The sequence below is a fragment of the Trematomus bernacchii genome, unplaced genomic scaffold, assembly GCF_902827165.1.
Source record: "Trematomus bernacchii unplaced genomic scaffold, fTreBer1.1, whole genome shotgun sequence".
Taxonomy (NCBI): domain Eukaryota; kingdom Metazoa; phylum Chordata; class Actinopteri; order Perciformes; family Nototheniidae; genus Trematomus; species Trematomus bernacchii.
In genome coordinates, this window is record NW_022987342.1 from 9,050,108 (window position 1) to 9,626,823 (window position 576,716).

The 576,716-nt window shown below is 42.6% G+C and overlaps 21 protein-coding genes, 1 long non-coding RNA gene and 1 pseudogene across 31 annotated transcripts in view; 11 read left to right on the forward strand and 12 right to left on the reverse strand.

The window, feature by feature from the left end:
* Positions 1 to 11,850: 11,850 nt before the first annotated feature.
* On the reverse strand, positions 11,851 to 15,226 carry LOC117481081 (ladderlectin-like). Its single transcript, XM_034128600.1, has 10 exons — positions 15,085 to 15,226; positions 14,922 to 14,991; positions 14,753 to 14,782; positions 14,625 to 14,669; positions 13,805 to 13,876; positions 13,491 to 13,523; positions 13,032 to 13,123; positions 12,718 to 12,843; positions 12,471 to 12,570; positions 11,851 to 12,032 (listed from the first exon to the last, which is right to left on the reverse strand). The coding sequence occupies exons 2-10, from the start codon at positions 14,968 to 14,970 to the stop codon at positions 11,962 to 11,964; spliced, it is 618 nt and encodes a 205-aa protein (XP_033984491.1). The 5' UTR covers positions 14,971 to 14,991; positions 15,085 to 15,226; the 3' UTR covers positions 11,851 to 11,961.
* Positions 15,227 to 32,223: 16,997 nt separating this feature from the next.
* On the forward strand, positions 32,224 to 35,602 carry LOC117481092 (ladderlectin-like). Its single transcript, XM_034128612.1, has 10 exons — positions 32,224 to 32,365; positions 32,459 to 32,528; positions 32,668 to 32,697; positions 32,781 to 32,825; positions 33,574 to 33,645; positions 33,927 to 33,959; positions 34,327 to 34,418; positions 34,607 to 34,732; positions 34,880 to 34,979; positions 35,418 to 35,602. Exons 2-10 carry the CDS (start codon positions 32,480 to 32,482, stop codon positions 35,486 to 35,488), a joined length of 618 nt encoding a protein of 205 aa, XP_033984503.1. The 5' UTR covers positions 32,224 to 32,365; positions 32,459 to 32,479; the 3' UTR covers positions 35,489 to 35,602.
* A 15,283-nt stretch (positions 35,603 to 50,885) lies between these two features.
* gstt1b (glutathione S-transferase theta 1b) lies at positions 50,886 to 57,450 on the reverse strand. Its single transcript, XM_034128192.1, has 5 exons — positions 57,238 to 57,450; positions 55,863 to 55,950; positions 55,597 to 55,747; positions 53,202 to 53,378; positions 50,886 to 51,243 (listed from the first exon to the last, which is right to left on the reverse strand). The coding sequence occupies exons 1-5, from the start codon at positions 57,347 to 57,349 to the stop codon at positions 51,046 to 51,048; spliced, it is 726 nt and encodes a 241-aa protein (XP_033984083.1). The 5' UTR covers positions 57,350 to 57,450; the 3' UTR covers positions 50,886 to 51,045.
* A 1,948-nt stretch (positions 57,451 to 59,398) lies between these two features.
* Positions 59,399 to 66,921, reverse strand: ddt (D-dopachrome tautomerase). Its single transcript, XM_034128078.1, has 3 exons — positions 66,732 to 66,921; positions 65,114 to 65,289; positions 59,399 to 59,823 (listed from the first exon to the last, which is right to left on the reverse strand). Exons 1-3 carry the CDS (start codon positions 66,837 to 66,839, stop codon positions 59,751 to 59,753), a joined length of 357 nt encoding a protein of 118 aa, XP_033983969.1. The 5' UTR covers positions 66,840 to 66,921; the 3' UTR covers positions 59,399 to 59,750.
* A 3,386-nt stretch (positions 66,922 to 70,307) lies between these two features.
* chchd10 (coiled-coil-helix-coiled-coil-helix domain containing 10) lies at positions 70,308 to 74,663 on the reverse strand. The gene is made up of 4 exons (XM_034130761.1): positions 74,476 to 74,663; positions 73,334 to 73,559; positions 70,835 to 70,976; positions 70,308 to 70,588 (listed from the first exon to the last, which is right to left on the reverse strand). Exons 1-4 carry the CDS (start codon positions 74,511 to 74,513, stop codon positions 70,569 to 70,571), a joined length of 426 nt encoding a protein of 141 aa, XP_033986652.1. The 5' UTR covers positions 74,514 to 74,663; the 3' UTR covers positions 70,308 to 70,568.
* Positions 74,664 to 82,335: 7,672 nt separating this feature from the next.
* LOC117482241 (zinc finger protein 239-like) lies at positions 82,336 to 98,451 on the forward strand. 2 transcript variants are annotated; one of them, XM_034130291.1, is made up of 6 exons: positions 82,336 to 82,792; positions 83,452 to 83,585; positions 84,532 to 84,696; positions 88,703 to 88,769; positions 89,942 to 90,772; positions 98,423 to 98,451. In XM_034130291.1, the coding sequence occupies exons 1-5, from the start codon at positions 82,504 to 82,506 to the stop codon at positions 90,769 to 90,771; spliced, it is 1,485 nt and encodes a 494-aa protein (XP_033986182.1). In that variant the 5' UTR covers positions 82,336 to 82,503; the 3' UTR covers position 90,772; positions 98,423 to 98,451. The 2 variants fall into 2 exon arrangements, with proteins under 2 accessions (XP_033986182.1, XP_033986191.1); XM_034130300.1 differs by lacking the exons at positions 88,703 to 88,769; positions 89,942 to 90,772; positions 98,423 to 98,451 and having other exon boundaries at positions 83,455 to 83,585; positions 84,532 to 85,962.
* LOC117481324 (zinc finger protein 628-like) lies at positions 97,374 to 107,524 on the forward strand. The gene is made up of 5 exons (XM_034128976.1): positions 97,374 to 97,647; positions 98,423 to 98,499; positions 98,929 to 99,028; positions 105,872 to 106,003; positions 106,047 to 107,524. Exons 1-5 carry the CDS (start codon positions 97,374 to 97,376, stop codon positions 106,880 to 106,882), a joined length of 1,419 nt encoding a protein of 472 aa, XP_033984867.1. The 3' UTR covers positions 106,883 to 107,524.
* A 6,506-nt stretch (positions 107,525 to 114,030) lies between these two features.
* On the forward strand, positions 114,031 to 143,675 carry si:ch211-89o9.6 (fez family zinc finger protein erm). Its single transcript, XM_034130278.1, has 8 exons — positions 114,031 to 114,519; positions 121,714 to 121,814; positions 124,183 to 124,297; positions 130,866 to 130,978; positions 136,306 to 136,387; positions 138,041 to 138,153; positions 141,435 to 141,819; positions 142,606 to 143,675. Exons 1-8 carry the CDS (start codon positions 114,231 to 114,233, stop codon positions 143,265 to 143,267), a joined length of 1,860 nt encoding a protein of 619 aa, XP_033986169.1. The 5' UTR covers positions 114,031 to 114,230; the 3' UTR covers positions 143,268 to 143,675.
* Positions 143,676 to 203,878: 60,203 nt separating this feature from the next.
* pold4 (DNA polymerase delta 4, accessory subunit) lies at positions 203,879 to 213,361 on the forward strand. Of its 5 annotated transcripts, none has more exons than XM_034128278.1 (6): positions 203,879 to 204,002; positions 204,731 to 204,785; positions 205,313 to 205,431; positions 206,565 to 206,651; positions 212,271 to 212,379; positions 213,010 to 213,361. In XM_034128278.1, exons 3-6 carry the CDS (start codon positions 205,323 to 205,325, stop codon positions 213,032 to 213,034), a joined length of 330 nt encoding a protein of 109 aa, XP_033984169.1. In that variant the 5' UTR covers positions 203,879 to 204,002; positions 204,731 to 204,785; positions 205,313 to 205,322; the 3' UTR covers positions 213,035 to 213,361. The 5 variants fall into 5 exon arrangements, with proteins under 5 accessions (XP_033984169.1, XP_033984161.1, XP_033984152.1 ...); XM_034128270.1 differs by having other exon boundaries at positions 204,782 to 204,785; XM_034128296.1 differs by having other exon boundaries at positions 203,892 to 204,002; positions 204,782 to 204,785; positions 206,568 to 206,651.
* A 1,248-nt stretch (positions 213,362 to 214,609) lies between these two features.
* si:dkey-28b4.8 (sarcoplasmic/endoplasmic reticulum calcium ATPase 2) lies at positions 214,610 to 245,081 on the forward strand. Its single transcript, XM_034129664.1, has 24 exons — positions 214,610 to 214,976; positions 216,441 to 216,560; positions 216,739 to 216,756; positions 216,958 to 217,040; positions 217,207 to 217,311; positions 219,148 to 219,286; positions 226,992 to 227,158; positions 227,933 to 228,088; positions 228,174 to 228,315; positions 229,235 to 229,401; positions 230,301 to 230,389; positions 230,538 to 230,640; positions 230,739 to 230,870; positions 234,370 to 234,495; positions 234,597 to 234,818; positions 234,956 to 235,067; positions 236,066 to 236,304; positions 237,166 to 237,386; positions 237,490 to 237,692; positions 237,783 to 237,868; positions 238,249 to 238,382; positions 239,603 to 239,720; positions 239,811 to 239,945; positions 241,911 to 245,081. The coding sequence occupies exons 2-24, from the start codon at positions 216,443 to 216,445 to the stop codon at positions 242,079 to 242,081; spliced, it is 3,186 nt and encodes a 1,061-aa protein (XP_033985555.1). The 5' UTR covers positions 214,610 to 214,976; positions 216,441 to 216,442; the 3' UTR covers positions 242,082 to 245,081.
* Positions 245,082 to 246,360: 1,279 nt separating this feature from the next.
* Positions 246,361 to 285,634, forward strand: slc43a1b (solute carrier family 43 member 1b). 3 transcript variants are annotated; one of them, XM_034131481.1, is made up of 15 exons: positions 246,361 to 246,528; positions 266,443 to 266,601; positions 267,643 to 267,826; positions 267,950 to 268,005; positions 268,389 to 268,465; positions 277,716 to 277,808; positions 278,566 to 278,699; positions 279,989 to 280,131; positions 280,433 to 280,579; positions 280,711 to 280,746; positions 281,260 to 281,380; positions 281,504 to 281,633; positions 281,755 to 281,828; positions 281,917 to 282,040; positions 282,252 to 285,634. In XM_034131481.1, exons 2-15 carry the CDS (start codon positions 266,448 to 266,450, stop codon positions 282,474 to 282,476), a joined length of 1,698 nt encoding a protein of 565 aa, XP_033987372.1. In that variant the 5' UTR covers positions 246,361 to 246,528; positions 266,443 to 266,447; the 3' UTR covers positions 282,477 to 285,634. The 3 variants fall into 3 exon arrangements, with proteins under 3 accessions (XP_033987372.1, XP_033987364.1, XP_033987380.1); XM_034131473.1 differs by having other exon boundaries at positions 246,370 to 246,528; positions 266,440 to 266,601; XM_034131489.1 differs by lacking the exon at positions 246,361 to 246,528 and adding an exon at positions 259,672 to 259,707 and having other exon boundaries at positions 266,440 to 266,601.
* Positions 285,635 to 287,672: 2,038 nt separating this feature from the next.
* Positions 287,673 to 304,478, reverse strand: LOC117481015 (annotated as a pseudogene).
* Positions 304,479 to 308,366: 3,888 nt separating this feature from the next.
* Positions 308,367 to 339,453, forward strand: zdhhc5a (zinc finger DHHC-type palmitoyltransferase 5a). The gene is given in 13 exon segments (XM_034128473.1): positions 308,367 to 308,896; positions 311,882 to 313,707; positions 320,389 to 320,510; positions 320,668 to 320,825; positions 323,289 to 323,461; positions 323,614 to 323,716; positions 324,255 to 324,346; positions 324,857 to 324,983; positions 329,985 to 330,093; positions 330,185 to 330,294; positions 334,960 to 335,757; positions 335,759 to 336,009; positions 337,609 to 339,453. Coding segments are annotated over 12 exon segments (2,433 nt in total). The 5' UTR covers positions 308,367 to 308,896; positions 311,882 to 313,543; the 3' UTR covers positions 337,835 to 339,453.
* On the forward strand, positions 327,988 to 329,644 carry LOC117481056. The gene is made up of 2 exons (XM_034128541.1): positions 327,988 to 329,109; positions 329,240 to 329,644. The coding sequence occupies exon 1, from the start codon at positions 328,449 to 328,451 to the stop codon at positions 329,106 to 329,108; it is 660 nt and encodes a 219-aa protein (XP_033984432.1). The 5' UTR covers positions 327,988 to 328,448; the 3' UTR covers position 329,109; positions 329,240 to 329,644.
* An 11,616-nt stretch (positions 339,454 to 351,069) lies between the features above and the next one.
* tmx2b (thioredoxin-related transmembrane protein 2b) lies at positions 351,070 to 358,885 on the reverse strand. The gene is made up of 8 exons (XM_034128526.1): positions 358,594 to 358,885; positions 356,471 to 356,531; positions 356,111 to 356,224; positions 355,852 to 355,928; positions 355,007 to 355,113; positions 354,865 to 354,930; positions 354,650 to 354,779; positions 351,070 to 352,587 (listed from the first exon to the last, which is right to left on the reverse strand). The coding sequence occupies exons 1-8, from the start codon at positions 358,780 to 358,782 to the stop codon at positions 352,408 to 352,410; spliced, it is 924 nt and encodes a 307-aa protein (XP_033984417.1). The 5' UTR covers positions 358,783 to 358,885; the 3' UTR covers positions 351,070 to 352,407.
* A 17,388-nt stretch (positions 358,886 to 376,273) lies between these two features.
* LOC117481343 (excitatory amino acid transporter 3-like) lies at positions 376,274 to 403,388 on the reverse strand. The gene is made up of 13 exons (XM_034128995.1): positions 403,382 to 403,388; positions 402,206 to 402,346; positions 401,660 to 401,752; positions 399,867 to 399,984; positions 396,120 to 396,162; positions 395,978 to 396,040; positions 395,684 to 395,865; positions 379,177 to 379,284; positions 378,929 to 379,051; positions 377,680 to 377,871; positions 377,163 to 377,297; positions 376,945 to 377,052; positions 376,274 to 376,320 (listed from the first exon to the last, which is right to left on the reverse strand). The coding sequence occupies exons 1-13, from the start codon at positions 403,386 to 403,388 to the stop codon at positions 376,308 to 376,310; spliced, it is 1,326 nt and encodes a 441-aa protein (XP_033984886.1). The 3' UTR covers positions 376,274 to 376,307.
* On the reverse strand, positions 388,677 to 389,150 carry LOC117481075. The gene is made up of 3 exons (XR_004555699.1): positions 389,061 to 389,150; positions 388,885 to 388,974; positions 388,677 to 388,793 (listed from the first exon to the last, which is right to left on the reverse strand). It is a non-coding gene; the product is annotated as an uncharacterized LOC117481075 (long non-coding RNA).
* Positions 403,389 to 406,858: 3,470 nt separating the features above from the next.
* LOC117481028 (dual specificity testis-specific protein kinase 2-like) lies at positions 406,859 to 432,702 on the forward strand. Its single transcript, XM_034128485.1, is given in 12 exon segments — positions 406,859 to 407,015; positions 407,430 to 408,189; positions 422,304 to 422,425; positions 425,012 to 425,060; positions 425,664 to 425,810; positions 426,204 to 426,286; positions 426,813 to 426,819; positions 426,821 to 426,904; positions 428,028 to 428,111; positions 428,447 to 428,533; positions 428,838 to 428,931; positions 430,530 to 432,702. Coding segments are annotated over 11 exon segments (2,064 nt in total). The 5' UTR covers positions 406,859 to 407,015; positions 407,430 to 407,982; the 3' UTR covers positions 431,630 to 432,702.
* A 1,056-nt stretch (positions 432,703 to 433,758) lies between these two features.
* On the forward strand, positions 433,759 to 448,611 carry LOC117481073 (UPF0687 protein C20orf27 homolog). The gene is given in 8 exon segments (XM_034128582.1): positions 433,759 to 434,013; positions 441,118 to 441,184; positions 441,413 to 441,566; positions 442,711 to 442,741; positions 442,743 to 442,763; positions 442,765 to 442,852; positions 447,398 to 447,523; positions 447,725 to 448,611. Coding segments are annotated over 7 exon segments (540 nt in total). The 5' UTR covers positions 433,759 to 434,013; positions 441,118 to 441,165; the 3' UTR covers positions 447,826 to 448,611.
* A 1,400-nt stretch (positions 448,612 to 450,011) lies between these two features.
* Positions 450,012 to 459,903, reverse strand: LOC117481037 (E3 ubiquitin-protein ligase TRIM68-like). 3 transcript variants are annotated; one of them, XM_034128504.1, is made up of 11 exons: positions 459,810 to 459,903; positions 457,357 to 457,879; positions 456,871 to 457,051; positions 456,376 to 456,471; positions 455,888 to 455,977; positions 455,640 to 455,783; positions 453,893 to 454,040; positions 453,658 to 453,699; positions 453,541 to 453,567; positions 453,273 to 453,448; positions 450,012 to 452,418 (listed from the first exon to the last, which is right to left on the reverse strand). In XM_034128504.1, exons 2-11 carry the CDS (start codon positions 457,866 to 457,868, stop codon positions 452,050 to 452,052), a joined length of 1,785 nt encoding a protein of 594 aa, XP_033984395.1. In that variant the 5' UTR covers positions 457,869 to 457,879; positions 459,810 to 459,903; the 3' UTR covers positions 450,012 to 452,049. The 3 variants fall into 3 exon arrangements, with proteins under 3 accessions (XP_033984395.1, XP_033984385.1, XP_033984406.1); XM_034128494.1 differs by having other exon boundaries at positions 457,357 to 457,897; XM_034128515.1 differs by lacking the exon at positions 459,810 to 459,903 and adding an exon at positions 458,485 to 459,759.
* Positions 459,904 to 486,738: 26,835 nt separating this feature from the next.
* Positions 486,739 to 517,488, reverse strand: LOC117481346 (zinc finger protein 638-like). The gene is made up of 25 exons (XM_034128996.1): positions 517,363 to 517,488; positions 508,057 to 509,818; positions 506,188 to 506,249; positions 505,361 to 505,394; positions 504,440 to 504,593; positions 503,500 to 503,601; positions 500,542 to 500,723; positions 499,787 to 499,975; positions 499,478 to 499,576; positions 499,256 to 499,290; positions 499,097 to 499,143; positions 497,238 to 497,269; positions 496,913 to 497,032; positions 496,545 to 496,676; positions 496,343 to 496,384; positions 495,894 to 496,031; positions 495,598 to 495,762; positions 492,787 to 493,443; positions 492,188 to 492,643; positions 491,896 to 492,084; positions 491,324 to 491,519; positions 490,346 to 490,672; positions 488,837 to 488,959; positions 488,624 to 488,745; positions 486,739 to 486,991 (listed from the first exon to the last, which is right to left on the reverse strand). Exons 2-25 carry the CDS (start codon positions 509,401 to 509,403, stop codon positions 486,950 to 486,952), a joined length of 4,992 nt encoding a protein of 1,663 aa, XP_033984887.1. The 5' UTR covers positions 509,404 to 509,818; positions 517,363 to 517,488; the 3' UTR covers positions 486,739 to 486,949.
* A 52,488-nt stretch (positions 517,489 to 569,976) lies between these two features.
* LOC117481061 (C-type lectin domain family 4 member E-like) lies at positions 569,977 to 573,620 on the reverse strand. Its single transcript, XM_034128555.1, has 5 exons — positions 573,499 to 573,620; positions 572,773 to 572,874; positions 571,350 to 571,495; positions 570,539 to 570,642; positions 569,977 to 570,199 (listed from the first exon to the last, which is right to left on the reverse strand). Exons 1-5 carry the CDS (start codon positions 573,611 to 573,613, stop codon positions 570,049 to 570,051), a joined length of 618 nt encoding a protein of 205 aa, XP_033984446.1. The 5' UTR covers positions 573,614 to 573,620; the 3' UTR covers positions 569,977 to 570,048.
* Positions 573,621 to 575,281: 1,661 nt separating this feature from the next.
* The window catches only part of naf1 (nuclear assembly factor 1 homolog (S. cerevisiae)), a 17,132-nt gene continuing 15,697 nt past the window's right edge, over positions 575,282 to 576,716 (reverse strand). The window contains 1 exon segment of the mRNA XM_034128570.1: positions 575,282 to 576,716. This exon segment is cut by the window's right edge and continues 296 nt beyond it. Within this exon segment, the coding sequence (XP_033984461.1) occupies positions 576,603 to 576,716 (114 nt within the window). The 3' untranslated portion in view covers positions 575,282 to 576,602.

The window sequence follows — 576,716 nt, forward strand, 5'->3', positions numbered from 1 at the left end:
TATAGAATAGAAAATATCAAGAAGATACTGTAAATGGTATCTAGAATAAAACAGTTTAGTGCCGGATGTACAAAGAGATTAATAGGAGGATGTGCAAAACAGACAAACTAATTAGGCTTTATTTAAACATTAAATAATACTTTAGGTTATGGTCTTCTTTTAAATACATGTAAGCAAAAAGCTTTGGGGGTATCTATATTAAGCCTGACAAAGTACTTAACGTTTAATATATTGCATGGTTTGTTTTGGGACTTGACAATCAACTTTCCTGCAATGTTAACTATGTTGAAGCACTTATTTTAACCGATATTATACATATTTATTATACTCTTATAAGATGTATGTAGATAGAATAAGAAATGTGCAGAATATGACAGTTTAATGGTGGAGGTACACACATATTGATAGATCTCTTGTTGAGGAAACTATGACCCAAGTTTGTCATCATTGCATAACTACACCGTAGTTGTGTATATGATATTTCAATAAACCTTTGAAAATCTTGAAATCTTTAAAGGGATGTGCAAAATAGCCATTATATACAGTTTTTGATGAACGATTAGAGAATAACGAGTAATGAATATGCTTTATAGGAATCTGCAGATACATTTTTTGTCTTCTCAAGCACCAACTATCAAATATCTCGCCTGATTGTTTGCACTTGACACCTTCACTGAATTTTACTCAGGTGTAACTAAAGTCTGATTTAAGGGTTGTTTATATTTCACATCATTAATCCAAATCTGTAAAGTAACTGAAATAAATGTAGTAAAAATACCAGGTTAACCTTAAAGAAAGCCCTCAGGATTATAAAAGACCCCCATCACCCCAGCCACAAACTGTTCTGTCTGCTGCCGTCTGGCAGGCGGTACCGCAGCATCCGGACTAAAACCACCAGACTCAGGGTGTCAGGGTTGAGCGAAGCAGGCAGGACCCAAATGCAGATTTCACAGAAAACACCTTTATTAAAAGGCTACAAGAAAAATACAAAGCTCTTCCCAGTGAACACAGTCAACGACAAACAAGGATCTAACAAAGACAGACAGAAAAAACAGAACTTAAATACACACAGGACTAATCAAAGAAACAAGAGACAGGTGAGGAGGGAGGAGAAAGCACAGAGGCACCAGGTGAACACAATCAGGAAAACAGGTAGGAGGGAACACACAGACAGGAAACCAAAGACAGATCTAGACAAGACAAAACACAACGCAGACAGAAAACCAAAGACAGATCTAGACAAGACAAAACACAACACAGACAGATCGTGACACAGGGACAGCTTCATCCGACAGGCCAGAAGACTATTAAACACCTGAACTTTGAAACAACATCCATAACATTCATACTCGAGAGGGGACTTGAGAAGGAACTTGAGAGAGGGCTTGGGAGGGGACTTGAGAGGGGACTCGAGAGGGAACTCGAGAGGGGACTCGAGAGGGGACTCGAGAGGGGACTCGAGAGAGGACTTGAGAGGGGACTCGAGAAGGGACTTGAGAGAGGACTTGAGAGGGGACTCGAGAAGATACTCGAGAGGGGACTTGAGAAGGAACTTGAGAGAGGGCTTGAGAGGGGACTTGAGACGGCCGGTACACCGACAGGACACGGGGGGTTGGCGTCGGCCGGAGAGCCAACAGGACACGGGGGACTGGCATCGGCCGGTACTCCGACAGGACACGGGGAGCTGGCGTCGGCCGGAGAGCCAGCAGGAGACGAGGTGCTGGAGTCGGCCGGTACACCGACAGGACACGGGGGGCTGGCGTCGGCCGGTACGCCGACAGGACACGGGGAGCTGGCGTCGGCCGGAGAGCCAGTACTGGAGCCGAAACTGGAGTCGGGACCATGGCTGCTGGGGCCGGAACCATGGCTGCTGGGGCCAGGACTGAGGCTGGAACCATGGGTGCTGGGGCCAGAACTGGGGCCGGAACCATGGCTGCCGGGGCCAGAACTGGGGCCGGAACCATGGCTGCTGGGGCCAGAACTGGGGCCGGAACCATGGCTGCCGGGGCCAGAACTGGGGCCGGAACCATGGCTGCCGGGGCCAGAACTGGGGCTGAAATCATGGCTGAGTGGGCCGGTTCTGGAGCCGGAACCATGGCTGCTGGGCACGGAACCGGAACACGGAACCATGGCTGTGTGGGATGGTACTGGAGCACGGTACCATGGCTGTGTGGGCCGGCACTGGAGCACGGAACCATGGCTGCTGGGGCCTGTACCGGAGCCCAATGTATGGCTTCAGGGGCTCGGGCTGCTAGCCTGGACTTGCGACTCCGCCTTTTGGAGGCTCCGTGGACCTCCAAAAGCCAGACGAGTACCCGAGAACTGATCCTGGACAGGAGTAGGAAATGGGGAAGAAGCAGGGGCTGACTCCAGACAGAACAAACCGAGACGTATGGTGTCAGGTAGGGAATTGGGAGGCAGGGGGCTAGCAGGCCGGGAATCACATGTCGAGAGGAAGTCCAAAATCCAGTCAGGTAAGAACTTAACTAAACATGGCTCCTCTGTTGCCACCTGGTGAGCCTCTGCCAGAGCAGCCTCTTTCTGAACACTGGACGCTCCCCTCCACCTACCATAGCAGCAAGCCAATGAAAAGGTAACATTAAGTAACTCCACCTCAAATGGATCATCTGCTGGGTCCATTTCTGGTTAGATCCTTCTGTCAGGGTTGAGCGAAGCAGGCAGGACCCAAATGCAGATTTCACAGAAAACACCTTTATTAAAAGGCTACAAGAAAAATACAAAGCTCTTCCAAGTGAACACAGTCAACGACAAACAAGGATCTAACAAAGACAGACAGAAAAAATAGAACTTAAATACACACAGGACTAATCAAAGAAACAAGAGACAGGTGAGGAGGGAGGAGAAAGCACAGGGGCACCAGGTGAACACAATCAGGAAAACAGGTAGGAGGGAACAGGTAGGAGGGAACACACAGGTTGCGGTCGAATAGTCCATTTAGCTTAGGAACCTTCCTAACGGAGTGAAATTACCCGGAAGTCCCTCAGTGGCAGCCATGATAAGTGCCGTTCGAATTCTCTAAATGAAAGGAAAGGAGGTTTCAAACTTCCTTTATAACCTCCTTTAGTTTAGGAACCACTGGACCTCCCTAACCTAAAGGAGAGGAGAAAATGCTGCCCCACAATGCCTTGCGGCTGCCGCATTTGCCATCACACAACAGTCGGCCGTTCACGGAAACAACCGATTATGAACGAGAAATTATATCATGAAAGTTACGGTGCTTATTAAGCATTTTAAAACGTATGTGGTAAGTTGCCAAAGTGCTTTGTTTTGAACGTTCATCAGTATTATAATCAAAAAGAGAAATATGAACGTTAGTTTTTACTGAAATGATCAAATAAAGTCAACATTTCACAGTCTTTACTGAGCTGTGTGGGGTTTGTTCAACTTTTAAGATGTTTGAATGGTGATATACACAGTGATAGATGTTAAGGACTAACGTTTATAATAAATACATTTGTATTGATTTTAAGATCTTTTCATACAGTCATACGTATTGGGATCATTTGTATTAATGTGGACCGGAGGGAGAGGGTGACGAGCATAAGTTTCACTTTCCTTTTTTATTTCAATTCCAACTTTGGTCATGAAGAATATGTTTCTCTGTTGTCCACGTTCATAACGCATAAAACAACAGCATCAGAGCACGGTGCAGAGTCTCTAGATGAGTTTACAGTAGTCCCTCGTTCTTATTAAACATCCATGTTGTAGTCCGCTGTATAGAAAACTGTAGTTTCCATAGTTTCCCCACAGCAGCAGACGCACATTTATGACCTCCGCTGGCACATCATAAACACGTCGGATAGTGAAAGTGCAGTCGGATTCTCTAAAGTATCGCAGTCTCTTCTCCTAAATCCTTTTGAATTCTCCTATCCACTATCCCTTAACCCCATGACGTTTCACTCCGAGGTCAAGGAATAGACGATAGGGTTAGAACTTAGGAGCTGTTTTTTTGGAGTACTCGACCGCAACCACAGACAGGAAACCAAAGACAGATCTAGACTAGACAAAACACAACGCAGACAGAAAACCAAAGACAGATCTAGACAAGACAAAACACAACACAGACAGATCGTGACACAGGGACAGCTTCATCCGACAGGCCAGAAGACTATTAAACACCTGAACTTTGAAACAACATCCATAACATTCATCTGGCTGCTACTTAGAAATTATTTGTTTAATACAGGGGTGCCCAACCAGTCGATCGCGGGGAGATTACCAGTCGATCGCGAGATCATACTTGCCAACCTTGAGACCTCAGAAATCGGGAGCATTTCCAAAACCACCGCGGGGAGGGGGGGGGGGGGGGGTGGTTAGTTAGTTAGCTAGTGCTAGTGCTAGTGGATCGCCGGAGCTGTATTAGATTAACATTAACATGCTTCTTGTAGTTGTAAGTGCACTGCCTTGCGGCCTGTAGCACCATCCTTGATGGAGCATATGTGTGGGCTGGACCTGTATTTTACAGGAAAGAGGGTAGAATTGTTCTGTTTGCTGTGACTATCTTCCTCACCCTCTCAGACTTTCAGTTGCGCGCGCTACCAAAGAGACGCGCTACCATGGAAACCAAACAATGGTGTAGCTGTATTAAAGTCCGAGTGGAAACAGTCCTGAGTAAATCTGATTTTGTCAGAAATCGGGAGAAATGCGGGAGAAATATGACCCCGGGAGGAAACCGGGAGAGGGCAATGAAATCGGGAGTCTCCTGCGAAAATCGGGAGGGTTGGCAAGTATGCGCGAGATGTGTCTAAAAATAGAACAACAATATTCAGTTTTATCGTTAATGTCCTATAACTAGGGCTGTCAGTCGATTAAAATATTTAATCGCGATTAATCGCATGATTGTCCATAGTTAATCGCGATTAATCGCAAATTAATCGCACATTTTTTATCTGTTCTAAATGTACCTTAGAGGGATATTTTTCAAGTTTTTAATACTCTTATCAACATATGAGTGGACAACTATGCTTTATATGTTTGTTTATTATCATTTGAACAATGACAAATATTCTCATGAATATTAAACACAACAACCTCTGAACATTACAAATATTCGCCTCAATTCAACCTAGAACCTCTCTCATACAATAATGTGTGTGTGTGTGTGTGTGTGTGTGTGTGCGTGTGCGTGTGCGTGTGCGTGTGTGTGTGTGTGTGTGTGTGTGTGTGTGTGTGTGTGTGTGTGGACACTGTGATGGATCGTTGGAGCTATGTGCAGCTCAAGGCATATATGCCTGTGTGTATGAGCTGTGTTGCGCGCACTATCCGTGCTGAGTGTGCTGTCTGGCTACCTGCATAAAGTCAAGTGCTCTGCGCAGTTGTCGGCGAAATCTCGCTCCTCTGTTTTCATTGAAACAGCTCCTTATATCCGTTAGCTCAGCTAGCTAGCACCAGATGCTAACAAACAACACGTAAGGTGTGCTTCGCTCGCGCCACACATACACACACCCTCCCGGTCCTCCCGATGGCCAGTCCGGGCCTGCCGGTGAGCGTGGAAGTGTGGTCTGCCACAAGCGGGCAGCAGGAGCGGGGCTGTCAGCTTCAGCTTGTAGATGGTGTTTTACACTCGATGCGCTCTGAAACTACGGCGGCCGAGGACAAAAAATACACATGCGTTAATCGCGTTAAAATAATTAGTGGCGTTAATTTTTTTTTGCGTTAACGCGTTATTAACGCGTTAACTTGACAGCCCTACCTATAACATAATCTTCCTGTGCCAGAATAATGCACTTGAACGCATCAAAGCTTTGTGATTGGCCGGCGTGACCCCATGTGTCGGGGCGTGGCTGGTGGGCAGTGGGCACTAGTTAGCTGATGTTGTCCGTGTCAACAGGAGTGACAGTCCGCACACACACAAGACCGCAATTATGGCAGATGTAAAAAAGCCCAAAATATATAATTTTCACTCCGAGTGGGAGGATGATTATTTTTGTATCTATTCCAATTCAAAGTCCATCTGTCTCATCTGCAATGTGAGCGTGGCTTTATACTGTAGAAGAAGGGTAATTTAGGAGCGGCATTTCAAAACAGTGCACAAACGCTACGAGACGGGATTCCCTCCCAATTCTGCCCTACGCTCCCAAAAGGTGAGGGACCTGAAAGGACAGCTAAATGCACAGCAGTCCATTTTCAACAGGCCCAACAACAAGAGCAAGGCTGCTACCATAGCATCTTATCGTGTCAGTCACGTTCTTGCGAAACACATGAAGTCTTTCAAAGACGGCGAAGTTGTGAAAGAAGCATTCCTGGAGGCTGCCGACGCGCTTTTTGGGGCAAGCTTATAAAAGTTAACAGCATTTAATTACACAAAGATGCGGTGGTATACAAATGAAATGGGCGCGTTGGTGGTTCCCCCCTGCCAGCTGTTTGGTCCCGTCCGCGCTGGGTCAGCTGGGGGCAAGGAAAGAGACAGATCCTTCTTGTGTCTCCCGGGTAACAACTGTAGTCTTCTCCTATTGGCCGGCGTCGACGGGGGCGTGTCCAATGCAAATCCTGTCGGTTTCTGCTGCTGAATTACATCACTCTGATGTCTGTGGTCATTTAAACATTCCCTAATAAACCTCATTCCAGCGTAAATAAATGAGTGTTAAACCCAGGGTGTTTAGTGTACAACATTACGTTATTTCACCTTCAATTCACGGTTTGAAAACGTAGCATTTCGCCACATGCTAATTCTAACCGGAAATGACGAAATTCACCAGCGGAAAACCGGAAGTCACGTGTGAATCTCCGGTTTTTAGAATAAAACAGATTTAAATTAAATACAGTGTATTTCATTCAAATTACGCCATATAAACATTGATTTTAATTTCTAACAAACTTCAGTTAAATACTTGTATGTGTGTAGATTAGAAAGAGGTAAGATAAAGGATCTGCAGTATTTTATGAAGTATTAATTGTACAAAGGTCAGTTTTATACAAGTAGAAGTGTGTATTTACCTGGTAGTAGGCTGTCAGTAATGGCTACGCCTCTCTATTTGGACTGGTAGATCTCGGCAGACTGGCAACTTTAAAAGTAGCTCTCGGTTCAAAAAAGGTTGGGCACCCCTGGTCTAATATATCATATTCCAATCACTTGTATATAGACTCTTATTGCACTATTTTACTTTTTACTATTTTACTATTTTTCTTTTTGTATTTACTTGCACTATTTTTTCTGTGTATCTGTTGTATTGTGTTGCACTGTTGGAGGAGCCTGTGACCTAAGGGGGGGGGGGGGTAGGACCATACTTGCCAACCTTAGGTGCGTTCACACCGGAGTACTTTGGTGTACTTTTCCCACAATAGTTCATCAGAACTACGATATATTTGCTTTCACACCAAAAAGCCCCAGGAACTAAAGTAGCTCAACTTAGTTCGCGAGACTCGCTTTTCAGTCCCTGCTACAGAGCAGGGTCTGTTGTGGGAGAAAGTAGTTCCTACGTCTGATTGGCTGTGCGGAATGCAAACCACGCCCGTTTGACTCCGAATTTTTTGTTGTAAGCGGCCATTGTATTTCCTCGCTTCGCAGCACACACGAAGAGATTCCTTTTGTGAAAGCAGTTATTATAGCAACACTAAATAAATCAATTGGAGCGGTGGAGTGATGAGGATGAGGATGTGTCTGCGCTTCTGGCGATTGACTCGGAGGACGCGAAGCGCCACATTCAGAAGCTTCGACTGAATGCAGTTTCTGTGGCTCTGCAAAGTTAGCAGACCTGGCAAAGTCATGTTGGGACAACTACCAAGGTAAAATAAAATACATGCACTGCACTGTTTTAATCTGCACAATACTGGTCTTAGATGTACTTTTATTTGCTCAGTATATCGAGCTAGCCATGGTAGAACTTGCTAACGTTAGGTCCAAGCTGGCTAATAACATCTAGCTAGCTAGCTATTCTCATCCATGCCCGCTATGAACACGTTTTGACTTGTGAATAAGTGTGCAATGTTCTGTAATTTGCTTCACTAACTCATGGCACTAATCGTGTGTTTCAGGCGAGGTGTTTCTCTCAGGATTAGAAACTAGTTTTCCCCTCCGGGATAAAACGATAATATAACGTTAGCAATTAGCATGCTAGCTGGACATAATGCTACCTCTGTGGCTAATGCATAGAGGTAAACAATAGATTGTAGTTGCTATAATTTCAAGTAATTTGCAACATTCATTCTACATGTTAATGGTAAAAGCTTAAACAGTTGATTACCTGCATGCCACAAAGACTGATGTTCTAATATTTTTGCACATTGAAGTAGAAATGTAATTGAAATTCTATTTACTGCCTAAACATTGTTCCTTGTATTATCCTAAATAGTTTGACCTTGTTTCCTCAGAAGGCTTCTCAGACTACATGGAGGATCCCTCAGAGAAACACAGTTTCCACGTTCAGTTCCCCCCCGCTGAGAGGAGGCAGCTCTACACCCTGTGCCCGGTCAGCGGACACCATCAGGACTACCATCCTGAGCGCTGCTGCCATACTGCAGCAAACAGGAGGGAACGGAGGTGAAAACACACTTTATACATTTAGATATGTGGAGCACAAAGAAAAGCATTGCTAAAAAACATTTAGCAGCTAAACTGTGGATAACAAGTAAACCACATTGGTTTGTTATTCAATATTCAAAAGCTTTTTGAATCATTACATGTCACTTGTTAGACGCTTTTATCCAAAGCTTACATACTCAATACTGTGGGCAATCCCCACAGGAGCACTTTGGGGTGAAGTGTCTCAGGGACACAACGACATGCTGACTGCAGTGGGGTTTGAACCTGTGCTCCCCTGATCCGAACACCAATGCACTTATCCACTGCGCCAGACGCCTCCCTATCATGTCCTGAGAGCCCTCCATCCCCCAATTGCTAGTGCCTTCACCATTTAAAATGTTAATAGTCAAATCAAAGGTGTTCCCTGTGTTCCTCCTGTTGTGTGCCTGCAGAGACAGATTTGGACAATGTTGTGTCGTTGTTGCGATTAAACTGATCTTGTATCTTGCATATTTCACCTTAGGAAAGTGGGCACGCGATGACAGCTTCCTTGACACCATCATGGCGATGGCCCGCCGTGCCATGGTCAGCAAGGAGAATGAGGACCTGCGTGCCAAGGAGATGCACGACGAACGGCTGCTGCATTCACACAAGGCCCAGGAATCGAGGTGGAGCAACAAAATACCTTTCTGGCTGGGCTTCTGGCAGTGCTAAGCGAGCTGATTAAATCCAACAGGCCTTCAATACAAAAATTAAGAAAAACTTGTCGTTGATAAACTGTACAATGACTTGTTGGGAGGCGTGTGGTGCAGTGGTCTGGTGCGTTGGTGTTCGGATCAGGGGAGCACAGGTTCAAACCCCACTGCAGTCAGGATGTCGTTGTGTCCCTGGGCAAGACACTTCACCCCAAATTGCCTACACCTGTGACAGTTAATTTTGTATTATTGTGATTATATATATATATATATATATGCCACTGTTATTAATACTGACACCTAACTTTGCACAAAGGTGTGTCTGCTGCTGAGCCTACCTATTGTTATTTTATATATATATATATATATATATATATTGCCACTGTTATTATATTGTTTTGATACTACTGACACTTATTGATCTGCTGCTGATAAATAAAAGAGAACCTACATGCACGGCACTAGCATCATGACTGTCTTTGTTTAAACCAGCAGCAGTGCAGCGGTACACAGACTAACCTGTGTGTGTGTAACGTAGTTCTTCAGGTGTGCATGCTTAACATGTATGTATACAAACGTTTTTAAAGAGCTTTCAACCTCATCCCATTGTCTTTAACACACATTTAACATAATATACTCATTAATATACAAATATACAGTATGAGTACTGTTTTGATACTGACATTTAATCTTTGCACTATTGTAATTGTGTCTGTTGACTGGTAAATAAAAGAGAACCAAATGCACTGTACAAAATATCAGCTTTATTGTCAATTTACAATTTCCATGCTGTTCAGATGCCTCTCCACAACGTTGCTTCCAGGCGAATACAGAGGAGTTGAAAAGAGCCCTTGGACAATCGGAAATCTTCGATCCACTGCACACGTTGGCACCACCTCCCACCAAGGCGATGTTCTATTGTTCACCCAGAGTTCCGTAGTATTCGCATATACAGTAGCCCTACATAACTCCATAAATCCTACATTAGATAGTATTAATGTGATTTAATGAACGTACCATTGCTGTTCTTTGGGCGTGATAACGATCATCATCCTCGGCTGTACAACGGCGAAACATGTCCATAGCGTGTGATTTCGTCGTCTAATCCTTTTGTTAAGGCTTCTTAACCGCCTTCGCCTCCGACTCAGCATTTCTATTGCATTTGAATGGTCGATCTGTATTTGTATTTGTGGCTGAGTTATTGGCTTAAATAACTCCGTTACGAAGCTGTATAACACGACCATCAAAACGTCAACTCCGTACCGTGTCTGAGGTCGGAAGGTAAACAGAAGCATACAGCGGAAGTGGAAGTTTTTTTTCTTCTTCTCTCGGTTTTTTGGCGGATTGCAACTTTAAGGTGCATACCGCCACCTACTGTACTCGCCGTGAAGTTGTTTGCAGCCTGCCAGGAAAACCTAAGCAGAAGAAGAATAAGTGACGTCAGCGGCTCATTTGCCTAATCCAGGAACTCATTTTGGTGTGAACGCGATCTGCTTTAGTTCGTCAGAACTAAAAGAACTCTCATGAACTAAAGTGCACTGCCTTGCGGCCTGTAGCACCATCCTTGATGGAGCATATGTGTCGGCTGGACCTGTATTTTACAGGAAAGAGGGTAGAATTGTTCTGTTTGCTGTGACTATCTTCCTCACCCTCTCAGACTTTCAGTTGCGCGCGCTACCAAAGAGACGCGCTACCATGGAAACCAAACAATGGTGTAGCTGTATTAAAGTCCGAGTGGAAACAGTCCTGAGTAAATCTGATTTTGTCAGAAATCGGGAGAAATGCGGGAAAAATATGACCCCGGGAGGAAACCGGGAGAGGGCAATGAAATCGGGAGTCTCCCGCGAAAATCGGGAGGGTTGGCAAGTATGGGTAGGACACGTTCGAGTCTTGATTTGGATAGTGTGCCGTCAATGGGTTTCATTCCATTTCAAAGTGCTGTTTGACGCGGTGTAAACTTCGCGCACTGCCACTCCAACATCCAATCACAGAGCTTGAGAACTAATCACGGGGTTTGTCAAACAAAGCACATGCTGTAGTCCTAAATGATAGCTGAGGATTCTGGGTAGTGTAGTGTCTTCTGCCATCCTAAACTCCGAAAAAATATTTGTTTCTCCGAATCGAAGGGGAAAAATACAAAAGCATTGCACACAATTTAAACCAATCAATTGTAATTAACAAGGATAATCTGGTGTTTTTGAGTTGATGAGTAGTGCAGATATCACTGTAAAATAAATCGACAGTAAGGAGAATAGTTACTTCCGGGTGTACAATTCTCCGTTATCCAATGGGAATGGACGCTCACATTGCCTTTAAGGGCCGCCGATGTGGTGCTTCCATGAGCGTCAAATACCGCCGCCGATGGGAATACATTGCAATCAGTTGAAAGCTCTTTGCGTCCGTTTATGAAGCTGAAGGAGCCTAGGAGCGTCCCAACTGCACGCCACGGGACCCTGACCAAGCGTCGCTCCTGGACGTTTAGGGAGTGAGAGTGTGTTGCATTCTGAGATGGTTCACAGAACATTATTTGAATTGTTTTGTTGAAGTTCTATCTGTGCCCAGGACTGTTGAGTCCATTTACTCTGAGATTAATAACCATTCATCTTCAGACTACAGCTGGACTTCTACAACAACATTTAAACCAAACACTAAAAGAAAGATCACACAATATCCCATTCTTACTAGTTTTTATTAAAGAACAGTGAAGAATACACAATGATATATTCAGTAAGATATGGGTTGGCTTTAAACAGAGAAATAGATCCCAGATGTTCAGCCTGTATGTTAACAGCTGAAAGGATTCTTGGAGCAGATGAAGTGCCGAGCAGCGGTGCACGGGTAGTTAGACCAACCATCTGAAATTTGAACATTTACAATAAATATTTAATTCAACAAGAGATGCACCACAATGTTCACTGTGTTTCCTATCCAGAAAAAGTTAGTTAATCAGCAAAAAGGACGAAAAGAATGTAATGCTCGGTATAGGCATTGTCTCCTATCAGGACACATACATACAGATATCTACTCTCTGAGCACAATACAGGAATCCAGGTATAACATTCACATCTCTCACAACTTTATTGACATGTTTACCATTCCCATTCCCAGCTTGGACAGACAAATATGACAATATCACAGCTGTCATTTTGACATGAATAGATGATGCTGCCCTTTTTAAAGAAAGAGCCAGGCACCACCTACACAGATAGTTAATTAAACTAACTAATACAATAGCAACATTTATAACTACGTTTTATACTATGTAACCTGTCAAATCAAACAGGTGTACTTACTGCCGGTGTTTAAGTACATGCAGGGGTAGCTGCTGGAGGAGGAATGGGAGTACCAGTTGGTGTAGTAGAAGCCCTGACTATCAATCCACATCCAGCGGCCCTGAAACACAAAGAGCATGGCTGTAAGGAAGTGTTGTCGCAGTCTGCTCTGTTCTGCTGGAACAGATAAAGATCAGGTCTTGGGCCTCTAGATCAGGTCCTGGGCCTGATGTGGACTAGCTGCTGGTATTTCGTTCTAAATGCAGACCTGCAGTCTGAAGCCTCCCAGCCATGCGCTGCTCAGACTGGATCTCTTTGTGATCTCCTGCAGGAAAGCGTACTCTCTGGGGTTGGTGGCCGAGGCCAGGTGGGCCCCCAGGATGGTGCAGTGCTCCTGTGGGACAGAGGGGGCACATAGGGTTCTTTGTGGATATGCAAATAAACAGCTGTGTGATTTCATGTCTTCATTTACTTCCTTAAAATATGGAATGGATATGAAAGATGACAGGAACAATACAGCCCCATACAAGCTCAATGTGTCTGCCTGCTCTCAATAACACTGAAGTGTTGCAGTAGTGTTACCTCAGCATTGAACCAGGTGCTGGCAGTATTGACGACGAGGAAGCAGCGAGAGTTGTGGCTGTACCAGCCGTCAGGACAGTAGTTAATGCGAGCTGCACACAGAAAAGAGAGAGCTTTCACTGACTGAAACACACTCTGTTCAGCCTGCTGCACACACAGCTGCTCCACTGACGCCAGCTTCAGTCTGTGTGGACCTCATGTATAGAACAGTTAGCAGGGGAGTAAAAGCTAGCAGGTTATAGTTATTAGCCTAACATGCAAACATACTGCTGTGGTGCTTCGAACAAGTCATGCTTGTACTCCGTAATTTTCCTCAAGAAATTCTATACAGTATGGCAGGATATTACGAGAGAGGTGTTTGACTTTTATTTAATCTTCTTTTTAAATTGTACCATATTTCTTGCCATGACAATCATGAAGGGAAAAAAGAGAAGACTAAAACTATTTTGTGGCTCTTACATTCAGGTGCTGCTGCCTCCTCCAACACAGGTGCTGCACAGAAAGAGAGTCAACACAATGATTAGATGTATTGTGTAAAAAAAATGTATATGTAAGTATTTATATATCGTTATCACATTTTGGTCACATTTTGTTAATATTGTGTATATTGCTGTTTAAAAAGGTCTTTATTAAAATTCATCTTTTTTCTAATAGGCAACAACAATATGTGGAACTGTAGATCAAGTATAACTGCTAAATATGTACATTTAGGCCTTAGTTTACTATGGGCAGACACAGTATATCTTTAGAGGGACGTGAGTCTTTGTGATTACCGTTTCTGGGAACAGGGACAGAATCCTCTGGAACAAACTCTTCCTCAACTTTCTTCATCTCAGCCTCCATCTCTGAAACAATGACAAAGTATTTCACATAAGCTACATTATATCACAACAACAAAAACTCAAGGATGTACGGAAATACATAATATCCTCATCAAACGGACACAAGATAAACTAGACATAGGTTCTATGAGGTGGTATTAACCCACATGCTAACATTAGCATGTTAACATGCTCAGAACGACAATGCTAACATGCTGATGTTCAGCATGCATTTTTACCATGATTACCATTTTAGTTTGCCTGTTAAGGTATTATGCTAACATTATATACAAATGTAACACACAGCTGAGGCTGATGGGAACATTTCTGTACCTCCAATAATGCTGTAAGCGTGAAAGTACATACACGCTACACTTCCAAGTTTCCCGTATGCCACAATTTGACATTCAGTTTTGAATTATGATGATTACTTTTATCTTTCAGTGTCCACAGCTCACTATTTAACTTGACAGAATCTGAAGGAAAGAACCCAAATGCACTCTGATATGTCAGATATATAAAGTCAGTAACAGCTGTATTCTACAGAGGTCCTCTCCAGGAGCCTCAGCCTGTGCTGCTTAGATATCATGAACCAGAGCAGCTGTAGTTGTTCTGCTCTGTCCTGCAAAGGGAACTGCTGTATGTCAACATGTGTCCTTGGATTCAAATCCAACACAACTATCTTGTTCTGTTTTGATCCATTATTTAGTTCATTTCCTCACATTGCAGTCAGAGTGCAGGAGGTAAAACCTGAAATAAAGAGGACACTAACCAGGTACAGGAACCATCTGCTCCTTCAGGGCGGCAACTGCTGCTTCTGTGGATAAATAACATTCATGTTGGTGTGAGATACATTTAGGACTGTGTGTGTGTATTAAAGCAAAGCCCTTCAGTACTGACCTGGAGCTTTCTCTTTGTGTTCAGCTGGAGCTGCAGAATAAAACACAACACTGTCAGTAACATTAGTGCACTAGTTACTCTTCTTCCTCACAGGGTTGCACACTAAGTCATCTGCTGATGACTCATGAGCACATGTGTGATGGTGTGTGTGTTCTGTCTAAAAGCTGACCTGCAAATGCAGCACAGAGGAGAACTGAGAGGACCACGACAGTCTTCATGGTGATGGGCAACTGGTTGTTCTGTGTGGAGAAGAAAAAAGTGCAGATGAATATCCGGAGGGAGAGCAGAACCACGAGCTTCACTGATGAACAGAAACACAGCAGGTGTCTTACCTGTCAGGTAAATGTGAGGAGACGTTTTTCAGGAGTCAGCTGAGTGATGCAGTGATGAGGATCAGGTCTCCCTGCTCTTTATACACACACCTGAAACACACAGTCACGCTCATGTGGGCGTGTGGAGGGCAGAACGTGCCGGTGTTTGTCTGTGACTGCTGGAACATGCAGTGTGCCCATAAAGATATGAACCATAACTCTGATCTGTTTCCTGACAGCAGCAGGTCAGCAGTTTGCCCTGTAGTGTTGTTGTGAGCTCAGGTTAATGGGTTAAAGAAATCAAACCGGGCCCATTACCAACAAACAAAGTGTGTGTGTCAGGAGTGTGTTCTGCTATTATATTTGAAAAATTACTATACTATTCTCAACTATACTGAGGTAAAAGTACAGAAGTACAAGCAGCAACATATACTATAAGTATCCTGTGTATGAAAGTAAAAGTATTCATCATTTGTTCTTAGGAGGAATGGCTTCTGTGTTAATGTATCATACACAGGATATTATTGCATTCATATTTGGTGCTGTAAAGGATACAGCCCCAATGTTTCAGCCCTACTATGGAGCAACCAAGAAACTTACTCAGCAGAATAGTCCAACCTGTTTCTTTTTATTTAGGATTAATTTTGAACAACTAAAATACAATACATTACAATACAAAGGGGCTTTGTTGGCATGACCACATATTAAACATAGTATTGCAAAAGCATTCCGCACAATGCTATTTTTTGATGTACAGTAGATTTAGGCTTTTTAATGGCAGATTTTGAACTTAGTTCTGCAGCAATCAAACTACCTCTTCATAATGCTGAGGTCTACACTAACGGTCACCCCCCCCCATCAAGAGCTATGTCCACTTCTGAAGGAACTCAGTGGAATAAAGGAAGTCTAAAGTCTGTTGATCGTTCCTGTAAGGCTCCAGCGGCTTATCTTTCTTCACATCATTACCTCAATCCTTGATGGAAGAATAACATGTTTTATTTTCTGTTTCTCAAGAGCTCACACACATTTATGAACACACAGAATAATAATTCCTTCTGATAAAAGTAGAGGCAGGGTGTCCTCTAAAGTCTGGCTGCTGGGAATGTTCCTCAGTGGGAAACAGCTGACTGGGTTCAGAGCTTCCTGTCATGCTTTCATTCCCATCATTCTGTTCAAGTGTTCCCACTTTACCAGTCTCCCAAGGCCAGGAGTTCTCTACCCCCTCACTCTTTTCTAAATGGAGCCTCCTGTAGGTACACGTGTGTTGACTGACCGACAAACAGAACCGACTACAGAGATGTTGGGCTCAGCTACAAAGAAACACAACAGGAATCAGGAGGGGAAGAAAAACAGACTTTAGTAGCTAAATGAAAATGTGTTCACGTACGAACTTCGAGAAAAGGTTTCATCTTTCATCTTTCTCTGGGTATGTTTGCCATTCAGCAGCTGTGGAAAGTAACTAAGTACATTTACTCAAGGACTGTACTTAAGTACACATTTAAGTATTTTCTTTCTGTTCCTCTTTATACTTCTACTGCACTACCATCAAAAGTGAAACATTGTACTTTTACTTCACTACATTTATTTTACAGCTTCAGTTATTAGTAACTTTATAGATTAAGATTTTTACACACAAAAGAGAATTTTATAAATATGATGTTTTTTGTAGATTCATCTATCCTCAAGTCTTCCTAAAACAATGAGTATTTTGACAGAAATGTTTTACTATTTTACTTCTACTTCTTTAACTAAATGTTCCTGATCAAACTTAATTTCGTTTTCTTAAGTACCATCCTCGATGTAGCACTTTTACTTGTAATGGAGTATTTTGCAGTGTAGTATTAGTACTTCTACTCATCTGAATAAATGTTCCACCAACGCCATTAAGCACACAGAATTTAAATCATGCTGTTCCAAAAGCTTTCACTCACTGTGAGCTTTAAATGTTTTAAACGCGTTTCAGAGTTTTCTCAGAGAACAGAGGCTGTGCTCAGCTTCAGCTGGGGACAATGTTTCATGCTTACAATTGTAAGATAAAGTAACAACAACTACAGTAATCTGAGAGATGAATTACAATGAAACATACAAAAGGAAGTTGCTGGATTAGATTCAGATTTATGAAGGAGAGTTAAAGGGTGTGGAGTGTCGGGAGAAGCAAGGCGTGCTGACCTCTCTGACTGAAGAAAGAGCAGATAACAGATCAGGGAGAAATGACCTTCAAGGTAACATATTTACTTTTATAAAGAACAGTGAATGACTTCCTGTAAAACATTTGATACTAGATAGGATGGCTGATGACTTTTTATGATTCCCAAAAATAATAAAACAGTATCACTGAGTAATGTTCCCGCATTAGATCTTAATAGCCACAAACTCTCTGAGAAAGTTTCCATCATCAAGTCATTGTGCTGTTTTAGTGATTCTGCTTCTGATTTCCCTCACAGAAAATCCCACAAAATGTCTCACTTGTATTTTATGCACTTTTTAAAGTCAACCTTATTGCTATGGAGGCCGACAGGTGCAAAAACACAACAGCAGCCCAAAACATTTCCATCAGGAGAGACGCACTGCAGTTTAAAAACGATGTAAAGAGAACAAATACAAAATACAAATGTGCCCGAGACACATGCAGATGAAGAAACATCTTCACCAATTGACAAAACATAAATAAACAAAGCGCTGCATACAGTTACAATCTAAATGATTCAACCCCCATTGCACATTAGGTTTATTGGCTACATTTAACATTTTTCAGCCGTTTGCAATAAACAAATAACACAAGAATTGTTTAAGTAGTTCAATGAAACTAATATCACAAGGGTTTTTATCCAAATTCAACAGAAAATACTATTTTTAATGACTACTGCAGTCTCAAAATGATTCAACCCCTTCATGACAAGCATCTTCAGTACTTATAGAGCACCCTTTTGCTGTTTTGACCTGGTGCAAACGTGATGCATATCCAGACACCAGCTTCTGGCAGCGTTCCAGAGGGATCTTAGTCCGTTCCTCATGGGCCGTGGCCTCCAGTTCAGTAATTATACTAAGAGCATCACTGTTGCTATCTTTTTGTATCCTTTTCCTTGTTTGTGCAAGGCAATGATCTCTTCTCTGAACTTGTTGGACAATTCTTTTGACATAGCCATAGTTCTAATATGCAATCAAACGGGCTCCAGACCTGAACTAATGGAGCCCTTGAATATTTTCTCCAGTGCTTGAGACAGGGGGTTCAATCAGTTTGAGACTGCAGTAGTCATGTAAAGTAGCATTTTCTGTTGAAACAGTTCTTCTCAAATGTGTTTATTGCAAACAGCTGACAAATGTTAAAAACATTTTTCAATAAACCTAATGTGCAATGGGGGTTGAATTATTTTGGTTGCAACTGTAGATGAAACGCTACAAATTCTAAATGCTGCAAGTAGCTCACTGTTAAATCTTATTTAATTCTCTTTCTTTCCCTTAACACTATAAGCCTTCCCAACTGGTATAGATGGTTTATTCTTTCCTGCTGTTATCAAGATAAAGTAACTAACTAGAGTTATCAGAGAAATAAAGTGTGATAAAACCTGCAAAATGATGGTCAGATTTGGATTTATGATGTTGTTTAAGGGTGTGGAGTGTTGGGAAACAATGCAGTGCTGACCTCTCTGACTGAAGAAACAGCAGATAACAGATCATAAGAGTATTCCTACACTCTGGTACTTCTACTTTTACTCAAGTACAAAAACTTAGAACTACCACCTCTGTTTATTAGATTAATGCAGAGTAGGGAGTATATGAAGCATCATGAAAGATTGTGAAGCAATTCTAATATGAACTCTTCTTTTAGGGAGTTTTTTGTTTACATTTTTTGCAATGGACTGCTCAAAGACTTGTCCTTCTGAGTATTGAATCATCTTTTGCAAAACAGCTTACAGAAAGCAATGTCTCCACAGCCGGGTGCAACGGCTCAAACTGAACAGTCTGTTTTTATAGTTACAATGAATACATGCTTAGTCATGAGATACTGATCCATGACCCTGTCAAAGGACAATAGACCCATGATCAGATCAATGGTCACCCCCTGTGGTCACATGGCTCCTTGTGACTGGTCATCTACCTTAATGATGTGATCTCTACATTGATCTGCTATCTTTTGTGAGGCTTACAGAACATCTTTATTTATTGCATATCATAGCATTCTGTTCTTTGATTATCCTAATTTCCATTACAGGGTATGGACCTAATTAATGCTTGTTTAAACACATACAACATCTCATTTTAAGGTTAACTCATTGAGCGAACTTCAACTCAAGAAAAAAAAAAAGAACACATATTCTATCAGCTACTGGTTCTGACAGCCAGGTGGAGTTCTGTAGGTCATCTCACCCCCCTCATGTTGGGGGGAGGGAAATAGTTGTAGGTAGCCATTTTTAATAGTATTTTCTTAAAGTCTCTTTCTTCAAAAAGTTTGCTGCCAGTCTTCAGCATGTTTCTGCAGCGTGGCCTCTCACAGCGTGGGGGTGCAGCAGTTGCAGTCTGCCTCTAGCTTTGAAAACCAGAGGAAGGACAGTCAGCAGTCGAGGCAGAAGAAGAGCTGAGGAAGAGGACCAGAAGAAGAGAGTGGGAAGTGAGCGAGCTGTGGCTTTCTCAAAGTATTCATAGACTTCTGACCAGTGGGTCCAGGGTCAATTTGGAGAACATCTTTAATAAAACGTTCTGTTTTGATCCCTTTATCTTTTCCCCAATATAAAATTAAATATTTCTCTGTTATATATTTAATTATTGCCAACTTTAAAGTTAGTCTATTTTAAGTGCAGAACGGTACAAACACTTGATACAAACCTGTTAAACTCACGTTCTGCTAAGCAAGCACTGAAGACGGAAACAGTCGTGAAATTATCAATTTCAGTCAAGGAGTTGGGGAAGGGACAGACGGGAAAATCCAGGGACCGGGGGACACCAGGGGAACAGGCCAGGGTGAGGAGCACAGAGAGGGAAGACAGCGGAGCAGGGCAGACTATATAGAATATAAAAGATAGAATCAGAGGGATGAAACCATCTTTAATGGTCACACATCCCTTATGAAACAAAAATATATTGTAATATATTGGTAAATATAATGCATTATAAAACGGACAAGTCAAATCAAGCAATCTGATTGGTTCTTAGCCGTGGTATACTGAGCGTATACCACGGGTAGAATTGTAGTTACTTTTCACAACAAGTCAGTATCCCTCCGCGTCATTTAAGATTAACTTCGACCTCCGGGGGGGTCTTACTATGGAGGAGTGGATTGAGGAATGCCTATCTCCAGAACAAAAAGCACCTAAACGACGACATGTAGAGCTACGTGAAGAGCAGGTAGACCAACTGGAAAAGGATCACCATTCAAAAGCTTTCTGATGCGGGTCTTGAAACAAAGCAGAGAAATGATGACCGTTAGTGGCCACAGGTGCGAAAGCTCTCTCCAGAGCTACTGGAAGCCGAATCTCGGGGACCGGAGAAAGTGGAGCAATATTCTCGCCACGCCAAGCAACAGCCTAGAACAACCTCAACCTATACAAGTGACCACGTAAGCCATGCTACTGATGCTGGACAGTTTTTCAGTGGGTGCACAATAAACGGCAACATACAAATTAATGTAAATAAATAGCCAAATAATGGATCAACGCTCTCTGTTCGCTAGCTGTTGTTAGTGTTGTTGCATAGCAACCACCTCGCACTATGTTTTGTGCAGAAGGCAACGGAGGGAATATTTTATTTTGAACATCATTATTTAATAATAACAACTATTTAAATTAAAGCTGCAAGCAGCGTTGAGCGGGTCTTCGACGCTCCGCAGGCTGTTGTCCGTACGTCGACGTCAGGCAGATGTCTCGAGGACTCGGCCGTTGGCAAACGTGGGAAGTTTTAGGCCGATCGGACAATGTATTTAGGAGTTACAGCAGTATCATAAACATTGTGTTTGATGGAAAGTGATCAGTCGCCATGGCAACAGAATTTGATGACACCCCATAATACGCCTAGATGTGTTGAGGGCTGCATCGTTATCAAACCTGTGACGTTTTGGGCCGTTTGGAGCATGTTAACTGGAGTTATGAGAAAACCGTGTTTCACGGCGACCATGTTGTTACCATAGCAACGACATTTGACGAAATCTCAAAACTGACACATATATGTGTGTCGAGGGCTTGACGGTTAGCACACATGGGAAATTTGAACACTTTTTACCATTTACACAGGAGTTATAGCAATATCGTGCTTAATGGCGAGGGATGCGTTGCCATGGCAACAGCTTTTGAGGAAAACTCACTATTGTCATATTGATGTGTTGAGGGCTGGACCATTAACTGTCATCTGAAGTCTGGTGCAGTTTGGACCATTTTCCATCGAGTTATGACAACACTGTGTTTCATGGCGAGGGATCTGTCACCATGGCAACGGCATATGATGACATCCCATAATTGGCGTAGAGCTGTTCAGGGCTAGGGTTAAGGACAAAGGAGCCTCATTCACTTTACATTGGGGTTGTTTGCGTGGTGCAGACACGTAAATGTAGCAAAGTTCGTGACTCCACCACGCACTGCGGTGTTAAGGAGTCGTGGTGGAGTCACGCATTCTGGTGAGACCAGGTTGGTCTTGCCACATGGCCTTCCCTTGCATAATCTCAAATATTTTGTATTTGTATTTAAGCTACCAACGTGTAACAGAACCATGTCATGTTTGTTGTTCTCTGACACAAAACATCATGTTGAATCAGTCAAAAACAAGATCATTGCCATTGGCATGATGACTTCTGGTTTGGAACACAAAGTTCTGTAAGTAAGTTTCACTTCTTTCGGCTGCTAAACCTTAACTTGTTTTTCACTTATCATCTTGTGTAATCTTTATCTTGTGTTATTTCAAGCTTTCAATTCAGATTGACATGTATGGTATGGGTGTTAGTGTCCCAACAATTCTGTATCTTGTGTAAGTGTATCTGATTATTGCAACACAGCAGCTGCAAGAGAACTATCGATTTTTAGCCGTGTGATTTCATGGATTGTTTATTTTGTTATAACAAAGGTCAAATGTTTCTCAGCAGAAAGTTAACCATCCAGTTCAGCAGTTGATATGGGAGCACCAAAAACTGAAGTTCAGGAAAGAGCCAACGCAAAATACTTCTCCGCTCATGTCTTCTGCTTTAATTCCCCACAGCTTCCAATAAATAGTTTAAAAAGTTGTTTAGAATGAGTATGATGCTTTAAACCAAAGTGTTAATGACTGAAAACCCTGGTTAACATTCAGTCATGTGATTTATTTTTTAAAACAAACAGTTATCAGAATCAGAATCAGAATATAATTATCATACCAGTATATGCACTTGGCTACCAAAACATGAATAGAGTGTGGTTAAAGTATGTGTGTGATGTCATGTCAATAACAACAGAGTGAAAAGGGTCAGGGTTGGGACAAATGTAATTTCCCCTTGTGGATTTATAAAGTATTTCTTAAATCTTTAGTCTTAATCCTAAACAATTGAAAACTCTTTGCTAAGGAAAGGTAGGGAAAGCTTGTGTTCAAATATTCAAAAAGGTCAAGGAGAAAAATGAGCCATCACAATACTGCAGCTGCATGTCCAAAGAAAGTTGCCATTGAACAAAAAGTAAATAAATAATTAAATTACGATGGTTTGTGTAGTTATAGTACTCAGATCCTTGACTTACTGTGATTAAAAGTATCAAACATCAATGCAAAGATACTTTTTTTAATGAGTAATATGAGCAATTATTTCCTGTGTTCAAAATCCTACTTAAGTAAAAGTACAGGAGTCTTCATAAAGTATCATATCTGATTGGTCTGGTGTCATGCCTCTGTTGCATTCAATGAACACGGGAAATTACAGTGCTGCCGTCCTCTCTTGTGTCATGATGAGGTTCACGTAAAGCACAGTTAATGTATTATATTATTGAGGGAGAATTGTCCGGGGCTAGAGAAAAAACATTCGGGGCTAAAGCCCCGGATGCCCAGGCCAGGCGACGCCACTGGTCTTAAGTCAATGGAAAATGATCCAAACTGCACCAGACTTCAGATGATGGCTACTAGTCCGGCCCTCAACACCTCAATATGACAATAGTGAGTTTTCCTCTAAAGCTGTTGCCATGGCAACGCATCCCTCGCCGTTAAGCATGATATTGCTATAACTCCTGTGTAAATGGTAAAAAAGTGTTCAAACTTTACATGTGTGCTAACGGTACAGCCCTAAAGACATATATGTGTCAGTTTTGAGATTTCGTCAAATGCCGTTGCCATGGTAACAAAATGGTCGCCGTGAAACACGGTTTTCTCATAACTCCAGTTAACATGGTCCAAACGGCCCAGAACTTCACAGGTTTGATAACGATGCAGCCCTCAACACATCTAGGCATATTATGGGGTGTCATCAAATGCCGTTGCCATGGCGACAGATCACTCGCCATCAAACACAATGTTTATGATACTGCTGTAAATCCCATGTACGTTGTCCGATCGGCCTGAAACTTTCCACGTTTGCCAACGTTCGAGTCCTCGAGACACCTAGACACACACCTCGACGTGCGGACAACAGCCTGCGGAGCGTCGAAGACCCGCTCAACGCTGCTTGCAGCTTTAATTGTTATTATTATTATTATTAAATAATATATTTCCACCTTCTTCTCCAGTAGGACTCAGATGAGGGTGTACTCTTATGTGTGGCTGTGAACATTTTTTTTTATTATGAAGGGCAGACCATCTATTTGTATTTATTTTTTAGTTTTTTTTAGAAAGGAGCAGGTCATATAAGATTTTATTCTTCTCCCTGCTCCTTTTCGCTCAATGGTGTGTAGAGACATGTTTTGTTGGCAATTATTGTACATTTGGCTATGCGTACCATGAGCGGGACAAATAAAAATGAAATGAAATATCCCAACCAATCAGCTACTGTGGTGACTTGCACAGTGGAGCTTATCATGTTTGTTAGATAATGGGCCCTGCAGTCCCGCCACTTTGGATCAACAGGGACAGTGAGGGGGCTTAAAGTCTCTTGATACAATCTTGGCCCCCATTCCCTGTTCAATAAAGCACTATAAACAAGACTGGATAACACTGTGGTCATCATCTAGAAGTTAATAATGAAAAATAATCAAACTGAGTTCTTAGAAGTCCATTCAAACACATTCGACAGCTGTAGTAGATACTGTATCAGGTCACCATTGTCTTTAAATGCTTTCACACCTCAGGGGCAGATACGCCATGATTGTATCACAATATCATAGCTAATCACATCTCTGTGGTCTTGTATCTCATAGCATCTCTAGCTCTGATGTTTAGATCTAACTTTGAAAAGGGTGATGTTAGTTTCCCCTTTTTATGTTTGCATACAGCACACAAAAACAAACAGGTTTTGGACCAAACTTCTTCACAAAGACAGAAAAAAACATTTATGTACATAGAAGATTTGGATATAAAAAGAGATTCAAGTAGAAACACAACACATATTCTGTAGTACCACCAAGGTACAAGACAGCATATGATACTTTATGAAGACTCCTGTACTTTTACTTAAGTAGGATTTTGAACACAGGAAATAATTGCTCATATTACTCATTAAAAAAAGTATCTTTGCATTGATGTTTGATACTTTTAATCACAGTAAGTCAAGGATCTGAGTAGTATAACTACACAAACCATCGTAATTTAATTATTTATTTACTTTTTGTTCAATGGCAACTTTCTTTGGACATGCAGCTGCAGTATTGTGATGGCTCATTTTTCTCCTTGACCTTTTTGAATATTTGAACACAAGCTTTCCCTACCTTTCCTTAGCAAAGAGTTTTCAATTGTTTAGGATTAAGACTAAAGATTTAAGAAATACTTTATAAATCCACAAGGGGAAATTACATTTGTCCCAACCCTGACCCTTTTCACTCTGTTGTTATTGACATGACATCACACACATACTTTAACCACACTCTATTCATGTTTTGGTAGCCAAGTGCATATACTGGTATGATAATTATATTCTGATTCTGATTCTGATAACTGTTTGTTTTAAAAAATAAATCACATGACTGAATGTTAACCAGGGTTTTCAGTCATTAACACTTTGGTTTAAAGCATCATACTCATTCTAAACAACTTTTTAAACTATTTATTGGAAGCTGTGGGGAATTAAAGCAGAAGACATGAGCGGAGAAGTATTTTGCGTTGGCTCTTTCCTGAACTTCAGTTTTTGGTGCTCCCATATCAACTGCTGAACTGGATGGTTAACTTTCTGCTGAGAAACATTTGACCTTTGTTATAACAAAATAAACAATCCATGAAATCACACGGCTAAAAATCGATAGTTCTCTTGCAGCTGCTGTGTTGCAATAATCAGATACACTTACACAAGATACAGAATTGTTGGGACACTAACACCCATACCATACATGTCAATCTGAATTGAAAGCTTGAAATAACACAAGATAAAGATTACACAAGATGATAAGTGAAAAACAAGTTAAGGTTTAGCAGCCGAAAGAAGTGAAACTTACTTACAGAACTTTGTGTTCCAAACCAGAAGTCATCATGCCAATGGCAATGATCTTGTTTTTGACTGATTCAACATGATGTTTTGTGTCAGAGAACAACAAACATGACATGGTTCTGTTACACGTTGGTAGCTTAAATACAAATACAAAATATTTGAGATTATGCAAGGGAAGGCCATGTGGCAAGACCAACCTGGTCTCACCAGAATGCGTGACTCCACCACGACTCCTTAACACCGCAGTGCGTGGTGGAGTCACGAACTTTGCTACATTTACGTGTCTGCACCACGCAAACAACCCCAATGTAAAGTGAATGAGGCTCCTTTGTCCTTAACCCTAGCCCTGAACAGCTCTACGCCAATTATGGGATGTCATCATATGCCGTTGCCATGGTGACAGATCCCTCGCCATGAAACACAGTGTTGTCATAACTCGATGGAAAATGGTCCAAACTGCACCAGACTTCAGATGACAGTTAATGGTCCAGCCCTCAACACATCAATATGACAATAGTGAGTTTTCCTCAAAAGCTGTTGCCATGGCAACGCATCCCTCGCCATTAAGCACGATATTGCTATAACTCCTGTGTAAATGGTAAAAAGTGTTCAAATTTCCCATGTGTGCTAACCGTCAAGCCCTCGACACACATATATGTGTCAGTTTTGAGATTTCGTCAAATGTCGTTGCTATGGTAACAACATGGTCGCCGTGAAACACGGTTTTCTCATAACTCCAGTTAACATGCTCCAAACGGCCCAAAACGTCACAGGTTTGATAACGATGCAGCCCTCAACACATCTAGGCGTATTATGGGGTGTCATCAAATTCTGTTGCCATGGCGACTGATCACTTTCCATCAAACACAATGTTTATGATACTGCTGTAACTCCTAAATACATTGTCCGATCGGCCTAAAACTTCCCACGTTTGCCAACGGCCGAGTCCTCGAGACATCTGCCTGACGTCGACGTACGGACAACAGCCTGCGGAGCGTCGAAGACCCGCTCAACGCTGCTTGCAGCTTTAATTTAAATAGTTGTTATTATTAAATAATGATGTTCAAAATAAAATAGTCCCTCCGTTGCCTTCTGCACAAAACATAGTGCGAGGTGGTTGCTATGCAACAACACTAACAACAGCTAGCGAACAGAGAGCGTTGATCCATTATTTGGCTATTTATTTACATTAATTTGTATGTTGCCGTTTATTGTGCACCCACTGAAAAACTGTCCAGCATCAGTAGCATGGCTTACGTGGTCACTTGTATAGGTTGAGGTTGTTCTAGGCTGTTGCTTGGCGTGGCGAGAATATTGCTCCACTTTCTCCGGTCCCCGAGATTCGGCTTCCAGTAGCTCTGGAGAGAGCTTTCGCACCTGTGGCCACTAACGGTCATCATTTCTCTGCTTTGTTTCAAGACCCGCATCAGAAAGCTTTTGAATGGTGATCCTTTTCCAGTTGGTCTACCTGCTCTTCACGTAGCTCTACATGTCGTCGTTTAGGTGCTTTTTGTTCTGGAGATAGGCATTCCTCAATCCACTCCTCCATAGTAAGACCCCCCCGGAGGTCGAAGTTAATCTTAAATGACGCGGAGGGATACTGACTTGTTGTGAAAAGTAACTACAATTCTACCCGTGGTATACGCTCAGTATACCACGGCTAAGAACCAATCAGATTGCTTGATTTGACTTGTCCGTTTTATAATGCATTATATTTACCAATATATTACAATATATTTTTGTTTCATAAGGGATGTGTGACCATTAAAGATGGTTTCATCCCTCTGATTCTATCTTTTATATTCTATATAGTCTGCCCTGCTCCGCTGTCTTCCCTCTCTGTGCTCCTCACCCTGGCCTGTTCCCCTGGTGTCCCCCGGTCCCTGGATTTTCCCGTCTGTCCCTTCCCCAACTCCTTGACTGAAATTGATAATTTCACGACTGTTTCCGTCTTCAGTGCTTGCTTAGCAGAACGTGAGTTTAACAGGTTTGTATCAAGTGTTTGTACCGTTCTGCACTTAAAATAGACTAACTTTAAAGTTGGCAATAATTAAATATATAACAGAGAAATATTTAATTTTATATTGGGGAAAAGATAAAGGGATCAAAACAGAACGTTTTATTAAAGATGTTCTCCAAATTGACCCTGGACCCACTGGTCAGAAGTCTATGAATACTTTGAGAAAGCCACAGCTCGCTCACTTCCCACTCTCTTCTTCTGGTCCTCTTCCTCAGCTCTTCTTCTGCCTCGACTGCTGACTGTCCTTCCTCTGGTTTTCAAAGCTAGAGGCAGACTGCAACTGCTGCACCCCCACGCTGTGAGAGGCCACGCTGCAGAAACATGCTGAAGACTGGCAGCAAACTTTTTGAAGAAAGAGACTTTAAGAAAATACTATTAAAAATGGCTACCTACAACTATTTCCCTCCCCCCAACATGAGGGGGGTGAGATGACCTACAGAACTCCACCTGGCTGTCAGAACCAGTAGCTGATAGAATATGTGTTCTTTTTTTTTTTCTTGAGTTGAAGTTCGCTCAATGAGTTAACCTTAAAATGAGATGTTGTATGTGTTTAAACAAGCATTAATTAGGTCCATACCCTGTAATGGAAATTAGGATAATCAAAGAACAGAATGCTATGATATGCAATAAATAAAGATGTTCTGTAAGCCTCACAAAAGATAGCAGATCAATGTAGAGATCACATCATTAAGGTAGATGACCAGTCACAAGGAGCCATGTGACCACAGGGGGTGACCATTGATCTGATCATGGGTCTATTGTCCTTTGACAGGGTCATGGATCAGTATCTCATGACTAAGCATGTATTCATTGTAACTATAAAAACAGACTGTTCAGTTTGAGCCGTTGCACCCGGCTGTGGAGACATTGCTTTCTGTAAGCTGTTTTGCAAAAGATGATTCAATACTCAGAAGGACAAGTCTTTGAGCAGTCCATTGCAAAAAATGTAAACAAAAAACTCCCTAAAAGAAGAGTTCATATTAGAATTGCTTCACAATCTTTCATGATGCTTCATATACTCCCTACTCTGCATTAATCTAATAAACAGAGGTGGTAGTTCTAAGTTTTTGTACTTGAGTAAAAGTAGAAGTACCAGAGTGTAGGAATACTCTTATGATCTGTTATCTGCTGTTTCTTCAGTCAGAGAGGTCAGCACTGCATTGTTTCCCAACACTCCACACCCTTAAACAACATCATAAATCCAAATCTGACCATCATTTTGCAGGTTTTATCACACTTTATTTCTCTGATAACTCTAGTTAGTTACTTTATCTTGATAACAGCAGGAAAGAATAAACCATCTATACCAGTTGGGAAGGCTTATAGTGTTAAGGGAAAGAAAGAGAATTAAATAAGATTTAACAGTGAGCTACTTGCAGCATTTAGAATTTGTAGCGTTTCATCTACAGTTGCAACCAAAATAATTCAACCCCCATTGCACATTAGGTTTATTGAAAAATGTTTTTAACATTTGTCAGCTGTTTGCAATAAACACATTTGAGAAGAACTGTTTCAACAGAAAATGCTACTTTACATGACTACTGCAGTCTCAAACTGATTGAACCCCCTGTCTCAAGCACTGGAGAAAATATTCAAGGGCTCCATTAGTTCAGGTCTGGAGCCCGTTTGATTGCATATTAGAACTATGGCTATGTCAAAAGAATTGTCCAACAAGTTCAGAGAAGAGATCATTGCCTTGCACAAACAAGGAAAAGGATACAAAAAAGATAGCAACAGTGATGCTCTTAGTATAATTACTGAACTGGAGGCCACGGCCCATGAGGAACGGACTAAGATCCCTCTGGAACGCTGCCAGAAGCTGGTGTCTGGATATGCATCACGTTTGCACCAGGTCAAAACAGCAAAAGGGTGCTCTATAAGTACTGAAGATGCTTGTCATGAAGGGGTTGAATCATTTTGAGACTGCAGTAGTCATTAAAAATAGTATTTTCTGTTGAATTTGGATAAAAACCCTTGTGATATTAGTTTCATTGAACTACTTAAACAATTCTTGTGTTATTTGTTTATTGCAAACGGCTGAAAAATGTTAAATGTAGCCAATAAACCTAATGTGCAATGGGGGTTGAATCATTTAGATTGTAACTGTATGCAGCGCTTTGTTTATTTATGTTTTGTCAATTGGTGAAGATGTTTCTTCATCTGCATGTGTCTCGGGCACATTTGTATTTTGTATTTGTTCTCTTTACATCGTTTTTTAAACTGCAGTGCGTCTCTCCTGATGGAAATGTTTTGGGCTGCTGTTGTGTTTTTGCACCTGTCGGCCTCCATAGCAATAAGGTTGACTTTAAAAAGTGCATAAAATACAAGTGAGACATTTTGTGGGATTTTCTGTGAGGGAAATCAGAAGCAGAATCACTAAAACAGCACAATGACTTGATGATGGAAACTTTCTCAGAGAGTTTGTGGCTATTAAGATCTAATGCGGGGAACATTACTCAGTGATACTGTTTTATTATTTTTGGGAATCATAAAAAGTCATCAGCCATCCTATCTAGTATCAAATGTTTTACAGGAAGTCATTCACTGTTCTTTATAAAAGTAAATATGTTACCTTGAAGGTCATTTCTCCCTGATCTGTTATCTGCTCTTTCTTCAGTCAGAGAGGTCAGCACGCCTTGCTTCTCCCGACACTCCACACCCTTTAACTCTCCTTCATAAATCTGAATCTAATCCAGCAACTTCCTTTTGTATGTTTCATTGTAATTCATCTCTCAGATTACTGTAGTTGTTGTTACTTTATCTTACAATTGTAAGCATGAAACATTGTCCCCAGCTGAAGCTGAGCACAGCCTCTGTTCTCTGAGAAAACTCTGAAACGCGTTTAAAACATTTAAAGCTCACAGTGAGTGAAAGCTTTTGGAACAGCATGATTTAAATTCTGTGTGCTTAATGGCGTTGGTGGAACATTTATTCAGATGAGTAGAAGTACTAATACTACACTGCAAAATACTCCATTACAAGTAAAAGTGCTACATCGAGGATGGTACTTAAGAAAACGAAATTAAGTTTGATCAGGAACATTTAGTTAAAGAAGTAGAAGTAAAATAGTAAAACATTTCTGTCAAAATACTCATTGTTTTAGGAAGACTTGAGGATAGATGAATCTACAAAAAACATCATATTTATAAAATTCTCTTTTGTGTGTAAAAATCTTAATCTATAAAGTTACTAATAACTGAAGCTGTAAAATAAATGTAGTGAAGTAAAAGTACAATGTTTCACTTTTGATGGTAGTGCAGTAGAAGTATAAAGAGGAACAGAAAGAAAATACTTAAATGTGTACTTAAGTACAGTCCTTGAGTAAATGTACTTAGTTACTTTCCACAGCTGCTGAATGGCAAACATACCCAGAGAAAGATGAAAGATGAAACCTTTTCTCGAAGTTCGTACGTGAACACATTTTCATTTAGCTACTAAAGTCTGTTTTTCTTCCCCTCCTGATTCCTGTTGTGTTTCTTTGTAGCTGAGCCCAACATCTCTGTAGTCGGTTCTGTTTGTCGGTCAGTCAACACACGTGTACCTACAGGAGGCTCCATTTAGAAAAGAGTGAGGGGGTAGAGAACTCCTGGCCTTGGGAGACTGGTAAAGTGGGAACACTTGAACAGAATGATGGGAATGAAAGCATGACAGGAAGCTCTGAACCCAGTCAGCTGTTTCCCACTGAGGAACATTCCCAGCAGCCAGACTTTAGAGGACACCCTGCCTCTACTTTTATCAGAAGGAATTATTATTCTGTGTGTTCATAAATGTGTGTGAGCTCTTGAGAAACAGAAAATAAAACATGTTATTCTTCCATCAAGGATTGAGGTAATGATGTGAAGAAAGATAAGCCGCTGGAGCCTTACAGGAACGATCAACAGACTTTAGACTTCCTTTATTCCACTGAGTTCCTTCAGAAGTGGACATAGCTCTTGATGGGGGGGGTGACCGTTAGTGTAGACCTCAGCATTATGAAGAGGTAGTTTGATTGCTGCAGAACTAAGTTCAAAATCTGCCATTAAAAAGCCTAAATCTACTGTACATCAAAAAATAGCATTGTGCGGAATGCTTTTGCAATACTATGTTTAATATGTGGTCATGCCAACAAAGCCCCTTTGTATTGTAATGTATTGTATTTTAGTTGTTCAAAATTAATCCTAAATAAAAAGAAACAGGTTGGACTATTCTGCTGAGTAAGTTTCTTGGTTGCTCCATAGTAGGGCTGAAACATTGGGGCTGTATCCTTTACAGCACCAAATATGAATGCAATAATATCCTGTGTATGATACATTAACACAGAAGCCATTCCTCCTAAGAACAAATGATGAATACTTTTACTTTCATACACAGGATACTTATAGTATATGTTGCTGCTTGTACTTCTGTACTTTTACCTCAGTATAGTTGAGAATAGTATAGTAATTTTTCAAATATAATAGCAGAACACACTCCTGACACACACACTTTGTTTGTTGGTAATGGGCCCGGTTTGATTTCTTTAACCCATTAACCTGAGCTCACAACAACACTACAGGGCAAACTGCTGACCTGCTGCTGTCAGGAAACAGATCAGAGTTATGGTTCATATCTTTATGGGCACACTGCATGTTCCAGCAGTCACAGACAAACACCGGCACGTTCTGCCCTCCACACGCCCACATGAGCGTGACTGTGTGTTTCAGGTGTGTGTATAAAGAGCAGGGAGACCTGATCCTCATCACTGCATCACTCAGCTGACTCCTGAAAAACGTCTCCTCACATTTACCTGACAGGTAAGACACCTGCTGTGTTTCTGTTCATCAGTGAAGCTCGTGGTTCTGCTCTCCCTCCGGATATTCATCTGCACTTTTTTCTTCTCCACACAGAACAACCAGTTGCCCATCACCATGAAGACTGTCGTGGTCCTCTCAGTTCTCCTCTGTGCTGCATTTGCAGGTCAGCTTTTAGACAGAACACACACACCATCACACATGTGCTCATGAGTCATCAGCAGATGACTTAGTGTGCAACCCTGTGAGGAAGAAGAGTAACTAGTGCACTAATGTTACTGACAGTGTTGTGTTTTATTCTGCAGCTCCAGCTGAACACAAAGAGAAAGCTCCAGGTCAGTACTGAAGGGCTTTGCTTTAATACACACACACAGTCCTAAATGTATCTCACACCAACATGAATGTTATTTATCCACAGAAGCAGCAGTTGCCGCCCTGAAGGAGCAGATGGTTCCTGTACCTGGTTAGTGTCCTCTTTATTTCAGGTTTTACCTCCTGCACTCTGACTGCAATGTGAGGAAATGAACTAAATAATGGATCAAAACAGAACAAGATAGTTGTGTTGGATTTGAATCCAAGGACACATGTTGACATACAGCAGTTCCCTTTGCAGGACAGAGCAGAACAACTACAGCTGCTCTGGTTCATGATATCTAAGCAGCACAGGCTGAGGCTCCTGGAGAGGACCTCTGTAGAATACAGCTGTTACTGACTTTATATATCTGACATATCAGAGTGCATTTGGGTTCTTTCCTTCAGATTCTGTCAAGTTAAATAGTGAGCTGTGGACACTGAAAGATAAAAGTAATCATCATAATTCAAAACTGAATGTCAAATTGTGGCATACGGGAAACTTGGAAGTGTAGCGTGTATGTACTTTCACGCTTACAGCATTATTGGAGGTACAGAAATGTTCCCATCAGCCTCAGCTGTGTGTTACATTTGTATATAATGTTAGCATAATACCTTAACAGGCAAACTAAAATGGTAATCATGGTAAAAATGCATGCTGAACATCAGCATGTTAGCATTGTCGTTCTGAGCATGTTAACATGCTAATGTTAGCATGTGGGTTAATACCACCTCATAGAACCTATGTCTAGTTTATCTTGTGTCCGTTTGATGAGGATATTATGTATTTCCGTACATCCTTGAGTTTTTGTTGTTGTGATATAATGTAGCTTATGTGAAATACTTTGTCATTGTTTCAGAGATGGAGGCTGAGATGAAGAAAGTTGAGGAAGAGTTTGTTCCAGAGGATTCTGTCCCTGTTCCCAGAAACGGTAATCACAAAGACTCACGTCCCTCTAAAGATATACTGTGTCTGCCCATAGTAAACTAAGGCCTAAATGTACATATTTAGCAGTTATACTTGATCTACAGTTCCACATATTGTTGTTGCCTATTAGAAAAAAGATGAATTTTAATAAAGACCTTTTTAAACAGCAATATACACAATATTAACAAAATGTGACCAAAATGTGATAACGATATATAAATACTTACATATACATTTTTTTTACACAATACATCTAATCATTGTGTTGACTCTCTTTCTGTGCAGCACCTGTGTTGGAGGAGGCAGCAGCACCTGAATGTAAGAGCCACAAAATAGTTTTAGTCTTCTCTTTTTTCCCTTCATGATTGTCATGGCAAGAAATATGGTACAATTTAAAAAGAAGATTAAATAAAAGTCAAACACCTCTCTCGTAATATCCTGCCATACTGTATAGAATTTCTTGAGGAAAATTACGGAGTACAAGCATGACTTGTTCGAAGCACCACAGCAGTATGTTTGCATGTTAGGCTAATAACTATAACCTGCTAGCTTTTACTCCCCTGCTAACTGTTCTATACATGAGGTCCACACAGACTGAAGCTGGCGTCAGTGGAGCAGCTGTGTGTGCAGCAGGCTGAACAGAGTGTGTTTCAGTCAGTGAAAGCTCTCTCTTTTCTGTGTGCAGCTCGCATTAACTACTGTCCTGACGGCTGGTACAGCCACAACTCTCGCTGCTTCCTCGTCGTCAATACTGCCAGCACCTGGTTCAATGCTGAGGTAACACTACTGCAACACTTCAGTGTTATTGAGAGCAGGCAGACACATTGAGCTTGTATGGGGCTGTATTGTTCCTGTCATCTTTCATATCCATTCCATATTTTAAGGAAGTAAATGAAGACATGAAATCACACAGCTGTTTATTTGCATATCCACAAAGAACCCTATGTGCCCCCTCTGTCCCACAGGAGCACTGCACCATCCTGGGGGCCCACCTGGCCTCGGCCACCAACCCCAGAGAGTACGCTTTCCTGCAGGAGATCACAAAGAGATCCAGTCTGAGCAGCGCATGGCTGGGAGGCTTCAGACTGCAGGTCTGCATTTAGAACGAAATACCAGCAGCTAGTCCACATCAGGCCCAGGACCTGATCTAGAGGCCCAAGACCTGATCTTTATCTGTTCCAGCAGAACAGAGCAGACTGCGACAACACTTCCTTACAGCCATGCTCTTTGTGTTTCAGGGCCGCTGGATGTGGATTGATAGTCAGGGCTTCTACTACACCAACTGGTACTCCCATTCCTCCTCCAGCAGCTACCCCTGCATGTACTTAAACACCGGCAGTAAGTACACCTGTTTGATTTGACGGGTTACATAGTATAAAACGTAGTTATAAATGTTGCTATTGTATTAGTTAGTTTAATTAACTATCTGTGTAGGTGGTGCCTGGCTCTTTCTTTAAAAAGGGCAGCATCATCTATTCATGTCAAAATGACAGCTGTGATATTGTCATATTTGTCTGTCCAAGCTGGGAATGGGAATGGTAAACATGTCAATAAAGTTGTGAGAGATGTGAATGTTATACCTGGATTCCTGTATTGTGCTCAGAGAGTAGATATCTGTATGTATGTGTCCTGATAGGAGACAATGCCTATACCGAGCATTACATTTTTTTCGTCCTTTTTGCTGATTAACTAACTTTTTCTGGATAGGAAACACAGTGAACATTGTGGTGCATCTCTTGTTGAATTAAATATTTATTGTAAATGTTCAAATTTCAGATGGTTGGTCTAACTACCCGTGCACCGCTGCTCGGCACTTCATCTGCTCCAAGAATCCTTTCAGCTGTTAACATACAGGCTGAACATCTGGGATCTATTTCTCTGTTTAAAGCCAACCCATATCTTACTAAATATATCATTGTGTATTCTTCACTGTTCTTTAATAAAAACTAGTAAGAATGGGATATTGTGTGATCTTTCTTTTAGTGTTTGGTTTAAATGTTGTTGTAGAAGTCCAGCTGTAGTCTGAAGATGAATGGTTATTAATCTCAGAGTCACAGATAGAACTTCAACAAAACAATTCAAATAATGTCCTGTGAACCATCTCAGAATGCAACACACTCTCACTCCCTAAACGTCCAGGAGCGACGCTTGGTCAGGGTCCCGTGGCGTGCAGTTGGGACGCTCCTAGGCTCCTTCAGCTTCATAAACGGACGCAAAGAGCTTTCAACTGATTGCAATGTATTCCCATCGGCGGTGATATTTGACGCTCATGGAAGCACCGCATCAGCGGCCCTTAAAGGCAATGTGAGCGTCCATTCCCATTGGATAACGGAGAATTGTACACCCGGAAGTAACTATTCTCCTTACTGTCGATTGATTTTATAGTGATATCTGCACTACTCATCAACTCAAAAACACCAAATTATCCTTGTTAATTACAATTGATTGGTTTAAATTGTGTGCAATGCTTTTGTATTTTTCCCCTTCGATTCGGAGAAACAAATATTTGTTCGGAGTTTAGGATGGCAGAAGACACTACACTACCCAGAATCTTCAGCTATCATTTAGGACTACAGCATGTGCTTTGTTTGACAAACCCTGTGATTAGTTCTCAAGCTCTGTGATTGGATTTGGCAGTGCGCGACGTTTACACCGCGTCAAACAGCACTTTGAAATGGAATGAAACCCATCGACGGCACACTATCCAAATCAAGACTCAAACGTGTCCCCCGTGTCCCCCCCTTAGGTCACAGGCTCCTCCAACAGTGCAACACAATAAAACAGATACACAGAAAAAATAGTGCAAGTAAATACAAAAAGAAAAATAGTAAAAAGTTAAATAGTGCAATAAGAGTCTATATACAAGTGATTGGAATATGATATATTAGAGTAACCTCTTAAGCCCTGAGCCTGTTTTTCAGGTCTCTTGCTCGAAAATGACATTCCCAGAACAAATGACCATATCGTCCCTTCTAAAAGGGTTAAATTAATAATCTTTTTTCTCAAAGTAATGATAAACCTGTGAGTTGGATGTAGAAAAGTCAGAATCAATATAAATGTTTTTTATTTTAAAGAAAATTCAGATTTTACATAGTAAAAAACTGTAAATGATAGTGTCTGTCCAAAAATTATTTTTTACTTATAGTGAAAACTACCCTTGGATGATGGTAAGGTAGACTAAAAGCTTTAGGAATCCAAAGTACAACATATAATAAGTACCCTGTATCAAGATTGATGCAAAACAATTGACATTTGACCTTTTTAGAGAGATTTAGCAAAAAGAAACCACTTCTGGGGTCATTTGTAAATATTATATCCGCCAATACGCTATATTAAAATATCATTAAAAAAGTAATAGTATTTTATGTTGAAATTATCAAGGAAAAAGCCATTCCATGTTATGTTAACAAAAACAAAAGTTCTGTTTTATCTGTTGAATTTTAAAAATAATTTAAAGGGGACCTATCATGCAAAATGCACATTGTAACACGACGCTCGTAACTCGGCCCCCTCCTTTGCAGGGGGGCGTGGTCAGCTGCAGCGCATGCAAAGACAGGGTGGAGGAGAGCAAAATAGAGCGAAATGAGGCATGGCTAAAAAGCATGATCTGTTTGGTATTTTGAAAAAGAAAACGTATACATATACCTTATATAGGTATGGCCCTACAATATATTATTCAAATATAGCATGATAGGTCCACTTTAAAAAACAATTAAGTAGAAAAACATATGAAAAAAGTCATTTTGTAGAGTAGTATGTTGAAAATCTCAACAACGAATGAAAAAAAAAATAAGCATAATACAGTGTGTCAAAAAAGTAGGGCTGCATAATATATTTAAAGGACAGGTGTCATGGCCATTTCTACTGATCATAATTCCATTGTTGAGGTATACTAAAATAGATTTATACTGTGCAATTTTCTAAACTCACATTGGTTTCTCATACAGCATCTCTGTAAAGTATGTGTATTCACCGGTATTCACTCTCTGTCCTAAACGGCTTGTTCGAGCTCCTGCCCCCCCTCCCTGTGAGCCCAGTGTGCTCTGATTGGTCGAGAAGCTGACAGGCTCGTTGCTGCTCGCACACACACAGACACACACACTGCTGCGGGCTGCTGCAGGAGCAGACAGGCTTGCCGATACAGCTAGAACAAGCTAAACTCATCCTGAGCACACACAAACACTCACAGCCGAAGTAAAAACAATAAGTGTGGCTTGATATTGAGTAAGAAAAAGGTTTATAACGCTGTGAGAATGGGTCTGCGGAGAGTATTTCTCCGCGATCCCAACGTAGTAGTCCGAAAAACGTTTACCCATTTAAACAGTCGTGGTAGATACCTTGTTTGTTTTAAACATCATAAATACACAAACAACAATGAATACTTACAGGTTGTGTACCCGAATCTCCCGCTGGTCCAAACAAAGTAGGAACAGCATCGTTCTTCAGTGCCCTACGCTGTACATATCCGGCATGAATCGCTGAAAGGTTTGGGAAGTTTTGTTTCGTGAAAGGCTGGCAGAGGGTGTGGCCTCTGGGTACTGTGACTCACAGTGCCCAGGAAGAAAATGAGAAATCTCCAACGAGGCGTTTTGGGGAGGTATTTTGTTAGAGTTTTACTCCCTACAGGGTGTACTTTCAGGGTTTTTGACTCTGCAGACCGTTTACATGCATAAAAACCTTCATAACACACAAGGGGATGGGTAATAACCGGAAAAGCATGACACCTCTCCTTTAAGACCTATTGTTATCGCAATATCACATCTTAAAGACAGCTTGAACTGGATAAATGGTTAGTCTTTTTCAAACATACCATACATTCAGGAACTGCATGTTAGTATATTTGGCCAATCGGGTTAGGCCCTATTGCCCTAGACGCACCCCCTCAATAGGGAAGTCACGCTTTGGGAAGAGGTGTTTCATTTCACAGATCTGACTTGATTATTGTCGTGATGGCTGAAGGAAGAGAGACGTGCGAGGAAAAATCAGAGGATGAAGGAGCAGAAAAATAACTTGTTTGTATAAAGGACAACAGAAAGATGACACGGGTTTTATGCATGACATGCCAAATATCCTGAAGCCCTACAAAAAAAGTACAAGTATATTGTGTTGAAAATATCACAAAAAGTCGTAATATTGTGTAATGTATTAGTTGCATGTTGTATGTTGATAAAAATCACTGTGTCGTTTTTCAAAAATATAATGGAAAAAGGAGAGAAAAACAAAAACAAATATCACAGTATGTGGAAAAATATGAAAAACAGCACGTTGAAAAAAGTAATGTTATGTTAAAAATAACATGAAAGAAATCAAAGTAAAGCATCTCAAAAAAATATTTGAAAAAAGTCATGTTCGTCAAGTCAAGTTATCAAAACTGCATTGTATCACCGAAACAGTGTTAAAATCACAAACTTTCCATTTAGAGTTTGATTCTTTAAGAAACTCAATTCATTACAAATTCATTCATATTTTACAAAGTTGTAAAGTGTTGCATCCATTAAAGTGTAACTATAAGTATCTTTGCAGGAGAAAAAAAGCAAAAATAATTTAAGTTATTTCCAAATAAGTGCATTGTTTCACCGAAACAGTGTTAAAATCACAAAAAACTTCCCTTTCAGAGTCACATTCTTAAAGAAATTCTGTTCATAAAAAGTACTTAACTTTCTACCAGTTGTAAAGTTGTCATACCTAACAACGAGAGAAAAAAGCTAAATCTGCCTAGTGTCAGTAAAAAAGTGTTAAAATCACAAACTTGCCTTTAAGAGTCACAGTCTTTAAGAAAATACATTTGTTACAAAGTAATTGACATTCTACCAGTTGTAAAATGTTCCTACATAAAAGTGTATCAAAAAAGTATCTTGGTTGCAGAAAATAACTAGAATATGTAAGGTTATCAGAAAAACAAACCTACATTGTTGAACTGAATAAGTGTTAAAGGTCCCATGTCATGCTTTTCCGGTTATTACCCGTCCCCTTGTGTGTTATGAAGGTTTTTATGCATGTAAACGGTCTGCAGAGTCAAAAACCCTCAAAGTACACCCTGTAGGGAGTAAAACTCTAACACAGAAAATACCTCCCCAAAACGCCTCGTTGGAGATTTCTCATTTTCCAATGTTTTCTCCCTGGGTATCGTGACGTAGGGATACCCAGTAGCCACGCCCAGAGCTATGGCTGCACCCTCTGCCAGCCGAACTTACTGTTGGAAGCTCAGGTTCAGTTCAAAACTGTATCCAGTCATGCCAACGAGGGTCTGTTTCCTGTCTTGTGAGGGGAATGTATGCCTTACCGAGGGCAGAACCACGACAAAGTCAGTGGTTGACATTTCTTGTTAACACTGTTCCTTCAGATGTTCGAGTATTGTACTGTGTGCGCGGCATTTCACGGACCAAAAGCTTCGCAAACATTGCAGCGATTCATGCCGGATATGCACAGCGTAGGACACTGAAGGACGATGCTGTTCCTACTTTGTTTGGACCAGCGGGAGATTCGGGTACTATTGATGAACTGTGATCTTCTCGCTCCCAGGAAAGAAACTTAAAATAATGAGACTAATGCAGTCTCTGAAAAGGTTTAGATGAGTAATTTAATTGAGTAACGAGGTTATAGAACAAGCATAAGGTAAGGAAGAGACAAAAGCCGGCGTTGTCCCTTGGGAGGCTGCAGCGTAGGAAAGAGCGTTCTGTCCTCAGCAGTCTGCTTTTATCTTCTCCGAGCTTCCTCCCCCGCTGTGTAGATAGGGGGAACGCCCTCCTCCGTCTTCAATGTTCGACATCGCGTAAAACAGAGGATTTCGACATTTTGTATTCATTGCTTACTTCCATAAGCCTTTTCTCCTCCTTATCTCTTTCATGACTTTTTATTTAATGCTTTATAACGGCTGTAATAGTTAGTTTAGTAATACTAGAAGTACTTTACGGCAAAGTTCTCATTTACGGTAACTCCTTCTGACGTCATGGCTACCTACGTATGTAAACAAAACTTTAAAATCAACTGTACCTTCATTTAATATTCAGCAGTAATGATATCTCGACGTCTATAGATGTAATGTTAAAGTCAGTAGGTTTTGGTGTGCAACACTCCGTGTCATTTTCACTTTTCATTCACATTTTTAGAAATCGTAATATTAGCCACATGCTAAATGCTAACCGGAGATGAAGGACTTTCAGAAGAAAAGCTTGGCATTGAGATTTTACGAGAACTTCCCTTTTTTTCCAGAATAAAACAGCTAAACTGATGGTATGTTTAAACTAAATTATGCCATAAAACATTGATTTTAATTTCTAACAGTACACAACCTGTAAGTATGCATTGTTGTTTGTGTATTTATGATGTTTAAAACAAACAAGGTATCTACCACGACTGTTTAAATGGGTAAACGTTTTTCGGGCTGCTAAGCCATTGACACAGTGCTAACTGGGCTAACTAAGTTGCTAGCGTTTCCATATATCAACTCCAATGTCAGCAGATGGCCTTACATGTATCTCATAGCAGGAGAATGTCTGCATTCACACACGAAATACTCATAGACAGTATACTCCGGGTGATTTACCGTACGGTCAGTCGCGAAACTTAATTACATTATAGTTGGCGTTCCTAGCGTGTGTTGCTACTGAGCTAAACAAGAAGGCTACCAAGAGCTAGACATGCTAGGGAAAACATTGTTTTTATGCCAGCTACAATGAATGACCGAACGTAGCAGACTACCGTATAAGATTGCAATTGTATACATGTTCTTGCTAGCCTAATATGAACCACTAGCTGTTGTTCATAGTAGGTTGGCATATTACACTGAACAACTAGCAAACGTAGGTCAGTATATTAATCTAGCTGGCAAGCTAAGGAACCTAAAACAACTACGTTTCTCTAATATTTTGTGATTTGCATTTGATTTCGTCCAGCCAGATCAGGAAACTCCTGGCGTATCCGGCAGACAACACATGACGGGATGACCACTCTGATGCCTCGTCCTAAAAAGCCCCAGCACCAGCTTTGTGGGTGGATTTCAAGATGGCGCCTGTGTCGGCATGCCGCTCAGCTCTCTGCCCTTAGCTATCCTGTTTTTGTTTTATGTTTGTCAGAATGTCTCTGCTCTGCTCGTCTATGATCGCCAAGCTCTCCTCCACCTCAGACCCTCACTGGAGTTTATACTGCTGCCCAAACCTACATCCGGCAACCGTAAATCGACTCCCCCCCCTCTACTGTCGGATATTCCAACACAGTCTCACGGCATTTCGTGTTATAGTCACGAAATTAATCTATTGATTTGTGTTCACCAACACGATTTCGCCATTTTTTTCGTGTCACACAGAACGATTTTAAAAGCAATGTAAATAATAACAAATTAGAAGGAAAAAGACATTTAAAAAAATACAGATTTAAGTATTCTGACACAGAACGATTTTAGAAGCAATGTATTTATATTGGTAGTATGTTTCGTGCCTGCACCAAATAATAACAAATTAGAAGGAAAAAAAGATGACATAAAATACAGATTTCAGTATTCTGAGGCTCTGAGCCATTTCTTTTCCTCACTGACGGCAAAAAAACTCAGACATTATACAATTTAAAATAAAAGGGATAGGGTTAGGCTTAGGGTAAGATATTGAGTAAGAACATGTTTTTATGAACCACACAGCTTCTGGTCTTCCAAGACCCGACCGGACAAAAAGACGTGTTGCAGGCACGAAACATACTACCAATAGAAATACATTGCATTTAAAATCGTTCTGTGTGACACGAAAAAAAGGTGAAAATCGTGTTGGTGAACACGAATCAATAGATTAAATTAATTTAAAAAATGAAATGCCGTGAGACTGGGTTGGATATTCCCACCTACCTGCGCAGGTTGCCCTGCATCCTGCCTCACCGAAAGCGCTTTAGACGACGGGGAAAGCGTGGTGGTGCGCTTGTCCAACAAAAAGCACACCTGACGGCTTCTTCCGTGACTTATCCACGCATCAGATGTCATGGCCCTCCCGCTGCACGCCACCTGAGGGTTCGGTGGATTCGCCCTGTCTTTCTGGAGCTGCGGCCTCTGCTGGGCCCGCTGGCAGATCCTCCTGCCCGACTGACTGCTCCCGGTCCGCACGGCGTTCAACACGCACATCTTCGTCAGCTGAGACGCACTACTACCTTTGCTAAACGCTAGGTCAATAGCAAACAAGACGTTCCTGTTAAACGACTTCTTCACCTCTCGTGATCTGGATTTGATGTTCCTGACGGAGACCTGGGTCCACGCTGGCGAGTATGTACCGTTTTCTGAACTTCTTCCTCCCGACTGTACTTTCTTCAGCTCCCCCCGTGCCATCGGCCGTGGTGGGGGCATAGCAACAGTGTTTAGAGCTAGTCTCCAAAGCCGATTGCTTCACCCTGTAACTAGCTATGCTAGCTTTGAGTTGCAGCTTTTTGAACTGAACCCGGCCTCGCCTATACTCTGCGCAGTCGTGTATCGTCCGCCAAAGTGCAATAAGGATTTCATTACTGACTTTTCGGACTTTCTGTCCGGGATCATGGTGAAATATGATCGTGTTTTGATTTGCGGAGATTTTAATGTCCATGTGTGTTGCGAGTCCAAACCTCTGGTTAGGGACTTTTTAAATCTCCTCGACTCTTTCGGTCTCATTCAGTCCGTGGCTGGTCCAACACATGATAAAGGTCACACCTTAGATTTAGTATTATCGTTTGGACTGTCTGTCTCTGTGGATGAAATCTGTGCAGCAACGCGTATCTCAGACCATTTACCGGTTCTGTTTACAACCTCAATCCCTTCCGCAGGAGTCGAATCACGTGCCCCTGCGCGTCGTCTGCGTTCAATTAACCCCTTGACTGCCTCACAGTTTTCAGATGCTTTTAATACTTCTCCGATCTGTAAATTAGAGGTGAACTGTGCTTTTAGTGCTGATGAGCTTATCTCCATGTTTGACTCGACATGTACCCTAATACTGGATTCTGTTGCTCCTTTTACGCTTAGACGCACCAAAGTTCTATCAGAGCCGTGGCTTAATGACTGTACTCGCGCTCTTAGACCCGCTTGCAGGCGTGCAGAGAGAAAATGGAAAAAAGATAAACTCCATGTCTCCTTAGAAATCCTTCGTGCTTGCCTTTCTGACTACCAGACGGCAGTCAAAGCAGCCAAAACAGAGTATATTTCTCTGTTAATCTCCAAAAACAGCCATAAACCTCAAGTTCTTTTTAATGTCCTCAACTCGATCATTAATCCTTGTGATGCTTCTCCAATTGTGCCATCGACTACTCTCTGTGATACATTTCTTAACATTTTTATTGAAAAAGTATCTGCTCTGAGGGTAGCCCATACAGTGTTACCCCAGATCCTGCTTCTTTTCTGTGCCCTGCTGTCCTCGACCACTTTGAGCCTGTATCCCTCTCTTCTCTCTCGGATGTAGTCAAGCACCTGCGGCCGACAAACTGCACCTCAGACAGCATTCCCTCTCGCTTTCTTAGAGATGTTTTTGAATCAGTTGGAGCAAGTGTTTTATTGCTTGTAAACACCTCTCTTAGCTCAGGATGTGTCCCAGCTGCCTTCAAACATGCCGTGGTGCAGCCACTACTTAAAAAGAAAAATCTTGATCCCTCCATTCTCGCAAATTTTAGGCCCATCTCACAGCTACCTTTTTTATCTAAAGCCCTGGAGCGAGTAGTCTACGCCCAGCTGCAGTCGTTCTTAACCACGCATGGAATCCACGAAAAGTTTCAGTCTGGCTTTAAACCCATGCATAGCACTGAAACAGCCCTTTTAAGAGTTTTTAATGATCTGCTCCTAGCTGCCGATTCAGGTAGCCCAGCTGTCTTGGTGCTGTTAGACTTGACTGCTGCCTTTGACACTGTGGACCATAGCATCCTGTAGTCACGGCTTGAATTGTCCGCAGGCATTACAGGCTCTGCCCTTGCATGGTTCAGGTCCTACCTGACAGACCGTAGCTTCTCAGTGCAGCTAGGTGCTTTCTCCTCTGCCAAAGCCCCTCTTACCTGTGGGGTTCCCCAAGGCTCGATTCTGGGCCCTGTCCTTTTTCTACTGTACATACTGCCCCTAGGTTAAATTCTCACAAAACATAATATCCCCTTCCATTGTTACGCTGATGATGTACAGATTTATCTGCCTCTCAATCAAAATGCCAACTCACTACAGCAGTTGAGATTAAATCCTGGCTGAGCCAAAACTTCCTCACCCTCAATGAGAGCAAGACCAAGGTCATCTTTTTTGGACCCCAACCTCCAGTCTCCCCGGTTGATATTCTGGGCTCCCTCAACAAAAACATCCTCTCCTCTGTCATGAACCTTGGAGTGACCTTCAATAGCGCTTTTAAATTTGATAAGCAGGTCAGCACCGTAGTCAAGACCTGCTTTTTTAAAATACGACAGTTGGCTAAGACCAAGTCGTTTTTATCTTTTAAAGACCTAGAAAGGGTTATTAACGCCTTTGTAACCACAAGGTTGGATTACTGCAACGCTCTGTACGTGGGTATGGACCAGGCGTCAATTAGACGCCTGCAGCTAGTGCAGAACGCAGCTGCACGTCTACTCACTGGCCACAAAAAGCTTGACCACATCACCCCAATTCTGGCCTCATTGCACTGGCTTCCAGTTTGGTTCCGAATTGATTTTAAACTCCTTTTATTTGTTTTCAAAGCCCTAAATGGGCTGGCTCCGGCCTATATAGCCAAACTCCTCCATCGCTACACCCCAGCCAGAGCCTTAAGGTCGGCTGACCAGCTGCTGCTGATAGTGCCTAAGACCAGACTTAAAACCTGAGGGCACCGAGCATTCGTAGCAGTGGGCCCCAGGCTCTGGAATACTTTGCCCCTCCATGTGAGGTCGGCCCAGACCCTAGGGGTTTTTAAATCGACACTTAAAACAAATTTCTTCTCTCTGGCCTTTTAGCCTTCTCTTATCAAGCTCCACTTTTGTGGAATCAGCTTCCAGTTTGTGTTCGGGCGGCCGATAGCCTATCCGTTTTATTGGTATGCTTATGACCTTCCTTTTTGATAAAGCTTATAGCTGATATAATAATCTAATAAGACTGCATTGACGTAGATACGCTGTGCATCTTCACCTATATTTGGGTCCTTGCTCTTTCACTTAAATCCTAAAAATTTGGATCGTATATTGAAAAATAAGGTTTTTACTACTACTCATTCTTCTAAATCTTGTCTCTCTCTACTTATCATACTCTCTACTCCTGTAATCGATTCTTTCTATCCTCTCTTTATCCAAAACCTTTTCCCTCTCTAACCTCTCGAGGTTTTATTAGAGGGAAACAGGTTTGCAGAGTGGCTTAGGCAGGCCGGGGAGTGTTACGATTCATAGACACAGCGTACCTCCCTATCTATCACCAATTTCCAACTGGCTCCAGTGGGGACCTTGTTCCCTGCGTGTGCCTCTCCACCTCTCTTTCTTACTCTCTTACTTGCTACCCTTTTCCCGTAACCTATCCTAAGGGAGTGCTTGTTCTTCCTTCTGTCTGTCTGTGTCTATGTACTCTCATGTTCCGATTAACCCAGCCACATTTTTCTTCTTTTGTGTCTATATCGACGCCGGGATCCGGAGTCGAGGCTGATCCTCTTGCTGTGGTCCTGTGCCCTGGATCCTCTATCCTAAGTTCTGGATTAAGTCGTGGACTTCGGGTCGTGGCTGGGCCTGTCTCTGCGGTCCTGCCTGGCTCTCGTCATGCTGCTTCCCTGAAGGCTCCCACAGGATTGTTGTTGACATCTTCGTGGATTCATCTTCTTATTACAGACACATGCATTCCTAACATTCGGTCTACCTACGCTGTAAAACGTATTATCTCTTTGATTTACACACGGCATCTATTGCACGTCTGTCCGTCCTGGGAGAGGGATCCCTCCTCTGTTGCTCTCCCCGAGGTTTCTCCCATTTTTTTTCCCTTTAAACTGTGGGTTTTTACTCCGGAAGTTTTTCCTTGTACGATGTGAGGGTCTAAGGACAGAGGGTGTCGTTTTTTCTCATACTGATATTCTGAACAAACTGTGCTGTTGTATTAGCTGTAAAATGTCTTTACTGTAGGGTATTTTTATTATTTGTACAGCACTTTGGCTCGACCAAAAATCGTTTATAAATGTGCTATATAAATAAAACTTTATTTGATTTGATTTGATTTACAAAGCTGCGATAGGCAAGATGCCGAAAACGCCTATAAGGGGAGGAATGGATGATATACAGTGTATATATGTAAATGTACACATGTTCATTTTGTACATTTCTAAAAAATAAAGTTTGATGGAAATACTTAGTAGCCGTTCTTCCCTGAATTATTTGCTCCTATAACATATCATTCATATATAGCAAACCATGATTTGATTTTTCATCAAACACAGTAGTAGTTTATTACAGGTAAAAATAACTTACTCTTCTTCCGTTCTACGCCTCAAAGGTTCTGCAGGGTGTGGGGAATGTATGGTGTATATCTTGGCATATAATGTTGTGTGCTACTGTTGGTGTTTTCAGCTAGCTGGCTACATAATGTTGTAACTGTCAGCTAGGCTACCTTTCTAATTTCTTAAGTATCATGGCCCAGTATCCACAAGTGCAGTGGGCTCATAGGGAGGGGGGGGCAGGAGCTCCAACAAGCCGTTTAGGACAGAGAGTGAATACACATACTATACAGAGATGCTGTATGAGAAACCAATGTGAGTTTGGAAAATTGCACAGTATAAATCTATTTTAGTATACCTCAACAATGGAATTATGATCAGTAGAAATGGCCATGACATGGGACCTTTAAAATAAATAAAACGGCCATTAAAGAAACCCAATTCCTTAAAAAGTACTTCATATTCTAGCAGTTGTTAAGTGTTGCATACATCAAAGTATATGTAAAAGTATCTTAGTAACACAAGAAAAGAGAAAAAAGCATTGATGTTAACAAAACTGGATTGTTCCACTGAAATAGCGTTAAAATCAAATTGCCTTTAAAGAAAATCTATTCAGACAAAGTATTTTATTTTCTAGTTTTTAAGGTTTTGCGTACATAAAAGTGTATCTTACAGTTCCTTTGTGAGAGAATTACACACAAATCTGCGTGTCAGTAAAAAAAAAGTGTTAAAATCACAAAACTTGCCTTTTAGAGAAACCCAATTCCTTACAAAGTACTTAATATTTTACCAGTTGTAAAGTGTTGCACACTTCAAAGTGTATCTAAAAGTATCTTAGTAACACAAACAAAGCAAAAAGCATTAATGTTAACAAAGCCTCAAAGTGCGGACTCATGAGCTCTGTGATGTCCCCCTAAGATGGCACTTGGACTATTTACATCATCCAGGGAAACACACCAGTAAATACACCTCTCTTTGTCCGCTCTTCAAGCCTCAAATGGCGGACTCCTGAGCTCCGTGATGTCCCCCTAACATGGCACTTGGACTATTTACATCATCCAGGGAAACACACCAGTAAATACACCTCTCTTTGTCCGCTCTTCAAGCCTCAAAGGGTGGACTCCTGAGCTCTGTGATGTCCCCCTAACATGGCACTTAGACTATTTTCATCATCCAGGGATCAACACCAGTAAATACACCTCTCTATGTCCGCTCCAAGAGCCTCAAAGGGCGGACTCATGAGCTCCGTAATGTCCCCCTAACATGGCACTTAGACTATTTCCATCATCCAGGGAAACACAACTTCAAAGGGGCTTCCTTAGTTAATAAAGTAATTAAACAATAAAAGATCAATGGGTCATTAAGATCTTTAAATTATTATTACCCTCTTCAATGACACGTTCTTATAGTTAATAAAGTAATTAAACAATAAAAGATCAATAGGTCATCAGACACTCATCAAAGGACGGACATCAAAGGTTTATTATACCATAATAAACAACACCTCATAAACACATGACACCATAAAACAACACCTCATAAACATATGACACCATAAAACAACACCTCATAAACATATGACACCTGTATGACACCTGTCATCACACATCATAAAACATATGACACCTGTATGACATCTGTCATCACACCTCACATCAAAGGTTTATTAGGGTCATAAACATATCACACCTGTATGACGCCTGTCTTCACACCTCACATCAAAGGTTTATTGGGGGTTATACAATAAGTAGTAGCAAGTGTCATCTGTCACACCACCTGTCACTTTTTTGACGAAAGGGGTATGAATATCACTACTCTGATGCTATCCTCTGCCATTTGTGTTTCACCATGAACCTTCGATTTCTTTGGATTTGGTCCTTTAGTTGGTGTGTGATCCCAATTTATTTGTAGTCCCTTAGAGTTGTCCGCATCTATGTCGATGTCCTCAATATCCGACTCGTCACACGCCTCACGGAGAGTTTTTAAGTTGTAATCGTGGTCGGTCATGCTAGCAGGCACTTTATGTCAAAAGTGTTGGTAACTGGAGAATTAAAGTAAAATGTGACTATTTAAGCTTCTATAATAACTTAAAGTGTATCATGAATAAGCTATTGCCTGTCAGTTTTACATTCAAGGACTAAAATCTAAACTTTTTCTATGAGCCTGCAACGTTGTTACTTCTCACTCCGCCATCTTGCCTTTTCCCCCCGTCTCATGCAGTCGAGCCTCCAGAGCAAGTCGGACAAAATTACTAACCATCGTGCAACACTCTAGCAAGACGGCGGTCGCAATTGTGCAGGTCTGCGTCGCTCTTGCTCATCTCAAACGAGCCTAATGGGTGCTATTCCACCAGACGCGCCGCGTTACGGCTCAGAAGCGTCCCAGAAGCGTCCCAGAAGCGTCCCAGAAGCGTCCCAGAACCGTCTCGGCGCTGGGCTCCGCTAAAAATAGGCGGCTGGTCTATTTTTGACGCGAGACGCGAGACGTTGCATAGCACCGGGCAGGAAGTGGACCGGTCAGAGCATCCAGTCAATCCCCAAAATAAACTAATTTTGCAGACCCTATCCCTCAGTAGTCTTTCAGGTAGGAGGAGAAATGCCAGCGTTCTCCTCCGGTTTACAGGCACTGTGTAAATTATATATATATAATAATTATGATGATGAATGCATTTTTTTACCACTAAAATACAGCAACACATCTTTGATTCATGTCGTTTATAACTGGACTATTACAATTATTATTAACTTTGTCTGTACAAAGTAGCCTGACCAGGAAATATGCCCAAATCAACAAAAACTGCGAGCCGGCACGCAAGACGCTCCGCTTCTGAAACGCGCCCAGTGGGGTTTGACGCTGTAGGAGGTCGGAACAAAACCGCACACACACACACACACACACACACACACACACACACACACACACACACACACACACACACACACACACACACACACACACACACACACACACACACACACACACACACACACACACACACACACACACACACACACACACACACACACACACAAACAAAACAATGGTAGCGTTACCATGGATCCTCACAAAACCACTGATTTATTGGATTGGAAATGCATAAAAAAAATAGAACAGCAGAATAGATGCCAACCGGTGTTCTCATAAAAAAAACAAATACATAATGTGAGTATATACGTCTATATATGCAAATGTATGGATAATTATAATAATGAATTATATTTGTAAAACACCTTGCATTGCTAAAAGTAATCCCAAAGTGCTACAAGGGGCATAAGAGAATAAAAGAAACACAAGTTTAATCAAAGGCTTTTTTTAAAAGAAAGGTTTTTAGGCCTTTCTTATAGGCATCGGTGGTCTGTGGAGTCCTCAGGTGGTCTGGGAGGGAATTCCACAGGTGAGGAGCAGCTGCACAGAAAGCCAAATCCCCCATGGGGCGCAGTTTGGTCCTGGGGGGGCGAAGCAGATGGTTGGTTGTAGAACGGAGGTTGCGTGTGGAGGTTTGTGAGGAGAGTATAGTTCTTTGAGGTATTTGAAGAAACAGTCTGTGGATTTGAAGCACATTGCAAATTCTACAATGGCTATATAAGTACAAGCTGAGATAAAATTGTGAATAGGATGATATTAAATGAACCTCTGACATTAAATGAACCTCTGACCCCGCCTATGCAGCTGACTTCAAATACAATGAGTGCTACTTTCTGAACTTTACTTAAAGAGTGCCCTGAAACCTTTACGCTGCATTATCCACATCACTGCACACAGTGAAACACATTGTCACAGTGTGAACAGATAATCACCAGAACGGTGTGACTGCCTTCATGGCCCAGTGATGCACATCACATGCTTCCATACCGACAAACACTGACGTTCTTTTACTTTAAAATAATAGGAATCAGTCTTATAATTCAAATCCAGCTTTATTTATACAGCCAGAAAGCACAAATGACACATTTGCCTCAACAGGCTTAACACAAGATTCTTTATGCATGCATTGTGAATTGTTACTGTGTATCTAGTGTGTATGGAGTCTATCAGTAACTGAAGCAGTGTTGTCCTCTTCACATGAAAAAATTGAGGATCTTGGCCTTGGAGAACTCCAACTTGCTGCCGTCCATCACTTTCACTCTCTCTTGGGATCCCAGGATGTTCTGGTGGACTTCATCGAACAGCTCCTTTCCAATGGCGGCCTGCACTCTGTCCCGCCAGGCGTTCAGCTTGGGTCTCCCTCCAAACACATCCAGGCCGGCGGCCACAGGCTGAGGGAGAGGAGCACAGAGGAGGCCTGTTAGTGTGGAACACCTACAAACCTGTTTCAACCGTTAATGCCTGCCCGTTTACTACAGAGCAGATCTTGTTGTCTGAATTGCCTAACAATTATTAAATGTGATGTAGTGTTTTAGATACTGTATTTCAACTGTTTTCGACCCTTCAGGCAGCCATTGGTTTCTTTATTTGAGGCTAATGGTTTGGAAATGTACACTCGAGTCACCAATACACATTCATTACCATTACCAGTCCTCATCTTACACAACAGAAGATGTTAAAAATCAAGAATATGTTGTAAAAGAAAAAGGAACCAAAAAGTCCTTAATCTAACCTTAGTTTCTTGTCTGAGTAGTTGTATATAGTCATCATTCAACAGGGTTGTGTTAGGGGGAAATAAGACATCTTTCCCTCTTATAATATAACATAATACTTGAGATAATTAGCATAGCCCCGCAATACAAGAACTCCTTTAATTCCAGGTCTTCAACATCAGCTGATTAAAAGGAGGACGTTTTGCCTGAAGCACGTAACTTCACAAAAGCTATCTGTTATCAGCACGTGTAAAAATGTATAATAATAAATATTAGCTATCAGGAGCATATTAAGAGCCATGGGTGTGTGAAGAGAACTGGATACAGAGTTGGAGGCAAGGCTCCGTCATTCCTATGAAAGTTGCTCAGTGGAGCATGAAGTCCAAAATGGCTGTGGACCCTCAGAGCGTACACCCTTAGGTTTTCCTTTAGCCTCGCCTCCATTCGCTTTGTCAGGTCCGGTCTGGGCTCAAGTCAATAATAGAGAGGAAAAATAACTCTAGATTCTGCTTTTACAGCATTTTACAATCGTTAGGTCCTAATGATTTAAAGAAGGGCTATTCAATTCGACTTGTCAGTGGGATAAAGTATTTTTTGTGGGCTTAATTACATTAGAGACTGGCGCGGAAGTTGTAGCACCAACGTTTCACCACTATGAAAATGTGCTTCAATGCCCGGCTCACTTTCTGTGAGTTTTTACACAGAGGTGGTGCATTCAAAATCTTAATTAAGTAAAAGCACAAAAGGTATCAATAATAAAATACACTTCAAGTACCAAAATTAAAAGTACTCCTTATGCGTAATGGCCCATTTCAGAACATTTCCGGATTATGATTATTGATGTTAGTGTGCTGGTAATTATTTGATATACTGCTGCTGGATATCTTAACTTATAATTATATAATAGTTATTTTAATAATGAATGTGTCAGCTTATAACCTAAATCTAAAAAGTAACTAGTAAGTAAAAACTGTTAAATAATTATCTGGAGTACAATATAGAAGTACTGTATAAAGTAGCATACACTGAGATACTCAGGTTAACTACAAGTACATCAAAATTGTACTTAAGTACTGAACTTGAGAAAATGTACTTGATTACTATCCACCACAGCTCGTAAAGGCCGTTCACAGGCTTCTCTCTCACAGTGACAGTGTAAGGCTCAGGGGAACAACAAGGACGATCATGCACACACACAGCTTCCCTCCTCAGGCACTCACACTCATGAGCTGCTCCTTCAAACTCCACACAAATAAATAGTTTTCTGACTTTTTGGTTTTTTTTCTGAAGCAGAACGGAACAATAACTGCATTCAGTTGCACACACCTTTTGGAACAATGACAAAAATGATCCTTATGTCAGTGCAGCATCGCCTAGACTCGAGGCTTAAAATATTTCACATGTATTGAGAGTTGATATTGGAACTGAAAATTCCCTAGGTAACCTTAAAACTCTTCCACTGCTTTCTCAAATCTAGAAAAAAAAATAGAAAGTAGAAATAAAAAAACATAAAAACATTGTGCATCTGTTGAGAAACAGGTTAGCAGTAATGTAAACGGGAGAGGTAAAAAACTCTTGGATGGTTCCGTCTTTATGGATACGGACCTTTTTGACTCCCATAAAAAACCCTTCCTCACCTGCATGACCTCCACAATGGCGACCAGGTCGGCGAGTGAGATGTGACCCCCCGCGATGAAGGGTCTGTCCTGCAGGAACTTCTCCTCCAGCAGCTTCAGCGAGCCGCTCAGCTGCTCCACGGCTGCCTCCATCTTCTCCTTCGGGACCTCCACGTGCAGAACCTCGGGAATCATAAGCTACAACAGGAAGTACAGATGAAGTAAGACATTACTCAACTCGGTCAATGAGTTCGTCATGGTCTTTTTTTGTACTTTTCAGGAGAAGACGAAGCAGATGAAATGACTGAGCAGATCATGTGAATGTTTCTCGACCATGAAACTGTGAGTATACAGCAGGGGAGTCAGACTCATTTTAGGGGCCACAAACAGCCAAGTTTGATCTCAAGGGGGCCGGAAAGTTAATAACGCGTTAACGCAAAAAAAAAATTAACGCCACTAATTATTTTAACGCGATTAACGCATGTGTATTTTTTGTCCTCGGCCGCCGTAGTTTCAGAGCGCATCGAGTGTAAAATACCATCTACAAGCTGATGCTGACAGCCCCGCTCCTGTCGCCCGCTTGTGGCAGACCACACTTCCACGCTCACCGGCAGGCCCGGACTGGCCATTGGGAGAACCGGGAGGGAGTGTGTATGTGTGGCGCGACTCGCGCGAGCGAGGCACACCTTACGTGTTGTTGTTGTTGTTAGCATCTGGTGCTAGCTAGCTGCGCTAACGGATATAAGGAGCTGTTTCAATGACATTTCGCCGACAACTGCGCCGAGCACTTAACTTTATGCAGGTAGCCAGACAGTGGGACATTGTACGAAAAGTCAGCACACTCAGCACGGATAGTGCGCGCAACATGAATGCAGCGTCCAGGCAGCTCCCATTCGAGCATATATGCCTTGAGCTGCACATAGCTCCAATGATCCATCACAGTGGCGCCACACACACACACACACACACACACACACACACACACACACACACACACACACACACACACACACAACACACACACACACACACACACACACACACACACACACACACACACACACACACACACACACACACACACACACACACACACACACACACACACACACACACACACACACACACACACACACACACACACACACACACACACACACACACACACACACACACACACACACACACACACACACACACACACACACACACCACACACACACACACACACACACACACACACACACACACACACACACACACACACAACACAGTATTATTGTATGAGAGAGGTTCTAGGTTGAATTGAGGCGAATATTTGTAATGTTCAGGTTGTTGTGTTTAATATTCATGAGAATATTTGTCATTGTTCAAATGATAATAAACAAACATATAAAGCATAGTTGTCCACTCATATGTTGATAAGAGTATTAAAAACTTGAAAGATATCCCTCTAAGGTACATTTAGAACAGATAAAAAATGTGCGATTAATTTGCGATTAATCGCGATTAACTATGGACAATCATGCGATTAATCGCGATTAAATATTTTAATCGACTGACAGCCCTAGTTCATTTGTATCTGAAGTTGTACCCATGGATGTATAAAGAATAGTTCTACCGCAAAGTTATTCTCCGTGGGGACTTCCGGCAACAATCTTGATTCTGATTGGCCAGAAGACTCGAAAAGTGAAGGGTGAGAAAAACCTGGACATATCAAACTGCACACTCAGAATAATGGAAAGCAGCAGGAAACCTAAATCAGCAGCTCAGATTCACTCTGGACAAGAGCTTTGCTTCCAGCTGACCTCACCCTCAGTCTCCAGCTTTGGAACAAGAAGAGGGGTCAGCGGAGGTGTAAAGGAACAAAGTAGATTTACTCAAGAACTGTACTTAAGTACAATTTGTGCTTTACGTGAGTATTCCATTTTCTGCTAGTTTGTATTTCTACTCCACTACAACTCAGAGGTAAATATTGTTGTTTTTTTCCTTTTACTCCTCTACATTTATGTTATACCTTTAGTTACTTTGCAGATTTGGATTAATGATGTGAAATATAATCAACACTTAAATAAGACTTTAGGTACACCTGGACAAAATTCACAAACTACTCAGCTTTAAATCAAATAATACAAATTTGTTCCACCTTTAGCTTTGATAACACTTTAATGCATCAATAAGAAAATCATAACATATCATATATATATCATTGTGAAATGGACCAATCTGCACAATGACTACTTTTGGTAATTGAACTATATTTTGATGCTAATACTTTTCTACTTTTACTTGAGTAACATTTTGAATGCAGGACTTTTACTTGTAACAGAGTAATTTCCTACACTCTGGTACTTCTACTTTTACTGAAGTACAAGATCTGAGTACTTCTTCCACCTCAGGGTGTCAGTGAACCTACCTTGAGCCAGAACACCTTGGATCCATGCAGACGGATGGCACAGTGCTGCCAGGACAGATACTCATCGATGCGAGCGCGCTGCTGGAGGTCCGCTGGGTACCAGTGCTCTGGGGTCTGAAACTTCTGCGCCAGATACAGCAGGATGGCTGGGCTGCACAGAAACACACAGCTGGTGACTACACACGGGGAACACACGGGGAACACACACAGGGTCGTACTGTGGAATGAATGGGATAATGAGCTCTAGAGAACATTCAAACATGCACCTTTCAGTCAGGCAGAAGTCTCCATCTCGCAGAGCAGGGACTTTTCTTATCAGGCTTATCTTCCCAAAGTGATCTCCATACTGCTCACCTGAAACACACACACACACACACACACACACACACACACACACACACACACACACACACACACACACTACACACACACACACACACACACACACACACACACACACACACACACACACACACACACACACACACACACACACACACACACACACACACACACACACACACACACACCACACACACACACACACACACACACACACACACACACACACACACACACACACACACACACACACACACACACACACACACACACACACACACACACACACACACACACACACACAAATGTTTTCTTTCTCATCCTCTTAATCATCTAATGACCCCCTGGGGATTGAGAGGGATACAAATAAGTATCATTTTGGTACACATACAAAACAAATGTATTGTTTTGGTTATAAAGCCGTGGTGGAATGTGAAGTACTGTACTTCAGGTACTTTTAACTTCATCTGAGGCTCTTTGTTTTCATGCGAGTTGAAACTTCTATTCCACTATATTTCAGAAGGGAGAAGAGTTTGTAAAATGACATGAATCGCAATCATTCACAACAGAAAGGGTTATATCACAAAACCGTAGACATGAACAGTGATACCACTCAAATTAAAATATAGGTATTTTATTTACTTTTAAATATTCCAAGGTGGTTTGCTGTTCTAAGATCCTGTTCCACAGTTTGGGGGGCGTAAAGACAGAAAGCAGCCTCCCCAGATTGAAGTGAAATACTTTAGGTTCTTCTAAGAAAGGTGTTCCAGTCTCTCAACACAGGGGATTGTTCTGCATTTAATTGTTTTATTTTTAATACTTTATTTATTTATTATTAATTTTCCTCAGATAACATTTTCGATGCTGAAATGTTCTTGTAACATGATTTTACAGTGTGGTATTACTTTAACTTCTGATCTGGTTACTATTTAACAATACTGCTCTAAACAAATTCTAACACAAACATATCTTACAGCCTGTTAAACTCATGCCTGTAAAATAAAAGATGGTTTTCTTGAGAAAAAGTGAACTGGAACGCCACCAATGAATACATCACAGATCTCTGTCTTACAAACAAAACTAAAAGAGGGTTTCCAAATGCTGCCACCACCAGTGCTGCTGTGAGAATAAAACCCTGTGAAAAAGAGCAGCTTCTATAAAAAGTTATATGCAATAAGTGTACAGTTTCAGCTGGACTGTGGACCCTTCTTCACTCCACCCTCAGCAGCTGTGCATACTGCAGACCCTCCCGAGTGCAGACAGGCTGGAGGACTGTCAGCAGGGGGGGGCTCCACTCACCGTCCATCAGCGAGATGTTCCTTACTTCATGCGGGATGTTGTTCATCTTCGCGAAGATCAGAACTGAGCGGCAGGGCTGAGAAAGAAGGTCCAAGTAAAGCTCCACCGCCATGGCTGCTGCAGAACAAACTCTCCCTGCTCAGTGCGCTGCCTGTGGAACCAAAGATCCTTTATTTGACCAAGATGGTTCACGTCACTGCAGCGACGGACGGGCTGACGGAGGGCCCTCCTCTCTACCAGCCTCTGACCAGCCCCCACACCCCCGCTACACTGCTTCCTCTTTCAGGCTCTTTCTTCATGTTGCCGGATTCTTTTTTTCATTCAGTACAATACAGACTGTGGGAATCTAGTTCAATTAACCTGCAGAGGTGGGAGAAGTACCTGAGTGTAGGAATACTAGACTGTTACAGTAAAATTCCTGCATTCAAAATGTTGCTCAAGTAAAAGTAGCAAAAGTATTAGCATCAGAATATACTTAGCAAAAGTAAAAGTAGTCATTGTGCAGATTGGTCCATTTCACAATAATATATATGATATGTTTTATAATGATTGATCATGAAAGTGTTCTCAAAGCTGGTAAAGGTGCAGCTAGTTTGAATGACTTTGTATACTGCAGGGTAGCTTGTGAATTTACTCCAGGTGGAACTAAAGTCTGATTTAACACTTGATTATATTTCACATGATTAATCCAAATCGGAAAAGTAACTAAAGGTGTTAAATAAATGTAGTGGAGTAAAAGTACACCATTTACCTCTGAATTGTAGTGGAGTAGAATTATAAAGTATAGCAAAAATATGGGAATATTCAAGTGAAGTACAATTATCTCAAAATTGTACTTGAGTGCTTCCCACTACACTGTAACTGCAAGTGCTAAAATAATAGCAATTTGTTGGGGTTATAGGCATATACAAAATATATTAAGATCAAAAATATCAACGTCGTGCTGGCTTAGAGGGAATGGTCTGCCTGTGCTTTGTTGTCACCAGAGAACAGAATGATGCTAGCACTATCCTAACCTTGTACTCCACTATATTTCAGAAAGAGAAGAAAAAATTATAAAATGACATGAATCATAATAAGTACAATACCAAACAAAGTATATGCCTACTATCACATAAATTATTAGCCAGTCAATTATAACAATTTTTAAATCATAATTAATTCAAAAAATAGTAATTGTTCCAGTTTCTCATCTATGATTTTACATACTTAAGATACATTTTCCTGGTTATACTCCTGATATTATTTTTAGTGAAATAACTTTTTCATTGCAGAACTTTTCTTGGAACCTTATGTGTTTGTAGTGTGGTATTAGTACTTTAACTAAAGGATTGTTTTACGTTCTAATAAACCTTGTATAAAGCGTGAAAACAATGACGTACACAAGCTGAGAGTTTGCATTATCCTTTAACATACTAATGATACTCATTTGTAGGGACCACAGCTTTAAAAACGTTACGTTTATGAGCTCATTTTTGCCTCTAAGAATGTTTGGATGACAAAGATCATATTAATTTAGCGTTTAGTTGGTTTTGACGGAACAAGCAGACAGACCATACAGGTCAGAGTCCTGCTTAGCCCACGGCTGTTTGGAAGCTAATGAGTTAGCTAGGAAGTTTCAGGGTTACACAAACCTTTCAATGTGTTGTTAAACCACAAACACATGTGTAGACGTGTAGATGTCAGAGAAAAGAGAGCTGGGGGGTGTGAAACAGGAATTCAGTGAAAGTAGTATTTAAGAGTGAATCCTCTTGCTACCTCTCTGTACTCTCTGGTCTCCACAAGTGAAAAGTTTAACAAAACGTCCAACAGGAGACTGTGGAGCACTGGGTGGAAGGTGACAACTTACATAACTCAAAATGATCTAGAGGCTGTTTGTCCTTAAAAGATAAGTTAAAGGGTTGAGTAACATTGTATTATACATGTTTTTCACACATAAAATATGATCAAAAATAGGATTTAATTGTACTGATTAATAATTGTATGGCTCTGTGAAAGATTACAGAAAGTCTGCAGACATAAATGAACACATAAAACAGGAATACACCTATTAGAGGTCAGGACCCAAGGGTAAGACACTAATGCATCTCTAAAGATACCCTCCCAAGATAATGTCATTAGTTCAACTAAATAAAAACATATACAAAATAATACTCAGGAATTCAAAGATTAAGAATGTTTGTTTATTGTGTTTCAAATAAAATGCCACTATTCAAACTAACCTGCTCTGGGTAATAGAGGGATACAAACTTTTTATAGGTAATGCATTACTCGTGAAATTGTCAATCCCATCAACAGAGTAAAAAAAAAGGTTAATCCTAAACTAAATTGACTGGATAACAGGTTAGGAAGATCTTAGTGTTGGCAACCATCAAACTGAAAAACAGTTTATAGCATTTTACTTTGTGTTAATGTCTAGATCTTTTACTTGGTGTTTGTTTCGTACTGATTTATGCTGTCTTTACTTCTTTCATGAATCACATTGTGTAACGTCTCCACCACAGCAACGTCTTTTACAAGAAGCTCATGACGGTCCCCTTCTTCCCCACCTGGTGAGGCTGCAGCGCGTGGAACTGAATGGTAATCCTGTGAATTGGAAATGAGCTCAATCATAATGCAGTACATTCATTCAAATATAAAAACAATAAGGTTTAAGTAGTGCTGCTCTCAGTCTTAAAAAAAAAATCGGTTAAATTATTATCCGTGAGAATCTGATAGCAGAGTTTACTTTGGAGAACTGATACCCCCTTTCCCAACAAACTGGTTCCAGTTCTAGCTGTTTTAGTTCGGAACTAGTTCCCAGTTTAGGAACCATTTGTGTTTCCACTGCCTGGTGCCTGACTGGTGCCAGGTCGTGACATCACCGTTTACGTTGCTGATTTTCTCAGCAACGACACTCACAACAACAATGGCAGATTGTGTCGGGTCGATACTCAGATTAAAGAACGACTTCTCCAACGTTGTTGCTTATTAGTTTTTTAAAGGTCACCTGCCATGCTATTTTTAGGCAATAGCATAGGTCTCAGATATATACAAATATATAAAAAACATGTCTATGAAGTGTTTTGCTCGAAATACCAAACAGATCACCCATTCTAGCCATGCCTCATATCCCTCTATTTCACTTCCTGTTTCAAAAGTGCTGATTGTGGGTATAAAGCTTTAAAAAAAAAATGCCTGCTCATGCGGGAGATTCTACTGGCAGATACTGCCGTGATGAAACGCCATATCATGGATTATCAAGGATTATTTCTGAAACAGTATGGAGCTCAAAGGCTTTCTCTCTTGCCGGTTATACCACAAGGTGAGTTCCTTTTTATTTCCTGCTTCTTCACACACATGCTCTCCAGTACAGGTTAGCTCTGAGTGTTAGCGATGCTAATGTAAACACCGACCATATTACGTCCAAAACAGTCGGGCATTGTTTCTGAAAGCAACGTTTCTGATAGTGCTGTGGGTCTGCATTGCCGATATGACGTCATATCGGACGCAAATCTGGATCAGCTCCGTTGTACCCCCGTTTTTAGAGATTTGGGTACTGAGGAAAAGAGAGAGGGTTTTATTTTCTGACGCTGCGTGAGTTCCCTGACACACCGGGGACACATATTTATGTGTAAAAGACATCAAAAAGTGCATTTTGCATGATAGGTCCCCTTTAAATTCCTTGTTTACCAATGTGGTTCAGCGTCATTTACCGACCTACAGTGATCTGCTGCTCATCCAGCGTCGTTTATTCTGCCGTTTACTGACGGGAACGGCTGCTGGAAAGCAGTAACTCACTGTCTGAATGTAACAAAGCAACTGATGCATATCCCCCATCACTATCAGGGAATGTGTTTCAGTCTGAATTGACTCTGTTTGGCATCATAAGGTGATCATTTCCCCTGGTATTAGATGTGTAATTTTATCTTTATCTTGACTACTTATTGCTCAAATATTCCCAATACGAACCGGGCAAGAAACAGGAAGAACTAGTTTAAAATCGGGCACCAGCTCCGAACTGGCCCTGGAACCGGTTTGGTGGGAAAGGGGTAAAAGTGAATCTGTAGTGTCCTAGATGCACATTTGCACATGCACAAGACAGTCCAATCTGCAGGAGTGATTTCTACTGACAAAAAATAGTACAATCAGATTATCAACAATGAATAATAACAGCAGCAAAGACCAGGACAAGGCACATATTCTACCAGGCAGATTTAAATCCATTTGAAACATGAATCACTTGACATAAAAATATCCAGTGTAGAGCAACTGGAAAGCATACTGGCAGTGCTGAGTAGAGTTTCCAAACCAGAAGAAGCTAGTGTAATAATTAGCTTCTGCGCTGGAGTTTAAACTGCCCAACAAAGTGATGTGTCCTAAAATCTGAAAATGATCTAACATGTTTTCATTCCGATTATTCCCTCGTCTCAAAGTCCACGTCCTTTTGAACGTGTCTTAGGTTAGATGCCTGAAATAAGATCTGCGGTTAACAAAAGCTGAAGAGATATTAACGTTTTGTTCTATGGTACTAAATTATATGTCTGCTGAATGTCCCAAGTTTCTATGTGTCATCAAAACAGCAGCTGCTGACAAGTGATTAGTTGAGACTAAAACACTTTATTAGACGTTTTTAGCTTAGCGTTGGTGTTGCACAGCCCTGTGACCAGGGTGTAGTTTGCTTATTTTATTTATTTATTTAATCGTTTATTTGGCAGGGACAATGCACAGTAATGAACACTTAAAACATTCAAATGTGTCAAGCGTAACAGTGCCAGATTTAGCTTTGAGCTAGTTTCCATCCGCAGTCCCTCACATTAAACATTTAAGAAAATTACATTTTACAAACATGGTAAAAACAAAATACATGATATGCAAAAAGTGAAAAAGAGCAAGAGCAGCATACACAAGTATTTACCACATGGCAGTACAATATAGCAGCAACGACATATAAAGTGCAAGAAAAGATACCCCTGTGTTAAAGTGCATTTAGCGGTGATTGCACGTCTGTTTGTCTCTTAACCATTCCCTGAGTTGACCTTTGAAGCTATTGAGAGTGGGACAATCCCGTATCTCAGTTGGGAGGCTATTCCAGAATGAGCTGCCTTTAACGGAGAGGACATTTTGTCCAAAAGTGGTCCGTCTGTGGTGGACTTCACAGTCTCCTCTGGTTTCTGACCTAGTGCAGCGTCCAGTGTGTTTTTTGTGGATGAATTCCCCTAGGGGAGGGGGGGGGGGGGCAGTCCATGTAAACATTTATAAATAAAACACATACTTTTAAAAGACTTAAAATTGTCAAAACTCAATAAATTGTGTTTTTCAAGGATGGCACAGTGGTGGTATGAATTTGTCTTTCTGTCAAACACCTTGATAGCTCTCTTGTACAGCTGTTCTATTTGTTTCAGGTTTGTGGCACAAGCAAACGACCAGTTGGTAAAACAGTATTCAATGTGGGATAGAATCACACAGTGGAGGTATGACTTTGCAGCATTGACAGTTAAGAAAGGTCTGATTTGTTTAAAGTTTTGCAAGTTGAATTTAATAGTATTGGATACTTTCTTAATATGTTTCTTAAAAGTCAAGTTCGAGTCCATTATGACTCCAAGATACTTGAAGTGGGGGACTAGTTCTAATTCTGCTCCGTTTAAAAACACATTGGATCCTTCGATTTTGACTGGTCGTTTACTGAACATCATGCATACTGTTTTTTTTGCATTTAACTGTAAGCAAATGTTGTTCAGCCAGTGTTGAACTTTGTCCAATGCATTTGAGAGACAAGATGTGATAATTTCAGTGTTTTTCCATGTACAAAGATGACCGCATCATCGGCATACATTTGTACATTCAAATCAGGACATACATTAGGCAAGTCATTAATGTACAGTGAAAACAGTAATGGTCCAAGAATGGAACCTTGTGGAACCCCAACAGGGTTGACAAGGTAGGGGGATTTGGTACCGTTGACCAAAACACACTGTTTTCTGTTTGATAAGTAAGACTTAACCCACTGTATTGAATCTGCCGAAAAATTGAAATAAGTCAGCTTTGTAAGGAGCACTTGGTGGTCAACAGTGTCAAATGCCTTCCTGAGATCAAGGAAGACAGCACCTACATATGGGCTCGTGTCCAACATACATTTAACCTTTTCCACAAAGACACAGTTAGCTGTCTCAGTGGAGTGGTGAGCACTAAAACCAAACTGCATTGGGTGAAGTGGAGCGAAACCTTTATCTAAATGTTTGGTGATTAGTTTTGACACCCATTTCTCAGCTATCTTAGAGACACAGGGGAGGATGCTGATTGGTCTGTAATTGGACATCATTGCCTTATCCCCAGATTTAAAAATCGGTGTCACCGTGGCCACCTTCCAGGACGATGGAACTTCCCTTGTGCTGATTGATTTACTAGCATACTTATAGCCCAACGATAGCTTTTTACTTCTGCCGATTACATTAACGCTTAAAGAATCATATAATTGGTGTTGACATTGAGATTATCCTGCTGAACCAGCGATGATGTCGGTATCATAAAAGTGTTTGCCCAAAAATGTATTATCTGCAATATTGCAAAATCTAGAGGTGGGAAAATAACTCAGATCTTGTACTTAAGTAAAAGTAAAGTATCAGAGTGTAATAATACTCTGTTACAAGTAAAAGTCCTGCATTCAAAATGTTACTTAAGTAAAAGTACAAAAGTATTAGCATAACAATATACTTAAAGGACCAAAAGTACAAAAGTACTCATTCTGCAGATTAGTCCATTTCAAGTCAGTCATCAGACAGGAGATGATAAAATATGTTTGTCAGTTAAAAAGCACACTTATTGTAAGAAAATCTTTACAGCAAAGGAGAATGCACGGTAAAGCTTATTGATGGACTTTAATGATTGTCTTGGACACCACTCTCTGCTACTGGCCGAATCAACACACTGGAGGGATCCATTAGTGATGTTACGTATTGCGCCGAGGCTTCAGAGCGTGTGTCGAGTAATCCCCGAAGCTTTTTGTGAAGCTTGTATCGAGGCTTGTATCGTTTTGGGCCAGTGACGCCACCGATGACAAACGAAGCCTCGCTGCCTGTCGATACCACGTGACTGCTTCAGGAAGTGATTCAGATCGGTTGAACCACAACGCTCATAATACCCATGGATGTATAATAAGAACGATATTACCCCTCCTGTACCCGGGCCCGGCGGTTACACGATGGAATTAAGAGAGCTCAGACCCTCACTTATATAGAGGTCGGAACATGTCATAAGTAGGCCTATAAATAAATAAAAGCATAAATAAAAGTAGGAATAAAAACATCAATAAATGAATAAGTACAGGAATAAGTGGTATATAGTGTTTTCAGTCAGAATCAGTGTGTGGGCTGTGGCTCAGCTGGAAAGCAGTTGACTCACAACCGCAGGGTCCCTGGTTCAACGACTGGTCAATATGTCTTTTTTTTGTTTATAAAAGCTACAGCTAAATGAGATAATGTAGTTAATAAATGTATTCTTTGATATGGTTTAGCCTTTCTCAGGCTACAACATGGTTAAGTTTACGAATATTATTAAGGAATACAAATCCCTCTTTGCAATGTTTACCAGCCTCTTTAGGCTTTTCAATCACAATCATTCAACTGGAATAAAAACAATATTGTTAACATGAAAATATGATTTTATGTTTGTTGTTTAGAGTTATTCTAAGGGTTTACTCATTGGGAACTCGGTATGAGATAGAGCACACTGTTGAGATGTCTGCCTGTTTTACACACTTTGACCAACAGGGGGATTTGTGTTCAAATCGGTTCAAATGAAGCCTCATGAGATGAACCCTTTTACGAATCAATTGGCTGGAAAGCTTCAAATCTTCATAAGGCTTCATCTCGCCATCACTAGGATCCATAAAGCTCACCTGTCTGCAGTCAGACTGAGCTCTCTGGTCAGGAACTCGAAGATCTTGGCGCTGTGCTCCTTGTTCTTGTCAGCGGTGTCGGTCACACCGATAGCAGACACTGACAGAATGACACACGGAGAGCAGGAGCCGGCTACCAGCATGGGCAGCCCGGGCTGCACCACCAGGTGCATCCTCTGAAACACAGGACCAGCATCAGTTAGGGTGGAGCACGTAAACATGGATCAGCATGAGGGAAGTGAGTGCAGATACACTGAACTTCAGTTAAAGGCCACACCCACACAGACAAAGTGGGCCTGCTAAAGTGTCCTTGAGTAAGGCATTGAACGATGTGTTAATGAGAAGAAGCATAGCCGCGAGAAGTCATTTTACTTAGGGGGTGCAGTAAATTGTCAAGGGGGGGGGGGGCTAGCCTCGCTGCGGGGACACGGTGGACCTCTGTCGCCTGTCAGCGCAACTTAAATTATGCCGGCCGTCAACGGCCCTTGACGACCGGCCTTTCTGTGATTCTCCAGATTCTAGGGGGTGCTGCAGCCCCAGCGGCTATGAGAAGAAGTGCATTTTTTAAGAAAAGACCAGTTATGTTATGTTAGTAATTTTTATACACATGCAACCATTATATTCTCATAATAGATACAATACCTAATGATGTTTCTATGACAAATATCTTATTTCAGTTGCATACAACTTTAATTAAAGAGACTTGTATCCACATACATGTGTAATTTCATGTTGACACATTTGCTGCATGTGAGGCTGTGTGTTATATGTTACATAAAGTGAGTTTATATACATGTGTACAGTATATGTGTGCATTACATTACGGCTGAAGCGATTAGTCGCATAACAACAGTCACTGCCCTTTCCTACATACTGGCAGAGGTGCCTTTAGAGGTGCCTTTAGTTACTTTACAGATCTGGATGAATGATGTGAAATATAATCAAGTCTTAAATCAGACTTTAGTTCCACCTGGAGTAAATTCACAAGCTACCCTGCAGTATACAAAGTCATTCAAACTAGCTGCACCTTTACCAGCTTTGAGATATAAAACATATCATATATATTATTCTGAAATGGACCAATCTGCACAATGACTACTTTTACTTTTGGTACTTTAAGTATATATTTTGATCCTAATACTTTTGTACTTTTACTTGAGTAACATTTTGAATGCAGGACTTTTACTTGTAACAGAGTATTCCTTCACTCTGGTACTTAAGTACAAGATCTGAGTACTTCTCCCACCGCTGCATACTGGCAAATGTATTTATGACTGCAGACAAAACCTAGGGTCATATGTGTAATGTAACTAGTATGCAATAACTGTTATAGGTAGCCTACTGTGACTTTATGTGAATGGACCCTTCCAGCCATTACAATTAAGAGGAACTGGTGAGAAAGTGTTGATGTGCTGGAAAAGCCTCTATTCCACTAATTAAAACAGCTATATGTGGGTTAGAGTTAGTGGTAAATGCATGTAAAACTGCTAGGAACGTTAATCCTGTTGAAAGCATGAGAGGCGCATGTGCCCATACTGTATGACCACTGCAGGACTCACGCAGCCCAGCGTCACCCCGCGGGGCTCCTGCAGCTGCTCCTGGCCGGGAAGGCACTCACCTCCTCGGGCTTCCCCAGAGCAGCAGCGGTGCAGGAGCACAGCTTCTTCAGGAAGTCCTCCGAGAAAGAGCTGGCCGGCAGGTTACTCTGAATGTCGACGAAAGGCATTCTGATTTTCTGAAGTCTGCTGGAGTCAAGTCTGCCCGAAACTGTATGGAGACCAGAGAGCAGCGACAGGAGAGCAGCCGAGTCTACTGCTTCCGGTTGTAGATTTCAAAATATGTTCAGTGAGTTCAAAACGTTCAAACTAAAGTAATATTTCTTCAGCTGGTATGATGTTCTTATTGTCTCTCTAGTGGAGGGTGACATTTATATTTCTTAATATTGTATCTTGATTTGTGTTTGCTCAAATGGGTTTAATATTTTCTATTTATGGTTCACAGAAACTGCTAACACACAAAAAAGTATATGTGTGTGTGTGTGTGTGTGTGTGTGTGTGTGTGTGTGTGTGTGTGTGTGTGTGTGTGTGTGTGTGTGTGTGTGTGTGTGTGTGTGTGTGTGTGTGTCTATACACCTATACACTCATAACTGAATAAAACAATGCTCTAACAATGTCAAATTGAAATTATTTTAATTTTGAGATTTTCTTTGCAGAAAATGTAAACTCGTCAGAATAACAAAGAATATGCAGTGGATTAAAACCTGATTAAAACCGATGAAAACATGGCCTGATGCTAAGAAAACATGTCGTACGGCTTTATTTTGAAAGCAGAACCGGATGTACCGCAACTGAGGGCAATGTGCCAAGGTCCAGTCAGGCGGACTCATTTTTTTTTTTCAAACTTTATTGGAATTGGAACAACATACCCACATTCATCCACAATACGCACTCTAAGCAATGGATACATATTGTTGAAGTGTTTTTTTTTTTTTTTGGGTGGTAGCCCAAAGCGAATGTTAGATACACAGTTCTTAGTTTATTAATGGATTGATTATCGAATTTATGTAGGATCTCATTTCTGTTTTGTCTACCAGGAAATCATTTTTCAGTGAGACACTTCCTTATGAAGGGATTATTGCATGTTTCGTCCAGGACTAATATCCCTTTAATGAATAATGAGGGCAGTTGTGGCTGTATAGTTTGGGGAGCCATAACATGTCTCGACACAAGCACACATTCTTGAGGAAGCGCTTTATGTAGTTTAATAATATCTAATGTTGTGGGGTTGAAGTTATGTCTAGTGCAATAACACAATTGTTCATAATCTAGGAGATTTCTGTCAGAAACCATTACATCAGTTATGGATTGTAACATTGTAATCCTGCTAGTAATCTGATTGTAATCGAAGCAGTCACTTTTTTTTGTATCCTGATTAGGTAATCATTAGGCGGCATGTGGCGCAGTGGGTTGTGCGTTGGTGTTCGGAACAGGGGATCACAGGTTCAAACCCCACTGCAGTCAGCATGTCGTTGTGTCCCTGGGCAAGACACTTCACCCCAAATTGCTCCTGTGGTGATTGTCCACAGTATTGAGTATGTAAGTCGCTTTGGATAAAAGCGTCTAACAAGTAACATGTAATGTAATCTCGTTACATGTAAACTGTTGCTCCCCAAGCCTGTATATATGCAGTGGCGACTGGTCATTAGGGGCAGGTGGGGCACAGCCCCACCTAGTGTCAGCAGAAAGTATTACAAATAATGATTACAAAAATGCAAAAAAATAAATAAAAAAATATATAAAATATATTTTAAGATCATGTTTAATCATCTGATTCGTCTGTACATTGCTGTTTTAGTCTGTGTTCTTCTAATTAGTGTGTCTACAGTCACAGTGTGTGCCTATTGAGCTGTTTAGAGCCATGTGGGACAAAACCTGATTATGCCCCTTCCTCTCGCTGTGAAGTGAACGTGACTGTAAAAACTTCACTGCGCATGCTCAGAGTATTTTGTAATGAAATGTGTGTGGCAAAAAAATAATGACCAGAGGGGCATGGAGCTACCATCCCCACCATACGTCATCTCAAATCATTCAGAGCTGATTGGCTGTAAGTACGTGTGCCGCGAAAAGTGTGCTGTGTGAAGAGGAGACGAGAGAGCTGCAGTGGCGCGTCCTAAAACCAGGAAGTAAGCACAAAAAAGCAATGAGATTTCTCCAGAGGATTTTAGAAAATAGCTCGAAATAAGATCTGTGGGAAACGTACCTGTTAGATAAATGCACGTTTTGATTAGCCGGATAACATCCACATGTCTACCCTACTTATATAATTTTTTTATCATAAATCTATGGATTAGATTTATGATAGACTTTTGAAACTACAAGAACATAAGGAGGACTTTTACAAAAAAGTAATTGAAATGTTTGTCCAGAAGGATAGGCAAATGGACTTCATCTTCAAGTCAAGGTAAGACCACCATTTTATTGAAAATGGGATCTTACTAAGAGAGAACAATTCAATATTTAAATGATAAAATGACATTTTTTGGGTATCCTTTTGTTGAACTGTCTGTTTAAAATTAATCGAAGCATCAGACAAAAAAAGCTTTTGAAAATAATATTATATTTTGGTTTAGGTCAAAATATAATATTTGTAAACCTGAAGAGTCAGTGCCAGTGCCTCAGCAGCCATGAACCTCACTGCACGTCACTGCAGAAGCTTATATATAGACATCTAAGTTTTTTGTGCCCCACCACTTTTGTACATATAAAAACGCCACTGTATATATGTATATATTAGGGCTGTCAGTTGATTAAAATATTTAATCGCGATTAATCGCATGATTGTCCATAGTTAATCGCGATTAATCGCAAATTAATCGCACATTTTTTATCTTTTCTAAATGTACCTGAGAGGGATATCTTTCAAGTTTTTAATACTCTTATCAACATATGAGTGGACAAATATGCTTTATATGTTTGTTTATTATCATTTGAACAATGACAAATATTCTCATGAATATTAAACACAACAACCTGAACATTACAAATATTCGCCTCAATTCAACCTGGAACCTCTCTCACACACACACACACACACACACACAGTATTATTGTATGTGTGTGTACACTGATGAATCGTTGGAGCTATGTGCAGCTCAAGGCATAATATACTCGAATGGGAGCTGCCTGGATGCTGCAATCATGTTGCGCGTACTATCCGTGCTGAGTGTGCTGACTTTTCGTACAATGTCCCACTGTCTGGCTACCTGCATAAAGTCAAGTGCTCGGCGCAGTTGTCGGCGAAATGTCATTGAAACAGCTCCTTATATCCGTTAGCGCAGCTAGCTAGCACCAGATCCTAACAACAACAACACGTAAGGTGTGCCTCGCTCGCGCGAGTCGCGCCACACATACACACTCCCTCCCGGTCCTCCCGATGGCCAGTCCGGGCCTGCCGGTGAGCGTGGAAGTGTGGTCTGCCACAAGCGGGCGGCAGGAGCGAGGCTGTCAGCATCAGCTTGTCGATGGTATTCACTCGATGCGCTCTGAAACTACGGCGGCCAAGGACAAAAAATACACATGCGTTAATCGCGTTAAAATAATTAGTGGCGTTATTTTTTTTTGCGTTAACGTGTTATTAACGCGTTAACTTGACAGCCCTAGTATATATACATGTATGTATATATACAGGCTAAAAACACGACATGACAGGAATAAGGAAAATACACTGACATTATGTGCAAGGTCATAGCAGCTATTTATTAAAGGTTCTTGCCTGTACATACCAAAAACATTTTGTACATTACAGTAATGTATGTATACATTACACGGTCATCAATCAACAAAACCAACATGCTCTCTGCCTGAGGTACGTTCACATCTATGTGCTAGAATGTGGTCATTTCTACAGTAAGTTTCACTATTGAGATATGTCCGACTTGACAGCTGATCACCATCCTTCACACCAGCGATGTCACACCTGCAGAAAAAAAAGAGATACACATGATTTTTAATCAAATTACGTATTTTTATGTCCAACGAGTTTCTGTAGCTTCTACTGAGAAATCATACTACTGTAAAACTGTATGATCAGGTGCCAGGAGAACCAAAGCAGTAAGTGTTTCACATGAAGCGCACATGAAGAATTTCATATTAAAAAACCAGATGCCTTGGGATGTTTTGAGAAGTGTTTTATGTGGCTCCATCCATCCTTCAGCACACTCACCGTGGGAGAACTTGCACTGTTTGAGAGCCTCGCTGAAGCCCTCACATAGACTCAGGTCATACTGGCCGGTAGCACAGTCCAGGAACTGTCTGACCTCAAAGTTACAGGGGCCGGGCTGGGCCTGAGTGGGCCGGGGGGGCTCCTAGGATGATACGAGCAAGGGAAAACATTTGAATCCGACATTTCACAGTCAAAGTCCTGAATGGGCTTCATGGTTGAGGTCACACTCAGTCGTCAGCTTCGCTTACAGCAACTTCTCAAGCAACAATCTGGGTACTACTTTCAATGAACAAGAAAAAATACATTTAAAATCAATACGCATACTTGGTGGATCTCCTGTTTGACCCAAGTAGCTGTTCATGCTGTACATACATAAAGCAAAAAGGAAATATTTCAACATGGTGATCCTGGCTACTACTTTTATCGTAATTATCATTTAATTTCGAAGCATCTGATAAAAAAACAACTAAAAATGAATCTGTTCCAAACTATTCATGCAAACTAATATACTTTTTGATACTTTTATGATATCCTGCCCAATATATTGTCTCTCCATATAATATGTCAAAATTATCATATTCATAGCATGGTTCAGGGTTCTCTAGGGTTTATCTAAATGAATAAATCCAACTAAAATCGGCCTGCAATGTAATTTGAAATAATGATTTTTCTTCTTACGAGATCATTTAATATTTTTTATAAATATACACGTTTGGCCTATGACATTTTATCCTCCTCATTCATTTTACTTTACTTTGTTGTTGCAGTAAATCATTATTTAAAAAAATACATATTTTTATTGTTTATAATATCCAACACCATATGAAAAAGGAGGTTAACACTCCCGCTGCAGAATGGTATGTATTAGTATTGATGCTCTGGGGCCTCATTTATAAAGGGATATACGCTCAAAAAATGGCGTACGCCAGTTTCTACGCAATGTTTGCGATTTATAAAATACTAACTTGACGGGAAAATGTGCGGTCCTCCACGCAAACTCTAACCCATGCGTACGCACTAAGCACACAAACGGGAGAGACGAGAAACTGCGACACCGTTGGCAGAAGGAAGAATGGAGAGAAATATGTGGAAATAATACCATAAATAAAATGTTACCTCTCATTTATCAAATATGAAGAATTCATTTTCAAACATTGATTAAAGCCAATCTTAAAATGATTAAACAAACGCCTGTTTGAGACTCCTCAGTGCACACAAAAACATAACTTGGAGAAATAAATAAATACGGATATGTTATTTAAAACCACCTCGAATATGTTGTGTTAATGTTATGAAATGTTTTCTCATAAATGATGCGGTAAGCAGGAGGACAGAATAACGTCTAAACTGATGCCGTTTTGCATTTCTATAGGTTGTAGATACGAGCATGGTTTTATATACTATCACGTTTAATCGTGTTTTATGCCGTTTGCCAAGACTTGATAAGTCGCTCGTAAAACACAGGAGGTATGGAAACTAAGAACACCATATGTGGTCAATTGTACAGCTAATATAACACAACACATTGTATTTCCTTTAACTGGTGGATTATGGATATATAGTTGCTGATCGACAGCTGGAACACAAACCACCAAATACAACAAAATAATTCAGATCCAGTCGTCATGACTCCACTCCGGAGGGATTCCCCGATCATTTCTTACAGTTTCTCATCAAGGGGGTGTCTCCTGTCCCCGGTACAAACACACTGCCTGAGGAAGGTTATGTGTATTTTTTTTGTCATTAACTTTTTTCGGACCACTTATTTATTTATTTTGGTGACGATCCGACCTCCATGCTGCTACTCTGGTTCAAACTGCATCCACCAAACAATATGATTTATCGCCACCTCCCCAAAATAACCAAAATCTGACACGGTGTGAGATGTCTTTTTTAGCTGTTCTGTCGTAATTTCCTGCGATCTTCTTCATGCAGTCAGTCAAAATGAATGAATGAATGGGCGTTTCTTTGACTATTTATAGGCAAATATGGGCGTTACGAGTCGATTGTGATTTATAAAGGGAAACAGGCGTAGGAAGTGCCGTACGCACTTCCCTCGCCGGTACGCAATGTTTTGTGAATCGGAAAATGTCGGAACATTTCTGTACCTATTTTTTTGCTTTGTACTACGTAAGCAACCTTCTCACGTCAATCCTACGCAAGGCGTTATAAATGAGGCCCCTGGTCAGTGGGGCTCTCTGTAGTCAAATCTGTATCAGTGTCTTAACTGACCAATCCAAACCTTAAATAAAAAAGCTCAAAGCAGGAACTCCTTTTCTTTGCAATGTTCTAATGATAATCTGCAGGGGCTCTACATTTCAAATTCTTTGGCCAGATGGAGACAATTCTACTTTTGAACCATTACGGAGGAAAACACACCATGACCAGTCAGACTTTCACCAGACAGAAGCACCTCCAGAAGAACCGATGACCTGATTTGAGTCAGCTAAAGCCTGTGCCCTGCCACCCTAATCCTACGAGTGATTATACTTATCTTACCTGGTATGTGGGCTTGGCTGGCTCAGGGCTGCTGCTGCTGCTGCCCCCGCTGAACGCTCCTGTGAGGGCGCTGCCCATTACGTGGCCCACAGCGGAACCCACTGCCACCCCAGCAGCTGTGGTGGCCATCTGGGCCATCAGGCCCGGGCCCTGGGACGGAGCGGGGGCCGGGGCCAGGGCGGCGGGAGGCGCATGAGCTGGAGCCGGAGCATGGGATACAGGATGGCTACAAAGAAAAGCAAAAACATTTGCATTAGACAGGTTTAAATGGACATGACGTATGGTACAAAGCCTGTGTGTCTTTATAAACACGAAACTACTGTAAACCAACATCTTATATTCCAATCAGATGTAGAAGACATTTCAATTATGATATATAATAATTAGGAATTATACCTTCATAAAATGCCATGCAATAACAATGCCTCAGCTGTAGTCTTTTTTTAAATCAATAACATTTTAAAAGTAATCAGATTTCAAGTCAAATGTATTTGACAAGGTACCAAGTGAAGCCTTAAATTGCTGGAACCTGTGTATATTAATAACTGTTACAGGACGTTCACCATCGAGAAGTAGGAAACAGCTAATGGTGATTGTTCAGGTATGAAAATCACCTGCACGCTTTTGTCCTTTTACTTGAGTAACATTTTGAATGCAGGACTTTTACTTGTACCAGAGTATTCCTTCACTCTGGTACTTCTACTTTTACTTAAGTACAAGATCTGAGTAGCTCTTCCATCACTGCCATTGATACAAAATAAAAACATGACAACAAGACAAACCACATCTCTATTTGACTTGCCTAAAAGAAGCATTATGTTTTATATAAAGTAGTGACCTTGCCAAGAACTTCACTCTGACATAACATGGTCTCAGTAACGAATGACGCAACAACAATCAGGATACATATCAAAGCCATCCTGCGTATAATGTAGTTATTAGCCAGACTACTGACACACTAGGCTGTAATGTCAATGTCATATGTTAAAGTCTGAATTCGTACTACCTGCAAACAGGACACATGAGACCATCTGCTATGCCCCCCCCCCCCCCCCCCCCCCCCCCCCCCCCCCCCCCCCCCCCCTCAGACTGTGGGTTTCTGTACATGTGTTATCATAGACTGTATAAAGCCAAGGTGTTACCTGGCTGGAGCTGAGGCGCGGCTGCGGCTTCCTCTCATCTTTGAGACTGCACACAGTCGGATTGTGATAAACTGGATTGAAGAACCGGATAACTCTGTCGGTGCTTCTAGAAAATGCTTCTCTGGTCACTGCATGGATGTCACTGCCGCCGGTCACTGCGCGTATGCTGCTGACCTTGTTCTTCTTCTCTCAGTTTTTGGCGGATTGAAAACAACTTTAAAGGTGCATACCGCCACCTACTGTACATGAGTGTGAATCATCATATCATTCCATCTCTTAACTCATGGACGTACAGTATATATCTATGGGCCTTTCTCATTTCACTAATTTCCCCTCCTCGACTCCTATCCTCGTGTCTTAGTCTCGCCCACAGGAGATGCGAGCGGAGGAGCCGAGGAGGGGAACCGAGGAGAGAGGAGTGGAAGCAGCAGGCGGTTAGAGAAATGAGAAATCCTCTCCTCTGAGCGGTCATTTTAAAGAGACGTCCATTAATGATGACAGGAGGCACAGCCCTCTGTCTGACGGACAGGACTGTGTTCATGATGACTTATATTTACTTTTAATTCATTCACAGTGCTGTATAATGAGACAATAACAGGCTACAGAAGTATATATATATATATAGGTATATATATATTTATATAAATATATAGGCCTACCATTTCAGAATCAAACAAGTATGAGAGCACTCACAGCATAATAACGTAACACTATCAGAGACTGGATATATCCCTGTTCCTATACTGTTTTTCATGTATTCTCTCTGGCTGTCCATCTCATAATGTTCACATAGAAACTAGCTGTCAATAGGAATATCATTCAGAAGAATTATAATTTCATGCAAAAATCTGTCACAAAGAGGTTGCACATTTAAATTCAGGTGTTGTTAACGACGCTGAAGTTGGCTTCCGATTCAGAGCTTCCGATTCGGCAGTTAAGGGGAAAGTTAAGGGAAATTTAATTTACAGCGCTGAGCGAACAATCCTCCGTGTTTGAACCTCTCGCTGCATAGCCGATTTATTTGGACTTGATTATCCCAGAGAGGCTAAACATTCTTTATAACACAGTTTTAGATTTGTGAAACCTTAATTCTATTTGTGAAAATACAAAAAAGGAAGATTTTGCTGCTTTTTCTACATCTAGACCACATAAGACCAGGTCCTGATCTAATGGCGCGTTTCCACTACAGCGCGGAGCACGATTTAAGAGGGCTGTAACGTCAGCGGCCCGTTTTTGGTTGCGTTTCCACTTGGCCTAGTACCGGCCGGCGGGTCCTAATTCACAGTTTTTCTGGCCTCATAAAATCGTGGGTCTAGGGCCAGAGACAACGAGGCTGAGTCGGGCTGAGTATGCTAAACTAGAGAGAGAATCGCTGGCAAGGGGGCTACAACTACGTCACTAAGATGACATCACGGCTCCGCCTACACTGCGTTACTATAGATACTACCCCAGTTCCTAAACTGTAATGGAAATGCGCCATTAAGTGAGCCAGTCCTAACGAGGCCTAGCCATACCGAGCGAGGCCGTGTAGTGGAAATGCGCCATAAAACCACTATACCTAGACTCATCAAATCTGGACTGGATTATCCCAGAGAGTCTAAACATTCTTTATAACACAGTTTTAGATTTGTGAAACCTTTATTCTATTTGTGAAAATACAAAAAAGGGAGATTTCAGTGCTTTTTTCGCATTGTCTTGTCTTCCCCTGTGCTCCATGTCTGTTCGTCGTCGTTTCTCGTCTATGATACCTGTTAGTCTCTTTGCTCTTGTCCATGCTAGCTGTCACGCTCCATGTTTGTTCCTGAGGTTTTTTGTCCTGATCCTTCCTCGTACTCCCCCGGTTTTGGTATGTTAAATTGTTCCTTGTTTTCTTTTGTCATTCAGCTTTGGGAAATAAAGCTCGCTTTTTGTTACCTGACCTTTTAGTCCTTTTACTGCATTTGGGTCCTATTTTTCCCCAACCCTGACACTGAGTCTGCTTCAAATTAACTTATTATCCTCACAGGATCATTTTATTAAAGTTAAAGCAAAACTTACTAAAGCATTCTAACTGTTTATGCTTAAAAAGCAATTAATAAATGATCCAGCTTTGCTTTTGGCTAACTGTTTTTGTTGTTCTGCTTTATTACATTACATGTTACTTGTTAGATGCTTTTATCCAAAGCGACTTACATACTCAATACTGTGGGCAATCCCCACAGGAGCAATTTGGGGTGAAGTGTCTTGCCCAGGGACACAACGACATGCTGACTGCAGTGAGGTTTGAACCTGTGACTCCCTGATCCCAACACCAAGGCTCTATCCACTGCGCCACACGCCTCCCTAGATTTATGATTGTAATGCATGACTGTGCCAACATGTGTCTCCTCCTCCCTGCTCTTGTTTGTAGGCTGCACCTGCTTTTCAGGAGACCAGGGGCCTCATTTATAACGCCTTGCGTAGGATTGACGTGGGAAGGTTGCTTACGTAGTACAAAGCACAAAAATAGGTACATACATTTTCCGCCATTTTCCGATTCACAAAACATTGCGTACCGGCGAGGGAAGTGCGTACGGCACTTCCTACGCCTGTTTCCCTTTATAAATCACAATCGACTCGTAACACCCATATTTGCCAATAGAGTGGCAAAGTCACGCCCATCTACTTCCGCCCCATGGGACCTTATTTCGGAAAAATAATGTATTGAAGTCAATGGAGAGAGAAAACTTATCTTTCGATCCCGTTTGAATTGTGCCATGAATTACACATATGATGTTTGTCAATCTTAAAAAATAATTTCCATGTAAAAAAAGTCACAGTTTGTCATAAAACTGTTGAAATATAAGACTATGAAAAATACGCAACTAGAAAGACTACAAATCCCAGAGTCGCGTAAGTGATGTCACAATTGAGACACTAAGATCAGCACAATTGAGATAGCTAAGATCAGCGCCATATAGATTTAATCTATCTATATGGCGCTGGCTAAGATAAGATAACTTTAACAAGATGCCTGTGTGCTTAGTACCAGGTTGTTATTATACCAGCAATGGGTCTTGCTCGTTCTTTCGCTTCCCGTCTGATGAAAGGACCAGGAGTGTGTGGATCAAGCTAGCTAGCAGCTAGCACGTTAGTTAGCATTACAGCCTTGTCATTTGTATTAGCCTTAACATGAAGTAACATTAAGTAACCCAAAATGTTAAACAGTAAGAGTAGTAGTCATATTTCGTGAACCCTTTGAAGAGTACTGTCACCGGTGTGATCATTCTATAATACACCATTTAAGCCCGGGGGAGAAATGCTAACGCTAACGCTAGCGATCTTCTCTACTTCATGCTATCTGCACAAATGGTTGACATTAAACATTAAAACGACCAGGCAGTTCAGAGAGAATCAAAGGAAGGCAGGCAGGCAGCTTTGCATGACATTCTTCAGGACGTGTTTCATTGTGGTGATAGTGAGGGTAGTCAATCATTTTGTTGACAAGACAGTAGTGACGGCCATCTTGGTGACGTGTGTTGTTGACCAGAGATGTAGTTCATTGAGCGTTTCACACAAACAAATGTGTTACTTCACAGTTTTACGACACATTTTTTATTTTTTGACTTGCAAAATTATCTTTTAAATTGACAAACATCATATGTGTAATTCGTGGCACAATTCAAACGGGATCGAAAGATAATCTTTCTCTCTCCATTGACTTCAATACATAATTTTTCCGAAATAAGGTCCCATGGGGCTCAACCGGAAGGGGAGGGACTTCGCCACTCTATAAATAGTCAAAGAAACGCCCTGTAGTGATCACTGATTCATACACTGGGGTTACATAATTCAATCCGGGAACTACAGGTTGTGGGTATTGTTTCCGCCCGGACATATATGTTGACGGTACCTCCGGGGTACCTACTGTGTGTCCTCCTCTTTCACTTTCTCTTCTCTTCTGCGGCTTCGACCCGACAGCACGTCAGTTTCTGCTCCCCAATAAAGAGAGATTTGCACCTCCGATGCACTGCCTCCGTCTCCCTTCTCTCGGCACTACAGTGGTGACCCTGACATAAGTCTCGCGAAGGATCCGGGACTGTATCGAACACGGCAAAAAGCGCAGCTTTTCTCGGAATGCCGGAGATTCTTGGAGACGTCCGTTGCTGCCTCGTGCGCACGGACTGGGGCTCGGTGCGGCCCAGCGGAATGGCGGTGGACGTCGCTCGCCATTCCCGTTTCGTCTCGGCGCTGGAGGGCAGCAAGCTTTCCTGCTGCGAGGAGACGATGCGCGACCTGCTAGGTATGGAGGGACCCGACTTCTGCCTCGTGGAGCTGGTTCTTCGGGACATGCGGCTGCGTGTCCGGGCTGCGCTAGCTCACTCGGCTAGTGTTGAGCACCGCGCTTTGGCCGAAGATGTTGGCCGGTTCCTCCTGGCCGCCCGGCGGTTTACCCCTGAGGTGCTTGCCACTGCACGCTGCAGCACCTTCCCTGGTGGGGGCACGCCGCCTAGCAGAGGCACCGGGGCCGACGACGACGACAGCGACTACCGGCCGTCGAGACCGGCTAGCCTCGACTGCTAACGTCAGCTAGCCACGACAGCTAGCCATGACAGCTAACGGCTAGCTGCTACCAACGGCTAGCGACGACTACTAGCAACGGCTGACGATGTCTAGCAGACATCCGACTGTTTTTTTTTGTTTTTGTTTTTTGTGGTGCCGGGGAGGAGGTTCGATCACGTCGGGTCGGCCTCGTGTGGATCCTCTCACAATTTCGCCCACCTGTTTTTGATCGTGGACAGGACGACCTTTTGAGTTTTTTTCTGGTGCCTGAGAGGAGGTTCGACCATGTCTGGTCGGCCTCGTGTGGACCCTCTCGCTGTTTCACCACCTCGACGGCGGTTTCGGACGTCACACACGCCTTCATCGGCCCGTGGGTGGCGCGCTTCTGGACCCCGTCTCGCCTCTTCCCTCGCCTCGGCGGTTCCGGACGTCGCCCATGCCTTCATCGGCCCGTGGGTGGCGCGCTTCGGGACCCTGTCTGGCCTCACCTCTAACCGCGGCTCACGGTTCGCCTCGACGGCGCCCCGTCTGGCCTCTCCCCTGTCCACGGCTCCTTCCTCCCGGGGACACGGCTCCTTCCTCCCGAGGACTTCGTGCCCGCCGCCGCTGTGCCTTCGCCTGCGGCCGGGCAGCGCTCCTCCCTGCTGGGGACCACCGGGTTTTTCACGCCCGTCCCCTGGTCTCGACACAGCGACCCTGCTTTCTGCGGCCCCCTGACGACGGCCCGTTCCGGCCCGCCGCCCGCCCTCCGGTGGGGATGCCCTCGCCTTCGTTGGGGCCCCTACCCTCTCCTGCGGCCCCCTTCCGACGGCCCGTTCCATGGCCCGCCCTCCTCGGCCCCTGTGGTGCTTCCTCCCGGACGCGAGGATTGTGTCCATGGTTGAATTCTGGGGGGGCTTGTGTAGTGATCACTGATTCATACACTGGGGTTACATAATTCAATCCGGGAACTACTGGTTGGGGGTATTGTTTCCGCCCGGACATATATGTTGACGGTACCTCTGGGGTACCTACTGTGGGTGTTTCTCAATCGCGAGTAAAGCTGCTTCAGAGCCACTATTTCAAGCATACTACGTCATCGAGTGCCGCCGAAGTACTGTTCCAATCTCCAGTATACTTGGAAATCTACCGAGCCCGGCGTACTCCGTTTGGAGAAATATCGAGTCTGCACATGAGTAGACTTCGCGGTCTTAAAATCCCCCACAATGCTTTGCGCACGGACCAATTTCCCCAAATCTGTGGCGGAAGATGTAAGGCGGGGCCTCTCATATGACGCACACCTGCACACTTGCTAGCGTGTTCCACTCTTCGTTTTCCGAATGCCAGGAAGTATTCTTGACTCGCTTCTGAAGCAAGATGCTCGGCAGACATGTGCTACCAAGCAAGCGTACTCGCGATTGAGAAACACCCTCTGAGTCCGACTGACAGTTTAAACATTGTCACAGCTCACAGGATAGGTAGCCTACCTGTCAGCCAATAAGACAGATGTTTATTTCCATTCAACTCTCTGGTTGGTCTGGTGTCTTGCCTCTGTTGCATTCACTGAACACGGGAAGAAATATATGATCTTTTCCTGAATGATGGAGGAGCTGCTGTAGATGAGTCTACACATGTGCAGCCTCGAAATTTCTCCTAACGAAGTACGCCGGGCTCGGTAGATTTCCAAGTATGCTGGAGATTGGAACAGTACTTCGGCGGCACTCGATGACGTAGTATGCTTGAAATAGTGGCTCTGCAGCAGCTTTACTCGCGATTGAGAAACACCCCCGGAGGGTGGACACCTTCTCTTCTTCTTTTTCGACAGATTAGGCACAGTTAAGCGCATTGCTGCCTCCCATCGGTGTAAGAACCACATTGTTATCATGTATACCATAAATTCTATATCTTCTGATATAGAATCTTAAACAGAGGTGGAAGAAGAAGTATTCATATTATTTACTTAACCCTTAGATGCATAAGTGGGTCTTTTTTGACCCGGTGAGGTGGTTTCTTAGAGTATCTTTGTAATTACATTTTTTTATCATTTCATATTCCAGCTATTCCTCAAAAAACATGTTTTGGATATCATGCCATTCAAATTTTTAATTTACATTTTAAGAAATTGTAGTTTTTGTATTTCTACCCCAAGCTTCCATAAGTGGGTAAAAAATGACCCGCATGCATTTTCTATGGGATCATCTGGGAACCTTTGATTCTTATCACCTGTTGCTGTCAGGAATACATTCACTGTGGACCACACAGACTACATCACAAGTGCACCTCTCAGGAAGATTATTTTACACGGCAAGATCTAATACCTGTCAGTATAATAATAATAATACATTATATTTTTATAGGGCTTTTCAAGGACTCAAAATCGCTTTACAATATAAGGGAAGGTTAGGGTGGGGTATAGGACTATCAAACTTGATCAACCGGCATGGATTGATGGGGGGTGGGCTATGAGTAGACAAGAGATGAGTTTTGAAAAGGGACTGGAATACTGTGAGGGTCTCAGAATAGCGGAGATCTTTGCATCGATATGTTCAAAAAATGTCTAAAATTATAAATAGTGAAAAATTAAATATAAAATATTTCTAGTGTGAACCAAAATATAATACTAAATATTATACAAGTGATTTCTCTTAACCAAAATGACAAAAATGGCATAAAAACAAATATTATTCTAATACGGGTCCTTTTTGACCCACTTATGGAAGAGTGTAGGGTCCAGTCGTGCATCTAAGGGTTAAGTAAAAGTAGCAATACTACAGTGTAAAAATAGTCAGAGACAAGTAAATGTCCTGCATTCAAAATGTTACTTAAGTAGAAGAAAAATAGTATTAGCATTACAAAAATAGTCTAAGTACCAAAAGTAAAAGTACTCATTATGCAAAACAGTCATTTTAAGCGCCATATTTTAAATCATTTAATACAAAAGACTGTTATATTTATGTATTCATCACTTCAATGTTGCCCTTGGTAAAATTGGGGTTTATTTTAATGACTTTACACTTCTGGGTTACTTAACTTATAATATAATGTGAGTTGGTTTTTGTACAACCTAATAACCTAAATCTGCATAATGTAATGAAGTAAAAAGCAGCATGAAATGAAAAATACTAATGTAAAGTACAAGTAACTCTTATTTAAGTACAGTAGTTGTAGTAAATGTACCTTGTTGTTACTCCACTGTTGATACCAGGGTCAGGTACAGTAATATCTTCTAAATGTGTAACGACAGTGTAGTTACTGTGGTGCAGGTCCGCTCCTGAACGGAGGGGACGCTGTGGTGGTGTAGTTATTGGGAAGTAGGCTACTGTGAAATATTGACATTGTGCAACCAACCATCATATCAACAAGACTCCAACAGCAGTCTGTGTACACGTTTTATCCGACTTTAGGATCACTTCAAAACACCTAGCTATGCGTTTCAGATAGCACGTCAACGCTTCAGGACTGTCCGTGTTGTTTTAAGGAAGCAGGTCCTTTATTTAAACAGCCGGGTGTTTCAGACTCGCTGTGACAATGTCGACCTCCGTGGAGTTCCACTCTCAGATCGCCTCCATCATGGAGGTGCTGGCTAATGCGGCCGTGGCGGAAATTTGTAAAGTTGTAGACGACGGATATACGGTGGTACACCTGCAGATGTCCCGGAGCCAGAAGGACAACGAGTTCATGCGACGGAAACTCAAACTGATGGAGCTGCAGGTCGCCAGGTACCGGGCGGAGAGAGTGAGGGGAGCGGAGGGCTTCACCGGCGGCCGCTTCCCCGGGGTCCGCCCCCTCCACCGGCAGAGCAGGGACTCACTGGCCGGTAAGAAGCCCCGACACCTGGAACTTTAAAATGTCTTCATATTGCTGAACAATAGACATAACCTAGCATGTGTGTTCTACAGAAGATAAATAGAATTCTGACTTTTTTCTCAGAATTCTAACGGACTTTTTTCCCTCAGAGTTCTTTCTGACTTTTCTCAGAAATATGGCTTTTTTTCTCAGAATTGTAGCTATTTTCTTAGAATTCTGAGATTAAAGTCAAACTCAAAATGTCTTGTGGCCCTGATTCCCTCCCGTAGTGTTCTGTTATACATAATTATATCATTTTTTTATGAATGATTTATTTATGGTGGAAGGGGATATTGTAAATAAAGTCAAACCATTGTTACAGTTCTGAAGAAAAATATTTTCCCATAGTCCCTCCGTCTTATCTTTTCTAGCTGTGTGAGATTATTTATATTGCTTTCATAAAGGAATTACAACCATCATAAATAATCATTTAAGCTGACGGGAAGCAGTATATTTGAAATATGAAGTCTAGGTGTTCTACTTTAGGGGGTTACAGTTCACAACAGGACATAACCCAACACTCCAGAACGGCCGCACAACACCTGCTCTTTCACAGTGAATGATCTGATCATTAGATCATAAGACTAGTTTAGTCATTTGTAACCAATTAATGTCCTTCTTATTTCCCAGCAGGCCCCATGCTGCAGGCCAGGACCAGGTTTCTGAACCGAGACCCAGCGACTCAGCAGTCTTCAAGGAAGATCCAACCCATCAACCTGGACCAGGACCCTGATCAAGAGGTGGTCACCACCACCAAAGCTGAGGTAGATACCAATTCAAGAAAAAAAAAATTATATTGGCCTGTCTTGTTTTTTTTGTTTTTTTTAGGGGGGACATACATTTAGCCATGACGTTATTTTGGTTTGTTTGCAATTATAAATTATTTTATGCAGACATAGGGGAGAGGTAGAAAATGATTTAAATGTGGAATGTAGTGCAATCATAGTACACAGTTAAAACTACACTCATATGACCCTGCTTCTAGTTCTATCTGAGTTCATCCTGGATCTCATTTACATGAGTCCATAGTCACAAAATATTGATAGTGGATTGATCATCTAAGAAAAAAAAAGGTCAACCACTCAAAGGTTAGCTGGTGTCACTTTCTCCGCTGTGTGTCAGGTGTTCCCCTACACTTATTTCAGCACTCAATTGGCAGAACAATTGGATAAGTAAAAGAAAACTGGAGTGTGTTAGTGCATTTATAGTCTGCACCTGTTATATGTTCAACTGAATACAGTAACCAACCGTATTATGTGTGGAGAAACCCAGAGGTAAACCTATGGCAGTCTGCTGTGTTACACACCTGTCTCCCAAAACAAAGAGTGTGTTGGTTTATTTTGTACAGAAACCCAATATGCTGTATCTCCCCTGTACATTAGTCAAATGATCATAAAATCCCCCGTCACAGAAACACAACTTTATATCTTCTGTATAACAGAGGTGTGCTCATCATTTTCTTAGAAATAGGTAATTCAGCATGAAAAAGCATTTCAAAATGATAAATCGACTATATATATCTTAGCTGAAAAAAACCATAATAAAACAATAAGGCAGCCCTAGCAAAAGCCAAAACATACAGTATGTGACTTGTTTTATCAAAACATCTGGTATCCTTTATCATTTAGTATTAAACTATAGGCAGCAGTTTAATCCTATTAGTATTTTTATAATATCATTTTAGTTATTTTAATCAGTGTGTCCTCTCAGTCAGCAGAGTCTGAGGAGGAGGAGGGACTGCTAATCGTCAAAGTGGAGGAAACAATGGAGACTGGAACCCCCCACCACGAGGCGGCAGACATTAGAGGAGACGCCAACCCCGCCACGTCACCCCCCGGCCCCCCGATGGACGCCAGATGCCATCGCGAAAAGGAGGTCAGTGGATCTGACATCGTCACATTAGTTGTCGGCAGGACAGCTGTAACTGACAGCAGTGACACGACCCACAGTTCCCAGCTGATGCTAACAGGAAGTGATGTCAGAGCAGGGGACAGTGAGCCGCTGGACTCAGGAGCCGGCAGTGTGGTCGCTTCTTGTGCCGACGTAACGGACATCAGGAAAGATAATAAGGCTGCTTTAGACACATCCTCCCTGTCAGAGGTGATAGTCATTGATGGAGAGGCGGCATCAGAGGGGTGTGTGTGGTCAGATGCAAACCAGATAAAGACAGAAGCAGGAAGAGAGAAAAACGGACATGATCAAACCACATCACCCAGGATTCAGTTGGGCGCTGGGCTGGAATCAGTGCAAGTGAAGTCCTCACTGCAGGAAAGGTTCGTTCTACCTCCAGATGCCATTCCAGGAACATCTAGTGGTGGGATTAGCTCTGGTATCAACTCCTCCGTGGATCTACACCGCCCTGCGAGCCAACACCACCCCCCCCACCACAGCCACTACAAGCCCTTCTCCAGCAGCTTCCATCTGGCCTTCCACCACGCTGTCACCATGGAGCGTCTGTACGGCTGCACCATCTGCACCAAACGCTTCTTCCTGGAGTCGGACCTGCGGAAGCACCTGGCCCGGCACACCAGGGAGAAGCCCTACGCCTGCCTGCTCTGCGGCAAGAGGTTTGTGTGCCAGAGCCAGCTGGACATCCACTGCAATGTGCACACCGGAGAGAGACCCTTCAGCTGCTCCGTCTGCAGCCGCCGCTTCTCCCATCCCAGCAACCTGAAGAGGCACCAGAAGATTCAACACTCAGAGAGCAACCCCCCACACCCCCACAGGATACTGCTGCACCAGAGTTACCAAGCAGGGGGAAGTTATCCCTGAAGAGGACGAGACAAGGCTTTTCAAAGCAATACTAACGCTTTTTAACCCTGAGGATTACTATTGAGAGAGGTGATGTAGCACAAACATAAGCAGCTCCTCTGAACTTTGACCTGTCTGAATGGCTCTCCAGTTATTTTAATCATCCACCATTTCAGTTTTATTTTAATTATATGCAATTTGAATCTAGTGCAGGGATGGTAGACACAGCTGAAAACTACAATAAAGAAAATTACAGGATGTTTGGGTGTTGCAGGAAAAAAAACAATGAATTGTTTCAAAAATGTCTGACATAATGACATTTTAACCTGTTAAGCCCATAGTCCCCGTTTTTTTCACGAAACTGTGTCTCAGGGCTTCTTAAAATTTAATAAACTATTAGTGTGTCATACTCACTTAAAGGGAAGAAACTCAGCTAACTGATGATATGAACAATTTTTACCGAAACAAAACACAAGTCTCACAAGAAGCGTCGAAATGAGCCCTGAGCGAAAAAATGCTAACACACTTAGCACAGAACTCTAGGTATAAATACTTTATTACTTATCGGATCTGCACAAACAAGCTTTGCTAGCAAGCTGAGATTCCACAGATTCTAGAGGTATAAGTGTCATCACTGAGCGATCAGAACTCGCGACAGGGGAAGCAAAACCAGACAACACACGACGTAGCTTTAGGTAGCAAAAAACGGAGATATGCTCACCTTTTGCTGTTATTCTGATCAAAAGTTGTTTTCAATGGCATTAAAACGCGGCTGAAGGTTAATCCATAGGTTAATCCAATGTGTCTGTCACTTTGAAAATGTTTTTGATAATCCATAATTCCATTTTTATGTAAAAAACTGACTTTTCATATTAGCTGCTAATGATAGCTTCCAGAGTGTATGACAGCTTCCTGTTTTGGGTATTCTGGCTACGCGTCACTCTCACTCCTTATTTGGTAACGTGTGTGTGTATGTGGAACTTCCCCTCGATTCCATTGGCTCTAACGGTTAAAAAGAGATGTCAATCATCAAAATCGACCAAGGGGGGCCAGAGATAGGTCAAATGCACCCAAATGACCAATTTCTTTTGCTAAATCTCTCTAAAAAGGGTCAATTTTCACTTGTTTTGCATCGATCTTGATACAGGGTACTTATTATATGTTAGTCCACTATCCCATCATTCAAGGGTGGTTTTCACTATCAGTAATGTTTTGTTTTTGGACGGACACAATAATTTACATTTTTCTCCATAATTTTCATCTGAATTTACTGATTTACTGAATTTATTGATTCTGACTCTTCTACATCCAACTCACAGGTTTATCATTGCTTTGAGAAAAAAGATTATTCATTTACCCCTTTTAGAAGTGAAGTTATGGTCATTTGTTCTGGGAATGTCATTTTCGAGCCTGAGTCCTGGAAAACAGGCTCGGGCTTAACAGGTTAAGGAATAAAACCCACACAGTAAGGTGTATCCAGACCTGTATCAAAGAGTATGATACATAGATGTCAGGCAGGTAGTGACACACCTTTAGAATTTCAAAATGTGTCTGAGATAGATTATAATAATATCATCAAGTGGTATAACAACAGAAATCGTCCTGACTCAAAGCCAAACAGTTGAAAAAAAGAGCCATAAAAACTTTCTAGGGCACACACACACACACACACACACACACACACACACACACACACACACACAACACACACACACACACACACACACACACACCACTGAAAAGTGACGTACACAGCTGGGACCGGAGCAGTGGTGGTGTTAGACTTTTCGAGAGAGCACGCTCGTGAACTGTTTCCCGGTGCCTCACTGTGGGGAAACTTTGGCGCTGTTCCGAGTTTGTTCTAAATTGTCAAAACGAAAGACTGCTTTCCGATTTTTCCGTCATTGTTAATACAAATCCATAGACGGAAAATATTCTGTTAACGCGACCACTGGACTGGAGCGCTTGTTGACGTTCCGGGTTTATAAAATGGGCCAACTGTCACTGGATACTTACCTAAAATGTTGATCAAATTTGATCACATTTTAACTAATGATTCCTTCCTATATTATTGCAGATCTGCTGTAAGCTATCAGCTAACCTAGTCATTTCAAATTGACAAAACGCTTACAATTATGAAACAGACTGCCAACAGAGACAGTTGGCCAACACTTTCGTGTTTTTATAATTGCATTGTTTTGGAAAGTGCAGTGCGTTTCTGCTTATGGAAGTGTTTTGGGCCGTTGTAGCACATTTGCACCTGTCGGCCACCGTAATAATCCATACAAAACAAGCAATTAGGAATCCCACAAGGACCCTAAGTAAACATCTTGTCATTAAATGCACTGTCAATCCCTCACAGATCAGGCTTCAGTGACTAACATGTTTTCAGTCTGTCAGCGACGCAGCCTGAGAGACATGAGAACTCTCCTTCTTTGTACAAGGTCTCTGATGTGTGTAAATCTGAATGACTAATGTCAAGTTATTTTTTTATGTAATTTATTGAGTGCCTCAGTTCAATGAGAAGAATCAAATCGAGTCTTGGGATACTTTTTTATTCTATTGTCCATGTTATTAATAAAAATGTGTATAAGACGGATGAGTTTTTTCAACATATCATCACATGAATCTTCTAATAAGAGTTCCTGTTTCTCTCTCATCATATAAACTAGGTTTGTTCCCTGGTTGTGATGTTAAGGTTTATTACAAATTGTAAATAAATACAGCATGTGGCCGCTCACTGTTTGTTTCTTGCAGTAAACTGCCTTAAAACCTCTGAAGAATACCCATTGGCTCTGCATAGAGCACTTTTTTACCTTCTGTTGCTTACATAATCGCATAAATGTAGCATTTTGAGAGCTTTGAGCTCAGCAAAGAAGAGAGGGGAATGTTCAAATGAATGTGTACTCTTGTATACATACAGTTCAGTGTAAACATGCCAATAAATAACATTTGTATTGTATGGTGTCATTTCACATTTGACTTACTGGCCTAACATAAAGTAAATCACTAGAATGCATGAAATATTTGTGTTATATGTAGCACCTACTGCATATGTCAACCCATTGACTGCTTTCAGAAACATTGATATTTATTCTGTCTGTGCTAAATGCCTGCCTCCTCTTTGCAGGGCCAGAGGCATCTGGAAAACTCCAGCAGTGCTCAGTGCAAAGACGAAGAGACGCACGAAGAGCAAGGTATCACTGTTCACGTCATTCAGCCTTCCACCAAGCAGCAAACAGTAGTGATTTATTTTGACTGCAGGTTAGTCCTCACCAAACTAAGTGGTAATATGCTCAGCTGCTCTGTTGCTTAAAATCAAGGCACAAAAGAAGGCAAAACCTATTGCTGATAGATATATTTTACTGAAAAATATATAGTTTCACACAACAAATGAGAGGCTCAGTCATTTCCTAAAACAGCTGGTCACAAGTTTTTATTAAACAGGATGATAACTAGTATATGTTGGGGACTATTTTAAGAGGTAGACTTATCCCTATTAAAGGTAGGGTAGGTAAGAATGGAGAAACCAGCTCGAGTAAGCTAGAACTTAAAAGTACGCAGCCGAAAAAAATCTGCCCCTTCCTTCAGACTTCCTTACAGAGCCCCTCCTCCAACACACACAAGATGGAAGGCTGACAGGCAGGTAGGCCATCCAATTATCTGACCCGGGCCGGGGCAGATAATTGGTCGTGCTTTTTACAGCGCCACGGCTTCCACAGAGGAAATATTTGTATATATTTATTGTCAAAGCACTTTTATTCATTGCTATCGGGATGTTAAGAGCATTCCATGGAATATAACAAAAAGTGTTTCTGAAGTGAATTACCTACCCCACCTTTAAGGGATGTGAGTATTTGTGTGGGTTCATGGAAATAGAGGAACATTTCACCCAATGCAATTCAGTTTTCACTAAACAATTATAATAGAGCTCCAAGAATTTGTACTTTACGTACGTTTTTCTACTTCATCCTCAGTTATACTTCCAATTCATTTCATTCATTTTTACTTTTTCTCAATTTTATATCAGATATGTATTAGCTGTCAATAAACAAAACTGTACTACATAACTTCCTGTTGGAGGGTTAGATAACTTGCACTCCCCACTAATTTGTTTGGAACAGCACTTAATGTGGCGGACCCTCCATGTGAAGGCACAAAAGGAGTAGAAGTGGGCAGGGAGATGGTGAAGGGGCCAGATTGGACCAGCTGTGTCAACTCTCCTGTCCCCAACCCAACACACACTTATCCATCCTACAGCTGAAAGCCAACCAGGCTTACCATCACAACAGTGTGTTTGTGAAACCCTATTTATGTTGGTAAAAAAACAGCAAGTATTTTTTTAATTCTGTTTTCTTTGGCTAATCAGGTTTGACCCCAGAGAAACACAGTCCTTCCCAAACGCTGCTGGGATGGCAAGAGAGCAGTGAGACTGAAGATAGACAGCGGCCATCTTGTTCCACAAACACAGCAGGAACTGTGGCACAAGACTCATCATTTAGCCATGTGAGCACAAACATGGCCTCTAGTTTCTCCACAGCTTCTAAAAGGCCTCGAAGCGACATGGACCAGGCTAACACTGTGATGAAGTCCCCCTTCCCTGGAGCAGAGGACCGCCGCAGTAGTTTGTTGTTGTCTCAATCGATGAACTATGAGCCATCCAGTGAAGACATGTTTGGAGGTAAGGCAGCCTACAGCCTTTCTGATTTGAACACCCCCCTGGCTGCCATGGACTCCCAGCAACAGCACATCCAGCATCCTTGGTCTGGAGTCCGAACAATGGACAACTTCTCCAGTCCGAACCACCTTCATCAAGCATCTGGCAATCAGAACCAGGAGACTGGATCAGCACCGCCAGACCTGCCCTATGCCTGCACCTTCTGCACGCGCCGCTATGCCCACCAGTGCCAGCTCCGCATCCACGAGCGCGTCCACACGGGGGACAAACCGTTTCGCTGCGTCCAGTGTGGGAAGAGCTTCGGCCAGGTGTGCAGCCTCAAGCGTCACCAGATGGTCCACACGGGGGAGAGGCCCTTCCCCTGCCCCCACTGCGGGAAGCAGTTCTCCACCTCCACCAACCTGAAGGTCCACCAGAGCGTCCACACCGGGGAGAAGAGGTTCCACTGCTCCAAGTGTGGCAAGAACTTCTCCTTCCTCAGCAACCTCATCCGGCACCAGGCTCTGCACAGCGCCAAGTAGGGTATGAAGGTCTAGAATAACATGAACAGTATTATTACATTGACATATTATTTTATGACATAGTGGATAGATGAGATATGTGTTTTTCAACAGCCTTTAGTCATAATGTCCTTTAACATTTCATATTAAGTGCCATTTCCTGTTTGATGTCCGTGCTGTTTGGAAGTACTCATTTATGCATCCGCTCATTCAAAAGATCTCTGAAACATGATTTGATGAAGACTGAGTGATGTACGTGATTATTTGATCACATCTGATAATGGTGTGTTGACAACATTTAAAGGGGCCCTATTTTGGGGTTCTCCCTTTCCTGTAGTGTGTTATATACAGTAGGTTTTTGTGCATGCATGGTCTGCAGAGGCTAACATCCCTGTGTTCCCTCCAGAGGGAGTTTCTCTCCCACACACCCCCCCTGCCTAGAACGCATCCATTGTTCTATTTCGTATAGGCTTCGCCCTCTAAGGCTATCGCTATTGGGTAATCCCCTGCGCACCCGCGCAGCACTGAAAACACTTGTAGTCCACGCCCACCTGCGAGGTGGGCCCCACCTTCGGACTCACTTCCGGTATAAATAGGAAGGAGGCCCGACAATCTGCTCCCTCTTTTCTTCAGCACCCCGGTACTGAAGCACTGAAGAGACACTAAAGAGTAAAGGCTCTTTTAAGAGCTACCTCGAAAAAGATCCTTAAACATGAGTACACAGGGTTGTGTTAGAGTTTGCTCCTCATGCCAGACAGGGTTCATAATTAGTTATGACCGGCACTCACGATGCGAATCCTGCCTGGGGTCGGATCACGCAGCTCTCGCCCAGCAGGTGTCATGTGCTCATTGTGCCCGTCTCCCTCTGGCCGACAGACAGCGAAGAGCGGACGCTCTTGCTACTGTGGCCGAGGAGGATGATTGGCCAGTCCAGGAGTCCTACTCCGTGGACAGAGCCCTTGAGTTCCTGGATCCGAGTGCTGGGCAGGAGTCGGAAAACTCCTACCCCCATCCCGTTTCTCCCCCGGACGGAGGACACAGAGATGGAGCCCGGTGCCAGCCTGGCCCGGCTGCGGGACCCGCGGTCCCTCTTTCCGCCATCACGGCTCTGCCGTCGATAGGCAAGATCCTGCAGGAACTGCCGGAGATCATCGAAAAGGCAGCCGCCTGGAGAGGTCTCCTCGTTCCCCCGGCTCAGGAGAGCTCTCTTGCCGGTGGCAGGAGTGTTTCTCCCGGGTACAGACCGTCAGGAGTGACCCGGTCTGGCCGTGCTCCTTCCAGGAGGGAGCGGCGGCGGCGGCGGTCCCTAGGAGCCTGAAGGCTTCGGTGTCCTCATACGTCCCCCTCACTAAGGGGGTTGACGGATGTTGGTTTTCCGACCGCGCCTCCCCTGGAGCCGAACCTGGGAGTGGAATTAAACTCAGCCAGCATGAGAGCGCGGCTCTCGCGGCAGAGAGTGGAGAAACTGACAGCTCTCCTCCGGCGTGTCACAACCCGCACAGCCCTCTCCGTGATGCAGCTGCTCTGCATGGCGTCAGCTGGTCACGTGGTGGTCCCCCTGGGTCTCCTCCACAGGGGGAGACTCCAGAGGTGGTTCATTCGCTGCAGCAGCCTGCTGTTTTTAATCTATCGGTTAATAAACTGCAGAGCTCGCGGCATTCCTCTGTCCCAGATATGCCTCCTACACACGGTCATAAACCCACGAGCGCCGTTATAACGCCTCGTGTGGACAGCACTGCACACACCTCCACCCCTGAGCGTGTACGCGCCTCATGATGAGAGCCGGAGTGAAATGCAGCATGTGGAGGCTGCCTCGCAGCCCTTTCGCCTCACGGGCAGCGGCGGCGAGGGCGATGGCGTGGCTCGTCACCATGACGACCACTACAGCACATCATGGGCAACAGGGCCACGGCAGCCTACCTCAATTGCCAGGGAGGAGTACGATCTGCGCAGCTTCTGAACGCAGCCAGGCGGCTGCTGTTCTGGGCGAGCAGGCACACACTTGCTCTCCATCAGAGCAATATATATTCCCGGCGAATTGAACCGAAGGGCTCGCAGAGCGCAGGATCACCCCCCTCTGGGGGTAGACGCGCTCGCACATTGGCCGTGGCCCAGGGTGCTGTTATACGTTTTCCCACCAGCTCCGCTGACCCCTCGGTTCCCAGACCGAGTGCGGGAGAAGCGGCTATCAGCGGTCCTGATAGCCCCGGAGCGCACGGGAGCGTCCTGGTGTCCATGCCTACAGCGTATGCTTCTCCTCTGCCCCGTGCGCGTGCTAGCTTGCTATGTTACGCGCACGGCTGTTTGCGCCGTTCCCAGCGCCTGTTTGTGCATTACAGAGAGCACTCACTGTCTGCACAACACCTGTCACACTGGCTGTGTGAGGCTGTGTCACAGCACAGGCATATGTCTCCTCGGGGAGGGATCCCCCGGAGAACATCAGAGCGCACTCCACCAGAGGAATTTCATTCTCTACGGCCTTGCACGGAGGAATGTCAGTGGAAAGACATTTGCACTGCGGCATCTTGGTCTTCCCCCTGTTCGTTTATTCATTTTTTATTGAGGGATGTGTCCCATTCCTCTCTGACACACTCTGTAGGCTACTGAGTGTCTTGTCAGAGTGAGTGACGTCAGGGATCCAGCTGTGTGCCTCTCTCCTGCCTATCGCCACGCAGAGTGGCCCTTTTTCCCTCTTATGGGAGGGATGTTCCCTTTTCCCCCTCTGACACATTTTGTACAGAGTGTCTTGTCAGAGTGAGTGACGTCAGGGATCCAGCTGTGCGCTCTCCTGCCTGTCTACACACAGAGAGCTGCTTTTTTCCCCTTCTTTTATCGCTGGACAAAGTGTGACCTTCGTCTCTACTTTTTCACAGCGGCAGGGTTGTATTGTTCCCGGCCTTCGTCCCCTCATGGAGAATATTCATGTTATGCTATATTCCAGGGACTGTGATGCACCATTCGCATGGCGCAATAGGCATGGGTTATTATCTGAGCAGGTGTGTCTGTGCTTCTAGTACCGGGCGGACCCAGTGGGGCGCAGACTACGGCCCAATCCCAAACCGCCCCCTACACCCTACCCCTCCGTTTGCGCATTTGTGCGGAGGGTCCGCCACATTAAGTGCTGTTCCAAACCAACGAGTGTGGGGCGGTGTGGAGGGGGAGTGGGCTATCAAGCCCTCAAACAGCGAGTCTGCATCGGTGCTGACTGGAGACCGGTCTCTACCTGACCGGAGTCACGCTGTGTGTGTCCGTCAGGAAACACGCTGTTTACAAACAGTTCCAGCAAACATCCACTGATAAACTGCGATGTTAATAACCTCATGATAACCTCATATTTTTTTAACTTAGGATCATACCTGTGTTTAGTCTAGAAAAAGGTCGCATTTTATTATAAAGTTGTGTATATTTACAGATTGTTGCAAAAACTAAGAAGCTTATAAAAATCAGGTTTAAAACTAATAGAGCTTTACAGAAAAAGTAACACAATTAAAGATGTTTGGAGTTTTATTTGAGTTCTTAATTTAAATGTTTGGTCTAAGAGATGCTGATTTGAAACCGTTGTTACATACAGTTGCGGCATTTCCTGTTTCTGCCGGAGAGAGGGGAGGTCGTCCCAATGCGGTGCGCTGTATTTATACCCTTAACCCTTAATGGAGGGAACTTCTTTCAGCTGCGAGTGTGGCTACAGACGGAGTTCACTCCGTCACGGAGGGGTAGGGTCGAGGGAGTGGTTTGGGATTGGGCCTACATCTTGCTTCGCCCTTAACCCAATAGCGATAGCCTTAGAGGGCGAAGCCATATACGAAATAGAACTGAAGTTACCTACTGTAACTCCAGCTTCTATGAGTATAGGCGTAGCCCTCTAGGTTCTGGGCCCCACTGGCTCCATGAATAGCTGAAGAAAAGCTGTTTGTGTGGGAGCAGATTGTCGGGCCTCCTTCCTATTTATACCGGAAGGGAGCCCGAGGGTGGGGCCCACCTCGCAGGTGGGCGTGGACTACAAGTGTTTTCAGTGCTGCGCGGGTGCGCAGGGGATTACCCAATAGCGATAGCCTTAGAGGGCTACGCCTATACTCATAGAAGCTGGAGTTACAGTAGGTAACTTCAGTAGTCCTTTGTTTACTTCCGTAAACATTGAACGTGTTAGTCTAAGAGGCGGGACATCTCTAAGCAGTTGACCATCACAACAGAGCCAACCAGCTAACCAATCAGAGCAGACTGGGCTCTGGTTTCAGACAGAGGATGAAAAGAGGTTCTGCAGCACAGGCAGTATGAGAAAAATAAAGAGCTTTTTGAACATTAAAGCATGTAAACATCTCACAGTAGAGACACTACATACTATTATGAACCTGAAAATGAGCATAATAGAGTCCTTTAAATAAACTCAGACACAATGTCGTCTTGATCGGTGCACTTTGTGTTGCAGCTAGTAGGGTTACAAGTAGGGATACAACATTCACTTATATTCCCTTATATCTTTGCTTCCAGGCAAAACAAGCTTCATGAGTTAAACAGATTTCTGAAGCCACTGAAAGATGTTCTTCCTGTATTACCTACGTGCAGGAATTGCTGGAAGTCAACAGCAGCCATAGCAAAGACGTTACAGAGGAGCATTACACGTTTAAAGAGGAGGATGAAATGTACTGCTTTATTAGTTTTTAATTAATGGGGTTTCATGTCCTGCAGTAGAAGGAGTTTAGTGGCCAATGGTCAGGGATTTGAAGGGTTTGTTAAAGCAGTTGCTGAGAAACCATACATGACTGCAGGGGTTCCTGGGTAATTATTTTGTTTCTCTTGCCATGTTGGTCAAGTAGGTCAGAGGTATACTTTCCCAGTCCACTTTACATGATCCCAACAGTTTATGTATTTATTAGCTGTTCCCGTGCCTGATTAGTGCTGTGCATATGCAACTCACAACAGAAATAAAAAAACAGAAATCTTTTTTTATTAAATCAATTTTCGTTAATGACTTTAACTCTTTGGTGTGTGTCTCTCTTTCTGGTCAGAAAGTAGCAGAAAAAACTTTTTGGGAGTGCAGTAACATTTAGTTTTTTAAAAGGCTAAACTCCTTCAGTATGGACTGAAGCACATTCTTTTATTCGATTAAAACATTTATATTTTGGAAATGATTACAATAATCTATTTTCAATACATTTGGATTGCTACGGTAGTTATTGGAAATGTTTGGAACACAGACAAAATGTGTCTGTGTTAAACATTGATCATTTAATGACCAATGTTTAAAAATCATAAGGGTAATACAACAAAGGAAACAAATACACAAAAAGTAAAACTGTATACAAAATATTTTCAAATACTTGGTTATAATGTCTTAAAGGTCCCATGACATGCTTTTCCGGTTATTAACCGTCCCCTTGTGTGTTATGTAGCTTTTTATGCATGTAAACCCTCAAAGTACACCCTGTAGCGAGTACAACTCTAACACAGAAAATACCTGTCTATGCTGCCCCAGAACGCCTCGTTGGAGATTTCTCTTTTTCCATTTCTTTCTTCCTGAGTATGGTGATGTAACCATGCCCAAATGGACCAATCCGTGGAGCTCCTCACACACCAGGATCCCTTGGCGTCACTATAAAACGCAGTGGGGGGACCTTCAGCGTTGATTTTCAACTATCAGGGAGTCCCATTGACTTGCATAGAGCTCCCTGAACGTTGGTAATAGACGAGTTGTGATCGCGGAGAAACACTTGTGACTCAGCCTTATCTTTTCTCAGGCTGTGGGTGTGTGGCGAACTGTGTGGCGAACAGCCTGGCTGTGAGTTTATGTGTGTGCTCAGGCTGAGTTCCGCGGCTGTCTCGCAGACCCCACGCAGCAACCAGGAAACGACACCAGTAACCCAGTTCACACTATCCGCTCCTCGAGCCCCACAGGACGGAGCAGCGAGCCCCGCAACGTCCCGCCACCAACACGGCACCCAGACCCCACGCAGCATGCTCATCTGTTTGTCATTACTGGTGTCATTTTCTGGTTGCTAACAAAAAAACAAAAGAAAAACCTGTGAAAATGTGCTGATAAGATTGGCCACCCCAAAAAACATTGTTGCCAACCAGCCAATAACCAACCAAGGTATCTCTCCCCATGTATTGTTGAAAAAGAGTATAATAGGGGACCTTTCATATTTGAATGTTTCAAAAACTGCATTTAAATAACTTCAAATCTATTTTAGTATAATAAATTAAATGTATCAGTAACAGTAAAAGTTCAAAATGACCGATAATATTGTCCAGGATAACCATAGACAACAGGTATTTTTGCCACAGCATTAATTATCCAGTACACAGGGACCGAAAGTGTCAGTGTGGGATTTATAAAAAAGACTGTATCATTGATAATAATGTAAAATTAGATTTTGTAAACCTTTTATCCACCGAAAAGAATGACACAGCTGTCTGTGAAGTGATGCTGAACAACAAACTGACGTCATCAGGGGGCGACTCTCGCACCTCCAGAGCCATAACATTCAACATAACAGCAGGCAGACAGAAACACTCAGAACTAATATTATATCATACACCAGCGCGACGAGCGCGTGCATCTGTTGACGCCCGTGCACCACAGCAGCTGCCAGCCGCGCGCGACTGTCCGCGCGGAGCTCGCGATGATGGCGGACTGTGTCGGCTTCCAGGCGCAGATCGCCTCCATAATAGAGATCCTGGCCAACTCAGCAGTGGTGGAGATCTGCAAACTGGTGGACGATGGCTACGCGGCGCTGCGCTCACAGATGTACCAGGAGCGCGAGAGGAGCGAGAAGGAGAACGACGCGCTGCGGCGGAAACTGCAGGAGATAGACGTGAAGATGAGGAGCTATGAGAGGAAGATGAGGAGACGGAGTCAGAGGGAGGAGATGCACGCCGTTCATTTTAGGCCACCCGAAGGTAAATAGATGGAGAAGGCTAGCCTCTGCATGTGAAGTCATGAGAGACCTGTCACACAGAAACATGCCTATCATCAGCTGATGCGTTCACACACTCCTGCACTACTGTGGACCTCAGCATCATGCAGACTCATATCATACCACACCTGAATGCACCATGTGCAGGCTGATCTTCATGACAGTTATACTACAGTCATGGATATAGTGTTAGTGTCATTTGGAGAACTCTTTAAGACTGCTCCTTCCTCTCTGTTCAAAGTGTCCAGTTGGTTCTCCTGGAGTACCTATCCTCAGTTTGTCTCGGGTAATATGAGTAAACAGTAATTGGCCGTTTTTGTGAAAAACTGTTTTAGTTTTTCACAAACTAAAACAGTGAATTTCATAACTTAAAGCTGGATTTTAATAAGGTTTAGGACAGAGGTTCAACATCTGGCAACTAAGCAGGACACACCTTCAAGGATAGGTTCACATATTTTTGTAATGCAGCAATCACATGCCCAGATGTTTGTGCATCAACATAAGAAGTAAAAAGCTTTGCAGCAATGAGCAGTTATGGTGCACTCCTGCTTGAAACTGATGCTTGGTTGTATGCTAGTATGACATCTTTATAATATTACTGAATCACTACATCTTCCTAACCACAGATTGCAAATCCGATTGTAATGACTGGAGCATACAATATGTCACATTTATACTAAATGATGACACAGACAACAATTCCAGTAGGCAGGAAACATGCCAACAACACACGCTCCATGTTCTGCTGCTGTTCTCAGGAGCTGAGGACCATCCTCCTGTGGTGCCGCCTCTTCCTGCGTCCTCTGAAGACAAACCCTTCCATCACATTTCAAAGGTAAGGATTCATAAGCAGAAGGTTCCTATTTAGTCTTGTGAGAAATTCAAGGCCAGTTATCCCATCTTGGCAAAACAAACTGCTGTCCCAAGCTAGACCGTATAAAACATGGATGTACCTATAGGTTTCTGAGGAGCAATTGTAAAGCTTAAAGTGGGTGGGGAGTCGGATCATCAGTGGGGTAAAATCAACCAAAATACTGTTGACAGGAACAGCTCTCTGTGCAGAGTTGTTGCTATATTGACACTGTGTAAACCTGGATTGCGTTTTTTTTTACCCAGGAGCAGGCTAGAAAAGCCTCAGACCCTAGCATGGTTAGCTTAGCTTTCATCACAAATGTCCTCCTGTGGCCTAACAAAATGGTAAATTAACCTCATAAAATGCTAACATGTCTATATGATGTTCCAACTACTTTTCATTGTGCACCAGCAGGAGGAGACCAAGGTGTTGCCCCTGGTGAAGCAGGAGGAAGTGGAAGGAGACGACTGCAACCTGGACCTCAAGGTGGAGGTCAACATCAGGGCGGAGGGTGAGTGTGGCTCTGCACATGATTCAATCACCTTCCATTGTTCTGAATGTTTCAATGTTTCTCTGTATTAAACAGCGCAGAACAGTGGTAGAGTCTGTGGGGGCCCTAGGCAAAGATTCACTGGGGGCCCCTCGAACCAGCTTTCATCACCATCAGTGGCGCCCCAACACACTCTTCCCCCCCCGCCAGAGCGGAGCAAGGCAACAAAACTTAAAATAAGAAGCAGCATTTTACGGCGCACTATGCATGGGGCCGCCTTGAGGGGGTTTCCCGACATGTCGTTGCAGTAAATTAAAGGGTGTTTCATGTTGTCGTTGCTGTGGACCTTCTTAATCTACCTTCTTTGGGGGCCCCGGACCCATGACGCAGAATATGAATATTATCTCTAACCTGAACAGTACCTTTAGCACACACACAAGGGACGTTGCCACAACAACTGATGAACTTCCCCCACACAGACTGGAGCAGCATTTTAACACTTCCAGTTCCCTCTTCTCAAAGTGAACATACACTTGAATGTGTTTTTGGTTAGATGCCTGAAATAAAGCTGAAGAGATTTTCACACATCAAATATCACAGTAAACACCGCCCTGGTGAATATCCAATGCTTCTATGTGCCTTAATGTGTTCAATTTGGCCATGGTTTATGAATCGTTGTTTGTGTCTACATGGAGGTTACCCCTACTCTTCCACCAACCAATGCGTTTATGTTTCAATTGTGAAAAGAGCATGAAGTTGGACATACGTATTTCTGCTTCAAAGTGCACCAGGGCATTTAATGTTAAAATAAAATAAAATAAGTTTGGGTCATGCTCTCGATGAAGACCTGTTATTTCTTAGAAGTACCTTAAAAACGCCGGAAGACTTGGCTTCTCTCTTCAAAGTCTCCAACCCAACTCGACAGCTTGGCTAGTTGTCATGTTCACAGAGAGGGAATGTAAAACAGTGCCCTGCTTGTGCCCAGCTGCTGCAAAGCGGGAGCTATGTTTGCGTGTCTATTTTCTATTCAAAGTTTACTAATACTAACTGTGTCACATTGCACCACTTGGGTCCCCAGAAATATTCCCACCAAGTGTGAATAGACCAACTGTTCTCACGAGATTAATCATGTTCTCTTGTTCTCATTGAATACATTTCTTTTAAGTGTTTGGGCATAAATTACGCTTATCAATAAACAGCTTTTATGAATGAACTCCAGGTTTGTCCCCACACAAAATATAGACACACACACACATTGAAAATCCAGTATATCACTACTTCCTGTATCAACAACCTGTCCCTAGTGGTGACGTACACACTGACCCAGCATGACCGCCTTATTCTGAACTTTAATATTCACAAAAATCAACATGAAAATTAATACAATAACCTTAAGACCAGAGGCCTGTACTACGAAGCTGGATTTTCGCTTAGCCGGCTAAATTCAGGGAAATCTCGGGCTTTCCGGTCCTACGACGCTGGTTCTCTTTTTAGCAGGCTAGATTTCCATGGTAACTTATGCTGAGCGGCAAACCTGCTCCGGAGCAGGGGGGTATACTACGAATCTAGTTCAACATATCCTGGATATGTTTTGAGTTATCCGGCTGACTAAATCCAAAAAAAAAAAACGCTCTCGCTAAACGGTCCTACGACGCTGGCTATCACCTCGACCGCAAGCCAGCCGTGTCCTATCTAGTTAGGTGCGCGTTCACATAAAAGGGGTGGTATTTGGAGCATTCGACCAATCACAAACATGGACAAGCCGTGTACTGACAGCGCAGCGCGTCATATATTTCCTGACTGAAAAGTCAACTAATATTAGACAAATATGAAGACGTTAAACTTTAAACATCCATGACTTAAACACTTTATCCAGGATAAAAGCCACATAGCTGCACCTGCAAGGTGAATACTGCTGGTAAAAGAAAAAGTGTTTGAATACGTTCATTAACAGTTTTATGATATCACTGCTGCCCCGTCCAAGACACGAGTGGATCTGACTTTAATTACATTTGACTCGAGTGTTTCGTCAACTTAATGTGTTGCTTAAAATAATACTTCTGCATACAGTATGTGACACTGTGAGTGTTGCACGCCAGATACAGCTGACTCAGATAAGGAAATATATGATACATTATGATGTGATATCATGTGATATGAATGATAATGGGGTACGTCTGCACTCACAGTGCCGCGGACTGTAGGTTACTTATGTTGTGGCAGATATTTAAGTAAGCTTTCTTAACGCTAATGTTATAATAGTCAGATTGCTCTGAAGATGGGAGGTGATATTCTATTCATTTTCACGTTCACACAGTCGGTGATTTTGGCCGACTGTCTTTCCTGCAACGGCAGTTTAAACTGTATTTCCTTTCTCCTCCTGTCATATGAATTGATCGCTTTAAACTCCGCACACTGAGCTCTGATTGGTCAGCAGGCAGTGCTTTTATTCTGGAACCTATCCTGCTCCGGAGGCTTGCCGTTCAGAATAAGTTATCTAGCCTGCTAAAAAGTGAACCAGCTTCGTAGGACCGGAAACCCCTGAAGTTAGCTTGCTAAACGAAAATCTTGATTCGTAGTATAGCCCCCTGGTTAGGTAGCAGGCTAAGAGATCAACTCAGTGAAAGCACCGCCTGCTGACCAATCAGAGCTCCGTGTGCGGAGTTTAAAGCGATCAATTCATATTACAGGATAGAGGAAATACAGAAAAACTGCCGTTGCAGGAAAGACGGCCGGCCAAAATCAACTGACTGTGTGAACGTCAAAATTAATACAATATCACCTCCCATCTTCAGAGCAATCTGACTATTATAATATTAGCGTTAAGAAAGCTTACTTAAATATCTGCCACGACATAAGTAACCGGATCAGAGTAACATTAAGTACAGTCCGCGGCACTGTGAGTGCAGACGTAGATGTGTCCCATTATCATTCATATCATATCACATCATAATGTATCCAGTGGCGTTTTTATATGTACAAAAGTGGTGGGGCACAAAAAACTTAGATGTCTATATATAAGCTTCTGCAGTGACGTGCAGTGAGGTTCATGGCTGGTGAGGCACTGGCACTGACTCTTCAGGTTTACAAATATTATATTTTGACCTAAACCAAAATATAATATTATTTTCAAAAGCTTTTTTTGTCTGATGCTTCGATTAATTTTAAACAGACAGTTCAACAAAAGGATACCCAAAAAATGTCATTTTATCATTTAAATATTGAATTGTTCTCTCTTAGTAAGATCCCATTTTCAATAAAATTGCGGTCTTACCTTGACTTGAAGATGAAGTCCATTTGCCTATCCTTCTGGACAAACATTTCTATTACTTTTTTGTAAAAGTCCTCCTTATGTTCTTGTAGTTTCAAAAGTCTATCATAAATCTAATCCATAGATTTATGATAAAAAAATTATATAAGTAGGGTAGACATGTGGATGTTATCCGGCTAATCAAAACGTGCATTTATCTAACAGGTACGTTTCCCACAGATCTTATTTCGAGCTATTTTCTAAAATCCTCTGGAGAAATCTCATTGCTTTTTTGTGCTTACTTCCTGGTTTTAGGACGCGCCACTGCAGCTCTCTCGTCTCCTCTTCACACAGCACACTTTTCGCGGCACACGTACTTACAGCCAATCAGCTCTGAATGATTTGAGATGACGTATGGTGGGGATGGTAGCTCCATGCCCCTCTGGTCATTATTTTTTTGCCACACACATTTCATTACAAAATACTCTGAGCATGCGCAGTGTAGTTTTTACAGTCACCGTTGACTTCACAGCGAGAGGAAGGGGCATAATCAGGTTTTGTCCCACATGGCTCTAAACAGCTCAATAGGCACACACTGTGACTGTAGACACACTAATTAGAAGAACACAGACTAAAACAGCAATGTACAGACGAATCAGATGATTAAACATGATCTTAAAATATATTTTATATATTTTTTTATTTTTTTTTTTGCATTTTTGTAATCATTATTTGTAATACTTTCTGCTGACACTAGGTGGGGCTGTGCCCCACCTGCCCCTAATGACCAGTCGCCACTGAATGTATCATATATTTCCTTATCTGAGTCAGCTTCTTGAGCCGTATCTGGCCGTGCAACACTCACAGTGACACATACTGTATGCAGAAGTATTATTTTAAGCAACACATTAAATTGACGAAACACTCGAGTCAAATTCTCCTAATTAAAGTCAGATCCACTCGTGTCTTGGACGGGGCAGTGATTTCATAAACCTGTTAATGTACGCATTCAAACACTTTTTCTGTTACCAGCTGTATTCACCTTGCAGGTGCAGCTATGTGGCTTTTATCCTGGATAAAGTGTTTAAGACATGGATGTTTAAAGTTTAACTTCTTCATATTTGACTAATATTAAAGTTCACTTTTCATTCAGGAAGTATGACGCTGCGCTGTCAGTACGGTTGTCCGTGTTTGAGATTGGTCGAATGCTCCAAATACCACCCCTTTCATGTGAACGCGCACCTAACTAGATAGGACACTGCTGGCTTGAGCGATCCACTTGATAACCAGCGTCGTAGTACAGTTTAGCGCCAGCGCGTATGTTTTGGCTTAGGCCAACCGGCTAACTCCAACATATCCAGGTTAAGTTGAACCCGCTTCGTAGTATAGGCCTCAGGGCTACTTAATATATTTTTTCTCATCTGATTCATCAAAATGTCTTCACTACCAAACTTGAACAAATTAATTCAGACTATTTTTACAGTTTTAAAGCCTCTGTGATCTATCCTCATGCACAAACAACATTTTGTGTGTAAAGAGCAACAAGTGATAGACAACTCTGTTCATTTCTCTGTGACAGAGATGTTTTAGTGAAAGTTGAAGAGACAGAGACTGACTGACAAATAAACATGAACACTGTTTGTGTTGTTTCAGGAAAAAACCTCCCTCCGATATATTCTCCTACAAATTTCACAGTTAATTTTTACACATTTCATTTGATCACACATCCCATCAGTAAAGTCCGTTCAATGATTTCATGATCAGATTCACTTCATCCACACAATCAATTTGTTAAACCAGAATCTCAGCTTTGTAAAACCGAATAATAAATGATTTGCTTATTGATAATTATCATAACTACAGTTTTACAAAACATCATAGTGATTAGGCAACAGCAACAGTTAGAGTGCAAAGATAATAAATGCAATAATATAGGTAGTCTTTTTCCCACACAATACATTTTTCAGACCAGACTGTGAGCTATTTAACATCAAATAATGAATTATTTACTTATTGACTATGATCATAATGGTAATTAATATAATTTGAAATTGATATTTTATGATAAAATACATTTAATAAAAATCAGAGTATCTAATTTGTTAGATGATTTAGGCAACAACAATAACATTTAAACAAACAACAAAAATGTAGTGAGAATAATATATCTTTGATAAAAGAAGCTCGGGTGCTTTTTCTCTTAAGACCTATGCATTAAAAGAGAGATAACAAAATATAAATGCATCAATACAAATATTCAACAAATATTTAGAGCAAAGTTTACATTTTCAAGCAGAGAAAATGTCAGTTCAGGTGAACAAGAATCCTCCTGAGCAGTGACAGCCTCCATGGCTAAACAGACACAGGAAGGAGCCGGAAGAAAGTCCAACATCTACAGAACAACTCATGAGAAGATGTTAAAGCACATCCCATCATGTTTGATTGACAGCTGATCTCTGTGCAGTGAAGACATGAACAATCAGCTCTCAGCAACAATGATGGACACACAATGAGTTTAAGAAGTAGAAGAGTTCCTCCAATGACTTCAGGCTATGTGAGTTTACACAACTCAGCAGTGGATCCATAATCAAGCCAAAGTCCAGCACGTAGCGGCTGAGTTTAACGTGGTCTGCACTCTGAGGAGGAGTCATGCTTTCAGAGACGCTGTAGAAGGACAGAATACCTTTCGTCATTGGGTAGGCGTGTGGTGCAGTGGGCTGTGCGTTGGTGTTCGGATCAGGGGGTCACAGGTTCAAACCCCACTGCAGTCAGCATGTCGTTGTGTCCCTGAGACACTTCACCCCAAATTGCTCTTGCGGGGATTGCCTACAGTATTGAGTATGTAAGTCGCTTTGGATAAAAGCGTCTAACAAGTAACATGTAATGTAACGCAATGTAATTTCCTCACATGCACAATATCTACAGCATAGATTTATGTGTTTCCTCATTTACAAAAGGAGCCTGCTCTAAATTTGAGAGTAGTCGTCAGTTGTAAAATATTTCTTGTAAATTCAGGCTTCTGTAGCACACAGCTCCACACTGATGGTAGCAGTGGTGTAAGAAGTACTCAGATATTTCACTAAAGTAATACAGAAATACACCTGCCAAGTGTTAAAGGACAAACTGTTCTCAAGGTGTACATGTTCTCTTGTGCAATATAAACCAGTGTTCTTGTTTATTACATTTCTTTATGCACGCTATTTTTCAGAACATTTATAACAAGTTATACTTTTAAAAAGGGTTGGGGACATGTCCCCATCGTAAATGACACCTATGCCCCAGACCCTGCTCCAAGTTCCACTCTCCACAGTCTGGTCAAACACTGAACCCTGGGTCAGGCTGGCTGTCAGCAGGACAGAAGGGCGAGACCCCTCCCCCCGTAATTGAACTTCCTCATTCCTGATGCCCTATCACACCTTTGCTGAGGTGAATATCTTTGGTGGGATCTAACCTAGACCCTGGTCCCTGAATCTGATTTATTTATCATTTTAGAGTTAATTCATAGTGTTCTGTTCATTTCTCCTCAGTTTTTGTCCATCAGAGTAATGTTTGCTGAATGATTCTCTTTGATTTGTTTAACTCCACTCTCACTGTACCTGTCTTTCCGTCTTCAGCCATGGAGCCCAGTGAGGACCCCGACCCGAGTGAAACTGTTCTTGACACCAACGTCCCCTGCTCTACCTCACAGCCCTCTTCCCCCCCCACTGAGGCCACAATGAACCTGACCTACAGGCCCCGAGCTAAACGTAAAGCCCCCGCTCCTCTGGGCAACAGTTTGACAGTCAGCAGTGGGGGGGGTCACAGTCCCTGAAGCCGCTTGCAGTGACTCAGGAGGAAGCCTAACCGATGGAGCTCTGAAGCCGAAGGTCCAGACCGATGAGGCTGCAGAGGAGGAGCTCCAGGCCCCTGGAGCCTCGGAGGAGCCCAGCCCTGAGCGCCTCAACAGCCTGGGCCTGGACCTGGCCTGGATGCAGGAGAGGGTCAGCCATCTTGGTGCAGCGTATGCAGTTGCACAGCTGGGTTTGGGGAACACGGACACCGGCCACCCCTCTGCCTCCTTCCCCTCTCAGGGAGGGGCAGACAGTCTGGATGGCCCTCCCACCATGCTCTTCACCAGTGGTACTCATGAAATGGCTGCTTTTGCTGCCTCTTTCGACATGGCAGCAGCAGCTGCCGCTGTTGTGACTGCACCACCTCCTCCACCCCCTCCCCCTACAGCACCCTCTGCCCCCTCCACCAGCCCGAGGCGGCCATACAGGAGCGGTGTAGCTGCTGCTGCTAAAGAGCCTGTGGTGTGTGCTGTGTGCGGGCGCCTCTTCCCCAGCACAACGGCCCTGGAGCAGCACCAGCGGGTGCACACTGGAGAGAGGCCCTACACCTGCCCCCACTGTGGGAAGGGCTTTGCACAGCCAAACAACCTGCGGGTCCACCTCCTCATCCACACCGGGGAGAGGCGTTATCGCTGTACGCTGTGCGGGAAGAGTTTCATCTCCTCCAGCCACCTGAAGAGGCACCGCACCGTGCACACGCAGGAGAAACCCTACTGCTGCTCGCGCTGCGGACAGTCCTTCAGCCAGATGTGTAGCGTCCGCAGACACCGGCAGCAGTCGCAGTGCGGCCTGTAGACAGACCACCGGAGGGGGGGGCTGGCATCTGGAACTGATCCTCAGACAGTTTGTGCTCTGAGTTTGTGTTCACATGGGAAATGTAGCATCTTATGTAAGCACAAACAAAGAAGCAAGCTGTATCATGTGATACCATGGCACGTACAGTTGATATTTGTCCTAGATCATAGCAGTGAATTATGTTCTAAAGGCGGAGGGAAGGATTACCCTCGAAGCGATCTCCACCTTTTTCTTACTCTTACTGTGTTTCAAACTGAGAGAGGTCACTGAGTAGACTGTGAAAGAGTGCCTGATACAATGTTGTTAACACTTTATCTATCAATTTGTCATTAAGTTTAGTTTTTGTCTACAAAGCTTACACACATAAACTAACCCAGGAGGATGATGAACATACACAGCAGGCTTTCACACTTTGAGCACCTGACAACTCTATAGAACTAATGAGGATGACTTTTTCAATTGTCTGAGATACATTCAAAACTTATTAGGTGTTAGAAAAAAACATCTATTATTGCCTTATTTTACTGTGATTCTAAATGTTAAAAATTCAATATGAATTGTTTGGAAGACTGCTGTTTTTACTTAAAGGGGACCTATCATGCAAAATGCACTTTTGTACGTCTTTTATACATGAATATGTGTTCCAGGGAACTCACCAAGTGTCAGAAAACACAACCCTCTCTATTTTCCTCCATACCCAAATCTCTAAAAAAGGGGCTGCAACGGATCTGATACAAACTGATCCAGATTTGAACACTGTCCTGACGTCAGGACGGTGGCGCTACGGCTATTGGGCCAACTCCACCAATCAGGAGGAGACAGCCACGGCCATTGCCGTTCGAAAGCGCTGGAGACGCTGTAGTACATATGCCAGGCCTGTAGATGGTGCTGTTCTCACAGAATCAGCCCTTGCAAAAACAGAGCTAGAAATTGTCAAATTGAGTGAAATGAGGCATGGCTAAAATGCATGATCTGTTTGGTATTTTGAAAAAAAAAAAAGTATAAATATGCCTTATATAGGTATGGTCCTATACTATATTATTCAAATATAGCATGATAGGTCCACTTTAATGTAGTGTCACACGGCAAAGTGCAATATGAAAGGATGCTGAGATGACTGGAAGAAAGGGGAGCCTGGTAGTTTAGTTAGCCTAGCTCAGTCAAAAAGGAAACCGTAATACATTTTATCAACTATAAAGCTGTCTTAGTGGCATGTTGGAATTGATGTTGTCAACATATACATACTGTAGGTGAAAAGAAGAAACTTTGATTTAGCTAAACAATAACAGCGGAGGGCATTTCTTAGTTTTTGTTTGGAAAACTGTGTTTTCCTCAAAGAGACAATTTGTGGTGCGCCACACACACAAAAGGCGCGTTCACACCGGAGTACTTTTCCCCGTACTTTTCCCGTTTAGTTCCGATAGTGCCTGGAATGTTGCGTTCACACCAAAAAGAGAACTTAGTTCATGAGAACTTTTACCCCCATTTTTAGTGCCTGCTAGAGAGGTGGCACTTTCCTGGGGAGAAAAAAGTACCAATTTCTATTGGCTGGGCGAATTGCGAACCACGCCCCGTAAAACTCTGAAAAGTTTTGTGAAGCCGACATTGTATTTGCTGGCATTAGCATTATTAGCATTAGCCCCGCGCACCAACGCAGAGAGAATAACTTATGGCAACACAAAAGAAAACATGGGAGCGGTGGAGAGATGAGGAGGTGTCAGCGTTGTGGCGATTTACTCGGAAGGCTTCAGTAGAAGCTGCTGGGAGTCCCAGCAGCTTCTACTGAAGCCAGTCCCCAACTCCGGGGACTTCCGGCCGGGGACTCCGGGTGGCAGTATACACCGTGAAGTTGTTTGCGGCCTGCCAGTAAACCCAAAGCAGAAGAAGAAGAAGTGACGTCAGCGGCTTCATTTGCGTAATCTTCCCTCAGGGAACTTATTCCGGTGTGAACGCGATCTGCACTTAGTTCCATGGGGGTACTAAGTGCTGGGAACTAAGTACGGCAAAGTACTTGGTGTGAAAGCGGCTAAAGACACAACACAAAATAACATTGAACAAACATCCGACTTACTATGATAAGCCCTAGCTTGAGATGTATTGGTGACTTGTTAGTGAATAAGATTCAACATACAAATAAGACAGCTTTGGAGGTGTTGGGAATTGATTTTAAAACGTCTGCTTCATGGAGCTTTTTCATACCTTCATCTTAGAGAGAGTTTTTAATTTCTTGATCAAATTTTCTAATGCTTTCCCCAAAAACCCTCATATAACTCACCCTCATATAACCCCTGCCTGCAGAGGAGGTTTGCTCTGCTGCTCAAACAGCATGCTTGCAGATATATTGTTGCAGATGTCCCACATGGAGCTCCAGCCCTCTCCTCTCACTCAGTCTGAGTGCTGCCAACGTTTGAACTGAGTGCAGTGTTCCAGTTACAAAGTACATTTAGTCAAGTAATATACTGAAGTAGTATTTGTACACATTTGTACTTTACTTGAGTATTTTCATTTATTGCATACATATACTTGTATACATAAAAACACATGATGTGATGCAGTACTGTATTTTTTAATATACACAGTATTTTAAAACGTATCCAAAATTGGCTCCACATGAACAAACCACAACAGTCAAATAATTTGACATGCATTTGCTAATGATCAAAAAGTAATATTCTATAACAGTGTAAAAAATAGCCTACCTAAGTACTTGATACAAAATATATTACTGATGATACTTCTGTATTTCTACTTAATTAGCCTTTTCAATTAAGAATTTTTACATGAAGTGGAGTATTTTATTGGTTTTGGCAGAAAGCAGAAAGCTTTTCAAAATCTGAACAAGGAATCCAAAGTCTCAAATTGATACTCAGAAAAAGCTCCGTATTGCTTCCCTATGCCTCTAGTCTTTGTGCTAAGCTAGGCTAACCCCGCCCTGGACCCATCTGTAACATCCTCATCTTCTTTTTCTGGCTGTTGCTAAGAAACAAGTAGTATAATCTGCAAAATATCTGACTCTTCCAATTAAGCACTTTATATATTCCCAAAACTCTTCATTGAAGCAATCAGAGGCAGTGTTAATACACTTTGTTTTCCATGATGTTTTGATCACATATAGTCCACTGTGTGACTCATATTGCTCCACTGTCCTTTCTGAGTGGCCTTCTTCAGGCAGCGTGTTGTTGAATGGTAAATGCACCTTCTTTTCTATGATTATGCTCATTTTTATGTCACATTGATTGTCAGTATATTTATTTGCTCTGATTTTTGTAAGAATAGAAAGGAAAATGTCATGTACTGTTATCCAGAAGATTATAGAATTGGGCAGTGAAATAAAAACGTTTTCATTTATTAGATACAAAGCCCAAAAGATGCAGGCTCTGCAAAACTTTAATTCTACTCTTTCAACTTTTCACAGGTTGATGCCGAGGTGTAACAGTCTTTTTTAATGTCAATCATCCTTTTTCTTATAAAAAAAAACAAAGAACAAAGGCCTGTACAAAGATGTAAAGTCAAACATATATATATCAGAGAGTCGTGTTTGTATGTGTAGGTGTTTGTATGTAATGGGCACTAGCTGTAGGTTGCACAGCAATCAGATATGTTGCCTTTCAGTACTCTTTCAAGACATGGTCTGGTGTTTTAAAATGTATCGGTATCATTAAACATGTAACATGTTTGCAATGAACTTGGCTTTGCTGTGGTCTGATCTCGTATATAAAGAACAGGATTTCCTTAAGCATCTAAACACCTCTTTGGGAACCTGTTATGTTTTCAGAAAGATAGTTGTTTGTCTTACGACCAGTGGCGTTTTATATTTACAAAACTGGTGGGGCACGAACAACTTAGATGTGTATCAATCGATCCAGCAGAGCAATAGCCTATAGGCAAAACACAGAAGATCAACAAAGATATGACGTAAAATGAACTTACCAAAGCTGAAGTAGATGGTCAACTTCATTCATTTTATTTTCGTTTGACTGATTTTAATCGTTATAAGCTGCTCTCTCTCGTCTCCTCTTCACATCTAAACTTTTCGCGGCACACGTACTTACAGCCAATCCGCTCTCTGAATTATGAGATGACGTTTGGTGGGTATGGCACATGGATGTATAATAACTTAAAGGGGACCTATCATGCAAAATGCACTTTTGTACGTCTTTTATACATGAATATGTGTCCCCGGTGTTCCAGGGAACTCACCAAGTGTCAGAAAACACAACCCTCTCTATTTTCCTCCATACCCAAATCTCTAAAAAAGGGGCTGCAACGGATCTGATAAAAACTGATCCAGATTTGAACACTTTACTGACGTCAGGACGGTGGCGCTACGGCTATTGGGCCAACTCCAATCAGGAGGAGACAGCCACGGCCATTGCCGTTCGAAAGCGCTGGAGACGCTGTAGTACATATGCCAGGCCAGTAGATGGTGCTGTTCTGCCCTTATCTGCCCTTACACAAACAGAGCTAAACATTTTCAAATTGAGCAAAATGAGGCATGGCTAAAATGCATGATCTGTTTGGTATTTTGAAAAAAAAAAAGTATAAATATGCCTTATATAGGTATGGTCCTACACTATATTATTCAAATATAGCATGATAGGTCCACTTTAAGGTATAGAGTGGCGAAGTCACGCCCATCTACTTCCGCCCCATGGGACCTTATTTCGGAAAAATAATGTATTGAAGTCAATGGAGAGAGAAAACTTATCTTTCGATCCCGTTTGAATTGTGCCATGAATTACACATATGATGTTTGTCAATCTTAAAAAATCATTTCCATGTCAAAAAAGTCACAGTTTGTCGTAAAACTGTGACTTCGAAAGATAATCTTTCTCTCTCCATTGACTTCAATACATAATTTTTCCGAAATAAGGTCCCATGTAGGTCCACCGGAAGGGGAGGGACTTCGCCACTCTTTGGCAGCACAGTGCCCCTATGGTGATTATTTTTTTGCCGCACACATTGAATAGAAAAATACTCTTGGCATGCGCAGTGTAGTTTTTACAGTAGTACACGTTCATTTTAACAGCAGAGAGAGGAGCTTGCCCCACATCGCTCAACACGGCTCAATAGGCACACTGTAGACACTAATTAGAAGAACGCAGACTAAAACAGCAATGTACAGACGGACAAATTACTAAACTATAAAAAAATAAAATATATTTTAACATGTATTTTTTTTTGCATATTTTGGGAATTATTATTTGCATTACTTTCTGCTGACACTAGGTGGGGCTGTACCTGCCCCTAATGACGAGTCGCCACTGCTTACGACTGACAAAGAACGGATGTTTGAATTTGAGTGATTTCAACCTTTACTCATACTGAAAGTGTTTCTCACAGCTGAGCAGCTGCACCCACAACAAGAGGGCCAGGAAGAAAAACAATGACATTGGAAATGTTATATGACATCCTATCAGTTGGGTCACTTTTAGATCTAGAAATTATCAAAATAAAGACACAAATAATGGAAACATTTCAAATGTGTTTGTTTTTAGTCGTCAGGTGTCGCCCTCAAAGACAAAAGCCTCGTTCTACAAAACTGTCTCCAGAAACGTGTCAGACCAGTTATCGATGTATACAGCAGGGATACTGACAGCCTTAACTGGATATCTATGTGTTGAAGAGGTAAGACCTGATAGTGTGGAGATATGAACACACTTCATATTCAGGTTAGACATGTACTGTGAAAAACAACAGTGAAAAGTGTGGATAATGTGGAGTAAAAGGTGGGAAATATATTGCATTGCACCATGTATGAAACGGAAATAGAAAGCTCAATGAGAAGCAGGACAGAGGTGGAACCTGAAAGAGATGCAGTAAGAGTAAGAAGGCACTGTTTACTCACTTAGTTGTAACAGGGCTGGTAAGAATAATTGAAAATAGGCCTACATCCTTGAGTTATGGTAATGGTAGTGGTACATTGGCATCTTATTACTTGATTTCCAATAAATCGAGAGATGATGAATAATAACTGTAAATCATTTACCTAAAACATTTTTACATCTTAAAGGTCCCATGTCATGGCCATTTCTACTGATCATAATTCCATTGTTGAGGTATACTAAAATAGATTTATATTGTGCAATTTTCCAAACTCACATTGGTTTCTCATACAGCATCTCTGTATAGTACGTGTATTCACTCTCTGTCCTAAACGGCTTGTTGGAGCTCCTGCAACCACCCCCCCCCCCCCCTCCCCCCCCTTCCTATGAGCCCAGTGGTCGACTGCGAGACACAGCGAAACCCAGCCCGAAACCAGCCCGAAACCAGCCCGAGCGGAGCTGCAGCTGAGAAAAGATTGAGTGTGTGTGTTACTTAACGTAACGGCTCCGCGGACGTAACGTAACGGCTCCACGGATTAGGACCAATCGGTCCATTTGGGTATGGGCACGTCACTGTACCCAGGAAGAAAACAATGGAAAAAGAGAAATCTCCAACGAGGCGTTCTGGGGCAGGATAGACAGGTATTTTCTGTGTTAGAGTTTTACTCGCTACAGGGTGTACTTTCAGGGTTTGTGACTTTGCAGACCGTTTACATGCATAGAAACCTTCATAACACACAAGGGGACGGGTAATAACCGGAAAAGCATGACATGGGACCTTTAAAACATCCTGTTTATCTTATTCTATTTACATGTTTATAGACTCCTGCATTTACAACATTCTCTGCAACATTTGTATTTTTTTATTGACATGTATATAGTTTACTTCATCTGCATTACTTGCACATTGGTCATGCAAGATAATCTTGCACTATTGTATTCTACTCTGTTTCTTCTTGCACTATTTAACAGTTTTTGTTTTAACTTAGTTTTATTGTTTTAGGTCTTGTATATATAATAAGTTGCTTTGTTAGAGGAGCCTGGACTTGCAATATCTACCCTGTAGCTACTGTGCATCTGGAATCCGTACTTAAAACAATGGTTGTGCGCTCAACACAAACTGAGTTAATCAAGACAATTTCTAAATGTCTTCATTATTTATTTCTTATTCATTTATGTTTGATAATGGAATGGAATGGATCATTCTGGTTCACACTCCAGTACAGTAGGGGGCGATAATGCACCTTAACGCTGGTTGCCAGCCGCACAAAACGAAAAAAGAACAACAACAAAAACCCCGAATAAACCGGAAATGACGTCATGTATTTGTGGTCGCAGCTTGCCGCTTGCGTACAGAGGAGGAGAGGCTACCTTCGCTTATTTTACCAGTTCAACATTTAAATACCCTTCCACCGGAGCTGTTATGCTTTGACCAAACCCCCAACCCCTCCTAACACTGCTACAGGAGTTTCCCGGTGAGTGCAGAGCCTCGGAGCAGCCCTCGAGCCCCGGCCCGCAGCAGGATGTCCCGCCTGGCCTTCCAGACTCAGCTGGCCTCCATCATGGAGGTCCTCGCTAACGCAGCAGTGGCGGAGATCTGTAAGCTGGTGGACGATGACTATGCGGTGGTCAGTTTACAGATGTCGCAGTGTCAGAGGGAAAACAAAGGCCTGAAGAGGAAGCTCCACCTGCTGGAGCTGAAGATGGCCCGGGGAAACGCCGAGAGGAGGCTCCGGGAGAGCGCCATTAACAGCAGCCGCTCCAGGGTGCAGATACACGGCGACAGGCTGCGGGAGTTCTCGCCATCCACCGGTAGGACAATTAGTCCGCAATTACAATTAAAACATGCCAGTCTTTGCATTCAAACACACACTTTTATTAAAGGTCCCATGTCATGCTTTTCCGGTAATTACCGGTTATTACCCGTCCCCTTGTGTGTTATGAAGGTTTGTACTTGAGCTGACCAATCAGAGCACAGTGGGCTCACAGGGAGGGGGAGGGGGGGGGGTGGTGGTTGCAGGAGCTCCAACAAGCCGTTTAGGACAGAGTGAATACACGTACTATACAGAGATGCTGTATGAGAAACCAATGTGAGTTTGGAAAATTTCACAATATAAATCTATTCTAGTATACCTCAACAATGGAATTATGATCAGTAGAAATGGCCATGACATGGGACCGGAGGGCAGGAATGTCAAATGGCCGCCGGGTCTGAGTAAATGTATACAATAATAGTTAAGTTAACTTAAACTTAAGTTAACTGTGTAAAAATCCTTATAGTAGATTAAAATATACAGCTCTGTAATAATATATTATCAGACCTCTACTGTTTCTAGGTATGTTTGAGAACAAACTAGAAAATGCATTTCCTGCAGAAAATGCGTGTGAATGCTGTAAACTGAACATTTGTGGCTGAATTTAGCTGAAAATGCAGAAAAAGCTGAATATGTTATTAGCTGAATGGTCTCTGTAGCTGCTTTTAGCTACAAGTAAGTGTGTTGCTGAACTTAGCGGAGAAATGCAGAAAAGTGAAATTATTTGAATCAAATTGTTACAGCTCAAATGCATTGCAATGACTTTGTTGAAAACTTGAAAGTGAAATGTTAAACTGGAAGAGTAGGAAAAATAGTGAAGAAGCTTAATATTTAAAAGAAAAGGTTTAAAAAAGGTATAAACAACATGTATAGCCTCAATGTCCTGAAATAGCTGAATAATGTAATAGTTGAATGGTTTCTGTAGCTGAAAGTAGGCTGAAGGAGTTAGATATTAAATGTAAGTAGTTGTGAATGAATGTTTACAAAGTACAAACACCTGTGTGTGTGTGTGTGTAAGCCCAGAGATCAAAGGTTACCACGGAGAGTGAAAGGAGAGCCTTTCCATTGTTCTGAATGAGAGATAAACCTCTTGCATTTCTAACTTTTGTTGAAAAAAAAATAATACAAACCTCCCGTGTTTGTGTGTGCGTGTACCAGTCTGTCTGTGGGCGTGTCTGCTCTGATTAAATTATGTCACTCAGGTGTGTGGCCCCAATCTGCACAGCAACACCATGGCAACCAACTGCAGCACTGAGTCCCATTAACCTGTTCCACTCTGAGCCTGTTTTTCAGGTCTCAGGCTCGAAAATGACATTCCCAGAACAAATGACCATATCTTCCCTTCTAAAAGGGTTAAATTAATAATCTTTGTTCTCAAAGTAATGATAAACCTGTGAGTTGGATGTAGAAGTGTCAGAATCAATATAAATGTTTTTTATTTTAAAGAAAATTCAGATTTTACATAGTAAAAAACTGTAAATTATAGTGTCCGTCCAAAAATTATTTTTTACAGATAGTGAAAACTACCCTTGGATGATGGGTTAGTAGACTAAAAGCTTTAGGAATCCAAAGTACAACATATAATAAGTGCCCTGTATCAAGATTGATGCAAAACAAGTAACATTTGACCTTTTTAGAGAGGTTTAGCCAAAACCACCCCACCTCTGAGGTGATTTGGGTGAAAATGTTTTTTTTTTCATATCTCTGGCTTCCCTTGGTCGATTTGGTTGGTTGACACACCCTTGTGACCGTTAGAGCCAATAGAATCGAAGGGGGAGGCTCACACCCACACACGTTGTAAAGACAAAAGGTGGGGGCTTCGCGTGTAGAAATCGAAAGCATATTGGATTAATGTCTCCTTCTGGAATTTGGAAACTAAAACGCAGTTGTATTGCTTATGGATTATCAGAAATAATTTCAAAGAAGGCACAGACACATAGGATGAACCTATGGATTAACTGCAGCATCGTTTTTTTATCGTTTTAATGCCATTGAAGACCACTTTTGACCAAGGTAAGCCATATTAGCGTTTTTAGCTACTTTGCTCCACATGTTATGATGTACGCTTTCGTTTATAGCGTCGCGAATGTTTATCACTGAGTGTTGAGGAGGGCACCGTTAGATTCAGTGTCTCCAGGACACCAAAAAAGAGTGGTTGGTTGTGCATCTAGGATAAGTAATAAGGGAGTTCTGAGTGAGTTTAAGTGCCGCATTACGTTCCATGTTTTCGCCTGTGGCTAATTCAGAGGCTGAGTGCTAGCATTGTGGTTTTTTTTTAATTTTTTTTTTAAAAAAGATCAGTTAGCTGAGTTTCTTCCCGTTACATGGATATAACACATTCATAGTTTTATTCAATATTAAGATTCCTTAGACGTTGTTTCCTGCAAATGACGCGTTTATCCGCCCGGTACCGGGCGGAAGGTGCGTAACAGGTTAAGAATGCATTGAGGATTATATCTGACAATTTTGCCACCTGTTCAAAAACTATGGCTCCTATAAAAAAATTACCAGACCGTGAGCATCAGGGAACCCCAATGAACTGATATATGTTGTTTTTTAAGGTTTTGTGTGTAAAATGTGGAGAAATTTAACATGGGAGTCTATTGGGAGCTAGGTGGACTTTTTGTCACTCAGATCACTATTGGGCCAGAACGGTGGGTCCCAGAGTTCCTGTTAGCCGGTAATTACCGGACTATGACCGGTAAAAAAAAAGCTGAAGACTGGCAAATCTAAATCTCTCCGGTCAAAATGTCCGGTCAAAAATAATTTCCCCTTAGCGCAATACCGCATCAGTTGCGCCACTTATGTGACAGACAAGAATATTATGTGACAGACAAAAGAGTATGTGACAGACAAGAATAGTCAATTCTAATGTCTAACACTTAATGTGGAGAAAGAGATGTCCTGTATGGGTTGATTGTGCGTTGATCTGTTGGTAATGCCTCGGGGTTCCGGTGGGCATGTAAACAAATGCATAATGCTGCGCTATACTTTGTGGCCTCACCCGGTTGCATAGCGACGCTTATTGTTTAGGTGTCTTTTTAATAAGCAGGTAGTCATATCATTAGCTAGATCTGATCGATATGGACAATAAACGCGAGTAAAGTCTAATCTGACGGGAGAGATCAGCTGCTGCCGACGAGTCGACACGCATCTCTGCATGATCACCTGCAGCAGTGAGCGGAACAAAACACACACTTCAGGTTAGAATATCACACGTAGCTATTTTAATTACCTCTCAAACTACCTAAACTAGTTATAGATATGTTTAGTTTTACTGTCGGGTCACTCATTACTGGATCCGCGAGCTGCATGATACTGGCGGGCTGTCAGGAGAGGGGGAGAGCGCTCCTTTTATTATTCCCGTGTTATTGTAAATTACTGTACACGTTTGAATAGTTAATTAATCGACTATTATTAGTTTGTTTAATATCGAATCATATCAATTTGTTTCAAAGCTCAATAAATAACAAAGAAGACCTTTGACCGGCACTTTTCTAATTTTGTCCGGAAGATTTAAACTGTAACGGACATGTTGACCGGGAACTCTGGTGGGTCCGTTTGATATGATGATAGCAAGGAAATCTTTTGTAATTATTTGAATAGAGTGTATATTTACACTCTATTCAGTTTTAAAATATTTTTTTCTAAGATTTTTAAGACCCTCTATACTCTAAGTGATGATGTCACGCACTCTAGCCCTGAAGAGTCCCTCCCATAGACAACCATTATGAAATCGAAAACGGCCTGAAAATGTAACAAAACTTAAACGTTGATAAGTCAAAAACTGTAAAAGATATCAAAAATCTGAAGAACAAGTCTTATAGCTGAAGGTCTTGTGATCATTTTAAAGTTGGAATGAAGTCTCTAGCTGAAAGTGGAAGGAGTAGCATTTGGCGCACGGTGTAGTTAAAAGAGGATTTGAAGGTTCCTCCCATTGAGTTCCATGTTAAAAAAAGAGTTTAGAAAGCTGTTTAGAAAAAGTATAAAATATTTTGAAAAACTTGAAAGTTTCCCATCATGTGCTGAAAAGGCTGAATAGTTTGATATTTGAATGGTTTCTGTAGCTGAAAGTATGCTGAAGTTATTGCGAGCCAAAGTATTGGTTGACATAATAATAAGATTAAAGATTTGAAGAACTATAGTGGAATGCTGTAAACAGCATTCGCACTAATGACCATTCTTCTAGAGAACAGAAGCTAAAACTAAAAATGTTACCAAAGTGTGACTTTTTGTAGTCATTGATTAAAATATGTACAAATAATAGCATATTTTCAATTTGCATCCTGGTTTTGATCACCCTCCTATCAAAAATCTATCCTAATTATGTTATGTAATTGACGCACACTTAAACTTGTCAGCTGAATGCAAATACGATACAAAGTTTCCAGTTGAACACCGAGTCCATTTGTTTATCACATCGCAGAAACTCTGTTCAAGCATCAAAACGTTCAGCTCAATTAGGACATGCACGCTATTACTTTTCACATTCATAACTTTCATAATTCTAGAGATATATCCCATAAGTCATCAACATTTTTATTGAAAAATATTCATGCAACTTCAAATGCTGACTGCTTTTTCAACTTCAAAATGTTACACATCTTTCTGACATATTACACAACTTTTAAATCAGATTTATACTTTTTTATTACTTTTATAATATTACACTTAGTTTGGAGCTTGGTAAAGAGGCCTTCTTCAGATTTTAACATAACTGCCAAGTCCCAAACCCTATGCTCCAGGGACATAATCTTTAATGAAACATTTAGGAACATCTCTCTTACCCCTAGATTCCACCGGGTCCGTCTGCGGCGCGTTACGGGCGCGTTACGGCTGCGCCGCGGTGCTCACGGCGATCGCGGCCACTCTAGTCAATGGGTGCTATTTCACCACATGCGGCACGTTACGGCTCAGAAGCGTCCCAGAAGGCGCAGGGCTCCTCTAAAATTAGGATGAATCCTATTTTTTACGCGATGCAGCCGTAACGTAATGTCGGGCAGGCAGGAAGTGGAACGTTCAGAGCATATATAGCATATATAGCATATATATATATACACACACACACAAACTAATTTTGCAGACCCTATCCCTCCGTAGTCTTTCAAGTAGGAGGAGAAATGCCAGCGTTCTTCTCCGGTTTACAGGCACTGTGTAAATGATATATATATATAGAATAATTATGATGATGAATGCATTTTTTTACCGAAAGTACACAAAAAGCACTCATCAGGGCTCCAACATGCATCTACATTTTACTGATAGCAGCTACCCTTTTTCAACAATAGTTAGAAATGTAAGAGGTTTATTTCTCATTCAGAACAATTGAAAGGCTCTCCTTTCACTGATCATCTCCATGGAAACCTTTGATCTCTGGGCACAGGTGTTATGATTAGGAGTTCAGCAGAGACACAAACACACAGACTGGAGTTTAACACACTGTCTCAGCCTATACTGTCTGAAGGAAGCTCCATACACACTGTTATCTTGTACCCTTTAAATGAGCCAGCCCAACCTCAGTTACATTACATTACATGTTACTTGTTAGACACTTTTATCCAAAGCAACTTACATACTCAATACTGTGGGCAATCCCCACAGGAGCAATTTGGGGTGAAGTGTCTTGCCCAGGGACACAACGACATGCTGACTGCAGTGGGGTTTGAACCTGTGACCCCCTGATCCCAACGCCAAGGCTCTATCCACTGCGCAACACGCCTCCCCAGGTTACCACTGTGGCTCTGTTGTAGTGCATTAGTCTTTCAAACTGAAGGTTGAGGGTTCCATTCCAACTATCACATTCAGCTTGTCAATGTTTTTATCCCTTACACTTGTATCAGCTAATAATTTCAGCATAACACTTACTCAGTGGATATTTCCCAACTAACTGCAGCATTGCAGTTCAGCGTCAGCTTTTCAGCATGCAGCATTCCCTCTGCAATTTCTTCAGGAGTTTATCAAAGTGTTGTCCATTATTATTACGTGTGTCGTATTTCCATCACCATACAAAAATCACACTTAACACATTAACTTAGCCAAACTGTACCTCAGCGTGTGTGTTTTATGTGTGTGTATCCGGGCGGGTGGTGAAAAACAAGGTCTTCTAGTGGAACCCTTTTAAGCAAACATTGGTTCCTACTTTACATTGGGAGTGCTAATTATTTTAGCATTTATTTGTATCCCTTGCACAAAAGTTAAATTAACAACAAAAAAAGGAAAACACCAGAATTGGCCAAATTGTTTTTCCAAACATTGGTATCAGCTGAGAAAGATCATCTGTATTTCAACCTACAACTCAATACATCATCAAACCGATTAAACTGATTTGTATTTCCTAGGAAGTTGTAACTACATTTAAGTTCAATATCACCCTGATTACTAAACTAATATTTTGAGGTCAGAACGTGCTGAAATGACGGTTATCAAAAGAAGATAGATGCTCTTCAGTTTTCAGTGAGTACAGAGGGATATGAGCAGGGAGCAGTGTGTGTTGTAGGGCTGTCCCGAATACCATTTTTCGGGCTCCGGATATTCGGTAGTAATCGGCAGCGAATATTCGTTACGCGGGGGGGTGGGGGTGCGTAGTAATCGGCAGCGAACCGCTTCGACACGTGTATTTCGGTTTATTCACGGCATTCTTTTTGTTATTCTACAGTATTGTTGTTTTATAGTTATTTGTTAATGTATATAACCCAATTTGTGTTCTTTGAAATTGAAAAGGATATTGCATTGTGTGTGTTACTTTCGTTGCAGTTGTATATGTCTTAAGTGTAATTTGGCTTGGCTTTCAAGGTCTTACGTTGATATTTGAGATTTCAATAAATTAAAAATAAATACATTTAAAAATGAAAAAAAAACAAACAACCGAATATCCGAATAATGAAATTGAAACCCGAATAGTACTCCAACGAACGAATATTCGGATATTCGGGTACAGCCCTAGTGTGTTGGTGTCTGAAATCTCAACCAAATGCAACACATTTCTTTAAAAAGTCCCACATAAAAAATATCAGCTGTTATAAAGTGTGAACCTTCCTCAGACACAAAATGCTTGGGTCCTAACTGTGTCATGACGGCCGGTACATTTACTGATTTGTGTTTTGCTAGCGTTGCTTCCACTGTAGGTACAACACTGAACATTGAAATGTACTCTCAGTTGTTTTGAATACAACTTGTTCTTGTTTTTGTGTAGGTGTGTTTGAGAGGCGGATAGAGGTGGCGCTGTGGCCGGGTAAAGCTGCAGCAGGGCGGCCGAGCACCAGGCCCGTCCACTCTGACAGCGTCCAGAGGAAGGTAAGCTCACCTTCTTTAGCCCCGCCCCTTTCCCCCTTCCAGTTCAAACACTTTAGTCTTAGTGAATCCGGTTCAGCATTAGCTGCATTATAAACAATGAACTTTAATCGAGATAGGATAAGCCGTACTTAGTGCCAGCACTTAGTACCCCCATGGAACTAAAGTACAGATCGCGTTCACACCGGAATAAGTTCCCTGAGGGAAGATTACGCAAATGAAGCCGCTAACGTCACTTCTTCTGCTTTGGGTTTACTGGCAGGCCGCAAACCACTTCACGGCGTATACTGCCACCCGAAGTTCCCGGCCGGAAGTCCCCGGAGTTGGGGACTTCCGATTTACTCTGAAGCCTTCCGAGTAAATCGCCAGAACACCAACACCTCCTCATCACTCCACCGCTCCCATGTTTTCTTTTGTGTTGCCACAAGTTATTCTCTCTCCGTTGGTGCGCGGGGCTAATGCTAATAATGCTAATGCCAGCAAATACAATGGCGGCTTCACAAAACCTTTCAGAGTTTTACGGGGCGTGGTTTGCAATTCGCCCAGCCAATCGAAATTGGTACTTTTTTCTCCCCAGGATAGTACCACCTCTCTAGCAGGCACTAAAAATGGGGGTAAAAGTTCTCGGAACTAAGTACTCTTTTTGGTGTGAACGCAAAATTCCAGTCACTATCGGAACTAAATGGGAAAAGTACAGGTAAAAGTACTCCGGTGTGAACGTGCCTATAGTCTTACAGTACCACATCCATCCTCTGTTAGAGACTGGCAGAGGATGGCAGTCCTCTGCTAAATGTATGAGGACATTTGTAGCTACTAAAAGTACCGTAACACATCAGGTGGTCGGACTGCACACTAACGCTTATAATGACAGTTTATAAACTCACCCTGTGAGGAGGAGGGACAAAGGTCAACAGTGTTGAACTTCACAAAAAAAAGATCACCTCAATGAACCTGTCATTGTGCTATTTAGCAAGCAAATGTAAGCCATTTAGCTACCGAACGTTAGCTAACTAGTGAACTCTTTCTATCTCTCTATCTGTAAATCAAGCTTTTCGCCTGAAAAAACTATTATAACTTAATAACAGTTCATTCAATAGCTTAAAGGTGGGGTAGGTAAGTTTGAGAAACCGGCTCGAGATCGCTAGAATTTGAAAATACACAACCGGAGAAAATCTGCCACTTCCTTACAGAGCCCCTCCTCCAACACACACGAACGCGCACATGACCAATGAGGGCACGAGATAAGTTTGTGCACAGATGGAAGGCTGACAGGCAGGTAGGCCATCCAGTTATTTTAGCCGGGCCGGCTAAAATGATTGGTCGTGCTTTTTACAATACTACGGCTTCCACAGATGACATTTTTTTTATGGATTTTTTGTCAAAGCATTTAATGTATTCATTGCTATCGGGGTGTTAAGAGCATTCCATGGAATATAACAAAAAGTGTATCTCGAGCCGGTTTCTCAAACTTACCTACCCCACCTTTAATATAGTTTCTTTGTCCAGTAAAGTTTGATAAAGTGGCGACGCTATGTAAAGTAAAGTAAAGTGCCGAGACATTATAAGGCAATGTGGAAGCTCCCTTGAGCCGGCAGAGCACAAGGTGAATAGACCCGACTGAATGTTAAAAATCAGATGCTGAGCACTGCTGCATTAAAATGTAACCTGAAGTTGTATGTAAGCAGCGGGGGAACATGAAGAAGAAAATGAGCAGTGGTGGAATAAGTATTTATCTAGGCAAGACGAGGCAAGTTTACTTATCCAGCACATTCAACACAAAGCTCTTTACAAAAATAAACATTAAAATAATTAAGATATAGTGCAACAGAAACATCTTAATGACATTTAAGAACAGTCTTTAAAAAAAATCAAAGAGAATACAATTAAAAACAAGCTCAAACAGAAATAAAGGGAAATAGTTGCAGCAGACATATTACTTTAGTAAAATACCTGCATTACAAATCTGATTTAAAGTAAAACATTATTGTAATCACAATATACTTTATGTCCTTAAAGTACAAGTACTTGTTATTCATAATGTCCCATTTCAAATCACATATTAAATGACTGTATTATGATGATTAATGTGTTCAGCACAGCTGGTAAAGGTGGAGCTAACTTTAATGACTTTGTATACTGCGGCTGGATATCTTATACTATTATTATATGTACATGTTTATTTATTAGATGATTTATTTTTTGTATTAGCTAATATTTCAATATGTAAAGTAACTAAAGCCTTCAGATTATGTAGCATAAAATGGATATACTCAAGAAAAGTACAAGTACCTCAAAATTGTACTAAAGTACCGTACTTGTATAAATGTACTTAGTTTAGCCTGAACTGAGTGAGCCCTGTGTTGTTGTGCAGTCTCCAGACGTGGAGCTGGTGGAGCCAGAGGTGATGCTGGTGAAGGAGGAGAAGGTGGAGGCCAACTTGAGAGTTGAAGAAGCGGAGGACAACGTGCCGTTCATAGGAGAGGACGGTGAGTACACACAGTGTTTCTGCCTGTGTCTGTGAGACTAACTAAAGCTGTGGATTCATATTCAATATCACCATTAGCATTAACTATTCTTATGGAGTCCACACATTTGCACTATAGCCTCAAACTCAAGAAACACATCTCATGTTATTAATAATCAAGGATGGAAGTGATCAAAATTATCATCCTTCACACCACGATTAACTATGCAGAAAAGTGAAATGATTTGAATCAAAATTGTTACAGCTCAAATGCATTGCAATGACTTTGTTGAAAAAGTGAAAGGTTAAACTGGAAGAGTAGTGAAGAAGCTTAATATTTAAAAGAAAAGGTTTAAAAAAGGTATAAACAACATGTATGCCTCAATGTCCTGAAATAGCTGAATAAGTTAATAGTTGAATGGTTTCTGTAGCTGAAAGTAGGCTGAAGGAGTTAAATATTAAATGTAAGTAGTAGTGAATGAATGTGTATTAAGTAGAGAAAAGAAAGTAAAAACGCTTTGAAAAGCAGCAGAATATTTTAACTGCAAACGTTTGAACTAAAACCATACGTCACCAATAATGTATAAAATATGTGGAAGATGTTGAAGTCAGTATGAAGTCTCTATATAGGCTGAGACAGTCTTCGAAGGCTTCTAATTTCCCCTCCTCGACTCCCCTCCTCGACTCCTATCCTCGTGTCTTAGCCCCGCCCACAGGAGATGCGAGCGGAGGAGTCGAGGAAGGGAACTGAGGAGAGAGGAGTGGAAGCAGCAGGCGGTTAGAGAAATGAGAAATCCTCTCTGAGCAGTCATTTTAAAGAGACGTCCATTAATGATGACAGGAGGCACAGCAGCCCTCTGTCTGATGGACAGATGTGTTCATGACCACTTATATATTTACTTTTAATTCATTCACAGTGCGGTATAATGAGACAATAACAGGCTACAGAAGCGGACATATACACACATATTTATATATACAATTTCAGAATCAAACAAGTATGAGAGCACTCTCATAATAACGTAACACAATCAGAGACTGCCCCCCCCCCCCTTTCTGGTCGCTACATGGGCAATTGAAATTACGGACCAAAAGTTTTATTTACAAGTATTAAAAGTAAGCATAGGACACCAAACCAACTGAGACCTGTCTGTCCGCCGCATCTACACACACGCACGCACACACGCACACACGCACACACACACACACACACACACACACACACACACACACACACACACAGAATTTACAATGGGCTTTAATGGAGACATGTTGAACGTTTTTGTCACTTCATGTCCTCAAAAGGCATTTTCTTAAAAATGTATTCTTGAAATGTTTTTATTTTTCAACCTTTAGAGAGGTTTTCCTACAATTCAAGCATATAATGATGTCCCAGGAGTGTAGGGTTTGGGAATTATGGCAGGTTTAAAATACACACTAATGTTAAAATCTGAAGAAGGCCTCTTTACCAAGCTCCAAACTAAGTTAGATATCTCAAAAAGTGTAAAAGATATAAAAAACAAGTTTTATAGATTAGATTAGACATTTTAAAGTTGGTGTCTAGGTGAAAGTATGTGGAAGGAGTAGCATTTGGCGCAAGGTGTAGGTAAAAGAGGATTTGAAGGTTCCTCCCATTGAGTTCCATGTTAAAAAAAGAGTTAAAAAAGCTGAATATTTCAAAAAGTATAACATATTTTGAAAAAGTTGAAAGTTTCCCATCATGTGCTGAAAAGGCTGAATATTTTGATATTTGAATGGAAACAGCATTCGCACTAAAAAGGATTATATTTGAGACCACCTTTGGCGCTCGGGGTGTCTTACAATTAAAACCTTGCAGGGATGATATCATAGAGCAGTTAAAAGAATTTCAAGTGAAACACCAGCAGGACGTTTTAGAGATGGTCAATTAGGATAAGGATTTTGTAAAATGGAAATAACTAAAAATGAAGTCGGTGAATAAAAACAGTATTTCGGTTCAAAAGAAAAATTGAGTTAAATGAGTGCTTTGGAAATGTATATATAACAAAAATCTACCATAGCTGGCTATGAAAGATTATTTATAAGTAATTGGTTCATAAATAATAACAATTATTTTAAGTTATACACCTAGTAGCATATGTGTAGGAACTAGTGCTAAAACGTCGATTAATCACTAGTCGACTAATTAAGTCTTAATCGAGCCATTTTTCATTAGTCGATAATATAAAAAAAAAAGAAGCTCGCTCCGTGCACTGCATGTGCATTGACGCGTCAGCCGGAAACCCCCTCAGACTTCATTCAGAGCGGGGCCTGGTCATTAAGTTTGGGCAGGAAATCTAAAGTGTGGATCTTTCTGAGCGAGTAAAGGACGAGTCCCACAAGGTGACATGCAAACTACCACGGCAACAAGTCTCCTCCATACCCACGCCATCACAGCGCAGCTTCCTGAATGCCGGCTTCATAACAAAACACGGAGCTTAATTATCCCCAGAACGTGTGTTACTTTCTCAGACTCGGAGGAAATCAGCTGCAGTTAAGTAGTAGCCTATCTTTGTATCAACATATATAGACCTATAATATATAATCATTCTGACCTCAGAAAACGATAAAGCTTCAATTTCATGATGCGTAATGCGGAGGGATTTTGGCCGACGCTTATATTTTCAGTGTTTCTGTTTCCTCTGTAGTATTTATTGGGTTGTTATATTCAGACATGAATAATAGAAACTAGAATTAAATGTTCCGTGTGTGTCCTCGCTGCTTGTTCACACACACACATAAGAATCCTTACGGTACGTCCCCACGGCAGCGTTGCGTTGAAGCTTGCCGGTGGGCATGTCTGGCGTGCGACCAACAACCAATCACATTAATCTCCCGCCCCGGACACACAAGCACGCAGTTTGATTGGCTAAAGCTTGTACTGGCATATGATTTGATCGGCTGGCGCTTCCGTCGACGCTTGAAAAGTTTAACTTTTCTCAACTTTGAAGCGAGCAACGGAGGCAAAGCGACGCGACGGAACCACAATGCAGTTCGGCAAAGCGTGACGTCACCCCATTCAAAGTGAATGGGAGGCGTCTCCGTTGAAGCGCGCGACGCTGCCGTGTGGACGTACCGTTACCGGAGCTTCTGCTGTTTATACCGCTGCGTCCGTGCGCTGTGACTCATGCGCTCTCTACATTTCATTTATTTTTCAAAGGTTCATTATTACAGTTTTATTTTATTTTTGATCTGAACCACAACGTACCATGCTGTTATAATAACGCTCTTTATCAGCCTTTGAAACTGAAACCATTTTGGGAAAAAAGAATATATATATATTAGGGCTGTCAGTCGATTAAAATATTTAATCGCATGATTGTCCATAGTTAATCGCGATTAATCGCACATTTTTTATCTGTTCTAAATGTACCTTAGAGGGATATTTTTCAAGTTTTTAATACTCTTATCAACATATGAGTGGACAAATATGCTTTATATGTTTGTTTATTATCATTTGAACAATGACAAATATACTCATGAATATTAAACACAACAACCTCTGAACATTACAAATATTCGATTCAACCTGGAACCTCTCTCATACAATAATTGTGTGTGTGTGTGTGTGTGTGTGTGTGTGTGTGTGTGTGTGTGTGTGTGTGTGTGTGTGTGTGTGTGTGTGTGTGTGGTGTGTGTGTGTGTGTGTGTGTGTGTGTGTGTGTGTGTGTGTGTGTGTGTGTGTGTGTGTGTGTGTGTGTGTGTGTGTGTGTGTGTGTGTGTGTGTGTGTGTGTGTGTGTGGTGTGTGTGTGTGTGTGTGTGTGTGTGTGTGTGTGTGTGTGTGTGTGTGTGTGTGTGTGTGTGTGTGTGTGTGTGTGTGTGTGTGTGTGTGTGCACTGCAATCATGTTGCTGTGCGTGCGCGTGCGTGCGTGCGCGCGCGCGCGCCTGGACACTGCAATCATGTTGCTGTGTGCGCGCGCGCGCGCCTGGACACTGCAATCATGTTGCTGTGCGCGCGCGCGCGCCTGGACACTGCAATCATGTTGCTGTGCGCGCGCGCGCGCCTGGACACTGCAATCATGTTGCTGTGCGCGCGCGCGTGCGTGCGTGCGTGCGTGCGTGTGTGCGCGCGCGCGCGCGCGCGCCTGGACACTGCAATCATGTTGCTGTGCGTGCGTGCGCGCGCGCGCGCGCGTGCGCCTGGACACTGCAATCATGTTGCTGTGCGTGTGCGCGCGCGCGCCTGGACACTGCAATCATGTTGCTGTGTGCGCGCGCGCGCCTGGACACTGCAATCATGTTGCTGTGTGCGCGCGCGCGCCTGGACACTGCAATCATGTTGCTGTGCGCGCGCGCGCCTGGACACTGCAATCATGTTGCTGTGCGCGCGCGCGCCTGGACACTGCAATCATGTTGCTGTGCGCGCGCGCGCCTGGACACTGCAATCATGTTGCTGTGCGTGCGTGCGTGCGTGCGCGCGCGCGCCTGGACACTGCAATCATGTTGCTGTGTGCGCGCGTGCGTGTGCGTGCACACTGCAATCATGTTGCTGTGTGTGCGCGCGCGCGCCTGGACACTGCAATCATGTTGCTGTGTGTGCGCGCGCGCGCCTGGACACTGCAATCATGTTGCTGTGTGTGTGCGCGCGCGCGCGCCTGGACACTGCAATCATGTTGCTGTGCGCGCGCGCGCGCCTGCACACTGCAATCATGTTGCTGTGCGCGCGCGCGCGCCTGGACACTGCAATCATGTTGCTGTGCGCACGCGCGCGCGCCTGGACACTGCAATCATGTTCTGTGGTGCGCACGCTGCAGCTGCGCTCTGGACCACTGCAATCATGTTGCGGGGTGCGCGGCGCGCCGCGCATGGACACTGCAATCATGGTTGCTGTGTAGCGACGCGCGCGCGCCTGGACACTGCAATCATGTTGCTTGGCGCTGCGCCGCCTGCACACTGCAATCATGTTGCTGTTGCGCGCGACGCGCCGCCTGGACACTCAAGATCATGTTTGCTGTGCGCACGGCTCGCGCGCGCCCTGGACACTGCAATCATGTTGCTGCGCGCGCACGCGCGCGCGCCTGGACACTGCAATCATGTTGCTGTGCGCGCGCCTGGACACTGCAATCATGTTGCTGTGCGCACGCGCGCGCGCCTGGACACTGCAATCATGTTGCTGTGCGCGCGCACGCGCGCGCCTGGACACTGCAATCATGTTGCTGTGCGCGCGCGCGCGCCTGGACACTGCAATCATGTTGCTGTGCGCGCGCGCGCGCGCGCCTGGACACTGCAATCATGTTGCTGTGCGCACGCGCGCGCGCCTGGACACTGCAATCATGTTGCTGTGCGCACGCGCGCGCGCCTGGACACTGCAATCATGTTGCTGTGCGCGCGCGCGCGCCTGGACACTGCAATCATGTTGCTGTGCGCACGCGCGCGCGCCTGGACACTGCAATCATGTTGCTGTGCGCACGCGCGCGCGCCTGGACACTGCAATCATGTTGCTGTGCGCGCGCACGCGCGCGCCTGGACACTGCAATCATGTTGCAGTGTGTGCGCGCGCACGCGCGCGCCTGGACACTGCAATCATGTTGCAGTGTGCGTGCGCGTGCGCGCGCACGCGCGCGCCTGGACACTGCAATCATGTTGCAGTGTGCGCGCGCGTGCGCGCGCGTGCGCGTGCGCGTGCGCACACTGCAATCATGTTGCAGTGTGCGCGTGCGCGTGCGCACACTGCAATCATGTTGCAGTGTGCGCGCGCGCGTGCGCGTGCGCGTGCGCACACTGCAATCATGTTGCAGTGTGCGCGCGCGTGCGTGCGCGCGCGCGTGCGCGTGCGCACACTGCAATCATGTTGCAGTGTGCGCGCGCGTGCGTGCGCGCGCGCGTGCGCGTGCGCGTGCGCACACTGCAATCATGTTGCAGTGTGCGCGCGCCTGGACACTGCAATCATGTTGCGCGTGCGCGCGCGCGCGCGCGTGCGCGCGCGCGCGCGCCTGGACACTGCAATCATGTTGCGCGCACTGAGTGTGCTGACTTTTCGTACACTGTCTGGCTACCTGCATAAAGTCAAGTGCTCTGCGAAGTTGTCGGCGAAATGTCGCTCAAGGCAATTCAAAGTGCTTTAAAACAATGAAAAACATTTAGAGCATTAAGAAATATGGCATTTAAAAACAGACATTAAAAAGCAAAGATAAACATAAATAGTACATGGATAAAAGTTACAGTGCAGTTTAAGATATGAATTGTTCAATTAAAAGCAGCAGCAAAAAGAAAAGTCTTCAGCCTGGATTTAAAAGTAGTCAGAGTTGCAGCGGACCTGCAGGTTTCTGGGAGTTTGTTCCAGATATTTGGAGCATAATAACTGAACTTCTCCATGTTTAGTTCTGACTCTGGGGACAGAAAGCTGACCAGTCCCAGAAGACCTGAGAGATCTGGATGGTTCATAATTTAGCAGGAGGTCAGAAATGTATTCTGGGCCTAAACCATTCAAAGCTTTATAAACCAGCAGCAGTATTTTGAAATCTATTCTTTGACACACAGGAAGCCAGTGTAAGGACTTCAGAACAGGAGTTAAAGAGAGTAAAGCACTAAATGTTTATTTTCCATGTCTTGTTCCCCCGGTCTCTGAAGGCGTGGTGGAGGATGGAGCTGGAGGACAGGAGACTCAGTCCACTTCCAGTCAGACCCGGGCCCAGATCCAGAGCAGCAGGAGACCCCCGGGCGGCAGCAGCCGAGGAGTGGAGGTCAGTGACTCCTCTCCTCCCCTTACATGTGAACTCAGTGTTGAGGGCAGAGACTCCCCACAGCAGTATGTTGATGACGCCAGCAGGGACTCACATTTTGACGTGTTGTGTGACAATGATAATGGTGCGAACCTGTTGGTGGAGGAGTTTTTCGACGAAGTGGAAGGGAGGAAGGCGTCTTGCTCGTACTCGATGGCAGCGGCTGATTACCCATCAACCTCTGCCAGTATGAACGGCTGGATGCGTTACGGCCCCGGTGCCCCCCCCTCCCAGCCCATCAGTGGTGGCGGGTCAGCGCAGCGACGCCCCGCCACCAAGGAGAGACTGTTTGTCTGCAGCTACTGCGGCAAGGCCTTTAACCGTCCCAAGAAGGTGGAGATCCACCAGCGGGTGCACACCGGGGAGAGACCGTTCAGCTGCTCCACCTGCGGGAAGATGTTCTCCGAGGCCGGGAACCTGAGGAAACACCAGAAAGTTCACACCGGAGAGAAACCGTACAGATGCGAGATCTGTGGCAGGGGATTCGCCTGGATAAGGAACCTGAAAACACACCAGAAGAGCCACCCTGAAATCTCTGCTGAAGGAGAGCTGGGAGCAGGCCTAGACTGTGAACCAACCGGAGGATACTGAAAGATGTTATCATCCAGAAAACACTCTTGAGTTGCTCTGATATGTTGATGTGAAACATTTCATGAAACATTTTTTTTAATGTGATATTGTTTTCAAAGAGAGAAACAAGAGGCATTACAGTAAATGCTGAGGTCAAGCTTTTATACTTTAGAATTTAAATTTGGTTATGACGACTTTGTCTTTTTAAAATGTTCTCTTTACAATTGTGAAAGTCTCCGACAGAACATTAAGGACACATTTTTACTAATCTGTAGCCTAAAGTATTATCAGTATAAGTATAGTAAGTAGTATTACCATTCATACATGATGTTGCTGCAAACACTAGCATCCCTTCTGCTGCTGTGGAGACTGCCTAGTCTTTGGTCCAGTTTCACATAAGTATCTTAAAGCAGAAGGCTTTTGGTATAAACACATTTCATATTCAGACACAAAGCAACATTTTGTTAATGGGTTTCTCAATACTCTGATTGATGTAAAAACACCTTACTAATTACTAATAAAGTTTACTAATTTGCTAAGCACTTTATTAAAATACTCTCTGGGAAAAAAATAACAATGTAGTAGTTTAATAACTATTACATTGTTATTTTTTCTGTAATGTAAACACATTACACACACACAGAAAGGTAACACACGTACATGAGTTATGTAGAAATGCTGAATCGACGGGGTTGCCACATAGTCTTCCACAGCTCTCTCAGTAACACGCTCTGTGCTGGACTCCAACCTGCTTCCCACAGTGCATCAGTGTGAAATAGTTTTGGGACAAACATGGAGCTCTTTGGCTCAGATTAATAAGATCAGGCTTTGACATTTGTTGTAAAATGAGTTCTGTTTAGGTTAGGATTAGCATATGGGATATGATTACCTTAAGAATATCACCACATTGCTGTAAAGATACTTTTTCTCATAGACTTACAGAGGTCCAGGAGATGACCTACCTCAGTGTAGGCAGGATTCTCTTGTGTGACAGCATCTAAAAAGCGACACTCGGAATCCTTTCATCTGCAACCAAACGGACAAATGTCGGCTCATAGTCAATTGTACTTTAGAGTGTACATGATTGTTCAAGGTTGCCATTTCTTTAAATCTATGTTGAGTTAAAGGGGCCCTGTTATGCTGATGTTCAGGTGTATATCAGTATGTAGTGTCTCTACTTTAAAGAGTCCTCTCCTGCTGATGTTCAGGTGTATATCAGTATGTAGTGTCTCTACTTTAAAGAGTCCTCTCCTGCTGATGTTCAGGTGTATATCAGTATGTAGTGTCTCTACTTTAAAGAGTCCTCTCCTGCTGATGTTCAGGTGTATATCAGTATGTAGTGTCTCTACTTTAAAGAGTCCTCTCCTGCTGATGTTCAGGTGTATATCAGTATGTAGTGTCTCTACTTTAAAGAGTCCTCTCCTGCTGATGTTCAGGTGTATATCAGTATGTAGTGTCTCTACTTTAAAGAGTCCTCTCCTGCTGATGTTCAGGTGTATATCAGTATGTAGTGTCTCTACTTTAAAGAGTCCTCTCCTGCTGATGTTCAGGTGTATATCAGTATGTAGTGTCTCTACTTTAAAGAGTCCTCTCCTGCTGATGTTCAGGTGTATATCAGTGTGTAGTGTCTCTACTTTAAAGAGTCCTCTCCTGCTGATGTTCAGGTGTATATCAGTGTGTAGTGTCTCTACTTTAAAGAGTCCTCTCCTGCTGATGTTCAGGTGTATATCAGTATGTAGTGTCTCTACTTTAAAGAGTCCTCTCCTGCTGATGTTCAGGTGTATATCAGTATGTAGTGTCTCTACTTTAAAGAGTCCTCTCCTGCTGATGTTCAGGTGTATATCAGTGTGTAGTGTCTCTACTTTAAAGAGTCCTCTCCTGCTGATGTTCAGGTGTATATCAGTGTGTAGTGTCTCTACTTTAAAGAGTCCTCTCCTGCTGATGTTCAGGTGTATATCAGTATGTAGTGTCTCTACTTTAAAGAGTCCTCTCCTGCTGATGTTCAGGTGTATATCAGTGTGTAGTGTCTCTACTTTAAAGAGTCCTCTCCTGCTGATGTTCAGGTGTATATCAGTATGTAGTGTCTCTACTTTAAAGAGTCCTCTCCTGCTGATGTTCAGGTGTATATCAGTATGTAGTGTCTCTACTTTAAAGAGTCCTCTCCTGCTGATGTTCAGGTGTATATCAGTATGTAGTGTCTCTACTTTAAAGAGTCCTCTCCTGCTGATGTTCAGGTGTATATCAGTATGTAGTGTCTCTACTTTAAAGAGTCCTCTCCTGCTGATGTTCAGGTGTATATCAGTATGTAGTGTCTCTACTTTAAAGAGTCCTCTCCTGCTGATGTTCAGGTGTATATCAGTATGTAGTGTCTCTACTTTAAAGAGTCCTCTCCTGCTGATGTTCAGGTGTATATCAGTATGTAGTGTCTCTACTGGGACATGTCTCCATGCTTTAATGTTCAAAAAGCTCTTTATTTTTCTCATACTGCCTGTGCTGCAGCACCTCTTTTCACCCTCTGTCTGAAACCAGAGCCCAATCTGCTCTGATTGGTTAGCTGGCCGGCTCTGTTATTATTGGCTCACTGCTGGAAGATGTCCTGCCCCTTCGCCTATCACGTGTGATGTGTTTGAGCTCCAGCCAATAAAAGCATGAGTGTTCTGAAACAAAAAGTAAACAAAGGAGTCTAACGTAACGTCCACACGGTTCCGTCGAGAGCTTCAACGGAGATGCTTCCCATTCACTTTGAATCAGGTGACGTCAAGCTTTGCCGAACTGCATTGTGGTTCCCTAACCCTATTGGGACTGGGGGGACTGTATATGGAAAGATTGAACCTCAAGGTGCTACCAAAAATGGAAAAAGGTCCTATTCACAATTTGTGCGACCACTAAATAAAAAATAAAAAATAAAATAGGAAAAGCATTACACAGTAGTAGGTGGGGGTGCACTGACTGAACATGGTGGAAAATAATGTTTTCAATTCCATTGTTTACAGGAGATTTTAAAATGAGGCTTTTCCAGTTATCTGTGTGACACGTGTTTCCTTTGGTTATATAGTGGGAATCAAATAAATGGGTACCTGTGTTGGAATTCAGTCTAAGCCAGTATTCACTCACTGCAGAGGAACATGGTTAGGGTTGGGAACCGAAACTCTGTTCCAGATGAGAACCGATAAGAAAATGCCGGGTACCCATACAAAATACACAATTTCGGTTCTGCTTAACGGTTCCTAAACGCGGTAGACCCTGTATTCCACGGGGTCCATCTGCGCTGCTGTGACCCGGTGGAATACAGGGTAAGGGCGGACTGGCCATCTGTGTGTTCTGGAGAATCACAGAACGGCCGGTCGTCAGCGGGCTGTTGACGGCCGGCTCGGTACGCTGACGGCCGGCACCGCCCTTAATTTTTTTAAACGGCATCATGTAAGTTGCGCTGACAGGCAACAGAGGTCCACAGTTGCCCCGCAGCGAGGCTCCCCCCGCCCTCCCGTAGACGGTTCACAAGCTCAGTCACTTCATAACACCAAAGATGGATCGCGGTAAACGCTCTAAAGTGAGGCTCCACTACACTAAAACAGAAAAAGACAAGGCACAGTGTAATGCCTGTTAATAGCTTGCCACAGGCATAGCTCAGTTAAAATAAAGCACAGCTATTGTGCAATACATTTTTATTGCATGTATATTTTTTATTTGTAAAAATGTCAGTTAAAGCTTAAAAGAATAAAGATATTTTTGTTATCTAAACGTTTGACCTCTTTCTTTTACAATTTTGGAATCGAAACGGGGAATTGATAAGCGGAATCGGAATCGATACATTTCAAACGATACCCATCCCTAAACATGGTATCCATATACTCCCAGTAAATGATCAAAGCTTTGTCATTACAAATATAACTGATTTCATGTATTTTAAAGTTGAAATATTTCCCATTTTATAAAACATGTAATTTATGGAATAAAATATGTTTCTTAAACCACTGTTCAGACTTTTTTTTTACATGGTCTTTTTTTTATGACTTTGAATCTCAGATGAGTTTAGATTCCTGTTCCTGATTCCTGAACGCTGGCTTTAAATTGCTCTCAATGGGCGCGCGTGCACACACACACACACACACACACACAAAAAGTTGAAATGACAAATAGTGCAAAGGGAGCAATATTGAATGGATATGCATGAAGTAGGTTGTTATTGTAGGAGGGGGGGGGATATTGATTTGTGTACAGATCAAGATTATCATCAGATTGTGAATACCAAAAGTTCAAAAACTAAATTAAGCAATAATTTGCCACAATGCCCGCATTAGCACTGATTTCGTTTTGAATCAGGAAGTGTTTAAATGAGAAAAAAAATCTATCCATCCATCATAAAATATATTTTAGACTTAATTAGAATACATGTTAATACATTAATTTAAATTAATTCAACTGGAATGTATAAAAGGTTAACACTATAGTACGGTTAATTTGAATAACTGATTGATTTAAATGTAGATTTGAGGACCCCAGTAGTACTGTTTATGTAAATATACATTTGAGAAATTCTAGGTCACTGTTGAAATGGTCTTCAAATACCTGTATTGGGTTTGCAGAATGTTTGCAATTATATTGCTGCTGACAAATCCACTGAGAATTATTACACCGCTCATATTTCTGTATCATGTGCTATGGTGCTGTGTGTCTACGGTGCAGAAACATCTGATAGTTCCTCTCTGTGTGTGCAGGAGGAGGTGGAGCCAGATGTGGTGCTGGTGAAGGTAGAAGAGGGGGAGCCAGGGAGCCAGACGGGCCTCAGCATACAGGAGGGTGAGTGTGCACCCCCACCTTTCAATTGAAGAAGTTACCACACTATGAGGTCACCAACCAACCTTACAATACAAAGTATATACGCCGGTAAAGAGTGGGGCAGCGATGACGTATTTTTGTAGCCCAACGCGGAAGTTAGCATTTCAAGGGCTCCCTTGACAAGAAAGCAATGGGATTTTTACATTGGATTTTGGAATATTATCGAAAATATCTATTGCAAACAAACATTTGTTATACTTACCCGTTTGTTCAGCATGATAATCTCCACATATGAATACCACTGTATGACTTTTGAAGCGTAACTGCAATCACCAAAATGAAATAGCCAACGTAAGGCTAAAATCCAACTACATCACGGTCACATGACTTCACGTCACCACCGCTAAGCTAAAGGCGGCTTAAAAGCCAATTAAACATTGGAAAAGCAACTGGAACTGACATGTGCATATTACTTATAATATTACAATTAGGGCTGTCAAGTTAACGCATTAATAACGCGTTAACGCAAAAAAAAATTAACGCCACTAATTATTTTAACGCGATTAACGCATGTGTATTTTTTGTCCTTGGCCGCCGTAGTTTCAGAGCGCATCGAGTGTAAAATACCATCGACAAGCTGATGCTGACAGCCCCGCTCCTGCCGCCCGCTTGTGCCCACTTCCACGCTCACCGGCAGGCCCGGACTGGCCATCGGGAGGACCGGGAGGGAGTGTGTATGTGTGGCGCGACTCGCGCGAGCGAGGCACACCTTACGTGTTGTTGTTAGCATCTGGTGCTAGCTAGCTGCGCTAACGGATATAAGGAGCTGTTTCAATGACATTTCGCCGACAACTGCGCCGAGCACTTGACTTTATGCAGGTAGCCAGACAGTGGGACATTGTACGAGAAGTCAGCACACTCAGCACGGATAGTACGCGCAACATGATTGCAGCGTCCAGGCAGCACCTGTTCGAGTATATATGCCTTGAGCTGCACATAGCTCCAACGATCCATCACAGTGTCTCCACACACACACACACACACACACACACACACACACACACACACACACACACACACACACACACACACACACACACACACACACACACACACACACACACAGTATTATTGTATGAGAGAGGTTCCAGGTTGAATTGAGGCGAATATTTGTAATGTTCAGAGGTTGTTGTGTTTAATATTCATGAGAATATTTGTCATTGTTCAAATGATAATAAACAAACATATAAAGCATATTTGTCCACTCATATGTTGATAAGAGTATTAAAAACTTGAAAGATATCCCTCTAAGGTACATTTAGAACAGATAAAAAATGTGCGATTAATTTGCGATTAATCGCGATTAACTATGGACAATCATGCGATTAATCGCGATTAAATATTTTAATCGACTGACAGCCCTAATTACAATGAATCATGTTTGTTCATGCCCTCACACTAAAGGATGTACCTGGGCCAAATGCATCTTTCCCATTTCCTGGTAACAGATCAAAACATTAACAAACTGTTTTTCTCTGCACTTTTTTTAATTGTTCTTTAGCAGCAGCTGTCCTTCCAGTTGTATGCAGTTTTATGAAAAGCCTGCATTTCTAAATATAATGGTTTCCAGTACATCCAGTGTGTCTGACAGAGAATTTCTCTGTGTGTCTGCAGGGTTGGTGGAGTCGAGCACCGACGACTACAGAGCTGTTCAGCCGTTTGATGACATCACACAAACCACCAATCAGCTGTCCGACCTGCAGGAGTCAGGGCCGGGCTTCTCAGAGGTCAGCTATGGGCATTCTTCGCTGTGGAATAATGGGGGGGGTAGTTATTGTCATGACGACAGCCTCCCGGGGCCATCTTCTCACTGCGCCCCCCTCTCATTCCCGCCCAGCACAATGGATGCTGAGCATTCAGAAGGAAGGGGGTTGGCTCTTGAAAGCTCTAGCAGCTTCCACACCTCTGGTTCCTTTCACCAGCAGTCCCCTGTTATCGATCTGTCGGAGGATCCCGGCCCCAGTCACGTGTCAGGTCAGATCCAGGAGCCCCAGCACTTCCTGGGTCCAGGGCAAAGCCGGGGTCAGGGCAGTTTAAGTGCTGAGATGCAGCAGAAATCCCAGAGGAAGAGGCTGTGCATCTGTAGGTTCTGCGGTAAAGGGTTCAGCTCCCCGGCAAATTTAGAGTCCCACCTCAGGACTCACACAGGAGAGAGACCGTACGGCTGCACCGTCTGCGGCAAAAAGTTCTCCCAGTTCTGGAACCTGAAGATCCACCGGAACATCCACACTGGGGAGAGACCGTACCAGTGCCCCCTCTGCCCCGAGAGGTTCTCGGACCCCAGCAACCTGAAAAAACACCAAAAGAGACACCACCCACAGACGTAGGCACGCAGTCAGGGACATCTCAGTGATGAAACTAAACACGCTGTGCTTTTGTGTCTCCAAATCCCCTAAATAACAAGTAAAAAACAAACATCGTTTCAACTTCAGAACTATTGACAAATAACACTACATGCAGTATGTATTTGATGTCCCTTTTAGACGGATTCATTGAAAAAACGATGGACGAGTGAAATTGTCGGTAGTCTACTTTAATGGCTCACGTGTAAATGTTAGCATAGTATTTATTTCCGCAGCACCATTCACACCTATCAGGCGGTGCAGCAAACACACTTCATTGACTTCAGTGCTTGGGCAGCTGTAAGAAGGCTTTTAATGTAAAACAGTTACGGTTGTATTGATATGCTCAACAGCAATACAAAAAACCCCGCCAACGTAAAAGCGATTGACAGTAACTAGAGGTTAAAACGGTATTTGAAAGATATCTCAGAGCAGTAAGGTGGGGGAAAATCACCCTGTATATTTTTATGATAGTGAGTTATTTTATAAACATGGGAAATTAGAAATAAAGACACTACTTTTCTGGCGCATTAACAACGTGGTCTATCATTTCAGAATTTACAGACAATAGGTTTGATTTTTTTGGGTGTGTGTGTGTGTGTGTGTGTGTGTGTGTGTGTGTGTGTGTGTGTGTGTGTGTGTGTGTGTGTGTGTGTGTGTGTGTGTGTGTGTGTGTGTGTGTGTGTGTGTGTGTGTGTGTGTGTGTGTGTGTGTGTGTGTGTGTGTGTGTGTGTGTGTTTTTAATTCAGTCAGTTATCCTGTGTGCATTTTCATTGTTATATTATAATTATTAATTTTTATATTTATATTTGATCATGTAATTATTTTTTAAATGCCTTCAGTTTTTCCTAATAATACAGCAGCTCTCTTTATCTACAAAAATGAACATATTTTTTTATGTGTAAAATGTGATTTTGATGTAAACCGAAGCCATCTTAGCATAAACATGTACTGTAACGGTACGTCCACACAGCAGAGTTAAAAAAATCTTCCAACGCTTCTGCCCATTCACTTTGAATGGGGTGACGTCACTTTGCCTCACTTTTCACCGAACTGCATTGTGGGAAGCAGAGCGGAGCTTTGCTGGCGTCAGGCTGCAAAAGTTGAGCAATGTTCAACTTTTGAAGCTTCGGTGGAAGCGTCAGCCAATCAAATCCCGTTCATGCAGCCAATCAAACCGCGTGTATGCTGGGAGAGACACACCGCAGGTCATTTCCTCATATTCCAAAAAATGGTGCAAGCTTCAACGCACGCCGCTGTGTGGACGGGCCGTAAATGTAACACTCACTTTTTATTGTGTCACAATTATGTTCAATGCTGCCTAATGTTGACCATTTGCAATGTAAATCATTAAAACTTAAGAAAAACTCAAGATGCGTATTTTGTTTTTTTTTAATCATACATTACAAAATTGTGACACAATATTATAATATTCTTATTATCCATATGTAAAACTATATTTGCCTCCATGTAAAGTTGGATTAGATCAAATGTCTAAAGCACATGCTACAACAATAACAGAGTTAACAGTTTTCCAAAACAGTATATTATTTATATATAACCCTAAAGTGACCAGTGATGAGCCCAAGAGTTGAAGGGGGGGTTAGACTTAGTTCAGCTAGTCGGATTCTGTCACACACATCTAAAGCAGCATTTTATAATTACAAATTCAATTGATTTGTCATTATGCAATACATAGTGAATACAAAATCATTTCACGCTACACACAAATAAAACGCAATAGAGTATGATCAAATAAATCCAGTTGCTTATCTCTATATTATATACCTCGGAAGACTTAAGTTTAGCATGAAACTGCCAACAACACAACTTGTCATTTTAACACTTCATACTGTGTGTTGCCATTAAACAAAAATACTTGCTCTTTAGTTTAATCTGCAAGTTTTTGTAGGTATATTTGTTGTGGGGGGGGACAGTAGCTCAGTCTGTAGGGACTTGGCTTGGGAACAGAAGGGTCGCCGCGTCAAGTACGATTGGTCCAAATACACACTGTTGGGGCTTGAGCATGGCCCCCCCCCACGCTCTGACACCTCTTTGTAATGCATGGGTACAGGTCCTGTTTGTGCATGTGTTCATGTGGGTTTTTCCAAACTGAAATTGAAATAGTAAGAGGGTGAAGAACTGAATTAATACAAGTATCAGTATTAGTCTTTGTTTTGTAAAAGAGGCTCGATGCTCCCCCCTGCATCCAGCTTTTATGCTAAGCTAATCGCCTCATGTTGTCCAGACCTAGTAACACTACTGCACCTCAACAATATGTCACCCCTCTGAGACTACTCTTTTAATCTAAACAGCTGAATAGCCACGGTAATGCTACATTAAGGCTATGGTCTCTCCACTTGTGTATTTGGGTCCCCTGACAGTTTCTCCCTGGATTACTAGGATATAGAGGAACCTCCAACACCTTATTTTGAGTAGCTCTTCCAGTTTCTTCTTGTAGAAAACCATCCCGGTAGTTATTTGAACCTCCAGCACCATACTTAATGCACAGACAGTGGTTTTTGTATCTGTTTTCTCTTCTAAATTTCAACAGGAAAGTAAAGAAGCATATTTCCTAAAATGTCCAACTAAGTGTTTGGATCTCCATCCAGTCCTGTACCTTAGTACGATGTAAGTCCTAACACACCTCTCTCCCTCCTCCCCAGTCTGCAGCCCCTCAGTCATCGGTGGACCCCTGCAGTGTGGCGGCGGTCCAGCTGAGGGTACCAGACACCATCTCAGCAGCTACCTCCAGAGCACAACAACAGCAGAGGTCCAGCACCAGCACCCCCCTCAGCTCTGAGTACTCTCTGTTTGAGCTGGAGACCTTCTTCACCCGCTGGGCCCCCGACAGTGACTCAGCCAGCAGGGGCCCTTCATTTCCTCTCCCTGCTGATGACTCAGCAGAGTGTGACCAGGATGCAGTTATCATAGTAGAGAGTGAAACACAGCCTCCACCTGTGGCAGCACCAGGCTCCGCCCCCTCAGCAGCGAGTATGGGTGTGTGGCAGAGTTCCTCCTCCAATCACATCCAGCCGTCTGTGTCACATGGTGAGACTGCTTTAATCTTTACAGACAACTTTTCAGGTTTATTTGTTTTTTCAATTTTTAAACTAGAACATGTTTACATGCTGTAATGTGAAAGAGACCCTATCATGCTTTTCAGAATTGTCCCTTTCTTAGAGTTTTTATAGAGGTTTTTGTGCATGTAAATGGTCTGAGGCTATTGGCCTGTTCCCTCCAGAGGGATACTCTCCCACACATCCCGTTTTTCCTTTAGCCCTGCCTCCAATCTGCTTCATCCTGTCTGCTCTCAGTTCAGTCAAATGAATGAAGAGGAAAAATAACTCTGGATACAGCTTTTCATGTACTTCACACATTGTAGGACATAATGATTTAAATAGGGGCTATTCAAGTGTTTGTTCTGGTCAATGGGAAAAGGTATTTTTGGACCCATTGACGTCACATGACCCAGAAATTGTAGTACCATTGTTTGGCCACTACAAAGAATTCCTTCAACCCTGGGTCACTTTGCATGTGGCAAAAAGAAGAAATGGCATTTTCTGCTGTGAATCACATACATCCATTGAAATATTTATGGATGTATACATTTGAGGAAATCATAGTGGACTGTATGTGTTCTGTGAGACGCACTAGGTGAATACTTGGTTGCCATGAGGATTCCTATTTTACACATTTTCACATGGACAAAACCATAACCATATTCTTCACTGAGGAAGTAGATCCTGTGCACAGAGACATCTTTTGTCATGTTTCAGTAATTTAGATGAAAATAGCAAATGAATGTGTCTGACTCCTTGTTGTTTCTGCTCCCAGGCCCGTCAGCAGAGACTTCTTCATCCACACCCCTGAGGATGAAGACTCCGTTGTCCCAGCCTCCGTGGAGCAGGAAAGCGGTCCTGATAAGAGGAACCCAGTGTGAGCTGCAGCAGCATGGTGACAGCAGCAGGGCCCCTCAGCAGCAGCACAGCCTGCCCTCTGCACAGACCTCAGCTGCTGTCAGTAACACTCACTGTGGGGAGAACACAAAGATCTCCTGTATCAGCTCCACCAGTAGGACTATGAGCTCCACAATGGCTCCATACATCAGGACGTTGTTGGGCAGAAGCGAGGTCCCCGGTGCTGCAGAGCATGGAGTCAGCCTCCTGGCTCACCACGATATAAGCCAGGCTCCTGGTATGGTGCCCAGTGACCACCGCAAGAAGGGCTACGTATGCAGAGCCTGCGGGAAGTCGTTCACCGGCCTATCCAATCTGGAGGCCCACGAGAGAGTCCACACAGGGGAGAAACCGTACCGCTGCGACACCTGCGGGAAACTCTTCTCCGAGGCCGGGAACCTGAAGAAGCACCAGAGAGTTCACACCGGGGAGAAACCCTTCAGCTGCCAGCTGTGTGGGAAGAGGTTCGCCTGGATCTGCAACCTGAGGACACACCAGCAGTCTGTCACAGGCTGCGGGCCTGGGATGATCCCTGAGTAATGCTAGTGTTATTTTATTCACACATCCATAGCCGCGGGAAGTCATTTTACTTAGAGGGTGCTCGTGAATTGTCAACGGCGAAACTGTGCCGTGCCTACACTAATTGCGCCGCATTTACGGCTTAGTTGAGGCCCCACGCAGTCTGCGTGATCTGCGTGTAGGGAGGGGCGGCCATGGTGCTAGTGAACTGTTAATGGGGGGGGGGGGGGATAGCCTTGCTGCAGGAACACGGTGGCCCTTGACGACCGGTCAATCTGATTCTCCAGACCCCTACTTCCCGCGGCTATGCACACATACAGAGACATATTGCTATTTCTTCATTCTCAAGAAGTGATGTTGCAACAAAACTTTTCAGATGTTTTGTTTCTTTGCTTATAATAAAATAATTGTTTCACTATTCGCCCTTCATTCAGGTAAAGTGTGGATTGATTTGAAATACATCAATGCAATAACACATAGAAATGTGCCAATGTATACAACATCAAATACATTATATCGTGTTCATTTATTTATGAAATAATCTGTAGCTGCCTGGAGGTTGGTGAAAGAAATTAAAATATCCAGCTGACTATGATATACCATATTACCAGATATTATTTATACTTTAATTGTTAAATGGGTTCAAAAGTTGTGTGCTCGTGTTTTATCTTGTTCTCAGAAATTCCCAGGTTTAATGACACCACCATTTAATATCCCCAGTGGAAACAGACAACATGTCATCCTACTGTGCGTAGAATTAAATGACACATGTACACATGGTAAATGGTAACTGCTCAGCACAGTTGTAAACAGTAGATAAACATACGTGTTCACAGTAAATCTGACAGTGTTGTAGTGACGTGTCCAAGGTGCTACATCAAGACGACTTTTAAAAAAATTTGTTTTGTAAGTATACTTTACCATGAGCCTTAGTCCATACTAGGGCTGCACGATTTGGGGAAATAATCTAATTGCGATCTTTCTGACAGATATTGCGATTCGATTTGCGATATTTGTTTTTAAGCGACCCAACGGAAGTTTATTGTAAAATGCGGCCATATCTCCGGCTAGCAAGGTCGTATCAACGTGCTCCCGTCTCTAGCACCCCCGCAGCCCGAGCTACGAGTGAAAGAACTAAACTTACATGAAACTTCCGTTGGGTTGCTTTAAAGTCAAGCTTCAGTTTAAGATTCACCCTGTAATAGAAACATGTGATGGAGCATTACTAACCTGACTCAGATGCTTTGTTTCACCAAACCATCTAGGAAAGCTCCATTGGAAGCCATTTGGAAAAGTATTTCAAAAATACTTGGCAGGTGATTGGATCAATCTGTCTATCACCTTCTATCATGGGCCACTTCTGATTGGTTAACAATGACTGGTACATGTTTGTTTTTTTAAATCGCAGGCTTTGCGATTTGATAATTGCATCATTTCAAATCGCGATTTCGATATAAAATCGATTAATCGTTCAGCCTTAGTCCATACCTTATTGTACTAGTTGGTACAAGGTAACAACTCATACAAATGACATTTGCTCTGGCTCCCATCAGAAGAGTGTTCTGGCATTTGGAAAAGTGATATGTTTTAGGTTCAGCAAAAGATGGAGGTCGAACTGTTGTAACACTATGTGTGCTTTCTGTAACAACAATCTGATTATGTCTTAGTTATTGTTAGGGAACACAGTTACCTTTTTTTGTATCCTGACTACGTTATCCCATTACATGTAATCCATTGCTACCCAATCCTGGTGATGATTGAACTTCGTTTTGTGTTTGTAGTGACAACTCGTGTTTCACCTGTCGCTTTATGCAATGCTCTTTCTAGTATAATGGCTGTTTGGAGATCCTTTAAAGACACCAGATTCAACAAAGTCTCCCCTGTGACCACATGGTGAAAAGAAAGACATAACCCCACGCGGCTGCTGCTTGAGGCTTTGAGGTCACCATCAATCAAATTTGATCAGAAGGGGTTAAATATAATCTCTCTTAAATGTAATTGAACCCCCCTTTCTTTCAGTGCATTATAGCAGCCTGATGATATATTGGAGTGAAGTCACGCTCACACAGGCTCCATCAGGAACATGAGAAGACATCACGTGGTGTAACTATCTTTATTGAGTTAGCATTCCTTCTCTTCACATTACCACTTCATCTCGTTATGAGGGTCTCCTGTACGTCCTCCATTCACCTATTCCTCCTCATAGTGTACATCTCCTCCTCTACATCGCATCGTTGCACATTTTATTTCCATGTATTATTATTTTCTTCCGAATTATATGAAATGTTATTTATGTAGCCCTCTATGAAAAAAATAACAACATACAACACTCTATCCCTGTTCTACCAGAGTAAAGGTGTTTTAGTCAGGGTCTGAACCAACTCTACTACATCCAGCGCTTCCTCCCCCCCACTACACTCCATCCCACAAACACAACTCAGTGTCTCAGGATCTGTAGAGGGGGACCTCCACTCCACTGGTACCGAGTAGTGCAAGTCTTTTCTCCCATGATGTCATTCTTATCATTCATCCACCCAACACCAACCCGAGCATTAGGTTCAAAACACCTGTTTGGATATGCAAAGCATGCTCACACACACACACACACACACACACACACACACACACAAGCTGTACACATATTATCCAACTTGTGAAAACATGCACAGCCTTTACTGAAAGTGCTGCATAAAAAAAACAATGCAAATACAAAACGCTTTTTCTCAGAGTGTAAGTGCACATGTGCAGGTCGGCCACCGTACACACACATTAAGAATGGCATGCTCTCCATCCCTGCTGTGGCTTCATCCAACTTGTTTACCTCGAAGACATCAATGGTGCTTTCATCAAACCACACTCAAGCTCCTTTACGAAGCAGAGCACATTTATTAGAATATAAACCACAACATATATTTGAAAGAAGGACAAGCAAGTGAAACAACTCGTGCCAGCTGTGTTGTTTATTCCTGTTTTCATGTTACAAAGGCCTTCATGATGCATTCAATGTAAGATGCAACAAAAGCAAAGAGAGCATGAAACATGCAAAGCTTTTTAATTTAATTTATTTGACTGTATAGTTCGAATCTGTTTGAAGAATTGAACATTAAAATAACAACAGTTCAAGGTTCCCCTGAATTTATTTTGACATTTACTCTTTTATGTAAAGAGGAGGAGGTAACATTTTTATAGAAAGCCAAAACGGCTCCTGTCCATCAGCTGTAATGTTCAATAGAAAAGGCCCCTGAGTCGCTGGACCTCATCATGTACTCGGTGTGTCTGAGGGACAGCTGGGAGCGGTACAAGCCGTTGCTCTGGGAATCCAGCGGGTTGTCCGAAACCTGTATGAGAGAGAGGGAGACAGGTTAGATTATGAGTGTCATGGGACCTCCAGTGTTGTGGATGTTTATGTTTATGTAGACTGTACATACAATAGAGTGGTGCAGGAATGAGTCTTAAAACCCAGAAATAAGTTTGCTTTTTATCGCTTTTGTTCCCTGGTCTCGAAGTCAACAATTCGTGTTTGTGGTTAGATGCCTGAAATACGACCTGTGGTTAAGCATAAGAGATTTTCACGCTTTGTTGTACAACATCAAATGTGTCAGTAAATAGTAATACCCAACTGGTAAACGTCCAAAAGTGGCATAAAAGCAGGGGTTTCTAATAAGTGACTGTACCAGACCCGGCGCCAGAACAAATCTACAGAGAGGGCATATGGTTTTCATGGGAGGGCACACAAAACCGTCATGTGCCGCGACCCGAGATTTTCTCTTGGGGGTGCTGTGGGGTAGCTTGACGTTTCATAGAGGGTGCTCAAACATGTAGGGTTTCCCATTAATGTACCGGGCGCTACAGTGGAATGTTCTACTGCAACAACCCCCATGCACATACACAGTGTACCTGCGACTGTTACAATGAAGGCTCGATAATCAGCTCACGGCATATAGGTGTAAGCAGGGGTAAAGTGCTATTTTTACAAGTGGGGAGTGGACCTCTTCTAGGGGGGTCCTCACCTCCTCTAGGGGGGTCAGGGGGCATGCTCCCCCGGGAAGATTTTTATTTTAATATTGAAGTTAAAAGCATCAATCTGGTGCACTTTGAGAGCAACATGAAGAGATCTATGGATACAGATCTCAACCTCCATATGAAACAGAACTGTAAACAGATTTACTTTTTCTTTATGGATATTTTACTAATCACTCCCCTTTTAAACTTTATTCTTGTTTTACTGTCATATAGTATTTCATACCTGTTTTTCATTTATTACTCTTATATTACTACAGTATCTGACATCACATACATCATAGCATTAAAGTTCACAGTTTATTTATAATTAAAAAAATTAAAATATATATTTTTTTAATTGTTATAAATAATAAAAAACGTGTTTATTGGGGGAGGGCAGGAATGTCAAATGGGAGGGCCTGGTCCTCCCTGGCCCTCCCAGGGCGCCGGGCAGTGGCGGCGCCAGGGTATGGCTGGGGTAGGCTACAGCCATACCAAGAAATGGCTTAGCCCCACCTTAGCCCCACCATGAAAAATGATGTTAAAGTAAGCTAAATAAAGTCCGTCATCTCGCGCGGAGTAAATTGCACAGACAGCAGTTAGTAAGATTGATTTCAGTAGCCACTTGTCTGGAAATACCGAAGACTAGAAACGGTTTTGAAAACTTTTGTCACGTAGTGATCTTCTTCCCAATAAAACATCTTTGATAATGTCTTCTGGCCAATCAGAATCACGATAACGGCGTGCAGGAAGTCCCGACGGAGAATACTTTAGCGGTAGTACATCTCTATATACATCGATACAACATTACGTGAAATAAGACCCCACGGTTTGATGATTGATAGGTGTGTGGGCTGTCTTTCATTTTGACACACAGAACAATGGGGGCTATCCACCCTTATCCACAATGTAATTCACACAGCCTCTTCCCCTTTCTCTCTGAGGAGCAGCAGGTTCAGCTTTAAGAACAAAGTAACAAAAAACAAAAATGGCATTCATTTTTTTAAATATGTAGTAACAGATTTATTTATTTTTCTTCTCAAGAGAGTACCAGAATGTGTATTTTATGTTAGTATTTCAAAAAATCTCCTGGGGGATAATCCCCCCAGACCCCCCTGTAGGGGTTGGGTTTTCAGCATGTCAACTCTTTCACCTGTGGGGAAATTGCAGGATTGGCTCCAGCTCGCCCTTTGTATTTACTACAAGACAAATGTGCCTTTTTATTTCATACAGTTCAATTTGGATTGAGACAGGGAAATAATCTAAACCTCACGCGTGGCGTTTCACTGTCAAGGGGGGCGATATAGCGTGTATGTAATTACATTGCAAATACTGACTTGAGCCCCACCACTGTATGGGTTAGCCCTACCATAGATTACCCAACACAAATACTCTGGAGCCGCCACTGGCGCCGGGTCTGGACTGTACGTCATCACGATGAACATTAGCCGCCTTTAGCTTAGCGTTGATTCTACCTCCCTTCACCTTATCCAGAAGCATAACACCACTACTTTAAATAACAATGTTCTAAACTCTTATGAGCTTGTTAGCCTCTTTAGATCTATTACTTTGCTTTTCTGGCACCCAAAACATTGAATTGATGAACATGCCAAACCATCAGCTGTTAAAGCCCCACTGTAAAGGTCCTGCTGATCAATAGCAGGCAGAGTCAGAGACTAGCTGTTGAACACAGTGGTGGAGAACAAACCGGAGTTAAAAGAGAGTGAATATCTTTGTCCATTATAGGGTTCCCAATTAGCACTAGCATGAGCATTGGCTAGTTTTTCTGTACTATTGGACTCACTTAATTGGTCGACCATTATTTATCAATAGAAAAAAGTTGCTCTATAATGGTAATAAAAACTACTGACACTAACAAGATCATCAAAACAACCTTAAATGGTTAATGTTATGTTATGCAACGTAATGGCAAATGTTCATGACATTGGGATGTAATATCTGAAGAACTTAATTTATATTACCTCTTCAAATTTCTTGGCCTTGTACTGCTCCGCTCCTTTCAGGAAGTTCAGCAGAATGATGTCACACAACACCGTGCCCTACATAATAATAGAGATACCATTTTAAATAGATAGTCCAGCAACAAGCCCACTTTCCCTCAAAGAAAATGTTTTCAAATTCAACTAAGTTCACAGTCAAGCTTCAGCGGAATGGGAGGACAGTGTGTGAGAGGTATTTAAGTACAACAAAGCTCACATTGTACTTGAGATAAAACTTAAAATCAGAGATGAAAAGGTAATGTAAGATCTATTTAAAATCTTTCTGAGAATAATAACCGGTGTATGATGAGCTTTGGTTACATGTGGTACAGCAGTAAACTCACCACTCCCACTGACGTGAAGGCGGCCACCATGTTGATGAGTGTCGGGATCATGTTGAACTTGCCTGCCTACGAAGAACAAATAATCCAATAATAATAATAATATGTGAGCAGGTATCAGTATCATGGTACTTTATAGATGTAGTGGTACAAAAAATATTCCTATGTATAATATCTCTTAAGTCTATAAAGTCAGTCTTAATGTAAGTATGAGTTTCCAATTCAAGGACCCCAGATTTGATATGATAACGTTAATGGTGCCTGTTAATTAATCAAGCTTAAATTCAAATCTGCTATCTGTTCATGCCTAACACGACCTTTGTAATAACGAAAATATTTTAAGATTTAAAAGTATTAAAGTATAAGAAATGTATAAAAAGTGGTGCCAACAAATATTTTAGACTTTTCATGTTGAGATTTCAAAACGACTACATATAGTTAAAAGTACACAAGTGTTGACACACAATCAGATATAAACTCACATTTCCATTGACCAGAACATCAAACCTAATAGCATAGGCTTTAACCAGAGTGCGGTATTCCGTTCCATTGTCCATCTTAAAGTATTTGGCAAACCTGTACAGACAGAGCAATCTCAGCATTTTTATATTAAAGAAAACACTGTAAAGTGTATGGATCAGTGTGCAAGTGAGGAGCATTTGATCTGTTGTCATAGAAACAAAATCAGAACTGTAAATGGTTATCTATAAGTCACAATTGAAAGCATATATAAAATCACTTTGCAAAGGGTCCAGAATGCACACGGATTTTATCCGTAATTGCAAGATTCATCAATGATCAACATTTTTTTGTTTTTATGAAAGATCTTTGAAGCCATGCATATCCACAGCAAACGTCATGCATATGCCCCTGTGTTCATATCTTGTGTACACAAATGAGTTGTGTAGTGGAGTTCTCTGGATGGAACATTTCTGCAGAACCATGTATACCTGAAGTTGTAGCCTGGTGAGACTGCATTCTTCTGGGACATGGCGTCCAGCCGTGTGAATGAGTAGGAGGGGTTACACTGGTCATCTGACTTGTCCAGATCACATACCCAGCCGATCTTTATCCCAATCACTCCTCCCTGGAAGGAATTTCAAAATAAGAGACTCACAAGTGTACCTGTGCTCACCTCTGTGTACTAGGAATTACATGTAGCCTTTACCATAATATCAGATCATCTTATCAGACATAATGTAATTATCAGCATTTAGAGACAGAAAATGATCGGCCTTGGCTTCCAAGTTTCAAATCAAAATATGACCTGGATCTTGACTCTACCTTGTTTGCCAGTTTGGTGAAGTTCTGCTGAGCGTAGCGGACCACGTCTCCCACTTTGAAGATGGGGCAGTAGGTGTTGTTGACCATGTCGAAGTTACACGTTTTGATGTAATCGTTAGTGATGGTAGTGAGAAAGTTCCCTCTGCACACACAGACATCGTGATGACAGTCATCATATTAACATGTCATCCTTAGTGTCAGAATCATCATATTTATAATCATAATTGTGGTACTTTGTGTAGTTGAAGGTTGGAAAGCGGATGCTATTCTTAATAAAAATGGTGAAGTTCTCCACTTCCATCATTGGCGTACTGAAAGAGAGGCAAAGGGAAGAGCATAAGGAAGAGAAAAGACAGATGGACATATAAAAAGCAATGTGTTTAAAGGGGCCATATTAGACTATATGGGTTTCTCCCTCTCCTGTAGAGTGTTCTATAGGTTTGTGTGGATGTAAATGGTCTGCAAAGGCTAAAATCCCTGTGTGTCATAGGGTTGGAGGCAGCCAAAAAATAAAAAGGCCAAAAGCTGGACAAATCAAGTCTAAACTCTCCGTAACGATACATTGGACTTAACAAAGTGGATGTCTGAATTGAACTGCTCTTAATGACTTTGCTATCAGGATAACACTGTTCTCTCTAAATGTGTATTAGCGTATAGATAGTAAAGCTCTATCACATGCACAGCATCAGCTTACGTTTTGATGGTGTCGATCTCAGCTGGGCACCATCCTTTTATCTCACACATCTTGATGGTGCCGTTGAAAGGAACACATCTCCCTGTCAGAATTCCTGAGCAGGAAAATAAAAAGATGTTATGCAAACTGCAAAAACTACGTAAATGTGTAAATGCAAACATCAGTTCTAATCACACTCTGATATGTAAGAAGAAGAAAAGGCAGAAGACCTCACCATAACTTCCTGGCTTGTTACGGAGCCTTTTGCAGTTACTGTCCTGGGTACAATTAAACTTCTCACTCTGGGTAACACACACACACACACACACACACACACACACACACACACACACACACACACACACACACACACACACACACACACACACACACACACAGTTAGAGACTAGCTCGTGTGTGTTTAGCAGATAAAGAGAGGGAATTTGGAGAATCACAGTTTTTGGACACTATTTTAAAGTTAATATCTATGTATATATATACAGATATATTCTTTAAAGGGGCAGTTAGACAATATGCAATTCTAAATGTAGAAGTGTTATGATGCTTACAATTTCAAAGGAAAGATGCAATACTTCGAAATGCACTTTAATGCTGATGTACTCAAGATGTAAATGTGTCTGAGGCACAGGGTTGGGAGGGTTACTTTGTAAATGTAATTAGTTACTGAATACTGAATACATGGCTCTGAAAGTAATCCGAATACAGTTACAGTTACGTGTCTTAAAAAAGTAACGTATTCAGATTACTTTTAGAATACTTTTGGAATACTTTCTTTTTCCATAACAGATGGGTATGTTTTGGTGAACAGGAGACACTTATTTTACTGTTTTAATGGCTTATCAAGAGCACAACTCAAACACGACGTCCCTCTCATTTGCACCCCACATAAAAAACATCCCCCGGACTGCATTCTTTGTACTGTCTTAAACCTTTCCTTAGAATATGTTATGAATTGTAAGGTGTCCTTGGGTGCTTTGAAAGGCGCCTCTAAATAGAATGAATTATCATTATTATTTATTATTACTATCTGAAACGATGTAATAACTTTTTTAACTGTTTCCAGTCACTTGCCCCATGCATTCAGCAGCAGCAGGCCATTCACTTTGATTTTATCCCGTTATGAAATGTCATAATTTCGACAATAAAGAAACGCTACATAAACGTTATCTTGCACATTTTATCGAACCATCTCCGTTTCTAACTTTCAATATATTTTAAAAGAGATCTCTCTCTGATCTGCGTGCCTCACAGACGCGCTGCATCTCTCTCTCTCTCTCTCTCTCTCGCTCACAGACACGCTGTGCACACAGATCATCATCTGCCGGTAATGAATATTACATTTTGTGAGGAAACGTTTCCACCAATAATTCCAATAAGTAATCCAAAATGTATTCACTTCAGGTTTACGAAAGTAACTATAATCAGATTACTCGTTTTTCAAATGTAACGCGAGCTGAATACAGTTACTTGATTTTTGTATTCTGATTACGTAACGCTGTTACATGTATTCCGTTACCCCAACCCTGCTGAGGCACTAACACTGATGGAAGAAGTACTTTACTTAAAGGGGACCTATCATGCAAAATGCACTTTTTGATGTCTTTTATACATAAATATGTGTCCCCGGTGTGTCAGGGAACTCACAAAGTGTCAGAAAACAAAACCCTCTCTCTTTTCCCACATCTCTAAAAAAAACTAAAAACGGGGGTGCTAACAAGCAGATCCAGAATTTTCGCTCCTATAACGTAATTGGCGCGACATCCGGCCGACGTGACACGTCCCAACCGGTCCCAACCTATGGTCCCAACCTATCGTCTCCGGCACACGTGACACGTCCCAACCTATATTCTACGGCACACGTGTATGAGGTGTGATATGTGACAAAGGACAGATAACTAGGCTCACTGAGCAGAGAACTAACGTGTCAACGTGTGCCAACGCCTCCCTCAATTTTGATTGGGTTGACGTAGAATAGAGGCGACGTCACGACAATGTCAGACATCACGGCGACGTATCATAGGTGCGCTCAAAGTACGCGCTCACGTGGTGGCGGCGTTCCTTAGAAAGCGATATCTTAAACTTTGCGTGTTGATAACGTACGTGTGGATAAGCGTGTGAATAACGTACGTGTGGATAAGCGCGTGAATAACGTACGTCTCGCCTCCGTCAGCATTGTATAGCATTATCGTAGTATTATATTGGTCGAATGATTCCGCTCACACAGTAGTTTGGAGAGTCCGGTACGGGGATTAATAATGGCCCATTTCCACTACAGCGCGGAGCTCGCTTTAAGCGTGCCGTGCCTGGCCCGTTTTTGGTTGCGTTTCCACTTGGCGTAATTCAGGCTAGCGGGTACTATTTCACAGTTTTTCTGGCTCCATAAAATCGAGGTTCTTTCCGGGCCAACAACCAGGCTGAGTCGGGCTGAGTATGCTAAACTAGAGAGAGAATCGCTGGCAAGGGGGCTACAACTACAACAAGATGGACATATTTTACCGTGATTTAATTGTAATACACGTTTCAAAATGATGCTGAAGTAACAACATACTGATACCGGTTAGTGAAAACCATGAATTAATGCTTTGACAAGTCTGCAGACAGACGGCAGGCGAAAAACCTTTTAAAATGCGCGTTGTCTAAATGGAGATCGGCTAAGCTAACGCAATATATGCTCCGACCGTCCACACTCACAACAACGGCCTACAGACATAAATAAACCAGCGACTGTATTCACCATGACACAGGCAGTCTGTGGTTTGTACTTGTTTAACTTTTGTCTAGTTTCTGAACAGATATGAGGAGCTGTGAGCTCTGAGTGCTAACAGCTAACGGCTGTGTTGTTTTTCTGGGGTTCTCATTGAAGATGACGTCACGGCTCCGCCTACACTGCGTTACTATAGTTACTGCCCCAGCTACTAAACTGTAATGGAAACGCAGCATAAAGTGAGCCAGTCCTAACAAGGCCTAACGAGGCCGAGCGAGGCCCTGTAGTGGAAATGCGCCATAAGAGTTGGGTCTAGCAGGTCTGTCTCTCTCTCTGATCGGGATCAGCTGATCGCTGCACAGTCAGTTGGCATCTGACCCCCTCCCCGGACGTAATGCGCCTTCGCCTTTCCCGGCCCCTCTGAGGGGTCCCGGGATGGGCGAGGTGCCCGAGAGGCAGGAGGGGGGTAGCCCTCCACACTTTAGTCCACACACACTCTGCACGGGGTCAGTGTTTGAGTGTGGGGCATGGGCACTGGCGCTCTCCCTGTGATCCTTAGGGACTCAGGGAGGTAGGTGCACAGTGAGCCCATACAGGGCTGGGGGTTCTCCCCATCTGCCTATGGGCGGAGGGGGGGGGGGGGGGCCCCGGCACTGTTTTTTTGAGCACACTTTCTGCGAGGTAAGCGCAGCAGGGTGTGCTCTGTCAGCCGCAGCCCAGATTTCTCCTCGGTCACAACTGGGTTAAAGGAGAATGTGGGGCAGCAGCTGCTGACCAGGAAAGCCGGTCAGGGGCAGTAGGGTGGAATGATGTTGTTGGACGACAGTGCGCGTATACATCAGGGCTCCACCCACTGTACCCAAAGAGTCCAGTAGAGGGCGGAGCCTGTGAGAGATATAACGCTGGGTTACGTATTGTAACCCTTGTTATATTAACACAGGCGGAGCCCTCTACTCGGGGCGTTGTCTGTCCTATATCGCTCGCTGAAGAGAGGTGTAAGATGATAGTCAGGAGGCGAGGCCTCCTTTTATACGGTGTGATGCGCGCGCATTCAGGTAGGCCCGCCCCAAGGCCGGCTACGTCTATAGAAATCTCAGTAGGTGAATGCTTGCATAGAGGGTAGTACCCATAGAGTCCAGTAGAGGGCTCCGCCTGTGTTAATATAACAAGGGTTACAATACATAACCCAGCGTTATTAAGCATTTTAGCTCCTACTGTATGTTGTTAATATTGACCGTAGGCTATATTGTTATCCTGGCTCCGTGTCCTCACATCCCCGGACTGGGAGACAGTCTCGGAAGAGCAGTGCACTTCACCAAGTGAAATTGGCATGTTACTTTTATTTACCCTCTCGAAGAACTGAAATCAAGCACTAAAAAGCTATGTTTTCAAAATACCTTCCACAACACTTGTTATTATTATTATTATTATTATTATTATTATTATTATTATTATTATTATTATTATTATTATTATTATTATTATTATGATTATTAATATTGTTATATTTCTTAGCTTTTGTTATTTGGTTGTATGTATTCCTCTCTTTTTCCAATAAACAGAACTGACTGATTACTTTACCGACTTACTTATTATACAATCCTGCAGATGTGTCTAATTTATGTTGCGCTGAGTTTCTGCTATACGACGGAAACTCAGTTCACCAAATGTAACCTTCAGACATGATGATGATGTAGTGACAATCATGCTTCCCCTTTCTTTGCATTTCTGCATATTTCATACACTTTCAATGCAAATCAGGCAAGATTTATTAAGATTAAAATTGTGGCATGTTTTGCCAGTTTGTGGTCACTGAGCCTGTTGGCTTTTGGTTCCTATTTCCAATGTTGTAAATAGTTTTTTTTACATTTTGTATAATATATATTATAATATATAAGTTTTGGGAAGAATTGTGAGTAAGTGCTGCTCTGTCTCCACAGCAGCCAAATTAAAATTGGAATTTTAATGTGAATTTGTCTTTTTATTGCATAAAACGCAAGGTGTTCTCTCTCTCTCGCCCTTTCTCTCTCTTTGCTTGATATACTGACACATAACACACCCATACACTACACACATTACTGATTAAACTGATATCACAATTTAGTTACTCTCTTTAAATAACTATACTGTAATTGGAAAATAATCGTGTGTGGTGTCCTTGTTTTGTCCGTCCTTGAGCCAGGGCTCCCTATTTTTGTATGTAGGTTATTCTTGGTTTTAGAATGAATTCAGTAATGGTGTGTGTGTAACACAGAAATAATACATCATTGGACAGTGTTTCTCAAATGAAGCGGGAAAATAATGAAATAAAGTAATGTATCAAGACTCAGTGTGAGTTATTACTTTCTTCCTTTACTTGGCATTCTTCAAAAATACACAGACATTGCAGAACATCGTTTCACGTCTTTGTACAGCCTTTTTCAGCAGTAGAGTGCAATGTGTTGGCGAACCTTTGTTTCCTCCTGACAGAAGCACTCACTTAAAGGTATACTCTCTCTTGTGGCCATAGGGGGAAATAACTCTTGTCTTCATGTGGTATCTTACCTTGTGTTATTATTACATGTTATTGCATTCGTCCAGCAGGGGGCAAACTCACTCTTGGTATTAAAAGAGCCTGTTGTACATGTTCCCACGAGGAAGTCCCGGAAGCATGTTACAAAAGTAAAACCAGTTAAATCTACTCCTATGTTGTGGACATACAATTATTGATCACAAGATACAGCATATTATTGGCGACGAGGATTAAGAAGAGGATTAAGACAAGGATCAATACGGGATCAAAGAGGACATGCCGAACGGACTGGTTAGCACCTTACATGCAGGTTTGGGTCGTTAGCGGCAGCTAGCTCAAATTATTAGCAAAGTCTGCGGGTGGAGGAGAGGATTCATTGACACACAATGGCAATGATTGGCACGCTGGCACCTTTTGATGCAAAAAATCAGAAGTGGGAAGAATACTGTGAGGTATTGGAACAGTTTTTTGAGGCTAATGAAATTGAAAATGGAGACAGACAAAGAGCCATATTAATAAGTGTTGTGGGATCATCAACATACAGCCTTATGAAAAACCTCCTCAGTCCGGATAAGCCCAAGGATAAGACTTACACACAAGTTGTGGAGCTGCTAAAAAATCACTTTGACCCAAAGCCTAGTGAAATTGTGCAAAGGTACAAGTTTGACTCCCGCAACCGTGAGCCCAATGAGTCAGTAATGGAATACGTGGCTGAGCTGCGTCGGTTAGCGCAGGATTGCAACTATGGTAACACTTTGCAGCAGAGGTTGAGAGACAGGATCGTCTGTGGAATAAATGAAGATCGGATTCAGAGACGACTCTTATCAGAAGCGGATTTAACATTTGAAAAAGCATTGTCAATTGCTGTGGCGTCAGAGACTGCAAATAAAAATGCACAGGAGATACAAAGCCAAGGGGCCACAGCTAAATGCTTCAAAATGGATAAAAAGCCACAAGAGGCTTATGCACACAGAGAACCTACCAAAGAGTGTTACAGATGCAAGGGAACCCAGCATGAAGCAGCAGACTGTAAGTTTAAACAAGAGACATGTCATGCATGTGGTAAAATAGGACACATTGCCAGAGCTTGTCGTAGTAGATCTACACAGAATGGAAACAGCAACAAAAATGCAGACCCAAAGAGAGAAAGGAGGCAAACCACATATCACCGTTCTCATAAAGTACAAGAGCAACGGAGCCAAAGTGATAGCTCAGAAGAAGATACATTCTTACTGAATAAGATGAGGTTCAGATTGGGCCGCATGAGTAAAGTGCACCTGAGACGAGTAGACCCATACATGGTTGAAGTGAAGCTGGATAGTAAGTTTGTTAACTTTGAGATAGACACTGGCTGTAGTCTCACAATAATGAATGAACAGACATTTCAAAGACTATGGAAAGACACAAAAAGTCCATGTTTGAGACCAACCAAAATCCACATCGAGTCTTATACAGGTGACCCTGTTAATGTGGTCGGAGCTGCCCTTGTTAAAGTGAAATACAAACGTCAAAGGCGGTACTTGCCCCTCATTGTGGTTAAAGGGGACGGCCCCAGCCTGCTGGGAAGAGGCTGGCTGGAGGAAATACATCTGAGTTGGAAAGAAATCAAGCTCAGACACAAATCCCGAGTCCTGAAACACCTGAAGACAGAGGACAAATCGCTGCAGCAAGTACTGAGCAAACATGAAAATGTCTTCAAAGAGGAGCTTGGCACACTGAAAGGTATGAAAGCTACCATCCATGTAAAGGCTGATGCAGTCCCTCGTTTCTTCCGTCCGAGGTCTGTCCCGTACGCCATGCGCACCAAAGTAGATGAAGAAATAGACAGATTGTTGAAAGAAGGAGTAATCTCACCTGTTAAACATGCAGAATGGGCAGCACCAGTGGTTCCAATACTGAAGCCTGTTGGGACAGTAAGGCTATGTGGAGACTACAAGCTCACTGTAAATACAGTTTCCTCACTTGAACAATACCCCATACCCCGAATGGAAGACCTGTTTGCAGCACTGACAGGAGGAAAACAGTTCACAAAGTTGGACATGAGTCATGCATACCAGCAAATACTCATGGATGATGAATCAAAGAAATACTTAACAGTGAATACGCACAGAGGCTTATTCACATACAACAGACTGCCTTTTGGAGTAGCATCAGCCCCAGCTATATTTCAGAGGACAATGGAAGGTCTCCTGCGAGGCATTCCTTTTGTGGCAGTGTATTTAGATGACATCCTGGTGAGCGGTGTGGATGAGGAAGACCATCTGCAGAACCTCGAGACAGTGTTGGCAAAGCTGGAGGAGGCAGGATTGCGTCTGAGAAGGAGCAAGTGCACTTTCCTGGAAGAGGAAGTGGAATATCTGGGACATCGAGTGGACGCACAGGGACTTCACCCTGTGGAAAAGAAAGTCAAAGCCATCATGGAGGCTCCCAACCCCACAAATGTTACTGAACTCAAGTCGTACTAAGGTTTGCTAAATTACTATAACAAATTTCTGCCAAACTTAGCTACACTATTGGCACCACTGCATGAGCTCCTGCGACAAGATGTGCGATGGACATGGCAAAAGAAACAGGAAGAGGCTTTTAAAAAATCAAAGGCCCTGTTAAACTCAGCAGAAGTGTTGGTGCATTACTCTGCTGACCGAGAGTTAATTATGTCATGTGATGCGTCACCTTACGGGGTGGGCGCTGTTTTATCACACGTAATGGACGATGGAACTGAACGTCCTTTGGGGTTCATGTCGCGTACCCTAGCGCCTGCTGAAAATAATTACTCACAGCTAGACAAAGAAGGCTTAGCAGTTATATTTGGAATCAAGAAATTCCACAAGTACTTGTATGGTCGAACTTTCACCATCTATACAGATCACAAGCCACTGATCTCTCTCTTCAACGAAAAGAAACCCATTCCACAGATGGGTTCCCCTAGAGTTCAGAGATGGGCAGTGCACCTGAGTGCCTATGAGTATCACATTGTGTACAAACCAGGAAAGAACAACGCTAATGCGGACGCATTAAGCAGACTGCCGCTGTCGGAAGATGTGCGAGAGAGTGAGACCGCAGAACAAGTGCTCATGATTGATCTTCTGGATGACACACTCGTGGACACAGCCAAAATAAAACACTGGACAGCTAAGGATGTAATATTGTCTCAAGTTCATGGTTATGTCCTGTCGGGATGGCCTTCAGTGACTGAGGCTCCTCTCAAGCCGTATCATCAGAGGAGAGAAGAACTGAGTGTGAGGGATGGCTGCGTGCTCTGGGGAGCCAGAGTCATCGTACCAAACAAAGGCAGGGAAAAGATATTGAAAGTACTGCACCAAACACATTCCGGCATGTCAAAGATGAAAGGTCTGGCTAGATCGTATGTATGGTGGCCGGGGATGGACCAGGATGTAGAAAAGGAAGTGCAGTCTTGTGAGGAGTGCCAAAAGCACCACAAGTCACCACCATCGGCACCATTACATCCCTGGGAGTGGCCGGAGTCTCCCTGGACGAGAATTCATGTGGACTATGCAGGCCCTTTCCTGGGAGAGATGTTTCTACTGATAGTGGATGCTCACTCAAAATGGATGGATATTTATCCAGTGAAGTCAGCTACATCACAGGTGACCATTGAAAAGCTACGTCAGAGTTTCAGTGTTTTTGGACTGCCAAAAATGTTGGTCTCAGACAACGGAACCTGTTTTACAAGTGCTGAATTTGAGACTTTCATGAAACAAAATGGCATCCGCCATGTGAGGTCAGCACCGTTTCACCCGTCTTCTAATGGGCTGGCAGAGAGGGCGGTCCAAACCTTCAAAGGGGGGATGAAAAAGATGAAAGGTGAAACATTGCAAACTAGACTGTCAAGGTTTCTGTTCAGTTACCGCATCACACCTCACGCGACCACAGGCCTGTCGCCTGCAGAGTTGATGATGTCAAGGAGACTCAGATCTGCATTAGACCTGCTCCTGCCAGATGTGAAAACAAGAGTGCAGCAAAAACAACTAAAACAGAAACAGTCCCATGACACAAACAGGAAACTGAGAAGTTTCTCACCTGGGGATAAAGTGTTCATCAGAAACTACTCTTATGGACCTAAATGGATCGCTGCGGTCATCGAGAGCTCATCAGGTCCAGTGTCATATACAGTGACCATTGGAAGTGGTCAAGTCGTGAAGCGGCATGTGGATCAAGTAAGAGCCAGATTAACAGACACCGTGCCCTTAGAGCCGGTGCTGGACTCCAACAGAGACACTGTGGTTCCAGTGACAATCGAGCAAGAAGGACCTCCTGCAAGTGAGCCAGTGGTTCTGTGTACTCCGGTCCCGCCGGACTTGCCTGCTACACCCGTGGTGAGACGATCAGAGCGTGAGAGACAGCCACCTGTATACCTGAAAGACTTTGTTAAATAGATCAAGAGATGTTCCATTATTAGAGCAGCATAGTTCTCTGATCTCACTTTAAGGAAAGGTTTAGAATGTTAATCTTTGAAAGTGAAATGGTTTATGCCAGTACCTCGAAATGTTGTGTAACGGGAGTATGTTATACCCCCACCTTCGGGAAGTATTGCTAGCTTAAAGGAGGGGAAATGTGGTATCTTACCTTGTGTTATTATTACATGTTATTGCATTCGTCCAGCAGGGGGCAAACTCACTCTTGGTATTAAAAGAGCCTGTTGTACATGTTCCCACGAGGAAGTCCCGGAAGCATGTTACAAAAGTAAAACCAGTTAAATCTACTCCTATGTTGTGGACATACAATTATTGATCACAAGATACAACACTTCAGATGTACTATGCTTGAGTGCAGGAAAATGTAGCACAGTGACTATTTTGTCAACCAAACATCATAAAACAATACATATTTTAGTAAACAGGACATTATAATCTCCGCACATTAACTCTATATTTCCCTCTGCCATACTGCATCCCTCCATATCAAATAAACCATAAACAAATACATAAAGTCGTGTTCACTGCAGCGATCTATTTTACATACAATACTATATGAAAACTTGGTGATATACAGTGGCGTTTTCTCCTGGAGACCAATGGAAGACAGGCTTCCCCTGTTTTTTCAGCCTTTGTTATCATTTTGATAATTAAAAATAAATATTCTTGTCTGTGGTTGTTTTGGCGTTCAGGTCATACAAGAGGTGTAACATTATTTTAATACCAAAACTATATTGAAATAGAGTCTAGCTTGAACAGCAACTACGTAGCTGTAACATTACTGGGTTATTTGGTGATAACTACCAAAGTAAAGTAACTTCAGACGCAGACGTCACGTAGCTTCTCAGACGAGAGGGGTGGCGACGAGAGTGTCACGTTACTTCTCTCGCGGCATAGTTCACGGCATGGTAGGCGACGAGAGGGGTGGCGACGAGAGTGTCACGTTACTTCTCTCGCGGCATAGTTCACGGCATGGTAGGCGACGAGAGGGGTGGCGACGAGAGTGTCACGTTACTTCTCTCGCGGCATAGTTCACGGCATGGTAGGCGACGAGAGGGGAGGCGACGAGAGTGTCACGTTACTTCTCTCGATTGGCTGCTCAGTTAGTTCAGTCTTTGTCACATATCACACCTCAAAGTTGGTTCAGTCTTAGTCACATATCACACCTCATACACGTGACACTTCCCAACCTATCGTCTCCGTATACAGTCGCAGCTGTGTGTCTGTGTATTCAGCAGGATGTCTGCTGGAGGCTTATGGCGCATTTCCACTGCAGGGCCTCACACGGCTTAGTACGGTATAGTTAGGCCTTGGTAGGCCAGGCTCACTTTATGCTGCGTTTCCATTACAGTTTAGGAACTGGGGTACTAACTATGGTAACGCAGTGTAGGCGGAGCCGGGACGTCAGCTTCAATGTGAAACACAAAACCAACATCAGCCGTTAGCTGTTAGCTAGAGATGGCAAATCCGGATCCTTTTATGGACTCAGGGTCTTCTGAGTCAGTCATTGAAGAGATCCGGATCATACGAGCCATTTGAGTCATATGAGTCAGCATCACCAAGACCGTAGAAATCCTATCGGTGAAACCGAAAAGTTGTTGCATTTCACGAGCATATTAAACTGACGTTATATTAACCTCCGCTACACAGTGTATTTTGCTTTAATAAAAAATGTTGATCACCAAAAAAAAGGGTTATTTTGCGATTTGGCAAATCTGAGTCTGCTGTTGACTCGTGCATGAGGACGAGTCTGCTGGATCTCTGGATCTGCTGCTATATACGGCTCTGAGTCCGCACGAGTCTGCTGTGTTTTGCACAGTGAGTCAGGATTTGCGAATCTGAGTCTGTGAAGTTCCGCTGACTAACTCGTAGGCTACTGGTCTCTCTCGATCATTGACCTGGATTCACGGATCCCGCGATTTTGATTAAGTCCATTATGTTTCCGGCTCTAAATGAAGTTTCAGTGTAGACTTCTAACAAAATTGTCAAGTTGTGCAACAGTCTCCTGCGTGTAATAGCTGCATTTCCAATAAGGATCTTACTTGGCAAAACGTTTATTTTGAACATAGCACACAAAAAGAAACAAACAATGACAAATGATAGAAAATTGCAAAACAGTTAGAATATATAAAATGTCTTAATTATACAATTATTATTATTAAACATATAATTATATCTAATCATATGCCCCCCATATTTTCTCATGGACTGCGTAATCATTGCAATACTGGTGTTTGTATGTGTTAAATGTGTGTAAAGTGATGTCTTTTGCTTTTTTTGCAAAAAAAAGGTCATTTTGCGATTTAGCGAATCTGAGTCTGGTGTTGAATCGTGCATGATGACGAGTCTGCTGGATCTCTGGATCTGCTGCTATACGGTTACGGCTCTGAGTCCGCACGAGTCTGCTATGTTTTGCACAGTGAGTCAGGATTTGCGAATCTCTGAGTCTGCTGTTGACTCGTGCATAATATAGCCGCGGGAGCCGGGTGCTGGAGGAGGGGCTATGCTCGTGCACATGACGAGTATGGATCTCTGGATCTGCTATGCTATTACGGTTAGGAGCCGTCGGCTCCTCTGAGTCCCCACGAGTCTGCAGGAAGTTTCACTGATCCGCGTCCCCTCCCCTGAGCCAAACGATCACTTCTGGCAGCTATCCTACTTGCTAAAGGGTAGGCAGATGGACTGGGGTACGTTGTAATGTGATTTGACATGTTATAAAGAGAGTAGCGAGTGATGCAATTTATAGTTTTAATTTGTACGTCAGACCAAGTGTGGGACTCAAAGGACTCGGGTTAATGGAGAGGGGAGACTCGTCACGACCAGCTCATTTCTAGGATCCGGGTTAATGATCCGGATGAATCAGGACTCGCCCATCTCTACTGTTAGCCCTCAGAGCTCACACCTCCTCATACAGGGCTGCCAACACTCACGCATTGAGCGTGAGAGTCACGCAATTAACCCATATCTCACGCACTCACGCCACACTTGCCTTTCCTCACGCTAAGTTTTCGTCCAAAATAAATGTATATAAAAATAAAGTGAAGGAACAGCAAACCGAGCGGTCTACGAAATGAGACGGTCTTCTGGCTTAGTTCAGTAAAGTTGGAACGATATTGGGAGATTCGGATTTCACGGATCAATAACTCATGAACAAAACGTTATTCAGACACAAATGACGTCTCCTAAGTACCGTGGTAAGGACAACGAACTACAATCACATTTTGATCAAAAAAAGCCAATACGCGCCGTCCTCCGAGCTGGGCACATTACATTGGTCTCTGTCCGCAGCCGGATAAGAAACGAGTGTTCAGGGACCGTCTGCAAAGTGCAACTCCGAAAAAAGAGAATAGGCCTACAATAATATTCGCTATTATACAGTATACTACTACCAAACTCACTACACACATCAATAGTCTCCTGTGTGTCATACTACAGCAAGGAGTTTGGAAGAATATGCTTTTGAATAATTTGGGGGAATATTTATAATGTCAAATCTTCAATAAATATGGCATTATCTTGAATAACTTTACTATTATACAGTATATTTCTACCAAATTCACTATTTGCATTGTTGTTGTTAGCATCTGGTTAGCTAGCTGCGCTAACGGATATTAGAAGCTGTTTCTAAAACAAGGAGAGGGAGAGCTCTCTCCTGTCAGACTGAGAGAGATAACTACAGCTCAGTGAGGTAAGGGACTCTCTAAGTGTTTAGATAGTTAACTTTAGTCTAGTTATCTCAGTGGGTCTCAAACGTTTTGGTCACCATTTATGAGAATAAATGAAAAACAAGAATACAGTTTAAAAGGTGAGTGATTTGTAAAATATCCATAAAGAAAAAGAAAATCTGTTTACAGTTCTGTTTCATATGGGTGTTGAGAGATGTATCCATAAATTCATTTTGCTCTCAAAGTGCACCAGGTTGATGAATTTAACTTCAATATTTAAAAAAAAATCTTCCAGGGGGAGCATGCCCCCAGACCCCCCTAGAGGAAGTGAGGACCCTGCCTCATATCTGTTCAGAAACTAGACAAAAGTTAAACAAGTACAAACCACAGACTGTCTGTGTCATGGCGAATACAGTCGCTGGTTTATTTATGTCTGTAGGCCGTTGTTGTGAGTTTGGACGGTCGTTAGCTTAGCCGATCTCCATTCAGAAAACACGCATTTTAAAAGGTTTTCGCCTGCCGTCTGTCTGCAGACTTGTCAAAGCATTAATTCATGGTTTTACTAACCGGTATCAGTATGTTGTTACTTCGGCATCATTTTCAAACGTGTATTACAATTAAATCACGGTCAAATATGTTCATTTTGTTATAGTTGCCAGCGATTCTCTCACTAGTTTAGAATACTCAGCCCGGTTGTTGGCCCGGAAAGAACCTCGATTTTGGAGAGTACAAGTACTTCAAGATTAAACTTAAGTGCAGTACTTATATTCAAAAACTGGGCACAAACAATGGGTGTAGTATTGATTAAATGACAGAACAGACCTCTGGACAGTATCCCTGGACTTGGTTCTCCGTCGTGATCATTTTGGTGATGATGCAGAAGACTGAAGCTCCCTGTGGATAGAGCACATCTCCATCACTGTGTCCTACTGTCAATCATCTTTCCATCCACCCGCCCATCCTTACCTGTGTGGGAGTGACGTAGTCTGCAACATCCATCAGCTTGTCGTTGTAGACTCCAAAGCCCTTCACCTTGGTCATCACTGAGGACTCTATAGCTGTGTCCCTCACCTGGTAGGCCTTCTCATTGACAAACACCCACCTGAAGCACACACACACACACACACACACACACACACACACACACACACACACACACACACACACACACACACACACACACACACACACACACATACACACACACACACACACACTAAAAAATTGACCAACAATATGTTCATCCTCTCATACCTTATGATATATATGGATCATGGCAGGTAATACAAAAAAAAGCTAGGCAAATGCCGGCCGATAACTTCGAACTTTACCCAAAACTCTTTGAGATCAAACGTGTCGACAGTAATGGAAATTAAAATGAACAATGTAACAAGTCACTGACAATTCTCATGAAATTACTTATAAGGCAAACAATGAAGGGCAGTCAAATCTCTGTCAATGAGGACTTCACTGAATGTGTGAGACAGAAACATACTCAACTGTGGTCAAAGCTCAAAGAAGGACGTGACATGGCATATTTGCAGAATTATCAATCTTGGGCCCTTCCAAACAAGTTTATGAGTTTGCTTTTGCTATATTTTCCAATTTCTTAAACCTGTCACCTTCTAACATGCTGGTTCTGAGAACGTCGTGTTTTATATACTTGCAAATATTACCCTAAAGTCAATTTAAATTGATTTTCCCAGAAAAAACTTTGGACAAATCTAAATTCCCAAATGTTAAGAGTATGCCAACAGCACTTTGATTGGTTAATCAACCCGTTTTGCTTGATTAAGTCCAAAGTGGCAAAAATCATCTTTTCAACCATAGAAAAGATAGACTGGGTGATGGGGTATCCATCTTTGTTTATTAGATTAACTCTGCAACATGATTTTGTAATTGGTTTCCCTGTTTCCCAGGCCTGGCTGTGCATAAAGACAACAGAGCTGTAATGTAAACTCTTTTTTTGATAACCTTGATCAACTTCCAAACACTATTGCCAGGAAATGCAAACCCTGTTTTGTAATTGATGATTAGAATATAATTGTACTGCAACCCAACTCAGAAAAGTTTCGTGCAAATGCCTTATATCTACTTATGTGACTAGTTATGAAACAACAAGTCAGTGATAGACAATACATTTACAATAAACATGGAGTGGCTGGTGTAACGCTTGCGCTTCTATTGGCTAGCGCTCCAACACATTGTACGTGATAGGCTAAGGGTGGGGACATTTCTAAGTGGTTGACCAATCACAACAGAGCCGGCCAGCTAACCAATCAGAGCAGACTGGGCTGTGGTTTCAGACAGAGGGTGAAAAGAGGTCCAGGCAGTATGAGAAAAAGAGCTTTTTGAACATTAAAGCATGGAGACATGTCCCAGTAGAGACACTTCATACTGATATGAACTTGAAAAGGATCATAATAGGGTCCTTTTAAAAATGTTTTATCCATTCAGAGGGTTAGTTTAGACATTGTGAAGGAGTCATTTACCTGGGAGTGCTTATTGACATAGAAGTCAACGGATTAAAAGCACTTTTCTGAGGAGGTTCAGGTCCTTTAGGAGATGCTGGACAGTGCTGAGGATGTTCTCTGAGTCAGTATTTGCCAGTGCTCTCCTGTTTGCTGTTGTGTGCTGGGGAGCAGGCTGAGGGTAGTGGACACCGACACACTCAACAAACTGATTCACTGTGTCAGAGAGGAGGATGCTGTCCAGGGTCTGGGGATCCAACCACTGGGTCTCATAGACACCAATTTCCCCCATGAGCCATTGCCACCATATACATGTTTGTATATATTTGTATTCCGAAATTAGAGCAACTGTAATGTAACCCAATTTGCCCCCAGGCATTAATAAAATACTTCCTGTTTTTTAGTTACTGTTGCTCCTTAACTAATGGTAGCAGTTAGTTCTTTATTCTTTCCTCATCCGTTCCCTGGTTAACGCTCTCATTTGTGAGTCCCTTATTGTAGAGTGTTACTCTCTCTCTGCGTAGAGATATTCTGGCCCTTGGACAAGTGTCGTTCATGAGTATTACTTGCTCATTAGTAGATATTATTATCAACCAGTCAGAGTTTGTGCAATATGAAAATCAATTCCATTGACATTAATGTCTGACATAATACACCTTTCTGTAGCTGGCAGCTGCTGCTGTTTAATTCAATCAGATCAAAAGTATTCAGTTTAATCATAAAATACACTACAATGAAGCAAAAATACTTACCCGATGAAATAAGTGATGATGAGGAGTTGGACGACGCGGTTGATGATGCCGATGGTCCAGCTCTTCACTACCACTGACTTGGTGGTTTCATAGGTGAAAAAGTCTTTAATACAAGACCACATTCTAGCAGTTTGTGTGTGAGTGTCTGGTATGAAGCAATGGAAGTATAATAAAGGTCCACTATGTATGAATAATGGATGTAAGGCTGAACGTGAAGTCCCAATGACGCAGTAATCACAGATCGCGGTCCCCAAATTTAGCTGAAATCTTCCTTAATATATTTTGTTGGAAAAAGAAAGAAAACAAATATTTCAGGTCCAACAGCAGTACCAGATAACCAAGAGCTGGATCCCCTTGTCTTCATGGAAAACAAATCCCTGCAGATCAGACAGCAGTCTTCAGTTCATGCTCTCTTGCTGTATCTTCATGTATGATGGTGACTCATGATAAACAGCTCTCTCTAACCGCATCTCCGTCTCCTCACTCTTTCTCTCTTTTTTTATCTCTGATTCTCTGCTTCCCCCCTCCAATATCTAAACCACTCCCCACAGACCCCTCCTTCTTCTGCTCAGTGCACCGAGGACAATCACAATCAAGTTTTTTGAACAAAGGAATGGAAGAAATCATGCCAAATGTCATGAGAAATTGAGAGTAGGAAAAGTTCCATCTTTGTTCAGGGAGCCGTTGAAAATGGTTGGAAGTTGTGTTTTACATTTGTGATGTAGTTATGCCTAAAACCCAGCAAAGAAGTCGGGAAATATGGTAGAATACGGTGTCTATATAAAGCTGTGGTGGCCGTTCCAAGCTCTGTGGCGGAAGGCAGACAAACTAAAGATTAGGGGTAGATTAACTTTAGCCGGAAAATAACTGCACGGTCAATTTAGGATTATTTGGCTTTCTGCGAACACACACACTTTCTGTACAATCATATTACAGAACAGCAAATCAACTCTACATCATTCTGCATTTCTTAATCGCCTGGCTCATCTACAACTGACAGATTGCAGGACAAGAGAATATTGGTACCTAGGTCTTTTAATAACCGGCGCAAAACATATGGATAATGAAATTAACAGTCCACCTAGATGGAAACTCTTAGCATTGCTAACATACTAATGAAAATAATTAAATATCCCATTGGTACCATCTAAGGACGTTGGACGTTGCACAATCAGTTTATGTAGCAGATCAATTCTGTATCAAAAATGTATGATTTGATGGGAATTAAATCCATCGTGTTGAAGGTCGACCACAGTGAGTGGAGCAGACCTCACTGAGTATAAATGGCTGCTATCAGGCCTGTGGATCAGTCTCTACATCCCAACACACACCACAAACCATATCCAGGATATAACATTTCACTATAATGAAATCAGATCTGTCTTCAGACCAAGCCTCGACTCTCTGAATAGCTCCATTAAACAGCAGCCGATAATGGACTGCCATTGGATGACATGAGAACCAGAAGAATGGTAGACAAACACTATTTCTGTATTTATTTTTCACAGTGTTTCTCAAATAAGAAAGAAGAGATCATAGAGTTGGACAGAAAGCAGGTTTACTATTCCATGATGGCTGTTTAGTTTGAGGAATTTAACGTGCAACCAGGAATTTCTAACTGTAATGCTTTTTGTAAGGGGGTAGCATGTTTGTTGGAGATGTAGGGTGGTCTTCGGCATAACAGTGGAAATGGAGGCCATTGTGGCGTATGGTGTGACTGAGGGGCTGCATGTCGAGAAGGAAGAGGAGGGGACCATGGGACCATGGCTTGAGATGGGATACAGTGGAGCTCACCAGGGCGTTATGCTTGGACCCATATTCATGAACCCTTTGTTAATGAAGATAGCACATCATAACAAAGGTTTATTCTATCTTTGATTTTTGTTGTAGTTGCACTTAAAGATCGAGAGCTCATATTAAAACAAACTGCCATGTAAAGAACACCAGAAAGAATCATAATAATGTTATCTTGTATTTTTTGTTACAAAAAGAAAGAGGTATTTAGCTCCAGCAGTTAACACTCAGGCACACACAGAAATACACACACACACACACACACACACACACACACACACACACACACACACACACACACACACACACCTTAAATTAGATCATACAGTAAGTGATCTATCTGGATGGAGGGATAAGGAAGACATGGAGGGAAGAACCAAGAAAGACGGATGCAGAACTGGTCAAAAGGGTTTGTATTGATTAGGATATTCATGAGTAGAGAGAGAAAAAGGAAAGAGAAAGAAAGAAGCCGTAGTCCTCAGTTTCCTGTCACCCATCATCACAGTCATCATCATTAGGTTAACTTCCATCACCATCACCTTAATTCTATCCTAAAGAGTACATCCATCCATAAGTTTGAAGCATTAGAAAGATTATGGCATTACAGTTATCATGTCCCCGAACCACTTTGTGGTAATGGGAAACCAAATGAAAGTAAAGTAAATGTCTTCTTCTCCCTGTCTGATGGGTGGAAGTGGTGAAGAGTGGGGCCTTCACTCTCGATGGATTATCACAGAGAAAAAACAATCATTATACAAGTATTCATAACTGCTATTATTGTCCTCAAACTGCTTATGTTATAAAAATAAATCAGAGACAACACAGTGCTGGTGCTCGTGTCTGGACTATTTACAGCCACTTAAAGGTGGGGTAGGTAATTCACTTCAGAAACACTTTTTGTTATATTCTATGGAATGCTCTTAACATCCCGATAGCAATGAATATATTAAGTGCTTTAACAATAAATACATAACAAAATTTCATCTGTGGAAGCTGTGGCGCTGTAAAAAGCACGACCAATCATTTTAGCCGGCCCGGCTAAAATAACTGGATGGCCTACCTGCCTGTCAGCCTTCCATCTGTGCACAAACTTATCTCGTGCCCTCATTGGTCATGTGCGCGTTCGTGTGTGTTGGGGGAGGGGCTCTGTAAGGAAGTCTTTTTTTTTTTCGGCTGCGTCCTTTCAAATTCTAGCGCACTCAAGCTGGTTTCTCCATTCTTACCTTTAAATTCCACTGCAAATCTGTAATATTATGAATGTACCATGATGTCACCTAGATTGGAATTATATATGAAAACAGAACACACTGAACAAATGTAAACGTTGACTTTAATTAAATGTATTATGTCAACAGATTACCCATGATTGTATTAGCTTAGTTGAACGCACTAATATAAGTTGAAATAATAAAATATTAGGGTCAACTTGATTCAGTGCATGTTTCTCTACTGCTACTTGAAAGAGTGTTGTACAATCTATGATTCTGTATAGGCTTTATTTGGGTAATATTTGATTATATGCAGTCTTCTTCCTCCATTTTTAAAGAACAGTGACTCACACGGTGATACATTTCTCACTCACCATTGCATCTTATTAAAGAAGTGGTATGGCCCTTGTTAACAAACAGAAGGAAGCATCATTGAAAGTTGTTCTGCTGTCTGGTGTCATTTTAATACAGCACGTACAATATCAGGTTCAGGACATTAACATTAGTATACATAGTTAGTATGTGTATACTAACCTATAGTTCACACTGGATTTAGAAAAAGTGGCTTCCATGTCTTTACTGTATCTACAGTAAATGAATGAGTTATGAAAAAAATGCATTCATCTTCATAATTATTCTATATATATATAATTTACGCCTATGCCTGTAAACCGGAGGAGAACGCTGGCATTTCTCCTCCTACTTGAAAGACTACGGAGGGATAGGGTCTGCAAAATTAGTTTATTTTGGGGATGGGCCGGATGCTTTGACCGTTCCACTTCCTGCCCGGTGCCTCTGCAACGCCTCGCGTCGCATCGAAAATAGACTTGCATCCTATTTTGAGCAGAGCCCAGCGCCGAGACCAAGCGGCAAACTCTGGGGAAGAGCCGGGACGCCAATACGGAAGTGCCACAAACTGCAGTTCATATATTGGCCGATAGGCGCTGACTGCAGAAAGGAGCAATTTCCATAGACCCCCATGTTAAAATGCCCAATTTTACAGCCTAAAAAAACATGTTTCTACCCATGGATCCAATAAATATTATTATAGATATAGTTAGATTCCACCTTCATGATTATGAATCTGTGAGTGAATTGTTTTCTAACGCGACCCTTTTATTTATATTAGGTCTTAAAGTTTTTGCATAAATTAGGGCGTGGTCACATTGAGTGACAGCTCTGTCAAGTGACTGCTGCTGTTAGCTTCTTGTCTCTCTGCTAGCTGCTCCGTCTCCGTGAAGCTACAGGGACTCTGCCTGCTCAGTTCATCCAGGGAACACAACTTGACCCCGGCCGTGTTTGTTTGTTCTTCATGCTTATATATCGGACTATTGTGACTCGCTCTGCGGTTAAAACAGACGGTGCATGAATGCCGTTTTGCGGTAAGTGAAATTCGAGTACTTTATTTATGTGTTCATGATTTTAATCAGCTACGTAATGAATGTGTTAGCTGTAAGCGAGTGGTAGCTACATCGGTGCTAACGATGCTAATCGTAGCTTCCAAGTTAAAACCATAGACCGTATATATAATGGTTAAAACAAAATAGACAAGTGTTAAGCGTTAAGTGGGATAATACTGTAGAACAAACGGCTTCTGTTTGAGGTTGATAAAATAAGGTCATCCTTGTAACTTAGAGAGATATTTTATTATGTAGGTAGGAACTTTATGCATCGCTAAGGTTAATTTAAATTGGCTATGCTCGAGTATGTAGACAAGCTAATGTCGAAGTAGTGTATGTGAAATCAACCTCACAATAAGATGTGTGTATATTACAATTATTAATGTCATATTTCAAGATGATTACTTAGATATTACAATATGGTTGGTTGAGCTGGAGTTCATTATTGAGCTTACACGTTAACGTCACAGTCATCTGAAGAACGAACCCAAACCTTGTTGTTTTTATTAATTGCATTACCAAATTGGTATCAAATAAACAGTAAGCATTGGTAACACAACTTCCAAAGTTACAGTAAGATAAAAAGGACCCTGACTCGGACAATACACAATCCAACATGTTCAACAGAAGAGAATAAGTTATATTGTTTGTACACATGGTTCTTTACATATATATCTGTTTGTTTAAAGTGTCCAGGTGATGCAGACAGGCTGGACCAGAGAGTGAGAGACAGAACTGGACTCCTCACAGCAGTGAACTTCAGCACAGGTACAAATACTCTTTTTTCATACTGTACAAAGAATCAAGAAAGATATTGGTTTAAATAAATGAAGTATTGACTTTAATACACTAATATATATTCCATTAAACAATACTAAATACTAGATCACCTACACATCAGTGAAGTTGAGGGTTTTTTCCATGCAAAAGGTTACATTTAGATGTTAACAAGCAATATGACTTGTCAGCTTTCTAATTTAAGGTATTGAAAGCAAAGCTATTTAACACATAGTGAGAACTGCTATTTATCTCTCAATATTGTCTGTAAAAAACGTGGTAAAAGTTATTCTTTCAGTGAGACAACAGAGCAAGCTTCTACAGTTGCACTACGTTTTGATAACAGTTCAATATTATTTTGATAATAAAATATATTTCAATGTTGATGCATTTCATACTGTTCATTCATAATCTGATTGTCTTTGTAGCTCACTGTTGAAATAAAAAAAAAACATACAAAACATATAAAATAATTATATCTACAGCCCCTAAACACACAAACACACCTCTTTCATAAATAACACAATAATAATATGTTTTATGTTTCCTGTATTTTTTGTTAGGAAAGGACATGCCTGAAAGACACGACTCAACATGTTCTCCTTCTCTGAGGGTCAAGAAGAACATCCAAGACGAAAATTAAAAGCTGATGTTATGAGATTTTAAGACCAGTACAGGACATTCACTAAGAAACTACTTTTATTGTGAAGTCAGCTGATCGAATGCACCTATTTCCACATCTACACTCCATCAGCTGATTATTTCTATTTGCCTCACTTTATGAGCTTCACAACACCTGTGCCTTGTACCACAGAGTTTGCAACGTCACAAATAAATGGGGCCAATCTTCAGTCAGATGTGAATGTGTAATCTAACATTTTCAGTAAGAATAATGGACAAAAGGAGTGCAAATACAAATTCAATTTATTGAAATGTGAACCAAAAGTTAATCAAACATGTTTTAAATAAAAAAGCACCTATGGACAGAAGGTGTAAACCTATTAAATGTATAAGTAAACACATTTAGTCAAATAAAGTGACAGACAAGGCCTGTGCAGGTGGTATCAGCTATGCCCAGCATGGGCTCCTCCATCAGGCCTGGTCCTCCTCACAGAGGAAAGACCCTCAGTCCTCTCCAAACCAACAGACTGGACGTCCATCACACGGAGGTTTCTCCCTGAAGTCTCTGCAGCTCTCTGGACACCACGCTGTCTCAATCCGTCCACACTCCACACTGAATATGAGAGGGGAAAAATGAGAATAATAAATGCTTTAGACAATAAGAAATATAAAGTTGACTGTTGAGTTGCTCAGCTTTTTTAGATTGTCAATACTATTACTATATAACTAATATCTCAGGTTAAGAGGCACATTCAAATAAAGATTGGTCTTTAAATACATTTTGTCTTTTGAATTGTTTGTCTAAAGTCAAGGATCTAGAACTGGTACTTGTAGTTTTAATGATACAGTCTGGTTATAATGCTGTTTGGAGGAGGCCTCACAGGTGAGCACTAACTAGCTACCATCACATGTACCTTAGCTTGACTTAAATGTATTAAACGTATAATTAAGTGATTGCAAAATATAAATAACTAATGTCATGCAAACATATTAATATTTGCTTGATTCCAGTGTTGCATTTAGCACATTGCATACAAACGTTAAGGGATTTTAAGATTCTGAAGTATTATCCTAAAAACTCAATAACTTAGATTATTATTTATAGTTTTGCTGAATAGTTTCATGTCCGCTTACCTTAGAAACGTAAAATGCGACGGCAGTGTGCAGATGGGGAGCATGTTAGCTTAGCTTCTTAGCTTGAGCTAGCTCTGTTACTTCCAGCTCGGGGGCAGCAGGTCCCGCTTCGGCTCCGCCTCTTTGCCCTTATTTGGAGCAGGCGGGAGTTAGACTCTGACGTCACTGTCGAGCCGTTAGTGGCCGACTCCGCCTACTAAGGGCTTCTCGGCAACTCTGCAGAATCCTATGGGTGACGTCACGGACCCTACGTCCATTTATATATACAGTCTATGGCCGAGACGCTTCTGGGACGCTTCTGAGCCGTAACGCGGCGTGTCTGGTGGAATAGCACCCATTGACTAGAGTGGCCGCGATCGTTGCGAACGCCGCGGCGCAGCCGTAACGCGGCTGTAACGCGTCGCAGACGGACCCGGTGGAATCTAGGGGTGAGGGTGATAAGCGGTTGTCCGGTGGAGCTTAACCCCCAAACCTACTACTACTGAGCGCCAGCCCTCTTGTTTCACGGAGGTTTGTAGCTACTTTTTCGCCTTGACACCGAACCGCGCGTGGTAAAAACACTCCCCCGTGTTCACCGCCGGACTGGAGCCGCAGCGGTCTGCTCCCCCCAAGCCCTCCTAACCGGTGAGGGGGCACTGAGCGTTGGAGCCAACATATCTGCACCGGGCTGGTGGGTCGCCAGGAAGAAGCGGCCCGCTTCCTCAGCCAGGGCGCGGGGTTCAGTAATGGTCGTGTTGGCCAACGCCGTCTGAACCCGGGGCGGCAAGTGGCGCAGGAACGTCTCCTCAAACAAAATCCGGGGATCTTCCCCCCGCCAGCAGATTCAGCATCTTCTCCATGAGCTGGGACGGCTTGCTGTCCCCCAGACCCTGAATCTCAAAAAGCCCACTCCTTAGCAGATAAGCTAAATGTCTTAAGGAGAAGGGCTTTAATCGCCTCATATTTGCCCTGGTGTGGGGGGAACTGTGATAAATCCGACCAACCTGGACGACGTGGAGCTCACCACGTGAAAATACTTCAGGTCCTTGTCACGGACCTGATGGCAGGCAAAGTGTGCCACCACATGTGCGAAACCACATGTGCGAACCACGCCGTAGCGGCATGCTCCCAAAACTCCGGCAGTGTAAAATAAACATCGCGATCAGCGATGTTCACTAAATGTTCACTTCGGAATCTATCTCGAAAACGTCAGTGTCACCAGTGTAGAGCCGATGAATGGGAGTCGGAGGCGGTGTATTAAGTATGGAACTCCACTCTTTATTTTCCATTAGGTTACAGAGAAAATAATAATTTGCTACATGCTACCGTCAAGCTGGAATGCCAACAACAAAAACCAGGTACCACCCACTAAGTGGTCCGTGGTGCAACACACGAAATACCACGGTGAATTATGTCCCGTAATGTTCCACCACAGTGTTTACATTAGCAAGCATCGCTAACACTCAGAGCTAACGCTGTACTGGAGAGAATATGTGTAACGTAATGTCCTTGCGGTAAACCCTGCAAGAGAGAAACGTTTGAGCTCCATACTGTTTCAGAAATAATGCTTGAAGTGGTTTGGAACATAGTAGGAGACATGAATATGAACGACAACGCACGGAGTGTGAGTAATGTGAAGTGCTTTTAAAGTTTTATTTGTTCAACATTAATAACAATTCCGGTGTCTTGAAATGAAGTGTGACTAGCTAACGTTAACTATGATAATCTTAAGGCAATACAATCAATCACCTGTTAGCTTATGATAGCTTCTAACTGTATTAAAGGCACTAAAAACAATTATTCGTTAGCTATAGCTTTCGGCAAAATAAACTGTTAGCATATTTGATAATTTGTTTAATGAAACTGTAGCGTGATTTTGGCAAGCCCAACTAGGTGTCCTACATGAATTGTTGATTTAATCACTAATTACAGTAAGAGTGAGTAATGTGAATCGTGTTGTTTGTTTAAAGTTAACAACTATTCTGGTGTATTGAATTGGACAGCAATACAAGCAACACGTGTTAAATGTGAGTCTTACAGGGAAACAGTCACCTGTTAGCCTATGATGACTCGCTGCAAAACCAACTGTTAGCCTTTTTGTTTATTTGTTTAATGAAACCAGGTGCTTTCAATGCGACCGTCTTTATAAGGACGTTGGCACAGGCTACCGGGGAAGTGGACGGCGAGGAATCTTGGAGGGTTTTTACTCCGAAGAGGGCTTCCCGGGGTACTGCAGCAGGAGCTGTTTTCTGGTGGCTGAGGGAACAACAGACCCCGCCTCACCCCAGTGAAGAATCCTCAGTGTCCTCTCCACTTTCAGAGGAAGGGTCAGAGGAACTCAAAGACATGCTGGACTCCAGAGGTCATTCCGTGTCCGTGTTAAGGAAATTGTGCCCATCTTCTAAATAAATACAAATTGATTCTTCACTGAAATGCCTCTCGGTCAAACTGCATGTTTATCTTTGGCAGCCAGGTGCATTAACACACTATATAATAATAGTTATATAATATAATAATAATATAATAATATAATAGTTGTTTTTGTTTTTGAGTAATCAAGCACCTCTTCAAAGACACACTTGATTTGATTTATTTCGAACGTGTAATACAAAAAAAAAAAATTATAATAATGAAATGAAACAAGAGAATTATGATACTGTAGAAACGTAAGCAGTATCAAACTAAAATATTATTGACTTACAAATTATATATAAACAAATGATCTACCTAATTACACATCCGAAAAGGCGTGGGAAGGAGTTTACACATATTTAATCCCACCCCTTCTCCCAAAAACGAAATTAACATTTTTGTTTTCTTTTAACTAAATATACATCTAAATGTATGTCTACATACAATATACATTTACAATTATAAATAAATTATGTCATTCTTACTACAATATATATATATATATATTTACGTTGTATGTCAAATTTGATAAGACAAATATAAAAGACTATCTTTTTACATCTGACATACAAAATACATTTGTTATTAAAAACAACAAATTGTTGTTAATAATAATAATTTAATTTCTTTAACCTGTTCCACCCTGAGCCTGTTTTTCAGGTCTCAGGCTCGAAAATGACATTCCCAGAACAAATGACCATATCTTCCCTTCTAAAAGGGTTAAATTAATAATCTTTGTTCTCAAAGTAATGATAAACCTGTGAGTTGGATGTAGAAAAGTCAGAATCAATATAGATGTTTTTTATTTAAAAATAAATTCAGATTGAACATAGTAAAAAACTGTAAATTATAGTGTTCGTCCAAAGATTCTTTTTTACTTATAGTGAAAACTACCCTTGGATGATGGGTTAGTAGACTAAAAGCTTTAGGAATCCAAAGTACAACATATAATAAGTACCCTGTATGCAGATTGATGCAAAACAAGTGAAATTTGACCTTTTTAGAGAGATTTAGCAAAAAAAAAACACTTCTGGGGTCATTTGGGTGGATTTTCCATATCTCTGGCCCCCCTTGGTCGATTTTGATGAATGAAATCTCTTTATAACCGCTAGAGCCAATGGAATCGAGGGAAAGTTCTACAACACATTAACAAATAAGGAGTGAGAGTGACGCGTGGCCAAAACCGGAAGCTGCATACACTCTGTTGGCTACCATTAGCAGCTAACTTTTTCTCTCCGATTTTTACATACAAATTGAATTATGGATTATAAATAATTTTTTCAAAGCTACAGATACATTATTAACCTATGGATCAACCGATTCAGCCGCGTTTTTTTCTCGTTTTAATGCCATTGAACACGTCTTTTGATCAGATTGACAGCTACGGTGAGACGATCTCCCGTAAAAGCTCCGTAAAGGTACGTGTTGTGATGTCTGTGTTTGCTTCCCCTGTCGCGAGTTCGGATCGCTCAGTGATGATACTATACCTATATAATCTGTGGAGTCTCAGCATTAATCGGATATATTGTATGTGCAGCTACGATAAGTAATAAGGGTATCTTTATCTTGAGTTCTGTGCTAAAGTGTGTTAGCATTTTTTCGCTTAGTGCTAATTCAGAGGCTTGGTATTACATTGAGATTCTTCCCGTTAATCTGGTGCTACACATTAATAGTTTCATAAATGTTAAGAAGCCCTGAGACACAGTCTCGAAAAAAAACGGTGGGGGGATGGTCCACTGGGGGGACCGTCATCCTTAAGAGGTTAAGAAAAACATATTTTCATGCATTTTAGATGTTAATAACAAGCATTACAATGTCTAAAGAGACTCGCTGTGTATGAGACTCAATACTCGCTGGTTCTACTTTTGCCGGCATCCAATTCGCTAGGTGGCGATGTTGCAAAACAACTAGGGTCCTAGGAGTGCGGTCCTAGGAGTGCAGTCTCCAACGCTGCAGCTTCATACTATTGACAATGGAAACTGAACTAAAGAGAACATTTCAAACTTTAGCAGTCTGCGTGATCTGCCTGTAGGGAGGGGCGGGCCGGCCCTGCGAGTAAAGTAACGAGTAAAGTAACGAGTTACTTTATGTAGAGAGTAACGAAGTAGTGTAATATATTACTTTTTTTAAAGTAATATGTAATATGTAATATATTACTTTTTTTTAGTAACGACCCCATCTCTGGTACGTCAGGAAAGTGTTCAAATCTGGATCAGTTTTTATCAGATCCGTTGCAGCCCCTTTTTTAGAGATTTGGGTATGGAGGAAAATAGAGAGGGTTGTGTTTTCTGACACTTGGTGAGTTCCCTGGAACACCGGGGACACATATTCATGTATAAAAGACGTACAAAAGTGCATTTTGCATGATATGTCCCCTTTAAGTTAACCAAAGTGTTAAACAGTAGAGTAGTAGTCATATTTCGTGAACCCTTTGAAGAGTACTGTCACACCGGTGTGATCATTCTATAATACACCTTTAAGCCCGGATGCCCCCGAGGGAGACATGCTAACGCTACATTAGCATCGGCGATCTTTTATTACTTCATGCTATCTGCACAAATGGTTAACATTGAACATTAAAAAGATCAGGCAGTTCAGGGAGAATCGAAGGAAGGCAGGCAGGCAGCTTTGCATGACATTCTTCTGGATGTGTTTCATTGTGGTGATAGTGAGGGTAGTCAATCCCTTGTTTGGCAAGACAGTAGTGACGGCCATCTTGGTGACGTGTGTTGTTGTGCGAGACCAGAGATGTAGTTCATTGAGCGGTTTCACACAAAAAAAGTCTTACTTCACAGTTTTACGGCAAAACATTTATTTTTTTACTTGCAAAATTAAAAAAAATATATATGTCTTAAAACTGTGAAGTAACACATTTGTTTGTGTGAAACGCTCAATGAACTACATCTCCGGTCTCGCACAATAACACACGTCACCAAGATGGCCGTCACTGGCTGTCTTGTCAAAAAAAGGATTGACTAGCCTCACTATGAATGTCATGCAAAGCTGCCTGCCTGCCTGCCTGCCTTCCTTTGATTCTCTCTGAACTGCCTGGTCTTTTCAATGTTTAATGTCAACCATTTGTGCAAAAGATCGCCGATGCTAATGTAGCGTTAGCGTAATTCATGGCACAATTCAAACGGGATCGAAAGATAAGTTTTCTCTACCCATTGACTTCAATGCATAATTTTTCCGAAATAAGGTCCCATGGACCGGAAGTAGATGGGCGTGACTTCGCCACTCTATATGGTCCAGCTGCAGCCGCAGCAAGTACACGACACGCCCCCTACACGACACACCCACCTGACACGACACTACGGTGGCTGAGAGACATTGATACCGTACATGGCAGATTAAAAACGAATTGCAAATGTTATTGTAGCATTTTAAGCAACTATTAGGCAAATTAATTAATAACCTAGTCTATCCGTTTGAGACACAACAGTATATGACTTTAAGCACAAATCATTTTGTCTAATTAATAAATTAAAGGGCCCATGTCATGGCCATTTCCACTGATCATAATTACATTGTTGAGGTATACTAAAATAGATTTATACTGTGCAATTTTCCAAACTCACATTGGTTTCGCATACAGCATCTCTGTCAAGCATGTGTATTCAGCAGTATTCACTTTCTCCACTAAACGACTCGTTGGAGCTCTTGCCCCCCCCTCCCTGTGAGCCTAGTGTGCTCCGATTGGTCAGCTCGGCCACTCGTTCTGATTAGTCAACCACCAGAGAGGCTGCGCCCATGTCAGTGCTTTTCCCGGCTGCTCTCAGCGTAACATCAGTCTTATCATGGCGTCGGTACAGCGGTATATTTTATATACATATATATTTTTAACTGTTGTTATAGAAGAGTGTGACGGCCTCAGGGCCTTTGTCTTACGATGGGGTGGAGCTGAAGAGGCTAATCAGCACGATCACGGACACCTCCGGACACAGTCTCTCTCCAAAGCGGCTGCAGGAAGACTAACTCTGCGATCCTCTCAACCACCTGTCTCTGCATTTACCACAATAAATGTGCCGTGGTTTTGTAAACTCGTGTATGTCTCCTTGTCTTTCCGTTGTGGCCTACGAGCTACTCTCATAACAAAGAGTAAGTTATTTTTACCCGTTATAAACTACTACTGTTTGATGAGAAATCAAATCATGGTTTGCTATATATGAATTCAGGGAAGAAAGGATAGGCCTACTAAGTATTTCCATTAAACTTTATTTTTAGAAATGTACAAAATGAACATAAATATACATATGTACACGGTATATCATCCATTCCTCCTCCTCGCATCTTGCCTGCGCACAGTCGGTGCGGTGCCTTTTAGCACCCTCAGTAGTAGTAGAATCCCTTCCCCGTCATGGATTGTCCGCCAGGATCTGGCTGGACGAAATCAAATGCAAATCACAAAATATTAGAGAAACTTAGTTGTTTTAGATTCGTTAGTAGTGTAATGAACAGCTTGCCTGCTAATATGCTAACCTAGCTTTGTTTACCTTGGTAGCTAACACGATATGAACGTTAGCTTGGAGGAAAGGCAACTATAATGCAGTGTAATAAAACTACTATGAACAAAAGCTAGTGGTTCATATTAGGCTAGCAATAACGTGTTTATAATTGCAATCGTATACGGGTATTCTGCTACGTTCGGTCATACAATGTAACTTGCATGAATACATTGTTTTGCGCTAGCATACAGCTAGCCTCGTTAGCTACATGCAGTATATGTACGGTCACAATGTACGGTAAATCACAGTACAGTATACTGTATGAGTATTCCGTGTGTGTGACTGCAGACATTCTCCTGCCATGACAAACATGTAAGGCCATCTGCTGACATTGTAGTTGATATATTTAAACGCTAGCAACGTAGCATCACAAAAATGTTTTTCTGACCAAAACTAGCTCTAGCTCCGTGTGTTAGATCGCTACGCCAGCTATAATGTAATTACGTTTCGCGACTGACCGGCAAATCACCCGGAGTATACTGTCAATAGGTATTTTGTGTGTGAATGCAGACATTCTCCTGCTATGAGATACATGTATGCAAGGCCATCTGCTGATATTAGAGTTGATATATGGAAACTCTAGCAACTTAGTTAGCACAGTTAGCACTGTGTCAATGGCTTAGCAGTCCAACACAGTTTACACATTTAAACAGTCTTGTTTGATAAATACACAAATAACAATGCAAACTTACAGGTTGTATACCCAGATCTTCCCCTGCTCCAAACGGTCCAAACAAGCTGTGCATATCCGGCCTCAAACTGGGCAATGTTTTGGAAGCTTTCGTCTGTGAAATGCCGGTTCTTCGAACCTCTGGAGGAGGAACACGCCGCTGCTGGTGTGGCCATAGCTCTTCGGGATTGGTCCATTTCGTTCCGGGTACCGCATGACATCAGGCGGTACCCGGAACTAAATGGAAGACTCAAATGGGCAGTGACGTATCTCCAACGAGGCGTTTTGGGGAGGTATTTTCTGTGTTAGAGTTTTACTCGCTACAGGGTGTACTTTGAGGGTTTTGACTCTGCACACCGTTTACATGCATAAAAACCTTCATAACACACAAGGGGACGGGTAATAACCGGAAAAGCATGACATGGGAGCTTTAAAACAAAAAGGGGGCTTAGTAAACTTTATTTTTTAGTACATATAAAATAGGTAATAATGAGATCATCTATTAATTATGTTTGTCTAACTGCTACACATGTATTATACATAAATGTAGATATTTATGAACATCTAAATATAGTTGTTAAAGGTTTTAAGATATAAATAATCACATCATGGGGTCATTAAAGGTGGGGTATGTAATTTATTTCAGAAACACTTTTTGTTATATTCCATGGAATGCTCTTAACATCCCGATAGCAATGAATATATTAAATGCTTTGACAATAAATACATACAAAAATGTCATCTGTGGAAGCCGTAGCGCTGTAAAAAGCACGACCAATCATTTTAGCCGGCCCGGCTAAAATAACTGGATGGCCTACCTGCCTGTCAGCCTTCCATCTGTGCACAAACTTATCTCGTGCCCTCATTGGTCATGTGCGCGTTTGTGTGTTGGAGGAGGGGCTCTGTAAGGAAGTGGCAGATTTTTTCCAGTTGTGTATTTTCAAATTCTAGCGCACTCGAGCCGGTTTCTCCAAAATTACCTACCCCACCTTTAAGGTTTCAAACAGGTTCATGTAAAGTAGCCCTACTATAACATGAAAACATGATTTTTAAAACTAATTTCTGAATCTCACATTAGCCTGTAATTTGGTATATTATTGATATGGGCTGGACACCCCTTCACAATGATCATCATTGACTTTTTTTAGACCAAATTAGGAGGGCCAGTCAGGCCACTAATGAGCTCAATAATTCACATGTATTATTATTACTTTATAAATTAAGAGTACTAGGGTCCGTTACAAAACCTTTGAAGGAATCGTCATGCATTCTGAATGTTTCTGTACTTTAAAAACAGGCATCATGGCTCAAGATCCTGTTCTTGTTTAAGATTATTCATACTAATTTGTGAATTTAACATCCATATTCACTCTTCAAAACTGAAACAACTAAAACATTTTTTTTTAAAGCATTGCAGGCCTAAAGCTCCACGTCAGTGACCTATATTTTAATTTCTTCCATCAAACTTTAAAAATGGCAAACAGGATGTTTTTAAAGATTTAATCTTTTAAGAAACAAAATATCAACTTTGAACAGAAGGGTTTAAAAACACGTTTTTAATGCAAATAAACTTGAAACATAAACCTATTTGTCATTTCAGAATTCACTTTTATTGTCTGCGTGAAAGGCACAGTAGGCTATGAGCAAATACATATCAACATTCAAAAATTACAAAGTCGTACAATATATACCATGTGCTACTGTCTAGGATTAAGTATGATGAGACTTTTCAGCCCGCGACCCACAAAATAACAGTGCCAGAGACTGGCGACCCGCGACGGGATAGTGATCTCCAGTGTGCTGGGCAGTGTCTGTGGCGGCGGAGGGAGCCGAGGGCACCACCGGAGGGGAGGCGAGCGATGACAGCAGCATCACCGTGGTGCAGATAGGGCAGAACGGGGAGTACCTGGGCACGGCGCGGCTCCCCGCACTGAGGGGACTTGTTACACGGAGCCCATCACCGGACCGAGAGTTTGATCCTGCCTGCGGCGGGAGAAGGCGGTCTGCTCGGCCTGCCCTTGGCTCTGGGGTCCCTCCTTAAACAAATAAATAAAAACATTTTAAATGAAACATTCATCTTAACAGATAAGATTTGATCATTTATTTTAAACGTCAGGACTACAGCATGGCCACAAACCCCATATAAAACTAGAGAATGCAATTCCTGAAGAAATTGCAAGTGGGAATGCTTTACTGTATGCTGAAAAGCTGACGCTGAATTGCTATGCTGAAATGTAATGTGTAAGAAGAAAGTAAAGAATTTAGATTGAAATTATACATGAACACTGGGGGCTTGAATGTGTGATGAGAGAAGAAAAGAAAGTAAAAAGGCTTGGAAAAGCAGCAGAATATTTGAACTGCAAACTTTTTAACTAACTTGATGGCGAATGATCTGTCGCCATGCCAACGGCATTTGATGACATCCCATAATACGCTTAGATGCGTTGATGGCTGCATCGTTACCAAACATGTTATGGACATGTGAAGTTTGAGCACTTTTTGAACATTTTCATAGGAGTTATAGCGACATCGTCTTTTATGACGAGGGATGCGTTTCCATGGAAACGGCATATGGTGAGATCTCAGATTTGGCGTAGAGCTGTTGAGGCATGGAGCGGTGATATACAAGTGAAGATTGGGGGGCGATCGGACCGTGTCCATTGGACTTACAGTTATGAGAAAACCGTGTTTCATGGCGAGCATTGTGTTGCCATGGCAACGGCATTTGAAATCTCAAAACTGTCCCGTAGATGTCTTCACGGCTGAACTGTTAGCACACATGTGAAGTTTGAGCACTTTTTGAACATTTTCATAGGAGTTAATGTAAAGCGACATCGTCTTTTATGGCGAGGGATACGCATGGAAACGGCATATGAATACACCCCATAATTGACGTAGAGCTGTTGAGGGCAGGACCATTAACCATTATCTGAAGTCTGCTGCTCTGAGCATGTCAGTTGGAGTTATGACATCATTGTGTTCCATGACACAGGTGTTTATATTTGAGCTAACGAGGTGTCCAGAGATCAAAGGTTTCCATTGTTCTGAATAAGAGATAAACCTTACGGCCCGTCCACACGGCGGCGTGCGTTGACTCTTCAATGCTTCTGTCCATTCACTTTGAATGGGGTGACGTCACGCTTCGCCGAACTACATTGTGGGAGCGTCGCTACGCGTTGCTCGCGGTGCTCGCTGCAAAAGTTGAGCAATGTTCAACTTTTGAAGCTTAGACGGAGGCGCTAGCCAATCAAACCGCGTGTATGCTGGGAGAGCCATACCGCAGGTAATTTCCTCATGTTCCAAAAAATGGAGGATGAAATAATAATAGCAGTAGGGAATCACCCGGTCCTATACGACCAGTCCCTCTTTATCTACCGGGATACAAACCGGAGGAGCCAGGCATGGAGGGAGGTGGCAGAGACAGTGGTAGGTTTTCGCCTGTTTGGGGAGTTTATATCCAGTTTACTTCCGGCTTTTTTGCTTTGTATGTCGGGGGCGGGAGATTCATGTGATTGGTTGTTGGTCGTGTTGCTCGCGAGAAATCCCCAAGCTTCACACACGCCCACCGCCAAGCTTCAACGCACGCCGCCGTGTGGACGGGCCGTTACATGCGAACGTTTTGTTGAAGAACCGTAACAGATATCGGTGAAATTTCAAAGCGTGAAGCATCTCAAGGACCTTGAGTATCTGAAGTGTGCTTTTTGTGTACTTTCGGGTCAATAATGTGGCCTTTTTGGCAGATTAACTAAAGGTGTGCGGCTGCTGCTGTGAGGAAATATCAGCCTGAAATTACAATGGGCTTTAATGGAGACATGTTGAACGTTTTTGTCACTTCATGCCCTCAAGAGGCATTTTGTTTAATTATTTATGCTTAATTATTTGTCATTTTTCAAGCTACGAGATGATTTCCTACGTTTGTCATGAAAAATTATGTCTCAGGAATGTAGGGTTTGGGAATTATGGCTGTTTTAAAAATATATATGAAGGCAAATTTCAAACTGTCCTCCACTCTAACTCTGACATCACACACTCTGCCTTAACGAGCTGCGCAATGTTAAAGTTAAAATGTTAAACATTTGATGAATGATGGGCTATATCTCGGGAATTATGAAAGTTATGAATGAGAAAAGTAATTGCCATCGATTCCCGACCAAGTTGAACGTTTTGATGTTTGAACGGAGTTTCTGCGATGTGGAATGTGGGAGAAGAAGAGGGCCAAAATAACAGGCGGAATAATAAAGAATTGTGTGCGTAGAAGAACAGAAGATAGAAGATAGTTGGAATGCTGTTAACAGCATTCCCACTAAAAAAGAGGCTCTGTCCTAATTACCTGATTGCATCCTCCTGGGTTACTTGGCTCAGCCCAATAACTTTATATAAGTTTACTTTAAACCACACTTAAAATTATAATATAATAATTATACATATTTAGCCCTACATGTCTACAGTATAGCAACTAATACATGTTTTAAATAAATAAACATTCAAATGTGAAAGACACCTTCAATGAATATTTAAAACTTACACAAAATCAGATTCTTGTAAAAAATTAGAGTACATGCATTGTTCCATCTGTCAAGCTAAGATATATACATATATCTTAGCTTGACATGCTCGTCCAGTTAGCATGTATGCTAACTGGACATGCTCGCTCAGTTAGCATACACATATATATATATATTATTTATGTATTCCATTCCTTTAAATTGAATATTTAAAATACAAATTAGCAAAATAAACACAATTACACTGCGCTAAACAGCCAAATCGACAAACAACCGAGAACCTAAATAGTATGTAATTATATCTAAAACCACAAGACGTTAATTACCTGTACTCGGTGCGCCATATTGTCTGTTCTCTGTAACGGCCCGTCCACACAGCGGCGTGCGTTGAAGCTTCAACGCTTCTGCCCATTCACTTTGAATGGGGTGACGTCACACTTTGCCGAACTGCATTGTGGGAGCATCGCTTCGCTTTGCTCAAGTTGCTCGCTTCAAAAGTTGAGCAATGTTCAACTTTTGAAGCTTCGACGGAAGCGTCAGCCAATCAAATCATATGCCAGTACAAGCTCTAGCCAATCAAACCGCGTGCTTGTGTGTCCGGGGCGGGAGATTCATGTGATTGGTTGTTGGTCGAGCTTCAGACACGCCCACCGGCAAGCTTCAACGCACGCCGCCGTGTGGACGCTGCGTGAACCTCCATGTCTCATTAAATATCCTTGCGTTAGCGTCTCACGTGTTGGGCGCGCTCTCTTCTGACCATATTTGGAAGTACAACTTCCTACAACTTCCTACAGGTTCAACCTCCACCGGCTGCGGCTGCAGCTGGAGCCTTCTCGGTGAGGGGGGGGGGGGCTCATGGATGTATAATAAGAACTGGATACAGCGTGGGAGGCGGGGCCTCATTCATTCCTATGAGAGTTGCTCATTGGCGCATGAAGATAAAATGGCCCAACTTTTGAGAGAGCGAAACATCACAGATTACCCGTCATGCCTGAGAAGTACCCGTATGTGCACTCATAGAGCATGCGCAACTTTAACCACGCCCCCCAAAAGGCTAGTTCACATCAAGCACGTCAATTTGTACACGTAACAGCACCGCGCGTTCATGACAGCATGGTACTGGATTGTTATATGATGGATTTTGATATTAACTAGGCGGCCGCGGCAGTTAGCAGTGCTAGTAATTATGATAATTTACACATCAATCGTTATGTACTTTTATATTACACTGATGTAACAGGATCTAGTGATATCCAACTCAAGCAACAGAGCTTAATTTAGCATGATACTTGTGTGGGTTGTACATGAAACCACTTGGTAATATATAACAATATATGTATTTTGAGTTAGATCAATTGTGAGTTAAATCTTTATCTAAAAAGTAAAGCTGATGATGGATTACTGTGGTGGAGTTAAAATAACAATAGCCTATTTCTCTTTGAAATGTGAGTAAAAGGATAGTAACTGTGATTATTCATGTTAAAGTGGACCTATCATGCTATATTTGAATAATATAGTATAGGACCATACCTATATAAGGCATATTTATACTTTTTTTTTTCAAAATACCAAACAGATCATGCATTTTAGCCATGCCTCATTTTGCTCAATTTGACATTTTTTAGCTCTGTTTTTGCAAGGGCAGATTCTGTGAGAACAGCACCATCTATAGGCCTGGCATATGTACTACAGCGTCTCCAGCGCTTTCGAACAGCAATGGCCGTGGCTGTCTCCTCCTGATTGGTGGAGTTGGCCCAATAGCTGTAGCGCCACTGTCCTGACGTCAGGACAGTGTTCAAAATCTGGATCAGTTTTTATCAGATCCGTTGCAGCCCCCTTTTTTAGAGATTTGGGTATGGAGGAAAATAGAGAGGGTTGTGTTTTCTGACACTTGGTGAGTTCCCTGGAACACCGGGGACACATATTCATGTATAAAAGACGTACAAAAGTGCATTTTGCATGATAGGTCCCCTTTAAGTACCCCACAAGTAACTAAAACGTATAGTACTTGAAGGAAAGGTGTAAAATGTTTCCATAAATACCAATATCACACACTACAACACAGACTATAACACCCCTTGTTGTTAAATACCAACCATGTGCAATATATTTTTCATTACATTTTCGTAGAGCTTTGACTTTTTCAGCTGAATAAATATTATAACTAGATGGTTTTGTTCAGCATTGCCAGCTTCACTGTTGAGCTTTATGTTGTGCTCAGCATTCTCCTGTCCTGTGCTCTGAAATCAAAATGTGGATAAGCATAAAACACTAAAATAAACACTACAATACAACTTGTTATTTGTTTTTTGACAACAAAGGTTGTTCATTTGTGTGTATAAATATACAACACACAGGCTTTATACATATATATATATATATATGTATACATATACAATTATAATTAATACAACTGTTAATTTGATTAGAGCTTTGAAACATATATCTTTATTTATATATGTATAAGTATGACGACTTCCCCGGGCGATATCATATGGTATAGCGAATGAATCAAACTGGGTCAAAACGTGTTGTGCCCACATGCAAAGGTTGTACGCTCTGGCTTATCCCTGTGTGGTATTATATAGTAATAGCAAACAGCTACGTTCAACTCCTTTAATGGTAAGTGCAATAAGAAGCTACAGGGACGTTAATCTACGTCAGTAATATTAACTTTATTTAATACATCATTTACGGTACAAGATTTACATCATACAGCCCATGTAGTATAATATTTTACAAATGATGAATTACAGCAAACATGTGCAATATATCCATTATTACAGCTCCGTGGGCTGGCAGTAAAGCGATATGGGTCCGTTCTTATATCCATGGGTAAAGGTAAAACTCATGGTAGTACTGAATACGTCACATGAACGTGCCGGGTGGCGCAGTCTCGTGGGTTAGATCCATGGATGCACTCTCAGATGCGCGATCATAATGCCGAGGGAAATAACTCTCAGAATAACGTTATTAGCACATTTTACAACTTGAGGACCGAATGTTTTTAATAAGGGCTATACAAATGTTCATACTGGGTAGTTTATTTAGTTTAAAATTATCCAACGATTTACAGACCACTCTTTCCCAATGTAAGTCAATGGGAAAAAGCAGCGCCATATAGAGTGGCGAAGTCACGCCCATCTTCCGCCCCATGGGACCTTATTTCGGAAAAATAATGTATTGAAGTCAATGGAGAGAGAAAACGTATCTTTCGATCCCGTTTGAATTGTGCCATGAATTACACATATGATGTTTGTCAATCTTAAAAAATCATTTCCATGTCAAAAAAATCACAGTTTGTCGTAAAACTGTTGAAATATAAGACTATGAAAAATACGTAACTAGAAAGACTGTTAGGATTATGTTTTAAACAGGACCCAGGCGCAGGCAATGACTGAAGATGTTATAATGGTTTATTGTTCGGAGACTCAGGCAGGTTTGGAGACTATGGAGGTCCGGAGTGGAGGTAGGCAGTTCAGGCTGGACTGAGAACAGGGCAGGCAGGTATGGTGAAGGAAGAAGCAGGCAGGTTGGCTGGAAGCTCTGGTGGCCGATGGCTGAGGGATCGCACTAGAAGCACAAGGAGAAACTAATTACAAAAAAGTACAGAATAACACGCAGACAGGATAACTGAATTGAGCAGCCAGGAGGATGCAATACCACTGGTGTAGAAAACAATCTGGCGGTGAGTTGCTGGGAGACTGGAGTAGATATGCCGTGTCTTGATTGGATTGATGAGGGACAGCTGAGCCGGTCGGCCAGGTGAGTGCAATCAGGCTGCTGCCTGCAAGGGAAACCACACCCCCTCCACACACACAGGGGAACAAACAGGGACACACAGGGACACAGTTTGGGCCGTGACAGTACCCCCCCCCTCAACGGGAGCCTCCAGGCGAACCACCAGGCTTGTCTGGGTGGTCTCTGTGAAAGTCCCGAATGAGAGAGGGACCTAGAATGAGCTTGCGGGACACCCAGCTCCTCTCCTCAGGACCATAACCCTCCCAATCGACCAGATACTGGTACCCACGGCCCCGGCAGCGAATGTCCAACAGCCGTCGGACCGTGTAGGCCGGGTGGTCATCAATAACAAGGGTGGGTGGAGGGGAGATGGCTGGAGGGCACAAAGGGCTGGAAAACACTGGTTTCAACTGGGACACATGAAAGGTAGGGTGAATTCTCATGGAGGGAGGCAGCTTGAGTCTAACAGCAGATGGATTGATTATGCGCTCGATCACATAGGGACCAATGAAGCGTGGTTTCAACTTCTTAGACTCAGCTTGTAAAGAAATATTTTTAGATGAAAGCCAAACTTTCTGACCTGGTTGGAACTGGGGAGCTGCGGTCCGGTAGCGGTTTGCAATATGCCGATTGCGTTCAGCGGAGCGGAGAAGGGCAGAGCGGGCATCCTTCCAGATCCTCCGACAACGACGGAGATGGGCTTGGACAGAGGGAACTGCGATCTCGTCCTCTTGGGCTGGGAACAAAGGGGGTTGATATCCAAGAGAACATTCAAATGGGGACATACCGGTGGCAGCACTAGACAGTGAGTTTATGAGCGTATTCAATCCAGGGCAGATGTAAGCTCCAGGAGGTGGGATTCCGGGAGGTGACACAGCGAAGTGCAGCTCCAAGGTCCTGATTGGCTCTTTCGGGCCTGCCCGTTAGTCTGCGGATGATAGCCTGAGGAGAGACTGACAGATGCTCCAAGTGCTCGACAGAATGCTTTCCATACCTGAGATATGAACTGTGGCCCTCGGTCGGAACCAATGTCTGTTGGAATGCCATGACGCCGGACCACATGATTGACTAGGAGGTCAGCAGTTCCAGAGGCTGTGGGGAGTTTAGGAAGAGGCACAAAATGAACCGCTTTGGAAAAGCGATCGACAATAGTGAGAATGGTTGAGTTACCCTGTGAAACCGGGAGGCCGGTAACAAAGTCTAGGCCGATGTGACTCCAGGGACGACTAGGGACTGGGAGAGGCTGGAGTAGACCGATAGGAGCCTGGTGTGAAGACTTGCTACGGGCGCAGACAGTGCAGGCCAGCACAAAGGCTCGAGAGTCCGCTTCCATGGAAGGCCACCAGAAGTGTCGTCTCAGGAGGGATAGGGTCCGATTCACACCCGGGTGGCAGGCAAAGCGGGAAGCATGGGCCCATAGGAGAACCTGTGAGCGGACAGAGTCAGGTACAAACAAATGGTTATCTGGACCATTTCCTGGATCTGGCTGGTCTCTCTGTGCATTCCTCACTGAGTTCTCAATCTCCCATGTCACAGCGCCCACCACTCTGGTAGCGGGGATTATGGTGTCAGGAACTATGGGGTCCTGATCCCCTGCAAACTGCCGGGACAATGCGTCAGGTTTAAGGTTTCTAGAACCAGGTCGGTAGGTAAGGGTGAAGTTGAACCTGCCAAAAAACAATGCCCAGCGTGCCTGACGGGAGTTTAGTCGTTTGGCAGTTTGTATGTAGACCAGGTTCCTGTGGTCTGTCCACACAATGAATGGATGTTCAGAGCCTTCCAGCCAGTGCCTCCATTCTTCCAGCGCAAGCTTTACAGCAAGCAGCTCCCTGTTGCCAACATCATAGTTGCGCTCAGAGGTTGTCAGTCATCGGGAAAAAAAAGCACAAGGGTGAAGCTTTTGATCGGAGACTGAGCGTTGTGATAGAACAGCCCCCCACACCGGTGTTGGATGCATCAACCTCAACAATAAACTGAAGAGATGGGTCAGGATTCATAAGAATAGGAGCCGAGGTGAAACGTCTCTTCAGCTCAGAGAAGGCAGCCTCAGCCTGAGTAGTCCACGAGAAGGGGATTGCTGGGGAGGTGAGTTGGTTGAGAGGACCGGCAACACGACTGTAGTCTCTGATGAACCGGCGATAGAAATTTGCAAAGCCCAAAAAACGTTGGAGCTGCTTCCTGGTGGAAAGGTTTGGGCCATTGTGCCACTGCTTGTACCTTCTCTGGGTCTGTTCTCACCTGACCTTGCTCAATGATGTAGCCCAGGGAAGTCCACTGAATCCACGTGAAATTTGCATTTCTCTACTTTGACAAACAGCTTGTTCTCGAGGAGCCTTTGTAGAACCTGCTGCACATGTTGGGTGTGTTCCTCCATGGTCTGTGAGAATATCAGAATATCATCCAGATACACAAATACTGAACGGTTCAGGAAGTCACGGAGGACATCGTTCACAAGAGCCTGGAAGACAGCTGGGGCATTGGTGAGTCCAAAGGGCATCACTAGATACTCGAAATGGCCTAGTGGGGTGTTGAACGCGGTCTTCCACTCGTCTCCTTGACGTATGCGGACCAGGTGGTAAGCATTCCTGAGGTTGAGTTTCGAGAAAATGGTGGCCTTCTGTAGGGGTTCGAAGGCTGAATTGATGAGGGGCAGTGGATACTTGTTCTTGATGGTGATGTTGTTAAGGCCCCGGTAGTCAATGCAGGGGCGCAGGGAGCGGTCTTTCTTGGATACAAAGAAGAAGCCTGCTCCGACGGGGGAAGAGAGGGTCTTATGATGCCAGCAGCGAGTGAGTCTTTGATGTATGTCTCCATGGCCTCACGCTCAGTTCGGGACAAGTTAAACAGGCGACTGGATGGGAGAGATGCCCAGGAAGAAGATCTATTGTGCAGTCGTAAGGGCGATGAGGGGGCAGAAAAAAGGGCCTCGCTGCTTGCTGAAAAACCTCTCCCAGGCTATGATAAACCGGAGGGACAGCGGACAAGTTGAGTGGCTCCTGCTGAACTGGGGGAATACCGACCTCTGCTGGGGGAATTGCAGACCGCAGGCATGAAGAGTGACAAAAGGTACTCCAACTCCTTACTTGATTCTCCGACCAGTCTATGTGGGGGTTATGCAGTCTTAACCATGGCTGGCCCAGAACTAGGGGCGTGTGAGGGGAGGACATGACGTGGAACTGAATCATTTCATGGTGATTACCGGACAGGACGAGATGTAGGGGTTCGGTGACATGGGTAACGTGTGGCAGGAGCTTCCCATTCAGACCTCGAGCATTGAGAGGAGCTGTCAGAGGTTGAGTTGAGATGCCGGCTGAGGCAACCAGTTGGGCATCCAAAAAGCTCTCATCAGCCCCAGAGTCCAGTAGGACAGGCAGAGAGAGAGACTGTTGGTTTAACAACAGTGTGGCTTCAAGTGGCTTGCGGGTCTGGGGGGTTGAGGAAGAAACAGCCTTGCTCACCAGTATCCCCACCTTTACTGGCGAGCACCCTCTTTTGGGCGCTGGGGGCATGTGTCCACGAAATGACCGGAGTGAGCACAGTAGACACAAAGTCCTTCTCTTATTCTCCGGAGACGTTCTTGGGGAGTGAGTCGGGCTCTGCCTAGCTGCATCGGTTCCTCTGAAGACAGGAGAGGAGAAAAGACTTCAGATGGGGCACTGGGACTTGGGAAAGTTTCCGACCTGAATCTTGCGAGAGGAGACGAGACAGGGCGAGAGGGGAGTGACCCAGGAGATCGGCTGGCTCTTTCCCTACGGCGCTCCCTAAGGCGGTTATCCAGTCTTATGGCTAGAGAGACCAACTCATCCAAGTTAGCTGATTCGTCCCTCACTGCTAACTCATCCTTAACCGAATCAGTTAGCCCTGTTTGAAAAACCCCTTGAAGCATTGTGTCATTTCAACCCGCCTCTGCAGCTAAGGTCCTAAATTCCACTGAGTATTCGGCTACACTACGGGAGCCCTGTCGCAGTGAGAGGAGGCGTTTAGTAGCGTCCCTACTGCTGACGGGGTGGTGGAATACTTTCTTCATTTCCTCTGCAAACTCTGGACAAGAATTACAAAGGTTGGACTGACTCTCCCATACAGCTGATGCCCAGGCTAGGGCGCTACCTGTAAGTAAACCTATCATATAACAAATCTTAGCTCTGTCGTTAGCATAAGTAGACGGCTGCTGCTCAAACACAAGAGAACACTGCATTATGAAGGACTTACATGTCCCTAAGGCACCTGCGTACCGCTCTGGAGTGGGAATATTAGGCTCACGTGAAGGGAGAGCGGGCTGGGCTGGAACCGGTGCTAACTCTTATGGGGGAGCTGGATCCTCAGGAGCAGGCGGAGCAAGATGAGTTGAAACCAGGTTGAGGTGATGTCCCATCTGTGCTACGTTGGCGGCTAGTGATGCAAGGTTATCCATAACCTCTCTGAGCATCTGGTAATGCCGACCCTGCTGGGTCCATGGTGGCCAGATTGTTCTGTTAGGATTATGTTTTAAACAGGACCCAGGCGCAGGCAATGACTGAAGATGTTATAATGGTTTATTGTTCGGAGACTCAGGCAGGTTTGGAGACTATGGAGGTCCGGAGTGGAGGTAGGCAGTTCAGGCTGGACTGAGAACAGGGCAGGCAGGTATGGTGAAGGAAGAAGCAGGCAGGTTGGCTGGAAGCTCTGGTGGCCGATGGCTGAGGGATCGCACTAGAAGCACAAGGAGAAACTAATTACAAAAAAGTACAGAATAACACGCAGACAGGATAACTGAATTGAGCAGCCAGGAGGATGCAATACCACTGTTGTAGAAAACAATCTGGCGGTGAGTTCTTCTTCTTCTTCTTCTCTTCGTTTTTTGGCGGATTGCAAACAACTTAAAAGGTGCATACCGCCACCTACTGTACATGAGTATGAATCATCATATCATACCAACTCTTTAACCTATGATCTAATCAAAATAAATAAACAAATCAACAAAAAACAAAAAACAAAACATGAAATAAATAAAACAAAAATAAAAATCTATGTTCTTTCTTGACCTAATGTTAAATTCTTTTTCCTACCCCAGTTTCACTCAAGAATGTAAACAGTGCCTTTCTGGTAGCTCTTACTCACTCTCCTTTTGTTCCCAAAATACCAACCACACTCCATTCCCTCTCTGCCTCTAAAACTTTAGCCTTTAGTTTTTCTCTTTCCGCTTTATATATGTCACAATGTATCAAGATATGTTCTACATCTTCTTTTACTCCACAGTTCCCACACTTGTCACTGTCACTTTTCCCCATGACATACAGTGTACCATTCAATGCTGTGTGATTTATTCTGAGTCTAGCGATCGTGATTTCCTCCTTCTGTTTCTTTCTTTATAAATATGAAATTGTAATTGTCTTTTGTACTTTGTGATATTCTTTGCCTTTCTGGTCTTTCTCCCACCTTTTCTGCCAGATCTCCATCCCTTTCTCTTAATTACTACTGCTTTTCCTTCTCCTTTTCCAAGTTGAACTGGTAATGTTTTTCCTTTTGTAGTGCACTTTTTGCTAATTTATCAGCACACTCGTTCCCTTTCACCCCTCATGTGCAGGCACCCAGCAGAACTGCAGATCTATGCCGCCTCTGTGCAATCTTAACAGGCTATGATTCAGTTCTATGAGAATGTCTTCTCTGGCAGTTGTTGTTGATTGTATGCTTTGTAATATGGACAATGAATCTGTGCACATCACCACCCTATCTGGTCTGACCTCTTCAACCCACTGTAATCCTATTATTACTGCCAGCATTTCTGCTGTGTACACTGATAATTGATCAGACGCTCTTTTTGAAATAGATATTTTAAATTCTGGGATGTATATACCAATTCCAACACACTCTTCCTTGTTCTTAGAACCATCTGTGTACATTTGTAGGCAATTGTAATACTTTTCATTCAGATACATACTTGTTTTAATTCCCACTTCATTTACTTGCCACTCTTTTTTCCTTTCTACAATACTCATATCTATTTTAGCTTCTGGGAAAAGCCATGGGGGAACGCTACTAAATGGGGTTGCTTTGGCAAACGTGATATTGTCCACTCCATATGCCCTCGTTCTCTCCTTACTCGTCCAGCCAAACCCACGTCCCTGGAATTTTGCATATTCCCAGCAATCCTGTAATATTCTGTTTGAAATATTTTCTTCTCCACTTCCTTGTAGCCTGACCCAGTATGACAGAGCAAGTTTCTCTCTTCTGATCTCCAGAGGTGTCTCTCCTGCTTCTATCAGAACTGCATTGATAGGGGATGACTTTATCGCTCCAATACACAACCGCAATGCTTTATATTGTATTCTATCAATTTTTAAAAGCGATGTTTTTGCTGCTGCTCCATACACTATACAACCATAATCTATTGTGGACCTCATAATTGATCTGTAAATGTATATTAATGCTTGTTTGTCTGCGCCCCAGTTGCATCCAGCTACAGCTCGCAATAAATGTAATACTTTTTTGCATTTTGTTTCCACTTGTTTAATAGTGCATTTTCCATGTAATATTTTGCTATCAAAACCACAGTCCTAGGTATTGAACTCATTCACTTTGTCATTGGACGATCATAATGTGTTGAGCTGTTGGCCAGCCAATCTTGGCGTTTGGTTTGTGGAATACCATGTAGCATGACTTGCTTTCTGACATTTTGATCCCCAGTTATAGTACCACCTCTCCACTTTTTTAATCGCTCTAGCTATAATCTCCATTACGTATGGGGCAATGTTCTTCCCCTCATCCAAATAGTCCCCATCATCTGCGATAGGAGCCGATTGGAAATGCATGTGTCTAAACATGTAAAATATATCATTGGATCCATGATGTTAAAATAATATTGGAACTGTGACTGCACTCCCTTGGGGGATAACCATTTTCTATGTCAAAATAGTTGGAAATATCTGCTCCAATAACCCTTACTCTAAATGTCCTGTCTGTTAAAAGAAAAAGGCCCTTAACCCCAATTGTACATTCTCCTACCAATAACCCATTCTACTCAATTTGATCAGTAACCCATCCTCCACATACAGTCAATACGCCTTTTCAATGTCAAAGTAACACTATTGCCATTATCTCTTTCATTTTCAATGTTTTTTCCACATCATTACTCACAGCTTACTAAAGCATCTATTGTGGACCGCCCTTTACGAAATCCGCTCTGAAACTACTCAGCAGCCCTTTCTGCTCCAGTACATTGAGAGCCTACGGACAGGATCTTTTCCATCCATTTACATAGGTGTGATGCAAGAGCTATTGGTCTGTAGTTACTAGGGTTAGCTGTATACATTTTCCCTGCTTATTGAATGGTAGCACGACTGCTGTTTTCCACAAACTTGGCATATCTCCTTCTCTCCAGATTTTATTGAAAAGACTCAGCACCATTGTCATAGTTTCCATAGGCAACTGTCTAAACATAGCATAACATAGCTGGTCTTGTCCTGGGGCTGTATAACCTGTACCTTGTAAGGCTATTTTGAGTTCTGACATTGTAAATTCCACATCAAGAGCTGACCTATTATCCTGTCTCTTCTCCTTCACGTTTTCATTCTCTGCTAGTAACTGCTGTTTTTTGCTGCCTATGAATATCACTGAGATGTTCCCCGCTATGTACTGCTGCAAGTGTCCCTTCCTAACATGTCTGCCTTCTCTTATCTGTCACTGCCAGCCTCTCCCCATCAACCAAAGCTGGAATTTTAATGGATTTCCTTTTCCCACTCATCCGCTTAAACATGGACCAGACATCACCTAATTTTACTCCTCTGCCAATGGTAGAACAAAATTCTCTCCATGTTCTTTTTTTTGTGTATTTGATTGTCCTTCGAGCAGCTGCCCTTTTCCTTTGAAACTCTATAACATTATTTTGTGTCATGTTTTTCTTTAATTCTCTAAATGCATTATTCGCTCTTTAATAACCCTGCTGCATTCCTCATTCCACCATGGCACCACTTTCTTCCTACCCTTGGTTGTTGTTTTTGGTAATACTGTTCTCTGCCTGCATTTAGAATATGTTGCGTTATTTGCGTATGTTAATGACCTCTATGCTTCCCTCTTGATGTTAGCAGGTGTACCGACTCCTCACACCCATACTCCTAAATTTCCGTCCAATCATCTTTAGCAAAGCACCACCTGGTTATTGCCCTCCTTCCTGTATATATACACATTAGTATTCATTTTAGTAAGCACTGGATAATGGTCACTTCCTACTGTGGATTTATTCAAAAACAAACCATTCGCATGTAATGAACCAAACAGTTTGACACTAATGTCAGATCCAGGCATGATACTTTCCCCCTGTGTACATCTACTCTTGTGCCATGTCCATCATAAGGCATACTAGTGTTCTTTCCTCCAGCATTTCTTCCACTATATTTCCAATTACTGTCTGTATGGTTTGCTGCCCCCATAGACTTGTGATGCATTTGAAATCAGGCCACACCAAACATTCGCTTCCTATCGTTTTATTGCCCTGCTATTTCTTTAAATATATCAGTGGTTAGATTTTTACATGGGTTGTAATAAATTGATTATCCTAATGTTATCTTGTTTCCTAGGGTTGCAGAATTTCCACTATAATACACTCTATATCATCAGGAGATTGCACCTCCCTATATGCCACACCATCTTTGGAGAAACGTGGCACACCCTCCACCATTTGTTGATTATATCTCTATCATGCCTTATACCGCTAAATCCTGGAATGACAAGTCTATTGAGGTCGTAACCAGGTTTCTTGCACACATATTACCTCAGGACTACCTCTAGATCATATATATATTTCTTGAATTCTTGACCATTAGCTATGAGGCTTCTTGCGTTCCACTGTAGTATGTGCAGCACCATGATTAAGGATCTAACCCTCATCCTGATTTTCATTTTCCCCAGCTCCATTTATAGTCTAGCATTGCATGTATCTGATCTGCTTTAATATCTTTCATGTCAAGGAATTTTCAGCTGCCTCAAAATGGTCTTTGATTCTATCACTTTTCTTTTTAACTGCAATGCAAACATTTTAACAGTATGGCATATAAATACCACAAAATTCACCTTTTTCACTCCTAAAACATCATCATCCTCTTTACTCTTGGTGGCGCTGTGGGGTTGGATTTGAAGATTACTTTTTGGTGTGTTCCTGACATTTTGTATTGTAATGCTCTGCTCCATTCCACTAGGGTTCTTATTGATTGTTACTGTTCCCCTTACTTTCTTTATGCTTCTGCGTATGAAACTTTGTTTGTAATCTTAATCTCTCTGCAACCTCTCTGGCCTCTCTCTGCACTTGCACAAACCTCCAAACGCCAGCACTGTGATCTCCTCCGCAGTTACAACATTTAACCTTTGCATCCTTTTCACATTTTCCATACTCATGTTTTTCCTCCGCATCTCGCAACACCTTAGCTGTCCTTTACACTGCTGCGCTGTGTGCCCCATTCGTTGACATTGCGTAGCACCTGAGAGGTTTGGGATGTACTCCCTAACCATGAAGTTCAAATATCCCATTTGTACTGCCTTAGGTAAGATTCTCTCAAACTGAATGAGAACTGATAATGTTTCTTTGAGTGTACCATCCCGTTTGCTTTTAAGCCTTGTGACTTCCACTATTTTGCCTCCTTTTAATTCACTTTTCACATCTTCCATGACATGTCCAATGGTACTCCTGAGATTACTCCTCTCAGTTCGCCATTGCTCCTGGAACATGCGCACTTCATTTTCTCCCCATTTCAGTGAGTTCATTCCCAGAATCTTTTCCTGCTGCTGTTTGTATTGGCATGTATCAATACCCGCTTATTGTTCATGAATTTAGCAAATTTAATTTTTCCAATCTCTTTTTCAATTGCTTTGGGTAAGTTTAATATCGGGTGGTAATGCCCACCATCCTGATGAATTCTATTACCACTTTCCACTCGTGTTCTATTTCTTTATTCAACATTGCTTGACTGTCATTTTGACTGACTCTTGATTTTTTGTTTGCTTAGCCTCGTCTGCGTCCACGCGACCAATCCGACCAACTTCGAGCTCTTACTGAACTATCTCTGTCTCTCAAGATCTTTTCTTCTTCGCAGCTTTGGCTATCATCCATTCCATATTGTTTCTTTGGCTACCATCTGAGCTGGTTGACATGATGAAAACACTCAATGTACAGTTTATGCAAATCGCCAAAATAACAGTCCAATGCTACCGTTTCTGTATGTATCCGAATTTCCGATTCTCTGTGAACTTCTGCCACGCGTCTCCAACTTCACTTCCTTCTTCCGGCCGATCCCGGAACAGTCCAACTCATGTGCTGTGACTCCTGCGCGGTGAGTTGCTGGGGACTGGAGTAGATATGCTGTGTCTTGATTGGATTGATTGAGGGACAGCTGAGCCGGTCGGCAGGTGAGTGCAATCAGGCTGCTGCCTGCAAGGGAAACCACACCCCCTCCACACACACAGGGGAACAAACAGGGACACACAGGGACACAGTTTGGGCCGTGACAAAGACTACAAATCCCAGAGTCGCGTAAGTGATGTCACAATTGTTTTCCTCCACTAAGAGATAGCTAAGATCAGCGCCATATAGATATACTCTATCTATATGGCGCTGGCTAAGATAAGATAACTTTAACAAGATGCCTGTGTGCTTAGTACCAGGTTGTTATCATACCAGCAATGGGTCTTGCTCGTTCTTTCGCTTCCCGTCTGATGAAAGGACCAGGAGTGTCTGGATCAAGTTAGCTACCTAGCTAGTAGTTAGCACGTTAGTTAGCATTACAGCCTTGTCATTTGTATTAGCCTTAACATGAAGTAACATTAAGTAACCCAAAATGTTAAACAGTAAGAGTAGTAGTCATATTTCGTGAACCCTTTGAAGAGTACTGTCACCGGTGTGATCATTCTATAATACACACTTTAAGACCGGGGGAGAAATGCTAACGCTAACGCTAGCATCGGCGATCTTTTGCACTTCATGCTATCTGCACAAATGGTTGACATTAAACATTAAAAAGACCAGGCAGTTCAGAGAGAATCAAAGCAGGCAGGCAGGCAGCTTTGCATGACATTCTTCTGGACGTGTTTCATTGTGTTGATAGTGAGGGTAGTCAATCGTTTTGTTGACAAGACAGTAGTGACGGCCATCTTGGTGACGTGTGTTGTTGTGCGAGTCTGCGAGACCAGAGATGTAGTTCATTGAGCGTTTCACACAAACAAATGTGTTACTTCACAGTTTTACGACACTTTTTTTTTTTTTTAACTTGCAAAATTATCTTTTAAATTGACAAACATCATATGTGTAATTCGTGGCACAATTCAACGGAATCGAAAGATAATCTTTCTCTCCCATTGACTTCAATACATAATTTTTCCGAAATAAGGTCCCATGTAGGTCCACCGGAAGGGGAGGGACTTCGCCACTCTATAGATAGAAGAGTTACAACAACGGAAGTCCAAAATGCTTGATCGTCACGTGGTTCAGGGAGAGTCAATAGTTCCCCGGAAGTTCGTAGCGGGACATTTGAATGCATGATTACCGGAGATAGAACTACGATTGTTGGTAATAAGTAGTGAATAAAGGTTTTGATTTGCAATATTTATACAACATACCGATATGTGTATGTATTTACATCAATATGTTTTAAAAATAAAATAGAATCTGCTAATATTTATGGATAATATTAGGAATAGTGTGAACAGCTAGTTTACTTGTTAACATATTCATGTTAGGCTAACGTTGCCTTGTTTAAAGAGCCTGTTGCTGTTGTGTATTGCTTTGAATTATTTAAAACAATATTATCTTCTTAAACAGGTATGGTAGTCAGGTGCATCACTTCCTAATGTTTATTGATATATTTAGAGGGAGGGGATGGCAAGGAATGCTTCAAAATTTAGATTAGATTAATTTCTACCTTTTTTAATTCATGGTGGTTTCAGTAATCCCATGGTACTTGAGGACATAAGTAATCTAAATGACTAATGTAATTTTTATGACTTTCAGAAAGGACAGGAGACCAACAGTGTGACTATCATGTACTAGCAGTAACATGATTATGACGTTTAAAAGTGTTGTTTTAGGACATCCATTGTAAATACATGGAATTCAATAAACATTGACATAGCATGTCATTGCAGTTGTCTGTGCCTTTTCCTCCGTGTTGTCCTGGCATATAGTCTCCACCATGGTTTGCTGTGCTGCCTGGGGATGCTCCAATCGTTTCGAAAAAGGAGTTAGAATCAGAATGTACGGCTTCCTCACTGACACAGGAGAGGAGGAAAAATGGCTAGCTCAAGTCAGCAGGAGCAATTTAACAATCAAAAACAGACAGCCGCAACAAAATATGTGAGGTAATCATATTCAAACACTGCATTTGCACTTTTTCACAAAACGAAGACCACACCATTGGGAAAGCTTAATGTTTGGTTTAATACAAATAACAGGGAAAGGCTTGAAAAACTCTGAGAGTTTGAGACTCAGGGTGCAGGGTGAGGGTCTCAGTGCAGGTATTCAGGCTCTATTGAATCCCCCTCTGGTTCTTGTGCTGAAAGAGGGGAGAAACAGACAGGAGAAAGGGTTATACACACCTATATAGCACACCTATTGGATGGAAATTGCCTTGGGGAGATAAGGGTGTGGTCTTTGTTTCCAACTGAAGTTATGGAACTTTATTATTTGTGAGTTTAACAAAGTATGACAAATGGCCATCAGTAATGGGATGTGATATGAATTTGTATAAAGTTGTCTCACATTCTTGGTCGTATTTCTATGATATGGCTCTGGCTCTGGGAAAAGTATTTTCCGGGCCCAGCAACCTATACGGAAGTGTAGTACCGCCGTTGACCACAACGAATATTTTCCTCAGAGTCCGGCGCACTTCCTGGGGGCTTGGGGGGCCTTCCTCCATAGATATATATATGTTTATATATATCTATGGCTTCCTCTACATACATACATCCATGGGGGCTTCACGTCTTATTATACATCCATGCTTCACGTTGGTAACCTACTGCTTCCCTGTAGTAGCGGGCAGATACCGGCAGGCGGCAGTGCAGGGCCCGGTACCGCACCCTGGAAGAGACAGAAGAAGAACATGTCATCATTGTTTTGGTCTGTCTTTTGTGCAGATTGGATGGTAGAACACATGTAATCTTTTAAGCTTTTATTGTCCAAATACTAAGGTGAGTTCAGCAGACTGATAACAGAAACCTGCTGAAACAGGACGGTTATTACAACGTTATTATAGCGTAATATGACACGTAAGATCTTTTACTGCAGCTTTCACTGTCCATAGGTAACATTAGCATAGCCTACTGGGACGCTTATCTGTCTGGAATAGGATAACTCGATTAAAATGTAATGGAATAACATTTTTTGAAGAGTAGTGTAAAGTTGTTATAACTGCATTTGACCGTCCTTTCAAAATAACGACATGATTCAGGTGAAGAAGCAAGGAGTGTCAGCATCGACCTGTTCACAAAGCAGCAGTTATTACTATTACTATTATACTTGCATTTAAGTACACTTTTGAGGTTCTTTACTTTTTGTTGTTGTAACTTTAGTTACTTTACAGATGTGGATGAATGATGTGAAATGTAATCAAGTGTTAAATCAGACTTTAGTTCCACCTGGAGTAAATTCACAAGCTACCCTGCAGTATACAAAGTCATTCAAACTAGCTGCACCTTTACCAGCTTTGAGAACACTTTAATGATCAATCATTATAAAACATATCATATATATTATTCTGAAATGGACCAATCTGCACAATGACTACTTTTACTTTTGGTACTTTAACTATATTTTGATGCTAATACTTTTGTACTTTAGTAGAAAACATTTTTCAGAGTAATAACTTTTACTTGTAACAGAGTATTTCTACACTGTGGTACTTCTACTTTTACTCAAGTACAAGATCTGAGTACTTCTCCACCTCCGCGTGTAACCTGTACGTTTGCAGAGACGTAAGTGTGAAGATGTGTGTCAAATGCTATTTATAAGCAATAACAAACATAATGGAAGCTGTATATTAGATTAGTGATAGTGTGTTTCCTGCTAAACATCATGTAGGTTCATGGTAATGAGGAAAGGCCAAAAATAATAGCTAAACCCTGCAGGAATAAAATAACATGACTTATTTAATCATTAATAATCATTTTGATTTTAACGTAAGACTTGACAACCAAAGGCTGCTTTGTACATTCAAATAAAAAGGTTTACCATGTGTGACCAGCTCAGACGTGTAATATGTTTGTTTATATTAAGTGTGAAATATACAGGGTAGTGTCCATGCACGAAGAGTTGATACTAGAGGTCAATTCATTTGCATTAAAGTTAATTTAAAATGTGGTTAAATGACTTTTTGGCAGAAGTACTCTGTGGAGCTAAAAACTGGTACTAACTAAAATTTGGAAGAAAACTTTCCTAAGTATAAGAGAAGAACTGATGCAATAATAATCTGCTCAAAAACATCCAAACACCTGTGTTTCAGATCAGTCACCATGACAACCAAGCCTCGGCTGATAACCGATTCATTCAAGGTGGTGAAGAAAGCAAAGAGAGGGGCGAGAAAAGCTAAGAGACCCCTTTCACCTCCTCCGACACACCAAGGTAAAGAGTGTGTGTGTGTGGTGTGTGTGTGTGTGTGTGTGTGTGTGTGTGTGTGTGTGTGTGTGTGTGTGTGTGTGTGTGTGTGTGTGTGTGTGTGTGTGTGTGTGTGTGTGTGTGTGTGGTGTGTGTGTGTGTGGTGTGTGTGTGTGTGTGTGTGTTCATATTCTCCCCTCAGTGAAACAGAAAGACTGTGAAAAACATATTCACATTTTCATATACATTTATATTTGAGTTTGATGTCACCTTTAGTTTTTAGGTGTCTATCGACTGATACCTGCATACTGTTGGTGTGTCCTATAAAATTCACAATGTGACAGTAGCCTTTATGGAAATGAAAACCTGATGTCCAGTTTATATTAAATATAGCAGTGTTTTTGGAAAAATATATTAGATATTTATAAAACGGACAAGTCAAATCAAGCAATCTGATTGGTTCTTAGCCGTGATATACTGAGCGTATACCACGGGTAGAATTGTAAGTTACTTTTCACAACAAGTCAGTATCCCTCCGCGTCTGAGAAAAACAGTATACAGTTGGGCTGAAAAGCAAAACTGCTTGCTTCGCGTCGGGCCGAACCACACCCCTTAGCTGTGATATAATGAGCATATACCACGGCCTGTCGTGAGCTATTGCTTAATTATATTGATTAAAGGTGGGGTAGGTAAGTTTGAGAAACCGGCACGAGATACACTTTTTGTTATATTCCATGGAATGCTCTTAACATCCCGATAGCAATGAATATCATAAGTGCTTTGACAAAAAATCCATAACAATTTTGTATCTGTGGAAGCCGTAGTGCTGTAAAAAGCACGACCAATCATTTTAGCCGGCCCGGCTAAAATAACTGGATGGCCTACCTGCCTGTCAGCCTTCCATCTGTGCACAAACTTATCTCGTGCCCTCATTGGTCATGTACGCGTTCGTGTGTGTTGGAGGAGGGGCTCTGTAAGGAAGTGGCAGATTTTTTCCGGCTGTGTATTTTCAAATTCCAGCGCACTCGAGCTGGTTTCTCCAAAATGACCTACCCCACCTTTAATATCTACCTATTTCATTGCTGTGTTAGATGAATCTGGTACTTGGATGTGAGATCAAATATATTTCACATAATCTCTCTCTGACTCTGTCCTTGGAGCAGAGGCTGGAGCTGTGACGCTGCAGGAGGAGGAGCTGCGGACCCTCAGACACTTCGACCTGGACTGGAGGTTTGGGCCCTGCACAGGTAACACACTGCCCAAACAGATAAAGTGCTGTCAACTCAAATATCTGTCACTGGTTTACATTTGTGTACAGGGTGACAATCTCTGAGTAGTCAAATCCATTTCAAATAAAGTGCTTCATCAGGTTTTCATGAAAAAGGTAATAGAATCAGGCCCAGTTCTATTATAACAAGTGCCTCATGCTTAATCAAATAAAGACTGACCGTATCCTACGTTCAGATTGATTGTCATGTTTCAGAAATGCCCTAAAGAATAATCTGACTTTTTAAAAAACATATCTGTGTTTGTTGTTTTAATCAGAGTCAAATGAGTTTGATCAGATATTTGGTATTTCTTTGTGCATCAAGTAGAGACAGGTCCAGGATGATGTTAGCCTAGGTGGAGGCAGAGGGAAACTGCTAGCTCCAACAAAAGAAGCACATATACAGCCTTGTAGAAGTCCAATAAAACATATAGATGATTTGAACATTGTATAATAGAAATGTAACACCACAACATAAATCACCACCAGATGCATATCATGAATTATTCTTTAAAATAACATTGATATCCCCCTGAAGAAACTATCATGTGTTGGTGTTGTGGTTCATGGAACATCCCTTGTGGTGTGAACATTTAAACACTGGATCCAGCAGGCCGTTTTATTCTCAAATGATGGTTGACAAAGGTTTCGCTGCTGTGGATGATTTTACATCATTTCATGCATCCACAGGATTCAACTATTTTCTTTAGCTTTAAAGACTTTGGTGGGGGAGTGGTCTACACTTGATTGACAGAGGTGGTGATGCAGGCAGAGAGTAGTGATGTGTCGGTCGCGAACGAGCCGATTCTTTTGAACGGCTCTTTGGTACGAACGAGGGGAACCAAGTCGTACTTGGTGAGAGCCGTTCTTTTTATCGTTCAATCGTTGGTCCGCACTCACTGCCTGCCAAAATCCACTCGCCTTTTAAAAAGCTTGATTTTGTTCCCCAAACGTATTCTGTGAAGACCCGCCCCTACTCTGATTGGTAGGTTTCAGCACGAGGAGTGAGATGGGGTGGGTCTTAACGGAATACGCGAGAGAGAGAAGTCATAACAAGTGGTACAGGACAGGTAGACGACGTGTTTTTCGGATGGAAAATGAGCCAAACGCAAAAACGCAGCAGCATTTGGATGCACTTCAACCAAAACCCAGGCAGTGATAAAGCGCACCATTTGTAAAGGCAAAATATCCTTTAAAGCAGGGTCAACAAATAATCTCCATCGCCACTTAAAAGCACAGTATCTAATATTAAGAGTTGCGTGAATTTCATTCAAGGCAAGGCAACTTTATTTACTTAACACGTACAGAGGGTAAATTCAAAGTAGTACATTCAGTGACATGAATGACATGGATATGGCGCCACCTTGTGTCATGTTTACAATGCAGATTATTGACATTAAATACAGTCAATCATTATCCTGGTGATTATTTCACAGATAAACCTAGTAACCCCGCCCCCTTTAAAAAAACGGCTCTTTGAAAGGAACGGAGCCATAAGATCCGGCTCCCTTCAAAGAGCCATAATTCCCATCACTAATAGAGAGGGGAGAGACTTGGGATTTTTAACACCCCCCCTGTGGAACTTCTCATCATCTTTTGAAAAGTGAGGATGAGGCTGGTAATATATATGTGGTAATATGATATGTGCCACATGAACATTTTTAAAATCCAAGTTATTAAAAGTGTAATATTGAGGGTTTATAATATCATATTGTATGGGTCCCACTGTTCTGAGGTGAAACTGAGCATATCTTCAACAGAACATCAGAACTGTCAGGTTTTAGGCAGGAAGGCGGAACCAAGAGCAGTAAAAACAAGATAAAGTGGTCTTTACCAAAAGCGAGATTTAATTTACAAAAAAGCTGATGGGTTAGGGTTAGGGTTAACAGAGAAAAAAGACACAGCTGGGGGGAGGTGAAACACAGGGGCAGCAGGTGAACACAATGAGACAATCAGGCACAGGAGGGGAAACATAGGAAGTAAGGAGAAGATAAATGTCAAAAATAAAACAGGAAACTAAAAACACAAAAACTCAAATCATGGCAAGAACAAGCCTCAATTTTCAATTCTTCCTTGTCCTGCTCTAACCTCCGTCATTTCTTTGGGGGAAATCAATTTGTTCCTATATGTTTAACTGATTTAGACACTAATCCCTCGACAACTGTCTGCGTTTTTCATGAAAATATTAAAAGGACAGCTCTACAGATTCACATAAACACTCATTCCTCTTTTAGCAAGACAAAATAAAGTGTTATATTGGAAGTAGGCCAATGGGTGTGGGATGTTTTATATCAGTCTTTCCCCTAATTTACAAATTATGTAAACACATATTTCCAAGGCACTCCTTTATTAGGATAAATAAAAACAGGTTTGAAATCATTCCAATGTATACTATAGGACAGTAAACCAAACATATCGTTTAAAGTTGGAGAGATACAAAAATATGCATAAATAAATAAATGTTAACTGGTAAAATAAGATATAAATGAACAACAAAAATAAAATAAGTTACATTTATTTGTTATTGGCTATGGTAGGTTATTGGTTATGTTCATATACTTATTTGATTATTAAAATGTAAACCGATCTTTTTCAGATGGGTGTTTTAGAGTTGTACCCCCTAGATCAGTCTCTAGTAATTGTGTGCTCAAAGTGCACCAGATTGAAGCATTTTACTTTAAAATGTTCCAAAAAATCTTCCCGGGGGGACATACCCCCGGACCCCCCTAGAGGATGTGACGTCCACCCCCCAATTAAAACATGTTCATACAATACTGAATACATTTGAAGCCATTTTGACGTATATTACCTATGTCAATAAGTTTCTGTTTTTGTAGTGTATTTTTCTTTTGTAGAGATTTTTCATTTATTCTATATATATGAAATCTCGCCTAGGGCAGCAAATTGGCTAGAACCGGCCCTGGTACTAGGCCTCAAGAGCCTTTCTTGTGCTGGCAGACACATAGAAACAAATTGGCGGGGCGCACTTCGCACGCGCACACACTAAAAACATTCACGCGCTCCGCGCTCACATTATGCTTGGCCCACGTGCCTTAGCACCACTGCTATGACTCCATCCTAGGGGAAACACTGTATATAATCTTAAATTAGAAGAAAAATGTAAATGCCACTGGATATAAGCCTGTACTGTTGTACCGAAACTTACTATATAAAACTTATTTATGTAATCTTATGAGAAAAAATACACACATTTATTAAAATAAATACTAATTATTATAGTTTTAACATGTAGCAATCATGAAACAGTTATATATCTAAGCTGTACTAATCAATATTTATCAAATCATAATGTGTGATGAAAGGTGATGCTCATAGTGACATATCAATAGAAAAGCATGCCCAACAAAGTGGCTGTTCAATGATCTGCAGATTTTGTGTGTAGCCTTTACTGTTCTGATAAAGTCCTCCACTGTCATATTTAAGGCTTTCACACCAACGCGGTTCCAGGGCCGGTTCGGAGCTAGAGCCTGAAAAGCACCGTTTTCCTGTTCACACCGTAGCGGAGCCGCCTCTAAGCTCCGGAAACCGGTTCGTTTCAAGCACCAAAAAATTGTCGGTCTAGAAGCAAGAACCGCATACATCACGCTTACGTCGGAGGGGGGCGAGATTAACCTGAGCTAACAGTTAAAGGCGAGTACGGCAAATGAAAGTTGCAGTAGCGCTGAGCAAAGTGACTAGAACGCAACACACTTATAAAAAAAAAACACGTTATAAAGTCAGGCAACACTAACCAGGCTTCGTGTGATTCTGTTTATTTGTACCATCCGTTCGCTGTCATTGATCATTGTGGAGAGCAGGCAGACGTTTTGTTTTGTATTATAGCAGCTATCGGATGGAATCAATACATGGGCTGCACAGGTTGTCATGTCCGACTATCACAAGTAGAATCATAATGAAAAATACGCCGGTAAAATGTGCCTGTAGAAAACGGCTTATGCCACAATAGGATAGCAACAACAAGTAGTCAAGATAGTCAGTTTAGCTTCGGTTGCTATGCTAACATCACCCATTTTATACCAGAGAAACTTTCATAACAGCGTTGTGATGCCAAACAGCGTCAATTCAGACTGAAACACATTCACTTATGGGGAATTGGGGATATGTATCAGCTGCTTGTGTGACAGTCAGACAGTGAATACTTTACAGCGGCCGCTGCCGTGTGAGCTAACCCGGAGCTAACGGGAGAATAAACTCCCGTGGAAGAGCAGCACTGCAGCGGTCAGTAAATGCCGCTGAAACACATTAATAAACATTATAAAACGGACAAGTCAAATCAAGCAAACTGATTGGTTCTTAGCCGTGATATACTGAGCGTATACCACGGGTAGAATTGTAGTTACTTTTCACAACAAGTCAGTATCCCTCCGCGTCTGAGAAAAACTGTATACAGTTGGGCTGAAAAGCAAACTGCCTACAGTTGTCGACCCTCCGCTTCGCGTCGGGCCGAACCACGCCCCTTAGCTGTGATATAATGAGCATATACCACGGCCTGTCGTGAGCTATTGCTTAAATGAACCACGGCACTCTGGAGAAAAGTATAAGGTTGGAGAAGTCGTTATTTAATTTAATCTGACTTCGTATGAGCAACGCGATCATCGACCCGATGCAGTCCCCCATTGTTTGTTTGTTTGTAGCCTTTATTTAACCAGGTAAAATCCCATTGAGATCAACGATCTCTTTTTCAAGGGAGACCTGCAGCACATTGGTTACACATAAAAACAACAGAAAACAAAAAGGACATCATACAACATAATTACAGGGGTACAAATTACAACCTATTCACAATGACAGGTATCAAATAACATTTAATCTATCCGAGCTTTAAAATGATGCAGGGGAACCAAAATGCTCAATTTCCCAAAAAATTGCATAGTGTTCCAAGCTAGAGGAGCAGCGCACATAAAAGCTTTTGTACCTAAAGCAGTCCTAGCACTTGGTACATGTAATAAAAACACATCCTGGGATCTCAGGCAATAGCTACTTGCCACTCTCTGTGAGATCAAAGAGCATATATAAGTTGGTAGTTTACCCAACATGGCTTTATAGATAAACATGTACCAATGACTGAGCCTCCGAACAGTGAGTGAAGGCAAACCTGCTCTGGCATACAGGGTACAGTGATGAGTAAGTACTTTACAGTTAGTAACAAATCTCAGCGCACTGTGATAGGCGGCATCTAACTTGATCAGGTAATGGGCAGGTGCATTCATATAGATCAGATCACCATAGTCCAGCACTGGTAAAAAGGTCACAGAGACTAGCTTGTTGTTGTTGTTGTGAGCGCCGTTGGGGAGAAAATCAGCGACGTAAACGGTGACGTCATGACGCAGCAGCGGCAGCACCAGTCGGGCTCTGGGCGGTGTGAACAAAACGGGGGCTGAAAAGAAAAACCGGTTCCGAACCAGAAAAGCTCCAGCACGGAGCTAGAACGGGAACTGCGTTGGTGTGAAAGCCCTAATTGATGCACAAATCAGTATTGCTGATTTAATCTGCTTTCCTTCAAGTTTCATTCGTGCTAAAACAACTTTTCATCACACAAAACACTGAATCATTGATCAAACCTGTCTTTGTTCTCCAGGGATCAGCCGGCTGCACAGATGGGAGCGAGCAGAGCTTCATGGTCTGGACCCTCCTGAGGAGATCAGAGAGCTGCTGCAGACACACACAGACCCCGAGTACAGCCTGAGGTAACACACACAGTGTATTTGAAAACACAATGCTTACTTTGTATTTACTCCTATACTCACCATGTTAACATCCACAAAAAAGCAGGCTACTGGTCTCTTTTCCATAACAATTCAACTGATTAGGAAAACCAGATTTTCTATCTTCCAGCCATTTAATAAATCACATTGTGGGATGGCTAGGGTTGTCATGATAACAACATAATTGAATCTGGTTTTTTAGGCTCTCCCTAAAATGCCGCTCTGATGTGATTTGGATAGTGCAACTTGTTCTACATGATTTATTAACGCACACTAATGAATTTGGTTTAAAGCCCATGTGTTCTTTTTGTAATGTATATGAATGACCCTATTCATGAGCTAAGATACATGGCTGACATGGTGCATACACTCAAGTTGCAACACAGGCTGTCAGTAATATTACTTGTTATGATGTGTTTATCATGCTATGATACTTTTACTAAGGTTGAGTATTTGCACTCTATCCATATTTGATTCATATAGTTCTTCATTATTCATAACTCGTAATTATGGATAATTTGAGTGTGCATTTGAACTAGGCAAGTTTCATGCATGTTCATATTAATAGGAACTGTGTTCATTCGTTAGTAATGATTGTGTTTTATCTTTCAGCTTATGGAGGGACTATCCTTTGTGAGGAAGACATCGTCAGAACGAGAAAATAATTCCGATTAAAACAAAAGCCAAGTTAATATATATCAACCCAAATTGTAAAAATGTGTCTCAGAGGGATTTACCTTTCGCCCTAAGCCCCTAGAAACCTACATAGAAGAAAACAAATTAAAAGGAGGACATTTAAAGGGAGTAACCTGAGGAAGAGGAGCGGAGGAAAGGTCCATCTTACAGGATGGACACAGAAGATGACACAGCCTCCAGTTTGGGTTTTTTCTTGCATTTGTTCTTCGTAGTTTTCTACACACCACATGTATACTAACATTTTTTATTAAAAAAAAAGTATACCAAACTACTGATTTCTTCTTTGTTGTGTTTTAAGATGGAAGGAAAGACACTGTGGAAATAAGCTGGTGAAGTGAAAGTTACACATTCACACAGTTTGCCTCAGTAACTGTCCCAGCTAAACACTTTGTTCATGTGACAGTGTTCTACAGCGCTGCCAAGAGATGGAAACATTGAAAGGGCCAAGTCTGTGCTAGCCTATGTTAATGGTCAGTGAGATAGTAAAGATGTGAATATGAGGATTAAAACATAAAATAATGTTGATTATAAACACATGTCTATGGTTTCTGATATTGAGGTTTCTCTTCATAAACAGGGACACAACCATTATTAATTATCATTGTACTATTGTGTGTTACAAAATGCAGTTATAGTTCTATTTTTCTGTGAAAGTAGTAGACTGTAATGATACATTTTATTGTGGAAAATATAGATTGTGGATAGTATTAAAACGAACTTTGCAGGTACTGTTTTAGAAATACACGAGGATGAAAAGGAGGGCTACCTTCTTAAACCGTAAACCTCCTATCCCATCCATCCCTTTTTGATTGGACAGCAATGTCGTCAATCACCCAGAGCTCAAACCTGATAGGAGCCCGTATCCATCAGTTAACCGACAGCAGACGCACCGCCCGCTGATTGCCCGAGATCGCTGAGACTGAGGACAGGGGAGAGGGCGTGGGCTGGATTTGAGAGGAATCGACAGCGTGATTCGTTAATGTGTAACATCATTCTACATTGCGGCTCTCCCATTTGGTTTATTCGTATTTTATACGACGCGTATACAGTTAATCACGTTCATTACGCCGCAGAATTAAGTGTCAAGGTAGATAAAATTAGCCGCGATAACCCATGGTGATAACACTACTCAGCCATGTGAAAGGCTGTAGTTTGTTTATAGCCTAACAATAGCTGAAATCCAATGGAAACATCTCATTTATAGGTTTGCCTTTAAAAATACATAATCACTGCACCACTCTATTAATTAAGTTTCTCAATGTTCAGTCTGTCGACTTTAACTTTTAACAAAATCCCCTAATTTGACGGCGACGGAAGAAATACAGCTGTCAGTTTTCCTGTGGTCGTTGAATACTAAATACAAAAATATATACATTTACGGTCATGAAATGTGCATTTAAATCACATCATGGCATATGGCACAAATGTTTATTTTGAAGGTTTGGACCGGATGTGGTTTTATGTGACTGTTAGCTTGACTTGATTGGCTACTGTAACGCTAGCCTGTAGGAGTAGCAAGGATGCTCGGTCTCTGGTATTAGTGACCCATAGACAGAGAGTGCAGCCTGGACGAATATTGATAATACAACGCTGTCTTCTGTATGACATAGTCTTGGACCATAATTACACAATTATTCGCCTTATATAAGCCTTACTTTCTTTTTAAAACAACATTTTTACCACTCGGGAATCGTAGGCTGTTTATATGGAAATATGATTAGCTGTCACAGTATAACGGACGTAAAGCTAGACAGTTTGTGGTAAAAACAAATTTTACATTTTATTTTCTTCCGTTGCTGTTGGGAATTTAGTTCAATGCGTATGGTGCTGAGATATATCGTGCCATTCTGAAAGTGCAGGGACGGTGGACAGACGTCACTCCGGTAAGCAACCTGTTCATCTCCGAGGATTAACGGCGGAGCAGCGCTAAAGTAGCTGCGTACGTTAGCTAGCTTCACCTGCAAACACCAGCTATCTGCTAGCGTGTGGCTCAGAGGCTTTAGCCTGTTATGGTTTTTCTCCTGTCATTTAAAAAATGGCCTGCGGTATCAGCGTATAGCCTGCTTCTTATGCAGCAATATCAAACTGCTGGCACACTCAACATGTCTCTCCGTATCAGCCGTTATGTCGTCCATAATACCTAGCATTAAGGCGAGGCTTCTCTTAATAACAGCTTAAAGTGTGTAACGTGACATTTACATTTCATGTTTAACGTCTAGCGGTAAGCAAATGACTTAAGTGTTCTCATTATTACTGTTAACATATTAGCATCATGTTGGCTCCTGTCTATAATGCAGGGCGGTCGCTCAGGAATGAACAGCGTTACTCCGGAGGTATTATCTTAGACACAGGCCCACCTCTAACAACCTGTCTAAGGGCCTTTATCACTATTGAAAATATGGTTTTATGATGAATTCGACATTGACAATCCATTATGAAGCTTGTACAGGTATATTACAAGTGTGCAAACACACAGCCAGGGTGGTAGGGAATAGGGAGGGACCATGGGAATAACAGGCACTTCTCACTGTTAATAATTACAGTGGGTAAAACTAGCATATTAGATTATTTTACATGGACCCTACCTGTTTACAAGGGCCTCGAGGATTGTTCCAGCTGCTACTTTGGATGTGTCAATAGGCAATATTGTATAACAAAAAAACCGAGAATACTATTAATTGTGTTTGGAGCTACGTTAAAAAGTCTGAGGCCATTTGGTATCCGTTTACAGAAGCACATCCTACAAACAGACGCAGCTCCATGTCTCCTGGGCCTGTGTGTCTCTGCAGGCTCCAGTGTGTGTGTTGCCTGGCTAACAGAACATCTGATTCCCCAGCCAGCTGATGCTGTAACACTGTGTGCTCTTTACACAATCAAGAAGAGGGCTATTACAGTGTGGACATACACTGAAATACTGCATTTGTATTGAAAATCAGGTTACATGACTAAGACAAAGAACTGATAAGAACATTAGTCTGAGGAAAACATTGAATTTTCACAACATCCTAAACAGCAAAACCTTAAAAAATGTTGAACACAGCAAAAACACATCGGACAGCCTTTTTTGTCAGCCTTATTAAAGCCATATTACCTAACTATATTCTTTGTTATAAATAAGGATGTTTACATCAAAGCGTCTTTGAGCATTAGGAAAAGGGCTATACAAATCCAATGTATTATTATTATTATTACATATATGCTACAAACTTTTTCGATCAGTTTTATAATCGTCTCCACGTTAGTAAAAAAAGAGATTTGAAGACAGAATATGATACTTTATTTAAATGTGATGTATTTAAGATTATTGCTTATTTCTATTACGCATGTGTTCTTTTTCCTCTCCTCAGTGATGGATAATGCCCATACTAAGACGGTGGAGGAGGTTTTGGGCTTCTTCACTGTCAATGAGTCTACAGGTCTGAGCTGTGAGCAGCTGAAGAAGAACAGGGAGAAATGGGGAACAAATGGTACGAATGGAAATGTCAATGTAATACTGCTGCAAATTAAACACAGAGCTTGGGGAAGTAAAAATAATTGATCACTGCTCTGCTATGTCATTTAATAATTAAAGTACCGGTGGTGTTAATGACGTCATTTTTCTTATTCTCCATCTTCTCTCTTTTTTCCATCTACCTTTACTCACAGAATTGCCAGCCGAAGAGGGTAAGATATCTATCTATCTATCTATCTATCTATCTATCTATCTATCTATCTATCTATCTATCTATCTATCTATCTATCTATCTATCTATCTATGCAACTGTCATCCCTCCATCCATTCCACCAACATCCATCCATCACACCTTTCTTTTTTTCTTCTTTATTCTTCTGCTGCTCATTGTGTTCCTTGGTGTCTTCATGCAGGGAAGTCACTGTGGGAGCTGGTCCTGGAACAGTTTGAGGATCTGTTGGTTCGAATCCTGCTGCTTGCTGCGTTCATCTCCTTCGTAAGGAAAAAGAACTGTGTGCAAAACCACACTTATTCACAAATATATGGATTTTGAATGGACTGTGCACTTAAAACCTGCTATAACACACACATAGTATGAGTGTTAATAACACAATGCCACATCAAACACAAACCTTTTCTCTGTCTTGTTTTCTGTGCCGCAGACCCTGGCTTGGTTCGAAGAAGGGGAAGGGACGATCACAGCCTTTGTTGAACCCTTTGTCATCCTCCTCATCCTCATCGCCAATGCTATTGTGGGAGTGTGGCAGGTAAACAGTGTGCAGGTTTAGTGGATTGTCAATCATGGCACCCTATTTGGCCCATTTAATTATATTAAAGGCTCATCAAAATGTCATTATGAATGGATATTATATATATATATATATATATCTTAAATATGTGTTTCCTGTTTGACACCGTTCATTTAATACAAAATAGCCTATGGCTGCATGAATCAAGGCTCTACAATAAAGCAAGAGAGTAGCAACTGGTGCACCCAATGGCTTACAATATATATACCACAGACTCTTAATTGGAATGAACCCTGTATGTGCGTTAGGTGTAAATACAAGTCCTATGATAAGTGAGAAGAGTGTAGCAGTCTGTCATCAACACAAGGATCCACTCCAAGGTCAACAGAGTGCTACACTCATGCCAGCCTGTTTCACATGTTGCTGAGGTCAGGTATGATTCAGGTCAGTGAATCAGTGGGGCTTGTAGAATTATTGGCAATAGCAAAATTAAAGTGAGTTGCCATTCAATGTCTATGGAAAGCTGTGGCAGCCTCTCTTAGCTCAGCGACTTAAGTTAAATGCTAGTTTAACTTTCTGTGGGGAATAGTGGCGAAATAATACCCAAAGCCAATCAGTAACCAATCCTGTAACTCCTCAGACATGTATTCTTATGTTCTATATACATTCTTCCCTTCATATCTCTGTTTCCCTCCAGGGGACAGAAAAGTGTAACTGTTGCAGAGGGACACATTTAGCTATTTCCTGGTATGTTATCAGCAGTAGACTGAAAAAGCGCTACATTAGTGCAGTTCATTTCCTTTATCTGTGGTGCACTATTCAGATGACAGTTTATAAAATACACAAACCTAACACAAATACAACAATCATGCAATGAATCCTCTTTTGAACTTGGAAATTAGTTAGCAATTTGACCACTTTCGGTTCCCTCGTCTCAATGTCAATGTTTCCTTTTACGTTTCACTGATTGGAAGCCTAAACTAAGGTCTGAGGTTAACACAAGTTAATGAGATTTTCAATTTGTGTGACAAGTGACTAAATAAGACTACTAAACGTAATCACCCCAAACATTAGCCGCCTTTAGCTTAGTGGTTGTGATACTCAGCCATGTGAAAGGCTGTAGTTTGTTTATAGCCTAACAATAGCTGAAATCCAATGGAAACATCTCATTTATAGGTTTGCCTTTAAAAATACATAATCACTGCACCACTCTATTCATTAAGTTTCTCAATGTTCAGCGTTGGTTTAAACTTTTCTTACCCCTTTTATTTTTTCAACATGTTTATATCAATGGGAGTAGGCAGATTATAGAAACACGTCTCTGATAGTCGTTTAGGGGCTTAGTATTCTGTTTCTTTTCAGAGACTCAGGCTAGATGTGGTACAACACAATGTTTTTTTTGTTTATATTTGGTCTGTTGTTTCCTGTTGACCTCGTTTGGGTTTTATCAAAAACAAGCCAGGGCAACCACAAGTTCTTTTAGACTGGTTGGATGTGCTTCTGTTGCTTGGTTTAGCTTCCGTGTGTAATTTCTCTGCTCGTGGTGTCATGTTTGGATTCTAACATTTAATCGTTCACATAGATGCTGAAAATCAAACAAAGGTTACTTGTTGGTGTATATTATTTTTCTGTACTGCTTGTGGATTCTTGACCATTTCCTGCTTTTAAATCACTACTGAAAATACGTGTATCTCAAACTGAGAAATGCCTGTCCCAGCAAGACCTGATATACTTTAAAAGCCTCCCTGCTGTCTCCGTCTTCACATGAGGGCAACCTTGCTGGAAGGAATTTGTCCATTAACGGTCCTAGGTTCAACCATTGAAAGAACCTTTCTATGTTCCTGTGTCCGCCAGGAGCGTAATGCAGAGAATGCCATTGAGGCTCTGAAGGAGTACGAGCCAGAGATGGGCAAGGTGTACCGACAGGACAAGAAGAGCGTCCAGAGAATCAGAGCCCGAGACATCGTTCCTGGAGACATCGTGGAAGTCGCTGGTAAGTAGACTATCACTACAGGAAGGGACACTTCTCAACATCTTTTGAGTGTCAAATACTCTTTGGTTAAGTTAAGTTTGTATTTTATGAAGGATTCTGTAGGCTTTCATTTAACTTAGAATATTTGATTTCCTCCTTCAATGATTAAAACGATTAATGTTTCATAGTAATTCCATAAACCATATCCATATGGATATTCCATCATTTTACAGTAGAAAAACAAACCATAGTAGCCTAATCTAACAGCTATATTCGCGTCAGCTTCAGCGTCAAACAGACGAAGACTGACAAAGACAATAGAGTCCTGCGGGAGTCACGAGGGAGGCAAAGAGGAGGCAAAGAGGAGGCAAATCCTACTTTGATTGAGCTAAGTATCGCTGGTGTTTTTTAGCCCCTCATGCTAAAACATGTGTATATTCTCCATTCCTGTTCATGTGTACTCTTGCAATTATTACTGGACCCGTGCTTCTTGTTATAACCGGCCTGCTCTCGTCTATCCCACATGCTCCACTGAGATCCAACATCTAGTTACAGGTGGCTTGTGGAATTGCCAGTCAGCTGTTCCTAAGGCTGACTTCATCTCTGGCTACGCTTCCCTGCAGTCTCTGAATTTCCTTGCTCTCACTGAGACCTGGATTACTCCATCCAACACATCCACCCCAGCAGCTCTCTCCACAGCATATTCCTTCACCCATATACCCAGACCCACAGGCAGAGGAGATGGCACTGGTCTCCTGCTCTCTCCCAAATGGAGCTTTTCCCTCTACCAACTACCTAACTTCACTCCTTCCATCTTTGAATTCCACGCCGTTACTGTAACCCATCCTATACAATTAACCATTGTTGTTCTATACCGTCCACCAGGCGCCTTGGGAGACTTCTTGGAGGAGTTAGATAATCTCCTCTCACACATCCCTGAAACTGGCCCTCCCACTGTACTTCTCGGAGACTTCAACCTCCAGACAGGGAAGATATCGGAACTAACATCTCTTTTAACCGCCTTTGCTTTCTCACTGTCTCCATCCCCACAAACTCATAAAGCTGGCAATGTCCTTGATCTCATATTCTCAAGGAACTGCACTACTTCTAACCTCTCTGTAAACCCGCTTCACACATCTGATCACTTCTTCATTTCATTCTCTCTACCCCTTTCCAAACATAACAAACTAATCTCTTCTAATTCTGCACCTGTCCGCCGTAACCTTCGTTCCCTCTCCCCCTCTACTCTTACCTCATTGGTGCTCTCAGCCCTCCCTTCCTCTGACTCGTTCCAACTCCTGCCTCCAAACTCTGCTGCAGAAACTCTCCTCTCCACTCTTTCATCCTCTCTGGACTCTCTCTGTCCTCTCACATCTCGGCAGGCTCGTCAGTCCCCTCCTGCTCCCTGGCTAAATGACGCACTGCGTGCTAATAGAACCATCCTTCGGGCAGCTGAGCGGAAAGGGTGGAAATCCAAACACCCTGACAACCTCCTAACCTATCAGGCTCTCCTCTCCTCTTTCTCTTCTTCGATCTCTCAGGCAAAAAGCACTTTCTTTCAAGATAAGATCCATTCTTCCTATTCCAATCCCCAAAAACTATTTTCTATCTTCTCCACCCTCCTCGAACCCCCCAAAGCCCCTTCCCCCTCCCTTCTGCCAAGCGACTTTGTTAACTACTTTGAAAAAAAGGTTGATGATATTCGCTCTTCTTTTTCCGACTCACCTTTACTCACCGCTGGGTCACCTGACCCTCCTTTCACCCACACACTAACCTCCTTTTCCCCTCTCTCTCCAAGTGAGGTTCTTACCCTCATTACCTCTGCCCGTCCTACCACTTGTCCTCTGGACCCTATCCCCTCAAACCTCCTTCAGACTATTGCTCCTGATATTCTACAGTTTCTCTCCCATTTCATCAACACTTCTCTAACTTCTGGTCACTTTCCAAACACTCTCAAGGAGGCAAGAGTAAACCCTCTCCTAAAGAAACCCACTCTCAACCCGTCTGATGTTATAAACATGAACCATCAGATCCTCCTTCGCACTCTCCAAGAACTTGGAGTTTCAGGCTCTTTCCCTCCTCACCTCATACCTCAAAGACCGCACCTACAGGGTAACTTGGAGAGGGTCCGAGTCCAACCCTTGTCAATTAACTACAGGGGTCCCTCAGGGCTCTGTCCTTGGTCCCCTCCTCTTCTCTCTGTACACAAACTCGCTCGGATCGGTCATTAGCCCGCATGGTTTTTCATACCACTGCTACGCTGACGACACCCAATTAATTCTGTCTTTTCCCCGCTCAGAGACCCAGGTCGTCGCACGCATCTCTGCTTGTCAAGCAGACATCTCTCAGTGGATGTCTGCTCACCACCTCAAGCTCAACCTTGGCAAGACTGAACTGCTTTTCCTTCCTGGAAAAGATTGTCCCACTCTTGACCTAACAATCAACATTCTGTTGTTTCCCCGACTCAGACTGCAAGGAATCTGGGTGTGACCCTAGATAACAACCTGTCCTTCACTGCAAACATCGCTGCTACAACCCGCTGCTGCAGATACACTCTTTACAACATCAGGAGGATACGTCCCCTCCTGACCCAGAAAGCGACGCAACTTCTGGTCCAGGCTCTCGTCATCTCACGCCTAGACTACTGCAACTCCCTCCTGGCTGGTCTACCTGCATGTGCCATCCCACCTCTGCAGCTCATCCAGAATGCAGCGGCTCGTCTGGTCTTCAACCTTCCAACATTTTCTCACACCACGCCGCTCCTCCGCTCCCTTCACTGGCTTCCAGTAACTGCTAGAATCCACTTCAAGACACTGGTACTTGCGTACCATGCTGTGAATGGATCTGGCCCTTCCTACATCCAGGACATGGTTAAACCATACACCCAGCACGTGCACTCCGCTCTGCATCAGCCAAACGGCTCGCTGCACCAGCACTTTGAGGGGGACCCAAGTTCCCATCAGCAACAACAAGTCGGTTTGCTATCCCGGCTCCAAAATGGTGGAATGAGCTCCCCATTGACATCAGGACAGCAGAAAGCAGGGTTCCCGCGGGTCTTAAAAAGTCTTAAATTTGATCATCTGAATTTAAGGCCTTAAAAACATACTTTTTGGCTAACACAGTTCTGTACTGTTATGCTGTTATGTTCAGTGTTCTTATGTTGAACAATACATTTACTTTGTAAGTAATTATGGGACGTATTTCTTCTTTCATAGCAATTTTCCTTCATACTTTCTTGCCGTGAAATAGGTCTTAAATTCTATTCAAAGTGGTCTTAAAAAGGTCTTAAAAAGTCTTAAATTTGAGTTGGCGAAACCTGCAGGAACCCTGAGAAAGCCTACACATCTTTCAACAAAGCACTTATATACTAACAAAGGACTGGCTTATCTAAAGCCAGTTGAGTAGCACTTGAAATGTTTTGGCTCTATGAAACCTGATGTACTTATATGATTCTGTTTTCTTCAAGTTTGTATCTTCTTGGTCGAATGCACTTATTGTAAGTCGCTTTGGATAAAAGCGTCAGCTGAATGCAATGTAATATTCTGTTCTAGCTGTATTGATTTTCATTGTCAATGTGAAAATGTTTGCATGGAACATTTCTCTCAGAACCCGTTGCTGTGTCTGAATTTGGACACATTACAGTATGTCACCCTCAATACACTGCATACTGTGCAATCACTGGGCATTCACTGTGTGAATGTCCACTGTGTAGTGTGTCTCAAATCGCACACAGCTGCTGTGCCCTGGCCGGAAGTGTTGATCGCGACTGTTAGCTAGCTAGATAGCAACATTATTGTTCTGTATCAAATCATTACAGACTGCTCAATTAACCAAATCGAATTGACACAGGCCTCTTTCAACAACTATATCAATAAAATATATACATGTTTCACTATTTAATAAAGAAAAACTATTTCACTATTTAATAAAGAAAAACACAATACTGATATATAGTGCTGTGTTCAACAGTTTTGTAACTTTCATGATGTAGCCAAGATGGTGGTTGTCGAGTGCAGGAAGTGTCCTGCGTCTTACATCAAACATTTTGACCTTTAGGAGTGCAACAGGGTACTCGTAGTGCACTGAGTTTTGCCATACTTCACATTGGGACACACAATTAGCATGACTAGTGAAGGTGCTATTCCAAGACACCTTTCGTAAAGCATACAGCTGATACAAAATTGACCACAATGTCCATGTTCTTACTGTAACCACATATTCTGAACGCATGTTATTCTAAGATGAGGTCCATGTGAACAAAACTTTAGAAACCCCTTTCAATATAAGGCAAGGTAATACCACACCTGCACAACATAATGAGCTACACAGACGTTAGTGCAGGGCTGTCATTGTTGGACTGTATTAGTGGCATCGTACAGGTGCAGAATATTAGAAGACATTTCAGCTTCAGTTATGTATTTCTTAGTCAGTAGTACGAGCAGAAGAAATCTTAAACATGGTGACTCACAATACAAATATGTTTTTGCCTTATTTAGTTGTTATAGCATACAATAGCCTATTTACACTGCATGCGGTGTAAATAATGAGGTTTCATTAGTACTAGGCTTGTGAAAAATATTAAGTGCATATTTTTCAATGAGCCAATGTCTGCCAACCAACAGGCAATTCCCAATATATGCATGCAGGTGTGTGTGATTGTATGTGTCAAAGACTATATATTAGGAGTTTGGTTGATCTACTCTAATTTGGTCAACATAAACTCCTACATTACAGAGTTAAATATAAAAGTGCCGGTGTAAATCATTTGCGATGTACTCGATCGCCAAAGCCCATATATTCGTCCAATACTCCAACCTTGAATAGCACTCATTTGGAGCTGTCTTAATATTTTGTTCTACATCAGCTATTGAAAATCTGTCTCTTTAGCTTGCAAGACAGGAAGTGACCAGTGGGTTTATCAATGTTTTTTGTATTGAAAACAGTCGCATGCTGTGGCTGAAATTGATTAGAATAAATGTGCCATAACTCAAATAAAATGTGCCAAATTAGCTAGGAAATGCAAATAAATAACTTTTCATTGGTTAATCCATCTTTTAATTGTATGCTGCCCCTCTGGGTCATTACTTTAATTAAATTAATTATATTATTACAAATTATTTTACATACTGCGGTGAAGTACTAAATAAATTGTTATTTATTGATGTGAAATTCTAGGACACGTCCCTTTCGATTTTCATCATTCTTTCATACTTTGGATGGTATGATTGTGAAATGTATTAAATTAGATCCCATGTGCTATTATTAAAAAGTTGTAATATTACCTTGAATCTTGCAGAAACCTGCAGTTAAGAGGAAAATAACAAGTATATTTAAAAAAGCCCCTTCATGTTTTTACACACTACCAATGCGCTTGCACTGCATGCTGTTTACACAATGCGTCTTTGTTTAGTCATTCCTGGCTCACATCTCTGCCCTCTCCTCTGGCTGTTATCGTCATGGAAACCCAGTGAGAGGTGCACAAGGCCCTCACGGAAAATATTTGATCTCAGAAGCCTTTGTAATATGGATTCACGAATGCTCAAATGAATGACAAGAAATTATAATTTCTTCCTTATTTCAATAGTATGTTAATGATATGTTGACATCTAATTTAATGGTATTCTGTGTAAACCTGTTTCATCCACTCGGAGTGCTTCTGGAGTGCCGAAATGTTTTCCTCGAGTGTTAGAGTGCATGTAGACGTTTAAGGTCCTTGTTACTGCCAGGGTAAATAGGAAGTGCTCAGGCTTTTTTGGATGTTAAGAATGTGATATTCCATATTACAGTAGAGGAACACAGCTGTATCCACAGATCCACAAATCAATTCAGCTGGGTTGTATGAACATTTGTATGATCACACACACCATTTTATCTTGACCCAGTAAGAAAAGAATCCTCCAGATACTCACTGCTATTTCAGGCTGCTCAGAGAGAGGACACGGGGTTGTGTGTGTGTGTGTGTGGTGTGTGTGTGTGTGTGTGTGTGTGTGTGTGTGTGTGTGTGTGTGTGTGTGTGTGTGTGTGTGTGTGTGTGTGTGTGTGTGTGTGTGTGTGTGTGTGTGTGTGTGTGTGTGTGTGTGTGTGTGTGTGTGTGTGTGTGTGTGTGTGTGTGTGTGTGTGTGTAGTGAAAGTATTGGACTTCAAGGGCATGGGAACTCGGTGACATTAATCAGAGCTGTGGCTGTGTTTAATGTGACTCACGGTTCTATTCTCTTACTGCTGTTTTTAGCCCAACACAATAATATAGAGGGTTAAATAGGACTTTTTGACTACGCTGCCAGTACTTATTATTTAATTAGGGTTATCTTAAATACCTGTATTCATCATTATTATGAAAAAGATAGTCAGAGGATTTTCACTCAAGCATTGATAAAATAGTGAAAGCGCTTTTCAATTATTAAATAACAACTGAGTGTCTTTTTTTAGCAATCTGTCTGCATTACAAATTAATACATTTGACTTACGAAGGTACGAATATTTCTGCTCTAGTAAATGTTTCAGTGCTCTCTAACCTGGCACATGTTTCCTTGTAGTGCTTTGATTATGTCTCAGGAAAACTAGTCAAAGTGGAAAGGAAGCAAAGGCTAACGTGTCAGTGCAGCCTCTCCTTCTTCTTTTCTCTCTCTGAGTTTCTCTGACTCACATATAAACACTTATTATAAACAGTTTATGAAAGGCTGTGCTCTTAGGACAAAGAATTCTAAACTTCCATGTGAAGCCATCTGTCATTATTGCATAAAGCAGACATCTTACCAAAATGGTAGTCGGTTCAATTTCTCCACAACCATTCATTGAACTGCACACCTAACGTGTGTATTGCCAAACACATAAGGAAGCCCAGTGTCGAGTTCATTAGTTTGGATGAGCAGTATCAGGAAAGCTGCATCGAGCAAACCTGGAGACCAAGCAATCTACGTTTCCCTGTTTATATGCAAGACGCTCACATGTACTCATGAGAACATTTCTACAAGTCCTTTGACTTATGGATACATTGTAAGATGTGTTAACCTCATTAAATAATTGATTTTAACTTTGTCAAGTGTTACCAAGCCCACAGGAAGTGAGCTGGCCACGTTTTTGAAGTGACCAAACAGTTGAACTACAACTTCTGTGTCAGTCATGTGATGTAATATGGGCCCAAAAAGAATGTTCAATGCTGTATCCAGTTCTCTTTGTACACCCAAGCATGTTACCCTTGTGACCCCTAACATTAAGCTGAAGGATGAAGGAAAGACACTTGAAATGTGAATGTCTCAGAGATTGCTCCTTCACTGTAAAACAAGCGCAACAAATAAGAATCCTGGGTTGCACATGCTGTACTTACCCACATGAAGCAGTCAGATTACTGCTGACAGTGAGTGTGAGAAAAACAAACAATTAGCTATTTCTATTTTGTTTTGTACAATTAATATATGATATATAAACATTTGAGGTCACCTTGGTGTCTTGGCCTGTAGAGCTCTTTTATTATGTTATTATGTGGAGATAGTAGAGTGGGAAGGAAAGACAAGCAGTATTGCAATATTTTCCACTTTCAAGTTTTTTTAAATGATTATATAAAGAGTAACTGTACAGTTTCTCCCGCTTGGATTTTTAAGAGGCACCCTTCTTCACCACTCATCGTTTAGGAAGCGAAGTTAATATACAGTGTTGAATTAAAACCCACAATAGTCCTAATCTAAATGTAATGAAAAAATGAAATGATTATCTGTTTATTTCCTTGCAGTTGGGGATAAGGTCCCGGCTGACATCCGGCTGACCTCCATCTGCTCCACGACTCTGAGGGTGGACCAGTCCATCCTGACGGGGGAGTCTGTGTCTGTTCTCAAACACACAGACCCTGTCCCAGACCCCCGAGCCGTCAACCAGGACAAGAAGAACATGCTCTTCTCTGTGAGTCCCCACAACAACATACATACACATAACAGTAAAGGGGAGATCAGTCAAAACTCAATTCAGCCAGATCTCTTAAGTTGAAAAGTCCACGGAGCCCTGTGAATAAGGCCATGCTAGTTTTTCCTTTTCCTAATTTGAGCCTTACTACTAAGGTACCAGAGGATGTGCTAGGTTTCCTAGTTTCATATCGTATATGCTGCCCGCTACAGCTGGAGCACTCAACATTGCTTATTATATATATAACTGTCCGCTTAGAGGTCACTGTTGACCCTAGTTACCAGCATTTAGAATAAGTATCTTAATAGCTTGTAGCATATTTGTAATAATGAATAACCAATTGCTCCAAATAATGAATCAGAAATACATACCTTTGGTGTAGAGTGTAGGTTTTGATGGCACTTAACGCCAACTATCAGAAACACTTTTACAGTTTTATATTGGGTAACAGAATGAAATACTTTGGGGCACCACCCATGTTTTTATTGTAAATTGGGGTAAATCTTAGTTTAGTTTGAAAGCAAAACAATGCCAGTTGAATAACTAATTAGTAATGTCATTAAGCTTCTTATCATTACATTATTAAGCTAAAATGAACTTGTTCTTAATTCCGTTCCTCTGATATCACAGAAATCAGTGTATTCTGTAATAATGTAGATATGCAGTCATTTTTAAATGTAGCTACATGAGAATGAATAAAATCTATGAAACTGCTCAATGCTGAAAACTCTTTTGAGAACAAGTTTCACAGTAAAGATCATGATCTTTGCCCAGGGAACCAACATTGCAGCGGGCCGTGCCATTGGGGTTGCCGTGGCAACAGGGGTGCAGACAGAGATTGGGAAAATCCGAGATGAGATGGCTGCCACTGAGCCTGAGAGGACCCCCCTGCAACAGAAACTAGACCAGTTTGGAGAACAGCTGTCTAAGGCAAGGACCCAAGGCAAACGTTATCATTTATTGTGATACATTGTCAACTAGAGAAAATGATATATCTTTCTCTGTTCCCCTGCAGGTCATCAGTGTGATCTGTGTGGCGGTGTGGGCCATCAATGTGGGACACTTCAACGACCCGGTCCATGGAGGCAGCTGGCTGAGAGGAGCTGTGTACTATTTCAAGATCGCTGTGGCTCTGGCTGTGGCTGCCATACCAGAAGGTCAAACATTAATATCTATCAATGCAGAAACATCACTTCTTACTCATGTTTTTACACTGTCAGTGCAAGGACAAATAGGCATGGTGCATCTTTCTCCTCTCACTCTAAATAACCTTACATGTGCCATTGAGTAAGTCACCTACAACCCAACAATGAAGCCTGGCAATGCCTGACACGAAAAAGAAGGGCTGTCAACGATAATGCATTAACGCTCACTGTTTATCTGAAAAAGGAAACGTGTTAAATCAAAGTGTCTGAATCAGTCACATTACCAAGTTTGACCCCAACTTCCTCCCTTCATTCCAGCACTGATTTTCACTCCTGTGATACATGGCAACCAGATAACAGGATGAGTGAGGTGATATCCCTATCTGTTCCGAACAGAAAATTCACTTTTAAATTGCAAATGAGATGGTTCGCTTTAGTTGAGGAGTGGGAGATAGAGGACAGGGTCCTCACTGTATGAAAAGATATGGACTGGCATTATGATAGCAGCAGAGAGAACAGGCCCTGTGTGGCAGCGGCTTTGTCCATGCTTTAGTTAAGTGTCGGAAAATTGGTAACAAGCTGGAAAAAGGACCGTTCGCTTTCTTAAATACGCTTACTCCCTGTCAAACTAATCTGGGTGAGATGTTACTTTACAGGAAAGCTTTCAGTGTGTAGCTTTGCAGCTGTTGTCTGCTAATTAGGTGAAATTCATGCACATTTTTCAGTCAACAAAAAATGATTTATCTTACCGCAAAACAGAAAATAAATGTTAATACTAGTATTGTACTAGATTATTATTACAATTCACAAAATTACGTTTTTTAACCAAACGACAACACTAGAAAAAAGACAATGAAGCTGTTTAGACTCTTTTCCTCTCTTAAAGAAAGCCTTCTCATGGCCATGGTCTGCTTCTCGTTCTCTCCATCAGGCCTCCCAGCCGTCATCACTACCTGCCTGGCTCTGGGCACCAGGAGGATGGCCAGGAAGAACGCCATTGTGCGCAGCCTGCCGTCAGTGGAGACGCTGGGCTGCACCTCTGTCATCTGCTCTGACAAGACAGGAACACTGACCACCAACCAGATGTCCGTGTGCAGGGTAAGAACACACACACACACACACACACACACACACAGACACACACACACACACACACACACACACACACACACACACACACACACACACACACACACACACACACACACAGACACACACACACACACACACACACACACACACACACACACACACACACACACACACACACATCATCACATCATGGCATGGTGGCATTGATCAGTTAAACATGAAGGAGTATCCAAAGAAGGCCACAGAGTTTTAATGATTTTATATACAAAAAGTAGTGTACTATATAAAACTAATGACTATAATACTACATTTAGGTTAACACATTTTTAATCTTACATAAGTAAAGCATATACCCTAAATGATCTTGTAAAAGCCAATATTTAAGTTACAGAAGCAGTCAAATAAAGGCTGGTTGCTAATAAGCTGGGGGGGGGCACTAAAAGGAGGCAAAAGCCTACTGCAACACTACATTTGACAGATATTTTACATTAAAGCCCACTACAACAGAACATTTTGTGAAACAGTTGCATCAACAGTATCTTAAAACCAAATGGAAAATCAGCAAAGTAAAAGCAATTGGAAATAATGAATGATTGTTGAACTGATGGAATCGGGCCTGTTAACATTGACTTTATCCTAAATCCCCAATCCCCTTCAATGTTTCCCACCCTCTCTGTATTTGGTGGCCACAGATATTTGAAAGCTTTTATCTTTTATCTGAGAATTTCTGCTATTAGAAAAGAGATGAAAATAAGTATCGCTATATAATATATATTTCAGAAGTTGCCCGAGTGTAAAATGTCCTGTTGGAATGTGGACCTAACCTTCATTTGTCTTCTAATACTATGGAACTAATCAACTACTGCATTGTTTTTCTGCATGTGTTTGCAAATGTGTGTGTTTAGATGTTTGTAGTAGACAGTGTGTCAGGGGAGCGCTGCAGCCTGAACGAGTTCACAGTGACTGGATCTACTTACGCCCCTGAAGGGGAAGTGTGAGTGTCTTTAACCTTTAATACTTAGCCATTAACCCCTGGCAGTCTGTGAATTATTCATATGGATTAAAAGAGCCTTCAATTTATCTCCCCTTCCTTATCCTTACCATTTGTGTTCATCCCCTCCCTCTTTCTGCTGTCTCTGCAGGTATAAGGATGGCTCAGTTGTGAAGTGCAGTCAGTATGAAGGCCTGGTGGAGCTAGCCTCCATCTGTGCTCTGTGCAATGACTCGTCACTGGACTTCAACGAGGTAAGACATGACTGCAGAGATTTACCTTAAACTGGTTATGTGTTACCACTTACAAAGTAAAAACGGCATACTAAAACCACTGTGTGTGTGTGTGTCAGTCTAAGGGTGTGTTTGAGAAGGTTGGGGAGGCCACAGAGACGGCGCTCATCTGTCTGGTGGAGAAGATGAACGTGTTCGACACTGAGCTGAGAGGACTCTGCCCTACAGAGAGAGCTACAGCCTGCTGCTCAGTAAGTGTGTCTGTACATTTCAAGTGATGCTGGTGAAAATGACATATTGATCCTTCCTTCTGACCTCAGAAATATCAATGCATCTCCTCTCACATATTCCTTGTTTCCTCAGAGACATGAAGCGAATGTTCTGCGTGTTGACCCGTGAACTCTAGTTTCACATTCTGTAGGCCACACACAGACCTGCAGCAAACATTCAGTGTTTTCATTTCTAGATTTTCCAAAGTTGCAAATAATCTCCAGCACATTGTCTTTGGTAACTTCTTCCGGAAAATGGTTTGTTACATAAGCCATCCTAAATAGTCTGCAAAATTGCTTAAAAGAACACTTTATAAATGTATACATATGTGACCCGCTCTATCGAAATCAGTCGGAAGTCGCAACGGCTCATTTCAAAATAAACGTGGATTTGCGTAAAAAACTATTTTTTCGGGGTTCAGGTGTTTTGTTTGATTTTAAATAAACAAAGTCTTGGCTTTCAGAATATGAAACTTTTATTTCCAAAATCACACGATAAATACATTTGTGAAGCTTGTGAAGGGAAGATGACAGCTCTCACTTCCTCAGCGCTGCTTCCCCTCCCTCCGGCTGAAATTATGAATGTAAGGCATATAGTAATCATAGATAACACGGCAGGGTCCGTTACAGTTTGTTTTCATCTGATTTCAATTAAACAAAGTCTTGGCTTTCAGAATATTAAACTTGTTTCGGCAAATTTAGATGATAAATACAACTTTGAAGCTTGTAACGGCATAATTACAAGCGGAGAACGGAGTCATTTAACGTCACAGCAGGCATAACAACAGCCGGTGTTTCTCGTGAGTGTTTTCCCCGGGAAACAAACACAATACACACAAACGCAAAAATACACAAACACACACACACATGCACACACACACACTCGCGAGCTTCCCCCAGACCAGTAATCCAAACGGAAATATTTTCCCTCCGGACTATTTTGATCATTTGCTCCGCTAATAATCAATCAGATCGATGGATTCCAGAGAAGAGGAAACTTTGAGGGCCTTTTTCTCAAAATCATGACTCGGTGACAGTCATTATATAATGTGACATATTTTGCTTAATATTTGGAGTACAACAACAATCCTGATATCATTAGAAAGCTAGGAATCTCCTCTTTCCAACAGTGTATACAACTCAAAATGTGTCTTCGGGTCAATGCCACTGATTTCGATAGAGCAGGTCACATATGGTTAGTAACAGAAATATTCTAACCTCTATCTTATCATTACTTTATTAGTTAGGTAGGATCCTTTAAATGCATACTTTAGTCTGTGTGATATATTCTGAACTGCTAACTTGTTTCATATATTTCAGTATTATTTACACATTTATTATATCTTGCTTTTTATTACTTTGTGTTGTTGTTGCACATCCTAACCCTTCGCTGGTGTAACACATCAACTTTCCCTGTTGTTGGACTAATAAAGATTATTTATCTTATTTGATCTCATCTTAAAGGTGCCAAGAAGCAATAGCAGTCATAAAATGTTCATATATAGCAGATTTGAGCTTTGGATAAACAAAACAAATAGAAAAAGTACACCCCATTAACCCTCCTGTTGTCTTCGGGTCAAATCTGACCGATTTACTACTTTCATCAATCATAACTTTTTTGTTTTACATTCGATTGCATTAAGGCTTTATGATATCCTTCACAGCAGACATTTGAACATATACAATGGCTGATCACCACTTTCATTGAATTTTGGATGATTTAGTCAACTTTGTAACACCCATGGTGTTCCCGGCAGGGTAAGAACACACACACACACACACACACACACACACACACACACACACACACACACACACACACACACACACACACACACACACACACACACACACATACACACACACACACACACACACACAAATACACACACACACACACATACTTTAGGCCTAGGCTCCACGGGAACGAAAACTGGTTGTATCCGCATATTTCTCATGCGTATAGCCCTTTAAGCTCGACCACGCCGTAACGGAACGGTAGAAACAGACCCTGCAAACGACAACGGGTCCAAAGGTGGATAGATCTGGGAACGGAGCGCTCTGGGGGGTCCAACGGGGCCGTGTGGTAGCCTCTATACGGTCATCCGTTTCTGATAATGACGACGCAATAGCCCCGCCTCTCCCCACCTCTGTTGCTCACCCCCGCAAAAGTACACTGCACACTGAATTCAGATTATTTATCTTTATCTCGATATGGACATAAACGCGAGTGAAGTCTAATCTGACAGGACGGAGACACGCAGCTCCTCCCGCTGTGATGCAGCGGGAGCAAAACACACACTTCAAGTCAGATCATCACCCTTAGCTATTTTAATTACCTCTCAAACTAAACTAGTTATAAATATGTTTATTTTTACTGTCGGGTCACTCATTACTGGATCAGCTGCTGCATGAGACAGACACTGACGCTGTCAGAAGAGAGGAAAAAGAGAGGCTCCGTATATTTTATTATTATATATCATTATATAGAGTCGTTATTCATTTGTTTTAAAGCTCAATAAATAACAAAGAAGACCTTTGACCGGCACTTTTATAATTTTGTCCGGAAGATTTAAACTTTAACACACGCTGACCGGCAAAAAACTCTGCCCGGATCCCTCGGCCCCCACCGTGGAGAATAAACAGAAGTGCAGCCATGACAACCATTCTTCTTCGCTGCTTTTGTGGAGGAAGTTACAGCGCCACGTACAGGCTCGGCATATGTACTGCAGCTTTTCCAGCGGTTGGATGTAAATGGAGCTGTCTCGTGTAGCTTGACACAATTCGGTGTATATTGCGTGGGGACGGAAGCTTTTTGGCGTTTGCGTTTGCGTTACTCCTATGCGTTTTGCCGTATGCGTTCCCGTGGAGCCGGGGCCTTAGATGTGTCCCCCCCCTTATGTGCCCATCCCCCCATGTGAATCACACCTTGCACACACAAATACACACACACACACATACTTTAGATGTGTCCCCCCCCCCCGTTATGTGCCCATCCCCCCCATGTGAATCACACCTGGCACACAAACACACACACACACACACACACAGAACAATTTGACACATTTCCCGCTCTTATGTGCCCCTCCCCCCACATGGATCACACCTGGCACACGCAATACATGTTCAATGTCTATTCTTTGTATATGTACTGCAGTTTTTCATGTATACCAGTAGTCTGATACAATATGTACAGTTTGAAAGGGTGTTAAATGAAATGTGGTGATGATTAATGGTTTTTGTGTTAATGTAATAGCAGTTAAAACAGGACCGGTCAAATTTGACCACGAACACCAAAGTAAGGGGGGGGGAACGAAGACAATAGAAGGGTTAATAACTTTAGAAGTCTACACATTAATAATTACAATATTTATACACCTTTCTCACGGGAAAGATTAGCTGATATGTGTATGTTCTTCCAGGAAAGCTCACTGTACTGTACCAAGTGTACATGTTAAAGTTGTGTTGTTGTTGTTTTCAGGTCATAAAGCAGCTGATGAAGAAGGAGCTGACGCTGGAGTTCTCCAGAGACAGGAAGTCCATGTCTGTCTTCTGTTCATCCAATAAACACATCAGGTCCGCCTCTGGAGCCAAGATGTTCGTCAAGGTGTGTTTCAAGAACTCCTATAAAACGTCTCTCACGTCATATTCCCTGCAGTGTCTAATCGCCCCCCCCCCCCCCCCCCCCCCCCCCCCCCCTGTCTGCAGGGAGCTCCAGAGAGCGTTCTGGAGCGCTGTAACTTTATCCGGGTCGGCGCTTCCTGTCGTGTGCCTTTGAGCGCCGCGGTCCGAGAGCAGATCCTGTCCACTGTGCGGGAGTGGGGAGCAGGCAGAGACACGCTGCGTTGCCTCGCCATGGCAACCAGGGACACACCCCCTGACATCAAAGGCCTCAACGTGGAGAACTCCGCTACCTTTGCTGACTACGAGGTGATGTTGGTCATTTTTGTATAAATATATCAAACACTTAATGTACTGACATGTATGTGCCGAATGGGAATTGTAAACTGGATAGTATTTTCAAGTTACTCTATCTAAACTAGCCCCCCCTCTCTTCTCTCTCCCAGTCGGACCTGACCTTTGTGGGCTGTGTGGGCATGTTGGACCCCCCCAGGAAAGAGGTGCTCTCTGCGGTCCGAATGTGTCGGCAGGCTGGCATCAGGGTCATCATGATCACAGGTAACACACACACCCACACACACATCTAAATGTACTCTATATGTGCACAACAACTAGTAAACGTAACATTTTATAAACAGATAGACAGATACTTTATTCATCCCAAATTGGGAAATGATTTAGTCACAGCAGCAGTGTCAAGCATTACACGTGAGTTAAAAACATTTAAAAGATAGAATAAGATACAAATATATAATACAATTGCAATAGAAAATACATATATCACTAGAGTATCCATATAATACACAATATTAAGAGAATACTGAATACATTTGAATACTCTACAATGTACATTTTCACTTGGTATTTGAACATTGGACAATATACCATTTCACTAGGATTAAGCTTCATATTTACAATAATGAAAATGTATAGGCTCTAGCCAGCTATGGCGAATTGACAGCAGGGACCTGAAGAGCTAACAGAAAAGCCAAACATGTAAGCAGTGACCTTAGAACTTAAACAAAAGGGATCTGACATGACTCCATATGCTGTGATTATGATGTAACTTATGAGAATACAATAAGTATGTGCAATTGACAGAATATGTATCAATGGTAATGAATATGAGAGTATAACCCAAATGAGAAGATATGAAAGCGCTTTGACAGAATGATGACATTGTTCCTTGTACTTCATTCAAAATGAACCCAAACAAAGGTGAAGTTGCTTAACTAGCATCTTGTTAGAAAGCACCAGATAATCTGTTTATAGAAAACTAAAACATCTGTATTTTGAATCTTAAAAAAGATAGACAATGAACTTGCTGAGATGTGCAGTTTGGCACTGTATGGTGAATATGAGCACTGGAAAGCAATGAGTATTTAGTAATTGGCAGAAAACAATGAATACATAATGTATATAATACAATTGCAGAGTACACTGCTGCTTAGTCTTTGTCAGCTTGGGGTTTCACTTCCTTTAGTTTAGGTAGAAGGCTTCTTGCATCAAACGGATGAAGTGTTAACACGATTAGCTGATGATTCATTTCTTTCCAGGCGACAACAAAGGCACAGCCCTGTCTATCTGTCGGAGGGTGGGCATCATCACAGAACAGGAGGAGGAGCAGGAGGGCTTGGGGATCAATGGGGGCCTCACAGGGAGGGAGTTTGACGAGCTGCCCCCCCACCTGCAGCGCCAGGCCTGCAGGACGGTGCGCTGCTTCGCCCGGGTGGAGCCGGCACACAAGAGCCGGATAGTGGAGTACCTCCAGAGCCTCAATGAAATCACTGCCATGGTAAGAGCACAGCCTCATACTTGAGCTGGTGTTATAGAGTGGTGCAGGAATGAGTCGTGTAACATGTGTTTGGTTAGATGCCTAAAATAAGGTCTGTGATTATCGGCTTTAGAGATTTTCATGTTTCTTAACATAAAATACGTCAGTAAATACATTGCATTTGTATTGCCTACATTTAATTGGATTAGATTAGATCTAGTATTCTTTATTCTTTATTATTACAATTTGTGAATTTGATTGACACTGCATCATGTTCATATAGCTGACGCTGTTATCCAAAGCCAAGACAATGTTTAATTCACTTCCATTTCGCCTTCCACTTGACTTTTATATCTTGTCCGTCTCCGCTTGATGCTGAAGCTGAGGCTTGAAGTAAATGCTGGTTTATAAAGACGACTTGATTACTCAGTTGGCTACAGCTGTGGGGCCACACCCTTCTAATCCGTGAGCACTGACACTGCTGTTAAGGGCCAGAAATCAAACAAACTGGCACACTTGATACTTTAATCAGGGACATTTGAGTGGTCTTTCAGAAGTCCCACCAAAAGCTAGCACTCAATTCCACCCTGGTCTGAAGCTTCTATGTGTCATAAAAACAGCAGTTGCTAACAAGTGACTGAATGATTGTAACAAAACGTCATCACACAAACATAAGCTGCCTTTAGCTTTTCTTTGGTGAAGTGAAGACATGTGACCATGACGTAGTTCGTTAATAGCCTAACAGCATTTGACTTCTGGATTGCATTTTCACTTCAAATATCACAACATTTGTGTTAATATATGTCGGTTATCCTGCTGAACAAAACGTGTAAGTACCATAAATGTGTGTTTGCCAAAGATCTTATTTGCTGCAATATTCAGACAGGTGACGGTGTGAACGACGCCCCTGCTCTGAAGAAGGCGGAGATCGGCATCGCTATGGGCAGCGGCACAGCGGTGGCTAAATCCGCCTCTGAGATGATTCTGGCTGATGACAACTTCTCCACCATCGTGGCTGCAGTGGAGGAGGGCAGAGCCATTTACAATAACATGAAGCAGTTCATCAGATACCTGATATCATCCAACATAGGAGAGGTGGTTTGGTGAGTAACAGAGCTGATGGAAGAGGAAGGTGTACTAACTTTGGAAATAACAGAGAGTTTTGTCATTGTAACTTCTTCTTATCTGTCTTTCCTCTCTCCTCAGTATTTTCCTGACAGCAGCACTGGGCATGCCTGAAGCGCTGATCCCAGTCCAGCTGCTATGGGTCAACCTTGTCACTGACGGTTTCCCAGCAACGGCTCTGGGCTTCAACCCTCCAGACCTGGACATCATGTCCCGTCCCCCCAGAACCTCCAAAGAGCCTCTGATCTCCAGCTGGTTGTTCTGTCGCTACCTCATCATCGGATGTGAGTCATGAGCCGAGGACAGAAAATAAGATCCTCAGTTTCTACTACATACAAAATAAATGTCCTGTTACCCACCCCCTCTCCGTGCAGGTTATGTGGGAGCTGCTACTGTGGGGGCTGCTGCCTGGTGGTTCATGGCAGCCCACGACGGACCAAAAGTGTCCTTCTATCAACTGGTAAACACGTCACTATATCCCCATCACTCATTTTCTGTCATGCTTCTGTAGTTGAATGTATTTCCTGTAGAGCTAACACAAAAGGGTGAGCAATTGAAATCTTAAAGTGTGATCATTAACATGGTATTACATGTTATTAAAATGTTAACATGTTGCCTAAAATAGTAGTTAGAAAATCACTGCATCACATGAGACAGACAAAATGATTATATGTGACCTTAAAAACTTTAGGGCAACTTATTGATAAACTGTAAGATATATAATGCAATAGATATAAACAATTGAAAAATATTGGTACATGGTCAAATGTGTTGCAAATAATAATAATTTAAAAAAGGCATAGTATGGTATGTCATAAACAATAACTGTTTCCTCATCAGTCCCACTACCTGCAGTGCAGTGAAGGCCACGCTGAGTTTGCTGGTGTGCAGTGTTCAGTCTTTGAGTCTCCTTATCCCATGACGATGGCTCTGTCTGTCCTGGTTACCATAGAGATGTGCAACGCCTTGAACAGGTAAAAGAAAACAAATACATCTGCACACACAAGCACATTTCCTACAGTGTTGTTCTGTTTAAATATTAGGTTCAACTTAATTATGCAAAATGCACTTTTTTTGATACATAAATATGTGTCCCCGGTGTGTAAGGACACTCACAAAGTGTCAGAAAATACAACCCTCTCTCTTGTCCTCCTTACCCACATCTCTAAAAACTGGGGTACAACGGAGCTGATCCAGATTTGCTGCGGTCATGAAGACATTACTTACAGTAACTGTGGGCTGGCTTTACATTGAACTCCTGGCAATGTCCCGCCTCAACCTATCGTCCCCATATACAGTCGCTCAATCCCCCCCCTCAGCTGTGTGTCTGTGTATTCAGCAGGATGTCTACGAGAGGGACTTAGAGTAAAGTTGTTATATATATAATACATATAATGGCACTGTTCTAGCGGTAAACACTGAATAAAGAACATGTCAAGCTATGTGCTGTATCAGAAACAATGCACGACGTGTTTTGGAAGTATTATTGTCTGTGTTTACATTAGCAAGCATCGCTAACACTCAGAGCTAACGCTGTACTGGAGAGAGTATGTTTAAAGAAGCAGGATATAAAAGGTACTGTCCTTGTGGTAAACCCGCGAGAGAGAAAGCGTTTGAGCTCCACACTGTTTCAGAAATAATCCTTGATGTGGTTTGGAACATAATATGGCGTTTAATCACGGCAGCGTTTAGCTGAGTTTCTGCTGGTAGACAGCCTTCTCTCCACAGAGCTCACTGCTTGCATGCGGACGCTCCAAAGGGGCGTGGCCAGCAGCAGCTCCAACGGGGCGTTGCCAGCAGCAGCTCCAAAGGGGCGTGGCCAGCAGCAGCTCAGTTACATTTAAAGGGCCAGACTGAGAATCAGCACTTTAATAACAGGGCTGAAATAGAGGGGTATGAGGCATGCTAGAGTGGGTGATCTGTTTGGTATTTTGAGCAAAACACTTCAGAGACATGTTTTGTATAGATATGGCCCTATGAAATATTGTTCAAATATAGCATAATAGGTGAGCTTTAATATTATTGCCTTTAACTAACCTAATACAGTTATGTGACATTTGTTGACATAATAAATTAAGCCAATGTTTCAGTTTTTTCAGTTTGTGTCACTGTGATAAATTCCATGTGAATGTAATGGTTTCTTAAGGCTGTAGATCCAGGAAAGAGATGTTCTAAACTGTATGGTGCTGTCCAGTCTTTCAGAGAACCAGTCCCTGCTGAAAATGCCTCCCTGGTCAAACCCCTGGCTGGTGGGAGCCATCTGTCTGTCCATGGCTCTACACTTCCTCATTCTATATGTAGACCCACTGCCGGTGAGCATGCACTCATCAATATATTTTGGCCTACACTTAATATCCATCCTTGACTTAAACTTCCTCCCACCCCTCTGTCTGTGGCTTCAGATGATCTTCCAGATACGCCCTCTGTCCTGGCCTCAGTGGGTGGTGGTGTTGAAGATGTCTCTTCCTGTCATCTTGATGGATGAAGCTCTAAAGCTCCTGGCCCGCAACTACATTGAGCCAGGAAGCCAGATGCAGGTGAGAAGATCATGAGAGCTTCTGTTAATGCTATAGAGTGGTGCAGGAATGAGTCCTAAACCCAAAAATCCAGTTTTTTATTAATTTACTACTTTACGTCTGGGTCTCTGTGTTTCATTCAAGCTCGGCTCTGTGTGTGTGTGGAACCATTTTGTGTGCGTGCGCGAGCGAGAGAGAGAGAGAGAGCGCGCACCGGTACCGGAGATCGTTGTTGTTAGCTTCTGGTGCTAGCGAGCTAGTGGCCGGGTCTCAAACGTTTTGGTCACGATTAATGTAAACAATTATTTCCGAGGCACGCGTTTATATGATCATTATAGTTATAAAAAAACAAGAGAATAAATGAAAAACAGGTATGAAATACTATATGACAGTAAAACAAGAATACAGTTTGAAAGGGGAGTGATTTGTAAAATATCCATAAAGAAAAAGTAAATCTGTTTACAGTTCTGTTTCATATGGGTGTTAAGAGATGTATCCATAGATCTCTTCATTTTGCTCTCAAAGTGCACCAGATTGATGCTTTTAACTTCAACATTTAAAAATAAATCTGGACCCTCCTATGTTCGGTCCACCCCCCACTTGTAAAAATAGCACTTTACCCCTGCTTACACCTATATGCCGTGAGCTGATTATCGAGCCTTCATTGTAACAGTCGCAGGTACACTGTGTATGTGCGTGGGGATTGTTGCAGTAGAACATTCCACTGTAGTGCCCGGTACATTAATGGGAAACCCTACATGTTTGAGCACCCTCTATGAAACGTCAAGCTACCCCACAGCACCCCCAAGAGAAATCTCTGGCGCCGCCACTGAGCCTGCAACCCCGTTTTGAAGAAATGTGCAGTGCAACACAGGCTCATTGCAGCCACCTGTGATAAGACACACTTTTTTGCCAAATATCAGCATTTTATTTCTTTTCATTTTTTTGCACAGATTGCAAAGTGGCAAAGTATTATAACTTATTGTTCTAGCAAAGGACAATTGTATTATGTATTTATTTTTTTGAGCACACAGACTTATGGAGCATTGTTTTATTATCACTGTTCTAGCAAAGGAATGCTCACGTTCATATTGATGTATTTTAATAAATGTTAACTTGGCCCATTACGTGACTATTTGTGTTGGGGGGGACCGACTTTTTTTTTTCTCCAAAGGGGGGGCCTGACAGAAAAAGTTTGAGAACCACTGACTTAATCACTGATTGAGATATAATGAAGCTAACTTAATCTCCTACAATCATGGGATTTATGTAACAGTAAGACAGAGAATGTAAGTGCACCCACGTGCAGTATTTTTGTTTTCTGCTATTGTAAATACTCCTGTTGTCTGCTGTGTTCAGACTCAAGTCCTGTGTGTGATGCCACATCCAGGACCTTCAGTGTCCTCTCTTTAACAGAAGACCGTTGCTAGAAGCTGCAGCTAGACTGCAGAAGCATTAGTTTTTTGTTTTTGAGGATGGAACAACTTCACACACAGACACTGTATAGGGATGCTAGAGCTATACAATTGATTTATTTTGGTTTATAAATTAATGTCAAGACATTTATGTTATTGATTTCTGAAGCACTTTCTAAATAATAAAAAGAGAGTTCATATGTATTTACTGCATGTATTCATTGATGAAAAAGAAGCCATGTGCAGTAATATAGAATATTGAGGATGCAACGCATTGGTATGAATCGTGATGCATCGGGATATTGAATCGAATCGGTAACAGGATAATCGTAATCGAATCGAATCGTGAGGCCAGTGAAGATGCACAGCCCTATTGCATATACACTTCAAAATTCATAACATGCGGAGATTTTCCTGCTGAACAAAATGTGTTAGCTTCATTATCCAATTGAAAAATCCTTATCAAGAACCTGTGATGCTAACTTCTGTGTTGGCCTACAAAAATACATCATCCCTGCACCACTCTATAAGGTCTGTTTTTACCCTTTGTTGCAATCCTTCTCTCAAACAGACCGTGGAAGAGGAAGAGGAGCAGCGGAGGACGGGGGTGAGCCCGGGCTTGATGGCGAGGATGCGGCAGTCACTGAACGGCGTGTCCTGGTCGTTTGTCCTGATCTCAGCTCCGCTACTGATCTGGATCTTCAGCCTGGACTCTGACATCACCAACATCTTCTGGGAGTGATGGGAGGAAGAGAGGATGGCTGGACTGTGGGGGGAAGAAGAAAGAACATCTGAAAGACTGTTGGAATAGCATGCAGAAGGGCTGAGTGTGTGAGGGATAAAGAGTAAAATATTTGGCCAACAGACAATCGGAAAACAACAGGTAACGGATAGCATTTCTTCCTTTACCCTCAAATGTGCTGTGTGTAGCATTTCAATCATTGGCTCCAGGAATCCTAATGTATGTCAAACACACCCAGAGTGAAATATGATAGCTCTCAAGCTGTACACTAATGATAGCGTAGCATGCTCACCTGCTAACCTGCTAACATCTGCATTCTAAGAAGGTTAATGATAAACATTAGCATGTTAGCATGCTATAATCTGTTTCTGTGTTGTAAAGTTTGAAGACAGCCAGTGTAGAGAATAATGTAGATCATTATGGTTCCCAGCTTATCACATTGATTCTTTCCAGAGTATTTCACTCAGGTTGCACCAGCTGGCCTAAAACCTAGTCTGTGTCACGCTCTGTGACGGCTAGCTAGCTTACAACTAGTCATTTACCAATGCCAATCAAACTAAAGAAATGTCTAAGTTAAATAAAGTCATGTGTAAATCTATTGATAAGAACATCTGTCCCGTCAGATAAAGTCTACAAGAAGTTATTAGTTAGTCGTATTATCGTGTTTTACAGTAGGCCAACCTTTCACCATATTTTTTGTGAGATTATTGGGATATATTGTGTTTTTGTAAAATATAATTTGATGTATTTTCAGTTACGTAGTAACTGCTTTGTTTGGTGCAACCCGATTTATTTAATGATCCACTTCTGTTAACAAGGCAAACATCAAAGTATGGAAGTGGTGAAAGTTATCACTACTTCAATTTAAAAAGGCAACGATAGGAAAATTAGAACAATGTGTGCAACAGGAATATGTTTGTGTATCATTCTAACAGCTTGTTGATGCTGTTTCGGTGGTTAAATGCTACACATAGCACCTTTTTGGATACAAATGTCTGGTTAGTGGATCCGACAGAACACACACACACACCAGCTTTACCTCTACATTGTACTTCACCAGTAATAATCTGTGGTCAGTAACAAGTAATAAGGCCAGCTCTATTATCAAACTCCTCAACAACAGTCTTAAAGTATTATTGTTCCACCTTCCTTGTAGATACTGTACATTAGACTAAAACAAGCATTTAACCTGTGAAGACAGACCTGCATGTCAGCGCACGTCACACATTTCTAACCACATCAGAAGTTCAGCCTGAGTCCAGACTGTCAATAACAGTGTGGACTAAAAGTGGACGTACAGTATGTACAGCGGGGGGGTTCTGCAGGTGGTAATAGCTTCCGAATAGGTGACCACAGCATTTCAAGGGCCAGTCCTTCATCCTCCTTTGTCTTTTCTCTGATTGTTACTGACCTAAGCTGAGAAAGTCTTAAAGTAACTTGACATCCTGAGGCTTCACACGCTGAAGCCGAGCCTTCACACATGTTGACTTTATTAGTTATGTTGAAACACACGCTTAAAAACTGAAACTTTGACTTTAATTATATCTATAAAATCAACAGATTACACATAACTGTATTAGGTTAGTTGAAAGCAATAAAATCAAGTTGAATTAAAACATATTAGGTTCTACTTAATATTATTGATTTCAACTAACCTATCCTTTTGACAGAATACATTTAAATAAAGTCAACCTTTCAGTTTTCTCAGTGCAGCAGGTTGTGTACTTGCAGGTACGGTCAGCGTCATCTGCTACGTGAATGTAAGCTTAACGGATGAATACACTTATTTTTGTTATACACTGTCTGTGTGTATTACTTTCACTACTGCTTGAGTTGTACCTCAGAGTGTACTGCGAATGATTTGAATGCTTTAAGCACCGCTGTGATACATTCCTCATGAGTCATGGAGAGGCCTGCTTTGAGTCAGCGTTTAATTAAAAGCTTTGTGCGATTCAGCCATTTCCTGCTGTGATGCCCCCATCTCATTCTGTTTGCCATTGAAGGGATTTTTTTATTTGTGCAACTGTTTGGATTCATGTAGTTCGAAATGACTTATTTGTCTATGACATCTGGCCACAATGAGTATAATTACGGAAGATACATGTACAACTAATATTACATTTTTCTGCTGACACAGACTAGAAGAGCATTAACTTACATAAAGTTGTGTCTATATTCTTGTAATATGTATCAATATTGTTGCATAACATAGTATAATTGCACATTTGTTCCAGTGATGTTGTGATTTTTTCCTGTAAAGTTGCCACTTAATTCTTGCAATTGAATGTTTCAAAGTGATTACACATCATATTGCTGCTTTCTATTATAAATCTTCAAATTTCCCGTTGATTCTTATATTATAAATTATCACATCATTTCATGACTTTCCTCCAAAAAGTGCCACTTCATTCAAAACGGAGACTTCATTCTCATAGCAGCATGATTTTCTTTCTCACAACATTGCGCCTTTATGCCCAAATGTCAGATTTCAAACATTGTTTTCCCTCAAATTGGCCCATATAGTTATTCATAGGCTCTTTGACACCATTAATGACAAAAACATTAAGCTGGTTCTTTAGAATAGAAAATCATTTGACTGTTTGGCAGTTTGTGGCTTTTGTGTTTTATTTTATTTAAATTGTTGTTTTAATTACTACTGCCAGATCATTATTTAAACATATAGACATACTGTACCTTTAGCTACCCGTAGTTTTGCTTTATTTTTTATTGTTGCTCAATGAATCACACAATAGCTTGAAAACTGCAAAACGACTGAGAGAGATGTTTGTTGCAATATATATATATTTTTTTGTTTTAACAGAAGAAACACATACCAACTTTGTTTACAGCGTTCTTTATTGTTATTGTTGTAGTTGTTAGCTCACACATCTTCAGGATGAACATGAGTGAAAGGGTTTTTGGTTCCAGACTGTCACATTAAATGAAAGTTGTACCTGGCTGACTCACCTGTTTGAATAAAGGTTGAATTGAAGAAGTTAATAATGATGACGTCATATCTGTCTCCCTCTCACCAACAACTATCATTTTACTGAAGCTCAATGAAGGAGCACCATTTTGTATATTTTATTTTGTAACTATTTTCTAGTTCATTCTGCTGTTAAAGAGTTTGGTGTCTTTGAAAATGATGTTACAGGACTAAAAGAAGAATAAATAATATGGGCCAGAATCTTATTGTGCTGTAATTGTTTGACAAGATAAAAAAGCTCCAATATAGATACTAGATCAAATAAAAACCTCAGCAGTGGTTAGTGTTGAAGTTCAGAATTTCCCGCTTGTATGTGAAAAATGGCAGCACGAGTGCAAGCGTGTGATGAGTTCATATTAGATAACATCAACTTTATTCATTCATTCATCTTCAGCAGAAGGTTAACAGGTATTACACGAGTTAAAATATAATAAAAAATAACCATGAACAGTAAATATATACAAATCAACAGTACAAAAGATATATATCAAAATAGTATCTTAAGAATACACTATAAAATTCAACATACATTTTTATACTCTTATAGACCAGTAGAACAAGTACAAAATATATACATGTGATACTATATACATTACAGAAGTATGCCGTTTTTTAAAAATTAAAATATAATTTTAATCCAATGAGCTGGCTTGAGTACAACATTTACAACATGTAAAACGTCCAGACTATTATCCAAAGCGATTTACTTTCACTTCCATACAGTTAACGTGCCTATAGGGAGCAATTTGGGGTCAGGTGTTATGCCTTTGAACACTACATACTACAGTCCCTCTGATTGGCTGAGGCCCATTTACTGTGTTGGTGGGACAAAGACTGTATATACAATATAAGCTCATTTATTTACAGTTAAATTGTATAATTAGGTGTTCAACAATGTTAGAAATAAATGTTTCAAAGCTGATCATACTGCAGCTAACCACATGGTGGGACTAGTGAGTAAGCCCCCCCCCCATATGTCAGTGTCACTGGTGACAGGTGCTATTCAGGAAGGACACACTTAGAGTGACAAGTGAATAAGAAAAGTACATCCTTATAATACACACATTCAAGTTCTACAACCACTGGAGATATGAGGTTCTATCAAACCTTCAGACTGTGTGTGTGTGTGTGTGTGTGTGTGTGTGTGTGTGTGTGTGTGTGTGTGTGTGTGTGTGTGTGTGTGTGTGTGTGTGTGTGTGTGTGTGTGTGTGTGTGTGTGTGTGTGTGTGTGGGGTGGGCAGGCAGGCAGGATATGAGCTCCATTTATAGACATGCGGTGCTCAGTGTCAAAGTGAGTGCACATGTGCCAGTGAGTACAGCTGCCACACTTTAAATCAACAAAAGAAAGAAAGATTAAACTCTGAGACAGAATCCAACTTTGTCCGGTTGGGAAACAGAAACTCCACTGGTTGAACGGTCATCTTAAACTACAGATCATCTACTGGAGAACTCACCTTTAAAGTAAGTGACTTTAAACCTGTTGCATGATTGTGTCCTCCTGCGCTGACTTTGAATGACCAGGGACATCAGTCTGGGGGTTCTTCTGAGCCAGAAGGTCCCCCTCCGTTATCTTATCATCATGTATAACTGGGAAAAGTGTCCAACATTAATAATAATAATACTAAATTGAATTTATATAGCGCTTTTCAAGTCTCAAAGTCGCTTTACAGTTTGGAAGGGGGGGGGGGGAGACAGGCGAAGACAAACGACAGACAGGGCTCCGGAGTTTGGCCTTGGGGGTGGAAAGCAAACCGGCTGAGGTGGATCTGAGGGACCGGGGGGGTTGGTAGAGGATGAGGAGGTCAGTGCAGGTAGGGGGGGGGGCAGATGGTGGAGGGCTTTGTATGTGAGGACCAGGAGTTTGTAGTGGATGCGGTGAGAGACGGGAAGCCAGTGGAGTTCTTTGAGGACCGGGGTGATGTGATGCCATGATTTGGTGTGGGTGAGGAGTCTGGCGGCTGCGTTCTGGACACGCTGGAGTCTACTGAGGGAGGTGGAGCTGATGCCGTAGAACATTAGAAAGTCGCTTTGTATATAAAAACTAGGGCTGTCAAGTTAACGCGTTAATAACGCGTTAATAACGCGTTAATAACGCGTTAATAACGCGTTAATAACGCGTTAACGCAAAAAAAAATTAACGCCACTAATTATTTTAACGCGATTAACGCATGTGTATTTTTTGTCCTCGGCCGCCGTAGTTTGAGAGCGCATCGAGTGTAAAATACCATCTACAAGCTGATGCTGACAGCCCGGCTCCTGCCGCCCGCTTGTGGCAGACCACACTTCCACGCTCACTGGCAGGCCCGGACAGGCCATCGGGAGGACCGGGAGGGAGTGTGTATGTGTGGCGCGACTCGCGCGAGCGAGGCACACCTTACGTGTTGTTGTTGTTAGCATCTGGTGCTAGCTAGCTGCGCTAACGGATATAAGGAGCTGTTTCAATGACATTTCGCCGACAACTGCGCCGAGCACTTGACTTTATGCAGGTAGCCAGACAGTGAGACACTTCCTGATGGGAAGTCAGCACACTCAGCACGGATAGTGCGCGCAACATGACTGCAGCGTCCAGGCAGCTCCCGTTCGAGCATAGATGCCTTGAGCTGCACATAGCTCCAACGATCCATCACAGTGTCTCCACATTCATTCATTCACTCACTCACACACACACACACACACACACACACACACACACACACACACACACACACACACACACACACACACACACACACACACACACACACACACACACACACACACACACACACACAGTATTATTGTATGAGAGAGGTTCTAGGTTGAATTGAGGCGAATATTTGTAATGTTCAGAGGTTGTTGTGTTTAATATTCAGGAGAATATTTGTCATTGTTCAAATGATAATAAACAAACATATACAGCATATTTGTCCACTCGTATGTTGATAAGAGTATTAAAAACTTGAAAAATATCCCTCTAAGGTACATTTAGAACAGATACAAAATGTGCGATTAATTTGCGATTAATCGCGATTAACTATGGACAATCATGCGATTAATCGCGATTAAATATTTTAATCGACTGACAGCCCTAATAAAAACACATGTGATGATGAAATGGAGTGATGGAGTTGGCCAATAGCGTTTGTAGGAGACCAGGGACAGTTGCCAACCCTCCCGATTTTCGCGGGAGACTCCCGATTTCATTGCCCTCTCCCGGTTTCCTCCCGGGGTTATATTTCTCCCGATTTCTGACAAAATCCGATTTACTCACGACTGTTTCCACTCGGACTTTAATACAGCTACACCATTGTTTGGTTTCCATCAGAGATGACAAATCCGGATCCTTTTACGGACTCAGGGTCTTCTGAGTCAGTCATTGAAGAGATCCGGATCATACGAGTCATTTGAGTCATATGAGTCAGCATCACCAAGACCGTAGAAATCCTATCGGTGAAACCGAAAAGTTGTTGCATTTCACGAGCATATTATTATTCCATATATTTTGAATATATATATATATATATATATATATATATATATATATATATATATATATATATATATGTAATATCTGTATGTATATTTTCTATTTCGACATGTATATTTTATATTTTATATTTTATTTTATTTTTCTTTCTATTCTTGTATATTTTGTAGTTTTGTTTTATTGTAAAATGCCTTATGCTGCTGTAACAACAACAATTTCCCAATTTGGGATCAATAAAGTACTATCTATCTATCTATCTATTAAACTGACGTTATATTAACCTCCGCTACACAGTGTATTTTGCTTTAATAAAAAATGTTGATCACAAAAAAAAGGGTTATTTTGCGATTTGGCAAATCTGAGTCTGCTGTTGACTCGTGCATGAGGACGAGTCTGCTGGATCTCTGGATCTGCTGCTATATACGGCTCCGAGTCCGCTCTGCTGTGTGTTGCAGAACAGTGAGTCAGGATTTGCGAATCTGAGTCTGCTGTTGACTCGTGCATGAGGACGAGTCTGCTGGATCTCTGGATCTGCTGCTATATACGGCTCCGAGTCTGCTCTGCTGTGTGTTGAACAGTGAGTCAGGATTTGCGAATCTGAGTCTGCTGTTGACTCGTACATGAGGACGAGTCTGCTGGATCTCTGGATCTGCTGCTATATGGTTACGGCTCCGAGTCCGCACGAGTCTGCTCTGCTGTGTGTTGCACAGCGAGTCAGGATTTGCGAATCTGCGAATCTGCGAGTCTGCGAGTCTGCTGTTGATAGCGCGGGAGCCGGGTGCTGGAGGAGGGGCTATGCTCGTGCACATGACGAGTATGGATCTCTGGATCTGCTATGCTATTACGGTTAGGAGCCGTCGGCTCCTCTGAGTCCCCACGAGTCTGCAGGAAGTTTCACTGATCCGTGTCCCCTCCCCTGAGCCAAACGATAACTTCTGGCAGGCAGCTATCCTGTATACTTGCTAAAGGGTAGGTAGATGGACTGGGGTACGTTGTAATGTGATTTTACATGTTATAAAGAGAGTAGCGAGTGACGCAATTTATAGTTTTAATTTGTACGTCACACCAAGTGTGGGACTCAAGGACTCGGGTTAATGGAGAGGGGAGACTCGTCACGACCAGCTCATTTCTAGGATCCGGGTTAATGATCCGGATGAATCAGGACTCGCCCATCTCTAGTTTCCATGGTAGCGTGTCTCTTTAGTTAGTAGCGCGCGCAACTGAAAGTCTGAGAGGGTGAGGAAGATAATCACAGAAAACAGAACAAGAAGCGACAACTAGAACCTCTGCTCACTCCTTTCCTGCCCACACGTATGCTCCATCGAGGATGGTGATACAGGCCGCAAGGCATTGCACTTACAACTACAATAAGCATGTTAATGTTAATGTTAATCTGACAGCTCCCCCCCCCCCCCGCGGTGGTTTTGAAATGCTCCCGATTTCTGAGGTCTCAAGGTTGGCAAGTAGCCTATGGTTGTAACTTGTAACACGGGACAGTTGTAACGCCTTCAATATCTCCAATCACAAACCAGCTAGAGCAGGGGTCGGCAACCCCTGGCACGCGTGCCACCAATGGCACGCGGCACCGTAACCAGTGGCACACTAGGAATAAGTGGAATAAGTGTACAAAATATTTATTTTATTTTCAGATCCTGAACGAGACCGCCGCCAGAGCGCGTCTCCCCGTTACCTGCAGAAGGAAGCCATGCACGCAACGCAGCCCCACTCTCTTTAACTCCAGGCGACTTTCTGCCGTTTTCCTCCGTGGTGCAGGGCTGATAGTTTCACCACAGAGGAAAGCACTTCACAAATTACATTACCCATAAGGAGCTGTAAAAATGCCACAGTTTTTGCGTGGCGATCGATATCGGCCGATACTCACTCTCTGCCGATCGATCGGTGCTCTCTAAAAAGGCCGATCGCGAGGCGTAACATACATGACACTTTTCTCTGTGTGCGGCAAAACAAGCTCGCAAAAAAATCGCTTCACCAGTCTGGCAGTATTTTAAGGTGTCCGAAAATGACAATAAAATAGCGGTTTGCAACGTGTGTGAAGCATAAATCCTGCAGCTCCACCCGCTGTGACGGACCGGTGAGCGGAGCAGAACACACAAGAGTTAGACCTAACACACTTAGCTATTTTATCTACCTTTGGAACTAGTTATACATATATTTATTCTTCACTCACTCATTACTGGATCAGTGAGCTGCATGAGATACTGACAGGCTGTCAGGAGAGAGAGAGGGGGAGAGAGGAAAAGAGAGCGCTTCAGCTCATTTCTCCCGTGTTATTATCCAAAGTTAATGTAAACTTGAATAATGTAGGCTACTTCATTTGAATGTAACAATTATGTTGGTTGTTGTTTGTGGAAGCGCCAGTGAATGAGCCCCATTAACTGAGTTTTAAACATCACTTTTCACGAGTGTTTTCGTCGAGCTCTTCAAACCCACCCCCCCCGTTGATAATTCACGATCGTCGGCACGCTGATAAAACATTTTTTTTAGAATGGCACTTCATATCAAAAAGGTTGCCGACCCCTGAGCTAGAGTGATGAAACTCACTCTGCACATGCTCAGTTAGATGGAAAGATTGCTGTGAAAAAAGGAGCCACGTCTAAATCTGTCGCGAAAGATATCAGCAAAAGGGTGTTTCTGAGGTAAAACATTAACAAAAATTATATGATGTATTTTTTGGATACTGTCTTGAGTTCAAATGTCTAGGAATCCAAACTAATATTATTAGAATCACTGTTTTGTAAGGTAAACATATAACTAGCTAAATATGGGTCAAGCTAGCAATCAGGCAGGTTCACAGGGGGTGAAAACATGACTGGTGGTCCTGGGACGGTTGTAACACGGACCACCTGGGACGGTTGTAACATGGCACATTTACAATGATGGCTTTGCTCGAATGATCAATATTGTTGATTGGTGTGCATTGTCCCTGTAAAAATAAACAGAATAAAATACTGTACGTAAAGTGTGTGCGTGTGTTTACAGTATGCCAAATATCAGAAAGAGGAAGACAGACAGGGGAGCAGGGACATGCACAGACATTTTGTGGGGCGGGTGCTCAAGTGAGAAAAAGGGCACTTCCCATAATCATTTATAAAAAAATGTTTTACATGTAAAACAAAAATAAATATAGTTGCATATAAGGAGCTGTTTCAATGACATTTCGCCGACAACTGCGCCGAGCACTTGACTTTATGCAGGTAGCCAGACAGTGGGACACTTCCTGATGGGAAGTCAGCACACTCAGCACGGATAGTGCGCGCAACATGACTGCAGCGTCCAGGCAGCTCCCGTTCGAGCATAGATGCCTTGAGCTGCACATAGCTCCAACGATCCATCACAGTGTCTCCACATTCATTCATTCACTCACACACACACACACACACACACACACACACACACACACACACACACACACACACACACACACACACACACACACAGACACACACACAGTATTATTGTATGAGAGAGGTTCTAGGTTGAATTGAGGCGAATATTTGTAATGTTCAGGTTGTTGTGTTTAATATTCATGAGAATATTTGTCATTGTTCAAATGATAATAAACAAACATATACAGCATATTTGTCCACTCGTATGTTGATAAGAGTATTAAAAACTTGAAAAATATCCCTCTAAGGTACATTTAGAACAGATACAAAATGTGCGATTAATTTGCGATTAATCGCGATTAACTATGGACAATCATGCGATTAATCGCGATTACATATTTTAATCGACTGACAGCCCTAATAAAAACACATGTGATGATGAAATGGAGTGATGGAGTTGGCCAATAGCGTTTGTAGGAGACCAGGGACAGTTGCCAACCCTCCCGATTTTCGCGGGAGACTCCCGATTTCATTGCCCTCTCCCGGTTTCCTCCCGGGGTTATATTTCTCCAGCATTTCTCCCGATTTCTGACAAAATCCGATTTACTCACGACTGTTTCCACTCGGACTTTAATACAGCTACACCATTGTTTGGTTTCCATCAGAGATGACAAATCCGGATCCTTTTACGGACTCAGGGTCTTCTGAGTCAGTCATTGAAGAGATCCGGATCATACGAGTCATTTGAGTCATATGAGTCAGCATCACCAAGACCGTAGAAATCCTATCGGTGAAACCGAAAAGTTGTTGCATTTCACGAGCATATTATTATTCCATATATTTTGAATATATATATATATATATATATATATATATATATGTAATATCTGTATGTATATTTTCTATTTCGACATGTATATTTTATATTTTATATTTTATTTTATTTTTCTTTCTATTCTTGTATATTTTGTAGTTTTGTTTTATTGTAAAATGCCTTATGCTGCTGTAACAACAACAATTTCCCAATTTGGGATCAATAAAGTACTATCTATCTATCTATCTATTAAACTGACGTTATATTAACCTCCGCTACACAGTGTATTTTGCTTTAATAAAAAATGTTGATCACAAAAAAAAGGGTTATTTTGCGATTTGGCAAATCTGAGTCTGCTGTTGACTCGTGCATGAGGACGAGTCTGCTGGATCTCTGGATCTGCTGCTATATACGGCTCCGAGTCCGCACGAGTCTGCTCTGCTGTGTGTTGCACAGTGAGTCAGGATTTGCGAATCTGCGAATCTGCGAGTCTGCGAGTCTGCTGTTGATAGCGCGGGAGCCGGGTGCTGGAGGAGGGGCTATGCTCGTGCACATGACGAGTATGGATCTCTGGATCTGCTATGCTATTACGGTTAGGAGCCGTCGGCTCCTCTGAGTCCCCACGAGTCTGCAGGAAGTTTCACTGATCCGTGTCCCCTCCCCTGAGCCAAACGATAACTTCTGGCAGGCAGCTATCCTGTATACTTGCTAAAGGGTAGGTAGATGGACTTGGGGTACGTTGTAATGTGATTTTACATGTTATAAAGAGAGTAGCGAGTGACGCAATTTATAGTTTTAATTTGTACGTCACACCAAGTGTGGGACTCAAGGACTCGGGTTAATGGAGAGGGGAGACTCGTCACGACCAGCTCATTTCTAGGATCCGGGTTAATGATCCGGATGAATCAGGACTCGCCCATCTCTAGTTTCCATGGTAGCGTGTCTCTTTAGTTAGTAGCGCGCGCAACTGAAAGTCTGAGAGGGTGAGGAAGATAATCACAGAAAACAGAACAAGAAGCGACAACTAGAACCTCTGCTCACTCCTTTCCTGCCCACACGTATGCTCCATCGAGGATGGTGATACAGGCCGCAAGGCATTGCACTTACAACTACAATAAGCATGTTAATGTTAATGTTAATCTGACAGCTCCCCCCCCCCCCCGCGGTGGTTTTGAAATGCTCCCGATTTCTGAGGTCTCAAGGTTGGCAAGTAGCCTATGGTTGTAACTTGTAACACGGGACAGTTGTAACGCCTTCAATATCTCCAATCACAAACCAGCTAGAGCAGGGGTCGGCAACCCCTGGCACGCGTGCCACCAATGGCACGCGGCACCGTAACCAGTGGCACACTAGGAATAAGTGGAATAAGTGTACAAAATATTTATTTTATTTTCAGATCCTGAACGAGACCGCCGCCAGAGCGCGTCTCCCCGTTACCTGCAGAAGGAAGCCATGCACGCAACGCAGCCCCACTCTCTTTAACTCCAGGCGACTTTCTGCCGTTTTCCTCCGTGGTGCAGGGCTGATAGTTTCACCACAGAGGAAAGCACTTCACAAATTACATTACCCATAAGGAGCTGTAAAAATGCCACAGTTTTTGCGTGGCGATCGATATCGGCCGATACTCACTCTCTGCCGATCGATCGGTGCTCTCTAAAAAGGCCGATCGCGAGGCGTAACATACATGACACTTTTCTCTGTGTGCGGCAAAACAAGCTCGCAAAAAAATCGCTTCACCAGTCTGGCAGTATTTTAAGGTGTCCGAAAATGACAATAAAATAGCGGTTTGCAACGTGTGTGAAGCATAAATCCTGCAGCTCCACCCGCTGTGACGGACCGGTGAGCGGAGCAAAACACACAAGAGTTAGACCTAACACACTTAGCTATTTTATCTACCTTTGGAACTAGTTATACATATATTTATTCTTCACTCACTCATTACTGGATCAGTGAGCTGCATGAGATACTGACAGGCTGTCAGGAGAGAGAGAGGGGGAGAGAGGAAAAGAGAGCGCTTCAGCTCATTTCTCCCGTGTTATTATCCAAAGTTAATGTAAACTTGAATAATGTAGGCTACTTCATTTGAATGTAACAATTATGTTGGTTGTTGTTTGTGGAAGCGCCAGTGAATGAGCCCCATTAACTGAGTTTTAAACATCACTTTTCACGAGTGTTTTCGTCGAGCTCTTCAAACCCACCCCCCCCGTTGATAATTCACGATCGTCGGCACGCTGATAAAACATTTTTTTTAGAATGGCACTTCATATCAAAAAGGTTGCCGACCCCTGAGCTAGAGTGATGAAACTCACTCTGCACATGCTCAGTTAGATGGAAAGATTGCTGTGAAAAAAGGAGCCACGTCTAAATCTGTCGCGAAAGATATCAGCAAAAGGGTGTTTCTGAGGTAAAACATTAACAAAAATTATATGATGTATTTTTTGGATACTGTCTTGAGTTCAAATGTCTAGGAATCCAAACTAATATTATTAGAATCACTGTTTTGTAAGGTAAACATATAACTAGCTAAATATGGGTCAAGCTAGCAATCAGGCAGGTTCACAGGGGGTGAAAACATGACTGGTGGTCCTGGGACGGTTGTAACACGGACCACCTGGGACGGTTGTAACATGGCACATTTACAATGATGGCTTTGCTCGAATGATCAATATTGTTGATTGGTGTGCATTGTCCCTGTAAAAATAAACAGAATAAAATACTGTACGTAAAGTGTGTGCGTGTGTTTACAGTATGCCAAATATCAGAAAGAGGAAGACAGACAGGGGAGCAGGGACATGCACAGACATTTTGTGGGGCGGGTGCTCAAGTGAGAAAAAGGGCACTTCCCATAATCATTTATAAAAAAATGTTTTAAAACAAAAATAAATATAGTTGCACATCTCTGACTTACTGACCAATTTATTGTAATACCCTCACTCACGTAATTGTTTAATACTCAGCAGAATTCTACAAAATAATCAGCTAACACAGAGACAATGGTCTTCTTTAGTATTCACTACGCACAAGAGCAGACAACAAACTAGTCAAATTAATAGTTATTAAATGAGCAGCCAACAATCAAAATTATGAAGTTACTGTTTAAGGACATTGCAGGCAAAAATATCGTTTTTTCATGTAGGCTACTATTTTGGTCTATTTTGCTTCCATGTTTTCTTTCACTCTAATGGAAATAAAACTTCCAAGAAACACATATAAATGGTGTTTGTTTTACTACCATGTCTGAATTCATCTATAGATTTAAAGCTAATCTGCATTAAAGGGCCCATGTCATGGCCATTTCCACTGATCATAATTACATTGTTGAGGTATACTAAAATAGATTTATACTGTGCAATTTTCCAAACTCACATTGGTTTCGCATACAGCATCTCTGTCAAGCATGTGTATTCAGCAGTATTCACTCTCTCCACTAAACGACTCGTTGGAGCTCTTGCCCCCCCCTCCCTGTGAGCCTAGTGTGCTCCGATTGGTCAGCTCGGCCACTCTGTTCTGATTAGTCAACCACCAGAGAGGCTGCGCCCATGTCTAAACGGCTGCTCTCAGCCGAACATCAGTCTTATCATGGCGTCGGTACAGCCGTATATTTTATACGCCAACTAACCGAACTGTACCTACAACTGTTGTTATAGAAGAGTGTGACGGCCCCAGGGCCTTTGTCTTACGATGGGGTGGAGCTGAAGAGGCTAATCAGCGCGATCACGGACACCTGGCCGGAGCCGAGGTGCTAGCCAGCTGCCCGGAGTCACACGGGCCCCTCTCTCCCTCCAAGCAGCTCAGCAATCCTCTCCCCCTCTCTCTGCATTTACCACAATAAATGTGCCGTGGTTTTGTAAACTCGTGTATGTCTCCTTGTCTTTCCGTTGTGGCCTACGAGCCGGTCATAACAAAGAGTAAGTTATTTTTACCCGTTATAAACTACTACTGTTTGATGAGAAATCAAATCATGGTTTGCTATATATGAATGATATGTTATAGGAGCAAATAATTCAGGGAAGAAAGGATAGGCCTACTAAGTATTTCCATTAAACTTTATTTTTAGAAATGTACAAAATGAACGTAAATATACATATATACACGGTATATCGTCAATTACTCCCCGTTGTCGGCATCTTGCTTATAGCAGCCGGGGCTTTTTGAGACGATGCCTCAGTCAGTGTGGTAGTCCAGTCATGTATTGTCCGGCAGGATCTGGCTGGACGAAATAAAATGCAAATCACAAAATATTAGAGAAACTTAGTTGTTTTAGATTCGTTAGTAGTAGTTGTGGTAGGAGTGTGGATCTATCTAATGAACAGCTTGCCTGCTAATATGCTAACCTAGCTTTGTTTACCTTGGTAGCTAACACGATATGAACGTTAGCTTGGAGGAACGGCAACTATAATGGAGTGTAATAAAACTACTATGAACAAAAGTTAGTGGTTCATATTAGGCTAGCAATAACGTGTTTATAATTGCATTATTCTACGGGTAGTCTCCTACGTTCGGTCATACAATGTTTCCCGCTAGCATGTATAACTAGCCTCGTTAGCTATACATGCTATCAGCGTCGGAGGAAAGCCAACTGTAATGTACCGTCCTTTGGGGGTCTGTGAGCGGGCAAAGAGAGGGGATTTCCCCGTTGTCTCTGCTGGAAGTGTGAAATAAACAGAGTCCCCATTTCAGGGACACCTCTTGGAGGTCTCTAGGCCGTCCTTTGGGGGTCTGTGAGCGGGCAAAGAGAGCTAACCTAGCTTTGTTTACCTTGGTAGCTAACACGATATGAACGTTAGCTTGGAGGAACGGCAACTATAATGGAGTGTAATAAAACTACTATGAACAAAAGCTAGTGGTTCATATTAGGCTAGCAATAACGTGTTTATAATTGCAATATTATACGGGTATTCTGCTACGGGTATTCTGCTACGTCATACATTGTAACTTATACATGCAGTATGTACATGTACTGTCACAATGTACGGTAAATCACCCGGAGTATACTGTATGAGTATTCCGTGTGTGTGACTGCAGACATTCTCCTGCCATGACAAACATGTAAGGCCATCTGCTGACATTGTAGTTGATATATTTAAACACTAGCAACGTGGCATAACAAAAATGTTTTTCCGACCAAACTAAGGTCTAGCTCCGTCGGTTAGATCGGTAGCATACACGCTACGCCAGCTATAATGTAATTACGTTTCGCGACTGACCGTACGGTAAATCACCAGTATACGGTCTATGACTATTTTGTGTGTGAATGCAGACATTATCCAGCTATGAGGAACATGTATGTAAGGCGATCTGCTAATATTGGAGTTGATATATGGAAACGCTAGCAACTTAGTTAGCACAGTTAGCACTGGCTTAGCAGTCCGAAACATGTTTACACATTTAAACAGTCGTGGTAGATACCTTGTTTGATAAATACACAAATAACAATGCAAACTTACAGGTTGTGTACCCGAATCTTCCCCTGCTCCAAACGGTCCAAACAAGCTGTGCATATCCGGCCTCAAACTGGGCAATGTTTTGGAAGCTTTCGTCTGTGAAATGCCGGTTCTTTGAACCTCTGGAGGAACAGTGTTAAAAAGAAATTTCAACCACTGACTTCGTCGTGGTTCTTCCGTCGGTAGGACAAACAGCTCAGATTTCTCCTCACATTTCAGGAAACAGGTCCTTGGCAGTGGCATGACTGGATCGATTGTGAACTGAACCAGAGCTTCCAACAGTAAATGTTAGGCTGGCAGAGGGTGCGGCCATAGCTCTTCGGGATTGGTCCATTTCGTTCCGGGTACCGCATGACATCAGGCCGTACCCGGAACTAAATGGAAGACTCAAATGGGCAGTGACGTATCTCCAACGAGGCGTTTTGGGGAGTTTTACTCGCTACAGGGTGTACTTTGAGGGTTTTGACTCGGCACACCGTTTACATGCATAAAAACCTTCATAACACACAAGGGGACGGGTAATAACCGGAAAAGCATGACATGGGAACTTTAAACATAACATTTCAGGGGAAAATACTGACTTGACGTAAGTAAATATCTGGGGAAGTTGTGAGGTGATATGTTTTTTTGTTTTATCCTTTTCACCTGCAATGCCTTGGTAACTTCATGCAAATTAGCGCATTTGAATTAGGCCTAGTTAACGCCTAATTTGCATATCAATGTGGCGATTGTGATGACGTTATTAGATACACATTTTACTGTATTCACTTTAAGTGTCTCCCCTTAAGTACAGTACATTAGCCTGTATGCCCATGATAAATTGCCTTAGCTAAACCTTGAGCTAACTTATCCATTAGCTAGTAGCCTACCTTAGTTAACTATATTTGTTATTGTCTTTTAGCTAATTAGCTGTAAACTCGAGGCACTGGCAGCAATCATGTCATCACCACTCACCTTCAAACAAGCCAAGAAAAGCCGGCATAACATGGGACAGTAAAGTGGGAGGTGCTGCTTACCTGTCTGTCTGAAGTGACTGCCGATGTCCGCACCGCTGTGCGGGAGACGTGGAGGGAGGGAGGGAGGGAGAGCTACGGAACTTCACAGTCTAATCTCCCGACCTGATACTTTGTATTCAATCAATATATTTTTGGAAAGGGAAACTGTGCGCAAACAGCAGTAGATATATATTCATTTATAAAAATACAAATAAAAGGGGGGAAAATGGCACTTTCTCTGGAGGAAGAAAAAGGGCAGGGGCTCAAGCCCACTTTGATGTCAATGTGTGCACGTGCCTGCAGGGGAGTGCCACTTCCTCTGCTGCAGAGGGCCTCAAATGAAGTTCAGGAGGGCAAATCAGTCAGGGCAGAGGCAAAGTCCCATGATATATGCCATGTCACCCTGTACCGGTTCCATAAAAAGAGGCTGAGGTTGGAGAGTCAGGGATCCAAATCACCCCAAAGAGTAGGATACTGGACACCCAACAAGGTGTTCTCAACAGAGCAAGAGATGCTTTTGAGAGACTACCTGATGGAGGCAGCTGATTTATACTATGGTCTCAGCTCAAAGGAGGTAGGTCTACATAATTAAGGTAGAATAATAGGCTATCTATACTGATGGAAGTTACTTTTACACCTGCCACAACTGTGAATCAGATTAATTCCATCTGGTGTTCTGTTTGAAGTTCTGTTCATTGTTCATTGTTTGTTGGAGGATGTGTGAAACCCCATTCAAATCTTGTTGCCTTAGAATTTGACAGCTTTCCCTCTTTTTTGTCATGTAGTGTGAAAAAAGGTAACCGTTATTAACATGTTACAACCGTCCCTGGCATGTGTTACAACTGTCCCTGTACACAGGGACGGTTGTAACAGTTGATTTTTTTTTTTAAATACATTTTCCAACCTGTACTTATTTAATAGAAACATCTTAAATACATTGTTTCAGTAGTTGACACATTGAGAATGTATAATATAGCAAAATGGCTATCCTATTGTAAATGCTTTTTTACTTATTGGGGAAAACACAAAAGGTGTTACAACTGTCCCTGGTCTCCCCTATACTTCAACTTGTGGTAAATATTTGTCCAACGGTGGGTGTCACTTCGACATGGAAGTGGTCATTTATTAGGACCACAGAGAAAAAATAATGAGTGTAACAGGGTATTTAGAGAGAGATGTAGATATATTTAAGGATATAATGTCTACTGTGTTCATTACAAGATTCCATTCTAACAAGGAGGTTGTAGGAGCCATGAAACGTGTGTAGTAATGCGTTTTGTTTTAATATAAGATATTTGTTTGATCACTATTGATTGGTTGGCTTGGGTCACAAGGATATGGGCGGCACTCATTATAATCCTGTTCACCTGCGTGAGGTGTGTGTGTGGAAGAGAGGGTGACACAGGGTCGTTGTACTTTTTGTTGACCGCAAGTTTAATGATTGCTTTGATTATCATAACAATGTATATGTCTAAGGAAAAGAAGTTGATCATCCCAGTTTTCATTAAACTACATTATTTTTCAACAGAGTTTTGATCTCAGCAATTATTTTTTGTAGCGTGTCACACAATAGCAAACAGGCACGGCCTCAGCCTCTCAGTTACTTTTTTTGTTTCCTGCTGTCGCTATATTTTGTCAACAAAAAACATCAAGCACACAATGCGTAAGAAGAATCATCATCACACAGCGCATACAGCGGTAATTAAAGTTTAAAAGTCTCAAAAATTACTTTAATTAAATGTAGTATGTCAACAGATTTCACTGTATTAGGTCAGTTGAAAGTATAATATTAGGTTCAACTTATTATTATCGTTTTCAACTAACCTAATACTGTTATGTGAAATATTTTGACTTGACAGGTAGCCTGTGTGAAGCATGGGGTCATTGAAGAGTTTATTCCTAGTTTCTCTCTCCCAAGAAAAATTAGATGAAGACATACGGCATAGAAAGAGTTCAGGGCCTGGCAGGCCCTGAACTCTTTCTATTCTTTCTATTCCCTCCCTCCTACTATTTCTGGGCTTTCAGCAGGTCAACCTCATTTTAGCCTAATTTCTCCCCCCACCTCAATGCTGGAGAGGGAGAAATATTCAGATGTGATGTAGACACTGGGTTCTCCTTGGAGAAAATGAGGTGCCCTGTGACATGCTATTACATGTCCCCCCCTTTATGGGTATCGATGTGTCCTGACAACAGGGAGGTCGTTTCCCCACAAGTTCTATATTTAAGGAAGTCAGAAAGGCCACTCAGAGAACCAAGGTTATATTGAAAACGTACAACTGCATCAACTTAAAGGCACAAAAAATGGCATCTTATCCCACCCACTTTCTTCCCTTTTGCCACCGTTGACTGTGGGGTTTCTTTGGAAGTTTTTCCTTGTCTAATGTGAGGGTCAAGGACAGAAGGAAAGAGGGTGTCATATTCATATCCTGTGTGTAAACTGTAAAGGTCCCTGAGACAACTGTAAAATGTGTGATATTGGGCTGTATAAATAAACTTTGATTGATTTATTGATCCACATCCTCCACCAAAAGCTCCATCTATTACCTTCTGGTAGGAGATTAATGGCGCATTTCCACTACAGCGCGGTTTAAGCGGCCCGTTTTTGGTCCACTAGGCGTGGGTACTATTTCACAGTTTTTCTGGTCCCATAAAATCGAGGTTCTTATGGCGCGTTTCCACTACAGCGCGGAGCACGGTTTAAGAGGGCTGTGACGTCAGCGGCCCGTCTTTCGTTGAGTTTCCACTTGGCCTAGTACCGGCCGGCGGGTCCTAATTCACAGTTTTTCTGGCCTCATAAAATCGCGGGTCTAGGGCCAGAGACAACGAGGCTGAGTCGGGCTGAGTATGCTAAACTAGAGAGAGCATCGCTGGCAAGGGGGCTACAACTACAACAAGATGGACATATTTGACCGTGATTTAATTGTAATACACGTTTCAAAATGATGCCGAAGTAACAACATACTGATACCGGTTAGTAAAAACCATGAATTAATGCTTTGTCAAGTCTGCAGACAGACGGCAGGCGAAAAACCTTTTAAAATGCGTGTTTTATAAATGAAGATTGGCTAAGCTAACGCAGTATATGCTCCGACCGTCCACACTCACAACAACGGCCTATACAGACATAAATAAAGCAGCGACTGTATTCACCATGACATAGACAGTCTGTGGTTTGTACTTGTTTAACTTTTGTCTAGTTTCTGAACATATATGAGGAGCTGTGAGCTCTGAGTGCTAACAGCTAACGGCTGTGTTGTTTTTCTGGGGTTTGCATTGAAGATGACGTCACGGCTCCGCCTACAGTGCGTTACTATAGTTACTGCCCCAGCTGCAGTTTGCAGTTTGCTGCATGCAGTTTGCTTTTCAAACTGGGACAAGAAAACAGCGGGGAAGTAACGGGGCAGAAACCCTCCTTTTTACGCAACGGTCCAGACATAGACATCAAACGGCAAAACATATTCAGTTGCCAGTTACTTTTGCATTAGGGCAGGGATATCTAGATACTTTCCAAGGTTTGACATAATGAATTGTGCTACTTTTAAAGGTAGGGTAGGTACAGTAAGTTTGAGAAACCGGCTCGAGATCGCAAGAATTTGAAAATACACAACCAGAGAAAATCTGCCACTTCCTTACAGAGCCCCTCCTCCAACACACACGAACGCGCACATGACCAATGAGTAGAGATGGGCGAGTCCTGATTCATCCGGATCATTAACCCGGATCCTAGAAATGAGCTGGTCGTGACGAGTCTCCCCTCTCCATTAACCCGAGTCCTTGAGTCCCACACTTGGTGTGACGTACAAATTAAAACTATAAGTTGCGTCACTCGCTACTCTCTTTATAACATGTAAAATCACATTACAACGTACCCCAGTCCATCTGCCTACCCTTTAGCAAGTATACAGGATAGCTGCCTGCCAGAAGTTATCGTTTGGCTCAGGGGAGGGGACACGGATCAGTGAAACTTACTGCAGACTCGTGGGGACTCAGAGGAGCCGACGGCTCCTAACCGTAATAGCATAGCAGATCCAGAGATCCATACTCGTCATGTGCACGAGCATAGCCCCTCCTCCAGCACCCGGCTCCCGCGCTATCAACAGCAGACTCGCAGACTCGCAGATTCGCAGATTCGCAAATCCTGACTCGCTGCAACACACAGCGGATCAGACTCGTGCGGACTCGGAGCCGTAACCATATAGCAGCAGATCCAGAGATCCAGCAGACTCGTCGTCATGCACGAGTCAACAGCAGACTCAGATTCGCAAATCCTGACTCACTGTTCAACACACAGCAGAGCAGACTCGTGCGGACTCGGAGCCGTATATAGCAGCAGATCCAGAGATCCAGCAGACTCGTCGTTATGCACGAGTCAACAGCAGACTCAGATTCGCAAATCCTGACTCGCTGTGCAACACACAGCAGAGCAGACTCGTGCGGACTCGGAGCCGTAACCATATAGCAGCAGATCCAGAGATCCAGCAGACTCGTCGTTATGCACGAGTCCACAGCAGACTCAGATTCGCAAATCCAGACTCGTGCGGACTCGGAGCCGTATATAGCAGCAGATCCAGAGATCCAGCAGACTCGTCCTCATGCACGAGTCAACAGCAGACTCAGATTCGCCAAATCGCAAAATAAGCCTTTTTTTTGTGATCAACATTTTTTATTTTATTTTTTTAGCAGCATAAAAGGCATTTTACAATAAAACAAAACTACAAAATATACAAGAATAGAAAGAAAAATAAAATAAAATATAAAATATAAAATATACATGTCGAAATAGAAAATATACATGCAGATATTATATATATATATTCAAAATATATGGAATAATAATATGCTCGTGAAATGCAACAACTTTTCGGTTTCACCAATAGGATTTCTACGGTCTTGGTCATGCTGACTCATATGACTCAAATGACTCGTATGATCCGGATCTCTTCAATGACTGACTCAGAAGACCCTGAGTCCGTAAAAGGATCCGGATTTGCCATCTCTACCAATGAGGGCACGAGATAAGTTTGTGCCCCGATGGAAGGCTGACAGGCAGGTAGGCCATCCAGTTATTTTAGCCGGGCCGGCTAAAATGATTGGTCGTGCTTTTTACAGTACTACGGCTTCCACAGATGAAATTCTTTTATGGATTTTTTGTCAAAGCACTTAAGATATTCATTGCTATCGGGATGTTAAGAGCATTCCATGGAATATAACAAAAAGTGTATCTCGAGCCGGTTTCTCAAACTTACCTACCCTACCTTTAAAGCAAGCAAAGATGTTTTCAAATCTGTAATCAAAAAGGTCCGCAAAAACGTTATCGAAGCAGTTCCTGCCGTTGCTAAGTAAGGAGGATCAAAAAAGAGAAAGTAAAAGAGGGTAAAAGACGGAGCGCTGGACATCAGATAAATCACCAGAAGAAGGCAGAGAGGAAGTAAATACTAACAGGAACACGGTATGAGCTCTGCAGAGTTTAAGGACTTGTTAGTGGATCAGAAACTGTGAACAGAGTTGGACAGTGCTGAGTGCTGCCATAAAGTTGTTGTTGTCGCAGTTCCAGCCGTTGGTGCGGAGTTTTTTTTCTCTTAGCGGAACGATCATTTTTAAGTCAATAAAATTATTTCAATTCATATTGGGAGTCGAGTTGTTAGTTTGTTTAGTATATGGCCGTTTAGTTGAATACTCGATTCTGATTGGTCAATTCAGAACATGTGACACGTTGTTAATACAGTAGTACAGACCGCTGTCAGGGACTATAATGACCGTTGCTAAGGAGGATCAAGAAAGAGAAAGGGAAAAAAAGAGGTTAAAAGATGGAGCGCTGGACGTCAGATAAATCACCAGAAGAAGGCAGACAGGAAGGAAACACTAACGGGAACACGGTATGTCATGTCTGTAGTGTTTAAGGACTTGTTAGTGGATCAGAAGCTGTAAACAGAGTTGGACAATGCTGCCGTAAAGTTGGTGTAGTCGCAGTTTCCGCCGTTGGTGCGCCGTGAAACAGAGTTTTTTTTTCTTAGAAGAAGAAATACGATCATTTTTAAGTCAATAAAATCATTTCAATTAATATTGTGAGTCGAGTCGTTAGTTTGTTATGTATCTGGCCGTGTCATAAGCGGGATAATGTGCAGCGAGGCGGTCATTATGTGGAAAAGAACACCCTTCAGGATGAATAGGGAACCCGACGCGAAGCGGAGGGATCTTGGATCAAAATGACTACATAACCACTTATCGTGTACTACTGTATACGTAGTAGCCTTTTTATGATTTTTTGTAATCTTTTGTGGAACTGCAGGACGGAGTCCAAAACTGATTTCCTTAAGGGGACAATAAAGTATAGTGCCAAAAAGTTAGAATAAATGGAGATGTCATTTTGGGATATACAAAGTTAGATATTTTATTAGCTAACTGCTTAAGAATTAATATAGACAATGAATTGGTTTTGAAATGAAAAAAACTCCACTGTGTGTTTTGAATAAACTTGGATTAAGACTGACAGGCAATGATTGGTGAGGGAATACAGTATAATTACAACCCAGTTTATTTTAAAACATGTTGTCATGCTATTATTCTATGTTGGGAAAGGTTTTCCTGAATTATTATAGTATTTACTAATCAGAACATTATCAGACGTTATTACCCAAATATGCATCATAGTTTACAGACCAAGTTCAGTTACATTTTCACTCACCGTTGATATCACAATGTAATCATAATCTCAGTTTAACAGCCCCTACTTTTTCTTATTCATTATTCAAAAATAAAATAAAAGTGCTTTACATGTTTTACACAGGAAGACAAACTATTTAAGGACTGCAATTAAGTCAAATTAGACAATTACAACAATAATAGTTACAATTGAAAAGTAATTCAAGAAGGGACGAAACATTAAAAAGATGTTGATGATGACAAAGTGTAAAGCAATGGTCTTGCATTCGAAGTATCTTAAGTTACATATCCAATAACCCTGACCACTCAAATGAAATAAAGATATAACACCTTCTACATATTTGAATTACTCCACTACTGTATTTGCAGAAACTTGTTTTGGGTCACCCTTGTATTGTTTTTCTAGGCTTGTCAAACACAAGATAGAGAGGAAACAAATTGCAAAAGCCTCCACAGATGAGATGAGAAATGCATAAGGACATCTTGAAACAGAAACAGTATGATCTCTGTTCAGGGGTTTAACGTTGTGGGGGAAAACTACAAGGTAGTAAAGCATGTTGGCACAGAGTTAAGATTTGTTGGACTGTCCAGATTCCCAGCTGTTCAGTGGACTAATGTTTTCCTCTTCATGCTTCCTGTCCAGCAGCTGTGATGGCTCCCAGCTTGGCCCAGGCCTTCAGGAGGAGGTGGTGGATGGCGGTCACAGCCATCATAGAGAACCTGCTCTTCTCTGCGGTGCTGCTGGGCTGGGGCTCACTGCTCATCATGCTGAAGAGCGAAGGCTTCTACTCACACCTTTGTGTTGGTGAGAGCACCATCAGAACTGCCCTCTGGTCCTTTCTAGTCCCGTTAACATCCCCAGTAGGCACATAACATTCTCCCATCATTTCAAAGCTACAATGTTATTGTGTTACAGGGTTTTTTACATGGACATTTCTAATAGTGGTACAGTACATCTGGCACAGACAGATGCTTAAATGTTTTAGGTGTGTGACTTAGTGCCGACATGCTCGAGGTTCAGGGAGGTTTCTATTTCTTTGAGGAGAACATGATTGTTTTTGGAGTCTATTCCAGGACTGATTTTACTGATGGATATGACAACCATTACATTTTGCAATATTTCTTGTTTTAAAAATAACTACTATAAAAGATGATCCTTGAGTCTCTTTGGATACTATTAACTATTTAGTTTCTTAGGTAATTTTTTTGTTGAAACTTAATCCAAGACATGCGAGATTACTTTGCCAGCTGGTAACATTAAGGGTCAAACAAGATATAGGATGCTTCTGTTAATGTACTCTTAGAAGTTAGAAAGAAAAAACACTGACCCTCAGTGTATGCAGATGGTCATTGGCCAGGATCAAGAAGAGCCTCTTTTATATTCTACACAAGCCACATGAAAGAACAGAATATTGCTACTAAAGCCTCCTCTACCAGCTTTGAACTTTTACATAGAATCAGAACTAATAGAACATATTGTTTAATAATGTCATCTTAACATGAGTCATTGGCAAAGCTTTTGGCAGTGTTTGCAACAGCAGCAGTGCGTTTATTTAGTTAAGGTTTGAGCCTCTATAAAACAAGACCATATATCAAAGCTGCAACTACCATGTGATTAATAACAAGCGGACAAAATGAACTTCCCAAAAATCAGCCCAGACCGAGACAAACCAGCCTCTTGCATTGACCTGTGACCACCAACACAAAGACTAACTACTCTGGGCCTATCCTGTTGGCAGCGGTATATTGTGTTATTTTTACCCAGACAGTGTCATGTCGCGGTTCTCAGTGCAGTGAGGATCTTTTCTGTTCTCTACATTCTCCTTTTTTCTATGAAACCATCCAGAAAATGTGACTGTGGACCCCAACGTGACCGTGGTGGAGAGCGGGGCCTGGCCGAGCTGTACGGAGCAGGAGGAGGTGTTGAACCTGGGCTTCACCATTGGCTCCTTCCTCCTGAGTGCAGCCACTCTGCCTCTGGGCATCCTGATGGACAGATTTGGGCCACGCCCACTGAGGCTCGTTGGCAGGTGTGACAGACAGTCCTTTGTTATTTGCCTTTTATCAGAACATAAGCGCAGATTTCAACCTATTAAATAAAAGTAACACTGGAACCACAGTCAACGTGCTCTGACATCCTGTGTCTTTTTCAGCGCATGTTTCGCAGCTTCCTGTGCCATCATGGCTGCCGCTGCTTATGATCCTGAAGGTACCTTAACAGTACAATACTCCACCAGAGATATAGAAAAAACATGCAGCCTTTTTAACTTCATGTCCTATTTTGTAAATGTTTTCAATTATCTGTCAAGCTATAGAAATGCATTTACAAGTCCTTGACGAAACCGGCTACAAACAGTTAGAGTGACTTGGAACAGAATTAATTAATTAATTCCCCAACTGTGTGTTGTAAAAGGAAATTACATTTTCTTCACATCGTTTTTCAGAAATCATTTTGAACATGTTGGGTGCTCACTGTCAGTTTTGAATGATGGATGAAAGTACACATTTGAACTCCCACATTGAAAGAAACTCTGAATGCACCTTTAAAGTGTCAATAAAGCTTATTTTCTTTATTTCCGTGTGTTCCATCAGCGCTGTCTTTCCTCATCTTCCTCGCTGTCTCCTTCAACGGCTTCGGAGGAATCTGCCTGACCTTCACCTCACTCACAGTATGACACACACACACACACACACACACACACACACACACACACACACACACACACACACACACACACACACACACACACACACACATATATTATTCATTTTCCTGACATGTATATAGGTTACTTCATCTGCGTTACTTGCACTATTCTATTCTACTCTGTTTTTTCTTGCACTATTTCTTTTATTTTATTATTGTTTTATGTCTTTTATAACTATGTTGCCTTGTTGGAGGAGCTAGGGACTTAAGGTTTTGCTTAATTTAGCTGTCCTATCTTAATTGATGATGTAAAGTACATTCAGTCCTCTTAGACATTTAAAAAAACAGTTGAAACGCAATACAAAAGCACAAGATATTAGCGTGTCAATGTGGAGCTAAAATAAGCCATCTGGTCTCATCAATGTGGAAGTTATGACGTACAGGCAGCATTAGAAAGAGGACAGGGACACAGGACAAAGGACCTGACCATGGGACAGCAAGACTCCTAGGTCACCAGGACGCCTCGTGTCCCAATTTTCCATCCCTCTATATCAAAGTCAAAACACCTGCCATGACATCACAGACTGGGGAGTGGGCGTAGGCCTTCAGAGTCCAACAACCTCTGTGTAGTTCAGCATTCAGCTTCCAAACACTGCTTTGTGTCCACCTGAGAATATGAACATATGATGTGTGTGTGTGTGTGTGTGTGTGTGTGTGTGTGTGTGTGTGTGTGTGTGTGTGTGTGTGTGTGTGTGTGTGTGTGTGTGTGTGTGTGTGTGTGTGTGTGTGTGTGTGTGTGTGTGTGTGTGTGTGTGTGTGTTGCAAAGCAGCACATGCTGTACCACTTGTTCTAAATTCCGCTGCGGCCTCTAAGCCAATCCAAAGCCTGGGCGGACAACACACCCTCCATGGCCCTGTCCTCCTGTCAACCTTCCTGTGTTCCTCCCCCTGTCTCTTCCTGGACTTGACATGGTCATTCTGGCCTCACTGCTGTCATTCCTGTGTGTTTGTGTCTGGTGTGTATTATCTAGTTGATAAGCTTTTACATAACTACTTAATGTAAACAGTGCACATTCCCCGCTAACCTAACTAGCTTTTAAACACGCCCTGATAATGCTGGTAGGGCAGGTTGTTCTATAATAAACTGAGTGTTATTTTAAATATTCTGTTTCCTTGGTCTAAGCAGGGCCACTATTAGCCTTAATACATATTGATAAAGACTAAGAGTATACAGAAACTCTCGGACGCAACTGGCCTAGAAACAGTAGAGGTTAACTGAGGACCTGGGGGCGGACAGCGTTGGAGGTGGATGCTTTAGGGGCGGGGCAGAGGCAGAGCAGGGGAAGTGTTGAGGAAGAACTTGTTCCTCGAGAGGCAATAGTGAGTCACTGTAGCGCCAGTCTGGCCTCCGTCCAAAGAAGGAGAGGTGAATACCTGTGATCCCTTCGTGTTTTGATATTTTCTTTGGATTAAATAAAGAGTCACAGACACGGGAAAAACGAAACGCACCCTGGCGGCTATAGTTTAAAGAGGCCAGATTAGGCTTTGTAGGGTTTCTCCCTTTCCTGTAGTGTGTTCTATAGGATTTTGCCTGAAACGCCTCCATTGGACTCCTTTGTTAACTTCCGTAACATAAGCCGCTTTCACACCAAGTACTTTGCCATACTTAGTGCCCCGGCACTTATTACCCCCAGGGCACTAAGTACAGATCGCGTTCACACCGGAATAAATTCCCTGAGGGAAGATTACGCAAATGAGCCGCTGACGTCACTTCGTCTTCTTCTGCTTTGGGTTTACTGGCAGGCCGCAAACCACTTCACGGCGTATACTGCCACCCGAAGTCTCCGGCCGGAAGTCCCCGGAGTTGGGGACTGGCTTCAGTAGAAGCTGCTGGGACTCCCAGCTGCTTCTACTGAAGCTTCCGAGTAAATCGCCAGAACGCCGACACCTCCTCATCACTCCACCGCTCCCATGTTTTTTTTTCTGTTGCCATAAGTTATTCTCTCTCCGTTGGTGCGCGGGGCTAATGCTAATGCTAATGCCAGCAAATACAATGGCGGCTTCACAAAACCTTTCAGAGTTTTACGGGGCGTGGTTTGCAATTCGCCCAGCCAATAGAAATTGGTACTTTTTTCTCCCCAGGATGGTACCACCTCTCTAGCAGGCACTAAAAATGGGGGTAAAAGTTCCCGGCACTAAGTACTCTTTTTGGTGTGAACGCAAAATAAGGGGTACTAACGGAACTAAACGGGAAAAATACGGGGAAAAGTACTCCGGTGTGAACGCGCCTATAATGAAATCACTATGTAACACTCAAGCTTCTATTGGCTAGCGCTCCAACACATTGTCTGTGATAGGCTAAGGGGTGGGACATCTCTAAGCGGTTGACCAATCACAACAGAGCCAGCCAGCTAACCAATCAGAGCAGACTGGGCTCTGGTTTCAGACGGAGGGTGAAAAGAGGTGCTGCAGCACAGGCAGTATGAGAAAAATAAAGAGCTTTTTGAACATTAAAGCATGGAGACATGTCCCAGTAGAGACACTACATACTAATATGAACCCAAAAATGAGCATACTATGTCCTTTTTAAATGTTGCCAGAACAAACTCAGGCTCTTCTCCCAGTGCCCAATGAGCAAACTGTTACTTTCGGCACTGTGGTATGATCTGTTTTATTTTCGCCTTAAAGGTCATGGCTTTTTTATAAATAAATATAAATAAATGTACATAACAATGATAGCAACCAACCTGTTTCCATTTAGAGTAGGAGTGCTTTCAATGTAGATGTAGATAAAGTCGCAAGTAGCTATTGCCTAAGATCCCAGGATGTGTTTTTATTACATGTACCAAGTGCTAGGACTGTTTTAGGCACTAAAGCTTTTATGTGCGCAGCTCCTCTAGCATGGAACACTCTGCAAAAAATATGAAAAATGAGCATTTTGGTTCCCCTGCATCATTTTAAAGCACAGCTTGAGGAATTGATATTTGATACTCCTGGTACCTGTCTTTGTGAATAAGTTTGTAAATTGTACCCCTGTCATTATGTTGTATGTGTCCTTTTTTGTTTTCTGTTACATGTGTAACCAATGTGCGGCAGGTCTCCCTTGTAAAAGAGATCGTTGATCTCAATGGGATTTTTTAACCTGGATAAATAAAGGCTACAAACAAACAAGAGTGTAGATTTGTCAGATAAGAGCCTTTGGCGAATAACATACCAGCAGAGAACACGTTGTGCCCACAGCGGCCACACTGTGTGATTATGAAAGAGCCCAGCCTGACCGATTTTCTTATCAGTCTGCAGTCTTTACAGAGGGAGAACAGTGTCAATAGAAAAAGGAAAGTGTGCCACATTTCAATAAACCACTAAACTAGTGCCCATATGACTGGGGAATATGACTTTATAGATGTATATATTAATTTCTAACAATCACATTACTATATTTTTATTTTAACTTCTGCAATAATTTGTGTATTATTTCTATCTTGGATTCTCCCTTTTACTGCATTCTTTTTTATAATACATTATAATAGCCCTGTTCGAGGGAGGGAGAAACTTATATTTCATTGGCAACGACTCAACTGTAGTTGTTGTTGCAAATGTCAAATACCATCATGTTTCATCGGTAAACTGGCGAAGCTTTATTTATTGTGGCTTTCAAAAAGATAATTTCATTGTATTTCAAAATGGCGTCCAACACAAGCACTATTTATTTATAGAAAGAGAAATGGTTAAGTTTGTTATTACCAGTGTTGTGAGTTCAATATTTTTAATTAATTATAGTAAGGGAACATCTTAGGAGTTAGTGTAGTGAGTTTCAGAGCAGTGTAATCATTACTTGACCTAAAACTAAATGTTTTTATGAACATGACATGGGGATTTGCTAACTTTTGATTTCCCCCATTTTACACGACACAAATGGAGGCCACTATGGGCCACAACTAACACGTAGGTTTCTGTAGGGTTCATGGCAGACGGATGCAGATGTTCTCAGGAGGATATATAATAAAGGTGTGTTAGCTGCTGAGCCTATTTAGTCAGAGTTGCCAACTCTCACGCATCTGGCGTGTGACACACGCTTTCACTCTCAATCTCACGCTCTCACGCTGCCCAAACAATTCTCACGCCAAAAACAAGAATACGAAGACTAGAAACGGTTTTGAAAACTTTTGTCACGTAGTGATCGTCTTCTCAATAGAACATCTTTGATAATGTCTTCTGGCCAATCAGAATCACGATAACGGCGTGGTGTTGTTGCAGGAAGTCCCGACGGAGAATACTTTTGCGGTAGTACATCTCTATACATCGATACAACATTACGTGTTGATAGAAATCAACACGTAATGAAATAAGACCCCACGGTTTGATGATTGATAGGTGTGTGGGCTGTCTTTCATTTTGACACACAGAACAATGGGGGCTATCCACCCTTATCCACAATGTAAAGTAATTCACACAGCCTCTTCCCTCTTCTCTCTGTGAGGAGCAGCACTGCTGCAGCAGGTTCAGCTTTCAGAACAAAGTAACAAAAAAACTAATATGGCATTCATTTTTTTAAATGTGTAGTAATAGATTTATTTATTTTTCTTCTCAAGAGAGTACCAGAATGTGTATTTTATGTTAGTATTTAAAAAAATCTCTGTTTGCAGCGGGGTAAAAAGGCTTTAAAAAGGCTCCCGTGTATGAATCTCACCATAGACATTAAAGCTCCCATGTCATGCTTTTCCGGTTATTACCCGCCCCCTTGTGTGTTATGAAGGTTTTTATGCATGTAAACGGTGTGCAGAGTCAAAACCCTCAAAGTACACCCTGTAGCGAGTAAAACTCTAACACAGAAAATACCTCCCCAAAACGCCTCGTTGGAGATACGTCACTGCCCATTTGAGTCTTCCATTTAGTTCCGGGTACGGCCTGATGTCATGCGGTACCCGGAACGAAATGGACCAATCCCGAAGAGCTATGGCCACACCCAGCGGCGCTGGCCGCACCCTCTGCCAGCCATTTACTGTTGGAAGCTCTGGTTCAGTTCACAATCGATCCAGTCATGCCACTGCCAAGGACCTGTTTCCTGAAATGTGAGGAGAAATCTGAGCTGTTTGTCCTACCGACGGAAGAACCACGACGAAGTCAGTGGTTGAAATGTCTTTTTCTGTTCCTCCAGAGGTTCGAAGAACCGGCATTTCACAGACGAAAGCTTCCAAAACATTGCCCAGTTTGAGGCCGGATATGCACAGCTTGTTTGGACCGTTTGGAGCAGGGGAAGATTCGGGTACACAACCTGTAAGTTTGCATTGTTATTTGTGTATTTATCAAACAAGGTAGCTACCACGACTGTTTAAATGTGTAAACATGTTTCGGACTGCTAAGCCAGTGCTAACTGTGCTAACTAAGTTGCTAGCGTTTCCATATATCAACTCCAATATTAGCAGATCGCCTTACATACATGTTCCTCATAGCTGGATAATGTCTGCATTCACACACGAAATAGTCATAGACCGTATACTCCTGGTGATTTACCGTTCGGTCAGTCGCGAAACGTAATTACATTATAGCTGGCGTAGCGTGTATGCTACCGATCTACCGACGGAGCTAGACCTTAGTTTGGTCGGAAAAACATTTTTGTTATGCTACGTTGCTAGCGTTTAAATATATCAACTACAATATCAGCAGATGGCCTTACATGTTTGTCATGGCAGGAGAATGTCTGCAGTCACACACACGAAATACTCATACAGTATACTCCGGGTGATTTACCGTACATTGTGACAGTACATGTATAGCTAACGAGGCTAGCTATGCATGTATAGCTAACGAGGCTAGCTATACATGCTAGCGGGAAACATTGTATGACCGAACGTAGCAGACTACCCGTAGAATAATGCAATTATAAACACGTTATTGCTAGCCTAATATGAACCACTAACTTTTGTTCATAGTAGTTTTATTACACTCCGTTACTCCAAGCTAACGTTCATATCGTGTTAGCTACCAAGGTAAACAAAGCTAGGTTAGCATATTAGCAGGCAAGCTGTTCATTAGATATATCCACACTCCTACCACAACTACTACTAACGAATCTAAAACAACTAAGTTTCTCTAATATTTTGTGATTTGCATTTGATTTCGTCCAGCCAGATCCTGCCGGACAATACATGACTGGACGACCACACTGAGGCATCGTCTCAAAAAGCCCCGGCTGCTATAAGCAAGATGCCGACAACGAGGAGTAATTGACGATATACCGTGTATATATGTATATTTACGTTCATTTTGTACATTTCTAAAAATAAAGTTTAATGGAAATACTTAGTAGGCCTATCCTTTCTTCCCTGAATTATTTGCTCCTATAACGTATCATTCATATATAGCAAACCATGATTTGATTTCTCATCAAACAGTAGTAGTTTATAACGGGTAAAAATAACTTACTCTTTGTTATGACCGGCTCGTAGGCCACAACGGAAAGACAAGGAGACATACACGAGTTTACAAAACCACGGCACATTTATTGTGGTAAATGCAGAGAGAGGGGGAGAGGATTGCTGAGCTGCTTGGAGGGAGAGAGGGGCCCGTGTGACTCCGGGCAGCTGGCTAGCACCTCGGCTCCGGCCAGGTGTCCGTGATCGCGCTGATTAGCCTCTTCAGCTCCACCCCATCGTAAGACAAAGGCCCTGGGGCCGTCACACTCTTCTATAACAACAGTTGTAGGTACAGTTCGGTTAGTTGGCGTATAAAATATACGGCTGTACCGACGCCATGATAAGACTGATGTTCGGCTGAGAGCAGCCGTTTAGACATGGGCGCAGCCTATCTGGTGGTTGACTAATCAGAACAGAGTGGCCGAGCTGACCAATCGGAGCACACTAGGCTCACAGGGAGGGGGGGGCAAGAGCTCCAACGAGTCGTTTAGTGGAGAGAGTGAATACTGCTGAATACACATGCTTGACAGAGATGCTGTATGCGAAACCAATGTGAGTTTGGAAAATTGCACAGTATAAATCTATTTTAGTATACCTCAACAATGTAATTATGATCAGTGGAAATGGCCATGACATGGGCCCTTTAATGTCTAAAAAGCGATTTTTAATTAATGTCTATGGTGCTATTTTATGCAACATTGCATGGTGGCTAAATATACTGTCTATGCCTGCTGTCCATTCAAACGAAGTACACTGGATATAAACTCCCCAAACAGGCGAAAACCTACCAGTTTCACCCACTGTCTCTGCCACCTCCCTCCATGCCTGGCTCCTCCGGTTTGTATCCCGGTAGGTGAACAGAGACTGATCATAAAGCACCGGGTGATTCCCTACCGCCACGATTATTTTCTCCTCCATTTTTTGGCATATGAGGAAATGAACTGCGGTCTGGCTCTCTCAGCATACACGCGGTTTGATTGGCTAGCGCTTGTACTGGCAGATTTGCATACGCGGGATTTGATTGGCTGGCGCCTCCGCCTCAGCTTCAAAAGTAGAACATTGCTCTACTTTTGCAGCGAGCACCGCGAGAAAAGCTACGCTTTGCTCCCAGAATGCAGTTCGGCGAATCGTGACGTCACCCCATTCAAAGTGAATGGGCAGAAGCGTTGAAGCGTCAACGCACGCCGCCGTGTGTAGGGGCCGTAAGTCTGTAGATTTGTGTGTGTGTGTGTTTCATGTATAGGCCTCTCACGATAATTAATTTTGTTGGATACATTTTCCCGGAAATTATTGCGATGAACGATAATATTGTCGGCACCGTTGTATGACCATTTTAGACCACTGACATAATGATAATATATTATAATAATTCAAGTACATCCTTTCAAACTGCTAGTCACATCCTCATGTAAATGGCAATTTATCGAGGTCAGAAAAGTTATCGAGTTCATTTTTATTTATCGTACGATAAGTCAATTAAATTGCTTATCGCGACAGGCACACAATAAAACAGTTACCGTGAAATATACAGAAAGTATTTAAAATGATAACCAAATGTTTATTTTTACAATATAAAGTGATGTAATAGCGTGTGTTGTGGCTATATGGTTTGTGTCCTTTTGTGACTTTGGCTACAACTTCGTGAAGGGAATATTCAAATGACCTACTTTTATGATTAAGTAGCAGCATTTGGGAGATAGAAGTTACAGTTTTTGGTGACTTGTCCCCTAACACTAATAATGAAAGACAAACATATGTAAACATACCTTTTTGTGATTTTAAATATCTTATTCCATTTCCGCGTATAATTCATGTGTGTTGTATTGCAATTCAGATCATACAGAGATACATGTGATCAGGTGAGTGCTGTTCCTTTTAGAGAAGATACATTGTCACTACTTTTGGGTTTTGGGGAGGATCAAAACATCAACTCAACGAAAGCCAGTATAGAGTCTCCTAATGTTTTTCTTTTTTTTTGCAGTAAGTTGAAGGAGCAGGTATTTGATGTCAGGGGAATTTTCCTTAAGATTACATGTGATAAATGAACTAGTCGATTGATTAAATAGGACATACGGGAATAGAAATGAACATCCATTCATTAATGTTATAAAAGCAGTGAGTTGAACATGGAGGCCTATAGTGTGAGCGGAGCTGCTTCTAGAGAAAGTCTGCAAACACACATACACACCAGAATGTACCACCTACACGGCCTCAGAATGTTCACAAACTCTCACGCCAAGTTGTTGTGTGGCCTAGCATTACCATCCTTGTGGGGACCTACATCTGTTTACACAGTCACGTGTGGGGACTCGCCCCCCTTATGGGGACATAATGGAGGTCCCCATGAGGGGAATCATTAATTTTAGGGTGAAGACTTGGTTAGGGTAAGGGTAAGGGTTAGGCATGTGTTAGTTATGGTTAAGGTTAGGATAAGTCTCCAAGAAATGCATGTAAGTCAATGTAATGTCCCCTGAAGTAAGTGTGTGTGTTGTGTGTGTGTGTGTGTGTGTGTGTGTGTGTGTGTGTGTGTGTGTGTGTGTGTGTGTGTGTGTGTGTGTGTGTGTGTGTGTGTGTGTGTGTGTGTGTGTGTGTGTGTGTGTGTGTGTGTCAGAGTGTGGTGTAAAGGGATTCACTAGCACCACCTATTGGTTATGTTTTCAAGGTGCGATTCAATCACTGAGAATTCACATTCGTTTTCTCTGGACAGAAAATGAATAGATTTATTCTTCTAACATTGTACACTGGGTCGTGCCTGGAAAAAGGTCAAAGGTCATAGCTGATCAATAGATTTAGCAGCATATTGAATATTGTTGATTCACTGGTTTAATATTAGAACTCATTTATCTCTCTCTTTAGCTGCCTAACATGTTCGGGAACGTACGATCAACCATCCTCTCCCTGATGATCGGATCCTACGCTTCCTCTGCGGTCACCTTCCCTGGAGTCAAGGTCCACAACCACACACTCACACACACATCCTTGCCTTTGAGGTATTGTAGGGGTACCAGATCAGAACATACATTTTGGGGACCCCCATCTCTGAGGGTTACATAGCGTTGTAAGAGAATCAGGCAAGAACAGAGATATAACGCCAAATTGGTCACACATGCACACACACACAGACACACACACACCAACACAAAACACACACACACACACACACACACACACACACACACACATTTAATTTTACACTGTACTTTTAGATCATCTTATTCTGTTTTACTTATATATAGAGTTCACTTCTCCTGCATTACTTGCAACATTCTCTTGCACTATTTTATTTCTACTCTGTTTCTTCTTGAAATATTTGTGTTGTTTTTTATTTTAGTTGTATTGTTTTATGTCATATATATTTATGTTGCATTGTTGGAGGACTTATTGGAACATGTACATTGTATAACTACACAAGCTGTAGATATGACAAAAAAGCCTTTGAACCTTGAATACACACAAAGAAAGAAAGAAAGAACGATGGGGAAGAATGGTTATAAAGGAGGATGATAAAAAAGATGGATGACATGGAAGAGAAGGAAGGAAATACAACTCAGCTGTGATCTTAAGAGCTGTTATCAAAGTGATATGTATATCACATACAAAGAAGCAATAAGACTTTTTTAAAACATATTTTCTTCTCCCCCTCTCTTCCACTCATCCTTTTCCTCTATCCTCTTCTCTGTTGTCACCCCCCCCCCCCCCGCTGCAGGTTATCTATGACCTGGGCGTGTCGTTCCGCATCATCATGTGGGTATGGTCGGCCATGGCCTGCGGAGTCTTCCTCAACTGCTTCCTGAACTGGCCTGCTGAGTCCTTCCCTGCACCTGAAGACGTCAGATACACGTCAGTGCTCATGAAGACACACTAACTATTTTTTTGGCTTCTATATTGGATCGCAGTCTTTAACCAGTCTTTAAACTCTGCCAGAGCCCATACTGTTTTCCCTTTAGTGTTGACTTCCTGTCTGCCTTCTTCTGCTGTTCCCTTTAGTGTTTACTTCCTGTCTGCCTTCTTCTGCTGTTCCCTTTAGTGTTTACTTCCTGTCTGCCTTCTTCTGCTGTTCCCTTTAGTGTTTACTTCCTGTCTGCCTTCTTCTGCTGTTCCCTTTAGTGTTTACTTCCTGTCTGTCTTCTTCTGCTGTTCCCTTTAGTGTTTACTTCCTGTCTGCCTTCTTCTGCTGTTCCCTTTAGTGTTTACTTCCTGTCGGTCTTCTTCTGCTGTTCCCTTTAGTGTTTACCTCCTGTCTGATTTTCTTCTGCTGTTCCCTTTAGTGTTTACTTCCTGTCTGCCTTCTTCTGCTGTTCCCTTTAGTGTTTACCTCCTGTCTGATTTTCTTCTGATGTTCCCTTTAGTGTTTACTTCCTGTCTGCCTTCTTCTGCTGTTCCCTTTAGTGTTTACTTCCTGTCTGCCTTCTTCTGCTGTTCCCTTTAGTGTTTACTTCCTGTCGGTCTTCTTCTGCTTTTCCCTTTAGTGTTTACCTCCTGTCTGATTTTCTTCTGCTGTTCCCTTTAGTGTTTACTTCCTGTCTGCCTTCTTCTGCTGTTCCCTTTAGTGTTTACTTCCTGTCTGCCTTCTTCTGCTGTTCCCTTTAGTGTTTACTTCCTGTCTGTCTTCTTCTGCTGTTCCCTTTAGTGTTTACTTCCTGTCTGCCTTCTTCTGCTGTTCCCTTTAGTGTTTACTTCCTGTCTGATTTTCTTCTGCTGTTCCCTTTAGTGTTTACTTCCTGTCTGATTTTCTTCTGCTGTTCCCTTTAGTGTTTACTTCCTGTCTGTCTTCTGCTGATTTCCCTGTCCTCCATCTTTCTGTATTTTAACCTCTTTCCTTCTCTTGCTCTTTAAAAAAAAATATTATTCTCTTTTTACATTTTCTTTACTATAGACAATACTTAGCAAACAAAAAAAGAATATAAAAAAAACCCTGCTGAGGTTTTAAAATAAACGGGCTTCCTTCTGCGGATTATTATGACTGGACGTGTACTTAACTTAGCAACGATGTGCTTTTGGACTGCAGATTGTCCAAACAGACCAATCAGAATATAGTATTTAACTACGTTGTTTAAAATGTGTAGATTTCAGTGGATCTTTATTAGCTAAGGACTGTAGTTATTTGATGTCTTCCTCTTCGTCTGCAGTAAAAAGGTGAAGCTGTGTGGAGTTGTGACTGAGGACAAGGTGACTGGGGACAGGTACGTGACCCACGTGGCTGTCATGGAAGACATGATGGGACCCAAGCAGCCAGAACCCGAGCATGCAGACTCACAAAGCCGACCCCAAGGTAATAACATTATTCATTCTTGTTGTACTTGTAGTCTTGTTTTTGAGCTTTAAACAGAGCCAGGTGAGCTGTGCCTACAGTATTTATGCTAAGCTCATCCTAGCTCCATTACAAATGATTAACGATTCAATCTTCAACTTAATACACAGATTTGTTTTAATTGTCAAGCTTTTCCTTAAATTAGAAGTTATGTCGCCTAGGTACGATTGTTCAGACACGTTTTTTTCATGGTAATATGATAAACTAAGGATCCAGTCTTCAGCAAAACTACCCCCCCCCCCCCCCCCCCCTCTCTCTTCAGGCGGGCTGCCACTCTGTCACTCTGTGTGCTCGCCCATCTTACTGTGGAGTGTCATCACCATGGCAATGACCCAGCTGAGGCTGATCTTCTTCATGGGTGCCATGAACAAGATGCTGGAGTTCCTGGTCACCCACGGCCAGCCAAACCGTAACAATTCTACCCTACACCAACACTCGTTCATATAGTAGACGTACAAAACAGATCCTCAGCGAGGTCTTATTGACCAAAGCTGGGTCATGACATTGTGTTAACGCGTCTGACGCTGTTGTCTGTTTCAGCTTCAAAAGAGCTGCTGCAGGAGGTGGAGGAACAAGGTAATGTCACAGTGGACATCACCACTACAAACCATGTCTCTGAAAATGCTTTTAGATCATTCAGATATTTAATATATATATATAATAACACTGTGTGGATAATCCTATTTTAATCGGCATACAGCACCGCACACAGTGAAATGTAGTTTCTGCATTTAACACATCCTAGTATAAGAAGCAATTGGAATCTACTATACAGTGCCTGGGGAGAAGTGTGAGGGTAAGGTGCCTTGCTCATGGGTACCTTAACAGGGCCTAAGAGCTGAACTGGCACCTCTCAAGTACCAGTACTGGTGACCGTCTGGTGCCCAAGCCAAGTCCCTACAGACTGAGCTATGGCCGTCCCATTATTTACAGTTACCATGTTACTGGCATGTGTCACAGGATCCCTTATTTCTCTGTCTCAATTGTTTTCCTCACAGTGTGGAGAAGGCTTTGACCTTTATTATTTAAGTACTGTACATAGAAGCGTGTATCTGTGGACCTCACTCTGCTTCTGCCTGTCCTCCCTAGTTGGTTTCTACTCCTCTATCTTCGGAACGATGCAGCTGTTGTGTCTTGCCACCTGTCCTTTGATTGGCTACATTATGGACTGGAGGTTGAAGGAGTGTGAAGAGGAAAATGCAAAGAACAGGTATGAGGAGGCGATTTATACATGCAGTATGGTGATGTTTGTATAGCGTAGGTTCAGAAAGTTTCTCTCACATGTACATTAAACTGAGATGTTGGCGGCTGTCCTGGCATGTGTCCCCTTTAGCGAATATGATCCCACAAAGAGAGACAGAAAGATCCAGAAACTGACCAATGCCATGAGAGCTTTCATCTTCACCAACCTCCTATTGGTCGCCTTCGGAATCATTTCCATGATTGACAACCTGCCCATCCAGGTTAAAAAAAACCTGTACTGGATTACAACCTATGATTAAACATATTAAACTCATACAGACTCCCACACAGAACAAATCAAAAGAACATGTTTATCAGTCGGTTCTCTTTCCTCTCTTGTAGTTGGCGTCCTTTGTCCTGCACACCATAGTGAGAGGATTTATCCACTCCTGCTGTGGAGGTCTCTATGCAGCTGTGTAAGTAACCCCACATACAGGGGGGTCAGAGGGTCAGGATCCAGGGCTTCAGGGTTGTGATTCATTTCTCTCTCATGTTCCACTCCAGGTATCCAGCCAACCACTTTGGAACACTGACAGGCATGCAGTCCATGATCAGTGCTGCCTTCGCCCTGCTGCAACAGCCACTGTTCATCCTGATGCTGGGACACCTCAATGGAGATCCTTACTGGGTATAGAACATGGACTCATACACGCACACACACACACACACACACACACAGACACACACACACACACACACACACACACACACACACACACACACACACACACACACACACACACACACACACACACACACACACACACACACACACACACACACACACAAAGAATATAAAACATGTTGTTCTCAACACTGACATGTCTCTCCTCCTACAGATTAATCTGGGCCTTCTCATCATGTCCGTGGCTGGCTTCCTGTTGCCAGGCTATCTATTCTATCACCGTAGAAACCTGACCCGGGCAAAGGCAGAACGTGATAGGTTGGCTGCCAGCCAATCAGACAAGGAGAATGCTCCTCTAACCCAATCAGATGGTAGAACTGCTAATAGCCAAGCCAATGGGCTTGCAGCTAATGGCTACACAACAAATAACGTTCAATAGTTTATTTATTGTGAGGATGCAAATGCCACTCACCAAATTTGTATTTGAAACATTTAAGAAACACATAATAGCACAGTTTAAAATGGACCAGGAAGCTACATTTGTAACCCTAATGTCAGACATCTCTGTGCCTTTTCTCTAGATTTGATCACTAATCATTTCAAAATGACTAGTGAAGATGGCTCAGTAGTTAGCTCTGTGGCTTTCTGGCTAAGCCTCAGTCCTGGAGATACATGCTGTTCTCCTATGTGTGGGGGCTGCTTTCTCCACAAACACTCTAAATGCCCAGATGTTAGAATATGTGTATGTACGAGTTAGGTGAACTGCATGCTGGGAATGTTTCCAGTCTCCAAATGCTTGACCCAAACATTATTTAAAAGAAAAATATCAGCATTTAAGGACCATTGCGTATGTATGCAACTTTAATCCTGTTTACTGTTACTGTTACTAGCTCTCCAAACACTGAATGTGCTTGAAACTTGCTTGCTTTAAGTAATCCATCAAATCAAGCAGCAAAGCTGCAAGCCAATAACGCACGACTACATATTAGGGCTTTGAGCGTTATTTGTCATCTTGACATAACAATACAGAAAGGACATTTTATTTTATTTAGCCTTTATTTATATAGGTGTAAAATCTCATTGAGACACAAGGTCTCATTTTCAAGAGAGACCTGTCAGTGGTAACACTACCACACAAAGTTACAGACAGACAGGACACTAAACACAGAGGCAACACTAAAATACAACACCGTAAAAAAAGTAGTCATTGAAATCCATATACAGTAGACAGACATGTTTTAAATGTCTACTCTAAAGAAAAGTTAGACTCATTAATATTGAAACAAACTCTTGATCAATTCAATAAATTGCTCCTGTTGCTACTAATACTTTGGCTTGACTTCTTCAGTAGATACTTGCTGAATGCAGCAGGTAGTATCATTAATACCTGCAGGAGTAATGCTAAAGAAATAGTTGAATAGAAGATTGATACTACTGCCTGCATGTTCAATTGTATGTAACAGATTAGCTTAGCTTAGCATAAAGACCAGTGTAAAAGCTAGCCTGGCCCTTTCCAAAACGTTAAACATACACCTAGCAATACCTTGTCATTTTATATACAGTTTGAATGAATGTGTGAGATAATATAGAGTGGTGCAGTGACAAGGGCTCCATCGACAAAAAGAAGACATTGGATTTTAGGATTATTTGAAAATAAGCATTGTGGCACACACATCTATGATACTTACACGTTTGTTCAGCGGGATCATTTTCACATACTAAAACTTAGTTTTATAACAATTGAAGCGTAAATGCAATCATCAGAGGTTTAGTAGTCCCATTTAGACATTTGTTAGCATTCGCTGTTTTCATGCCATTTTATGCCATTAAGACATTCATCAGTGTGGTGTTTGCCGACATTTTTTATGTTGCAGAAAAAACGTAAATCTTTTAAGGTTGTGTTAACCACGGTGCTTTTTTGGGAATCCAACCAAAAACTCTTTGAGACGTGGGAGCCCTAATGTGCTAAAATGCTAACTCATTTCCAGGTTTAGGACTCATTCCTGCACCACTCTATTAATCTGCCACTAACCAGGACGACCGGGCTTTGTAGATCAACCTGAATGTCCCATTTGGAAAGCAATGAAGTGAGGATGGATGAGGTAGTCAGTGTTTACATGCTAAACATGTCACTTCAGGTCAGAGTTGGACTTTTCCTCTATAATGGTGACAAATGGATCTAACATAACTATGATTGTTGCAACTATGGTAACATCATTTAAAGGTTATATTTAAGTAGTTTCTGTTTATGGCTTTAAATATTAACACATTTCTCAACAACATCATACAAAAAAGGCGAAAGGGGTGGAGGAGGGTTGCGTTTTGTCACCTGAAATGACAGCTGACAGAGGGAAGAGCAGATATAAAGGGATTAGCGGGAGCTATGATAGGCTTGTGAGAATGGAGAGAGGAGAGATTGGTTAGCTGGGGAGAGACGCCCCCGATCACTTAATGAGGGAGAGTGTAATGAGGTGACGTGTAATCTGAATGAAGAGCTTGGTCTTCCTGATTGAACTTACGCTGAGCTTCATAAGTATCCCTGGGATATTTGAGTGTGATTTTATTAAGTTAACTGTATTTAAAGGAAAAACTAATTTAAAGGTTTTCAAAGTTTGAAAGCTCCGTATTTAATCCCCCCCCTGTCCTTGACTGTGCAGGCACAGAAAAGGAGATCATAAGAACAATGAAATGTGTAGTACAGTATAACAATTAATTTTGTCGTAGCTAGTCACTAAAGCTGCTTTATTTGACTGTTGCATTTTAAGAAGCACTTGAATGTCACAAAGGCTGAACGCCATGCTGAGTGCAGATCTGTGATTTGGTGAAGAGGCTGACAGCGCAACATGGCTTTCAGATCATCTGTGAACAGAGAGATTGTACAGTGTTAATAGATATGTGAAAATAGTTTAATGATAGGCTTTATTTTGTGATTACATAATGAAATGTAAAACAATGTTTATTACAGAATGTGCATGCTTACCAAGTGCCTCGGGTTGACATCTGAGTGCCATCTGCTGATGTTTAAGTGTCCTGATCTAAGGCAGCATACGCACAAACAAAGAAACCATTTTGTTTGAAGTCAGCAACATGCTGCTTATCTGATAGTTTGACATAAAAACCAAAAGCAGGTGCACCTTAAACATAATACAACCAGTCCAGGAACACTGGCCACAGAAATGATTGTGACAGGAATCTGATGCTATAGACTTATTTATTGTATGTCCATTGTATGGGACGCGTCATGATGTATAGATGCTGCTTGTATTGTGTCCATCTTTTGTGTGTCTTTATTTGATTGTTCATCAGGGGTAATTCAGATGAAAATGGTCACAGCATTTGTCATCACTTTTGTTGATGAAAAGGGAGCTAAAGTGTTATCGAAAATGTCATCAAAATGAAAAGTAAGTTAACAGATGTTTATCATCGTTGAAAACCAATTGACCACTGAGAATATAGTTTAAAAATAATTGTTCAGTGTCAATAACTTTCCTCATAAGAGGAACATTTATTTTGTGTATCATTTATTTGGTTTCTGACTTGATTGATTGTGGAACAGTTTTAAATATTAAAAAACTATAAAATATGTAAAAAATGAAATTGTGTTTGTGTTCTTGTTCCCGCATTAACAGAGGACTCATTTTTAGGTCCATATTAGAATGTAGTTCCTCTACTGTGACATGTCTCCATGCTTTCATGTTCAAAAAGCTCTTTATTGTTCTCATACTGCCTGTGCTGCAGCCATAGACTGAATATATGATTGATTGGTTAGCTGGCTGGCTCTATTGTGAATCTTAGAATCCACTCAGCATGACTCAGCAGCTGTTAACAAATTATATTAGTATTATGAATCACCAAATATGTATTGGTAAAAAATGACTTTATGGGAATGTCTGTATGTTAAAGGGATCTTCAAAAGTCACCTTCAGCCATCTGTGTACAGAAGACATGGTGGCTGTTTGCTGCTTCGCCCCCTGCCATGCATTGAAGACAGGAAGACTTCTCACCTGCTGCCCCTGTGTTTTACCCCCGGGTTTGCCCATCCCTGATGTATCAACCAATGTGTGTAATGTGAGTGATAAAAGTAATTTATAAAGTATATCTTCTTCTTCTTCTTCTTCGCTTCCGTTACACCTTCCTCAGATGACTTGCTTTGAGAGATGCTTTTGGCTAAATGTTGTGTTAATGGAACATCTGTCATGGCCATTTCTACTGATCATAATTCCATTGTTGAGGTCTACTAAAATAGATTTACATTGTTCAATGTTCCAAACTCACATTGGTTTCTCATACAGCATCTCTGTAAAGTATGTGTATTCACTCTCTGTCCTAAACGCCTTGAGGCTCGTTGCGAGGCTCGTTGCTGCGAGGAGCGGACAGGTTTCCGGGTCGGCGATACATCGAGAACAAGCGAAACTCATCCTGAGCACACACAAACACTCACAGCCGAAAGTAAAAACAATAAGTGTGGCTTGAAACCCCAATGAACTGATATATATTGTTTTTTTTGGTTTTGTGTGTAAAATGTGGAGATGGGAGCAGTTTGTCTAAAGTGTACTTCTCTCTGTTCTGAAGAAAGTTCCGGAAAGATTTAACATGGGAATCAATTGGGAGCTAGGTGGACTTTTTGTCTCTTCATGCCCTCAAGAGGCATTTTGTTTAATATTTCTTCTTAATTTGTTTCATTTTCCAACCTAGGAGAGATTTTCCTACGTTTTTCATGAAAAAATATGTTACTTACAGGTTGTGTACCCGAATCTCCCGCTGGTCCAAACAAAGTAGGAACAGCATCGTTTTTCAGTGCCCTACGCTGTACATATCCGGCATGAATCGCTGAAAGGTTTGTGAAGCTTTGTTTCGTGAAAGGCTGGCAGAGGGTGCGGCCTCTGGGTATCCCCACGTCACAGTACCCAGGAAGTAAACAATGGAAAATGAGAAATCTCCAATGAGGCGTTTTGGGGCAGCATAGACTGTGTTAGAGTTTTACTCTCTACAGGGTGTACTTTGAGGGTTTTTGACTCTGCACACCGTTTACATGCAGAAAAACCTTCATAACACACAAGGGGACGGGTAATAACCGGAAAAGCATGACATGGGACCTTTAAAGAGGCCAGTGACCTACATTAGTTTAGGGGTGGTTTACTAAATGCATAAACTTTGAGCTCCAGTCATTTCATGCCCTAGTTGCCAGTTCTTTATTCCCACAAAGTTTCAGTTGAGGTTAACTCTCCGATTGCTGAAAACAACATGTAACATATCAAATTTAAAAAAAGATGATGATCGTAGCTTTACAGCAACCTCATTAGGTTTGTTTTCCATTGGCCCTTTATTTTAAAGTCAATTAAAATGTGTTGATGAATGGCAAGGTAAACACATTCAATAAATATTTGTTTAAGTATAATAATTAAGTTGGGTAAAACACATTTCGTAAGGAGGTCAATTATTCTCAAATTTAAATAAAAAACACCCAAATATTTCTCTTAGTTAGCCTGTTGGATTCAATTCCTTATATCACACATGCTCAGGTTGATAAACAGCGCTGAGACTCACTGCATGTTATTCTCTCTTTTGAGTTTTGACTCACTGGCCAAACCTCTGACTGTGAAATAAACACACCAGTCTGAATAAGAACACAAACTAAATCTCAGTATCATTTATTTCCACAAGGTTTACAACAATAGAATAGGGGAGAGTGGGGTAAGATGAGCCGGTGGGTAAGTGGACCCAAGCCCTTTATCTAAGGAACTGTGCACATAAATGTGACCATAAATCCAGGAAGCCCCCATCACTTCTATGTGGCTGTGATGGAGAGAAGCACATGGTAAAGTGGTAAATGTGTTTCTTTCACAATAAACCATGTTTGGCTTGTCAAAGTAAATGTTCAACATGTCAGGTATAATAACTGTTACGTCAAAGCAAATCCAGGTCTGAAAATATGTTTCATACATGTTGGTTATTTAGCAAGGAGTAAAACCATGTGAATCATTTAGCTAAAGATTAGCATGAAGGACTAAGATAGAAAGTTCTTTCCAAAAAGGGGCTGTGGGGTAAAGTGAGCCAGTGGTTCAACTTAACCCCCCATGAGGCACTGAAGTTAAGTTAAGTCTTTGTCATAACATGGTATTTCGATGTAGTTTTACACAACTGATTTTTATGTTTTAAACATTGAAGAAAAGCCATCATGCTAAAAAAGTCCAAGAGAAAGACTGAGGAGATGGAGAGAGCCACTGATGGAGAGGCTGGAGAATCCATCAGAGCAGTGGCAAAAGACAGAAATGTTGACAGGTCAACCCTGCGTAGAGACATAAAGAGAAAGGAAGAGGAAACAGGAGGTAGAGAGGAACAGCAGAGGAAAGAGGGTCTTCACAGGAGAGAGAAGGGGCTTCAGACCAGATCCAAAAACTGCTGAGCAGTTCCGTGGCCTTACTCCAAAGAAATGCTGAGAACTGGCTTTGAATTACAGACAGAAACAACATTCCTGTACCAAACAACTCGGGTTTAAACATCTGAAGAGTCAGTTGGTTCATTTAACCCCAGATGGCTCAATTTCCCCTTTGCCGCAGATCGACTTAGCCCTGAGATAAGCCACAATAAAAAGAGAAGTCATATTTTCATGGCCCTTTGTGATACAGTAGATGCATTATTATCATTTTGATTGACAGAAGAGTTCCTGAAGTAAAGCTCGTTGTTGTGGTAAGACTATCTAATTGTTCCTTGCCTAAAGGACAGCATACGTACAAATGGGCTCCCCTTACCCCACTCACCCCTACGTTTATTTGCAGTAGAAAGGAAGGTAGTAGTATTTAAACTGTACATTATTTGATTGGATATTGATTACAGAAGTCAAAGTTTGTGTATACAGACAGAGAGATCGAAATAACGTTTCCAACAATCCCGAATACAAAAATACAATAATACAAATATGTATACAAATACAGTACATTACATTACCAAGCTTAAAAAGACAACTAATTGAATAGAAGAAAACCAAGTCCCAACAATGTTTTATTCTCTGAGAGATTATAACAGAGTAAATGTAGGAACACAGTTATTGATGTGTGAGGTTGAGTTTGGGACAGTTGGGGGTTTATCGTGGGACGGCACAGAGGCTGTAGGGTTTGGGGCAGTGCGTGGCTCCTAACTTGTACTCCAGAGTTGGCTGCACCCCTGGGGGGGCCGCAAAGGAAAACCTCTGAAGGAGGGTGGTGAAGAAGAGAAATAACTCGGCCCTGGCCAGCTGCTCCCCCAGACACACACGCTTACCTGAGAACACACAAAACATCAGATGTATTCACACAATCTTTATTCACTTTTCAGACTTTGTGCCTGCTCCTTTGTCTGTGGGGAGTTACACACTGACTGGATGGGCACATCATTAAACCCCAAAACACTACAAACCGTCCCATTTGAAAGATATAACTATCAACTAACCTGCTGAAAAAGGAAGGAAGGCTTCTCTCTTCCTGAATGTTCCATCCTGGTCCAGAAAGTGCTGAGGGTTGAAGGTGTGAGGAGTTTCCCAAATGGACTCGTCTCGTAGAACGGAGATCAGTGTGGGCAGGACCATGGTGCCCTGAGGAGAATCCAGTCAGGGAAATGTCTCTTTGTTTGCATTCTTCAAGTTAGTTTGTTTTAATAAACAAAAAAGAAACATGATTAAAAAAAGATGACAAGGTCAGCTTCTACTGTAGGTTCATTCTCAACCTTGGAAACACAAGTTGTCAAATGAATTAAAACATTAAAAAAAGCACGACACCTGGGCTGATCAAAATCATGTGGTACATGAAAAGCTACCAAACAGAATAGAAATCAGGGTACTTTATCAAATGTTGTTTTTTGTTTGTTTGTTTTTGATTCACATGATCTTTACATAGTTGAGTGACTGGTTATGCTAATAGCAAATCCAATGAACAGAACAAATAATAAGCACCGCGTACCTTTGGGAAAGTGTACTTGTCCAGTGTGGTCTCCTTGTTTGTCATGCGGACCAAATTGAGGGGAAGAATGTTGGCCATTCTCTGGATTTCATGGATGACTGCGTCAGTGTACGGCATGTGTTCTCTGTCAGTCACAGACGGCTGCTTGGATGAACCAACCACAGAATCTATCTCTGCCTGGACTTCCTCTGCACAGTGGAAACAGGAAACAGTGTGAGTCCGGGCACTGCATACATGACGGAGAAATGTTGTGCATCACACTAAGTAAGGTCAAGTAACGATGCTAACAAAACATGCAGGAATGGGTGTGTACAGGTACTAATCAAACAAACACACACCTTGAATATGAGGGTAGTTGATCATGAACAGCAGTCCCCAGTGTAAAGTGGTAGTGGTCGTTTCAGTTCCAGCACCAAACAGATCCAGAGTGCAAAAACATAAATTATTCAAATCAAAACCTGATTCTTTGTCCTCGTTCTATCAAAAAAACAAAAGTTCCATGTATTAGTTGACATATATATATTAATTAAAAATAGAACAGAGAAATCAACAAACACAATCAGTTGGTGCAGGTCCTTAAACCCGGAAATTAGTTAGCATTTTTGCACTTTCGGTTCCGCTTATGGTTAGATCCCTGATATAGATCTGTGGTTAACACAAGCTTAAGAGTTGTTTACGTTTTGTTCTACAACAAAAACTACGAGAAAATACGTCAGTGTACCACAGCCAGGAAGCTGACAAACAACTGATTCTGTCTTTTCCTCAGTCTGAAACCCAGGTGGTCGCACGCATCTCTGCCTGTCTGGCTGACATACATTACATTACATTACATGTCACTTGTTAGACGCTTTTATCCAAAGCGACTTACATACTCAATACTATGGACAATCCCCACAGGAGCAATTTGGGGTGAAGTGTCTCAGGGACACAACGACATGCTGACTGCAGTGGGGTTTGAATCTGTGCTCCCCCTGATCCGAACACCAACGCACTATTCCACTGCGCCACACATCTCTCAGTGGAGGTCTGCTCACCACCTGAAGCTCAACCTAAACAAGACTGAACGGATCTTCATCCCAGGTCTCTCCCATCCATGACCTGTCCATCAACACCGACCCCTCTGTTGTTTCCCCGAATCAGACTGCAAGGAGCCTGGGCGTTACCCTGGACGACCAGCTGAACTGCTAACATCGCTACTACAACCTGATCCTGCAAATACACTCTGAACAACATCAGGAGGATACGTCCCCTACTGTCCCCTACTGTACCTTTCTGTCCCCTACTGTCCCCTTCTGTCCCTTTCTGTCCCCTTCTGACCCCTATTGTCCCCTACTGTCCCTTTCTGTCCCCTTCTGACCCCTACTGTCCCCTTCTGTCCCCTATTGTCCCCTACTGTACCTTTCTGTCCCCTACTGTCCCCTTCTGTCCCTTTCTGTCCCCTTCTGACCCCTACTGTCCCCTTCTGTCCCCTATTGTCCCCTACTGTACCTTTCTGTCCCCTACTGTCCCCTTCTGTCCCCTTCTGACCCCTACTGTCCCCTTCTGTCCCCTATTGTCCCCTTCTGACCCCTTCTGTCCCAGGAGGACACTCAGGTCTTGGTCCAGGCTCTGGTCATCTGACGCCTGGACTACTGAACTCCCTCCTCGCTGGTCTACCTGCAAATGCCATCTACAGCTAATTCAGAATGCTGCAGCCAGACTGGTCTTCAACCTCCCCAGTTCTCCCACACTACACCTCTCCTCCACTGGCTGCCAGAGTACGCTTCAAGACCCTGGTACTGGCCCCCCGAGCTGTGAATGGATCAGCTCCTTCCTACAACCAGGCCTTGGTTAAACCATATACTCCAGCACGAGCACTACGCTCGAGTCAGCCAATCGGCTTGCTGCTCCATCACTGCGAGTGGGACCCAGGAACCCCTCAAACATGCCTGTTAGCTACCCTGGCTCCTAAATGGTGGAATGAGCTTCCCATTGACATCAGGACAGCAGAAACTCTGCATATCTTCCGTTGCAAACTGAAAACATTGTACCTTGGCAATTAAGTTATTGTAAAAAAAAAAGAAAGAAAAAGAAGCCCTTTAAAGAGTTAGCTTAGGCCTTGTAACTGATTCAACAGCACTTATTATGGTATGACTTGCTTGAAGTGAATATATCTGCACTCCTTGCTTTTCCGTTTTTTAAGTCGCTTTGGATAAAAGCGTAGGCCAAATGAAATGTAAGTAAGTAAATACCCGACTGGTGAATGTCTGAAACTTGTGTGACGTAAAAACAGCGGTTGCTAAATGAGACAACTAAACGTCATCGGGCCAAACATTAGCTGCCTTTAGCTTAGCGGCGTTGTCAGTAAGTCATGCAACTTCTGGCTGTAGTTCCTCTCTAGCCTTACGTTAGCTTTTTACTTCTGGTGATTGCATTTACGCTTAAAATAATCAGAAATTGGTGTTAATATGTGGAGATTATCTTACTGAACAAAAATAGCAAATGTGTGATTACCACAGATCTTATTTTCTGCAACATTCTGTAACCCAAGGGAACATGTATTTTGCTTTCTGTTGAGGGACCCTTGTGATGATAACTTTCAGGTCGGGCTACACTAATACATCATCCGTGCAGCACTCTATACAGAGCATATATCATCCATCACCTCTCCCATCTCTGTGAGGAAGCAGTCGATGTAGTCCCTGGGGGAGGACGGGTCAAAGCTCTCTCTGTGTTCCTTGATCTTCGTCTGTATGTAGTCAAGTAAATCTTGTGTCAGAGTGAAAATCCTCTGGTGGGGTCCAGGCAGTCGCTTCATCAGGCCGGGCAGGGTGTTGTACAGCTACAGAGCACGGACACAAGAGGAAATTCAGTGTATACTCTATATACAGTATACAGTGCAAACAAGGCCTGTACACATTAGGCACAAAACACACACATGCACAAACACATGCATTTTTGTTGTTGTAAGAGCGTAGGGGCTGCCATGTTCAGTACCCAGGAGTAGTTGTTGGTTCAGTGCATTGCTCAAGGACACCTCGGCAGTGACCAGGAGGTGAACTGGTACCTCTCCAGCTTACAGTCCAAAGTCCTACAGACTGAGGTCATTTTTTTTACTATTGCCCACTCCTAAACAAAACTATGTCAGTTTTACATCTGCACATTTATTCCAGATCTCCTTTCACAGGAGACATTTTGATGTCACGGTAGAAAAGCAAAGCTGTCAATATTAATTTGAATGATAACACCACTTATATAAACACAGTGGTAGAGAGTACCTCAGTACATTTACTCATGTAGTGTCATTTTTGAGGTACTAGCACATTCTTTAAATATTTATATTATTCCTTTTATTTCATTTCAGAGTGAAATATTGAACTTTTGAATACACTATATTCATCTGAAAGCTCTAGTGTCCTTTCAGAACAACATTTCAAATCAATAAAATATAAATATTATCACATAAAAAGGTGTTCAAAATTGTTCAAAATACTAATAATCAGTTAATGCAGTCAGACACAAATAATGTAATATAAATGATATATCAGTCATGGGGGATATTAGCATCTTTTGGAAAATGTTGCTGTACATTTGAAATCATACTTTTGTATCTTAATGCATGATTTGTTTGTGTTATGGAGTATTTTTACACGGTTGTATTGACACTTTTACTTCAGTAAAGGATCTGAGTACATCTTCCATCAACATTTTTGAGTCGGAGTTCATTATAAAAATGCAATGCCATGTTAATTCAGTAGTTCTGGAACCCTCTTCCAAATCAGTTTTAAAAACGTACAATTGATTTATGGGGTTTGGCTGGGTAATTCCTGACAATACAAAAGATGAATGTGTATGAATGAGTCTCACATGAGCCCATATTCCTCCCTCTAAGTACACCAGCTCGTTGAAGGTCTCCAGTATATACTGGTGCTGCTTGTCATCGTACTCAAAGCGGTCCCCGAACACCAGGCAGCAGATGATGTTGGACACAGCGTTGTTTATCAAGGACTGTGCGTTAAAAGGCTTGCCTGATAAATAAAGGGAAAATATGTATAAGACAGGACGAAAAGTCAAAACATAACAGTGTGATGAGAAGAAGTTATGACTTTGATCACTAAGATCCATGCTCCAAATGTGAAGAGAAATCACATGTCAAATATTGCATCATGGGCCGCCTTATAGCTAGGATGGTCGAGCTTGTGAAGGACCCAGGTACGAATCCGGCTCAGGACCATTTAATGCACGTCATCCCCTCTTTCTCCCCATTTCAAGTCTTTCTCTTCAATAAAGGCACTAGTTGCTCAAATAATTATTTAAAAAAATATATATATATATTGCATCATGATGAGAAAAAAGCATTGATTGATGGTTTCTTTTTAAACAAGATCCGTGCCTTTGTGAAGGGTGAACGCCTCAGAGAGATAGTGGCTCTCCTGCTGGATGGACGGCTCCAGGGACATCTTCCCCACACCAAAGTTTCTGAGGGTCCGGATAGCAAATCTCCGCTGCTGCTTCCAAGGATGTCCGTTTGATAACAACAGACCTTTTGGAAACAGAATAAAGCATTAGATCTGAACATAATTGGAATTGGACAGAACTAGCAGCTAATGCTAAACTAAATTCACTATGCTCATGTGTCTGATACAGTGTCAGACTGTCAGATAGGGCTGGGCTAGGAATGAAATCAAATATTCTGATTAGGGCTGTCACCGTTAATGTGTTAACGCTTGCGACTAATCCAGAAACCACAACGCGTTAAAAAATTAATTGATGTTTGTTTATGTTTACTGTGGCCACTTCCGGTGTTAAAGGGGCACGGTCCGGGGGAAACTAGCCTTGCTACGAACCATTCATTTTGTGTTCCATTTCTGGTTTGTGCGGTTAACTTTAGATTGGCTACAAACTACACTAGACTGTTTACTCTACATGTCAGACCAATTGTAGAGATAGGAGCCCTGTCTGCTCAGGAACATTAGTTAGATTATAGGTCAATGTCATACGGAAGTGACATCTTTTTTGGAGTCCTGCTGCTAGTTCTCGTTTTAGGAACAAGCTTAGGAAAGGGAATATGTGTTTGGCTCTCCTTTTTGAGAGCATTTTTTTGGGGGAAAATGTGGGTGTTAGGTCCTACTATATGTTTATTTTTGTTTTTTGTATTTTAGTTGTTCGTTTCTCCTGTTTTCCATTAAATAGGCCCCATGCGACCTCTTCATATACTTCTGGGTCAAATTTTGATGATGGTTAATGTAACAGGAAATGGTGGAGCATGTCTAAGACTTGTCTCTTGGAATGTTAAGGACATGAATGCCCCGGTTAAAAGAGGCAGAATATGTTCCCACTTAAAACATCTTAAAACTGAAATGGCCTTTTTACAAGAAACTCATCTGACCACCAAGGACCACCATAGGTTAAAGGCATCATGGGTTGGCCAAACCTTTCATTCCAATTTTAGTAGTAGAACAAGAGGCGCAGCTATTGTGATGCATACAAAAATACAGTTCAGCCCGACTAAGGTTATAGCGGATCCTCAAGGTCGCTTTGTGATAGTCTCTGGTTCCCTCAATAATGTCAATGTTGTTCTCGCCAATCTATATGCGCCCAACTGGGATGATGAAGCATTCATGGGAAAGGTGACATCATTATTACCCAACCTAAACATTTGATTTTGAGCGGTGATCTCAACTGTACAATGGACCTGCTTCTATAGTTATTACGATGTCCAAAATGTAGGAAGTTATCTAGGCTCATATTACTTTATCAATATAATAGCGATATATTACCCAGCCCTAGTGTCAGTCTTATGCTAATACCCATTAAAATGCAACATACAGTACCATTATTCCCAGCTAATGCATTAAACAACGGTATCGCCGGGCGGTCCTCGTAGTCCTCTCCTTTCTGGATAAGGACCTCTCTCACCAGCTCGTAGTCATAGACGAACACAATTCTCCCACCAAAGAGCCGCAGGCTGAAAATCTTTCCATATTTTTCTGCAAACTGAACACAGAGCACACACTGGTGTTCAGGATCACTGAGCAGACAACACACAAATCATTCTAGCTTTGGAGGTTTATATATGTAGAAGGATTCAATATACAATAAACGGTATATCAATAATACAATAATAATACAAAATGTAATCAACAAGTAACCTATGATGTACTATAATCAGTTAAGATATATGACATAATCCAGGGGGGGATTCACAAAGTACCCAGTGGTATTAAAAGTAGTTCAAATAAAGTACTAAGTCCTTACTTAGAAGCCTGAAATTGATTGAATTTACACTTAAAAAATCATAAAGTGGCGTAGATATGTGGAGATCATCCTGCTGAACAAACGTATTAAGTATCATAAACGTTTTTTGCCACAGAGCTTTTTTTCTGCAGTATTCCCAAATCCAATGGAAGAATACCATTGCTCGTAGTAACATTTGCGATGCTAATTTATGGGTCGGCCTAGAAATATACATCATCACTGCACTGATCTATTAGCTCCACCTTTGGCAGCGGACTGTACGTAATGCAACTTTAAAGTGATGAACACATCACATCACATCACATCACACACACACACACACACATCGATAATTATAATCAATAATGTAATATAGAAATGGGACATTCTGCAAATTGAGTTCTATTGCGTTTGGTGCTTTCAGTATATTTTAATATGAATACTGTTTTCATTTGACTATGAACACAGGACTTTAAGATTCTGTTTGGAATACCAACATCATGTCAAAGCAGAGAGATACAGCCATCACATCCACATATTCCCAACTTTTAATTGTATATAATATATACAGTACTTACACCTGTTACAATTTGTCATGAACAATTTGTTATTCCCTTTCTCACCTCCTGACCATTATATCTGATTAAATACTTGTCTTCAATTTCAATTAAAAACTAGAGCAAATCAGGGTTAACTTCGTTGTAGTAGACGTAACCAGTGTTGGGCAAGTTACTTCCAAAATGTAATATATATTACTTATTACTGTATTTTTTAAGTAATAAGTTACATTACAATATTACTGTCTCTGAAATGTAATAAGTTACACTACTTTTATATCACTTTTGAGCAGTGGCGAGCCGTCAGGGCCCTCTAGGCCCTCTCTGAGGGCCTAAGATATTCTACAAAATAATATTTAAAAACATTAAAAAAAGAAATGTTTTTTTTTAAATATATTTTTAAAATATATTTTGTTAGTTCTATTTTTCATTAGTTTTACCAAAAATAACTTGATTTAATTGTATTTAAAATAACATTTCCAAAGAAATAAATCCTTCGAATCTGCCTATTCAGTTTCTGTTTGAATGTGAAGGGTTAAATGAAAGAAGCTCCTTTAGCGAGAAGGGTCCAGCTGCAGCCGCAGCCAGACGGTGGAGGTTGAACCTGTAGGAAGTTGTAGGAAGTTGTACTTCCAAATATGGTCAGAAGAGAGCGCGCCCAACACGTGAGACGCTGACGCAAGGATATTTAATGAGACATGAAAGGCTTCTCAATTCTCTAATTTCCCCTCCTCGACTCCTCGGTCCTCCGGTAGTGACCCGGAAATGGATTTCAGCGCGCCATGTTGAAGGACATCTCATTTCTCTAAATGCACATCGAGGACCGAGCATCGAGCATCGAGGAGGCTCTCTGGAGGAGCTATAATCGAGGATACACTGATGGTTCCTCCACGGCCCCTCCGCGGATGTATTTCCGGCAACAGAGATGTTTCAAAGAGTCGTGACACACGGCCGGACTTATCTCAGCCAATGACAGCTCTGCATGCATCCCCTGGATATTATTTTAGTAACTGCTTTCATCGTGACGCGATGTTTACAGAGAGAACAGCTGTGAGGTCCGTGCAGAAAGCAGAGCAGTGTGTATAATATATATCACTCAGTATAACAGGCCTACATTACTCTCTGTATTTGTTTGCTGTAGTTTAGTAGATATCTACAAACAAAGAGTCCATATTTTTCTAAAACCATTTAGTGCTTCACATAATAAAATACACAACGGCTGTAGCCTGATTATATTATATGCTTTAGGAGCTTGTAGGTGCGTGTTGTACAGTGCGCAGATGCGGCGGACAGACTGAAATTGTATATATTTATATAAATATATGTGTGTGTATATGTCCGCATCTGTAGCCTGTTATTGTCTCATTATACAGCACTGTGAATGAATTCAAAGTAAATATATAAGTCATCATGAACACAGTCCTGTCCATCAGACAGAGGGCTGTGCCTCCTGTCATCATTAACGGACGTCTCTTTAAAATGACCGCTCAGAGGAGAGGATTTCTCATTTCTCTAAACGCATGCCACTTCCCCTCCTCTCTCCTCGGTTCCCCTCCTCGGCTCCTCCGCTCGCATATCCTGCGGGCGGGGCTAAGACACGAGGATAGGAGTCGAGGAGGGGAAATTCGAGAATTGAGAAGCCTTCAGAGAGCAGACAACAGACAATATGGCGCACCGAGTACAGGTAATTAACGTCTTGTGGTTTTAGATATAATGACATACTATTTAGGTTCTCGGTTGTTTGTCGATTTGGCTGTTTAGCGCAGTGTAATTGTGTTTATTTTTGCTAATTTGTATTTTAAATATTCAATTTAAAGGAATGGAATACATAAATAATATATATATATATATATATATATATATATGTGTATGCTAAGTGAGCTAGCATGTCCAGTTAGCATACATGCAAACTGAACGAGCATGTCAAGCTAAGAGCTAAGATATATGTATATATCTTAGCTTGACAGATGGAACAATGCATGTACTCTAATTTTTACAAGAATCTGATTTTGTGTAAGTTTTAAATATTCATTGAAGGTGTCTTTCACATTTGAATGTTTATTTATTTAAAACATGTATTAGTTGCTATACTGTAGACATGTAGGCCTACATATGTATAATTATATTATTATTTTAAGTGTGGTTTAAAGTAAACTTATATAAAGTTATTGGGTTGAGCCAAGTAACCCAGGTGGATGCAATCAGGTAATTAGGACAGAGCCTCTGTTTTTAGATGGGGTAGTCTTATTGTAAAGTGCTACCTTTTCGGTACTACTTTACAATAAGACTACCCTTATAAAGGGTTTACGAATAGTTTGAAATTCATTTATTAATTAGGTTGTGAACACTTTATAAATCATTAATAAATGATTTTATAAGACATGAGATAAACAGGGCAACTGTGACCGGTTGCTTGCCAAATAGTGAGCCCACATTTATCCGTACTGCCAAGTCTTATCTTGGCTACCTAGCTTACTTCGTCTTCTTCATCAGCCAGCATCCTTGGTATCTGTTGTTCACTAAGGTGATTCTCGCTAAGTAAGGCTTAGTCATCTTGCCAAATAGTGAGCCTGTGTTGATGTATGAAAACTATGTTAGAACTGCTTTATAAATGGTTCTTAATGATTAATAAAATGTTTACAACCTAATTCATAACCTAATTATAAACCCTTTATGGATCCTTTATAAGGGTAGTCTTATTGTAAAGTGGTGACCAATTTTCTTTCCTTTTTTCTCTTCTCTTAACTGAATAGTCCTGTCTTTAAGTATAATACAATGTAAAGTCCTTTTCCTGCACCATTTGAAGGCTTCAAAAACAGGCATTTTAACTGTATGTGTTTGGAGAAATAACACAATAAATGGCCCAGAATTGTACTGTTCTTTCTGTTGCCGTCTGGCAGACGTTACCGCAGCATCCTGGCAAGGACAAGAAGATTTGGAGACAGTTGCTTCAGTGAGACTGTTAAACAATTGAACTGTTGAAACAACTTCAAAACATTCTTCTGCTACTCAGTAATATGTATCTAATACCTAATATATATATATCATTCCAATAACTTGTATATAGACTTGTACTGCACTATTCCACATCATCACTTTATTTTATAACTATTTTTCTTTTTGTATTGCTCTTGCTCTTATTGTTATTATGTTATTATGTTGCATTGTTGGAGAAGCCTGTGACATAAGATTTTCAACTACATAATTACTCTGTAGCTATGTCAGATTGACAATAAAGAACCTTGAACCTTGAACCTTGAACCCTTATAAACTCTGAATCTTGTAGTGCTTGAAAAAATACACACTGGCTAACCCGGCCAGGTTATGCCTTTTTTGGAGCCCTTTTTTGCAATATTTATTAAAATATTAGTTTACGTTCTATTTCAACTATTTTAGGCAGGAAACCTTTATTGACAAAACCTTTTTTAATAATTTACTATAATTTAGAAAGGTTTTTGTGACAAATAATTTCCAAAGTAACCTTTTTTCTCATTTTATATATCAATTTCAAATGTTTACACACAACATTATTAATTTATACATTTTTATCTAATGTTCAGTTTTTTAAAATTATGAATCAATTAATTTTATTGTATTTCCTTGAGGCTGGGGAAGATATCCAGCAGTTCAACATGCAAATGTTTAATACAAGTAAGTATATTATTATAACAGGGAAAAGTAAATAAAATAAGTTTAGTAGGAGGATGTAGATTTATTTTTTCTCTCACCTTGTAATTACACAATCAAACAATCTATAATTTAGCTCTGGCCTTCACTCACAAAAAAACATTTTGTTGAATTGGACACATTTTTCGAAGCCCAATTGACTGACATGCAATGACTGGGACTGATGGAAGAATCTGCGAGGAATGAACTAGGAGCAGAGAAATAATCATATATTAAAAGACAGCAGCTTCATAAGAGGCCAACAAGAGTGACAGAGTGTGTCACTTTGCTGAAGGATAGTTGTGACCAGCTATCCAGGCCAGACTCTAAAGACTTTCCAAGGTGTAAAACGCTGCTGGCGGAGTACTGACTGGAAGTATTGCTGATATTAAGTCTACCATCCTCTTAAAATACTCTGTCCAACAATATCAGTCTCAGGAAGAAAGGTTTTTTTAACGCTTATTCAAAATAGCAGAAAAACATGCATTCTTGTTCTCAGGAGGGGACATTGACAGAGGAGTACTGGAAAAGTACACAGTAAAAGTACTTCATAGTACTTGTGGGGGTAGATTCACAAGTACTGAGTCCAACAGGATCGATCTCACGAAGAACTAATGGCAACAAAAAAGAATACCCTCATCAAACTTAGCAGAAGTGGCTTGATCACTTCCGTGAGTTTCGCCCCGCCCCTCACTCCACTGACCATAGAGAGGCGAAGTCCCTCCCTTTCCGGTGGACCTCCATGGGACCTTATTTCGGAAAAGTTATGCATTGAAGTCAATGGAGAGAGAAAGATTATCTTTCGATCCCGTTTGAATTGTGCCACGAATTACACATATGATGTTTGTCAATTTAAAAGATAATTTTACAAGTCAAAAAAATAAAAATGTGTCGTAAAACTGTGAAGTAACACATTTTTTTGTGTGAAACCGCTCAATGACCTACATCTCCCGTCTCGCACCACACACCAAGACGGCCGTCACGTTGGCACATTTCACCTCTTTCTTTCAGAATGAGGCGAAAAGTATTAAAAGAGGTGAAAATCACTACAAGTCTGGGCATGTTGAGAGCTGTACATACACACAAGGGGAGTTAGTCGGTTCCGTAAGAGCCAGCATGTGGGACCGGCTTTACAAGGTTTCGGTGAGTAACACGAGTGTAATGTGTAATGTTAATGACATCACTTATGCGATTCTGGGATTTGTAGTCTTTCTAGTTGCGTATTTTTCATAGTCTTATATTTCAACAGTTTTATGACAAACTGTGACTTTTTTGACATGGAAATGATTTTTTAAGATTGGCAAACATCATATGTGTAATTCGTGGCACAATTCAAATGGGATCGAAAGATAATCTTTCTCTCCCCATTGACTTCAATACATCATTTTTCCCAAATAAGGTCCCATGGGGCGGAAGTAGAAGGGCGGGACTTCGCCTCTCTATAGAGTGGCGAAGTCCCTCCCACTTACTTCCGGGGTATGGGACCTTATTTCGGAAAAATTATGCATTGAAGTCAATGGGGAGAGAAAACTTATCTTTCGATCCCGTTTGAATTGTGCCATGAATTACACATATGATGTTTGTCAATCTTAAAAAATAATTTCCATGTCAAAAAAGTCACAGTTTGTCGTAAAACTGTTGAAATATAAGACTATGAAAAATACGTAACTAGAAAGACTACAAATCCCAGAGTCGCGTAAGTGATGTCACAATTGTTTACCTCCACCATTCAGATACCTAAGATCAGCGCAATATAGATATAATCTATCTATATGGCGCTGGCTAAGATAAGATAACTTTAACAAGATGCCTGTGTGCTTAGTACCAGGTTGTTATTATACCAGCAATGGGTCTTGCTCGTTCTTTTGCTTCCCGTCTGATGAAACGACCAGGAGTGGCTTGATCAAGTTAGCTACCTAGCTAGTAGCTAGCACGTTAGTTAGCATTACAGCCTTGTCATTTTTATTAGCCTTAACATGAAGTAACATTAAGTAACCCAAAATGTTAAACAGTAAGAGTAGTAGTCATATTTCGTGAACCCTTTGAATAGTACTGTCACCGGTGTGATCATTCTATAATACACCATTTAATTCCGGGGGAGAAATGCTAACGCTAACGTTAGCATCGGTGATCTTTTCTACTTCATGCTATCTGCACAAATGGTTGACATTAAACATTAAAACGACCAGGCAGTTCAGAGAGAATCAAAGGAAGGCAGGCAGGCAGCTTTGCATGACATTCTTCAGGACGTGTTTCATTGTGGTGATAGTCAATCGTTTGTTGACAAGACAGTAGTGACGGCCATCTTGGTGACGTGTGTGGTTGACCAGAGATGTAGTTCATTTAGCGTTTCACACAAACAAATGTGTTACTTCACAGTTTTACGACACATTTTTTTTTTTTTGACTTGCAAAATTATCTTTTAAATTGACAAACATCATATGTGTAATTTGTGGCACAATTCAAACGGGATCGAAAGATAATCTTTCTCTCTCCATTGACTTCAATGCATAACTTTTCCGAAATAAGGTCCCATGGGGCTCAACCGGAAGGGGAGGGACTTCGCCACTCTATTAGACCATTTAGTAAGGTAAAAAGCAAAAAGGCCTCTCAGACGCTGTTCCGTTTACTTGTTTAATAAAGAAAAACAAATGGACGGTAGATACACGGATTACTAATCTACCCGCACAATTTTTCTCTGGTGTCGGAATGTCTCGCGATGTTAGTGAATTCTTAAAAAACAAAACACCATTTAATTCCGGGTTAAAATGTGTTGTAACTGCGTTACTGAGAATTGTAACGGGTAGTACATTACCCAAATTTCATTAGTAATGCGTTACATTACTTCGTTAGAGCAAAAAGTAATACTTACTGTAACTCCGTTACTTTTGTAACGCGTTACACCCAACACTGGAGTCTGGACGTAACATCATGATGTGGAGGTAAAATGTCACTCCTATCTCTTTTACTGATAATAACTGGACCATTTCTTTGCCACACCCTCTGACACTAGTTCAGATGTAACTGTATTTATCACAGTAAAAGAGCTGCTCAATACATCTTTACATACATTTGCAAAACTTGTGTCAAGATTATGACCCTTCTATTGATGTACTTCTATGTCTGTGTTTCTATCTCTGATCATTCTTTATAACGAGTTTTGTTCCATAATAACTAGTAGGCTAACTAATGACTAAAGTTTTGCACTGTAGTGCTTTTACTTAAAGGTGGGGTATGTAATTTATTTCAGAAACACTTTTTGTTATATTCCATGGAATGCTGGAAAGGGGCGGATTTTTTCCGGTTGTGTAATTTCAAATTCTAGCGCACTCGAGCTGGTTTCTCCAAAATTACATACCTCACCTTTAAAGATAGGGTGGAAAAGCCAGTAGGAGTAAGCGAGACCAGTCGTTTATCTCATGTTTTTGAAGGAGCTAAAACTGAGCATATTCTGTCAGCTCAGATTTTATTTCTGCTTTTTTTCTGCTTGTGCTCGTGTTTTTCATTGATTGTGTATAGGCTACTGCCTGAATATGCTGAATGAAAGGCAGGTTTTCCTATCAATAACATCTCTGAGCAGAGGACCGGTGGTTAATAACACAAAGCCCCGGTGACGCGCAGTGCACGAGCAGTAGACGTCACTTCAGTTATGTTAAACAGATGTTTGTGTGAAGCATTCGATGTATTGTTTGTTGTCCGGATTTAAAGAGCATTGTAACGCATAGCCCATTTAACAAAAATGTGGACTATGCTGATTATATATGGTACTATGCAAACACATACATTTATAAACACATAAAGATATGCATACCTCCGGGATCTGCAGGTGGAATCTGGTGGGACTAACGCGAAGCAGGTCGCCGAGGAACGGGAGAGCCCATGGTCCGGGGGGGGAAGTTCGCCGGGGCTCTGTTCTTCAGAACGTCCGCCATCAACAGGAAGACAAAGAGGAATATCAACACACTCTGACAGTCCACACACTCCCAGCCGAGCACACTGCGAACAGCCTCCATCCTTCAGCTCTGTTCGGAGGGCTGAGAGCTGCTCTGTTTTACTCTGTCAAACAACTTGTTGTACAACTTATCGACTAATCAAAGCTCAGAGGGAAGTGGGCGGGGTGACTCACCTTCAAAATAAAAGTCTGAGTTCACTTCAGTACACTACTCAGATTACCGAAGATATATGTAATACTAATAATAACGTGTTATGATGGTACCTGTCTCCAAAAAGTCGATACAGTTAAATACTTGGGTCTATGGCTTGACTCTGAGCTCACATATAGACCCCGTATTGAATACATGCTGCAAAAAGATGATCTAGTTTGTTACTACGTCCAAAAAACTGCTTCATCACACCCACTGTCACCCACTGTGACTGTACTTCTACTCCACTACATGTATTTAGTTACTTTACAGACATGGGTTAATGATGTGAAATATAACCAAGTCTTAAATCAGACTTTAGTTCCACCTGGAGTAAATTCACAAGCTACCCTGCAGTATACAAAGTCATTCAAACTAGCTGCACCTTTACCAGCTTTGAGAACACTTTAATGATCAATCATTATAAAACATATCATATATATTATTCTGAAATGGGCCAATGTGCACAATGACTACTTTTACTTTTGGTACTTTAAGTATAGGCTATATGTTGATGCTAATACTTTATTACTTTTACTTGAGACACATTTGAATTGCAGGACTTTTACTTACAACACAGTATTCACTCTGGTACTTCTACCTTTACTTAAGTACAAGATCTGAGTACTTCTTCCCCCTCTGCTCTTAAAGTACTCCTTATGCATTAGTAATGTCTAAGAATTTACTTAAATGTTACGGCAAGAAAAAAGGTAGGGCAAGTTGTGTAAATGTATACAACTAAAGAAATATTTTATAATATATATTTAAAAAGTATTAATTGCGTTATTATGATGCAAAGTGATGGTAAGGGGCTTGGAAAAGCATTATGTTGCTAAGGCTCCCCACACTGTAAGTAAAATCATGATGTGGAGTTGACATGTCACTCCTATCTTTATTACTGATAATAACTGACCCATTGTATTGCCCCACCCTCTGATACTAGGTCAGATGTAACTGTATTTTAATACTGTAAATAGAGTTCTGCTTAATACAACTTTTACATACAGTACACTTGCATTACTGTATCGGTAAATAATGTGCCTTAAAAAAAAATGTTCAACCATACTTTGTCCATGCACATGCCTTCAGACGACCAGCTGACAAGTTCAAGCTCCAGCTTGTTTTTCACCTCAGAGGCAAACAGTGTTACATAAGATTACTGCCATGCCTTTGTTCCCATAGCCTAATATGACCTGCAGCCAAATAACCTGAGACCACCTCAGATGTTGCAGACGGTCTGTTAAAATATATTTACCATTACTTTGTAAGCACTTTTTGAGACGTTTGGTCCGTTTTATATTAATCCTGACAATATCAGAGACTGGAGTCCACATATTCTTCCACCTGGAAACTGTGAAGCAGCTCACTCAGGAGTACGGTCCAGTTTTCAGCTTGGGGGGAGGCAGCGAGAGGATGGTGTGTATTTCAGGAGAGAATATGGTCACAGAGGCTCTTGTTAAAAGTAACAGCTTTGTTGTCCCTAAAATGTCTTTCCTAAATGAAGCAACTTCTTCAGGGCAAAACTAAATCCCTGCATAATGTGTTCAAGATCGATACAGTGCTAATATTATGGCGTCCAGTGATAAACCCATTTGTTAATAATTTGCTAACACATTCCCACAGGCATAGCAAAGGTGTCCTGTGGAAAATAGTAGTAGTTTGTCATCACTAATTTTGCCGAAGGGCAGATATATGTCAACAAATCCGGCCAAAAGTTTAGATTCTTTGACAAATAAAGTTAATCTGAAAGTTCAAGTTTTGATCCTGAATTTTGTCAAATAAAATGATGTATTCAAACAAAAAACAAGTGTATGAAAAGTTGTTTTCAGATTGAATATAATATTGATTCAGTTTTGTAATTCAACATGACTGAGTAAGGGCCTCGGTCTACATATTTTGCCGTCAATGATGATTCCAAGCCCCTCTCAGTTAAGGCCCCCCCACTCAACATTAGGGCCAAAAGTCTGAAAACAAAAACATATGATTTGAAAGTGAGAAAAAAAAAGTTCTGAATCTGAAAGCATAAAATCTGAAACTGAAATATCAAAATACTAATGAAAGTGAAATGTGAAAATAATTAATTTATTCAAAAGAATAACTCAATTATATCAAAAATAATATTCAACCTGAAGAAACTTTTTATACATATATCTTTAGTTTGAATACATCATTGTTTAAAAAAAAAAGTGGAATAAAAAACCGTTGGATTAAATGACATAATAATCAGCCATTGTTTTTTATTTCAATGCTACGAAGGCCCCTTTAGTTTAAGAGCTTTATGGCCAACATGCCAACTGCCAAAGGGCTTCATCTCGTGCACACACACACACACACACACACACACACACACACACACACACACACACACACACACACACACACACACACACACACACACCACACACACACACACACACACACGCACACACACACGCACACACACACACACATATTCCAGGCAGGCCCAATCCAATCTCCTATATGACTTCCTGGTAGGATTCCAGATTTGTTATTACTTATCCAGCCGGGACATTATGTATGATGTTGTGTGTGTGTGTGTGTGTGTGTGTTTGCGTGCGTGTGTGTGTGTGTGTGTGTGTGTGTGTGTGTGTGTGTGTGTTTGCGTGCGTGCATGCGTGTTTGTGTGTGTGTGTGTGTGTGTGTGTGTATGTGTGTGTGTGTGCGAGGTCTCAGTCCATATAATCTTGCACACTGCACAACCCATCAGCCTTATATTTTTTGTGTTTATCCCTTTGTGTTCATTCATGCAGGGGATTCACAAGTTTTAATACCACTTTATACCATCATTGACTGCTGACTCCTCATTACTCTTAACCGGCCAGTACAGTGGGCTTGTTTAGTTTTGAGTGTTTGTAGCTCTGTAGTTTGGCTATCAGAGCTAAAATCTATTGGTGAGCTATAACTGAGTATGCCGGTTGTAGGCCTATTGGTAAATGGACTGTACAGCTCTTTATCAGGTCTGTACGACCCCTCGAAGCGCTTTACATACGAGTCATTCACGCGTTCACACCTCATTCATACAGAGCAGTTCCACTTGCTCTGGGAAGCTAACATTAATACACATTCACCATTCACCATGTTAAGTATCTGGACCAAGGATACATCGACATGTTGACAGCACGGGCTGGGATGGAACCCACAACAGTTGCCTTTTCTTACCAAATAAGTTGTAATTACTCAACATTTTGATGCTGTTTTTTTTAATGCCACTAACAACTATAGATGATAATAAAAAGTAAAGAAAAAACAGGAGGTAGTTACAATCAGTGTGGTACTAAAATATGTTTTCAGTATGGTTACAGGTCAGGTCAGTGACCCGGATTCAGACTTTGCACTACTGTAGTTGTTTTGGAAATTGTGTGTGTGTGTATGTGTGTGTGTTAATAAGAAGCTTGGTAGCCCCTGCTGTCAGTTTAATCTCCCCTTTGTGTTGCTGTGGCCAGACCCATATGGACTCACGCACGCACGCACGCACGCACCCACACACACACACACACACACGCACACACACACACAAGCATACGTTAGTGTGTCAGTGTGCCACCACAGGAGAGGATTAAAACCTCATGTCAGAGACAGTTTATGAGGCAACCATGCTTAGAAACAATAACATATTACCATGGCATTATTATCTATTGCATTCAGTCAACAAGCCTTTGCCGGGTGTTGCTGTGCTGGTGAATTAATTTAATCACGATTAAGTGCAATCATGACGTTTACTGTAAAGGAGGGGCGGGCGTGGCTGGAGAAGCAATAGAAAACAATTTCAGCTTGATTGACACCACATTCGTCCAATCAGTGATGTTTTTATTGGGACAATTCTGTCGTTGGACCCTGGCATTAGAGTTTTGTAGTAACCTTTCTGACAAATATGTCGGCCTCTGGGAATCTCTTGGCCACCAATATTATGGATATATGAGAAGAACACAATTGTTTAGGAACAACTTCCGTGTTGGTGGAGTGGCCTGCAGACAGATGCTAGCTATTTTAAAGAAGTTAAGGAACCAGGCAGCTTGCAGCCCTAACGCTAGCTCACAGTTGTTACCGCAGAGCTAGCTGTGTATTAAATAACATTAGGCATAGTGCGAGGTAGCCACACATTTAAGGTATTAGCTTGACGCTGGGAAAGCTTATTTAGCGCGCACAGCTAGACTCGTTGCGGTACAGCTGGCTGGCACCGCTGAAGGAGTCGTACCGATGTTATGGATGTAACGTTAAGAAGCTGTCTCAATTTATTTTAATCCCAGGAGGAACTAACACCGCCATGACTGACACATCCCATTCACCGTGCCTGGACCCAGAACAGCTGTGAAGCCCTCACAGGTGAGTTGAAGTGTTAGCCTGCTGCTAGCCAGGGCTAACCAGTGTTAGCTGAAGGATAGCTAATGTTCCATGTACAGGTAGCGAATACAGTATACTTAGCCTTACCTTTCACACTTACGGCCTAAACCACGAATCGTATTTAATGTGTTGTAGCTAATATATAGGTATTATGTTATACATCTCGTCTGTATCCTGGTGTTTCATTCCCATCCCCGTGCTTGTTACCGTTAACCCCAGTTATCTCCACCCTCTTTTAATCACAATGGCCTCGCTAACGTTACAGTTATCTTTCTAATATAAACTAGCTCACGTTACAGTTAACATTTAGCTGCATAATTGCAACTTAAATGTGCTTCTCATGCCAGGACTGTAACGTTATTATCATCCGCAATATGTGTCCCCACCCCGGCTTCGAGATCACCCACTCTCCAGTGTGGGTTGGATGTCTTTCTAAGAACACAACGCTATGCCAAATTATTGATGTGAGATTTGCCTGGGTGTTTTGAAGATCGGCAATCAAACCGAGGGGCCGCTGCAAGATTATATACATCCACGCCAATTTCTAGATTTTATCCCACAATATCGAAGAAATGCTTTATAAAATGTCTCGTTAAATTATCACTTGCTAATCCTCATTATCACACTACACATCTGTCAATTACAATTGTCAATGTAGTTTGGCGTGCTGTTTCGTTTTAAAAGTGAATGGCACGTCTTGGCCGGGCTCTATGGTGTCCACTGAGCTGTCAAACCGTGTGAAGCAGTCAGTGCGTGTCACCGCTCAGCTGTGTCGATGGAGCCTCCTCTGCATGCATCTGAGAGGTTAGCAAGCTGAGCGATTCCACTCAAACCAGCTCTGCAAAATGTCCCTTATACGTCAATCTAAAATTGGAGACTTATTGTCTCGAGATAAGGATGTTGGCATCATTTGTCCGATTGGGTTAATCTACCAATGCTCCAACCTCCAACCTCCTGTGCTGCCGAGCCTGCTGCGGGGAGCGCGCACACACACACACACACACACACACACACACACACACACACACACACACACACACACACACACACACACACACACACACACACACACACACACACACACACACACACCCTGGATTTCTGTGTGCATGTGCTGTCAAGCTGGAGGATGCTTTTAGATGTAAGAGGGTGTCTGGGGATGTAATAGCATTAACAGCATTGTAGAATAGTGGTTCTGCCTGATGGTCAGCTTTGAACAGATCACATGTAAATGATTCATAGGTGATTAAAGGCATAACTAACTCAATGCTTAATGAGCTTGATGAAATGCAGCTGTGCATGTTAAGAATTCCTCTACAAAATACATTTTAGAAAATTGAGAGCACTCAATAAGGTTAGTGTGTGAAAAGCAATTGTGCTCTAAATGTCACCATAGGTTCAATACATTATAACTGTATAATAACATTGGAACTCTGCAGTGTGCAACTTACCTTTTTAATTTATTGAAGATACAATGATAGGTTTCTGTAACGCTATAAAGCAGATGTAGCATATCCTTTTTGCACAGTCCAGGATTTGGCATCATGCCACTTGGACGTACCTGGTTCATTTGACAGAGTTAGAAACGTTGATTTCTGCCATGAAATGTCTACATGTCTATATGCATGAACATGTGGCAGCCTGCCAAGTGCATAGATATATTGGGTAACATACAAGAAGCGCTATGCTATCTTGTATTCCTGCTTGTTTGCATGGCAGTGTGCATGTGTGCAATCAGCCCATGTCATCTCAGAATGTGTGGATGCATTGTGCACAAACCTGTCTGTGGCATAATGGTGTTGTTAACTTGTGCTTATGTGCTACCGACTCATTCATCGGAAACATTCCATTTTATAGAACCCTCACTGAAAAGTGGATCATAACATCCACAACGTGATTTTTCTGCAGATGGTCCACAGGTACCGCCCGAATGCAGCCCAACATTAGTGATGCATACCGTAGCATCGGGTATGACTTTATGCTCGTTCCACATGCCCCGTAGCTTATGCACATCTAGCTTTTTTGTTGACAAGAAGAAGACAAAGAAAACAATTGAATGATTGTTTTGGACCGTGGTTGTGTGAAAAGAGTCACAGTCACCATTGCTCACCAACATAATTCCTCTTTAACGGAATACAAAAACAGCAACCTTGCATTAAACTCCTTTAAAACAACGAAACTTCAAGTAGAAGATCAGTATGTGGATAATAGTAATAACATCAAGGAGGTCAGTTAATGCACTGTTATAAAGCAGGTTTTTGATCACATTGTAGGTTAAACTACCTAATGTATAACATATTTGATGTTTAGACTGACAGGCTGAGGTACATGTTGTCTTTTATGACCAACTTCCTGTAATTTGGACTATATAAAAAGGCCAGAATGATGAGATGAGATAATGGGGAGCATCGCTCTTGTTATCTCCGCTCTTCAAACATCCTTAATGCTGATGAATGGGGCCGCAGTAATGGATAAGGAGAAGTAGGACGGGTCCATCTGTCACGCCTGGCCTGAGAAGATGCACTACTTCGCTTATTGATTTAAGGGTGAAAGTCTGGAGTCCATAAAGGGAACAACTGTGTGACTTTCTCTCTCTGCTTGTCTCTGTACCTGCTAACAGCCTTTACTGTTGAAGCTGCTGAGCTGTGCGTGCCCTGTGATGAACCAATGACAGGGAGGCAGGCAGGTAGTAGCTCTGCTGAGCTGTGCGTGCCATGAGGCCGTTTTTAAATGCCAGAGCAGTGATCCTTACTAGTGTTTATTCCTCCGGGTCGTCTTAATCAACCTCTGATAGCTACTGGCTATGAATGATTGTTTTGGAGAGTGGTTGTGTGAAAAGAATCACAGTCACTCTGTCCAAGTAAAACGGAAAAAACCTATAAATGTACCTTTTAAAATATTATACAAAATAAACACAATGATTATTTGAGCTTTACCCAATTTGTGTTCCTCTCATTGCTTCTGTAGGTGCAGCCTCCTGACCAACCACCAGACTGGATTATCTTCACTGGCAGAGACGTGTGGTTGGAGTTGATACTCAATACTGCCACCTCTGTGTTTTATCCACATATAAAGGAATACAAATCGAGGAGGTCACTGATCAGCACTGGATCCTGTGGTTGATGTTGGAAAATTATACATAAAACCTCAAGATACAAAAAGGATTCTCCCTCTTCCATACATAAAAGCCACAGCGTTTTTGTGTGATTGAGTTCATCATCAGGACGTTGTTCCGGTGAGAGTGTATCCTCCAGGGGATTGTTGTGCAAGGGTGTTATCAGAGCCTCAGTGCTCTCCGCTGGGAAAGGAAGCAGAGGGAAGGCCCTGCACGTCCCTGGAGAAGAAGGGAACAGAGCCCGTAGCTGGAAGGCTGACTGTTAGATAACTAACAGGCACGGTCACACTCTAACACAGTGGAGCCAAGAGACCAGTGGGGGGTTTGCGTTTGCTGGCTGATACACTAGATACAACTATTATCTATTCGCAAATAACTCCCAGCGCTCCAAATCCACACTGTATATTAAGTTCATTTCCATGGATACTGATGGATGTTCCTACAGATGTTTTGGAAAGACCACCAATGTCTTCTTATTGTCTTCCGATCCCATCCCCGGAGCTGCTGGCAGGTGAGGTGGTTTGAATCAGCCACCGGCGGGGTTTAGGGATGCCCCGACACAGGAAAACCAGGCTACTCCACTGGCCCCTTTACAGACTGCTGGTTCTAATACGAGTCCTAGACTGAAGGCAAATTATCTCCTTCCCGAAACAGCTTTTTTTTAACAACATTTTCTGGCTTTTAATTTAAGTGAAGGGGAATCTCCAGACATTTTGCTAGCACAGACTTGGCTACAACATTGCCATACACACTCACAACTTATTTAGTTTTGAGCTTTCCTCTCCATTATTTCCTTCTTTCAGCCTTATTTGCTCCATCTTTTCTCCTACTCAGACATGCCTACCTCTGCCATCTCTTGCACCTCACCAGACTCCATTCACAGAACAATCACATGAAGCTGGAGGAGTTCACATCAGGTGCAAGTTCATCCGTTTAGCTGTAACGTTTCTCTGTCAAGTTTTTACTGGCACCAATTGAGTTTTAATATCTTGTTAACAAACCTCTTTTTTTTATTGCACCATCATCATGTTTTTAATCGAGCCTTTATTCACATTGCAAAACCTCAAGCAATGTCCTCTCTTAAAATGATACTACTCTATTGGAAACAGACCCAGAGGAATGATCACATACAATTCGCTTGTGTTTGTAATTGAATGACATGTTTGGAAGAACAGAGCTGTGAGGACCCCTCCTCCTCTACAATTAGTGGCTTCTTTTTTCATCCTGCTTTTTCACCGGTTTCCTGGCTTTCAGGAAAACAAGGCTCATAGTGACTTGTAAGCTTCTTTTAATCTCACACACACAGTAGATCACGATTGACCACGTTAAAGAGGAAGCCCTCTTTAATTATCCCTCCTTTTCTTTTCTATTGTCCTATTAAGTTTTATTTTTTTGCCAATCCATCATCTCTACCCCCTACAAATCTACTCGTTACAGAGACATTTATCTCTGAGTGAAAAATTCTTAACCATAGCGGTTGCTGGAAAGATAAAACCTGCTACATAAAGGACGGGATGCCAGGTATCGGCAGTAAGAGTGGAGGGCGGGGTCCGTCCTCGTCCCCCCTCCCTCACACCGTGATCCCGGCCAGCAGACCCCTGAGACCCTCCCGCTATGTCCCGGTGTCTGCAGCCACTTTCTTCCTGGTTGGCTCCACCACGCTCTTCTTCTGCTTCACGTAAGTGCCAACAGTGCATGGTCTCACACACAAGCCGTTTAAAGGTGAACTGACTCTTTCATCAAATAATGCATGAGAAAAGTAATGATAGAGAGCAGGGCCTCGTTGTTTGTACATGTCCCGGCAGCGTCTGTCGTTTTTTCAACCCAGTTGAGATATAACCAAACCCACTTGAGGAAAGCATCGATGCAGCGTCAGAGCGCCACACACAGCGTTTTCCTCCCACTAAATATGAATTTGACAGCTACAGACGATTCATAGAGCATCATTTTCAAAGTCAATTGTTGAAAATAGCGCTTTTTGAATATGCATCGCTGAGTAAATGTTAATTAATATTTTAATATTAATTCAACATAGTTTTAAGAATAATAAACGTTCAAACAAACTAGTCTTTGTGTTCTGATAAACAGCCTATATCGTTTTTATTTGTTTTATGTTCTATTACTTCAGCATTGTTAACATAGGGACGTTCTCTTCGTACATCCATGAGAAAGTCGACAAAAGCTATGTGAATGTGGAAGTGGGCATGATTAAATCTCCACTGGGTTGGAAAAACAATACACCTACACGTTTGGTGTTTTGATGCTCTGGCGGTGCCCCCCCCCCCGGAGGCTTCTGCTCAGCTGTTAGGTTTGAACCCCCCAGTGGTTTTATCAGAGCACACGAGCAACGTCGGCTCTGGCTACGGCTTGGTTTGTCACCATGCCCAGGTTGAGATGTAGCGCTTGGTGCCTCAGGTGATCTGTGTCAGCATGTTTAGGTTACTTTACCCCCAGGAAGTGCACCAGACGTGGAAGCACATTTTCGTTGAGGCCAAACAGCCGTACTACAACTTCCGTGTCAGTCCGTGGCGTTACTGGGCCCAAAAATAATTGTTCCCATTGACTTACATTGAGAAAGAGATGTCAATTGCAATTGTATAATGCAGGAATTCCGTACAGCGAGTGAAATAGGTCATGTGACTTAATTGCAATATCCTCTTGAATTGTAATACCATTTGCAACATTTGTGTCGTTATCTTTTTTTATTGATCAAATCAATTTGTCTATGTTTTTTAAGGTATCTCTATTATTATTGTATAAACAACATTTTCAAAAAGGTTTGACATAAATGCAGTGTCGCAATACCAAACTTGAAAAATCAAATACCTTCCCAAAGAACAGAGGATTGAATGCCCTGATGGTACAGAGTGATGTGAGAGTCGCCCTGAACTAAAGGTTCCTCCCAATGTCCCTCCTCGACTCCTCTCTCCTCTGTGACTTGAACCGGAAATCGATCAAAGACGACGCCAATGTTGAAAGGACGTCGCAATCGGCTGAGAGAGAGCGCAGAGAGAAAGAGAGCGAGAGAGAGAAGAGCGAGAGAGAGAGAGCGAGAGAAGAGAGAGCGTAGAGAGAGAGCGGAAGAGAGAGAGCGAGAGAGTAGAGAGAGTCGAGAGAGAGAGCGAGGAGAGGATAGAGAGGAGCCGAGAGGCGAGAGGCGGAGAGAGAGAGAGCGAGAGAGAGAGAGCGAGAGCGAGAGAGCTGGAGCTGAGGAGAGCGAGAGAGCGAGAGAGAAGAGTAGAGAGATAAGAGAGGAGAGAGAGAGAGAGAGAGAGAGAGGAGAAGAGAGAGAGAGAGAGACACAGAGAGAGAGAGAGAGATCTGTAGAGATAGAGAGAGAGGATAGAGAGAGAGAAGAGAAGAGAGATAGAGATAGAGAGTCATCGTCCTAGCGACGTCGTCCGCTCTCTGCGAGCTCATCTCTCTCGATAGATAGATCGCTCTCGATCTTCTCTCTCTCTGCTCTGCTCTCTGCGCTCTCTCTCTTCTGCTCTCTCGTCTTCTCTCTCTCGCTCTCTATCTCTCTTCTCTCGTCTTCTCTTGCATCTACGTCTCTCTCTCTATCGTCTCTCGTCTCCTCTCGCTCTCTCTCCTCTCTCTCTCTCTCTCTCCTCCTCTCTCTCTCTCGTCTCTCTCTACTCTCTGCTCATCTCTCTCTCTCGTCCGTCTCCTGCTCTGCTCTTCTAGGCATGTCTCTTCTCTAGATCTGACTCTGGGAATCGTGCATCAAAGCTCCGCCCCCAGCCGCCTGCTCGCTGTTCTGACTGTTTAAGGAGGATCAGTCATTAAATGTTTTAAGTGCTTCAATAATAGTAAAATATATAAATCTCTTAAACGAATGAGGAGATCCTACTCTATAAAAACATTAAAGTGTGTGAAATATACTTACAAATTCCATAATAATGTTTTGATTATAAAATAATAACTTGCAGTTCTTACTTTTGGTTTTTGATGCATGTGTGGATAAAACCCACAGAACGTCAAACATTAAGGATATATAAAAAATACGGGTAGCATACCTAACTAATCTTTTAGTGATTTGTGTCTCTCTATGTAGGAGAAATTAAATAACATCCAATACAAAAGTTCATCTGAAACAAGCTCAAATATCATAATGATATTAATTAATCCATCAATTATTGTTATGATTATAATTATAACTTAAAGGGGACCTATCATGCAAAATGCACTTTTTGATGTCTTTTATACATAAATATGTGTCCTCTGTGTGTCGGGGAACTCACGCAGCGTCAGAAAACATACCACTGTCTCTGCCACCTCCCTCCATGCCTGGCTCCTCCGGTTTATATCCCGGTAGGTCTGGTCATAAAGCACCGGGTGATTGATTCGCTACCGCTAATTTCTCCTCCATTTTTTGGAATATGAGGAAATGACCTGCGGTCTGGCTCTCCCAGCATACACGCAGTTTGATTGGCTAGAGCTTGAACTGCCAGATTTGCGTACACGGGATTTGATTGGCTGCCGCTTCCTCCTCAGCTTCAAAAGTTGAACATTGTTCAACTTTGGATCTTGAAAATCCTGAGAATCTCCGCTCGCCTGCCCACAATGCATTTCGGCGAAAGCGAAAAAAAGTGACGTCACCCCATTCAAAGTGAATGGGCAGAAGCGTTTCAAGATTTTTTTAACGCTGCCGTGGAGACGGCCCGTAACAGGGCTGCAAAAGAGGGGTATGAGCAGTATGAGGCATGGCTACAATGGGTGATCTGTTTGGTATTTTAAGCAAAAAACTTCACAGACATGTTTTGTAATATATGTTTCCAATATAGCATAATAGGTCCACTTTAAATTACATTTTATACCTGGAAAAACAAATACAGGACCGAAAATAATATATTGAAATCTATAATAAAAGAGGGATGGAAGAGATGGACGAAATTATTTAAATGTGAAATTAAATCCCAGGTTTGAAGGGATTTATGTGGAGTGAAGTCCAGTGACGGGTGATCAAACTGCGCGCACCAGAAGTAAAGGGCGTTGTTTATGGTGACGCTGTAGTGAACGAGGACATCCCAACTCATACCTGAGGACTCCTCTGTCCTCGCGTCTTACACTCTCGTCTTACAGGGGCGGAGCTAAGACGCAAGGAAGAGACGTGAGGGAAAGGAGGAGGCGAGATAATCAATTGGGATGAACCTTAAGTCTCTGTGTGTTGTGATCTGTTTACGTAGCCTGCTAGTGAATAGAAGTGAGAACCTTGTAAAGCGAACTCCGGCACGGATTCTCTACCTGAAATTGGCTCTGAATCATGTTTTTGGAACCTTAAATTGAAAAAGCCATAAATACATACGATAAAACCCACTGTAACATTTATCAGCATTGGTAGAATATATTGGATTTATGTTGATCCTGTAGACAAAAACAAACACCCACACAAAGTGCTTATTTTGCTCCATGTCTGGTGGATATGCAGCGGAACAAGTTGTAAAACCCAAACGACATATTATATTGTATTATACTAAATTGACATTAAATAGTGACCCATCGGGCTTGTTCAGCTGGATCACTTTTGAAGTTTAACTTCAATTGTGATATAGGTCATTGAGAAATCTTGAATATGTGTTAATATATTAATCTCTTTTCAATGTGTTCATTAAAGATTAAACCTCAATACATGAATAGGTTGGTTTAATTTGTCCAGTGTTGGATACTAAAAGAAGAACAACTGTACTTAACTATCAGACTAATGGCACCAGGAAACATAGTATTTTAAACCAAGACAGGTTGATGTATTTGCCACTAAAACACTATAATGTATGCAATGTTGCATTTCTATACCCTTGGATTGAAACCTGTACTCCTTTCATAAAATACACCTTTAGTAGAAAAAAATCAAACCAACCAAACAATCATGCTGATCATGGTTTGACCTTTGATACAATATAATATTGTCATCCAAGATCAAATCCAGCTGTGTTGGAAGAACAAACGGATAGTTAGATAACATTAATAGTTTTTTAAGAGGAGCATGTTTTACCTGCATCAATACATTGGCTACAGGGAATGAGGAGAAATGGAGAAGTGAAACGTCCCCAAGTGTTCCTGGCCAGATTTGAACCAGGGAAAGTGCACTTCATGGCTACTCCTGAACCTCTAGGACAGGGGTGTCAAACTCAATTTCATCGCGGGCCACATCAGCATTATGGTTGCCCTCAAAGGGCCGGTTGTAATTTTAACACTATATAAATATACATATATAAATATCAAAATAATGTTTTATACTGTATAACAATATTGCCTCTGCATTGGAGTATTATTGGTTTTGGCAATAACTACGTCTGAAAGCACATGGTTGTGCATTAATGTATTGTGCACGTAGACACAAAAATACTGTATGTGGGCTCAGACTAACATTTCACTCTCTTACTGTTACATAAATCCCATGAATTTATGAAATTTAGTTAGCCTCATCATATCTTATCAAAAAGAGATACAATGTTTGTGAAATCTATTTTTTGTGAATAATAAAGTATTTTTCTTTTGTATATCAAGCATTATTTAAGTAGGCTATATTTCATTTGAATTCAGCAATAATATTTGAATAGTCTGAAAGCCAAGACTTTGAGAACCCCCTGTCCCAGATCCTGCTGTGTTACTATCACCTGTCACTCACTATTTCAGTAAGCAGTGAGTGGGGGGGGGGGGGGGCGGCGGCGTGTTGAGGAGGAACAGAGTGAGAGGGGACAGGGATCGCGGAAGTTTTCCTCCTTCCTTTACAAACTTTACACAAGTATTTATCGTCTGAATATAGCAAAAAGACGTTCATACTCTGCAAGCCAAGACCTCATATATTGTAATCAACCAGAAACCGGAAATAACCGTAACGCGAGTTTTTCTAAAACATAATAAATCCATGTGTGTCTCTGAGCCGCAGCAACACCGACTGATTCTTAAAGAGCGGGTCATTCTGTCTGTTTGTTCTGGGACTGGAGTTGCTTGTCTCGGTTGCTGAAGCAGACTTTGCTCCGTGTTTGGTGTCTCTGTGCCGCTGTAAATTATGTTCCTTCAACTCTGTGTCACTCACAGTCACACACTGGTCACTCACCGCCTCAAGAGTGCCGCTGCTGATAGGAAGTCGCTTCAGTGCGCACGTCACAAAACGAAATGCATTTTGGGACATGCAGTTTATGGGCAACGTGCTTAAACGGCATGTAACCGTATAATAAACTGTTTATATTCTTTGCGAGCTCTCGCGGGCCACATAAAATGACGTGGCGGGCCACATTTGGCCCGCGGGCCTTGAGTTTGACACGTCTGCTCTAGGATATCTTTTTAACTAGCCAACAGAAGAGATTTATAACTAGCTGAGCAGCAGAACATTATATTATAACCAGGGTGAGAGTTAAAGTCTCCTGAGTGGGTCAGATACAGCCTGTCAACAAAGAGTAGGAGGTAGGGGATATAGCTGTAGTTTAGGAGTTTGGGGATTGAATGAGAATAACAAAAAAACACAAAAAAGTGTGCATGGTTGCGTGTGTTTCAGTGTGCATGTGGTTCAAATGTGAGAAAGTCAGATTGTGAGTAAGTGTGCTTTTGTGCCCGTCTGTCTGTGTGTGTTTGAGTGCATATTTGAGAAAATCTAATCTGTGTGTGTGTGGCCCTTCAGCTTTAGATTAGCGAGGAGAAAATAGGCCAACATCTGTCACTCTGACAAAAGCCCGTGATCCAGTCCCTCTCTGCAGTCTCACTAGTAAATTAATAGTAATCTGAAAAGTGAGGGAATAACAAAAAACCCTAGGGACCCTCCGGCGTGGGATCACTCTGTCAATGAACCCTTCCCCACTTGAAACGTGCTCGGACCACGTCTATTTTAGACCGTGACCATTTATCTTGATCTAAACTTCACACCAATGACCCAGAAAGTACGCCGGGCATTGACCACATTTTTATAGTACCAAACATTGGTACTTCAACTTTTTTGTCAGACACGTGACTGACAAAAGTACTTTTTCCCATTGACTTACATTGGGAGAAATATGTCTGTAAATCAGCGTATCATTTATTTTGAGGTAAATGAACAATACAGTCTGAAAAACACTTGTAAAGTTGTGTATCTGTATCTTGCACATCAGTTGAGCAATCGCTTTGACAAACTCTCCCGACACAGAATGGCAGAATTATAAACACCTGACAAAGTTCTGAAACCTCCGCTGAGGTACTTCCTGCTATAGTAGGAGTCTCCAAGAGCACATTTTGCTATGATGACACACACTGTCAAGCTGAAAAGGACACTAGCATTGCAGCCGTTAATAACTATTAGTCCGTAAAACAAGTGTCAGCGCAGCTTGTCATTCTGGAAACACAGCCTCACTTTCAAATGTAACCTTATTATGTGTTTCAGGTGTCCGTGGCTCTCAGAGCGGTTCTCTGTGGCTGTGCCAATCTACAATGGAGTCGTCTTCCTGTTTGTTTTGGCTAACTTCTGTATGGCCACATTCATGGACCCTGGCATCTTCCCGAGAGGTGAGAGCACGGACAGTTTAATGTACTGTATGTGTGTGGTGTTGATCCTGGCTTCATTTGCAGAGTGTTTATCTTTCTTGCTCATCTACGCATCCCTGTTAAAGCCTTTTTAATCGTAGGGTTGTGTTAGTGACGTGTTCTTTTCCCGTCCCTGCAGCCGAGGAGGACGAGGACAAGGAGGACGATTTCCGTGCCCCCCTCTACAAGACTGTGGAGATCAGAGGGATCCAGGTCAGGATGAAGTGGTGTTCAACCTGCCGCTTCTACAGGCCGCCACGCTGCTCCCACTGCTCCGTCTGTGACAACTGTGTGGAGGTGATCTTACACTCACGCATTCATTTCACAAATACATCAAATGCATACATTCACGGCACCTGTCGTCTGTTTACCCTGTAAAAACATTTTTATTAAAACTTAACCTGTTTTTATTTGTTAAGTTCATTAAAGTATGCCATCATCCGTAGTAGGAGCTCAACTCTATCAAGTGCTTAACCCTTAAATGGTTTCTGTATCCTAGGGACAGGCTGTGCCAATGTCTAAAATGGGTGTTATATGGGTGTCATATTGGCAAACGCTCCCACCAGTCTCCTGGAAACACTTGCAACAAGCATGCCTAAACACATTTTTGAAGTTATCAGCAACAACGGTGGGGCTACTCACTACTGAGTTCTTTTATGACACTTTAAGTTCTGTTTTTTTTGGGCGATCGTCTTAAACTTTTGATCGGCTGATGAACAGCTTGTTTGAGTTTAAATGCTGTTTACAAAAATTGGCCTACTCTCTGTTTTTGGTCTCTTGCTCTCGTTTCTTCTTTTTGCATGTTGAAGCTCTACGAACAACCTCGTTACGAAACCAGTGCGAAATGGGAATTCTTGTAATTCTTTCCCTGGTCTTCAGATTTTGTTCAGGATTGTTTTCTACTGCCCCCCCAGGGTCAGCTGTAATCAGCTACAGCTCCCCCTCAGCCCTCTAAAGCAGTGGTTCTCAACTGGTCAGGCCTCGGGACCCACTTTTTCTTTTGTCAATAAATCGCAACCCGAAATTTTGAACCACTCAAATCTATTCAACAAAAAATCGTGCTGTAATATATATATACGCTTTTCAGCATATAATATTAATTAAAGTGAAGTACAGTGCATATATCCCTTATATCCCTTCACAGAACTAAAGTATGCTTTTAAATAAGGTTTAATGAGATGATGGAATCAAAGCTGAACTAACATAAAAAGGCACACATGCTGAAAACCCAACCCCAGAAGGGGGTCTGTGGGGATTCTCCCCCAGGAGATTTTTAGAAATACTAACATATAAACTACTCATTCTGGTACACTCTAAGAAGAAAATAAATAAATCTATGACTACCCGACATATCAATAATATTTGATGCCATTGTTTGTTTTTCACTTAGTTCTGACAGCTGAACTTGCTGCTCCTCACAGAGAGAAGAGCAAAGAGGAGAGAGTCTGTGTGACTTACTTTAAATTGTGGGTAAGGGTAGATAGCTCCCATTGTTCTGTGACCTGTCAATCATCAAACCGGGGGTCATATTTAATTATGTGTTCATTTTTATCTGAAGTTGTACCCATGGATGTATAAAGAGTAGTTCTACCGCAAAGTGGGGACTTCTGGCAACCATCTTGATTCTGATTGGCCAGAAGACTCGAAAAAACATCAGCAAAGATGTTTTATTGAGAAGATGATCACTACGTGACAGAAGTTTTCAAAACCGTTTATGGTCTCCGGTACTTCCAGTCCAATGCTTACTGCATGCACAGCGTTAGAAAATCGGGCCTTCAAAATAAAAGTTTTCCCCCCAAAACTCACATCTGCGACCCACTCGAAACGGGTCCGCGACCCAAAAGTGGGTCGCGACCCACCAGTTGAGAACCACTGTCTTAATGTATGCTATTAAACTTGCGAATACATAATACGATTTGCCTTATCTTGTCCTGGTGATATCTGGTGGATTAGGGCTGGGTAACGTTCACATTTCATACTGGTCCCCAGAATTTGGTACGGTACCTTACTCTCTCTGTATTATCAAAAAGTAATAGCCAGTTGTAAAAAAAAACAACCACTTAATTTAAAAGTTATTAAGAACATTTTGTTATTTTATTTAGAATGTTTTACACACCACATGGAAATAAAACCCCTCCCTTACCCCTGAGCCTGTCACTCTGTCAGACGGGCATAACATCGTCAGAGAATGAAGCCGTGTTCTGGAGAAAGCAGATATGAGAAGAGCCGCCCCGAACAGCTTTCCATTTTGCTTCACAAATATTGCAGGGAGAATTTTCCAAATCCAGATTTGGAAAGTGTAAGTTCTCTCTTTGTGGTGCGGCTAGACTGCAGCTCATATTTTCTCATCCAGATGCGCTCTCAGGTACCAACATTTAGCACAGATTGATTCAACGTGACGTGGTACTTGGCAGTGCCGACTGCATTTGGTGTTTACCGTTAAAAGTACTGTCTTTGGTACCAAAGCCTATGAGTGTTGCCGGAAATTATTTGTATTGCTGTGAAAATATCTCCTTCACTGTATTTATGCGCCATAGACTTGAACACATAGGGTTATTATATTCTCCCAACACTCGTTTTTACTGAGTCGAGCATGAACACATCAATATATTTTATATATATATATAATAATAATATATAATATATTTTTTTATATATTATATATATTTTGAATAGTATTTCAATGCAATCTTAACGTAATTCAGTGCACAGAGATACAGTACAATATTCTTCTTCTTTCTTTTAACCCTTCTTTTGTAGGACTTCGACCACCACTGTCCGTGGGTGAACAACTGCATCGGCAGGAGGAACTACCGCTACTTCTTCCTCTTCCTCCTCTCTCTGACGGTGCACATCATGGCCGTGTTTGGCTTCGGCATGCTCTTCATCCTCTACCATCGGCAGAATATTGACCGCCTGCACGCCATCGTCACGTATCCTTTTAGGATCTGTTTTTTGTCGTTTTTCCTTTTTAGGGATGGCAAACCAGTTTAAACATATTCTGGACAACCAGTTTCGATAGCACCATGAAATCAAAACATTTATCTTGTCTCTTAAGGTTTTTCCTTAACCCCCGTGCTCTCAGGCTGGCTGTAATGTGTGTTGCAGGCCTGTTCTTCATCCCTGTGGCTGGTCTCACTGGCTTCCACATAGTGCTTGTGGCCAGAGGCAGGACTACTAATGAACAGGTGGGAACTTCAGTAACAATTCGTAGTCCCAGAAATCCTGTAGTTAATATTTGTTAGCCACAGATAGCTGGGTACATTTTTGCTCTCTGTAAATAATAACAAGAGTACAATCTAGACCAGCACTAAATGAAAAGTGTCCGTTTGTGATATATGACTACAATAGAATAGGAAAATGCAGAGAATGGCATGTCTGTTTAAGGTGTAGAAACAAAGTGGCTACAGCTGCTTTGGAAAGATGTGAAACCAGGGAAAAAAACAATATTACAGTTTGACATTATGAGCTATTTTCCCTTTTCCACACAGTTTTAGTTCAGGTGATAATCCTACTTGGTACATAGATGTTCTCTAGGTATATATATTTAAGCCCCACATGCTTTGTTATCAGAATATGTGACATTATTCAGAACATATTGAATATAAGTGGTCATGCCCATACTGTATTCATTTATTTGAGTGGGGACATGTTCAATAACCTTTCATACTTTATCCATCCTCCCTCTCATCTTTTGATATCTCTGGTGTCCCTCCCTTTCTTCAGGTGACGGGGAAGTTCAGAGGAGGTGTTAACCCTTTCACCAATGGCTGTTGGAAGAATGTCTCTCATGTCCTCTGCAGCTCACAGGCACCCAGGTGCATATTCTTCCTTTTTCTTTTTTTGTAGCCTACATGCTCATATAGTTTAGGTATACAACAGTAAATGCACTACAGTAGATATGACGGGCGTTTGCTAACTTTCCTGTTGTGCCGATTCTGTCTGGAGAGACTTTACTACCAGCAGGTGGATATCCCTTAAAAAGAGCCATAACCGTGCTCGTCATAGGTGCGCTTCGGCGAAAATACTACATCCCTGACAGCGCTTGCCGCTCCACGGTTATGCAGGCTTGAATTTCTAAAGAACAAAATGCAATAAAATATGTATACATTCCTTGATGATGTCATTCTTTATCAATTGTTTTCAAGCTTAATAATAACCACAGTTAATATGTAACCAGATAACTTCCAATTTGTCACGTTGACCGGTAAGATTCTTTTTCTAACAGAAACTCTGGTGAGTATATCACTGCATTTAGAAGAAATCTTGTGACAGAAGTGCATGTGTGCAGTGGTTGGTCTTCATGGTGTGGTCTGTGCTCTCTGCAGGTATCTGGGCAGGAAGAAGTGTGTGCAGAGTGTGTGTGTGCAGCCTCCCTTCCTGCGGCCGCAGCTGACAGAGGCCCAGCTGGCTGCAAAGATCCTGGACAACGGCATCCAGGGGGATCTGCACCGGGTAAGATCAGCAGGACGGAGCGGCGGTACAAAAACAAATAGAGTTGCTTTGGCCTTTTGGTAAGCACACGTTCGGTAACTCAGATTGCACTTGGTTAGTCTACTTATAGGCAGGTCCAGGTGGCAGCAGGAGGTTTAGAAGCTGTTTGAAATTAAAAAAATATATTGATGGGCTTGATTGCCAAATGAAATATTCCCACAGGGATAGATATGTATTATAATATATGTAGTACAGGTAAAAAAATGATTTCAGAGTGAAGCAGAAAGAAGCGGTTATTTCCAGGTGGTCAAGCATACTCTGGCAGTAGCCACAGTTTAAAAAGACAGATCAAAGTAAGGCTGGGTCTGATGGTAAATCACCAATCTACCTGGCTAGTTTTTGTCATTTTTAGTAGTTAAGTAATAGCAATACACTTTTCAAGTGTGTTGTAAGAGACTGATTATTCAGTGGAAGCCTCAAGTTGCGTGGACATTTTGATAAATGCATTTTGAAAACTGCAACCGTTAAAATTGAAGTTTTTATAATGTCAATATGAATGTGAAGCCGCATTACCTGGTCAGGGAGATCAAAGATTCAGATTCACTTTCAATGTTATTCATACAGAGAATGTTCTGTGGAAAGTTGATTAAAAATTGCAGATAGATGCATAGATGGAAAAAAATGAAAGGAGATTTAGTTTTCCCCAGTATAATATTGTTTTGATAATCAACCCCTTTAACATTTGTATTCATAGTACAATGTAGTTTTCATAACCCTCCCCCCTTTAATGCTGGAGACAGGTTGAACATTGACATTGAGCTAGTAGTGAACAAAACATTCAGTCACTTTTCCTCATCTGCAAAACGTACAGAAGAATTGAAAGCAGTGTTCACCTTTGTGCAGTGCTTGAATTGGCAATATCCTAATGCTGGTGGTTTTGTCTCTTTACTGTATATTTTAGAAAGGCTCATTGTACTTAAACAAAATGACTCAGGGTGCATCTGAGATTAGAGGGGGTGCAATGGTAAAGTATGGGCTCAGAACAGTCTCATAATACACACATGCACACAGAAGGATTCACACTTGTATTTCCGGATCCACACTTGTGTTTTTCAATGCACACACAAATGTGTTCCGTTTCATATACATGTAAATAAAATCCAAATACAGAAAAAAGTTTTACATATGTATTTTTGATCCTCACATATTTGTTTTCCGTTTAAATCCGCTGAACCTGCAAACACAACCCGCTTTCTGTGCATGGATCGCTCTGCATTCGTGTGTGGGTTTTTTGAGACTCCCCTGACGGTCACCCGATTCGTACTTGTAATTTGTTCTATCTATTGCCAATCAGATGTCTCCTTCGTTCTAAGCCAATCACATGAGCGCGTCCCCACGAGGGTATGATTTATTGTGTTCATGACACTTCATATACGCATTTTGCGCTGTCCGGAGCAGGGTTTCCGCGGACAGATTTAATTTTACCGGACACATTTGAAACTTACCGGTCATGTTTCAATAATAATAATAAGAAGAAGAAGAATTGTGTAGCAGAGTTTCCGTTAGCAGGTAATTACCGGACTATGACCGGATATGGCTAATAACACGGGAGTAAGGATCCTCTCTTTTCCTCTCTCCCTCCCTCTCTCCTGACAGCCCGTCAGTTTCTCATGCAGCTCGCTAAAACTTCACTCGCGTTTATGTCCATATCGATCAGATCCAGCTCTCCTGATCGGCCTTTATAGAGAGCACCGATCAAACTATTAAGAGTGAATATCGGGCTCCCCCCGTTGACAGTTCACTGTCTAGCACTGGCTTCGTAGTGCACTGATCGATTAGGCTAAGCTAACCTGTAGCTGCTCCCTCCACACTCACAACAACTTCATACAGACATAAATAAAGCAGCTGTATTCGCCATACAGGAAACACACGTTTTTATGTACACAAGCATTCATTAATGGTTCGGAAAGTGGCACTGTACCTTAATAATATAAAGGCTTGTATTTGCGTGCATTTCCTGCTCGGAAAGTGGCAATGTACTGAGACTGGAAGTGTCCTGAGATTAGCGCCTGCAGGCAGGCTCCATGGACCTGTCAGCTCCGGACAGCGCAAAATGCGTACATGAAGCGCTACGTCATGAACGCAATAAATCTACCCTCGTGGGGGACGCGCTCATGTGATTGGCTTAGAATTGAGGAGACATCTGATTGGCTATAGATAGAACAAATTACAAGTACGAATCGGGTGACCGTCAGGGGAGTCTCAAAAAACCCACACACGAATGCAGAGCGATCCATGCACAGAAAGCGGGTTGTGTTTGCAGGTTATGGGGATTTAAACGGAAACAAATATGTGAGGATCAAAAATACATATGTAAAACTTGTTTCTGCATTTGGATTTTATTTACATGTATATGAAACGGAACACATTTGTGTGTGCATTGAAAAACACAAGTGTGGATCCGGAAATACAAATGTGAATCCTTCTGTGTGCATGTGTGTATTATGAGACTGTTCTGAGCCCATAGTAAAGTACTACATTTATAAGTGGGGAGCGGACCTGACCTCCTCTAGGGGGGTCCGGGGGCATGCTCCCCCGGGAAGATTTTTTTTAAATATTGAAGTTAAATGCATCAATCTGGTGCACTTTGAGAGCAAAATGAAGAGATATATGGATACCTCTCAACATCCATATGAAACAGAACTGTAAACAAATTTACTTTTTCTTTATGGATATAAAAGAAAGTAAAGCCTGACTCCTACTGGCGGCTGGTTAAATGACTCCTCGTCCCTGAGTACACTCACCATCTTTCAGCAGGAAAGGAGAGAGGGAATCAATGAGAGATGGGAGAGAAGGCTCTGTGGGAGCTAGTGCTACAGAACTTGGAGAAGGAGGCTCGACCAGAGAAGGCTCCCCGTCAGACAACATTTCTAACACAGGCACAGCATTTCTGTATTAGCAGTCGGCTCCTTGTCCGGCGACAACCGGCGGCATCTCATGACGCATGACGCATCTAGGTGCATCTTCGCTGGGCATATTTGTTGTCATGCGTCATGCCGGCGGCTGAGTACCGGCATCTTACTGAGTACCTTGCCGGTACTCAGTAAGATGCCGGTACCACATGGGTAAAAATCAGAAGTGCCGGTACTGCGTACCGGTGAGTACCGGCCCAATTCAAGCACTGCCTTTGTGGAAGAAGAATATCAGGTTGTGCGGAGACACGTACCCACAAGATGGTTGAGTCTGTGGCCTGCTGTCAAGAGGCTACATGACAGCTGGAGAGCTATCAAGAGCTACTTCTTGTCACTGGGAGAGGATAAGTGCCCAAATTCACTGTGGCAGCTGTTCAAAAATGATGAGGATGGTGATGGGAAACCCCTAGAGCTACAGTTGTACCTGTCCTTCCTCAATAATGTTCTGAAAATCTTCCACGATGTTGTGCTGCTATTGGAGAGAGAGGACGGGACCGTATGTGAGCTATATGACATGATGCTCACTCTCAAGACAAAGCTCCAACAACGACAGATTGATTCCTTCTTTGGAATGGAGAACAGTGCTATCCTCCAACAGTTTCCAGACCAAAAGGCAGCAGCAATCAAACATGATCTTTCCAAGTTCTACCAGGCTGCTCTCAACTACCTTGAGAAGTGGTATGACTTCACAGACAACAACTACCAGAAGAATGTTGCAAGCTTGGCACTGAAGTGCAAGTTCACATTCTCCCATCTCTGTGATGCAGTGGAGGTCCTACAGATAAGGGGGAAACTAGACATGGATGAACTGTATGATGAATACTGTGTGACTTTGCCACGCCAGCAGGACGTTGAGGAGAGAAGAGCTCCTGTTGTGGAGAAGTGGTCCACCTTGCTTCAAGGCACAAACACACCAAATCTGACTGCTGTGGCATCCTTTCTCTTAAGCATCCCCATCACTAATGCTTCGGTAGAGAGAGTGTTTTCCCTCATGACGGCAGCGTGGACTGACCAGCGGAACCGGTGCTCTGTGGAGCTTATCAAGTCTGAAATTCAAGTCAAGACCAACTTTGAATACAGTTGTAAGGAATTCTACACCAATGCACTCAAGGAGAAGGCCTTATTGGAAGCTGCACGCTCAAGCAAAAAGTACAAAGTCAAGAAGAGCATCTAAGGTAAGATAACCTTTGTTTAGAATATAGACTAAGAGTAGGATATTTTAGAATATAGTAGGATATTGTGGGCCAATGTGGTGTTAGATTTTAATACAGTGCTGCTATTCTTGTGTTTCTGTTTCACTGCCAGGTGCTTTCCATGGTGCTGGAAGTGCATAGCCATAGCCTGTGTGGGGGGGCCCACCTGCTGTTGCTGTGACAAAACTGAAAGCTATTTTATGTATTATAATGTTTTTGTTCCCTCCTGGCCAGTTTTGATTTGTATTTATGGTTTTATTTTATCTATTAATTTATGTTGTGCCTACTTTTACAGGTAATACACTAGTTGAATTAGGAAGATGCATTTCTAAACACTTGAAGTGAATAATGCCTGCTGACTTGGTTAGCCTTAGTTTACTTTTCTTTATTAAGAGACTAAATTGTTACTGCATTTTGACTTCACTGTCTGCTCTGTTGTTATATATTTGTTAAGTTTTTATCTGCATTGTTTATTGGATGCTGTTGAATAAACCAAATGAAACAGAATAGAAATTCATTTTCTTTCCTGTTGCTTTGCTGTTGAGAGGGTGTCACACCTGGTTGCACCTGATATCAAATGTGATATCGCACTTGATTGTTATTGATGCATTTAATTGGGATATCATTTTTTTATCTTTATAATATATGTATTACAATGTTATTATTTTAGGACAGATGGAGATCTCACATACTCCCTGCAGTACTCCAAAGAACCCCTAGGAGGACACTCACTGCCATTTGAAAAACACTTTTCTGAATGATACTAATTTGGTATTTGTAATAAAGGAGGGGAAGTAATACCATGACTTACATTTCAGTCATGTGATTCTTTGACTTTGTATTTCTCTTCTATCCAGTCCAAGTCCAGTCTGGAGATGATGGAGAGCCAGTCATGTGACGCCGAGCCTCCACCTCCTCCCAAACCGGAGCTCCGCTACCCTGGGATCACCCGAGGAAACACAGAGGGTAACGCTTTCTGACTCTTAACCATACAATGCTCTGGTTCACTACTTCACAGTGAGTTTATTCAATTCTTTGTCTTCCCACCCTCCTGCAGAGTGCAGTCTACTGAACAAAGCCCCTCCCACCCCCACCATGTACAAATACAGGCCCACCTACAGCCCTGGGAAGAACCACACAGCGCTCACACATGCTTACGCCAACCAGGTAATGCACACATGTACAGCAGGCTGCATCTGAACAAGCAGGGGTGCATAAATGAAAGGGACATGGAGGGTGTAAGGGGGCATTGAAACAGATATAGTACTATATTACACACAATTACAGAACACTTTATTAGTCAGAGCACTCGCAAATTTAGAGCACTACATATTTTTCTATCTTTTAAACAATAAAAGGAAGCAGGCAGAGATACTGAACTAAGGAACTGGTGACTGTCTGCAACTTGAGGTTCAGTATCCTGCCCAAGGACACTTACTGCTTCACCTCTCGAGACACAGCCGCCCTGATGATTTAGGCTGAATCTCCTAGAGCACATCTGGCAGGCATACATAGTAGGGCTGCTCAATTAATCGTATTTTAATCGCAATTACGATTTTGGCTTGCAACGAATATGAAAACAACATAATCGAAATAAAACGATTTTTCTTTCTTTTCTTTTATATATTTTATTTTTTATTTTTTATTGGTTTTTCAGTTGAATTATACTTAAAAAAAACATACTGTTCACATTTTTTTTTTCAATAAATGGATGTTTTCAAAGTAAATGGATAATCGTTTTTAATAATCGTGATATCAATTATTGACTAATAATCGAGATTATGATTTTTGCCATAATCGAGCAGCCCTAAAACATAGTTAAAGTTACAGTTACAGTCTTGACACTGATTTATTAATGTGGAACTGATCGGCTGTCAAGATATGCATTATCAGTGTAGATTAAGATTTTATTTTTTCTAGAATTACTATAATTTGTCCAAAGGGTGTCGTATAAATACATCAAAAAAAGAGGGCCAAGGATTGAGCCTTGAGGTACTCCATATTTGACATCGGAAATAATCATTTTGTATTTTTACATTATGAACACATCTCGTTCTTTCTGATAGCTAGAAATGTAAATCATGTGAGAGCCAGGCCAGTTGTTCATTCATACAGAGTGGTCAAAAGTTTCAAAGCTGCACTGAGAAATACCGTGCTGAAATCTGAATCCAGGAGACTAGAAAAAGGGAAGTCCCTGGTAAATGTTTCTATTTCATATTCATTTCTTCAACATGATACAGCTCTGAAAAAAATGAAGAGACCACTCCACATGTTTCTTAAATCTCAATCTCTACATGTATGGCAGCCATTCCATTCCAGTGTCTGTTGAATTCCAACACAGAGAAATGTTGTCAGTAGTTTATAGAATAAAAAAAACGAAAACGTTAATTTTACTCAAACACATACCTATATAGTAAAACCAGAGAAACTGATAATGCTGCAGTGATCTCTTAATGTTTTCCAGAGCTGTAGTATCCAATCAGGAGTGTTGCCTGATGCACTGTGGATCTATGAATAGGTCTTGTGTTAATTGGAGCAGGATAGCTTATATTAGTAGTAAATATTGGTGGCAGTGCAATGATCTAGGGATACAATTTAGATTACTTCAGATGCTCTGAATGGGACATCATGTGACAGTTCGCCACTGCCAGAAGTAGGGATAATAATCAGATTTCTATGATTCACATATTTGGTAAGGCAAGGTATGAGTAATACAGTGAAGGAGACAGTCTCAATTTAAAAAAAATCAGCTATCAGTATGTAACTATAACTAAAAGTATATCAGATGCACTAAGGTGTGTGTGTTTTCTGTTTTGTATTTTTCATTTGTCCCTGCCTTTCAATCTAATGCATCTCCATTTTTGTTTGTTTTTTGATTTCCTGTCGCTCATCTGGGTTTGGTTTCTCAGTGGCTTTCTGTCGATCAATATCAGTAAGTGGTTGTGCTGAAAGCAATTTTCCTCTTATTTTCTTTGTTTCCTGCCCCTTTCTGTTTGCCTGGACATGGGTGAACTACTGTGTTAATACATCTAGAGACTGGATTCATCTCTCTGGGTAATGTATAGGGCTGAGGAATAGAGAGTCCTTTGTGTTTGAATCAAAGGATTGTATCCGAGTACATCTAGACATGGTACGGATGGTTCTACTCAGTATTTTTACCCATGTCCGGTTCATTTCCTCCTACTTGTCAATCCACAACTTTGTTTTGACTTTCCTTAATTTCTCCCGAATGAGAAGTCTCCTGTAGATTCACCAAGAGCTTGTCAAAAAGAAGTAGTCAAACACAGTATCAAAAGCTTAAATGTAACTCTATTAGGCAAGTTCCCACAAGTGCCCTTCGTATTTAATTTGATGTTTCAGCTGGGTTCTTCTCATACAGAGATAAGCCTACTGACGACTCAGAAAGAGGAATCATGTTCCCTCTTCTCCTTGGTTGCAGTTTGAGGTGTAAGAAGTAAAAGAAGCAACAAAATAAGTTGTTACTTTGAAGTGATAATGACAAAAGTTTATTTGAAAATTCACGAGGATATTATGACTTGTGTAATGAAACATTTGTGACCTCGATACACAACATGTATACATTATGCATACATACAACCATTTCTCATACTATATTTCCGTTTACAGTCTTTTGTTGTGTTGCATTTTTTTATTTGACTTTTTACCCTCACAACACCACAGTACCAGAAACATTGGTATCGAAATAAACATATTCAACTTGTGTTACAGTTAGTGTGCTGTATCCAACTAAAGCTTTTCTCCTCAAGCTCAGCCTCTGCATACCATACAAAATGTGTTCATCAGTCTGAAATGTTACTACATGTATGCAGTTGGTAAAAAGTAGAAGTACCAGAGTGAAGTAAAAGTCCTGCATTCCATATGTTACTCGAGTAAAAGTACAAAAGTATTAGCATCAAAATATACTTAAAGTACCAATGGGGAATTGAAGTGAAAACCACACCAAAGAGGCAAAGAGTGGGGGTGCAGCTCCATAGATCAAATGAGAAACAAACTCAGAATAAATGTCTCCAGACCGGGACCAGTGACCGGCGCTCGGCCTTATTGTAAGGTGTGCAGAGTCTTCCTCTGTCCAAGCCTCCTCCATCTCAGCACTGTGATATTCTGAAGACCCTCGGCATCAGAGCTGACCTGAGTGGAGCTGTTGTGTCAGGAAGTGTACACTAGAGGGAGTGAGAGTGCAGCAGGAATCAAATCAACCTTTATTTATATAGCCCAATATCACAAACACTTTGCCCCTTTCACACCGGCGCTTTTCCAGCTCCTGCTCGGAGCTGGAGCTGGAAAAGCGCCGTTTTTTCCTGTTCACACCGCAGCGGCGGCGCGTCATAGCTCCGGAATGCGGTTCACTTCCAGCTCCAAAAAATTGTCGGTCCAGAGGCAAGAGCTTCGGAGCTATGACGCGGCGTCGCTTACGTCTCTTACGTCGAGGCGTGCAGGAAACCTTACTTTGACCATCCGTTCGCTGTTATTGATCATTGTGGAGATACATGGGCTGCACAGGTTGTCATGTCCGACTATCACAAGTAGAATCATAATGAAAAATACGCCGGTAAAATGTGCCTGTAAAAAACGGCTTAGCAAGTAGTCAGTTTAGCTTCGGTTGCTATGCTAACATCACCCATGTTATACCAGAGAAACTTTCATAACAGCGTTGTGATGCCAAACAGCGTCAATTCAGACTGACACACATTCACTTAAGGGGAACTGGGGATATGTATCAGCTGCTTGTGTGACAGTCAGACAGTGAATACTTTAGAGCCGTGTGAGCTAACCCGGAGCTAACGGGAGAATAAACTCCCGTGGAAGAGCAGCCAGCACTGCAGCGGTCGGTAAATGCCGCTGAAACACATTAATAAACAATGAACCACGGCACTCTGGAGAAAAGTATAAGGTTGGAGAAGTCGTTATTTAATTTAATCTGGCTTCGTATGATTACAAGCAACACGATCATCGACCCGACGCAGTCCACCATTGTTGTTGTTGTGGGAGAAAATCAGCGACGTAAACTGTGACGTCATGACGCAGCAGCGGCAGCTCTGGGCAGTGTGAACAGAGCGGGAGCTGAAAAGGGAAACGGGAGCTGAACCAGAAAAGCTCTCGCTAGGAGCTAGAAAGGGAAAAGCGCTGGTGTGAAAGCGGCAGTCTCAGAGGGCTTTACAAATTAACAAACATAAATGACAGTGCTAAAAGATCAAATGAATTTACAATAATATAATAAAAAGACACGATAGCATGGCAAATACAAATCAAATCTGATCAAATACAACAAAAATACATTCAAAACAAAAAGATAAAATGGATGACAAACATTGGGTACTCTTAAAGCAGCTTTAACTTTATGCTTTTGAAGGTCTTCAGCACACTCTTAATATTTTGTACACGGTCTGCCTCCCCAATAAAAACGGTTGGTTCCAGAGAGAGGGAGCTTAGCTGAACGCTCTCATCTGGTTTTGAGGGAACCACTAACAGACCTGCACTCTGGACGTAATGCCCGAGAGGGGCAATAGTGGATTCAAATATCTTTTAGGTAGGATGGTGCCTGACCATTAAGCGCTTTGTAAGTAAGAAGTATTTTCAATTAGATTCTGTAATTTACTGGGAGCCAGGGTAGAGCTGCTAAAATTGGAGTGATGTGGTCCTTTTTCCGTGCTTTGGTTAATAGACAGGCTGCAGCAAGTTGTACCAGGAAGTACCAGCAGGAAGTAGTTCAACTCCAGGTTGCTCCTTTGCTCAGCTGCTTGTTGTTTCTTTTCCCTCTCCTCCTCCTCCTCCTCTTCCTCCTCCTCCTTTTCCTCCTCCTCCCTCCTCCAGCTGAGTCGAGGAGAGAGTGTTGGCAGTGCAAAGGACTCCTCCACCTCCTCCCTCCTCCAGGCCAGCCAGCAGCCCGGTTTCCGCTCCCAGCCCAGCCTGGACCGCAGGGACGCTGTAGGGGGGGCGGGGGGTGGAGCTGGGGAGGAGAGGAGGGAGGGGAGAAGAGAGGTGGGGGGCATCCCTGGCTACACCCTCGGTGGACGTTCGTACCCCTCCTTCTCATCCAGCTCCACCCACACCTCGGCCGGCACCACCCACCTCTCCGAGGCAACCACCACCTCCGCCAGCTTCAAGAGCTTAGCCAATCAGACGCCCCCGCCTCACCACCCGTCCCGCAACGGGAGCCTGTCGTATGACAGCTTGGTGGCAGGTGGAGAGGACTTCGACAAAGGGGTGGTGGTAGCCCCTGAGGCTCCGTCTGGGAGACCCTGTATGCCGGCAGCAGGCGGCTACACCTCCCCCTTCCTGTCTCACCCGAGAGACGCTGAGATGCAGTCGCCCCACCACTACCACCGCTCCTCCCACCTCCACCACCACCAGCCCTTCCTCCATCGCTCCTCCTCCACCACATCCTCCTCCCCCCCACCTCCCCTAGACAGGGAGCGCCTGCTGGGGGATCCTCACCCCCCGCCAGCCAATCACACCTCTGCTCCGCCGTCCTCTGCCGCCCCACCTCCCCCACACCATCGCCACCACCACGCCCATCACCACCACCACCATCACCACCACTCCTCTTCCTCTTCATCCACCAGCCGCCCTCCCCGCTTTGCCGCCCCTTACGCGCCCCCCCCACCACCATGCCTATCCCTACCGCACCCGATCCACCGACACCCCCCTGGGACCCTCCTCCACCTCCACCACCCACCCTCCCCGCTCGCCCCACCCCCCGCCCCTGGGCAAGTCTCTCTCCTACTCCAGCGCCGCCGCAGCAGAGATGCAGTACCGGCTCGTCCGGAAGGCCTCAGCGTCAGCCGGGGCCAACGCGGCGGGGGTGGGAGGAGGAGGGGGAGGAGCTGGGGGAGGAGGAGGAGGAGTAATGCTGCCGCCAAAGTGAGTATGACCTTCGCCTTTTGTCGGGACCATTGGTTTGCACCTGCCCGCCTCAACAGCTGACTACCTGATTGACTGCTCTTCCTGCTTCTCCTCCTCCTCCTCCTTCTCTCCTCCTCCTCCTCCTGCCAGGTTTCCTGTGAGTTGTCTCTCTTTCCCTCTGCCTGTCTTCCATGTGTCTGAGCTTTCATGTGTGATGCTGCGTTCTCATAGGAATCATCAGTGCATCATGTGATCTGTTCTGTACTTTGATATCACGTTCTCACAAGTCACCCCCAGGCACAGACAACATTTAGCATGAAGACGCCTGGTCTGTCTGTCGCTGTGTGTTCCTGTCCTCCCTGCTCACTGTCCCCCCCCTCCCCCCATGCACAGGGTCATTGAATTGTGTCTCCACTGTGAATAGTTGTTGAGTTGGAATGCTGCATGAATTCCACTTTTCAGATGATCTGTGTTGAATCAGTGAAATAAAAATATGGTTTTAACTTTCATACTGAGATACAAAAAATGTTCCGCATCACACTTTTATTTACTTACTAAATGTTTCTTAATGAAGGAATGCCCTGATCACATTCACAGCAGGAGGCTCCACAGTCTGACTGCTCAGAGTTTCGTGCTCCTCAGTGGTTATGAGGGGGGGGGGCTGTGCCCTGAAACAAAGACTGTGATAGTTTTACTTTATATGAAACTATTATAGCATTCTATATGCATATCACACAACCTAACCCTGCTAATACTGCTCATAGTCAGTTCCGTCAGTCCTTCAAAACATATATATATACATATATATGCAGATATATATTCTACTTAAAGTATCAAAAGTACTCGTAGAATGACCATAGAAATACTCAAGTAGAACAAAGAAAATATGTATAAAGTACAGTACTTGAGTAAATGATGATGCTGTTAGGGTCTCTCTCCTCAGGGTGCAGTGATGACGGTGTTAGGGTCTCTCTCCTCAGGGTGCAGTGATGACGGTGTTAGGGTCTCTCTCCTCAGGGTGCAGTGATGACGGTGTTAGGGTCTCTCTCCTCAGGGTGCAGTGATGACGGTGTTAGGGTCTCCTCAGGGTGCAGTGATGACGCTGTTAGGGTCTCCTCAGGGTGCAGTGATGATGCTGTTAGGGTCTCTCTCCTCAGGGTGCAGTGATGACGGTGTTAGGGTCTCCTCAGGGTGCAGTGATGACGCTGTTAGGGTCTCCTCAGGGTGCAGTGATGATGCTGTTAGGGTCTCCTCAGGGTGCAGTGATGATGCTGTTAGGGTCTCCTCAGGGTGCAGTGATGATGCTGTTAGGGTCTCCTCAGGGTGCAGTGATGATGCTGTTAAGGTCTCCTCAGGGTGCAGTGTGAGGATGGTGTTAGGGTCTCCTCAGGGTGCAGTGATGATGCTGTTAGGGTCTCCTCAGGGTGCAGTGATGATGCTGTTAGGGTCTCCTCAGGGTGCAGTGATGATGCTGTTAGGGTCTCCTCAGGGTGCAGTGTGAGGATGGTGTTAGGGTCTCCTCAGGGTGCAGCAGAGACCGTGTTCTCTGTGTGGGAGGACAGAGCTCTCTCTGGACTTCCTGCCCCTCACACTGTCTCTGTGTCCTTCCTCCTTCAGGGATGAGCTGATCCAGAGGAAGCCTCTGAGTCGGTCCAATGGTGGCCAGCCCTTCTCCTCCTGCTCCGCCCCTTCCTCTCCCTCTCACCCAATCAGCGTGTGTGCCCGACCCGGAGTGGCCTATCCCAGCTCGACCCTGACCCACAGTCCTGCTCACAAGCCTCAGGGGGGCGGGGTGAAGAAGGTGACGGGCGTCGGGGGCACCACCTACGAGATCTCTGTGTGAGCGGCCACCAGACCCCCCCTGGAGGAGCGAAGAGGAGGTTCTGCGGACTCCTCCCCCTCTGAGGGAGAGGACCGCTTTTGAGGGTCTGAGGAGGAACCAGATCTCCCTGCTGGTTGGCTGTGGAGCTAGACTGGATCCACCGCACTTCCTGTGCAGGTCGCGTGATGCTGGAGCACGCAGGAACCTTCTCAGTCTGCTCGCTGTGGTCAGGTGTTACATTATGCATTCCCACTGCCAGGAGGAGGGCTCTGACCCCCACCAACTGTAACGTTACAGTCTGCTTGCCAGCACTGTGAACCCAGAAATGTTGAGTACCCCAAAGTTTTATGTTAGAAATGAAGTAGTGGCCCTCCAGTAATTACAAACTGCCGGATGGATAATATGTTGGGCAATTTGCACAATTAGCATTATTGCCTATGTGGCCATAGTTTAAAATTCTCCAAATCGGCCAAGCCTTTTTTTAGAGTGGATTTGGGTGTTATTGAGGACGCTGAATCTGTTTCTGACATTTTCAGGATCAAAAATGGCAGTTTAACCAGAAAGTGGCTATATTTGTACTCTGGGTGGGCTGATTTTGACTACCATGAGAAGTGTTGCAGACAATTGGATATAGAGGGCACAAGTTGAAACTCTACCTATGACTTCTACTGTGGAGAATTATTGTTCCAATAAATAAGCAATGTTTCCAATACAAATGATCCAGAGTCCACTAAAACTTAAAAATGGACCCAAATGTGTCAAAATCAGCCCACATAGTAGTAGAAGTATGGCCAATCTATGCTTAAAAATGCCAATTTGGATCCTGAAAATGTCAGAAATGGATTAAGCATCCTCCATAACCTCCAAAGCCACTCCAAAATCGCGCAAGCCATTTTTTAACTATTGTCCACATAAGCTTTAATGCTACATTTCTAACACAAAACGTTGGGGTACTCAACATTTCCGGGTTCACAACAGGACTCTATGAGCTGACACCTAGACTGTTACCCAACAGCACTTTTACACTGAAGCTGCATTGGGTCACATTGGTGTTATTTTCCATCATTTCCACACTCAGTTTTTGAACATCATTGAACACTATGATGATGAGGATGATGATGCAGCACAGTGTGTGGAACCTGATTGAACTCAAAGTGGAGACTGTAAACTAAAGTGATGTGTACTTTGAATAAGCCTCCAGCAGACGGAGTGATCTGATTGGACCTTGAGCAAAGGTGTTTTCGTGATGTGTGATGATCTGCGGCCACAGCCTGCAGTCAGTAACGTGGTGTTGTATTATGGGCTGGAAGGAACAGCACATGAACCTCTCCATTGATGTCGTGAATGGACTCGCCTTTAGATAGAGCCATGACAACTGTGACTGAAAAAAAAAAAATTGCTCTTAGATGTGAATATGATTCCATGTTTGTACAGGGTGATGTGATTTTAAATGTGGATTTCTCTTTTTAAGTGGCGTTCATAGCAGACCGCAGCATGCACTACTATTATACTGGCCACTGAGTGTGGTCTGTGAACAAACGGGAGACAAAGTGAACAAGGAAGTCATGCTTCGGCCCAACACACACAACTCATTCCTTGAGCAACTGCCTTGAAAATTAAAGTGTTTTTTATGTCACCTATTTAATTTGAAATGGTTTTATATGAATTGATATAGAAATATACAGCTCTTGATAAATGAAGAGTTTTAATATTGACTTAAAAGAATCGTTGAGTTTTAGAATCCTGATCAAAAAGAAAGTGACCTCAGACCGGATGCCTTATTTCTAGCATGTTCAGTAGTTATCTATACGAAGTTTACTCTGTTCTACCATAGAGGAATATGGCTTCTCCTTTAAAAAAGAAAGAAAGAAAGAAATGAAGCCAGTGGCCCCAACACTAACTATTCAAAAAGGAAACAACATCAGCGGAATTCACGTTTGGTGTGGCTTGGGAAATGATTTTATGATGAAGTTAAAAGATAAGAGAGACTCCTGGTCTGAGAACATGTGTTAAATGGTTGTGAGGACCAACAATAACTGTCCTGATAAAGCTTTCTGGGACAGGGTGATCCAGGATCAGCTGCACAGTAAGTCTACAGTGGACACTAAATCTAACCTTTAAATAATATTATTTTGTTGCCTCTTTTAGATACATCACACCTTAGGAAACAATGGAACCAACTGATGTTAAGAGTGTTGTTTACACACAGCTTATTGCTAGAGTGGAGTAGGAATTAGTCCCAATATCCAGAAATGAGTTAGCATTTGATCACAATGTGTTTTTGGCTAGATGGCTGAAGTAAGGTCTACTATGGTTAACACAAGCCTACAGGATTTTCACGTTTTGTTCTACAACACTAAATACCCCATGTGTGAATATCCGAAGGCTATGTATCATAAAAACATCAGTTGCTAACAGGCCACTAAATAAAGTAGGAAATGTCATCACGCCGGATGTTAGCCATCTTTAGCTTAGCGGTGGTGACGTCAAGTCGTGACATTAGCATTAGCTTTTTGCATTTATGCTACGAAAAGCACAAAGGGGTGTTGATATGCGTTGCTGAATCATGCTGAACCAAAAGTGTAAGTATCATACACTTTTTCGTTTGGAATTGGGCCTTCCTTTGACGTCATGGATGGTTTTGCTCTGATGTGAGCCGTCATACAGACAGGTGAGTGCCTTTAACATCCAAACACCTGGCTTCCCACGGGTGGACTCAGATCAGCTGTATTAGCACGAGTAAAGTAAAAGTCTGGGATTCAAAATCTTAAAAGTACAAAAACTAAAAGTACTCATTATGCAGAAAGGGACACAATACTTTATCATTAGGTTGATCTTTAATGTGAACATTTAAATGTAGTAGCTGGTAAAGAAGGATTTCACCTTGATGACATTTGATAGCCTGGTATCCTTATTCATGATAGTACATCTTAATCTATCAGTGGCTCTATCTGGTATTACAAGATTGATGCAACACAAGTGACATTTGACCTCTTTAGAGAGATTTATAAAAATAAAAATAATATGAAATCTCCGGTTTTTACAGAAAAATGCAATGATGGATTATCAGTAATCCTTTCAAAGTGACACAGACACATTGGATTAACCTATGGATTAACCTTCAGTGGCGTTTTTATCATTTGAATGCCATTGAACACGACTATTGATCAGAATAACAGCTAATTTGAGACGATTTCCCGTGAATGTTCCATAATTCACGTGTTGTGACGTATGTGTTTGCTTCCCCTGTCACGGGTTCTGATCGCTCAGTGATGATACTTATACCTATAGAATCTGTGGAATCTCAGCTTTAATTTGATATCTTGTTTTTGCAGTTACGATAAGTAATAAGGGTATTTTTACCTTGAGTTCTGTGGTAAGTGTGTTAGCATTTTTTCGCTCAGGGCTCATTTAGACGCTTCTTGTGAGACTTGTGTTTTGTTTCGGTAAAAATGGTTCGTATTGTCAGTTAGCTGAGTTTCTTCCCGTTAAATGGGTATGACACATTAATAGGTTTTTAAATATTAAGAAGCCCTGAGACACAGTTTCGTGAAAAAACACCCCACTGCCCCCTGTACAGGGGGCTCTAGGGCTAAGCTGTTTCTACAACTAAGTGAAAGGAAAGTCCTCTCCTGTCAGATAACGTCAGCTCAGTGAGATAAAGGACTCTCTCAGTGTTTAGATTAACTAGTTAACTTTAGTCTAAGTTATCTCAGTGGGTCTCAAAACAGTTTGATCACCATTTATGTAAGTATTTCCGAGGCACACCTTCATATGATCATTATAGTTAGGCTATAAAACAATAAAAGAATAAATGAAAAACAGGTATGAAATACTATATGGCAGTAAAACAAGAATACAGTTTAAAAGGGGAGTGATTAGTAAAATATCCATAAAGAAAAAGAAAATCTGTTTACAGTTCTGTTTCATATGGGTGTTGAGAGAGGTATCCATAGATCTCTTCATGTTGCTCTCAAAGTGCACCAGATTGATGCTTTTAAAGGTAGGGTAGGTAAGTTTGAGAAACCGGCTTGAGATACACTTTTTGTTATATTCCATGGAATGCTCTTAACATCCCGATAGCAATGAATATCTTAAATGCTTTGACAAAAAGCATTTCAAATTCTAGCGCACTCGAGCTGGTTTCTCCAAAATTACCTACCCCACCTTTAACTTCAATAATTAAAAAAAAAAAACTTCCCGGGGGAGCATGCCCCCGGACCCCCCTAGGAGGCTGGTCCGCCCCCCACTTATAAAAAAATAGCACTTTACCCTTCCTATATGCCGTGAGCTGATTATCGAGCCTTCAAATTGTGAAATGTGTGGAAACAAGTATAAACATAATAACATTAAATACAAATGAAAGCAATAGACAGGAATGTATGCATATACAGTAGAAAGGACACGATGAATATTATAACATTTAATGTAGCCTTACTATGAAGGCTGACCTAAATACGGTGCTTTTCTACAGATTACCTTATCTGCACTGGTAAGGTAAAACTAGGCCGATTAATAAGATGTGAAGTGCTTTGTAACTTTAACCCGCTTGACTGAATACACAAAAAACAATGAAGAAAGTTGAACCAATAAACTAACAGAAACTAACTGTATCACTATAACATGATGATTATGGTGATAAAGAATGCATCTAACGTTCCGCTGTTCATTAAAAAAACAGCGCATTAAACAAACCATCATGCTCTTACTTTGAAAATCATGCGGAAATGTCGTCATCAGCAGGCCATCACGTGGTTTCCGAAAATAACCAAGTGACACGAGTAGATTTTAGCCGAGACCGGCGGAAAGTTTGTCTCAAAACTCTGTGTGTGTAAAAAGACGATCCACAAGCAGAGATTTGAGATCCACGAGCAGAGATTTGCGATCCATCCACGAGCAGAGATTTGAGATCCACGAACAGAGATTTGAGATCCATCCACGAGCAGAGATTTGAGATCCACAAGCGCATTTCTGGTCTACGCTCTCGCTGCTGCTGCGGTCGAGGATGATTGGGCAGTCCAGGAGGGTTACTCCGTGGACGAGGCCCTGGATTTCCTGGGTCCGAGTGGAGGGCACGAGTCGGATGACTACGTCCCCTCCATTCATGGATCACCAGGTGGTTCCCCCATCCTCTCTCTCCTCCGGACGGAGGAGACAGAGCGGGGTCCCGGTGTAGGTCCGGCACACGGACCAGTGGTCTCTCTCTCCGCCGTCATGGCTCTGCCGTCGATTGGCGGAATTCTCCAGGAACTCCCGGAGATCATCTCTAAGGCAGCAGCCTGGCGAGATCTCCCCGTTCCCCCAGCTCAGGAGAGCGCGTTTTCGGATGACATGTCCGGGGTGTTCTCCCAGGTACAGAGGGTCAAGAGTGACCCGATCTGGCCACGCTTCCCGCCCATTAGGAAGTACCAGGAGGGGGCGGCGGCGAACCCCAGGACACTGAGGGCTCCGATATCCACATACGCTCCCCTCACGAGGGTGGAGGGATTTACGGATAGGGGTTTTCCGACCGTGCATCCTCTGGAGCCGAGCCTCACGACGTTCTTTGGAGTTAAGCAGGCCAGCACGGTTGCCGGACGGCGACCCATGTTGACTGCCTCCAGAGATCAGTTTGTCGCCCGACAGACCGACTGGATGCACCAGTGTGCTTACCAGGCGTCAGCGGCGGCAAACAATATTGCGTTGCTGGTAAATTCCATGGTTCGTATAGCTGAGCAGTCCGACACCATGTCCTCAGTGGAGGCTGAGGAGATCGGTAAGGCGGCCAGCACTGCACTTACCCTGAGCGCGGCAGTCGCAGTTTCGCAGGCGCGGATTGCGACGTGGGCGACTCAGGTCCACCGGTACCTCTGGCGGACTGTTCGGACCTCAGTTCCACACCATGGTGGAGTCAATGAAGTCTGCATCTGAACAAGCAGACGACATACGACGTCACGTCGGCTGGCTTCAGCCGGACAAATGTCCCCAGCAACAGCAGCAACAGCAGCAACAGCAGCAACAGCAGCAACAGCAGCGACAGCAGCACCCGCAGCACCTGCAACAGTCTCAACAGGGGCAGCGCGGGCAACGGCGAGATCAGCAGCGGCGCCAGAATCGCCCTTCGGCGGCTACGGGGGCACCGTCCCATATCTCTGCTCCTCCGCCACAGAGACAGAGGCCGTTTCTCAATCGCGAGGATATTGGCTTCCAAGCCAATATTTCAAGGATGCTACGTCATCAAGTGGCGCAGCAGGACCGTTCCAATGTCCAGCATACTTGGAATTCCACCGAGGCCGCGTCCTTGGTTTGGGGGAAATTTCGAGGCTGCACATGGGTAGACTTCGCGTCCTTAAAATTCCCACAATGCTTTGCGCACGGACCAATTTCCCCAAATCTGTGGCGGAAAATGTAAGGCGGGGCCTCTCATATGACGCACACCTGCACACTTGCTAGCCTGTTCCACTCTTCATTTTCCGAATGCCAGGAAGGATTCTTGCCTAGCTTCTGAAGGAAGTGACTCGGAAGACATGTGCTACCAAGCAAGCGTACTCGCGATTGAGAAACGGCCAGAGTCTCCAGGCGGCGAGTCGGAGAGGAACGAAGAACCCCCGCTCCTGGTCTGCTCCTCCGAGAGAGCCTCCGAGGAAGCAGAGCCGAAAGTGACTTTTTGGGGGGGATGTGCGAGAGTACATTTTGAATAAAAATGTTGAAAATTCCAACAGTGTGTCTGTAGCAGCTGTTTCTCACATTTCCCCCACACTAGTCAGGCCGGCTGTTGTTAATCTGTCGGTTAACAGACAGCAAGGTTCGCTGCATAAGCCAGCTGTTTGTAACCTGTCGGTTAACAGACAGCTGGGCTCGCCGTTTGAGCAGGCTGCCTCTGACCTGTCGGTTAGCAGGCGGCAGGGCTCGCTGCACAAGCCAGCTGTATATAACCAGGCGGTTATTAGACAGCGGGGCTTGACGTGTAAACCTGTTGCCTCTGGCCTATCGGTTAGCAGGCAGCACGGTTTTTCCTCTGTCGTAATGAGCCTAGGGCTGTTATTACGCGCTGTGTGAATAGCACTGCACACACCTCCGCTCATTCCTCAGGCCGGGGTGAGATGCAGTGTGTGGAGACCCCGTCGCAGCCCTTTCGGGCGGGGCCCCCCTTGGGTTGCTTCACGAGCAACAGCGGCAAGGGCTCTGGCATGGCTCGTCACCATGACTACCACAGCACAGCAAGAACAGGTTTGCCCGCTCTCGGAGCATTGCTCAGAGTGGCGGCGGATATGTTTGATGGACAGATGGATGAGCAGGCTGATCAGCAGAGGGTACTCTCTGCAATTCGCCTTCAATGGGATTCAGGAAACACTCCTGTCATCCCAAGAACAGTGTCTTGCGCTCCAGGCGGAGCTGCAGGAACTCCTGGTAAAAAGTGCGATTTCCAGGGTTCCTCAAGGGGAAGAAAATCGGGGGTTTTACTCCCGTTATTTTCTTATCCCGAAAAAGACCGGGGGAATGAGACCCATCCTCGATCTGTCAGCATTCAACAGGGTGATAATGAAAAGACCTTTTCATATGCTGACAATCAAACAGGTGCTGGAGTATGTTCACCAGGGGGACTGGTTTACTTCAATAGACCTGAAGGATGCATACTTCCACATAACCATAATCCCGAAACACAGGAAGTTCCTGCGTTTTTCATTCCAGGGAATTTCGTACCAGTTCAATCGACTGCCGTTCGGATATTCCCTGGCTCCTCGCACTTTTTCAAAGTGTGTGGAGACGGCTCTGGAGCCGCTACACAGAGGAGGGATGAGGGTGTTATTTTATCTGGACGACCTGCTGTTGCTGGCTCGCTCCAAGGAGGAGGCTGCTTTACAGACGGTACAGCTCGTATCTCATCTGTCAAGCCTGGGTTTCATTGTCAACTGGAAGAAGAGCTGTCCTCTTCCCTCCCAGGCAGAGTTGGGTGTGTAATAATATTACTTTTGTCGGTAACGGAGTACTGTAACGCGTTACTTTTATAATTCAGTAATCACACTACAGTTACTAACATTGCCCCGACACGCGTTACTTCGTTACTTTTATAAAATCAGTCATAATCACACTGACAGACAAGAGGGGTTTCCGCCGCAGGTTTATATGTACGTAATCTGCGCAACTTGCGCGTCCACATCTCCACGTGCAGTGCTGCATAAACATGGCTGAGTCAGCGATAACTTTCGAGGGGTGGAGGTATGCCCATTATTTTGAGTTTGTCCGAAGAATAGACAGGAATGTGACGGTGAGGTGCAAACTGTGTCCAGGCCAGAAGCTGTTATCCACTGCTGTAAACACCACGTCAAACCTCAACAAACACCTGCAAAGAACACATGCTAAGGTGAAGCTAATAGCTAAGGACCCCCGAACCCAGAGTGAGGCTGTTGTGAGTGCGCCGCCGCCGACTCCGAAGCAGCACAAATTAGAATTTGGAGGACCGGTAACCAAAGCAGAGATGGACAGGCTTGTAGCATCCTTCATAGTAGAGGTAATGTTGCCCATTTGCACAGTGGAATCACCATCGCATCGTTCAGAGATATACTGCGCAAAATACAGATAGCAGGAGACAGAGGACAGCCATGGTCAGAGCTATCTGGATCAGTCTTATGCGACAATGGAAACTGAACTAAAGAGAACATTTGAAACTTTAGCAGTCTGCGTGATCTGCCTGTAGGGAGGGGCGGGCCGGCCCTGCGAGTAAAGTAACGAGTAAAGTAACGAGTTACTTTATGTAGAGAGTAACGAAGTAGTGTAATATATTACTTTTTTTTAGTAACGACCCCATCTCTGCTCCCAGGTTATCGTTTATCTGGGAGTGGAACTGAACTCAGCCCGCATGAGAGCGCAACTCTCACAGCAGAGAGTGGAGAAAGTGACAGCTCTCCTCCGGCGCGTCACACCTCGCAGGGCGGTGAGAGCCCTCTCCGTGATGCAGCTGTTAGGCATGATGTCAGCTGGTCACGTGGTGATCCCTCTGGGACTCCTTCACATGAGGAGACTCCAGAGGTGGTTTATTCGCCTGCACATCGACCCCGTGCGGCAGAAGAGACGCATGGTGTACATTCCTCCTTCCGTGGGTTCGGATTTAGCCTATTGGAAAAATCTCCACGTCCTGTCAGTGGGGGTTCCCCTGGGCAGAGTGACGTCACACACCGCGGTGTTCACAGACGCATCTCTCGCAGGCTGGGGAGGAACGTGCATGTCCCAGGCAGTGGGGGGACAGTGGCCGGCTCGCATGTCTCTCCACATAAACGTGCTGGAGTTAATCTCCGTATGGAGAGTAATCCAGCACTTCGCCCCTTTGCTGTTCAATCAACATGTGTTGATTCGGACAGACAACAAAGCGGCATACATAAATCACCAGGGAGGCGTATGATCAGCGCAGCTGCTGAACACAGCCAGGCGGCTGCTGTGCTGGGCGCAAACACACGTACTCTCTATCAGAGCGGTGTATATTCCCGGCGTGTTGAACAGAGGGGCGGACCTCATGTCCAGAGGAGGTCCTCGCCAAGGGGACTGGAGCCTCCACCCCGAACTGGTCTCCCAGGTATGGAGCAGGTTCGGGAGAGCGGAGCTGGATCTGTTCGCTGCACGCGAGAACGCGCAGTGTGCACTCTGGTTCTCCCTGAGAACGCAGGACCACCCCCCCCTGGGCGTGGACGCGTTCGCACACAGGCCGTGACCCAAGGTGTTGTTATACGCTTTCCCACCAGTCCCTCTGATCCCTCGGTTCCTGGACCGAGTGCAGGAGGAGAGACTGACAGCGATCTTAATAGCACCGGAACGCACGGGAGCGTCCTGGTTTCCATGCCTACAGCGGATGCTGTCAGGGAGACCGTGGGAAATTCCGTGGCGCAAGGACGCTCTCTCCCAGGTGGAGGGAGCGATCAGCGGTCACCCAGTATTGGGCCAACGTTTGTGGGCATGGCCCCTGAACGGGAACATTTAGAGGGGCTGGGCCTCTCTAAAAATGTTATCAGTACCATTCAGGGTTCAAGGGCGGCGTCAACCAGAGCATCCTACACAGCCAAATGGACAGCGTTCCAGCGCTGGTGTGTAGGGAAAAGCCTGGACCCCGTTACGTGCCCCCTGCCTCACGTGCTGTCGTTCCTCCAGACGTTACTGGACAGGAATTTGGCTTATAGCACGGTCAAAACGTACGCTGCTGCCATTTCATCTTGCCACGTAGGGTTTGGTGTCAGCATGGAGTTTAGTCACCCTCTGACAACACGTTTTCTACGGGGAGTACAGACACTCAGACCGGTGTCACGCGCTTTGGCGCCTCAATGGGATTTGGTGTTGGTGTTACGCGCACTGAGTAAAGCTCCATTCGAACCTTTGGATCAGGTTCCCCTGAAGTTCTTGTCAGCCAAAGTAGCTCTGCTCTTGGCCCTAACATCAGCTAAAAGGGTGAGTGATTTGTCTGCTCTCTCTGTGGCTCCGTCATGTCTCCAGATCCAAGGAGATGGCAGCTCAGCTGTTTTGCGCCCTACCCCGGCTTTTATGCCAAAGGTTATCACAGGCTCTTTTAGATCGAGAGTGATAACTTTGGATGGTTTCTTCCCTCCTTCACATCGGAGGAAGAAGCCACATCTCATCTCCTCTGTCCTGTACGTGCGCTGTCATGCTATACGGCACGCACAGCCACGTTGTGCAGGTCCCAGCGCCTGTTTGTGCATTACAGAGAGCACTCAATAGGGCAGCCTCTGTCTGCACAGCGCCTGTCACACTGGTTGTGTGAGGCTGTGTCACAGGCGTATGTCTCCTCTGGGGTGGATCCCACGGAAAACATCAAAGCTCACAGCATCAGAGGAATTTCAACCTCTACGGCTTTGCACGGAGGAATGACAGTGGAAGACATTTGCACTGCGGCATCTTGGTCTTCCCCGTTCTTTTATTCGTTTTTATTTGAGGGATGTGTCCCATTCCTCTTACACATTCAGTACTGAGTGTCCTGTCAGATTGAGTAATGTCGGGGACTCAACGGTGTGCCCTCTCTCCTGCCTGTCGGCACTCAGAGAGCTGCCCCTTTTTCCCTCTTTTATCGTTTTAACAAGTGGGATTTTTTTATCTCTACTTTTTTTAAACGACGGGTATTCACCTTCATTCTCTCAAAGAGAATATTATTATTATTTTTTTTTTAAATGCTATATTTCCAGGGACTGTGATGCTCCTTTACGCATGGGTTATTAATTGAGTAGATGTGTGTTTGTACTTCTGGTAACGGACGGACCAGTGGGGCGTGGACTACATCCTGCTTCGCCCTTAACCCAATAGCGATAGCCTTAGAGGGCGAAGCCTATACGAAATAGAACTGGGGTTACGTACTGTAACCCAGCTTCTATGAGTATAGGCGTAGCCCTCTAAGGTTCGGGCCCCACTGGCTCCGCGAATAGCTGAAGAAAAGCTGTTTGTGTGGGAGCAGATGGTCGGGCCTACTTCCTATTTATACGGAAGTGAGGCCGTAGGTGGGGCCCACGTCATAGGTGGGCGTGGATTAAGTCTGTCAGTGCTGCGCATGCGCAGTGGGATTACCCAATAGCGATAGCCTTAGAGGGCTGCGCCTATACTCATAGAAGCTGGGTTACAGTACGTAACCCCAGTTTTGTTTAGTTGCTGATTCTACTGTGGACTCTGTTTTCCGACCTTTGTGAATGTGTGTGGTGGGAGGTGGAGGAGTTAGGTAAGTTTGGGGTACCCTGTCATTTCATCACAGGTAACAAATGTTAGACACACTAGGTTAGTGGATTGTTGTCACCCCTGTATTTTGCTTTGTCCAGTTGTTAGTAGTTCAGATAGTGAGGTGTAGAGATTGGCCTGGTTTTGTTATTATTTATTTTGTTTGGCACAATCTCCTCCTCCTCCTCGCATTTATGGCCAGTTCCTTGTTGTCAAAGGAATAAACATTTTGTTAACGTTTACGCTGACTCCCTCATTTGATTGGTTGTTGTGTGTTACTGCCTGTACTACGAAGCTGGTTCAACCTAACCTGGATATGTTGGAGTTAGCCGGTTGGCCCAATCCAAAACATACGCGCTCTGGCTAAACTGTACTACGACGCTGGTTATCAAGTGGATCGCTCAAGCCAGCCGTGTCCTATCTAGTTAGGTGCGCGTTCACATGAAAGGGGTGGTATTTGGAGCATTCGACCAATCTCAAACACGGACAAGCGTACTGACAGCGCAGCGTCATACTTCCTGAATGAAAAGTGAACTTTAATATTAGTCAAATATGAAGAAGTTAAACTTTAAACATCCATGACTTAAACACTTTATCCAGGATAAAAGCCACATAGCTGCACCTGCAAGGTGAATACAGCTGGTAACAGAAAAAGTGTTTGAATGCGTACATTAACAGGTTTATGATATCACTGCCCCGTCTAAGACACGAGTGGATCTGACTTTAATTACATTTGACTCGAGTGTTTCGTCAACTTAATGTGTTGCTTAAAATAATACTTCTGCATACAGTATGTGACACTGTGAGTGTTGCACGGCCAGATACGGCTCAAGAAGCTGACTCAGATAAGGAAATATATGATACATTATGATGTGATATGATATGAATGATAATGGGACACATCTACGTCTGCACTCACAGTGCTGCGGACTGTACTTAATGTTACTCTGATCCGGTTACTTATGTCGTGGCAGATATTTAAGTAAGCTTTCTTAACGCTAATATTATAATAGTCAGATTGCTCTGAAGATGGGAGGTGATATTCTATTCATTTTCACGTTCACACAGTCAGTTGATTTTTGCCGGCCGTCTTTCCTGCAACGGCAGTTTTTCTGTATTTCCTCTATCCTGTAATATGAATTGATCGCTTTAAACTCCGCATACGGAGCTCTGATTGGTCAGCAGGCAGTGCTTTCACTGAGTTGATTAGCCTGCCACCTAACCTGCTCCGGAGCAGGTTTGCCGCTCAGCATAAGTTACCATGGAAATCTAGCCTGCTAAAAAGAGAACCAGCGTCGTAGGACCGGAAAGCCCGAGATTTCCCTGAAGTTAGCCGGCTAAGCGAAAATCCAGCTTCGTAGTACAGGCCTCAGGTCCCCCTAGACGTAACAATGTCAAATAAATGTAGTGGAGTCAAAACTGTACTTGAGTAAATGTAACTTGTACAGTACATTATAACTACATCAGTGCAATGAAACACTCTTCGTTAAACTGTCTGCTGTATTGGACTCCTGTGGACAGGAGTGTGTCTCCCCGAGTGTAATGACACACACATAGGAATAATGGAGGCTGAGTTCATGTACACATTGTTTTATTGCATGAAAAACAAACAGGCTCCTGCCTTCATGTACAGCAGCAGATTCACACAGCCTTGGAATGCAGCTCAAATGAAATGCAACATGACAAAAGGTCAAATCAAAATCACAATAAGCGTACAATACAAAATTATTATTAAAAAACGATTAAGGAATAAAGTCAGTGTCTCAAAAAGCTCATTCAAACACTTCCTGTGTGCGTCTGTTAACAGTTTACTACAAGAGGAAAAAAGCTCAAAATCATGATGAGGAATGTTAGCGGGAAATGATGTGAAATAAATCTAGAGTAAAGAGGGAGTGTGTTATTAGGAACAGACTGCAAAAATACATCATGAAGCTAACCTGACAACAGTATCAGGATTCAGCCAATCAGTGTGCAGGACAGGCTCTGTGCACACAGCAGCATGACGGTGCCGGAGAGACAGACCATAATAGCATCTCCCAGAGAGGAAAACTGTTCAGTTAAGCTGCTCTTCATCCTGAGGATGTTGTCAACAAAAAAAGTCATTTAGAACAGTTATTGTAACCAAAGCGATCAACTGTAGAACACGGAGTACCACTGAGCGCGTATAACTAAAAACAGAAAAATAAAGGTGAGCTTGTTGACAAAAGAAAAGTAAAAAACATCAGTATAAAAGAGAACGCTCGTACACCGAATACAAAGCAACAGCTGGTTCTGAGTTCTGTCACCACCGACTCATGCTAACGTGTAACCAGCGCTCCAATCACTGGAAATGTATTATTTGTGTTTACATTAATGTAGTTATTCAGAAAATCATTTGAAAAATCTACTCTAATTAAATTAGTTGAATAAAAATGTAGAACAACAAAGTAGCATCACATTCTGTGCTCCCTTACTGCCAGTTAGTAAGAAGTTCCGCCTCACTCAGATTCACAGCTATAAAGGGACAGGGGGCTCTCCTGGGGGGGGGGGGGTGGATAAAGCGGGGGCTCTGTCTGCTGCAGCTCACACACCTTAGAGAGGGGCCGCTCACACACACTGCTAGAGAGCCAGAGCATCCCTTCAACCCTCACACGGGGGGGGGGGGGGGGGGGGGGGGGGGGGGCTTACAATGAAATATACTGGAGCAGGTTTTAGCACCCCCCCAGAAACTAGTCTCCTCTGCAGCTCTGTATCTTTATAGAGCAGCTGTATCGGGGGTTATATGGGGGTCTAGTGTTAAAGAGGCGGGGGCTACTGTGGCTGTTTTCATGCACACCATGATCCACACCTGAACACTGAGGAAGGGGGGGGGGAGCAGCTGGCTGGACCCACATGTTCCATCCAGAAGTGAAAGCTGAGTGGTACAATCCGTCTTATTTGTCCTTCTTGGACTCGACCACGTCCTCCTCGGCGGGGGTCCCAGGCTGCTCGGGCTCGTCCTCTTCGGGGACGGGGGGGAACTGGGACTGCATGAGCTTGTCTCCTTTGCTCTTGTTGAGCTTCTTGGATTTCTGGTAGAGCTCGTTCAGGTTGAACTCTCGGATGATGTTCTCCTGGGGAGACAGAGAGGGGGGGGGGGGGGGGGGGGTCAAACTCAACTTCATAGTTTGCTTTTGATGAATGTATTAAGCTTAAGCAGCATTTGTAAACCTTTACTGATACTACATTTTTTATATGAAATATCTTTGTGTCTTCTTTTCTACGGTAACATTGTTTCATGCACTTAGGTAAAACACATCTTATTTTTTACTGCTCTGTTTTATATATTGGCTTATTATATTTATTTACATTTGAAATATAAACGGTAATGTTTATTATCACTTTTTTTAAAGAAAGCAGTTGTTTATTTGTTTGTTGGTGTTACAACTTAATTACACATCCACAAGTTGTGTGTGATGATAGATAGAATAAATCAACTAAATGCTCGGTGTGTGTGTGTGTGTGTGTGTGTGTGTGTGTGTGTGTGTGTGTGTGTGTGTGTGTGTGTGTGTGTGTGTGTGTGATATATCAAAGGCTGTCTATTACAGTTGCACATTCTATTTGATGAATTGATGACCATTTGTGGACTACAACACTCTTCAGTAGAGGGCAGCCCTCCTCACTACACAAAGCAACAAGGTCTGATTGCAGATGAGGTCATTGTTGATCCATTTGCGGCGTGCACACAGACACACAGTGACCAGAGGTTTGAAAATCTGAACGACAGTGGGCTGAAGTGACTTTAAACAGTTACTGTGGCCCAATCCCAAACCACGCCCTACACCCTACCCCTACACACTACCCCTCCGTTTGCGCGTTCGCACGGAGGGTCCGCCACATTAAGTGCTGTTCCAAACCAACAAGTGTGGAGCGGTGTGGAGGGGGAGTGGGTTATCAAGCCCTCAAACAGCGAGTCTGCATCGGTGCTGACTGGAGACCGGTCACTACCTGACGTGAAAATGAATAGAATATCACCTCCCATCTTCAGAGCAATCTGACTAATATAACATTAGCGTTAAGAAAGCTTACTTAAATATCTGCCACAAGTTAACATAAGTAACCGGATCAGAGTAACATTAAGTACAGTCCGCGGCACTGTGAGTGCAGACGTCGATGTGTCCCATTATCATTCATATCATATCACATCATAATGTATCATATATTTCCTTATCTGAGTCAGCTTCTTGAGCCGTATCTGGCCGTGCAACACTCACAGTGTCACATACTGTATGCAGAAGTATTATTTTAAGCAACACATTAAGTTGACGAAACACTCGAGTCAAATGTAATTAAAGTCAGATCGTGTCTTAGACGGGGCAGTGATATCATAAACCTGTTAATGTACGCATTCAAACACTTTTTCTTTTACCAGCTGTATTCACCTTGCAGGTGCAGCTATGTGGCTTTGATCCTGGATAAAGTGTTTAAGTCATGGATGTTTAAAGTTTAACTTCTTCATATGTCTAATATTATAGTTTTCTTTTCATTCAGGAAGTATGACGCTGCGCTGTCAGTACGCTTCTCCATGTTTGTGATTGGTCAAATGTGGCTAGCCCCGCCCCTTTCATGTGAACGCGCACTCAGCCGGACAGAGAAACCCTGGCTTGAGTTACCGAGTTGATAACCAGCGTCATAGGACCGCTTAGCGAGAGCGCGTTTGTTTTGGGTTAGGTAAGCCGGTTAACTCAAACATATCCAGGGTCTGTTGAACTGGATTCATAGTACAGGCCTCTGGTAACAGCGGCTTTGCCACTCTGTGCAGACAGGTCAGCAGGCTGGGCAGTAAGCAGCTGCGCTCATTTGTCCAGACACAGATCGCACAGAAATGAAATATTTACGGACGATAGTTTGTCGGAAAATATTTCCATTCAAACTAAGTATATTTAATTCCTTCACTTGCATAGTTTGTGCAAACAATTAACCCATAATAAAGCTTTGTTGTCAATATTTATAAGCTAATAGTTTCAATAGAAATGTTTATTTTAAGGGTTGGATGGACATTATATTTAAATATAAACCAGCTCTTATCATTGCAGTAGCATGCTCTTTGTCCCACATGTGGCTGGTTGGCAGCTTTAACTGAGAACACCACAGAGTTATTTATATACATTGTATTGACAACATGATGAGCCTGACCTCAGTGAAGCTCCAGGACACGGCTCTTCCCTTCTTGTCCACCTGGGGGCGGCGCATCACCTCCTTCCCGCCCTGGAACAACACCAGGGAGGGCAGCTGCTTGGACAGCGGGGACGCGGACACCTTGTACCTACACAACACAACATCATCATCAGTCCTCACTACAGAAGTCAACGTAGGACAAGACTTGTTGAAGACCGAATGAAATGTCGTACTTTTTGGAAACCTCTCCATAACGTCCGATGTCCACTTTACCGAACTTGAGACCGGCGCAGTTATACCTGGAACACAGACAGAGGAAGTTACTCAGAGAGCTCGTGTTGATGTGAGGGACTTCAGCCTGGGACCGAGTCTTACTTCAGGGACAGATCAGCGTAGACGGAGGCAAAGGACTGGCACTCTGGAGACCAGTTGGCGAAGAATTCAACGATCCAGGTCACACGAGGGTCTCTGTCCAACTCATCCTGGACACAGACAATTTGGATTTTCTTATCAAATACATGAACAAAAAGGGAGGGGGGAGGGGGGGGGGGGACAGTTTTCCCCACAGGCTATAAGACTGCATCACTTCCCCTTAATATGTTCATAACATATATCTGTGAACAGCTCATTATTACAATAAGCAGTATTTTATTCCACTGTACGTTTTTATTTTGATCTTATTCTATTTGACATATAAATAGTTGACCTTGTTGACTTGCACATTGTGTCACTGGCACTAAACTCTTGCAGACTTTATTTCTATTTCTTCGTGTTTTATTGTTTTACGTATAAGGCTTATTCTATGTCACAGTGTTGGAGGAGCCTGGGACTTCAGATTTGTAATGCCAAAACTAATGTTCATATCACAGCAAGATTAATGTTGAAAACAAACAGGTTTTTTGAAAGATGGTCACCATTGACACAGCTCATACCAGAACTCTCGTCAAACCTTTTTGGCCCTCCTTTCATTTCATTTGATTCACTGTATTTGTGGTTATTGTTTGGGTAATATTACAGTTATTGTATGGTTCATTCACTGTTGTTAAGAGAGGTGCAGTATGCGTACTGCTCATCTTTATTCGATTGGATGTATGTCCTAATAACGTACGGAGGAGACCATGAAAGTATTTATATAATTTGTATTATACGTATGTTTAAAAAAAATAAAAGGATAAGTAAAAATGGACACACTTCTACCACTACGGATGTTTTTTACTCACATCGATGGTTTTGTCGCTGAAGTACTTGATGTACTCTGGTCCCATGTAGAGAGGAGGCTTACAGGTCATCAGAAACACTGAGACAACAGAGAGGGAAACATGAGGTCCCGAGTTAGAACACAGAATATATCGTTATATCCTTGCAGACAAAGCGGCATAGGAACTTGAAGTAATGGATAAACATCCACTATATTTGCGTTGCATTTTGAATTGGATTTGTTGACGACAGGACGGGAAGCAGTGTGTGAGGTGGACTGACCGATGCAGAGCGTCAGGTACAGCAGGCCTATCCTGATGTCCAGTCTGAAGAACAGGATGACGTTGGCCACTTTGCTGAACAGGATGATGTTGCCCAAATGCTGCTCCACCGTAACTGACATGAAAACATACAGAAACGTTCATTCTTTGTCCAAAAAACATCCACATCAGCAGGGTTCATGATGCTCATTTGAAATCCTGAGCAGCACAGGTATATGACTGTTAAAGAATCATGTATTAATTTACTCTGACTTCCGGAAGCTGCTTCTTTATCAGCCAGGTATCAGACTAAGAAATGCCATATATTCATAATGCTGCTCAGGAGGAACTCTGAGAATAAAACAGGATGTTGTTTACTCACTCGCTCGTCTGTTCTTCATCATGACAATGGCACTGAGGAACATGAGGATCTCCACCTCCCTCTGAGAACACAAACATAAACTCTGTTATCCACCCAGAGAGAGCTTAGGACATGTTGGGACACTGTGATGTCATGTTTCGTGTAAATACTGCACTGAAGTCAGTATGAGGGACAAGTGACAAAGAGAACTGCTGACAGAATGTGTACCGTCTGAAAATGACACATTCACAAGAAGGAAAAGACTGACTCTAAATCTAATGTTGCATATTTGTACTTACAATATGGCACCACTATTAAAAAAATAAGGCAATCAAAATCAAATTTGATAAATATTTACTTGAAATATTGTCTTTTGTGTTTAATCATTATTTTGTACCCCTGAAATCAATGTTTTGTGTGCATATATAATATATATTCTTGAATAAAGGAGAAAAAAAAGTTCTTGATTTGGATTCTTTGAAGAGGTCCAAACAGGTCACAAAAAATAGTTAGTTATTCATTCTTTGTATGCAGGTGTATGTTAACGGTAAATTAATTTCATAATTAGATTTCTGGCATTACATAACATGATTCATTCACTAACTAGTTAGTACTAATGGTTCAGTTTGGATCCTTGTCCTCTAACGTTATCTAGCTCAAACTCAAACATTACTGAATGGATCAACGTTACTGTTATTCATGTACTGAATTCTGACAGCTGTAACTAACCTACTGCAATGATCACATTTCATTTGGTCACAAACAAAGAAACTGAAACAAGTTGAGTATTTTTTTGAAATCCCTCTATGTGTTTGGGAACCACAGAGAAGACATTTACAGACTTTACTGTTATTAACATATATGAAACACAAAACAGTCTAAAAGAACATGCACATTGTTTAATGAATGTATTTATAGAGACATTATGGTTAGTGGTGCTCTTTCTAGCCGAACAGCTACCTTGGTGCTGACGTAGCATCTCGGTGGCTGCTGCTAAGAAGCTGTGGCAGTGCTAAGCTTGTGATTGGCTCAGGCAGGTGTGTAGGCGGGACCTTCATACTGTTGATTTGCTATCAATTATAGCATTATTTCTGCCAAATCAATACTTAAATAGTTTATAGGAAATGATGAATACCACATTATGAAGCCTTTATTGTAAATTCCTGTAAGAATTAAATATGTGACAAATAAACACTTTTTAAATTCATGATAAAAACGATTTCATAAATGAAGAATATTTTTCTCAAAAGTGTCTTAGTAATCAGACACTGGTTGGGTTGTAATGTAAAATGTGTCGTGATTAAAACCTTGAAATACATTTGAGTTAAAATGTGCTTATTACTAAATAAAACGACGTGGTTGGAAATCACAAGATTACAATGAAAACAGATCAAGTATATTATATATTTCCCGGCCCTAAACGTTTTTTTTTACAATGATTTTGTGAAATCTTAGGAGCTTTCTTGAATATTGGGGAAACACTGGGCAGATGGTCAGTGACAGACAGTGGCTGCTTTGGGGATTGTTGGATAGATTGCAATGAACCAGTTCTTTTTTTTTTTTTTTTTTGGATCCTATGAAGAGGTCAAAACAGGTCACATGGTTATTCCACAGAAAAATACTAATTTATTCATCGATATTCTTTGTTTAAGGTGTATGTTAACAGTACATTAATTGCATTACGTTTCATTTGATTTCTGGCATTAAATAATATGATTCATTACTCATCATAAATGATCATTTTTCATTCATTCGTTCGTACTGATGGTGCAGTTTGGATCAGTGATGTCCTCTAACGTTAGCTTGCTAACTCAAACCAACACTGAAGGGATCCACGTTACTGTTATTCGTGTACTAGAATAAACGCTGATTTACAATGAGCCGTATTTAGTATACATCTCTTAATTAATTAAAAGAGTGATGCATTACGTTGAGTTTTTGAATATCTCTGGCAAAAAGCAAAAGACTATGAATTTGCAGGTTTGTGACCATAGTTCGGCCTGTCATTCTCCCTGTAGCTAACAGCTAAGGACACCTGCCAGCTAACGCTAGCTCTTGCCGTAAGCCTGCCCGATTACCAGCTCGCTAGTAACTTCATACGGTACCTATTATTACAATATATACAATTATAAATGTCTACGGACCCAGTCGAAGTCGCAGGGGTTGCCGTCCTCTCGCTGTGTGTTCAGTTGGTCGCAGATGCCAGGCGTCTTTCGGACAGCTAGAAAGGCTATGGACATAAATAGAGAGGCTACATAGTAAGGCTTCAGAAGCCACTTGTACACCTGCGGCAGGTGGTACAGGAACGCAAATAACGTCGTTAGCAGAGCCATTTTCTGTAAAACTGTCGTCGGCCTATAACTAACACTGTAAATGCAGCCCGAGAACACCGAAGCTGGCAGCCAGTGATGAAGCAGCTAGCTTAATATGAATGTCTAGTTGCTAGCTTTCTCCGTGGGAAAGTCGCCGGAAATCCAACTTCCTGTTTACGATGTTCAAAATAAAAAGAAGCATGCACTGTGTGATATTTAAATGAAATGTAATCTAATTGTAATGTAATCAAAGAATAAAGAAGTTAAATATTTGTATTTTACACATTTTATGTATGTATTTATTTCATTTACTCCAACTTTGCACCCATCTGAAAATAGAATCGCTTTTAATGTGAAGGTGGGAAACCTCTCTTCCTGTTTAACTGTTGTTACTTCTTGGTAGCTTCTTTTGGCTATTCAGTTTGCAGTGTGCGGACTGCGGAGGTCAATCAGGACGAATGTGTTACTAGACGCTGATTGGTCAGGAAAAAGTACAGGTCACAGCTGATTGGTTCAAAATGATACAATGCAATATTACATTTAGCTTACTGCAGGATTTCAATCTTTGATTTTCTACTTAGTGCGAATGCTGTGCCACAGCATTCCACTATAGTACTTCAATTCTTTATTAGTGCGAATGCTGTGCCACAGCATTCCACTATAGTACTTCAATTCTTTATTCTTCCCCTTATTAGTGCGAATGCTGTGCCACAGCATTCCACTATAGTACTTCAAATCTTTATTCTTTCCACTTATTTCAGCCAATACTTTGGCTCTCCATAACTTCAGCTTATTTTCAGCTACAGAAACCATTCAAATATTAAACTATTCAGCCTGTTCAGGAATCGATATTTTAAAAATATTTTATACTTTTTTAAATATTCAGCTTTTTAAACTCTTTTTTTGAACATTGAAGTCAATGGGAGATGCCTTCAAATCCTCTTTTCCTACACTTTGCGCCAAATGCTTCTCCTTCAACATACTTTCAGCTAGACACTTCATTCCAACTTTCAAATGATCACAACACCTTCAGCTATAAAACTTGTTATTCAGATTCTTCATATCTTTTACACTTCTTGAGATATTTAACTTAGTTTGGAGCTTGGTAGAGAGGCTTTCTTCAGATTTTAACATTAGTATGGATGGAGCAGCTCGTTAAGTCTAGAGTGCTTTGATCACAAAACAGAGTGGAAGAGTGCTTGAAATTCTCCCAATTTTTTTTTTTTAAACCTGCCATAATTCCCAAACCCTACACTCCTCAGACATCATTTTTCATGAAAAACGTAGGAAAACCTCTCCTAGTTTGGAAAATAAAAAAAAATTAAGAAAAAAAATTAAACAAAATGCCTCTTGAGGGCATGAAGTGACAACAAGTCCAGCTAGCTCCCAATTGATTCCCATGTTAAATCTTTCCGGAACTTTCTTCAGAACAGAGAGAAGTACACTTTAGACAAACTGCTCCCATCTCCACATTTTACACACAAAACCAAAAAAAACAACATATATCAGTTCATTGGGGTTCCCTGATGCTCACGTCTGGTAATTTTTTGATAGGAGCCATAGTTTTTGAACAGGTGGCAAAATTGTCAGATATAATCCTCAATGCATTCTTAATGGGACTGCTGCAGTTGGTAAATCGTCATAAATCGTCACCATGGTAACCTTTCATCTCTGGGTTTACACACACAGGTGTTTGTAAACATTCATTCACTACTACTTACATTTAGGCGTTGTGCACACGGGAACGTTTGCGTTTATGCACAGTATGCGTATTCAAAAAAGTCTTCCATTCACATGCATTCGTTTCATTTAACGTGTCTGTTCAAACAGCAATGTTGCCATGGCTACCCTTCTGTTTATGCCCCGCGGTGGATTTAGCAACATGTAGTAGTTCATGTAATTCTCCATGTCCACTTGTTGCTGATGGTTGTGGTAGAGGAGCTGTAGATTTTGCACTAATATCTGTAACATGGTCAGTAGCAGTAGCACTAGCAGTAGCTACTGACAGGAGGAAGTGTGTGTGGCGATTTGCTGGTATTCAGCGGGATATAGTAATTTCCTCAGCATGTAAATATATGGATAAATGCAACGGGGAAGTTAACTGAAAGAAACCGAATCTGTGGATATTGCATTGACCGACCAAGAAGCACGTCTCCGTGGAGAGGACGCGCTCAGAAAGAGAGATATTCTCTACAAACACCGGGTGAGATCGCTCCTCTGGGACACGCCGGTCCTCGTGTTTCCTTTTTTTGTGTGGATTATAGCCTGCAATGAACAATAATGGCCTGGATTAGGCAGTAAAGACAATTTTGGTGTATCGCAGAGTGGACTGTTTAATTTTGTTTGTGTTGTTTGGCTGGAAAATTGTCAATATAATGGATCAATACATGAAATCTGACTCTGTTTATTTTGTTTAAGGAGTATATTGGGCGTTAACAATTCTGGTTTGCCTTTTATAATATTATTTCATTCAAGAACCCCTTGTGCGTTTAATTAACACAGCTATTTTTGATAGTTGATCGTTACAGATGGCTACTGGCCATGCTACAGCAGTGAGCAGGAGAGGTGGGGAGAGGTGAGGAGAGGTGGGGCTATCGTTATTTTTTCAGGAAATATTCGTATAGAGGTGATTACACGGACTCGGTTGACCCCCCAGAGTGTTTCGTTTGCAAATCTATCCACCTTGGGACCCGTTATCGTTTGTGGGGTCCGTTTCTATCGGCCTCGTGTAAATAATAGGGCTATACGCACGCGAAACTATGCAGATACAAGCAGTTTTGTCCTCGTGTAAACGGCGCCTTAATATCTTTATTTAACTCCTTCAGCCTAATTTCAGCTGCAGGAACCATTCAAATATCAAACTATTCAGCCTTTTCAGCACATGATGGGGAAACTTTCAACTTTTTCAAAATATGTTATACTTTTTAAAACATTCAGCTTTTTTAAAGTCTTTTTTTAACATGGAAGTCATTGCAATGCATTTGAGCTGTAACAATTCACACACACACACACACACACACACACACACACACACACACACACACACACACACAACACACACACACACACACACACACACACACACACACACACACACACACACACACACTCTCTCTCTCTCACACAGACAGACAGACACATACTCTCTCACACACACACACACACACACACAGCACACACCACACACCACACACACACACACACACACACACACACACACACACACACAAACCACACACACTCTCCCTCTCTCTCACAGACACATCAAGAGAAGAGACGAGAGGGTGATCAAGAGAAGAGGAGAGAGGGTGATAGAAGAGTGATAGGGTGATCAAGAGAAGAGAGAGGGCGAATCAAGAGAAGAGAGAGAGAGAGAGGGCGATCAAGAGAAGAGAGAGAGGGTGATCAAGAGGAGAGAGAGGGCGATCAAGAGGAGAGAGAGGGCGATCAAGAGGAGAGAGAGAGGGCGATCAAGAGGAGAGAGAGAGGGCGATCAAGAGAAGAGAGACAGGGTGATAGAAGAGTGAGAGGGCGATCAAGAGAAGAGAGAGAGGGCGATCAAGAGAAGATAGAGGGTAATGTAACCTCCTAATGTAATGTATAACTCCTATGAACATTTTCAAAAAGTGCTCAAACTTCACATGTATGCTAATGTAACAGATGTAAATATGCAGTGGGGTTTATTTAATTTAATTTTGTATAATCACACAAATTCTGTGTTTTATATTATTTTATTCTGTGTTCTTCATTTTATTGAATGTTAAATACCTGGCAAGGACGGAGATCAGTGGGCGGAACCTCTGAAGTGTGGTCGCTGTGCTCAGGAGTTCATTGTTGTGAGGACTTTCCCCCCTATATATTGTGTCCCTCCCGTTTCCTCTGCCTTTTTGTAAACGTTGCACGTGACAGGAGTCACTGAGGGAAACTGATGTAAAACTGATCGTTTTTATCTGTCAGTCATTAAACAGATCGTCTCAACTTTACGCTGGCTCGGGTCTCGTCCATTATCAACACAACGCAGAGACCGCTTAACCACACCGGTTACACTTGGTGCCGTTTGACCCGTTGCATCCCCGATCGGCGCTCGTCTGATCTGCCGGGAGAGAGCTGCGGACTCCCGTCTTCTCCCTCCCTTCTCCCCGCTCGGTGGACTCCTTGAACAGCGCTCGTACCCGAGCGCGGGAGGTGTGTCTATTGTGACGAGGGATGGAGTGTGTTTTTATTTAATTTTGTTCTCTCTATCCCTCAGTCCATTTTGTTTTCTTATGCTTGCGAGGCTATGGTGGCCTGAGAGTGCATTTAGGGGTTATTTTTGGCATGGAAAAAAGGGTACATTTTTGAAAACGTGTATGTAGAGTGTTATATTCTGTGTAGAATTAGCTCTTTTTATATTTGTTTAATTTATATATTTTTTGTATTCATCTTGTGGTGATGTTTGATGTCTATATCTGTTTTATACCTGTACTGAGAGTGATAACCTGTTTTTTTATTTTTCTCTTCATTGGTATTTATTTTACAAGTTTTCTGGGCATATTGTGATATCAGAGGGTGGTACATTTGATCTTTGAGCTATGGCTGGTCATGGGCATGACTTTACTTTTGGGGTGGGGAGGGGTCAGCAGGCTGCTTCTCCTAGTTTTGGTAGGGGTAGGTCTATGTTGCCCAATATTCTCAACTACGCAGTTGATCAGTCGGCTGTTGATCCACGTTTGGCCCCCGCTGCCAGTTCCACACCATTCATCAAGTCATCTCTGTCGATACATTTGGGGAGTTGATTACAGACTTGGCTAGACAGATTGGGGAAAACATCTCAGCCAGCCTTAGTGCTATTCACCAACCCAGTGTCATCCAGCCTAATTCTGCTACGAGTCAGTCATCCAGTCATGATGGTTTGTCACATTTGAAGGTTGTTGTGCAGTCTGAATCAAAGGCTCCACCTTACTTCAGGGGTAACCATAGTGACACATTCTCAGTTCATGAATGGGAGGACATGATGAAATGTTACATGAATAGGATTAAATGTGACACTCATGAGGAAATGTTCGACCTGATAATGTCAAGGCTAACAGGCAGAGCTAGGGATGTGGTGAAAGTGTCGCTCCGCAGCCACCCTGAACTGGATGTCACTGCCCTGCCTGCAGCAGTGTTCGACATATTAAAAGGTAACTTTAGCGAGCTCTCGTACTCCAATTTGCCAATGAAAGATTCTATAGTACCATTCCCCGTGCAAATGAAAGTGCCATGGATTACTGGATTCGCCTCAACAAATCGATAGTTACGGCTGTAACTATGGTTCTATGAGTCCCGGATGACCGCCAGAGGCGGTGCTTTTAGCACTGGATATGTCCATCGTGCGCATGCGCAGCTCGAGTACCAATAACAACAAAGTCACCTGTGACCCACGTGACACCGGCTATATCACCGTAGTTACAGCCGTAACTATCGTTCTATTTCGTCCCTACTGACCGCCAGAGGCGGTGCTTTTAGCACTGGATGACTTATACCAACAATGTCATGAAGAATCCAAGCCCTGGCTCACTACTGGAAGCAGCGGAGCTCGGCAAAAGGACCACGCCCAAAGAATGGGGAGTGGCGACATTAACCCGATAACTGGAGAATGTGCCAGAAGACGCCCGCGACGCCGCGGCGCAGATGGTCTCCAGGGGCGCCCCTCTCAGGGCAGCCCAAGATGTTGAGATGCTCCTTGCAGAGTGGTATCTCAGCCCAGATGGCAAGGGGCGGCCACTGGCCCCGTAGGCATGTGAGATGGTATCGACAACCCAGTGGGGCAGCCACTGGTAGAGGGCACACCTCCTTTAGTGCCGCTATGGCAAAAACAAGAGTTGCTCCGACTGCCGTATACAGGCAGTAGCCTCGATATTCGCCCTTTGGGCACCCACAGGGCACAGCCACTTCGACGTGCCGTTCTCCCGAATGTCAAAGCGTGCCAGCTGGGCAGGCTGATTGAAGTGGGTTTGTGGAAGCACCCTGGGCAGGAATGCCAAGGGCAACACCTGAGAGTCCCACCTCGGGCATGTATCGTTTATGGAGAGGACATGTAACTCCCCAACTTGCCTCCCTGAGGCCATGGCAAGCAGAAATGCTGCCTTCGTGGGCAGCCACCAAAGCCCCACCTGGGCCAGGGGCTCGAAGGGAGGAGATGATAGGGCATCCGGCAGCAGGGGCAGGTCCCAAGCCGGAGCCCTCGGGGTGCTAGGGGGACGCTGCCGTAAAGCCCCTCTTCAGGAAGAGAGAGTCTCCTGGCGGGATGGGATGGCGCCCATGGGCACGCCCATCAGGAGATAGACCCTGCCCCTCCGGCGTGACAGAGAGTGGAGACAATGCTGCAACGCTCTGACTTTCCTGTGCCTGTGCCACTTGGCATCCAAGAGAAGGCTGATCAGCCACATCTGCATGGGGCACAACGACAGCGGGCCTAAGGGCGAACCACTCCCACTGTGCATGTGCTGCGGTCAGCATATGGAATGGCAGCACCTCCAGGAATCTGTCGATTCCTCTGAGGTCCAAGAGCAGGTGAAATCCGCCGACTTTCTTGGCCACGAGAAAGTACGCAAAGTAGAACCCCCTGGGCTAAGCAGAGGGTCTACTGGCTCGATTGCCTCCTTGGGCAGAAGGACGGACAACTCTTGGCTAGAGCTAGGGCATCTGCCGGATCGCTGACGACTGTCATTTTGGCCTGGCCGAAGGCTAGGGGCCGGAACTGCGGTTCGTACCCCTGGGTTAAGGTGAAAACCACCCAAGGGCCGGAAGTACAGACAGCCCAGTAGCTGAGCTGCTGCTGGGGGGAGGCCGGTAAGGCTCTGAGGCACGAGGCCGCCTTGAAGGCCGGCAGCCGGGGGCACAACGGATGAGTGGGCCGCTGGGACCTGCGCAGACCACCACTGTAAGCTGGTGGCTGAGTGCGGCTGCTAGAGGGGCCCCTGGGCCTGCTAGGAGTGGGCACAGGCCTATAAAGACCCGAGAGCTGCTGCCTGGTCTGCCTAGCTTGGGCAGCACACTCCAGTGCCTACAGGGCAGCTGCCCCAAACAGCTCCCCTGACTCGACTGGCACACTCCGGAGGACATGTCTCCGACAGTGGTGACTAAGCAGGCCAAACCTGGCGACGAGTCTGCACCATAAGGACATGACTCGTCCCAATTCCCTAGCATTAGGGCAAAGGCTTGCAGTGATGCATCACTGAGGCCCAGCAAAGAAGGCTCAGCCGGAGCCTGCTGCAGAGAGGTAGAGACAGCCAGTATCAGATGGGAGAGGGAGTTCCCGTGCCGCTGTGTCGTAGGCCTTACAGAGCAGCTCGTTTGTGACCCTGCACTGAGGCCGAGGGCGCCTGGCAACCGGGGCCAGAATCGGGGAGGCGATGGCAGGCTCAATGGATGGCAAGCGACCCAGCCCCACCCTCGCCGGATCCTGCATGGCAGCAGAGTGGGAGAGGGCCCTGGTGTGTCTCTCGCATGCATGGAGCTCCCTCAGGTACTCCTCTGAAGGAGGAACAGTGGGAATGAAAGGGGGCAGGGTTATGCCTGAAGAAGGCGCTAGCCTGGGTCGGCCTGCGGAACCTGAAGCTGCAAGCGTACCAGGGCCGCACGAATAATGGCCGCCATGGAGCCGTCCTCCGTGCCCTGCAAAGAGCTCTGAGCAGAGGAGTGGGGAGCCTCTTCGGGGGCCCCGCCCCCCCCCCTTTCAAGAAGAGGTTCAGCCGGAGCCGCTAGCGACATAGCATCCTCAAGCAGAGGTGTGGCAACCGAAGGCGGGCCAGGCGGCAAGCTAGTAGCCCCCACACCGGCCCCTGGCTGAAGGGCCAACAGGAGCGGCTTTGTCTGCTCCATGATGGCAGCTAACCGATCCACCTTAGGGGACAGCCCACATGAATGAGCCATTCTGTGGGTAGCCAGAAGCAGCGTAGCCGGGAGCGGGTGCGGGAACACAGCCTGCACCAGCTACCTGTTTAACGGAAAGAGTAGAGCGGTGCTGCTACTCGCCAAACAGAAAGAGGGATGTAATTACACTACTAGCCAGCCCATGTAATGAGAGGGATAACATGGGCAGTGCTGGTGACACTCTCAGCAGGGAGGAAGATTCGCAGTCTGTCTATGCGAATTGTTCTAGTAGTCTTCCTGACGATAAGACAGTGATTTTTGTGGGATCACATAAGGTGGAGGGGGCTAGCGACTTGTTTTATGCTCCAGTGGTCATCAGTAGCCAGTCTACATTGAGAGGGATGCTTGATTCTGGGAGCATGTCATGCACGCTCAGTGAGGCGGCGGAGTCCAGGCTTAAGGCGAGACACGGCAGGCAAAAACATCGTTTTTCCTGCACTGGTCAATTTTGAGATTTTGTGCTATTTTGATTCCATAACATGTTTTCTTTCAGGCTTTTGGAAGGAAAACGTACAAAATACACATTTAAGTGTTTATTTTACTATAGTTTTGTTTATTTGCATCTGTAGATTTCTCCTAAATTCACCAAAAGTTAGCATTCTAACGTAACATAAAGTACCGCGACCGCTGTTTGCACCATGTCATCAGAGGTATCGTTGGAAAGCTCCGTGTCTCCTGCACAATCTCATCGGATCCAAATATGGTCATTTCCTTTGTATCAGCAACCAATCGTGAAAGTGCAAAGGGGTCTTAAACCAAGAAACAAATCTCATTGGCTGGTGTCAATTTCCGACAACGTGATTCGTTCAGATGCGTCACGTGGTGTGCTAAAGCACTTCCTGGTTAGCTTTCCGCTCGAAATTTAAATCTGAAAATGGCAAAATAACGGCGAAAAAAACGTTCACAGAGAAGACGACAACAATTGTCACTTGCACAAAGCAAGGTTATACAAAAAACAAATGACCCCGAACATGAAATACCTTCACGGAGTGCGTCGATGCGCAAGCTATCATCCAGATAACAGGAGGGTTTAGCTAGCGTCACACTGCAATCTTTAAAGGTCGTTTTCTCAAAATGAGTTTTTTCTCCTACTCTGAGTTCGAAATTTCCACTTCAGTAGCAGTTACATACACCAAACCTTCCAGTTATATTCCTATCAATATTATGAAGGCTTTTACAGAAGGGTTTGTTCATATATCCTTTATAGCCTGAATTATATAACATTTTATACCTAAAAACATGGTGAAAATTGATATTTTAGGGCTGTTGACAGTATTTTCTGATTTATGGAGTGATACAAAGAGATATCCAAAATCCCTTCTGTAAAAGCCTTAGATACTAATATGACTACAAAATGAAACAATAATTTTGATCCTGGCTTTATCCAAAGTTCAGATTTCGGTTCCTGAAATATGCGCATATTTCATGAGATAATGGATCATTTGCATATTTAAACATGCTATTTCAGAAAACTTGTAATACAAAAAACAATTGTCTTATTGTAAGTAATTAACTGGAGAAATTTCTAGCTGATATCTTTAAGTTAAAAAATTACCCTATTCACCTGGGGTGTCTCGCCTTAAGGCCACTGGCGTCATTCTGAATCCTCAGCCTGTTCCTGGAAATGTGATCCTAGTTGGCTGTGGTGGCCTCACGACACGACCCACATGTATCTATGACCTTGACATTGAGATTTTTGGATCTAAGTTCATTGTGCCAACCTTCCTTGTTCCTGGCCAGAGGGACGAGTTAATCATTGGGAGCAACGTTATCAGACCCATGATACAGAGGATGAAGTCTAATGAAAAGTACTGGGAGATCATATCTTCAAGCACCTCAGACCCAGAGTGTGAACAGTTTCTTCAGATGCTCAGTGGCATCACACGCTGGTCTGGTCCTGAGTTGCCTGACAAGATTGGTACTGTCAGACTGCAGCAGGCTGTTACACTTGCCCCTCAGCAAGAGTATTTGGTCTGGGGGAAATTACCCAGTAGCGCACCTGTGTCACCAGGGAGCACTGTCATTGTGGAACCAACATCCTCCCGTTCAGCCCCAAAGAACATCATTGTTGGGCGGGTCGTAGCACCAATGTGGGGAGATCGCTGGGTCCCAATGAAGATCATGAACTCGACGAAGAAACCTGTGACGTTACGTCGCAATGCCAAAGTGGCTGACGTCTTTCCTTGTGTTGCTGTAGAGGACCTCCACATCTCCCAGGGTGTGAACAGGTCACAGGCAGATCAGCCTGCTGAACCGGTCTTCAACCCAGAAACCACCTGTAGCCCCCTTCAACAACTCAAGGAATGTGGTTTGGCGGACATAGACATTGATGGCTGCGAGGTGTCAGGCGAATGGAAGCAGCGTCTGGCTGACCTTGTTCTTACTTACCAGGATGTATTTTCCAAGGACAAGCTAGACTGCGGGGAAGCAAAAGGGTTTGTCCATCGAATACACCTCACTGATGATCATCCCTTCCGGCTCCCTTACCGTCGCGTCCCTCCAGCACACTACCACAAACTGAGAGAAGTCTTGTCTGAGATGGAGTTGAAGGGCATTATCAGCAAGTCAGTCAGCGAGTATGCCTCGCTGCTGGTTCTGGTCTGGAAGAAGACAGGTGAATTGAGGATCTGCACTGACTTTCGTTGGCTGAATGCCAAGACAGTCAAAGACGCCCACCCATTGCCCCACCAGGGAGACTGCCTTGCCGCCCTTGGAGGGAATGCCTTTTTCAGCACCATGGATCTCACATCAGGCTTCTACAATGTCCCCCTCCATGAGTCTGACAGACGGTACACAGCCTTCACAACAACATTGGGCTTATACAACAGACTTCCCCAGGGGCTATGCAACAGTCCTGCATCCTTTATGCGGATGATGATGAGTGTTTTTGGTGACTTGAACTTCTCCAGCCTCTTCTGTTATATGGATGACCTGCTGGTTTTCGCTCCATCTGAAGTGGAAGCCCTGAGTCGACTCGAGACGGTTTTCTCACGTCTCAGAGCTAACAATCTGAAGCTGTCTCAGAAGAAGTGCCACTTCCTTCGCAGGTCTGTGCGGTTTCTTGGCCATGTGGTGAGCAGTGATGGTGTCTCAGTCGATCAGGGGAAGGTGGAGGTCATATCTGCTTTCAGGAAAGAGGACCTTATGGACGGTGACGGCTGTACTCCATCTCAGCAGAAGGTCAAATCTTTCCTTGGGATGGCACTGTACTACCAGCATTTCATTCCTGGCTGCTCTTCCATCGCCAAACCGCTGTACGCTTTGACCGCAGGGACGAAGAGGAGTGTGAAAAATTCCCCTGGTCGGCGGAGAGTCGGTACCTTCCGGAAATTGACTCCTCGGGATTGGACTCCTGTCTGTGAGAAAGCGTTTGAAGATCTGAAGAGTGCGCTCCTCAATAGTGTAGTGCTGGCTCACCCAGACTTTGATAGGCCTTTCATCCTCTCCACCGATGCCTCCCTTGATGGTTTGGGTGCTGTTTTGTCCCAGGTGCATGCTGGTGAGGAGATGGCAAGGGCCATTGCCTTCGCCAGTAAGTCTCTCAGTCGCAGCCAACTCAACTATCCTGCTCACAGGCTTGAGTTCTTGGCGCTCAAATGGGCAGTATGTGATAAATTCAGTCATTGGCTGATGGGTCACAGGTTCACTGTCTGGTCAGACAACAATCCTCTCACATACATCTTGACCAAACCCAAACTTGATGCGTGTGAGCAGCGTTTGGTCTCCAAATTGGCGCCGTACTCCTTTGAGATCAAACACATTCCTGGTAGGCTAAATGTGGTTGCAGATGCTCTCAGTAGGGAACCGTTTGTGAAGCCTTTGAGAGAACAGTTGTTGCTCGAGCCTTACTCTGAGTTGCTGGACCGGGCCTGTGATGTCAGTGACGAATTCATACAGGACTCCTTCCGTCTCACCTGCCAGCCACAATCACTGACACACCCATTGACCTCGTCGGCCCTTGACGTCTCAATGTCCAGTGAGGATGTCTCCTCTATCCTCTCCTCGTTCGATGAGTGGGATTCTGCCCCCGGGTAACGTTCGTCCTCTCTAGCCGGTCATCTTACCTCATTGGAGCCTCCTGGCCAGGATGTGTTGCCATCTTTGTCTCTTGCTGACCTCCGGTCAGCCCAACAACAGGACCCAGTCATCTCACGGGTTGTTCTCTATGTTGACAGGACACGCAGGCCTTATAGACGTGAACGCTGCAATGAGAGCCTGGAAACTCTGAGAATTCTTAAGCAGTGCGAAAGACTGACACTCACGAACGGCATCCTTTATAGGGTCACAAAGAACCCTCTGACAAAACACAAAAAGTTCCAGTTTGTTGTACCTGAGACTCTGAAAGCAGATGCATTGGCTGGTGTTCATGACCATGCTGGTCATCAAGGTCAGCCCCGCACACTTTCTCTGGCCCGCCAGCGGTTCTTCTGGTATGACATGGAAAAGGATCTCCGCAATCATGTAAGGAGCTGTCACAGATGCATACTCAGCAAGGCCCCTGAGCCCTCCGCAAGAGCCCCATTGGAGAGTATTAAGACCTCTGCCCCTCTGGAACTTGTGTGTATTGACTTTTGGTCGGCTGAGGATAATAACAACAAGTCTGTGGATGTTCTTGTGATCACCGATCACTTCACCAAGTTGGCTCATGTCTTTCCCTGTCAGGATCAGACCGCTAAAAGGGTGGCGAAGAAGCTGTGGGACAGCTTTTTCTGTATTTATGGCTTCCCTCAGCGCCTCCATTCTGACCAGGGGGCCAACTTTGAAAGTGAGCTGATCGCAGAGCTACTCGAGTTGTCAGGCGTCAACAAGTCTCGTACTTCACCTTACCACCCCATGGGTAATGGCGGTACTGAAAGGTTTAATCGCACCCTGGGCAACATGCTGAGATCTCTACCCCTCCGTTCCAAACAGAAATGGCCACAAATGGTCCAGACCATGACTTTTGTGTACAACTGTACCATTCATGAGACCACTGGGTTTGCACCTTTCTATTTGATGTTCGGGAGGGTCCCCAGACTGCCGGTTGACCTTCTTTTCAAGAATGTATTGCATGATGACACAGTGTGTGACTACGACGCTTATGTCAAATCTCTTTTGGATGACCTTCACTGCGCCATGGTGCTGGCTCAAAAGAACAGCACTGCTGAGCAACGACATCAATGTGACCAGTACAATAAACGGGTCAGAGGTCATCCCCTGTCTCTTGGTGACAGGGTGCTGCTGGCGAACAAAGGAGCCAGGGGGAAACATAAGCTTTCTGACAAGTGGATGCCCATCATTTACACCGTGGTGGCCTCAAAACCTGCCTTGCATATATACCGGATCAAGGATCGAGAAGGGAATGAACGTGTTGTCCATCGGAACCTGCTGCTCCAGGTTGACTTCCTGCCCCTGGAAGAGGTCTCAAATGGCAGTCCTGCTTCTTTGTCCATGCCTACTGTTAGCTTGGCCGATGTTCCCCCTGCAACTGATTTGCACAAGACTGCGATCTCTGAGTTGGATACTACAGCTGCTGCTGCCGGATCGTCTCTTGCTGGTTCCCTTTCGAGTGCTGTTGGCTGGGCAGATAGCCGCACTGCCTCATGGGTCCACGAACAGTCCTCCATTGATGGCTCAGTTAGTTCAGAGTGTCCATTGTCTCCCTCTCTGGCAATTTCCCCTGCTTTGGATGTTCCTGCCCCGATCCCTGTTCCCCTGTCACAGTCACTGTCTGCCCATCCTGGTCCACAGCAGTGTCCGACTGCCAATGGGGGGCTTGCCTCTCGGTTTGGCAGAATCTTTAGGCCAGTGTGTCGTCTGATTGAGTCCATGACACAACTTGAGTCTGTTCTAGGGGTTGATTCAGGCCCCGGTGCTGTTATCCATGTGTGAGAAATTGGGGTGGCATAGGATTGACGTTTTGTTTTATTTTTATTATATGTATAATGTTTTTTTTCTTGTGACAAAGGAATGTTTTTGGTTAACTCTGCTGCTGTATGTCACACTTTCTTTTGTGTATCCACATGGTTTGGCCGTATGTGTGATGTATAAGGCATCTCACTTTGTCTAGAGCAGGGGTAGCCAACACGGTGCCCGCGGGCACTTAGTCGCCCGCAGGGGCAACGTGAGTCACCCGCGGGGCATGTTCTAAAAATAGCTCGAAGCAAATCCAAAATGTATAAAATACACAAAACAAAAAAGGAAATGTAAATAAAAGAATCTACCCTATGCATAAACGAAACCTAAATCATAGCGAACTCTATCTACTTACTACAACTCTATATCTATCTAACACCCCTCCTCCCCCCACCCCCCACAATGAGTATCGACCAATCACGTTCTTGCTTGATTTGCGGGACCAGCGTTGCAGTCTGGAAGAAATGCAATGTGGAGTGGCAGCTCACCGCTGATTTTCCTTCTGGCAGAATCTACACAACACATCAGCCCCATTGAACAGCCTATCATGCCAGCCTATACAACACATGAGGGGCAGAGTTTTACTCTGTGTGTTGCAACTTGCATATATATTTATTGCACTTGACGCACACACACGCATGACGTAATTTCCACCTGGGAGAGGGGGGAAATGTCCCCCGCTCTTTTCGAAATCCCGTATTTTTTAACGCAAGCCGTCATCGCCACGGAGGAGCACACAGCCTCTGTGAGCGAGCGAGACAGAGGGAGAGAGAGAGAGAGAGAGAGAGAGGGGGGGGAGAGAGAGAGAGCGAGCGAGAGAGGGAGAGAGAGAGAGCGAGAGCGAGCGAGAGAGCTAGGGAGAGCACACCTTTATCTATTTAATATAGATAAAATAAGAAATCATTCCAATGTGTATAGGACAGTAAAACAAAAAAAAAACAGTTTGAAAGGGGAGTGATTAGTAAAATAAGCATAAATAAAATAAGCTAACATAAGATAAGAATAAACCAGTTGAAATGATTTGTTATTGGTTGTGATCATATTCTAAAGATGTTTGGATTATTGAAAAGTATACAGCTCCCTTTCATCTGAGTGTTGAGAGCTGTATCCATACATTCATGTTGTGCTCAAAGTGCTCCAGATTGATGCATTTCACTTCAACATTTAAAAATAATCTTCACGGGGGTGCATGCCCCCCGAACCCCCTAGAGGAGGTGAGGACCCCCCTAGAGGAGGTGAGGACCCCCCTAGAGGAGGTGAGGCCCGTCCACCCCAAAATAAAGCAGGTTAAAATAAATAAATTGCATACATGTTCTTTTAGTAAACACTGAAAACGGGTTCCACAGACCCAAACAGCACACAAAGGTTCAAGGTAAGCATATCATAATGTTAAAATGTGCTAAATATATACACTGCAATTTTGTGTAATTTTAGGGGGGAGAGTGTAACAGATATAAATATGCAGTGGGGTTTATTTAATTTAATTTTGTATAATCACACAAATTCTGTGTTTTATATTATTTTATTCTGTGTTCTTCATTTTATTGAATGTTAAATACCTGGCAAGGACGGAGATCAGTGGGCGGAACCTCTGAAGTGTGGTCGCTGTGCTCAGGAGTTCATTGTTGTGAGGACTTTCCCCCCTATATATTGTGTCCCTCCCGTTTCCGCTGCCTTTTTGTAAACGTTGCACGTGAGAGGAGTCACTGAGGGAAACTGATCGTTTTTATCTGTCAGGTACGTGCCTTTTTGTAAACGTTGCACATGAGAGGAGTCACTGAGGGAAACTGATGTAAAACTGATCGTTTTTATCTGTCAGTCAACAGATCGTCTCAACTTTACGCTGGCTCGGGTCTCGTCCATTATCAACACAACGCAGAGACCGCTTAACCACACCGGTTACACTAACAGTCCAGCCGTGAAGACATCTACTGGACAGTTTTGAGATTTCTTCAAATGCCGTTGCCATGGCAACACAATGCTCACCATGAAACACGGTTTTCTCATAACTTCAGTGAAAATGCTCGAAATGGCCCAAAACTTCACAGGTTTGGTAACGATGCAGCCATCAACACATCTAAGCGTATTATGGGGTGTCATCAAATGCCGTTGCCATGGCGACAGATAATTCACCATCAAGTTAGTTCAAAAGTTTGCAGTTAAAGTATTCTGCTGCTTTCCCAAGCCTTTTTACTTTCTTTTCTCATCTTAATACAAATTCATTCACTACTACTTACATCTGATATTTAACTCCTTCAGCCTATTTTCAGCTGCAGAAACCATTCAACTATTACATTATTCAGCTATTTCAGGACATCAAGGCTATACATGTTGTTGTTTACAGTATACCTTTTTTTAAACCTTTTCTTTTAAATATTAAGCTTTTTCTGCATTTTTGTAGCTAAAAGCAGCTACCATTCAGCTAATAACATATTCAGCTTTTTCTGCATTTTCAGCTAAATTCAGCCACAAATGTTCACAGTTTACAGCATTCGCACGCATTTTCTGCAGGAAATGCATTTTCTAGTTGTGGGTGCTATTTCACCTAAAGTTGCATTACATTAATGCACATCATGTGAACACAATGTTATTTTCTAATACTGTGAGTCATGATCATCTCACTGGATATATTTTGCACATATCTGCACAGCCCTCCACTTTAAAATATAATATACTGCAGTTCTTCATATATTGTCATATATTCATTGTTCAAAGTTTTTTTTACATTTTTTAGTTTCTTTAAAATATTTAAATTAGGTGTCTTTGTCTTTATTATTTTTTAACGTTAAATAGTTTTAAAAATATTCTTTCTTTTTATAATCGTTATATTTTTTTACCTTCTCTCACAACTTATTTTATTATGTTGTTTATGTTTGCACCAACATACACCAAAGCATATTCCTTGTGTGTGTGAATGTTACCTCCTGGCAATACATGCATTACATAAGTATATACATACACATTTTATAACAGAATAATAATAATTCTGAAAAATCGGTTTAATGAATTGGACTTATACGTTGCTCAAATAAGAGCTTTAGAAAATCAGCTACTTAGTATTAATTGCGTTCTTATTCAGACTGTTTGGCTTCTTATGGGGAGTCATATTGATGCAGTTCTTGGATTATAAAAAAAAAAATAAAATATGGTTTGGAGTCAGCACATCTTTTCTTGTGAATGTGGAACCAAATATACTGTATATACTATAAGAAGAACATATTATAATACAATGAAAAACATCACTCCAAATGTTTGTTGTGTTCATATTGTGAATGCACTGAATAAAATCCACCTGAGACAAAATGATATACAAAACATTTATATCATTGTATATATAAATATACATATGCATAGAGGTGACAGCAAAGAACTAATAAGGATTCTAAGAGATACTCTGCATTGCACTATCAACCCATTGGTAGTGTGAATAAACTAAATACAATATTCAAAAAAAGACAAAATCATGCAATAAAGGTGACAGAAATAAATAAATAAATAGTTCAAAGAGAAACACTGCATTGCACTCAAAGAATTATTTTAAAATCAACCTTGCCTGCTGCAAATTCACTTAATACAATACTTACATTCTTTGCAACAATCTTATATCAAATTACATGTTTCTTAAATCAAAATGCAAAACATGTAACAACAAATATGTGACATTTTAAGAAAAACATTTAAGAAAAACTCATCCTTGGCACTTAATAACTCCTCATGGTGTCCGGGTCCTCCTCTTTATTGTATGAACCTGGACCTCAAGCTCTCCTCCTGTCGAACATTAAAAGAGAGTATTTGTCACATGTTTTCGATACATATCAAATATCTGATTAAAAGGGGTACATCAGAGTACTATGTGTTTTCAATTCAAATTCACCTTTTCCTGCCCAGAGGTGGGAAGTAACTAAGTACATCTACTGTACTTAATTACAATTTTGAGGGTTCTTGTACTTTACTTGAGTATTCCCATCCTTTGCTACTTTGTACTTCTACTCCACTACAAGTCAGAGATAAATGGTGTACGTTTACGTTTACATCTATTGAATACCTTTAGTTACTTTACAGATATGGATGAATGATGTGAAATATAATCAAGTGTTAAATCAGACTTTAGTTCCACCTGGAGTAAATTCACAAGCTACCCTGCAGTATACAAAGTCATTCAAACTAGCAGCACCTTTACCAGCTTTGAGAACACTTTCATGATCAATCATTATAAAACATATCATATATATTATTCTGAAATGGACCAATCTGCACAATGACTACTTTTACTGTCGCTACTTTAACTATATTTTGATGATAATACTTGTCTATTCTTACTTGTAACAGAGTATTCCTACACTCTGGTACTTCTACTTTTACTCAAGTACAAGATCTGAGTACTTCTCCTACCTCTGCTGCTGTATGTCCATTAATGCCAGTTCAGCTCTTGACAAATGGTGGACAATGGCCACGCCGATGCAGTCTCCCAGAACGTTAACAGCAGTGTTGAGACGATCTCTGAAAGACAAACACCAGAGGGGGGGGGGGGGGGGTATGAGCCTCTTCACACCATGCTGTTTGAGGTCAGGGGAAGCATCCTTTCCAAAACACGCTATGGGTTAACTTACAGCAGCCATTCTAACACCAGCAGAAGGGAAGCATCCCTCGCAGGGATCCCAATGACGGTCAGAATAAAGAGAGTGGTGACCATTCCTGTAGCTGGGATGCCTGCTTCTCCCACGCTGGACACTGATACGATCAGACTGCAGAGGGAACACAACATGAGTAAGAGGAGTGGAAAAAGTGGAAAAGATTGACGTCTATGAGTCCTTATGGAAAAATGTAGAATAACGAGCAATCCTTATGCAAAAATGTGGATTTCTATGTAGGCGTATAATTAAAGAAAGATATTCACAGATAAACTTTTTAAAAGGTGCTGAAGTTTAGCTTTAAAAAAAAAATACATTTAACGATTGTGAATTAATTATTTAAAAAATGTTTCTGGGTCCCAAAATGAACGTTTTGTTTAAATATGTTACAATCTGAAATCTTGAAAGATAGTATGCACTATGCACCCTTTTAACATCACTGCTTTAACTTCAGTCTGTGTGCTGGGGGAGAAGATAAGAATGAATTGAGACTTACCAGAGGGTTATTAACTGGCTCCAGTTCAGATTGATGAAGTTCAGTTGGGCGATGAACACTGCCGCTGATATTTCGTAAAGGGCTGTCCCGTCCATGTTCATATTGATCCCGATGGGCAGCATGAAGCGCGTGATCCTCTTGTCCACTTTGTTGACTTCTTCACAGCAGTGAAAGGTCAGCCTGAACGCAGAGCTGAGGACAGAACACCTTGTTAGTTCTTCTTCAATATCCATATATTCCCTTTCAATCTTAAAACTCTATGTGATACTATCGTGTTGAAGGCTTTAAATCAGGAGCGTCAGACTCATTTTCGGTCAGGGGCCACATACAGCCCAATTTGATCTCAAGGGGTCCGGAAGAGTACAGTCATAGCTTAATAACCTATAAATAACAACAACTCCAGATTGTTCCCTTTGTTTTAGTGCAAATGAGTACATTCTGAAAATGTTCACATTTAATGAACTATCTTTTTCTCAAAACATTATGAACAACCTAACATTTCCTAAGAAAAATAAGTGCAATATCAACAATTGTTATGCTTCAGCTGATCATTTACACATGTGCATACAAAAGTAGAAGTACCAGAGTGTAGGAAATGTTACTCAAGTAAAAGTACGAAAGTATTAGCATCAAAATATAGTTAAAGTAGCAAAAGTAAAAGTAGTCATTGTGCAGATTGGTCCATTTCAGAATAATATATCTGATATGTTTTATAATGATTGATCATGAAAGTGTTCTCAAAGCTGGTAAAGGTGCAGCTAGTTTGAATGACTTTGTATACTGCAGGGTAGCTTGTGAATTTACTCCAGGTGGAACTAAAGTCTGATTTAACACTTGATTACATTTCACATCATTAAGCCACATCTGTAAAGTAACTAAAGGAGTTTTTAATAAATGTAGTGGAGTAAAAGTAAACTATTTAACTCTGAAATGTAGTTGAGTAGAAGCAAAAAGCAGCAAAAAAATAAATAAATCATGTACAGTTCAAGTATCTCAAAATTGTACTAAAGTCCAGAACTATAGTAAATGTTATTAGCTACTTTACAGCACTGTCATTTTCACAGATGTATATTTTTCAAGGAGTGTCTGAAGCATCATTTTATATTTACTCACTGTTTAATTTGCTCCTGAAAGGTGGCCTCTTTTAGCCTTCACAAGTGCACCAATATCAATATCAGCAGTCAATGTCTTATTTTTTAATACTTTGCAAAGTCATCCCGCGGGCCGGATTGAAATCAAATGTTCCTACCTGCGCGAGATGAGCATGGCTCTCATTATGGGAGGCATGACCCCCTTGATGAAAGGAAAGGGGTTCTGTTTGGTACACAGGACATAGATGACAGGCAGGACCAATGCTCCGTGGATGAGGAGCCTGAAAAAGGGCAGAAAGTTCCCAGTGAATACAAACCACATCGAAAACAATGACTGACAGCAGTGAAAACGGTTTGCATACTCAACTGCAATATCTGCTAAAAGTGCAAAAGAAAGATAACATACCCAAAAACGACAACAGCCGTGAACTTTAAGAGTTTGAAGACTGTCTCCCAGTCCCCAACCTCAACCACATAGCTGGTGGTCATGGACAGCACTCCTAGTGGCATGAAGCTGGAAAAGGAAATATTAGAATGAAAAGTCACAGGAACAGAGGTGGGAAGTAATTAAGTGTGGGGGAAACTTCTGTAGCAATGAAGAGTCAGGACTCAGAGAGGCACGACGAGAGCTGGAGCTTTGATGGCAAACACTGGTGGTTTATTTGGAGTTACGGCCGGAGAATTGACAAGACAGGTGGTGTGTCACGAGTTGACACAACGGTTGCCAAACCAACTCTGAAGAACTCTTCTGCAGCTCGAGGTTTTAACTAGTTCGGAGTGTAATAATCAACATTCTTTATCAGTGAGACTAAAGCAATATGGACCCTGAATCTAACTAGAGCTCTCATAGGAAAGAATGTGCGCCAGGGAACCTACGTCCCTGAACAGTAAACTACCTCATGGCGGCTTGTGCTCTGTCATAGACTGGCAACAACAATGCGCCCAAGCTGCCCCTCCTTAAGAGAGATAGCAGCAATACCCAAGGCCGTAGAACTATGCCATGGGAAAGGAGACAGTAAAGAGAGAAAACAATGAACTGGGTCAAAGGTTGAATACCTAAGCTAATTATTCCCTAACACACATTTACTCAAGTACCTTACTTAAGTACAATTCTGAGGTACTTCTCCTCCAGTACATTTAAAAGGAAAATTAATTAAAATTCCACCACATCTATTTAACAGCTTTAACTACTTTTAACAAAATGCATCTATAAACATTTTTGGAAGTGGACGAACTCTTTAAGTCACAAAATAGTCCCATTATTTGAATATTATACGAAAAGTAACAGTAAAATGCTACTTGATGCAACAATACTATCACATATATAAATATAACTACTGTATATACATACATAAAGGCATTTTTTATGCAGCATGAGTACTTTCCTTTTTATGCTTTAATTACATTTAGCTGATAATACTTTTACTTAAGTAAGATTTGGAATGCAGGATTTTGACTCGAAACGGAGTATTTTTCAATTGCAGCAGTGTGCGAAATACGGGGGGGTCCGGGGGAGCTCGACCCCCCTGATTAACACCTGAGCACCCCTGAAAGCCTCAACAGCTACATTTGAGGGGGGTCTCAAATTATAATATTTATTTGTCACTTGCAATGGTCAATAAACAGTTTTTAAGCTTACTATGTCCAGTATTCATCATTCAAAACATGTATTCACAAATATCTTCTATTTTGGCTGGCAAAAGCATTTCCTCACATAGAATCGCAAACAGACGGCTCTTTAACGGTCGCGTATTCATTCATTCATATGAACGTCAGAATATATAATAATTTGACGGCACCCCTGAAGACACCAGACGGCGCCCCGGTTGAGAAATGCTGCTATATAGACTACTGATTGTCTTGGCTTGCATCCATGAAATATTGTATAGGCCTACTGCATATTGAGAAATCTTCGACCGGTATATTGCGCAATAAACGGGAGATAGGGAACCCCCGATTATTGACGGGTATTTCGCACACTGAATTTTAAGTAAAGGATCTGAGTACTTCTTTCAACACTGCACAGAAAATACTCTAGGGACTTGTAAATGGAAGGAACAAGTTTGTTTAATATTAATTTAGATTGGTACTAGTGTGGCAGTAGCCGCAGAGGGGAGGGTAGGTGAATGTATTTGTTCAAGTTGGTTTGATTACACCATTCACAATTCCGACAACGCCACCTTGGGAGTTTCACCCAAGGAAATGTTAACACTTTTTCAGAGGACACATAGGTTCGAATACTAATGGAGCCGGAGACGTGGTTTCAATTTATCAAAAATATACAATTTTATTTAGCACAAGTCAATAGTTTAAAATGCAGTTTAAAACAGTCACACAGGGCTGTAGCACAAAGGGAAACAAAATGAATTAGGGGCTGAGGCTTACCAGTGGGGGGATAGGGTCGACGAGTGAGTGGAAGGATCCCCAAACGAACCAAACTTAAATCACCCCAGTCATACGTGCAGGAAATCAAATCCCGGGGGAGCACATCACACACAAAAGAAGAGAGGAAAACCACCACCTTGGACACCAGCACCACCACCTTCAGCTCTCAGTAACTAAGTAGGGGAATAAAGAGGGAAATGCAGTTAATGGGGGCTAAATAAGTAAATCAAAGTAATAAACAAACACAATAGCAAATATGTTCTCATAAACAGATAACTTGTGTAAACATTTAAGAATAAAACAAATCACAAGATACAAGGTTCAGTTAAACAAAATAAACAATTAACTAGAATAAAATAAACAAACTAATTTAAATCAAGTTGGCCAAAGTAAGGACAAGTTATAGGGGGGAGTTAGCCCCAGAGTTCAATTACTTCCACACTTCGAGTGTCGGCCCAAGCAAGGCAGCAGGAAGGCGTGCAGTTAAAGCAGCACTTTAACTGGTGAGCGAGCCTCCGCAGTAGGCGACGCAAAGCTGGCCAGAAGCAGCAATCAGAAGCAACAACACAGTAGCAGCAGCCCAAACATTTAGGCAGGATCAACAGCAGTTGTGCCGATAAATACACTTTATCCGGTGAAGCAAAACAGCAGATGTCCCTTAATCATTGGATTGGCCCTAGGTTTATGAATAAATACAAAGACAGCGTTAATATCAATAAAAGTAATGAGGTGGATTGACTAAATAGATCGCCGTACAGCGCACATACCGATCAGGCTTTCCTATCGATGACGCAGAGAGGAGAGAGCTTCATGCTTTCTATGGCTGCGTTGACAGGCTGCATCTGGAGGATCCACCACTAGGTGAGGCAAAGCAGGGCTAAGTATCAATACGCTGGCAAATTGCAGAACCTTTCCTGAAGCGAGCAATGCAACTGCAACATACCTGCACCGGTGGCGGAAGCAAACGCGGCAAACACGCAAGTGGGGCGGGTCTGTGTACCAACAAACAAGAGACAGCCAACTAGAAACCTCTGCCCTTTTATAGGGTGCCCCCTGGTGGTGACATGCTCACAAGAGCCAAAAGAGGAGAATATGCTTTCTAAGGGATTAGGACTATCATCCTGCTACAATCTACCCCCCCTATTTGTATCGTCGGCCCGACGATGAACGAATCCAAGCCAATGTTAGCCAACCTAGTTCCAAGGTCTAAAGATAACCGACACAGAGTTAGACACGGGACCAGGAGAGTTTTCGGCCACAGGCACCAATTCTCCCAACACTCTCGGGAGATGATGGACATTAGGATGCTGCCCAGCGGTTGACCGTGCTGTCCGTCGCAATGTCACTGCGCTAGAATCAGGGCAAGTGGCTGGAGGAATAGCCAAGCGGGAGGAAGGCAATTCTGGCATGGCCGCGAGAGCTACCGAAGGGCCGGCCTCAATGGAGGCTTCGTCAGATGGTGGAAACAGCAACCAAGGGGTTTCTTGGGTCACCACAGCTGATCTGGTAGAACGAGGGTTCGGAGCTTCATTTCTTGAAACCCATAGGTCACCATCAGAGGAAAGCTCACCATCTGACTGTGGTGAGTCAGGAGGAATTGAGAGAGGGACAGGGACATCATCTGGAGAGTGGGTTCCAACCACAGCTTTCAACAGAGTGCGGTGGACCCGTTTGGTTTTGGTCAGGTCGTTTGCCGGTGCAATCATGTACACCGAACCGCCTTTTGGTGCTTTCACCACTATATACCTGACAGAACTCCAAATATCCCTGATCTTATGGCGCCCTCTTGCACCACAATCTCGCAACCAAACTAACTGGCCCTCGTTCAATGGGACATCTTTGACATACTGGTCATGGCACCTCTTTCTGCGCTCTGCTGCAGTTTTTAACCTCTCTTGAGCTCCTTCAAAGGCAATTTGCAATTTTGCCTGATGCTCCTGAATCCACTCATGGATTCAGCGACTGGATCAGGGACTCTACCCAACAGAAAATCAACTGGGAGCCTTGGCTCTTGTCCAAACATCAACAAGAATGGAGATTCACCAGTTGACTGATGGGGAGTAGTGTTGTAAGAATACAGTAGTTGTGGCAAGCAGGAGTTCCAATCCTGTTTCCGAGACACAGGCAGAGTACGCAGCAAGTTGTGAAGGGTTCGGTTGAACCGTTCACATTGACCATTGCCCGCCGGATGGTAGGGAGTAGTGCGAGATTTTTCAATGTTATAGAGGCTGCAAAGTTGTTGGATAAGAATGCTCTCAAAGTTTCGACCCTGGTCCGAATGTATACGGGCTGGGACACCAAACTTTGAAAACCATTCTGTGACCAGAACTTGAGCCACAGTAGAGGCTCGTTGGTCACGGGTGGCAAAGGTCAAAGTGTACTTGCTAAAAATGTCTGTAATTACAAGGACATTTTCCAACCTACTATAGGTGGGTTCCAAGACAGTGAAGTCAATCGCCAGAATTTCATTGGGTCGAGAAGCCAACAAGTGTCCCATGGGAGCACGAGCCGCTGGTCGAGTGTCCTTGGCAATTTGACACCTCTCACAACTGCTGCACCAATGTACCACCTCGGAGGACATACCTGGCCAGTAACACCGCTGCCTAAGTAGCTCCAAGGTTCTTTCAATACCTTGGTGGCCATGCCTCTGGTGGACTTCGGTGAGCACCTGCTCTCTCAAAGCAGCTGGCAAAAGCAGCTGCAGAACTGCTTCAGCCCCATCAGAGCGAAAGATCTGGCGATAGAGGACCCCACTCCTCTCAACTAACCGGTCCCATTGGCGGAGCAGTGCCAATGCTTGCCGGGACAACTGCTTCCTCTCATCATTGCTAGGACGCTGCCTCCTTCTCCAGAACACCAAGAGTTCCTGAAGGAGAGGGTCCGCTTGCTGAAGTGCCTCCATATCAGACTGTGTATGATGAGGCAGGGCTATGACAGCCGTTTGTGTTGCCTTTGCCACTGGCAAGGCTTGCCGTAAAGGCAAGGGGAGCAACGTGCTAGGGAGCATAGCTTCAAGATCTTGCACTCCTGGTGGGTGCTGACGGGACAGGGCATCAGCATTTCCATTACTTCTACCAGAGCGATACTTAATCTCAAAGTCGAAAGACGCAAGTTGGGCTGCCCAACGTTGTTCAGTGGCTCCAAGCTTTGCCGTGGACAGGTGGCTAAGGGGATTGTTGTCAGTGAAAACAACACATTTATGACCAAGCAGATATTCCCTGAATTTCTTGGTCATGGCCCACTTGAGCCCCAAGAACTCCAGCCTCATGGAGCTGTAGTTGGCAGAGTTGCGTTCAGTGGGCCTCAGACCTCTGCTGGCATAAGCTATGGGCCTGACCTTACCACCTTGCTCCTGTGATAACACAGCTCCGAGGCCACCAAAGCTTGCGTCGACCTCCAGAATAAATGGGAGGGAGAAGTCAGCATAGGCAAGCACAGGTGCCGTGGTGAGCTTTGTCTTGAGAGCCTCAAAGCTCCTATGACACTCCTCAGTCCAGTTCCCAGCGATTTCACGCTCTGATCTCCTTTTGGACTTGGTGCCTCCCAACTCAGCCACCAACGTATGTAGAGGGGCAGCCAATTTGGCAAAGCCCTCCACAAACCTACGGTAGTAACTGGCAAAACCAAGGAACGACCGCAGTCCAGAGATGGTAGTGGGGGGCTGCCAACTGGCTACCACCTCCTGTTTGCTGGGATCAGTAGAGACACCCTGGTCAGAAATCACATGGCCCAGGTAACGCACCTCTCGCTGGAAGAAAGCACACTTTGAGAGCTTAGCCTTTAAGCCTTCATGCTGTAGCCTTCTCAGCACGACCTCCAACCTCTCAAGATGTTGATCCATGGTGGAAGAGAATACCACGATGTCATCAAGGTATAAAAGCAAAGATTGGCATTGTTGGTCCCCGAAGATCCGCTGCATCAATCTTTGGAAAGTGCCAGGAGCATTGCAGAGTCCAAAGGGCATCCGATTCCACTCAAAGAGGCCAAACGGGGTGCAAAACGCCGTTTTTGGCCGGTCTGCTTCTGCAACTGGTACCTGGTTATACCCACTGGCTAAATCCATGGTGGAAAACCAGCGAGCACCGGCCAGCGCATCAAGGGACTCTTCGATTCGGGGGAGAGGAAAAGCATCTTTCCTGGTTTTGCTGTTCAGCTGCCTGTAGTCTACGCACATGCGCAGGCTACCATCCTTCTTTTTCACGAGCACGATGGGGGATGCGTAGGGGCTGCAACTCTCTCTTATGATCTGTGACTCAAGAAGTTGGTTGATGTGCTCCTTCACTACCTCGTACTCAGACGGGGGAATGCGCCTATAGCGTTGCTTCACGGGGACGTCATCAAGAAGAGGGATGTCATGAGAGATCAAGGTGGTGCAACCCAAGTCCCCCTCGTGAGCAGAAAAGACAGATGTGTGCTTCGTCAAAAGAGACCGTACCTTAACCTGTTCTTCAGCAGGCAAGGAAGACAGGTCTAGAGCATCCAGCTGGTCAGGCACAGAGGGAAAGGCAGCCTGGGATGCCACTCTGGCCACACAGGATGGTACTTCGGTGACACCAACAGGCAAGTTGACTAGCCTAACTTCATCGAGTGTGCGGGGATACAGCAACACGTCTGCGGAGCCTACGTTCACAATAGGGATGTAGGCGGTGCCCCTTTCCACCCGAACCAGAGCTGGAGAGGCAAGCAATCCAGCCGGAAGACCCGAATCCAAGGGCTCAAATAACACAGTGCCACTTGAGTACTGCTCTGAGCATGTGGCTGCAACAATCTTCATCATGCCACCAGGGATACGACAAGCCTTCCTTCCATGCACTTTTACCCCTCCTGAAATGTCAGGATGGGCATGCACACTGGCCTGATGGCATTTTTGCAAAGCCTGAATGAATGATTCGGGGGCCTCCGATACAGGAGGCAAAGAAAACAAGGCCAAACCATGCTGGCCAAAGAGCTCCTTGTAACATCTGCGAATTATATTCATCCCCAGAATACCAGGGACTGCAGAAGAGACACCACCGGGGGGGTCCTTCACCACCAACACACCACAGCTTGCCATTACCTTTCCACAAAGCTCAACTTCTAGCTCCAAGTAGCCAATGTAAGGGATGGCCAACCCATTGGCTGCTCTGAGCTGCAGCCAGTGACAAGATTGGAGCCTCTCCTGGCCCCAGGGTTCAAAATGCTGATGGAAAAAGCTCTCTGTGATTGTAGACACCATGGACCCAGTATCTACCAAACAAGGAACCTTAACTCCACCCATCCTTACATCTAAATGTGGACAAGAAGACATGAGCTTAGAAGCTTCTCCTGTGCCTGTGACTCCACCCCCCGAACTGTGGCTCCGCAATTCGGCGGGCGCTAGTTTTCCGATGGCTGAGTGAAACGACGCTGCCCGCTAGACTGTTGAGCAGGTGAGGACGGCCGAGCACGAGGAGCAGCACGTACCCCATCGCACTCTCTGGCCAAATGACCGGATAGCTGGCAACGTCTACAAATGATGGGGCCACTATAGGGGGGGCGACTGCGCAGCTGAGAGCCCTGGAAACGAGAAATGCTTTGAGTAAGCGTGTTAAGCTGCTCTTGCTGGAGTTTTAGCATCTCTCTCATCTCACTCAGTTCAGACACCTGTGAGGCAGTCACCACCTGAGGACCACCCTGAACTCCATACTGTAGACCAAGAACTGAAGGGACAGAGTGACTTCGGCCCCTATTGCCACCAGGCAAACCCTCACGTTCCCACCTGATTGCTTCCGCCCTAGCATCAAGTAATGCCGCAGTAGGTTGTCGACGCACAAACTGTTTTAACTCTCGTCGCAATGCACAATCAATGACATGCTCTACAAATTGGTCGCGTAGCAAAACCTCTGCATTTTGCATGTCATCAGGCGCCCGCTGCTTTACAGATGACATAAGACTAAGCAACGCAAGGGAGAATTCCTGCAAAGTCTCCCCTTCTTGCTGCCGTCGGGAGAAGAAAGCCTCTTGTAAAGCTACGTAAGAATCAGAACAACCATACAGCTCTGTCAACACAGCAATTATTTTGACAGGGTCTTCCCGCTCTGCACTTGCTCTGTATTTTATCTCATCACGGGCCTCTCCTTCAAGATGGTCAAACAAGAAAAATGCCTGATCGGATACAGCCAAACGGCGCGCTCTCATACAAGCCTGTACTTCCTCGATCCACTCACTCAACCCTATTCCTGATCTCCCCCTAAACATAGGACATTTCCTATCTCGGGGCACAAAAACCAGTCTATCCGCTGAAGGGGCACTAGCATTGAAAGGATTAGAAGGGGGAACAGTAGCAGTTAAAGGGGCAGCACTAGGACCAGGCACCTCCACAGCTCGTTCCTGCAACAGCCTCTCATTGGCTGTTTTTAACTGGGCAACTAAATCCCTCAACTCTTGTAACTCTCCCTCCATAGCTACACCGTTGCTAATTCAGTGGAGATAGGGCACCAAAATAGCCAGGCAATACACAATAATAAACACTGACTTGCCAAAGGTCCACAAGAAACCAACTGCTGTTTTGCTTCGGAACACAATATAAAACACTTAATACAGGGTAAACTAGCTTCTAGCAATGGCCACAATACAACACTAATAATAATAATAATAATTGAAACACACGTCTCTGCTCTCAAAAAGTAAATCCTGCCGACGACGCCAGTTTGTGGCAGTAGCCGCAGAGGGGAGGGTAGGTGAATGTATTTGTTCAAGTTGGTTTGATTACACCATTCACAATTCCGACAACGCCACCTTGGGAGTTTCACCCAAGGAAATGTTAACACTTTTTCAGAGGACACATAGGTTCGAATACTAATGGAGCCGGAGACGTGGTTTCAATTTATCAAAAATATACAATTTTATTTAGCACAAGTCAATAGTTTAAAATGCAGTTTAAAACAGTCACACAGGGCTGTAGCACAAAGGGAAACAAAATGAATTAGGGGCTGAGGCTTACCAGTGGGGGGATAGGGTCGACGAGTGAGTGGAAGGATCCCCAAACGAACCAAACTTAAATCACCCCAGTCATACGTGCAGGAAATCAAATCCCGGGGGAGCACATCACACACAAAAGAAGAGAGGAAAACCACCACCTTGGACACCAGCACCACCACCTTCAGCTCTCAGTAACTAAGTAGGGGAATAAAGAGGGAAATGCAGTTAATGGGGGCTAAATAAGTAAATCAAAGTAATAAACAAACACAATAGCAAATATGTTCTCATAAACAGATAACTTGTGTAAACATTTAAGAATAAAACAAATCACAAGATACAAGGTTCAGTTAAACAAAATAAACAATTAACTAGAATAAAATAAACAAACTAATTTAAATCAAGTTGGCCAAAGTAAGGACAAGTTATAGGGGGGAGTTAGCCCCAGAGTTCAATTACTTCCACACTTCGAGTGTCGGCCCAAGCAAGGCAGCAGGAAGGACGTGCAGTTAAAGCAGCACTTTAACTGGTGAGCGAGCCTCCGCAGTAGGCGACGCAAAGCTGGCCAGAAGCAGCAATCAGAAGCAACAACACAGTAGCAGCAGCCCAAACATTTAGGCAGGATCAACAGCAGTTGTGCCGATAAATACACTTTATCCGGTGAAGCAAAACAGCAGATGTCCCTTAATCATTGGATTGGCCCTAGGTTTATGAATAAATACAAAGACAGCGTTAATATCAATAAAAGTAATGAGGTGGATTGACTAAATAGATCGCCGTACAGCGCACATACCGATCAGGCTTTCCTATCGATGACGCAGAGAGGAGAGAGCTTCATGCTTTCTATGGCTGCGTTGACAGGCTGCATCTGGAGGATCCACCACTAGGTGAGGCAAAGCAGGGCTAAGTATCAATACGCTGGCAAATTGCAGAACCTTTCCTGAAGCGAGCAATGCAACTGCAACATACCTGCACCGGTGGCGGAAGCAAACACGGCAAACACGCAAGTGGGGCGGGTCTGTGTACCAACAAACAAGAGACAGCCAGCTAGAAACCTCTGCCCTTTTATAGGGTGCCCCCTGGTGGTGACATGCTCACAAGAGCCAAAAGAGGAGAATATGCTTTCTAAGGGATTAGGACTCTCATCCTGCTACACTAGGATGGGTTAAAAGCAGAGACCACATCTCACTGTGTGTGCTGTTTGCATGTGTGTGTGACCAATAAAGAGGGTTATATCTCTCACAGGCTCCGCCCTCTACTGGACTCTATGGGTACCCCCCTCAATCCTATCTATGCACGCATTCTTTCACTGAGACTCATACCCATAGCCGGCCCCCTGGGCGGGCCTACCTGAATGCGTGCACATCCACTGCATAAGAGGCGGCCCCGCCCACTCACTGCTATCCCTTTCTCTTTCAGCTAAGCAGCTATTGAGTAACTGAGCGAGAGATTAAACAGGATAAAAAGAACAGTTGTTTTTTTTCGGACAAAATTAAATATGGACTCACCTGACGAGCGCCCGTGTCCTTCGTGTCCGGGTTCTATCGGGGGTGATGATCCCCATACTCGATGCATCGAGTGTCTGGGGTCTGACCACGCGGCAGCTAACCTGCCTCCATCGGCAACTTGCAGCGCATGTCAGATGTTGACCCGGTCCAGCCGCCTGTACAGAGTGGCGGTGTTCGAGGGGTGTTACGTCTCGCCGGTGGAAGACCCAGAGCTCGACGTGCTGGAGATGGAAGACCTCGTGCAGGGAGTGCCATTCGTCTTCGCCGTCCCAGCAGCCCGGACGGGTCCAGGCATCGGAGAGGCGGACGACGATGATGACACCTCGTCGTCCGGGATTTCCGCTGACCGCCAGGAAGGCCATCAGCAGAGGCCGGCTCGTCAGGACTTCTCGGCGGTGATGGCTATGGCGGCGGAGCGTGCAGGCTTGCCGCTTTCCCCACCAATACCTCCGAGGCCGGTGAGCCGCCTGCGTCAGGGCTTCTACGGCACGGGCCGTCCAGCACAGCCGGCCTTCGTTTCACCCCCTCTGCCGGACATCTGGCGGTGTGTGGAAGCCACGTGGCGGCAGCCACTAAAAACGAAGGCTACGGTGGCTACTTGGGCAGGAATCCTCAAGGTGGAGGGCCACCCAGACACGGAGTGTTTTCGGTGTGCCCCCGCTGGAGGATAGCCTGGCGGCGCATCTGCTTCCGCAGGCAGCTGGGTGGGCAGAGGGGAGAAGGCCCCTGCCCCCGCTGCCGCGTGACCGAGAGATGCTTGAGTATCTCGATAAAATATTCAAGCTTGGGGTGCAGATGGCGGCGGCGGCCAATAATCTGGGTGTGTTAGGAGTGTCGCTGATTTCTCCTCAGCAGGACACTCCCGCCCCTCCCGTCTGAGGACGGGAGTGATTATTCGGACCGCTGCGTGGGCCAGATGAATAATCTGGTCCACGGCATGGCTACCGCAGCCGGTCGGGTGATGGCCCTGACCACCGTGGCGTCGCGTCACGTGTGGTTAGGTTTGACTGCCCTGGCTAAGAAAGACCGGGATGATCTCCTTGGGGCCCCCGTTGCCACGGAAGGGCTTTTCGGATCGATAGCCTCGGTCATTCAGCGCTTCAACCGCCTGGAAGTGGAGAAGGCTCAGCTCAGCCGCATGTTGCCACTGACTCACCCTCAGGCCCCCCCGCAAGGGGGAGTGCGTCCGGCAGTGGTAAGACGGAGAGAGAGAGGCGTCGGTTGAGAGTCCCGAGAGCGCCCTCTGCCTCCGCGGTCCGTCCCGAGGTGTTGGGTCGGAGCCAACAGAATCCGTCGGGCTCCTCCTCCGGTCCGCACTCCGGTGCCACCGCAGCGCAGGGGTACCGGGTGGGGAGCTCCATCCTCCAGGAGTTGACTGGCGGCGGGAGAGGGGAATTCTCCGGCCAGGACGCGAGGGCAAATCCTGCCTTCTCCCTCTATGATCCTTTTGTGGTTAAATCGTCCTTTACAGTGATAAAATGTATTCCAGTTTGAGTGTCTCTGCTTTCCACACAGCCACATAATGTTTTCAGTACAGTTTCCCCACTCGCTGCCCAGGTTGTTTCTCCAGAAAAGGAGGCAGCTAGTGCGCATGCGCGGGTGAGAGTGAAAACCGCACTATGCGGTTACAGGGGCATTATGGCAGGCGTAACAGGGTTAGGAAACAATTAAAGCCAAGTGTGAGGACTCCACATGATGTTTTTCACCGTTTTGGTGGAAACATCATGGCGGAGCGCACACTCCCGAGGGAGTGCGCCATGCTGCGTTCAAAGACCTCAGTAAAGCAGGCTCCACTTGTTGTTTTTCACTGTTCGGGTGAAAACATCTTGGCGGAGCGCACGCTCCCGAGGGAATGTGCCATGCTGTGTTCAAAGACCTCAGTAGAGAGTCGGCCCTTTCCGTGTCGACCCCCCATGGGCAAATGCTCCCTTCACGGGAGATTTTGCGGCGGGACGGGTCATCAGGGAATATCACAGCTTTATTGCTGGGGCCCCACAATTAATGGCACATCCCCTGACACAGTGCTACGGGAAGTGGAAACACAGATGCATGCTAACGGAGTGGATGGACAGGACGCTGAAACAGGGTTACTCACTCCAGTTTTCCAGCACCCCTCCCCCGTTTACAGGCATAAAAGAGGCAAAGCTATCATCCCAAAGGGAGATAGGTTTTCTCTCAACAGAGGTTCAGACTTTAGTGCGAAAACAGGTGGTGTCTGTTGTGCGCACACGGGAGAGAGAGAGGGGGCATTATTCTCTGTATTTTCTGGTGCCCAAGAAAACAGGCGAATTCAGGCCCATCCTGGATCTCTGTGGTTTGAATCTTCACATTGTACGCAAAACGTTCCAGATGTTGACTGTGAAACAGTTAATGGAACTGGTGCAGCCAGGCGATTGGTTTACAACCATCGACCTGAAGGACGCCTACTTTCTTGTCGGAATTGCTCCGAAACACAGAAAGTATTTACGTTTTTGCCTTCCAGGGGGTGGCCTATGAGTACAACAGGCTGCCGTTCGGCTACTCCCTGTCCCCGCGCACGTTCAGCAAGTGCGTGGAGGTGGCATGAGAGTATTCTTTTACCTAGACGACCTCATAGTTATGGCCAGCTCCAGGGAATGGGCAATGTGTCATACGGCTCAATTGATGCTACATCTAACCGAGTTAGGATTTGCGGTCAATTGGAAGAAGAGCGCCCCCATGCCTCAACAACAGGTATTGTATTTGGGAGTGGTGCTCGATGCAGGCAGGCTAGACGCCACCCTGTCAGAGAGCAGACAGGCATCCTTGCTACAGGCAGTTCGCAGGCTGCGACAGGGGGCAACAGTGACGGCTTTAACTGTTATGCAGACCCTGGGTCTCATGGCAGCGGCTCACGTTGTGGTCCCGCTGGGGTTACTGCATATGCGCCGCCTGCAGAGGTGGTTCTCCAGCCTGTGTTTAGATCTCAAGAAACACAAACGGCGGCTGTTGACCATTCCCCCCTCGGTGAGGGGCAACCTCCGGTTTTGGGGGTCCCCGGATCATCTCCGGAGGGGGTCCCCGCTGGGACTGGGATCTCCCACATCTCAGTGTTCACGGGTGCATCCGGAACGGGATGGGGAGGAACCTGCCTAGGGGAAGCTGTAGGAGGTTGCTGGTCTCTGGCAGAGACGCGGCACATCAACCTCCTAGAGCTGCAGGCAGTGATATTAGTCCTCCAACATTTCAAACCCTTAATTCAGGGGAAACATGTAATGATCAGGAGCGACAACAGCACCACAGTGGCATATATCAACAGGCAGGGCGCTCCGCTCCGCCGCTCTGTTGACCATGGAGGAGAAATTGTGGTTATGGGCTGCGGAGGTAATGTTATCTCTGAGAGCCCTCCACATTTCGGGTCTGGAGAACAGGGGGGCCGACCTCATGTCGAGGGGCGGACCCCTGCCAGACGAGTGGACGCTTCACCCAGAGGTGGTGAAGCAGATCTGAGCCCGGTTCGGGACAGCAGAGGTGGATCTGTTCGCCAGCCGGCGCAACACCCACTGCGCACTGTGGTTCTCCATGGCTCGGAGCGACGACCCTCCTTTGGGGGTGGACGCATTTGCACACGAGCCATGGCCAAAGAAGCTGCTTCATGCCTGGGTAAACTCCCGTATTATATCTGCTCTCTGATAACACAGAGAGTTGCAAGCAGCTATTGTCTGAGATCGCATGATGTAGTATTGTTAGATGTGCCAAGAGCAAGGACTGTCTTAGGTAAGACAGCTTTTATGTGCGCAGCTCCACTTGCTTGGAACAATCTTCAGCAATAATTGAAACTGAGCAATCTCATTCCTCTGCATGTTGTTAAAGCTAGGCTAAATGAAATGCTCGTTGATACTATGGGTACTTGTAAATGTCTATAACTATGTAAATGTATCCTGTAAATATAATGTATGATGTCCTTTATTGTTTTATGTTTCATGTGGAACCTATATGCTGCAGGTCTCCCTTGAAAAAGAGATCCATGATCTCAATGGGACCAATCTGGTTAAATAAAGGTTTGAAATGAAATGAAATGAATGCCTTTCCACCGTTACGTCTCATCCTCCCTCTCTTGGGGAGAGTGAGGCGGGAGCGTCTGTCAATCATCCTAGTAGCACCGAATCGCGTAGGGGCGCTGTGGTACACGGAGATGACACAGATGAAGGTGGGCCAGCCTTGGGCGCTTCCCCAAGTTTGGGGGGTAATCTCCCAGGAGGCAGGTGCAATCGGGGCGTTACCCACGCTAGGCCACCCCCTCCAGGCTTGGCTCCTGAGGGGTAGAGGCTGAGACGGGAGGAATTGTCTGATAGTGTGATTCAGTCTATCCAGGCAGCTAGAGCGGGATCCACCACAGCCTGTTACAGGCCGAAGTGGCTGGGATTCCTGCGATGGTGTGAGGAGCGAAAAATAGAGCACCTATCTTGTAAATTGGGGTCTATTTTGTCGTACTTACAGTTGTTGGTGGACAGCTGGCTTGCTCATTCCACAGGTGTATGCAGCAGCCATCTCGTCCTGCCATGAGGGATTTGGCGACAAGTCAGTTTTTGCCCAGCCGCTGATGTCGCGGTTTTTGCGAGGGGTCAGCAGGCTGCGCCCAGTGGTGCGCGCCTCTGCCCCGCAGTGGGACTTGCCGCTAGTGCTCGAGGCTCTGGTCACAGGACCATTTGAGCCTCTGGAGCTCTGTTCCCTGAAAGCACTGTCATGGAAGACAGCATTGCTACTTGCCTTAACGTCAGCCAAAAGAGTGTCTGAGTTAACTGCTTTATCAGTGCACCCGAGTTGTTTAAACATCCGGGGTGACCGAAGCGGTGCGACACTCAGACCGAACCCCTCCTTTGTGCCTAAGAGCCTAAGGAGTACGTTCAGGTCGAGGGCTATTCAGTTGGGGGTTTTTAATCTCCCCCCCATAGTGGGGCGAGGGAGGCTTAATTGCACCTCCTCTGCCCGGTGCGTGTGCTGGCATGTTATGTGGAGCACACGGCTGCCCTTAGACTAACAGAACAGCTGTTTGTGTGTTTCGGCGGTGGGGTAACTGGAAAAGCTTTGTCCAAGAAACGCCTGGCAGGCTGGTTTTGTGAATGCATTTCACATGCCTACGGACAGGCGGGGAAGACCTTCCCCACGGGAGTCCGTGCACACTCTACACGAGCCGTGGCTGTATCAACAGCCTTATTTAATGGCGTAAGTGTGGAGGACATATTCACGGCGGCGTCTTGGTCAACACCAGGTCCCTTCATTAAGTTTTATCTCTTGGACATGTCTGGCTCCTTTTCATCGTCTGTGCTTGCTGGAGCAACGCAGGACTGGTGAGGAGAGAGAGGGGGGCTGTGGGTCAGTGGGCATCTGACCCCCTCCCCGGACGTAATGTGCTTGTGTTTCCCGGGCCCCCGGCTCCGGGGGACGTAACGCGCAGATGGGCCCAGAGGGGCTGGAGGTTTTCCTTTTCCCTGCATTAAGACAGGAGGAGGAGATTCTCTACTTTATGGCACACCTCCGCGGGGTAAGTGCGTCAGGGTGTGCCCGGCCCGTCGCAGCCTCTTTTTCTTCTCTCCTTGGCGTTGGCCGAGGGAGAGGTGAGGGAGGCGCAGCGGCTGCTAAACAGAAAGCCGGTCTGAAACAGGGGGATGGAGCAGTACTCTCGCGGGACAGCAGAGCGGGTATACGTCGGGCTCCGCCCCCTGTACCCATAGAGTCCAGTAGAGGGCGGAGCCTGTGAGAGATATAACGTAGGGTTACGTATGGTAACCCATGTTATATAAGCACAGCGGAGCCCTCTACTTATGGAGCCCTGCTGCCTATGCTGCTCAGCTAAAAGAGAAAGTAAAGGGATAGCAGTGAGCGGGCGGGGCCGCCTCTTATGCAGTGGATGCGCGCGCATTCAGGTAGGCCCGCCCAGGGGGCCGGCTACGGGTATGAGTCTCAGTGAAAGAATGCGTGCATAGATAGGATTGAGGGGAGTACCCATAGAGTCCAGTAGAGGGCTCCGCTGTGCTTATATAACATGGGTTACCATACGTAACCCTACGTTTCATCCTCCGATTCTATTCTATTATGCAGAGGTTTTCTTCCTATATGTTGTACCTTATTGCCAATACAACCAGATGTTTGAGGGACTTCTTGACGGCAATGAACAAGTCCACAGCATGTTTGGCACTTTCTCCCTGGCTCCGGAGGGCCACTCCAAAAATACCAGACAAGACGATCAGGCCCAAAGTGTTGAGTCCCTCGATATTTTCACCAATCAGACGCACTTCTGTCCTTATCTGAAAGAAGATCAGAAACTCAGTAAGAAAAGGCATCCAACTTCATGTGTTAGCAATTATCCATGTGAATGGAAACTTCTAAATAAAATTAGACAATGTGAAAAGTGTTTACCGTTTCCAGGCCAGTTTCTTCGTCAATTTCAGCAACTTCAAACCTCACCTTCCGAGTCTTGTACTAAAGATAATAACACATTGGAATATTATTCTGTCTCCTTCATGGGCCGTACATCCAAAGTCTGAGTTATAAGCCATACCTGAAGAAAGGTGGCCTGAACCAGATTTATGGGCACCATGTTCCTATAAAGAAAAGAACACACACAAATGCACCTTAGCAAACTGGTGAGTAATCAGAATACCTTTGGTCCCACAGAGGGAAACATTTATATTGTTACAGCTAAAGTAAAGAGCCAAAAATAGCAAATATTAATTAAGAGGCATGCATAAAATATTATAAATATATAGTCATATATAGTAATTGTAAATATATATAATATATATTTAACAACATAGAATATAAAACCAATTTTGTAGTCATAAGTAATTTTGCACAACATTTTAGTTTTATATTATTTGTTGTTAAAGGGCCCATGTCATGCTTTTCCGGTTATTACCCGTCCCCTTGTGTGTTATGAAGGTTTTTCTGCATGTAAACGGTGTGCAGAGTCAAAACCCTCAAAGTACACCCTGTAGCGAGTAAAACTCTAACACAGAAAATACCTCCCCAAAACGCCTCGTTGGAGATACGTCACTGCCCACTTGAGTCTTCCATTTAGTTCCGGGTACGGCATGATGTCATGCGGTACCCGGAACAAAATGGATCAATCCGGAAGAGCTATGGCCACACCCAGCGGCGCTGGCCGCACCCTCTGCCAGCCTAACATTTACTGTTGGAAGCTCTGGTTCAGTTCACAATCGATCCAGTCATGCCAATGCCAAGGACCTGTTTCCTGAAATGTGAGGAGAAATCTGAGCTGTTTGTCCTACCGACGGAAGAACCACGACGAAGTCAGTGGTTGAAATTTCTGTTTAACACTGTTCCTTCAGAGGTTCGAAGAACGTTACTGTGTGCGCGGCATTTCACAGAGGAAAGCTTCTAAAACATTGCCCAGTTTGAGGCCGGATATGCACAGCATTTGAAACTGAAGGACGATGCTATTCCTTGTTTGTTTGGACCGTTTGGAGCAGGGGAAGATTCGGGTACACAACGTGTAAGTTTGCATTGTTATTTGTGTATTTATCAAACAAGGTATCTACCACGACTGTTTAAATGTGTAAACGTGTTTCGGACTGCTAAGCCATTGACACAGTGCTAACTGGGCTAACTAAGTTGCTAGCGTTTCCATATCAACTCTAATATCAGCAGATGGCCTTACATACATGTATCTCATAGCAGGAGAATGTCTGCATTCACACACGAAATACTCATAGACAGTATACTCCGGGTGATTTACCGTACGGTCAGTCGCGAAACGTAATTACATTATAACTGCCGTTCCTAGCGTGTATGCTACCGAGCTAAACAACAAGGCTACTAAGAGCTAGACATGAGTTTGCTCGGGAAAACATTGTTTTTATGCCAGCTACAATGAATGTAGCAGAATGCCCATATAAGATTGCAATTGTAAACATGTTCTTGATAGCCTAATATGAACCACTATCTGCTGTTCATAGTATAGTATAGCATATTACACTGAACAACTAGCAAACGTAGATTAGCATTGTAATCCAGGTGGCAAGCTGACGAACATCAAACAACTAAGTTTCAATAATATTTTGTGATTGGCACTTCATTTCGTTAGGAATGTCTCCCAAACAAGGTATCTACCACGACTGTTTAAATGTGTAAACGTGTGTCGGACTGCTAAGCCATTGACACAGTGCTAACTGGGCTAACTAAGTTGCTAGCGTTTCCATATATCAACTCTAATATCAGCAGATGGCCTTACATACATGTATCTCATAGCAGGAGAATGTCTGCATTCACACACGAAATACTCATAGACAGTATACTCCGGGTGATTTACCGTACGGTCAGTCGCGAAACGTAATTACATTATAGCTGGCGTTCCTAGCGTGTATGCTACCGAGCTAAAAAACGGAGCTAGACATTAGTTTGCTCGGGAAAACAAACTGTGTTGATTAGATAGACAGATTCAGAGACACACTCCTACCACAACTACTACTAACAAATCTAAAACAACTAAGTTTCTCTAATATTTTGTGATTTGCATTTGATTTCGTCCAGCCAGATCAGGAAACTCCTGGCGTATCTGGCGGACAACACACACACGGGATGACCCACTCTGATGCCTCGTCCTAAAAAGCCCCGGCAGCCGCTTACAAAGCTGCGATAGGCAAGATGCCAAAAACACCTATAAGGGGAGGAATGGATGATATACAGTGTATATATGTATATTTACGCATGTTCATTTTGTACATTTCTAAAAATAAAGTTTGATGGAAATACTTAGTAGGCCTATCCTTTCTTCCCTGAATTATTTGCTCCTATAACATATCATTCATATATAGCAAACCATGATTTGATTTCTCATCAAACAGTAGTAGTTTATTACAGGTAAAAATAACTTACTCTTCTATAACAACAGTTGTAGGTACAGTTCGGTTAGTTAGCGTATAAAATATACGGCTGTACCGAGGCCATTATAAGACTGTTGTTCCGCTGAGAGCGAGCCGAAAAAAGCAGTTAGACATGGGCGGAGCCTCTCTGGTGGTTGACTAATCAGAACAGAGTGGCCGAGCTGACCAATCGGAGCACACTAGGCTCACAGGGAGGGGGGGGCAAGAGCTCCAACGAGCCGTTTAGTGGAGAGAGTGAATACTGCTGAATACACATACTTTACAGAGATGCTGTATGAGAAACCAATGTGAGTTTGGAAAATTACACAGTATAAATCTATTTGAGTATACCTCAACAATGGAATTATGATCAGTGGAAATGGCCATGACATGGGCCCTTTAAATGTGTGGTGGTCTATCAGGGGCCATGATGGTTATAAATAAAATAAAATAATGGTCTGCTTTTAAATGATTATAAATGTGAAAATATTAGGGCTGTCAAGTTAACGCGTTAATAACGCGTTAACGCAAAAAAAAATTAACGCCACTAATTATTTTAACGCGATTAACGCATGTGTATTTTTTGTCCTCGGCCGCCGTAGTTTCAGAGCGCATGGCGTTTAAAATACCATCGACAAGCTGATGCTGACAGCCCCGCTCCTACCGCCCGCTTGTGGCAGACCACACTTCCACGCTCACTGGCAGGCCCGGACTGGCCATCGGGAGGACCGGGAGGGAGTGTGTATGTGTGGTGCGACTCGCGCAAGCGAGGCACACCTTACGTGTTGTTGTTGTTAGCATCTGGTGCTAGCTAGCTGCGCTAACGGATATAAGGAGCTGTTTCAATGACATTTCGCCGACAACTGCGCCGAGCACTTGACTTTATGCAGGTAGCCAGACAGTGGGACATTGTACGAAAAGTCAGCACACTCAGCACGGATAGTGCGCGCAACATGATTGCAGCATCCAGGCAGCTCCCGTTGGAGCATATATGCCTTGAGCTGCACATAGCTCCAACGATCCATCACAGTGTCTACACACACACACACACACACACACACACACACACACACACACACACACACACACACACACACACACACACACACACACACACACACACACAATTATTGTATGAGAGAGGTTCCAGGTTGAATTGAAGCGAATATTTGTAATGTTCAGAGGTTGTTGTGTTTAATATTCATGAGAATATTTGTCATTGTTCAAATGATAATAAACAAACATATAAAGCATATTTGTCCACTCATATGTTGATAAGAGTATTAAAAACTTGAAAGATATCCCTCTAAGGTACATTTAGAACAGATAAAAAATGTGCGATTAATTTGCGATTAATCGCGATTAAATATTTTAATCGACTGACAGCCCTAGAAAATATATGTAAAGAAAACATTTCTTGGCACCTGACAAGATCCATCAAGGCCTCGAGTGTGGATAAGGCTCCATCATCATCTTCATCCAGCCCACGCATCGGGTCATTCTGACCGACCCCAGGCTTCACCAACAGCACCAGAATTAATCCTGCAACACACCATCCAGGACTGAACACGTCTACCTTTGATTGGTCCATACAGACTGAATACAGCACTATACAATATCAAGATTACAGTATTTACCAAACTGACTTGCGATGTCCCCCCGACAGAGAGTGCTGATAAACACTTTGAACTGTTTCAATCGTACAGTGAAAATAACCTAACTACAATTTGTTTGCTAAAGCCATTGCAGTGTCATTTCACAGCGTTGCAGTAAATCCTGCATACCTTCAATAACTTCGGACTTCTGTTTCGGCTGAATCTGTCTCAGAAAGCAGTTGCTGTTTCAATTTGTCAATTTGGCCTGCAAATAATGATGGTTTTAATTTTTGATTAAATGACCCAGAAAATTGTGTAAAATGACTGCCCTAGATTCTCAAACATGATGCCTTTGATGACTTGTTTTTTCAATCCCAAACACAAAGATATGAGTCGACCAATCATAGCATCTCTAATTTCTTTCAGTTTGTCCATCCAGCAACCAAAAATAATACCCAAAATAATATTATTTCACAATATAAATGAGTTTTAACACAAACTGAACATCATAACATTTATCAGGGTAGGATTTACTTTTACCTTCACTGAGAAAACTGAAACGTTGACTTTAATTAATGTCAAAAGATTATTATTGTATTAGATTAGTTTGCAAAAATATTAGATTGACATATTTTTATTTAAACTTAATGTTATTGCTTTTAACTTACCTAATACCATTTTGTGTAATTTGTTGACATAATACATTTGATTAAAGGTCCCATGTCATGCTTTTCCGGTTATTACCTGTCCCCTTGTGTGTTATGTAGCTTTTTATGCATGTAAACGGTCTGCAAAGTCACAAACCCTCAAAGTACACCCTGTAGCGAGTAAAACTCTAACACAGAAAATACCTGTCTATGCTGCCCCAGAACGCCTCGTTGGGGATTTCTCTTTTTCCATTTTTTTCTTCCTGAGTATGGTGACGTAACCATAGGTCCAAATGGACCAATCCGTGGAACTCCTCACACACACACACTCACTCAGCCTTATCTTTTCTCAGCCGCGGCTCCGCGGATTTCTGTGAGTGTGTGTGTGTGCTCAGGCTGAGTTTCGCGGTGTCTCGCTGTCTCGCAGACCCCACGCAGCAACCAGGAAACGACACCAGTAATCCAGCTCACACTGTCCGCTCCTCGAGCCCCACAGGGCGGAGCAGCGAGCCCCGCAACGTCCCGCCAACACGGCACCCAGACCCCACGCAGCATTCTCATCTGTTTGTCATTGCTGGTGTCATTTTCTGGTTGCTAACGCCATTGTAACACACAATCACTGATGTTCCGCTGTAACGGTGGTGAACTCATCAGAACAGAGTGGGCGAGCTGACCAATCAGAGCACACTGGGCTCACAGGGAGGGGGGGCAGGAGCTCCAACAAGCCGTGTAGGACAGAGAGTGAATACACATACTATACAGAGATGCTGTATGAGAAACCAATGTGAGTTTGGAACATTGAACAATGTAAATCTATTCTAGTAGACCTCAACAATGGAATTATGATCAGTAGAAATGGCCATGACATGGGACCTTTAAAGTCAATGTTTCAGTTTTTTCATTGTTGGCTGCTCTGATGTGTGAGGTGTGCCGAAACTAAATGAGTTTATATTCTAAGTTTTGTATTTCCCTTACCTATCGTCACAGCCGCCAGCGTAGTTGAGATGAAGTATACTGCTGCTCGGATGGAGATTTTTCTGGAGGAGCCAGCAGTCATACTACAGACTCCTTTTAAAAATTAAAACATCAGCATTAGTACAATTATTTCTGACTGTTCACATCACTCATCATCCTCAGATATTTTACTTGAGTAAAAGTAGAAATACAACAGTGTTAAAGCACTCTGTTACAAGTAAAACTCCTGCATTTAAAGTCTTAAGTATAAAAGTATTGGCATTCAAATATACTAAAATACCAAAAGTAAAAATACTTATGTGTATCCTATATAATAAATGAGTGGAATATAATTATTGCTGCATTAATGTGTTCATCACATGGTAAAAGTAGAGTTACTTTTAATTACTTTATATTTTACCATCTTAACCTATACTCATATATAATATTTGTTTTATTAGTTGATGTATGCACTGCTGAAGTGTCATGAAAAGTAGAGCAACAGTCAAATAGTTAGTCTGGCTATATATATTGTTATTATTACATGACAGATCCAGAATGACGCACCTGTTATGACACTTGTCACCATTAGAGGAATGGTGACCATCTCAAGAACCCGCATGAAAATGTCTCCAGGGAATCCGATGTAGTCGATGGTGATGTTTGACATGGGGACAAATATCTTCAGAACCACGCCCAAAATGATGCCTGTGAGACAGTATATTGAGATATTAGAACTCCAACACAGAGAAAGGGTTTTAAAAGAGCTCTCAGAGTTCTGCGTCTGGTTTAATTCCCTTGTATTTGCACAAATTCTGTCAAACACAACACAGAATGAATCATTAAGTCATTCTTTGTTGTCATGGTCACAGATACTGTATATGAAAAATGCTAATGAACATAATAATACATGATGATCAGATAACAGTGGTTGACTCAAAATGAAATGTAAATATATTGTTAGTAAATACAATGATGGAAACTCTCCAAGGGATAGTGCTGTTTAATCATGTTTACTTGTACAGTGTCCACAGACAGCCATATTCAAATTAGAGAATGAGTAAGAGGCACATTACATCATTCTGCTTATTCCAAAGGAAAATTGAAAAATAGACCGTCCCTATGGAGGCGGTTCTCGTGTATCTTCACAATACCTTTTTTAAGTGCAAAGTGACTTTAAAATGAATATTTTGTTGTTTGTTGTATTTTTGTAACTAATAGTTTAGCTAAAGATAGAATGTAAAATGAAATGCTGTCACTGGAAAAAATGCTGCGAAAAAACTGGTAAAAAAAGAATGAAAACAAGGTGTGTAAAGAAATCTGCCAATAGAACAGCTGAACATTTGCTTGCTAAGATTTATTGAAATAAAATGGTATATTTAGCTGGGGAAACCTATTTTGAGCTATATTTGACCAAGATCAGGAATGAAAAATTCTCCAAAGTTTTTGGTTTTCTGATGTCAGTTGGTGAATTTCCAATAAAATGTAAAAAAAACGTTTCATCTGAGGTAGGGCCTACAACTGAAAATAAGATGTTTTCAAGAGTCTTTGACTTAACAAGATACTGAAGATACATTTTCTAAAAACAAGACCCTAAATCTTACTGCATTCTTACTTCTTAACCCTCCTGTTATATTCGTTTTGTAACAGCAATAATATTCCTGGGTCAGAAACCCTTTTTATTTTTTTTTATTTCTATCAATGAAATCAATATTTAGTGCAATTGTGTTATTCACCTCTCACAGATCATGGTTCCATTAGAATACGTCACTTGTTTTTCACAAAACATATACATTCAAACACGTTTTTCTATTTTTTTTTTACATTGGAAAAACCTTGATATAAAATACATTAGTTTTGCATAACATAACATTTTAAAATTACTTTTAAATGTCCAATCGGTTGATGTTGATAAATAGAGACGAGACACCTCTTCTGTTCAGGGTCAAATTGACCCGTTCACTTAGAATCAAGCCAAATGAGTCATAAGGATTTGTATTGAAAGTGTTTTATTGTAACAGCAATTGTGTGTGTGTTTGTATGTCTGTCTGTTTGTGTGTGTGTGTGTGTGTCTGTCTGTCTTTGTGTGTAACTTGTCTATGTGTGTGTGTCTATCTGTGAGTGTGTGTGTGTGTCTGTCTGTCTGTCTTTGTGTGTGTGTGTGTGTGTGTGTGTGTGTGTGTGTGTGTGTCTCTGTCTGTGTGTGTAACTTGTCTATGTGTGTGTGTAACTTGTCTATGTGTGTGTGTCTATCTGTCTCTGTGTGTGTGTGTGTTTGTCTGTGTGTGTGTGTGTGTGTGTGTGTGTGTGTGTGTGTGTCTGTCTGTCTGTCTGTCTGTCTCTTTCTGTGTGTGTGTGTGTGTGTGTGTGTGTGTGTGTGTGTGTGTGTGTGTGTGTGTGTGTGTGTGTCTCTCTCTCTCTCTGTCTGTGTGTATTACAATATATATATATAGTAGCCTATATCCCATTTGCACTTCTGATCCCTTTTAGCCTTCACTTACACTGCATGGTCAAATTGACCTGAATACAATCTCTGTAATATAAACATACATACATGCCATGAACTATTTTCATTTTACTTGTTTATAGCACTAATTAAGACAAGTAGAAGAAGTTTCATACAAAAAAATACTTCAAATATAAAATGGGTCAATTGACCCTGAATGTAACAGGAGGGTTGTTAGTATGTCTTATATCAAGTGTAAAGACATATTCTGACTAGATATACAAATATATTGTCAAGATTTAGCGTTAAGTAATATACTGCTCAGCAACAATGTCAAGATTTATTTCTGTATACTTTTAGTATACAGAAATAAATATAGTTAAAGCTGTTTAGCCAGCAAAATAAAACTAGCTTTTTTTCAAGCAGACAATCGATGGGAAAGGACGACACCTTCTGGTTTCAAGAGGTACAACTAACAGTCCGACTGAAGGAAAACACACACGGAGTTATGTTGCTATGGTGATGAATGCTTTCAAAGAGTAGAAGCCTACACATTTTTTAAAAGAACAATATAAAAAATAAAAATCTATTCTAGAAACTAAATCATGTTCAACATAATTTGTGAGAACGTTACCAAACAACTTCTTATTGCTATGGCTTCTTATTGATGCAGTTCTTTATTTAGAAAGGGAAAAAAGGGAATAAAAAATACATATTTCCTTGTTAATGTGGAACCAGGGCCGTATCCACCATTGAGGTCACCGAGGTCCGGACCTCGGTAATAATTTCCGAGCTGTGTATATAACAAAACGTGTGAAATAACTGCACTAAACGGGGTTCTTTGTAGTAGTACTTCCATTTACTGCCGATGGGGGCGCTGCATAACTACGTAGCCTCGATTAAAGCAAACAGAAGAAGACGACATGTATCAACAAACCACCGCAGCCCGAACTTGTATCGGAGCAGCAGAGGAGTGATGAGGTATCTCGAGATCAGAGTCCAGCGGGCTGCTTGTGTTTCTGTTCCTCACAGGACATCATATGACTAGCAGATCCTGTGTGAACGCTCTACGTTAGTCAGTGGACGTCCGACAACATGCACACTAACTTATATTGCAGCTATAGGCTATACTTTGGTTTAAATTGCGTGAATAAACTAGCTAGAGAGCTAAAGTTAATTTCATTCATCCAATGTCAGAAGGATTACCTTTTAACAAACGTTGTAATGCTTTTCTTTCATTTCAATTTGAGTAAAACATTGAAGATATAACATTGTATTGTTTTCTTTTTACACTGACTCAGATATAATGAAAAGACTACGTCAGTCGAAGCTCAGCTTTGGTAAGGAAGAGACAGGACAGGCAGAGAGAGAGAGAAAGTGATGGAAGTCAGGGAGGAACTGCAGGTACAGTCACACAAAAGAATGTAGGCTTAATAACCCCATCTATCTATATATCTATCTATAACAATAGTCTTCATTTACACTATAGACAATAGGCATACTTTTAAAACAACATATATCTATTGCAGTTATGATGTCATAATAACATACAATTGTATGAAACCACACAATTTGCTTACATCTTTGTTCTCTTTTGAGAATCAAACAAAACAGATTTAAATAAAAAAAAATAATGCAAACAAACAAGTGAAATGAACTAAATTGCTGAATTGCTTTTAATTCACTGGCAGGAGCGACAAGTGAGGAGGAGCAACAAGTGAACAACGAGGGAGAGATTGAACAAAGAGAAAGAGTAGAGGACAGAGAGAGTAATGAACAGGAAGAAGACAGAGAGACTAAAGAAGATGGAAGAGAGGCTGCAGGTTATGGAAAGGAGAGAGACATGAAAAATGAATGTTGACAATGTTTTGGGATCATTTTAGCCTCTTCTGCATGTCCAGATCATTCATAGTAACAATCAACTGATTCTTATGCATTACACTTTCAAAAATAATTGATGCTGCAGCCCACTGACATGGTTTGAAATCAATATATTATCCAATTTGTGACCCCCCACAGGACTTAAAAAGCACCTAACTAGATCATGAAAATCCCAAAAATCTCAGGGGGCGTATACCCCCGAACTCCCTTATCATGTTTGGACCTCGGTATTTATGAAATCCTGGATACGGCCCTGTGTGGAACTATCCAAATAATACAATTGGTGCAAAACAATTATATATTTTTCCTTGTCTTTACCTTCAAATCATATAGGCCTAATTGTTTTGTAATTCTGAAATTAAAGTAGAAGAATAAAATATTATGAGTGGATGTTCAACATTGTTTACGGAAAGAAGAACATATTACCATCCAATCCACCCAAAATGTTTCTCCTGGTTCACCGAAAGTACATGGATACTCAATATTAATAAAAAGTGTTATTGAAAATGCATGATCTCCTGAACTTTAACCAAAGAAAATGCTCATTAGCCAAAAACAATCTTGATGGGGCAGAGTTACAGCTCATCATTCCTGGTGTATTTATTTGAGCATCCCTCTGTTCAATCATTTGAAACTTACTGGAGAAGCTCCAGTTATTTAAAAACTCCAACTTCTTCAAACTCAACAGAGTAATGTTGTAATGTTGTCGGCGTTGTTTATATAACAACACAATGTAATGCTCCTATATGTTTTTGTAATGTGCATTCATATTTTATCGGAAGTCAAGTTTGTGCTTGGTAGATGATAAAGTGTACTGCATGATGTCCATAAAAGCTTTTATTGTGAAGTCGCAGGAAGTCCCCTGAATCTCGCTAGCTTGACCATGTCGGCGCTGTCTCATGATGGTTGTCGTCCCCCCTCAAGTGGCTGTGAAGTAGGACTCCAGACCGGATTATAGCAGCTGCCGACTGGCATTTCTGCCCTTAATTCGCCTTCAACAAACGGCCGGACGACATCGACATTGTCTTCCAGCGGGAAGTGTGCAGAGAGGTAAGCCGTGGATCGGGCTCTGCAGCCCGGCTGTCATTGACAGCTCTCGTTATCAACAGTAACGTTAGCTAGGATTCCTCATTGGCCAGGCAGGAGCAATATGGGTTATTAAGCCTAGAAAAAAATAGAATTTAGGCAGTTGTGAAGAAAAGAAAAATAGATAAAAACAGATTTAAATCAGGTATGCAATTCTAAAGTCTAACAGTTGTGTTGTTGTTGTTGTTGTTATCCAGTGGAGGTTTTTGCTCATCGCCCTGTTAGCGTTAGTGGGACTCTCTGCTAGCCTGATGGCTGCCGCTCTGAGAGGACCAGCCCCGACACTCTCAGTCTGTGCTATATGTCCAGTCCTGTGTTATAACGGCAGGTTGGCTACAGTTTATTGTGTCATCTTATATTCTCACAATTCTTCCACAGGGACCTGTGCATTATTGCAGCTTGGCCCTACTAGCCCTCCCTCTCCTGGTACCGTGCCGCTTCCGTCATCTCTCCTCCATGTAAGGGGATGCTGGAGGGACCCAGCCCCCCACGCACCGGCACGCTGAGGCCAGGTTCAAGGGCTGCAGGAGTTTCTAAAACCTCGGTGACGAGGAGTAATGAAGAGACTTCATCGGTGAGACTTTCTCTGTCGTTCCTGGGCGGGCACAGTGAGCCACACAGAAGCCCTGGAGGGGGGGCTTTGAATCCTGATGACTGAACTCTTTACCTCACATGAGTTGAATGAGAATGGAATCTGTGGATCTCAAAAGAACAAATATAGATAATATGTGTTCTATATTTGTGTAATAAGGCGCAGTATTGTGTGAAATATATCTTATCAGGTTATCACATCACAGCCTTGATCATTGTGACATCATGATGGTGGGACCCCCCTTCCCCTCGTGTCTCAGGACTACTGCTATCTAAAAAAAACGTTGGTTCATCTGTGGGAACAGAGCACCTGTAGAGAGGGTGGTGGTCCTCCAGCATCATGGACTACCATGCTGAGTGCTGCTTCTGTGACCCCGAGGAGGGCTATGGCAGCCCGGATGAGCCCCCCCTCCACAGTATCCACGCTCAAAACCGCATCAGGCCGTCATCGTACCGAGCCCTGCGGAGCGCCGTGTCCAGTCTGGCCCGCATCGACGACTTCTTCTGTGAGAAGATCGGATCAGGCTTCTTCTCTGAGGTCTTTAAGGTATGTGTTGTAACACCCAGCTGTCAGGGGGGAAATTGTGGTTTATCATCACTGCGCTAAATGTCAATCAATCACTGAAGTCAAGAGTGTTCCACTTCCTGCAGCTGACAGTGTGAACTTTACCTGTGATAATCCAGCCTGTCCTGAGCTCATAGAGCTCTTTAAATAGTTTGTCTGAACAACTAAAAGCCATGATATTGGCCTTAAAATGCCCAGGGCAGTTTTTTTGTTAAAAGGGAGCACAGGTATGATTGTTCCTCTGTGACAGCAGAAGAGTGGAGGTGCCCCTCCCTACCTCTGACTAACACAGTCCAAAAGGTGTCCATCTTTGTCATTTTGACAGTCTGGGTCCTACAATTTAGTCATAATCTTTTAAAACCTGTTTGATAATGCACATTTTATAGCACTTTAGTTACACTTTTCACATAAATAATATACAGTAAATGGTATGCATTCATTCAGAAGGGCATGGAGAGAAAACTTTCATTTTATTTATTTTTTGACTGATATTGCAATTGTGCTATAATTCACAATATAAAAGGAACGATTATTCTTACATTTTTTAAGCGATGATGGTGTGTGAGGGTCTTTAGAACACCGTTTGTAGGCTCGGAACATTCACTAAATGTGAATTATGAGAGATCGCCCTCAGTCAGTGTTTAAACCTTCAGATTTTAGTACATTGATTAAAAGAAAATCAGTCAGTGACAGCAAATATCTGCATCTGGACAGCCTGGAACATTTCATGGATTTTATGTTAGACTTGAAAGAGAAAATAAAACAACATGAATTTAAAAACTGGTAAGCAAAACATTTATAAATAAAAAAATAATCCAATAATTATTTAAAAGGCCTATATTATTATAAAAGAATATAATTGATTGATGGTGCTGTGCGAGTACTGTACTGTACTGTCCTGTACAGTAGTATTTGGAATGTTGCTCAGGTGAGGGATTCTACAAAATGTTTTCCAGCTGTTCTTCCGCTCTTATCTGAAAATAAATCTTTACACACTCCCACCCAGGAACAGAGAAAGCAGCTACAGAGGACATTGCTGTTTAAGGGTTTAATTTGATTCTCTATACCTCATTTTCTACAAATAAATAAATCCCATTTACATCAACTTACACTCCTTTATTTTGGTTTTCCTACTGTTTTTGTTAGAAAGTGAAATAGGTCATAATTTCCTTTTTAATATCTGTTTTGCTCTTTGAGCCCACCTTGAAATCCCACTAAGTCAAACATGAAGCCTGAGAGATGTATCTGCTTCATGTGATCATCACTGTGCTGACTGCTCATTTCTGATCAGCAGCACAGCTGAGTTTGATACAGAAGAGCTGCACAGAGAAAGCCTTTATTTAAAATGTTACAAATGGAACATGTCCATCTTTTTATCATCTTGACTACCTGACCTCTGTAATGTTATGATTAAAAGTCCTGATTTAAGTCCTGATTTCAACACTTAAGTGAAGGTACCAAAGTATTAGCATCACAATATACTTAAAGTTCAACAAGTAAAAGCACTGATTCAGTACAATGACCCTTTTCAGAATAAAATAAGTGCAGAAGTATTATCAGATAAATGTACTTCAGTATCAAAAGTGAAAGTACTCATTATGCAGAATGGATTTTTTCACAATATTATATTATTATGGTTATTGTGCTATCCTGTTTTTATACATATAAGAGCATTTTAGATACGTAAAATACTTTGTAGATCAGTACTACAGTACTGCAGTATCAGCCTGTGTGTTTTCATGTACTGAGTAACCAGTAACTGTGAGTGTTAAAATAAATGTAGTGGAGTCAAAAGTACAATATTTGCCTCTGAAGGTAGTAGAGTAGTAGTATGTAGTAGCATTTCATGGAAATTTGGTCAAAATCTTAGGGTAGGAGCAGACTGTTTTCAGGCCAGGTGACTGTAGGACTGTAGGACAGGACACAAGGTTGTTTTCTGGTTATCCAAACATATGGAAATATTTACAGAATTGAGTGGTGAATGAATGAATGAATCTTCAAACCCAGAAATTAGTTAGCATTTATTACTTCTAGGTCCCTCTTCTCTAAGTCAATGGTTTTTCCATGTGATTTGGTGAAATGCCTGAAATAAGGTCTGTGGTTAACACAAGCTGAAGAGATTTTCACATTTTGTTTTATGACATAAAATACATAAGTAAATAACGCACTGCTGAATGTCTGAAGTGTCGGCTGCTCACGAGTGACTGAATGAAACAAATAACCACAACATGCAGAACATTAGCCGCCTTTAGCTTAGCGATGGTGACGTAAAGTCATGTGACTGTGATGTAGTTTGTTTATTGCCTATCGTTAGCTTTATACTTCTGTTGTTTGCGTTCAAACATAATCATAAGTCGGAATTCATTTTATATAAGATATAATATAAGGATGTGCTGACCACAGATAATATTTTCAGCAATATTTTAAAGGTCCCATGTCATGCTTTTCGGGTTACTACCCGTCCCCTTGTGTGTTATGTAGGTTTTTATGCATGTAAACGGTCTGCAGAGTCACAAACCCTCAAAGTACACCCTGTAGCGAGTAAAACTCTAACACAGAAAAGACCTGTCTATGCTGCACCAGAACGCCTCATTGGAGATTTCTCATTTTCAACATGTTGAATCGGCCAAAATACGGACACAAGCTATCGGGCCAAGAAACCACTCTGATCAGCTGTTCAGCTAGCAAATGAGAAGCGAAACGGAAGTGAGGGACGTAAACAAACGATTTAAGAAGGCACAGGACAGCAGCTAAACACCAGCAGGTGATACTTAAAGACATCAAACATAGCCCTTAAATGTCCTCTCTTACCTCCCACACATAGCAGGGACATCTCTGATATCGGCGGGAGCGTCCCCGGCTGTCCTCTGCTGAGAGCTCCGTGATTTTTTTGGTCAAGTCCGGTTTATTTGTCAGTATAAAGTTGCAGGATAGTCTCAAGTACCTCAACATTGTCCTTAAGTACAGTGTCTAAGTAAATGAGATACTGTCTACTGCTGTTCTGCTTATTGTGAGTCGCCTCGGATAAAAGCATCACATAGAAATGTAAATTTAGCAAGAAGTGGCCATTATTACATTACATACATTATTACATTGCTGACTCAATAAACTACACACCCGCCAGAACACTGCGATCATCAGATGCAGGTCTATTAACTGTGATTTTATAGTATGTCTGCACTTTATGTGCTCATTTCATCATTCATGTATTTTTATATTCTAAAACATGTTTTCGATGGACGAGAGTGAAAATGGAACGGCAGCCGCTATTTGTTTGTTTATATCAGTCTGTTCTTCTTCTCTGTCTTCCGGTTGTTGCCTATTTGGAATGGTGAATACACACTACCGCCGCCTGCTGGTAAGGAGAGTTATTGCCACTCACGCATGCGCAGTTCGTACGTGGTCGGCTGAAGTCTTTGCCGTGTGTTCCAGTGCGACACATGGCCAAGACGCAGGAGAACTCGTCGATGGAACTGTCGGTGTCGGTGTCGGCGAGTTCTCTGGTGACTGCCTGGTGTGTCAGGGCCTTAACAGGGAGTCCCCATTGACTTGCATAGAGCTCCCTGAACGCTGGTAATAGACGAGTTGGGATCGCGGAGAAATGCTCTCCGCAGACCCATTCTCACAGCGTTATCAACCTTTTTCTTACTCAATATCAAGCCACACTTATTGTTTTTACTTCGGCTGTGAGTGTTTGTGTGTGCTCAGGATGAGTTTCGCTTGTTCTCGCTGTATCGCCGACCCGGAAACCTGTCTGCTCCTCACAGCAGCTCGCAGCAGCGGCTCGCAGCAACGAGCAGCAACGAGCCTCGCAACGAGCCTCGCAACGAGCCTCGCAACGAGCCTCGCAACGTCCCGACCAATCAGAGCACACTGGGCTCACAGGGAGGGGGGGGGGCAGGAGCTCCAACAAGCCGTTTAGGACAGAGAGTGAATACACATACTATACAGAGATGCTGTATGAGAAACCAATGTGAGTTTGGAAAATTGCACAGTATAAATCTATTCTAGTAGACCTCAACAATGGACATATGATCAGTAGAAATGGCCATGACATGGGACCTTTAAACTTTCAAAGGAGCCCTTGCGATGCTAACTTCCGAATGCCCAACAAAAATACGTTATTACTTCACCAGTATATGGCAGAAAAAAGTAATAACCCCACCGATAAAAAGACATGAGTTGATACCTTTATTGACTTACTGATAACACCCTCACGTTTAAATTACTACCAACAAATATCATTGAATCTTCTGGCATCCTACACATTTTTCTGTCTAGATCTTTAATAAAGCCAATCATTTATTGTACAGCTGGAACCAATTTATACAAATGCTGAAAAACCTCAATTTGGGGGTTTGTGTCTGTGTAAGAGAGAGGAAGGTCACTTCACATTGCACTTATTGCTTTTTTAAACTTATGACCAGAACCAGTACTGACTGATGGAGCACGGATCAATGCTCATGTTATACACTTCAGTTTAAAATGCAAACAGTTTATTGAGCCAGCTGCTGGGCCTCGCCCCAGGACAGCCCAGTGGATTTGTGCAGCAGATCAGGAGGAGTGATGGGAAATCCAGAAAGCCTATTAGTGCTACGCTATTAATACACACACACACACACACACACACACACACACACACACACACACACACACACACACACACACACACACACACACACACACACACACACACACACACACACACACACACACACACACACATGAGCTTGCAGGTCCAGACTCTAGCTGGACTTCGAGGCACATTACCAGTCTCTGAGCCTTCCAGTGACACACATAGAGAGAGCACAGCGTTAGGCAGATTCTACTGGGAACCAATAATGTGTTAGTGTTTTTGTGATGCTTCTAATAATAATAATAAATGTTTTATTTTATATCTTCATCAACACTTATTGTTGAGGTGTTTACAGCGGCCATTACTCCACATATTGTGCAGTCAGCTTCACGAGTCAGAGCTCTAGCACGTTGTGAGAGGGAAACAGTCTTCTGGACTCCATCGTGTTTTTCACACAGATGCTTGTGTGGGGAGAGAAAAGCAGATGTAATAGGTGGGGAATGGATAGGCCGATGCATCTTCTTGACATTAGCATCAGCCCAGAGAGTGTTTTCAACTTCTGATCACTTCTCTTGGAGAAATGTTTCACAACTTCGGGACTTTTTCTGAAGTGTTGCTGCTGATTCAGTCTGCCGTGTCAACGCAGCGCCGCACTCTAAGCCATTATATTTGACTGTTCAGGCACAATTCTGCAGTGTTCTTAATGTGCGCTGGCCGGGCAAATAAAAACAAATATATATATATATAATTGAAGATTGAAGATTCAACTTATTGTCATTACGTAGTACAGGTACTATGTAACGAAACGGTTTCTCTGCATTTGACCCATCCTAGTGTTAGGAGCAGTGGGCTGCCATTATGTACGGTGCCCGGGGAGCAGTGTAGGGAACGATGCCTTGCTCAGGGACACCTCTGTAGCACTTGGTCTTTCCGGGACTGGTGACCTTCCAGTTGCCAAGCCAAGTCCCTATGGACTTCGCCACCACCGCCCTAAAAAGGCATGAAGAACATAAAAATAATCCATCCTCGGCTCCGTTTGTGTTGACAGGAAATGCCAAGACTCTGTTCACCTTTATTTTTTTATGTTCTTCATGCCTTTTTAAATGCATAAACTAAAACTAACTTGGTCAGTGTGTTCATTATCAAAAATGTAAATGCTTGGACATTGTATGCTATTATTTATGTATTTTATTTACATAAAAAACGCAACCACTGACCGAACTTAAAATATTCTTAATGAGTTGGTAATTAAACAGCAGGCTACAAAGACTTTGAATTTGTGCTTATCCAGAATTGTTTATTTTTATTTTTTGTAATAAATATTTTAAATAAAAATATTATGTGTTTCCCTTGCACATTAGAATAAACTAGAGAATGCATTTCCTGAAGAAATTGCTAGTGGGAATGCTTTATGCTGAAAAGCTGACGCTGAATTGCTATGCTGAAATGTAATGTGTAAGAAGAAAGTTGAGAATTTAGATTGAAATGATACATGAACACTGGGGGCTTGAATGTGTGATGAGAGAAGAAAAGAAAGTAAAATGGCTTGGAAAAGCAGCAGAATATTTGAACTGCAAACTATTAATTAATTAACGAGTTAATGTATAGCGACATCGTCTTTTATGGCGAGGGATGTGTTTCCATGGAAACGGCATATGATGACACCCCATAATTGACGTAGAGCTGTTGAGGGCAGGACCATTAACTACTAGAAAATGCATTTCCTGCAGAAAATGCGTGCGAATGCTGTAAACTGTGAACATTTGTGGCTGAATTTAGCTGAAAATGCAGAAAAAGCTGAATATGTTATTAGCTGAATGGTAGCTGCTTTTAGCTACACAAATGCAGAAAAAGCTTAATATTTAAAAGAAAAGGTTTTAAAAAAGGTATAAACAACAACATGTATAGCCTTGATGTCCTGAAATAGCTGAATAATGTAATAGTTGAATGGTTTCTGCAGCTGAAAATAGGCTGAAGGAGTTAAATATCAGATGTAAGTAGTAGTGAATGAATTTGTATTAAGATGAGTAAAGAAAGTAAAAAGGCTTGGGAAAGCAGCAGAATATTTGAACTCCAAACTTTTGAACTAACTTGATGGTGAATTATCTGTCGCCATGGCAACGGCATTTGATGACACCCCATAATACGCTTAGATGTGTTGATGGCTGCATCGTTACCAAACCTGTGAAGTTTTGGGCCATTTCGAGCATTTTCACTGAAGTTATGAGAAAACCGTGTTTCATGGTGAGCATTGTGTTGCCATGGCAACGGCATTTGAAGAAATCTCAAAACTGTCCCGTAGATGTCTTCACGGCTGGACTGTTAGCACACATGTGAAGTTTGAGCACTTTTTGAACATTTTCATAGGAGTTATACATTACATTAGGAGGTTACATTACTCTCTCTCTCTTCTCTTGATCGCCCTCTCTCTTCTCTTGATCACCCTCTCACTCTTCTATTGCCCTCTCTCTCTTCTCTTGATCGCCCTCTCTCTCTTCTCTTGATCGCCCTCTCTCTCTTCTCTCTCTCTTCTCTTGCTCGCCCTCTCTCTCTTCTCTTGATCGCCCCTCTCTCTTCTCTTGATCGCCCTCTCTCTCTCCTCTTGATCGCCCTCTCTCTCTTCTCTTCATCGCCCTCTCTCTCTTCTCTTGATCACCCTCTCACTCTTCTATCACCCTCTCTCTCTTCTCTTGTTCGCCCTCTCTCTCTTCTCTTGATCGCCCTCTCTCTCTTCTCTTGATCGCCCTCTCTCCTCTTGATCGCCCTCTCTCTCTTCTCTTGATCACCCTCTCACTCTTCTATCACTCTCTCTCTCTTCTCTTGATCACCCTCTCACTCTTCTATCACCCTCTCTCTCTTCTCTTGTTCGCCCTCTCTCTCTTCTCTTGATCGCCCTCTCTCTCTTCTCTTGATCGCCCTCTCTCCTCTTGATCGCCCTCTCTCTCTTCTCTTGATCACCCTCTCACTCTTCTATCACTCTCTCTCTCTTCTCTTGATCGCCCTCTCTCTCTTCTCTTGATCACCCTCTCTCTCTTCTCTTGATCACCCTCTCACTCTTCTATCAGCCTCTCTCTCTTCTCTTGATCGCCTTCTCTCTCTTCTCTTGATCGCCCTCTCTCTCTTCTCTTGATCGCCCTCTCTCTCTTCTCTTGATCGCCCTCTATCTCTCCTCTTGATCGACCTCTCTCCTCTTTGATCGCCCCTCTCTCTCTCCTCTTGATCACCCTCTCTCTCTTCTCTTGATCGCCCTCTCTCTCTTCTCTTGATCACCCTATCACTCTTCTATCACCCTCTCTCTCTTCTCTTGATCGCCCTCTCTCTCTTCTCTTGAGTGTTCTGTGATGAGAGAGAGAGTGTGGTTGTGTGTTTGTGTGTTGTGTGTGTGTGTGTGTGTGTGTGTGTTGTGTGGTGTGTGTGTGTGTGGTGTGTGTGTGTGTGTGTGTGTGTGGTTGAGTGTGTGTGTGGTGTGTGTGGTTGTGTCTGGTGTGTGTGTGTGTGTGAATTGTTACAGCTTCAAATGCATTGCAAAGACTTCCATGTTAAAAAAGACTTTAAAAGCTGAATGTTTTAAAAAGTATAACATATTTTGAAAAAGTTGAAAGTTTCCCATCATGTGCTGAAAAGGCTGAATAGTTTGATATTTGAATGGTTTCTGCAGCTGAAATTAGGCTGAAGGAGTTAACCTCTTAACCTGTTACGCACGGCCCCCCCGGTACCGGGCGGATAAACGCGTCATTTGCAGGAAACAACGTCTAAGGAATCTTAATATTTAATAAACTATGAATGTTATATATCCATGTAACGGGAAGAAACTCAGCTAACTGATCTTTTTAATTTTTGTTCTCCAAAAAAACCCCACAATGCTAACACTCAGCCTCTGAATTAGCCACGAGCGAAAAAATGTAACCTAAAACGGCACTTAAACTCACATTAACTCCCTTATTACTTATCCTAGATGCACAGCCAACCACTCGTTTTTGGTCTCCTGGAGACACAGAATCTGTGTAAAAAACCTCAATACTCAGTGATAAACATTTGCGACGCTATAAACGAAAGCGTACATCATAACATGTGGAGCTAGGTAGCTAGAAACGCTAACATGGCTTACCTTGGTCAAAACTGGTCTTCAATGGCATTTAAAACGATAAAAAAACGATGCTGCAGTTAATCCATAGGTTCATCCAATGTATCTGTGCCCTCTTTGAAATTATTTCTGATAATCCATAAGCAATAAAACTGCTTTTTCGTTTCCAAATGCCAGAGCTAGAGATCGCTTCACTCTGCTGCACATTTACATGCGCGCAGCCCCCACCTTTTCTCTTCACAACGTGTGTGTGTGGGGGACTCCCCCTTCGATTCTATTGGCTCTAACGGTCAGAAAGAGGTGTCAACCATCCAAATCGACCAAGGGGGGCCAGAGATATGGAAAAAAAAACATTTTCACCCAAATCACCTCAGAGGTGGGGTGGTTTTGGCTAAACCTCTCTAAAAAGGTCAAATGTCACTTGTTTTGCATCAATCTTGATACATGGTACTTATTATATGTTGTACTTTGGATTCCTAAAGCTTTTAGTCTACTAACCCATCATCCAAGGGTAGTTTTCACTATCTGTAAAAAAGAATCTTTGGACGGACACTATAATTTACAGTTTTTTACTATGTCAAATCTGAATTTTCTTTAAAATAAAAAACATTTATATTGATTCTGACACTTCTACATCCAACTCACAGATGTAACCTTGCTTTGATAAAATAAATTATTCATATAACCCTTTTAGAAGTTAAGTTGTAGTCATTTGTTTTGGGCATGTCATTTTCGAGCCTGAAACATGAAAAACAGGCTTGGTGCTTAACAGGTTAAGCACGGCAGTCCCCCCATTGGACCCCTCCCACCGTTTTCTTTTCGAGAAAATGTCTCAGGGCTTCTTAACATTTATGAAACTATTAATGTGTAGCACCAGATTAACGGGAAGAATCTCAGCTAACTGAAGATATGAACCATTTTTACCAAAACAAAACACAAGTCTCATAAGAAGCGTCTAAATGACCGCTGAGCGAAAATATTCTAATGCACCGCGGCACACAATTCAAGATAAAGATACCCTTATTACTTATCGTAGCTGCACATACAATATAGCCGATTAAAGCTGAGACTCCACAGATTATTTAGGTATAGTATCATCACTGAGCGATCCGAACTTGCGACAGGGGAAGCAAACACAGACATTTACGGCAGATCGTCTCACCGTAGCTGTCAATTAGGTCAAAAGACGTGTTCAATGGCATTAAAACGAAAGAAAGAAATGCTACAACTGTTGATCCATAGGTTGATAATGTACCTGTGCCTTTGAAAAAATTATTTATAATCCATAATTCCATTTTTATGTAAAAATCGGAGCGGAAAAGTTAGCTGCTAATGGTAGCCACCAGAGTGTATGCAGCTTCCGGTTTTGGTAACGCGTCACTCTCACTCCTTATTTCTTAACGTTTTGGTGTGTATATAACTTTCCCTCGATTCCATTGGCTCTAGCGGTTATAAAGAGATTTCATTCATCAAAATCGACCAAGGGGGGCCAGAGATAGGTCAAATCCACCCAAATGACCCCAGAAGTGGGGATTTTTGGCTAAAAAGGTCAAATTTCACTTGTTTTGCATCAATCTTGATACAGGGTACTTATTATATGTTGTACTTTGGATTCCTAAAGCTTTTAGTCTACTAACCCATCATCCAAGGGTAGTTTTCACTATAAGTAAAAAAGAATTTTTGGACGGACACTATAATTTACAGTTTTTTACTATGTAAAATCTGAATTTTCTTTAAAATAAAAAACATCTATATTGATTCTGACTTTTCTACATCCAACTCACAGGTTTATCATTACTTTGAGAATAAAGATTATTAATTTAACCCTTTTAGAAGGGAAGATACGGTCATTTGTTCTGGGAATGTCATTTTCGAGCCTGAGACCTGAAAAACAGGCTCAGGGCTTAAAGGCCCCTACACACCAGGCCGATATCGGCCGTCTTGCGTTGTTGGGCGAAAACGGGTTCCTTGTCGCCCAAAGTCAATTTGGTGTGTCCCGAACCCTCGGCCGTGACACGCCTTATTTGGCCTTTCACGATCGACACAAGCTATCGGGCCAAGAAACCACTCTGATCAGCTGTTCAGCTAGCAAATGAGAAGCGAAACGGAAGTGAGGGACGTAAACAAACGATTTAAATGTCCTCTCTTACCTCCCACACATAGCAGGGACATCTCTGATATCGGCGGGAGCGTCCCCGGCTGTCCTCTGCTGAGAGCTCCGTGATTTGTTTGGTCAAGTCCGGTTTTTCATCTCATCGTAAATTTAGCAAGAAGTGGCCATTATTACATTGCTGACTCAATAAACTACACACCCGCCAGAACACTGCGATCATCAGATGCAGGTCTATTAACTGTGATTTTATAGTATGTCTGCACTTTATGTGCTCATTTCATCATGCATGTATTTTTATATTCTAAAACATGTTTTCGATGGACGAGAGTGAAAATGGAATGGAGTGAAAGGCTATTTGTTTGTATATCAGTCTGTTCTTCTTCTCTGTCTTCCGGTTGTTGCCTATTTTGAATGACGAATACACACTACCGCCGCCTGCTGGTAAGGAGAGTTATTGCCACTCACGCATGCGCAGTTCGTACGTGCTCGGCTGTAGTAAAGCGGTGTATTTCAGTGCGACACACGGCCAATACGCAGGAGAACTCGTCGATGGATCTGTCGGTGTCGGATGTCGGCGACTTCTCTGTTGACTGCCTGGTGTGTCAGGGCCTTAAGAGGTTAAATAAAGATATTAAATGTAAGTAGTAGTGAATGAATGTTTACAAACACCTGTGTGTGTAAACCCAGAGATGAAAGGTTACCATGGTGACGACTTATGACGATTTACCAACTGCAGCACTGAGTCCCATTAAGAATGCATTGAGGATTATATTTGACAATTTTGCCACCTGTTCAAAAACTATGGCTCCTATCAAAAAATTACCAGACCGTGAGCATCAGGGAACCCCAATGAACTGATATATGTTTGTTTTTTTGGTTTTGTGTGTAAAATGTGGAGATGGGAGCAGTTTGTCTAAAGTGTACTTCTCTCTGTTCTGAAGAAAGATCCGGAAAGATTTAACATGGGAATCAATTGGGAGCTAGGTGGACTTTTTGTCTCTTCATGCCCTCAAGAGGCATTTTGTTTAACATTTCTTCTTAATATTTTTTAATTTTCCAACCTAGGAGAGGTTTCCCTACGTTTTTCATGAAAAATGATGTTTGAGGAGTGTAGGGTTTGGGAATTATGGCAAGTTTAAAACATTTTTTTGGGGAGAATTTGAAGCACTGCTGCACTCTGTTTTGAGATCAAAGCACTCTAGACTTAACGAGCTGCTCCATCCACACTAATGTTAAAATCTGAAAAAGGCCTCTCTACCAAGCTCCAAACTAAGTTAAATATCTCAAAAAGTTTAAAAGATATGAAGAATCTGAATAACCAGTTCTATAGCTGAAGGTCTTGTGATCATTTGAAAGTTGGAATGAAGTGTCTAGCTGAAATTATGTGGAAGAAGAAGCATTTGGCGCAAAGTGTAGGAAAAGAGGATTTGAAGGCATCTCCCATTGACTTCAATGTTAAAAAAAAGAGTTTAAAAAGCTGAATATTTCAAAAAGTATAAAATATTTTTAAAAAGTTGAAGGTTTCCCATCGATTCCTGAACAGGCTGAATAGTTTGATATTTGAATGGATTCTGTAGCTGAAAGTAAGCTGAAGTTATGGAGAGCCAAAGTATTGGTGAAATAAGGGGAAGAATAAAGAATTGAAGTACTATAGTGGAATGCTGTAAACAGCATTCGCACTAATAAGGGGAAGAATAAAGATTTGAAGTACTATAGTGGAATGCTGTGGCACAGCATTCGCACTAATAAGGGGAAGACTAAAGATTTGAAGTACTATAGTGGAATGCTGTGGCACAGCATTCGCACTAATAAAGATTTGAAGAACTATAGTGGAATGCTGTGGCACAGCATTCGCACTAATAAAGAATCGAAGTACTATAGTGGAATGCTGTGGCACAGCATTCGCACTAATTATCTGAAGTCTGCTGCTCTGAGCATGTCAATTGGAGTTATGACATCATCGTGTTCCATGACACAGGTGTTTATATTTGAGCTAACGAGGTGTCCAGAGATCAAAGGTTTCCATTGTTCTGAATGAGAGATAAACCTCTTACATGTGAACGTTTTGTTGAAGAACCGTAACAGATATTGGTGAAATTTCAAAGCTTGAAGCATCTCAAGGACCTTGAGTATCTGAAGTGTGCTTTTTGTGTACTTTCGGGTCAATAATGTGGCCTTTTTGGCAGATTAACTAAAGGTGTGTGTGCGGCTGCTGCTGTGAGGAAATATTAGCCTGAAATTACAATGGGCTTTAATGGAGACATGTTGAAAGTTTTTGTCACTTCATGCCCTCAAGAGGCATTTTGTTTAATTATTTTTGCTTAATTATTTGTCATTTTTCAAGCTACGAGATGTTTTCCTACGTTTGTCATGAAAAATTATGTCTCAGGAATGTAGGGTTTGGGAATTATGGCAGTTTAAAAAAAAGATATGAAGGCAAATTTCAAGATTTCCTACACTCTAGCTGTGACATCACGCACTCTAGTTAATGTTAAAATCTGAAGAAGGCCTCTGTACCAAGGTCTGAACAATGTTTAATATCTCTAAAAGTAAGAATCAGATTTAAAAGTTGTGTTACACGAATAATGTCAGAAAGATGTGTAACATTTTAAAGTTGGAATGAGGTTTCTGAGTGAAAGTATGAAGGAACAGTTAGCAGTTGAAGTCGCATGAAGATTGTTCAAGTCTGAAGATTTTCTCCATTGACTTCAATGGTTAAAAATGTGATGAATTATGGGATATATTTCGGGAATTATGAAAGTTATGAATGAGAAAAGTAATAGCAATCGATTCCCGACCGAGCTGAATGTTTTGATGTTTGAACTGAGTTTCTGCGATGTGGAATGTGGTAGAAGAAGACCGGCAAAATAACGGGCGGAATAAAGATTTTGAAGAACAGATAGTTGGAATGCTGTATCAGCATTCCAACTATCTTACTAACTAAATTACCACAATAAGTAAAAAAAGAAAAAAGTCAGCATCGGTAACAGTTTAGGCCAAATTGTTACACTAAACATCAGCTTATAAATTATAAAGAAAAATGCATCTGCAAATAGGAGAGAACTGCTAACCTACTTAAATAGCTTATTGTGTATATACACCTTGGATATTAATCCTCACATACACAACAAAAACTGTAGTTCTAATAAATCTAGCTTATTTGAAAACGAATGCACCCTTACTTACAGTTGTTTGGTTTATTTGAAGCAAATGGACTTGGCTGTTCTGAGTTTGTGTCTGCATGTTTTACTGCACTTATTGTAAGTCGTTAGGGGTAACAGTGTCAGCTAAATGAAATATAATGTAATATGGCTGTTTTCCAGGTGCAGCACCGGATCACAGGCCAGGTGATGGCGCTGAAGATGAACACGCTGGCTAGCAACAAAGCTAACATGCTAAGAGAAGTGCAGCTCATGAACAGGCTCTGCCACCCAAACATACTCAGGTAGGTCACAAAGTGTTTATGCTGTCATTTAAAGTGGACCTATCATGCTATATTTAAATGATATATTGTAGGGCCATACCTATATAAGGTATATTTATACGTTTCTGTTTTCAAAATACCAAACAGATCATGCATTTTAGCCATGCCTCATTTCGCTCTATTTGCTGTTCTCCAGCCCTGTTTTTGCAGGGGGCTGATTCTGTGAGCTGCAGCTGACCACGCCCCCCTGCAGGAGAGGGGAGCGTGCTCTGATCAAGTCAGAAGAGGGGGAGAAAAATAGATCTCCGTCCTCCGTGTTTTATTATATTATTATATAGAGTCGTTATCCATTTGTTTTAAAGCTCAATAAATAACAAAGAAGACCTTTGACCGGCACTTTTCTAATTTTGTCCGGAAGATTTAAACTTTTAACGGACATCTTGACCAGGCGAACGAAAACCTAACTGAAACTCTGCCGCACGGTCCCCTCGTTCCTTGGAAGAGGCGGAGAGGTGGGTGTTTGTTATCTGCTGGTGGACTAACCGGAGAGAATTACAGTGCTTGCCTCGAAGGAGAGGGATTGCATTGAATTAAAGCAGCAGGAGCAAACGCTTGCCTCGGGGAGGGAGAAAAAAAGCCACAGCGGAGAATAAACAGAAGGGTAACCATGGCAACCATGCGCGGGAAGTCTTCTTCGCTGCTTTTGTGGCAGACTACAGCGCCACTTACAGGCCTGGCATATGTACTACAGCGTCTCCAGCGCTTTCGAGCGGCAATGGCCGGCCGTGGCCCAACCCCACATTCCCCTGATAGGTGGAGAGTTGGCCCAATAGCCATAGCGCCACCGTCCTGACGTCAGGACAGTGTTCAAATCTGGATCAGTTTTTATCAGATCCGTTGCAGCCCCTTTTTTAGAGATTTGGGTATGGAGGAAAATAGAGAGGGTTGTGTTTTCTGACACTTGGTGAGTTCCCTGGAACACCGGGGACACATATTCATGTATAAAAGACGAACAAAAGTGCATTTTGCATGATAGGTCCCCTTTAAGTAAATCAGTGAGTAAAGTCATTTTCCGTTATAGCTGCCATGTGCCTACTCATTAATGTGTGTAGCTTGTCTTTTTACTCAAAACAGTGATCAGGTTCAGTCTCTTTATCACACAGTGTTACCATGAAGGGTGAATGAGTCCAGGTGCACTCTGACGCACATTAACACGGATTATTAATAATAAATAAATAATACATTTAATTTATATAGCGCTTCTCATCTGCCAAGACAAATCTTGAAGCGCTTCACAACAAAGGACACTGATACAATTAGAAAGATAAAAAAAGCAGAAGGCTCGGTCTCCCATTGTTCGGAGACGTGTGCGGGGGAGGTAAAGAAGAGGAGCGTGGCTGGAGCGGAGAGAGCGGGTAGATGTCTGGGTACGGATGAGGTCACAGAGGTATTTTGGGCTTTGGCCATTCAGGGCTTTGTAAGTGAGGAGCAGAACCTTAAACTGGATCCTGTAGTGGACTGGGAGCCAGTGTAGTTGTGCAAGTATGGGGGTTATGTGTGCAGACCTTTTTGCACCGGTGAGAACTCTGGCTGTACTGTTCTGGACAAGTTGCAGGCGGTTGATGGATTTGGCTGGGAGACCGGAGAGGAGTGCATTGCAATAATCTAGTCTTGAGAAGACGAGTGCATGAACCAGTTTTTCAGTGTCATCAGTTGAGAGTGAGGGCTTCAGTCGGGAAATGTTTTTCAGGTGAAAGAAGGAGGTCTTGGTGATGTGTTTGATATGGGCTTGGAAAGACAGAGTGGGGTCAAACCTTACACCAAGGTTGGTGACAACAGAGGAGAGAGAAATGAGCTGACCATCGAGGGAGGGGCTGATGAGGGCGGCCTTGGCAAGCTGGTCGGTGGTGCCTATCAGGATTGCCCCTGTCTTGCTGCTGTTGAGCTGGAGGTAGTTGGTGGTCATCCAGGAGCGGATGTCTTCCAGGCAGGTGTTTGTATAGTATTGGTGGTATTGGGTTGTGTTTTGATATAGACCTGGGTGTCGTCAGCATAGCAGTGGAAGTTGATGTTATGTTGTCTGATGATATTATTGATCTGTTCACACAATTCATATTGAGACAAATCTACCTCCATAGATGTATTTCCAGTTAGTCACACTTTGTGAATTGTCTTTGGAATTCAGTGTTGCCTGTAATCACAGTTTGACTTTAAACAATGAACAAGAAGAATATAATAATAACTGTTATAATAAGTGGTCCTACACTGTCATCACAGCACCACTCTGTCCCAAACCAGAGCGGAAAGACAATGCAGGTTACCAGGGCAACCAGCAGTATATTTGGACTAGGAACATTTATAGTAGAGCTCCTCAGCCCATGACAGCCATCAGAAGTAGCCCAACGATGAGTGATGGATGTATACACATGCTATCATAGGTGCTGAACGAGATGATGCAGTGCTAAATGATCAGACCCAGAGGCTCCAGGAGGCTACGTCCAAGCACTCAACGCCTTGAGCATCATTTTTACTTTCCAGCTCTGTTTAACCCTGATACTAGAGTGTGGTCTACAGTGTTTTAAATCCTCTGCCTGCCTCTGTCCTCAGGTTTCTCGGGGTGTGTGTGCATGAAGGTCAGCTCCACGCTCTGACGGAGGTAAAAACATCACTCTCTACTTTAATAATATCACATTTCTTGAGCTTTTAAAAATGGTTGCTGTATCCTTTTGAGTCTCTTTCTTTCATTCTTAGATTCACTCACACACAAACACACACACAATCACACATGCAGCTGCTAGAATGGCTGATGCATGATGCTGTACCAAACTGCTGATGTGTACATGGTGTGCAGATGTTACCGTGGTTACTACACAGTACCCGTCCTCTCCCCCTGTTTACTGTATCAACAATTAGCCTATGAAAACTACCTGTGTAGTAGTATAATAAACCATCTATTCTATAGTAGCTCTTCTCATGTCGCAGTATATATATATATATTATATTACAGTAGAATATTTAATATTATTGTAGAATGTATCACACAACGGCCGAATGTACCATGTTACAGTATAATATATCATATTACTGTAGAATACTTCTTGTTACAATAGAATGTTTTATGTCACAGAATAATATTTCTCACCCAAAGAATAACCGTGGTTCATGAACATAAAGGGAATTGTTTTAAATCAGTGAGTTCCTAAGAGATGTCAGCAGTCACCCAGCAGGTGTCTGATCTGTGTCTGATGTGTCCCTGCAGTACATCAATGGAGGCAGCCTGGAGCAGCTGCTGGACAGCGACCTGCACCTGTCCTGGGCCGTCAGGATGGGGCTGTCCCTGGACATCGCCCGGGGGCTGCACTACCTGCACAGCAAGGGCATCTTCCACAGAGACCTCACCTCCAAGGTAACCAGGAGGAGAGGCAGAGTGTGGAGCGGGAGGGCTGGGGGGGGGGGGGCTGCCATGACGCTGTACTGAAGCCACTAACTGTTGCTAGGAGATGTTTAAACACAACATTAAACGCACCATGAGTTAAATCTTACAGTAGCTCGCTGATTTAGAGCGGTGAGGGGGCTCTGAGAAATATCTGAAGTATTGGCCAGTCAAATGAATGCACGCCTTCCTGCTGGATGACTCACAATCCTCAGGGGGGGGGGCCGATGTCCCGGTTCTAGTGAGTTTACGACCCGTTCACAGTTCAGAACACATTATTTATCTCTTTATCTGGACAAATACAGCTATCGGCATTGCGAGACAAGAGTTTAGTGAGTGTTTTGTGACTGTTTTGTTTGTGTGCAGAACTGTTTGGTGCGCTGTGACGGCGGTGTGTTCACGGCGGTGGTGGGAGACTTCGGCCTGGCAGAGAAGATCCCTGATTACAGGTCAGACAACACCTTTATCAAAAAGCTCACTCTTTCTGATGCAAAACTTTACTCGTCTCTGACTTCATAACCGACCATTAATTAGTGAATCATTAAAAATGTATTCAACATTTTTCATTAGATAAGCCTTTTAACTTCCTGAAAAGCCATCAGCCTAGACAGACTGAAGTGTCTGTTAAAGGCTGTAGCAGGCTCAGATTTAAAGCAATAGTTCTTTGAATCTAGCTTAGCTTGTTAGGAAATGCCTAAATAACGCTCCGGAGTTAGTCTGATTTTGGCGAGGGAAAAACGTTGTCATAATAAGTTCAAATATCTTATATAATATAACCCACTACAACAATAAAGAATTGAAGAGGACCACAGTGTGGATACGTGACCTCTCAGCTCAGACATATTGCTTTAGATTCAATGTGTTGCACACTGGTATATCAAATAGTGCATCTAGAACATGGAAAGTGTTCTGAATGGGTCACAGCCCTACATGCAGCTATTGAGCAGAGGTTGAGGAAACATGCTGTCTCTGCAGTGATGGAGGGGGGGAAGCAGCCTCTGGCCATCGTGGGCTCCCCCTACTGGATGGCACCTGAAGTTCTGAGAGGAGAGCTGTACGATGAGAAGGTAAACCCAAAACACACACACAACGCACGCACACACACACACACACACACACACACACACACACACACACACACACACACACACACACACACACCACACACACACACACACACACACCCCCCGCTGGAGTACATTGCAGATTCAGAGCAATTTTAAGTTATAAACACACCCTTGGTCATATTAGTCCTTTAGGGGCTTAAAGTGGACCTATCATGCTATATTTGAATAATATAGTGTAGGACCATACCTATATAAGGCATATTTATACTTTCTTTTTTTCAAAATACCAAACAGATCATGCATTTTAGCCATGCCTCATTTCGCTCAATTTGCACTTTTTTACCCCTGTATTTGCAAGGGCAGATTCAGTGAGAACAGCACCATCTAGAGGCCTGGCATATGTACTACAGCATCTCCAGCGCTTTCGAACGGCAATGGCCGTGGCTGTCTCCTCTTGATTGGTGGAGTTGGCCCAATAGACGTAGCGCCACTGTCCTGACGTCAGGACAGTGTTCAAATCTGGATCAGTTTTGATCGGATCCGTTGCAGCCCCTTTTTTAGAGATTTGGGTATGGAGGAAAATAGAGAGGGTTGTGTTTTCTGACACTTGGTGAGTTCCCTGGAACACCGGGGACACATATTCATGTATAAAAGACGTACAAAAGTGCATTTTGCATGATAGGTCCCCTTTAAGTTAGCTAATTAAGATATTACTGACTACCACAAATGTGCTACTTTTATAATACGTTCAGAGTGTCCAGGATGTTAGGCCCTTTGTAAGTATCTGTAGATGGGGGCCGACACAGATTTTTAAAATGACTAATGTCCGGCGGGGTTGCAATACACAGGGGTCAAGATAGTGGGATACGTATACTGTATGTTTCAGAAATGTTTAATGCCTTGACCTTTATCTCAACAATAGTTGGGCCTTAACTGGGCATAACTAAAACAAAACTAGGCTGAAAGTAAAAATAATTCAACTTCTCTCATCAACTTTTCAGAGTATTAGCACTACCAGAAGCTCTAAGCACCGAACTGTTCATATTGGTATCAATCCTCCACTCCCCCAGCACTGTGTGAAATGTAGTTTGAGCCCTGACCTAACTTCCTGTCCTGTGCTCAGGTGGATGTGTTTGCGTACGGCATCATCCTGTGTGAGATCATCGCCCGCATTGAAGCTGATCCAGACTTCTTACCCAGGACAGAGGTACCTGTCATGTATCTTCCTCACACACAAACATGGTGCTCCTTTTATGTGGTATAGATAATCGTTCTGATGTAAATACTATTGAAACTGTGTTTATCCAGATAAAGGATACTTCAGTGTGCAGTGAGAGGAGCTGAATAGGCAGTTTTCCTGTATTTCTAATGCCAGTTTAATGCTACTGCATTAAAGCAATAGCAACAACATGCATGCTAGGATGATACTGTCATACATAACCCGTGTTTGGTGGTGCATACTCCATACAGTTTTCAGTGATATCATTTCATATTGGCAACAAGTTGTTGAGGAATCAGTGTATGACACTGTCTGTGTTTCAGGACTTTGGTCTGGACGTGGATGCATTTGAGAACCTGGTTGGGGATTGTCCAGCTGCGTTCTTCAGCCTGGCTGTCACCTGCTGTAATGTAAGTACACACACACACACACACACACACACACACACACACACACACACACACACACACACACACACACACACACACACACACACACACACACACACACACACACACACACACACACACCACACACACACACACACACACACACACACACACACACACACACACACACACACACACACACACACACACACACACACACACACACACACACACACACACACACACACACACACACACACACACTGCAAGGTAATGGAGGCTGTGTGTGTGTAATCTAAGTGTGTCTTTGTGTGGTTGTTTTCAGATGAGTGCACAGCAGCGTCCCTCGTTCTCTCACATTGTGTTCACACTGGAGGGCATGGAGAGGGAGGAGGAGAAGGAGAAGCCCCTTGCACTTGGTAAAACCCCCAAACTGTTTTTTCTTTTAAATGTCTCCTTTCAATGTGTGTTACGTATTTTTACACAACTGTTCATATGGTTAAAACAGCTTTCTAATGCCTCTTACACACCAAACTGACACCAAAGAACACGTCCCGACGGAAAGTCGCCTCACGTCGCCTCACGTCGCCTCACGTCGCCTCACGTCGCCTCACCTCGCCTCACGTCGCCTCACGTCTCCTGCGTCTTGGCCATGTGTCACACTGGAACACACCGCAAAGACTTCAGCCGATGGCCAAGTTGCACGTACGGCACTGCACATGCGTGAGTGGCAAAAACTCTCCTTACCAGCAGGCAGCGGTAGTGTGTATTCGTCATTCAAAAGAGGCAACAACCGGAAGACAGACTGCGTGATAACCGAGAAGAAGAACAGACTGCGTGATATAAACAAACAACAAATAGCGTGTGCGTTCCATTTTCACTCTACAACAAGAAGCTCATGGGGCTTTCCCCAACCTGTGTCGAGAGCTGGAGTTAAATTAAATCGTTTGTTTGGGTCCCTCACTTCTGTTTCGCTTCTCATGCACTGATTCGCTAAGCTGAACAGCCAATCAGAGTGATTTCTTTGGCCGACGGCCTCCCGATTCAACATGTCGAATGTTGAATGGCGGCGGAAGGTGGCGGAAGGTGTCGGCACGGCCGAAAAGACACGACGGTGCAGTACACACCAATCTGAGTAGGGCGACACTACACTCATCGACGACCCGACATCTATCAACGCCGATAATCAGCTCGGTGTGTAAGGGGCTTAAGAGTGATCTGGATTGTAATTTATTCTTATTTTATTCTTTATTTATTATTATTATCCTTCTTTTATTTTATTTAGTCGTGCGTTGGTATTTAGTGTTCTCTTAAATCACAAAGCTACAGTATGTGTTACCTGGGAAGAAAGTATTGTTTACATTTTTTGTAAATTGTCTATATGTTTGGTTTGTGAAACACTTTGTTTAAGAAAAGTGCTATATAAATAAAGTTTGATTTGATATTTGTTACAAAGACTCTCAAAATCAGATTATCAAGCAGGAGCCCTAATGATATGAGCTACAATTGTGAAGTGGAGCTTGTTTTACAAACATTGTTTTGTTCTGTTCTGTAAACTGTAGGATTTTTAGATCTGCAATGTTTACATATCGTGAAGTAGTAACCTGCCTGCATGGAGATCATCACGCAGTCATTGATGTGCTCTGAACTCAGTATAGAGAGGCTTTAACTCACAAGAGTGAGCTTATAAAGGCTGAATATCATCAGACGTTTGTTGAATCCTGGGAGTCCTCCCCTAAATCTGCTTTCTGTTACCGGTAAAAATTACTCCTAGAACCGAGAATCTTAAACATTTACCAAGACAGCTTCTCTGGACCTCATTAACAGCTAATTCAAAGCATTCCGTGTATGAATACAAGTGGTATGAGAATATAAAAGCAAACAGCATGACAGTATTGTTGATATTTTGGTTCATTTCAGTTTTTGCTCTTTTCTATTGTTGTAGTTGTTGTTTTAAAAGTAGTACCACCTGTTCTTAATTTCTCACTCTGTCACCCCCCCCCCCCCCTCCCCTCAGAGTCACTGTCAGCAAACGCCAGCCCTTACCGGCGCCACAGCTCCCCTTGTCACCCAGGCAACCGCAGCCAGCGACGACAGGGCTTGGCGAGGAGCCAGTCGGACGTGTTACCCCCGGCGACTCTGAGCTCTCCTCTCCTCGGGACCCCTGCACGGGTCAACCCCTTCTCCCTCAGGCAGGACCTGAATGGGGGGCGCTGTAAACTCTTGGATACTCCCAGCAAGTCGGTCATCTCGCTGACCTTCACCCTACCTGCCCTGCGGGACCCCTGCTCCTCCCCCCACCTCCTCAGAGCGCTGCCCCGGAGATGCCGGTCCCTGCCCTGCACTCCTGAGCTCAGCCGGACTGTAGCCTCACTGAGACATACTGGGGGGAGGGAGGAGGAAGAGGAACAGGACGTCAGGGTGGAGGTTGACAGGAGGGAGACTGGTGTGAGGTTTCAGGTGGAGCAGACAGAGATACGTGAGAGGAGAGAGCTGCTTCAGGAGGATGTAGGTCTGTCTGTGGAGCTGGAGATGATGTCTCTGGAGCGGCTGGAGGAGGAGGAGGAGGAAGAGGAGAAGAGGCGATGTCTGACCGAACCCATGGACTGTACCAAGTCTCCTGAGTCCGCAGACTCCACACAGACCAACGGCTGGCCGCGTCCCATCTCCTACGGCCAACCCCCCCTGCCTGCTCTGCTACAAGTGGACAACAACAACGGCTCCGCCCTCGTGATAGGTCAGCAGGTGCAGTGGGGGAGAGGGGGGCGGGCTAACAGTTACAGCACAGCGCCCAATCAGTCCTCGGACGCCGGCGGCCCCTCTGAGCCGGATGAGGTAATTTCCTGTCCAGGATGCTGTCTGGTGGGTCTGACTTTTCCCTCAGTGTGCCTCCGTGGAACAGCCGCGATGCCCATCCCCCGCCAAAGGGCTTCGTTACCACGGCAGCAACCCTACCGGAACCTCAATGGTACCATAACCGGGGTCAGTGTGTCCTCGTCGACAACAGCCGCCACGGCAACCAAAGCTCTGCTGTGTCGCAGCACCAATGGACTGACAAGGGGAGGGGCGCCAGTCCCATGTGAGCCCAGCCGCTCCCTGCCCGAGGCCCAGACATAACTCTGAGTGCATTGGCAGTACATGTTAGCGACACACACTAGATGCTGCTACGCTCACACTGAGCCTCTGACCTGTTGTTAGTGCTGTGCTAACAACAGGGCCTGCTGAGGGGGGGGGCACATCACTCTGCTCCTCCACACACAGGGACCCACCAGATCAAAGTGTGTGGCTCATTTGACCTGCACTATGGTTTATTGAAACTTGCTCTTATTTTGGTAGTTGTGGTTATCATCTGTATTCAGAGTGATCCCAGAGATCTGTGAACATGTGACATTAAGAAAGAATAGTCCTACTTATTTGAAGGACAGTTAAATGACTAATGGACGCTGGCTTCGTTTCATTGTACTATAGTGATGTCACCCTGTTCACACTTCTCCACAATTACTTAAATAAGTATAGATATATGGCCAAAACTACAACATCATGTTAACCCTAACCCCTTTTGGTAAATCATTGTCCGTCCATTTATGGAGGAAGTTTAAGAGAAATAAAAAATAATGTTGTTCTGCATGGCAGCCTCTGTGCTGATCACACTGCAGTGTGGAGCCCAGCTCAGTGTGGCTGCACACACACCGTGCTGCTCTGCTCTTCATTCTGACTCTATAGCAGCTATAGCTCTAGGATTTACTTCCTACATTTTTATAGAAGGTGTGTGTGTGTGTTTACCTGTTTTTGGGGACCTAAGTGATAATAATGTCAAGTAAATTGTGTATTTTTGCACTTGAGTTTGGTACACTTTGCAGTGAGACACCAGACTTTTCACTAAATGGTGCTTTCCTATGTGCTACTGATGTTTTATAAATGTGTGTGTACTTCCGAGCCAACAAACTACACAAACCTTTCATACTTTGACTGGAACACTACTCCCCCATTCCCCCCAATGTATCTGTGTGTACATGTTTTTTTTATTACATGTGAAGCAGGTATGCATAATTATTGTACAGATCATTTCTCACACTGTGTGTGTGTGTGTGTGTCAAAATATGTTAATAATTTAAGAAATTATAAACCTAAGTTCCTAACTGATGAAAGTATGTTAATGCAAGTCTAATAACACTCTTTTATTATTCATCACTGTATTATCAGTTGTCTTTTTTAGATTAAATGGACCTGCTCACTCATTACGTATATATTAACCTATACTGAAATTCCGTTTCCACACTTTTTTATACACAGATGGTACAAATACACAAATATATGGCCAACAAAACCATGAATTTTGCTTTTAAAATGACAAAAAACGTCCTTAAAATTATGTTACATAAACAGCACAACACATGCAGTGAAATCTGCATTAGTCTCTGCATTTTAATGGCAATCCCAGTATTAGGAGTAGCCTAGTGGGCAAAGCTCTCAACGCTCCAGTCCACACCACTTTGTCCAATTGGGGAATTGAACCAGCGACCATCCTGTTCCAAAGTAAAGTCCTTACAGACTGTCGCCTGTACATGTCATCGAACAAAATAAAATGTTTGCCACTGCTATAACATTAATCCATATGAAAGCAATTGCCAGCATACCCCTCTGGATATTTTTACCATGTCAACAAATAATATTTTTACACAGCTCTGTATTGTAAGATAAAAAAAATGTAGTTTTAACTGAAAGGAGATAATACAGAGGTTTCTGTTTGGTGTGTACAGTGGAATGGAGTAGAGGCTTTTATTCCTAAACAATATCAATCTACATTAAAAAGTATTAATCTTCCTATCATAATTCTTTATTGGCCAGAAATGCAATATTAAATCACATAAGACCACATGTAAAGGCAGGAGCTCTAAGTTTGGGCAGCTTTCAAACGAAGTGCAAGAGTCCAGTGATATACAGTTTATGGTGCAGTGCCTTGCTTAAGAGCACTTCTCAATGTTCTAGTCCACACCACTTGGTCCAATCGGGGACTTGAACCAGCGACCTTGCTGTTACCAAGCCAAGTGCCGACAGCCTGCTCTGAGCAGTCTGAGTCACATAGGGTGTCGGCTCTGTTTTGGCGCCACCCTCTGGCCTCTGTCTGCTTTAGAATGTAATTGAATAATAAATAGCCCGTGTAGTTAGGGTGTAGCTTTGATGTAGCGTTTGTGTAGCTAGTATTACTACAGACTTTAGCTGCTAGCATTACTACAGACTTTAGCTGCTAGCTGCTGGCCACACGACGCAAACGCCAGGCGCGTGTCCGCTGAGGAGGACACGCTCTCGCGCATCAAGCATCACGGGCCACGGCAGAGCCATTTTAGCTGCTCATCGCTCGCGGGACACCTGGGACGGGCGGGACAGAGACTCACAGGGAGAACCAGGAAAACGCATGACTGTGTCACACTGTGAGAAGAGAAGCGACATGTCCTCGCTGCTGTCCCTGGTGTAGAGAGGCTCCACCGGCGGCACTAACGGTACGTACCGCCACTCTCACCGGCCTGTGGTCGGGATGCTGAGGGGATGGGAGGGTCTCTGTGTTTGGACCATTGGAGCAGGGAGGTGCCTTCTGTCTTTTACTGCAGTAACAACAAATCCTCTGCGCTTTACTGTCCACCCTGTTTGGACTTTAGAATGAACAAATGCTCATTTTCATTACAGTGTCCAAAAGAATCCGTGTATCTACCGTCCAATTGTTTTTCTTTATTAAACACGTAAACGGAAGAGCGTCTGAGAGGCGTTTTTGCTTTTTGCTCTTTACCTTACTAAATGGTCAAATGGTCCTTGGAGCGAGGGGCGGGGCTTGTTTTGAAGTGATTTCAAAACAAAAGCACTCGTTTGCTAAAATCACACTTTGAATCACTACAGTATCCTGCTGAAGGAACGGTGATTATTATAAACAAGGGGAATTTAGCGATCACAACGAAAACCGCCAAGACACATATTGAGCCCAGAAAATTGATGTTATTAAGGGCTGTAAATATAATAAGCCTATGTCTAAAATGGACAACATTGTTAGGAGATTTAAACTATACAGCGGTTCTGCAATGCGGTCAACTCAGCCGCCTCTCGAGTTTGTTTTTTCAAATCAGCTGCTCTTCATTATTCCTGCTATATTTGACGAGTGATACAAATATTTGTTACCACAAGTTCTTAAGGAAACTGACACTGTTGGACTCGGTTCTAGTTTGACTTCTACCAGAAATAAAATGAAGTATTTTTACTGTGTACTTTGTGAGTAATCCTCTGTCAAAGTCCCCTCCATAATGCATGTTTTTCTGCTATCTTTGATGAATGATAAAAATATAATTTTACCATTACTTCTTAATGAAATTGATACTGTTTGACTTTGTATTAACCTATACTTACAATACATTGAAGTACTTACTGTGTATTTTTTGAGAAATACTCTGTCAATGTCCCCTGCTGAGAACAAAATCAAGCCACTTCTGCTAAGTTTGATGAGGGAATTCTTTTTTGTTGCCATTAGTTCGTGAGACTGATCCTGTTGGACTCAGTACTAGTGAAACTACCCCCACAAGTACTATGAAGTACTTACTGTGTACTTTTCCAATAATCCTCTGTCAATGTCCCCTCCTGAGAACAAGAATGCATGTTTCTCTGCTATTTTGAATAAGCGTTAAAAAACCTTTCTTCATGAGACTTATATTGTTGGACAGAGTATTTTAAGAGGATATGGTAGACATGATATTAGCAATACTTCCAGTCAGTACTCCGGCAGCAGTTTTTTTCACTTTGGAAAGTCTTTAGAGTCTGGCCTGGATAGCTGGTCTATCCTTCAGCACACTGACACGCTCTGTCACTCTTGTTGGCCTCTTATGATGCTGCCGTCTTTTAATATATGATTATTTCTCAGCCGCTAGTTCGTTCCTCACAGATTCTTCAGTCTCATCAGCCTCATCCTTCCATCAGTCCCCTGCAGTCAACGCATCAGCCTCCAGCACACTTCCAGTGTCTGACTCCATATGATATTGTCCTGATGCTGTAAGGGTGATGCCCCATGATCACAAAATGACCCCTCTAGAGTCTGAGTGCCAAGGACCTCATATTATATATGTCATTAATGTTACATCACCCATTATAACACTTTGCTTTCCTTTTTTCTCTTCTCTTAACTGAATAGCCCTGTCTTTAAGTATAATACAATGTAAAGTCCTTTTCCTGCACCATTTTAAGGCTTCAAAACAGGCATTTTTACTGTATGTGTTTGGAGAAATGACAATAAATGGCCCAGAATTGTACTTTATAAACTCTGAATATTGTGGTGCTTGAAGAAATACAGACTGGCTAAGCCAGCCAGGTTATATGCCTTTTTTGGAGCCCTTTTTTGCTATATGTATTAAAATGTCACTAGTTATTTAAACAAACCACTATCTGAGGATAATACAAGCAACCATAAAACACCCTTTATCTAGAGAGCCATTGAAGCCCATGAAGAATTTATCCTTCCACAAATCTTTTCACTGCCGATACAGCATTCCAACTATATGTTATTCTACGGACCAAATTTGTATTATTCCGCCGGAATTTTGCACCTCTTCTCCTCCTGCATTCAACATCGCAGAAACTCCGTTCAAACATCAAAACGTTCAGCTCGGTCGGGAATCGATGGCTATCATTTGGATTATTCATAACTTTCATAATTCCAGAGATACATCCCATAATTCATCACATTTTTAACCATTGAAGTCAATGGAGAAAATCTTCAGACTTGAACAATCTTCATGCGACTTCAACTGCTAATTCATACTTTCACTCAGAAACCTCATTCCAACTTTAAAATGTTACACATCTTTCTGACATTATTCGTGTAACACAACTTTTAAATCTGATTCTTACTTTTAGAGATATTAAACATTGTTCAGACCTTGGTAAAGAGGCTTTCTTCAGATTTTAACATTAACTAGAGTGCGTGATGTCACAGCTAGAGGGTAGGAAATCTTGAAATTTGCCTTCATATCTTTTTTTTAAACTGCCATAATTCCTAAACCCTACATTCCTGAGACATCATTTTTCATGACAAACGTAGGAAAACATCTCGTAGCTTGAAAAATGACAAATAATTAAGCAAAGATAATTAAACAAAATGCTTCTTGAGGGCATGAAGTGACAACAACGTTCAACATGTCTCCATTAAAACCCATTGTAATTTCAGGCTGATATTTCCTCACAGCAGCAGCCGCACACCTTTAGTTAAACTGCCAAAAGGCCACATTATTAACCCGAAAGTACACAAAAATTACACTTCAGATACTCAACTTCCTTGACATGCTTCACGTTTTGAAATTTCACAGATATCTGTTATGGTTCTTCCACAAAACGTTCACATGTAAGAGGTTTATCTCTCAATCAGAACAATGCAAACCTTTGATCTCTACGAGCTCGTTAGCTCAATTATAAACACAGCTGTGGAAGGAACACGCGTGAGGGCGTTCGTTCATCACGAGGGGAGGTGCGAGTATGGAGAACGAGAGAGAGAAGGAGAGGAGGAGTAGAGGAGGAGGAGAGAGAGAGAGTCGAGAGAGAGAGAGAGAGAGAGCGAGAGGAGGAGAGCCCGAGAGAGAGAGGAGAGAAAGGGAGAGAGAGGGAGAGAGAGAGAGGCGCAGAGAGATAGAGACGAGAGAGAGAGAGAGAGACGATGAGAGAGGAGAGAGCGCGACGAGAGAGAGAGAGAGAGTCGAGCGAATGAGAGAGAGAGAGAAGGAGATATTAGGAGCCGCCGAGAGATATAGCAGATTGAGCGAGAGATCTCTAGAGTCTAGCTCTCTCCTCTCTATCTCTTATCTCTCTCTCTGCAATCTCTCTCTCTCTCTCTCTCTATCTCTCTATCTCTCTCTCCTCTCTCTCGCTCTCTCTCTCGCTCTCTATATCTCCTCTCCTCTCTCTTCTCTCTCTTCTCTCTCTCTCTCTCTCTCAAAAGTGCTCAAAATTCACATTGTGTGCTAACAGTCCAGACGTAAAAGACATATACGAGGCCAGTTTTTGAGATTTCTTCAAATGCCGTTGCCATGGCAACACAATGCTCTCTGATGTCGCTGTAAGTCCAATGGAAACGGTCCCGATCGTCCCCCAAACTTCGCTTGTATTATCCACCGGTCCAGCCCTCAACAGCTCTACGTCAATTATGGGGTTTCTTCAAATGCCGTTGCCATGGCAACACAATGCTCGCCATGACACACGGTTTTCTCATAACTTCAGTGAAAAGTTCCAAACGGCCCAAAACTTCACAGGTTTGGTAACGATGCAGCCATCAACGCATCTAAGCGTATTATGGGGTGTCATCAAATGCCGTTGCCATGGCGACAGATCATTCACCATCAAGTTAGTTCAAAAGTTTGCAGTTCAAATATTCTGCTGCTTTTCCAAGCCTTTTTACTTTCTTTTCTTCTCTCATCACACATTCAAGCCCCCAGTGTTCATGTATCATTTCAATCTAAATTCTTCACTTTCTTCTTACACATTACATTTCAGCATAGCAGTTTAGTGTCAGCTTTTCAGCATAAAGCATTCCCACTAGCAATTTCTTCAGGAATTGCATTCTCTAGTTTTTAATATATTTCCTTGAGGCTGGGGAAGATATATCAGCATGTAGTTCAACATGCAAATGTTCTAATGCAAGTAAGTATAAGTACATGGAAAAGGAAATAAAATACATTTCATAGGAGGATGTGGATCTATTTTCTCTCACTAATTTAGCTCTGGCCTTCACTCACAAAAAAACATTTTGTTGAATTGGACACATTTTTCGAAGCTCTATTGACTGACATGCAATGACTGGGACTGATGGAAGAATCTGCGAGGAATGAACTAGGAGCAGAGAAATAATCATATTTAAAAGACAGCAGCTTCATAAGAGGCCAACAAGAGTGACAGAGTGTGTCAGTGTGCTGAAGGATAGTTGTGACCAGCTATCCAGGCCAGACTCTAAAGACGTTCCAAGGGGTAAAATGCTGCTGCCGGAATAGCTACTGACTGGGAGTATTGCTGATATCAAGTCTACCATCCTCTTAAAATACTCTGTCCAACAATATCAGTCTCATGAAGAAAGGTTTTTTTAACGCTTATTCAAAATAGCAGAGAAACATGCATTCTTGTTCTCAGGAGGGGACATTGACAGAGGATTATTGGAAAAGTACACAGTAAGTACTTCATAGTACTTGTGGGGGTAGTTTCACTAGTACTGAGTCCAACAGGATCAGTCTCACGAAGAACTAATGGCAACAAAAAAGAATTCCCTCATCAAACTTAGCAGAAGTGGCTTGATTTCGTTCTCAGCAGGGGACTTTGACAGAGTATTACTCAAAGAATACACAGTAAAAGTACTTCAATGTATTGTAAGTAGTAGGCTAATACAAAGTGAAACAGTATCAATTTCATTAAGAACTAATGGTAAAATTATATTTTTATCATTCATCAAAGATAGATAGCAGAAAAACATGCATTATGGAGGGGACTTTGACAGAGGATTACTCTAATGATTATTACTAATATGTGTCTTGGCCGTTTTCGTTGTGATCGCCAAATTCCCCTTTGATTATAATAATCACCGTTCCTTCAGCAGGATACTGTTGTGATTCAAAGTGTAATTTTAGCAAACGAGTGCTTTTGTTTTGAAATCACTTCCGTGAGTTTCGCCCCGCCCCTCGCTCCAAGGACCATAGAGTGGCGAAGTCCCTCCCCTTCCGGTTGAGCCCCATGGGACCTTATTTCGGAAAAGTTATGCATTGAAGTCAATGGAGAGAGAAAGATTATCTTTCGATCCCGTTTGAATTGTGCCACGAATTACACATATGATGTTGTCAATTTAAAAGATAATTTTGCAAGTCAAAAAAATTAAAATGTGTCGTAAAACTGTGAAGTAACACATTTGTTTGTGTGAAAGGCTCAATGAACTACATCTCTGGTCAACCACACACGTCACCAAGATGGCCGTTACTACTGTCTTGTCAACAAACGATTGACTATCACCACAATGAAACACGTCCTGAAGAATGTCATGCAAAGCCTGCCTTCCTTTGATTCTCTCTGAACTGCCTGGTCGTTTTAATGTTTAATGTCAACCATTGTGCAGATAGCATGAAGTAGAAAAGATCGCCGATGCTAACGTTAGCGTTAGCATTTCTCCCCCCGGAATTAAATGGTGTATTATAGAATGATCACACCGGTGACAGTACTATTCAAAGGGTTCACGAAATATGACTACTACTCTTACTGTTTAACATTTTGGGTTACTTAATGTTACTTCATGTTAAGGCTAATAAAAATGACAAGGCTGTAATGCTAACTAACGTGCTAGCTACTAGCTAGGTAGCTAACTTGATCAAGCCACTCCTGGTCGTTTCATCAGACGGGAAGCAAAAGAACGAGCAAGACCCATTGCTGGTATAATAACAACCTGGTACTAAGCACACAGGCATCTTGTTAAAGTTATCTTATCTTAGCCAGCGCCATATAGATAGATTATATCTATATTGCGCTGATCTTAGGTATCTGAATGGGGGAGGTAAACAATTGTGACATCACTTACGCGACTCTGGGATTTGTAGTCTTTCTAGTTACGTATTTTTCAGTCTTATATTTCAACAGTTTTACGACAAACTGTGACTTTTTTTGACATGGAAATGATTTTTTTAAGATTGACAAACATCATATGTGTAATTCATGGCACAATTCAACGGGATCGAAGATAAGTTTTCTCTCCCCATTGACTTCAATGCATAACTTTTCCGGAATAAGGTCCCATAACCCCGGAAGTAAGTGGGAGGGACTTCGCCACTCTATTTGACCATTTAGTAAGGTAAAAAGCAAAAAGCAAAAACGCCTCTCAGACGCTCTTCCGTTTACTTGTTTAATAAAGAAAAACAAATGGACAGTAGATACACGGATTCAAAAGCCACTGTTTTCATGTGAGGATGTTTGGCTCTGTTTGGCTGTCAACACTGGAGGAGAATACATGCACATGGGTCATTCCACAGTTGGAAGACAATTTAACATAAGAACTTTTGAAAAATGAACCCTTTACCCATATTTGTATTATGTATTTGAGAAAAAAAAAGAACTATTTAATCTAACTATAAATATAAAACACAGTTGTGTTCATTTTGAGTTATTGTTAAGAAAATCAAATGCTAACATTAGTGTTACCTCTTAATGCTAGCTGCAGAATACAATGCTAGTTTTGATATATTCAATAATTTGAAACCACTTTTCCTACAAATGTATTTACATTTTATCAAAGGCCAATTATATTTATTGAACACAACAAATGCATGTTTTAGCTTTTTGGACATGGGTTATTGGAAAATTCTGGAAGGACCCACATGCCATTACTTTTGCATAGATATGAAAAATAAATCTGGATAAAGAATGTAGGCTTTGATTACATTTCATCGCATATGCTGACTGAAGGTCCTCAACATCTAAGATAATCTATTAATAATAGTTACTTGAAATATTTCAACTTTTTAGGAAATCAATAGGAATAATAACTGTATTGGTGTCACTCTGCTGTCATTTCCACACTTCCTGAAAGCATGACCCTGTCTCTGTGTGTCTGTCAGTGGGGAGGACAGTGATGACAACACTTCCCATTTCCTAACCAGATTACCATGGCATCAGGAAGAAAAGGTAAGTTTGACCCGTGCCTTCATACCTAGCTGACAGTCATGAAAAACAAACATTTACATGAGACATAATTATTCCTGTTTCTATTTGCCATTCCTCGAGAATTTGTGTTGAGTTTATTTCACTTCCTGCTCTACAGGAATGTATAAAACCTTCATGATTTTACTTTTTTGAACACCTTGTTGTATTTTTCTATTCATTATAATCATATATCCACCTCTCCGTCACCAGGATCCACCTCGAAGGCCGGTGGGGTGCGTTTCCCTGACGACGACGACGAGCCCCCCGGCTCTCCGTCACGGAGAGACGACGAGTCCAACCTCAGTACCCTCATCGCTGTGCTGGAGAAGGATGGAGGCTACCTGGTCAAGGTGTGTGTGTGTGTGTGTGTGTTTATGTTTTCACATGAAGCAGCTTTACAATTTGATAAGGGCAGTGGTGTAAAGTAACTAAGTACATTTACTCAAGTACTGTACTTAAGTACAATTTTAAGGGGCTTGTACTTTACTTGAGTATTTAAATGTTCTGCTAGTTTGTACTTCTACACCACTACAATTCAGAGCTACATTTGACTCCACTACATGTATTTAATACCTTTAGTTACTTTACAGATATGGATGAATGATGTGAAATATGATCAAGTGTTAAATCAGACTTTAGTTCCACCTGGAGTAAATTCACAAGCTACCCTGCAGTATACAAAGTCATTCAAACTAGCTGCACCTTTACCAGCTTTGAGAACACTTTCATGATCAATCATTATAAAACATATCATATATATTATTCTGAAATTGACCAATCTGCACAGTGACTACTTTTACCTTTGGTACTTTAAGTATGTTTAGATGCTAATACTTTTCTACTTTTACTTAAGTGTTCCTATACTCTTGTACTTCTACTTTTACTTAAGTACACAATCTTAGTATTTCCTCCACCTCTGGATAAGGGTTATTCCACGATGAATGTATCATCTTATTTCAGTCTATCATAGTCTTTAAGAAATGATTGGGGTTTACGCCCAAGCAATATATTGTCCTAATGCCTAATCAAAGACAACGAACGTATATCTATACCACTTATATCGGCAGATAGGTAGAAAATATAAGTCAGCACTGAAGTTGTTTGTTGTAGCCTTTATTTAACCAGGTAAAATCCCATTGAGATCAACGATCTCTTTTTCAAGGGAGACCTGCAGAGTTCCAAAAACTCTTTAATTTTCAACGAGTCCTGTTAGCATAGCACAATTATATCCAATTCTTAGGGAGGGAAAAGCTCACTCAGCTGGACCTTATCAAAATGATTTCCATGTTATGTGTTAATGTAAAAACAAAAGACCAATAGGGCTATGGCATGGCTCACTTGGTGTTTAAATCTGGTCTGTGGGAACCTCTATGCGTATGAAATGAGCCGTATCTGTGGAGAAGTGTAGTGCCACTTGGGTCCCGACTATAACGATATAAAGCCTCAATAATGTCTGTCTCCCCCTCCCTCCCACTCCAAACCTCCTCTCCAGGCTGGTTTTCCTGAAGAGGCCACCACTTGTATGAGATCGTCTTCACCGGTCCCAGACGTCCCCACTCTGGGGCAAAGAGCTCTCCTGCCTCCCTTCCTCCTCTCCCAGCCGGAAGTTCCCCAGCCTCCGAGTGCAGCGCATCACCTCCACACTGGAGGGTGAGTGAGGCACCATCACACTTTCATCAGGAGTTAGGAGGGGGACACAGTGACCAATGAGCTGGATTTATTTCAAATAACCAATGACCAATGAACAAAATGTAAAAAGGACCATGGGATTACATTCTAGTCTTTTAAACTAACAGGGAAACGTGGTAAACGTAGCAAACCTCAGCAAGAGACACTCAATGTGTTGGATGTCAGCCATCTGCTGAACTACAGTAACACAAACCACTACACTGGGAATATGATATAAAACAGGAAATACATGCTGTATAAGTACATATACTGGGATATTAATTATGCATGATAAGCATTTGTTAGCAGTCAGTTAGCATAGCATTGGCTGTCTGTACGGATGACTCTTTAGTTGTCATTAAACCTGTAGATGTGAAAGTCTGTACCCCCTCATTTGTAAAGATGACATGGGCCTCCAAATATTAAATATTTAAAATGACCGACAGGTGTAGACACTAACTCTAAACCCCAGAGAAGACAGTCAGTAACAGTGATCGGCCCGTACTTCTCTTAACTCATATGTACAGATGTCATTAATTAACTTTTCTTTTAATAACACTCCTCTCTTTCTGCCCAGAGCTTCTATTTATAAGGGCATTTATATTTCACATGTACTTTATTCATTTTGGATACAAAACTGCTGACAGATGACCAGAAACGCTGATACTGTATTAATGGATACTGCTGATGCTATAGACGCTCCAAAGATGGCCGCGACGCCCCAGAATACACTGCGGTTCCCATTCCCTTTTGCAGTGACACAAATCAGTCACAGATCACTAAATCTTAGTGAAAACAATCTTAGCTAGACGCTGTATCATCACTCTCTCTGACTTTCTATCTCCTAACCTCACATACTAGGCCAGCTTTACACATTTATGTTATTTTACTTTTGTCCACATAAATCCAGTATGGGCTATACTTTGGTTTTGAAAAAACATCTTTCCTATCAGCCTAATCTCTGTGTACAGTACTTCCACCATCAGCATTGTAGCATTAGCAAGTTCATCTGAGAGTGTGCTCCAGGTGCATTGTGGGTATATACAACCCTGAGGTACTGTACATCCTCAACCTCACCTAGCTGCTGACTGCCCCTCTAACAACTCTAACTCTGGGATCTTTCATCAATATTCCATCAGCAGCCCCTGGCACACTGCCAACAGGGACTGGGGTTGTTTGAGGTGTTCTGAACACAGAATGTTTAATCATCTAATGCAATACTAGCTATTTGTTTTAGCAAAGTCTGTGAGAAAATCTCAGAGTTTCATACTGTATAAGCCAGTAAAAAAGCAGCTCAGGAGATGTTAGGTTAGCCTGTCGCTCTCTCAAAGAGACTGAATGTGTGTGTGCATTGCAACACACACTCACACTATAAAGTACAGGTAGAAGACTGTTACGAACCCACTAGGGATGAGTAAGGTAACACACACCAGACGGTTTTGGTAGATAATTATAATAGGGTTTTAATGAAATAACAACAAAGGTGTACAACAAAAAGGGAGCAAAGGTAACCTAAGCGAAACAAAGAAGCCAAAGGGCGCAGGTCCAACTAATAACAGAAAGAGGACTCTAAAAGTGAGCCTACTTACACATCTGAGATCACTTCCAATCAGCACTAATGGAAGGAGCTGCAGGAAAACACAGCTAACAAAAGAAACTAAACACACCACTTTAAACACATATATCAACATTCGACACTAAGCACATATATTGTCACACCAAACACAGTCTGTAGTGTCCACGACACAAGAGCATAAATGAGTGAGGCGTCTGATCGCAGCAGAGCCTCCCGAGTGATAATTGTCCCCAGGCTTTGTAGTCATCTCCGGAAGGTGTGCGCTGGGATGGCACGGGGATTGGAGAACGTCGGGCCCGGCGTGCTCCAATCAGTGTCTTCGGAGGAGGACCAGCAGGGTGACAGCCAATGACGTTGGGGCAACCACACAGCTCATTTACATAATCACACACACGCACACAGCTGCAAACAATCCCAGACAGGTTAACGAGCAGACAGAAACAGCAGCCGTAACAAAGACACACCACTGCACTGCAGCACTTTGCAGAGTGAATCAGGAATATGACTGGCCCTCACCTTGCTCTTTCTACGTCAGTCCAGTGTCTAACGCCCTCACCTTGCTCTTTCTACGTCAGTCCAGTGTCTAACGCCCTCACCTTGCTCTTTCTACGTCAGTCCAGTGTCTAACGCCCTCACCTTGCTCTTTCTACGTCAGTCCAGTGTCTAACGCCCTCACCTTGCTCTTTCTACGTCAGTCCAGTGTCTAACACTGAACAGAAGTAAACACACAATCATGAGTAGAAATCAGAGGTGGAAGAAAGAGCTAGAGCTTGTACTTAAATAAAAGTAGAAATATCAAAGTGTAGGAATAAAAGTTCTGCTTTCAAAATTACTTACTTAAGTAAAAGTACAAAGTATTTGCATCTAAATATACTTAAAGTGGACCTATCATGCTATATTTGAATAATATAGTATAGGACCATACCTATATAAGGCATATTTATACTTTTTTTTTTTCAAAATACCAAACAGATCATGCATTTTAGACATGCCTCATTTCGCTCTATTTGACATTTTTTAGATCTGTTTTAGCAAAGGTTGATTCTGTGAGCAACAGCACCATCTAGAGGCCTGGCATTGATTGATTTAATTGATTGATTGATTGATTGAAAAGTTTATTAACAGCTTGTATATTGGGTACAGTACAGTACAGCTCAAAACATACAATTGTTAAGGGGATGCAGACCAGAGAAAGACTTTCGTCTTGTTTACATCAGGGTACCCCATTTCCAATTCATCATATCATTTAAGACATATAAGACATATTAGACATACAGATGGCTTATTTACAATTTACATACAGGTGGTTTTTTACATACAGATGGCTTATTTACAATTTTCATTTTAGATTTCGTTCTAATACATCCTAACCGGACATTTAAGACATACCAAGTCTACAGATATACAGTTAGTAACAGAGTCTAAAATGCGAGTATATACATAGATGGGGGGGGGAAGCTGTCCATTGTACGACAGGTTGAGATTTGTACCATTACCGGGGCCAGTTTTGCAATGCTCTCCCCCGAAGGTGCTCTTTAAGAGAGGTTTTGAAGGTAAGTATAGTTTTACTTTCCTTTACAGTTGTGGGAAGAGCGTTCCACCTTGATGTGGCATAATTGCAAAACGTGTATTCCCCCTTTTTTGTGCCAAATCTGGGTTTTACATGATTTGTGGAGCTCCCTCTGGTGTTATGATCATGGTATTCCTTGACCTTTGGGAAGAATTTTGACATGTACATGGGTACCATAGAGGTGTAGTGGATCTTGTAGACCAGGCCCATTGCAAGTAGCTGTACTCTGTCGTCTACTCTAAGCCATCCTAGGTTGTCAAAGTGGGCAGAGGTGAGGTGGGTTCTAGATGAAAGGTCAAGCAGTAGTCTGACCAGTTTATTTTGCGATGTTTGAAGTTTTATTTTTAGCGCCTTGGAGGTGCTATGGTACCATGACGTGCAAGCATAGTCATAGTACCCTTGAATGAGTGCTCCTGCCAGAGTTTTCAGGGTGTTTTTGTTTACCAGAGAGGAGATCCGGTATAGGAATCTAGTTCTTTGATTGACTTTTTTTATTACATTGGATGCCATTTTGTCACAGGAGAGGTTTGCCTCAAGAATAGATCCTAGGTATTTAATTTCCTTCTTACTAGTGACAATAATGTCACCCACTGCAACTGAGAAGTCGTCGGATTTTCTGAGATTATGTTTCGAACCGAAGAGAATGGACTCTGTTTTACCCAGGTGTAATGATAATTTATTATCGGCATATGTACTACAACGTCTCCAGCGCTTTCGAACGGCAATGCCGTGGTTGTCTCCTCCTGATTGGTGGAGTTGGCCCAATAGCCGTAGCGCCACCGTCCTGACGTCAGGACATCAGTTTGTATCAGATCCGTTGCAGCCCCTTTTTTAGAGATTTGGGTATGGAGGAAAATAGAGAGGGTTGTGTTTTCTGACACTTGGTGAGTTCCCTGGAACACCGGGGACACATATTCATGTATAAAAGACGTACAAAAGTGCATTTTGCATGATAGGTCCCCTTTAAAGTAGTCATTGTGTAGATTGGCTCATTTCAGAATAATATCTGTTTTGATTATAATTATTGATCATTCAAATGTTATCACAGCTGGTGAGGTGGAACTCATTTTAATGACTTTATTTACTGCAGGTTAGAATGTGAATTTAATCCAGGTGGAACCAAAGAGTGATTTAAGTGTTGATTATATTGTTTATCATTAATCTATATCTGCAAAGTAACTAAAGTTACTACATAAATGTAGTGGAGTAAACAATATTTACCTCTGAATTGTAGTGGAGTAGAAGTACAAAGTAGCAAAAAATGGAAATACTCAAGTAAGTACCTCACAATTGTACTTAAGTACAGTACTTGAGTAAATGTACTTAGTTACCTACATCTAGGGTGCAAATGTAAATGTGATGAAGCCTCTCCCTCTCACAGGGGGGGTGAAGGTAACCTGTGAGTACAGGACTCACCAGGAGGGGGTGCTGCAGGAGGAGCTCACTCTGGCGACCAGAGGGCGGAAAGGAAGCCAACTGAAGGTCACCTTCCAGGCCAAGGTCATCGGTAGGTGCCCACACACACAGACACACGCACACGCACACGCACACGCACACGCACACGCACACACACACACACACACACACACACACACACACACACACACACACACACACAAGCCCCATAATGAATGCAGCAGTGTCCTGATCAAATGTTCTGTACAAAGTGTAATACTTAAAGCTCTCTTTACTTACTCCCTCTGTACAGACCAACAACATGGGACCCCCATGCTGATGGAAGGGGTGAGGTGTCTCGGTGCTCGGAAAGACAGCAACTCAAGACGCAGCAGCGATCATGAGAAGAAGTGATGGAACGATATACTCACATATCCTAAATATGTCTGTACCACAGTGTCAGAGGAGGAAGCGTGGGAACACCAACATGTGGTCTGCAAATAAGAAACAGCTTAATTTGACTGGGAAATAATGTCTGTCACGCTTTGTTCTGTTAGTGTGGTATTCCACATTTTTTGTTGGAAAATAACAGCTCAAACAAATACTGTAGTCAAGATAAATATACAAAATATATGCTGATCATGAAGCAAAAAGCTAAAGTACAAATGACAATCGCAAGTACAGTACACCAGCAGTCATCACTAGCAGCTTACACACACGCACACCACACACACACACACACACACACACACACACACACACACACACACACACACACACACACACACACACACACACACACACACACACACACACACACAATAAGCCACTGCCTGGAAAATAAATTCATGATCAGCACCACTCAATTATTTGTCTATATTATCTTTTAACCAAGTAAAGACAGTAGGCTTGCACAATGATGCTGGTGCAAATATCAATGTTATTAGAGTTGTAATGGGGGTCTGTGGCTGATCACAGCCAGTCATTACCGGTTAAAGTCTCAGAGGCTTCAGAAATGATCTTATGTTTTATTTTTTATTATGTGTTTATCAGGCAATACACTTAACTTAAAGGGCCCGTGTCATGCTTTTCCGGTTATTACCCGTCCCCTTGTGTGTTATGAAGGTTTCTATGCATGGAAACGGTCTGCAGAGTCAAAAACCCTCAAAGTACACCCTGTAGCGAGTAAAACTCTAACACAGAAAATACCTGTCTATGCTGCCCCAGAAGGCCTCGTTGGAGATTTCTCATTTTCCATTGTTTGCTTCCTGGGTTCTGTGACGTGTGAATACCCAAATCAACAACAAATGACCGGATTGGCCCAAATGGACCAATCCGCGGAGCACCTCACACACCAGGATCCCTTGGCTAACTAACAGGGAGTCCCCATTGACTTGCATAGAGCTCCCTGGTTGGTAATAGACGAGTTGGGATGGCGGAGAAATGCTCTCCGCAGACCCATTCTCACAGCGTTATAAACCTTTTTCTTACTCAATATCAAGCCACACTTATTGTTTTTACTTCGGCTGTGAGTGTTTGTGTGTGCTCAGGATGAGTTTGGCTTGTTCTCGCTGTATCGCCGACCCGGCAACCTGTCCGCTCCTCGCAGCAGCGAGCCTCGCAACGTCCCGACCAATCAGAACACACTGGACTCACAGGGGGGGCAGGAGCTCCAACAAGCCGTTTAGGACAGAGAGTGAATACACATACTATACAGAGATGCTGTATGAGAAACCAATGTGATTTTGGAAAATTGCACAATATAAATCTATTCTAGTAGACCTCAACAATGGACATATGATCAGTAGAAATGGCCATGACATGGGACCTTTAATAAACAAGTCTAATCGCAATATAGAATTTGCTCAAAATGATGACATGTAGTTATCACAGTTTGTGCAAGATGACACAAGTTCACTGCTATATTTGACTGATAACGTCTTATTGTTGCACTAACAGTTCTAAATGTAACATTGATATATCGTATAGTAGATAGAACATTGATTCCACACCATAGCGACAGTAGTTGAGGCCACTTAGGGTTCAGCTTTGGCAACAGTGACTCAGCAGCTATCAGCACACGTTATCAGGAGGCTGTTACTCCTTTGCTTCAAAGTAGCCTTTAACTAGGAGAGGGGAGCATGAGGATTACCCAAATAACCACAGTCTGTTCTACATGTAAATTACAAAGTATATAACAGCACAATAATATTGGAATATTTTTAAATGTAATCTTAAAAAGCAGAAAGTTTCTTTAAAAACCAGGAAATATTATTTGTATGACTTGACCGGTGCAACAGAAACTGAAAAGATAAAAACATGTTTTATTTTTATTTTCTTGTTTTGTAAAACATGTATATGCCTATAGCATCTCTTCTGTTCAAATCAGCAGCCTTATTTATGTGTTTCATGACAGTAGGATCAGGGAATGATACATAATATATCATGTATAAGTTATACTGTTAATGCTGTAAAGCAGAGACAAAGATTGTTAATTATCTGCATGATTTACACTTCATGTCAAGCAGTGTAACCAAATGAACAGGTCAGCTAAATGATCAACCTTATAGCAACACAAAAAGGATTTTTCCTAAGCTGTAGGCTATTTATCGCATTTTAACTGCACTTTATTACATGGCAAATAGTATTTGGTTTATTTATTTATAATAAGTAATAAGACATGGACAAATACAATGTATAAATGACTTAGCATGCAAGAATGTTAACCGTAGAAAAAGTAGCTGGTGTCTCAGACAAACAGTTAGCAGCTAGCTCATTAGCTTCATTTTCAATGCTAACCCTCATGTCCGTGAGCAGTTTGAGCCATCAGTCACAAATCTGACATTAACATTATCATAACAGGACCCTAGTCACATTAAGCAAATTATTTTAAAAGTGGATAACCAGCTTTTATCAATATACCTTTGAACATCCATGATTTTATCCAAACAAAATTGTCAACAGTGTCACATAAACAGTGTACTTCTGCATGAGTGGTATAGCCTATTGACTATGTAACAGGATCAGTTTCTTTTTGGACATCACTAGTCAAATGTATTTGGCTCTAGAATTTGGATTTTTTTTTTGTGACAATAGTACGTGTTGTTGGAGCTTCATAGTGAAACTGTGTCTTAGCAGTGTCCTGGTACTCAGCAGAGAGAGTGTGTGTTGGAGATCTACCAAGACACATTCAGGACCAAATGTTCTGATTACATTTCCTGTTTGTTTCAACAGTGTTGGTTGTGCGGCCTGCAGTGTATGTGTTCACAGTGTGTGTCCTTGTTCCCATCATAACATCACTATTTGTCTGTTCACTTGATGTCAATAAAGTATCCTCACATACTGTACGAGGTCAAGTCAACTTTATTTCTAAAGCACATTTAAAAAAAAAAAAACTGTGAACGGGCTTCTGTGATAATAAAAGCAAAGAACAGAAAAAAACTATAAACGTCATAATATGAAAATCATTGCAGCACAGCATAAGAGGAGGTGTTTATATTACCTTACATAAGTTCACATCACATATGATTGGGTTTAAAGGATTTTTTTTGCTTTCAATTTTTTTGGGAATGTATTGTTAAATATGTGCACAATATGTGATCTAAAAGTGTTAAAAATATATTTTTAATTTAATCTTGACTTAGAGTTTCCGTTCCCGTATTGACTCAATAAGCAGAAAGGACCACGGGACATTCCAAAGACTGATACATGAGATCGCTGTTTAGAAGAATAACTACGTAATAACTTCTATGATCCATTTAAGCTTCCCTGTTTGCTCTTTACAACAGAACAAACGTCATGCCCCAACTGGCCTGACAACATTCTGTAAATTGTGGTCATGTCAACTTTGAATGACAACTCAAAATTGTATTGTTGTGTTTGTACCACTTAATTGCTGCTTGGACACCCAGCTGTAAACATTTTCAATTTGCAGTACAGTGCAGTGATCGTGAACAAAATGAATGAAGGTATCTTAAAAATGCTGATCAGTATATTCAAATGTAGTCTCATGTAAACCATTGCATGATATACAAGTAAACAATATAATACAATCTTATTATATAATAATATGTAATAATAATCATTTTAACACGTTTTTAAAGTAGTGTTAAAGTTAAAGCGACTACTGAATTGACAGAATTCTAAACAGACACAATCGTCATAAAAAATATATTTGGACCTAGATGTAAGCCTTTAGGTCCGATATGATTGGACTTTTGCAAAGAGCCACACATTTAGCCAGGCTCTCATACTGTACATCATTTCTATTCTAGTGTGTGATAGCAATTACAGCCTTACACTGATTTTAGTGTAGTCTTTCTTTTTTAATGTTTTCCCTCAGACTAAAAACATTTTGTTTCCCTTGGTTTCAGCTAGGTCTCTTTGCTGCAGTGTGTCTGAATAGATATTTCATCACTAAATAGTGCCAAACATGGAAATTACCAATGTGAGAACAGTCTTAAAGTATTGACATATGGACCACCACATGAGTGACACCTCAGGCATAAATAACTTAAGTAAACTTTTAGCCTCATGACTTACTCTACTCTGCGTTAAATTGCAGATGATCAAATCTATTGCAGAGGTATCTTCCTTCATACATGAAGCGAGTGGAAGTGAAGAAGTCCTTTTCACATTTCATTCTGGCATTGCAACAGGGCAGATGATGAGTGGAGCCTCATTCCTCCCTGATTTGTTAGTACAGGGGCTGAAGAAGGCATGGATGGTGTCAGGAAAGACATCTGTGAATGTAAAGATGAGCAATCTGGCCTCCATATTGTAGAAGGACACCACCCCCTTATCACAGTCCACAAAGACGCCCACCCGCGTGGGTCTGGGGTTCACGGTCAGGTTGGTGGAGGGTTCTGTTCGGAAGGCGTAGTCCGTCCGATCTCGCAAGCTCAGGAACCAGTAGCCGTGGGCGGGGCTTACAGTGATTTTGCCCTTCCGATTGACGGAGTGACTTGCCACTCCCAGGTCCCAGTCAGTCTTTCCTCCAACCTCCACCTGTAGGAGCAGAGCGCTGCAGTTACTGCCAAGAGTTAAAGGGCCCTATTCTGCTTTTTGGGGTTTTCCTTCTCCTGTAGTGTATTTTATAGGTTTTTTTGCTTGGAAATGATTGCAAAGGCCAAAATCCCTGTGTTCAAGAGAGTTTCCCATACATTACATATCAATATCAGCTAAGTTATCTATGCCTCCCTTAGATGTAAGCTACAGTAGCAGTATTTCACAATCTCTCTCAAATTGTAATCTGTTTATTTTGTCGTTCAACATTGGGGCAGTTTTCCAAGAAAAATGTAATCATTGACTCAAAATAAATTAAACAGCCTTCTGTGTCTCTGTAGATTGATACAAAAAAATTACATAATCCTCAAAAACATAACTTATTCATGTTGGGTGTACTGCATGTTTGCGTGCACTCTGTCATAACTACACACAGGTATTTTCTCAGCCTGACATCACATGGTGCATGCTTCTTGAGACAGTCAGGGGTCAGTACTGTCAATGTAGAGAGCTGCAGGAATGTGTCTTACAACCTGGAAATTAGTTACTATTTCTTCCAGTTTCCTTGAGATTTTCATGTGTGGATCTACAACGAAAAACATGTCAGTAAATAGTTTGTTTATAGCCAAACGTTAACTATTTCCGTCTGGCAAATGCATTTACACAGAAAAAATATAAAAGTGTTATTAATACTGCAGGTGGAGATAATCATGCTGATAGTATTATAATGGTTTGTTTCTGCAGTATTCCCAAATCCAATGGAAATATCCTACTAGTCGAGGGGTCAACCTAAAAAAATACGTTATCACTGCACCGTTCTAGAATAAACAGTATCTGTACACAGTTGCATACTGTACCTCCCAGTAGTGGCGCCCTGAGCTGAGGCCCTGGCGGCCCAGCACACACACCACCCGGTCGAAGCGCTCGGGGTAGTCGGGCAGAGACTGGTGGCGCTCCCCACACTGAACCTGCCTCCCGTCAGCTGAGATGATGAGCCGTGGGTGGGCTGTGTTGGCATCTAAAATGACGTTTGCTGACAGATTGAGAGATGTTTATGATTAAACCACCAATGAAAACATAACTGACCATTGTTTACATGGACAACAAACTCCTTTAAATCCTTACTTGCATATTCTTGAACCTTTCTTGTCACTGCAAAGAAAAGAGAATATATTTACTTTTGAAATGATTCTGCCACTGATTTAAAGAACATGTTGTGCTGTTAGTTAATCAGGATCTTACTTGGGTTGGTCTTTGGTACAGCATGCTCCGACGATTGCTGGACTGTGAAATATGGGAATGAACATGATTTGTATACCACTATACTAATACACACATATTAGAGCTCGTAGAACACAAGTGTAGATACTGCTATGGTACAGGTGATCCTTTTATTTCTAAAGACTTTGCACATATCAAGATAATTCCATCTGTGTCATGATCTTCCCCTTGAAATCAACATCTCTCTTAGACTTACAGACTTTGGGCAGTTGCTGTATCTCTTCCTGGACGCGCTCCATCATTTGATAGACAGTCCTGAGAACCGCCCCCGAGGTCAGCTCAGACACCACAGAGACAGAGGACCAGTCCTTCGCTGGGGGAGGGCTGGACAGGGCAGGGAAGCTCTGCACACAGAGGGAATGTCATAAACACATGTGATATCAACAGGCTTAAAGAAACACATTTAGAGAGGGTGCCATTGGTTAGTTGAATCCCCGTTAAACTTAAATATAGCTTGTAGGAAGCAGGGACCAAACCAAACATGTTTGGAATCAGCACTCAGGACAATATAACAGGAAAGTTAAGCTGAGTTCCAATAATCACTGCAGCCAAAATGCACTGGATTTAAATAGTGGTGGAAAGTAACTAAGTAAGTACATATACTGTACTTATACACTTTTGACAGATTGTACTTGAGTAATGGTATTTTACTCTAAATATACTTCTGCTCCACTACATTTCGGAGGCCAATATTGTACTTTTTATTCCACTTATTTAACACATATAGTTACTAGTTACTTTGTACATATAAAAACACATGATATATGATAAGATGCAGTGCTGTACTGCTAATATATAATTGTATTAGGTAAGTTGAGAAGCACTAATATTAAGTTTAAATAAAAAAAAATAAAAATGTAACTTAAAATGATTGCTTGAAAGGGCCCATGTCATGCTTTTCCGGTTATTACCCGTCCCCTTGTGTGTTATGAAGGTTTTTATGAATGTAAACGGTGTGCAGAGTCAGAAACCCTCAAAGTACACCCTGTAGCGAGTAAAACTCTAACACAGAAAAGACCTCCCCAAAACGCCTCGTTGGAGATACGTCATTGTCCATTTGATTCTTCCGGGTACGGCATGATGTCAAGCCGTACCCGGAACGAAATGGACCAATCCGTGGAGCCGTTACATTACGTCCGCGGAGCCGTTACGTTAAGCCCCCGCTGATTGTTCCAAATTGACCAATCCACGGACTTCCTCACACACAGGCAGCTCTGCTGAGTTCTCCTCCCTGGCTGCAGGCTGATAACAGATAGTTGGGATCGCGGCGAAATTCTCTCTGCAGACCCATTCTCTCTGCAGACCCATTCTCACAGCGTTTATCAACCTTTTTCTTACTCAATATCAAGCCACACTTATTGTTTTTACTTCGGCTGTGACTTTGTGTGTGCTCAGGATGAGTTTGGCTGTGTTTCGCTGTGTATCCTAAACAAGGAAACAACACCTCCACGGAGCTCAGCGCGATTCACAACGTCCCGACCAATCAGAGCACACTGTGCTCACAGGGAGGGTGGGGGCTGGAGCTATTGGAGCTACAACGAGCCGTTAAAGGCAGAGAGTGAAATTCAGTGAATACACGTAGTTTACAGAGATGCTGTATGAGAAACCAATGTGAGTTTGGAAAAATGCACATGGTTACCTTGGTTGGTGATTGGCTGATGGTCACACAAGCCAAAAAATCGTTATGACTTCATAAAGTGGCCACAATCTGATCAGCTCATTTTCAGACAGATTTTTATATAAATGAAAGAGAAAAAAAAAAGAGAGAGAATCTTTTTACACAGAGGGGACACATGTTGATGATAAAATAAAAGTGGATTTTGCATAATAGGTGACCTTTAACTAAACTTCAGACTTTTCAGTGTCCTGTAGACCTGCATATGTATCACTACTGTATTTGTTGTGGTATCTCATATCTCTGTATTGACTCCTGCATTGAGTACCCTGAGGAAGAGTACGTAGTCTTCAGTCAGAGCCAGCTGACTCACGGCCTCCCTCCTCTTCCTCAGCTCAGAGACCTCCTCCTGCAGCTCCGTCAGCAGGACCTCCGCTCTGTGCTCAGCCGCCCGCCGGCTCCTCTCCAACACCTGGGGGGGGGACACACCTTACATAATAATCACAAGTCTTATGTCAACACTAACAGAAAAAGCCTAGAGATTCTCTACATACTTCCTATGTTGGTTTTATTTACCTCCAAGACTTCAGCTTGGCAGCGCTCCAAACTGGAGATCAGCTTGGAAAACACACAAACAGTTCCATGAGTCTGTGTCTCCACAGCAGCCTGGGGACAGATGGACATGACCACTGATGAAGAGAGAGCTCAGGGGGGGATCAAACTGTGATCAGGAGACTTCCAGGCTGTACCAAACTATTACTTTGTGCATACTGGCAAAGGCGTGGCAACTGAAAGCATTTATTTTTAATGTAAAATCTCTGTATGAGAAATGAGTTATACCTTAAATCCCTGGGACTGTTCTCAGCTAGACAGCTCTCAGAAAATCACGGTTTTCGTTATACAACACATACATCAAAAGTACATGTTTTAATAGGATTTTTAAGAATGAATATATATACTGGAGGTGCTACTATCTGTAATATTGTAAGAGTGATAGTTCGTTCAGATTTAACTTTTGCCCATATTCTAAAAAAGGATTCACCTTTGTAAAGAGTGAAGCTCACCTGTATCTCTCGTAGGGAGTTGTGTATTTCCTCCACTTTCCTCTCTCTCTCAGAGATGAGACCCTTCAGCTCCACATCTGCAACACCCAACTGGGACTGGAGAACAGAAAAACACACGTTGCCTTAGGATTAACTTAAACTAACTCTATAACGTTTAAGAATGTTCCTATTATTTATTTAAATAAATGTTTTATGTCCAAAACAAGCCTCGTAAAAAGTGTTTTCAGACAATTTGTTTCCACACACACACACACACACACACACACACACACACACACACACACACACACACACACACACACACACACACACACACACACACACACACACACACACACACACACACACACACACACACACACACACACACACACACACACACACACACACACACACACACACACACACACACACACACACCACACACACACACACACACACACACACACACACACACACACACACACACACACACACACACACACACACACACACCTTCCTGCTGTGCCACTCCCTCTGGGCGGGGGTGACGCTGTGCCCCCTGTGCTCCGCTGTCTCCACACAGCTGGAGCAGATGCAGATGTTGTCGGTGCGGCAGAAGAGCTCCAGAGCTCTCAGGTGGAGGGGACACTTGGGAAGATTCTGGAAGGAGTCGCTGGGGACACTCACGGTATGCCTGTCATAAAATTATATTTAACAACATGGAAAATTGATAATTCTGTCGTTCAAATCAAGTGATTCTCAAAAGGCAATTTTTGAAAAAAAACCGGAAACATTTACTTTGATTACATTTATTATGTCAACAAATGTCTTGTAACTGTATTAGATTAGTTGTATTAAATAATAATTTGTATTTAAACGTAATATTAATGCTTTCAACTAACCTAATACAGTTATGCCAAACTTGTTGACATAATGCATTTAATCCAAATCAACATTCCAGTGTTTTCGGTGCAGTGTCTAAGGAACGTAGGGTGGCACCTGCGGGGGGGCGAGTAGGGGGGAGGCGGGTCTTGGTGCTCATCACTGAATGGAGCTGGGCTCTGAGGGAGAGGGTCATCGGGTGAGGAGGGGTGGGTGTTAGGCGTCCCCGGAGTCTGCAGCTGCTGGAAACGATTCATCATCTCAGCGAAGACGGTCCCCGGCAGCTCCCCCGCCCTCTGCGGGAGAGAGAGAGAGGGATGGCGATGGCGGGGGTGAGAGTTTGGATGGTCCACACCCTGCCCTCCAGAGCTGACGATCTGCTTGAACTGCTCCGTGATCTCCTTCAGGGTGCGGTTGATGTGGAGCTCCGGTCGCCTGCGGAAAGGCTCCTTGCAGAGGGGACACTCATAGGACTTGGCCCCCACTTTCGTGTCCCAGTAGGAGGAGATGCAGGCCTGGCAGAAGCTGTGGCCACATGAGGTGGAGACGGGGTTGTTGAACACATCCAGACAGATGGAGCAGGTGAACTGGTCTTCAGACAGGGAGGCTGCAGAAAGCTCCATCGCCATCCAACGATCAGCTGGAGAGAGACAGTGTGCTGTTAGGAAGGGATAACTCAGGATGAAGAAAACATAGACAGACCTTCTACACTGAAACTGAAACATTGACTTTAATTCAATGTATCATGTCAAAGGGCTCCACATAACTGTATTAGGTTAGTTGAAAGCAATAATATTACATTTGAACTAAATTGTTTTTGCTTTCAACTAACCTTATACAGTTATGTGAAATCTGTTGACACAATACATTTAATTAAAGTCAACATTTCAGGTTTTTGTATTCCGTTACAATTAGGTACCTGTCATCAGTAACGCAATCTATCACAATATAAAAGTAATGTAACCTGATTACTTTATGTTACTTTTGGATGTCCTCAATATCAAATGCAATGAAATATGTATTTTTAGTATTATGTAAGATAACAGAACAATGACCTTAGGAAAGAAGAAACCAAGATATTTAGGATCAAGTTCACATAATGCATTCGAAAAAAAGATATTTAAAATAAAGAAGATTCAAAGTAACCTTAATGAAAACAATGTATTTATTTTATTTATTTATAAGTATATGTCTGCCTATAATGTATACAACTTTTTTAATCTAACTGTGAGGGAACACATTTACCTTTTTTTTCTATTCGGATGACATAATCCCGTCCTTTAAGGGTTCATTCTAGATCTGCTGGTTGTTGTAGTGTGTTTTGGTCGTAAAGAAAGGAATCTACACCAAGGCTGATGTATACATGTGAATGCTCCTAGGCTTGTAAGGAGCAGTCGAACTGGTTCCAAGGATATTGTGAAATACCATGGAATCACGTTTACACACCAGAAAGATGGCAAACAATGCAAACAGCTCAATCAGATCAGAGTCCCACAGGTTAATAAGGTAAGACTGAAGCATTCTTTTGTGCACCAGGTCACACTGAAATGAAATACAGAGTCCCAGATCGATTGTACATGTATGTTAAAGGCCCAGGAACACATTGTCGCCATTGATTGTAATGTAATGCTTAATGTCTCTTTCCTTGTTTTTGTTTCATACATTTGCCTTGTTGATGTTGAAAATGGAGCTTCTGTGATGCAAGAAAAAGGTCAGATTCAAAGTATTATCGTATCGTATTTCGTGTCTGTGCGTCCTCTCTGTCTGCATGCAGAGTCCTTTCCTCATGAATGACCTCGTAAATAGAGTTCACATTAATATATCAGGTAAGATTTGTACAAAAAAGAAAGATTAGCCTAGCTTAGCATAAATACTGAAAGCAGAACTATTGTTATGATTGTTCTGATCAGAAATGTCCCAGGCATGTTTCTTTGTGTTTCCCTATCTCTACATCCCGTCAACAGCAGCATTCAGTGCATTGTTGCTAAACCAGTCATGAGTGGAGTTCTGCATGGGGAAACAAAGCTAATGCAGCAGGCTCCACCAGTCTGCACCTGTACTATCGGACACTCTTTCAACACATTGGCATTACATTCCTTTAGCTTTTGTCCAAAGCAACGTCGAGAGGAACAAGAGATTTATCTTATCCACCGTTAGCCATTACATGGGTTTTCACACCCTCCCTATTATATATTTCTAAAAAACAAACAATGATACAAAAGTAGAAATGGCCCTCAGCTGGTAACATAGCACAAACTCTGTACATATTGTATACTTACTGTTGAATGTTATCTCACATTCTTACTGTTAGATAAGAGACAACAGTGTAGCTTTCTGCGTTTCTTTAATGTACGACAGACTGCTGAGTCCATTAGCACAATTTGATCCTTAAACAGTATATAAATAACTATGTTAAGAGACTATATGTGAGAGTTGGTTCAGCTAATATGTGAAGTCTAGAGTATTAGTTCACTTTATATGTTAAGAGACTGTTAGTGGTAGGTAAGTGTATAATAAAGAGTGGGGGTTAACTGTACCATCTATAAAAGTGTGTGTTGAATGTGCCTTACCTGTTGAGAGACGGTTTCTGTGGTGCTGTATTCCTCAGAGTCCTCTGTGTCTCTCCCTCTCTACAGTCAGTCGTGGTGGTGGTGTTGTTGTCTCTCTCCCCACCCACCTCCACACACTGCATGCAGTCCAACCTGCTCTACAGGTGCAGCCTCTCTCTGCTCTGTGAATCCTGACACCAGGCCTGTCAGAACTGTTACAATCACACTATGTGAAAGTGTGAATAGTAGGGATCAAGTGAGCCAAATAAGTCTTTATATATGAAATGGGATTTAAAAAAGAGCTGTTTGATTTGAGTCTTTAAATAAAGTAATGTGTCTTTTTCATGAATTCCATCACGTTGCATTTCTCTCCACACTGAAGCTGCAGGGTGTTCACACTGTTGCTTTTCTGTAACATGCATTACAAAATCTAATTCTGGCTTCATGAAAGCCTTACTAAAGAAAGTACATTATGATATTAGGCATATCAACCTTAAGAAAAGGATAAATCAAGTGGAAGAAGGAAATCTCCCTTAAATTGCATTAATAGAGTAACGGTATGTCTCCCTAATGTAGAAGTGTGCACAAGTTTAAAATGAATACAAAATGGTTTTAATTTGACTAAAATGTACCTTTTGTTTTTCCTTTTGAAAACGGTACTTTGTATTGTTATTTTCTCAGAACATCAAGAAAAATGCAGATGTATTCTCTTTAAATTAGCCAAACCACTGGGCTGGTTCATTAGTACAAAGTTAGTGTTACCATTTCTTTGTGTAACACGCTATCGGCAAAAAACAATTTTTTACCATGAATTGCAAAGAAAACAACTGGAGACCACTGGACATCAGTAAGCAAATAGAACTACCTCCATGTACACTGAAAGGAAACTGAAACGTTGACTTTAATTAAATGTATTATGTCAACAGATTCCACATAACTGTAATATTACTGTGAGCCTCTCCGCTCACACAGGGTTCAAAGAGGGACGGAAAGAGCAGGGTTTGGGTTGAACACAGGCATTTATTAGCACCAAAACAAAGTGTACAACACGGGTTGCAAAACGTTGCCCGTGTGGGATCCTTCACAGGTCCTTCGGCGACCTCCCAGGATCCTGCCTACTGCAAGACAGCCCAGAACCAGGTTACCACATGTTTTTATTCAGTGACTGATTACCTGATTCCGATCAGCTGTCTGGCCTCCGGCCGAGCCACTCCCTTCACACCAGCAGCCGGCGCCCTAACCACACCCCTAACCACATACCCCCACCGCCCGACTCAGGCCGGGATCCCGCCGGCCGCAAGCTGACTCTTCTTCTTCCCCCCCCCTCCGCCGAGCGAGAGAGGAAATCAGCCACGACAATCCGGTTACCCGGCCTGTGGATCACCTTGAAGTTGAAAGGCTGTAGCGCCAGATACCACCGAGTGATCCGGGCGTTGGCATCCTTCATGCGGTGGAGCCACTGGAGCGGGGCATGGTCCGACCAGAGGGTGAAAGGGCGCCCCAGGAGGTAGTACCGCAGGGCGCCGACCGCCCACCGTATGGCGAGGCACTCCTTTTCCACCGTACTGTAGTTCACCTCCCTCTGGGCGAGCTTACGGCTAATGTACAGTACGGGGCGGTCGACCCCCTCCACCTGCTGGGACAAAACGGCCCCCACCCCACTGTTCGAGGCGTCGGTCTGCAACACAAAAGGGAGAGAGAAGTCAGGAGAATACAGAAGCGGCTTACCACAGAGGTTTTTTTTAACCCTCTCAAACGCCAGCTGACACCGCTCCGTCCACTGGACCGGATCTGAAGCACCCTTTCGGGTCAGGTCGGTCAGGGGACTGGTCAGCTCCGAAAAGGACGGGATGAACCGCCTGTAGTAGCCGGCCAGCCCCATGAACCTCCTGACCTCTTTTTTCGTCTTGGGCGCCAGACAGGCTGAAATGGCGGTTGTTTTCTCTATCTGTGGCCGCACCTGCCCGCCGCCCAAGTGGTACCCCAGATACCGTACCTCCCTCCGTCCAACCGCACACTTCTTCGGGTTGGCCGTGAGCCCCGCCTGCCTCAGGGACTCGAGCACTGCCCCCACCTGCTGCATATGCTGCTCCCATGTCTCACTGTGAATGATGACATCATCCAAGTAAGCAGCAGCATATGCAGAGTGGGGACGCAGCACCCGGTCCATGAGCCGCTGGAAAGTGGCTGGAGCTCCGAACAACCCGAAAGGAAGTGTGACAAATTGGTATAAGCCATACGGAGTGGAGAAGGCCGTTTTTTCCTTAGACTCTGGAGAAAGGGGAATCTGCCAATAGCCCTTGGTTAAATCCAGCGTCGTGTAAAAGCGAGCAGTGCCTAGCCGATCCAGGAGTTCGTCGACCCGGGGCATTGGATAAGCATCGAATTTGGACACCTCGTTCACCCTGCGGTAGTCCACACAGAACCGGATTGACCCGTCGGACTTACGTACCAGCACGACGGGGCAACACCAGTCACTGGTGGACTCTTCTATCACTCCCATCTCTAGCATAGCCTGAAGCTCCACCTGAACAATTTTCCTCTTGTGTTCAGGCAGCCGATAGGGCCGTGAACGAATGGCCACGCCCGGGGGCGTTTCTATGCGGTGGTGTATGAGAGAGGTGCGCCCTGGCAGCGGGGAGAACACATCGGCAAACTGCCTTTGCAACGAAGCAACGTCTGCTCTCTGGCCCGGTGCGAGATTGTCGCCACAACAGACCGGGGCTAATTTGTTGCTTTTAATGACCTCCGGTCCCAACTCATCTCTCTCAATCACCGTGGTGACCAGAGAAACAGACGCCACCTCCCTCCATGCTTTCAGGAGGTTAAGGTGGTAAATCTGTGTTGCTCCCCCCCTGTCAGAACGCACCACCTCATAATCTACGTCCCCCACTCGTCGTGTGACCACGAAGGGTCCTTGCCACTTGGCGAGTAGTTTAGAGCTAGAGGATGGGAGTAATACAAGCACTTTATCTCCCGGTGAAAATTGTCTCAGTTTCGACCCTCTGTTGTACAGGCGCTGCTGACGTTCCTGAGCCTGGAGCAAATTCTCCCGTGATATCTGCCCCAGTGAGTGGAGTTTTGCTCGCAGGTCCATAACGTACTGTATTTCGTTTTTACTGGTGCTTGGACCCTCCTCCCAGTTTTCCTTAACTAGGTCCAAAACACCCCGGGGCTTCCTGCCAAATAAGAGCTCAAAGGGAGAAAATCCCGTGGAGGACTGGGGCACCTCCCGCACTGCAAACAACAGAGGATCTAGCCATTTATCCCAATTACGACTATCTTCGTGAACGAACTTACGAACCATGTTCTTTAGTGTTTTATTAAACCGCTCCACCAGGCCGTCGGTCTGAGGATGGTAAACACTAGTCCGTATTGAATGGACGCCCAATAGTTCATACAGCTCGCGTAGTGTGCGTGACATAAACTGTGTGCCCTGGTCAGTCAGGATCTCTTTCGGGATCCCGACTCGGGAGATAATGTGAAACAGTGCCTGCGCGACGCTCTTTGCAGAGATATTATGCAGCGGCACTGCCTCGGGATATCGCGTTGCATAATCCACTAGGACCAGTACAAAGCGATATCCCCGTGCTCTCCGGTCTAATGGCCCGATGAGGTCCATACCAACTCTCTCAAAAGGCACCTCAATCAATGGTAACGGGCGCAAAGGCGCCCTGGGGGTGGCCGGCGGGTTAACCAACTGACATTCACGGCAAGATGCACACCACTGCTTCACATCTGCGCGAAGGCCCGGCCAATAAAATCGGGCCATTATCCGGTGTAGTGATTTGTCGTACCCTAGGTGACCTGACATGGGGTTATAATAAGCCGCCTGGAAAACCATTTCCCGACGGCTTTTTGGCACCAACAACTGGGTATTTATATCTCCTGTCTGTGTGTCACGGCTCACACGATACAGCCTGTCCCTAACCACCGTAAAGTGTGGGTGAGTGAGTGCTGCGTTTGGGTGTAGCTGGGAGCCATCAATACTCACCACCTGGTCGAAGGCGTGCTGAAGGGTCTCGTCCCTCGACTGTTCGAGGGGGAAATCCTCCAAGGGAAACACGAGCGGGGCCAGAGGGACCTCCGCGGCCCCCTCCGTGTCCGTTTCCCCCTCGACGTCGTCAGCCGCCTCCGACTCTCCACAGCACACAGCACACAACTCACATTTCCCTGCCGTCCGTGAACGCACCCCCATAGCCCCCGCTAGCTGAGCAAACCCCGGCCAATTCGTTCCCAAAATCAGAGGGTGCGTAAGGCGAGTGCTAACTCCAGCCCTGACTCTATGCTTTTTTCCCTTATAAGACATTTCCAGCGTCACCTCCGGGTACTGGTGAATATCCCCATGCACACACCTCACCTTCACCCACGATGCTTCAATCAATGCCCCAGGCCGAACCAAGCGCTGATGGATCATCGTCTGATTACAGCCCGTGTCCATCAGAGCCTGGTGTGTACCCCCCTGTATACATACCTGTATACGGTACGTCCCTTCCAAATCGGGGGAGGCAACTGGCGGTCCCGCAACCCGGACCAGCTGTCCGACCTCCATGAGAGGACACTCCCGTCGGAAGTGGCCGGGCTGCCCGCACCGCCAGCAATCCAGCCCTGGCGTCTGAGGAGCCCCCCGTGGTGCCGGACGACCAGAAGCGTAGGCCGGACCCTGGGGAGAGATAAAAACAGGAGGGTAAGGTAGGGCTTGGGGGTGAAGTGTCAGGGCTGCGGGGTTGGGCCCGTGTGGTGGTGGTGGAGGAAGGGCAGCTGCTCCAGGAAACCTCCTCCTCGGGGCTGGGACGGGTCTGCCCGCTGAGACAGCCGGTGGTCGGGGCTCCTCTTTCACACTCCGCCGGGGAAGCGAGAGGTGGTCCTCCGCGAGGACGACGGCTGCTTCCAGGTTGGCGGGGCGATGGCACTGGACCCAATTCGCCGTTGAAGATGTCAGGCCGGCGATTAACTGCTCCAGCGCCACCTGCCCGACGACTTCCTCCGCCGAGCGCACCCCCGGCTGGAGCCAGCGGCTCGCTGCATCCAGAAGCTGTTGCGCATATGAGAAGGGCCGGTCAGCGTCCTCGAAGGGGAGTGCCCGGAACCGGCGGCGATGTCCCTCTGGCGTGCTGCCAAGCCGGTCCAGGATGGCCTTCCTCAGATATCGGTACACATGCCGAGAGGCTGCGGGCAGGCTGTGGGCGGCTAACTGCGCACCCCCAGATAGCAGGGGCAATAGCCGCGCTGCCCACATCCTCCTCCGGCCACCCGCACGCCGCCGCTGTTGCCCTCAAAGATGTCCAGGTATGCCTCCGGATCGTCGTCTGCCGTCAATTTCTGGAGGGCAATCGAAGGCGGTCGGGCCGGGTTGGTCGCGGGATCGGCCTCCCGGGCGGCCGGACGCTGCAGCAGCTCCCGTAGGAGGGCCCGGTCCTCGCGCTGGCTCGAGGCGATCCCGAGCAGAGCCTCGCTCTGCTGTCGCTGCAATGCTGTGGTGGTCTCCTGCATGTGGGCTAGACGTTGGAGGGCCTGACCCAGCGGGGTTTCTCCTTCCGACATGAGTCCCTGTTCAGGTGCCACTGTGAGCCTCTCTGCTCACACAGGGTTCAACGAGGGACAGAAAGAGCAGGGTTTGGGTTTAACACAGGCGTTTATTAGCACCAAAACAAAGTGTACAACACCGGTTGCAAAACGTTGCCCGTGTGGGATCCTTCACAGGTCCTTCGGCGACCTCCCAGGATCCTGCCTACTGCAAGACAGCCCAGAACCAGGTTACCACATGCTTTTATTCAGTGATTGATTACCTGATTCCGATCAGCTGTCTGGCCTCCGGCCGAGCCACTCCCTTCACACCAGCAGCCGGCGCCCTAACCACACCCCGCTGCCACACTGCCAAATAAGAGCTCAAAGGGAGAAAATCCCGTGGAGGACTGGGGCACCTCCCGCACTGCAAACAACAGAGGATCTAGCCATTTATCCCAATTACGACTATCTTCGTGAACGAACTTACGAACCATGTTCTTTAGTGTTTTATTAAACCGCTCCACCAGGCCGTCGGTCTGAGGATGGTAAACACTAGTCCGTATTGAATGGACGCCCAATAGTTCATACAGCTCGCGTAGTGTGCGTGACATAAACTGTGTGCCCTGGTCAGTCAGGATCTCTTTCGGGATCCCGACTCGGGAGATAATGTGAAACAGTGCCTGCGCGACGCTCTTTGCAGAGATATTATGCAGCGGCACTGCCTCGGGATATCGCGTTGCATAATCCACTAGGACCAGTACAAAGCGATATCCCCGTGCTCTCCGGTCTAATGGCCCGATGAGGTCCATACCAACTCTCTCAAAAGGCACCTCAATCAATGGTAACGGGCGCAAAGGCGCCCTGGGGGTGGCCGGCGGGTTAACCAACTGACATTCACGGCAAGATGCACACCACTGCTTCACATCTGCGCGAATGCCCGGCCAATAAAATCGGGCCATTATCCGGTGTAGTGATTTGTCGTACCCTAGGTGACCTGACATGGGGTTATAATAAGCCGCCTGGAAAACCATTTCCCGACGGCTTTTTGGCACCAACAACTGGGTATTTATATCTCCTGTCTGTGTGTCACGGCTCACACGATACAGCCTGTCCCTAACCACCGTAAAGTGTGGGTGAGTGAGTGCTGCGTTTGGGTGTAGCTGGGAGCCATCAATACTCACCACCTGGTCGAAGGCGTGCTGAAGGGTCTCGTCCCTCGACTGTTCGAGGGGGAAATCCTCCAAGGGAAACACGAGCGGGGCCAGAGGGACCTCCGCGGCCCCCTCCGTGTCCGTTTCCCCCTCGACGTCGTCAGCCGCCTCCGACTCTCCACTAAACACAGCACACAACTCACATTTCCCTGCCGTCCGTGAACGCACCCCCATAGCCCCCGCTAGCTGAGCAAACCCCGGCCAATTCGTTCCCAAAATCAGAGGGTGCGTAAGGCGAGTGCTAACTCCAGCCCTGACTCTATGCTTTTTTCCCTTATAAGACATTTCCAGCGTCACCTCCGGGTACTGGTGAATATCCCCATGCACACACCTCACCTTCACCCACGATGCTTCAATCAATGCCCCAGGCCGAACCAAGCGCTGATGGATCATCGTCTGATTACAGCCCGTGTCCATCAGAGCCTGGTGTGTACCCCCCTGTATACATACCTGTATACGGTACGTCCCTTCCAAATCGGGGGAGGCAACTGGCGGTCCCGCAACCCGGACCAGCTGTCCGACCTCCATGAGAGGACACTCCCGTCGGAAGTGGCCGGGCTGCCCGCACCGCCAGCAATCCAGCCCTGGCGTCTGAGGAGCCCCCCGTGGTGCCGGACGACCAGAAGCGTAGGCCGGACCCTGGGGAGAGATAAAAACAGGAGGGTAAGGTAGGGCTTGGGGGTGAAGTGTCAGGGCTGCGGGGTTGGGCCCGTGTGGTGGTGGTGGAGGAAGGGCAGCTGCTCCAGGAAACCTCCTCCTCGGGGCTGGGACGGGTCTGCCCGCTGAGACAGCCGGTGGTCGGGGCTCCTCTTTCACACTCCGCCGGGGAAGCGAGAGGTGGTCCTCCGCGAGGACGACGGCTGCTTCCAGGTTGGCGGGGCGATGGCACTGGACCCAATTCGCCGTTGAAGATGTCAGGCCGGCGATTAACTGCTCCAGCGCCACCTGCCCGACGACTTCCTCCGCCGAGCGCACCCCCGGCTGGAGCCAGCGGCTCGCTGCATCCAGAAGCTGTTGCGCATATGAGAAGGGCCGGTCAGCGTCCTCGAAGGGGAGTGCCCGGAACCGGCGGCGATGTCCCTCTGGCGTGCTGCCAAGCCGGTCCAGGATGGCCTTCCTCAGATATCGGTACACATGCCGAGAGGCTGCGGGCAGGCTGTGGGCGGCTAACTGCGCACCCCCAGATAGCAGGGGCAATAGCCGCGCTGCCCACTCCTCCTCCGGCCACCCGCACGCCGCCGCTGTGCCCTCAAAGATGTCCAGGTATGCCTCCGGATCGTCGTCTGCCGTCAATTTCTGGAGGGCAATCGAAGGCGGTCGGGCCGGGTTGGTCGCGGGATCGGCCTCCCGGGCGGCCGGACGCTGCAGCAGCTCCCGTAGGAGGGCCCGGTCCTCGCGCTGGCTCGAGGCGATCCCGAGCAGAGCCTCGCTCTGCTGTCGCTGCAATGCTGTGGTGGTCTCCTGCATGTGGGCTAGACGTTGGAGGGCCTGACCCAGCGGGGTTTCTCCTTCCGACATGAGTCCCTGTTCAGGTGCCACTGTGAGCCTCTCTGCTCACACAGGGTTCAACGAGGGACAGAAAGAGCAGGGTTTGGGTTTAACACAGGCGTTTATTAGCACCAAAACAAAGTGTACAACACCGGTTGCAAAACGTTGCCCGTGTGGGATCCTTCACAGGTCCTTCGGCGACCTCCCAGGATCCTGCCTACTGCAAGACAGCCCAGAACCAGGTTACCACATGCTTTTATTCAGTGATTGATTACCTGATTCCGATCAGCTGTCTGGCCTCCGGCCGAGCCACTCCCTTCACACCAGCAGCCGGCGCCCTAACCACACCCCGCTGCCACACTGCCAAATAAGAGCTCAAAGGGAGAAAATCCCGTGGAGGACTGGGGCACCTCCCGCACTGCAAACAACAGAGGATCTAGCCATTTATCCCAATTACGACTATCTTCGTGAACGAACTTACGAACCATGTTCTTTAGTGTTTTATTAAACCGCTCCACCAGGCTGTCGGTCTGAGGATGGTAAACACTAGTCCGTATTGAATGGACGCCCAATAGTTCATACAGCTCGCGTAGTGTGCGTGACATAAACTGTGTGCCCTGGTCAGTCAGGATCTCTTTCGGGATCCCGACTCGGGAGATAATGTGAAACAGTGCCTGCGCGACGCTCTTTGCAGAGATATTACGCAGCGGCACTGCCTCGGGATATCGCGTTGCATAATCCACTAGGACCAGTACAAAGCGATATCCCCGTGCTCTCCGGTCTAATGGCCCGATGAGGTCCATACCAACTCTCTCAAAAGGCACCTCAATCAATGGTAACGGGCGCAAAGGCGCCCTGGGGGTGGCCGGCGGGTTAACCAACTGACATTCACGGCAAGATGCACACCACTGCTTCACATCTGCGCGAATGCCCGGCCAATAAAATCGGGCCATTATCCGGTGTAGTGATTTGTCGTACCCTAGGTGACCTGACATGGGGTTATAATAAGCCGCCTGGAAAACCATTTCCCGACGGCTTTTTGGCACCAACAACTGGGTATTTATATCTCCTGTCTGTGTGTCACGGCTCACAAGATACAGCCTGTCCCTAACCACCGTAAAGTGTGGGTGAGTGAGTGCTGCGTTTGGGTGTAGCTGGGAGCCATCAATACTCACCACCTGGTCGAAGGCGTGCTGAAGGGTCTCGTCCCTCGACTGTTCGAGGGGGAAATCCTCCAAGGGAAACACCAGCGGGGCCAGAGGGACCTCCGCGGCCCCCTCCGTGTCCGTTTCCCCCTCGACGTCGTCAGCCGCCTCCGACTCTCCACTAAACACAGCACACAACTCACATTTCCCTGCCGTCCGTGAACGCACCCCCATAGCCCCCGCTAGCTGAGCAAACCCCGGCCAATTCGTTCCCAAAATCAGAGGGTGCGTAAGGCGAGTGCTAACTCCAGCCCTGACTCTATGCTTTTTTCCCTTATAAGACATTTCCAGCGTCACCTCCGGGTACTGGTGAATATCCCCATGCACACACCTCACCTTCACCCACGATGCTTCAATCAATGCCCCAGGCCGAACCAAGCGCTGATGGATCATCGTCTGATTACAGCCCGTGTCCATCAGAGCCTGGTGTGTACCCCCCTGTATACATACCTGTATACGGTACGTCCCTTCCAAATCGGGGGAGGCAACTGGCGGTCCCGCAACCCGGATCAGCTGTCCGACCTCCATGAGAGGAAATTCCCGTCGGAAGTGGCCGGGCTGCCCGCACCGCCAGCAATCCAGCCCTGGCGTCTGAGGAGCCCCCCGTGGTGCCGGACGACCAGAAGCTTAGGCCGGACCCTGGGGAGAGATAAAAACAGGAGGGTAAGGTAGGGCTTGGGGGGGAAGTGTCGGGGCTGCGGGGTTCGGGCCGTGTGGTGGTGGTGGGGGAAGGGCAGCTGCTCCAGGAAACCTCCTCCTCGGGGCTGGGACGGGTCTGCCCGCTGAGACGGCCGGTGGTCGGGGCTCCTCTTTCATGCTCCGCCGGGGAAGCGAGAGGTGGTCCTCCGCGAGGACGACGGCTGCTTCCAGGTTGGCGGGGCGATGGCACTGGACCCAATTCGCCGTTGAAGATGGCAGGCCGGCGATTAACTGCTCCAGCGCCACCTGCCCGACAACTTCCTCTGCAGAGCGCACCCCCGGCTGGAGCCAGCGGCTCGCTGCATCCAGGAGCTGTTGCGCGTATGAGAAGGGCCGGTCAGCGTCCTGGAAGGGGAGGGCCCGGAACCGGCGGCGATGTCCCTCTGGCGTGCTGCCAAGCCGGTCCAGGATGGCCTTCCTCAGGATGGCCTTCCTCAGATGTCGGTACACATGCCGAGAGGCCGCGGGCAGGCTGTGGGCGGCTAACTGCGTACCCCCAGATAGCAGGGGCAATAGCCGCGCTGCCCACTCCTCCTCCGGCCACCCGCACGCCGCCGCTGTGCCCTCAAAGATGTCCAGGTATGCCTCCGGATCGTCCTCTGCCGTCAATTTCTGGAGGGCAATCGAAGGCGGTCGGGCCGGGTTGGTCGCGGGATCGGCCTCCCGGGCGGCCGGACGCTGCAGCAGCTCCCGTAGGAGGGCCCGGTCCTCGCGCTGGCTCGAGGCGATCCCGAGCAGAGCCTTGCTCTGCTGTCGCTGCAATGCTGTGGTGGTCTCCTGCATGTGGGCGAGACGTTGGAGGGCCTGACCCAGCGGGGTTTCTCCTTCCGACATGATTGTCCCTGTTCAGGCGTCACTGTGAGCCTCTCCGCTCACACAGGATTCAAAGAGGGACGGAAAGAGCAGGGTTTGGGTTGAACACAGGCGTTTATTAGCACCAAAACAAAGTGTACAACACGGGTTGCAAAACGTTGCCCGTGTGGGATCCTTCACAGGTCCTTCGGCGACCTCCCAGGATCCTGCCTACTGCAAGACAGCCCAGAACCAGGTTACCACATGCTTTTATTCAGTGACTGATTACCTGATTCCGATCAGCTGTCTGGCCTCCGGCCGAGCCACTCCCTTCACACCAGCAGCCGGCGCCCTAACCACACCCCGCTGCCACAATTAGGTTGAACACAATATTTTTGATTTAAACGTATATTATTATTAAAGAGGTGGAGAAGGGACAGATAGAGCAGTATGATAGAAGCAGAGAGAACAGGGCCTGTGTAGCACACGTTATACAGAGGGGGGTCCCAGCTCTCTGTCCATGCTTTAGTTAAGTGTCGGTCAATTGTCAGATTTCATTCTAATAATCCAGAATCATGTTATAATAAAAATAATAAATAAAGTAAAACCCCTCTGATTTCTCTGACCAGTTTGTCATGCATTTCTTTATTCCAACACCACACGTGTACTTGTTTCATCTGCCCCCCCAAAACACAGCTAGAATTTTAAATCTTGTAAAAAATCATGATTAGTCATTTTTCATCCCTATTGTTTATTCATTGTCTTACCCAGAGGTGGAAGAAGTACTTAGATCTTAGAGAAGTACCGGAGTGTATGAGTACACAAGTAAAAGTATAAAAGTATTATCATCAAAATATAGTGAAAGTAGCGACAGTAAAAGTAGTCATTGTGCAGATTGGTCCATTTCAGAATAATATATATGATATGTTTTATAATGATTGATCATGAAAGTGTTCTCAAAGCTGGTAAAGGTGCAGCTAGTTTGAATGACTTTGTATACTGCAGGGTAGCTTGTGAATTTACTCCAGGTGGAACTAAAGTCTGATTTAACACTTGATTACATTTCACATCATTCATCCACATCTGTAAAGTAACTAGTTAAGTTAAGTTCAAGTTAAAGCCTTTTATTGTCATTGTACACAGAGTATAACGAGATTCAGAGTGCAACTCTGTCCCGGTGTGCAAAAAATACAAACACATACAGAACACTAAAAAACACGGCAATAGGACAGACAACATAAACAATCATACGGGGGAATAAATAGTTACAAATATTGATATAAAAATAGTATATAAAGTGCATTAAAAGTGTGTGTATATGTGAGACTGGTTACGGTTATTGCATTATGTGTGGTGGTTAAGCAGCCTGACGGCCCAGGGGTAGAAACTGTTTTTGAGTCTGTTTGTCCGTGACTTGAAGCTCCTGTATCTTCTCCCAGAAGGCAGGAGAGAGAACAGTCTGTGACCTGGGTGAGAGCTGTCCTTTATTCTTTTGTTAGCTCTGTTGCGGCAGCGGGAGGTGGAGATGTGTTCCAGAGAGGGCAGGGGGCAGCCGATGGTTTTCTCTGCCATCCTGATCACTCTCTGCAGGGCTTTCTTGTCCGCAGCTGAGCATCCTGCATACCACCCAGAGATGGAGTAAGACAGCACGCTCTCGATGGTCGCCCGGTAGAAGGACACCAGCAGCTTCTTGTTCAGTCGGTTTCTCTGAAGCACCCTCAGGAAGTGTAGTCGCTGCTGGGCCTTCTTAACTGCTGCAGTGGTGTGTGCTGTCCAGCTGAGGCTCTCCGATATCTGTACCCCCAGGAACTTAAAGGTGGAGACCCTCTCCACTCTCTCTCCATTGAGGTGAAGGGGGGCGTGTTCTGGACGGTGCTTTCTGAAGTCTATGATGATTTCTTTAGTTTAGCTTGTGTTCAGATGTAGGTTGTTAGCTGAACACCACGCAGACAGCTTCAGGATCTCGTCTCCCTTATATATTTGGCCGACCACAGTGGTGTCATCTGCAAATGTTATAATGGAGTTGGAGGGGTGGGTGGGAGAGCAGTCGTGTGTGTAGAGTGTGTAGAGTAGCGGGCTCAGCACGCAGCCCTGCGGGGAGCCAGTGCTGAGGGTGCGGGTGGAGGAGCAATAAGGGCCTATTTTCACTGTCTGAGGACGGTCTGTTTGGAAATTATTAATCCAGGCGCATAAGATGGAGGGGAAACCTAGGCTTGACAGTTTTTCCACTAGTATGTCAGGTATGATGGTGTTAAAAGCTGAGCTAAAATCGACAAACAGCATCCTGATATAGTTGCCTGGGCCTTCTAGGTGGCTCACAGCTGTGTGAAGGACCGTGGCGATGGCATCATCCGTGGATCTGTTGGCTCTATAGGCAAACTGATGAGGGTCGAGGGAGGGTGGGAGGCTGGCTTTGATGTAGTCGGCTATCAGTCTTTCGAAACATTTCATCGCCGCCGATGTTAGGGCTATGGGCCTGTAGTCGTTGAGCTCTGTGACTGGTGTCTTTTTGGGGACAGGAATGATGGTAGCCGTTTTCAGACCGGATGGAATGCAAGCTTGTGACAGGGACAGGTTGAATATCCTGGTCAGGACCCCTGAGAGCTGGTCAGCACAAGCTTTGAGTACTTTGCAGAGTACTCCATCGGGTCCTGTGGCTTTTCCAGGATTCACAGACCTCAGCTTCACCTGATGTTCTTTGAGAGTGGGAGGTGGTATGGAGCTGGTAGTTTGCAGGGACAGAGGCAGAGTAGAAAAGTGGGGGGGTCTGCTAGCCTCAAAACGGGCAAAGAAGTGGTTTAGCTCCTCTGCAAGGTGGGCGTCAGCTCTAGTAGTGCCAGATGTTTTGCCCTTATAGTTGGTTAGCTAACTAAAGCTATTAAATACATGTAGTGGAGGAAAAGTACACCATTTACCTCTGAACTGTAGTGGGGTAGAAGTACAAAGTAGCCTTAAATGTAAATACTCAAGTAAAGTCAAATAACCTACTTAGTTACTTTAAACTGCTGGTCTTACCAAATATATATCATTTCCTAAACTCTACGACACAGCTTTTGATTTGAGCTCTCACTCTAACATGGCAGCTTCCCAGCCCTGCTGAGGAATAAGAGAGCCTGCACTGAGCTCCCTACAGTGGACAGTGTGAACGCTATAGTTGTCAAGTCAACTTTTATAACGCTCTTGAGGAAAGGCATCAGAATGAATGGAACCACATTAAACACTAGCATAACCAGCACCATGCAGATGATGTTCACCGCTCTCTTCTTCTGCCGGTTCCCCTCCTTCTCTTTTTGCCCCGGGCCGGGTCTCCTGAGGACCCTGACGATGGACACACTGCAGAAGAGCTCCGTCAGGAGGAAAGGGACCAGGAACAGGAGGGCAACAATGTAAAACAGAGCTGTTCCTTCCAGGAGGAAGACATGCATGAGCCCACAACCTAGAAACCAGCAGAGAGAATGACAATGAATATCTTAATTATACTGAACAAAAATATAAACACAACACTTTTGCTTCTGCACCCATTTTTCATGAGCTGAAATCTAAGATCTAAGACTTTTTCTATGAACACAAAAGGCCTATTTCTCTCAAATATTGTTCACACATTTGTCTAAATCTGTGTAAGTGAGCACTCACACAGGTATGTTCAGAAAAACAGCCGGTATCTGGTGTGACCACCATTTGCCTCAAGCAGTGCAACACGTCTCCTTCGCATTGAGTTGATCAGCTCCCAGGAATTGTGAACAGATCCTGGTGGATAAGTGGCAACAACGGCCTCAGGATCTCCTCACGGTATCTCTGTGCATTCAGAATGCCATCAATGAAATGCACCTGTGTTCGTTGTCCATAACATACGCCTGCCCATACCCTAATCCCCCCGCCACCATGGAACACTCGATTCATAACGTTGACATCAGCGAACCGCTCACCCACATGACGCCATACGCGCTGTCTGCCATCTGCCCTACAGTGAAAACCGTGATTCCTCCGTGAAGAGGACACCTCTCCAAAGTGTCAGACGCCCAGAGGTCCTGGGACGGCTTATAGCAGAGAAATAAACATTCAATTACACAGGAAAGAGTCCTGGTGGACATTCCTGCAGTCAGCATGCCTCAAAACCAGCAGCATCTGTGGCGCTGTGCCGTGTGAGAACAGTGCACATCTTAGAGAGGCCTTACTGTGACCAGCCTAACCTGTGCAATGATCATGCTGTCGAAATCAGCATCTGGATATGCCACACCTGTGAGGCGGATTGAGACACATTTGTGATCAATACCTGAGAGAAATAGGCCTTTTGTGTTGATAGGAAAAAGTCTTAGATCTTTGATTTCAGCTCATGAAAAATGGGAGCAAAAACCAAAGTGTTGCGTTTTTATATTCTGCTCAGTGTAACTTCTGGAATAACTTTCATTTATCTTTGCTTACATATAATGAGCAGCCAACCAGCAGCCAGACAGGCACCCCGATACTTGATCTGTTTGTACCTGAAGAACAGGGAGGAGGAGGAGGAGGAGGAGGAGGAGGAGGAGGAGGAGGAGGACATGTTAACGAAAAGGAGAAGAAGAAAAAGAAGAAGAAGAAAACAGGAACGGATAAAGAAGGAGAGAAGAAGAAGGAGTAGAAAGAGGAAAAGGAGAAGGAAGAGAAAAAGGGAGGATGAGAAGAAACAGAAAGAGGAGCAGATAGAGAAGGAGAAGAAGTGGAATAATAAATAGGAAAATAAAAAGAAGAGAATAATTCATTCATCTGTCTACATTGAAAAACTGAAACGTTTACTTTAATTAAATGTATTTTGTTAACAGATTAGGTTAGTTGAAAGCAATAATATTAAGTTCAAACTAAAATATTAACTTCACTTAATATTATTGCTTTCAACTACTTATGTGAAATGTTTTGACATCATTTGAATTCAAATCAACTATTCCGTTTTTACAGTCAGTCTTCTTTCTATCTGTGCGTGTGTGTGTGTGTGTGTGTGTGTGGTGTGTGTGTGTGTGTGTGGTGTGTGTGTGTGTGTGTGTGTGTGTGTGTGAGTGAGTGAGTGCGTGCGTGCGTGTGCGTGTGTGTGTGTGTGTGTGTGCGTGTGTGTGCGTGTGTGCATGTGTGTGTGTGTGTGTGTGTGCGTGTGTGTGCGTGTGCGTGTGCGTGTGCGTGTGTGTGTGTGTGCGTGTGTGTGTGCGTGTGTGGACCTGAGGAAGACAGTTGGGTGCAGCACAGCCAGGTACCGGTCCACACACACGTGGCACTGGAACAGAGCCCTCCCCACCACAGACATGGCGTGGTAGAACTTCAGCATCAGCTGGAGAGAATGCAAACGGCAAAATATAGTGACGAATGAAAAGAAATACCACATGGAACACATGTTTTCCATGACCAGCAGGTTCAGAGTGAGGAGCTCTGATTGGACGAGGCTGCTCTTCCCCGACACGATGAGCATCAGAGCCCAGCTGTTCAGAGGCAGACCCAGCAGGTTGTCAGCCGAGCCCACCAACATGTAGAAATACAAATCAGGGGGGAGGTGCCTCGCAGATATGTTGGCCATTTCCTCTCTCTGAAGATCAGTCACCTACAATTAAAAGCAGAGGTCACTAAAGGGAAGAACAGTGGTGTAAAGTATAACTAAGTACATTTACTCAAATACTGTACTTAAGAACACTTTTGAGATACTTTCCATGTTATGTTACTTTGTACTTCTACCCCACTACAGTTCAGAGGTAGATGGTGTACTTTGTACTCCACTACATGTATTTAATCCCTTTAGTTACTTCACAGATATGGATGAATGATGTGAAATATAATCAACTCTTAAATCAGACTTTAGTTCCACCTGGAGTAAATTCACAAGCTACCCTGCAGTATACAAAGTCATTCAAACTAGCTGCACCTTTACCAGCTTTGAGAACACTTTAATGATCAATCATTATAAAACATATCATATATATATAATATGTTCCCTCTGGAACTCACTCCCACAACCCATCAGAGACTGCACTGACCTCACCACCTTCACAAAACGTACAAAAACTCACCTCTTCAATCTGGCTTTTAATGTGTGATTGTTTTTGTATTGCTTGATTTTAATTTGACTTTAACTCTATTTATTTGTTGTTCTTTTCTTTTCACTATCTTTGTAAAGCGACTTTGAGCACCTGTAAAAGCGCTAACAAAATAAATCGATTATTATTATTATATATATATATATATTATTCTGAAATGGACCAATCTGCACAATCACTACTTTTACTTTTGGTACTTTAACTATATTTTGATGATAATGCTTTTCTAATTTGACTTGAGGAACATTTTGAATGCAGGACTTTTACTGGAACAGAGTATTCCTACACTCTGGTACTTCTACTTTTACTCAAGATCAAGATCCAATAAATAATTAAAGTGTTCACAAAAAAGAACAAGATCTAACTACTTCTCCCACCTCTGGGTAAGAACACAGTTGCAGAGGTTGAAAAAGTACTCAGGTCATGTACTTAAGTTAAAGTAGAAGTACCAGAGTGTAGGAATACTTTGTAGCATGCGTTCTATGCTGACTATTTACATCTTTTTCTATTTTAGGCTGTTCCCTCTAAATGCGTCATTTCTTACCGTTCCAGCTCTCAGACCCACATTTCTCTTTTGAGTATGATACTGTATTATAGGATTATTCAATACTTTTAACACTTTTGGTCATAATTTAAATAAATACAAACATAGCTTATATTACATTTGTTGACATTTGAACTATTACTTGTATGCTTGTTAACAGTTAAAATACTGAAGTCGAATATAATATTTAATGGTTATTATTAAGTAATAATATACATTATTATGTTTATAGTGTTTTACTCACCGTTCAAACAGTCTGCAATCTGGATAATAAAACAGTAGTAATAATAATAGTGTACATCCAATATCTATCATTGCGTATAGCTACATGCTGTGTGTGAGTGTGTGTGCAGCTGGTTCTATTCAATCACAGATTTAATTTGATCCAGAACACTTTGCATGTCTGGTTATTTGACTAAAGGCTCACTTATCCTAACGACACATTATGAAACCTCTTGGGAAGCATTAAACAAAACACGATAAATAACTCATTCAAATCAGATCACGGACACACTGTTCCTGCCATGTTCACGCTGCTGTCAGATTCTGGGCTTCAACTCATCAACATGATGGTGCCATTAGTTATTTGTGGTCTTCTCTCAGGTTCAAACTTGCAAACAAAGATAATGTGCAGGTGATTGTGATGCATCTACAAAGTATATGGAGTACTTTTTCCATCCGACATTTGAGTAAAACGTTAAGCTTCATCATCTAGTATGCACCATATATACCAAAGCAAATTCCGCGTATGTAAATATACTTGGGAATAAAAATAATTCTGATTCTGATCTGTGCATTAGGTAATGATAATCTCATACAATGTACGAACATCTGCTGTTAAGTGAATAACACATTTGATAAGATTTACACTTTATTTCCCCCCTCTTTAGCATTATTTAAAAAACAGCTAAATGTTATGAATAATACTTGATCAGTAATGTTAAAGTGTTTAGGATCGGGTCTTCCGGTTACGGCGGCCACGTAAGAAGACGAGACACACACAGCTCTGCTTAAAGTAAAGGTAGACGAGCAGCTTAAGTTCAGTAAACATAAGCAAATGCAGTCAACAAACTTCTAGGATGTTAGGACTACTGAAGGCAACCTTCACCTGCATAGACGAAACAACGCTGCCTAGACTATACACCACTCTAATTCACCCCCATTTGGAATATGGAAACGCTGTATGGCACCCCAGATATAGGAAAGATCAAATCGAGAGATAGAGAAGGTCCAGTGAAGGTCTAGTGAAGAGTTGATACCCAACTTAAGAAACCTGCCATATTAGCATCGCCTGAAGATACTAAGACTGCCATCGCTCGAGTACAGAAAAGGAGAGTATTCAAGATAATGAAAGGATTTGATGAAGAAGGAAAGCAAACGAGGGGGCATGAACTGAAATAGTTCAAACAGAGAGGCAGAACAGAGCTGCGACGGAATGTAATAAGCCAGCGTGTAACACAGGACTGCAGCAATTTCCTGCAAATCTATAAATAGCGCTACAGATTACCATGACTGAATATTAACTAGATTATAATTCATTTCAGAGATAGGAACAACTCACAGGCTATGCCTATATACTTGTATTTCAAGAAACTCATCTATTTGAAGAGGATGGTACAAAATGAGAAGAGGAGTTATGATTCTTATTCATAAATCAGTCCCATTTCAAGTGCAAATGTAATCAAAGATAAACGAGGAAGATATTTGATTGTTCAGGGCTCTCTACTGTTACAACATCTAGTTAATGTGTATGGCCCCAACATAGATGACCCTACATTTTTTGAAGATTTGTTCCTTACTCTCTCATCACTTACAGGACAACACTTTATAGCGGGGGATTTTACCTGCACATTAAACCCTAGTGTACATACACTATATAGACAAAAGTATCAGGCCACCTACACATTACACCTACAGGAGCTTTTATGACATCCCATGCCAAATTCTTAGGCATTTTGCCCCTTTGTAGCTATAACAGCGTCCACTCTTCTGGGAAGGCTCTCTACAAGATTTTGGAGTGTGTCTGTGGGAATGTTTGCCCATTCATCCAGAAGAGCATTTGTGAGGTCAGAGACTGATGTTGGACGAGAGGCTGGCTCTCTCCGTTCTAGTTCATCCCAAAGGTGTTCATTGGGTTGAGGTCAAGTTATATCTCTCACAGGCTCCGCCCTCTACTGGACTCTATGGGTACTCCCCTTGATCATATCATGTAAGCATTCTTCCACTGAGACTTCTATAGACGTAGCCGGCCCCGGGGCGGGCCTACCTGAATGCGCGCATAAAAAGGCCTCGCCTCCTGACTGTCAGCCCTTTCTCTTCAGCAAGCAAGAGAACAACTGAGTGAAGAGAGTCGGAAAGAGAAAGTGAAAAAAAATGTACTCACCATTGTTGGAGCAGCGACCCTGCCCTTCGTGCCTGGGCGTAATTGTAGGTACCGACCTCCACCGTCGGTGTATGGAGTGCCTGGGGTCTGACCATGCGGCGGCCAATGTGGGCCCGCTGCCGGCCTGCAACGCCTGCCGCCTAATTCCTCGGCTCAGCCGCCGCCAGCGGCTGGAATATTTCGAGGAGTGCCATGTCTCGCCGGAGGACCCAGAACTCGGGGTGGTGGATATGGAGGAGCACAATGAGGGAGTGCCCTTCGTGTTCGCCATGCCACCGGACGGGCCCGCTCGTCGGGGAGAGGGACGATGACGACACCTCGTTGTCTGATACTTCCGGCGGCCGCCAGGAAGGCCCGCAGCACAGGTCTGCGCGGCAGGACTTCCCGGCGGTGATGACTATGGCGGCGGAGCGTGTAGGCTTACCGCTTCCCCCACCGCTGCCAGCGAGGCCGGTGAGCCACCTACGTCAGGGCTTCTACGGCCCGGCCCGTCCGGCGCAGCCTGCCTTCGTTTCGCCCCCCTGCCAGACATCTGGCGGTGTGTGGAGGCGACGTGGCGACAGCCACTGAGGACGAAGGCTCCAGTGGCAGCATGGGCTGGAATCCTCAGGGTGCAGGGCCACTCGGACACGGAGTGTCCCGGTGTGCCCCCCCTGGATGAAAGCCTGGCGGCCCATCTGCTTCCGCAGGCAGCCGGGTGGGCAGAGAGGAGAAGGCCCCTGCCCCTGCTGCCGCGTGACCATGAAATCCTCGAATATCTGGATAAGATGTTCAGGCTCGGAGCGCAGATGGCGGCGGCGGCGGCCAGTAATCTTGGCGTGTTGGGAGTCATCGCTGATCACCCCTCAGCAGGACATCCCTGCCTCCCCGCCTACGGACGGGAGTGATTACTCGGACCGCTGCGTGGGCCAGATGAATAATCTGGTCCACGGTATGGCTACCGCAGCCGGTCGTGTGATGTCCCTGGCCACCGTGGCGTCGCGTCACGTGTGGCTAGGTTTGACCGCACTGACCAAGAAGGACCGAGATGATCTCCTTGGGGATCTATGGGGGTCAGGAGGCTGCGCCCAGGAGTGCACGCCTCCGCCCCGCAGTGGGACCTGCCGCTGGTGCTCGAGGCTCTGGTCTCAGAACCATTTGAGCCTCTGGAGCTCTCCTCCCTGAAAGCACTGTCGTGGAAGACAGCGTTGCTACTTGCCTTAACGTCAGCCAAGAGAGTGTCCGAGTTAACCGCTCTATCGGTGCACCCGAGTTGCTTGTTGATCCGGGGTGACCGGAGCGGGGCGACACTCAGACCGAACCCCTCCTTTGTGCCCAAGAGCCTAAGGAGTGCGTTCAGGTCGAGGGCTATTCAGTTGGGGGGCTTTAATCTTCCACCCCATAGTGGGGCTAGCGCTAGCATGTTATGTGGAGCTCACGGCTGCCCTTAGATGCACTGAACAGCTATTTGTGTTCTTCGGGGGCGGGGTGACCGGGAAAGCCCTGTCCAAGAAACGCCTGGCAGGCTGGCTCTGCGAGTGCATTGCACATGCCTACGGACAGGCGGGGAGAGCCTTCCCCACGGGGGTCCGTGCACACTCTACACGGGCTGTGGCTGTGTCAACAGCCTTATTTAACGGCGTGAGTGTGGAGGACATATGCACGGCCACTTGGTCAACGCCAGGCCCCTTCATAAAGTTGTATCTCTTGGACATGTCTGGCTCCTTTTCATCGTCTGTGCTTGCTGGGGCAACACAGGACTGGTGAGGAGGGAGAGGGGCTGTGGGTCAGTGGGCATCTGACCCCCTCCCCGTGGCGCGCACTGGGCCCAGGGGCTGGAGGACTCTTTCCCCCTGCTTTAGGGCAGGAGGGGAGAGCCCTCCACGTCATAGTCCATACACGTTCTTCATGAGGTAAGCGTGTCTGAGTGTGGGGGATATGGGGCACTTGCGCTCTCCCCGTGGTCCTTAGGGACTCGGGGGAGGTGGTGCATAGTGAGCCCATACAGGGCTGAGGACTCTCTCCGTCCACCTATGGGCGGGAAGGGGGGGTGAGAGCCCTGAGCGCTGTTTTCCGAGCACACTTTCGCGAGGTAAGCGCGTCAGAGTGTGCTCTGTCAGCCGCAGCCCTGACTTCTCCACGGTTACAACCGAGGGAGAGGTGAGTGAGGCGCAGCGGCTGCTAACCAGAAAGCCAGTCAGGGACAGTGAGATGGAACAGTGTTGTTGTTGGACGACAGCGCGTGTATACATCGGAGCTCCGCCCACTGTACCCATAGAGTGCAGTAGAGGGCGGAGCCTGTGAGAGATATAACGAGGGGTTACGTATGGTAACCCTTGTTATATAAGCACAGGCGGAGCCCTCTACTCAGGGCCCTGTCTGTCCTATGCTGCTTGCTGAAGAGAAGTGTAGGATGACAGTCAGGAGGCGAGGCCTCCTTTTATGCGGTGAGATGCGCGCGCATTCAGGTAGGCCCGCCCCGGGGCCGGCTACGTCTATAGAAGTCTCAGTGGATAAATGCTTGCATGATATGATCAAGGGGAGTACCCATAGAGTCCAGTAGAGAGCTTCGCCTGTGCTTATATAACAAGGGTTATATAGCAAAATAATGCCATACGTAACCCCTCGTTCTTTCACACCAAACTCATCCAACCATGCCTTTATGGACCTTGCTTTGTGGGGCACTGTCATGCTGGAACAGAAAAGGGCCTTCCCCAAACTGTTTCCACAATGTTGGAAGCATAGAATGGTCCAAAATGACTTGGTAAGATGAAGCATTAAGAATCTCCTTCACTGGAACTAAGGGGCCGAGGCCAACCCCAGAAAAACAACCCATAGCATTATCCCTCCTCCACCAAACTTTACAGTCGGCACAATGCAGTCAGGCAGGTAACGTTCTCCTGGCATTCGCCAAACCCAGACTCGTCCATCAGACTGCGAGATAGAGAAGCGTGATTGGTCACTCCCCAGAACACGTTTCCTCTGCTCCAGAGTACAGTGCTTTACACCCCTCCATCTGACGCTTGGCATTGTGCTTGGTGATGCAAGGCTTGATGCAGCTGCTCGGCCATGAAAACCCATGAAGCTCCACAGTTTGGTGCTGATATTAATGCCAGAGCTGGAACTCTGCAGCTATTGAGTCAGCAGAGCTTTGGCCACTTTTACGCACTCTGCTCCTCAGCACAACTGTGGCAATGGGCAGTGGCGACTGGTCATTAGGGGCAGTTGGGGCACAGCCCCACCTAGTGTCAGCAGAAAGTATTACAAATAATGATTACAAAAAAATAGAAATATATTTTAAGATCATGTTTAATCATCTGATTCGTCTGTATATTGCTGTTTTAGTCTGTGTTCTTCTAATTAGTGTCTACAGTGCCGTTTTGAGCCATGTGGGACAAAATCCGATCATGCCCCTCCCTCTCACTGTCTAAGTGAACGGTGACTGTAAAAACTACACTGCGCATGCTCAGAGTATTTTTCAATTTAATGTGTGTGGCAAAAAAATAATGACCATAGGGGCACTGAGCTGCCATCCCCACCATACGTCATCTCACATAATTCAGAGCTGATTGGCTGTAAGTACGTGTGCCGCGAAAAGTGTGGTGTGTGAAGAGGAGACGAGAGAGGTGCAGTGACAAGTCCTAAAACCCGGAAGTAAGCTGCGCATGGCTTCCCTCGACAAAAAAGCAAGGAGATTTTTCCATAGGATTTTAGAAAATAGCTCGAAATAAGATCTGTGGGAAACGTACCTGTTAAGGCCCAGACACACCAGGCCGATATCGGCCGTCTTCGGTTGTCTGGCGACAAAGCGTGCCCTGTCGCCCAAAGTCAATTTGGTGTGTCCCGAACCCTCGGCCGTGACACGCCTTATTTGGCCTTTCACGGTCGACACATGGCCGATGTTGAATCGGCCATTTGTCGGACACAAGCTATCGGGCCAAGAAACCACTCTGATCAGCTGTTCAGCTAGCAAATGAGAAGCGAAACGGAAGTGAGGGACGTAAACAAACGATTTAAGAAGGCACAGGACAGCAGCTAAACCCCAGCAGGTGATACTTAAAGACATCAAACATAGCCCTTAAATGTCCTCTCTTACCTCCCACACATAGCAGGGACATCTCTGATATCGGCGGGAGTGTCCCCGGCTGTCCTCTGCTGAGAGCTCCGTGATTTGTTTGGTCAAGTCCGGTTTTTCATCTCATCGGTTTATTTGTCAGTATAAAGTTGCAGGATTAGTCTCAAGTACCTCAACATTGTCCTTAAGTACAGTGTCTAAGTAAATGAGATACTGTCTACTGCTGTTCATTTACCTATTGTGAGTCGCCTCGGATAAAAGCATCACATGGAAATGTAAATTTAGCAAGAAGTGGCCATTATTACATTACATACAGTACATTACTACATTGCTGACTCAATGAACTACACACCCGCCAGAACACTGCGATCATCAGATGCAGGTCTATTAACTGTGATTTTATAGTATGTCTGCACTTTATGTGCTCATTTCATCATTCATGTATTTTTATATTCTAAAACATGTTTTCGATGGACGAGAGTGAAAATGGAACGCACACGCTATTTGTTGTTTGTTTATATCAGTCTGTTCTTCTTCTCTGTCTTCCGGTTGTTGCCTCTTTTGAATGACGAATACACACTACCGCCGCCTGCTGGTAAGGAGAGTTATTGCCACTCACGCATGCGCAGTTCGTACGTGGTCGGCTGAAGTCTTTGTGGTGTGTTCCAGTGCGACACATGGCCAAGACGCAGGAGAACTCGTCGATGGAACTGTCGGTGTCTGTGTCGGCGAGTTCTCTGGTGACTGCCTGGTGTGTCTGGGCCTTTAGATAAATGCACGTTTTGTTCAGCCGGATAATATCCACATGTCTACCCTACTTTTATAATTTTCTAATCATAAATCTATCGATTAGATTTATGATAGACTTTTGAAACTACAAGAAGATAAGGAGGACTTTTACAAAAAAGTAATAGATTTTTGTCCAGGAGGATAGGCAAATTGACTTCATCTTCAAGTCAAGGGAAGACCACAATCTTATTGAAAATGGGATCTTACTAAGAGAGAACAATTCAATATTTACATGATAAAATTACATTTTTTGGGTATCTTTTTGTTGAACGGTCTGTTTAAAATTAATCGAAGCATCAGACAAAAAAAGCTTTTGAAAATATTATATTTTGATTTTGGTCAAAATATATTTGTAAACCTGAAGAGTCAGTACCAGTGCCTCAGCAGCCATGAACCTCACTGCACGTCACTGCAGAAGCTTATATATAGACATCTACGTTTTTTGTGCCCCACCACTTTTGTACATATAAAAACGCCACTGGCAATGGGACTGAATGAAACCTGAATTCAATGATGAAGAGGAGTGTCCTACTTTTGTCTGGTGTATTGTAATTGATATATGTACTGTATGGCACTACCATTATCTATAATTGGGAGAATCAATGTTTTAAAAATTCACTTTATTTCAAAATATTCCCCTGCCAACTCCATTAAATGTTTTCTCAAAAATTCAAAAGAAAATGGTTAAATTAATATGGAATACTATGAGGTCAGGACTTCCTTTGTCTTTACTGTATTGACCATATGATGGAGGAGGTTTAGTGTCCACATGTCATTTGGTATTACTGGGCTGTGCAACTGAGAACTATGTTCTATTTTTCTAAAAGGAGTCTCCTCATTGGACTGAAATTGAATCTCATTGTTTGAAACGACCTCTTCCATTATACATGTATTCAGATATCGAAAGAAAACTTAAAGGTAGGGTAGGTAAGTTTGAGAAACCGGCTCGAGATACACTTTTTGTTATATTCCATGGAATGCTCTTAAGATCCCGATAGCAATGAATATCTGAAGTGCTTTGACAAAAAAATCCATACAAAAATATCATCTGTGGAAGCCGTAGTACTGTAAAAAGCACGACCAATCATTTTAGCCGGCCCGGCTAAAATAACTGGATAGCCTACCTGCCTGTCAGCCTTCTGTGTGTTGGAGGAGGGGCTCTGTAAGGAAGTGGCAGATTTTTTCCAGCTGTGTATTTTCAAATTTTAGCGCACTCGAGCCGGTTTCTCCAAAATTACCTACCCCACCTTTAAGCAAACAAACAAAAATCTAATTTTAAAACCCATGATAAAGATCTGGTATGATGTGAAAACATATTTAAAATTCTAATTGAAGAGGAACAAAGGTACTACTATTGTTTTGTGTATGCAATGACTGGCTGGCACCATGCAGTTCACATTTAGAGACATTCTGATCACTATATACAGAGATATGATGCAGTAAACATAAAGCTGTGTGCAATTAAGAGTCATGTACAATATGCCCTCGTGCAATTTACACCTTATTTTCTTACAATTTATTTACAATCTGTCAACAGTACCAGCTACTCCTATATTTTTAAATGGTCACTAAATTTTTTTTTTTACAATGCTCTACTTAGTTTGTTTTTCGTTATTAAAAACGTCGGCCTACTTTTTCAATATAATATGCAAGTCAACTTTTTTCCTTAATCTGCACTATACCTTTGCTAATGTAATACCGGACCACTTTTTTTAGAGGCCTACATATTTACTACTTTTGTTTATGAACAATATCCAAACTCATTTTGCAGTAAAATCTTTCTACAGTATATTCCAGGAACTAGACAATTTATGCAATGTTTAAAGTTGTACAAAAATGTGTGTAACCTCAGGTTGGGCAATCTTACAAACAGTTCCTCTACTAATGTAGCATTCTGCAATGAAAAAACTGAAATGTTGACTTAAATGTCAACATTATTAAATGTATTACTCATAACTGTATTAGGTTAGTTGAAAGCAATAATATTAAGTTGAACCTAACCTTTTTATTTAAGCTTAAAAGTATTGCTTTTAACTAACCTAATACAATTATGTTAAATCTGTTGACATAAATTTATTAAAGTCAAAGTTTATTTTTGTGTGTGTTTGGTCACAACCGCGAACAAGTATGCAGTTAGTGATCTGAGAAGAGCGAACTCCCAGTGACGTTCACTTTGTGTCAGAGCTCTAACCGTGTGAACAGACGCAGTGAAGGAGTGATAACGCACAGTTTACTCAAACAGTTTATTGATTGTGCACAGTTCTTACTGCCAGCCATCTTCAACATGTTTCTCTTAAAATCGTAAATGAAAAATCTATAATACATATTCAAACTGACACTAATCTAGATCAACATGAGAATCTGGAACCTTGAAATGAAGAGACAATACAAGAGGAGGGGAATGATACATTCAGTGAAGATTTCCAAAGCCACATTCAGGTATTCAGGTTGGCTGTGTCCATGGTCTGCAGGTGTTTCTAGAAGAGAGAGAACAGGGAAGCAGGATTAGACCTTCAACGTTTGGCTGTTGGAGCTATTAACACTGCGAGTGTCCATTTGTTCTTCTTTACAGCCAACCAGAGTCATTGTACACCTCCAGGCTAGGTTGTTTTCTCTTTTGTGCCATTAAATCTGAACAACTGCTTTGGTGCCTCTACATCGAAGTACTTCTTCCACCTCTGACCGTGAGGAACAAGGTTTTTACAGAGTGAGGACATTTGGTCCTCTTGAAAGGTTTATCATGGAGTGGTAAAGAGTCTAAAACCTGGAAAATACTTATCATTTTAGCACTTCACGTTCCATCGTCTTGAAGTTTTTAGGAAAGTGTGTGGTTAACACGAGCTTAAGAAAATGGGCACGTTTTGTTCTATGACATAAAGCACGCCAATAGATGCTTCACTCCTGCATGTCCGAAGCTTATTAAAAACAAACAATTAGCTAAATGAGCTTCCTAAACGTCATCACAGCAACACAATCCGCCTTTACCTGATATGCAGCCATGTGACCGTTTGTTTTTAGCCTAGCGTTAGCTTTTTAATTCAGGTAAATTGTATTTGAGATTATCCTGCTGAACAAAACGTGTTGCGCATCATAAACGTGTGTTAACCACAGAGCATATTTTCTGCAATATACCGGAATCCAGAGGGGAACTCTCATAGCTTTTTGTTGAAGGAGCCCTGCGATGCTAACTGTCAGGTCTGGTCTTCAAACAGACGTCATCACTGCACTCTATTATGGCGCACTTCCACTACAGCGCGGAGCGCGGTTTAAGCGTGCCGAGCCGTGCGGGGCCCGTTTTTGGTTGCGTTTCCACTTGGCGTAGTTCCGGCTAGTGGGTACTATTTCACAGTTTTTCTGGCCCCATAAAATCGAGGTTCTTTCCGGGCCAACAACCAGGCTGAGTCGGGCTGAGTATGCTAAACTAGAGAGAGAATCGCTGGCAAGCGGGCTACAACTACAACAAAATGAACATATTTGACCGTGATTTAATTGTAATACACGTTTCAAAATGATGCCGAAGTAACAACATACTGATACCGGTTAGTAAAAACCATGAATTAATGCTTTGACAAGTCTGCAGACAGACGGCAGGCGAAAAACCTTTTAAAATGCGTGTTTTCTAAATGGAGATCGGCTAAGCTAGCGCAGTATATGCTCCGACCGTCCACAGTCACAACAACGGCCTATACAGACATAAATAAAGCAGCGACTGTATTCACCATGACACAGGCAGTCTGTGGTTTGTACTTGTTTAACTTTTGTCTAGTTTCTGAACATATATGAGGAGCTGTGAGCTCTGAGTGCTAACAGCTAACGGCTGATGTTGGTTTTGTGTTTCTCATTGAAGATGACGTCACGGCTCCGCCTACACTGCGTTACTATAGATACTGCCCCAGCTACTGAACTGTAATGGAAATGCGCCACAAAGTGAGCCAGTCCTAACAAGGCCTAGCCATACCGAGCGAGGCCGTGTAGTGGAAATGCGCCATTAGACTGAGTTTAGAGAAAGGCTAAGGGTTGGGATTAATTGTGATTAGTATGGATGCAATATGTCCTGAGGGTCCTCACCACGAAACCACCACAGGTATGTGTGTGTGCATGTTGCCTACCTGCAGGCTCTCGTAGTGTTTGAGGGTCTTGCAGTGGTTTATCTCTGCCTCTTTGGTTCCGTTGAAGAACCTGTTACACACCTTACAGAAGAAACCCGTCTTTGGGGTCAAGAACTCCATACCTGTGGGAGCACACACAGGCAAAAAGCTGATGAACACTTTTGTAGAAATATAATGGCAGGCATGGTAAATAAATACAGACATGGGTCTTACCAACTGGGCTCGTGGGGTCAAAGGGAGGGAGGGAGTAGCCTGTGCTCATGGCAGTGTCCATCTTTGTTTTCTTATTCACACTCTCCTCTGCTGTGTTTTCAACTTCAGACATCTCGTGCTTTCCTGAAGAAAGAAAGAGAGAGAGAGATCTTATTCATCTGGTTCCAGGACCTCGTGCTGCTTTACTCTGCATCCATCCTAGCAGCTACATAGCACACAGATTAAGCACCATCCCAGATGAGGACAATTAGGACCGTAAGCATTACAATAATAAATATAGGCGCTTCCAATACAACCCTCTGCTTGTTAAATACATCTACATGTTGTCCACACGTTCAAGATGTCCCGGTAACAAGCCTGAGTCTCTACCCACTAAGGCCCTGCTGCCACTCACATGTTCTAATACACCGCTGCTTCTCAAACGGTTGGCTACAATACGTCAGCTCCCTCTAGTGGGACTTTGCGGAATCCCTGAAATATTTTTAAAGGAAACGATTATTTAAAAAAAGATATATTATATAAAAGACTAAATATTGAGATCATAGAATTTAAAATAGAGTATTAAAATACATTTGTTTTAACTTTCCCACGATATTTCTATTTCAGCATGCTTAGAAACCTTGTTCATAAATGTAGCTTGCCTCATTTTCAGTCAGAGATTGGTTTACGAGCTTAAATAGTAGACAGAGGTCAAATGAATTTGAATTTAATGGCAAACAAGTCATCTGAAAAGGTGCAGATCCAGAGGAGAATATTTTGACGGCCCTTTTAACTCCACTGCTAGAGTCTATTTAACAGTGGTGTGACGATTTCAATACTGAATAGAAAATCATTTAAAATCAGATTTTGATCTTCAGAATCAAAAGCGGGATCGGCAAGTCTCTCATTATTTGTTTAACACCCCCTTATTTGAACGTTTCTGAAAATAACTATACAATAACTATCACATCGACTGTGTTTTACCAAAGCCTTCAGCGGCGCTTTCCTAGACACCATGGCCACATCTACTGTGTCTTTAACAGAACAACTACACTTGGTGGCTTTTGCAGGTGTCAATGTGCTGTGTTTAAGTATTCATTATAAAAAAAAGAATTGGAAACTTATATGGCTTGCTACATTTCCAAAAACATATATGGGATGTATTAGTTTGAGAACATGTACCTTATATTTTTTGAATGGTAATGACAGTTGTCCTCTTTCAAATCACCTGTAGTTATTTAAAAAGCAGCACTCGAACATTGACATAACCGCCAGGTGTGAATTTGATTTTGATTCCAACAGATTTTCCAATTTGTCACTAAGCGATTTATAATTGAAAGTGGAATCATGCCATCTCTACTATTAAAGCAGCACCAGTGAACCCTCCACAACACTGCAAATGTTTCAAAACCGTAGGGAGAGTTACCTCATGTTTGGATTTAGCTCAACAGGGTAGTCATGTATTTCACGTTTGTCCTGAGGTGGTAAATCTAATCTTTTTGGAGATGACACAACTGAAGGAAACCCTACCTGTCTCAACAGCAGGAGCCCCCGTCTCTTCGTCCTTTATCTTCTCCTGCTCCTCTGTTGTTTCTTGTTCATCATTCATCTTCTCCTGATTCTCTGCGTTGCCCTCTTCATCCTTCAGCTTGTCATGTTCCTTTATCTTTTCAGTTTTATCCTTTATCTTCTCCTCTTCATCCTTAACCGTCTCCTCTTCCTCAGTTTTTGCCGACACCTTGTCCTCTTTCTCCTCTCTTTCACTCTCTGAAGTCATTGTTCCTGTTGCTGGTTCATGTGTTGAGGACTGGGCTGCAGGAAGCACTTCACCCTCAGTGTTGGAGTCCAGAGTGGCTTCTAAACAATAACAACACATTTCAGCCAAAATGATCAACAATGTTAAACAATCAAAGATCTGAAGGTGCGTTGACACCGGACGCGAAGCACATTTTTGCATTAATTCACTTGCGCGAGTTTGGCTGGGGTGTTCATTTGTGTTTACTCGCGTCAATCAAGCTAGACACACTGGCGAGGAGGCGGGGCTTATCTCCATGTAGATACCATGGTAGATACCAACAAAAAAAGGCACATTGTAATACATGTTTCAAAATGATGCCGAAATAACTACATACTTATACTGGATAGTTAAAAACATGAATTAATGCTTTGGTGAGTGTGTCTGCAAAACTGCAGACACAAAACTTTGAAAATAAGTGATTTCTGAATGGAGATAAGATCGATCAGGCTAGGCTAAGCTAGTCTAGTTTCGGAACAGATATGAGGAACTGTGAGCTCGGTGTACCGTCGCCCAGAGCAAACAGCTACTGTTTTGGTTTGGTTTTCTGATTCAATAAAGTCAGTAACGAGAGGCTGAGATTTTCCCCGCTAATTGGCTTTCACAAGACAGCGTTACGCAAATCTATCGCTCCTTTGCGCCCGGTGTGAACGCACCTTAAGAGGCTGTTTCCTTCTCTTCATTAAAAAGGTGAAATCAGTGTGAGGCTGTACCTGTGTCAGGAGTGATGTCAGCCTGTTGACATGTCGGCACGTGTGTTTGTGAATCTGCTGATTCTGAAGACACTAAACCATCTGAAGTCTCAGCTGTCACCATGGTCACAGCTTCACACTCTGATGCGTGCTCTTCAGGCCGGGGCCCCGGGGTCTCAGACATCATTGTTTCTGCTGTGACCTCCATGGGCGTGTCCTACAAACAGAAAACATGGAGAGGACCATGTTGTCATTGCATTGTGGAAATGGAAGTGAGATGTTTGATGTATTCATAAAATATATCCTGTAAACAAGACACTAAAAAGATGTCAAACTGACTATTCTTGTAATTTCTGTAATTAACATGAAGAAGCAATTTGTAATTTATTTTATCACTCTTTTACTCTGAAATGTTCATGTCTGATTTTTTCTTTTATTTGTATCACTATTAATCTTTATATCTCTTCCTACGTATTATTTTACTCCTCATGTCAATATTTTGTGTGAAAATAATGTTTGATGTACATCAAACATTATATGTATTTTCTTGAATAAAGGGGGGGGGAGGGAAGTTTGATGTATTAATACTTTACCTCTGGAGTGTCCTGCAGGACAGATGTGGGAGCAGCCTGCAGGACAGATGTGGGAGCAGCCTGTCCCCCCCCTGCTGTTTCAGTGGGACCAGAGGGAGGAGAGGAAGGAAGGTCTGCCACATCTCCAACTTCATCCAGCGTCACAAAGTCACTCATGTTGAAGGGGAAGTCGTCACGCTCCTCCTCCTCCTGAGTTTATGACGGGACAATAAATAAAATAAGCAGTAGAAGTGAGGAAGAGGATGAAGAGGAAAGAGTTCCAACACGTCTTCAGCTCACAGCCGCATCTTACCGTTCTGTTCTTCTGTTCCTCCCTCCAGGAGCTCTGCTTGTACCCCCCTGATCTTCCATAGGACCTTGACCCCTCCCCGTGCGCTCTCTTCCTGTCCCTTCTGTCTCTCTCCTTCCTCTCCCACCTGGCTCTGTCCTCCCTCTCCCTCCTGGCCCTCTCCTCCTTCTCCCGCCTGGCCCTCTCCTCCTTTTCCAAGGCCCTTCTCTCCCTGTCCTTCCTCTCTCTCTCCCTCACCTCTTTCTCCTTCCTGGCCTCCCTCTCTTTTCTCTCCCTCTCCTGCATCTTCCCCCCCTCCTCTGTGTTGTTGTTGGCGGGCTCTGTTGTCTCCTCAGCTGTTTTCTCCCCCTGCTCTGTCTCCGTCTGGGTTTCCCTTGGTTCTCCGTTAGCGGCTGCTCTGTTGTTGGGATGGTGAGTTCTGCACTCCACAAGCAGTGCGTTAACCATCGCTTGAGTAACCTGATAACAAAAAAAAAGGTGGATTATTATTATTATTATATATATTATTTTTTTTGTACAATGGAACTGAAACTGAAATATAAACTAAGTTATAAAATAAGATGTTGGAGGATTGAGACCTGAGCTACAGAAATAGATCTGACCTTAGGGAGCTCGGGCAGGGCCGTCTCCTGGGAAGCTGCTTTCCCCTCAGAGATGGATGGCTTTCTTCCTTCATCAGCAGGAGTCACATCATCTCCTGCTGGGGATGCAGTGACGTCCATGTTCTCTTCCGAGGCCTCCAGGACAGTTTCAGCTGAATCATCCCTGGCGTCTGTCGCCTGGCCTGCTTCCGGTTGGGCCTCCGGTTGGGCTTCCGGTTGGGCTTCCGGTTGGGCCTCCGGTTGGGCTTCCGGTTGGGCTTCCGGTTGGGCTTCCGGTTGGGCTTCCGGTTGGGCTTCCGGTTGGGCTTCCGGTTGGGCCTCCGGTTGGGCTTCCGGTTGGGCTTCCGGTTGGGCTTCCGGTTGGGCTTCCGGTTGGGCTTCCGGTTGGGCTTCCGGTTGGTGGGCCTCCGGTTGGGCCTCCAGTTGGGCCTCCGGTGCAGCCAGAGAGTCAGAAGCAGGAGCAGGAGGCTCGTCCTTTTGGATCTCATCGTCTTTACTCGACTCTTGTCCCACGACTTCACCTTCAACAGCTGTGTTTGTCTCCTCTTCCTGCCCGTGAGCGTCTCTTTCAATCACCTCCAATGGAGATTCAGAGCTCTCTTTATGGACCGACTCTTCTTCAGCTGTTTCCGCCTGGCTGCCTTTCACAGGTGTATTCTACAATCAAGGGGGAAAGAATAACGACACGTCAAACATCATGTCTTAGAAACTGTAAGTGTGTGAGGAGTACGGAACTTAGGCGCAGTGGTGGATCATAAATCAATTATTAGATAAACTTTCACATATCATTTTAGGTGAAGATATATTAAATTAGCTCTACAATCAACAGCAGTGATTAAAACAATGAATAATCATAATAGTGACCCAGTATCTCTATATATTTACGATTCTGAAATGGGCCATTACGCATATGGACTACTTTTACTTAAAGGGGACCTATCATGCAAAATGCACTTTTGTACGTCTTTTAAACATGAATATGTGTCCCCGGTGTTCCAGAGAACTCACCAAGTGTCAGAAAACACAACCCTCTCTATTTTCCTCCATACCCAAATCTCTAAAAACGGGGCTGCAACGGATCTGATAAAAACTGATGCAGATTTGAACACTTTCCTGACGTCAGGACGGTGGCGCTACGGCTATTGGGCCAACTCCACCAATCAGGAGGAGACAGCCACGGCCATTGCCGTTCGAAAGCGCTGGAGACGCTGTATTACATATGCCAGGTCTGTAGATGGTGCTGTTCTCACAGAATCAGCCCTTGCAAAAACAGAGCTAACATTTTTCAAATTGAGCGAAATGAGGCATGGCTAAAATGCATGATCTGTTTGGTATTTTGAAAAAAAAAAAGTATAAATATGCCTTATATAGGTATGGTCCTACACTATATTATTCAAATATAGCATGATAGGTCCACTTTAAGTAAGATTTTGAATGCAGGACTTTTACTTGTAACAAAGTGCTTTTAAAGTGTAGTATTGCTACTTTTACTAGCGTGGAAAATAGGAATAGAATAGAATAGGGAGGGATGAAACCCTCTTTAATGGTCACACATGCAGAGCACACAGCACACACAGTGAAATTTGGCCTCTGCATTTAACCCATCCTAGTACAAGGAGTCTAGTACTAGGAGCAGTGGGCAGCTATTGTACAGCGCCCGGGGAGCAATGGGAGTGGGGGGGAAGGGGGGTGTCCGGTGCCTTGCTCAAGGGCACCACGGCAGGGCAGGAGGTGAACTGGGACCTCTCCAAGTAGAAGTCCACACTCCATATTTAGGTCTGGTCGGGGACTTGAACCAGCGACCCTACGGCTCCCAGTCCAAGCCCCTACTGACTGAGCCACTGCCGGACTCTGACTGAGCCACTGCGGAGTACTTCCTCCGCCTCTGCTTTGGCGCGGCTCCAACCTAAGCAGCACGGTCTAACCTCTACCCGTTCCCAGTGAACCAGGCACAACCAAGCACCACTACTTGATCATTTGAACCTTATATTAAACATGAGAAGGCTACAAATATGATTTAAATGTATCCCAACACCAGTGGTGGAAAGTAACCAAGAACATTTACTCAAGCACTGTACTGAGGTACTTGGAATAGAATTGTGCCACTTTATACTTCTACTCCTCTACCATCAAAAGGGAAATATTCTCCTTTTACTTCACTACATTTATTTTACAACTTCACTTACTAGTGACTTTATGATTCAACTATCTGACATTATATTTTTGTACACCTAAAATATTGAGTGGGTTGACAGAAAATAAATTCAATACAATCAATTTAGCTAACTGTTGGTATCTTTGGACAGTTCTAGTTCTTTTTACATTTTATTTTATAATTTAGAGACTTTTTCTGCAATGAGTATTTTAACTTCAAATACTTTAATTTGCCGCTCTGTTGAAAAGAGTACAACAAAGTTTAAGTTACAAATATCTGTTACTAGCAGCATCACATACCCTCTCTCATGGATATGACAATATTAATGTTAAGCCTGGAAACTTTACAAATAATGAAACACTTAATCCTAAGTACTGCAGACTTTAAACTTGAACCAGCAATATCTACTTATCTTTGGTTACATATTAGCAGCTATATTTGATTACATAGACACATGTTCTAACAAAAAGCAGAAGCAAATAATATAAGGTATATAAAGTGTATTTGATAACTTTCACTCCTCTTCCTGTTACGTGTATCCACAACAATACATACAAAAGCTGCAGATACGTATGATAGCAGTCAAATGAAAACGTATCTAAATGAATTTCCCACAACTCTTTACAACCATTTAAAATGAAATATCAGTAACCCACCTCAGATGGATCATGGGATGCAGTGATGACTTTGGTCTGTGTGCGGGCTCTGGGGTCCGGCTTGCGGGAGAAGAACAGAGGGTTGTTCTGGATGATGCACGGAAAATTCCTGAAGCGTTTCAGAACAGACAACGCCATGGCTGCTGTTGCCATCTCGCAAATGACCTGAGCAGGGAGAGACAGATCGCTATGTCAACAACATCTGAGATGTGTTTGCCTGAATAAAGAATTGAGACAGAAAGATTGACCATAGCTGTAAGTGTTGGGGGGTACATGGTAATGGTGAGCACCCTCACCAGTTTGTTGAGCACTAGGGTCTTGATGACGGTCCCAAAGCGTCGCACCAGCTTCTGGACCTCGGAGCAGCCGGACGGCGTGTTGGGAACGTTTCTGATCACCAGCAGGCAGTTCCAGCCGACTGGAGCAAAACTCTCCTGCAGGACGCAGTCCAGTTAAAAACATACAGAACTCAAGGCCTCAGCTACTCCACTGCTTTTAAAGGTTTAAATGCCCAATTCATCACAGCCTTTACGGTGACATAACGCAGCCACAACTTGATCAAATTTGTTCCTAAACATTTTTCATCATCAATGTTGTCTTTTTTTGCCCTACATAATTCTGAATAATCAATAACATGAATATTGTAAAGGTACTACATATAAAAACAAATGTCATTTAGATGACTTATTATTTAAACGGATAATAAAAATGAATTGGACAGATCTATACTGGATGAAATACTCACTAATGGGTCCACTGATCCCATCAGAAGATTGTAGAGAGCCACCTGTGTAAAGAGATGAAGAGTATTCATCTCTGTTAGTGCCGAATGTTTCCTGTTCCACACAGTATCATACCAAAGGAGGTGAGATAACGGACAAAGAACAGAAGAGATAAGATGGTCATGTTATTGTAGAAGAAGATGGGATAAGTGATGGGAGCCCTACCGGTGTTCCGACACTGATCCGATGGTTGAGAGGGATCATCTTCAGCTCAGAGTCATTCATCCTGGCAGGAGTGAAGGAGTGGACTTTTACCATCTCTTGAGCAATCTCCATGTCTGGCACTGACACAATAACCTAACATGCACAAAGAATGTTTCATATTAGTTGTACGCACATCAACGTTTGTTACAAAAATAAAACAAATCATTTATTTGGACATTTCTATTACACAGCTTTGCAGCCAAAACAGAAAGTGAACTATTTTGCAAAAACAAGGTACTTAGAATGTGTTTTAGCTTCTTTTACTGCTATCCTGTTGTGTTTCTCCCCTCCGGGAAACAGCAAAAGCTTCAGATGAAACTGTGTCCAACCTTTCCGATGTGTGCTGCCTGGATGATGTCAGAGGGAGTTCCAAAGGGCTGCACCAGCTCAATGATGCTATTCTCTGACCAGCCGCTCTCAGGAAGTCCTGTGATCAACACCATGGCCTTCTGTAGCAGAGATGTATTGGAAGTTAAATGGGATGCTAAATGATTTAATACCATGATTTTATTATTACACAAAAAACCTGGATTGCCCATCCAGGTACAATAAGATACAATAAGGTAGAATGCGTCAGCTTGAGAATTTGTTTGACACTCAGCAGGAGATGAGCACACAATAATTATGTTATACAGGGTATGTGTGATCATGTACCTCATCAGACGTCTTCTTGTCAGACTCAGCTCCTGCAATAGAAAATGAGGGAGGAGATCGGGGGCCAAGAGCAGAGAGAGCTACATTAGAACAATTTCAAAAACCACAACCCCACTAATATGTGAACATGTGCATAGCCCTGTGGGACCACAATTCACAGGGGTCAGTTGCATTGTGAGCCAGGCAGCAGGTTGAGGGCGCGGACAGACAGATAGTGAGGGAGGTGGATTGCTACCACCTAGATATAGTTGGGCTAACCTCTATAAATAGGGTTAGGAACTACACTTCTGGAGATGGGCAGGGTTATTCATAAATGCCCTGGTAGCAGATTGTTCATTTACTTGGTGGTCGTATTATCAGAATTACGGCTGTATGTCAGTGACACTTGGCTGAGGGTGAACTTGGGAAGTGTGGCTGAGGCCATGTTTGTGAGGTTTCCAGGTCCAAAAACTGAGGAGGAGAACCAAAGGGGAACTCATGCTGCAGACATAACCTGCTCCAGATCAGGTTATGTTCAGAGTTTAGGCTTGAAATCAGCCAACTTCGCTGTTTACCAACTAGTTCCTTTTAGATAGCGTGCCTTTGTATTCAATCTATGAGGGGTAAATATTCTTAGCAGAATATATTATTATTATATTGCAGCTAATACAAAGCCGATTAGAAAATTGATATGTCTATTGTATCACAGATATAATTTAATCAATACATTTCATTAAAAAAAAAAGAGGACACTGTCCAACCACATATATGCAATTTTAAATATCTGTGGTTTGAATCTGCTGAATCAAGCTTATAGAATAAACCAGAGGCACAGATTGCATCGAGTGGTAAATTAAATACATTTCTCATGTATTTACAGATTAGTACATTTCTTCCAATAGTCATCTCCTTTTTGAAGTAACAGGTTGGCTTATGCTGTGTTTTAATTTGTTGTATTCTTATAAGGCAGCAATAGGCGGCTATCAACTCCTGTTCTGAAGTCTTTACACTGGTTCCTCACTAACACTAAGAAAGTGGATCACATCACTCCTGTTCTGAAGTCTTTACACTGGCTTCCTGTGTGTCAAAGAATAGATTTCAAAATACTGCTGCTGGTTTATAAAGCTTTGAATGGTTTAGGCCCAAAATACATTTCTGACCTCCTGCTAAATTATGAACCATCCAGAACTCTCAGGTCTTCAGGGACTGGTCAGCTTTCTGTCCCCAGAGTCAGAACTAAACATGGAGAAGTTCAGTTATTATGCTCCAAATATCTGGAACAAACTCCCAGAAACCTGAAGGTCCGCTGCAACTCTGACTACTTTTAAATCCAGGCTGAAGACTTTTCTTTTTGCCGCTGCTTTTAATTGAACTATTCATATCTTAAACTGCACTGTAACTTTTAACCATGTATTTTTTTTCTTTTAATGTTTATTTTATTATCTTTTCTTTTTAATGACTGATTTTAAATGTCTTTCATTTTTTGTAAAGCACTTTGAATTGCCTTGTGTTGAAAAGTGCTATATAAATAAACTTGCCTTGCCTTGCCTTGCATGCGGTTCATGACTCAAATGACGCACAAAACGCAGCTTTTTATGTGAACAAGCACAGAGCCTGAGGAGGAAAGCCTGGGTTCACAAAAACAGTTGATAACCACCTTCGTAGTACCACTTATCTATGAACAGGGGTTTTGGTTTTTAGCCAGCAGAGTGTAAGAAACCCTGGCTCTGTTGAACTCACTTCATAGTGTTAGAAGGATGTTTGTGCCTGACTTGGCTGCAAGTCAAGTACATGGTTTAGTACCTGCAGAATAAGCTACGGGATATATCAGCCATGACTTATTTTATTGGTGGATATTGAGTCTCTGCTTCTTGTCCTACCATAGTCTGGCCCAGCAGCACCACTGTCCGGTCCTGGAGCAGGTATGCTGTGAAGTCACAAATATAAATAGTTGAGTGAAACCAGAACACTTAGAAAATTGGTATGGTAACCATCTGGGGTTAATACGGGAAATGCTAAAGAAGATAGCTGTAACAAACCTGTTAGCTTCAGAAGGCCATACTATTTCAGGTTTCTAAAACATAGAAATAGAATGTGTTAACTGAAAGTGTGCATGAGATGACATACATGTGTCCAAAACAAAGGCTTCTTGGTGGAAGCTCTATGTTTTCCATGTATCACAAGGTTTAATGATAGATATGCCATTCATGTTTTATTATAAATATAATAATGTTTAATTATAATATTGTTATTGAAGGTACCTTTGCTGTTAAAGAAGTGATCTGTTGGTCTCTAATGGAGAGATGTGTGGAGTTGGCCAGAGCCAGGGCATCTTCAGCCCTCATCATGCAAACAGACGCCTGCAACAGGGGAATGTGACCATGTTATAAAGTGTGCACAACCTGAACAAATGGCCAAAATGGAAATATATATTTTTTGCTGGTATGTTATAGCCTTTTCTGTAATATTCACATAATTAATGAATGAACAAAAAACGTCTCTGTATAATTCCCTTAATAGCTCATTTCTTTCCAAATTACCAATAACCATTAAATACACATAAATATCACCTTCTGCCCTTCGTCCTTCTCGCTCTCTTCCTCAGAGCTTGGCATGAGGATCACGTTGTTGATCTTGCCGAAGGACCCCACCAGGTCAGTCACTTCCTGTTCAGATGCATCCTTTGGGATGCCAGTCAGATAAACCAGACACCCAAAACCCATTTTCTTCTTTTTCTTGGCTGGTGGAAGCTTGGCACACTGGAAACCAGCAAGAAAACACATTACATTTTAGAGACAAATGCATTAGACAAACCGGACAATATCAAGTACTGCACCCTGAATTTTTTTGTCACAAGAGCATTTTTGTTGTCTTTAGAAATGTTGATATTAATATACTGTATTAACTCATTAGAAGTGAATTATTTCTAGAAATCATCTGCAAGCTTCACTTAAAAACAAATGCTTGAGGTCCTATTGGCAACACCTAAAACGATGTTAAAGTTAGTATCTACTGGACTGATTTCAAATATGAATAGTTCAAAATGTTTCCTGTTACTGTTTGTTTACTGATATCACATTGACTGTGTCAATCGATATTTCACTTTACCAATGAGTCACTAAACTCGGACAAAAAGCCACTAAATGAACACAGTTGATTTCAGACACACTAGCAGGTGTTTTTGTGTTGTGTTCATTTTTGCACTCAAAAACATCTGTACGATGTACCCTTCCTTTTAATCCACACAATTAGCTGTGAAAATGCGGCAGACAAAAGAGCAGACTTCTTTGTGAAGCGTTGCACAACTCGTGTGAAAAACACCTACAGCTCCAGGAGGCTTGGCACTTGTTGTCTTGGTCGTCTTTGTTCCAGGCCTGGCTCCGCTCTTGAAAGTTTTGCTGAAAGAATGTGGCGGCCCATGCTTGAAGCCCTGACCCGCCCTAAAGGAGGACGGATGTCGGCTGATGTCATCATGTGGACGCTTCACACCACAGCGAGCGTAACCCCCTGATCATGAATTAGAGGGAGAAGGACAGGGTTCAAATAATTCATTTTACAATGAAATGAAAAACGATTAAAGGTGGGGTAGGTAATTTTGGAGAAACCGGCTCGAGATCGCTAGAATTTGAAAATACACAACCGGAGAAAATCTGCCACTTCCTTATAGAGCCCCTCCTCCAACACACACGAACGCGCACATGACCAATGAGGGCACGAGATAAGTTTGTGCACAGATGGAAGGCTGACAGGCAGGTAGGCCATCCAGTTATTTTAGCCGGGCCGGCTAAAATGATTGGTCGTGCTTTTTACAGTAGTACTGCTTCCACAGATGACATTTATGGATGTATTTTTTGTCAAAGCACTTAAAATATTCATTGCTATCGGGATGTTAAGAGCATTCCATGGAATATAACAAAAAGTGTATCTCGAGCCGGTTTCTCAAACTTACCTACCCTACCTTTAATTTCCTGCATATGAAAAGATAAAGAAAGCAAATGGTTGATCGTTTAAAGCTTTTGTGAACAGTTTCTCTGGGGTTTTCTAATCTGGGATGTAAGCCTGTGTTGTTCTACATTTATTTATAGAAAACGGCAACTACTTTGCCCAATATTATAATGTATATAGTGTTGTATATATTCTACCTCATTATTCTATATTTTTAGAAGTATACTCTATAAGAGACCAGTTGGTCTCTTATAGAGTATTTACTGGCATTGATCCGGACCAGTGACCTTGTATAAAATTCACAAGTGGACCTTTAATAAAAAAGTTTGAGTACCCCTGCTATACCCTTGGGGTATATGAGGGGATTGCAGGGGGTACGAGGGCGCCTGGTCGCCCACAGGGTGCGTTCTAAAAATAGCACTAGTCATCTCTAAATAAATAAATAATTAAATAACTTTTGTCTTACATGAATACAGAAAATGACAATGTTTGTTTTTAAATGTGACGGACAAAAGTGACACTGCAGCGGGAAAATACTCTCTCATCTGCTCCGGTTCGGAACCGTTTCCAACATTTCGATTCCATCGGCATCGTTTAGAAATGTTAGTTTCGGTTCTGCTTATCGATTCCTAAGGAAATGCATCTCGCCGCTTTCTGTACTGTTAGACGGGGGCGGGGCGTGTAGCGAGCACAGTGGCAGGTTTGGGAAGCAAAACTCGGTTCAGAGTAAGAACAAATAACAATTGTCCGGTACCCGGATTTATAAGAGTTGTGAGGACAGGAGGACCGCAGCTCTCTCTGCTCCGGATCAGCTGATTGCTGCACGGTGCAGCTCTCTCTCTCTGCTCCGGATCAGCTGATTGCTGCACGGTGCAGCTCTGCCTCTCTCTCAGCCCGCCATTTCCTCTATGAAGTAAAGCAGCCTCCCTGTCTGTGTCCTCGCGCTGTCCTCACATCCCCGGACTGTGAGACAGACTCAGCGGAGCACAGGGATGTCAGTATTGTTTATGAAGCAGGGTATAGAAAATACATTATTGAAATGAAAATACAATGTATGTACTTTTACAAACTGTGAGTAGCTGGGCAGCTGCAGCATGTGTATTGCAGGACATGTGTTGGACACACAGACTGTGTGGTTGGACTCTGTCTCATAGGCAGGTTGCAGTGTAACATCAGAGGAGACTGGGCTAATTGAACATTCTCAAACTGCACCACTTAGAACTAACTAAACAATTCAGAGATTATTATAAATATAATTGTATTCAATAACCGCAACAAAATGAAACAGTATTAAGTGATATGTAAATAGGAATACAGATATGACTTAATGTTTTCATAAATATATTTTTCTGCCAGTGAAAATGGCATGGGACTTATTTTTACCCTCTCAAAGAACCGGAATCGAGAACCGAAAAGAACTGGAATCGAAAAGCAGAACCGGAAGGAAAGGAGGAGAACAACAAAGTGTAAAAAAGTCAAACAAATCTGCATTATTGCCCCAAGCTCTGCTGTCTGCCCGTTTGTGTCCCCCCCCAGTTTCAAATTTGTTTATTATTATTTTTTAACCTCAAGCTGTTATCGTCACGGAGGAGAAGGACACACACAGCCTGCCCAGGTGGACGTGCGCGTACGCGACAACGAACGTAGCGTGCACATTCTAAAAATAGCTCACAGATGGTGAGCAGGTACCACGGTTTTGAACTACAGTATTGAATTTGACAGAAAACACTAATGAGTTGGGTGAAAAAAAAGACAGGAGATGTGAGTTGGTTTATTCAGTAAATTAGCTCAGGATAATTGGATGTTCTTGCACCTGTTGATGTGAGGCTAATGCAGGATTTGCTAGCTTGATGCTACCGGCATTTAGCGGCAGTGACTCAACAAATTGCCTCTTAAAATGCATCGTCAGCAATGTATGACAAGCAGACTGCTTGTTTAATGTTAGACTCACACCAATAGCTCAATATGATCAGAACACGATTGCTTTCATATCAGAGATCAGATGAGGTGGAGCTGCCTCCAGCAATAGAGGATGAGGCAGAGAGAAGCAGCAGCAGCCGTTGGGGGGGTACCCAAGCAGCACCCTGCCAAGGCAGTAAACCTAGGGGAAACACTGTCTTTCTACTGTTGATATGTGTATATTTATTGTTTGTTTATTTTGTATTTTTTTATATTGTTATATTTTAACTCATTTTTGTTAACATGCTGCTGTGACAAAACGCTTTTTCAATTTTGGAAAAATAAAGTTGATCTAATTTAAACAGGTTGAATGAAGCCAGGATATGTTTATACATTTTCAAACAAATAAATAGTTGTCTCCAAATCTTGCAGTCATTACCTGATGCCTCCCTGTCTCTCCTTTCAGGCCGGTTCTCTCTGAAGAAAGGGGGGACTTGGTTTGATCGAGTGGGGCTGCGAGAGCCGGGTCGATAGCTGTGCTCTAAGGAGAGCAAAAGAACATGGTTGAGTCCCTCATCCCAGTCATATGTTACCGAGTCTAAAGCAATCCATATGTCCAATAATGATTGTGCTAACCTAAACAATTAAATCAGTATTTTTATTCAAACACAGCTATGTATGAATGTACCTTTAGTAGTAAGGTTTAAAGGGGACCTATCATGCAAAATGCACTTTTGTACGTCTTTTATACATGAATACGTGTCGGTGTTCCAGGGAACTCACCAAGTGTCAGAAAACACAACCCTCTCTATTTTCCTCCATACCCAAATCTCTAAAAAAGGGGCTGCAACGGATCTGATCAAAACTGATCCAGATTTGAACACTGTCCTGACGTCAGGACAGTGGCGCTACGGCTATTGGGCCAACTCCACCAATCAGGAGGAGACAACCACGGCATTGCCGTTCGAAAGCGCTGTAGACGCTGTAGTACATATGCCAGGCCTCTAGATGGTGCTGTTGCTCACAGAATCAACCCTTGCTAAAAACAGATCTAAAAAATGTCAAATTGAGCAAAATGAGGCATGGCTAAAATGCATGATCTGTTTGGTATTTTGAAGAAAAAAAAAGTATAAATATGCCTTATATAGGTATGGTCCTACACTATATTATTCAAATATAGCATGATAGGTCCACTTTAAAGTAAACAAAGGATACTAAATTAGAGAGAAAAGCCAATTTCAATACATTTCTAAATCCTAAAATCCTAAATTGATATTTAATATAAAATCTTCATGACATGTTATTAACATTATTGGAATTCTTGCAGTAAGTTTGACATGTCCCCAATTTGTTGAGTCACTCTCTTGCAGACAGTCTACCTGTGTAGGGTTGGTGTCGAGGCTGGTGAGGCGAGTACGGCCTGGTGTGCGGCCTATGGGGCCCGGGCCTGCGTCTGCCAGCAGGAGGAGAACCAGAGAGGGACCGAGGCACAGAGTGGGATGGAGAGCTGCCCTGTTGTCCGCCCCTAATGGATCAAAGAAAACATTCATCAAGTGGAGGAACTGGTGAAGGCATCTAAACTGTTGTTAATACAATTTGCATATTAAAGTGCACACATGTAGAACTATGAGTTAGCGAGCAAAATAATGATGGGAAAGAAAAATGTAGGAAGCATGATATTTTAGGTTCTAAAACATGAAAATAACTATACTTCACTTACAGCCCATTTATTCACAAGAAATGTAAAACAATTACTACTTTTTGGAAATGGATAACGAAATGATGTGTGTCAATTTGCCATTTTGTTAAATGTGTGGGACTGACTCACAGCTAAAAACGGATTAGGGGAAAACAGTAAGAACAAGAGGCGAACGCACCGGGGGTGGAGGTGGGGGGCAGGCAGGGGACCGACGCACACACACACACCACACACACACACACAATACCACACACTACACAACCACACACACACACACACACACACACACAACAAACACACACACACACACACACACACCACATCACACACCACACACACACACACTAACACACACAACACACACACACACACCCACAACACACACACACACACTACACATACACACACACACACACACACACACACACACACACCACACACACCACACAACACACACACACACACACACACACACACACACCACACAACACACACACACACACACACCACACACACACACACACACACACACACACACACACACACACACACACACACACACACACACACACACACACACACACACACACACACACACACACACACACACACACACACACACACACACACACACACTTTAATCCTTTTCTTTTCTGTTTTGATTGTACAGCCTGCACATCAGTTGTATTTTTGACACTCACTCCCCTTAAAAAAATCCCCAGCCAGAGAGCTGGGGGAAATGTAGACCTTAGAAAGCTTAAGACCGAGGAATTTTCTATCAGGGTACAGTGGACTAAACCAGCAAAAGGTACACCTTATAAACACAACTTCACACAAAAATGAATACTGAATACTACAGAGGATTATAAATGTATGCCAGCTGCACATTTATAGGAAGTACATTTTAAAGACAGTTTTGGCCAATGGCTAGGTTGCAGCGGAGAAGGAAAGGTAGTGCGATGCATACAGTATGTGCTACTGTAATTGCGAGGCTTTACTTAGTGGCATTAATGTGAACTTATGGCTCAACATGATAACATTTAAAAATGATTCCCTCAGCTGAGTATAGGTACCACTTATAGATTGACTATAAAGCCAGGTTATTTTCAAAGGATCTAGTTAGTGCTAATTTCAAGCCTAAACTCTGAACCTGGTCCAGGGCCATCTTGGTAAAACAGAAAACGCTTGGTGTTGGGTCAACATGCCTCCTAACCGACTAATTCGTAGTACACCCTTCTGGATGTGAAAGAAGACCATTTAACCAAAAGCATTAATAGCATCTCTGGGTTGTGTTTCCCATATTTTGTTTCATTCTCTTTAGAAATAAATGTTTAATGTTGACACGTTTTTTTCTGAGTAGCTACAGCATAATAGTGAATATATACTGATGAATTTAAGACTTTAGCAGAACATTAGTAGTGCCCTCACTTGTTGAGCAGGTCTCTGCAGGCAGCAGTGTGGTTGACGGTGTTTATATGGTAAAACCAGTCCTGCAGAAAAACGACAAATGGGAGAAGAATATATCACAATCTGACACCAACATAAATATTCAGCAACAAAACCATTATCACAATTCACAGGTATAAAGTTAAACAAAATGAGTAAGCAACCGTTTAACCAGGCCATCTACATTGAAATAATTAGTAGTATAAATAGTAAGTACAGAGACAGAAGCATGATTGGATCTTTGTCTTCCTTTAGTTTCAATAACTAATTATTGTTTTGCATTTCTGTTTCGCATAAATATAGTCCTGTAAGACATATTCTGCATTCTACTTTCCATTATCTTCACTGTGACCATAAGTTTACCCCATTAACACACTACACTAGCAGAAACAAACTAATTGTTTTTAATCTTCTTGGACCAAATGCTGTTCGGTTAACTTATTATGTCCCAAGTAATGACCACAAATCAAACAAATTATTCAACAAATGATTACCTTATGATCTGTTCATCCACCAATCTGTTACCTATGCTATATGGAATTCAAGACAGCCAAGTACAAAAAAAAGAAAGAAATCCCTATCTTTAACCAGTTTACTTCTTTACTTTCTCCAGAGGCGCATTATATAGAATTGATCAATCAATTTTAGGGCATGTGTCCACATAGCGCCTCTACTGGCAGGAAATAGCTGGCAGGGTGCTCAGTCTGTCAGCCTAGAACGGGGAGCGTGCATCCTTGCACGCTGGTAAAAGTTCAACACCCACAGATGGGCTTTTCTGTCTTTGTTTGAGGGTTTCTGTCTGAAAGACACACCGAAAACAAGCCTCTCCTCCTATTTCTACAGTGACGTCACTGCACTTATCTGAGAGTGAAAATATTTCCAACTCAAAGCTCCTGAAGTGGCCACACAAAAATAGCGGAGTGCTCCGAAAAAAGTTTCTGGGTTGAGTGCTTCTTCACAAGGCGGCTGCATGCGAGGGCATGTGCTCTGTTCTGATTTGAATCAATTCGAAAAAGCTCAGAAAAGGCGCTATGATGGCACAGGCCTTAAGCGACCAACTATTCATTAGGGTAGAATGCTTATTATTTTTGATAATGACATTTTTGTAGATGCGAGGGAAACTGTTAGACCAATAGATTCAGGAAATGAGGCTGACATAAATGGCAGTTAAATTGGTTCCACATGTACTGGACGGTTTTAAATGTCACCCTTGGCATTATATAATAAGATAGTCCCACTCACCTACAAGTAATTACTGAAGGAACGTAAAGGAAAAAAAAAAAAAAAGTTATTTCTCCTTATTGTCAAACCAACACCATTTGAGAACATGATAAACCAGAGCACTGGACTTTCTCAGAGAAAAACTGAAATCTCTGTTGAATAAAGGAAATATATTAGTCTTATATAAAGTTTAAACCAACTTTTGTGAGTTTAGTGTTAACAAATGTTCTTAATGGAACAATTCAATAATTGTTCCACCAAAAACAAGAGACATGAGAAGATTGTATTTAGTGTTTTTATCAGCAAATAGCAGTGCTGCATCGGAACTCACTTCAGCCCTCACTATATCTACCAGGCATGATGGTGGTCAAATGCAGTCACCACAATGTAGGGTATAAATAGTTTGTATTGATTATTCAAAACAAAAGGTTTGCTTCTACAAGCTAGGTGGGTCATTATAGCAACAGTTCCCAACTATTTCAGTGGAAAAAAAACATGTAAAACACAACTTAAATGATAACATAATCACGGTCATCTCTAACGGCCTGGTGAAATATAGGATAAAAGCTAACATACAAATCTGAGGGTTTTCCTTTCAGAAATCATTACGAGGGCATTTTTGGCACTCACCTTTTCCTGATCACACTGAGTGCGGCACAGGGAGCAGGTATGGGGATACACCTTTGGAGACACAGCTGAGAAATCACTTATCATGCTGGGAGTAGGTAACTTCTTGCTGCTGCTGTGAGGTTGGGAGCCAGATGAAGAGGAGAGAGACCGCCTCGAGGAAGCTTCGTTCTTGGTTTCAGGTGAGGGCCTAGGTTTGGGTCCTTCACGCCTGTAGTCTTGGTTTAGATTACGAGATTTGGATGATGGTGTAAATCCTCCCCCTGATGCTCGATTGCTCTTGCGATGGTCGCTATCTGCCCTGCGATAGTCCCGGTCTCCGTGCTTGCTTGATTCACTGTGTTCCAAACGAACCTGTCGCTTTTCAGTTTTTTCTAATTTTGGAGCCGATGAGGCTGATGAAGATGGGAACATTTTAACTGTCCTTTCGCTGGAGAGCGGCTCTCTTTTAAAAGTTTCTCTGGTATTATTCTCCTCCTTTGCCCGACTTGCATGACCATAGTCGATGACTTTACCTGCTGTCTGTGTAACAGTCAACAGACTGGGCACTTCCGGTGAGCGTGAACGCGCTAATTTTGAAGAGTTGGAAGCAGACGGATCATGGATCCCACGTGAGAACGCAGAGGAGGTTGTGGGAGCCACAGTCTTCTGGGTGCCTGACTTGTTGATCTGGATGTCACGGAGTATGAATGGTAAAGTATCTGGGGTAAGCTGATCATCTGGGTAGTGACTCAGCACTTCCAAGTCCTCATTAGAAAGTCCAAAGCTAGCCAAGATGCTTCCTGCACTCTCAGGCGTGTACAAAGCCTGACCATCTCCACCGCCACCACTCCTGCCACCATGGGGATGTCGCGCTGTGGATGAAGCAGAGTCAGTGGTAGTCCAGTTTGGCATGCTTGTTCCAGCATGGCTGCTCTGTGGCTGCTGTTGAGGCCCCTGGTGTCGCTGGGACTGGTGGCTATTACTAGGTGGAGGACTGGCAAACAGTTTAGATGGAGGTTGGTAGTTTGACCAGTCTACTCCTTGCTGATGGTCAGGCTGATTATCAGGGGTAGGTGTTATTTGGTTGGAGCCGTAGCTTCCATGTTGGCCGATACCAGAACCTGAGCCTTGGTTCTGTCGGTTTGTGTGGTCAATGAGGCGGTGGTCCATGTCCCTAGCACCCCGGATAGCCAGGGCAGACTCTAGCTCCGCAGGGAGCTGGGTGGGACGAGGAAACTGGAAACCCATGGACAACATATTGGAGGGAGAACGATTTGCATGTGGATTTTGAGCTGGCTGATGATGGGGAGGCCTTGACCCATTAGAGAAGGGCGGTGGCCCTTGTTGCTGGTTGTGGTGGTGGTACATGGCAGAAGACGGATTCCGTTGATTTTTTCTGTAGATTTTGTTGTCAATGTCTATGTTTGCCCCAACAGCATATACCTGATGTTTATTGAGAAAGTTCAGGAGAGCCAGATGAGGAAGCAATGCTACTGACAATCCGTTGTTGTGACACTGGTTGCCAATAGTTATGGTTGCAAGAGTGGCAACCTGCTGGAGAGCAATTTGCGCCCTAGTCTCAATCTGAGCCAATCTAAGAGCAGTCACTGCAGCAGCAGCAGCAGCAGCAGCAGCAGCAGCAGCAGCAGCAGGAGCAGACGACGACGCAGGTCCAAATATGAAATGGGTCCCTCTGGTGCTGTTGGCAACGGACAATGTTGCACTGGGCTCCAAACCAAGGGCAGGAACGCGTCGGAAATTACTGTTGGTGTGCACAGCGAGGCTGTGAGGTGGAAAGCAGAGATATACTATTACAGATGAACACGATTTAATTTCTCATTTTAGAAGTAGCTTTCAGTTGAAATCCTTTTTGGCGCACTCCTTATGTTGTTTGTTGTTTTTTTGTTAAACATTTCTAAGAAATTGCACCTCGTTACTGTAGTCCTGCTGTGCTTTTCTTTCAGGACGGTAGAGCAAAGCAACATTATGCAACACTGAATTACTGAAAACCATGAAAACAAAAACACCGTTTACAGATTTAACCTTCTGGGACACAACAAGGAAACTTGTATAATACCGCTTTCGAATAAACACTTGCTAGCCTACAACACATGTTCAACACCACAACACATTTGCCTTTTTCTAATATGGTGCAGGACTCTGGAATGTTCACAGCAGAACAAACACTTTTAACAGCACATAACGCAGTTTTCCCTGCCTATTCCTGCAGCTCACATGAAATCATTGCAATGTCTACAAATTGTTATCACACTTACCATCTTCTCCAATGCATTAAAGTAAAAACGCAGATAACTATAGTGGTTTTTATTGCATTACACTAATGATAAATAATATACAAATGTTAAGCACTAACTTAACATATTGAACAGCATGTTAATAGGCTCACAATGTATTTGCAAAAAGTTTTGGTCAAAGACTATCATCAGAAATGACGGTCCATGTGGAGTAAACAATTATATTGTTCTTTTTATTACTATCCACTGTATCATATTTTCTATATACTGTACCTGAGTCCAACGTGGGCTGAGTTGTTGCTTGTTTTCATTAAACTAAGATCTACAAACTCATTTTTCACTGATTTTACTCAAAACACAGTAGGCGCGTTCACACCGCAGTACTTTTCCCACTTTAGTTCCGATATAGTTCCGAAATGTCGCGTTCACACCAAAAAGAGCCGGAACTAAAATGAGTTCATGAGAACCTTTTTACCCCCTTTTCCGTCAGTTTTCCGTCCCTGCTAGAGAGCAGGTACTTTCGTGGGAGAAAAAGGTTCCTATGTCTGATTGGCTGGGCGGAATGCAAACCACGCCCCGTAAAACTCCCAAAAGGTTTTGTGAAGCCGCCATTTTATTATCCTCGCATTAGCATTATTAGCATTAGCCCAGCGCAGAAACGCAGAGACTAACTTATGGCAACACAAAAGAAAACATGGGAGCGGTGGAGATGAGGAGGTGTCGGCGTGCTGGCAATTTACTCGGAAGGCTTCAGTAGAAGCTGCTGGGAGTCCCAGCAGCTTCTACTGAAGCCAGTCCCCAACTCCGGGGACTTCCGGACGACAGTATACGCCGTGAAGTTGTTTGCGGCCTGCCAGTAAACCCAAAGCAGAAGAAGAAGTGACGTCAGCGGCTTCATTTGCCTAATCCTCCCCCAGGGACTTATTCCGGTGTGAACGCGATGAACTAAGTTCTGATGAACCTTTGTGGGAAAAGTACTGCGGTGTGAAAGCGCCTAGTGTCACTCAATTTATACTCTCATGAGAAAACAGTCAACCCTGGCATCTTGTTTAAATTCATGTTATAAGTATACTATAAGCTGGTGTGCACAATCAGTTTGGTGAAGTTCTCTGGTCAAGTCTACTCTAAGAGACCAAGCCGAGCAACCTATCATCATCTATTCGTTTTATGCTGGGCAAACTAGAGAAGCTTTTGTTGCCAATCATCTTAGAAAATATTAGGGAAGGAGGTTAAAAGGTTAAGCCAAGTACCATTTACAAACACCAATTCAAGTTGGAACGTTGTGTAAAACGTAAATAAAAACATAAAACAATGATTTGCAAATCCTTTTTTCGACTTGTATTCAATTGAATACACTACAAAGACAACATGTATAATGTTCAAACTGATAAACTTGTTTTTTTTGCAAATATTCACTCATTTTGAATTTGATGCCTGCAACACGTTCCAAAAATGCTGGGACAGGGGTCACAAAAGACTGGGAAAGTTAAGGAATGCTAAAAAAACACCTGTTTGGAATATTCCACAGGGGAATAGGTGTGTCATGCTTGGCTATAATAGAAGCATCCCCGAAAGGCTCAGTCGTTCACAAGCAAGGAACAGTTTAAGAACAACGTTTCTCAATGTAAAATTGCAAAGAATATCATCATCTACAGTCCAGAATATCATCAAAAGAGTCAGAGAATCCGAGCAAATTCTTTCTTTTAACTTCCCACAGGACTTTTAACATTAAATACAAAATATAGAAACCATTCGTGCTTTGTCAACAGAAAGATATGTGCATTAATCATGTGAATATAGGACATGTTAACTCAGTGCATTGTCTGCAACTTTCAGTTATTGCCACACAATATTTGATTATTTTTACTGCAATTTCCAAATCGCAGTAAGCACATTATTTGGTAAGGGCAAATTATGTGAAAATATCATTAAATTACAAATCCTTGTTTGGTAGAGATCATAATGAAAAATAATAATTGTGCAGCCCTACTGTCAGTAACTGGCTTCATCTCAGGTCGACTTGTTTTATTTGTAAAGTTCAGAGGTACGGTGGCCGGCAGGTGCAAACGCGGAACAGCTGCAAATAATGAAATGAAAAACAAACAAATCCTGAAAACAAATCCAACAGAAAAACGCTGCAAATACAAAAACGATATGCAAAGTCAAAAACACATACAAACCCAAAAACACACAGTGTTCCAGGCCTCTAGGGGGCGCGCTACGTGCAACAGATTGATGTCTGACTAGACATAGAGAGAACGAACGAGAGTGATGGAAATTGAAGCCGTAGGAAACAAAGTTGATTGAAGTGGGCAAAGTCGATATATAAGAAGGTACGTTTTGTTTTGTTTTTATACAAAGAGCGTCATATTTACGCAGCTAGCGTTAGCGTCCCTACAGTAACTACTACACCAGCTGAGGAGAGGAGAGCTTCACGTGAAGAGAAGATAAAGTGAGGGAAGAACATTGTTAAAAGAGATGACAAATCGAGTGCAGGTAAATAGGCGCGTTCACACCGGAGTACTTTTCCCCGTACTTTTCCCGTTTAGTTCCGTTTGTACCCCTTTTGTCGCGTTCACACCAAAAAGAGTACTTAGTGCCGGGAACCTTTACCCCCATGTTTAGTGCCTGCTAGAGAGGTGGTACTATCCTGGGGAGAAAAAAGTACCAATTTCTATTGGCTGGGCGAATTGCAAACCACGCCCCGTAAAACTCTGAAAAGTTTTGTGAAGCTGCCATTGTATTTGCTGGCATTAGCATTAGCATTATTAGCATTAGCATTAGCCCCGCGCACCAACGGAGAGAGAATAACTTATGGCAACACAAAAAAAACATGGGAGCGGTGGAGTGATGAGGAGGTGTCGGCGTTGTGGCGATTTACTCGGAAGGCTTCAGTAGAAGCTGCTGGGAGTCCCAGCAGCTTCTACTGAAGCCAGTCCCCAACTCCGGGGACTTCCGGCCGGGGACTTCGGGTGGCAGTATACGCCGTGAAGTGGTTTGCGGCCTGCCAGTAAACCCAAAGCAGAAGAAGACGAAGTGACGTCAGCGGCTCATTTGCGTAATCTTGCCTCAGGGAACTTATTCCGGTGTGAACGCGATCTGTACTTAGTGCCCTGGGGTACTAAGTGCCGGGCCACTAATGGCGCATTACCACCATGGCGCGGAGCGCGGTTTAAGCGTGCCGGCCCGTTTTTGGTTGCGTTTCCACTATGCCTAGTTCCGGCCCGGGGCTACTTTTTCTCCTTTTTTCTGGCCCGACAAAATCGTGGTTCTATCGGGGCCAACAAACAGGGCTGAGTCGGGCTGAGTTTGCTAAACTAGAGAGAGAATCGCTGGCAAGGGGGCTACAACTACAACAACATGAACATATTTGACCGTGATTGAATTGTAATACACGTTTCAAAATGATGCCGAAGTAACAACATACTGATACCAGTTAGTAAAAACCATGAATTAATGCTTTGACAAGTCTGCAGACAGACGGCAGGCGAAAAATCTTTTAAAATGCGCGTTGTCTAAATGGAGATCGGCTAAGCTAACGCAATATATGCTCCGACCGTCCACACTCACAACGGCCTATACAGACATAAATAAACCAGCGACTGTACTCGCCATGACACAGGCAGTCTGTGGTTTGTACTTGTTTAACTTTTGTCTAGTTTCTGAACAGATATGAGGAGCTGTGAGCTTGAGTGCTAACAGCTAACGGCTGTTTTTCTGGGGTGCTCATTGAAGATGACGTCACGGCTCCGCCTACACTGCGTTACTATAGATACTACCCCAGTTCCCAAACTGTAATGGAAGCGCAGCATTAAAGTGAGCTGGGCCTAACAAGGCCTAACAAAACCGTACTAAGTCGAGCGAGGCCTGCGGTGGAAATGCGCCATAAGTCCCGGCACTAAGTACGGCAAAGTACTTGGTGTGAAAGCGGCTATTAACACGGGCCATAGTGAGTACCGCGGAAACATTTGAAGAGAGAGAGAGAGAGACATTCTTAGCAGTTTGTTTATATGTATGTATTTGTATATAGATGTTGCAACTATACAGAGCTTTAGCAATACTATTATATGTAACTATGGTCGGCGGAGAAGTGATAAAATGTGAAGAGGGACAAAGTAATGACAGGAGAGTAGTTTGCATTAGACATGCTCAAGAACAAAGAAGACATTCAAAGAGAGAGAGACAAAACACAGATTCAACGGTAAACATGATGTATCTTTCTATTTATTCAGCTAACCACTATTTAGACTATGTGTTTTTGATTGACTTGATTCAATGGATTTACTACATCAATGTATGTCTTTTCAGGCCGCCATGTTTTGTCCTTTCTGTGGCCAACATCTGGGGACAGTTCAAGTGTTCTGTGGCTCCTGTGGCAAAAATGTACAGTTTTTGGCAGAAGTTGAACACAACAGTAAGTTCACTTTTTGTATTGTATCTGTTTCAAATGCAAGAAATAAGGATTCAACACACTACTCTGTTTAGAATACTAATTGCAGATGCATACACTAGTTCTCAGAATGAAGGACAAATGTTTTCATTGTCTGTTTATGTGAAATATGTAGAAGCCATCATTAAATTGTAGACCAATGCATTAAATACACAAAACAGCTTATATTATACATTAATAATTGTGTATTAGTTCTATCTTTATAGAGAAAATTATACATTTAGAATCAGATTTTGAGACAGTAAGCGGCTGGGAAAGTCACACCGCCATGGGGCATAAACAGTTGCTATGACATGATGTTTTCTTCGCATTCTCAGGCATTCCATAAGGAGGGTCAGGAACTCACGCTTGGGACCACCAGTGTCCACTCCATCCTCAGTTTGTCCCTCATCATCAGTGAACTTAACTGACATCTCATGAGAGGGGTCGAATGAGGCACGTTTGAAGCCGCGGATTGAGCTTGGCTCTATTAATATTGAACCTGCTGCAAGATGTATTTGTGAGAGAGTTCTGCAACAATTCGATCAACTTTCTTTCCTCCGGCTTCAATTTCCATCCCTCTCGTTCGTTCTCTCTATGTCTGGTCAGACATCAATCTGTTCCACGTAACGCGCTCCCTAGAGGCCTGGAGCATTGTGTGTTTTTGGGTTTGTAGCCTATGTGTTTTTGGGTTTGTATGTGTTTTTGACTTTGCATATCGTTAACCTGTTAAGCCCTGAGCCTGTTTTTCAGGTCTCAGGCTCGAAAATGACATTCCCAGAACAAATGACCATATCTTCCCTTCTAAAAGGGTTAAATTAATAATCTTTTCTCTCAAAGTAATGATAAACCTGTGAGTTGGATGTAGAAAAGTCAGAATCAATATAGATGTTTTTTATTTTAAAGAAAATTCAGATTTTACATTGTAAAAAACTGTAAATTATAGTGTCCGTCCAAAAATTCTTTTTTACTTATAGTGAAAACTACCCTTGGATGATGGTAAGGTAGACTAAAAGCTTTAGGAATCCAAAGTACAACATATAATAAGTACCCTGTATCAAGATTGATGCAAAACAAGTGACATTTGACCTTTTTAGAGAGATTTAGCAAAAAGAAACCACTTCTGGGGTCATTTGGGTGGATTTTCCATATCTCTGGCTTCCCTTGCTCGATTTCGATGGTTGACACCTATTTCTGACCGTTAGAGCCAATAGAATCGAAGGGGGAGTCCCCCACACACACTCATTGTGAAGAGAAAAGGTGGGGGCTTCGCGCATGTCATTTAGCATCAGAGTGAACCTATCTCTAGCTTTGACATCTGGAAACGGAAAAGCAGTTTTAATGCTTATGGATTCTCAGAAATCATTTCAAAGGGACACAGACACATTGGATTAACCTATGGATTAACTTCAGCAGCGTTTTTATTGTTTTAATGCCATTGAAGACTACTTTGGAGAGACTACAGAGCCAAGGTAAAAATGTTAGCATTTTTAGCTACCTAGCGTCACCTGTTTTGATGTCCGTTTTTGCTTATAACGTCGCCATTTCGTATAATGTGGGTGTCCATCGATTCTGTGTCACCTCACGATGTGAAACGATGTCATGGATGTAGAGAAGAGATAAATAATAAGGTTTTGTGAGTGATTTTCGGTGCAGTAAGGTGTTAGCATTTGTCGCTCGTTGCTAATTCAGAGGCTCAGTGTTAGCATTGTGGGTTTTCTTTTGAAAAATAAATAAAAATGATCAATTAGATGAGTTTCTTCTCGTTACATGGATATAAAACATTCATAGTTTTATTAAATGAACATGCCCTCAGACACTGTTTCCTGCAAGATGTTGCGGCAGTGCCCCGGTACCGGGGTCTCTCGGGCTTAACAGGTTAATGTATTTGCAGCGTTTTTCAATTGCGTTTGTTTTCGGGGTTTGTGTGTTGTATTTAGTTTGCATCATTTCTGTAAATGCAGCGTTTTTTTGTTGTATTTGTTTTCAGGATTTGTTTGTTTTTCATTTAATTATTTGCAGCTGTTTCCTGCTTATGTATGCATTTTTGGCCGTTGTTCCGCGTTTGCACCTGCCGGCCACCGTACCGAGGTGATATAGATGCCACAGATGGCACGAGTAGTGATTATGTTACGCACGGAAGTACATGCAAACTATAACATGGTCAACATATACATGCATGTGAATTATTTGGAGATTTCAGATATTAGTTAAAAATAAAGTTTCCGCTGCATCATATTTTCACTGTGTATTTCTCCTCCCTCTCGTCATATTAACCAGCTCAATATTCAGATAGCGCTCGTGAAGTAACGTTACATCCCGCGGGATAGATGGTTCTCAATCACGAGTACCTGGGTAACATTTGCATTATAACTATCTGTAAAAACGAACATGTAAAATGCGCACGTCTGTTTAACCTATACACACACGTTTGTTTACTGTAATGTACATGCGGTATTGTTTAGAGAAATAATAACGTAAACAGGGAAATACAGAGCCACCCGTCATAGACCACGCCAGCCATTTTGGGTGTTTTCACTAGCCGGCTAGCTAGCGTTAGCTACCAAGAGGAAAGCGTTTCAGCTCCGTGACATTTATGTCCACTCGCACCATTTCTGACCTTATCACACGTTCTATAAATACCTGTCAATGAGTCGATGTATGTGGGTCTTTGTTGGTACCGGACGGTACCGGATAGTCCAGTTCAGCGGCTTATTCGGTTTATTCACATAACTGTCTGTGTTCCACCATCGGAAACAACGAAATACACTTCCGCCCTAGTTTTTCAGAATAAAACCGTCTTCGTGACGGTGAGCCATGTTCATTGTATAATTTCCTATGTCGAAAATCATACGTAGTTATTTTTTTAAACATTAAGGTATTTTCCAAACTCCACGTCTGGAAATGGAAATGAGCAAAGGCTATGTGCACTTTAAGATCCTAGCTAATCATTGTCTTTTATGTTAGGCATTACTTAAAGAGCGTTTCCTCCAAACATTTTATGATTATGAGGAGGGGACAGAAACACCATATCAACTATATTAACAGCTCTCTTCTCCCAGATGCTGTCCTTTTATTATTATCAATTTTATGTTTTCTTTGTTATGTTCTCTGTATTTTATATGTTTGTGTTATGTGTTATGTGTAACGTTGCTGCCTTCTTGGCCAGGTCAGCATTGAAAATGAGATTTTATCTCAATGTTTTTATCTGGTTAAATAAAGGTTAAATAAAAATAAAAAATCAATTTTATGTGGAAAAAAATGATTTGAAGAGAAAATATTTCAATTGGAAATAATGCGCTTTTTAACATTTCCTACACAGCTTAACTCACGTGATTATCGACCTGTTCTCCTGAACATGGAATATTATAATCTGCTCAGAAGATGTTTAAAAAAAGACCTTTTCAAAACTATTGTATTAGCCACTGACCCCTAAAATATTGAGGAAATATAAATAACAGCGAAACCGAGGGATTTGTATGTCATGTTTGTATACAGAATAGTATTCATTTCTAAATTACTCAATACTATTTAACTGCCAGCAGTTGGGTCTATCTCAGAATCACAATAGCCTACCTTTATTCTTCCCACAGAGGGGACATTTACATTGTTACAGTACTTTAATCTTTATATTGTAAGTAAAGAGCCAAAAGTAACAAGATATTAATCAAGAGGCATGCATACCATTTTAAGGATAAAATATATAAATTACAAAAATTACAACTTTTTAAAACATACATCCAGGTGGACAACAAAAAGTACCAGTACAGTATTTAAAAAAAAGGTGTAGCATGTATAAAGAAGTGTGATAGCAGCCAGGTAACAGCAGTATTAGTGGAACTATATCATTTACAGATGTATAACTCTACCTTGTCCTCTTTTCTTATTCTGGCTGTTGATTTTTAAGCCAAGAGAGGGTATATCACTTTGGAGGGCTGTCCCAGCAGGGGCGGTTCTAGAGGGGGGGCCAGTGCCCCCCTAACACTGACTTTGGACCCCCCTGTGGCCCCCCTGAAGAAAAAAAAAAGTTTATGATTAAACTATTTCTTGGCTGACGGAATAGGCGGAACTAACGATATTTGTCATTCTAGTCGGACCCATTAGAGCAGGGGTCTCCGCATAATTCCACTGGGGACAGGGGGGACATGTCGAAATCCTGTTTCCCCCACATTACAAATATGTTTAACGCAAGCCGTCATCGCCACGGAGGAGCACACAGCCACTGTGAGCGAGTGAGACAGAGAGAGAGAGAGAGAGAGAGCGAGAGAGCTAGAGAGAGCACACAATCTATTTAATATAGTTGTAAAAAATAAAGTAAGAAATCATTCCAATGTGTAGCCTACTATAAGACAGTAAAAAAAAAAAACAGTTTAAAAGGGGAGTGATTAGTCAAATATGCATAAATAAAATGAAAGAATGCTATAGGTAACATAAGATAAGAATAAACAAGTTTAAATGATTTGTTATTGATTGTGATCATATTCTAAAGATGTTTGGATTTGAAAAGTATACAGCTCCCTTTCATATGAGTGTTGAGAGCTGTATCCATAAATTCATTTTGTGCTCAAAGTGCACCAGATTGATGCATTTAACTTCGACATTTAAAAAAAAATCTTCCCGGGGGTGCAGGCCCCCAGACCCCCCCAGAGGATGTGAGGTCCACCCCCAAATAAAGCAGGTTAAAATAATTAAATTGCATACATTTTCTTTCAGTAAATACTGAAAGCGGGTCCCACAGACCCAAACAGCACACAAAGGTTAAAGGTAAGCATATAATAATGTTAAAATGTGCTAAATATATACACTGCAAAAAACAAAAAAAAAGAGGAGTAAAAGTAGCTCACAACTTGTTTTATTTTTTGAAAGTAGCTCTCATCCTAAAAAAGGTTGGAGACCCCTGCATTAGAGTGTAAAAACTGTAACTATAAGTATCTGAAATAAATATGTGTACTGAAACAAATAACAATAACTGTATTGCATTGTTTTCTTATGCGCACTTACTTCATACTGTCTTTGTCTTTTTTGTCCTGCATTTATTGTGCCCCCCCCCAGCCTGGCCCCCCCAGTCAAATTGGTCTAGAACCGCCACTGTGTCCCGGAATAAACAGAGAAACCTTGCTGAGTGACTGGAATGGAGAATAGAGAGAGGGAAGATATAAGAGAGCATGTGATGAGCAAGCAACAGTCTAGGCATGTGACAAAGATGATACATGCACTGTGGTAAGTAATATACTCCTCAGTGCGTTCAAATTGAAAAAGCAGCTGTAGCCGGTAGAGATTATGAATCTGAACAGATGACATGCAGCCTACACCAGGGTTTAAATCTTAAATGGTTTCTGACATTTGTGGTAAATCACTAAGATCGTGACTATTATAGCACCTGAATGGAACCTCTCTTTCACTAATTGGCTGTTTGTATGGACAAAACTTGATGAAATGTCCTTAAATTAAATGCAAGAAAGAGATGGTTATATTATAGATAGTTTTTATAACCCAGTGTTATACATACTAGAGTTCAATTTAGAAGTATTGGTGTTTGAAGGAATTCAGCACATACATCAAGACAACTTTTTTAATTTAACGTTTATGTCCATACCAAATTTGAGGGACACTAGTTTCAAGAGGTTTTTATTTTATGTCAAATTAAACTTTTTAAAGGGACCTTTGGTTGTCAGGCTGACATATGATAAAGTACTTGTCAAACTTCACCACTCCACTCCCAAAACAGTTGAAATTAATGGGGCAAATTGTTGTAGAGATATAATAAACTGGTTTAGAGGTGTGTTTTCTTACACCATCATGCACACTCATCCCTAAATGTGCTGTCAATAACTTGTTAGTGCATGCAACATAAATAACAGTCCTTAAGGACTTATTAAATCATTAGCCGCGTTCACACCGGAGTACTTTTCACCGTACTTTTCGCGTTTAGTTCCGTTAGTACCCCTTATGTCGCGTTCACACCAAAAATCGTACTTAATCTCGGGAACTTTTACCCCCATTTTTAGAGCCTGCTGAGAGATCGTACTTTCCTGTGGGTGAAAAGTGCCCCAAAAGTGCCCCAGTGCTGATTGGCTGGGCGAATTGCAAACCACGCCCGTACAACTGTGAAAATGTTGTGTGGAGCAGCCATTGTTTTTCCTCGCTACAAAAACAGTTATGGCAAGCATCAAGAAATGATGAGGAGGTGTCGGCGCTTCTGGAGATCTACGCCGAGGACGCGACCCAGGGAATGCTACTGAAGCCAGTTCAGTAGCTTTCACTCGACCTGGGAATGTGCACAGCCCCACCGGCTCAAAATAAAGAAACTCAGGCAGGACTACAAACGGCGGATTCAGTGGCCAACGATGACTACCACGACGAAGGTAAAATCAGCTACATGCACTGGGGTTTTAATCTGCACAATAATGGTCTCAGATGTACTTTTATTTGCTCAGTAGATCAAGCTAGCCATGCTAGGCTGAATAGGCTAACACCGGCCCCGAGCTAGCTACATCTAGCTAGCTAGATATTCTCGGCCGCTATGAAAACGTTTTGACTTGTGAATAACTGTGCAGTGTTTCTGTAATTTGCTTCACTAACTCATGGCACTAATCGTCTGTTTCAGGCGAGGATGGACAACTCTCGGGATTGGAAACAAGCGAGCTTTGCATTCTAGATCACAGCGCTTGGTCGTCCTCCTTACCAGCAACCAAACGCAAAGGTACACACACTGTAACTTTGTCTTGAAAGAACGTTACGCATCGAACTGATGTTCACAATCATGTTTATTTCCTTCTTGGTACAATTATGAAACAGCGTGAAAACGTATTCGCCTAGACCGGCATTTACGTTCGCGCCTTTTTACTCTCTCACAAACATTGTAAACATCCGGGCTAGAGGTCACATGACTTCCGGTAAGAAAACTTGCCTCAACAACATTAAACAAAGTTCAAGCATACATGAAGCACTCTTCAAAAAGGAACAATCCTCCGTGTTTGAACCTCTTAAATCGCTGCATAGCCGATTTATTTGGACTGGATTATCCCAGAGAGGCCAAACATTCTTTATAACACAGTTTCAGATTTGTGAAACCTTAATTCTATTTGTGAAAATACAAAAAAGGGAGATTTCAGTGCTTTTTTTACATGTAGACCACATTAGACCAGGTCCTGATCTAAAACCACTATACCTAGACTCATCAAATCTGGACTGGATTATCCCAGAGAGTCAAAAGATTCTTTATAACACAGTTTCAGATTTGTGAAACCTTAATTCTATTTGTGAAAATACAAAAAACACATTCCTAGTATGTTGTAAAACTACATGGCGACTAAACAGATCTTGTATCTTGCTTATTTTCCCCTCTTAGGAAAGCGGACACGGGATGCGAATTTCTTTGACACCGCCCAGGCGTTGGAGGACCGGCGTGCCGTGGTGAATGAGTCGCTGCGTGGAGATCAGATGGTGCTGTTCACCAAGGCCCAGGAAACGGAGGACAAGATGCTCACCTCGATGGAGCGCCAGGCAGAAGTGTTCAAGCAGCAGATGGAGCGCCAGCAGCACCAGGATGAAGTGTGGGCGCTGCGCCATGAGGAAGCGTCGGCGCAGCGCCAGGAGCGGCAGGATGAGCGACAAACTGCATTTAATAACAGTTTATTTGGTATAGTTTTTGTAAATACTGACACACGACATACAACTTTGCACTAAGGTGTGTATGCTGCTGAGAATATCCCTACACCTGGGACAGTTTATTTTATATTGTTATTACTGTTATGACTTTATTTTATATATAATGTTTACTGACATGTACAACTGACACTTTATTTACATTTAAAATTGTTCTATTTAATGTTATGTCTTGAGAGTGCAATAAAGAAAACCGACATGGCGATTAAGCTTATTTCTCCTGACACTTTATCTTTTGTGACCTGTGTAGCATCCTATACATCACATGTAAGTGATTATTCTGATACCATCATGTTTCATCGGTTATAAACTGGCAAAGCTTTATTTGTCATTTATTTATCATCAATGTTGCAACCTTGTGGGGGAATGGCAGCGGCACATACACAAATATGATAATTTATATCATTTTAAATATTATTTGACCTAAACTTTTAATTCCCCCCCATTTCACACAACACAACATGGAGTCCACTATGGGCCAAAACTAACATGTATGTTTGCATAGTGTTTATGGCAGACGGATGCAGTGGGTCTCAGGAAGATATATATATATATATATATATATCATTAAGGTGGGTTTGCTGCTGAGACTCCCTACACCTGGGACAGTTTATTTTATATTGTTATTACTGTTATTATATAGTACAACTGACACTTTATTTTATATTGACAATGTTTACTGACATGTACAACTGACACTTTAGTTACATTTAAAATATTTCTATTTAATGTTATGTCTTGAGAGTGCAATAAAGAAAACCGACATGGCGATTAAACAGATCCTGTATCAGCCATCCTACGGTGAAACATGGCAATCATGTGTGCTTTCCGTCGGCCAATCCTTTTCCTAAAGCTTTTGAACTGCCTTTGATGCTGAAGAAACTTTGCGATTATAGCATTCGACGTGTGGCGGCTCCGGATTTTTGTCGGACGCCTAATAGGCTCAGGCTCTGGCCGCATTAACGAAGTTACAAAGCTGTATAACATGAGCACAAACAGCACAACTTCAGTCGACTCCATCTCCATCATGTCTGAGGTCGGAAGGTAAACAACAGACAGTATACGCGGGAAGTTTTTCTTCTTCTTCTTCTCTTGTTTTGTAGCGGATTGCAAACAACTTTAAGGTGCTTACCGCCACCTACTGTACTCGCCGTGAAGTGGTTTGTGGCCTGCCAGTAAAGCCAAAGCAGAAGAAGAAGAAGTGACGTCAGCGGCTCATTTGCGTAATCTTCCCTCAGGGAAAAGTACTCCGGTGTGAACGCGATCTGTACTAAGTGCCCTGGGGTTAAAAGCGCCGGGGCTCTTAGTGCCGGAACTAAGTACAGGAAAGTACTTGGTGTGAACGCGGCTATTAGCTGCTGATTCTAAATCCCTGTGATGATTTCACAGTACTGTGTATGCACACACACATACATACTTACACGAGCTAGAAGCCTGTCGTTACTATGTAAGCCAGCAAGGAGAGATTGATTAAGTGAGAGTGGGGCTGAAGAGAAAACAAGGTGACAAAATTAGGTGGTGGTGTGCAAAATTGTTGTTTGTGTCGGTTTATATTAGGCCTAGAGGAATGCAAAGCAGGGGGAGGTTGAGTGAGACACGCTTAAGGATGAACAGTATCCGAAATGGAAGTAGTTTAAAAAATGGAAAATGTTCACTAAGCATTTCTCAGTCTCTCCAATCCTGAAGAAGCCTGGCTTGGACCTCAACAACCACCGGCCGATCTCAAACCTCCCATTCCTGAGCAAGATCTTGGAAATAGCAGTTGCCTCACAACTGCAACACCACATGTCATTTCATGAGCTCTACGAACCCCTCCAGTCTGGCTTCATACCCCATCACAGTACTGAGACTGCCCTCATTAAAATCACTAACGACCTCCTCATCACATCTGATTCTGGCCTCATCAGTATTCTCATCCTCCTGGACCTCTCCACAGCCTTTAACACAATATCCCATAGCATCCTCCTCAGCCGCCTGTCAGACTACCTTGGCCTCAGTCGCACAGCTCTTGCCTGGTTCGAGTCCTACCTCTCTAACAGGACTCACTTCGTTACCATCAGTGACTGCAGCTCCCCTCCAGACCCAGTTAATCAAGGTGTACCTCAAGGCTCTGTGCTTGGTCCCCTCCTATTCACCATCTACATGCTCCCACTTGGTCAAATCATCCGCCAACATGGTCTCAGCTTTCACTCTTATGCCGATGACACACAGCTCTATTTCTGCACCAAACCGTCCACACAGCTCCCACCTCTTTCCCTTGTCAACTGCCTCCAGGACATCAAAAACTGGATGTCATCAAACCTGCTAAAAATAAACAGCAACAAAACTGAGCTCATCATTGTGGCTCCCAAGGCGCAGCTCCAGAAGGTTGGTGACCTGCTTCTCACCATTGACGGCTGCTCCATCTCCCCGTCCACTGAAGTCCGCAACCTGGGAGTCATCCTGGACTCCACCCTCTCTTTCCAGGCGCATATCAAATCCATGACCAAATCCGCCTTCTACCATCACAAAAACATTGCCAGACTCCGCCCCTCACTCTCTGACTCTGTTGCAGAAACACTCATACACGCTTTCATCACATCCCGTCTGGACTACTGCAATGGAGTCCTGTCCGGGGTTCCCAGCAAAATCCTGGCCAGGCTCCAATATGTCCAGAACTCTGCCGCCAGGCTTCTCACCCGCACTAAGCCATGGCAACATATCACCCCCACCCTCATCCACCTCCACTGGCTGCCGGTCAAGTCCCGGATTCACTATAAAACACTCCTCCTCACGTACAAGTCCCTCCATACCCTCGCCCCCCAGTACTTAACAGACTTGATTACGTTGTTGGCTGCAGGATAACTTGTGAATGTTGTTAGTAAAGTATTATTTAAGAGTTGATTATATTTCACATCATTAATCCAAATCTGGAAAGTAACTGACGGTATTAAATACATTTATGGCGCTTTTCCACTGCAGCACGGTTCACCCCGCTTTTTTTTTGCTTTTCCACTAGGGGTAGTTCCGGCTCAGGGCTACTTTTTCACCTTTTTTCTGGCCCTCCAAAATCGAGGTTCTTACCGGGCAACAACTGGGCTGAATATGCTAAACGAGTCAGAAAGAATCGCTTGCAAGGGGGCTACAACTACAACAAAATGAACATATTTTACCGTGATTTAATTGCAATACACGTTTCAAAGACGGCAGGCTTTTAAAATGCGTATTTTTCTGAATGGAGATCGGATCGATCAGGCTAAGCTAACGTTGTATATGCTCCGTCCACACTCACAACAACGGCCTACAGACATAAATAAACCAGCGACTGTATTCGCCATGACACCTAACCCAGTCTCACGGCATTTCGTGTTATAGTCACGACATTTAATCTATTGATTCGTGTTCACCAACACAATTTTCCCCTTTTTTTCGTGTCACACAGAACGATTTTAAAAGCAATGTATTTCTATTGGTAGTATGTTTCGTGCCTGCACCACATCTTTTTGTCCTGTCGGGTCTTGGAAGACCGGAAGCTGTGTGGTTCATAAAAACATTTTATTACTCAATATCAAGCCACGATTATTGTTTTTATTTTAAATCGTATAATGTCGGACTTTTTTTGCCGTCCGTGAGGAAAATAAATGGGGCTCAGAATACTGAAATATGTATTTTTTAAATCTTTTCTTCCTTCTAATTTGTTATTCTTTTCTAAATAACACACTGTTATTTACTCAACAATAACACACAATTATCCTTGTTTTTATTTATTTGTTTGATTCTATAATATCGGGCTTTTTTGCCGTCCGTCAGGAAATTAATTTCAAAATGAAGTCACCGGAAACAGACGTAGGCGATACACACCCACTGAACTGATTACCCAAGATCCTCAGCTATGGTTGAAGCTCGGTGATTGGATGTTTTAGCCGCAATGCACGTTGGGATATGGTGTTTATGCGATATGAAATAACTATCAACAGAATTGCGTTGCCAGGCAACAGCTTGGGGTGAAGACAGTATTTCCGGTCTCGAAGTCTGCATAGTAATCTGCAGTACTCATCAACTAAAAACATCAGTTTATCCTTGTTAATTACACAACATTGATTGGTTTAAATTGTGTACAATGCTTTTGTGTTTTCCCCCTTCGATTCGGAGAAACAAATAGTTTTTTGGGAGTTTAGGATGGCCGAAGACACTACACTACCCATAATCCTCAGCTATCGTTTGGGACTACAGTCCCTTTGCTTGACAAACCCCGTGATTAATCTTCAAGCTCTGTGATTGGATGTTGAACTACACATGTTGGCTATTGTGTTTCGCAACATGTTCTATGGCACGTCTCTACTGGGAATTGTAGTTTTAAAAGACGTTTTCGTTTTTCCCACAATTAGAAGTTGCCAGTATTAAACTGTGTACACCCCTAGAGGTTTAGGGGATACGAAACACATTAGTGTTATCACATTTAAAACATGTAATTAATAAATGGGTGAAAATTGCTTGTGTCCATATGGGCAGCATTAATACCACATGACAGCTCAATGTTACTTTGTAATTCTACTCCACTACAATTCAGAGGTTAACCTGGTATTTGTACTGCATTACATTTATTTTAGTTACTTTGCAGATTCTGATTAATGATGTGAAATATAAATAACCCTTAAATCAGACTTTAGTTACACCTGAGTAAAATTCAGGGAAGGTGATTGTCAAGTGCCAACAATCAGGCGAGATATTTGATAGTTGGTGCTTGAGAAGACTAAACATTTATCTGCAGATCCCTATAAAGCATATTCATTACTCGTTATTCTCTACTAATAGTTAATAATAACTGTATATAATAGCTATTTTGCACATCCCTTTCAAGATTTCATGATTTTCTAAGGTTTATTGACATATCATATACACAACTACGGTGTAGTTATGCAATGATGAAAAACTTGGGTCAGGTTCGTCAAAAGTGCATTACAAGACATCTATCAATATGTGTGTATACCTCCACCATTAAACTGTCATATTCTGCACATTTCTTAAACTATCTACATATATCTTATAAGAGTATAATTAATATGTATAATATCAGTTAAAATAAGTGCTTCAACATAGTTAACATTGCAGGAAAGCAATATATTAGACGTTAAGTACTTTGTCAGTCTTAATATTTATCTGTAGATACCCCCAAAGCTTTTTTCTTATTTAAAAGAATGTTTAAATAAAGGTTAATTCGTTTTTCTGTTTTGCACATCCTCATATTAATATCTTTGTACATCCGGCACTAAACTGTTTTATTGTAGAGATCACTTACAATAACATGTTGATATTTTATATTCTATATTTCTATCATTGACCTTCTACTTTCCCCCTATTTTGTATGTACTCTTAATATTTTTTTCATCAAATATAACATATTCAACAAAAAAGTTCAATAACGTGTCAAGTTTAAAGTGTTAACACAACAAATTATACTTTTTATTATTAGTGTAGGATACTTATGTATGTATAACATCTGAAGATGTTTAGTTTTATTCATGTTTTCACATAATTTTACAGGATATTGCTATATTATTTGACATGTTTTACTTCTACACATTAATATCTGATTTGTGAAACATCACAGACAGAAAGGTATATCCGTCATTTAATGGTAAGCTATTGAAATTCTGAATCCATAGATGTATCTCCCATCACCCAAAACCCCTGACTATTCTCTCAACTCAGTATTTACATTCTTTAATTCAAAGAAAATCAATAATATCTTTAAAAACGACAAGTCCCTGTCTATCAGCTGTGCACCGCTACCTATCTACCAATTGGATCAAATATAAAAGTTAGCCAAAGTACTATTGATACTGCAAGGAGACGTATTGTGTGAAGAGAAATTGAAGATGTTGTTTAATTGCTGATATATTTATGATCCACGTCACGTATTCAGTTTCGGTGGCAGTTCTTCCAGTTTGTCCAAAGGTCTTCTAATCAGGGCTCTATAAATAACGAACTACGGCAGATGTGTAATATTTAATGCAGCCGAACCGTGTATTACAATGCATTTATGTGATGACTTTCAAAGAGAAAAGCAAGAACACTCGGAATAAAAGTATTATTATTATTATTTTTTTTTTTTTTTTAATGTTTTCGGATTTCATATCGCATAAACACCATATCCTAACGTGCATTGCGGCTAAAACATCAAATCACCGAGCTTCAACCATAGCTGAGGATCTTGGGTAATCAGTTCAGTGGGTGTGTATCGCCTACGTCTGTTTCCGGTCACTTTATTTTGAAATTCAGTTCCTGACGGACGGCAAAAAAGCCCGATATTATAGAATCAAATAAATAAAAACAAGGATAATTGTGTGTTATTGTTGAGTAAATAACAGTGTGTTATTTAGAAAAGAATAACAAACTAGAAAATGCATTTCCTGCAGAAAATGCGTGCGAATGCTTTAAACTGTGAACATTTGTGGCTGAATTTAGCTGAAAATGCAGAAAAAGCTGAATATTTTATTAGCTGAATGGTAGCTGCTTTGAGCTACAAAAAACAAGTAAGTGTGTTGCTGAACTTAGCGGAGAAATGCAGAAAAGTGAAATGATTTGAATCAAATTGTTACAGCTCAAATGCATTGTAATGACTTTGTTGAAAACTTAAAAGTGAAATGTTAAACTGGAAGAGTAGGAAAAATAGTGAAGAAGCTTAATATTTCAAAGAAAAGGTTTAAAAAATGTATAAACAATCAAATGTATAGCCTCAATGTCCTGAAATAGCTGAATAATTTAATAGTTGAATGGTTTATAGCTGAAAGTAGGCTTAAGGACTTAGATATGAAATGTAAGTAGTAGTGAATTAATGTATATTAAGAAGAGAAAAGAAAGTAAAAAGGCTTTGAAAAGCAGCAGAATATTTTAACTGCAAACTTTTGAACATAATATGTGTTGATGGCTGCATCGTTACCAAACCTGTGAAGTTTTGGGCCATTTTGAGCATCTTCACTGAAGTTATGAGAAAACCGTGTTTCATGGTGAACATTGTGTTGCCATGGCAACGGCATTTGAAGAAATCTCAAACCTGTCCCGTAGATGTCTTCACGGCTGGACTGTTAGCACACATGTGAAGTTTGAGCGCTTTTTGAACATTTTCATAGGAGTTATACATTACATTAGGAGGTTACATTACTCTCTCTCTTCTCTTGATCGCCCTCTCTTCTCTTGATCACCCTCTCAATCTTCTATCGCCCTCTCTCTCTTCTCTCTCTCTTCTCTCTCTCTTCTCTCTCTCTTCTCTTGATCGCCCTCTCTCTCTTCTCTTGATCGCCCTCTCTCTCTTCTCTCGATCGCCCTCTCTCTTCTCTTGATCGCCCTCTCTCTCTCCTCTTGATCGCCCTCTCTCTCTTCTCTTGATCACCCTCTCTCTCTTCTCTTGATCGCCCTCTCTCTCTCCTCTTGATCGCCCTCTCTCTCTTCTCTTGATCGCCCTCTCTCTCTTCTCTTGATCCCCTCTCTCCTCTTAATCGCCCTCTCTCTCTCCTCTTGATCGCCCTCTCTCTCTCCTCTTGATCGCCCACCTCTCTCCTCTTGATCGCCCTCTCTCTCTCCTCTTGATCGCCCTCTCTCTCCTCTTGATCACCCTCTCTCTCTTCTCTTGATCGCCCTCTCTCTCTCTTCTCTTGATCGCCCTCTCTCTCTCCTCTTGATCGCCCTCTCTCTTCTCTTGGTCACCCTATCACTCTTTTATCACCCTCTCTCACTTCTCTTGATCGCCCCTCTCTTCTCTTGATGTGTCTGTGAGAGAGAGGGAGAGTGTGTGTGTGTGTGTGTGTGTGTGTGTGTGTGTGTGTGTGTGTGTGTGTGTGTGTGTGTGTGGTGTGTGTGTGTGTGTGTGTGAGAGAGAGAGAGAGAGAGAGTGTGTGTCTGTCTGTCTGTGAGAGAGAGAGAGAGAGAGAGAGGAGAGAGAGAGTGTGTGAGTGTGAGTGTGAGTGTGAGTGTGAGTGTGAGTGTGAGTGTGTGTGTGTGTGTGTGTGTGTGTGTGTGTGTGTGTGTGAATTGTTACAGCTCAAATGCATTGCAATGACTTCCATGTTAAAAAAAGACTTTAAAAACCTGAATGTTTTAAAAAGTATAACATATTTTGAAAAAGTTGAAATGTTCCCCATCATGTGCTAAAAAGGCTGAATAGTTTGATATTTGAATGGTTCCTGCAGCTGAAATTAGGCTCAAGGAGTTAAATAAAGATATTAAATGTAAGTAGTAGTGAATGAATGTTTACAAACACCTGTGTGTGTAAACCCAGAGATGAAAGGTTACCATGGTGACGACTTATGACGATTTACCAACTGCAGCACTGAGTCCCATTAAGAATGCATTGAGGATTATATCTGACAATTTTGCCACCTGTTCAAAAACTATGGCTCCTATCAAAAAATTACCAGACCGTGAGCATCAGGGAACCCAAATGAACTGATATATGTTGTTTTTTTTGGTTTTGTGTGTAAAATGTGGAGATGCGAGCAGTTTGTCTAAAGTGTACTTCTCTCTGTTCTGAAGAAAGTTATGGAAAGATTTAACATGGGAATCAATTGGGAGCTAGGTGGACTTTTTGTCTCTTCATGCCCTCAAGAGGCATTTTGATTAATATTTCGTCTTCATTTTTTTTTATTTTCCAACCTAGGAGAGGTTTTCCTACGTTTTTCATGAAAAAATATGTCTTAGGAGTGTAGGGTTTGGGAATTATGGCAAGTTTAAAACATTTTTTGGGGAGCACTGCTGCACTCTGTTTTGAGATCAAAGCACTCTAGACTTAACGAGCTGCTCCATCCACACTAATGTTAAAATCTGAAGAAAGCCTCTTTACCAAGCTCCAAACTAAGTTAAATATCTCAAGAAGTGTAAAAGATATGAAGAATCTGAATAAGTTTTATAGCTGAAGGTGTTGTGATCATTTGAAAGTTGGAATGAAGTGTCTAGCTGAAATTATGTGGAAGGAGTAGCATTTGGCGCAAAGTGTAGGAAAAGAGGATTTGAAGGCATCTCCCATTGACTTCAATGTTAAAAAAAAGAGTTTAAAAAGCTGAATATTTCAAAAAGTATAAAATATTTTTAAAAATGTGAAGGTTTCCCATCGATTCCTGAACAGGCTGAATAGTTTAATATTTGAATGGTTTCTGTAGCTGAAAATAAGCTGAAGCTATGGAGAGCCAAAGTATTGGCTGAAATAATAATAAGCGGAAAGAATAAAGATTTGAAGTACTATAGTGGAATGCTGTGGCACAGCATTCGCACTAATTAGAAGGAAAAAAATATTTAAAAACTACAGATTTCAGTATTCTGAGGCTCTGAGCCCCATTTATTTTCCTCACGGACGGCAAAAAAAGCTAGTGAGTTATCCGAGCGGCCCACCTCGATGCCGCAAGTAAATACCGCGAGGTCCCGATGGCCAGTCCGCCCCTGGCTCCGCCCGCCGAACACAGCCGATCGCCCCACCTACACTGCGTTACTATAGTTACTACCCCAGTAACTAAACTATAATGGAAACGTAGCATAAAGTGAGCCTGGCCTACCAAGGCCTAACCATACCGTACTAAGCCGTGCTAGGTCCTGCATTGGAAAAGCGCCATTACATTACATTACATGTAATTTCTTAGACGCTTTTATCCAAAGCGACTTACATACATTCGGTACTGTGGACAATCCCCACAGGAGCAATTTGGGTTGAAGTGTCTTGCCCAGGGACACAACGACATGCTGACTGCAGTGGGTCTCAAACTTGCTATCCCCTGATTCGAAGTCCAGCACACTATCCACTGAGCCACAGCCTCCCTCCCCATTAGTGTAGTAAAAGTACACCATTTACCTCTGAATTGTAGTGGGGTAGTAGTACAAAGTAGCAAAACATTTAAATGCTCATGAAAAATAAAAAAGTCCCTCAATATTGTATTTAATTACAGTACTTTGTACTTAGTTACTTGTTTACACCAATGGCCATTTCCACATGGTGGCAGGCCTTGCGTGCATTAAAGGTCTCCTATCATGCAAAATGCACTTTTTTATGTCTTTTATACATAAACATGTGTCCCCGGTGTGTAAGGAGACTCACAAAGTGTCAGAAAATAAAACCCTCTCTCTCTTCCTCCGTACCCGCATCTCTAAAATGCACGCACACACACACACACACACACACACACACACACACACACACACACAGACACACAAACACACACACACACACACACACACACACACACACACACACACACACACACACACACACACACACACACACACACACACACACACATACACACACACACACACATGCAATACACAGAGAAGGTTGACCATTGCAATGTGTTGCTGTAATCTTATACAGCGAGCTCACAATTAATGTGTTTGATTTCATTTCTATCTGAATCAATCCCAGTTTGTCAGTATTTTCCTTGTGGTTAGACAGTCTTTAGTTACAAAACAGTCCTTGATATAACGATTAAGTTTGAGACTCCAAAATATTTGGCCCCAGACTTGAACCACAGACATTTGAAATACTTGGACACATCTATAGTGATGTTCAGGATGGACCACATGCTGTTGATCGTGTTCCCACTTGATACCAGTTTCTACACGGCAGATTCCTGTGTTGAGTCGTATGAATGACTTAATTAGATCGTGTAGTGCTGCCTGGACAGAGGAGCAACCAACTGCCAGGAATGAACCAAGAAGGAGAAGCACGCACATAGAGAGAAGAAGAGAGTAGAACAGTTGTAAACCGTTTTAACCAAAACAATATAATATATAAAATCATGTACAATGTGATAATGTGTGAAAACAATAAAAATATGTTGCAAGTTACTAATTGAAAATAATCTTTTATACATTTTTAGGTAGCACAATTTCACTTTAAACAGTTTTCTCTTTGGATTCCCAAAGCTTACAATTCTTCCATAATGTGACTTTAAATGTATAAATGTTGATGTCCTAACTGTGTCTGACATAGTTATAATGTTGACTTTTTACTTTATTATTATGTCATTATTTGTCTCATAGTTGTGTTGCAAATTGTAATAGTTTTAACCATCAATACTGGGCCAAGATGTTTTCTTGTTGACTAGATCTGACTTCCAAAAAACAAGCATAGTAAAAACCAAGTGATAGCTTAATATTTAAACCATTCTTTATGTTTTTTTGATCATATGAAGGGCATTTGGATCGGTGACATACAGACACACACGGAATAATCTGGTGAGGGCCCTACATTTCTATGGCAAATCGTTTCCCTCCAAGTGAGAGATTGAGGGAAATATATCTTTCAAACATATCAAATATATCTTTCAAGAATATTTTCAGCAGGTGGAAAGTAAGTAAATACATATACCCAACTGTACTTAAGTACTTTCTGACATTGGTATTTGACTGGAGTATTTCCATTTAAAGCAACTTTATACTTCTACTCTAGTATTTAAGAGGCAGATATTGCACTTTTCACTCCACTACATTTATTTAAACACTCACAGTTACTATGCTTTGTGCATGTACAACACATGATATGCTGATATGGTATAATGCAGTACTGTACTACTAATCTACACAGTATTTGGTACACATTAACAAACTACAACACTAAAATGCTCTTACATGTATAAAAACAGTATAGTATAATAACAATAATAATAGTATACTGTGAAAACGTTTACTCTTGATACTTGAAATACATTTAGTTGATAATACTTCTTTACTTCATATGATTCTGAAACGGGTCATTGTACGGAATTAGTTATTTTACTTTTTGTACTTTAAGTACATTTTAATGCGAATACTTTTGTACTTTTACTTAAGTAAAATGTTGAAGTCAGGATTTTTACTTCTAATGGAGTATATTAAGACCATACTATTTGTACTTTTACTTAAGTAAAGGATCAGAGTACTCCCTCCAACACTGGTTGTATACCATACATGTCTATACAAAGTTCAAAATGCAAGGAATAGTGAACTTGCTTTCGAAAAGAGTATGTTGCTGTTTACTAATACTAATCTCACAATATCCTAAAAATATAATGAAACACTTCACTCCTCATTTATGTGTGAGTCTGTCTAATATCCTAAACGTCATGTTTACAAGAAGCATGCTTTCTGTATTTGATATGGTTAGAATTTCTTGTACACAGGATTTGAAATGATCTGTGTTCAAGTTCAAAGTGTATGATCACAGCATGCCTTGTGTGGAAGCATTTTGGATTGAACATTCTAAATTGTATTTAGGCATGAGGCTGCATGGGATGCTTGTTAAATCAAGCTAAACTAAACTAAATGTCATACCCTTTACAATTCTTTTTTTTGTATTGTTTACTTCAGCCACTCTGTAAGAGCTACATCATCAGAATCAGAATCAGAATACCTTTATTAGTCCCACAGAGGGGACATTTGCATTGTTACAGCAGGAAAGAGCCACAGACAGCTTAATGTTACATTTGTTAAAAAAAGTACTAAAGTTATGATATAATACAAATATAATAAAAAAAATAAAACTAAAGAAAAGAATACTTAATCTTTACTTTACAAGGACAGCTGGGGTTCTGTTTCAGTCTAGAACAACTAGTTTAAGTGTATTGCAAATAGAACACACTTTAAACACATGCGCACCAGCTGCAAAAACAATAACCATCAAAATACTTAACTTCTGAACTCTGAAAGGCAAATCATGTCAGAGACCGTGCATGAGCAGTCAAATTGTGTCTTTGAGATTTATAGACCATTTTACTGCCGGCACTTCTCAGAAGGGCCAAGCACACGGGGTGGTCTAAGGGCACGTTAGTGTTCTCATTGGTCCTCGCAGTGAGGGACAGTTTTACTTAAATTACATTATTAACATTTTAAACTGTATACCCCGGTTATCTAGGCCCTTTGTTTTGTTTAATGTATACCATGTTTATCTAAGCCCTTTTTTTTTGTTTGATGTATATATGTCACACTGTAGGACTGCGGGAAATGATATTTCGATATTTCTGGATGTACAACATGTAGAATTCTTGACAATAAAGCTGACTTTGACTTTGACTTTGACTTTGACTTAAGGCTGTGTCCTTTTCCAGTCCTCATGGCTTCAGGTTAGTTTAGTAGTTACATGGGGGAAGGGTTAAGTATGGTTCAATGTAGAGGGAAGAATGAGGTTACATTTTTTATTGGAATGTTAAATAAATTCTTGTGGTTTGATTCAGGACTAGATTTAGGCTGAGATTTAGGCTGAGAGTTAGGCGATCGAAGGTCCTGACAAGAAGTCCAGAGAACTTTATTGTGCCAAGTGGTTTACATAAGATTCAAACTCTAGAAAGTCAATCCGTACCTTTCCCTGCATTTTGAATCAAAGCTGTCACCATTCACTGAGTGTTTTAGACTTCTCTTTGGTAGCTGTGAAGACCAGAGTCTGTTATATTGATAATGCTACCTCTTTTCCACTGAACATCAGTTTTAGCTTTGTGCTTCTTTGGTTCTCAGTTAGTTCTAGGTGAGAACATGTTTCGCTTTCCCCTGCCTTTGGTCCCGTTCTAGTCACTTTGCAATCTGAGTGCTACTGCTAGTAACACATTTTATTCTCTTCACCGTACCGTTATTGCTCAAATTAATCTCAGACGTAACCCTCATACATATCTGGTCCTTGTTTCTTGCCCATCAGTTTTTTTGTTCCAAATGCAAACCAGTTTTCAGGGCCAAGAGCGGACTTGTGTCATAAAGAGGGTCGAAATGTGGACAGTCTCTCTGCAAAAACGCTATTGATGTTGCACTCAGTTGTACATAAAAGGGGGCAGAAAAAGTTGAGTATAAACTTTAAAAAGTTTTAAAGGTCACCTATCATGCTATTTTTAGGCAATAGCATAGGTCTCAGATATATAAAAAGATATAAAAAACATGTCTATGAAGTGCTTTGCTCAAAATACCAAACAGATCACCCATTCTAGCCATGCCTTATATCCCTCTATTTCACTTCCTGTTTCAAAAGTGCTGATTTTATGTATAAAGCTTTAAAAAAAAAGTGTAAAAAGGAGGGACGGAGCTTGTGCCTGCTCATGCGGGAGATTCTACCGGCAGATACTGCAGTGATTAAACGCCATATCATGGATTATCAAGGATTATTTCTGAAACAGTATGGAGCTCAAAGGCTTTCTCTCTTGCCAGTTATACCAGATCTACCTAATTACACATCCGAAAAGGCGTGGGAAGGAGTTTACACATTATTTAATCCCACCCCTTCTCCCAAAAACTAAATTAACATTTGTCTTTTCTTTTAACAAAATATACATCTAAATGTATGTCTACATACAATATACATTTACAATTATAAATAGATTATATAATTCTTACTACAATATATATATATATATATATTTACGTTGTATGTCAAATTTGATAAGACAAATATAAAAGACTATCTTTTTACATCTGACATACAAAATAAATGTGTTATTAAAAAACAAAAACATAATAACAACAAATTGTTGTTAATAATAATAATTTAATTTCTGTAAGAAACACATATTTTCATGCATTTTTAGATCGTTAATAACAAGCATTACAATGTCGAAAGAGACTCGCTGTGTATGAGACTCAATACTCGCTGGTTGTACTTTTTCGGGCATCCAATTCGCTAGGTGGCAATGTTGAAAAACAACTAGGGTCCTAGGAGTGCGGTCCCATGACTGCGGTCCTGAAACTGCAGTCTCCGGTTGCGGTCGGATAATCCAAAAATCAGCTCCTAACGTCTAACCCTATCGTCTATTCCTTGACCTCTGAGTGAAACGTCATGGGGTTAAGGGATAGTAGATAGGAGAATTCAAAAGGATTTAGGAGAAGAGACTGCGGTACTTTAGAGAATCCGACTGCACTTTCACTATCCGACGTGTTTATGATGCGCCAGCGGACGTCATAAATGTGCGTCTGCTGTTGTGGGAAAACTACAGTTTTCTATACAGTGGACTACAACATGGATGTTTAATAAGAACGAGGGACTACTGTAAACTCATCTAGAGACTCTGCACCGTGCTCTGATGCTGTTGTTTTATGCGTTATGAACGTGGACAACAGAGAAACATATTCTTCATGACCAAAGTTGGAATTGAAATAAAAAAGGAAAGTGAAACTTATGCTCGTCACCCTCTCCCTCCGGTCCACATTAATACAAATGATCCCAATACGTATGATTGTATGAAAAGATCTTAAAATCAATACAAATGTATTTATTATAAAAGTTAGTCCTTAACATCTATCACTGTGTTTATCACCATTCAAACATCTTTTAAAAGTTGAACAAACCCCACACAGCTCAGTAAAGACTGTGAAATGTTGACTTTATTTGATCATTTCAGTAAAAACTAACGTTCATATTTCTCTTTTTGATTATAATACTGATGAACGTTCAAAACAAAGCACTATGGCAAGTTACCACATACGTTTTAAAAAGCTTAATAAGCACCTAACTTTCATGATATAATTTCTCGGTCATAATCGGTTGTTTCCGTGAACGGCCGACTGTTGTCTGACGGCAAATGCTGCGGCTGCAAGGCATTGTGGGGCAGCATTTTCTCCTCTCCTCTCGGTGAGGGAGGTCCAGTGGTTCCTAAGCTAAAGGAGGTTATAAAGGAAGTTTGAAACCTCCTTTCCTTTCATCTAGAGAATTCGAACGGCACTTATCATGGCGGCCACTGAGGGACTTCCGGGTCATTTCACTCCGTTAGGAAGGTTCCTAAGCTAAATGGACTATTCGACTTCAGCCTTCGACTTCAGCCTTCGACTTCAGCCTCCGACGCTGCAGCTTCATACTATTGAGGACAAGCCCTCTGGCCAATTCGACTTCTTCGTCCTCTCATGTTGGGGCAGACTGGCGCTACAGTGACTCGCTATCGCCTCTCGAGTAACAAGTGGTACTACAAAGCAGGACATGCCAGGGCTAGTCAGTTAGCATGCTAATTTTAGTAGCTAATATATCTATACAACACACTAGATTGGCGTCTTTGACATAATGCAAGCACTGTAACCTCTTCGGTTTGTGTACATATGTTTTTGAATGTTTAAAAAAATTCTGGCCATGTCTTTTCCTTATCCATTGTAACCATGACCTGACAGGAGGACAAAGCTAATTTTGGAAAACTGCGGCTAACGCTAACTCAGGTAACATTACTTTTCCTCTCCTCTGCTTTTGACAATGCTATTCCAACTGTTATGCCCTTAGTTTTATAGACGTGAAATAAAACGTGGAACCTTCTTTAGATGCGTTTTTTTTAATTATCTGGTCAATTACAGTTAAGGTTAGCTAGCTAACAGCACGTAACATATCTAAAACATAATCTCTCAACTTTGTGAACTAATGCACAGAAACGTTAACATGGTTCAAGCAAACAAGAATCAGGCTATTATGCACAAAGACACATAATATTATCATAAGTCTTCGACAGCCTTCAAAGTGCAAACCTGAACCGTCGTCCAAAATCGCGGGTATCTTGTCTTGTCAAGACGCATGCACGGATTCAAACAGCTACTATGGTTTTAGATTAACATTTACTTAGTATTTTAAGGTTTATGAGCAGTGACTATAAATCATTTAAATAGTATGAGTAAATATATAATAAAACGTACTCCTCCCACACAGTAAATGTATTACATGAATAAAAGGTGTATACATTTAAAATGTTACTTAAGAAATTCTAGTTCTTTGTGAATCTTGATATTACCATATAAAAAGTATGAGAGTTAATTACATATATTTTATTACACCAAAAAGTCAGTTTTTTTAGTGTGGGTAGTTTATGTAGTTTAAAAAAAATTATCCGCTGATTTAAAGACGTCTCTTTCCCCATGTTAGTCAATGGGAAAAAGTTGTTTTGGGCCGGGTGACGTCACGGACTGATACGGAAGTTGCAGTACCGCCATTTGGACACAAGGAATGTTGGGCACAGAGTCCGGCGCACTTCCTGGGGGCTTGATACTGCCACCCGAAGTCCCAGGCCGGAAGTCCCCGGAGTTGGGGACTGGCTTCCGAGTAAATCGCCAGAACGCCGACACCTCCTCATCACTCCACCGCTCCCATGTTTTTTTTTGTGTTGCCATAAGTTAGTCTCTCTCCGTTGGTGCGCTGGGCTAATGCTAATAATGCTAATGCCAGCAAATACAATGGCGGCTTCACAAAACTTTTCAGAGTTTCACGGGGCGTGGTTTGCAATTTGCCCAGCCAATCAGAAATGGGAACCTTTTTCTCCCAGGAAAGTGCCTGCTCTCTGCCAAGTGTACGGCAAGAAAATATGTCCATGGAGAAAGGCCATGACCGTGAGAAAAGTTTTTAAAAAAAGAGTGTTGAAAAGCTGAACGTAGGTGGCGAAGAACACATCTCCAGGTTCATTTTTAAATCTATACAGAGAGACTTGGCTTTTATAATTTGGAATTGAAAAATGCCCAGATCTTTCTTCTCTGACATCATTGCCAAAAACAAAAACAACGCACGTGCATTGTTTGCTACCGTTGACAGACTAACAAACCCCCCAGTGTCAGTAGCCTCTGAACTTCTATCCACCAGGGCCTGCAATGAATTGGCCAAAATTCAGAAAATCAAACAAGCAGATTTAAAAAACAAAAAAAAAAAACGTTTATCTTCAGTAGACTGGAATACTGTAATGGTGTCTTCACAGGTCTCACTAAAAAGTATATTATGGCGCATTTCCACCATGGCGCGGAGCGAGGTTTAAGCATGCCGTGTCGTGCCGGGCCCATTTTTGGTTGCGTTTCCACTATGCCTAGTTCCGGCCCGGGGCTACTTTTTCATCTTTTTTCTGGCCCGACAAAATCGTGGTTCTATCGGGGCCAACAACCAGGCTGAGTCGGGCTGAGTTTGCTAAACTAGAGAGAGAATCGCTGGCAAGGGGGCTACAACTACAACAAGATGAACATATTTGACCGTGATTTAATTGTAATACACGTTTCAAAATGATGCCGAAGTAACAACATACTGATACCGGTTAGTAAAAACCATGAATTAATGCTTTGACAAGTCTGCAGACAGACGGCAGGCGAAAAACCTTTTAAAATGCGCGTTGTCTAAATGGAGATCGGCTAAGCTAACGCAATATATGCTCCGACCGTCCACACTCACAACAACGGCCTATACCAGGGTTGCCAACTTTGGGTACCTGGCTGGAGTGAGATTTTGATATCATGGGTTTAATTACACATATGCGCACTAAATGACTGCTATCGTGTCAGTAGCGGGGCCTTAGCATATATATAGGATATATATACAATATATACAAATACACAATATTGGACACAGACTATAAAGGGCACAAAGTTTCATTCACTAATGAAAGTCAAACACATGTTTGTTTCCACTGTTTTATTGTGTGCCTGTCGCGATAAGCAAATAATTGACTTATCGTACGATAAATAAAAATGAACTCGATAAATTGCCATTTACATGAGGATGTGACTAGCAGTTTGAAAGGATGTACTTGAATTATTATTATATATTATCATTATGTCAGTGGTCTAAAATGGTCATACAACGGTGCCGACAATATTATCGTTTATCGCAATAATTTCCGGGAAAATGTATCCAACAAAATTAATTATCGTGAGAGGCCTATACATGAAACACACACAAATCTACAGACTTACTCCAAACTGCCAAATATATTAATTAACACACTCTCACTCTCATATACTCTTTGACTCTATTTTGGCCTAGTAGAACAATAAGCAGCAGACTTTTACTTTTTATCATTTCTACTGGATCTTAGATCTGCGCATGCGCAATACGGGTCCGGGATTGACCAACCGGCTCCCACTGCTCTGCTGTCTGTTAACGTTGTTAAGAGTGGTGGGGGCGGGGAGGGAGCGGATCGACAGCTTGAGCAGCTGTCAACTCAACATTGTAAATAAGCAACCAAAAACGATCGCCGGTTCATCTTGTTTTTGACGTGAGAATAGTTTGGGCAGCGTGAGAGCGTGAGATTGAGAGTGAAAGCGTATGTCACACGCCAGATGCGTGAGAGTTGGCAACCCTGGCCTATACAGACATAAATAAACCAGTGACTGTATTCGCCATGACACAGACACAGTGGCGACTGGTCATTAGGGGCAGGTGGGGCACAGCCCCACCTAGTGTCAGCAGAAAGTATTACAAATAATGATTACAAAAATGCAAAAAAATAAATAAAAAAAAATATAAAATATATTTTAAGATCATGTTTAATCATCTGATTCGTCTGTACATTGCTGTTTTAGTCTGTGTTCTTCTAATTAGTGTGTCTACAGTCACAGTGTGTGCCTATTGAGCTGTTTAGAGCCATGTGGGACAAAACCTGATTATGCCCCTTCCTCTCGCTGTGAAGTGAACGGTGACTGTAAAAACTACACTGCGCATGCTCAGAGTATTTTGTAATGTAATGTGTGTGGCAAAAAAATAATGACCAGAGGGGCATGGAGCTACCATCCCCACCATACGTCATCTCAAATCATTCAGAGCTGATTGGCTGTAAGTACGTGTGCCGCGAAAAGTGTGCTGTGTGAAGAGGAGACGAGAGAGCTGCAGTGACGCGTCCTAAAACCAGGAAGTAAGCACAAAAAAGCAATGAGATTTCTCCAGAGGATTTTAGAAAATAGCTGGAAATAAGATCTGTGGGAAACGTACCTGTTAGATAAATGCACGTTTTGATTAGCCGGATAACATCCACATGTCTACCCTACTTTTATAATTTTTTTATCATAAATCTATGGATTAGATTTATGATAGACTTTTGAAACTACAAGAAGATAAGGAGGACTTTTACAAAAAAGTTATAGAAATTTTTGTCCAGAAGGATAGGCAAATGGACTTCATCTTCAAGTCAAGGTAAGACCGCAATTTTATTGAAAATGGGATCTTACTAAGAGAGAACAATTCAATATTTAAATGATAAAATTACATTTTTTGGGTATCCTTTTGTTGAACTGTCTGTTTAAAATTAATCGAAGCATCAGACAAAAAAAGCTTTTGAAAATAATATTATATTTTGGTTTAGGTCAAAATATAATATTTGTAAACCTGAAGAGTCAGTGCCAGTGCCTCAGCAGCCATGAACCTCACTGCACGTCACTGCAGAAGCTTATATATAGACATCTAATTTTTTTGTGCCCCACCACTTTTGTACATATAAAAACGCCACTGCACAGACAGTCTGTGGTTTGTACTTGTTTAACTTTTGTCTAGTTTCTGAACAGATATGAGGAGCTGTGAGCTTGAGTGCTAACAGCTAACAGCTGATGTTGTTTTTCTGGGGTGCTCATTGAAGATTACGTCATGGCTCCGCCTACAGTGCGTTACTATAGATACTACTCCAGTTCCTAAACTGTAATGGAAGCGCAGCATTAAAGTGAGCTGGGCCTAACAAGGCCTAACAAAACCGTACTAAGTCGAGCGAGGCCTGCGGTGGAAATGCGCCATTAAAAACGTTCCCATTTCAGAACGCTGCTGCTCGAGTCCTCATAACACTAAAGCCTCGTCTCAATACCCCTCCTCGACTCCTCCTTTCCCTGACTCGCGTCTTAGCTCCGCCTCCGTAAGATGCGAGCGAGAGACACGAGGAGGTGACGCAAGGACAGAGGAGTCCTCAGGTATTAATTGGGATGTCCTCGTTCACTCAAACGTCACTCTTAAACGACGTCTGTTAATGATGACATGTGCACAGCTGTGTCCCCTCTCATCGGGCTTAACTGAATAACCTTTAGAACCGGCCCATTTATTGTTAAATTAAATATGTATTTAAATGATGAATCTTTCTCTTGTTAGTCAAGGAATTCAATGTATGATGGTTGGTCCTGCTTTTGTGTTCCGTTTTGGTGTAAAATGTACATTTCAATAAAATTATAATTATAATAATGTGAAAGCCTTTACTCTGAACATGTGTGTCCTGTAGATCCCCACATTCACCACAAACCCACATTCAGGACTGTGCATTTTAAATAATTTAACTACTGAATATTTTAACAGAAAACAAAACAAATAATTTGTATTTATCAAGATCTAGACATTTATGAAATAGCTTTCTTAATAGCTATGTTTTAGTGACGTTCAACATCTTTAAACATGACTTAAATTGTTAGTATAACCTTAAGAAATGAATTGCACATAATAATTCCCACGGAGCTGTGAGCACTTATATTTATGTGATGCTTTTCCACTCATTCTTCCAGGGTTGCATTCGAATAGTCCATTTAGCTTAGGAACCTTCCTAACGGAGTGAAATGACCCGGAAGTCCCTCAGTGGCAGCCATGATAAGTGCCGTTCGAATTCTCTAAATTAAAAGGAAAGGAGGTTTCAAACTTCCTTTATAACCTCCTTTAGCCTAGGAACCACTGGACCTCCCTAACCGAAAGGAGAGGAGAAAATGCTGCCCCACAATGCCTTGCGGCCGCAGCATTTGCCGTCACACAACAGTCGGCCGTTCACGGAAACAACCGATTATGAACGAGAAATGATATCATGAAAGTTACGGTGCTTATTAAGCATTTTAAAACGTATGTGGTAAGTTGCCAAAGTGCTTTGTTTTGAACGTTCATCAGTATTATAATCAAAAAGAGAAATATGAACGTTAGTTTTTACTGAAATGATCAAATAAAGTCAACATTTCACAGTCTTTACTGAGCTGTGTGGGGTTTGTTCAACTTTTAAAAGATGTTTGAATGGTGATATACACAGTGATAGATGTTAAGGACTAACGTTTATAATAAATACATTTGTATTGATTTTAAGATCTTTTCATACAATCATATGTATTGGGATCATTTGTATTAATGTGGACCGGAGGGAGAGGGTGACGAGCATAAGTTTCACTTTCCTTTTTTATTTCAATTCCAACTTTGGTCATGAAGAATATGTTTCTCTGTTGTCCCCGTTCATAAAGCATAAAACAACAGCATCAGAGCACGGTGCAGAGTCTCTAGATGAGTTTACAGTAGTCCCTCGTTCTTATTAAACATCCATGTTGTAGTCATCATGGATGTATAATAAGAACTGGATACAGCGTGGGAGGCGGGGCCTCATTCATTCCTATGAGAGTTGCTCAATCGCGCATGATGACAAAATGGCCCAACTTTTGAGAGAGCGAAACGTCACAGATTACCCGGCATGCCTGAGAAGTACCCGTATGTGCGCTCATAGCGCATGCGCAACTTTAAACATGCCCCCCAAAATGCTCGTTCACATCAAGCACGTCAATTTGCGTACACGTAACAGCACCGCGCGTTCATGACAGCATGGTAATGGGTTGTTATGATGGATTTGATATTAACGACGAGGCGGCAGTTAGCAGCTAGCGGCTAGCTAGTAATTATGCTAATTTACACATCAGTCGTTATGTACTTTTATATTACGCTGATGTAACAGGATCTAGTGATATCCAAGCAACAGAGCTTAATTTAGCATGATACTTGTGTGGGTTGTAGCCTACATGAAACCACTTGGTAATATATAAAAATATATGTATTTTGAGTTATGATCAATTGTGATTTAAATCTTTATCATTGTTCATTGTATATGTAAGTTATTTATATGTATGTAAGTTTTGTCTCGTGTGTATGTACTGTTTGTGATCGTTGTTGTGTCCTCACTCGTGGCCTGCACCTTGACGTGGTGAGTGGGCTTTAAACTAAGACAGGCCATTTATGTTTGAAATATCATGCTAACAAACCTGCAATTACAGAATTGAATGATAGTGGTTATATATGTTCATGTCTTGCTGACATTATTTGTTATCCTTTTCCGCATAGCCTCTCAGATGGATTCCTGTTTCATCTGTTGGTGTGCCACTGTCCAGTGTCTGCCGGCTGGCTCCCTCTCAGAAAAGTGCCATCTTCTGTCAACAGGAAGAACTGAGCCTCCCAACCAGCATTCTGACCATGAGTCTGACTCACTAAATGAAGCTCAGCGCAAGTTCTTTCAGGAAGACTGGGTATGTATACATTCACTCCGCAGCTGCTTATAATCAGCTCATCACAGGCGTTCTCTTTAACCTATTACATTCACCTCATTCTCCAGCAGCCAATCACCGAGCTGCAGCCAAACTTTAAAATGGTTCTCCTCTCTCCTGCAGTCAGCTGTGATTTCAGGTGTTCATGCTGCCGCCCGCCTCCTCCCCATCCACCTCCTCCCCATCCACCTCTTCTCCACCCACCTCCGTTCATCATATCCAGAGCCAGGAGAGCTAATCCAAAGACCTCATCACACCTCCTCTTCATCCCATCTCCTCATCAAATCCAGATCTTCATCATCATCACCAGTGTCTAGACCCCGGGGAGGTTCCCTATATGCTCACGGCTGCATTTCCCCCTTTAGATATAAGATTTCAGGATCGGGGTCTAATCGCCAAAGACTTAACATTTATCATATGACATGTGTCAATAAATGTTCTTTAAACAAAATGAAGTCTCTCCTGATTTAACTGTCTGGACCCCATCCTCAACTTTTTTTCAAACCACAACATGCCTTCAGAGGGCTTTCCTGTTGATCATAATTGGTGGATCTTTTAATCTAATAATTGCAATCAATATTATATATATTACCTTTTGATCTATATAAATTGTATTTACATTTGTTGTCACTATTTTTTCCACCTAGTTCTACAATGCCAGCCATAAGAGGTATACATTTCTTATTTTTGTGAATTTCTATATAAAATGCTGATTTTCTACCTGAAAATGCTTATGTATTTTTAATTACATTTTCGTAGAGCTTTGACTTTTTCAGCTGAATAAATATTATAACTAGATGGTTTTGTTCAGCATTGCCAGCTTCACTTTTGAGCTTTATGTTGTGCCCAGCATTCTCCTGTGCTCTGAAATCAAAATGTGGATAAGCATAACACAACACTAAAATAAACACTACAATACAACTTGTTATTTGACACACACAAGGTTGTTCATTTGTGTGTATAAATATAAAACACAGGCTATATATATATATATATATATATATATATATATATATACATATACAAGTATAATTAATACAACTGTTAATTTGATTAGAGCTTTGACACATATATCTTTATTTATATATGTATAAGTATGACGACTTCCTCGGGCGATATCATGGTATAGCTAATTAATCTGGGTCAAAACGTGTTGTGCCCACATGCAAAGGTTGTAAACTCTGGTTTATCCCTGCGTGGTATTATAGTAATAGCAAACAGCAACGTTCAACTCCTTTAATGGTATATTGCAAGTGCAATAAGAAGCTACAGGGACGTTAATCTACGTCGGTAATATTAACTTTATTTAATACAAGATTTACATCATACAGCCCATGTAGTATAATATTTTACAAATGATGAATTACAGCAAACATGTGCAATATATCCATTATTACAGCTCCGTGGGCTGGCAGTAAGGCGATATGGGTCCGTTCTTATCCATGGGTAAAGATAAACTCATGTGGTGCTGAACACGTCACATCACATGAACGTGCCGGGCGGCGCGGTCCCGTGGGTTAGATGCGCGTTCATAATACAGAGGGAAATAACTCTCAGAATAACGTTATTAGCACATTTTTACAACTTGAGGAACGAATGTTTTTAATAAGGGCTATACAAGTGTTCATACTGGGTAGTTTATTTAGTTTAAAAAAAATTATCCAACGAGTTACAGACCACTCTTTCCCCATGTAAGTCAATGGGAAAAAGTGTTTCCGGGCCTGGCAACCAAAAGGAAGTGTAGTACCGCCGTTTGGCCAGCACGAATATTTTCATCAGAGTCCGGCGCACTTCCTGGGGGCTTGGTTGTAGTCCGCTGTATAGAAAACTGTAGTTTCCATAGTTTCCCCACAGCAGCAGGCGCACATTTATGACCTCTGCTGGCGCATCATAAACACGTCGGATAGTGAAAGTGCAGTCGGATTCTCTAAAGTGCCGCAGTCTCTTCTCCTAAATCCTTTTGAATTCTCCTATCCACTATCCCTTAACCCCATGACGTTTCACTCCGAGGTCAAGGAATAGACGATAGGGTTAGAACTTAGGAGCTGTTTTTTTGGAGTATTCGAACGCAACCCAGTTCTCCGTTTTCCTCTCTTGAAATGGACCAGCTGTGAAGGTGGGGGCGGGGCTTTTATACGCGAGTAGTGAAAACACTTCCGCGTAGTCTGCTCTCGTGTATCCTCCCTTTAATCTCCTCCTGCACCCCTCCTCCCTCACCCCTCCTCGACTCCTCCGTGTGCATTTCAGCTATTGGGACGTCCTTCAACATGGCGTGTCTTGATCGATTTCCGGGTCAAGTCCCGGAGGAGGGGAAGAGAGGAGTCGAGGAGGGGTATTGAGACGAGGCTTCAGAAAGTGGATCAGTACAGTTCTGAACTCTTTACACTGGTTTAATGTTTATTGTATTGTCTTTTTAATGATTGACACTGCACTGTTTCTTAATGCTCTTAATGTTCTTTATTTTTGTAAAGCATTCTGAATTGCCTTGTGTTGATAAGTGCTATATAAATAAACGTGCCTTGCCTTGCCTTGCCTGTCTGTGTGTCTATCATCTAGTTGGATATCAAGTCCTCCTGTACACCTGCTGCGTTAGAGCCTTAACTAAAGGTGACAGGATTGAGAGGCCATTCAGCACCATTAACAGCTTCCTGTTTGAAAAAATAGATGTCATTTCTGAGAGCCAACTCTACAGTCTGCTTTTGCAACCAACAACAGCAAACAGTTAAATCCAGATGCATACATGAGATGGTGGCTGTTAAAGGGAAGGATAAATATAGATAGTGCCTGTTCAGGTCCAGCTTGTGACACTGCTGATCACAAGCCTCTGGAGACTTTTTAAAGACTGTAAGAAATCTATATAATAATATTAATAAATATAATAAATACATTCATAATGTAATAAAAAATGTTTGAAAGCAAACATCTGAAAAAATCACATCTGAATCTCACGTTCACATTACTTGTTGATCCATCCTCACCATCATATTATTTATTTGAGTGCATTTCTTTATATTCTATCTATCTTGCTTGAAAAGGAAAATATAGAGATTCAAACATTAATTCTACAGAATGAGGTAATGTACCGACATTCAGGACTGTGGTGGGCAGTTGTTAAAGGTAGAACTTCAACATTAATGTTTGCAAGTTCAAAAAGTACTTTACAGCTCCTATGTTACTCAAAGAGTATAAACGATTTATAGACCTTTGTGTGCACATTCTTCAACAGGTCTTACAGTATATGGCATCTGCTTTATCCAGCAGTGAAGCCCTCATGATTTCATCATTCATGATATAAATAAGTACTTTTCCCATGCTTTCCATTTCTGATGATTTTTTCAGTCACGCTTCTTATAGCATTATTGCAAAAATGTTGATCTACAAGATAAAGGAAGTCATTAAAAAGTCTGCAGTTTACTCTGTGTATGATGTGACACATTGTTCTTCAATTTGTGACACTTGATACATAGATGCAATGTTGCTCATATATTATGGACTTGCCTTTTGTATTCTGACTCATTGTCCAATTGAATCTGTAGGCCAACATATATCTTTTTTTTAATAGCATATACAGTATGCAATATTATATTTGTTTACAAATAATTCACATCCATAAATAAAGAAATACCACTAACAAATGTATTTACATTTATTTTGTCCATGGGATGTTTAGAGGGAAATCAAAAGTCTTCAGTAAATGTCACACAGAAGTGGACATCTGAAGATTAAGTGTCAACATTTTATAGTCATGAATTAGATTAAAGATGTATTCATTAAAATAATATGTGAAAGTTAATAAGGGCCTTTAACACTATGATAGAATATCAGAAGACAGCAGGAAATATGGCTAACGTTAGAGAAGAAGAAGGGCAAGTGAAGTTAGCAATATTGACCCGACTGAGAGACAATCTACGGACAATCTTGCACTAATGTACATTCCCAAGATATTGAAGTGACTGTTATTTTGTATATATTGATTGTTTTTTATCTTAATGTGCGCACATGTATACATGTGTCTGTTGATTGTGTATATATAGGATATACATATTTTATACATATTTTTATACATATTTGTATTTTTATATTCGCGATTGTGGGAAACCGTATTCCGATCTCTCTGTCCGTACACACAAACTGAAAGATTGACAATAAAGTTGACTTTTGACTTGACTTTTGAGACCATCCTAACCACCCAAGGTTGTATGTGAGGGAGATGTTCTATAAAACAGCTGGTAGTTATGGCTACTTTTTAGTTGAGTACATTTCAAAGCCCATACTTCTTTACCTCAACTTTTACCAGAGTATTTTTAAACACAAGTATCTGTGCTTTGACTTGAGTGAAGGATGTGTGTACTTTTCCCATCTCTGGATACCAGAACGTTCAGCCAGCCTCTGAGAGACAGAATGTCAGTCGGGCCTACCGCCGGGATGTCCCTTATCAAGAGTTTAAGGAACTGGAACACACGGTGCAGGGACAGGAGAATTTAGATTATGCTGCAGAAGTTTCTCAGGACATTTGTCTCTGCAGTGACAGGGGAATCTGATGGAACGTTGGGGAATCCAAACTGACTACCACAGACTTCCTCTACGAAGGAGAAAAGCTATAGATTACCTTTAAAAACCCTTTTAAACTTCATTTAAAGCATTGAGGTAATCTTGATATTGATGCAATTCATCCTCAACAATTGTTGTCCACACCACCATGAGGAAAATACTATATGAGAGTTGACAGATCATAGTAATCAATCCAACTGAGAGTCTTTAAATTGTGATTTTCAAAACGTTACTTATCACTCACATTCTATAGACAGGGGTTAGGTATCATGCTTAAAGAATGACATGCAGAAGTGGAAGCGGTTAGCAGATGAACAGGATGAGTGTTTTTATCGCTTATAATTACATTTACATTTATAGACTGATCAATGGGAAATCAGTGAAATATCAAACTAGTCAAAAAGCGGATTTTGCCAAATGCAAACCAAAAAAGTACATCCTTCCTATCTGTGTTGTGGAATGGCTTTCTCTTTCGTCAAATGAAAGAAACTCACTACCGAACTGCTTTGGAGAGGTTAGTGCTGGTCCTCTGAGCTCGCTTCTTCTTCGTGGCCTCCTGCATCTCTAGACCAATATGGAGACCTGGGTCCCTTCCCTCAAAGATCCAGGGGATATAGATTGAAATTAAGAATGAAAATATCCAAGACAAAGGAGAGAAGTAATCCAAACGGTGAGGCCTCTTTGAACCATCTACAAAGTCACATCAGAGGAACTAAAGTTAGACTTGATCTGCTCTGAATACTGCTCCATGTGCAGCAGAGGTTTGAAGTGTTCTGACCTTCCTCCCTCTGGTTTCCCTCCTCCGTCTCTGGTATTTCACAGACACACAGGCAGCTCTTCTCCCTGGATCCCACAGACACACTGAACCAGTGTAAGGCATTTGTATTATTCCCCCTTAACTGTAACTCACACCTAATAAATAGTTTACAGCCAAATGTAAACTATTTACATTTGGCTGTAAATAGCCAAATGCATTTGAAGTGCTACATTAACAGCACTTCAAATCTATCATGTGGTGTCGCAGTAGATGGAACAAACAAGCTAAATCTGCATCACACGCTCTGAAAAATCTCAGAAATTGACTTTAATTAAATGTATTATGTCAACAAATGTCACACAACTGTTTTAAGTAAGTCGAAACCAATTATATTAAGTTGAACTTATTATATAATTTAAACTTAATATTATTGCTTTTAACTTACCTAATACAGTTATGTGAAATCTGTTGACAATAATACATTGAATTAAAGTCAACGGTTCATTTTTTTCAATGTGGATCAGCTTTTGTAATACAGTTTTACATGTACAGTACAACACTACACCATTTAGATTCCTATATTGTTTAAACTGTATGCAAGATATTTTTTCTCTCATTCGGTTTGTGTGGCGTCCAGGGTTAGCCCTCTTTTACAGGATGGGAGGAATGACTGGGTCACAGTCTCCAGTTACAGCACATTGCTGATTCAGAGGTGGGATGGTGAGGCGTTGGGAGGGACAGCGAGAGGGAAGACGGGTCAGAATGATGCCAGAAGATAGAGTGACACGTGAGAGGAAAGAGTAGTAATGTGAATTCCTGGGGGGTGAGAGGAGAACATTCCAATGTGATCAGTATGAGCAGTGGTAATGTCAAATAAATTGCGTTACAGGGTAGGAAACACTCTGACAAAGGTTTGGATGGATGCGACAACAGAAACACTAGCGCTCAACTGTTAATTGTGCATCACTCAGAAAGTCTCAAATATCATTGGGACACATGGATCAAAGAGGATCAGTCACAAGTTGACCTTTACCAAATACAGAAAGACACTTGAAAATCTGAGAAAAAAAGTCTCCAATGTATTTGTAAATGCAGATAACATGATTAAAAAACATTTGACGATTTGAAGTGCCTGGGCTGAGTGATAATAATGCTTTTGAAATTAACACAAAGGAAACAGAGGAAATCGTTTTTGGCTCACCATCTGATTCCCATACAGTCCCCATTATTGTCATCCATACTGAACAAATCTAGCAGGCATTTTTATTTACATACTTGGGTGTAATGATAGACCATCTACTCTCATGGAAAGACCACATAGAATATATCTGCAAAAGGACAAAACAAATAATTTGTTTTCTCTGTTGCTTTCAGGGCGAGTAAACCAATTATTATTCTATTTTTTACATCTGTGATCTTTACTGTTCTACAGTATTGCAATACTACATGGTACAAGTGTCTGTGTACTACTGCTTTAAAATAAAAACTGCTCCAGCAGTTGAAAATCTGCTCAAAGATCTCTGAATTAGCTATAATAATAACATATTGAGGCTTTCCAACCACATTATCTCTGACCCCAGCCATGTCCTGAACAGTGAGTATGAATTTGTCCCATCAAATCAGAGGTACGAAGTCCCTCGATTTAATAAAGTCAGACTGAAGCACTCCTTGGTGCACAAGTCAATCCTCAAAATAAATACAGAGCTAAATCCCAGGTCAAATGTACGTGAGAGGGTCTTGAGCATGTTTCACTTCAGTGATCGTGATGGTATGTTAAATGTTTGTTGTCCTTGTATCTTGTCTTAATATGTGTCCTTGTTTGATGTTGCAAATGGAGCTGCTGTGATGCAAGAATGTCAGACTTGATCTGACAACAAAAACATAAAGTTTCACTTGTAACTTGTTTATTGGATCCAGTTTCTGGCTGTTCTGCAACTTTAGAGTAAATTAATAGTCTACTGAAAAAGTCAGGAAGAACTGTGTGAGAATGGAACAGTAGAAAAGAGATAAATCATCAGCTGCAGCAATACAGTAGTTTATGTTACTGGTGACAGTCACTGGTGACTGGTTATAGTGAGACACTGACTGATGGACTGGTTATAGTGAGACACTGACTGATGGACTGGTTATAGTGAAACACTGACTGATGGACTGGTTATAGTGAAACACTGACTGATGGACTGGTTATAGTGAAACACTGACTGATGGACTGGTTATAGTGAGACACTGACTGCTTGCTTAGCAGCGGTGTGTTATTGAGTATTAACAAATCTGTGAAATGTCCAATTCGACCAATCACAATCGAGTATTCAACTAAGCGGTGTAATATCAACTATACTGTAACTGCTAGTTGGTGCTGTTGGCAGCAGACATGACTCAGCGGTTGTGTGAATCAGGGTTTGGCTGTCGTGCTGTCAGCTGGCCTGTGAGTGTCCTAAGCTAACACAGAGTGACAGGTGCTGATTGATATGACTGATGATGTTTCCATTTCTGCACAGGCAAAAAATGCAAAACCCTGAGCAGCATGAAATTCCATCTGTGTCCACGAGTGTGTGTCAGCACATGTGAATGTGTGGGAGGTACAGTAAAACGTGGGACTGAGCCTTGTTTTAAGGTCAACTGTCTATCTGTCTACCTGTCTATCTATCTGTCTACCTGTCTATCTGTCTGTCTGTCTGTCTGTCTGTCTGTCTGTCTGTCTGTCTGTCTGTCTGTCTGTCTGTCTGTCTGTCTGTCTGTCTGTCTGTCTGTCTGTCTGTCTGTCTGTCTGTCTGTCTGTCTATGCACAGAGGGGGGAGAGCTAGTAAAAGTCTTGATGGTCATGTACTTGAAGAATTCTAGCTGTTCTGACCATACCATTTATACATAAACACCACTCTCACAGCGCGGTGGAAAGCACCTAAAACTATCTTCCTGTGCCCTGACATCCATCTACCATAACCCCATGTTTACAATAAATATGAACCCATATATATCCAGGGTTGGGAGGGTTACTTTGTAAATGTAATCAGTTACTGATTACTGAATACATGGCTCTGAAAGTAATCTGAATACAGTTACAGTTACGTGTCTTAAAAAAGTAACGTAATCAGATTACTTTTAGATTACTTTTGGATTACATTCTTTTTCCATCACAGATGGGTATGTTTTGGTGTACAGGAGACACAAAAAGCAAAAGGAAACTGAACGTGTTTTTACTGTTTTAATGGCTTATCAAGAGCACAACTGAAACATAACATCTGAAACGATGTAACAACATAATACACTTTTTGGGGATGCAGCTTGGGATGTGAGGAGTGAGGGACACGGCTTAGAACGGGCGTATCACCTTCTGTCCTGCCAGTGTTGGCACACGCCAACACTGGCGTTAGCGAGGTTGGCGAGGCTGAGTTAACCCTCCCGCTGCCTCCTGGTGCTGCAGAGATTTCATGAAGTGAAGGAGGTTTTCCTGTGGTGTCGATATCGCCACGATTTAAACGCAGACTTTTGTTCCTCCATGTTTCGTTGTTATTGTTTCACTGAGCGGACCCGCACATTTTTTTCAAACGCTCCCTTTTTTGGTCCATCTGCGGCGGTAATAGGTTTTGTGCGCTGTGATGATTCGGCTGTACCTTTAGTAATGAATATTAAATGTTGTGAGGAAATCTTTCCACCAATAATTCCAATAAGTAATCCAAAATGTATTCACTTCAGGTTTACGAAAGTAACTGTAATCAGATTACTCGTTTTTCAAATGTAACACGAGCTGAATACAGTTACTTGATTTTTGTATTCTGATTACGTAACGCCGTTACATGTATTCCGTTACAACCCAACCCTGTACATATCCTACATGGAAGCAGAAACTGAGATTACAGATACTCCATTCCCAGAAATCTGGTTCCAGGACCAGCTCGGAGCTAGTGCCGGATTGCAAACCAGTTCTTCCTGTTGCCACCACACACTGTAGGTTTCTTCCATTGTTCCATGTTAAGTCTGGACTCTGGAACAGTTGACCTCATAAAGGAGGAGGCCAGGCAAAAAGTCAGAGATGTATTTTGGTCCTTAACTATTGAGACATTTATAGACAAGCAGCAGTGATTACACTTTATTGGAGGTGGTGCAGAGAGCTGAAAAAGGGCTCAGATGGACGAGGAAGTAACAAACCCCCTTATTCTAATAGGATGGCCCTCAAACTGACGTGTTATTCCAACACACTCTCACTCCATAAACGTCCAGGAGCGACGCTTGGTCAGGGTCCCGAGGCGTGCAGTTGGGACGCTCCTAGGCTCCTTCAGCTTCATAAAGGGACGCAAATAGCTTTCAACTGATTGCAATGTATTCCCATCTGCGGCGAAATTTGACGCTCATGGAAGCACAGCATTCGTTTGTGTCGGCGGCTGTTAAAGGCAATGTGAGCGTCCATACCCATTGGATAACGGAGAATTGTACACCCGGAAGTAACTATTCTCCTTACTGTCGATTGATTTTACAGTGATATCTGCACTACTCATCAACTAAAAAACACCAGATTATCCTTGTTAATTACACAACATTGATAGGTTTAAATTGTGTCCAATGCTTTTGTGTTTTTCCCCTTCGATTCGGAGAAACAAATACTTTTTCGGAGTTTAGGATGGCAGAAGACACTACACTACCCAGAATCCCCAGCTATCGTTTAGGACTACACCATGTGCTCTGTTTGACAAACAGACCCACCTCACCTCTGCCCACTTTGACAACCTAGGATGGCTTAGAGTAGACGACAGAGTACAGCTACTTGCAATGGGCCTGGTCTACAAGATCCACTACACCTCTATGGTACCCATGTACATGTCAAAATTCTTCCCAAAGGTCAAGGAATACCATGATCATAACACCAGAGGGAGCTCCACAAATCATGTAAAACCCAGATTTGGCACAAAAAAAGGGGAATACACGTTTCGCAATTATGCCACATCAAGGTGGAACGCTCTTCCCACAACTGTAAAGGAAAGTAAAACTATACTTACCTTCAAAACCTCTCTTAAAGAGCACCTTCGGGGGAAAGCATTGCAAAACTGGCCCCGGTAATGGTACAAATCTCAACCTGTCGTACAATGGACAGCTTCCCCCCCCCATCTATGTATATACTCGCATTTTAGACTCTGTTACTAACTGTATATCTGTAGACTTGGTATGTCTTAAATGTCCGGTTAGGATGTATTAGAACGAAATCTAAAATGAAAATTGTAAATAATCCATCTGTATGTAAAAAACCACCTGTATGTAAATTGTAAATAAGCCATCTGTATGTCATATATGTCTTATATGTCTTAAATGATATGATGAATTGGAAATGGGGGACCCTGATGTAAACAAGACGAAAGTCTTTCTCTGGTCTGCATCCCCTTAACAATTGTATGTTTTGAGCTGTACTGTACTGTACCCAATATACAAGCTGTTAATAAACTTTTCAATCAATCAATCAATCAAACCCCGTGATTAGTTCTCAAGCTCTGTGATTGGTTGACCTCCAACTGCATTCCATATAAAAAAAAAAACGTTTCGTAAAAGATAAAATCATACTTTATTCAGCAGTGCTTGCTTTACTCTTTGAAAGTCATCACATGAATGCATTGTAATAAATGGTTCGGCTGCATTAGATATTACACATCTGTCGTAGTTCTTTATTTATCTACAGAGATCGGGCCTCAGAATAGACCGGAAACTATTCTTTTACCGTTCTGTTTTAATTTCACAATAAAGTTAGTAGTAATATTTTGTTTTGATATTATTGTTTTTTATTAACTACTAGACCGCTGGGTCATGTTAAGACCATCTTTTCTGTGTTGCTGTGGGTTTTTTACATCGCTTTTGTGTTACAAATATCAAAACAATAACAGAATATATCCGTCGTAAACTAAACCAGAAACAGCAGTATATTTTATTTTGTTAACACTGTAAACTTGACAGCTTTTTAACCCGCACCTCCTACTGGTTAAAGCACGTTATTACACGTTTAGAGTAATGCAATGCAGGTAGATTGTGTTGCTTTTTAATGACTGTTTAAAATGCCTTTTTCTTAATGTCTTTCATTTTTGTAAAGCACTTTTGAATGTCTTATATTTTATGAAAACATTTAAATATTAAGAGTATATACAAAATAGGAGGAAAGTAGAAGGTCAATGATATAAATATAGAATAGAAAATATCAAGAAGATACTGTAAATAGGGGCGTTCACACCAAGTACTTTTCCCACAGTAGTTCATGAGAACTTTAGTTCATGAGAGCTCCTTTAGTTCTGATGAACTAAAGCAGATCGCGTTCACACCAAAATGAGTTCCTGGGGGTGGATTAGGCAAATGAGCCGCTAACGTCACTTCTTCTTCTTCTGCTTTGGGTTTACTGGCAGGCCGCAAACAACTTCACGGCGAGTACAGTAGGTGGCGGTATGCACCTTAAAGTTGCAATTCGCCAAAAAACCGAGAGAAGAAGAAGCAAAACTTCCGCTTCCGCTGTATGCTTCTGTTTACCTTCCGACCTCAGACACGGTATGGAGTTGACGTTTTGGTGGTCGTGTTATACAGCTTCGTAACGGAGTTATTTAAGCCAATAACTCAGCCACAAATACAAATACAGATCGACCATTCAAATGCAATAGAAATGCTGAGTCGGAGGCGAAGGCGGTTAAGAAGCCTTAACAAAAGGATTGGACGACGAAAGCACACGCTATGGACAGCCGAGGATGATGGCCGTTATCACGCCCAAAGAACAGCAATGGTACGTTCATTAAATCACATTAATACTATCTAATGTAGGATTTATGGAGTTATGTAGGGCTAATTTGTGTCTTTGTATGTGTTCCAGATATGCGAATACTACGGAACTCTGGGTGAACAATAGAACGTCGGCCTGGTGGGAGGTGCTGCCAACATGTGCAGTGGATCAAAGATTTCCGAATGTCCAAGGGCTCTTTTCAACTCCTCTGTATTCGCCTGGAAGCAACGTTGTGGAGAGGCATCTGAACAGCATGGAAATTGTAAATTGACAATAAAGCTGATATTTTGTACAGTGCATTTGGTTCTCTCTTTTATTTACCAGTCAACAGACACAATTACAATAGTGCAGACACACCTTAGTGCAAAGATTAAATGTCAGTATCAAAACAGTACTCATACTGTATATTTGTATATTAATGAGTATATTATGTTAAATGTGTGTTAAAGACAATGGGATGAGGTTGAAAGCTCTTTAAAAACTTTTGTATACACACATGTTAAGCATGCACACCTGAAGAACTACGTTACACACACACAGGTTAGTCTGTGTACCGCTGCACTGCTGCTGGTTTAAACAAAGACAGTCATGATGCTAGTGCCGTGCATGTAGGTTCTCTTTTATTTATCAGCAGCAGATCAATAAGTGTCAGTAGTATCAAAACAATATAATAACAGTGGCAATATATATATATATATATATATATATATATATATATATATATATATATAAATAATAACAATAGGTAGGCTCAGCAGCAGACACACCTTAGTGCAAAGTTAGGTGTCAGTATTAATAACAGTGGCATATATATATAATCACAATAATACAAAATTAACTGTCCCAGGTGTAGGCAATTTGGGGTGAAGTGTCTTGCCCAGGGACACAACGACATCCTGACTGCAGTGGGGTTTGAACCTGTGCTCCCCTGATCCGAACACCAACGCACCAGACCACTGCACCACACGCCTCCCAACAAGTCATTGTACAGTTTATCAACGACAAGTTTTTCTTAATTTTTGTATTGAAGGCCTGTTGGATTTAATCAGCTCGCTTAGCACTGCCAGAAGCCCAGCCAGAAAGGTATTTTGTTGCTCCACCTCGATTCCTGGGCCTTGTGTGAATGCAGCAGCCGTTCGTCGTGCATCTCCTTGGCACGCAGGTCCTCATTCTCCTTGCTGACCATGGCACGGCGGGCCATCGCCATGATGGTGTCAAGGAAGCTGTCATCGCGTGCCCACTTTCCTAAGGTGAAATATGCAAGATACAAGATCAGTTTAATCTCAACAACGAGGCAAAATGTTGATTAATAGTCCAGTTTACTCTGAGATAGAAGATCAAACCGTTGTCATGTAATCCTTTTATTTATACATCACATATACTGAGGTAGCTGGGCCAATCAAGCTTGGACTGAAATATCGAAATTACATCTCTCTTTGATATTGACTACAATTATTGCTACAATGCATCAATTCATTATCAAGCAAATGACTTGTGCATGAACTCTAAGCAGCGGTGATGCAATACATATTTCGATTTACTTTTACTTATTAATAGTTATATCACCTTCTTCTTCTTTCAAGGCCAGAGTAGTTACAGTGTAAGTGGATTGACATCTAACATAACATGGCTGAGTACAATTATAACAATCAATAAAAAAAAGGAAAAATAAATAGAATTTCAATTACATTTCTACTTAAATGTGCAAAAATATTAGAACATCAGTCTTTGTGGCATGCAGGTAATCAACTGTTTAAGCTTTTACCATTAACATGTAGAATGAATGTTGCACATTACTTGAAATTATAGCAACTAATGTATTGTTAGAGGTAAGAATACAGAGGTAGCATTATGTCCAGCTAGCATGCTAATTGCTAACGTTATATTATTGTTTTATCCCGGAGGGGAAAACTAGTTTCTAATCCTGAGAGAAACACCTCGCCTGAAACACACGATTAGTGCCATGAGTTAGTGAAGCAAATTACAGACCATTGCACACTTATTCACAAGTCAAAACGTGTTCATAGCGGGCATGGATGAGAATAGCTAGCTAGCTAGATGTTATTAGCCCGCTTGGACCTAACGTTAGCAAGTTCTAGCATGGCTAGCTCGATCTACTGAGCAAATAAAAGTACATATAAGACCAGTATTGTGCAGATTAAAACAGTGCAGTGCATGTATTTTATTTTACCTTGGTAGTCGTCCCGACATGACTTTGCCAGGTCTGCTAACTTTGCAGAGCCACAGAAACTGCATTCAGTAGAAGCTTCTGAATGTGGCGCTTCGCGTCCTCCGAGTAAATCGCCAGAAACGCAGACACATCCTCATCACTCCACCGCTCCAATTGATTTATTTAGTGTTGCTATAATAACTGCTTTCACAAAAGGAATCTCTTCGGGTGTGCTGTCCGAAGCAAGCAAATACAATGGCCGCTTCCAAAAAAAAATTCAGAGTCAAACGGGCGTGGTTTGCATTCCGCACAGCCAATCAGACGTACGAACTACTTTCTCCCACAACAGTCCCTGCTCTCTAGCAGGGCCTGAAAAGCGGGTCTGAAGAACTAAGTTGAGCTACTTTAGTTCCTGGGGCTTTTTGGTGTGAACGCAAATATATCGTAGTTCTGATGAACTATTGTGGGAAAAGTACACCAAAGTACTCCGGTGTGAACGCACCTATAGGTATCTAGAATAAAACAATTTAGTGCCGGATGTACAAAGATATTAATAGGAGGATGTGCAAAACAGACAAACTAATTAGGCTTGATTTAAACATTAAATAATACTTTAGGTTAAGGTCTTTTTTTAAATACATGTACTGTAAGCAAAAAGCTTTGGGGGTATCTATATTAAGCCTGACAAAGTACTTAACGTTTAATATATTGCATGGTTTGTTTTGGGACTTGACAATCAACTTTCCTGCAAAGTTAACTATGTTGAAGCACTTATTTTAACTGATATTATACATATGTATTATACTCTTATGTATGTAGATAGAATATGAAATGTGCAGAATATGACAGTTTAATGGTGGAGGTACACACATATTGATAGATCTCTTGTTGAGGAACCTGTGACCCAAGTTTGTCATCATTGTATAACTACACCGTAGTTGTGTATATGATATGTCAATAAACCTTTGAAAATCTTGAAATCTTGAAAGGGATGTGCAAAATAGCCATTATATACAGTTTTTGATGAACAATTAGAGAATAACGAGTAATGAATATGCTTTATAGGGATCTGCAGATACATTTTTTGTCTTCTCAAGCACCAACTATCAAATATCTCACCTGATTGTTTGCACTTGACAATCACCTTCACTGAATTTTACTCAGGTGTAACTAAAGTCTGATTTAAGGGTTGTTTATATTTCACATCATTAATCCAAATCTGTAAAGTAACTAAAATAAATGTAGTAAAAATACCAGGTTAACCTTAAAGAAAGCCCTCAGGATTATAAAAGACCCCCATCAAAGACCACCACAAACTGTTCTGTCTGCTGCCGTCTGGCAGGCGGTACCGCAGCATCCGGACTAAAACCACCAGACTCAGGGACAGCTTCATCCCACAGGCCATAAGACTATTAAACACCTGAACTTAGAAACAACATCCATAACATTCATCTGGCTGCTACTTAGAAATTATTTGTCTAATATATCATATTCCAATCACTTGTATATAGACTCTTATTGCACTATTTCACTTTTTACTATTTTTCTTTTTGTATTTACTTGCACTATTTTTTCTGTGTATCTGTTTTATTGTGTTGCACTGTCGGAGGAGCCTTCTGTGACCTAAGGGGGGGGGGGGGGGGGGTAGGACACGTTCGAGTCTTGATTTGGATAGTGTGCCGTCGATGGGTTTCATTCCATTTAAAAGTGCTGTTTGACGCGTGTAAACTTTGCGCACTGCCACTCCAACATCCAATCACAGAGCTTGAGAACTAATCACGAGGTTTGTCAAACAGAGCACATGGTGTAGTCCTAAACGATAGCTGGGGATTCTGGGTAGTGTAGTGTCTTCTGCCATCCTAAACTCCGAAAAAATATTTGTTTCTCCGAATCGAAGGGGAAAAATACAAAAGCATTGCACACAATTTAAACCAATCAATGTTGTGTAATTAACAAGTGTGACGACCCCTGCTTTACTGTCTCCTGTGGTGTGTGTGTGTATGGCCCTTTAATGTTCTCCCTCTGTTGTGTCCCTCTGTTGCTGATTGAGGACACCTGTCTGCTGGCACCAGAGGATTTAAAGGCCTGAGCAGACTCTCGATCTCTCTCCCCGCAGAGGACCTGATCTGGGAGCAGCCACGTCGCTTAGTTTTCTTTGCTTTGTTTTTGGTTTATGTTAAGTTTTTGTTAATAAATATATTTTTCATATATGTTCTCGTCCTTCCCACGCTTTTTGTTATGGCCAAGAGCCAGGCCATGACAGATGGGGGCTCGTCCACTTCTTTTATCTGTGATACAGCAACGGATAGGTAAGATTTGTGTTGGGAGTTGGTGCGCGTGTACAAAGTTTGTTGGGAGCGCGTTTGCAGTGCGGCCGGTTTCTGTGTTTCAGCTCGTTGTGGGAAGGACATTAGGTTTCAGATCGTTGTTTGGGGACTGATTTGATTACTTTGTGAGGCTTTGATTTGTTTGGTATTATATTTCGGGAGAGTGGTTGCTAGTGTAAGCATTGGGTTGAGAGGTCATGTGTTGTGAGGCATTTGTGCGGCGTGTTAGGTGTGAAGAAGACGCACACCACACCTTACAATCCGAAGTCTGATGGCATGGTAGAGAGGTTTAATAGGACACTTATCGATCAGTTGGCGAAATCTCTTCTATCATGTGAGGGGGAGTGGGAGTCTTTTCTGTCACAGGTCGCATTTGCGTACAATACTAGTGTACATTCCAGCACAGGCTTTACGCCGTATTTTCTCACGCATGGCAGGGAGGCCAGGACTCCTGTGGATGTTTTACTGGGTCCAAAGCGGGATGATCTGGTGCAGGGTCCCCGGGAAGACTTTGCTGGTTCCCTTCTCAGACGCTTGGACACGGCGTTTGATCAGACAAGGGATAACAATTTTGCTGCAAGCAGCAAACAGAAGTCGTACTATGACGCCAGAGTGAGGCACGACCCGTATGAAGTCGGGGATTTGGTGTGGTTAAATGATCCCACTGAGAGCCGCCGTAAGCTGGCTCCCCACTGGAAGGGGCCTTATCTGGTGCAGAGGCGAATGGATAGGGGTGATGAAGTGGGGGTCACGTACCAACTAAGTAGCCCGTTTGGGGATGAAGCCTCTCTCCAAACTGTCCATTACGACAGACTACGGCGATACAACCTGCCGGTAGCCTTTCCCTTGGAGGGACCATCAAGGTCTCTCTTAAACCTTTCTCAGGCTCTTCCGTTACAAGATGCAGTCTCCCCACAGAGCTCTGGACGCTTGAGGTTTTCCGATGGGGAAAGTGACCGTGATCTTGGGCCGGGTTCTGGGGCTGGTCCCTGAGCTCGAACAAGCCGCACCGATGGTGTCCCGGGCTGGGAGGTTAGCGCGGCCTCCTGTCCGCTTTATGGACTTTGTTATGGGCTGAATGACTGGTGTTTACATGCTTGTGTGATTATTTTCTCCTGTGTATTCTATGCTGCATAATTGGTTTTTTTCATGTTTCAAGTGTGCAGGACAGGGGAATAGGTTATGTCATACCAAGTTTGATGTTTTATTTGGGCTGTGGATGTGTTTTGTTTGTCATTGTTTTTATTCAAAGATTTTTTTTTTTTCTTCAAATGTACGTCATGCCTGCATGTATTATTCTGCAGGGTATTGTGTAGTTTTGTTATGTTTTTGGGGTTTTTCGTGGTTGTATTGTTTTTTTTATGTTTTGTTGTGTTCTCACCATGTGTGTGGAAATGGGGACATTTCTTTCAGTAAGGGGGGACGCATGTAAGCATTGGGTTGAGAGGTCATGTGTTGTGAGCATGCGCAGTCTGTCCTGCGGTGGTGAGGGAGTGTGGTGTGACTCGACGATAAATAAACGGAGGCACTATCTGTGACGCTCCAAAAAGTACTAAGTTCCTGAGTTTTTGTTACACAGAAGTATTCTTGAAGCCTTAACACCTCGGACGTTACACTAGTGGTTCTTAGCCGTGGTCAGCTGTTTGTTTTGTTTTTTTCCTTTCTCTCTCGTGTGGGTTTGTTGGTGCGTTGCATGTGGAGCGGTGAGGAGTTTTCCCTGGCAGGTTAAGCGGCGGTTCCCTTGGGATTGTTGAGCGGTGTGTAGTGTTGCGGAGAAAGTGGTTGAAGCTTCGGCTTGGGAGCATGGCCGTGGTCTCAGTAGTGTTGCTAGCTTGCTAGTCGCTTTGCTGGGCCAGCGGTCTCCAGTGCATAAATACCCACCACAAGTAACTGCATGAAGACTAGGGAGGAGATTAGTCAGTGGGATGGTGATAGTTAGTGGGGAAACTCCAATCAGAAAATTAGTGTTCCACTTTGGGCGCATAATAAACGTGGTGGTATCTCTCGGCGTCAAGGTCCAGTGTTGTGTTCCGGTGAGGGGTCGTTGTAAGTTAAGATGGCTGACTTAGAGGCATTTATTGAAGCTCCGTCTCAAGAGTCTCTCGGCACTTTTTCAAGAGAGCAATTGCTCTTGATTGCTGAGCATTTCTCTGTGTCTATTGTCGGTGATAGAAGGGTGAAAGAGAACATAAAAGACTCTATAGTGTCGACATTAAGGGAGACAGGAGTTTTTGCTACAAAGGAAGAGGGGGTTTTGTTAAAACCTCTTTTTCAGGCTAGTGCACTTTCTTTTGAGCAGCAGAGGGAAATGTTGTTGTTGCAGCTGGAACATGACAGAGTAAAGTATGAACATGACCGGGAACATGACAAAATGAAGTATGAGTTGGGAATTGAAAAGGAAATCACAGTGGAGCGGATGCGACAAGAATCTGAGAGCCAAGATAGAGTTGGAGGGACATCGGCTGTCTATTCTCAGAGATGGCGCGTTGTCCGGTGAGGGGCAGAGTGAACAGGTGCCCAGGTCTCCTCATCGCTTTGATACCTGCGCTTGCTGCATCACTTTAATGAAAGTGATCCCGACACGTTTTTTTAATTATTTGAACGTGTAGCTAGGGCTAGAGATTGGCCTGATGCGGACTGCGCTCTGATGCTTCAGTGTGTTCTCACAGGAAGAGCACAGTCTGCATATTCCTCCTTATGTCTGGAAGATAGCTCTAGCTATAGTAAAATAAAATCGGCGGTGCTTAGAGCATATGAACTGGTGCCAGAGGCCTATCGACAGCGTTTTAGGTCCTTTGAGCAAAAACAAGATCAAACATATGTGGAGATGGCGAGGGATTTGTCTGTTCATTATAAGCGTTGGTTAACTGCTCTTGAAATCGCTTCTTTTGACGATTTGTGTGAACTCATGATTTTGGAACAGTTCAAAAATATTCTTCCTGATCGTATTGCAACATATGTCACTGAACGAAAGGTCACTTCTGCGGCTGAAGCTGCTGTGGCAGGTGATGAGTTTGTGTTACTTCATAAGAGCAGGTTCGGAGGGCGCTCTGGGGCCCTAACCGTTTTTGAAGGAAGTAGAAAGGCTGTTGATGTTGGTTCATTTGGGATGGATCCAAGGAAATTGGGTTTGGTAAAAACTGATGTGGACAACATGTTAACATTGATAATTGCCACTACTGTTGTGAAAAAGGCCATTGGAAGGCAGAATGTCCTGCACTTAGAGCAAAATCTGAGGGAGGAAGATGTTTTGTTGGGCCTGTTGCGTTGGCTGTGCCTGTGAAAAGCTGCTGTGTTGCCGATGTGCTTAAATCCCACTTATGTGGATCTGAGGTTTTGGCATCTTATACTCCATTTATACGAGGCGGCTTGGTGTCATTGGTAGGTAGTGATGTCAGAATTCCAATCAAAATCTTGCGGGACACAGGGGCTTTTGACTCCTATATTGTTGACTCTGTTTTGCCGTTGTCTGGTGAAAGTGACACAGGTGACACAGTTCTGAGTTGGGGGATGGGATTAAAAGTTTTTCCTATTCCTGTTCATAAGGTGTATATTGACTGTGACCTTGTTAAAGGTGAAGTAGCTGTTGGTGTACGTCCAGCTTTGCCAATCGAGGGGATAGATTTTATTCTGGGCAACAGTTTGGCAGGTGGCAGAATCTGGACTGATGTTCCCCCTGCGCCTTTAGTGACTGGTGGTCTGATTGAGTCTGGGTTTGAGGAGAGCTCTACAGTGGTGCCAGAGGCCAAAACTATGCTGTTTAGAAACCAGAAGGCCAAGCATTGCTCCACTGGTCAAAGTGGTCGTGGTGGCGGCGGCTTTGATGGTGGTGGCGGCGGCTTTGATGGTGGTGGCGGCGGCTTTGATGGTGGTGGCGGCAGCTTTGATGGTGGTCGTGGTGGCGGCTGCGTTGATGATGGCCGTGGCGGCGGCGGCGTTGATGGTGGTCGTGTCGAGGACGTGGGAAGGAAATGTTCTGTTATCGGTGTGGAGACCAAGGACATATGGCCAGGGACTGTGACCAAACTGAGGATGTGTGCTACAACTGCAACAAACCAGGCCACATGGCTCGTGACTGTGGGCATGCCAACGACCGGAGGTGCTACTCCTGCGGTGGGCTTGGTCACATCTGGAGACGTTGTAATAAGGTGAAATGTTACAGGTGTGGCGACATTGGCCACGTTGCGGTGCATTGCAGTAAAGCCAGTGAGGCTAACTGCTACAACTGCAGAAAGGCGGACCATCTGTTAACAGTTTGCCCCGAGGAAAAATGTGCATGACTTATATATTTGACTGTAATGTATTGTCTTTCATACTGTTTTGTAAATCTTTCTTGCTCTGACCATCTTTTTAAAGTGTGCTTCTCAGGTACCTGTGTTGCTAAAGATGTGGCTGGGTGTTGGAGGCGCGGTTGGCAGTATGAGGGTTGTATGTTACAATTGTTGGTTTTCTTTAAAATAGGGTACCTTATGTCTTTTGTTTTTGTTTTTCATTACTGGTTGGGTTTTTGGTTTTGTTTGGGATGGGGTTGGTTTGTTGTGCCGGTGGTCCTAGGGACAACGACTTTAAGGGGGGGGGGGGGTGTGACGACCCCTGCTTTACTGTCTCCTGTGGTGTGTGTGTGTGTATGGCCCTTTAATGTTCTCCCTCTGTTGTGTCAGCGCTGATTGAGGACACCTGTCTGCTGGCACCAGAGGATTTAAAGGCCTGAGCAGACTCTCGATCTCTCTCCCCGCAGAGGACCTGATCTGGGAGCAGCCACGTCGCTTAGTTTTCTTTGCTTTGTTTTTGGTTTATGTTAAGTTTTTGTTAATAAATATATTTTTCATATATGTTCTCGTCCTTCCCACGCTTTTTGTTATGGCCAAGAGCCAGGCCATGACACAAGGATAATCTGGTGTTTGTGAGTTGATGAGTAGTGGAGATATCACTGTCAAATCAATCGACAGTAAGGGGAATAGTTACTTCCGGGTGTACAATTCTCCGTTATCCAATGGGTATGGACGCTCACATTGCCGCCGACACAAACGAATGCCGTGCTTCCATGAGCGTCAAATCCCGCCGCAGATGGGAATACATTGCAATCAGTTGAAAGCTATTTGCGTCCCTTTATGAAGCTGAAGGAGCCTAGGAGCGTCCCAACTGCACGCCTCGGGACCCTGACCAAGCGTCGCTCCTGGACGTTTATGGAGTGAGAGGGTGTTAGAGATGCTTTATTCCTGTGACCATCCTCAACAATGTTTGAACAATGTCTTCCCTCCAACACACACACACTCACACACCTTGACTCAAAGCCCCCTATTCAAGCCTCAAGAACCTTATTAGGACATTCTGCCACCAACACAATCACCTCATTTTTATTTATTATAAATAATTTCTTTTTAATACAACTGATATTTGATTACACACAAGTCAGAGGAAGAATAAACCACTAAGACTGCCACTTAGTCACTTTTTATTTGTATTTTAATGGACAAAAAAGTATTCTAAATCCAAATTCTACCTGGAACACACACACTGTGGAATAAGGAAAAGAGAAACTGATAGATGTTAGGTCTAAAGCCGTATTCAGATTTGACATTTTCACAGTTGGCGCTACCGCTACTTATTGTTTTGTTGCACCAATGATGGAAAGTGAGGCTCTCTTTTCATTTTAAGGAAATGTGTGTCTAAGGTAAGGCTTCCATTGGCTAACGCCCAGTGACGTGGGCGCTGCTGATTGGCTGATGACGAGGAAGCCAGTAACGCTGCAGCTGATGCAGAGGTTGGTGTTTTAGGACTTTCCTTCCTGGAAATGACCAGCTTGTATACTGTTAGCCTCAGCTTTTACTCTAACGTTTATCTGTAGATTCTGAAGAATAACTCTGATTTATATATAAAGCACCTATCAGTAGGTGTGAATCATCATTTTGACTATCTCTCTTCTGCCCTTAGGCGCTTTCACACCGGAGTACTTTCCCCAGGAATAGTTCCGATAGTTCCTGGGATTTTGCGTTCACACCAAAAAGATCTGGAACTAGAACTTTTTTTTGCGAACCTTTTCACCGCTTTTTAGTCCCTCCAAGAAAGCAGGGACTTTCCTGGGGAGAAAAAGGTTCCAATTTCTGATTGGCTGGGCGAATTGCAAACCACGCCCCGTAAAACTGTAAAAAGATTTTGTGAAGCCGCCATTTTATTTCCTCGCATTAGCATTAGCATTAGCCCAGCGCACCAACGGAGAGAGACTAACTTATGGCAACACAAAATAAAACGTGGGATCGGTGGAGTGATGAGGTGTCGGTGTTCTGGCGATTTACCCGGGGCTTCGGGTGGCGATTTACTGCCACCCGAAGTCCCGGACTCCGGGGGACTCCGGGACTTCGGGTGGCAGTATACGCCGTGAGTTGTTTGCGGCCTGCCAGTAAACCTAAAGTGACGTCAGCGGCTTCATTTGCCTAATCCTCCCTCATGGACTCATTCCGTTGTGAACGCGATTTACTAGGACAGTTACGGGACTAAAGAGTTTGGCGGGACTAAGTACTGGGAACTAAGTACGGCAAAGTACTTGGTGTGAAAGCGGCTCTTGTCTTCCAATAGATGGTGATGGAGGAGGTGAAGGATGGGTTTGTTAAAGAGCATTATCTTGTCAAGTCAAACTTTTTCAACTTCTGCAGGAAGTACACCCTCTGCCATGGGTCCGCTCTAAGCATATGTATTCCCCCCAGAGAGGTGATGAGGGTGTTGTCACTTCTTAGATGTCCTCACAACATCTTTACAGAGCGTTCACCTCTGCCTGCAGGAATCGGGTGCACAGCTGATTGGAGTGTCACACCGATCCTCTGATAGCTGTCTGTATTTCAGGAGCTCATGGCTGAACTAGGAATTAGGATTTTATAAAGGGTAAAAAGCTCAAACTGCAGCCTTAGTGTGGTCTGCAAAGGTTCTCAAGTATGGAATTAGATTGATATAATTATATAAAGGTCTTTATCTTTGTCTGTCTTTAAAAAGCGCTTAAAGCAACACTTGTTAAGCAAATATGTCAGAGAGATTCTTTCCTCTGAAATGCATTATTGATATGTACCATCATTTTCCCATATAGGGTGTCTCTGTTTCTATATTTTACCTGAACTTTTCAAACAAAAGTTTAGACTGATGAAATAAATATTTTAGACCATTAAGTAGTTAGGTTTAGTAGTTTGAGGATTTTTGGTTAGTGTATGTCTTTGGATTGTAATGTTTTGGATTAATACATGATCTCTCTCAATTCCATAGTAATGATACATTATGTAAAGGTGAATACTTTATGATTACTGTCTGGACCCCTATTCTCAAGCTCCCTATAGCTTATTGGGGTGTCCCATTTCACATGTCTCCATTATGTCCATTATGATTGTGCTTGTTTTTTTATTTAAACTTGTGAATAAATAAAATGATGATCATCATCATACTAAATACATCCATAATGTGTAATAATCAGAGGCAAGAAATGTTGACAACTGTTTATTTTGCGCTGTCAATTAAGCATTAGGAATGAATAATGATGTTATCAAGGTAGAAATAAAAGTGAGAGTGCTAATCGAGTAGTAAAAAAAGTACATTATTTGTGAATTTAAAAGATTAGTAACAGGATGTGCTTTGCTGTAAAAAATGTTTAGGCGGCTATCGATCTTTTTTGTACAAAAGACCAACCAAATAGAGATGGTTACCACAGAAGAAGAAAGCCTGGGTTAACAAAGACAGTTGATAACCACAGAAGAAGAAAGCCTGGGTTAATTTGAAACGCATCGTTGTGGTACCGTTATCTCTGATTCAAACTCTGTTTTTGTGACATTGGGTTTCACTGTGACATCACTGCAGACAGCAGCAGAGTATATATGAGGAAGTGGATCACACACACACACACACACACACACACACACACACACACACGGCTGTCCCTGGCCAACATGAGGCCCCACGCAAAGAAGTTATATGATGAGGCCTTCTGTTTCGCGAGCGTCGACGGGGTCGGGATGTGCTAGTGGAGCCTCGCAGCGGAGAAACCGTGCCGTGCCACACTAATTGCGCCGCATAGGCGCGCCGCATTGTCGGCTCAGTTGAGGCTCCCTCCGCAAGATGAGGCCCCCTCCGCAAGGTGAGGCTCCACGCAGTCTGCGTGATCGGCCTGTAGGGAGGGACGGCCCTGCACACACACTCATCAGAGCTCTGTCAGGCTCTTCTCACAGATCCACTGCTGACTGACGATGCAGTTGAAGTCGTTCAGGCCGAGGAACAGAGTCATGGTGCGAAGGTCACCGCAGTCTTCTCCTCCCAACGAGTCATCAGGCTGCCCAGGGGCCCACAGCAAGCTACACACACACACACACACACACACACACACACACACACACACACACACACACACACACACACACACACACACACCAGCAGCAGATTAACTAACATGGATGTTTTTTCAATAAATGAAGGTAAATGGCAAGCCAACATTGAATCATTCACACACACACACTAACACACTGATGAGAGGACTGCCACACATGATGCCAAACTGTTCAGGATCTAATACCACACACACACACACACACACACACACACACACACACACACACACACACACACACACACACACACACACACACACACACACACACACACACACACACACACACACACACACACACACACACCTCTGTCTGTTCACCGGGGTCCCGTCCACCCAGACCCAGGTTCCCTCCCTCTCTCTGTCCGTCATCCCGACCCAGGCTGCTGGGCTGAATCCAGTGAGGAAGGCCTGTGAGAGCAACAACTGGTCACCATGGAGCTACAGTATCACACACTGTGTTTATATACACCACTCTCATCTCACAGAGCATTTCATTAGAGGCATACATTATCTCAGGCTAGTCCTTTGAAGATACTAATATTTCTTCTGACTTCTAGAGGTTGTTTATTTGTTATTTCTTATTTTTTTTCAACTGTAGTCTTGTTGTATCCTTGTGTCGTGTTCGGGTAAAATCTGAGCGATTTCATGCTTTCATCAATCATAAATATTGTGTTTAACATTGGATTGCCTCAAGGAATTTTTAGTGGTTTAGTCAACTTTGTCACACCTTTGGTGTTCCCGGTCAAAAATGACCTCCATAGGAAATGAATGGGTAACCCTAGATTATGTTCATCCATCAGATACACACACATCGATAAAATGTTGATTTTGCTTGATACATTTTCAATGTCTATTCTCCGTATATTCACTGCAGTGATTACTGTAAACCAGTAGTCTGGGACATTGTTTACAGCTTAAAAGTGAGTTTAATCAAATGTGGTGATGATTAATGGTTTTCGTGTTAATGTAAAAGCAGTCAAAACACACCGGTCACATTTGACCAGGAACACCAAAGTAAGGGGAGAGAGACAACCATGACAGGGGGGTTAAGATGGCTCCTCTAAAGAAAAGAGAAAGACTCTGCAGCTGTACACATGCAGAGGAACATGAGGCACCTGCTCCTGCCGGCTGTCGATGATCACCAGGTCAGCTCCTCTCTTCTCACAGTCCCTCCGCCCGCCATCCCAGCTCCTCCTCTGGGTGGAGAAGAAGTAACAGCTGGAGCCGAACATCAGCCAGCCCTCGGGACAGCTGATCTGCTCTGGCTCACACACACACACACACACACACACACACACACACACACACACACACACACACACACACACACACACACACACACACACACACACACACACACACACACACACACACACGTCATGTGATTTTAAACCAACAGGCTTATGTTTCTCATTGTTCCTCAGCTCAGTGATGGAAGAAGTATTCTGATGTGTCATTTGATTCAAAGTACTAATACATTTTTGTCAACATACTTCATTACAAGTAAAAGTCCTGCATTCAAAATCTTACTAAAAGTAAAAAAGTATTATCAGCAAAATATACTTAAAGTATCAAAAGTAAAAGTAATCATTGTGCAAACATGTTTACCCAATGTGGGTATTAGCATATTTATATATGTGACATTTCTAGATAGTATTGTTGCATCAAGCTGCATTTTATTGTTTTAGGCAAACAGACCCTGTTTTTGTAAAATATTTAAATAATTTGACTCTTTTATGACTTAAAGAGTTTGTCCACTTCTACAACATTTTAGAGATGCATTTTGTTAAAAAGTAACTAAAGCTGTTAAATAAATGTAGTGGAGTCAAATTATTTGGAGACATTATTTCCCTTTTAAATGTACTGGAGGAGAAGTACAAAGTACCATTAAATGAAATTACTCAAGTACAAGTACTTGAGAAAATGTACTTAGTTACTTCCCACCTCTGCCTCAGATCTACTTCACATAGTAAACAAGTCTCTTCACTCAGGTGTATTTCTACAGGCCCGGAAAACTGCTTTCATTAAACCGCTCTGAAAAAAGAATAATCTAGACGCTTCATTAATGAACAATTACAGGCCCATATCAAACCTCCCATTCCTAAAATCATTGAAAAAGGTTTTTTCAACAGCTGAGTAATTTCTTGCCTTTAAATAACTGTTTCGATGAGTTCCTATTACTCTATACTACATTACCTTGTTTATGTTTATTTTTATTTTATTTGCTTTTTAATGACTTTAAATTGTTTTTTTTTGCCATTTTATAATGTGATTCCGCTGCGTAATGCTCTTAATGTGTTTCACTTTTGTAAAGCACTTTGAATTGCCTTTTGTTGAAAGGTGCTATTTGAATGAACTTGCCAGAGTACAGAAGATAACACTGATCTCATTTCATTTCATTTCAAACCTTTATTTAACCAGATTGGTCCGAGATCAAAGATCTCTTTTTCAAGGGAGACCTGCAGCATATAGGTTCCACATGAAATAAACAATAAAGGACATCATACATTATATTTACAGGATCTGAGAGCAGCTTACCTCCAGCAGCAGGCTGACTGAGAGAGAGTCTCAGAGAGATGTTGAGAACAGCCTGCAGAACACACAGCAGAGCCACACAGAGGAGAAGAGGGAGGAGGAGCTCTGCAACACACACACACACACACACACACACACACACACACACACACACACACACACACACACACACACACACACACACACACACACACACACACACACACACACACACACACACACACACACACACACACACACACACAATGATACATGCTCACTTTACTATATCTTAGTTAGTAGCTCTCCTATAATTTACTTAGGTAAAGAAAACAATACTAAGTTCTAAAAATAATCTGGTACAAGTCCTGCTTTGAGAATCTTACTAGTAGTAGTAGTAAGTAAAAGTACAGCAGTATTGATTAATGCAGAGGTGGGAGAAGTACTCAGATCTTATACTTAAGTAAAGTAGAAGTACCAGAGTGAAGGAATACTCTGTTACAAGTAAAAGTAGTCGTTGTGCAGATTGGTCCATTTCAGAATAATATATCTGATATGTTTTATAATGATTGATCATGAAAGTGTTCTCAAAGCTGGTAAAGGTGCAGCTAGTTTGAATGACTTTGTATACTGCAGGGTAGCTTGTGGATTTACTCCAGGTGGAACTCAACATGGCAGATGTGGAAATAATGTATCATCTCATATTGTTATGTTTATATACTGTAACCCCCCCCCCCCCTCAGCACTCACTGGTCTTTGGGGTCTCCTCCACAGCAGCGTCCTGGGGCTGAGCTCCGGGGAACACCTGATACTCTCCAACCTCCACATCGATGTGACCCTCACCGGGGGGGACGAACACGGCCATTTTGAAGCAGCTGCAGGGAGAAGTGTGCTTTATGTGTGATGTTGTGCAACGCCCAAACCTTTTCCTGTCTGTGGAGAGGAACTATTGTCCCATCAGATGTTTCCTACACATTACATCTGAGTTTCCATCATCCTATCTCATTCTGCTAGACATGGTTGCATAAAGAGATGCAGGACTTCTTCATTCTTTGGCAAGTGTGTTTTCTTGTTTAAAGTAAATGTATTTTAATTTTTTCTTTCAATTGCTAAAACACATTTTTTGACAACAGGGCTCATTTTGTCAAAACACTAAACACAATTCACAAAACCACACACCCAAAGTGCAAAACACCTGAAATGGCACAGACTTCGATTAGAGTGAAATACACTTTGTCCAACCAACTACACACTGTGGTGCTTTATCTAAAGCACACTCATCTGTTATGGTGATCTGTATGTAGAGGATTCTGCATACAAAGATTGTTCATGTCTACAAAAATATGTGCAGAAACACAAATATACAGTTGTTTGTTTCCAAAACAAATTGGTGCAACTTTCCTGCACAACACATAGTTACAGTTGTGTAAACACAAATGATGCCTCTGTCAAATCCAGTAAAGTGAAAGGAAAACTTTGAGGAAAAAGAAATACAATAAATAGTTTTAGAAAAAACAGAGGAGAGAAAATACTTATTTGACCCCCTCACTGGGTCTGACCACAGCCCCTCATCAACCTGCAGAGGAAGCAGCACCTGCAGCCTGACGCTCATACAGCTCCAACCGATATGCTGCAAATAACTCAACTGACTTCAGTTCATCCTCCCTCTCTCTCATCCTCCCTCGTCCTCTTGCTGCTGTCCATATTTGCAGTTGTTTTTATACATTTCTTACATGAAGCCTTTTTCTAGTGCTTACATCCTGAGTGATGAGTCAACAGTAAAGCACTTTGGTGTTTACAGCCATTTGGCATGGGTATTTGGTTCATGTGTTTAGCATTTTTAATGGCAGTGTTTTGAAAATGGCAAACAAGTGAATATGTCAGATTTCTGTCTTACTTGGAGAACCGGGTGCAGTGTTTTGCAAAAAGTTCCAAGTTGAATAGCAAATTGGGAGCAGATCTGAAAATGTGTTTAGCGTTTTGGAGATTTGAGCTGAGGTTTTGCTCTTTGAGTGTGAGTTTAAATAATTATGCTTTATGTGAGATCTTTGTGTGTTAGCAACTGAAAAAAACTGTAAATGTGAATTATTAACCTTTTTTGAAAATATAAAGGTGAGATTATTTTTCTTTCTAACTAAATATATGTTAAAAATAATGTTTGCTTTATGTGTCATGCTTGGTGTGTTATGTTCATACTGTTTATATAAATGTAACAATGAGACCTGTTCGTCATATCAGAAAATCAACTTTCCCATTTCAAAATTAAACATGTATATGTGATATGATATACCTTCAAGTCATTCTAAGAATCCTTCTGAAATGACTTCAAACCAAGATAAATGATTTCATGAGCTATTCTAATGTAATCTGATGGTGTCCGTCTACAATCCCTGACTGTCAATCAACCCTTACCTCGTGCTTTAGCATTTCAATGTAAGTGATTAGATGATTATCAGTGACATGTTCGTGTCACTGTGTAGTAATGTCCTGTTGGGGAACAGCAGCAGCTTTACACAACAGGCTTACACAAACATGTTGCTCTTAGACATTTATTTCCATTGACGCAGCTCATGAAATGTGGAAGTGTCAACACCGACAGAGCATTCTGGTGAAAAAAATATAGTACATATAAAATGACATGAATTTTATCCTAACAGGACAAATGAGTTGAGTGATTGACTTTTCAACAAATCATCTTAAAACCTTCATCTGCTCTTCCAGTCTCCCACTGTATATATATATATATATATATATACAGTCGGTCATAAATCATAGAGAACGCTGAGTTCTTTAGACATTTTATGTACGTCTTAAACTCAACTCCAATCTAGCCGTCTATTATTTCAGCCATTATCAAGTTGCTACATAAAAAAACCGATTACAAAAAATAAAAAGGAGTTGCTGCTCTATTTTACTCTTAACATAATCCTTTCTTTCTTAATTAATCCAGGTGAACTAAAACCAACGTAGCACTAGTTAGTTTCTACATTGTGTATATGAGCCTCTCACACACTGTGATGCACAGCATTCACAATCTGCTTAGAATGCACGTAATTCTACCTCCAAGGAAGATTTACCAAAAACACAAATGTGAAAAATACTGACCCCTGCATGAGCCTTAAACATGTTTCATTAATAGGCCGCTGCACATTTGTCAGTCTGAGATCAGGGGTGCATTCGAATGCCCATACTACCAACACAATGAGTATGTGAAATTCAGTATGCCAATAATAAAAGGTTGTTCTACAGCATGTGGTCACAGTCTAAAGTGTGTAAGCAGTGTGTCTTTATCCTGCATGCACACACTCGGAACGCTGCAGAACATACTGAGAGTAAACTGAGGAAGTATGAGATTTGGAATGCAGCCCAGGAGGAATGTTATCTAATGCCAGAGCCACGCTGGGCATGGCAGTTACAAACTGTGATACTATTGGCCAGTTCATTTCTCCTGCTGTAAGAATACAGGTGTAAGATGGAGAATTATAAATTGTATATAATCAGGAAGCCCCTGACCATTGCTAACATCTTTCTGTTTGGTTAGAATAGAAAACAACTATGTGTTGTGTTAGTGGGGGAATCAAGAGTGCTGCTGCCACAACATCTGCATACAGCTTCAGCCTCTCCAGGGTTCAGTGTTTTAAGGTGATTATTTTTCAGAGCATGTGTGAATGCAGTGGAGATTTGTCAAAGACAGAAAGTCACATTTGGAATATGATACCATTTAGATAAGGAACTATATATGTATATGTGGTTAGTAACAGCATATAGCTGATCATGTTTCATTCTAATATCACTGACTGTACAGCTTAATAAACACTGGTCTAAAGTCTACATGTACAGAGGGTGAGGGGGCATCACTGAGGCGGGGGAGGGGGAGGAGGAGGGAGGTCAGAGAAGTTTGGTGGCCAGCGAGGAGAGGAGAAAGACGGATTGAAGAAAGAGTGAGGAGGGGGGGGAGGAGGAGGGTA

Bases quoted from the DNA above. Each gene is read 5' to 3' on its own strand.
- si:dkey-28b4.8 (XM_034129664.1), top strand. From the start codon at position 216,443: ATGGATAATGCCCATACTAAGACGGTGGAGGAGGTTTTGGGCTTCTTC. The intron at 217,041-217,206 runs GTAAGGAAAAAG...TCTGTGCCGCAG, and splicing joins TTGCTGCGTTCATCTCCTTC to ACCCTGGCTTGGTTCGAAGA. The intron at 238,383-239,602 runs GTAAAAGAAAAC...GGTGCTGTCCAG, and splicing joins ATGTGCAACGCCTTGAACAG to TCTTTCAGAGAACCAGTCCC.
- LOC117481081 (XM_034128600.1), bottom strand. From the start codon at position 14,970: ATGAAGACTGTCGTGGTCCTCTCAGTTCTCCTCTGTGCTGCATTTGCA. The intron at 13,877-14,624 runs GTTAGTGTCCTC...TCATTGTTTCAG, and splicing joins GCAGATGGTTCCTGTACCTG to AGATGGAGGCTGAGATGAAG. The intron at 12,571-12,717 runs GTCTGCATTTAG...TTTGTGTTTCAG, and splicing joins TGGGAGGCTTCAGACTGCAG to GGCCGCTGGATGTGGATTGA.
- LOC117481092 (XM_034128612.1), top strand. From the start codon at position 32,480: ATGAAGACTGTCGTGGTCCTCTCAGTTCTCCTCTGTGCTGCATTTGCA. The intron at 33,646-33,926 runs GTAATCACAAAG...CTTTCTGTGCAG, and splicing joins TGTCCCTGTTCCCAGAAACG to CACCTGTGTTGGAGGAGGCA. The intron at 34,980-35,417 runs GTAAGTACACCT...TTCAAATTTCAG, and splicing joins CATGTACTTAAACACCGGCA to ATGGTTGGTCTAACTACCCG.
- gstt1b (XM_034128192.1), bottom strand. From the start codon at position 57,349: ATGGCGGTGGAGCTTTACTTGGACCTTCTTTCTCAGCCCTGCCGCTCA. The intron at 55,951-57,237 runs GTGAGTGGAGCC...TGTGTGTTTCAG, and splicing joins GAACATCTCGCTGATGGACG to GTGAGCAGTATGGAGATCAC. The intron at 53,379-55,596 runs GTAGGTTCACTG...TTCCTGTTGTAG, and splicing joins CCAAGGTGTTCTGGCTCAAG to CTTATGATTCCCGAGGTTCT.
- si:ch211-89o9.6 (XM_034130278.1), top strand. From the start codon at position 114,231: ATGTCCCGCCTGGCCTTCCAGACTCAGCTGGCCTCCATCATGGAGGTC. The intron at 121,815-124,182 runs GTAAGCTCACCT...GTTGTTGTGCAG, and splicing joins CTGACAGCGTCCAGAGGAAG to TCTCCAGACGTGGAGCTGGT. The intron at 124,298-130,865 runs GTGAGTACACAC...CGGTCTCTGAAG, and splicing joins GCCGTTCATAGGAGAGGACG to GCGTGGTGGAGGATGGAGCT.
- pold4 (XM_034128278.1), top strand. From the start codon at position 205,323: ATGACAACCAAGCCTCGGCTGATAACCGATTCATTCAAGGTGGTGAAG. The intron at 206,652-212,270 runs GTAACACACTGC...TTTGTTCTCCAG, and splicing joins GAGGTTTGGGCCCTGCACAG to GGATCAGCCGGCTGCACAGA. The intron at 212,380-213,009 runs GTAACACACACA...TTTATCTTTCAG, and splicing joins GACCCCGAGTACAGCCTGAG to CTTATGGAGGGACTATCCTT.
- LOC117482241 (XM_034130291.1), top strand. From the start codon at position 82,504: ATGTCGACCTCCGTGGAGTTCCACTCTCAGATCGCCTCCATCATGGAG. The intron at 82,793-83,451 runs GTAAGAAGCCCC...CTTATTTCCCAG, and splicing joins GAGCAGGGACTCACTGGCCG to CAGGCCCCATGCTGCAGGCC. The intron at 83,586-84,531 runs GTAGATACCAAT...GTGTCCTCTCAG, and splicing joins TCACCACCACCAAAGCTGAG to TCAGCAGAGTCTGAGGAGGA.
- LOC117481343 (XM_034128995.1), bottom strand. The intron at 396,163-399,866 runs GTGCCAAGAAAT...TTTTCTTTATAG, and splicing joins GCCTTGATGGATCTTGTCAG to GAACATGGTGCCCATAAATC. The intron at 379,285-395,683 runs GTACAACATATA...TTCCTTTTCCAG, and splicing joins CTGGTTGTATTGGCAATAAG to CTTCATGCCACTAGGAGTGC.
- ddt (XM_034128078.1), bottom strand. From the start codon at position 66,839: ATGCCTTTCGTCGACATTCAGAGTAACCTGCCGGCCAGCTCTTTCTCG. The intron at 65,290-66,731 runs GTGAGTGCCTTC...CCTGTGTTTCAG, and splicing joins CTCTGGGGAAGCCCGAGGAG to AGGATGCACCTGGTGGTGCA. The intron at 59,824-65,113 runs GTGAGCTTTATG...TCCAATTCACAG, and splicing joins CTCAGTCTGACTGCAGACAG to GATTACCATTCAGTTCCACG.
- chchd10 (XM_034130761.1), bottom strand. From the start codon at position 74,513: ATGAGAGGAAGCCGCAGCCGCGCCTCAGCTCCAGCCAG. The intron at 70,977-73,333 runs GTAAGATAAGTA...GTATCATCCTAG, and splicing joins CAGCCAAGCCCACATACCAG to GAGCCCCCCCGGCCCACTCA. The intron at 70,589-70,834 runs GTGAGTGTGCTG...TTTTTTCTGCAG, and splicing joins ACAGTGCAAGTTCTCCCACG to GTGTGACATCGCTGGTGTGA.
- LOC117481324 (XM_034128976.1), top strand. From the start codon at position 97,374: ATGGCGGACTGTGTCGGCTTCCAGGCGCAGATCGCCTCCATAATAGAG. The intron at 98,500-98,928 runs GTAAGGATTCAT...ATTGTGCACCAG, and splicing joins CCTTCCATCACATTTCAAAG to CAGGAGGAGACCAAGGTGTT. The intron at 99,029-105,871 runs GTGAGTGTGGCT...TTCCGTCTTCAG, and splicing joins GGTCAACATCAGGGCGGAGG to CCATGGAGCCCAGTGAGGAC.
- tmx2b (XM_034128526.1), bottom strand. From the start codon at position 358,782: ATGGCTCTGCTAACGACGTTATTTGCGTTCCTGTACCACCTGCCGCAG. The intron at 354,931-355,006 runs GTAAGACTCGGT...TCTGTGTTCCAG, and splicing joins TACGCTGATCTGTCCCTGAA to GTATAACTGCGCCGGTCTCA. The intron at 354,780-354,864 runs GTACGACATTTC...TGTGTTGTGTAG, and splicing joins TATGGAGAGGTTTCCAAAAA to GTACAAGGTGTCCGCGTCCC.
- slc43a1b (XM_034131481.1), top strand. From the start codon at position 266,448: ATGGCTCCCAGCTTGGCCCAGGCCTTCAGGAGGAGGTGGTGGATGGCG. The intron at 268,466-277,715 runs GTATGACACACA...CTCTCTCTTTAG, and splicing joins TGACCTTCACCTCACTCACA to CTGCCTAACATGTTCGGGAA. The intron at 277,809-278,565 runs GTCCACAACCAC...CCCCCGCTGCAG, and splicing joins TCACCTTCCCTGGAGTCAAG to GTTATCTATGACCTGGGCGT.
- LOC117481056 (XM_034128541.1), top strand. From the start codon at position 328,449: ATGATGCTCACTCTCAAGACAAAGCTCCAACAACGACAGATTGATTCC.
- LOC117481037 (XM_034128504.1), bottom strand. From the start codon at position 457,868: ATGGCGATGGAGCTTTCTGCAGCCTCCCTGTCTGAAGACCAGTTCACC. The intron at 456,472-456,870 runs GTGTGTGTGTGT...TCTGTTCTCCAG, and splicing joins GGGAGTGGCACAGCAGGAAG to TCCCAGTTGGGTGTTGCAGA. The intron at 453,449-453,540 runs GTAAGGATTTAA...TCAATCTGTCAG, and splicing joins AAAGGTTCAAGAATATGCAA to CAAACGTCATTTTAGATGCC.
- LOC117481346 (XM_034128996.1), bottom strand. From the start codon at position 509,403: ATGTACCACCACCACAACCAGCAACAAGGGCCACCGCCCTTCTCTAAT. The intron at 504,594-505,360 runs TGTGTGTGTGTG...TGTTTTCTTTGA, and splicing joins TGTGTGTGTGTGTGTGTGTG to TCCATTAGGGGCGGACAACA. The intron at 497,270-499,096 runs GTAGGACAAGAA...TTTCTATTGCAG, and splicing joins TGCTGCTGGGCCAGACTATG to GAGCTGAGTCTGACAAGAAG.
- LOC117481061 (XM_034128555.1), bottom strand. From the start codon at position 573,613: ATGGCCGTGTTCGTCCCCCCCGGTGAGGGTCACATCGATGTGGAGGTT. The intron at 571,496-572,772 runs GTAAGCTGCTCT...TGTGTGAGCCAG, and splicing joins CAGTCAGCCTGCTGCTGGAG to AGCAGATCAGCTGTCCCGAG. The intron at 570,643-571,349 runs GTGCCTCATGTT...TTGCTCTCACAG, and splicing joins TCGACAGCCGGCAGGAGCAG to GCCTTCCTCACTGGATTCAG.